Source organism: Neofelis nebulosa, chromosome 12 (genome assembly GCF_028018385.1).
Source record: "Neofelis nebulosa isolate mNeoNeb1 chromosome 12, mNeoNeb1.pri, whole genome shotgun sequence".
In the NCBI taxonomy this organism is placed as follows: Eukaryota; Metazoa; Chordata; class Mammalia; order Carnivora; family Felidae; genus Neofelis; species Neofelis nebulosa.
Genome location: NC_080793.1, coordinates 78,744,323 through 79,321,038, shown reverse-complemented (window position 1 = coordinate 79,321,038; position 576,716 = coordinate 78,744,323). Strand labels below are relative to the sequence as shown.

The following is a 576,716-nucleotide window of genomic DNA, read 5'->3' as shown; positions in this document are numbered from 1 at the left end:
CCTAAAGTAATTTTATGAATGTTTTAACGTTATCAGATATTATAAGATGAATTGTGTCTGTAGAAAATTCGTATGTGGAGGACCTAACCCCCAGGACCCCAGAGTGTGACTATGTTTGAAGATAAGGTCCTTAAAGAAGTGATTAAGATAAAATGAGATTAGGGTGAGCCCTCATCCAATATGACCAGTGTTCTCATAAGAAGAGGAAATTTGGGCACAGATATGTACAGAAGGGAAACACACAGAGACTCAGGGAGAAGATGGCCACGTACAAGCAAAGAAACAGCCAAGATCCTTCCCTCACAGCCCTCAGAAGAAGCCAATCTTGCGAACACCTTGATCTTGGACTTCCAGCCTCCAAAACTGTAAGAAGGTAATTTTTTGTTGTTTACACCACCCAGTCCAGGTGTTTTGTTAAGGCAGCCTTGCAAACAGATACATCAAATTTTCTGAATTTAGATTTACATGCTCTAAGTCGTGTGTCTAAGGCACTTGTCAGATGCTTTAATGTTTGGACGTATTCGAGTTAAGTTAGGAGTCTGGATGAAATGAGTGGTTTGGGGCAGAAGGCAAGATTCTGCCCCCAGATGGACAAATGCTATATAGCACCTGCTAGGAGACCATGAGAGTGACGAGCTATCCAGGGGATAACAAAAATAAACCAGAAGGTTCACCATATGTTCCTATTACAGATCGAGGGAAAGTGTCTTCTGTGAGACCCAAAAGGATAAAATTTTAGTGAGAGAAGTGCCACTCATTCTCATTATTGGGCAATATTGAAAAGTATTTGTTCTCAATTTAAATGAAGGTGAGGTCTCAGAAAATGGCTAGCAATAAGGAAAAGTAGTCTATCCTGAATTCTAGTAAACTGAGTTTTGATTATTCTCTTTTTGCTGTATTATATTTGAAACCAGATATATCAAAAAGGTCACTTACAATGTTCAATGGAGTCAAACACTGGGTTATAATCATGAATTACCTCTTTCTCCATCTGTAACAGTATAGAAACACTGATCTAAGAAGTCTTTCTACCACTTTTACTGGCATTGTCATATGTTGTTCTGACTACGATTTACAAAAGGTGATACATGGGATAATGTTGGTAATCGTTTGGCCATTTCCAAATGCAACAAGGGTTTCTAGATTTAGCATATGAAAACACAGGATACACACTTAAATTTGCATTTCCAATAGGCCATGAGTATATCTTCAGCAAAAATATGTCCCATGAAATATTTGAGACATATTTATTCAAAAACAACCAAATCATTCCTTGTTTATCTGGTTTAAATTCACCTAGGCACCCTACATTTTATCTGGCAATCCACGTATATTTTCCATTTTTACTCAAAAAGCAATAGCTTTTCATCATTTCTTCATCAGAGATATCCCGATTATGTTAGCTAAAGTTTCCCGGCTTTACCCTAAAACCATTAAAAACAATCAAGAAACATTTGAATTCCCAGAGTTGTATCTCACATCACCTGAGCATTATTACATAGCATGGCACATGACAACCAATGAGGTTGTTGCTATCACTGGGAAATCCTGAACACTTTGATGAGCACTTAAATACTGTTGTCCTGAAGTCAATTCGTGTATTTTTCTAAAAATGTTCATTTTTCTTCACTTTATTCCAAAATTATTCAACAAGCCACACAAAAATATGAACATAAAGCATGTAAAACATTAGCTATCATATCATATTTTATAATCACAGGTTTTAGGATTCTGAAAGGCAGTTAAAGTTTATATTGTCAAACTCCCTACTGATGAGAAATGTTTGATAGCTCATACAGAAGGTCACCTGTCTTTGAATTAGCCTTTTCTTTTATTGCCCCCAAATACGGATCTCCTCCATTGCAAGAGAGTTTATTCCAATCAGAGTGGATGTATTTTACATTTCTGTCCTCACTCTGAGCTGTGTGCTGATTGGTAAATTTATATTTACTTTGCTTTATTTCATATTTTCTAAATTATCAATAGTAAGCATACATTGAAATCACAGTAAAAAAAAGATATTTTTAAATTAATTTCCTTTTTTTTAAACATTTATTCACTTTTGAGAGATGGAGAAAGACACAGCATGAGTGGGAGAGGGGCAGAGAGAGAGGGAGATACAAATCTGAAGCAGGCTCCAGGCTCTGAGTTGTCAGCACAGAGCCCGAGGCAGGTCTCAAACCCATGGACCCTGAGATCGTGACCTGAGCTGAAGTCGGATGCTTAACTGACTGAGCCACCCAGGCGCCCCCAATTTCTTAAATAAGTTTCTTCTGTGTGTCAAGTCATGATCTATCTTTATATACATAACATCCCATTATTGGTTTGGTTTATGTCCTCAGAAACAAATAGGCAAGTTAAGATTCTGTCTCTCAGGCGCCTAGGTGGCTCAGTCGGTTAAGTGTCCGATTTCAGCTCAGGTCATGATCTCACAGTTTGTGGGTTCAAGCCCCACATTGGGCTCGGTGCTGACAGCCCAGGGCCTGGAGCCTGCTTCAGCTTCTGTGTCTCCCTCTGTCTCTGTCCCTCCCCTGCTCACTCTCTGTCTCTCTCTCTCTCTCTCTCTCTCTCTCTCCTTCAAAACTAAATAAATATTTTAAAAAATTTAAAAAAAAAAGATTCTCTCTCTCATGGGATGATCCTTTTCAAATATTTAAAAACAGTGTTTGTAATTTTCTCTTCATCTTCTTCAAGAAAAACAGTCTGATTCTTTATTCGTTCTGTCAGGATTTTCATGTTTCAACCATTCTAGATATCCAGGATTTCTTAAAACATGCTGCCCAGAACATGGGTGTAGTGCTTCTACTGTGATCTGAAGAAAGGAAAATAGCAATGAACCCTTCCTTTATCAGTAACACAAATTATTATCACAGCTTATTTTTTATCTCCACACTGTTTTTGACAAGTGACAGGTTAATTGAGAAATCTTAACTCAGGAGGTGTACAAATATAAAATTATTCTTATTTCAGTCTTTGTCCTCAACTCTGTTATGTACACCTCTTTTGTATTCCTCAGCACCATGTCAGGCAATATGTGAAATCCATTATATTAAGAACTTTTAGTCTCATATCAAATTCAAAGCTCTGTCCAGCTCTTCCAGTATGCTGAGGCAGGGAGGAGGGCCAGAACTGGGGCTCTCTTGTTTTTTAACCTGGCCATTTCTCTGGCTGGCCAATCCCTCTGTGGGATTCTTGTCGACCCCGCATGTCAGCCCTAGTAGCATCTTGAACAGTTCCTTGATTCGGGAGATCCAGCTCTGGCTTATCCTCTTCCATAGCCTGTAACTCTCAATCTCCTGCCACCAGTAGAAGGCATTATGACCTCTTACTGCCAGAGTTTCAACTGGCAGAAAGCTTTCTTGGATAGAATCTAGCAAGACATTTCAAGCCCATCTTCTTCCGTAAGTATGTGTTCAGTCTGTGGGAATTCAATTATCCTCATTACACCAAACCTTGAAACAGGCTACCCCACTGCTACCCCATTTTTGACCCACCATCGTTCCTTTAACTTTTCTTCTGCTTAGATATTGCACAGGAAGAGATCAAGAGATCTACTACCTAGGAAGATATCCAGCCAGTAATCAGTGTGCTAATCTTTATAAATGAACCTTTCTGGACCATCTCACCCAAACATGTATGTCTCCTCGGTGGAAATCTTGGCTTTTCTTGTTCTTACCTATTCATGTGCCTATCTATGATTCTGAGACAATAAGGGGGAAAAAAACACACTAAAAACCTCTCAACACCCTATTGTGTAATTCAAGCACAACTTTAGATACCTTAGAATGGGTTTCTGGAATAGACTCTTTCATAACCTATAAATATGTCACATCAAAAATAATTTTCCCACAGGATGCAATGGTAAAAGTGCTCATTATATCATTTTCAGAGCACACTGCCTTCCGGCTGGCCATTTGCCTACGCACAGGCCACTTTATGGCATTCCCACGGCACATCACCCTTCACCTCCTCAACCAGGTAAGTTACCACGATACGTTCATTTTCAGATGTCCAAGTTAAATGTTAAGATTTTTAAAATTTATGTTTTTGTTCTTAACACTTATGCCTTGGAAAAAATAAAGAGTGGAAACTCTGAAATGTAAGCATCCTCAGAAATGCATTCCAAAAGGGAGTCCTTATCTCCAACTCTTTTTGATACTACAAGTAACTGATGACTGTTCTATCAAACACTGTAAGGTACTTTACATACACAATTTTAACTTCATCTTCAATAACAGGTCTATGAGGTAAATATTACTGTTACAGACATTTTACATAAAATGAAATGAGACTAAAAGAGATTAAGAAAGCTAGAAATTAGCAGAAGCAAATTTTTGCAAGTGCATTTGTCAGAAAGACCATTTTCTCTGCCTGACTCCAGAGTGTGGCCCTTTTTTTTTTTTAATGTTTATTTATTTTTGAGAGAGATACAGAGCATGAGTAGGGGAGGGGCAGAGAGAGAGAGAGAGAGAGAGAGAGAGAGAGAGAATCCGAAGCAGGCTCCAGGCTCCATGCTGTCAGCACAGAGACTGACATGGGGCTCAAACTCCAAACCATGAGATCATGACCTGAGCCGAAGCTGGACGCTCAACAGACTGAGCCACCCGGGCGCCCCAAAGAGTGTGGACTTTTAACTCATTTAAAACCCAGACCCTGCTGGAGCTCCTGCCCCAACCTATTACCTTTGGTCTACAGCTCAAGGGTCTGTAGACTATAGCCCAGAGAGTCACCTATTTTCCAGCAAGGGAAGTCCAATCCCATCAAAATTGATGGAGGACATTTGAATTTCCCAAGTTCTTCCAGTAACATGAGAATATATAATGGGTAAGATCTATAATGCCATTGGTACAGTTTTAAGGGTGCTATCTTTTAGGTATAACATATGCTAAATAAGTTTTTGCTATCTGGCTGGGAATCTACCCTAATTGCTAAGGTGAAAAGGTCAGGTTCAAAAAACTAACTCATACATGAATTCTTATAATACAGTCTATTCATAAGTGAGGAGTGTCTTTCACTTGCTCTTGTTCATCTGTGTAAATTCTACAAAGTCTGTTTATATGTCCATGCAGGTTTCTTTATATAGAGGGAAAAGTAGATTGTAGAGAATGTGAATTAAATGTTTGTGTGCAGGTATGATTAAGAGTGTGGGATCTGGAACCAGACTGGAATCAAGCTGTGGCTCAACCACTTACCTCTGTGACTGACCTTGAACAAGTTCCTATGACTGACTCTGACTTAGTTAGCAGTTCCTCCTGTTAAAACTGCTGAGGAGTAAATACGAGACATAGATAATAATTTTAATGGTGCCTGATAGGATGATTTTACATAACATCATTCTTGTAGCTGTTCCTATTGTTTTTGTGAGGCCTTACTTTCTAAGAGACTTAATAACCCAAAGAAAGAGGACCCAAGTATTTGTACCTATAAGCCCTTATAATGCTATCTGATTTTTAGAGTTTTAGTCATGTCACACAACCAAAAAGAAAAAGCAAACAACAACCAAAAAACCAAACAAACAAAAAAACCAAACCGTAAGCCACTTGTTTGCATATGCAGAGCAAGCCAACAGATTAGATTTAAAATACCTAAAAATAGACTTATTTCTTCAAAACTGACTTGCAAATAAATTAAAGAAATTAAGATCACCCCCCCAAATCTTAAAGATACAACTTGCTTTAGCCTTATTCTTTTCTACTCCTATCTTCTGAGAGACTGAAGAACATTACACTTGCATGCCCTCTCTCATTTCCTAACTCCTATTGAAATAAAATACCAAAGGGTATATCTGTTAAAACATATTATCATTTTAGTAAAAACATTAGAAACCTTGTAACAAAGTGAGAAGTCAAGATTATATTTGGAACACTTCTAAATTCTTGGATCTGCTAAATGATAAATGTAGTCTTCCCTCACTGTCTCTTCAAAGATACATCAAAGAATATTACAAAAAATGTTACAACACAGACACTATGATTACTTTTTCACATTAATAAAAACTAGATTAAGCTGAAATTTGGCATTAGATCTCAATAAGAATGCATTTTTTCTATTTCTTTGTAAAGAGATCATTTTCCAGCTATGTGATGCCACAACAGTACGTAATTGAACACAGACAAATTTATTTGTCTAGAGTGATACATTCATCGAGCAACTGCATGTTTTTGTTTTTGATTGCTTAAGTATTGTACCCTATATCTTGTCCTTCTCTCTGACTCTCCATTCCCTCATGGCAATTTAAATTAATATTAATGATGCCCGTAAGTAGCTTACTGGAATGGTTTGTTGTCGTATTTTATAAATAAATACTAGGTACTGTCATATGAAACCAGAATGCCCAGGTCTGGTTTCAATTCCAATGGATGGAAATCTGTTGTTTAAATAGAAAGAAGTGGTCATTGGTATACACCAGTCTGTGGCATATTTCAATAAATGGAAAGGTAACATCTTTAGATGGTTAGTTGGATTAGAAATGAGCAGTGTTAAGAAGTAATGTCCTTCTCAATTTTGTCCCTAAAAACAGCGTAATTCACTTGATTATATACCAATCAAACACCCCAAAATACCTTTTTTTAAGAAGCTTGTGTTTACATACAGACTTGTTTGTGTGTATTTGAAAGAATTCCAAAATTCTTCTACTTTTATATGACAGTTCCTACTATTTACTTGTATACTTTTTATGTCTTAAGATATGTAAAGCATCAACCCTAGTGTTTACCACTGAACACAATATTCCTACATATAAGTCTACATAGAAATATGCCAACAAATTGAACAACCTAGAAAAAATGGATAAATTCCTAGAAACATGCAATCTACCAAGACTGAATCATGATTAAACAAAAAATCTGAACAGACCAATTATTAGTAAAAAAGTTGAATCAGTAATGAAAAATCTCCCAACAAACAAAAGTCCAGGACCAAAACATTTCACTGGTGAATTCTATCAAACATTTAAAAAAGAATTAATATGGGACACCTGGGTGGCTCAGTCGGTTAAGCGTCCGACCTCAGCTCAGGTCATGATCTCACAGTTCGTGAGTTCGAGCCCCACGTCGGGCTCTGTGCTGACAGCTCAGAGCCTGGAGCCTGCTTCACATTCTGTGTCTCCCTCTCTCTCTGCTCCTTCCCTGCTCATGCTGTGTCTCTCTCTGTCTCAAAAATAAATAAACATTAAAAAAAATTTTAATAAAAAAAAATAAAAAAGAATTAATATCAATCCTTCTCAAACTCATCCAATTCATTTTAGGAAGCCAGCATTACCATGATACCAAAACCAGTAAAGGATGCCGCAAGAAAAGAAAATCATAGGCCAATACCCCTGATAAACACAGATAAAAAATTCCTCAACAAAATATTAGCAAGCCAAATTCAAAAATACATTAAAAGCATCATATACCATGACCAAGTGGGATTTATTTTAGGGGTGCAAGATGGTTCAACATCTGGAAATTAGTCAATGCTATCCACTACATTAACAAAATGAAAGATAAAAATCATATGATCATCTCAATAGATGCAACAAATGCATTTGACAAAATTCAACATCTATTTACGATAAAAACTCTCAATGAGCAGGTATTGAAAAAACATATCTCAATATAATTGAGCTATATATAAAAGGCTATATATGGCAAGCCCACCATCAACCTCATACTCAATGGTGAAAAGCTGAAAGCTTTTCCTCTAAGGTCAGGTATGAGACAAGGATGTCCACTCTCACCATTTTTATGCAACATAATATCGGAAGTCCTAGTCAGAGAAAGTAGGCAAGAAAAAGAATAAAAGGTATCCAAATAGAAAAGGAAGAAGTAAAATTGTCACTATTTACAGATGACATGATATCATGTAAAGAGAACCTAAAGACTCCATAAAAAAAAAAAAAACTGTTACATGTAATAAATGAATTCAGTAAATACAGTATATAGAATAAAAATGCAAAAATATGTTCTTGTTCTATACACTAATAACAAAATATCAGGAAGAGAAATTAAGAAAACAACCCCATTTATAACTGCATCAAAAAGAATAAAATACCTAATAATAATTTTAACCAAGAAGATGAAAGAACTGGATATTGACAACTAAAAGACATTAATGAAAGAAATTGAAGAAGGCACAAATAAATGAAAAGGCAGTCCATGTTAATGGAACGAGAAGAATTAATATTGTTAAAATATCCATACTACTCAAAACAGTATATACCTTCAATGCAGTCTTCATCATATTTTCAATGGCATTTTTCATAGAAATAGAATAAGCAATGTGGAAATTTGTATGGAGCCACAAAATACCCCAAAGAGCCAGGGCAATCTTGATCAAGAAGAACAAAGCTGGAAGCATCATGTTTCCTGATTTCAAATTATATCACAGATCTACAGTAATTAAAATATTATGTCATAATTTTTTCATTTTTAATGTTTATTTATTTTTGAGACAGAGGGAGACAGAGTGTGAGTGGGGGAGGGGCAGAGAAAGAGGGACACACAGAATCTGAAATAGGCTCCGGGCTCCGAGCTGTCAGCACAGAGCCCGATGCGGGGCTTGAACCCACGAACCGTGAGATCATGACCTGAGTCGAAGTCGGACGCTCAACTGACTGAGCCACCCAGGTGCCCCTCATTTTTTTTAATTTGAGGGAAAGAGAATGCAAGCAGGAAAGGGAGGGGGCAGAGGAAGAGAGAGAGAGAGAGAGAGAGAGAGAGAGAGAGAATCTTAAGCAGGTTCCATGCTCAGCATGAAGCCAGAAGTAGGGTTCCATCCCATGACCCTGAGATCATTACCTGAACTGAAATCAAGAGTCGGATGCTCAACCGACTAAGCCACCCAGGCACCCCAAAATTTCTTGCCAGATATAGTCTTCACTGATTTTAAGAAGACAAATTCTTATATTCTGTCATAGAAGGCCACTACTTCTGGGAAAATTAAACATACTGCATGGTTATTTATATAATCAGCTGTACTGTTCTTTCAATATCCAAATAAGCGGAGTTGAAAGGCCTCAAGAGAAGTTCTTCAATAGAGTAATTCATTCTTGAATAACAGTCCTTGCGTTGTTCTAAAATGTTTTGTCATATAAAACAAAATTTGTTCATGAAACAATCACAATTCTTGGTGACCATCTAATCTGTCTCATTCATATGACAGCATAAATGAAGTCTGACACACAAAATTGGAATCATCGTATTACAAAACGCAAAATGGTTAACACTTTTCGCCTCCTAAAAAAATAACGAACTAATATTTAAACACTGACAAATATTTTTGTTCTGTCTCTTCTTCTAAAACAAAATTCGCAGCGTGTAGAATAAAATTAACAATTCTGTGCCTTCGTTTTGTTACTCATAGATCTCAGCTAAATGATCATATTCTGAGGACAGAACCGTAAGTAAGTTAAAGCCTGTATTGGCAGAGCTTCACATGGATTTGTAATGCTGAAAAGCTAAATCTTATTTCTTCTTCCTTCCAGTGATTGGGGCTTTTTGTTATTGCTAAGCAGATGAACTGGAATTACTTCTTACCAAACAGGCTAACAGTGTGAGGCACCTGAAAAAACCTGAATAGTGGCCAGAAGTCTTTCTCACTTGATAACAACAAACTCCCTTCATTTTCCCTACAAATCAACCTCAGCGACCATGTCTGTGTGGTTCTGTCTGCAACATGCTGAGGAATGCGTTTGCCTCTGAGGAGACTCAGGAGAGACACGCAGAACTGGCTGGGAGATGATCACCTTTCATATAGCACCACTTACTTTGCTCTTCTCAAGAAACAAATATTGAATTTGGTATACTACGTATTGAATTTGAAAAGAAAACAATCTGTATTAAACAAAGCACTTAGGAAGTAGAAAAACATAACAACACTTGAAGAAGTACATCCAGTTTAGTAAAAATTCAGTGATAATGAAGTTTCTGGTGCATTAAAAAATACACACACACACACACACACACACACACACACACACACACACAAAGAATATGGAAATTCTATCCATTGGTGGGAGGTTAAGCCAGACAAGGGATGAGGTGTGTCGCTTGCTCTTGTGTATATCAAAATGTGCAAATGCGTTTCTGTCAATACAATAGACAAGCTTCAAGAGGCAAATAGAAGTTGTCACTTCCTACCTTAGATTCATGACAAAAGTATGACTTTGAAGACTTTTATCACCGGGGCTTAAATATGGCACTGTGGCAAGACAATGAAATAAAAAGACTGAATAGCAAGAAAAGTCTCTCTTGTCCCACAGTGTACCATCAACATTTTCTCACTCGCATGAAGACAGGAAGCAGGAAATTCCCAAAGCAGGAAACATGTCTCCATTAAGCCTCGTTTCATACCATTCCTATGGCTACTACCAGGATGGCTTGGGAAAGAGAATGGCAATCCCTGCCTATGGAAGACAGCAGAAGACAACCTGAGTTTTCCTTGAAGACAGCTTTAAGAGTGGGATCTGACTTTTGAATGATAATTCACCTAGGAAAAGTTACCTACACTGCAATATAACTAAATACAAATAATTACAAGGATGCTACAAATAATGATCAGAATTTCATTTAACCCTTTCAACATGCCAGGCACTATCAGAAAGGCACTACAGATAGGATTTCATTTAATTCTTAAGTTACCTCTATGTGCTAAGAACAGTGGATTACCATCATTCGTGCACTTAACATCATTCATGGCACTCAGATCTATGCCAGACATGTGGTCTTTATTTCTTCTTTTCCCTCTCTTTCACAGAATCTAACATAAAGTCATAGTTTGCATATATGTGTGTGTGTGTGTGTGTGTGTGTGTACATATATATATATATATATATATATATATATATGGATACACAGAAGCATGCACACAGTACTTCATAGACATTTTAAAAGATAATCTCACTGTACTCGATTTTTACTCTATTCACTCATCTTACCACCTTAGCACATCATTGCAAGAGCATGACAACAATAGCAATAGTTTGTCTAGAGATCAAGTGAAGTGTTAGATACTTATCCTAAGCAGTCTACACCCAACTCCCAGAAGTTCCTTAAGGTTTTCATTTCTGATATCCTCATCTTACAAAGGAAGAAACTGAGGCAGAAGGTTACTGAGTAGCCTGTCCAAGATGACAAAGCAGTAAATACTGAATATTCAACTCAGGCAGTACTATGCCCAGCATGACGCTCTTGACCGTCCCCTTACACGGCCTCATTTCCAAAGCTACCATACTATTATGATCAATAGTTTACAGATGAAGGCGACTGGGCTTAGAGAAGTAAAGGAAATTGCCTAGGTCATAGAGCGAACAGTGGCGGGGCTGACACTGCACCCCCACAAAGGACACACTCTTAGACATAATGCAAATTCACGTGCTCTCTTCCTCACCATGGGGCTAGAGTTTCAGTCAGTCACAGCCACTAAGTTGTATGTTGTCACCTCTGCATCAACGGGCAAGTTATTTGGCCTCCTGTTCCCTCAGTTGCTCACAAAGTAAACCCTGGGGTCCGGTCCTCTGTTTTTGAAGATAAACACCAGCGATGCACTGTCTTGGGATGAGGAAACAGGGAAGGAGAAGACAAACTTTGTATCTTATAAGCCATTTGCTGGAAAGCCATCTTTACTCCCCTTGCTCCCCCCAAAAAAGGATTCGAATGGAATCGAATTAAATAGCAACTAAGAAGTGCCTTGAGATATGTAAAGAAAGACACCTTATGCCATAGTCCAGTGCTGCCTTGCTCCTGACGGTGTCATTTATGAAGCTTTTTGCTGAATGATGCCAGTCATGAATTTGTTTTTTTGTTTTTTTGTTTTAATTTTTTAATGTTTATTTATTTCTGAGGCAGAGAGAGACAGAGCATGAGTGGGGGAGGGTCAGAGAGAGAGGGAGACACAGAATCAGAAGCAGGCTCCAGGCTCTGAGCTGGCAGCACAGAGCCCGACGCGGGGCTCGAACTCACGGACCGTGAGATCATGACCTGAGCCAAAGTCGGACGCTCAACCGACTGAGCCACCCAGGCGCCCCGATGCCAGTCATGAATTTGAAGCGGCCCACATGTATTCCTTTGCTGTGGCTTCCACTTGCTTGCCGTGGCAGGAAGTGAAATGTTTCACAGACTATGATCTGAAGGGCAAGAGCAGCCAAGTACAAGGTTACAAAAAGATTGAGCCAACCCTTTATGTCAAAGTCATTATGACACAACATGATTCTGTATTGACCCAAGGATTTCAGCATAGAATTGAACAATTTCACACCGATAGACCTGTTTTTTGTCCCCCACCATTAACAGCAGTGCGAAAATCTACATGCTATATTATAAAAGGACTCCCACTTCGTCATGAGAGAAAACAGTGTAGCCATAAACTCAGTCGTGAGAAATAAACCTGGGGAAGTAAACTTCAGTTGTGGCTAAGCGTCATGGTGATTTTAACACGCTTTCCTTAGCTGCTATTTAACCACAGGTAAAATCTTCGAAGAACGAGGTCTCTCAGTATGGGCAGCCCAAATGTTAAGTGGGATAGCTCTGCCCATATCCATAAATATAATGGCACTTTCAAGCTTAAGTATATACCTTCTAACGCTTCATATCATCATGCTATGGGATTGTAAAACTGATTTCACAGCAAGTGGTTTATTAAAACTCCGGCCGTCACACAGCATTCCTGTGCACTGGATTTTCAATTTTGTTGTCGCTTTTGATTCCCTTTTGCATATGTATTTGCCAGGAAAACCAATTACCAGATGGCACATGGTTATTTTTACATTTTGTATGGAGGACTTCCAGCTGATAATTATGACATTACAGGAAGACTCCTATGCTTTGCATTAAGAATCTTTGGCAGAGGCCATCATAAGCTCTTCCATTTGACTCTACAACTCCTGACTGATATATATTTATAAATTATTTGTAGATAACTCATATATCGGGGAAGAACTTCCCTCCTTTTAAATGAGGTACCACAAGCACAGCATTCATGAAACAATGAGCTGTTTTGCCATTCCTTCGGTTCGTCAGCACACTCATATATACTTAAAATTTTCTAGTTCAAGGTAACTCAGGACAAATTGTCACAGCCATCGCATACTGCAGAAGCCACAGAGTCCAGTGGTGTCTGTGTGACCGAGGCTTTCAGACCTGTCAGGTGGCATCTGTGTTACAGCATCCAGTCATTTTTTTTTATTAGCTCCCTTGCTTTAATGCCTCTGAGGGAGGTTTTAAGAGAGAGGCAGAGAGAAAAGGAGAGACTGAAAGCAAAGGTAATAGTACAAAATGACTATAATTACAATTATGTAGTAGTAATAAATCCGGAATTGCGGTATAACACGGCAGAGTAGAGCCGGGCCTTACAACACATTAGGATCAGAATTAATATGCTATACTTTTGTTAGTATATCAACTCCCAACCCCAAATACATCTCAGTTCCTAGAAAAACACTGTGTCGTGTTCCTCTGCTCTGCTCCCTACTTGGACACTTCTTTCCAATTACTTAATTATGTAGTGTATGAAGCCCTGTTTCCTTAAATGTCACCAACGCTTTACTTGGACTCACCTCACTAACAAGAAGGGCGTTTGTTTTTCCCCCTGCATCCATACAGTATTGTTGCTGCCGTTTTTACTTTTTTCAAATTATTTTTAACGTCAGGGAAGCACGGTTACTACAGTATCACACGCTAATATTGTTCAATTATACTATACGTTTTAGGCAAATATTGCTCTAATATTAATACACTTAAAAGTGGGCTGTGAGGAAATGTTTTTAAACAGCTTAATTAAAATTCAGAAAATTTTGCCAGCTTGTTTCCCAGTTTCAATGATAAAAATAAAATGCTGTGCGGTTGATATGAGAATTAGTCCCCAGAGAATAAAGAGAGGACTCAGTAGAAATCTGTGTGCTTCCAGACTGTACTTTCCTGCTCAATCCAGTGAACACGAAGCATGCATAATTTGGCACTGCTGTCTCTGTATTTGCATTTAGCACACATACATTAAGCTAATGAATCATGTTGTGTCCTACTCCCCCCAACAAATAAATTAGCTATTCTGTTGGCTGATGACAAAAGTGCTAATTTTTAAACAATAGCCACACTAAAAATTCCGGTTTGGTTCTATTTCCGTTTTAGGTAATTAAGTATTTATTGACAGTCGATGCTTTTCTAGACTGACCCTCCTCCTTCTCAACATGATTTCTGTGTGATTAATATGACAAAAAGAAAAGGCATGTGCTGAATCAATCTATGCACACTGACTGTTCATGCAATTAATATTCCTATTCTCCACAAAGAAAAGCAGAGTGGTGAAAGTATCATTATTGAAAGAAGCTCTTTATTAAGTTGATAGAGTTAAAAATTAGAAGCAGAAGGAAGTGATTAGAGAAAAGCATCACGATGGAACACTTCTTCATCATGCCTGATATTAAAGTGACTTCTAGAGGCACACAACGCTTTCTGTGACTTGTGTCAGAGAAATATAGACAGCCTCAGTGCTGACTCTCATTATGAGGACATGTCTTTAATCCTCTCGCTGTTCTTGACCCTGATTCTCAAGATTAGCATTCTGCAAAAATGAGTGATTGGGTTATTCTGGCAAGTTTTACAATCACTGACTTAGAGCACGGTTCTGATCAGTGCGGTACAAGGCTAAGGTAATGCTTGCTCTTCCTGACATTTTTCTTCTCTGGTTTTCTGTTAAGGAGACAATCCAGCGGCTGTGGGAGACTTTACAAGGGTCGGTGTTTGAAAGTTTTCTCTAAAACCACGTTAATGGAACAAAATAATGGGGAACCAACTGAGACTGAGGCCTAATTTAAAGTCATTTTGCCAAATTAAGGCATAGCCTTTCACCCACGGTACCACTCACCTTACCCACATTTGTCTTTTCAGTTGACTTCAGTGGATTCGTGAAACATTAAATATCAAAACACCTAAAAGTAAGCACTTTGAATAAAACCTGGGAGAAGTTCAAGATTAATACAGATATTGCCAACTTGGATGATACATATTTTTCCCCAAATGGCGGCGTTTGGAAGTTAGGAAGAAAACTCCAGTTGTTTTAAGAGAATGTGTCCTGCATTCTGGAGATGACAAACATGAGGCAGGTGGGGAGTTATCACTCAGTAAATGGTTACAAAATGGAAGAAGTAACCTAATTAGTTAGAATCCAGGTAAGGAAATTAACTCATTATATGACTCAACACAGACATTTTTTAAAAACTGAAAGAAAAATGACTATTATACTTTGATTTTGAAGCTGTTAATATTTCAGTTGAAATGTTTAAACTCAAGACATAACCAAATGGTGTTTTCCTGTCTTCTCTTCACCATCTCAAAGACATAATAGGTCTTTGAGTGCCTTATTGAATGCCTTATTCTTAATTCAAGATACATATAGAAGGTCATCAAAATTTATTTAAAAAAAAAAAGAAGAAACAAACAAACAAACAAACAAGGATGAGAGGGAGGGAAAAAGAAAGATCCTTACACAGATATTTAAAAGGGAAAATAATTAAATCCTACAAACCTTTAAAAAAAAAAAAACTGTACTGCAAACAAAAGGATGGAAAAGAAAGCCAGAAGTGTATGTAAAGTTCTGTCTTCCACGGGAATTTTACTTTCTCAAGTTTATGTCTAGTATTTTATTAACAAGAGGAAGTTATTTTCATCCTGTTTTCTTCCCTTTAATTCTTTATTTCTTGAAAACTTTTGATGAAAAAATTAGTTGTAAATTTGAAGCATGAGATAGATCTATTTTTTTGATCCAAGAAGAAGTCATAATGTCTCCTGGGTCTCCAAAGGACCTGACATCTTGACATCTCTGTTCGTCACACTATACACACAGATCTGAAGGATAAAGGGTCCAGAAGTTGCAAAAGCTTCTGACTGCCTCAGAGAAAATGAAAGGCATTGAGAAGTATAGATATTGATGTAGTATCTTCTGTATTTAAAAATGGCAGCAAGAAGACTACTATATATATAGATTTTTTTTTTCACATGTATGAGAATAAACAGACATAGAATGTGTCGTACTCTAGGATGTTTCTAGAAAGCCAGTCCTTCGGGTTAGTGTTCTTTGTCTTAGTCTGCAAGTTATCTTGATTCTTTGATCAAAATGAACCAGGCCATCCCGGATGGCTGTGAGCTTGGTTGGCCTGCTGCTGCTGTTTCCTTGCATCACACAGCTGTGCTGCATGTCACATGACAAGGTCACTACCCAGGAGGGGCTGCTGCCCTGCTCATCGGCACTCAAGCGGCACACATCAGCTGGCCTGACCCGGTGGAGAAGGGATGATGTTACAGTCAACTGCTGGAAGGCAGAAGAGCGTGGAATGGGGTGTGAGCGAGATGCTACAAGACACAATCTCACGGTTTTGTCTGATTGGTGGGCATCGAGAGAGCATCACGTCAACAGAGCTGAAACTCTCAACAGGGTAGGATGGCAGCAACCAACCCAGTCCTCTGAGATCAAGTAACTAGGAAATATTTCCCCCACTCCTGCGCACTGAAATCATTTCCATGTCTTTTTTTTTTTTTTTTTAATTTTGATGTTTATTTATTCTTGAGAGAGACACAGCACAAGCCGGGGAGGGGCAGAGAGAGAGGGCGACACAGACTCCAAAGCAGGCTCCCGGCTCTGAGCTGTCAGCACAGAGCCCGATGCGGAGCTCAAGTTCATGGACCGCAAAAACATGACCTGAGCAGAAGTCGGATGCCCAAGCAACTGAGCCACCTGGGCGCCCCTACTTCTGTGTCTTTTTATTTAACGTAGTTTAAAGTGTAATGGAGTATATAAAATGAGGATGAAGTGTGGTCTCAGAATTTCCTTAGCCTTATAACTTCAATAGAAAGGGATCCCTTATGGAGTAAGGCTGTATGAGCCCGTATGTGAGCTGAAGGCTCCTACCTTGAAAAGAGTTGAGCTTTTTGCTTTCTGGGAGTTTAAGTGGGCTATGCAGAGGGAGAGGAGAGGGGGAGAGAGGAAGGGATACCGTTCAGCTAACAACTGGTTTTAAGATTTTCCAGAAATACCTCATAAGCTTGAAAATAATAGTAAAGAAAGTTTGGCTTATTTACTTACTTATTTACTTTCCAACAGTATTTCACCACGTTGAGTATTTTTCATCAAATGCCACTGATTCATTTAAACCAAAGCTGAGAGTTGTTTTTTGGGGTTTTGTGAGGGAGTTGCTTTTTGTTTGTTTTAAATAATTAGGTCATAAGAGGCAAGACTAAGAGGAAGAGGGAGTATTTTCATTCACCTTATACCACAGCAGCACTATTTTTTTAAGTTATGAAAAATAATGTTGTTTTGATGAAGACAGTTTTCAGAAAATTCCATCTTCTTCTATATATTCATAAATATCGTGAAAGTACACAACTGAAGTTGAGACTTAAAAAAAAATTAGACTTGTGATCTGCCATGTTGACCCCAAATCTGCTTCTCATTTTCTGTTCAATATTTCAATGTTAAATATCAAACACTCACAACAAATATACACAGTTAACTGAAGCCTCAACTTTTAGAAAAATTTCCAATGTACACTTAAAACATGAGATAGAAAAAATGGATTAAATGTACTGGTTGGTACCAGTAACTAGGACATTTTTGTGAGATAAAATGTGAGAGTAAAATGAAGCTATAAATATGGAAAGAGATAAAGAATTCTATAAGAAAGAAAGAAAGAAAGAAAGAAAGAAAGAAAGAAAGAAAGAAAGAAGAAAGAAAGAAAGAAAGAAAGAAAGAAAGAAAGAAAAAGAAAGAGACCGTCTCAGAACAGAAGCGCCAATTAAAAAGTGAAAATTTCAGCCAAATCATCAGTTTGAGAGTATGTTTTTTTTTCTCCCTCAGAACATATTTTGACATATTGCCATATAACTATGGGCTTATTTTTTTCCAAGTGCATTGACCAAATTAACTGATTGCTTTTGCTTTACAAAATTTCAACCTAAGGATGAAGAAAGTTTTAAATTTGCAGGTGGATTGTTGCTACTGTCTGCTAAACAAATGTGTTGAACATCTTGCGATTTGTCCATCATGTGCAGCCTGGGTGTTCTTTTTATTTTTGTCTTTAATTGCTTCTTGAGCTAAATATAAAACCGAGCCAGCCTTACTATTGTTGTGCAGTGTTAACAAACCACCTTAATAAATTACTTTTGGGGTGGAAATCCTGGCAGGGAGCCATATATGTTATTGTTTTTGTTGTAATTGTTGTTCGGGGTTTTGTTTTCTTTTTAAGTACACTACCCCCAGCTCTGTTTCCAGTGTGTCCTTTACCAGCCATTGAAACGTGCTGTCACTCAAAAAGCAGGTTCTTCCTTCTGGGCTCCTCTGCCTAAGTATACCTGAATATTTCAGTTGAAAACAGGTGGATACAGAGCGGCTGCTTCCTGTTGCTAGCTGGCATTTTCAGACTTTTATTCTTTGAAATGGTCTAAGATTTGCAACAGAGAAAATAATGAAAATGGAAATAAAATAATATGTATACGAAATAGAAAATGCATGTGAAATTGACATAATAATATTGCCCAAGGGTATGAGTTGGCATTTCTCATAAAAAAAAAAATAAGATGGAATAATATGGATGATTGTTTTTGAGGTCTTCAACAATTAGTCAACTAACCAACACATATTTTTGAAGCTCTAGCAGGTGGAAAGTACCATCCTGGGTTTGAGGAGGAAGAGAACAGAGCAACCATCTTTGTCCACAATTTCAAGGAAAAATAAGGAAAGTGGGATCTGAGCAAGGTGAAGATGAATTTCCATGCTCTAACACCTTTTCTCTCCTAACCACATGGCCTTGCTAAGGTACCATATCCCCTTCAAACCTCTATATCCTTGTCCATAATTAGAAACATTTCTAACTCCCACTGATTTTGTGTGGATAAATAAGATAATGCATGCTAAAGTGTCCTGAAGAAAATGCAATCCTGTTCTAATGAAAAGTAGTATTCTTGTTGACATTTTCATTGCTGTGGGGGCTGTCCCGTGCGTTAGAGGATATTTAAGGAGCATCACTGGCCTATCCATATCCACTAGATGGCCAGTAGCAGCCCCATCCCATAGGTTGTAACAACCAGAATGTCAAATTGCCAAATGTCCTCTGAGGGGGTGGAGGAAAGATTGCGTTGCAGTCTGAGAACATTTATTATGTATATATATATGTGTGTGTATATACACACACATATACACATACATACATGCATACATATATACAAAGAATAAAAATTTCAGAACTAAGGCCATAAAACATCTAATGTGTGCAGATATCACTTAACCCACATGTTAAACAAAGACCCACCAAAGAAAAGTATCTGTTTGTTTGGAATGAACAAAAAGCCCTTTCAGACGCGTTTTGCACCGTGCCACACATGGGGCCGCTTAATTCCCTGAACAACCACAACTGCCTCAGTCCAGTGTGGAAGAAAACTGGCCGTGTCTTCCTGGAACTTTCTCCTACCCTAGTCATCTCGCTAGTTAAAAGAAATACTTACTTTCTAAGTGAGAACATAAGTTAAACACTAAACTTCTCATTTTTATCAGCTTTATTAAAATGTCTTTGAAATGAACATTCCAGTGAAAGGAGGACTCTGGGGAAATGGATCAAAATACCTATGGAGAGTTTATGTTAGGAGAACCATCTGGGGAAGGATAACATATAAGGTGAAGAGCTGAAACCAAGCTTGAAGTGGCATCCTACCATTCACTGACTGTGACCTTGGGCCACACACTTACTAAGTTTTCTCAATTGTAAAAATAAGAAAATAGTGCAACCTTCACAGCACATGGTGCAGCTATGCCAAACTCTCAAAAAAACCTCCTGGAATGTTATATAAACAAATAAGTGTTATCAGTTCCTTTCTTTCATTATAGTAAGCAGGTTTTTACAGTTTCCCATAGTTTATATAAAATAATTCTACCAAACTGACTTCATTTGACCTCCAAACAACAACTTAATGAGTTATGTATTAATATTCCCATTTTAGAGGTGCCTGGGTGGCTCAGTAGGTTAAACACCTGACTTCGGCTTAGGTCATGATCTCACAGTTCTTGAGTTTGAGCCCGGCATCAGGTTCTGTGCTGACAGCTCAGAGCCCAGAGCCTGCTTCGGATTCTGTGTCTCCCTCTCTCTCTGCCCCTCCCCTGCTCACACTCTGTCTCTCTCTGTCTCTCAAAAAATAAATGAAAGTTAAAAAAAAATTTAAAAATTCCCATTTTACACTGAAACCAGAAGAAGCTCACTAATTTGTCCAAAGACACACAGCTAGTACAAAGCAGACAAAAGATTCAAACTTCTGTCTTCAGGCTACAATGACCATTAATGCCTCATGTGTTTTCTCTAAATGTATGACCTCTGTAGCCATTTGTCTTCTCTGGGACTCATTTTTTTCTACATGAGGCTATAAAAGTTAGATGCCATCAAATATATTTTTCAACGCTAAAAAAATCTTTTCATTTTCTCTATTTGACATAATTTGAATGTGCACCAAAGTCAATGGTAGGATTATCATGAATAACAATCACTGATTTTTACTTACGGGCCAATTAGAAGCACAGTAACTTCCCATTTATCTGATTATTTTAATCTAAAAATTTCTTAACACAAAAAAGGGTACATTTTAGCAAAGCACTGTGTGTGTGTGTGTGTGTGTGTGTGTGTGTAGTGTGTGTGTGTGTGTGTGTGTGTGTTTTAAGTTCAACGGTGCTGGTGTATTCCTAAAAAAGAATTAAAGTATTAAATTATTAAACTATTTTTGGCTCCATTTCAAAATTAAAGTTTTGAAATGCACATCAGGTAATTCCCTCCAATAAAAAATGTAATGGTTACTCAAGAGTTAAAATCTTCTCTCACTTTTGCAATTGTGACAATTTGTCTATTTCTGCTTTAATATGTGACTGTCTCAAGAGACCGAAGGTGCCATTAGTGAACACAGAGCTATTGCTGAGGAAATGCTAAATAAAATTAATGTCTTTGGAGTTACTAACCCCAAACACAGCCGCACTCCCTGGGCATGTGACTATGGAAAGACTGTGCATATGAGCCTAAAACCCAGGAGACCACAGCATTGTACTATGAAGAAGATCTTGATTTAGTAACATCTGGTCTTTTTTTTGAGCTGAAAAAGGTACTGAGGATGAAGGGAAATGCAGTTATTATAGCCATGCTAAAATTAATTTGAGGACGATGACACAGCAGTCATGATTATTTCTTGAAGATCTTATCCCCTCTAGGCTTACCAATCCCGAACTGGGGCTGTAAATGAAAGCAGATTACTTTTTCCTTCAAGATCTATGCAGGGATGGGAAGAGATACAAAGAACAAGCTTTGCTGGGAATCTCTAGTTCTTCTTCCAAAGAGCTCAAGAAAAATGGTAAACTCCAGTTCACACAGAGAAGCTGGGGAGATTCTCCAAAACCTTAACCAACTGCAGCCCTCCCTTTCAGTGAAATTGAGGCAAAGTGAAACGAGGGGATCCCAGTGGTGCAGGGGATACCTTCACTACTACTTTCCCTCTAAGGAAGCTCCACAGACTCTGAAATTGAAAGTTCAAGACAGAAATCATACGGTCATGTCTGAGTCAATTTCCACTGTCTAACCTTGTATCTTGTCTCAGTTGGAGATTTTGATGCGTTACCTTATGCAGGTAAAATCCTCCCCATTACCTAAGCAACCCTGAGCAGCCAGCATCCTCAAGCATCATTATTTGTCAATAAGGAAAAATGAGGACTTTTTAAAAAGCTAAATCATGCTTTTCAGATGCAGGGTCTGGTGTCTCAGTGATAATTACATAGAGAATACCAGCCTGCTTCACAGCCAATCCCTCTGCTAACAAGACTCAGATACTTCATACCAGGTAAGGCCTATCATCTTTTAAAAAAAGCCTCCAAATCAAAATTCTTCATATGTTAGCTTCATTTATTTCTTCTTGGGTGTGTCAATTACATTGTTTAGCTCTCCATCCCTATTTTACCCCAACTAAATTCTGAGTGCCCTCCATAGCTCCTGTCTATTCTCAATTCCTGGGTTGGATTCTTCCCTTTCTCCCCTACTTGTTGGCTGGGGGCCTCCAGACCTGAAGAAATGTTCCAAAGTCTAATAATAAATAATAGCCAACATTCATCAAGTGTATGCTGCACGTCATGTATACTGCATGATGCTTTATATACTCTCAATACAATTAATATAATATAATATAATATAATATATATGATATGAGTTGATATAATCTGGGTATTATTCTTCCCATTTTACAAAAGAGTTGAGAAGCATTACGTATGCCATCATTATTATCAGCCCTATATCCCCATCTTTAATAGATGTATTCTTGCTAAAGTCCTAGAATATTGAACTGAAGACAAGAGCCAAAATCGTTCATAGAATCATGGTTTGAGCGATGCCAACCAACCATTCTGGGGCAGGCAATATGGCACCTCTGAAACCCAAGTCAGGGAGGAAAACTTTTTTTTTTTAATTTTTTTTTAACGTTTATTTATTTTTGAGACAGAGAGAGACAAAGCATGAACGGGGGAGGGGCAGAGAGAGAGGGAGACACGGAATCGGAGGAAAACTTTTAACAAATGCTTTATTAGTACATCTACTGATTTCATATCTTCTTTTAATGGAGCTTCTCTGCATATCACCATGACAATCCTCACCCCTTACAAAGCAGAACTTTTATTAAGAGAGGATGCAGAAGAATGGAGCTGCTGATGTTTATCCATAGATAAGAGAGGCGCTGCTGGCTGCCTTCATACACTTATTGTCAGACTCTGACATTTTATAATTCAACTAGCTCTGAAAGATCTCCAGATACATCTCATTTCCCCAACATCTGTCAGTAGGCACAACACTTGATCCAAACCTCTGTTCTCTCCAGTCTCTGCAGCCAAACATAAAATAAAACGTGAGCATCTAAGTTACAGAATTCCTACACAGAAGTAAAAGGGAGGAAAATCTCTCTAATTCCTAACTTCTTTCCTGCGTCCCAAATTTGTCCATACCTTTTGTTGTCAACTACTACCACTAGCTCAGATCTATATCAACTCTGCTCTAGACCACTGGGATATCTTCCCTACTGGGACTCTTGCTTCCTCTGCTTCCCGTACACAGCATCCAAAGTCATCTCTGGAAGACATAATTTAAATCATATCATTTCACTACTTAAAATCTTCTTTAAAATTCCCCAACACACTGCATGCAGCACAGCCTTCTTATCCTGATTTGCAAAGTGGTATTTGATCCATACAGCTGGCTTGCCCACACTGTGTTACCCGCACTGGTCTTCTCCTCCTGGAAAGATCACACCTGCATTTGGGCTTCTGCAACACCTGTTCTGCCTGTCTTGATGTTTTTCATCTCAATCCTCCTAGACCTGCTCCTTCCAGTCATCCAAATCTCAATTCGCTCATCCTGTTTACAGCAAACTTCCCTGACCACCCAGCTGACAAGAGACATTCGGTCACTCTCTATCACGTCACCTTATTTTCATCCACTATCCAGCCTACGACTGTACAAAATGTGTTTGGTCTCTCTTTACTTACTACATTTAATTCCTTTATGAGTGACTTTTTTTTTTCTGTCCAATTTGCTTACTGGTACAGGCATAAAATATAGTAAGAACTTAGGAAATACCTTGGAATAAATGAATAAAGAATGAATGAATGAATGAATGAATGAATGACTCCTAGTCAGAAGAAGGAGGTTAAAGACCCATTGGACTAAAAAAGAGAGGATATCCAGGTCCTGAGTAAGTAGATGAAGTACAATGAGGAAAGCTATTTTGAAAAACAAACAAAAGTTTCTAACGAGTTTAGGGATAACAAAATCTGGTTTAAGGATTTCTTTCTGATGCCCTGCCTGACTACCAAGTGAAGGTAACTGCTAGAAAACTCATACAATAGTTCTCTAAATATGGGATTGAAATTCTACTCCATCTCCCACACCCTGCCTTGGATAGATCTCAAGGGTATTATGCTGAGTGAAAAAAAAATAATAATAATCTCAAAACCTTATATACTATATAATATAATCCTGAGTGTGTACTGTCCTTGAATATCAGACCACCCAGCTGCCCTTACCAAACTCAATTTTTCATCTAATTTTCTGTTCTTATTATTATAACTTGACTTTAGGGATGGGAGTTCTGAATCACTATGCTCCACCAGTCCCAAACTGCTGTAATCTCAGCATGCTCTTCAATACAGAACCCACAGAATGTTAACACCTCAAGTAATACCATGTAAATATTTTAATTTATCTTCCTGCCTTTCTGACAGCTCTTCTGTATCCAGAATTAAGTGTTTCAAATGTCCTGAAGAATTCAAAGTCCTCTGGGACATGAACATCCCTAAGGATCAAATGTCTCATGAAAATATTAATAACCACATATTTCATGTTATTTTAATTAATTTTTATTGTAAAAAATATACATGATCTACAGCCACTCTGGAAAATGTTTTGACAATTTCTCATAAACTTAAACACACTTTTTTCATATGTTCCAAAAATTCCATTCCTGGACATTTACCCCAGAAAAATGAAATCTTATAACCACACAAAAACCTGCATGCAAATGTTTATAGAAGCTCAATTTATGATCTCCAAAAACTGAAAATGAGCCCAAGTGTGTTTCATTCATGAATAAACTTTAGTACGTCCAAACGATGGGATACCACTTAGCAATAAAGAGGAGAAAACTATTGATACATGTATCATCTTGGATAGATCGCGAGGGTAGGCTGAGTGAAAAAAAAATCTCAAAAGCTTATATACTATATGATATAATTTATATAACACGCTCAAACATTTAAAAATGATGAAGACAGAAACAAATCAAAGGTTACTGGGAGTTGTGGATGAACCAAGTGTGTGAATGTAAAGAGATTACATAAGGGAGGTTTTTAGGGGGACAGAAGTATTCTGTATCCTGACGGCTGTGGGGGTTACATGAATCTTAACATCTGTGTTACAATTCATAGAACTGTACCCAGTGGATACTAACAACAACAACAACAATAAAAACAAAACAAAGAACTGTATGCAGCAAAAACATACTGTATGATTTTTTAAAATAAAAAATAACTATATAATTAACTATATATGCCTATATATGTGTTTGTGTGTATGTTATAAAACATCCAAACAGGAGAAAACAATGTATATAAAGAAAAATACTAAAAGCCTCTTGCTCCATTCTTCTAAATTCTACTTTCAATTGGTAGCTGCTGTGGCGTTAAGTAGTTCCAGAAAAAATGTCTAGGTGTCTACATTTTCTAGTGTCTATTTCTGCTGATAGATAGACATATCGAGGTATACCCATATGTCTATATTTGTATGTATGTGTCTGCACACAAACACACAGATTTGGACAAGTGGAATCACACTATATTGTTATGTAATCTGCCTTTTTTTTTCTGTTAACACTACTTCATAGTCATCATACAATATTAACAAAATCATAAGTAACAGTCTTTACAACTACATTATATTCTAATGTACAGATAAAATGATTTATTTAGGGGTGCCTTGTTGGTATTTAGACTTTTTCTAAATATTTTAGTTTGTGTTTGTTTTCACCATTTATTTTAAGTAAGACTGCAGTGAATGTTCTTGACACATTTTTTTTTTTTTTGCATATTTGGATGAGTACTTTTGTAAAAACAATCCAAGAGAGGAGTTCATGAGTAAAAGAATATACCCATTTTAAGTTTTTATAGACATTGGTAAATTTCCATCTGTCAAATGAAAACAAATCCTAACATAGGTAAGAAGAGGCTCCAATCAAAAGTACTATTGAACATAGTGAAGGTGCAAGTATATCAAAGGTCTAGCAGAGAGGATTTTTCTTTTAGAGGAAAAAATAAACAAGGCTATGAAGAATTGCATGTTGGGGAGCGGGCTAAACAGGTGATATAATGGGACAGCTGACCAGAAAATGCTTTTCCCTGAAGTCAGATGATTCTTTACAAAGATCCTTAGAAAGAGAGGTTGCTCTGCATGGTAAAATGTTCAAAGGCAGGCCAAAATTCAGGGTCCTAGAGAAGGAAAGAAGCCTGGCAAAAGTTTGGTCAAGTTAAGTTAGCAGATATTTTGTCCAGATTGGTCAGTGGGGACACACAGTACAGCTAATCACTTATGAGACCAAAAAACATGAATTGGGAAAGTCTGTGTCTCATATTGTCATGAGGAAATGAGGGAGTCAACTGTGACTCTTATCCATGTCATATGGGGAAGAGTGAATCTTTGCAATAAGCTGTTTCTGGGAACACAGAAGTGTAGAGGGAAGATTCCTTGATCACTATTATTTTCTAGAACCACAGGAGCTGAATTAAAGTTAAACACTGCCCCTTCTAAGAATGATTGTATTGATTGATTCTCCTCAATCATATGTCTACTCAATATGCCCTTGCCAGCTCTCGCTTTTAAAGGGTTTTTAATCTTGAACAATGTGAAAGGGGGGGGGGGGGCGGGGAATGTCATTTCACTCTTGCTTTAACACGCCAATCTCCATCCTCCTCCCTCTCTTGTGGCATGGTACAAAGAGTCTGCTATAGGTATCGTGACTCAGAAAGAATAACAGTAAAGTATGCAATCTTATGTGAAAAGAGATGAATCCCTGAGGCTTTCGGAAATCTCTCCCCACCCAACCAAATGGTGTAAAAACCATAAGCAGGCACACAGTTCTGAGGTCCTCTGACCTTGTGGATTTCTTCCACCAAAGAGGCTGGAAAGCAGAACCCTAAGTCCACCTCCCCACAGAATAAGGGGGGCCCCTGGGGACTTGTCTAGGCATGTCCTTTTTTAATTTCTTGTTTGCTGGACCAGCACAATAGAAATAACTTAAGCATGGAGTTATCCGTAGCATTCTTCAAAAATGAACCAGACAGAGGCCTCTCCTAGCTCATACATGTGTCAGTCATTTATATTATTGTTTCTGAGTTAACTGTTTGCAACCTTCTCTTGTTTCTCTTTGCTTTTCAGATGAATTTTTTTAAATTTTTTCTAATAAAATAAATAAGCCTTTTCTTATTCCATTAATGCAAATATATCTTTCCCAGTCTATCTTGTCTTTTAAATATTGTATAATACTTTTATAAACTTGTGGTAAACAATTTTTCCATTTTTTCCTTTATGCCATCTCTGTTTGAGTTCATATTTATAAAAGTCTCACTGCTCCAATATTATAAAACCATTCAAATATTTTCCTCTAAATATCTTATTAATATAATAATATAACTTTTGTATCTGCTTTGGTATTCAATGTCATCTTGACTCCACTCTGGTAATTTCTAAAGTAAACCTCAATGTTATTTCATGGATAGTTTTTACTTTTCCATTGGCAGGAGTTGATGTTTATCATAGCTTTCTTCTTATTTCCTTTTTTGAGGAAATAATTTCTAAAACTATGGAGTTAAAAGAAGTTTCTGTCTCACTTTTTTTTTAATCAGTGTAAACACCCACCTTAACAACTGTTCAGTCTCCCACAAAAATCATCTTTGTGTTAACCCTTTATAGGCAAACCCACCTCTTCCTCCCCTCGTCCCTAACCCCTGGAAACTACCAATCTCTTCTTCACCTCTATAGTTTTGTTTTATATCAAAATGTTATGCAAATGCAATAATACAGTACATAGCCTTCATTTTTATTGCTGAGTTGTATTCCCTAGTATGCATATACTCTTAAATTCTCTTCCATCATTCATCTTCCATTCATCATTCCATCTTCCATAAAGGAGATTTGGGTTTCCAATTTTTGGCCATTCTAAATAAAGGTACTATAAACATCTGTGTACAGGTTTTGGTCTGAAGTTTTCATTTCTCTGCAATAAATTTTCAAGAGTACAACTGCTAGGTTATATGACACTTGCATGTTTAGTTTTACAGGAAACTGCCAAAATATTTCCCGGTGTGGATGCACCATTTTACATCCCCCTCCCCAATAAATGTATGAATAATTCAGTTTTTCACCATCTTCACAAGTATTTGATGTTATTTTTTTTTTTTTTACTTTAGCGATTGTAATAGAACTCTCATTATGTATGATTATCACTATACCTAAACTCTCACCTTGGCTTTAATTTTAACTATTCTAAAGACTATGTTAAGCATCCTTTCATGTACTTATTTATCATCTGTATATGTTCCCCCCAAAAAAACACCTGTTCAAGTCTGTTGCCCATTTCCTAGCTGGAATTTTTTTTTACAAATTTTGAATTTTTAGAGTTCATTATATTCTAGATGCAAGTGAGATATGTGGCTTGAAATTTTTTTCAGCCAATTTTTAGTTTGTCTTTTTTATCCTTCTTACAAAAGTGGAGATTTCTAATTTTGATGAGGTATAATTTAGTAGTTTTTCCTTCTCTATATCATATTTTTGGTGTCAGGTTTAAGAACTGTTTACCTAGTCCTAGATTCCAAAGATTTTTCTCTTATATTTCCTTCTAAAAATTTTGTAGTATAACATTTTACACTTAAATCTGTGATTCATTTGATTTAATTTTTGAATAAGGTGTGAGGTTTGTTCTTCCTTTTTATTTTCTTTTCTTTTATTTCCTTTTCTTTTCTTTTCTTTTTTTCTGCCTATGGATATCCAACTGCCCCATTTGTTAAAAGGCTGTTCTTCCCCCAATGAATTGCTTTTGTACTTTACAGGAAAATCAATGGGTCTATTTATAGGTCCTCTATTTTGTCCCATTGATCAAAGTCTCTATTCTCTACCAATACCACAGTCTTGCTTCTATATATAGTAAGCCTTCATATCTAATAGGGAGATTCTTTCCACTTTATTCTTTTTTAAAATAAAATAGTTTAAGCTATTCTAGGATCTTTGCTTTTTCATATAATTTTTAGAATAAGTTTGTTTATGTCTACAAAAATATTTTCTGGGATTTTGACAGGAATTGTATTAAAATTATAAATTAATTTGGGGAGCACTAGTATCTTTATTAATGTTAAGTTTTGAAGTTGGTAAGTACATTATGTCTATTTTGGTCTTTTAATTTCTTTCATGAGCACCTTGTAATTTTTAGCATAGACATTCTGTACATGGTTTTCAGATTTAGTTAAAATATTTACATTTCTTTGGAACAAATGCATTTTTAACTTTGTTTTCTACATGTTCATTGTATGTAGAAATGCAATTGATATTTTTTGTACCGGCTTTAAGGGTTTTTTCTCCAGCTTTATTGTATTATTGGTATGCAAAAATCTACACATATCTTAATGTGCACAACTTGGTGTGGTTGGACATATATATAAACATTCATGTTATCACCAATCAAGGTATTAAACATTTCCAAAGATTTGTGTGTCCCTTTGTTTTGTGGTAAGAATACCTAGCATGATATCTACCTTACTAAGAAAATTTTAACTTATTGTTAACAATGGACAGTATTTTGCACAGATTTCAGTAACTTACACATCTTATCTAACTAACTTTATACCCAATGAACAACTTCCTAAATCTCTTCCCTCATCCCCTGACTCACCATTCTGTTGTCTAATTCTATGTACTCGACAGTATTAGAGGTCTCATATGAAAGGAATTACCTAATATTTGTTCTGTGATCAATCTTGCTGGACTCACATAATAGTTCAAGAAATTCTTTTGTGCTGCCCTTCAAATTTTCCACATAGATAATCATGGCATCTGAAAATAGGCATGATTTTATTTCTTCCTTTCCAATCTGCCATTTGCTTCTTTTTCTTGTCTTATTGTGCTGGCTAGAATTTTCAGTACCTTGTCAAATAAATGTAGTAAGTATAGACACCTTTGTCTTCTTCTACATGTTAAGAGGAAAACATTCAGGGTTTTAACATTAAATATGATATTAGCTTCAGTCCCTAATCGTTTTTTAAAATAAATATGATAAAGTTCTTTATTTCTACTTTACACAGTTTTTAGCACAAATAGATGTTGACTTCTGTCAAATGCTTTTTTTGTATCAATTGCTATACTCAATGATTTTCTTCTTCTGTAGCCGACTGAAATGATGGAATGCATGAATTAACTTCTAAACACTACTTTAACCTTACATGCATGAAATAAATCTCTTTTTGTCTTTATGTGAAAGTCTTTTTATACTTGGCTAGATTCAATTTCTTAACATTTTGTTGATTTTTAAAATTAAGCCCATGAGAGACATTTATTTGCTAAGGTTTTTGTCTGGTTTTGGTATCAAAGTAATACTGGCCTCATACAATGAGTCTGATTCACAATTTTAAAGTTATCCTGCTATAGAATTTTGCTGAATTTGAGAAGGCTATATCACGTTTGTTAAGTAAAAATGTATAGTTTGGCTATACCCCAAGACATGTAACATTTTGTTTTACCAATGCCAAAGCAGAAGTTTAATTCTAATGTGCACTGGTAAAATTTTTCTATAATTTCTTCAAGTAAGTTTATTTTTATCACACTCTGTCAATAATCATGCTATGATATTTATGTGTAGTTGACCTTTTGCTCTATTTAACACCAGAAAGTTATATTTCAGTAATGAGTTAAGTGCTTTCCTAGAAACCTAGTACATGAATACAAGACAAATTATTAAACAACTATTGTATTTTTGTTAAGCACATTTTGCACCATTTTCTATGATGTCAATTTCATTAAAATATTTTAGGCTCCTTACCTCCCCCAAATAATCAGTAGCAGTGGGGAATTAAGCAAAATGAATGGGTACATGTGTGTTTGATGTGACACATGTAAGTATATTAGGTAGATAGTGTAGAAAGATCACTGAGCATGGAAACCCAACATCTGAGTTCACATTCTGGATCTGCTGCTCATTAGCTATGACTTTGGACCAATCACCCAATTAGTCATATTGATATAGTAGAGATATTTAATCTTACATAAGAGAGACTAAAGTAAGATCATTTTGGTAATAAATGCTAGGTAAATTTTTACTATAACAGTTTACATTTCACTTACCCTTATTTTGCTTTAAGTATAAGCTTTGGTACAGAGATATATAGTACTGATACATAAACCAAATGATTCTGAAAGATGCTCAATTTGTAGTGGAATTTTCAAGTATTCCAAGTGGGGAAACTCAAAATTTTCTGGTTGAACAAACTTTGAAAAAAGAACAATATTTCCCATGGAAGAGGAGGAGGAGGAGGAGGAGGAGGAGGAGGAGGAGGAGGAGGGAGAAGAAGAAGAAGAAGAAGAAGAAGAAGAAGAAGAAGAAGAAGAAGAAGAAGAAGAAGAAGAAATACTTCTGGAAAAAAGGTGGATAAAATGGGAAGATGTTCTGAGTGCAAAAAAAAAAATGTTAATACATTTTAAAATTCTATAGCTCCCATTTTGTAATTCATAATATACACTAGTTACCAAAATCTCAAGGAAATCTTGAAATAAAGAAGCCAAAGAGCTTCATTTAACCCAACTTTTAACACTTGTTTACACGTGAAGCTCCCTTTATTTTTATTTTTTTAAATAATTTTTTATGTTTATTTATTTTTGAGATAGAAACAGAGCATGAATGGGGGAGGGGCAGAGAGAGAGAGACATAGAATCTGAAACAGGCTCCAGACTCTGAGCTGTCATCACAGAGCCTGATGCGGGGCTCGAACCCACCAACCGTGAGATCATGACCTGAGATGAAGTGGGACGCTTAACCAACTGAGCCACCCAGGCACCCCGTGAACCTCCCTTTAAAAACAACAATAACAACAACAAAATCAAACTTGTATTCTCCATAAAACTGTGAGTCATTCAGTAAGACATCCTTTACTCAGAGGAAAGCAAAGCAAAGTCATTAATGCAAGACAAGGGTACCTGTGAAAAAGATATTTTCTTTGTCATATTTAAAAATAAACTAGAGGGGCGCCTGGGTGGCTCAGTCGGTTAAGCATCCGACTTCAGCTCAGGTCATGATCTCGCGGTCCGCGAGATGGAACCCCACATCGGGCTCTGGGCTGATGGCTCAGAGCCTGGAGCCTGCTTCCGGTTCCGTGTCTCCCTCTCTCTCTGCCCCTCCCCCGTTCATGCTCTGTCTCTCTCTGTCTCAAAATAAATAAACGTTAAAAAAAAAAATTTAAAAAAAATAAATAAAAATAGAGAAATGAAGTCTGAAAATCTTAATTTTTTACAAAAAATATAAGATCCATATGGTTTATTTAACTCATATGTTTTGAAATATTTTAATTTACTGCATTTAGCACTTTATTGAGTATACATTGTGTTAGGATGTCCTTGGAACTACAGTAGAGGGGACGGACATCTTGCCAGCGCAACCCAACGAAAAGCCCCTAGTAGTGTGCCAGAACGAATTGGAGGTCAACCAATCACTGAGCGACAGCACGACCTGACGCGAAAAAGGCCCACCCAGACTTAAACCTGGAACCAACCACTGCAGCTTAAAAACCCCACCCCACCACACCTGGGGGCAACTTCCCTGACTCCTCTCTCCCTCTCTCTCTCTCCCTGAGTGAGGAACCTCGCCCGAGACCTTAGTTCCCAAATAAAGCCTTTGACTGCTAAAATTTTTTAGCCTCTGACTCCTATCTTTACCCTGCCTTAGCCTGACCCTAACACATTGTATATAACAATATATGATAAATACCTAATATATTTAAATACATTTTTATGTCTTTAAACTTATGATAGCATAATTCAATATATAATATTAAATATAAGTATAGGTTCTTAAATATGCTAATTACATATATTTGGTAGTATAATAAATATATATTAATTAAATGTATTAAATACATTAAATATGTATTAAGTACATAAAGTAAATATATATACTTAACATATATTTAATATTTTATTATTTTGTATCTATTATATTTAATATTTTAATATATAACATATAAAATTATATGGATTGATATTTTAAAAGACATTTTGAATATTTTAAAATATGGAAAAGTGAAATATAATTTTATATTTCATGTGTTAAATTATGCAATGTGTATTTAAACATATATATTTAATAATGTATTGTTTAATAATTTAGTATATTAAAATGAGAAACATAATTTTATATATCACCTATAAATATAAATTATACATAAATATATAAGTAGATCTATCTATTTAAATTTATAAAACATTAATATATGATATAAAATATATTAACTTATTTTTCTAACGCATGTAGCTTGGAAAAAAATTGTTTTAAAGGCCAAAATGTAAGATGTATGTGCATCTGATGTAAACTAGAGACACAAAGCACAAAAGGGGAAGTCATTAATGAATTTCTTGGGTCAATCAACTCTTTCCCTCTTACCCAAAGAATTACATACATGGATACTCAATTGCCTGTATCTCTTACAACACAAACTCTCAGGTTATTTCAACTTTCTTTAGAACGAGAGTTTCAAAATTATACAAGTGTTTGACTTAACAGTATTTTAGTCAAGCATACTTTTCCATTTACTTTATGGCTCACTAAAAATTAAAAAATCATGATAATATCAGTATAACTCATTCTTATGAAGAAAAATGTACAGAAAGGGAGGGCTAACGCCAAAGAAACATCTTTTCCCCCTTGCATTTGAAAGAAATAGCTAAATAGTTGTAAGTGTCAGAAGGGGAAATCTTACCTCAAGTGTTAGTGTTTTGACACCAGCCCTCCCCGGGATATGGAGGAATGACAACTGTACATTCAAAGCCTGTTTGATCAAATTGAAGTGGTAATTCTATGTCAAATGGAGAAAACAAAGCAGCTTCAAATTAAACAAGCGATGGTGCATTGGCCATATTCACAGACTTTCTCGGTATTCCTCCAAAACCACTTGTTTTTTCCTGCTTAAAATATATCTCACAGGAGCAAACTGCTATTTTACAAAGACCACAACATCGAAGTTGGGGGTAACTTCTTACAGTAACTGGTGGTACCAGTGGTTGCTTTCTACTGAAGTGATCTATGTGACAGGGAATGTTCACAGCCTTGCTATGTTTCCATGGACTTAATCATACATTAAGAACACCTGCCAACATTTTTGCACTGAATTTAAAAGCGATAATAATGTATAATCGACACCACAGCTAATAATACAGAGCATTTACATCATATGTTCAACTATCCACTCAGCAAAACCAAAGAGGAGAGAAAAACATAAAGCAGAATGAAAATAGATATAAATAGTGCCATAGATTTCTGCCTGCCATTGGGCCCATACAGCCCTTGGACTGAAAAAGAATGAGTTTGTTGTCCCCATCTACTATCTATCATCCAGTTGCCATCAACCCCTACCCTACCACTCTGTCACCTCCAGCTCTAGAATAAGCCTCTCATCGGGCTAAAGGGGATTTCTGTGATCAGTTGTAGACACACACACACACACACACACACGCATGCACGCAAGTCCGAGTCAGGGACCTATTTTTTATAATGGGGAGAAAACTAACTCCTTTGGACTTCACAAAGAATTGTATGTTATATAGTTAGTGTACTTTATTGGCTATTTAGGAAATGTTCATGGATTTTTTTTTTATTCTTGAACTTAGTTTTATGTACTGATCATGTAATAGTAATGACTACTTACTATGGACTCATGTGATTTTCATCATATAAACTACTCTACTTCCAATTTAAACTTCATCTATCTACCTACCTAAACTGTCTAATCTATGTATATCAGAATACCAGTAAATCAGAGTAATCTTATGATAAAAAACAGAAACAGACCCATAAATACAGAGAACAAACTAATGGTTGCCAGAGGGGAGGGGATTTTTAGGGGTGGGTGACATGGGTGAAGGGGAATGGGCGTTACAGGCTCCCATAAATGGAATGAGTAAGTCATGATGATAAAAGGCACAGCACAGGGAATACAGTCAACGGTACTGTAATAGCACTGTATGGTGACAGACGGTAGCTACACTTGGGATGAACAGAGGATAATGTATAGACTCGTTGACTTGCTATGTTGTACACCTGAAACTAATGTAAAATTGTGGCAATATATTTTGATTAAAAAAGTGCTCTTATTATAAAAATAACCTCCAAGCCTCCATAATTTGTTTTAAATTTATGTCTAAAAAGTCTGATGGTAATTTTATTAATAGCAGTAGTTGATTTTTGTTGGTATATTGATGAAAACTCTCTACAGTTCACAACCACTTCTCTAGAGAATTTTTTTTTTATATAGTGAATGAAACTTTAAAAAGAAGGGAAGGAGGATAAAATATGAAAGAAAACGTGAGAGAATACCTTTCTCTAAATATATAAAGTTGTTATTTTTTTTACTGTTTATTTTTGAGAGAGAGAGACAGACAGAGCATTAACAGGGAAGGGGCAAAGAGAGAGAGGGAAACAGAGAATCTGAAGCAGGCTCCAGGCTCCAAGCTGTCTGTCAGCACAGAGCCTGACACGGGGCTCGAACTCAGGAACCATGACATCATGACTTAAGCTGAAGTTGGACTTAACTGACTGAGCCACCCAGGTGCCCCGATAAAATTGTTATTTTAACTCACTATTTCAAGTGTTCAAAATACCATTAATGATAAAATAAGCTTTACGTTCAGAGTTAAAGATATTATATTATAGGCTGCTTCCAGAATTACTTTTCACCACTTCAAAATACAGATGAAACAGTCTTGGTAAATGTTCGTTACCTCCCTTCCACTCTCGGATTGGATAGAGCATGATGTTGAGATCGCAGACACACATACAGGCTTGTGACCATATCGACCATCAGAGGGGAATGCGCCTCTACACTTTGGGTTCTGTTTCCCTGTGACTAAACAAAATATAGGTGTAACTGTGTTTGGCCTCTGGGAAGGATGTCAATTATTGGGGCCAGAAGGAAGATTGCAGTAAGGAGTTTTTTGTATGTGTAAATAGAAGATGAAACTCATCCACCCACCTCACAGTCTTATTGTAATGACCAAATGAGGTACTAGATGTAAAGATTTTGAAAAATTTGTAGCACTATCAAAAAGGAGCTGTTGCTGTATTACAATATCAAAAATATGTCTGAAAGTGATGCCACACAACTGTACCAACCTGTTAATTCTAGTTCCTTTCTGAAGTACTCTATATGCTATACCAAGTCTTAAATACAAATAATGTTAACAATCGGTGTAAGAATAAATGTTTCCTCAATTTTTTTTATTGCAATTAAAGTAGCCAACCTTCAAGATGGATCCCACTAATCCTTGCCTCCTGGTGTTCATATTCTGTGTAATCTCTTCCTGTTGAGTGTGGGCTAGACTTATTGATTGACTTAAAACAAAGAGATTAAGGCAGAAGTGACCCACAAGTTAGGTCATAAAAGGCAGTGTGGTGTGCCTCTTAATTGTTCCTTGATCACGTACTCTGAGGGAAGCTAGCTGCCAAGTCAGGTGCAGCTTTATTGAGGGATCCACATGGCAAGGAGCTGAGACCCTTTGCCCACAACGACTTGAGTGAATTTGGAATAAGATTCTCTAGCCTCAGGAAAAGGCTCAGGTGATTGCAACCCTAAGCAGCATCTTGAGTGCAACTTCATGAGTGACTCCAAAGCAAAACCACCGAGCTAAGACACCTATGGATTTCTAATCCTCACAAGCTTCATTAAATAGTAAATTCTAGCGACTTTAAGCTGTTAATTGTCAGGTTAATCTGTTACATGATGATAGGTAATTAATGCAGATTCTGGTACCCAACATGTCTGAGAAAAAAAAAAAAATACATGGGGAATGACTTTGAAACCAAACAGTGGTCAGAGGTGGAAAGATTTTGGAGAGGGTTAGTGAAAGTTTAAAGTGCCTTGCATACAACTGTTTATAGAATTTTGAACATTGAACTGAGAGTAGGTGATCTCACAAAGGAGACTGTCAACCAGACGGTGTTGAAGTTGCCATCTGGTTTCTTCTTGCGGCTAATAGTGAAATGTGAGAGGCAATACATAAGCTAAAGGAAGAACTATGAAACAAAAAGCAAGCACTGGCTGGTTTTGAAAATTCTCAGTCTCTCCAGATGGCAAACAATGCTGAAATTAAGAAATGGCTTCTGAGTAAAGGTCAAACTCAGGAAACTCTCAGGAAATTACAGTCTAAAGATGACACTGAGATTGTAACTATAAAATCCTTTAAGACTTCAGAAAGACCAAAGAAGGTACCTTAGACTCCACTGATTTAGATTAAAGGGCCTCTAAATATTTTAAGGGTGTAACTGACAAATCAGTTTAATCAAGCCTCCTGGAAGTATAAAGGCACCGTCCTTTAGAAGAAGTCAGAGGCTGAAACAGGCTTATCTCTAAGACTTTTGGAGATGTGTTTTCCATCTAAAGTGCTGGACCCAAATAAAATTCACAGAAGACCCATAACTTTTTATTTGGAGGGCATGGTTCTTATGGTAACTGTGTGCTCAACTTTTTATTTTATTTTTTATTTAGATTCAAGTAAGTTAACATGTTGTGTAATAATGGTTTCAGGAGTAGAATTTTGTGATCACTTACATAGAACACCTAGTGCTCATCACAAGTGTCCTTCTTAATGCCCATCACCCAATTAGCCCATACCCCCCAATCACCTCCCCTCCAGCAACCCTCAGTGTGATCTCTATATTTAAGAGTCTGTTATGGTTTGTCTCCTTGTCTGTTTTTATCTTATTTTTTTTCCCCTTCCCTTCCCCTATGTCCATCTGCTTTGTTTCTTAAATTCCACATATGATTGAAATCATATGATGTTTGTCCTTCTCCGACTGATTTATTCCGCTTAGCATAATACACTCTAGTTCCATCCACATCGTTACAAATGGCAAGATTTCATTATTTTTGATTGCCAAGTAATATTCCACTGTGTGTATGTGTACATATATATATATATGTATATATATGTGTGTATATATATATATATATGTACACATACACACAGTGGAATATATTATATATATATATATACACATACACACACTCAAACACATACACATACACACACACCTATACATACACATCACATCTTCTTTATCCATTCATCAGTCAATAGACATTTGTACTCTTTCCATAATTTAGTTAATGTTGATAGTGCTGCTACAAACATTGGAGTACATGAGCCTCTTGGAATCAGTATTTTTGTATCCTTTAGATAAATATCTAGTAGTGTCATTGCTGGGTTGAAGGGTAGCTCCATTTTTAACTTTTTGAGGAACCTCAATACTGTTTTCCAGAGTGGCTGTACCAGTTTGCATTCCCAACAGTGCAAAAGGGTTCCCCTTTTTATTGCATTCTCACCAACATCAGTTGTTGCCTGAGTTGTTAATTTTAGCCATTCTGACAGGGGTGAGGTGTTTTTTGCTTGTATTTCCCTGATGATGAGTGATGTTGAGCATCTTTTCATGTGTCTGTTAACCATCTGGATGTCTTCCTTGGAAAAGTGTCTATTCATGTCTTCTGTCCATTTCTTCACTGGATTATTTGTTTTTTTGGGTGTTGAGTTTGCTAAGTTCTTTATAGATTTTGGATACTAACGCTTATATGATATGTCATTTGCAAATATCTTTTCCCAATCTGTCAGCTGCCTTTTAGTTGATTAATACCTTTGCTGTGCAAAGACCCATAAACTTTTTAAAAGAATTATGATCAATGGAATCTGTGTCCGTGTGGACTGAAAGGAACAGAGGCGGTACAAATGGATATGAGGCTATTGGACTTTCAAAATTCTACCGGCAAAAAGCAAGCACAGAAACTGTTCAGCTAAAGAGATATGCTACTTTTCACAGAAAAGGGATGACTCAGGTGTGTCGGGAATGAGCCAATACCCCAGAACTTAAAACAATGGAGAACAACTTCAGAAAAGAACACAAGAGAGTTTTCTCTCCATGGTCCAAAGACTCTTGTATGGAGTCTTTTTCCCTCCTTCTCCTTTGTGACTAAGAGTTCCTATGGCAGTTATCCTATACCTGCCTAACTATGCTGATTATGTATAAGGTAAGAAACTTTCTTCTTTAGTTCACAGAAGGAGCCTTATCTGCACTTGGATTGATTAAAATCCTGGACTTTGCTTTGATGCTGCAATGAGATACCGTGGGGGTGTGACTACATTTTGTCTATGGGAGGGAAGTGAATCTCTGGGGCCACAGGAAATACTGGAGTAGACACCCTTTAAGGTAGCCCCCAATTATCCCTGCCTCCTCCAGTCAGGTAGACTAACTTAATGACTTACTTGTAATGAATATAAAGTAACAGGGTGTGACTCAGAGACTAGGTCATTAAAGACATCACTCACTCTCAAGTCTTTCACTCAGGGAACCCAGATGCCATGCTGTCATCAGCCCTATGGAGAAGTCCACATGCCAAGGAACCGAGGTCACCTGCCAATAACTACAAGTGAGCTTGGAAGCAGATCCTCCAGTATTGGACAAAGCTGCAGACGACAGACGACTGTAGTCCAAGTTAACAGGTTAAAAGGAACTCATTAGGCACCCTGAGCCAAAACCACATGTCTTAGTTATTCCTGAATTTTTGACCCTTAGAAAAACTCTGTATGATAATAAACAATAGTTGCTTTAAGGGACTAATTTGGGGGAAATTTTGTTGTGTATTAAGAGATAACTAATATAATAATAATATAAAATTGAATGGAGCAAATCTGAGTAAAGAGATTTAGCAGATTTAAATTTCAAGTCCAGGCAAATGTCCCACTTAATTTGAGAACTACTATACATGGTTAGCCAGTGAGAGCTAGAATTTGGACGCAGTACTGAACACTCCCAGTCACAGGCATTAGCTCTTAATACAGCAAATGTTTCCATACAATGAATTTTCTTTTTTTTTTTTAATGTTTATTTACTTTTGAAAGAGAGACAGAGACAGAACATGAGCAGGGAAGGGGCAGAGAGAGAGGGAGACACAGAAGGCTCCGAGCTGTCAGCACAGGGCCCAATGCAGGGCTCACACCCATGAACCGCAGGATCATGACCTGAGCCAGTTGGACGCTTAAGGACTGGGCCACCCATTAGCCCCCCAGCCAATAAATTTTCTATCAACTTGAGTTAAATGAATCATCTATTCCTTCTTGGTCTCTGTTTTTGCCATTAACTGTATTCCAATAAATACATTTTTAATTTAATAGCTGGCAAATGTGTACAAGTAGCACTTTTAAAAGTATCTTCTAGGAAATGGTTAAACAAACATGATAAAGATTAGCAGGAAATTAAGGAGAGTGAGGATCTACCTATAATACTATAGTCCAGCAGCCCAAAGGAGTAACTGATACAATGAAAGGGCACACTTTAGCACAAAAGAAAACATACCATGTAGATAATGTATTATATAATAACTCCAAGTGAGAAACTCAAGTTCTGATTCCCAGTTTAGCTAAATCTCAAGGATCCATAAAATTGTGCCAGAATCTCATAAAAGTCCATGTACTTTCTGCTTTCTATAAGGCCAGCAATACAGGGGAAGCATTCTTTTTCACAGAATTACATTGCTGCTTCTCATCCTGGTCATATTCCAGGAATGGGAAGGTGAAAGAAAAAAATGTTAGGCAGAGTTTTTCCATCTTACTACCTGGCTTTGGGTTCCTGTTCTTAACAGAGTGGCAGAACAGTTTCACTCGTTCTCTTTAAACAATGTGGCATGAAAGGGAGCAACAGGTCCAAATATTCTTAACAGCAAAGACAATTATAAAGACAAATTCAGGACAAAAAAAAATATCTTATTATTAGTGTGTAAATTTCAACATAAAACGTTTTAGCTACAGTTTTAAAAAACAGATGCAACAGGGCAAGGTGAATTTGAACAGAAGTCTTAACACTGGGTTTTCCCTATTTAAGTGATTTCATGTAACATGTTCTTTAGGCATACCTTCATCAAGTAAGAACATACAACTACACTTCCTCCCTGTCTTTTTTTTTAAAGTCTTTGATTATTGTTATAATCTCTCTAACAACTGGTATCAGGAAAAAAATGGTTAAAAGTAATTTTTCTGCTATGTGTATTTCTTTAATTTATGCTACAACTTAGCTGTATTCCAGTCAAGCTCTTCAATGAAGACAAATCCTTGCATTCTACATCATCATACAAAACCACAGATTTGCACAGAAGTTTTAACTACCCACAGGGATTTTCCTTATAATTTTTTTTTTTTTTGGTTTTAGCGAACCCAGCATACATGTATCATTAAATCCATGCAGATATTGTATCATAAAGCCAAATGGAGGGAAGGCAGCTTGCTAGCTGAAGGCTATAGGCAAACTTGGGTTTGGTGACTCAAGCAACTAGCATCGTTGATTGTAGTGTGAATAAATCACAAAGCCATGCAATGTCATCTTAACAGTCTTCCTATTTTTAAATAATGCTACTCTTTAAAGACAATAAGAGGGGCACCTGGGTGGCTCTGTCAGTTGAGCATCCGACTTCGGCTCAGGTCATGTCTCGAGGTTCATTGAGTTCAAGCCCCGCGTCAGGCTCTGTTTTGACAGCTCAGAGCTTGGAGCCTCTCTCTTTCTCAAGAAATGAATAAACATTAAAAAAGTAAATTAAAGACAATAAGATGTGTCCTATGGTTAAGTGCCTTCTGCGTATAGATCTGATCTTTCAGAGATTTTATATTTTAGTATATCTAATAATTTATTTTAATATAAAATAGCTTATATCTAGTATTTTATTATATACATTACATTTTATATTTATATGTGTATTATATAAACCTACTGTTTATATACTATGTTTATAAACTACTATGTATTTTATTATACATATAAAATAAAAAATAGATAATAAAATATACTCTCTCTCTCTCTCTATATATATATATATAATCATAATACTTTGATGAAAATAAGTATGCAGATAGTTCATAGTGAAAAGATCAAATTCAGGCAACCGATCAGGAATTTTGAAATAATCCTGACACCTTGTCTCTTTCTTTATGTGGTGTTACTCCAACCCTGGTGGAACTTTACTGCCCAAGTCAGTCCCAGTACAATTAATCACACCGCAAATGTCTAACTCCTTGGAATGACCATCTCATTATAAAGTTTTGGGCCCCATTATTTTTGACTTTATACTCCCTTCTCTCAAGGCCTCCTCCACAAGCCAAAAACTGGCCACGGTCACCGGGAGAGGAAAAAAGGAAGCAGCTTGTAAGTGCTGCCTCTTTCCTCTGCACATCTGGCTTTTATTCCATTGCCTTTTGTACTTTCCACACACAGATAAATTACTCATATGTAGTCATTCTTAAGAAACTGAGAAAAATTAAAACTTTTATACTGGCACCCAAATCTTTAAAGGGTTTTGCTGAAGGTATTTATTTCAGTGTCTTTTTTTTTTTTTTAATGTTTCTTTATTTTTGAGAGAGAGACAGAGTGCAAGCAGGGGAGGGGCAGAAACAGAGGGAGACACAGTATCTGAAGCAGGCTCCAGGCTCTGAGCCTGATGTAGGGCTCAAACTCAAAAAACCATGAGATCATGACCTGAGCTGAAATAGGGCGCATAACCAATTGAACCACCCAGGCACCCCTATTTCAGTGTTCTGAAGAATTCCAGAAGTCTATGAAAACATGAATAACCTCAGAATTTAATTTTGTGTTGATGTCTCCTGCCCAGCTTGGAAAGGATTAAAGAAGAGAGACCAAAATCTGTAGATATGAATAAAACTCACCCAATGGGGCATCAGAACTAAAACCACCTCAGATCCAATATGATGCCAATTCTTATCATAACACTTGCTACCTGAGTGATAGAAATAAAGAGACAAGCATTCTTTTTTTTTTTTGTTTTCAACGTTTTTTATTTATTTTTGGGACAGAGAGAGACAGAGCATGAACGGGGGAGGGGCAGAGAGAGAGAGGGAGACACAGAATCGGAAACAGGCTCCAGGCTCCGAGCCATCAGCCCAGAGCCTGACGCGGGGCTCGAACTCACAGACCGCGAGATCGTGACCTGGCTGAAGTCGGACGCTTAACTGACTGCGCCACCCAGGCGCCCCGAGACAAGCATTCTTTAAAGGCTGGCAAAAGCCAAATGCCATTAAAGACACGTTTTTAAAATTTCTCACCTTGGGAGAAAGCAAAAATGTCTTCAGGACATCAATCCCCTCATATCTAAGGTTAAGGCTGATCTAAAATGGTGGCTCAAAAACTTTCATATGCATTAGAATCAAGTACGATGTTTGCAGAAAATTCAGATTCTCAGGGCCAATCCACAGAAATTTGGGTTAAATGCTTCTGGTATAGAACCTGAGAATCCTGATTTTTGTAAATTCTTGAGAATAGAAATGACATTTTGATAAACGCTGAGCTGAACCTTCTTTGAGCTTCCTTTCAAGATGAACAACCTTTCTTTGAGGAGCAAAAAAACAGATTTCAGATAGTTCTTAGCTCTATGTTAAATCACCACACTATCTTAGGTCAGGTGTGTCCTGTTTCCCCCAGGTTGCACTTGAAGGTACAGCTGATTTTGAGTTTCGGAGAGGATCCTTCCCACAAAAGAGAGCACACCATGAAAATAACACTAAGCTACTGTGTTCTTTATTGTCAAATCATGTAATCTGTCACCACATTGCTTTTCTTTTGGATAGGTCATTGCTCAGGTGTGGACCTGATTATTTTTGAAATGTTAAAACAAAGGAAGTATGTATTATCACTGTCTCTTTGGCAGCATAGATTTTCTTTCAATTCTTTATGCTGCGAGGGCAAGGAGAGGTTTAGCTCTAGTGACCACTAAGAGATCTTGGAATCTCTTTTGAGCAGGAATAGGGGAAGAGACAAGAGCCAACTGAATCATTACAGCTGTCAAAAGCATTTTCTTTATGACATTTTGTGTATCTCTTCATTAGGACATCACATAAATTTTTACTGTTTAAATGGCAATCAGATGCATATAGAAGCATGTTCATTAAGACTGAATAAGGAAACTCTTATCAAGTGGGATCTCTGTAACAATGTTATAGATATGTTAAAATCACATGAAACATATGTAGCTTCCCCAGTGTAACTGGACCGATGCTATCCAGTAACCCAAGAACAGAGGATAGAAGAATAGAGAATGAGCCTAAAGTTCCCAAACAGTAATTAGAGAAAAGAAAGTAACATTTCCTAAGATACGAAAAATTTGGTACTTCAAAGACAGGTTAACTGTACATTCATAAAGTCCAAGTTAAAATATTTCCATTGTGACTAAAACCAGTTTTATGTCAAAAGATATGTTCCAGTCTCTGCCATTTACTGGAGGAATGGCTCTGGGAAAGTCTTTAACCCTCTGAACCTTAGTTTTCTCATGGGGACTACCAGAAGGCACCTGGGTAGCTCAGTCAGTTGAGCATCCAACTCTTGATTTCAGCTCAGGTCACGATCCCAGGATTGTGGGATTAAGCCCTGCATTGGGCTCAGAGCTGACAGTACAGAGTCTCCTTGGAATTCTCTCTCTCCCTCTCTCTGCCTCTACCCTGCTCGCTCTCCCTCTCTCCCAAAATAAATAAACATTTTTTAAAAAGAATATTTAAAAATTAAAACAAAATGAAATAAAATAAAATGGGACTAATGAAACATCTTATGCAAGGCTATCAAGAGGATTAAAGAGATGTGAGTGCACATTGCCAACAATAAGGCACTATATGAACACAATATTATGCCAATTCTTATCATAACACTTGCTACTTGAGTGATATAAATAAAAAGACAAGAATTCTTTAAGGGCTGGCAAAAGCCAAATGCCATTAAAGACACATTTTTAAAATTTAAAAAACCTTATTTTCCCACTGAAATCATTAATGATGATGACGACAGTGACGGCAATGACTTCCATGGTCTGAAATTCAGCAAGTGTTTTGTAAAACAATCCAAAGCCATAGTGAAGACCCAATGTTGAGTCTACACTAGGAGTCCTTCAAACAGAAACAAACTGAATCAAAATAAATCTCACCCCTGGAAGAGAGTTTAAGCCTGTTAGGTCAAAAAGATCCTATTCATTCAAAAAGAACTTTGAAGCTAAGGCTTAAAAATGGTCAGGGTGTAGCAAAAATGTCCTTTCCTCTCATTTCTTCACCATTTCCATATTCCCAAACATAGCTAATGATTTCCTTTGCTCTGGAGCCAACAAAGAATTTGAAATTATATAGGTTTTTCCAATACAAAACCTACATTGCTGATTTTCACAGACAGGAAGCAAGGGCAGAGTTGTATTAAAATTATTTGGAGAGTTTTTTTTCAAACTATCAAGTGCCCTGCACATCATTCCCCACATACCTGTTCCCATAACAGGATTCTAATATTATGATACGCAGAGAAACGCAATACAACTCCAGAAAAACGTAACACGTTATTATCGAGGAAGAGAAGGGTTAAGCTGCATTATTTGAAAATGTTCTCATGCATACCCTCCAGCACTACAGATTAGAAAACCCTCAGGTTAGATCGCTATGTGCTCAACGATCTTTTTAGAATGAACCTTTTTGAAAACAAAAACAGTGTTCTTCACACAAAATATGGTATTGTCAGAGTAGTATTATTTTCTTTAAAAATGAACAACTGTATTACTTCAGGTCTATAAACAGTCATCCAAATAGTGTGTAAACTGAGAAGTGTTTTAAAAATAAGATAGATACAGACAGATAGAAATATGTAATATATATATTTTCTGAAGTATAAATATATTACAACTCAACAGTTGTGCCTATAATGAATATACTTCTTCCGGTGTCTATAATCCATCTTTCACTGACATTGGCATCGGGATTTGACAAAGGAAGGTAAGGGTTGGTATTGAACAAAATTGAGAAGAGGGAAGGAGAAAAAGAAAAATAGACATTCAGCAGAGAAACAGCACTTTAAAACAAAACATATCTAAGTGCAACAAAAATGAAATTGTGCCTTGAGTAATCGGTATCATGCAGGTGTTGGTAAAGTAAGATCTGAGCAGATTAGTTATTTGCACAGATTCTATGGACAATTTGTAGTGGACTCGTAGGAAGCTTGTCGGTAAGCATGGAGAGGAGGATTGTTTGTGATTAACTTAAAGCAAGGATAAAGCCAGGCCTTTATTAAGTACATACTACAATCTGCACAACATTTGCAATCAACTAGGAAAGGCCCTGGATGGGGAGGTAAACTCATAAAGTGCTAGATAGCTGGCCAAAAAAAAAAAAAAAAAAAAGAAAGAAAGAAAGAAAGAAAAAGAAAAAGAAAAACAAGTACTTTCCATGAATGGCTCAGTTTTGTGAAGGAAGAGTGGAAATGAATTAGAATTCTCTAAATATTGAGATTCAATTGCCATAATATGCTTAGGGGCATTATTGTGGAATTGAGTGCCTGGAGGCAGATGACGGATTTGACCCAATGCCCTTATCCAGGAATCCTCCAACTCCAATCTAATGAACACATACTCGTAATTATTTCTCAAATAGTTTTTATCTAATTTTAAAGTGGATAATTTATACCACTTGTATAAAAATGCATTAAGTTTCATTAAAATATTCAGCATTAGTAGAACTTTGAGCAGAATACATTTCTTATGGTTTCACAAAGTCATACATATTTATAATATTAAAACTCTTCAGTTGCTTTAATAATAGAATCTCTATCCCATAGATCTGAATACTAATTTTAATATGCTCCTATAGAAGAAAGCTATGTGCATACACACAAAAAATGCATTTGCATTTTATACTTTCTTGTTTTTGTGTTTATTTCTTTTTTATTACGCTTTCTCTTAATTAAACTTTGCTTTTCAGCAAAAAGCTTGTTTTTCCCCTTTTCTTCACTCTTTTATCTTTTTTTTTTTTCTAAGTTAAAAATACAAGCGCTTGGAAGGTATTTACCACATTCTGTTAAGGAAGTTAAGGAAGGATCTCATCTTATCCTTCCGGCGTGTTCTGCATTATTTGGCTGGTTTTGTTTCAGTTCAAGGCTTTGCCTAATGGGTCATTCATTTTTGAGAATATAAGCCTTCGGGGCAAAGAATCACATATGCTGATGCATTGCTAGTCTCTTGTGGCAAATCTAAAAAGGGAAGTGTCAGAACATCAAACTGGGAGAGGTGGTTTTTGGTGCATGCTGCCTCCCACAACTCCGTCATCTCAGAGAGCTTCACGAAGCGATGAATTAAATACTCATAATCGATGACTCTAATCAAATGGAGCTGTGATCTATCTACCATCTACCCATCCATCTTCAGAATCCATATCTAAAGTGGCTGATGCACGGAACTGTCAAAAGAGGGCAAGTATACACTCATCATAGCTCCTGTCAGCCTGGAAATAAGAGCTATTGAGAGAGGAAGTCTGTGCCAAGACACAGGAGCTACAGCTTTTTCTTTTCTCAAAGTGCAGTGAAATCTTTAAGTCTTCTGATTCACATCTGTACAGTTCCAATGAGAATGTAGTGCGAGATTTAAAGTATGCTTCTAAAACAACCTATAAACTAATACCAAGATCCTGTTATTCCTGGATTCCTCCAAGGAATCCAGACACTGAGAAACATTAAACTAATCTTCCATGGGCTTGTGAAGTCACAGACAGGAGTCTGAAAGAGTAACACTTCAACCTGGGAAGCTTGAGTTCATGAGCTCCGTATAGTTATTCTTAAGCTGATTTAACATTAAGCAATTGTTAAGTCAGGCAGTGACCTGGGTTTTAAAAACTAAGGCAGGCTTGGAGATTTCACTCTAAGTTTAAATTTGGACTTCCTCGCATGTTAAATTTGTAGCGTGGGCTATCATGTTGATACCAATAAAGTGAGGTCTGGTCAAGCAGACAATGGCCTGGGAATCCATTGTAACGAGGTGCACATCAACATTTGACTGAATGACTTACACCCTCTGAGCCTGTCTTCTGTTATATAAAATGTGGATAATATCTGCCAACATATGTTAACGTGGATTTTTTTTTAGACTTGGTTAATGCTAAGGCCCCAGCATCATAGAGGTCAACCACTCCTAGCTTTCAAAGTGAGCTCCTGAAACATCTAGATGGAACCTGCACAGCAGTGATGAAACCCAGTTCTGCAGTATGTCTGCCCTAGTGAAATTTTTACCAATGACTCAAGGGTATAAAAGGATTAAAGTTGGCCACCCCAGGGGGAGTTGGAGATTAAAGGAAGGATTTTCTTGGAGAAAGTTGTTAATATGAGAGGATTCCCTCCACTCCCATGGAGAGTAGCATGGAACACTTTAGTTTTACCTCAAGGTTAGTGAGAAGAGTTTCAAGGAGACTACACAGTGGGCATAATATATGTGCCTTACAGTTTCGGGGAATACTATGGACTGGCATCTGGTTCTACCTAACAAAACAAAAGTACAAAAGGTTGTAGCTGGAGTTGTTCAGGAAGCTAAGGCTTGCCTTTTAGAACCCAACCAAGAAGGCCACTTAAAGGGGTGAAAAGACCAGTGAAGATATCAGGATATATATACTGAATACCTAGATACGAGGAAGGAATGATAAGTACCAACTAAAGCAGAAGTAAGTATTTCCCCACTTTCAATGAATTACAAGTGGTAACTTCCTAAGTTAGAAGGACTCAGAAGTGCCCACGAAAGTGACTGATGAAAAAGAACATAAACTTTAAGCATCTACTATGACCCAAAGAAGCCGACACCAGATGGACACCTGGACAGGCATGTTAAGCCCTTTCTGATTTCCTCAACCCCTTCATTTTTTAATGATGGAGATGGCCTGAGTCAGGCAATTGAGTAAACTTTAGACTGGAAATTAGAGAAGATATGGGCCATTTTCACTTCTCCTCATGCTGGGAAGTTATTTTAATGTGAAAAGTTTGAAGTTTGTGATTATGACACTGAATTTGATGTACATGAGACCATAGTATGACCAAAAGTAATCAGACTTCAAAAAAAATCCATAAATGACAAGGAAATTTGTGGGGCCAGCTCTAGGCTTCTCATCCAGAGGCTGGAAAAGAACCAGCCGTTCAGAATGTGTTTGAAGGGCCACTGTGGGAAAAGAATAAATTTGTTCTATTATCCCCCATATGTCCTGCCTGATCAGTATACCAATTTCATTGCATTTCTTCTTCTGAGCTGTTATAAGGACAAAGTGAAATAATACATGTAAAAGCACAGTAGCCCTATGAAGTGCAGGGTAACAAAACAGTTGAGTCAGGACAGCTGCTTATCACAGCTAAGATCCCATTATTGTGGGCTGCTTCAGTAACAAACATTTTTGCATGAATCTTTTGATACATATATAGAATCCAAAGAACACAACAGCTAATGTAAAGAACATACATACATACATACATACATACATACATACATACATAAAAGATGGTCTAGGCTTTTTCATCCCAAACCTGTGGAAGGGCTTTGGGAATTAGTGAATGGTGCTTGCAACTGGGTTCAAGAAAAGGAAGGTCTGGGGTGCCCGGGTGGCTCAGTCGGTTGAGCGTCTGATTTCGGCTCAGGTCATGATCTCACAGCTCGTGAGTTCAAGCCCCGTGTCAGGCTCTGTGCTGAGAGCTCAGAGCCCTGGAGCCTGCTTCAGATTCTGTGCCTCCCTCTCTCTCTGCCCCAACCCACTTGCATTCTGTCTCTGTCTCTCTCAAAAATAAACATTAAAAAAAATAAACATTAAAAAAAATAAAAACATTTAAAAAAAAGGAAGGTCTGTATTTTCAGTGGTGTAACAAGGGAGGGTGGGAGTAGTCTAGTCTGGTGGGGATACACGTTATCACTCTTGTTATTTAGAACTGCTGGCATGGAGTAAAGAAGCTGACTGACTTCTTAAGGAAGATTATTGTTCCTATATTTTCAACAGACAGTGCACTTTCTTATTGCCTGCACTTGGGATGGAGCACTCTCATTTCTTCTCCCTCCTCTACCTTGGTATGCCGTTGCAGCAGACCATTGATTTCCTCTACTGTTCTAGTCCAAGAGATGAAATATTTTTAGTGACGTCAACTGGGTGTGGAGACAATATCTGCCAAACTTTTGTTAACCCACCATTTGCTAGAACTGATTCTAGCACCTATGCTCGTTGAGCAAGTCTCCCCCTGCTCTTCATTGGTCCATGTATATCTCTACACTGTCAACATAAATCTGCATTGGTGAAGATGGTCTTTCCAAACTGAGAAAAGCTGTTCTCAACCAAGAGCACACAGTTAGCTACAAACAAGGGCTTGGGTTACTTTTATGGGGGTGAGAAACCTTCCATGGAAAACATTTGAGCCCAACAACGTGGCAGATATCGGGACAGTGGCAAAGAAGAGTCCAGAGAGTAAAAACTTTTTTTTTTTTTAATAAACTTTTCACAACTAGATGCATCATTATCGCACTATCTGGCAGCATACAAAATGGCCATATGCATTCAAGTCCAGGAGAGGTCATCCATAGAAGTGGACTGAGAAAGGGGAAATTGGGTGGCGGAAAGAACATGGACTGTGGTAAGCATGAATATCTAAGTGTGAATTTTGGTACTGCTACTTAGTATCCCCATAAAATCATGTTAACTAACTCACTTCTCTGATCAGTTTCCTTACCATTACAATGGTGAGGCCAATGCCTGTCTTGCAGCTTAGCACCCAATGATAGGACACGGGTTGATAGCAAAACAACCAACACAACGCCTGGCATTCTCCTAATTAAATACATATAACAAGCTTCAGGATCATATTTGGCACAAAGCAGGCACTCAGAAATGCTCTCTCTCCCACTTTTTCTGTAAAGTGTATAATATATTGGATGGGATATAAAAGCATGACATCTGCAGGCAATGCTTCATGAAGGAAAAAGCTTACATGTGTAAACAGTTTTTCATGGCCAAGTAGAAAATGCATGTACTTTGAAATTATCATTTAGTATTTCAATCACCTTGAGTAAATTAATCTATGTTGGTATTGGTTTTTTTTTTTCCTTCATCTTCAAAACAAAAGGTAAAAATAGAGTTTTTTCACAAAATTAAATGATCTATATAAAAGTATTTAACACAGTGGTTGGCAGAAAGTTCTCAGCGCAAGCTTTCCTTTCCCTCCCTTTCTTAGCTGGATAAGGAGGCTGGAAACAGGATAATCATTGAAGCACAACATTATGTATAAATATATGTAAATAAATATCAATACGATTATCACTTGATCCATTGATCTACCTTAATTCTTCTTGGTATATTATTAACCAAATTTAAAAACTTGAGAATGAAAAAAGGATCAAGCATATCAAGCAGATATGTCCACAGGGAAAATAACAGTCCAAGAGAGATAAAGTCCTGAGTAAGACACACAGTATCAAAGCTACTTTTCATTAGTTCTTCACAAAAATAAAAGACATCACACTGACTATATCAGAATTGTAAATCACTGATGTAGTAAAATCCTTCCGCAATACATATGCTGACACTGACTTAAAATGGCCCTCTTCTATTAACGCTGAGTCATCATCAAACTATTCAGAGTTCAGGATGGAGGTGGAGCGGTGGTCTGTGGATAATCTCACAATTGGACATTTCTGGGTGGTGAGCAGGCTGATCCAGTTCACACTTTCTAAGAACAGAGAATTGCTATTATCATGGAAATTTGCCCTATAGAGATGAAGGGGAAAAAAGATGTTATCTTTAGCTGGAGTTGGTCACTGAGGAGGCTAAATTCAAACAGAAAGCCCATAGATCTGCTTCAAATGTGCTTTAGAACTGAATTAGAATCATTGTGATTTCTTCCAAGTTAACCACACTTCAGTCCAATTTGGCTAACTCCACTGGTCACTTATAAAATAATCTTCCTTAGAAAAGAAAAATAGTGAAAGGCTTTCAAAAAGCATACACAAGGAAATCTTTATGACTGTATATAATACATTAATCTAGTTCTATTAAGAACAGTCCTTAGAGTGACTTCTCAAAGATATGTACTGAATCGCTGACAAGATTTTTTGTTTGTTTCTCATGACTATTCTCCAATTGAGACATCTTTTTTCTAGAAGAAAGATGTTGAAAACATGCAAAAACTAAGGTTTACCTCTTTTCTCTGGTTCATCAAATTAGCTTAGATGTGACCTTCCTAGAATGGAGAAATAGGAACTTTCTAATATTTATAATACATACATATTTCTTCAGATTTTAGCAGTCTCAGAGTTTAGACTGGGGAAAATATTTGGTGCTTTATTCACGTTCAAACTAGAATTTTAAAAAAAGCTTTTAAGTCTTTGTACTACGTGTAACAGGAAAAAAAAAACTATTGGAGAAATAATTACACATCCTCAATCTGTTTCTAACAAATAGATCCTGCTATCCAGAGAAGAATCTTTAGTTAAGAACAATCAATATACTGTACATTGTGGAAAATAATTAGTTGATTGTGAATATAAAGTGCATTGTGGGGAAAAAAATTAACTGGTTGATGTTGAATTTAAAACTAAATAAGTTGAGGCAGTTAACTTGCCTTGAATAAGAAATGGTGAGATCTGGAAGGACTTAGAATGAATAGTGGCAGGAGTAAGGTTGAACGGACAAGTCGGGGGTGAGGTTGCAAAGAAACAAAAGTTTGGTGGCTTTTGAGTAAGAGGAGAGACCATTAAAATGACGTTGTTTGAAAATTTTTCCATTGTTGAGAAGGTAAAATATTATGAGTTAAATAATATAACCCCTATTGTCTTTCTCTTCTATGAAATCTTTAGTAAAATACTTTTTTTTTTTTTTTTTCTCTAGTGCCTAACAGAGTATATTTTCTTTGAATAGAAGTGCTGAGCCTTACTCCAACATTGGGGCAGAATTCTTTTTTTTTTTTTTTTTTTTTTTTTTTTTTTAACGTTTATTTATTTTTGAGACAGAGAGAGACAGAGCATGAACAGGGAGGGGCAGAGAGAGAGGGAGACACAGAATCTGAAACAGGCTCCAGGCTCTGAGCTGTCAGCACAGAGCCCGATGCGGGGCTCGAACTCACGGACTGCGAGATTGTGACCTGAGCCGAAGTCGGCCGCTTAACCGACTGAGCCACCCAGGCGCCCCGGGGCAGAATTCTTATGGAAGGACCACACTTATTTGAATATTACATGGACAATCACTGGAAAAGAATACTCAATTCTGACTAAAATCAGGAACTATGTTCAAGTGGGAAAGTTAAGAAGTATTTCAGTGATTTCAGTTAAAATTCTAATATTTCATTTGGAATTCCAATATAATAATTGGATAATTACTTAATACATCTATTCAATTATCAATTTATCCATGTATATTGACCCTCTGTTATGTACTGAGCGTTAGGATACGTAGTTGAAGTAGAGATTGCTTTTAAAGCTGAAGACACATCTTGAGACATGCATAGTTAATAAATTTCAAAATACTTTTAAAATCAATCTCCCTATGATAGGTAGTCTCAACGTTTGCCAATAGAAATCACCAAATTTTTTTTCTCTCCCTCACAATCAAATTCCAAGACCTCTGAACTCTTTCCTAATATCGACAATGTAGGCCTTTCATTGTACCCCTCTCATTGTGAAATGCTTCACTGCTAAGAGCAAAGGGAAGCTTTCAAGAGGTAGTGGTATTTGACATGGGTAATGAAGCTAAGTAAGAATTGCCAGGCAGAGAAAAAGGGAGCGATGTTCATGCCAGAGGGCACATCAGGTACAAAAATTATGATTACTGATGAACATGGACTGTTTGAGTGTGTGGCTGCAGTCTATAGATAGGGGATGGGGAGAAGGAGGTGAGGCTAAGCCTATGGACTAGGGTTAGATGCTTAATACCCTTGTGTGACAAACCAAAGAAATATTACTTCATCTTGTGGACCAGAAGGAGCCAGTAAAAGTCTCTAAACAGGGAAAGAACATGATCAGATTGTTTACTGCAAAGGTTACTGGCAAAGAATGGATAAAAGAGGGTGCATCCAGTGACTGAGACTTAATAGAGAAGTTTCTGAAACAGTCCAGATGGTCTATTTATTATAGATGCTACAGTAGGAAATAAATTAAAGGCATACTGAAGATGAAGAATTAATAATAACTGAATGATTGGAATTGGAGGATGGGGCAGAAGTTGCAGAGAATGGCTAGAGCTTTCTAGGTTGGGTAGCGGGGCGAGGAAAGATGTCCGTAGAGGAAGAGAGTTTACACACGGTGGATGGTAAGACAAGGGTCCCATAACAAAATACAGTCTGTACCCACTGTTTCTGAGGTAGTTCTAATATAAATGCTCTACTCTTCAAATTCCAAGAAAAACTTATCTTTAAAATATACGATTTCTAAAATCAAACACTGGTTGCAGCTAGAAGAAAAAAAAGAGTAGTTTTCCTAACTGGCAAAATTCATTTTCTAAGAAAAACAGAATCACTAAAAACTTTAAGTGATAGAGTGAAAAAAACAAAAACAAAAACAAATTAAGGGTAATAACTAACAAAAAAACAAGACTAAATTTGCTTCAATTAAAAAAATGGATTTATAAAATCAAATCTTAATAATATATAATAATGTTCTTATACCATGCCTCAAATATTTATATACTGCTTACTCTAAAATGTTGATAATTCTCTATATTTTAAAATAAAAGGTAGAAAAAATAGTTTTTATTCTCAATATACAGTGTGTATACTACATTGAACACCAAGGGTATGTTAGATAATATTGTTGAGCTGTAAAAAAAAAAAAAAAAAATACTCCTGGTGTTTTCCACAAAAGTTTTGTATCATCCAAGTAGGTTTTGCTTCTAAAGTCAAGAAAAAGATCTCATTTCCCATAACATAAAACTAAAGTAGAATATTGATTCCATTTTTAAATGAGTCACTGAAAATCAAGTAAGTATAACAATTATTATTCTGGTTCCAGGTCAATTAGCATTCTGGTCCTACTAAAAAACAGTCCGTTCTTAATCATGAGACCTAAGAGCGGTTTGGAGACAATTACTGAGCACCAATTGTTTGGAAAATGGCTGTGAGAATTCACAACCAGCTATATGGCAGCAAGGGTAGGAGGTTAGGGGGTGGGGGGTACGCTGAAGCCACCATTTGTTTGTTTTTTTTTTTTGGGGGGGGTGCAGTGCATGGGCACTTTGCATGGCAACTGACCACATGGTGAATAACAAATAATTTAACTCCTTTCCTTCCAAAAAGATTTAGTCCTTTCCAAATTTTGGCCTGTTAGCCTTATAAAGCTATCAAAAGCATTGCTCTTATTATCAGACTCTTGGCCAGGAATCAGTTTGGAATCTGCAAATGCCCTCAAGGGAAACTGAGTGACTCCAGAGATAGGCTTATGTCTCTCCAATTTTTGTCTTTCATATATTTCTTCACTCCTTTGTTTGCTCTCAAATGCCTTCGAGCCGATTTTTTTTAACCTATTTTGTCCAACCTTTCTAGGGGAATTTGTCCTAGGTACCAGGAACAGAATTTGAGTGTTTGTTTTAAAGATATTTTTCTGCCTTTACTATATTGGCTTTCCTTCCCCCATAACTATTCTTTCTGAAACTTCCTAAAGACTTGGATTAAATAAGTCACATGTCCTTTCTAGAAGCATTTTACGTTTTCAACATGCTTTTCATCTGTCCATTATCTTTAGTTTTGTATCTTATGTTTTGCCATCATCGAAGATAAAAGGACTAAGGATTCCCACTTTGAGAACTTGATCTACATGGTGTTTATGCTAAGAGGATATTAAAAATCTCCCAATTTTAAGAACACCTCAGTTTATTCAAAAACCCACAGCTGGAGGAACATGTCTAGAGGGATGTTCTGAGTTGAACATCAGGAACCCACGGTCTGCAAGTTCTCTGTTCTCCTGATTGGTTAGCCTGTTGAGCACAGCTGGCTTGTCAGATCCCACATGTCCTCATACTAGCTGGACCTTCCTAGCTGGATACACAGGAACAGACTGCCAGCCATCAGCTGATACACATAATCTGATCACTTCTTCATTTACATATGCCTCTATCCAGTTATAACATGAATACACTTTTGAGTAGTGATTAATCATATTTTAATATTGTATAGAAAATTCCACACTGCACTTATACACCATAAAATTTTAAAATTGCAAAACGGCACAGTTGGTTTGGCTAATGTAAGGCTTTTCCTAATAAAAACTTCCATTGGTAATCTTCCAAGACGTATTAACTACCAGTGACTATTCAGTAAAGCACTCTACCACTATCCAGAGTGAATACGCACCAGTCCCACTACCACTGAAATCTTGGAAAAAATCCATCTATACTCTGTTCTATAAATGTCTACTGAGAACCTACTAGAATGATATATACTCAAAAAGACTAATATGAAAGTTAAGGTTGATGAGTCTACGACCAAAAAGCCAAATATCCCATATGGAATAAAACCTAGCAAGCCAGAGTGTCGGGAGGCAAAGTGGCTACAGCACAGAAAGTAAAAGTATAGAATTGGCAAGGCTGGAGAATATATTACTAATAAGACACATTTCCCAGCAAACTTTGTAGTCTGGGTAGACTATAAATAATGTGTGATCACAGAAATTCTCAGAGAGTGAACCTTTTGCTTCTAAGTAGAAGTGTGTGTTTGGGGAAAGGGGGGGGGGGTGCTAAATTTCAAGTCAAATGATTCCATTCTGCCACCAAGGATTAGTATGACCTTGGAAGGATACCCAGACTCTAGGAGTTTCAACCTCCTCAGCTATATATTGAGGATTTAAAGGATCGCCAAGATATTTCCCAGCACGAATATTTTATGATGTCATTCTCTTGAGTCCTTCTGCGATGAGAAAGAGTAGTCAAGGTAAAAAGTCAGATGACTTCAAAAAGGGGTTGAAAGCAGAAACAGCCTAAGCAAAAAGGCAGTAATCTATATGATGGGACCGGAGAGGAGTGGCAAGACTCCGCCTACGATGTGGGACCCTCCCTGGTGTCATGCCTCCCTCTCACCTGCAATAAATCCTACAGCACTGCTGTGCAAGAACTGTGCAAGATTCTCGATGTTGATAGAAGAGGCAGTATTTTCAAGAGCACTTACTGCAGGTGTTATTTTAGTCCTCCCTTTTGGTCACTGAAACTTACAAGGTATCAACTTTTATTTTTTTGTTACTCCTTGACTATTGTTGTTGGCTTTTGTAGATGCATCTCTAAGGGATATTCCCCAGATTATCTGTGCTTTACACTTATGACATTACTTTTGAAGGGACATCTGAGCGATTCACGAGTTAATAATACATTGTTTTTGACTCCTACCTATAGCATTTACTTACTCATTATAACCCACTCTTCTATGTAAGAGAGTAATTAAATAAACAAGGCATAAATATAATAAGTTGATGGGAAAAAGTAGACTTTTTCAGAAATAAGTTAATCATTTGTGATAACTTTAATAAGGTTAGGTGGGTACGTTAAATTGATTTTACCTTATTGAAAAATTTCCATTTTGAATAGTAAAGTAATATCTGTGGTTAAAAAAAAAAAAAACACATATGTGCCCTCCATAGAACATCTCCCTTTGTTGAACCTCTTCAGGCTTCCCCTGGCCATTAGTACAGGTTTATGCATACAAGGGAGACAAAGCAAGGCCCTGCAATACTCACTGATGGGCTAATAAGCATCTAGTGCATGGAGGGAAGAGGCCCTGAGGGCAAGAAAAATATATCTCAAGAAAGTAGTCTTCTTGGCCACATTTTCTAAAGCAGCAAGTAACGGAGTAACGAGCCAGGCTAAATAATGTATACTTTTAACAATTTAAAAATGTATTCATGTGGAATCTTAACAGAAGTATATGAGTTACTTCACAGTAAGTAATCAGCTAAATTGTTTAAAAAAATAAAATGTCAATGAGAAACTAATCTAGAATGCATGACTGCCATCGCTAAAAGGCAACAAGGGTAGGAACACAGCGGTAGAGATGCCAAAATGAGGGGTGACAATGTGCCCTTCGTTTTGGTACGAGGAGGTTGCGACTACTTACTAGTTGTAGCTTAATATTTCTGTGCCTCGGTTTATGCTTTTACAAAATGAGGTTAATAATAGCACCTGAATGTTTAAAGAAATTATGAGTCTTAATTAATGCACAGGAAGCTCTTAAAACAGCACCACGCACACTGTGTCAATTTCAAGTGTTAGCTAATTTAACTGCTGCTGCTACTGCTGCTGCTGATGTTGTTATTGTAGACATCATAATTATCTTGGTAAAGAACTGAAGAAGATGTGCTATAATTGAGAAATTCAGTATTTGATATTTTGGCTATAGCCTTTATAGAAAAGATGACAACACTGAAACAAGTTAACTGGGATGAGTTTAACAGAGGGGATTTTAACGAAGTCAAGGACGGTATTAAAGAAGAAACCAGCAAGAGATGGCACGTTAACCCAGGGCTAGCAACATTAGGGAGACTTTACCACTTGCTGAAAAAGGACAGGAAGGAGACATCATATATACTGGAACCCAGAACAAGTAGCTATGAAGGAGAAGGAAGGGATTGCATGTCAGGAGCTATGGCCTTCAATAAAGAGATGGGGCCAGGCCATACCAACCTGACAGGGAGGAATTCAGAGGAGTAAATACCATAATCATGAATTTTTTTTCCATCCTCCAGATTCATATCGGTGCTTCCCTTGGCCACATCCCACTTGACGTCAAAGGGCAAGGGGTTTCTTTAATGCTGTCTATAAAAAATGATCTTCCTAAGCACAAAGAAAGGTAATGAAGGACGAACTTCCCAGTCAGCACAACTGACTGGACAAAAGGAAATCAAAGATGAACACAGAGGTCATTTTGAAGGTCTTATTCTGCCTCTGACTAGGGATTAAGTCTAGGAAAAAAGCGGTCTGCCATATACAGAAAAAATGCTGGGGGGATAATAGATTCTGAGTCCTGCCTTCCCCCCAAAATAAAAACAAATAATATTTTCTAATAAATAGCATCAATTAAAATTGTACTCTTCAAAAAAATTCAGTTAGTCCACGTTTAGAGTTCACACTCTGGGTAAAGCCTTGCATTTACAACCCAGGCTCCCTCTTTTTAGCACAGTGCTTCACTCCTGTTTACAGTTTAATACTTCTGGAAGGACAGTCGACTTCACCGGGTTTTAATATTTTCAATCGCCACCATGAAAGAAAAGTCCAAAGTGATGATGAGGATTAAGACAGAAGAGGGATGGGGTGCCTGGGTGGCTCAGTCAGTTAAGGCGACCGACTCTTGATTTCAACTCAGGTCATGATTTCACTGTTCATGAGTCTGAGTCCCACATCGGGCTCTGCACTAGAATCAGAGAGTCTGCTTGGTATTCTTTTTCTCTCCCTATCTCTGCTCCTCCCACACTCTCCCTTACTCAAAATAAATAAATGAATGTTTTTAAAGACTTTAAAAGAGAGAGAGAGAGGAGGGATAAAGACCTATCTGGACCGTAGGGAGGGGCACCAAAAGGTGGCTGTAAAAAGTCACCTCACCTACTTCACAGTTTGAGTATGACCACTTTATTTCCACCCTGAAAGAAAAAAAAAATCCCTTTGGTATAAATTTACTACAAGTTAGGCAACTCATGAGGTAAAACAGACATTAGCTGTGTCAGTAATTTCTCCATGTCTCACCAGGTCAAACAGAGCTAGAATAGAGTGCCAGGGAAGTGCTCTAAAGAGAGAACAGACTTTAGTCCCATTTGGATTGGTGCCTTCTTTCCTCTATCCTAAATATATTTAAATATGTTAAATGTATAGAATCTATCATATTATTCTCTAAGACAAACATGTTTCCATGTATCTGTATTTTTTCTGATTTAAAAATTATTTCTTTCACTTAGATTACTACTCTTGCTTTTCTTATTTTTTTTCCATCCATCTTACTTTTTTTTTTATTTCACTCTTTACTTCATTGATGTCCATTCCTTAATTAGAAATGACAACACACAATGCTCTAAAGCTCCCCATGAACCTTTTCGTTGGATATATCTCATGAGTATTTACATGTGGGGCATTCATTATTGCTATTACTAAAGTCTGTTGAGCTCTGAATTTTTATTTCCAATTTCACCCAGAGTTGGGTTAGTGAAATACAGGCAGTTTTAACTCCTAAGTGGTTGGATTTCTTCTTATTTTCTTTTTTTTTTTTTTAATTTTTTTTTTCAACGTTTTTTATTTATTTTGGGACAGAGAGAGACAGAGCATGAACGGGGGAGGGGCAGAGAGAGAGGGAGACACAGAATCGGAAACAGGCTCCAGGCTCCGAGCCGTCAGCCCAGAGCCTGACGCGGGGCTCGAACTCACGGACCGCGAGATCGTGACCTGGCTGAAGTCGGACGCTTAACCGACTGCGCCACCCAGGCGCCCCTTCTTATTTTCTTTTTTAATGTAGTTTTGTGTGTGTGTGTGTGTGTTTTTTTAACTGTTAGTCTTATTCCATTTTGGCCATAGAATGAGGTCTATATCTGCTTTCCAGTTTACAAATATTTGATCCCAGGATCTCTTTATACTCTGAAATATCATAGAAGACTTTAAAGATATTTTATTTATATTGGTTATATCTATCAATTATTACTGAATTAGAAAGTAAAACAGAAAAATAAGAATAATAATCTTACTGTATGTTGGATGTTAATATAACACATTTCGGGGGGACTGTATTTTGTTTGGCATGATAAAAAAAGAGGAAGTATAGCATTTGTTTGTAGTTCTGCAAATTTTTTTAATGTCAAATCCAATAGAATACAGGTGGAATCTCCTATCTGCTTCTCCTTTTAACCTATTGTGAGTTTTGACTATTCGACTCAAGTATATGAAGAAAATATAACTTTGTGCAGTTACTTTGCTGGAAAGGGAGGAGAGTTTTAATAGACTTCTCAGATGATTGTGGATATTTTTATTTTCTAATATATCAAAAGTTGACAAGTTATCTTAGAGACAAATTTCTTAAAGGTAACTTACAATGTGTGCAATGTGGGATCTGAAACTAGATCAACTAATTTTTCACACTCTAATCCGTTAAAATCCATGGGTCTATCTTGCACTTCCAATGCATGATTTGTAACATCACTTAAAAAAATACTGGCTCAGTGAGTTATTTATTTTTTATTTATAAAATTTTTAAAAATCACATTCATTAATACCATCACCAATTTCATCAGAAAAGTCTGGGAAGTTGTCAAGTGTACAGTGGGGAGTACAAGTTTTCTGAAATTCTGATGTTTACTTACAAACTTGAAATTTACTTTGGCAAAAAAAAAAAAATCAGATTTGTTTTATTCATTTTCAATAAAATGCCTGCCAAATACTCAAATCCTGAAATTTAGCATTTACTGTTAATTTTTCAAACATAAATTGTATTCTACCACAAAAAAAAAAAAAAAAAAAAAAAAAGAATTAAGGATAGTTCAGCTTGCAACTCAAACTACCACACAGTCCTTTCCTGAGACAACCGTCATTCTTCGGTATACAATATAAGCTCCTTATAAATATGCTCAATTTCATCACACAGAATATTACAAAAGCATGTTCTTAAGGGTTGAGTTAATCAAATTAATAATTTTTACTGTTTCATCTAATACACTCTTAAATAAAATTAGTTATTTGTTTTTCTTTGAGTACATGGTGGCAAAGAACACAATGACTAGTATAGTTTGGTGCCACTGCCTTGACCTATTTAATTTGCCACCACTTTTATACACTGTTGCTGTACCATCAGTGTAAATGTCCACAAAGTGAAAAAGATAAACAACACCTCACTATTACTGTGAACATCTTGGATGCTCGGAGAGTGGTTAGGAATGCCCATGGATCCAGAGACTACACTGTTTAATAATGTTTAAATAATTAAGTATATTCTCAAAGTGTAGGGTAGAGAGTTCACATATCTATCAACAAATTCAACTGTACTCGTCTAAAAAATCCTAATTATTTCTTTATTTTGTAATATTTGATGTGTCATGGATCTAGTAGTATTTATAATTTCCACTACTGTTATTTCTGACATATTTCCTTTTATTTAGATCAACCTCACTGGTATTATGTCCTCTGCTTTTATCTCTGAAAGCAAATTCCTTCAACTCTCTATTACCATAAAAATCAGTGTTCATTCTCCAAACAACTGTACTATAGATTTTCCATTTACCAAAAGAATCTGACCCTTCTCATCACACTTAATTAGTATTTATTGAAATTCTGCTTTATATGATACTCTATCCACCTCACCCTAAGCCTCATCATTAATGGAGCTCATATATATATGATATAACATATGTATAACATATATATGATATAACTTATAAATGTGTATAAATATATATATATACACATACATATAACTTATAAATGTGCATATATATATATTAACTCAATCATTTACTTGTGACTTTTCTATGTCACACTTAAAAACCTACTTCTTTAATTATAAAAAATTAAAAATTATACATTATTTAATAACACATACTTAATTTTACACATATCTACTAGGTTCTCTCGGTGTAAAAAGAGGAAATAAATACAGTTTTCCTTTCTTCTAACATATCACCTGGTTTGTACAGGTATAATCTGAGATATTTAGGAACATTATTTTGTTGTTACCATATTTAATATTTAATATTCTATTTAAATATTGTATTCAAAGGATTATTTGTGGCATACCATTATCTATATACAATTCCATGAAATGTATTCAATTCTCACTATATTTGCTTCTATGCCATGGCTTTCTTATTTGGTAGTTCTCTATACTGTTTTATTAATCATCTGCCTAAATAAGTCCTTGTGCATTTTCTTAATGGAAAGGAACACAGGCTCTATATTTATATAGCTGTCTGCCTGATTTTTTTTATGTTCTTGTATGTTAATGTCAACCTTAATGAGAAAAGGATATCTTTGCTAAAAGGATATTAGTCTACTTTTCCTGACACTGAATGTTTAAGAGAATTTTGCGACTGTAACTGATATTCATTCTTTTGCAGATAACTGATGTTCTGTATGAACTTACAGGAAATCTTTTTCTTTTTTTAACATTTCAAATACAACTAGGGAATGTTATTTTTCTCCTTATATTAGTCTTGCCTACACATAATAATCTTTCAGAGTCCTTTGGACTTACAACTTAAGATCTTTTTTCAGTCTTTACTTGTATCATTTCGCTGATCATTGCTTCTGTTCTATTTACTCTAACCACCTCTTTAGAAATTCTGATGATCTGGGTATTGAATTTCCATTATCTACCCTCTATAACTAGTAATTTTCTCACTCATTTTTATTATTTCTATAACCCTCAACTCTGCACTTCCAGAACGCATATCAAGCTTTTTCTTCCCACATCACTCACCGGAATTTCTCTAGTACACATTCTTGTCTTTGCTACTTATAATGATGTGTCAAATTTCTGCAAGGCACTACCTCTGTCCTTATAGTTTCATTTTATACAGCTCATCCCCTTTTTCCTGTGATCTGTCATCCTACCATGGCACCACTGTACGCATTTTCATACCAGTTATTTTTTTTCTTAATTCCTCTAAGAAACACAGTAGTTGCTGCAAAATGTGTTAACTCTTCCTAAAAGTTTAAAAATTACTTAATGGCATATTTGTGCTTGAACCAACTATCTAGAGCCACCATCATAGGTTGGTACATGCCTATAAAAATAGATGTGTAAAAAAATCAATAACTGCCCTCATCTGATTACATATTAAATATATAGATAAAACAAAGCATATAAAACTTGTAACATGTAGGACTAAAGCTAATAAGAAACATATATCTATATGAATGCATTTATGTATGTCAGAAAGCAATATACAGAAAGAAAATTAAAAATTTAGACGTACTATGATTCTGGATGGGAAAGTAGAAGAGTTAAGATATGTCAGTTCTCTAACTGTTAACCTATAAATTGATTAAATCATAATAAAAATTCCAATAGGCTTTTACATATGAAAATAGTCATGGAATGTTATAATGCACTAATAGTAAGGAGAAACTTTGCCCAACAGATATTTAAAGTAATTTTAAACCTGCACAAAATTAAGTCATGATGGTACTGACAGATCAACAGATTAACCATCAGAAGCTAAAAGAAGAGCTATAAAAATGGAATTTCAAATCAGTCAGTCAAGATTCAGCTTCAGCATCAATTGGAATTCCAGGATAAACTTTGGGAAATAGGAATTTAAAACCAATAAATAAATAGGAATTTAAATAGGAATTTAAAACCAATAAATAAATAGGAATTTAAAACCAATAAATATATATATAGTATAATATATATATATATATATATTTCACAGTATAATATATATGTATGTAGTATAAATATATACAAAAAGTGTAAAGCAAAATTGACTGAATTGAATTTTTAATGTAAGATATGGGCAAAAATAAGTATATCAGAACAAAATAAATATGAATATATGTATAAACTCCAGTAAGAGTGAGCTATACCAAAGTGCAATTGACTAAGAAGGACTTAATATTCCCCTCCTCTGGACTAAACTTTAGACAGGCTTCTTCCTGATGACAGGTTCCTGACTTCCTTTTCTTACAGCATTTACTTCAAACAACTTGCGATTATAATTTTTTCTCTGCTCCTGTGAGATATAAATATTTTACAGCGCAGGATTTCTCACTGACCTGGGAGCCACTCTTTTGAAAGACAATCAAGAAAGATAGGATCCCCATCTTCCAGTCTCTGGAGAGGAGAATGAGCCTCACCTTGATAAGTGCCAATTCGCAAACACAGATGCAAAATCGTAACGATCACCTGCTCACTGATGTCCCAATATTTTCCTATTAACTCGCTCCAGCATTTAAAAATCCTCCTGACTTCTGTGTGTAGCAGAGTTGAGTTCAATCTCTCCTGTTGCAATAGTTTCTCTGGCCTGACGTAACAACCTTAAATAAACTATTGCTTGCCTATTTAACTGAGCCAGAACAATTTTTCTTTTATACAACACACACATATGTGAAGTATAAAGACATTTTCAAAGACTGATATACATGCGTACATAAAAATAAATTTGAATTTTCCTAACAATTAAAAGTAATGATGGAGTTACTATTTTCACTGAAAGAGAAACATTGTCATGTATCACTACAGAGTAATAGGGAAAAATGGTTACAAAATAAAAGACCATGTAGAGCATAAATCTATTTTTGCTTGATTTAGTTTTTTTAGGTTTTTTTTTTTTAATAAAAGTAGTTATACACACACTTACACACATACACAAATATACACAAAGATATACATCAATATGTTGACAGTATTTTCCCCCTTAGATAGTGGGATGATAGGTTAATGTTTATTTTCTTCCTTGTATTTTCTTAATTTTCTTATTTTTTTTTCCTACAACATGTGTTAATTTCACTAGGAAAAGAATAGATACGTCCATTATAGAAAAATATAAGGAGAGTTTGTCTGGAATGTTATGTTTTATTGTCTTTATACAGGAGAACTTTTCACCAAATCCATGTTAACTCTTGGTTTTTGTTGCTCGTTTGTTTGTTTACCCAGTCTCAAACAATGAAAAATATCTTGGCATTTTGCATGTTCTCAAGGCAAATGTTTTATGCTCCATATGTGTCACATCTCTACACTGAATTCCTACTCCAAGCCCATTTCTGTCTCCCTTGACCCTGACAAATATTTTAGACTCTTCCTCTGACATGAATTAACTGAAATAATTTTGATGACCAATTTAGTTATCCAGAAATTTGAGCATCTGTAAATTTCAGTGAAGTCCCGAAAAGGAAATGTTCACTCTGTGGTTTGGCCTTGCGTTTGGGGAAGCTTTTGACCCAAGCGCAGCTTCCTAAATATGCTTTTGTACTTGGACCTACTCCAGATTTTAGGTCTTCAACTCTCTTCTCTGATGCCGTAATCTGAAACAGCTTCACGTAAGAGTCTAAGAGACTGGCAAAAACCATGGCCTCTCTCTATTTACTATGAGTTTCTATTTACTATGGCTTATGTTTGCTCCTGCCCAATCACTCTCAGACATTTAGATGCAAAAACCGTAGAGAATTTGTAAAAGATGGACATTCTTAAACTTCAGACCAGAGCTTCTCTGTCAGAATAACTGGTAGAACCAGAGGATATTCATGACCAAGAGCTTTTGTTGTAGGTGATTCTGGGACCAAGTGTTGAAAAAAAGCACCCTGAGAAATCACAAAATGCCCTACCCCCAAATCTACACTTACCCACGTATCTTTGTCCCACGGAATTAAGATATTTACAAATGTCTGCCAAATTCTCCTCATGAATGTCCCACAACACCGTATCATTAGCTCATGAAAGAGAAATTGTGAGTGGGCCCTTACTATCATCTTTGAATCCCATTTTGTCCATCCTCTAGAGCTGAGAAATGATTAGAAGGAAGACCTCCTTGCAAAATTTCTAGCAACAAAATAGACTTTTCTGTTTTCTATTCTGTTCATCCTTGTTAGCCAATGCATGCGTCAAAGAGTCATTAATAAGCTGAACATGAATTTAAATCTAATTCTAGCCCCCCAAAAAAGATTTGAAATTTTAAAAAGTTGATATTGGTTGATCCTGAGTGAAGTGTATCTTTTTCCAGTGGAAGATGCTGTTTATAATAATATCAAACTCTGTATGAATCAAAGTACCTGGTATTCTTGTATTTATGAAAATTAAAAATCTAAAATAATTCCTGTTTCATCTCTTACTTTTACAAATATCCCCTACTGCCAAACCTCATGTTAGCCAAATACTTACTACCCTTCACACATGGCACACCTACTTCCATCTTTTACCTATTATACACCTTATACAGAAGTTCTATTTAAGCACTAAAAGAAAAAAAACTATCAAGATTTTCAAGACATAGGGCTCAATATCATCTTAACACCACATCCTGGGTGCTGGCAGATTCTGATGTTTCATTGTCTTGTCCAGGTAATGACATAAATGGGATTTCTAGAGCTCATCTGCTATGTCACTACAGTAAATAGGCCCTCTACTTATTATCACAGAGACAGCCACTGTATAAAAATGATGGGGATATTACTATAGATGACCGAGCAGGAAAGAGAAAATGAGACAGAGACTGACGCAAGAGACATTGTGAAACAAAAAGACAGACAGATTCAGAATCTACGGACTCTAATAATAAGGCAAAAAAAGGAAAAAAAAAAAAAAAAAAAACAAGCCCCAGGAATACTAACATGCAGTAAATGCAGGGGCCACAGTTACCCAAGTCTAAAAATGGTTTAATCACACAAAGGTTCAACATACCATAAAAGCTTTAAACTTCGGTACAGTGTTGACTGAGAGGACTATAGCTGAAGTGTCTCCTTCAAATAGAACTGTTCAAAATAAAATAGGGAACCCTCTTGCACTGCTGGTGGGAATGCCAACTGGTACAGCCACTCTGGAAAACAGTGTGAAGGTTCCTCAAAAAATTAAAAATAGATCTACCCTATGAGCCAGCAATAGCACTGCTAGCAATTGACCCAAGGGATACAGGAGTATTGATGCAGAGGGGCACTGGTACCCCAATGTTTATAGCAGCACTCTCAACAATAGCCAAATGATGGAAAGAGCCTAAATGTCCATCAACTGAGGAATGGATAAAGAAATTGTGGTTTATATACACAATGAAATATTACTTGGCAATGAGAAAGAATGAAATATGGCCCTTTGTGGCAACGTGGATGGAACTGGAGAGTGTGATGCTAAGTGAAATAAGTCATACGGAGAAAGACAGATACCATATATGTTTTCACTCTTATGTGGATCCTGAGAAACTTAACAGAAGACCATGGGGGAGGGGAAGGAAAAAAAAAGTTAGAGATGGAGGGAACCAAACCATCAGAGACTCTTAAAAACGGAGAATAAACTGAGGGTTGTTGGGGGGGGGGGGGGAGGGGGGGGGGAAGGGGGGAGGGAGGGGAAAGTGGGTGATGGGCATTGAGGAAGACACCTGTTGGGATGAGCACTGGGTGTTGTATGGAAACCCATTTGACATAAATTTCATATTTAATTAATTAATTAATTAAGAATGGTTCTGACCCATAATTATGAGAGACTTTGCAAGGACTCTCTTCTTTTCTGGTGCTTAATTTTAGGGAGGTATTTTGATAGTTTGTTTTTGCATAACACATTGGCCCAAAACATAAAGGCTTAAAACAGTAACTCCTTTTGCCTATTTGCTCACACTTGCAACTTGGGGTAGGCTTGGTGGGGAGAACTTGTCTTTGTCCCAGGAGGCTTTGCTCTGTTGGCTTTAAATTCTGGGGTCTGGCTGGTACTTCCCTAGTTGGACCATAGGTCCCAAACTTCAGTTCTTGGTATTGGCTGGATTCCTCAGTACTCCTCCCTGAGCTTTGTGCAGACTTCTTCACAGCACGGAGGTCTGATGTCAGTCTGACTTCTTATGTAGCAGCTAGCTACTCTCAGCGTGCAAAAAATAAGTATTACCAGATCTTCTTAAGGTATAAAACTAGCAAATAGTTGCTTTCACCACGTTTTATTGGTGTGGTATGGAAGCACAGCTCAAGTCCAGCTCAGAATCGAAAGGAAGGGACCATATAGGCATGAATTCCCAGAGGCATAGTTCATTTGGGGAGTGCCCAAGTAACAGTCAACTACAGAGAGAAAAACCTTCCTTTGTACCCAAGAATATATGGCTGAATATTTAATTGTGTAAATAAACGTGTCTAAATTTTAAGTATTTCTTTACAAAGTCCTGTTTTGTAGTACTCAAAGTCAGGGAGGTAAATTTCTGATTGGATACTATCACACGTTTTCTGCAGAAAGAACATATCTAAAGGTTTGAGATTGCATTGTACAAGTCAACAACAGTGGTTAAAAAATTAGAGCAGTGGAAATTTAAGCAAGGTTCATTTTAAATTTCATTCACAAGCCTCTCAGAGAAGTATAAAAAGGAATAAGTTGATGAAGATAACTCTCTATCCTATAGTGACCTAGTATGGAATAAAATTGAATCTCTATAGATAATCCTTTAAAAAAATATAATGCATATCCTTCCTGCTCTTTTTCTCCTTTTACATGTGTATCTTTGAGTAACATGATTATTAGATTTAGTTCCCAGGAATATATTCCCAGATAGCATTAAGAAAGAATATAGATATTTTTAAACTAAGAAGAAAATAGCCTGAATACACAGAATCTATCAGGATCTTATGGGAAAGAATAAAGCAAGTTTTAGGTATCTAAAAATAATTATTAAACTAAATATGAAGGCTAATAACACAGGGACCAGACTTACATCCTGCTATACTTAAGATAAAACAGTTTGAAGGAAATTTGTAAAGAAATAAAAAGCGTACTTAACAGAAGCAAAAGTATTAAACATAGTAAAACCTTACCCAAAATGGTTGGGAGTTTTCTATTTCACTAAATATTGTAAGTTACTATAACTTGGTGGATAATTCCAAAATTTAAAGAGTCTTTGAATAATAATTATAAGCATTCATTCAAGTTCAAGAACACTGTAAATATATACATTTTTTAAATCTGCAACACAATTTCACTTATATCACCTACATAATTTTTCAACTATTCAGTTGAGTAAATAATTTCCATTTTAGTTTCACCGATCAAATGATATAATTGACCAAAGTATTATTTCTCCAATTTAGTGTATTTTCTATTATGAAAGCTCATGAGGTTATTGCTTGGTACAGTAGATTTAAATGGTACATAATATGTATTGAATCAGTAGCATATTACATGAAGTTGTTGGGAAAGCCTCTAAGTGTAAAAGCACAGTTTACATGACTTGATAACAACCTTCCAGAATGTCAGCCAAATCATACCCAAAGTCTAACGTGGCAATAACTTTATATTTTTGCCTGGTACCTGCAAGCATATGAATCTTACAGCTCCTGACCTACAGTGAAAATTGTAACTGGAAATTCCCTTAGTGTAGTTAAGGTGTGCAAGAGCTCATTAAACTCTACAATTAGTTATTGAGATAAGCAGTTTTTGACAGAGGGATCAATAGATACAGGTTCTAAATACAGAACAGTCCCTAAAGCCAAAGGCATGGGTAAGATGGCCCCAGTAGTAGGCAGGCTTTGTGGAAGGAGGTTGGGGGCAAACAGGGGACACCATTAGGGCATAAAGCCTGGAATAAGAGAGAGCTTCTCATGCTGGACAGGTACTGCACAGGCAGAATAAAGGCATTAGCTAACATCAATGGTTTTGCTGAGACTGCTCACATTCAAGAGAGTTAGTCTGAGCCAAAGATAAGATGGATACTAATCTCTCAAGTTTTCCGAGATATAATCCCATGTTAGGGATGTTCTACAGAAAATTATACACTTACCTCACATTACTTTCTATATTTTTATTATATTTTTTAACATAAGAGCTGTTAATAAATAAATAGGCATTTAAATAGGCATTCCAGTGATACGGGAGAATTCATTATATAAAGAATTTATCTAAATTATTTTTCTCTTCCCCAGTCAAGGATATCATATATTTGACTACACAAGGCTTCTTACACAAAGACTCTGTGACATTTTCTTTCATATCTCAAGACCAACAACATATTTGCCTCTAAGGCAAGGTGAAATGCTTCCTTCTTGTTTTTCTCTTTCCTATGGTTGCTGGGAAGCTTACAGCTAATTTATTTTTAGGAAATTGCAGTAGGTTTTAAGAAACATGGATTAATGGGGCACCTGGGTGGCTCAGTTGGTCGAGTGTCTGACTTCAGCTCGGGTCATGGTCTCGCAGCTCATGAGTTTGAGCCCTATGTCGGGCTCTGTGCTAAAAGCTCAGAGCCTGGAGCCTGTTTCAGATTCTGTGTCTCACTCTCTCTCTCCCTCTCCCCTGCTCATGTTCTGCCTCTCTCGGTCTCATAAATAAATAAATGTTTAAAAAAATTTTTTTCAAGAAATGTGAATTAATGATATCCTTTTTATCCTTCATTGACTGATTTGTCAACTAAAAAAACCCCAAAATCTTGTATTAGTGTATTATAAACTTTTGTGTTACACTGTATGTTAATTATCTTCTTGAAGTGTGAATAAATCATTTTCAAATACTTATTTGTACATTTTCCTATGGACAGCACTGATCTCAAAGTAACCTGCTTGACTGAATCTCGATAGTCACTTAACACAGTTGTCAAATTATTTTTTTTTCAGAGTATTTGAGATTTGGCATTTAAAAAAAACAGAAAATATGTTATTTCCCATTTAGAATTTATTCTCTGTGTTTTATTGGGCTGGTCACTTCACTTCTCATTTTTCCACTTATAATATATAGTCAAAGGTGTTTCTTTCTCAGTATTATTGAGCATATCCAATGAGCTAATAACATATGTCAAACCTTTTAGAAGCAATTAAGTGGTAGCCTAAATTGTTATTATCCTTCATACAGTAAAGCACAGGAGAACTAACTTTGGGGCAATTTATATTCAGGATTAATTGAAATTTAATATTAATTAGAACATGTGGGATTTAAGTGTTTTCTTTTTTGAAATTGGCATATATACAACAGTTTGAGTGAATTCCGTCAGTTACTTAATGTCTGTCAATCAAAAACACGACAACCTTTGTATAGGTTGTACTATGTGGTCAGCATCAAAGAACAATACATAAATACTGATCAGTTTCACTCATTTACTTTCCTCTTCCCTTGTCTCACCAAACTAGACTTTGGGTGATATTTTTGATATATACTTCTCTTTATTTATACAGTTACTATTGTATTTTTTCAAATATTCATCATCTTTGTCTGAATCAAAGTTATGTGTCTTCCATCACCACCCCTCACAGGCAGAGAATCCGTCTACACAATTGCCAGAAACCTCACTTCATAATGATCCAAGCATAAATTGACACATTATAAACTCTATTTGTTAGCAATCATATAGAAAAAAGAACATTTTCAAAATAAAATTAGATCCCTCCTCCTCGTTCCTCTCTGTAGTAACAGAAATCCAGAGTACTGAGATCTGATCTACTGATCTAACTAAAATATATTCAAGTGGAAGCATATAGAGATTTTAATATATGTTTTGCTACATTATTTTCAACTAAAAGTAATCTTTTAAAAATGCATTTTAGTATCCCAGATGGGAAAGTAGAAATGGAAAATAGGGAAGATATTTCACTTGGTTTTGGAAGGAAAGCACATCAATTAACAGATTTTAAATTATTGGCCTGCTTTCACAAATTAATGTATTTTGAGGCAGTGTGTATATGTAGAAAGGAAGTTTCATAGTATCTGTTACTATTCCTTTAAGAACTGTAACTTCTGTAAGAAAGTAATGAGTTGAAAGAATTAGAAAGACATCAGGAGCCTTCTAACAATTAGAAGAATCTGTTAATTAGCACAGAATATGAATCTTAAGCTGCCTTGCTCATCAAATCACTTATTTTAATGAAGCAATGTGGATCGGCAACCTTACTAACACAAAAAATAATTGTAAGGAAAATATTTAAATACGCGAAGCTTTCAATGGAAATATGGTCCAGGACTACAGGATGTAGACACCCTTAAAACTGGATTTATCATGACGTGTACCTTCCTCTGAGGGATTCTGTGAGGACTAATTAACTGGAATTTGCTTTATGAGCATTAAAGAAGAGTATGGAGCATGTCTGTCAAGCCAAAAATGCTGCAAATGGTCCATCAAGCTCACCATTTTAAGAGGTCAGACAGCGAAGGAGTGGTGTAGGGTCAGTTTAAATAGGGACCATGGGAGTTCACTATATTCATGATTACTGTGAAGAAGTAAGAAAATTCTATCAGCAGCCATTCAGAGTTCATTGACTGATATTTCATTGGCTTTTAAAATATCAAGTAGAAAGAAAATTAAAGAAGTGTTAGTGAATGCAACGAGGGTTAGCAGAACATAAGATCGAGAACTGAATGTCCACCTGTATGCTTTCTTACAAATGTATCATTGATTGCATGGCTTACCTAGGTCTATCATCTTTCGAGAATTAACTTTATGTGCCTCGTCGGTGTAATTTTTCTTAGTATCTCTATAACTTAAGCAGTTTCCCCTTCCATAGGATGCCCTCCTCTGTGCTCCTACGGCGTAGTCTTACTTTTTTACGTGAAGACTTTCTGTCTAATGTGCGCTGCAAAATGCTGGCTGCCTGCTCTACTTACACACAGAATGGCTCTCTGTGAAGTCTTACTACCTTCCCACCTGAGAAGGACACTCTGATATAAATCTAAAGTAAGAGAGACAAGTGAGAGGAAGAGGAAGAGGAAGAGCAGATTTCCTTATTCCGTAAGTTTATTAAGACACAGCAAACACAGCGCCTACAGCCCAGAGTACATTTAAAGTCCAGAAAAGGTTCTAGTTTCTTTTAAATCAGGGGAAAAATGAAATTTTAGCTTAAAAATTACTATATATTAAGTATAAATATATTGTTTATATATAATTGCCATTAATAATTTAATATATAATAATATATTACATCTTATGCATATATAATTGTTATTATTTAAATATTTATCTTTATACTGATACCATCATACTCTTTCATTCATCGATTAATTTTTAGTGGAGAAGAGACGTGTGCAGGCAAAGTGGTGAAAGCCCTCAAAGGTCATACGCAGCCCTGGAAGAGACACAGAAAAAGAGAGGGAAAAAGAATCACTTCCCTCAGCGAAGGGAATCACTTTCCAGTTAAGGTATGAAATGAAATGCACTGTGGTGCATGTAACAATAGGAAATGTCCCCCATACCCAGGAGTTCAGGGGGTGTTTCTGCTATTCACTTTTCTATCATAACTTAAATTGGTTATTCTATACTAATAGGTGTTCAGACAATAAAACTACATGTAAAGAACTAAATTCACATGTTATTGATGAATAATAACATTTATTCCACATTGACTATGAGTCAAGCTTCTGATTCATGGTCTCATTTATGTGTCCCATAACCCTATGAGATAAAGATTATTGCTAACAACCTTTCAACTAAGGGAAGAGCAGTTTAAAGACGGTAAATAGATAAAGAGATCTATAGATTCCCAGCCATTTTAGGCCTCAATTGGCATTCAAGTTTAGAGGGACAGAATTATAAATCCCTCTTATTATTCACTTATTTGTGGGGATTCTCAAGTGCACATTATTTCACAAATTTAACTTCCTTTAACCTATAAATATTTTCTGCCTAAAGAGTTATGGAAAGTAGCAGTTTAATCCTAAAGAAGAGTTAATAACATTTAATTTAAAATTGCTAATGTTATACCCTTAATCAATGAAAAGGCCACTTTTGGAGGAAGTATAAATTGACATAATGCCTTTGAAAAATAGTTGGTAATATCTGGTAAAGCTGAACATATGCACACACCACAGCCTGACAATCCCATACCTAATTAATGTGTGTACATGTGCACCAAAATATTCATGAATATGAAAAACTGGAAACATCTCATATATCCATCAAAGAATAGGTATAAATAAAATCTATTAAAAAATGGAATATTCTACAGCAATTAGAATGAACTAACTACACATCAACACATACAACTACGAATGAGTTTTATAAATATGTTGTTGAATGAAAGAAATCCTATACAAAAGAACATCTACTACTCTATAATTTCATTTGTATAAATTTCAGAAGCAAATTAAACTACAGTTCTAGAAGCTGAAACAGTGTTTCCTCTGGCATGATTAGAAGATTTAAATGGATCGCCAGAATGGCTTCTAGGTTTCAGTAATAACCTCATTTTTTGACCTGGGGGGTGATTTTATTTACTATATTCACTTTGTAATAATTTATTGAGCTTATGATATATGCACTTTCATCATATATATCACATTTCAGTAAACAAATATTTTTTAAGTCAAGGTAAAAATTCATGCAACTAAATTTCTACATTATATTTAATACACTGTGTTGATATTCCATGCAAGTAAAATATAATAGATTGGAATTTTTCTTACACGACTTGCTAACTTGCAGAGGAAATTATTAAAGAAGAAGCAAGTGTGAATTATTCTGACATGCTTTTGCAGGAATAACTCACATGGTTATAGCACAGAGGCAAACTTCTGACATGATAAATGGTGACAGAGAGAATTAATTTAATTGAGATAAGGATAAAAATCAATGCAGTAGATTAACACATTCCCTAAATTTAAAAATCTATGTATTTTCCCCTTTAAAGATTTAGTTATCTGTTCTGAAGTAGGGTTATGATTTAATTATAAAACATTCCAAGGTAGAGACTTACTAAATTGATGATTCATAACCTGTTTTTTTTCTAACATCGTGTGTTAAAGTTACAATATATGAGAAAATATTATAAAGATAATTTTAGAAGTTAAAAGGAAAGGGCAGCTTAAAAATTAAGTCATATTTGGCAAATATTTATAGGTTGGAAAGTCTCAATAGTGTAATGTCTTCTGTATTCTCCCTGGCACATTTTGGTCTAAAATAGATTAGATAGATAAATGGTAAAATCCATGCTGGGCTCTGCTTTAGTCTGCATGCTGCTGAACAATCATCAAAGTTATCCGGTAATTGAAGGGCTAGATCTATTATTATCTCCTAATGATTAGGTCAAATCAGTCAGGTTGGAATCCTCATTAGTATGACAAGGGTCTCTGGAGCCACTGCCCCTTAACAACTTATAACACAGCAACGTTATAATATTTAATCAACTTCTCAGCTATACATTTGTGGTAAGCCTCCTCCCTCTCCACATGAACAACCTGCTATGCTCAGCACAGCCCCTTTAAAAAGCCTCCTGCCAGCCAGCCATGTCCAGGTTTTCAACAGAGGACAGACTTCTCTTCTGACCGCATCCCCTCATCACCTGACCTAGAAGATTCACGGAGAACTACTGAGGAAAGGATACAAACATGATTAGCTACAATTTAGGCCATACAGTATTACCTTCAGGCTCCCAGATGACCTGTCACTTCTGAGAAATCCTTGCACACGAGAAGACTTGCCAAATGCCAGTAATGTTTGTGAAAAAGTAGAGTAGGCAAGCCAAACTTTCAGTTCATGGCTTGGTCCTCATTCTCCTGTGGATTCTATTTCCATATCCCAAAGAAACCCATTATCTCATCATTAGTTATCATATCAAACACCTCCTTTTAGTTTTAACTTCAATAGATTTCTTTTTATTTATCTAATTTTTTTTGGAGTTGGGGGGGTTACCCTCCCCTTTCCACTTTCCTTCTACCTATTTTATAAAGATATTTATAACCTTTGGGGAAAAAGGAAACTGTTTACACGTATAATTGTAGCTAAAAATCAGATTACTAATTCAGTGTAAACTGTTTGATCCAGAACATTGTTAGATATTTAATTATTTGTCAAAAAAAGCAAAAATACTTCTTCAGTTCCAGGTCCGTTACGCAAGTAAGGCCTGCTAGTGAAAACAGGAAAACAATAAAAGCTTTGAGGGCAGTAGAATTTTGACTGATAGGTGCTCAAAGAAAGAAAATGTGCAAGAACCAAAATAAATTCCACAGTGGCTGATGTCTTTTTTGGATATTTTTAATGGAAAATCAGTGGTAATTTGCACAGAAAAGGAGAGGTTGTGCTTCATTTTCTTTAAGATTTAAAGCCAAATTCTTCATCCTGGAATTTTACCATGGAACCCATGGTTTTAAGAAAACACACCCCCCCCTTTTTTTTTTAAGTTTATTTATTTTTTTTTTTTTAAATTTTTTTTTCAACGTTTTTTATTTATTTTTGGGACAGAGAGAGACAGAGCATGAACGGGGGAGGGGCAGAGAGAGAGGGAGACACAGAATCGGAAACAGGCTCCAGGCTCCGAGCCATCAGCCCAGAGCCTGACGCGGGGCTCGAACTCACGGACCGCGAGATCGTGACCTGGCTGAAGTCGGACGCTTAACCGACTGTGCCACCCAGGCGCCCCTTTTTAAGTTTATTTATTTTTGAAGGAGAGAGTGTGAGTGAGGGAAGGCAGAGAGAGAGAGATGGAGACAGAATCCAAAGCAGGCTCCAGGCTCTGAGTTGTCAGCACAGAGCCTGACACGGGACTTGAGCTCACAAACTGCGAAATAATGCCTTAAGCCGAAGTTGGATGTTTAACCAACTGAGCCGCCCAGATGCCCCAGAAAACACACCCTTCTTTACATGGAGACAAAAACTGAATACACAAAAAATGGATCAGAGAGCTAAATGTAATAGGTAAAACTCTACAACTTTTATAAGAATACATAGAAATAAATCTTTGCATCTTGGGTTTGCTAAAGCCTTGGTAAGTATGACACCAAAAGCACAAGCAACAAAAGTACAAAGCAGATAAATGAGACTTCATTAAAATTTAAAAATGTTTGTATTTGAAAGTGACACTATCAAGAAAGTGAAAAGAAAATCCACTAGAATCTAGAAAATATGTGCAAATTATATATCTGATAAGAGATGTTTCTAGAATATATGAAAACAACTCAACAATGAAAAGAAACATGTCAATTTTTAAAATGAGTAGAAGACCTAAACAGAAATTACTCCAAAGATATACAAACAGGTGCATGAAAAGATGTTCAACGTGATTAGCCATTACGGAAATATGACAAGATATTACTTCATACCCACTAGGCTGCCTATAACCAAAAAGATAGTAACAAGTCGTGCTGAGGATATGGAAAACTGGAATCTTCATACATTGCAGGTGGGAATGTTACGTTGCAGCTGCTTCAAGATATTGTTCGACAGTTTCTTAAAATGTTAAGCATAGAGTTACCATACAACCCAGTAATTCATCTCCTGGGAAAATACCCAAAAGAAATGGAAACACTTGCCTAGACAAAACTTAAAAGACGCCCATCACACAAGAGCACATATTGAATGATTCCATTTATATAAAATGTCTAGAATAGGTACATCTATAGAAACAGAAAGTAAATTAATGATTGAGTAGGATTTGGGGGAGGAGAGCAAATGAGAATATGGAGTAACTGCTAATAGGTACAAAGTTTCTTTTGGGGGGTGATAAAAATATTCTGAAATTCACTGCAGTGTTAGTTGTATAAATCTGTGATTATACTAAAATTCATTAAATTACACACTTTAAATGAAAAAATATATAGTTGTGAATTCATATTTTGTGGGTTCGAGCCCCACATCAGGCTCTGTGCTGACAGCTCAGAGCCCGGAGCCTGCTTCGGATTCTGTGTCTCGCTCTCTCTCTGCCCCTCCCCCCACTGAGGCTTTGCCTCTGTCTCTCAAAAAAAATAAGTGAATAAATAAACGTTGAAAAAAACATACTCTTTCCCCTAAAACAATGTTATCTATATGCTAAAATATGGAAGAAAATCCAGTTGGGAAGGAATATACAGCAGCAAATGAGTGTGATAGGATACAAAGGACTATAACAGACATGCCTTCAAATTGCTGAAGGATCACAGCTGAGGAAATATTCCCCTTATTTTCTATGTCAATGACACAGTTCTTACTGACTGCCACGTGTCTATGATACGTGTGCCCGAGAGTGTATGTATGTGTGCAATAGAGTGACCAGGCTACATACACTTGGATATATTTGGCTCACGGAGTACTGCAGCACCTCAATCGCCCAGATATCTATTTTTATTTATGGTTCAGCATAGGGCATAGGCAGTGCTATTCTGGAGCTAGCTCCTGTCAGTCCAAGAGAGCTGAATACAGGCATCACTTCCCACCTCCATGTACACATCAGTACCCTGAAGTTGTCCAAGCTGGGAGTATTTACACCATGGAAATCCACAAATACAACAGATCAAAACTCCCCACTGCCCTCCTCCACCACCCTGTAGCCTGCTGGTTGTTAAACATTTGCCAGCACACCACTGGGTTTAAAAGTTCTTTTGGAAAGTGACCCATATAGTATCACACTTGGGATTCAGATATATTCATAAATGCCTGGAAAATCGAGGGAGTCATTCAGAAGCCAAATTGCCTGAGGACACTATTGAGTCTCTGAGAAAAAAAAATATGTCATAAGGGAGTACAGAATATGGCACTGTAAGCCCTTCTAGCAAAAGAAGCTGGGAATCAGGAAGAATCAAGTGTTCTGGGTAAAACTCAAAGGCACATCAGCACCTTGGAAGGAGACAGCTTTGGAGAAAACTAAAAAGTGCTAGACACAAACTTCCGGAATGACTCAATGCTCAAGTAATCCTGCTATGGGTTCTTTGTAAGACACAAAGGGGAGACGCTTCAGAAAGAAGCCCACCACTCCGAGAGCAGCAGGGGCCTCAATGAATCGCAGGGATCAGCAGCAGGCTTAAGGGGCAGCCCCTCAGCTTGAATGGAAGAGGGGCTGAGCTGAGCATAAGGGCAGCTGCAGTGGCAGGTGGGGACTGTTCAGAATGAAGTGACAGGTAGCAGGACAGTGGAGAAGCATGGTGGCACCTGCAGAAGCAGGAACCACAGCAGCAGTGTGGCACTGAAAGAACAACAGAGAAGAGGAACCTTAACTTAACGTGTTAATTCACGAGTACGCCTCCCTGGAGGCTCTAATATCCTTGAAGATTAGGGAATTTTCAAAAAGAATGTAAGCAACCAAGGTGTATGAGTGTATCTTCTGGGGAGGTAGCTGTTATCACAGTAAACTGATCATACATCATCTGTCACAAAACTCATGCCATATGTCAGAATTATTTACTTTCCAATCTCTATCCCATAATATATTGTCAGCTCCGTAAGGCAGAATTTATTCTATTCATCTCAGCTCCCACGGCAATCATAGGGCACATTGTGAGCATTCCATGTTTGTTAATAACAGTAAGAGCTAATAATTACTCTGTATAACATTTAAAATGTGCCGGGCACTAGTCAAAGAATTGCACATTAACTCATTTGCAGTTTATGAGAAGGTATTAATATTTTCCCATGTTAAATAAACTAAGGCATCGAAAACTAAATAACTTGCTTAAGGTCATAAATTCTCCAGATAGATGAATCAAAAGATAGATGATAGATAAATAGATGATAGATAGATAGATAGATAGATAGATAGATAGATAATGGATGGATGGATGGATGGATGGATGGATACATTCAGAAAATCTGGTTTATTATCTAAGTTCTGCCACTTTTTCAAAATGTGCCTTAAGTTTTTCAAACAGGTATAGAAGTCCATTAGAAGGCAGTAAAACCAATTTAGTGGATTACAACTAGAGTTTCTTTTGTTTTGTTTTGTTTTGTTTTGTTTTGTTTTGTTTTGTTTTGTAGCAAATGTGAGTTTGCTCTGTGAAACCTCAATTTCAGTTATGTGTAAGTATGGGGGTGTGTTTGTATATGCAGGGGCATAATGTAAAATGCAGCTCCCACTGTGGTTTGCTATCAAAATTTGAGAAACCCTAATCCAGGCTATATTATTTTAATAGCCTCTGTTCCTTAGTTTATTCAAAACTATCGTGAGCATGCAGTGCTCGATAAGGTAGGTATTTTAGAAGACACTTCCAGTGTATAGGCTTGAAACTTTCCTAATATAATTAAAACACTGGGAAAAAATAATTTAAACTAATGAACTAAAATATTACATATGTAACACTATGATCTGATTGTCTTCTCGGAAGAGATGTTACACACATTATAAGGCACATGTAATGTTTTAGTTTTTTTGTTAACTTTTAAAAATTCTCTCTGCAAGACAGCTCTGTCCAAAACACTGTGGCCCTGGATGAAGAGAAAAAACTACCCGCGAGACTCCCTCAGATGCATTATTGAAGTTACGATTCGATCATGACAGCACTAGCACTTCTACATGGAGAATGAGATGATAACAATAATGAGTAATAATAAATGATTGAACAGCTCTCCTCTCTGGAGCAGTCTCCTAGTTATGGGGAAAAGCCTCTTCTCCACCTCCACTCAAGAAAAGAGAAAATGCAGAACTGCTGAGACCTTTTGGGGAAAAAAAAGTAATTGCCCAAGCAGAAAGTTGAAACCAATGCCGGTAGCATCCGACTGTTTTTAATACCATTTTGAATAAGAAATTGTGCAATTACCATTGTCCTCTGCTTTCCCAAAACTTCTTACCCATGGCTCATTGTAGAAGAATGAGAAATAGGCATAGCTCAAAGAAGGGAATCGGTTCTTCTTTTTTTGCACGTTTCTTAAAAATCATACATTTTTAAGTATTTTACAAATGATAAACTTTATGAAAATATCATTTATTTTATTACCTAACTAGAATATTATTTCCACAAGTCAAAGGTGAGGATTAGTAGCTTTTTTTTTTTAATTTCCTGCAGCAGCTAGCAATTCTTAAAAAAAAAAAAATTTTTTTAATAGATTCCTACAGTAACAAATGCCTTCTAGTGAAATGCATTGAGTCTTGAAAAGTAGGAATCCACATATTAATGGCATGTCTTGGCTAGGCAATTTTGTATATCTTATCCCATTTTCATTTCATCAAATTAAGTCTCTAAAATGAGTATTGTCACCCTGGTTGTAGGGAAAGAGGAAGAAGTTATTCGGCTAGCAACAACTGTTTGGCTAAGCTGAGAATCATCCTGAGGTCTCTGTGTTCACAGTGCTCACACTCACTCCTTTACGAGTAGTTGAGGCATCATACCAATGTGGAAAGAGAATCACCACATCCCATCACTCCACAGAGCATAACCTACGGATATTTTGCTCTGTTTTCAGAGGTGATGTTATCAGAATGAGAGGGACTGATCCATAAATAGGAGACATTTAGGCACTAGAGTGACATTTTCTTTCATTATTTCATTTCATGTCATTTGCCACATGTTGGTCTCTAATCCCGTGCACGTTCCTGTCCCTATGTAATATTCAGTGTGAAATTCTATGTCAGTATATTTAAACTTCCAAAAGTCAGTAGGTTCAGAGTTGTGATTCCCATAGCAACCATAATTCCACCCCTTTGTTTTTATATAGCATTTGTATAACTGGGGAAGTTGTTAAGTTTTATATCTTAATATAAATATGCAGTCATGTTGAGTGTCTTTTTATAGTTGCTGTGGGAACCACAATTTAGAATTTTCTTTGCATTTAAATTCCCAATCAGATTACGGCAATCACTGGCGTTCCTCTAATTTTATTGAAGAAGTGGTAATGGGGAAAAGGAATAGTAATTTTATTATAAATTCCCATAGTTTTTATTTTAGAATATTATTTAACTGCCAAAGGGAAATTAAAATTTTTAAAAAAAGGGGAGGAAAGACACATGGCATATTTTGAAATAAAATGGCAAAAGGAAAGAATAGTATGGTAAAGAAACGTAAAGTAACTTTAAATATGTGTAATTCCCAAATATTTTGAAACATTGTGTTTCTTATTGGTCACAGAGTAGTAAGTGTTATAAATATAAAGACCTATTAACTTCTTAGATCTCTTATTAGCAGGCACTGGTGTGCACTTTACAAGTAAGGAGTGACATGAGTGTGTGTATTGTGTTGTACTGATTGTATTGTGTGTGTGTGTGTGTGTGTGTGTGTGTGTGTGTGTGTGTGATGCACTTCTCTTTCCACTCAAAGGAAGAGTTTACTGAAATTAAAATACCTGCATATGATTCAGTATCCTTTTAAGTCTTGTGGGGCCATAATGTGAATGTGTGTTTAAACCCCAGGTAGTTTTTATTTAATAAGAGCTTACAAAAGTCTTGTATGAAAGTGTCTGATCAAAGAAAGGAGTTTGAAGTCAGGATGGATATTCAGGCAAAATCAGTAATCAAACTTAACTCATAACATTTCCCTCCCCTAGAGCAGCCCCAGCTGGTTTTGGCAACATTTCTAAAACTCACAAACCACAATTTAAGAACCATTAGTGTAGACATATCTCCTAAATAGAAAATAAGCCAAATATCACAACATGGTGGTATATTTCCTTAGTGCATTCTAGACAGCATCTCTGAAGCCCTAGAGATGGTAATGTTGATGACGATGGTTCCAGTTTTATTTTTCAAAAAGAAAAGGGGGTAGGACATTTTGATAGGGATATTGTTGCCTCACAGTTGACAAAACAATTTTGTGAATTATAAAATCATATCCTTTCACTATGAAATTGTTTTTTGTAAATTTTTCCTCCCAAATTAAAGTGAGAAAAATGTTGTAGCTTTGGTGAAGTTAAAGAGATACAAAACATGCAGAGCCCTCTGGTTTCCCAGCCAGGAAGATAATAAACCCCTCACTTCATAAGATGAATCCAGGTCAATGGTGTTCTTAAGGTTCATAGGTCTGCAAACTGGATTTTTTTTTTTTTTGGCAACTCAGAGCTGAACAGACTTAAAGTAGCTGATTTATTCAGCCAAATTCATAGGAGATTAGGATGTAAATCCAAAAGCCAATTTATTAATGTTTTGTAAACATAATGATTGCCAAGTCGTCTGTGTTACTTGTGAAAAAGTTTTTCCATTATTCCATTCTCTTCATTTAAGTAAATCTTCTTGAGGATGCTAATTTTGTTTTATTTTTAAAAGTTTTTTTAACATTTATTTATTTTTGAGAGACAGAGACAGACAGAGCGTGAGCAGAGGAGGGGCAGAGAGAGAAGGAGACACAGAATCAGAAGCAGGCTCCAGGCTCTGAGCTGTCAGCACAGAGCCTGACTCAGGGCTCAAACCCATGAAACATGAGATCATGACCCGGACTTCAGCTCAACTGACTGAGCCACCCAGGCACCCTGAGGAGGCTAATTTTAATTGGGTTGCCCACAAAGCCTGGAATCAGATATAAAAGGTTAACTGAAAAATCTGAATGTCAACTGTCTTCTCCATTGAAATTATTTATGCCAAGATGGCTTAAAATTCAAGATGGTGGCAGTAACTGCATTAAGAGACCACAGCAGATGTTGCTGGACTCAAATGCCAGAACTAGTCAGCATGGGTCTCGTCCCTTCCCCCAACATCCTTCACAGATCCATACATATTGCCCTTAAAGACACATTAATGAACACTTAACACAACAGGGTCTACAGAAAGAGAACTAAAGTGAGGTCTTTATATGTCATTATTCCCCAAATCCTATTTTGTAAAATTCATATCCCTATGACTCAAATAAGCACAAAATTCACAAATGACCATTTGACCCCATGAACACAAAAGTATTCAATGCACAAGAAAAAGTTTAAGTCTGTTTTGCAAGAATTGACCCTGACACGTATGCAGTCACTATTCGTAAGAATTGTACGTTACCTTTTTTAGATATGCACAAATAAAAATATGTTTTTACACAAATGTGAAGGGCGCATGCTTTCTTTAACAGTCTTTCTTCCTTCCTTTTACATGGCTCCCCCAAATTAACAATATCCTTTATTGTCTGTGTTATATGATCACCTGTCCTGTGTTCCCTGGCTCCATATCATAACAACAAGAATTCTCATTTTTACCCCCATGGACAATCCTAAAATTGGAACTATTAACTTGGATAGTCGCTACTCTCTGAGAAGCTGTAATGAAATGACTTATGCTAGATTGATTTGAGACATGTCCTAATCTCTTTTCTGACAATCTATGATCAAAATTACAGCCCCATCATAATCTCTGGGTGCTGTGGGGCCTTGAAGCAAGATTATCTAGTGGATTCAGAGAAACCCAACTGCCCTTCTGGCCCTCTTCATAATAGTTAATGGCTTGCACGAGCATGGCGTCAGCATTTCAAGGGAAAATAGTAAACACCATATTTAATTTTCCTATATTACAATACCCAGGGATGCAGAGGTAAGAGAACCTTCATCAAACTGATCCTAAGTTTTTGACATGGTTACTATTGCTATTTCCAAAAGACAGAAATATCATTGCTGTCAAACAGAGCAGGCTGCCATAGGGAGTGGTGGTCACTTCGAAGACTCTGCCATGGAAGGATAATTTTATATAATTTATGAGAACTGTTGCTCTGAGGCAGGAGAAGTTATTGTCACCAAAACACAGGCTGTCACAGATGGGGGTATTAGCCCGTGGAGTGTGACTTATCTGAGAAGGAGTTTAGTTCAAAATGCAAACTCCTCTATTTTCATATTGTTTCATATTCTATCTTGGGGCACACTTTAAATTGATTGACAGACACTGAAAAAAATAGTTTAATTCCAAGGAAGTTTAATAATAAAATCAAGGTAAAGTCTCCATCAGTAAAACATCTACTAAAATAATAAGATGGGTTTTGTCAAATAAAAACTCTATAGCTGTTTCCCACTTAACCTATATTTCTCTGTCATCTTTGTACTTGTATTTTTTATTCCTTTTTCACATTTAAATCCCAGATGAGGAATAAAATTGAAGCAAAAATTTGCATATTTAAATGAATACTGTCAAATTTATTGGGACTGGGATCAACTGTAGATTATCAGAAAACTCTGGAGGGTGATAGGAGACATTTCAAAATCAAAAAGTTTACTGCCTTTGCCATCTGCAACATTCTCCAGTCCAATTTCCTAATTTCCTTCACTTTGTTTTCTCTATGGAACTTTTTCCTTCTTCCACTGAGATCACTGGTGTCTGCTCAGTTGGGAATGTGTTGTCTCAATTTTCAACAATTTCACTATTACCCATTCTCACCCAGTGATACAAAAAAGGGAAAAAAAAGTCATCAAAAGTAGAAGAAACCATCCAGATTCATTAACTCCACCTTGGACATCTCCTAGGGACGGTTTTCTAATGCTCACTGGTTTCTGATTCACAATATTTGAAATTTTTGACTCAGGGACTCAGCTTCAACTCTGGCAGAAAAGATCATCCAGGCAAATTGCCTGACATTTTATATTATCTGTGATTATGCTCCCCTCTGCTACTTTAGGTAACTGGCAGTTGATCATGCGGTGGTATCTCTACATCCATGGCCTAGCCTTCTGCTTCTAGTCCTTTTACATGTAATATAGCAACAAGAAGTCCCTAATATTATCCACCCCATTAGTCTTCAGTATAACTAAAAACCTGATTAAATAAACACTAAATTGACAACTTCATTCATTCAAAATATATTTAAAGAGTTCACCCTACCAAAACTGTATTTGAACTATACAAAATATTAAAAGGAAAGGGGGAACAGATGTCTGAGTGGTTCGGTCAGTTAAGCGTCTGACTCTTGATTTCAGCTCAGGTCATGATCTCATGGCTCATGGGATCTGTGCTGACAGTATGGAGCCTGCTTGGGATCCTCTCTCTCTTTCTCTCTCTCTCTCTGCTCCTCCCTCTCTCTCTCAAAATAAATAAATAACCTTTAAAAAATGAAATAAAGTAAAATAAAAGGGGGAAGGACGACCTTTGTTTCTGAGGTATCATAGTCTATAGTACCTGAAAAGAGTATGATTAACAAATCTGTATGCCTGACATACACAGGGAACAAGGAAATAGGAAAAATCTTCCACCTTTTAGTAGTCTCCAAGAGGAAGAAATGATCATTGAAGTGGTAAAATTTAGAATATTCATTGGACCTGCTTTTCTGCCTCTTCCTGTTGATATGAAAATGGTGCTTTCATTGGACATATATATAGCAATGTAGCACATCTCCCAAAATGTGGCAGCTTAAAACAATGAAGTTTTAACATCTCATGCAGTTTCTGAGAGCCAGGACTCTATTGTAGCTTAGGGGAATGGTTATAGTTCAGAGTCTCTCATGAGAGTGTGGTCAAGAGGTAGGACAAGATTCCAGCTATCTGAGGGCTCGACTGGGCTGGGGTGGGGGGATCCACTTCCAAGCTCCCTCATGCGGCTACTGTCAGGAAGCCTTAGCTTCTCATCACACAGGTGTCTCCAGAGGCCTACTCAACAACTGGTTTTCCCAAATTAAGTGATCTAAGATAGAGGGTGACCAAAATGTCTTCTACAATTTAATCTTGAAGGGGCTTACCATCCCTTCTGCTAGGTTTATTGTACAAATGAACTTGGTACAATGCAGGAGAAAACTAGACAAAGTTATAAATCCCAGAAAGAAGGGATCATGAGGGGCCATCTTGAAGACTGACTACCCCAGGTCTGTGTTCTCTCTATCGCGTGTGCACCGCCCCCCACCCCTGCCTCTAATATATGCTTGGTCTTGCTTCAAGTTCCTGTACCCTAAAGTTCAACCATAAGGGTTTGGTTACGGGTTTAGGGGAAGGAGATTGAGACTTGAGGTCAATCCACATGCTTTAAAACTATTTCAACAATACTAGGTTATTCTCATTCTCATTTTTGTATATAGCAACTTGATGGGAGGTTAATTATAGGACAGAACTGGGCATGTCTAGACCTTTTAGTTAAAACTCATCATAAACCATCAAAACTCTTGCCCTACACTATAAATTAATAGATATAATATATACATACATATTACATGCATATACATATATTTTTTTTTTTTTATTTTAACCAATGTTCACTGAGTAAGTTTTCATTGAACACCTACTATGTTTCAGCACTCTTCTGGACGCCTATGATACATCAGTAAATAAGCATCATACAAAAATCCCTGCCCTCATAGTGTTTACATCCTAGTGGGTAAGAAAGATACCACAAATAAATAAATAAATCAAATATTATGTTAGAGGATGATAAGTCTCATGAAAGAATACAGCAGTGGAAAGGGGATTGTAAATTCTAGGGTGGGGATTGTGATTTTTAAACAAAGCAGTAAGGATAGACCAGGTTTAACAGGTCACATTTGAGCAAACACTTGAAGAAAGTGATAAAGCCATGCACACAACTGGAGGAAGGGTTTTCCAGGAGAGGGATAAGCTATGCCAAAGGGCCTGGGTGGGAACGTCTTATGTTCTTCACTGGAGGAGAGTGGGAAGCAATAAAGAGTAGAAGGAGATGAGGTGTGAGAGGTTACAAAGGAAAGAATTTTAAGAGGCCACTGAAAATGTTGGCTTTTAGTCTGGGTGAAAAGTGGAGATACTGGATAGTTTGTTTTGACCAGAGAAGAGTAGATGAAAATTAATCCAACAAGGAAGTAAAGATATTCACTATACATAAGTAAGCATAGGGATATGCTTTCATCTTGTTTATGTCCAGTGCTATTTCCATGTCACGACTACTCCCTCAATTCAACCCTCCTCCACATTTTACCCTTTAAAATTCGGCTCGGGCCTTATCAACTGGCTCTCAGGGGAAAGGAATCCCTGAAAGGTAGCATGTGCAATTTCTGTGATATATATACTTCCCGCATGGCTGATTTCAAGGATGGTTGTGTTTAACAATCCGCTCCTGGAATTTTAATAGATCGACCTGAGAGCCTATATGAAACAGCTCCAGCATGCCATGTTTGTGCCCCACAGGGCAAACACCAAACACAGTGACTTTTACAGTCGTTGTTACACAAATGTTTAACGTATTCATAACAATTATCACTTCTGAGTACCTATTATATGTCAAACATATAACTCACTCTTTATCAAGTATTCCCTGAAAAGCCTTGCAATTATATAGGCAGGAAGCCATTTTTCCCTCATATATATTCCTCCATTTACCTGGAGGTAAAATAACTTTTCCAAGTTCACTAGCTAATTAATAAGCGACAGTCATGATGTGAACCATGAACTGCTTATGCCCTTCAGGTTGTGCTGAATAAATGACTCTAACCTGAAATTCAAAATATCAGGTGTCTACAACGTACCCATTGTGTACATTTTTCATCACTGTGGAATTGTTGAAGAAAGATAGCATTATTATCAACTCAACTGAAATCCACTAAATATCATACGTTCAATTTGCACCATGCGATGCATACAAATCGAGATTCCGCTCTCTGCAACAATTTTACCTTCTCTCCTAAAGAAAGACATCTAAATCAAATCAACAGCACCACACTCTCCACCATCCCAACCCTTCACGCTGCGTTCTTTAAAATGGCGCTTGGGGGGGCGCCTGGGTGGCGCAGTCGGTTAAGCGTCGGACTTCAGCCAGGTCACGATCTCGCGGTCCGTGAGTTCCAGCCCCGCGTCAGGCTCTGGGCTGATGGCTCGGAGCCTGGAGCCTGTTTCGGATTCTGTGTCTCCCTCTCTCTCTCTGCCCCTCCCCCGTTCATGCTCTGTCTCTCTCTGTCCCAAAAATAAATAAAAAAAAAAAGTTGAAAAAAAAAATTTTTTTTTTTTTAAATAAAAAAATAAATAATAAATAAAATGGCGCTTGGGGCGCCTGGGTGGCTCAGTCGGTTAGGCGGCCGACTTCGGCTCAGGTCATGATCTCGCACTCCGTGAGTTCGAGCCCCACGTTGGGCTCTGTGCCGACAGCTCAGAGCCTGGGGCCTGTTTCCGATTCTGTGTCTCCCTCTCTCTGACCCTCCCCCGTTCATGCTCTGTCTCTCTCTGTCTCAAAAATAAATAAATGTTAAAAAAAAAAAAAATTAAAATGGCGCTTAAGCACCAACTGTCCCGGGAAACTTTTTTCTGCACAATCTTTCTCTTCCTGGCTCCCCGCAGAATGAAATACATGCCCAAAAGTTGTGTTTTCAAGTATCTTGTGAATATATACAGCACACTAAAACACATGGTTATGTGACAAGCATGTGTTTTATTTCTCTTTTCTCCATTAGGACGAGAACTCTTTTTTAAGACACGGGATTGTGTCTTATTCACCTTTACATCTCCACCACATGGTATGAGATGTAATTTTTATTTTATCTTTTTGTTTGACTAAACGAATGATTAAACAGATAAATGCAAGATTCCGGGCAAATATCATCATTTTATATCTGGTATTTCTATTTATATAAGTAGTTCCATAATGTCACAAAGTTATGATGGTATTTCAGCTATCATCTATTTCAAAACCCAGAATGAAGCGCTGGTTAGATGCTTGAGCTCTAGAGTCATACTGCCTGCGTTCCACTTTGTTCTCCCACTTTACCAGCTGGGAATTTACTTTCTCTTTCAAGGCTCTTTCCTTAACTCTAAAATAGAAATGATTTTTATAAGAGTTAAATACATTAATACATATAAAACACATAGAAGAAGCTTGGCAAATAGTAAGCTCCTGAACAGGTGTGCCAGGGGGGCTCAGTCAGTTGAGCATCTGACTCTTGATTTTGGCTCAGGTCATGATCTCACGGGTCGGTTCCTGGGACAGAGCACAGTGTGGGGCTCCCCGCTGGGTGTGGAGCCTGCTTGGGATTCAATTTCTCTCTCTACCCCCCTCTCTCTCCCTCTGCCTCTACCTCTCTCCCTCTCTCTCTCTCTCTTTCTCTCAAAAAAAAGAAAAGAAAAGAAAAGAAAAGAAAAGAGAAAAAAGAAAAAAGGTAAGTTCCCAAATAAAACTGAATTATCCTTTCACTGGTAAACCTATTGGTAAACATAAAATACATTTATTTGAGGGGCTCCTGGGTGGCTCAGTCAGTTAAGCATCCAACTTCTCACAGCCTGTGAGTTCAAGCCCTGCATCAGGCTCTGTGCCAACAGCTCAGAGCCTGGAGCCTGCTTCAGATTCCGTGTCTTCCTCTCTCTCTGCCCCTCCCCTGCTGGCACTCTCTCTCTCTCTCGCTCTCTCTCAAAAATAAAATTAAAAAAAATACATTTAGTTGATTAAAGAAAGCATGGTTTTTGTTCAATGCCAGGGCAGTGATTAATTTTTTCTTAATAAGACATTATCATTTACCATAATAAAAACAATAACAATTTCCACTACTAATTTTCCCACAAAGGTACATATATTAACACCAAAACCAAACTTCACATTCTTTTAACTATTTTCTCCAAGAAAGCTAACAAGAATAATTTGATGCGGATCTCACATTGAGTTTGTTCTCTTACCTGTCTACTCTTCACCAACATGGGAGATGTATGAGAACTGGCAATACCTTTTCAGCCCTGGGTTATACCACAGTGAAATCCAAAACTGGCATAAACAGTCTGGGAGGAACAACAGGGGCTGTTTTAACACAGAAGAATAAGCTGGTGATGACCCACCACATCTGACCTCTCACTGAAATTATTAGGCTAATAGCTATTGTTAACAAAAATTATGTTTCCTAAATTCTCTTATGTCTATCCTCTCCTTTATTCCATCCAGGTAAACTTGAGCTTAAAAATATAATTATAAAGACCCTTTTAATAAATCCTATTTCTGGAGTGTCTGGGTGGCTCAGTCAGTTAAGCTTGTGACTCTTAATTTCAGCTCAAGTCATGAGCGAGCCCCGAGGTTCAGGAGATCAAGCCCCTCCCCCCTCCCCTCCCCCCACACCGGGGCTCTTCAATGACAGTGCAAAGCCTGCTTGGGATTCTCTCTCTCCTTTTTTCTCTGCCCCTCCCCCAATCCTACTCACTCACTCTCTCTCTCTCTCAAAATAAATAAATAAACTTTATAATAAATAAATAAACCTTATTCCCTATTCCCATAATGGATTTCCTTATTTCTACAGATTAAACTCATTTTGTCCAATCTGGTTTTGTTTCCACATGGTGCTAACTAGAATATAGCTTTAGTATAGGATGCTCTTTTCTTCATTCTTTTACTTTCCTTAATGAGATTTCACATTTTCTTATGAATCTGAATTCCAAAGTATGGTTAGCATGATATATGTCCACAATTCTTAGGGCTGTATAATACACACAAAAATTTTTGTGAGCGAATTTTGCCAAATAGTCACCAAAACTGGCTGTGTCATGAAGACGGATGATTGGTGAAAATCCCTCAAAAATAATTCAGAAAATCATCACAAATTCTATATTATTTTTCCTTTTGTGATGATATATCTCTACATGAACTACCCAGATAATTAACCTGACTCTGTACACACATGAAACTTTGGATAGTGTAAGATACTTTTTACATCCAAAAATATAGCTCAAATATAGTATTGAGGCTTACTTATTTCTCCAACTATGGAGTCTCAAGACCAGCTTTGATGGTGATTTATTACAAAATAATGTCAGAAATCAGAAATACAAAATGAGTGATTAAAAAGCTCTGGGCTTTTACTTGAATATGGCCTTCTTTTTCCCTACTTTACCACTTCGAACTCTATGCAATACACTCTCCTGGTTCTTCTTATGCTCCTTTTATAAAAACATTCAAATAAAACATCAGATTGCTTCTTGCCTGACCTATAGGCCCCAGGCACATTAATCTCATTCCCCATTCATCTACTACTCCTTTTACCATATGTGGTGTCAACTTCTGTGTTAATGGCCAACTGAAAGGGTGTGATGAGAAGTAGAAAAAGGGAAAATTTGCTTCCATTCACCTCTAGAAAAGGAGAACTATTTGGGGGGTGGGGGGGGGGGAGGGGGAGGGCTCTGCTATTCTCCAGCTTCATGGGAATTCTATAGGTAGGTCCACTTAAAATAAACACTATTTAATAGAATTTACCTTTATTGAGACCTGTTTTCAAATGGGAAAATTTATCTAAAAGGTCACTTTTAGCACATGGCCCTAAAGAACACCCTGCCCTTTCTACTATCCCCAACACCGTGGCTCTGCATGGGATGTGTGCAGTCACATTAATAGAGGACATCAAGTCTGATGGAGACGTGCTGGGGTTCCGCAGAGTGTGAATTATTAACTCAGGTATATGGGAGTGTATTAAACAATCCTGCAAGGCAGAAGGCATTGTTTAATGCTCTGTTTGTGTCTGATTCCTTTTTGTTTTCACACACCGATGGAAACCAGGTAGGAATGCTAACAAGAAATTTCAAACAGATAAGAGAGAATTTTAAGCTGTTGTCATCAGTCTCAGCTTCTGTCAGTGCATGAAGTAAACAACTTCAGATGAATTAGGCAACAATGAGAGAGACGAAGGATATGGCAGAGAGATGTCAGCATCAACACTATTCCTGCACAATCATTACCAAAGCTCAATTAACTAAGCTTTAAATTCAAGAGAGACAGAGGTCCAGTCCTTCTCTTTTGTTTCTGTAGCTCTTGAGATCCTATTAGAGAAACTGGACTAAACAATGCTAGCCAATTTTGTATCACATCGCTTTTCCACTGAAATACAGACTTCTTTAGAAAGTATCTCATTCTGATAGTAAAAACAGAGAGTAAACGAAAACGGCAACACAGGAAGAACACTCTTGCTGGGGAAATTAGGGCCAGTCTGGGTGTTTTAATCAAAAAGTTGTTGAAAACAAAAAATCATGAAAGTGATACATGCTTACCCAAATACCTTGATCATTTCATCTTACATCATATAAGACGTACCTGCACTTGCCAAGCTTCTGACGTAGAACCAAGGCTTTTCCCTTTTGATAGTAGGGGCCCTCCCGTAGTACATCTTCCATGGTTTTCAGGCTCCAGGATTAGCTGCGTTTTGTTTGTTTATTTTTTAGTGGGATGAGGATTCAAAGGCTGTGCACAGCCCTTATAATGAGTACAGCAACTATCCTAATTAGCTACTACTCATGCCCTGCTAGTCATTAAATATTCTGAACATCATCTTTGCTTGTAAAGCAAAGTGAGTAAACAATTCCTCTAGATTTTTAAGATTTTTTTCTCAAATATTTTATCATTTTTTCATCCACACTGAACAGCATTTTCAGCAACTTGCCTTTATCAAGTCTTTCTGAAATAGTCACCTGCTTTCATAAAAACAACTCTTTTTCTCTGCACCTCCAACTGATACATTTATAAAATAGTTAATTAAATAATAAAGTAGTTAATATTAAATAATACAAATATAGTCACATGTACAACCACCAGAGGAAGTTTGGGAAGAAACCACTGGCTCTTGGAAAGCATGTAAATAAACACAGAAGTATGTGAATCTCCTAGAAAGCGTCTACAAGATGCAAGCACTCAGTGAGTCACACACGGTAATCAACATGTTAGAACACACTGGAACAGAAGAATGAGAAAACGTCAAATAATCCAGAAGATCAGTTACCTGGGAGTTAATTAAGAGACCATATACTATACTGTTATATTACTAATTACAAACATAAAACTATACGCATATTGTCATATCCCAGAACATAACAAAAGTATATGTAATATAAATGAGCTGTAACAGAAAATTTGAAAAATGTGCTCAACTTGCCCAAAAGTATTTCCTTAACTCAAAATTACTTGACTCAAAAATTTGACTCAGAGTATGTGTTTCATTCATGTAAGGAAACTAAATTACAATTTGATTACCACTTAAGATCCACTTAGAAAAGCAAAGACCATGTATTTCATGTTCATTGGAACATAGCTAAGGTGGTTCCCTGTGTTAAGTGGGCTACATACATTTGCACCAGAAATGATTTTGGCTGTGGACACAGAGATCCAAAATAAAATGGCTATTTGAGTAATCCTCAGTGACATTTTTCAACATGTGTAAGAAAACACTGGTAAATCAGAATGCACCTGTGGTAGGAAGAATTCTAAGATGCACTCCCCCGCAGGATCTCAGACCTAGAGGTTAAGTACATTTTCTCCGGAGTATTCATTCACATACTGATCTAGGTCCTTCTCTGAAGTCATTTTGTAGCTATAACTAATGTCTAAAATCAGTTGGCCTTACAATTAGAGAGATTGTCCTATTTGGGTGGGCGTAACCTAAGCATACAAACCCTTTAAAAGTGGAACATTTTCTTTTGCTGGCAAAAGAAGAAATCAAAAACAGGAAAAAAGTACAGCAAATTTTATTTTGTAAAAATCTGCAGTGCAGTGGTGGATTGCAGTTGCTTTTCTGGGGATACAGTGAATACTGAGTGTTGTTTTATGGGTGGGCTAAGAAAAAACCAAAGGATGTTTATGCATGGTTCATCACGTGTGGCATATAGTTGTGCACAGACATCAAATTACCCTCTGAAATCCAACTTTAGCAATTGAGTCTTAATACCTATTATCCATTTTTCTACATTCTACTGAAATCACAGAAAATAAAACTGAACATAATAGCTGGTCATCTATTCAGACAGGTGCAAGAGAAAGGTGACTCTCAAAGTGTGGTCCCCAGACTAGCAACATCAGCATCGCCTGGGAACTTGGAAATGCAAACTCTAAAGCTCTATCCCAGACCCACTAAATCAGAATCTCTGAGAGTAAGCCCAATTATATGTGTTTTAACAAGCCTTCCAGGTGATTCTGAACCATGATCAAGTTTGACAACTGCTGCTAAAAAGACCCTATTATTACTTTAATCTCAATGCCTGCTGCTGGTCTCCACTAGGGACATTATAAGCCTCTGTGAGAATCTTTGTCCGTCCATTTTATGTTATACACATTCCTTTCCTTACAATCTTCTACTTCTCTGTGGGTCTCTCTCCTCTAGAATTTAGATGCGATATTATTATAGAATAAACCTATTTAGAATACTGTTTAAAGTGGTATTTTTGCAAAAGTCCATTATGTAATAATACAATTTAACAATTTGAAAAGCCAGAATATGTGATCAGGCTTGTGAATGCCCAAATGTCCCATTCTGTTTGGATATGTATATGCAAGCAAGTAGCTTTCAAGAGAACAATGGTAACACTCCCCTTAAGTAAATCCATACATAAATAGCATGGGATTTCTAAGGCCATTTCACTTGTGCATTGGCATAGATTTGTTGCTATACTTCTGCAAAAATGGAGACTATTGTAATAAAATATATTCTACCAGAACTTAAAGTATCTCATATCACCCTAAGTGTCTTATGGACCCATTAATTATAAGGGGGGGGGGGGAAAGGATAGAAGATAAAATGTGTAGGGGACATAAATGTTTAACCACCACATAGAGTCTGAATAATTAATGGAATGATACCCTTTAGTGCAGAGCCCCATATCTTTAAACTATAAGAGAATATGAGTGCACTATTTCAATATTTAAGCCAAAGTAAGTGATGTAGTTTCTGCATGTGAACTATACGTCCGGGCAATGGATTGAACAAATGCTTCATAATAATAAAATGGCTTTTAAACGTGAATTGGTCTCCTAAGGTATAAGGATTTCCCTAACCAACACAATTTATTCAGAGTAAGATTAGCAAAGACAATTTTTGAAGCAATAATATTCATTACCTCCACATTTTATAATATTGCTAGTTTAGTGTATCTGAAGTGCTCCAGTGTGTTTAGACTGAACTTTCATCACGTCTAAACAGCTTAACTGATAGTTACTTGATAACTCTTTTATGAAGCAGTTTTTTTAATAATGCTTTCATATTTCTGGTTTATGATGCCATTAAAGTCATCATTTGTCACATTAGTAATAGAGAGATTCTTAAAATATCCCTAGCAGCAATTCAGGATGGCTTTTAATGTCAGCATAAATTCCTGTATTACTAAACTAGCTATTTGAAATATTAACAGTGTTGTTTGCAATTTCAAAATATATGTGACAACATAAGTACAGAACGTAGATCCCTGGTTTAGGGAAAACCAGAAAACCTAAAGGAATAAAGCTAAAGTAGGTTGGCTTGACCTTGTGATAGGATTTAAAAGCAAAGAAAAAAACGTTCCTTTCGTTGTGGAACAGATCGGTGAAGTCGCTGCTACAGAATTATTTATTCTCCACAAACTAAGCAATTTAAAGTGGGGAGTAGTGGAGGAGGGGGGAAATCTAACTTGCCCAGAATTCTATTCTATAGTGAATCTATCTCAATTCAAACGCTCATGGATGTGGTTTCCATTTTTTTCTTAAAAGTTAAAACACTGCATGGCATGCTTCCCCCCCGCCCCCCACTCCCATTGCCTCTTGATATGGTGAATTTCTCTAGGGGGCCATGGATGAGGCCCCAGGGCTCTAAAATTCAATTGGACATAATTGGTTCGGTGGCACAGGCTTGTGTGCTTACGTAACACCATCCCATCGCACTGTCAGCTGCTCCATTCTTGGACAAAAATGGAGTATTAATGTCCAAGAACCCCACTGTTGGGCTGCTTTGGAGATGGGCTTCACACACTCTACGGCTCTGCTCTATGTCTGCAACATCACAGGTGTGTGAAGACTACAGACCTGATCTTCTAAGAGAAGTTTCTCTTCACAGAGGTGTAGTTAGCTCTTATGTTTGGTAGGTACGTACATAATGAAAGCTACCTCAAGGGCCAAACCATGGGCTTAGGTCTATGAGGTAGGGTTGTGTTTGCAAAATGGAGACACTAACAGAAAAGGACCATTTGTTATGGATGGTGGGTTATGGTGGAACTGCACTCTCCTTTCTTGAACCATAGAACACCTTTTTCCTGCTCTTGATGCTCCTATTATTTAGTCACACAGAACATGTTAGTTATAAAGTAAAAAGGGGGGCGCCTGGGTGGCTCAGTCGGTTAAGCGTCCGACTTCAGCTCAGGTCACGATCTCGCGGTCCGTGAGTTCGAGCCCCGCGTCAGGCTCTGGGCTGATGGCTCAGAGCCTGGAGCCTGTTTCCGATTCTGTGTCTCCCTCTCTCTCTGTCCCTCCCCCGTTCATGCTCTGTCTCTCTCTGTCCCAAAAAATAAATAAACGTTGAAAAAAAAATTTTTTAAAATAAAGTAAAAAGAGCACTGAAATATAAACCATAAAATTCTTGTTTCTAAACCCTTTTAGTGTTAATGTGCACTTGGCCAATCTTATAATCTTGCTGACCTCATTCTCCTCATTTCCATAATTATTAACTATATTTGTTTTATCAACTGCAAAGTGTGAATACAGGGTTATTAATTAAGCTATAGTTGACACTTCAAAATGTTATTTATTAATATAGTTATTTTGCCTTGAAATTATCTATTTGTCAACTGTAACACTGGTCTACATATTACCATTATTAAAACTTTTTTTTTTTAACTCTACCTTTGGACATGAGAGGAAAACAGGAAGAGAATGTCACAGTCAAAATTTTCATGCCTGACTATACCAAGTTATTCCTCTTTCTAAAAGAACTACATTCAAATAAACTGTTGACTGTTGTCACTATGAATGGATGGTGAAATAATTTTGTTACTGAAGACGTCATTTATCCACTGGAAATGTATCTTAATTCTCTCTGGCATAAGCCTTTCTCTAGTTCCAAATGTTAACTGGGCCCATGAGGAGTAGGGCTTTCATGAAAAAGAGACCAAGTAACTTTCAACAAGTGAGAATAGGGAATGGCCACCACGATTTCCCATCTATCTGCATTTGTTAGGCTTCTCCAGAGAAAAAGAGCCAATAAAGTGTGTGTGTGTGTGTGTGTGTGTGTGTGTGTGTGTATGTGTGTGTGTGTGTTTGAATAGAAGTACTATATATATATAGGGAGGGAGAGAGAGAGAGAGAGAAAGAGAGAGAGAGAGAGAGAGAGAGAGAGAGAATGAATGAAACTTATTATAAAGAATTACCTCACAAGATTGATTAAAGAGGCTGACAAATCCCAAGACCTGCGATGGCAAACTGGAGAACCAGTACCTGAAGGTGCCAATTCTATTCTGAAAGCTATCTGGCTCAAGTCTCAAGAAAACCCTGTTTCAGTTGGAGTCTGATGGCCGAGAAAAACCAAGATCCCCTCTTAAGACAGTAAGGTAGGAGTTCCCTCTTATTTGTGGGAGGGTCAGCCTTTTTGTTCTGTTCAGGTCTTTAATGGATTGGGTGAAGCCCGCTAATCTGCTTTATTCTGCCTACTGATTCAAATGTTAATCTCACCCATATACCCTAAAGGACATTCCGAGAATAATAAGTGACCAAATATCTGGGCATCAGTGGCCCAAACAAGTTGCTCCATAAAATAAACCATCACATAATCAAAGCTCAGAGGATGGGAAATGTCTTATCACATCCTAAGACTCCTTGGTAGATGGGTACCTAATACCCAAAGTAGAGTGGGGTCATTTTGACTAATCTAATTGATTTAGGACCTAGTTAACTATATTACAAAGTAGTAAAATTGGGACCAAATGCATGGATAAACCTATACAGTCCAGAACAAAAGGTTCTGTTCCAACAGCAGATGGGTTGAAGGTTTTTGGGTTGCATCCATCTTCTGCCCTGAACCTTGTAGACCATGTTTCTTTAAATCTGAATCCTGCACCAGGCATCACAGTGGCTCAGTTGGTTAAGCACCAGACTTCAGCTCAGGTCATGATCTCGTGGTCTGTGGGTTTGAGTCCTGCACGGGGCTCTATACCAACAACTCAGAACCTGAGTCTGCCTCGTATTCTGTGTCTCCCTCCCTTTCTCTGCTCCTCCCCCACTTGCACCTGTCTCTCTCTCTCTATCAAAAATACGTGAACATTAAAAAAAAAAACAACTGAATCCTGCACCAACTCCCCTCCCCCCCAACCCCCGCCCCATAATCCTCTAAGTTTACTATAAGTGTTCTGAGGACTACTGGACAACACACCCACAATTCACATTTTACTCCATATACTTAGCAAAATATAGACTCTATTTTCTCTGGATTGCAGGACTTATTCCTAGTTAATTAGCAATTTTCTAACTCATGATTATCTGTCCACATAAGAGTATTAATTATTAATTAAGTCTTCCATGGAAGACTTGTTTTGTTATATAAGCTTAATGATTCTTATTAGATATTACAATAAAAACTTCATTAAATACCATTTGAAAAGCAACAACTTAACTAAAGTTGTTCTTATTGGCTGCTACAATGAAAACCTGAGATTTTAACAACTGTATTACTATTTAGTGAAATGCATAAAGAAAATTGTCATATTCGGTAAACACTTAAAATTACCTTTAACTTCTAACTAATAAAAAAATGAAATCAATAGAGATGTAAACCTAGGTAACAAATACAGATGTGTTTGTGTGTAGGTGTGTGTGTATTGTACTAGGAAAAATGATACGAACGTTTGCTATCTTCATGAAAAGAAATAATAACATTCCCATTGTGTATATTTAATCCAGAGCAATAAAACAGAATTAAAAAAAAAAAAAACAACACCTGTGGTGTGTATAGTTTTCTACTGCTTATATCCAAATGTTAACAACCTAGGTAACTTCATACAAATTGACTACCTTGCAGTTCTCTGAGCCAGAATTCTGACAAGGTTCTCATTGGGCTGAAATCAAGATTTCGGCAGGGCTGCATTCAGTTCTGGAGGCTCTGGAAAAGACCCCGTTTCCTTGTCTTTTCCAGTTTACAGGGCTGCCTGCTTTCCTAGGCTTGTGGCCGTTCCATCTACCTTCAGTGAAAACACTGTGGCACCTCCCTGTCCCTTTTCCATCCTCAAGTTCTCTCTCACCATTGTTGGGAAAGGTTCTCTACTTTTAAGGACTCCTGTCCTTGAAAAGATTGAGCCCATGCAGATACTCCAAGACGACACTTCAGCTGGAGGTCCTTAACCTTAATCACACCTGCAGAGTCCCTCTTGCCATGTAAGGCAACAAAGATTTTGCCATTCACAGGTTCCATGGATTAAGACGTGGGCACCTTTGAGGGCCATTATTCTGCCAACCATATGTGATAAAATTGCCTTAGAAATATACGTTAATAGACAAAGATCTCTTAGGTTTTATTTTTCTTTTCAGCAAGGTAATTTGCATAATATTAGCTCCTTCAATTAGAAAAACTAGAAAATGCTTTCATATGATAACTTGGAACCAAGAACATATTTAAAGAAAAAAATTTACAGAATTAACTATATATCCTAATTAATAGTCCTTCTCAATTACTAATAAAGCAGTCTGTATTATAACTGAAATCCATTTATCTTCATTTTTAAAATATCTTCTGCACAGTTGTGGCTTGATAATTAAAACATTATGTCCAGGAACCATCTCCTTCTAACTCAGAGTCATTATTGTCTGGTGAAGTCATTAACTTGGATTAATTGGGTAAGAGTGGTGTAATAATCTGTGGATGACTTCCAGCTCTTAGGAGAGCACTGAGAAACTCTGTTATCTTTAGGGTAGCATATAAATTTAAGCTCCATTAAGTCAGGTGCTGTGTCTCCTTTGGTTCACTTCTAGGGCAGTGCCTATCACACAGTAAATGGTGAGTAAATATTTTTGAGAGAACAATGAAAAATTGAATGAGTCTGTATATTGACCAAGAGGTATTAAAGTGTAAGAGGACCTAGAAAAAGGTAAGAATAAATGTAAGTTATAATTTGAATGTTTCACTTTAGATCAATTTTCAGAGACTAGTGATGATTTTTGCATCATTCCTTACCTAAAAGCCAGTTTGGAATATTTAATTTGCAATATATGTGAATCTGTTGCATATATAGAACTTCTAGATATGTTAGGTCATTGATCTTCCTTCACATACTTTGTTCACATACTTACTAAGTAAAAGATTAGGCTTTATGAGGGAGGCTTCAGAAATAATAAAGCAAATAAACATATTAAGATAAAAAAAAATGGGGCACCTGAGTGTCTCAGTCGGTTGAGCGTCGGACTTCGGCTCAGGTCATGATCTCACTGTCCGTGAGTTCAAGCCCCACGTCAGGCTCTGTGCTGACAGCTCGGAGCCTGGAGCCTGTTTCGGATTCTGTGTCTCCCTCTCTCTCTGCCCCTCCCCAGTCATACTCTGTCTCTCTTTCTCTGTCAAAAACAAATAAACATTAAAAATATTTCTTTTAAAAAGATAATTTTTTTTTCTGATGCTCTTGTGTTAGATGTTGCAAGAAATGCAGTTTGCCCTCGTTGGAGAGAGCAGTGGCACATGAGGGAAAGAAAGTTCTCCGAAGTTCACTGAAGCTAAATGCCTGCTGACTTTGAGAAGCATTAACTACCAAAGCAGACCAATCACACTCTCAGAAAGAGGTTTTCCAGTCCCTAACACCTGCCATTCTTTCCATTCAGGCACCACCTATCCCTTCCTCTGAAGCAAGTCTTATGAAGAACAAATTCTTAGAAGAGAGGAAATAAATGCTACCAAGGTCTTTAGGAGAACTTGTGGTAGAAATACCCTGCAAAGCACTTTGCTTGGTACCAACTCATTAGGTAGCAGCATTTGCAGTGGCGTGGCCCTTTTCTCCCTCCCAAAGGTGTTTTTGTTCATTTTTCTTAATGACATTCTGATTGAACAGCATGCCCCCTTAGGACGGGCTTGTCTACAGAAAGAATAGGAATAGTTATTTAATGCCATACCCCAACATGATTAAATTGTACCCTAACTTAATGTAAAGTTCTACCAACATAGCTGGTCAGGTTTTCACCTAAATATTTTTGTTTGTTTGTTTATGATCAAATATTTCTTCTAGTGGCTAGAATAATGCCTAGCTCATAGAAGTGGCTAAATATACACTTAAGTGACTAAAATGATATTTCTTTCCAAACAGAATTGTCCTTTTGCATTCCTAATGGGTTTAATATTTTTAAAAACATATTTTGATATTTTTGTCATATCAGTATCTTTTTTTTCCTCCCTCTAGAAACCCTCTGCTATCTATAGTAAGCCAGATATATCATTGTTCCAGTGACAGAGAGGATTAGAATAGAATAAAAAGTCTCAGCAATTCTGTGTCAAGATGCTAGTCTTACAAACACAATTTAAAAATGGGCAAAAGGAAAAAAATAAATACATACATTCATATATACATATGGGCAAAGGATTTGAACAGACATTTCTCCAAAGAAGATATACAAGTGGCCAATGAATACATGAAAGAATGTTCAACATCACTAATTATTAGGGAAATACAAGTCAAAACCACAATGGCATACCACTTCACACCCAACATAACTATTATCAAAAAAAAAGAAAAAGAAAAAGAAAAAAACAGGGGCACCTGGGTGGCTGAGTCGTGTAAGCATCCGACTTCAGTTCAGGTCATGATCTCGCGGTTAATGGGTTCGAGTCCTGAGCCGGGCTCTGTGCTGACAGCTCAGAGCCTGGAGCCTGCTTCAGATTCTGTGTCTCCCTGCCCCTCTGACCCTCCCCTGCTCGCACTCTGTCTCTGTCTCTGTCTCTGTCTCTCTCTCTCAAAAATAAATAAAACGTTTAAAAAAAATTTTTAAAGCATTGGGAAAGGTATGGAGAAATTGAAACTACACTGTGAAAAGAAGTATGGTGGCTCCTCAAAAAATTAAAAACATAATAACCATTTGATCCAGCAATTCCACCTCTAAGGATATACCTAGAGAATTGAAACCAGGGACTCAAACAGATTTGTACACCAACAGCCAATGTGCATAGCAGTATTATCAACAATAGCCAAAAGGTGGACACCATCCAATGTCCATAAACAGATGAATGGATTAAAAATTGTTCTACATACACAATGGAATATTATACAACCTTAATAAAGGGGTGGTGTGCTTTGAAGATGGAGGGGAGGGACCAAAAGCCAAAAAATACAAGCCACCATGAGAAGCTGAAAAAGTCAAGGCAACGAATTCTCCCCTCAAAATCTCCAGGCTTGCCAACACCTTGATTTCAGAATTCTGACTTCCAGAAATGTAAGAGAATAATTCATTCTGTTTTAAGCCAGTCAGTTTGTGGTAATTTGTTACAACAGCAATAGAGAACTAATACGACAATCAGAGAAAGACTGAATAACTGTTCCAAGGAAAGGAGACTATAGAGTCAGGATAAGAACAGTCTGTGATAAAAATTCAGTTCATTTACTATAAAGAATATTATTGAGGCAATTATAAAACTTGAATGGTAATCTAAGGATTATGGTTAATGTGAATTTCTTTACTTTTTATGATTGTTTCCTGTGGTTGTGTAGGAGAATGGTCTTGTTTGTGGGAAATACACAGTGAAGATTTTGTGGGTGATGGGGCATCAGGTTAACAACTTACTTGGAAATGGTTCAGAAAAAAATTAGACCTTTAAAATGAGGAAATAGGTTAGTGTGCCACAGATGCTCACATCTGCCTTACATAAGTTCTTTGAAAACCAGACCCTGAAATACACGTGTGTGTGCCAAAGGCTTATTGGGAGTACTTTCTGAATCACCTGTAAAGAAGTGAGGGCAGCAGAACTGGGCACAGGGAGAATCTCAACACCGATACCGCAGCAATAGTGATATTCAGGGTTACATCGAGCTCTGGACCTGGGATGGTTCTTAAGAGTTGCCTTGAATTGAGCCCCCTAGACTCAATTCAAGTCCCCTTGTAATAAATTTCTTTCTCTCTGCCTCTATGTCTTTAAATTTCCACATCAAGCAGTCACTGGATGCCAGCTGCCCCAAAGTGCTGGTGCAAGCTTGGGTAACACAGCTCCCTTCCACCAAAGGCAAACTGTACAAACCATCAGCAGCCAAGACTCTCAGCAGCAGGAATGATTGGCACAGACCTCAAAGGGGAAACCGGTCAGTGCAACATCGTGTTGTCTACACCCTCTTAGGGAAATGTATGTCCTTTTAGGAGGAGGAACAGAAAATAAGGAAAAAGGTCATAGCATAATATGGCTGGAGTCCATTGGTGATCCAGGACCCTCCCCAAGGTCAGCCCAAAAATTGAGACTAAGAGAATAATACAACTCAACTCAGATAGACTGAATGAGAGCCTAAGAAACCCAGCCTGAAGCCACGCTGCCCTTCTGGATATAGTTGAGGATATGTGAGGGCAGCCTCACAGAGTTTTATGCTGTGACATAAATGGAGTAGTTGAGGGTTGGGGGAGCTCCCAGAATGAACAGTTTGGGGGATAATGTGAACAAGTGATAAACTAGAAGAGGCCTGGGGCTTGCAGAGCCCCCAGAATCAACAGTTGTGGGGCTAACGTGAACAAATGATGGACCAGAAGAGGCCTGGAATCATAATAAAAGGCTAGACTTGGGAGAGACCTCACGACCAGAGAGCATGTTCAAGACTAATGACTTCAGTGATGGGTACCAATTGGTGCCCAAAAGGATGATTCAAGCTAGTCATACTCAGCAAGGATAAGCACTGGAAGGCCAAGGACAAGATCAGAGCATCCACACCACACAGCAGACTAGCTGAGACCCAGAGACAGTCCCCAGATCAAAATGTGACTGATATCTCATAACTCCATGTGGATTATTTATGTCCTGCAGCATTGGGTAATTTACTCATTCTCTCAGCAAATAATTACTGAATGTCAGTTTTAGGTTCTGGGAATACATCAATGAGCAAAACTTATTTTTTAAAAAATTGTTCTCATGGAGCTTACGTTCTATTAAGGAGAAATAATCAGTTAAGTAACTGAACTCTGTATATGTTTCAAAAACTAAGGATTTACTGATGAATTGGATGTGGAATATGTAAAAGAGATTAAGAATGACTAATACAAAAGAATAATGCTTGGTACTAAAAAAATAAATGAACTCTTAATATAACAACATGGATGAATCTCAAACAACTGTGTGTAATGAAAGCCAGATAAAAAGGAACATACTCTATAATTCCATTTATATAAAATTCTAGAAAATGCAAATAGTCTATAGTGACAGAAAGCAAATCTGTGGTTATTCGGAGGTGGGGGAGAGGTAAAGAGGGAAGAATTACAAGGACATTTTTAAAGGTGATAACATATCCATTATCTTGCTTATAGTGATGTTTTTGCAGGTATGGTAATTAATTTTATGTGTCAACTTGACTGGGCCACACAGGGTGTCCACATATTTGATGAAACATTATTCTGTTTCTGGATGATGTTAGCACTGGAATTGGAAGACTAAGTATTGCAGATTGACCTCCCCAAAGTGGACAGACCTCATCCAATCCACTGAAGATCTGAACAGAACAAGAAGGCTGAATAGGAGAGAATTGGAACTGACTGCCTGTCTTTGGCTGCATCAATGTTCTGCCTTCAATACTGGGCTCAGACGAACTGTATTATTGGCTCTCCTGGGTCTCCAGCTTGCTGACTGCAGATTTGGGGACTTCTTAGTCTCCATAAGCAGATGAACCAATTCCTCATAATAAAACTCTCTACCTTCCCTAGTCCTGTCTACTTTGTCTCTCCCTCTCCCTCTCTTTCCCTCTCTCTCTCTTTCTGATTTGTCTGTTTTTCTGTCTCTTGGGATCCTGTGTAGAGTTGTTCGCATTAAACACCAGTCAAGTCCATTCACTGTTCTATCTACAAATTTAGTTTCATTTTCTACTTAACAATTTAAATAAACTGAAATACTTCATATATACACATAAATATACATACATATATATAACACAAATATATGTGTATGTTTTATATATATTATATACATACATATATTTATATATTATTTATTTATTTATATATACACACATATATCCTATTGGTTCTGTTTCTCTGGAGAACCCAAAATAATGTAACAGGAATGGGGGTGCCTGGGGGGCTCAGCCTGTTAAGCATCCACCTTCAGTTCAGGTCATGATTTCATGGTTCATGAATTCAAGCCCTGCATCAGGCTCTGAGCTGACAGTGCAGAGCCTACTTAGGGTTTTCTCTCTCCCTCGCTCTCTGCCCCTCCCCCACTTGTGCTTTCTCTTTTCCAAAATAAATAAATAAAATTTTAAAAATATACAACAGGTATATGCATATGTCAAAATTTATATAGATAGATAGATAGATAGATAGATAGATAGATTTTAAATGTGCACAGTTTTAAGGAACTAAAAGCATAGATTTCTTTTTTATTTGCCAGGATGGAAAGACTACTCATCAGAATGACTCATGAAGAAGGGTTCAGTTTGGAACTAAAAGAAAAAAACTCTATTCTCTTTATATTCTACACACTCTACTCAAAGTGGTTCACTTCTGACATCAGATATGTGTGGGTTTTCCACACCAACCAATTCTCCAACTTCATATGCTACAATTCAGTCATGACACTAAATACCCAGAGTTAGCATAGACCCCACAAGTTGGGGGCTCACTCCCACAAGACTGCCACTCATTTCAGAGGCCAATCACAAGAAGTAGGTATCCAGGTTACCTACACTTCTGTCTGATTTGGCTATAAATCAAGGGTCCCCACAATTCCCTCCTCAAGTGGGATCATTTGCCATAATAACTCACAAAACTCAGGGAAACATTTAGTTATGTTTACAAGTTTATCATGTAATAAAGGGTATGATAAAGGATACAGATAAATAGCCATATAAAGAGATACCTAGGGGAGGTCCAGAAAGGTCCCAAGCCCAGGAGTTTCTGTCCCTGTGGAATCTGGGTGTGCGACCCTCCTGGAATGTGAATGTGTTCACTAACCTAGAAATTGTTCTCCAAAGCCCATACTTTAGGGATTTTATGAAGGCTTCATCATGTAGGCAAGAATTATTATTAACTCAACTTCTTCCTCTCTCAGGTCCGAGGATAGGGGATAGAGATATAAGTTCTAAGTTTCTAATCATGGCTTGGACTTTCCGGTTACCAGCCCCATGCAGGAGTCCACCAAGAATCACCTCATTAGAGCAAAAAAATATTCCTATCACCCAAGAACTTCCAAGAGATTTAGGAACTCTGTGTCAGAAACCAGGGTGAAAAACCAAGTATTACAACAAAATATGCTCCTAGCACTAACTGCTTAAGAAATTACAAAGGTTTTAAGAGTTCTGGCTTGGAGCTAGGGATAAAAAACAAAATATATATTTCTTATTACATCACAATATCACAGATACATGCTATGTTAGAGATATCTACCAAACAACCAAGTGAATTGTTTTGTTGGGGACTGTATATTCAAGTCTAGAGTTTAGGACTGAGACAGAACATGAGATATAAATTTGGAAATCATGGCACTGAATAACATTCCTAAGAAAGTAAGTGTTCTTAAAGAACAGAAGTCTGAGAACTGGGAATTCTTTCATTTAGAGCTTGAGAAAAGGAGTAGAAGAACAGTCATTCAAAAGTACTGTCAATAAGGGAAAGAAAAACCAGGATAATATGCTCTATGCCATTGAAAGATATTGCCTCAAATATAAAAGAGTAATCTAAATGGATGATGGCAAAAAGTTGCCTATTAAACTTAACAAAGCAGACGCCCTCATTATGAGTAATTTTTTTAGGGTGAGGTAGGGCAAATATTGGACTGTTGTGGATTAAAGAGAATGAGGAGGGAGACACTGAAGATGGAAAGTACTGATGACTCTTTCTTTAGAGATGTAATACAAAATAGAATAAATAAATGAGGAGCTAGCCAGAGACTGAGATAAAGTCAAAAAATCATTTTCTTTTTAATATGGGAGCAACATATTTGGTGCTGATGGAAATGATCCAGTAAAGAGAAAAGCATGATAATGAAGGAGAGAAGGAGAGAATTTCAAGTGATATAGTTTAAGTAGGTGAAGGGAGACGGTGTCTAGTGGACAAAGAGAGGAATTAATCATAGACAGGAACAAAATGATCCACACACAGTAACAGGAAGCAGGGTGAAGTAGATGGGCAGAGAAGTGCATGGCCAATGGCCAATGTGGTGGTGAGAGTTTGTGGAAGTTCTCTTCCGTTTGCCCCATTTTCTTCCAGAAAAAATAAGAAAGCAGTGTCTTTAGCAGAGAGTGACACATGAGGGGAGATGCTAAAGATTTATGCAGAGAAGAGAGTATGACATGGTCATGAACAGATATGAACAAATCAGAACAATGCATCACGAGTTCAGGGCAGTAAGATGGGCCTAGGTGAGATCAGCGCCCAAGAACAGAAGCCCTGACAACACGGCTGTGTGTTTTCCCATAGCAAAACGTGGCTGTGCTGATGTAGACATAGAGCAGTCAGAGGATTATATTTTACAAGGTTTGGTGTTTTGCCAGAGAAGTACCACACAGCATGCAAGGACAAAACACCTGAAAATGTATCCAAAGGAGGGACTGAAATGAGAGATCATGAAATTAAAATGCGTAAGAAAGTAATTGAAGACCAGGCAGTGAATGAAGGATGATAGGGATGAAAACGAAGTAAGACAATAGATTATATATCCCAAAAAAGTGGAAGACCTACAGACAGACCTACAGAGTGAGCCAAAAAGATAGGGTATGGTGGTCAGAGGTAGCACATTTGAAGCTGAGATTCTGGAGAACTGGAGTTATCAATAGAATAAGCTCTAGTGTCTGCCATGGGAGTGGTTAGTGAATCAGATGGGGTCGAGCACAAGACCCATTAGTGCAGAACAGATAAATAAATTGAAGGAGGAAGATGTAGAGAGGATACATATAGGCAGAAGCAGTACTGGAGACAGTGACCATGAAACGAATCAACATTTTCAGCAATGATGAGAAATGCCATGGGAATCAATAGATGACTCTAACAAGGTGTGGTAGAGAGTAGTACAGTCTAATAGTGTGAGGTTGTAAATTGTGTCTTTTTAGAGGAAAGAGAGGAAGAATGGTCCAGAAGTGAGGATCAGGATCTGGGTTCCTTTGCTTACAGTGAACCAATAAAATGAAAGGAGATGAAGAGAAAAAACACTCCACTGGAGATCATTTGCAGAGAACGATGTCCTCTAGAATCAATTTCACCTAGAGGAAAGGAAAAGATAAATGAACAAAGCAACCATCAGATGAGAGACTGAGTACACAATGGATTTCGATGATAAGGATTCGAGTTTCAGAGGCACATCAGAAATGTTTTAGGATCTGATGAGGGGTGAGAAATGCTATCATAATGAGCCATATGTGGATGACAGGTATAAAAACTGCTGGTGACTGGTACAAACAAGGATATTAACTTAGTTTCAGGAGCCAGCAGCAAGGCAAGGAGTTTCAGTGGAAAGAAGAGCTATGAGGAACTCACTAAGGCCAAATGGAGTTCTGGGGCCCCTTCTGTAACCAGGGAAGGGGGCTTTGCAAGGAGGAGGGAGATACAGACATCAAAGAATGGGGAACTAAAAGAGAAAGAAAAGAAAAAAAAGAAAGAAAAGAATCCTCATAGGGAGTTCAAACTTTGAGTTGACTGAATACTTACCTGGAAGTGACCTACAAAGCAGGAAAAATAAAAATTACCCTCATAATTTTTAAATTTCTGCTTTATTTGGTCAACGATAGAAATCAGGGCACAGAAAAAGTTTATTTCAGCTATAATATAATATAGAATGCTTCTTCTCTTAATGAACACATGAAAAGTAATGGATGTATTTTGATCACATTACATGTGAGGGCTCATGTAAGATTCTTAAAATTCTGTTTGCAGCAAAATATCTGCATATCACATGGTTGCAAACCTTGGCAAGAATAGAAACAGGGTACCAGTTAGAAGCCTATGACATTAATCTAGCAAGAAATTATTGTGGATATGATCACAAGTTTCACATCAGAAACAGTTGCATCAGATTCTAGATATATTTTGATGGTAGGGACAATAGAATGTACTGACAGATGATTATATGAAGGAGGGCTTATGACAGACAGGAATCTGGATACTCCAAGACTGTTGTCCTGAAGAATTAGGTAGCAAATCTATCTTAAAGAAAGGTGTGGGCTGAAGATAAAAATTTGCGTGTCCCTGGTATACAGAAAGAAATAGAAAGACAGATACAGGGACAGATATAGATGTAGTCTTAAGGAAACTGAAATAATGCAAAGAATGAGTATATACAGGAAAGAAAGAAGACCAAGTTTTCGGCCTAAGGCATAGTCTGGGATCTGATAATCCCAACACTTCTCAGTGGTGAAAAACCTAACTAGTGATCATGCTATTTCCTGGCCCTAAAATGAAGTATAGAGGGGAGATAGAAAGGGAGGGGGAAAGAGAGAGAGAGAGAGAGAGAGAGAGAGAGAGAATCTGAGTGGTATGTTCAAACACCATACAGACTTTAAACATAAGTTTCTAGAGAGGGATACCTTGTTGGCTCAGTCGGCTAAGCATCCAAGTTCAGCTCACGTCATGATCTCGTGGTTCATGAGTTCAAGCCCCGCATCAGGCTCTGTGCTGACAGGTCAGAGCCTGGAGCCTGCTTCAGATTCTCTGTCTTCCTTTCTGTCTGCCCCTACCCTGCTTGTGTGAGCTTGCTCTCTCTCTCTCAAAAATAAACATTAAAAAAATAATAACGTTCTATAGAGAATTTAATTGGCATGAGAATATTTTCCTATTATAATGTGAAGATGTAATATAAAGTGAAGAAAGCAGGATAAAGAACTGTATGTGCATTGTGATCCCATGTATTTTTATGTGTAGATGAACATGAATTGGAGTGTGTATATGTAAATATTATGACTTAGACACATCCAAACCACATGTGTTGAAAACGGATTCTTAATTATGCTATCAGAAATCACTTCTTTCGTGAACTCTCTTTAGCAGTAGCAGAAAAATTAAATTGTGTTGTATCCTGACATTTTAGACTCTTTTAATTTAAAATTTTGTCTACTCCAAGTAAATATTCATTACAACTCAAGTATTATTATTTTCTCAGCCATTATTTAGTCATCCTTCTTGAACATTCCTCCCACTGCCAAAGGTAACTTTCCCCAATTCTCCTGGGAATTTTTTTCTGACACAATAACATATAATTTTAATAATCAAAAGAAATTTTAAATGGGTCAGAATACTTGTCCCATCTTCCAAAGTTCTAATCGCAATCAAACAAGGTGATGTGTTAACATTTTAGAAAACTATAATGTGTGCTATAAATATATTCTATTTTCAGCTCATTGGGATGCACTAAACAATTGTTTCAATTTCTGGTTACATTTTAAAGACTGTGATAATGAATCCTATACATGTCTGAGTCCATGTGTGAAACCTGCTTACTAAAGAAAAGTGCATCTCTCTATATACAATCAATCAGAAAAATGTGGAACTTCTCTCTAGAAAGGTTGTATTAGAAATTATCTAGAGAAAGGAGTCAGGGCAGCATGTATAGTTTGAAAATGATCTCAAGATAATACTGATATATGCCTTATCTCCCCTACCACGCAGATTATGAATCACTTCTCTCTGTTATCTATACACTGTATTAGTGTAGCAAAGTAAGTCACCTGAAAGAAACATGAGTGAGCTGTACTATCTCAGACCCTGTAGAAGTGTCTTTACTAGTCTATGATTTCATTCTATATTAGTGTTTGCTCTAGTAAAGAGCCATACAGAGGTATTTCTGCATCTGCTGTAAAACGACTAAATACATTGCCATTAACTTTATTTAATGTTTTTTAGCATAAAAGTACAAGTGGTAGAGTTTAATGCCAAAGATGTTTACTTCTGTAGAGTCAGTCTTCTATTTATCAGACATTAATAGATAGACAACCTGTCATCTTCCCCTCTTTGGCTTCCAGGAAACAGATTAAATTTCAGGTTTAATTATGGAAATGGCTCACAATTCCTTTTCTTCTCTTTCTGTATATGTTTCCTCATATCTTTTACATCATTTTTAATTTTTTAGCTTCATTTAGCTAAATAGTATTATATGCATTTTTAAGGGAATTTTAAAGTAGAAAAAGTGAGAAAAGATTGAGGTCCAGAGAAATCTCAAATGAATGAAGTAAGGGGGAAAAAATAGAGGTTCTGTTAGGGCAACAGTAGTTTAGGGGTCACTTAAAGAATGAGGCAGGAAAAAAAAAAAGAATGAGGCAGGGATGGGGACTGGACCTCTATCAATGAAGAGCAATGAGGAATATAGGAGAGAAGGTGAGCAAGGGGACAGTGGTGGGAGTTACAGAGCATTTTGATTCAACAACCTAAGCGACTCCATAACTCCTGATAAACTGTGATTGAAAGCAAGGAATGCAAGAGGACAGTAAGTTTAAAAACGATGCCTGAAATTTTCTCAGGGAGAAAAGTGATTTTAGCCAAGTGTGGCTGTCCTGTGAAATTCGTCATGTCCCACACGATGTTCGCTGGAGGGTAAGAAAGCCTACCTAATACAGTAGGGGGCCTGTCCCAGACACCCCACCTGGCCCGCATCCTTAGAAGGCAGACCACTCAAATGCAAGTTAGTTGTTAGTTGCATATACCATGCCATCAGATATTTTGAAACTATCTTTACAAAAGTCCATTTAGACAACTTAGCAATGTATGGAAAGGAAGCAGATGAGTTATTAGAGATCAGTCTGTTCCTTCTTGAATCCTGAATTAATTGTAAATTTATATCATCACCAGACATACTACACAAGGTGTTGACACTATAGTTTCTTTTGCATTGACCTAATAGCTCTCTGAGTCTGGAAGATCCCTCTGTCTGCAATACCTGTGGCCTTAACATGGCAATGGGGCCCTCAGTCAAGCGACCGCAACTTAGTTCCAATTGTGGAGTCACCATCAGAAGAGGAGGGACGTGCAGTTTGCACATCTCCTAAATTCCTGGTGATGACCTTTAAAATACAATAAAGGCTTCAGGCAATGCTCCAGTAATGAATATATTGACAATAAACTCTCACCATGTTACCATGCTTATTGTGGAGAGAGCTTCTAGTTCTAAAGTCTCAGTGTCCTTTCTCACCCCTCCAGAGCACCGAGAGTCCTCAGAGCACTACACTACTCATTTTAATGATTTTTCTTTCGCATGATAGATGAAGCTTCGTACATTAATTTGCTGCTAAAATTATTTACATGGCATGTTCTACCTTAAGAAAAAGAAAGGTTCTTTTCTCTCCCAGACCACTGGAAAAGACGGCACCAAGGCAGTTATGCACAGGATATATTTAGAAATTTCCTGTCTCAAACAAAAACAAAAACAAAAAAAAAGGCAAAGAAGAAAAGAAATTATCTGTCTCTAATTTTTTTTAAAAAATGACAGGTTTTAGAGGTGGCGAGGGGCACTGTCTTTTTTAGTATGTTGTTTGGATAGATTCTAGTGTGAGTAAATAAAACCAAGAGAGGTAGTAGCAGTGCTAGAACACAAAATATTTGTTTGAAAATCACAAAACTAACACACTAAATAGATCCCATAACCTTATGTACATGCATATCTTGTCTTGTTTTAAAGTTTGGTAGAACTATTGTTGCAATTACGGAATTCAGAAATAACTCAATGAAACTGCATAGGAAACCCTTATTCAACACTTTGCTTTGCTCTCCCCTTTCTTTGAGTAAATCTGACGTTATAAGCATAACTGGTTCTCTGTGGACCTCTTAAATAATTTAAAGATGCTGAGCCTTATATTCTACAGCCCAAAGATGCTGACATTATTTTAAATTAGGTTTTTACACTTAAAACGTATTGAAGTGCATTTGGGGGAGATGAAGTTTTGCTACCTGTGCTTTTTTTCTTTTTTTCCTGCGAGAACAGTGTGTAGCAGAAAGAGACAGAATAAAATAATATCTCCATGGTTTATGCTTAATTCTTTAGCTCCAGTCAGATGACATGGGCTAGGGTAACACACATATGACAGCCTGGTAATTTCAAAACAATGGTTTGGTTTTAATTCTTTACCTCCAGTCAAATGACATGAGCAACACACCCATGGCAACCTGAAAATTTGAGAATAAATTCTGAATGCAAAAAAAGAGTTGTTTATATCAACTGAAAGAAGCAAAACCTAAATATTTTCTAAGAAAATCGGGGCGCCTGGGTGGCGCAGTCGGTTAAGCGTCCGACTTCAGCCAGGTCACGATCTCGCGGTCCGTGAGTTCGAGCCCCGCGTCAGGCTCTGGGCTGATGGCTCGGAGCCTGGAGCCTGTTTCCGATTCTGTGTCTCCCTCTCTCTCTGCCCCTCCCCCGTTCATGCTCTGTCTCTCTCTGTCCCAAAAATAAATAAAAAATGTTGAAAAAAAAAAATTCAAAAAAAAAAAGAAAAGCAATAGAGCACTCATAACATTCAATGGATCTGAATTTTGCCATAATTCAAAAGATGTCTGTCACACACAAAGCCGTATATAAGGGACCAGGGAAATGCTTGAAATGTGGTCCATTACTCTCCCCTGTGGCACTAATTTCAATGGAGTTCAGCTATGTCTGAATAATCCCAAACCTAAGAAGTGCACTCTTCTTTGTCAGCACCTTTCTCTGTCTTTATATGGAGGCAGAAACTCAGCCCCATCCTGTTCCCGCATACAACTGCCACATGTGGTTTTCAAGTCCCTGCGCTGAATGTATCTGGGCCAGAGGCAAAGCTCAAAGATGAACGAGGACTTCATACACTGCTTGGCCTCAATCAGAATTTTCCTTATGTGATCAGGCATATTCCCGGTTGCCGTGCAATGCAAGTTGGCAAGGAAGAAGAGGAGTTAAAAAAAAAAAAAAAATCAAGAAATGGGCACCTCGCCAAGTTTTCACAGAGTGAAAAATTGGAGCCCCTGAGAGAAACAAATGTTTGGAACTGCTAACCCTTCTGCCCTATCGCATTCCAACTCAGTCAGATGGTCACACCCGTCTCTGCCAGAACATGCCATGCCGTGTTATTGAGCATGGGGACAGGTTTCTAGCCTCACAGGATATGGTATAATGTGCTGGGGAGTCATATGAATTCACATGAAAGATTCTTTTTTTGCTTGTACCTGATGCTTAAGTTTCTCATGTCTCCCTTTTTCCTTTTCCTTGCCCTGCCCCTCTTCTAGATTCATTTCCCACTGGAACCTTAGATCCTGTACTCAAATGATTCTAGTTATTACCTTTTACTTGCATGAGTCAGGTTCATGGTCACTAATCATAGATTTAATATCCAATGAGCAAAACTGACTGAGTGCAGAAAAGATAGGCATCCCGCTCAACAACAACAACAACAACAACAACAACAACAACAACAACAAAAGAATTAAGCCAGAAGATCTCAAATCTGCTCAGATGGACTGTTTTGACCTTAGTGGGTATAGCAACAAAAAACCCTGGCTAGCAATCATCTTGGGAAAAAAAACTCCAAGTCAGCCAAAAATAAGGAAGAAACATTGGACTTAGATTTTCCATTCGGTGGAGATATGACTTTGGGAAAACCACTTAATATCTCAGACTTGTCTTTCCTCATCTGCCAATGTGTACAATAATGACTGACAGTTCACATCACAAGATTATTAGAAGAGGCAAGTAAGATGGCATGTAAGCAAGCTTGTTTTAGAAATGCAGACCACTGTGTCGGTCAGGAACTATCATCTGGTTTTTCCCATGAGTACTACAAAGATGTAAAGTTGTCATTCCTTCCAGGGGCGGTTCTCCACAAAGCAGTAGTTAGTTCTTGACTTAAAGCCTTCCACTATAGCTTTGTTTTGTTCTATTTTGGATCTGTTTGTTTTTTTTTTTTTAATTTTTTTTTTTCAACTTTTTTTTTTTTTTTTTTTTTTATTTTTGGGACAGAGAGACAGAGCATGAACGGGGGAGGGGCAGAGAGAGAGAGAGACACAGAATCGGAAACAGGCTCCAGGCTCCGAGCCATCAGCCCAGAGCCTGACGCGGGGCTCGAACTCACGGACCGCGAGATCGTGACCTGGCTGAAGTCGGACGCTTAACCGACTGCGCCACCCAGGCGCCCCCTATTTTGGATCTGTTTGAACAGCTTTATCGACACATAATTCATATACTATACAATCCACCCACTTAAGATACATAATTCCTTTTTCACATGTGCACAGGGTTGTACAACCATCACAATCTAATTTTAGAACATTTTTGTCCACACACACACATAAAAATACCCATCTGCAACCACTCCCTATCCCCTCCTGACAAACCCTCACTCCTCAGCCCTAGGAAGCCTTTAATCAATTTTCAGTCTCTATGGATTTGCCTATTCTGGACATTTAATATAGATGGAATTACATGATATGTGGTATTTGGGGATTGGCTTCTTTCATTTAACATAATGCTTTCAAGGTTTCAAGTTGTAGCATGTATCAGTACTTTATTCCTTTTTATGGCTGAATAATGTTCCATGGTATGGATATACCACTTTTCTTTGTCCATTCATCAGTTGTTGGACATTTGGGCTGTTATAATTTCTTGAATACCATGAATAATGTTACTATGAGTATTTATATACAAGTTTTTGGGTGGACATACTTCTATTTTCTTGAGTATGCCCCTAGAAGCAAAACTGTTGGGTCATGTGATAACTCTACTAAGCTGTTGAGGAACTTCCAGACTGGTTTTCAATTGACTGCATTATTTAACATCCCCACCAGTAGTGAATGAGGGTTCCAGTTTCTCCACACCTTCTACAATATTTGTTACTGTCTTTTTTATTATAGCCATCCTTGTGTGTGTAAAATAGTATAGCATCATAATTTTGATATGCATTTCCTAATAACATTGAGCATGTTTGCATGGGCTTATCAGCAATCTGTAAATCTTCTTGAGAGAAACACCTATTCAGATCTTTTGGCTATTTGCTAATCAAGTTGTCTTTCTTTTTTTTTTTTTTTTTTTTTTTAATTTAGCTGTAAGATTTCTTTTTTTTTTTTTTTCAATAAATTCCCTTACCAAATATATTACTGGCAAATATGTTTCATTATGTGGGTTGCTCTTTTAATTTCTTTATAGTGTCATTTGCAGCACAAAAGTTGCGGTAAATTATTTTTGCAATCCAAGTTATTTTGATGTAGTCTAGATTTTTTTTTCTTTTGTTACTCGTGCTTATTAATTGTGTTGAATCTAGAAAACTACTACCTAACACAAGGTCAAGATTTATTCTTGGGTTTTTTTCTGAGTTTAATAACCCTAATATTTAGGTTCATGATACATTTTGAGTTCATTTTTGGTGTGATTTGAGACAGGCATCCAACTTCATTATTTTGCATGGAGGTAATCTAGGTCTCCCTCTTCTATTTGTCAAAAAGATCATCTTTCCTCATGAAATTATCCTGGTACCTTGTCAAAAATCAATTAAGTATATATTTATGGATTTATTTGTGGAACCTCCAATCTATTGATTTTTCTGCCAGTTTTAAAATCAGAAAGTGTGAGTTCTCCAACTTCATTCTTCTTTTTCAAAACTCTTTCATCTATTCTGGGTCTCTTAAATGTCCATATGAATTTTAGAACCAATTTGTAAATTATATTATTAAAATTGGCACTGAATCTGCACATCAATTTGGAGATATTTCCAAATTAACAATATCAAATCTTTTAATTCATGAACACTGAATGTCTACCCATTTATTTAAATGTTCTCTAATTTCTTTTTTTTTTTATTTCCATGTTCTATAGCTTTGAATGTACAAGTCTTGCATGTTTTCATTAAATCCATACCGAAATACTGTATTACTTCAGTGCTGTTGTAAATGGAATTGTTGGCTCAATTTCATTCTTGGAATGTTCACTGGTAGTGTGTAGAAATGCAACTGATTTTTGTATACTCACCTTGCATAGTAAAAAACCCATCTGAATTCATTTATTAGTTCTTAATAGTTTTTTAGTGGATTCCTTAGGATTTTCTATATACAAACTCATGTCATCTGCAAATAGAGATAGATTCACTTTTACCTTTCCAATCTTAGATGCCTTTTACTTCTGTTCCTTCCCTAATTACCCTGGCTAGAGCCTGTACGATTGGTGTTTAATATAAGTAAAAGGTTACAGCTTTCTATTTTAAGAGAAAATAGCCGTAGAAAAAAGGACAGTAATGACAAGCACAGAGCAGTAAGCATATTTACTTATTTCCATATTTGTTTTTGTTATGATTGTTTTAGTGGGTTTGGGGTTTTAGTTGTTCATTGTGGATCTGTATTACATTTAAATATGTAGTCCACCTGGAATTTGTGCCCTTGTTTGTTGTTTCTCTTTGTTTGCTTATACCTGACTTTATCTCCACAGGGATATTAGAGGACCTATTAAGCTAACTGTGGAAGAGAAGAAAGCAATGCCACAGCCCCTGTCAGACTTTCAGTTTGTTCAGGTTGTCAAAACCTGTCCTTCCAGGACCACTCTTGTATCACACCCAGCTTAATTAAATGGTCAGTTAAAATCTGATGCCCACCTTTTTCAACACAGAAACTGTATCAAGAAAGCTAGATCTCATTAATTTCACAACTTTACAGAAATAGTGATAAGTAGAAAACAATAGGTAATCAAGTCTACTGAGCTGAGTGATCACAATATGTACAAATAGCCATATATGCATCATGAATTTTGAATGAATAAGAGAATCTAAATGTGTTTATTTTTTTTTGTTTCCTAATCATGTAGCATGTTGCTAGTTTTCCACTCTGCTTTCACCAGCTCATCTATGCAGACAATTCAATTTTTATAACTGCATGTTTCCTTCAAACAAGTCTTCCAATGTATCTTAATTTATAGACTCCATTTAATTGCTGTTAACTAATCAAACACCACTGAAATAGGAGTCTGTGTTTATTTTATTTTTCTTTAATATATGTACATTTAGAAAATAAATATATTTTCTAATCATTGTAATACATGAAACAAAACTAATATGCATGGAATAGTATTATTTTCACCCTGCTCTCTCCTTCCAATCACTGACCTCCTCCTCCCGTCACAGGGACAAGTAACCTCTGAGAGCATCCTAGTTTGTAATCAAACTTACCAAAATATCTACACATATATAAATTTTTTAGTTTATAGATTTGGGATTTTATAAACACTGGACTCATCCAATACACATTATTCAAACTGTTCTCATTTAACAATATAACATGAACATTATTCCACTTCAAAACAACTAGCTTTAACTGACTGTTTTTCTTGCTTTTTTAAAAAAAACTAATTATTTATTTAATAGCATGCCATTCCCCAATGATGAAAATATAAGTTGTTTTCAGTTTTTAGCCACTGAAAAAATCATCTTTGTACATACATCTTTTTGGGTTTCCTTTTTTTTCTAAGTTGTTTTGTCATGTATTCTGTCCATCATTATTTTGTTCCCCCCTCCAATAATCAATTTGCAGTGGTTTTTTGCATAATATTTATATTGTCTCTAACATATGCGTCCCATTTTTTTCCAGTTCTCTAGTCAGCTTTTGACATTATAAAATGATAATTTAATCCAGACAATTTTTTGCAACTGTTTACATATTTATTTATTATTATTTTTTTTAAGTTTCATTTACTTTGAGAGAGACAGAGACAGCACCAGTTGGGGAGGGGCAGAGAGAGATGGAAGAGAGGGAATCCCATGTAGGCTCCACACTATCAGCACAGATCCCAATGCGGGGCTCGAACTCATGAACCCATGATATGATGATCTGAGCCGAGACCAAGAGTTTGAAGCTTAACCAAATGCGCCACCCAGGCGTCCCGCCACTGTTTACATAAATGTATCTTTTCCTTTATGCATTCTATGTTTTCCACCTATGATAAAAAGATATATAACAGATGATAGGGAGATAGACTGATGTAGACAGATGGATGAATATACATTATGTTGATGAGGCAAATACAGTTTTTGGAAGGACACACTGGTATTTGGAAATAATGGTTGCCTGGGAGAAGAAGTGAAAGAAAGCTGCTTTTCCCTATGTGTCTCCATTCACTATTTGAATTCCTAGCATATTTAATTAGAATTGTATAATGGCAAAGGGCGTAATCTCAGAAGTGAGTAGGCCGTATTCAAATCTCTGCTCTGACACTAACTGTGGGAAATAGATCCATTTGCCTCTCTAAATTCAGACACTCCCCCAGAATTTTTCCTGAAAATCCATTACTCTCTTCATCACTTTCAGTGCTTGTAAGCATTTTTAACATTTTCTATTCATTGTAGTTGTTTTTCAGCTGTATATTTTGCCCAAATAATCAAACTCATTATTACTTGAAAAGTCTTGCTTCTGACTTGAATAGCAATGATTCTAAGTAGTGCTTTCAGAGTGAGCTCAGTACACACACACACACATATTCATTAAATGTCTACTTATTCATGTTCTATGAAAGGTTTTTATGATGAATAAATATTAAACTTAATTCAGTATCTTTTCAATATCCATGAAAATAGTCATAGAATTCTACTTTGACTTATTGTTCTGGGTAATTATAGTAACATATTTCATAATATTTATTTAACTTTAAATCACTTGGCCTGGACTTCACATGGCAACCTGCTAATATTTTTATTTAGAAGTTTGCACTAACATTCATAAGTGGGAAAGTCTGCATTAACATTCGTAAGTGGGATTGGTCTGCAGCTTTTATTGCCTAGTTTCAGTTTCAAGGTTATGTTGATTTCATAAAAAGATTTTGAAAAAAAAAAAGCAAAGATTTTGAATCTTTAATCATTCTCTATGCTCTGGAACAAGCTGAACACATTAGACATTTCTATTTGTTAATGGCTGGGTAGAATTCACCTATTAAACTCTGTGGTTTAAAGCTTTATCAAAGGAGGTAGCCCTTTGAAAACTATTAATTTTTTTCTACAGTAAATGGCTTACTTCAATTTTTATAAACTATCATCAATTTCTTATATTATCAATTTCTTTCAGATAATATACATAAATATACATATGCATATAATTAACCAAAGTGTTATCTTACTCCATGCTAATCATTTCTTAAAACTTTTTGCTATCTATCCTTCTTTTTCATATTTGGTCACTTAAAGCCAAATCTATTTATTTTTAATTTCTATAAGAGAATTGGTTCTTGGATTCACATAATAGTTCTCTCTTTCTCTTTCCTTTTTTTCCTTCTGTATTTTAGAGCACTGACTTCTTCCTAAAGGCTTTTAACATTCTGAGTCGAATATAATTTATTTTTTAGGTCTTAGCAATATTAGCTATATAAAGGCTATGGGTATGATGAACTGTCTGTCATTCTTCCATAGGTTCTGATACAGGGTACTGTATCATTTATTTTTTGAAATATTTTATAACTATTTTAATTTCTTCTGTGGCATAGGAGTTGTTTAGAAAGATTTTTTTAACCTATTCTTTAATTTCTGGGGCAGTGCTTTACTTTTCCTATAAAAAGTTATATAGAATCATTAATTGGCCTTATGAAATTAGGTAGGTTTCCATTTCTCTCTCTCCCTCTCTCTCTTTTTAACCTGATTAATCAAACTCAGAAAAAAGTAAAAGTCTCAAGACATGTGTTTTTATTTCTCGTATATCATATCTTGTTGTGTTTTGTTTGCAATTACATGGGATTTTTTTTCAATATCATTATTTTAGAATTGGGTTTATTTCCCTCATGTTATTTGACAGAACAGAAAGGTGTTAGTCCATATCATCTCATTGTATCATTTCTTTTTTAATGCAAATGAGACGGCACCGCGATTGACTGAAAGGTTCCATCAGATAGAACGAGAGGGTGTAAAATACCGTTAATGGCAAAGAATAACAAAATTCACAGAGAAAGTTATGTGAAGCAGGGGCAACCGCAGCAGAACCCCCAGTCTCGAAGGTCCTCATGTCCCCAGTTAGGGGCATAAAGTTGCTCTGAAGATCAAGGGCCAGGAGTGAGAATTTCTCTGTGTTTTTGTTTTGTTTGTTTTGTTTTGTTTTAAGAGAGGAGTTTCCCTTTGCCATAGTTTAGAAAATCTGTCTCCTTTCCTGCCTGCTCACCAGATACACAAAACTGGTACAACACAGCCTTTAGCACATCCCTCAGTATTTAGGAGGAGGTAAGTAGAGCAAAGATCAGTCTCCCAGGTGTATCATTCCTCAGCCGAACCAAACGGAAGGCCTGCCTGAAGTCTATTTCGGCCGTCCCCTTTAATGATTGTAACCTTGAATTCTGCTTTGTCTGAATTCTTGCCTTCCTTCCTTGCTTCTTTTTCACTTTTACATTTGCCTGTTACATCTCTATCAATATTTTCACATGTTCAACTTTTATCTGTCACTTTGCTTTATGGGTCTTGCTTAAAAACAACAAAATATTGAATTTTCTTTTTTTTTACACCATTCTGATTATTTGATATAAAAATATAGGCAAGTTTCCTGATGTAACTAACATACAAGGCATTATTCACTCCATCTTATTTACTTTTTAACAGTTACTTACTATTTAACGCATTTTATCATTAGTTTCCCTTACTTTCATTAATTTTTCAGCTGAATCCGCTTTCTGTTCACTTCTTCTATCTCTTTCCTTCCTGTTAATTTTACAGTACTTCTGTGCACTTCAGTTTTACTAACAGCGATAATGAAGCCTATGTTAGTCCATTATTTCATCAAAATTAAATAAAAACTGTGGTCTTTCTCTAATATCTGATGCTTAATTTTCCCACCTCCCGCAATTTCACTGAGCCCTTTGGAATAGAGACTTCTTGTGAATAGAGCAAATCCAAGATAGCAGAAAAGGATCTCCTCCTTTTCCAAAAATATGCAAATGCTACAAACAAAATCACCCACCACTTTAAAAAAAAAAAAAAAAAAAAAAAAAACTAGAAAAAGTTGACATCAAGGGAACTACCAGAAATGAAGAGAGACCAAGGAATCAGGTTATTTTGTTTGGCAAAGCTGGGGGTGGCTTACAGGGGTGTCGAAATTGAGGTTTCAAAGCCTGCCTGGGGAGCCTGGCCAGGACACAGGTTCACCACAGGGGATGAGCTGACAGGACAAAGGGCAGCGCTGTTTCTGTTTCTGAAACTGGGAATTGAGAACTCTCTCTACCTGCTTGAAGAAGGAAGCTGAATGCTTCTTTCTTCTTAAGGCCGCGAGCAAAAATAGATCCATCCGTTAAAAATCAGAAACCCAAGAAGGTTCCTTTACTGCAGAGCTTCTCAAACTGGATACAAATCACCTAGGAATCTTACTAATAAAATCCAGGCCCTACTTTGGTAAGGCTCAAGATTCTGCATTTCTAACAGGGTGCCCACACTTGAAGCAGCAAGTGTCAGTCTGAATAAACACTACCCCTGGGAAATGTGGAGATGCAAGTTACTATAAAAGCTGACCTACTGTGAAACCTGCACTAACAACTGTAAAAACACACTATAGGGCACAAAGGACATCCATTGCAATCTCCTCTTCCAAGTTGAGTTCAGAGTCAAAAATTTTAAATTTACAACAGAAACCGGTCAGTAGACCTAACAAATGAAAAATGGGTATTTCAAGCCAGGCCAACCAGCAAATCAAAAACTGCTTATTTGTCAATAGGGATACTTTTATCTATAAGTAACAGAGAAAAACAAAGACTAGCAGCTTAAACAATCAGTACATTGATTATTTCATATAACAAAAGTATAAAATTAGGCAGCTCAGGTTAACTTAGCAGAATGGCGGCCATAGGATTCTGGCCATAGGATTCTCTGTGCTGTTATCCTCAGCAAGTGGGCTTTTCACCCTCCAAGTTTTCCTTGAATACCCCCCAAATAATTACCACCATTCCAAGCAACACATCCTTACTTGACTCTGTCCAAAACAGAAAAAGTAGGGAAGGGGCAGTTTTTCTCCTAGGTCCCTCTCTTTCCATCAGGGCAAGAGCTCTTTCCCCAAAGTCCCTGAAACTACTAGGGAAGTCTTACCCTGAGTCTTGTGAGAATGTGTCAATACCTCCCTCTCTACAACAATTACTGGCAAAGTATGACTTTGCTTGGCCCAGACTAGTCAATGGTTCATCTCCTGCCGTTAGAGAGGGGTTGGCCTTCTGGAAATACATTTCTCATTCTCTGATCAATCTCTCAACATAATTGGCATTCTGTTCACTAAAAAGGGAATGGCTATTGGTTAGGAAACCAACATTGTCCAATCTTTTTTTTTTTTTTTAAGTTTATTAATTTGAGAGAGAGAGAGAGAGAGAGAGAGAGAACATTCAAGAGCATGAGCGGAGGAGGGGCAGAGAGAGAGAGGGAAAGAGAGAGTCCCAAGCAGGCTCCACCCTGTCAGCAGAGAGCCCGACATGGGGCTGGATCTCACGAACCATGAGATCATGACTGGGCCTGAAACAAAGAGTTGGACCCTTAACCAAGCCTGAGCTATCCAGGCACCCTTGTCTGTCTCATCTGCTGCTCATTTTAAAATTTTCAATTTCTGAATTTCTCTGATGTCTATTTTGGCTATCTGGGGTGAACATGGGGTTATTTCAGGGTGCCAATGAACATAAAACCTAGGATTTGGATGACAGCCACATTCCTATCTGATGTCCCAATATGTCTTATATCACTGTTTAAGATTTGTATATAATCAACTTACAGCATAGAAATGAAAAAAGCATTTTATATTTGGGGAGTGACACAGGAAAAAAAAAGAAAGAAATATACTTTAGAACATTTTTAGGACAAATGCCAAAGTGTACATATGATATTACTTAAATTTTAGATAATCCTTTTTACATATATACATGTTATATGACTTTTTATCCTTTCGATGAGATAAATTTTTAAAAAAGGAATTTAGTAACAGTATTTCAAGTTTTGACAGCAACCTGATAACTGTTCAAATCATAATGCTTGAGAGTTAATCAAACAAGAAATAAAATTCCAGTGACAAATCATAAGACTACTAAAGACAATCCTTTTATTGGAAGTAATAATTCAAAGAAGGTTGCCTGTCTTCTACTCCCAACATACAATCTACAGGAAAGTGTAATATTAAGAAACTTAAGGCAGTTGATCTGGCAGGTCACAGACAGGTGTCAGTGAGATTTGTTTTCTTTGTTTTTCAGAGAAAACTAGTTTTCAGAACTGGAACGTACAATCAGGGAAAACTAAAATGCTTTAGGCTAACTACAATCTCTACCCTCTTAAGATTTTTTTAGCTGTTTTTTTGTTTTGTTTTGTTTTTCCGTTTTTTGCTTTTTGTTTTGTTTTGTTTTCCATTTTGTTCCGGGCTAAGTCACATGTTTCCTCTCAAAGGTCATGATGCCTCGGAGATAGAACAAGATTAAAATACCTCCAAACTCTATTTGCGACTTGGATAGAAATGCCAGGTACTCCCCATTCTTCTCAAATTCGACCTCCTCCACAATTCAAATGATCAACAGCAAGCATTTGTTCCATTTCTCACAAATACTGTGTGAATTAAAGATAGAAATCCAAATTCCAGGCCTGCCCTCAGCATTCTGTCTTTTTTGAGTCCCATCACAAATTTAGAGTTGGCTAATTTCTTTTTTTTTTCTTTTTTTTTTTTTTTTTTGCTTTGTTGGGGTATGTAATAATAAGGACACAGACCTTCAGATGGGGAAAAAACAGGTGGCTGATGTTTCTAAAGCTAGCATATGTGTAGGCTGGAGATGGGACTTCAAGCAGAGGATGCCACTTGGAATGTGAGGTAGGATTTGGGGAAAGCTACAGGGGTACCTATATATATGGCAATTAGTCAAGAGCATTTTGTCAAGGTCATGTAGCAGTAATTCCATCTTGTCAAGGACCTGTGTGTTTAGTTCTGTAAAAATATTAGATGAGGAATAATGCTCTTGGTCTTTCTGAAAGATCCAAACTTGGATGTTTTCATTTATTAGCGCAATCAAACAAGTAATTCATTGTAAACTCATTCTGAATGTGTTCCATAGGAGCGCATACATCATTTAAAACTGAAAAGCTCCCTGATTATGGAGAAACATTGGAGAAATGAAAGAATGCTTTAGATTTATATAGTACTTAATAGTTTGGGAAAGACTTTTTAAAAAGCTGAAAAGAGAGCACACCCATCACAAAACCTTGTGAAAAGAAGAAAGCGGGACTCAGAATGGCTGACTTTCCCAAAGTTGGCCACCTAAGAAATTTTCTAGACAAGGGCGCCTGGGTTGCTCAGTCGGTTGAGCATCTGACCTCAGCTCAGGTCATGATCTCACAGTTTGTGAGTTCAAGCCCCGCATCAGGCTCTGTGCTGACAGTTTGGAGCCTGGAGCCTGCTTCGGATTCTATGTCTCCCCCTCTCTCTGCCCCTCCCATGCTCATGCTCTGTCTCTCTCTGTCTCTCAATAATAAATAAACATTAAAAAAAAATTTTTTTTAAAGAAATTTTCCAGACAGGAGCTAGACCTTCAGTCTACTCTTCAGGTTAAAGATCTTCTGACCCCAGCTCCAAAGCACTTTCTAGTTTACATAACACTGTGAGGTTGATATTTAAAAATAACACATTTTGGAAAAGCGCACTCATTAAAAAGAACAGGGCTGGAAAAAGGGCACCAAGGGTTTTCTGAGTTGGATTTCCTTTCTCCAGAATGAAGTGGGCAAATAGAGTAGGAAGAGTATTCCTGTCTTCCTCTCTGTCCCTCTATCTCCTTTCTCTCCTCTTTGCACTATTTATTTTACCTTTTTCAAGAAAAACGTTTACACTAAACTGAATTTCCTCATGCAGATATCAGTATTCTGTAAGATAATTACTTCTATTCACATTAAAGTGGCACATATTATCATTTGTTTCTTCTCAAATTTCTACACTTCACCTCATCTCATCAGGGTGAGCTTAAAACTCAACATTGATGGCCTCATGTCTTTGGAAACATTTCATATTTTAGAAAAGGAAGACTATAATTAAAATTTGCTGCTGTTTTTTTTTTTAAAGGAAAACTGTAATCAAAGATTTCTGTCATTTTAAATACCCAAACCAATGAATTAACTTCCAAAATTGCAAACAAGATGGCAATCAGAAATCTTAAAACCGCGTTGATGTTGACACTCTATTTCAAAGATAAACTGGTTACTAAACTATAAAACACTTAGGTAAGTTATAATCCCACTTAGTTGTTTTTTTGTTTTTATTTTACCCTTTTTCAACAATTGGGGTTCATTAATTGTGTCATACACCAATATAGGCTGTATGCTCAAACAGAAGAGAATTTCAATGAAGAATGTACTATAATCATGCAAATTTCCCACTTCTCATATTCATACGCCTTACACTCAACAAACCCCATTTCCTAGTGTCAGGGACACACCTCAAGAATATCTGGTAGGAGAAGAAGATAGCAGAGTCTGCAAACCCTTCAAACTGAAATGTTAAAGAAAATTAGGAAACATGGCAAAATTGTACAAGCAAATACGGTGCTGTCTCTCTGAGACTAGAGGGCACACCTCACTGGGGTCAGTAAAAACAATGATGTCACCTGACCACAGAGCCCAGAAACAAACTGATAAAAAGTGAATCCAGGATCCCCCTGACAGCTCCCTTGACTTAATTAGGGGCAGCATGTTCTGACTGTACAGAGAACAGCAGAGTGATGACATGCTCCTTCAGGTGCAACCGGACAGGTTCCTGTGCTGTGTTGAGAACTCTGGGGTCTTAGGGAAGCCTAGGGGATCAGGGACCGACTACAGAGCTACCAAGGAGCAGAGGTGGCTACATGTCAGTGTGCAACAGAGGGTGTTGACGCTGCTGTGGGAAATGACACACATCCCTGGAACTGTTTTACCTTTCTAAAATAAAATACAGCTTTTGATGTTTTATATATATATATATATATATGTGTGTGTGTGTATATATATATATATATATGTGTGTGTGTGCATATATACACGTATATATATAAAACGCATATATATGTATATATATGTGGGCGTGTATATATATGTGTGCGCGTGTGTGTGTGTATATATACGTTTGTGTGTGTGTGTGTGTGTGTGTGTGTGTGTGTGTATGGTTCTCTCCCTCCCTCTCGTATTTCAGTTAGCTTTCCAAACAGGCACAGACATAGGTGGAACAAGAGCCAGCCTCCTGGAAGTTTCTGTGGTTGGGAACTTTTACTACCTCTGCTGCTGCTGGCACACCCCTGCAGAGAACACCCCACAACCAAGGCCATTTGAGACAATATTTGAGACAATAAAGCTCAAGGTATTCTCCTTTAATTAAAAAAGGAGGAACAAGAGGAAAGTCTCAATGCTATGATTTCAAGAAAGCCAAGGGACCCACTGCTTCCATATTTCTTCCACTACCACTCCCATGTGGAGGTACGCAACATCATATCTGAAATTCTCATAAGTAACAAACTATAGCAAACCCTAGGACTTGAAGGTGGATGAAGAGAGAAGAAAGGTGAAAGTATTCCAAAGATATCACAGGGCTGGGGGAGGAGGGGCAAGGAGGGATGAGTCTGGAAGGGCAGGATGTTAGCACCTGACCCTGGGGAGACAGGGGCCTGGTCTAGGGAGAAGTCTGTTTTGTGCAGAATTTTCACTTATATTAGAGTCATCTGCACCTCATTAGGAGAGCAAGGAGAGGGTGGTGACCATTACTGGAATGAAAATATACAGACAGTAAGCCCTCCAAACTCCAAACGGGGAAAATCTGAATGAACAATATCTTGATCAAACCAATAATAACTGAGAAAAAGGAAAATGAATCAAACAACCGAAAACATCAAAAATAGGAAGAGATGAAACCCAAAACACTAAAAAAATCGACTGGACTCATGTATTCAAAATACAGTTAGGTTAAAAAGCAAAAACCAACTTAAACACTCAAATCAATATAAATAAAGGGATGAGAAGAAAGATACTAGACGAAAGTAAATTTTAAAAAAGTATTCTGGGGGCGCCTGGGTGGCGCAGTCGGTTAAGCGTCCGACTTCAGCCAGGTCACGATCTCGCGGTCTGTGAGTTCGAGTCCCGCATCAGGCTCTGGGCTGATGGCTCGGAGCCTGGAGCCTGTTTCCGATTCTGTGTCTCCCTCTCTCTCTGCCCCTCCCCCATTCATGCTCTGTCTCTCTCTGTCCCAAAAATAAATAAAAAACGTTGAAAAAAAAAATTTAAAATAAAAAAGTATTCTGTTTATCTTACAATTTTTAAATGAGTTTTTTATTCTTTGATATGATACAACCACATTTGTTTTCATAGTAACATTGAACACTAATAATTAATTAAAATGGAGACTCTAAGAAGGGAGTTCTCAAAAGTGTGATTCCAACACCTTGGAACTCTTTAGAAATGCAAATTCTAGGAAGCCACCCCAGACCTCTAAAATCATAGATTCTGGAAAAAAGGACCAGGAATCTGTTTTTAACAAGCCCTCCTGGTGATTCTGTCTTTTTTAGGATTTGAATGAGCCTATGGATGTAATACTGGTTTTAGTAGCCTGAAGGCAGCCCTCTACCAAAGAGACACTGATATTGGATGTAGTGAGGGAAAACATAACAGGGCTGATAGGCAGGAAATGGTAAAGAAATTTGAGGGAATATGGATGAGCCACTACTATATGCTCTAGCTCCCCAAACAAACCTGATTTTTTTTAATAGCTTTAGAGAGAGAGAACAAAACACTGTAGTCTTCATATTCTCAAGAAAGTTGTCTAAGACTTTCAGTTCAAGCAGTCTTGGATTTGAATCCCATTTCTGTTATTTACAAATTGGGATGCCACTGGGGCACCCGGGTGGCTCAGTCAGTTAAGCGTCTGACTTCAGCTCAGGTCATAATCATCACAGTTCCTGAGTTCAAGCCCTGCGTTGGGCTCTGTGCTGACAGCTCAGAGCCTGAAGCCTGCTTCAGATTCTGTGCCTCCCTCTCTCCCTGCCGCTCCCTGACTTGTACTCTGTCTCTCTCTGTCTCTCAAAAATAAAAACATTACAAAAAACATTTATAAATTGAGATGACATTGGGCAAATGACTTAATTTCACCAAGCCTCAGTTCTTTCATCTATAAAACACAGAAATTTTTTGTGAGAATTAAATGAGCTAAAGTAATAAAGTATCACATTGCCACACTTAAGAAACTTAAATCATGGTAGTTATGGTAATAATAAACATACGATGATGGCTAGCCCAAACTCAGTGTCTAGAAGTTCCTTGATATATTGACTTTGTAGTCCTCATCGGAGTCTTATGAGGTACATACTATTAGCATCCCCCTTTTACAGATGAGTGAACGAAGGCATAGAAATACTGGCTGAAGGGTACCAGCTGGCGAGTGACAAATAGGAGATCTCTCACAAGCAGGCTGCCCATCCATCATCAGGGATGATGATGCTAAAGACGACTACATGGCCCCTCCTAGGATGACCAGTCAAGACATTCTAACTTAATTTATCTTTCCACTTGGTTTTCTACCTCAGAAGTTTATTTATAAAGAGTGGACTGCCTACCTAGCAGGGTAATAAACCAGTAACGCCAAGCCAAGTCTCTTCCGTTAATACACAGGATGTCTGAAGATTTTGTCCCATCAATTGTCCTCTTATTTACGGTCCACTCAGCCAGTGTTTTGGTGCAAAAATCTGTCCTTAGCACTACACAGCACATTCAACTGTGCATACTCTTTTACCACTTCTCCTGTCTAGCTGAGAGGCATAATCTCTCCCCTCAGCCTCTCTCAGGCTAGATCATCAATTTCCTCTCATCATCGCCCTTCCATTACACTCTTCTGGCAAACACCCAGACTGGATAATTTTTTTTTTACTCTGCCTAAACTGGTGCTGCAGAGGGTTGGTGAATAATTATACAACTATTATGTGACAGAGCGCAAAAAACACTTACCAAATCAGAAGCACATAGTCAGCGCACACAAGAAAATGACACCTCTTATTACTTGCCAATTTTCTTTCATTCCTACCAGTAGCTATCTCAGGCATACTCTGTTCTCCTCTCAGCAAATGACTTTCAATCACGTAAGGATTCCCTCAGCTTCCTGTCACCAAGAAGGCTTACTTGCACCCACACTTAACAATTGTGATTCCCCTATAATTGGGTAACTTATCTTGAAGAAATGACCCAAAATATGGGAAACACAATGATCACAAGATTTTCACTGAAACATATTTTATAATTCAAGAGGTTAAAAGTAAATTAGGTGAGCACAGGTAAAAGATTGATGAAATCAATTAATAGTGTATCTGCCTGATTGAAAACAACACAAGTTTTAAAATAAATTAATTATGAGGCAATACGGCAACACATAAAAAAATCCTTCTTAAGCTGACTTTAATAAGAAGGAACAAAATTGTTATAAGTACATCATGATTCCAACAATGGAAAATGTACCATGTGAATAAAAAACAAAAGGAATAAAACCCACAAACGTTATACTCGATTTAATATCTGAGTGTTGGGATTATGATTGATATCTTCCTCTCTCTTTGCCAAACTCCCTGTAATGTTGTGACATTGTTTTCACAATTAAAAAAAAGAGAGAGACTTTTTTTTTCCATAGACCAGACAATTCTTACATAAGTTATGACATATCAGTAAACCTGCCAAGTTTTTGCAGCCTTTCTCACATTTAACGAATGTATTGAGGGACTGTGCATCTTTAGCCTGAAGATGGCTGGGGGGTAAATAATTTTTTCATTTCCAGCTGACATCTCCTAAGTTTCTTCTGTTTGCAGAACCTTCTATTAAGCTTGAGACTAGTCAACGAGTGAATTAGTGTTGACTTTGATTGGCATAAATGCCGTATTTATCTTCTCAGATATATAATCAGGAGACAGCTGTCTGGCCACACTGATTACTAGGCATATCTAAGGTTAATGTAATATCCAAGTTTGAAATCTTGCGTATTAGAGATAAAATCTGAAGCCCTCTGAAATAGCAGGTCTCATTTATTCTACCCTCAGCTTTCAGAAATAGGCTGCAATTCATTAGCATACACATCAGAGCAAATTTAAACTAAAATATATATTATATTTATCAATGTAATTAAAGAAGTCTTTCTAAAAGTTACACTGTCACGTGGTATTAGCAATAGTCTGATCAATGAAAGGGTGAAGAGGAATCCAAAAGATTGACTACATCAACTACGGTACTCATCAAAAGCAAATACACACAAAAAAGTGTTGTATACAACATAGCTTCCACATCTGCTAATCAAAACAGCCTTTTTTTTTTGTTTACAAGTTTTGTTTCATGTTCTTTCCAAGGGTGGATGGATTATAGGACAAAGTGACTCTCAGTGACTCACATTCCTGAATGTCATCGTTCTTTTTTAACATCCACCCATGCAAAGGGGGTGCAAAAACTATTCAGGATTATCTAGGGCCTGTCATCTTGATGAGGTTTTACAATTCAACTGTAGATTGGTGTTGTTGGAGTCAAAGGGACAGTGTGAGGGGTAAACAAGAGTGAATCAGATTTTTCTCTGGGCCTTTTCAAATAACATCCATCCACTGGATGTTCCTATTTACCCCAATTTCCCCAGTTCGCAGTGCCCTCCGCCACTCCAACGCCAGCCCTACTCCATCAACATCACTGTGATGATGGTATGATTTCATATTGGTCCAGTGTGCTGGCAACAGATAAACAGTTGGGAACTCCTAATTTAAAAGACCAGAAGAATATTAACTCCTTATAGAGCACACAGCTTAGAGCTTTGAAGATACCAACAAGATGGAACTATGTATGAAGCATACAAGGCTATAAAAGGAGATTCTAAAACAGTCTGAGGAAGACTCCAATTAGAATAAGCTGTTATTGATGTTAGAACAGAGGTGTCTGTTCCTTTAGAAGCCTGTCCTGTATCTATTGTATGTTTGCTTCAGTCTGAGAAGTGTAGACTGGGAAAACAGACAAAGAAGTGTGTTCACAGGACAGTAGAGACTCACAGGACAGATGAGAAGGGTGGAGTTTCAGATTAAGAGCTAAACTTCCAGGAAAGATGTATAAATTTCCCAGAAACCAGTCTTATGATCATCTGATAGAACTGCCATCATCAACTATATGCTAAAATTTATACAGCCACCAAGAACATGACTCCACTGCCATCACCTTGGTCCCACACCGGTACCACTTCTACACCAGATACTTGACATTGGTCACAAATGCTTCAGGCATCTGACAAAGCTTCCTCTTGAAAGGAGACTCACACTACTTAACCTCCCAACCCAACTAATCAGTAAATGCATCTGATTTGTAAAGCCATAGTGACGTACTTGTATCCTACCTGCAAGAAATTTTCTGGCTTCTACATCAGGGTGCTCTGACTCACAAGTAGAGAAATACTCTAGTAATCAAAAAGGTGCTTAATAGTTGGTAGATGGAAGTGGTGGGGGGCCCCTGGGTGGCTCAGTTGGTTGAGCATCCAGCTCTTGATTTCAGCTCAGGTCATGATCTCACGGTTTGTGGGATCAAGACCCATGTTGGGCTCCATGCTGAACGTGGAGTCTGCTTAAGATTCTCTCTTTCCCTTTGCCCAATAATATATCATTATTATTGTGGGGTTGTATAGTATAATAGCTGTTATTCAGCCCATGTGGGGGATTGAGGAGTATGCTATGATTTTTCGTAGCTGTGTTTGGTTAAGTCCTCCTCACCCTCAGACTAGGACTGATATGATAGCTATTGTTAGTAGTAAGTTGGGGTTAACGGCAGGTGAGATTTGGTAGAGGATTGACAGCGGTGCAATTTTTTGCCATTTAATAGGATTAGGCCTGAGGATATAGAGATTCCTTGTGTGACTTCAGGCACTCAGTGCTGTTTGGGGAAAGATCTGTTTTGCTTAAAAGAGCCAAGGGACAGCAGAATAAGTGATAAGCTCTATAAACTCACCTACTTCTGAAGGGACTGGTTGCCTTGAGAGTAACTACTGTTTCTTGAATTCTTTCTGTGTACCACACAGTGCAAAGTAACCCCTACCCAGAACCTACACAAACCATCAGTTATTTACAGATGAATAGATGAGGCACAGAGAAGTTGGATGACTTGCCCAAGGCCACACAGCTAGGATGAAATGGGATCGTGACCCAGGAGGAAGCCTGGTAGATGTTAGGTATTTCATCTGAACTACCTCCACCTTCAACCCCAGGCCTCTCTCTCTCTCTTTTTTTTTTTTTTTAATGTTTATTTATTTTTGAGAGAAAAAGACAGAGTGTGAGAAGCAGAGGGGCAGAGAGAAGGAGACACAGAATCGAAGCAGGCTCCAGGCTCTGAGCCTTCAGCACAGAGCCTGATGCGGGGCTCAAACTCGTGAACCACGAGATCATGACCTGACCTGAAGTCAGATGCCCAACTGACTGAGCCACCCAGGTGCCCCTCCCTGGAGTCCTCTTAAGGGTTAGCAATACTTCACTCATGGGGACTGCTGGCCACAAGCTCTGTGCTGACACCAGCCACAAGGTAAGACACTGGTGTCTAAATAGAGGGAAGAGCAGCAAAAAGAAACACAAATTCAGAGGAACAGCATCCAAAGAGATGATTCCAGAAAAACTGTGAGACAAATAATATGCCAGAGGAGTGCTCTTCAAATTTTTGTTTTTGCTCATATATTCCCTAAAATAAGTTTGAATATCTATGTACCACTCCTACATTTTCTAAGTTGATGTTCAAATTTGTTCATTATAAGCTGAAATAACTGAAAAGCATACAACTTCCAGTACATTGTAAATATTGATATTTCAAAATAAAGCTCTCATCAATTTTCAATGCATCCAATGGAAACTATAAACATTGCGATCTATTTTAAACTTACACAAACATGCTACTCTTCACCATTTGGAATTTTACCTTTTCCTTTTGAAAAGGCACCATACTTATCCATGCCAAAAGTATGTTGTATGTATTAACTGGAATTTAAAGTTTATTTTATGCCCCATGACCCTAAATCTCTAATATTAACTTCTTTTGAACTGCCATTTTTTAGTAATAAAAACTGATTAAAAACTACGCAAACATATAAATAAGTTTGAAATGTCGAAATTATTAAATATGGCTAAGATTTTATTGGAAATGCATGAATCCTTAATGAGATAAATGGAGATTTTTAAAAAACTGTCTATACATCTGTAGAACAGACTGCTTCATATTCTGTGGTTTCAAATAGAACTTATCACCCTTTACTTTCAGTTTTGCTCCTCTGGCTCTCACATTTCCTCTGTCTTTTTTTTTTTTTCTTTTTTTTTAAGTTTACTTATTTTTGAGAGACAGTACAAGCAGGGGAGGGGCAGACAGAGAAGGAGAGAGAGAATCCCAAGTAGGCTCTGAGCTGTCAGCCCAGAGCCTGATGGGGGGCTCAATCAAGTGAGATCATGAACTGAGCCAGAATCAAGAGTCAGACACTTAACCAACAGAGCCACCCAGGCAAGCCCACCCTGCCCATGTCTTTTAATGAACCTTTGGACTGTCCAACTCACAATTATCACAGTCATGAAAAGTATGTTCTTCTCCCACCATTGTCCACCAACATCCAATTAATTTTCAAGCTCCATCTGTTCTGGGTCTATGTTGAATTTCTTCTTTTGTGTTACCTTATCTCTGCCACTACCCTGGATTTCACTGGCAGTTACCGACTGGTCTTCTTCCTTCCTTTTTCCTTCCCCTAATCTAATACACATATTGCTACCAAGCCAATCCTGCTTGTCCAAAGTAAACTCAAGCCTTGTGACTGCTGTGCTTTAAAACCTTCTATCATGTCACCATTTCATAAAGAATTCCCTCCAAGTAGTTTGTCTCAGAACTGCTTGCTCAAGGCCAACCACAATGTGGTGTTAATCTTCCTCTCCGTTCTTAGTTTCTGCTGTTCATATCTGAGCAAGTACATACCAATGCTTCTCAAACCCAGAGCACATATACCCAGGGCTATGACATACTCACTATATCAAGGTGTATGTGTAGCCCTAGGATCGTGGCATCTTCCTGAAAACAATTTAAGATACTATTTATATCAAAAACAAAGGTACTTGTATTATAGAATAAAATGCAAACTTTGTATGAATTATTAGGAAAAAAGGTCAGGCTTCAAAGAAATGTCAATCCTGTAGCTGGCCATCTCTGGCTACACTACCATATAAACTACATGTTATTTTTAAAACGTAATTATCTAATTATCACAGCAAGATATGAGTTTATAGATACTTTGACCCACTTGTGAGAAATAGATTTATAGACACCCATTTCCTCTGATGTCAGGAAACTTAATGTTACCAATTCAAAGTAAATTTAGCTCCTTCTGCTTTTAATTCCATTCCCTCTAGATAAATATGCTGTCAATTCAATATGTCATGTTCCTCTTGGTTATTTGTATACTCCCAGGGAAGTTTTAAGGATCACTCTTAAGGGGCGCCTGGGTGGCTCAGTTGGTTAAGCACCTGACTCTTGATTATCGGCTCAGGTCACGAACCTGTGATCATGAGATTGAGCCCTACATCGAGCTCCACACTGCATGTGAAGCCTGCTTGGGATTCTCTCTCCCTCTCTCTCTCTTTCTCTCTCTCTCTTTCTCTCTCTCTCTTTCTCTCTACCCCTCCCATCTGCCCCTCTTCCCTACTCATACACTCTCTCTCTCGCTCTCAAAATACAAACATTAAAAAAAATCACTCTTGGGGCGCCTGGGTGGCTCAGTCGGTTAAGCGTCCGACTTCGGCTCAGGTCACGATCTCGCGGTCTGTGAGTTCGAGCCCCGCGTCAGGCTCTGGGCTGATGGCTCAGAGTCTGGAGCCTCTTTCCGATTCTGTGTCTCCCTCTCTCTCTGCCCCTCCCCCGTTCATGCTCTGTCTCTCTCTGTCTCAAAAATAAATAAATGTTAAAAAAAATTTTAAAAAAAATCACTCTTCATAAACTGTTACCAGCTATAATACTATTTTTTAATCATCTCTTACTTCATTGTACCACTCACTCCCCCTGAATATGCCCTCTACCTTCCTGCCTCTGTTGAAGGAACCCATGCTGTTCCTCTCCCCTAAAATACATGTATTATATAAATACATTATAAAGTTTCATCTATCCTTCAAGGGTCAGATTTAAAACTCTTCCATGGAAGCCTGAAGAACCACACAGCCTCCCCTCTCACCCTCTTTAAGAAGTAACCCTCTGACTGCGCCTTCTCAGGTGACACATGTGACATCATCCCTACTAAGGGATTCTCTAAGCATTAATGTACTTGAGAACAGGATCTGCTTCTACACAAGTGCCCCCCGGTCCTCCAATAGGGCATAGAATAGGTGCTCAGTAAATAGTTGAAGGACTGAATGAATGAATGAGGCCCCACTTTATTTCCAGTTGTTATCATCATGTTACTTTGGCTTTGCCTTATAATCTCGTAGTCCTTTTGTTGAGAACACACAAAGTATGTGCTTTCCTCTACTCAGAGGAGCAGACCCACTTGGAGTTACTGAAAACTGTCCCCTCGTACAATTTGACACTTTGTTCTGAGCCAGAAGACGCTCCCAAATCTTCTCATTGGTCAATGATACAGCTAGAGGACTCACTTCAATTGCTAATATGCCACCTTCAAAGGAAAACATAGAACTTTCAATGGCATTTTTAAAAGGTGACTCTACCTGATGTAAATAAAATACTGAAATATTTACTAAAACTTGAGTCTTATATGTGCATAAAAGAGCACATTAGTGTAAGGTGTCTTTGCATCACAGCTGCTAGGTCATTTCAGAAAATATGGGTCTGACAGATGGAGAGAAACTAGAATTAAACCTTCAGGTATTTCTTGTTCTTTCTCAAGTCATGTTTATTTTAATTAAATTAGGGAAAAGAGAGTCTCATTTCTTAAAAGGAGAAGTCTTAAAGGACTTTCATCTCCCTACCATTTCTTCCCCTATAGAATTCTGAATGGGGGCAGGGTGACATGGGGGGAGGAGAAAGCCTGTGGCACTTTATGATTGGAATGAATAACTTTCAAGGGAATGATACATTTCTACTTCCAGAAATGTTTAACAGACTATGCTGTATGAGCTGTTAAGGTAAAGAGTCTTCTATCTGAAGGTAAAATGTAGAGAGAAACATAAAACCAAATTAGGTATCAAACTAATTAGAATCAATTAGTTCTTGCCAATAAATCCTGCATTTGTGTCTGATGCAGTATAAACCACATGTTATTTTTAAAAGGTAATTATCTAATTATCATAGCAAGATATGAATTTATAGACACTTTGACCCACTTGTGAAAAATAGATTTATAGACACCCATTTCCTCTGATGTCAGGAAACTTAATCTTACCAATTCAAAGTAAATTTAGTTCCTTCCGCTTTTAATTCCATTCCATCTAGATAAATACTCTGTCAATTCAGTATTCCCCCCCCCCCCCCCCCCGCTCCATTATTCTCTCCTTCCTGCCATGGGGGAGGGGAGGAGAGGGTGACCTACATTTCTAACAGTCCTGGTATTTTCTTCAACAATCAGTGTCATGACAGTCACTTCAGTAAAAATTGCCCCATTTTACAGATTAGAAAACTGAAGGACAGGGATTGAGCAGCATGCCCAGATCTCACAGCTAGTAAGGATTTACACACAGGTGTCAGGAGAAAGACCTCTGGTTCCCCATGACTGAGCATCCCTGTATCGTATTATGGCCAAGACCAACCATCTTTGACCACTGGGACCCAGGCCGGCTATACTTGCACTGAGAACTCAAAAGTTCTCTCTGCTGGCTGGTCCTAAATTCTGCACAAGTCACCTGCATCCTCCTTCATGTACCTGACCACAATGAAAACACTTGTCAATAAATGGCTGCTAAGATTTGTGGGTGAAGATATCTTGAGATATTCAAATACATGTGGTTCCCCCACACACAGTATTGCCACTACTATTGTTATTATTAATTAAAGGAAGTAATCTGCTCTTGAGGACATTACAGGATTTCTGAACCTCAAGCAATGGTGAAGACAGAAATTGTCTACCTATAAGTCTGTCTGAATTTTCCTTCACAAATGCGTATACTATTAAGGACTTTGAAGTGCTGGGAAAAGAGGCAGGGAACCCAGCAGAAGTACACTGAACATTCAGGTCTCAAGAGAAAGAGAACCTGTGCACTGCTCAGAATGAGGTAACAAAATTCTAGAGAGGTGCTGCATGATACAAATAAAGGAGACCGCAGATGCCAGGTCACAAGCACGGCACAGAACGAGGAAAAACATGCCACCCTTGGAAAGGCCATGTGGAAAGAAGTAAGGACCATCTCAGCAGCCTTCAATGTGGACAGATTGTACTAGTCAGTTCAGGCTGCTATAACAAAATACATAGACTGAGAGCTTAAGCAACAGATAATTATTTCTCACATTTCTAGAGTCTGTGAAGGCCAGGATTCAAGTGCCAGCAGAATCAGTTCCTGGTGGGAGATTCTCTTCCTGGCTTGCAGATGCCGACGTGTCCTCACATGGCAGAGAAAGAGGGACAGCTCTGGTCTCTCTTCCTCTTCTTGTAAGAACACAATTCTCATCATGGGGGCTGCAGCCCCATGACTTAATCTAAACCTCTAATCTAAATGACCTCTCAAAGTACCTCCCCATACCATCACAGTGGGGGTGGGGGGGGTGGGGGGGACTTCAACGTATGAATTTGGAGGGGACACGAACATTCAGTCCAGGACCCAGATATCATATGATGAAAGACAAGAGGCCTCCTTTCTAATACTTTCTCTTTGCAAAAGGTCCAAGATTTGTGTCCCAACTCAGGGAAGAAAGCACAACTCTAATGAAAGAAGAAAAGAAATCAAGCTGCCCATCACCACAGCAGGAAAGGTCCTCAGAATTTGGCTTTTAGTTCACTCACTGAAAAATAAAGACATGGAACATTGTGTGGACAGCTGAATGTACAGATTGAAAGTCATTTCTATTAATTATTATCATTTTTTTAATTTAAAGGTGAGCATGTTTTATGCCAAGGAAAAGAGAAAAAAGACTTAGGAAGATGGGTCTCTTCCAAAGATAAAAGCTCATTTTCTCCAATATTTACTAATCACAGTGAACTAGGAAAAGATATTTAAAGAGGTGTATTATCTTTTTTGCATCATGCAACACATCACTTATTAGCTAGAGTCCTGGTTAACCAAGTTCTGTGTCAGTGATCCAAAAACCATAATGGGAGATTTGCTACACTGAGAGGAAGTTCTGACTCGATAATCAATAAACATACCAGGAATACTTTGAAATTGGTTTTGGTATGGCAAAAAATTGTCTCTTGGTAAACGTATCTTTATATTGTGAATTTCCTCCAATATGAACAATAAATAAATTAATTCAACTGGTACAGGCACCATTTGGCCTGAACACACAGATGCTAGAATTCTACTATGCCAGGCAGAGATGGCTGGCTCACTCCTATAAGATGAGCTCTGAGTTGTTCTTTAGACAGGTGTTTCCTGAAAACTGACACTGAGGGTGTCAAAATAAAACCACAATAACAGGTTTAATCAGGCACACTGAAAACATACATAGAAAAACCAACTTAAGCTTACAAATGATAGAAATTGCAAAACAAGATGCAAAATAACAAATTCAGGGGAAATATTTTAAATACTATTCTTTACACATAACAGAAATGACAAAACATTTCCTGGCTCCTAACATGATGATGCTTTCAACATCTGGGATCCAGAGAAGTATCCTCTGGAAAACAGAATAGGTGTATAACACTGTTTATATGTGAATTCATATACCCAAATAGGCCATGTAGCCCAAAAGACCAGGATGATGCTGATGGATTTTGGTCATGGTTCAAGTTCAGTGGAAATTATCTCAGATGCTTTGAATCTAAATACAGAGGTGGAGGAGGGATGGGGATCTTTCTCAAGGTAGTTAGAACGGAATACAGGAACGTCTTAGGGTTTGTTACAATCACAGAGGTTGACTTAGTGCATATGGCTAAAGGACAACCCAGGCGAAGTATAAGAGGGTAGGCTGGCTACCACACCTCCCAGGTCAGGCTACACTACAGGCCCTAGACTGCAGATGTGAGACATAAAAGCAGCCAGGAGTAGCCCTTTCATTTGTACACACGGAGGCTGCTGCCAGTAAGGTTTCCTGGGAAACTGACTCAGAAGGGATGAGTGTGCAGGAGGCTGTTGGGAGCTACTGTGTGATCAACATCTGTGAAAGAGAAAGAAGAGACACAGGGCTGAGCAGAGAGAGAAACTGAGCTGTGACATGGTCAAGAAAGCCTTGGACAAATTCTCGAAAAGTTCTCAAGACAGAATTGATTTTGGTGCTGTCCCAAGTTGGGATGAGAGGTCAGGCCTTTGTAAGTGCCCTCTTCTCACACCTCACCAATGTCCAGCCCTAGAAAGGGCCATGACCTTGGATGTGTCAGCTAAGACAGGGGGTTCTTTAAAGGGGTTCACAGCTGAGTGCTGCTGCCCTGCCTGTCAACCACAGAGGCAGAATTCTATCCATGGTCACGAATGACTCTTTTGGCCCATTTTTTTAAGCTAATTTTACATATTTTCAAAGACTCATCTTTGAGTGACTTTTTTATAGTCCAGTATCAGCAGGGGCCCATTTACATAATTTAACCAATCACATAACAGCCCTACTTGGCCAATCTTGGTCTTTGAGGTGCCCATTTAACATCACCAGCACAAAGACTGCATCATTCCCAATCAAAAGCAATTCCACTCTATTCACTGGAAGTTATCTAACACATGTTCCATTGGTCATCTTATTAAAACATTATCTGTGTCACTGCCTACAGAAGACTCACTGTGACCAAATTCCAACAACCCCCTCCCAAACAATAACCAAGATTATGGGAGAATTAATTCAATACCTTAGACAAAGGAATCAAGGATCAAAAGATCAAATATTGTCTCCAAATAGAATTTACTACATTCAGAAGGAATGGCATTCTCCACTTCCCACTCTATGCCCCAAGTCAATATGTTGCTTTCGCATAGAATTTGCATCCCCACTTAGAGACAAGAAAAAAATGTAGACAACGATAATCGTAAGAAAATAAATGTTAGGTGTGCCTCGGTGGCTCAGTCGGTTAGGCGTCCGACTTCGGCTCAGGTCATGATCTCACGCTTCGTGAGTTCGAGCCCCGTGTCGGGCTCTGTGCTGACAGCTCAGAGACTGGAGCCTGCTTCGGATTCTGGGTCTCCCTCTCTCTCTGCCCTTCCCCTGCTCGCACTCTGTCTCTGTATCTCTCAAAAGTAAATAAACATGAAAAAAAATGTAAAAAAAAAAAAAAAAGAATATAAATGTTAGAGGTTATATCTTTGTATCCCAGATATTTTACCATGAAAGGTTTTTTATTATTTTCCACCATGGACAATGAAATTCTACATCATCATCTACAGTCAATCAGCCAGGATGATATAATTATGGCAAACAAGAAAAAAATATATTCCATTAACCTTACAGCTCTCTCATGGTAGTAAATATATGACTTCTGTTAGGCTTTTGACATATTAAGAAAACAACAACAACAACAACAACTCAGGTCTTGCCCTACTACTTTCAAGAACCTGAGAATGAAAAACACTGTATCAGACACATTTAAGAAGAAATCTCTTTTATGGCAAGATCAGATCAGCCTTACATCTTTCTTTTTAGTTTATGTGAGTATCCTTCATGAGTCCCTCATAAGTAAATTAACCTAGTCAGCTGTTATAAAAAAATAATAATAATAAATCTTTGAACATCTATTAATCTAAGAATTTTCTCAGCCAGTCCAGTTCTAACATGACTATTGGAGAAAACCCATTAAAATAATGGTAAATTTTCCAATAAAATAATTCAAGTTTTCGTTCACTCCTTGGTCCCCGGAATCTAAACATCTGCTAAGTTCTGTGTGTACGTGAGGGTTTCGGATGGAGGGAGTTTTGTGCACCAACCTATGGATGAAGAGAACAACAGGAACGGGCAGAGATAACATGTTTTGCTCAAATTGCTTCAATTACAGTTAGACCCTATGTCCAGAGGCTCAGCAGCTTTGTTCCGCGTTATAAAAATGTCCTTTTGACATCGGCATTTTGTTTCTTAGCCAAAGCACTCCACGGAGACTTGATGCATCTCATCAACACCATCCCATCACCTATGCTAACTGTGCCATTAAGAAAGGTTTGCAGTGCCTGGAAACTGGAAGGGGCTGTGCACAGGCTATCCCAGCAGCTTAGCTATTGCGCTGGCACAGCTCCAGCTTCTCTGCTAAATACATAATTAAATCTCACGGTCGACATGGTGTGATTCATTCCCATAAAGTGTGAAAACAAACAACTGTGCATGCGCTGTCCCCAATTTCAAATTCAAAACAAAAATATCCTGGAATCTTCTATTTCCCTTAAGTTTCAAGTGTAATTAGACCGTTTTTTAAAGACAAGTAGTCTTCCAGTTTCCATGTGTTAAATCCAATCTGTCGGTTACAAATGGGGGGGGGAGAGACAAACGACTGCAAAATGTAACATCTTGGTTTCCTCTCTTTATAATCAAGTGCTCAAATTGACTTTTTTTCCCCTAGAATTACCAAAATGCCATTGCTCTCTCATGCAGAGCCTTTGTTTATTTACCAGTTTACAGCCAAGAGCAAATGTTCACAAGTAAGTAATCAGCCCCTCCAAGTGCTGTTGACTAATGCAAACTTACAAACGGCAGCAATGTGACAAAGGGCAGCCAGGATGCTGGCTTTGGCTCCATTCCATAGCCCTAAGTCACAAGGAATTTAAAGGAGATGTCCAGCACCTCTCCATAGACGTCACTACCAAGTTCTTCTGGAGGGCAACAATTCTTTTCATTCTTCCAAATAAACTTCACAAGTAATAAACCAGATTTGCCCAGCTGCTACTTAGGAGAAATTCAGTGCATGAGGGCTTAGAGTAAAAATTTTAATCCACAAATACATTTTTACAGTACATTTGTATTAACAGAGCTCAAAATAAATCAGTAAATATTTCTGGAAGAGAGGGAAGTCATAATGGTATTTTTCTTCTCAATAAATATCAATTTTGTGGCGTAAGTCTAAAATTAATAGCCCGAGTAACCTGAATAATGATTTTAGTTAATACATATACATAAATTTATTCAGGCTAAGCATATTTTATGCAAATGTGTGTCATCTATAAGCATAGCACATATATACACCTCTTCAATGACCAATAATTTCCTATCACATTAAGTTTTCCATATTTCACACCTGATTCTATTCTACCATATCTCCATACGTCTTTATACTATATTTTACATATATACTTTTACATATATACTTCCTTACACCATAATAATCTACTTCTTTTACACTTGAGCCATATAGAATTTATTTTCTCAAACATGTTCTGTACATCCTTAGTTCTATAATTCTAATTCTATTCTCTCAGCTAAGAATGCTATTCCACAAATTGTCAAAACACCTCCCATATTTCATAGCCCAACTCAAATGCCACCAACAGCTAAATACTGTCGCCTCATGGGGCTCCTGGGTGGCTCAGTCAGTTAAGTGTCTGACTTTGGCTCAGGACATGATCTTGCAGTTTGTGAGTGTGAGCCCCACATCGGGCTCTCTGCTGACAGTTCAGAGCCCAGAGCCTGCTTTGGACTCTGTGTCTCCCTTTCTCTCTGCCCCTCCCCCACTCACGCTCTGTTTCTGTCTCTCAAGAATAAATAAACATTAAAAAAAATAATAAGTAAGTAAATATTTGTCACCTTATAACCCCTCATAGCATTTTGTGTGTGCTTCTCTAATTGCATTGGCATAATTTTGTGATATCTTGGTAATGTGTACTGGCATGTTTTTTTTTTTCTCTCCACCTATAAAATTGTAAAGACTGATGACAAGAACTATGTGTCACCCATTCTTAAATCTTTTTCAAAGCCAACAGCAGAATTTTAAATTTAATCCCCACTCAAAAAAAAAAAAAACTGATTGAACAAAGGAATGAGCTAATATCTGTAAGCATATTCATTGTAGAAAAAAAGCAAGTGAAGAAAAGCAACACTAAAAACATTTTAAAACAGCCATAATCCATGTGTATGTTATTATATGCTTCCTATCATTTTTTATATTGTATGTACATGTAACAGATTTGTATCTTGTATTTGTGAAAATAAAATTTGTCTATTTTATGACCTACTACATTTAACACTACCATATATCCTGACTGAATATACCATTATGAGTTTTTTCTACATATTATATGCATTTTATATAATATTAACTATATGCACGCATCATTCAGATAATCCTCTACCCTTAAATATTGTTACTGTTTTTCATTTTTCTGTCTTCATCTTTCCTGCAAACATCAAACATTTTGAGGTTAAAAAACAAACCTCAACTGAGTAAATTCTAAATATCCTATAGACTTTATTCAGCAATTTATGAATCTGATAGCATCCAATTTGGCAGAAAGAAAGCTGCTCCGAGGAGCTGTGCAAAATGAAAAACTTTTATAGGCAGAAGGGAGAGAGAACAAGGAAGTTACATTAGATCAAAAAAAAAAAAAAAAGGTTGGTTAATGAAAGGTCACTTTCCTTTAGGGGATGACAGGAGTCTATCAAGCATATTATCTAACCTGGGCTGATCAGGTAAGTTTCTGATTGGTTTAATTTCCATTTCCAAGAGAGCCAAAACTGCAATGAAGTTAGGTCCTGATTTGGAGGCTTGAGGTTTAGCATAAGCAACTCCATTTTGAGCCTGTTGTTTTATTTTTAACAATAATGTAAAAAAAAAAAAAAAAAAAAATTACCTCCACTGCTAATTCCATTGCTTAAAATTGCAACCCCACCATGGTCTCTCTCACATGGACATTGCAGTAATCTACCGACGGGTCTGCCTGTTTTCTTTCTCGTTCTCCTTCTTCGGAATATTCTCAGCTGAGCACACAGAATGATCTGTCACCTGTCAGATCATGTCCCCTATCTTCTCAAATCCTCCAAAGTCTTTGTTTGACTCAAAGTAAAAATCAAAGTCCTAATAAGAGGCCAGACGACGCTTTGCAACAGCACCCTTACGCTTCCTCCTCACTATTTTTCTGGCCCAATTTATTATCTTTCCCCTCTCCCACCCTTCTCTGCCATCCCTCAAATATCCCAGTTCTTCCAACTTAGAACCTTTGCACCTGTTGTTCCCCCAGCTGGTCTACCCATCCCCAGACTTACCTACATAAAAACTGTCTCCTTTGAACTGCATCACATCTTGTTTGTATTAATGCCAAGGAGGTGCATTCGCCCTCTCCCCTCTTCTACATCTTTACTGAAACACCAATTCTCAGGGAGGCCTGAAAAATCAATCTCTGTCGCAAATCCCACTCTATCTTTTCCATACACTCTTCACCAACTCACACATTTAATTTAATGTCCTTCTCCCCTCTATTTTATAAGAGAGTCTACAGCTCCTAGAACTGTGTATCTGACACACACTTGTTACTTACTAAATACTGGTTTAGTAAGTAGATACTATGACGAACAGACGTTAGCTAAATCTTTGCCTGCATTCAAGTTCCCTTCTTCCCCATTGTTCTTCCCTCAACTATGCATAATCAGAATACATGGAGGCTTGTCTTTCCATCTCTGAAAACATCTTCATTCTTTGGCACAGTGAATGCTCACAGAGAGTGGACCACTCACAAGTGCACCTCCACACTTCTGCCCCCACTCGTCGCATTGTATGTTTAAGAATCAGTTGTCTCTTTTGCGCCAAAACTGTTTATGTCCGTTTCCCTTGTTATAATTATACGACTTGATTAAAGCTTCATATGGCTATGGACTATGGATCTGAAAATAGAGTGGGTCACGATGAAAATGTGATTGAAGTATTTAGTAAGACTCAGTAAAGGCAAACTGCTCCAAAAAAAAAGATGCCAGGTTTGACAACAAAATATTTTTAAATGAACTATAAAAATATAGAAAGAGCTGCACCCATAGCTTTCAAAAATGTTTTTAAATGCTTAACAACCCCCGACCCTACAAAAAAAAAAAAACAAAAACAAAAATAAAAACAGAAACCTCTGGAAATTATAGATGATTCAATATGGGGATAATTTATGAAAGAGAAATAAATTATAGAAGACTTCAATCACCAAAAACATGACCTTACCCCCGGTCAAAATGTACATTTGTACCTTTAAGTTAAAATAAAGTGGGCATAGTTATAGACGTATATAGATATAGATACACTTTTTAAAAATAATCGACTTTATGGTTTGACTTATCCCATCAGTAGTTATAGTAATAATAGATTTATATAATCTTTCTGCCTCTTACTTTTATTATCAACAAAATGGAGAAAATACTAATTGTGTTGCCTACAGTGAAGGTCTATCGTGAGAATAAAATAAAGTTACATATCACAAAGTGCCCTGGAAAGCTATTAAAGATGTAAGCTGCTGTTATAATTAAATGGATTTAAGGAAAAGCTGAAAGTAATAAAAGACACCTTTCCTTCCTCATTCCCCTTAGACATATTCTTTTCTGGAATTATCGAGGCATTTTCACATAATACTGTTCTAAACTTGAAAATTCAAATGCATCAGGCATTCCAAGCATAACTGGAACAAATTCAAATGAACATCAGATTTCCATTTAAATCCAATTTCACTCACTTTCTCCTTCCTCTGTTTCAAGTCTCAGAACGCTCTTTCCTCTTATAACCAAGCCCCTGTCTCAAGAGTCAAGGAACTCACTTGGGTCAACTTCCTACCTGGGGCAGCAGCCATTTTCCAGGGGCTTCTTCTGAGCCTGCACACCAAGGAGATTCCCACAGCAGAGCCCTGGCAGTTTGCTGAGACGGGAGTCCTGGAGTGCTCCATGAATGTAAATGATCTGAGACAATAGGACTGCAGATAAGGAAGGGGCCCAGGTTTCTACCAGTCCGATCATTCCCACCCTTCCCTCCATCGCCTGAACTGAACAGGTGGCAATCGGACCCCACCTGGCTGGGAGGCAGCTCGTCCATCCTTCTGTGCGTGTGGGAGCCACTTCAACAGTGTGTCAGCAACGCACAAGGTGCTTTTAGGTTCTGGTCTGAGAAAGCGGAAAGGGTTCCACAATTTTGCCAAGGACTCCCAACAGGACAGGCAACAGGCTTTGTAGGCTGGACGAGGGCTTTGGATCCAGATCTTTACTACTCAGCACGCTGTGATTTTGTGCAAATTACTTCAGTTTTCTTCGTCTCCGTTTCCTCGCTTCTAAAACATATACAAAAATGCCTACCTTACAGTGAGGGGCTTATTTTTTGTTTGTTGTTTGTTTTTATTGTTAAAAATAATATAGATATGCTTGTCTACATTTGCCAGGATGAGATCTTTATCATTATCATTATCATTATCATGTTATTATTAATTATGATGATGGCGTTTTAAGACTCTGTAACTTAAAGGTAAAACAGAACTTTGTGACAATTCAGACTTCACATAGAGAAGTTTCTCTTCTTTCAAATAAGGAGAAAAGATGTTTGTGTAATGTGAAGAAAGCTTCGTACATTCTCTTTTTACACTATGTCACATGCAGGGGTTTGCTTCTGTATAAATACAGCACCCTTCCTGCCCGTTCAGGTAGGCAGAATGCAGCTGTTACAGAAATATTTTAAATAATAGATCAACAGCAAATATGAGTAGCAGACTTACAGTTTTCACGTTCTTAACCTTAACTCTGTTCTCTGCATTCCACAAGCCCCAGATGTTCAATTAAGACTCGGGGGCGGGGGAGAGGGGTTCACTTTCTAGTTCTTTATTTGAACTAAAGACATCTAAATAAATAAAGGTTTGAATAAAACAATCCCTAAAAAATATTTCATAATATGTCAGGACATCCCGTATAGTTTGTATACTGTAAATAACATACTTCCCAATAATTACAACAGAACATCTTCTAAATAATGTACTTTTTTTAAATTACCTAAATAGATACCAATGAAAGTAATTTAAAAAATAGAAACAAATCATTGTAACAATGTATGGTAAGTATATATAATACAATTATTATATGTACAATATTGATAGATATGTTTTCTAAGCAGCTTTCAAAGATAATCTGCCAAAAAAACAGTTATTCACCTTCTATTTTTAAGTACCTGATCAAATACAAAAACTTATTACCTTTCCCCAGAGACAAAAACTGTTTCCAAAAATGTTTTCCAAGAAGAAGAAATATCTTTTTTTGCAGTAGAAATTTAATTAAAAAAAGACTCAAGCAAATCACACACCAAGTGAGAAATAAAAAAAGGTTGATTCAAAGGACTTTTGTGTTTGCATCTGATATTTAATAGATTTTTGTATTACCGCAAAGCTGAAAATAATCATTTCTCAGCATCTTTATCAGAAACTCCAGAAGGCCAAGCCCCATGCAGAACTGGTAATTGAGTGTTAAATTGGGGGGTGGTCGTCGCTTCAGGGGAACTCATCTATTGTCAAATCCTCAAATCTTTCCCTCCTAGGTTCCTAAGTTCCCTCTGTGACACATTTCTTTTTTGTATCTAGTGTGTTGAGAATTTTAAGAGCAGCCTTGCTTCTCAACTTGCTATCAACCGCATTATAGCCTTGGACAGGCACAAGAGGACATTCAATAAATATTCTATAAATACACGTGATATATAAAAGGAAACTAAAGAGTTTGGGGAGTTAGAACTTTAAACATACTTTCAAAGCATTTTTGTGTTTCGAACGGGAAAGAACTCAGACCTGGGTAATGCTAACTGTAAAGCTAATGAGAAGAGCCTTCATCCTCAAGAAGAAATTTATAGCTACCTTCTAGGTTTAACAATTAAAATGCCTTCCAGTCATTTTGCATAATACTTTACAGAAATTCTGAAGCTTTCTTTTAGGGAGTTAACAGTTAAGTTGCTTCAGAGCAAAGATACAATCAGCCTCCAATCTTACAATGGATAATGCTAAACAGTGACTGTTTGAACTGCTGTTTTCTGGGAAATACTACTGAGAAAAATAGAGTGGTTAACATCAGTGCTTGCAGCCTCGACCTTAAAGATCATCGCATCATCACCGAATAGTACAATACTTCATACAATGTGTTTAGACAAAATTATTGTTTTTCTAAACAATTTAATTGTTTAATGTCTAAAGAAGAATGTCTGCAATTTTCCCCATTCATTTCAAACTGTTTTATCTTAAAAAAAAACAAATTATTTTTTAAGCGCATAAAGCCTTTTATTTTGAGGACACGATGTGTGCTGAATTTCTTCAATAGATGTGATCTGAATGATGCTTCGAATATTATCTATTCTTTTAAAGTCCAATTCAAATTCTATTTCCTTCAAAAAGCTTTTTTTCTGAAAGAAATCATTTCTATCCCTATATATTGTATATCTCTTTCACTCATTTGCATGCTATTATTTCTTGATCATTTGCTAAGTGATTTCATATGGACTGCTGCCTATAAAAACCAAGTATACACTAACATTAATGAAATTGTAACAGAAGTATATACTTTAGCTTATGCACACATTTTTAGTAATATACAGAGAAAGCATTTTGCAGCATATCGAGCAGCAAACATTAGGTCCTTACATTTATCTCAAAATAGAGATGTATCACTGTTTTTGAGTCCAAGAAAAAGCCCCCAATCTTGCAGTGAAAGCATTCATTTCCTTAGTAATTCTCTCTGAGTATTCAAAGACCCCACAAGACTTCATGAAGAATGACGTCATTTTCTTAAGTGCTGCCCTATCCCCATTATCTCCTACAGAGCCAGGTCATAGGTGCAAAATGATATTTATTCAAAGTGAAACTACTGTATTATCTCATTTAAACTTCAAAAATATTAAAAGGATAAATTATTTTCATTGTCATTTATTTTGCAGACAAAGCAAGAGAAATAAACAAGTAACTTGTTTTGAGAAAATGCAGGTAGGAGTTTAGAAGATTCTAAAGGTCTTCCTGGCTCTAAACCTTGCTTTAAACTACTCCACTATGTTTCCCATTATAATAATTATCACATCCTTCTTTTATTCTTTGTATTAGGTAACATAAGAGCAGGAGTCTTGTCTTTATACCGCTATCGTATGAGACCTTACATGTGCAAGCATCAGTAAATATTGCTAAATTAATGTTTGAATTAATGACTCAATGGACTCTAATGCGTTCAGTAACAAATTTACTAATATCATAAAGCAAATAATCTGAAAAATAACTAATATTTGGTAAGTTCTATGTGCCAGGCTTTTTATCTTTACTTACTTTTATTTTGAGATTATTATAGATGCACATGCAGTCGTATAAAATAATAGAAAGTTCCTATTACCCGTTATCCAGTTGCCCACAATGGTAACATCCTGAAAAATTATAGTATGATGTCACAACTAGGATATCGACATTGATATAGCCAAGGTACAGTGTCTTTCCATCACAAGAGTTGCCCTTTTATAGCCATACACATCCCATCAACATCACCAACACCCCATCCTATGTTTAAGTGGAATCCATCCAATTTGTTCATGCATTGATAGTTTCTTCCTTTTTGTTACTGAGAAGTATCCCATGGTACAGGTTTACCACAGTTCATTGAACGATGTGAGTTTGTATTGAACATGTCTTTTTATTATGATGTTTTGACATCTGGGGCCTTATGGATCCTGGGGAAACTTCTCCCCACCCTCTAAGGCTAATCAATTCCTACAGATAGTGAACATCTACCTATCTGCCCATACTCCCACGTGGACACTTCCTCTATCAGGCCCTTACACTCCAAACCAATATTCCCCCTGCTCTGATCACCCCAGGGCCAGGTACCAGGCAACTCAGGACAGCCCCTAGGTCCCAGAACCTGCTGAATTTATTCAAATCAACCAATCTTAAACCTGTTTGCACTGACTTTCTTGTTGCTTCCTGCAAGAACCACAACAAAGCCTTGCTCATTTTCCTCCCATGCACTTTGCTTCATGACAAACCCAGGGGAGCCTGAGTCAGAGATCCTGCTTCTCATGACCTTTGAACTGTCCCACCTCGCTGGCTACCCTCAACAGCACAGCACACACATACAAAGTACTCACCCATTCAGCAGGCCTCGGTCAGCTTGGGCCCTCCAGGCCTTTGGATCCATGGCCCGGCCAAACCACCTGGATTATCTTCCTGTCGGAGGGCTCCCACCCGCAGAAATACGATGCCATCCTGCTGTGCACAAGCGGCGACAGGCAGTCCCCATTTGGTCATGCTGCTGATCTGGCCTTCCACAGGAATGCAGGCTCCCACTGTCTCTCAAGCCAAGACAACAGGTCCCAACAAGCAAAGCCTCCGAGTTCCGGCAAGAAGCGGCTTCACGCGCATTAGAAGCCTCTGCGCAGTGCGGGTTTAGAAAGCAGCAGACGCCTGACTTCACCCAACAGCAGGCAACCGTGACCAGGGCACTTCCGACCCGGGTCCTGGCCAAGTACGGGTCCCCGCTGGTCCATAAGCCCCCTGGTTCCAGAACACTAAGCGGAACCGCATGCGCAATGCACTCTCGGGCTCGAGGCTCGAGGCTGCGCCACCGCCTGGATCAACCGTGCCTCCCACGCGTCTCTCCTGGAGGATTCCCGACAGCAGCTCCGCCCTACCTAGCGGAGGAGGCTAGATGTTCAAGCTCTCCCCAGATCTACCTTCGGGGTGAACAGGCTGCATTGGTGAGGGTATGGCTTGGAATTAGTTAGATCCTTGGGTCCACAACAGCCTCACCAGTTTTGTCTCTCACAACCTTTGAACTGTTGGAGATCCGGGCTCGGAACCCTGGGAACACGCGTGCGCAGTACGTGCCTGTTCAGCCGCCCTGGGGGCCGTGGACGGTCTAACCACCTGAATATCCTCCTGGGTGCAGGGGGCCTCCCTCCCAATATGACCTGATGATGCACCTGCAAAGGCACTATGGCAAGGCAGTGTATGCCTCCTCTTCTTGGGAAGTGTGAGTAACAAACTCTCTTTTCAGTGGCAGCCACCTCCTGATCTGTTGGCCTCGCCCATACCAGAATAATAACAAGATTGTTTTACTTTGGGGCTATTATGGATAACGTTTCTATGAGCATTTGTGTCTAGGTTTTAGTGAACCTAAGCTGCCATTTCTCTAGGATAAATGCCTAGGAGTGCAGTTTCTGAGTTACATGCTGGTTGCGTGTCTAGAGTTTCATCTAAATCCGTATATAACCCTAACAGCAACTCTGTGATGTTGGTGTTATTTTTTTCCATTTCACAAATGAGGGAATTGAGGCACAGAGAAGGTCAGCAACTTACTTAAAGGTCTTGGTAGCTTACTTAATTAAGATCCTTCATAAACTGGTATCAACTATAACAAATATTTTTTAATCATCTTTTACTTCATTTGTACCACTCACTGCCCCTGAATATGCCTTCTACCTTCCTGCAGAGTACAGACTCAAACTCAGGCAAGATACGTATATATTCCAATGCTACCAAAAAGAATAAACATTTTACTATGTGATGTAATACGCTAATACCATACAGATACTTCATCCCTTCCTGGCGTCTCTTTTAACATAATTAAAAAAAAAAAAAATGATTGGAGCACCTAGGTGGCTCAGTTGTTAAACATCTGACTTCAGCTCAGGTCATGATCTCATGGTTCAGGAGATCAAGTCCCACATCCACTGGGTGAGCTCAAGCCCTGCCTTGGGTGAGCTTGAGCCCAGCTTCTGGTGAACAGGAGCCCAGCTTCAGGTGAGCCCTTCTTTCCTCTCTCTCCTTCTTTCTCTTCTCTGCCCCTTATGGGATTTTCTCTCTCTCTCTCTATCTCTATCTCTTTCTCTTCCCCTCCCTCACTAGTGCCCTCTTGTTCTCTTAAAAAAAAAAAAAAAAAAAAAAAAAGGTTAAAAAAAAGTTCTTAAGGATCTCATGCAACCAATCTGTGTCTTGGGAGATAGCACATGATAAATTAAAGAGTCCATTTGGATGAAGTTTATGTAGAATTTACATCCCTTCTTCATATTGCAAAGTTTTGGGTTTTTTTTCAGATCCCTCTGCCATGTCCATAATAATCCTATAATGAATGCCAGGGCACTATCCTGAAAGATGAGAGCAGTGGAGACATTTGTCCTCATGGAGTGCCCTTAACAGTCTCTTGGTATCATGTCTCATGCAACAGTAAAAATGTCCCCAGCTGTATTCAAGCAAGAAGTTGGCAGCAGGGCTCTGACTTAAATCCGTACTTGTTCTTCCCAAGTTTAACGTCCAGAACAAATAGCTGAAAGATGAAGGATTTCCACTCTAACCAAAACTGCACAGATGTTACAAAAGGGTATATAGAATATCACCAGGTGGCCTTTTCCTTAGGTAATTAAGCAGGATTTTAGAAAACTGTAATAACATTGTCTGTGGGGGCAAAAGCAGGGAAAAACAGGTCAAGTCAAGTAACTCAAGCATCCTCTACCGTCTCAAAAAATAAAACATAAAGCTTCAACTGAACTGACCTCTATGCATCTCTAAACAATCCCATTCTTTCCTAGAGATAATCACTGCCCTTAATTTTAGTTTATCATACTGATGTATACTTTTATTCCTATTATATTCCTATGTTTTTATTTGTATGTATATTTAAGGAAGTATATGTATAGTTGTTAAACAAAAAATGTCATTGTATAGGTATTAGTTTTTATATACCTGGCTTCTTTCTGTCCATATACTTCTCAAACTTAACTTTACCTACTCGAAATTATACTTTTCAGTTTTATCCATGTTAGTACATTGTTACTATACTTTTTTCCCTTTTCACTGCTGAGTAATGCTACATTGTATTATTATACTTAAAAGTATTCATCTATTTTTCTGTTTTTAGACACTTAGATTGCTTTTTTGATACAAACAATGTTTCAATAAATATTCATGTATAACATTGGGCTAATGCACAGGAGTATCTCAAGGAGATATATATATATATATATATATATATATATATATATATATATATACACCTAATAATTGTTATTGCTGTATCATAAGTATATACTTATTAAACTTCACCAGAGGTATCCTTTGGGATCCTAGCAAAAATCAGATGACACATTCAAAGTGGACACTTTCCGGGGAATGTAAAAAAAAAAAAAAAAAAAAACTATTTAATATGCATTTTTAGAGTTTAGGGACATAGGAAATAGTGCAATACTCTGGGATTAGCAAGAGCAGATACTACTCTTAAGGCTTAAATAGCAAAGGGAGGAAGCAGTGAGAAGGATCAAGAAAATGTAACTCCATGGAGAGTTCTATGACAGGATCTTTGGTATAAGAGATAGAATGCAACAAAAACACGTGAGAAGAGCAACAAAATAAATACCATGAACTCACTTCCCTTCCACTGAACCCATCAGGAAGCCAAAGAACCTGGGAGACTGTTAATATAAGGTCCACCTCCTAGGGCAAAATGCTGAGCAAAGAAAGACATTGGATCTGGAGGGATAACCAGGAAGTATCCAGCATAATAAATGCAGCAAAATTGCTTTACAAAGGAATTGTATTGTTTTACACTCCCACCAATAGTGTATGAAATTCCACGTTCTCATCAATGCTTTACTTTTAGGCATTTTACTTTTTGCTAATCTGATGGGTATGGAATGATATATGATTTAAATATTCATTATCCTTACATCTTTTGTAGGTAAGCATCTTTTCTTGTTTGTTAACTATTAATATTTCCTCCTCTCAAATTTCTTCCCTCAGATGTGTTCTCATTGTTTTTCTTATATTAACTTTTTCTTTTTCTTTTCTTTCTTTCTTTCTTTCTTTCTTTCTTTCTTTCTTTCTTTCTTTCTTTCTTTCTTTCTTTTAACATACCTCCAATGACTTCTTCCAGGTTTTACTCCACTTTGGTTTGAATGAACAGAATTCCCTTTCTTTCTCTCTCGAATGCACTTGGTTCAACTTCCGGCATCTGGAGTGGTAACTGCATAACTGCCACATAGTATCCATTTTTCCTGGTCCTTGTGACAGGATCTGCATAGGAATACTATGTGTTACTAAAGCAACAGCATTGACATTAACATTGCTTTCTATCCTTGTCCCAATTCAATTATGCAAAAATGAAAACTTCTGTGTGCCTTTTTTTCATATGTATATTCTCTGCGGGAAAGTGCACTCTTTTCCATGTAAGAAATAGGAATTTAGTTGAAGGAAGAGGAAGAAGAGAAGGGGAAGGAGGAGGAGAGAATAGAAGAGAAGGAGAAGGTAGAGAAAAGGGAGAAATTTGAGAACTTGGATCACCTCATTGATATGCAAGGACATATTCTTTTTTACTGGCCTTGATTCTATTGGTACTCACTAAATAGTGACTGGTTGCTTCTCTTGAGAGATTTACATTTAAATGTTCAAACAGATAAGCTCTAAAATCCAGAGAGGTGGAAAAGAGTAGTTAATACCTTTAGTGAGGAGTTCTCAAATAGTATAAGAAATTACTTTGCCTGCATTAAACATGTTCTTGTTTATTCTACAAAGGAGCAGTGAATCACAAGATGTTGAACAATAACTATGAAATAATTGAAGATAAAGTTTGAAAACAAAAAGTGCCTTACATTTGGGGCACCTGGGTGGCTCAGTCAGTTAAGCATCTGACTTCAGCTCAGGTCTTAATCTCAAGATTCACGAGTTCAAAAAGATTCATGGTTCAAAAAGTTTGCATGTAACTTAGTGACTTGTTATTTTCAAATGCACAATTTTCTTTTTAATTCGGTGGGGAAAAAATGTGATCATTTTCTTGCAAAGAAATCTTTATCAGAAAAATGCAAGAAGTGTTTCAGATGATTTTAAAAGAGCTATTTGCCTGTTTCTTGAAAGCATCACCACATTATGTGTTTTAAATATCAATGCTACAATTAAAGCCAGAGAATGAAATATTTGATCAGGAAATCCAGGAAAATAGCTATGATAAAGACAAAAGCTATGAGAATAATACAATTGATGCGGCTGAAGCATCTAGTGTAGCTAAAGCATCGTTAGAGGGAAATACCTGTAATTAAAAATAAAACAGGAGTCCATTAAGTAACAAACAAATAATATTGAAAATCAATGTGGTCAACAATTGATTCCTTAATAGGGCTAATAAAATTGATATAAACCTTCATAATATTCATCAAGGAAAAGAGAAAAAAAAGCACAGATTTCCTATACCAGGATTGAATGAAGGGTTGTAACTATAGATTTTATAGGCCTTTAAAAGGTTATATCATGAATACTTTATGCTAATAAATTTAGCAATTTTTATGAAATAGAATTTTTTTGAAAAATCAATTTACCAAAACTGATACAGTAAGCCTAGATTATCAGAATATGTCTATGCACCAAAAAAAAGTGAAAAGAAAAAGCCTTTTGTAAAACAGTGCATACTTTATGATTTCACCTATATGAAGAGTTACAATAGGTGAAATTAAGCTATGATAAGAATGTGAAAAACCAGAAGAACAGGCCAAAAAGGGAGTTGTTTATACTAAGCCCCATATCACCAAACTGAGACTGACTTGACTTAAAAAACAAATTTATTTTCTCACAATTCTGGAGGGTAGAGTCGGAGTTCAAGGTGTCAAAGGAATGGAAACTTAAACCATCAATCAGGAATTGCCTGGTCAGCTATAGATGGATAATCTGTCTGAGATACTCCTACCATCTTCTAAAGGAAAGTGACCTCACAGTAACTAACCTGCTTTTTTGCCTAGTATTACTTCCTTGTTCCACTTCTTTCTGCCGGCAAGTCTTTCATTTTGTACAGCTCCCCAGAGCTCCTTTTTTTTTTTTTAAATGTTTATTTCGAGAGGGAGAGAGCACAAGTGGGACAGGGGAAGAGGGAAGAGAGAGAGAGAATCTCAAGCAGCTCCGTGCTATCAGCAGGGAGCCTGATGTGGGGCTTAATCTCATGAACCAAGCAATCATGACCTGAGCTGAAATCAGGAGTCAGACGCTTAACCAACTGAGCCACCCACACACGGCCCTCAGAGCTCCTTTCTATGTGCTAGATTGGATGCTGCCCAATTCTTGAATCATGGAATAAAGCCAAGGAGATCTTTAACATTTACTCAAATCTACTTGAATTCTGTTTCTTTAACAGTCTCATGGCAGTGATGGGACTTGAAGAAGACATCTGACAGCTTCAGGGACAAGGAGAAACACAGACATCATTACCTGCAGACCCCTTGAGTTTTCTTCCAGTTTCTGAGGGCTGTGGGTAAGTTCTCGCATCTGAGCTCTGCTCTCTTTACATTGAGCTTCTGATCAAATTGGCTTTCGAGTCCAGGGTTAACGGGTCAACCTAGACTAACAAAAGACTTTAACAGATCACTAGCCCTTAATCCTAAATTAGTCCAGATTCCAGTCCAAGACCTAGCAGGTCAGCTCGAGCTGGCAAACAGTTCCACCCGGAACCCTGGGAATTTGGCTTGACGACCATCAGATCAGGGACACAAAAAATATGGCTGGAGAGAAATGTGTGTTGTTATACCATTTAGAGCTAGGATCCTACCAACTGTTGCATTTTCAAGAAAATTATCTTTTTTCCTTTGGGCTATCTTTGGGAGTGGCTCTGGATCTCAGGAGAATAGTATCCTTAGTCTCCTGTCATTGGAGAAGCTTCTTGAGTCCTAGGAGTTGTTCAATACTGCCATAAATATTTGCTGTTTGTTCTGGATGAACCTGACAAGATACTTGAAAGGATTTTCTTTAGTATCTCTATGACCAGAAGTTGGGCAAATTGGAAGCTGATATTTAGAGCCTCATAGGAACTATTTTTTGGGCCTTTACTCCTAAGCAACATGGAAGTATATACCCAAAGGGAGAAAAAAAATATTCCTAAGACAAACAGCTCTAAATCTATAATATAGGAATCTTTTGATTTCCATTTTTGTTGAAGATCTTCTGCCAGATATAAAGAAGCAAACTGAGGGTAATGTAGTTGGATGAATGGATCAGCCTATGGTGCCATTTAAGTTGCAACCCAATCCTTGAGGACTTAAGAACAACGGTCCACATCTTATAAATTGAGTCTTTACGAGACCAAAAATACAGCTCCAGAAGCAGTTCAAAGTCCACCTATCCCTTTTACCAATCCCCAAACGTCCCCTATTTGTCTCAAAAGTCTTGTGAGTATTTTAAAACTCTGGTCTTGGAAAATGGAATTCCCTCTTGGAAGAACTTGCATTCTTTCACTAAGACCTTGAGATGTAAATATTCTAACCACTTCTGTCCAGGAACTCTCATCTAGGCCATCGTCTTTGAAGTGCAAACTTCAAGGAGGTAATTCTTATCAGAGGGCAAAAAAAAAAAAAAAAAAAAAAAAAGCAGGGGGGCATGTTTTGGAAAATAAATAAATGAAAAATGTTAAATGTCTTGTCACAAATATTAACAAAAAGATGGGGCGCCTGGGTGACTCAGTCGGTTAAGCCTCCAACTTCAGCTCAGGTCATGATCTCGTGGTCCGTGAGTTCGCGCCCCACGTTGGGCTCTGTGCTGACAGCTCAGAGCCTGGAGCCTGTTTCGAATTCTGTGTCTCCCTCTCTCTCTGACCCTCCCCCATTCATGCTCTGTCTCTCTCTGTCTCAAAGATAAATAAACGTTAAAAAAAATTTAAAAAAAAACAAATATTAACAAAAAGCTTTAGCCATCTGAACAGATAACTTTAACTTATTCCAACTGCCAGAAACACAATTTGGATTTAAGTATCATTTATAAACTATTGAGTTTTGTATTATTATACCTGACACATGGCTAAAACTTTAAAAACAAAAGTTATAAATCTCTGTTTGTGTCTATCTGTATAGACACATCTGTTATGTATGTACATTATAGATATGTGATATTTTTCTACCTCTGGATGGTATCGTCAAAATCAAATTATAAAGGAGCTCTGTTTAGTTGGCTAAAGGAAAAATAAGCACTTAGCAAATTAAGTATTTTCAGACTCTCAGAGTAATGAAATTGACCCAGATGGTTTTCAGGTTCATGTGATCTGGGGTAATCTTTGGTAAATAAATGCTAGTTTCAGTTTATTGACTTAATTAAAATAGGTATGTCTTCACAGTTGTCAGCATTAGATATATTGTAAAACTACGACTTTTAATTTACTTGGGTTTAATAAGTTTGTATTATCCCTGTTACAAAATTTGTCAGCAAGAAGAATAACTTAGTATATCCCTTAGTATATGCCTACCTTTTTTGTGAAATTTTCATGCACAATCTGAATATTTAAAAATAAGCAATTTAGATAGATACAAGTGAGATAACAGTTTTTAGGTGAACTTTTCAGCAATGGTTATGTTTTATGGTGTATCTACTTAAATAGCTTCCAAAATTGTTGGCAACCCAGAATCTTAAAGTTACGCTGCGATAAGTTAAATAATGGATATTCATTGAATGTCTAGATCGTTTCCAAATAATATAAAACACTGACTGAAACATTAATTACTGAACATAGATTTACCTACTGTGGCTTCCATTTACAGAGGAAGTAAAGATATTTGGGTCTATTAAAACATATCTTGTGTCACATTGAAAACTTTACTATGAAGAAGAATATACTTCTAGAAATTATGAAATAAGTTTGTCAGTCCACAGAATGATAGTGTAAAAGACAGTCCACAATTGCTTACTTCTTACTTTTCTCTTGGAATTAAGGATTCGAAGGGTTAAGAATTCTAATTGATACATATAATTAAAACTGCTTAGAAATAATAAGGGTGAAAGGAAACAGCTGTGTAATGGAGAATAAAATTACTGGTTGTTCCAGAATTAAAAAAAAAAAAGGGACCCAATCCGAATGGATATAAAAAAGTTGTAAAGGTTTATGGAAAAGCAACCTGGGGAAGGGAATTTTATGTGTAGTCAAACTGGCTAAAATTCGAATGGATTTAAATTTGTTTTTTGTTGTTGCCATTGTTTTAATGAGTTTTAATATCAAAAGGACACTGATGCAAAATTAGAATTTGGCTTTGTGTCTACTAAAAGGACAAAATTTTCTTAGACTTTTGGTCTGCTTTAGATAAGACATTATAAAAGCTTCTTTACCTTGTGGGTAATTCACCGAGATAGCAAAGATTTTGTGTTTTAGCAAAATAATTTACTGTGTTTCACATTGTCTTTATCAGGTCTTTGATTACTTAAGAAAACCCAGTCTTCTCAATATTGAGAGAGTTAAGTTTTGCTCACAATGATGTAATTTTTTGTATTTGACTTTAATATCTTCTGTTGTCACTTTGATCAAATAGATAATTAAGTTTTTTTTTCATAATGATCTATGATCCTATTTATTCAAACGTTCAGACCTTAGGATGTTTTGACGACTTCCCCAAATCAAATTCTATATAGAGTTTTTTTTTTACCTCAAAGTAACTTTGAGATTTCCCAAAGGGTCGTGCAAAAAGATCCTCAAAACACTTAATATAAATGTCCCAGAAATTATATACAATTCCCATAAACCTGAAATGTCCTGGCATAATGTTACAAGTCATAATTTTAGTTATGACCTTAAAATGTTGTATGTCACAGGGGAGCCTGGGTGGCTCAGTTGGTTAAGCATCCAACTCTTGGTTTCAGCTCAGGTCACAATCTTACTGTTAGTGAGTTCAAGCACTCCATCAGGTTCTTTGCTGTCATCGAGGAGCCAGCTTCAGATCCTCTGTCCCCTTCTCCCACTGCCCCTCCCCACTCACGCATGCTCTCTCTCTCTCTCTCTCTGTCTCAAAAATAAATAAAAACATTTATAAAAAAAATGTCGGGGCACCTGAGTGGCTCAGTCAATTAAGGGTCTGACTTCGGCTCAGGTCATGATCTCGCAGTTCATGAGTTCGAGCCCCGCGTCTGGCTCTGTGCTGACAGCTCCGACCCTGGAGCCTGCTTCGGGTTCTGTGTCTCCCCTTCTCTCTGCCCCTCCGCCACTTGCAGTCTCTCTGTCACTCCCTCTCAAAAATAAATAAACATTTTTTTAAAATGTTGTATGTCACAGAAATAACCAAATTTCCTTGTCAATTTCATTATAGTAAATTCCCAGGATATTTAACCATGGGCATAAGTCTTTTGTCATTTATAAATAGTTATCGTTTTTCTCTAATGGCTTTGCAACAGTGAGATTTGTGGAAAGGACCTTACCAAGTGATACTTGACCACTGACCCCCCTGCCAAACTACAAGGTGCCAAACCTTGGGTGTATATTTTACAACTAAAGAAGACTCCACCTGCATCTAGTTCTGTGAAAGAATCTGGAGACCTCAAATCATATTGACTAGTAAGGGAACTATCCAACATCAGGGTAGACTGGTTCCTGCCAAGACATTGGATCAAGAACATTTCTTTTGATTCCTTCTTTCATGTTTGTTTGTATGTATGTATGTATGTATGTATGTATGTATGTATTTTGAGAGATGGGGAGGGTGGAAGAGAGACTGAGGAAGAGAGAGAATCCCAAGCAGCTGATGGTGCAGAGCTCGACACGGGGCTTGAACCCATGTGTGAGATTATGACCTGAGCCAAAATCGAGAGTCAGATGCTCAACTGACTGAGCTACACAGGTGCTCCTCTTCTTCCCTCTTTGATTATCCTTTCCCCAATTTGTATACCATGAATGTCTTTATGATCTTTTGTTTCCCTTTTTTCCTTGCTCTGGCCTGGAAACGTAATGAAAATGTATCTCAAGACAGTGCAAACAGGAGTGATCCAGGCTCTAAATGATTGTTGGATTTGCTATGGTTCTGGTGACTGTAGTTCTGACTGTCACAAACTTCCCCCTGATTTTGAACATTTCAGTCTCTGTAGCACACACTCAGCTCCCTCTCTATTGTGTCAGGTTCCCTAGTTCTCTGGGTCCATTGCCCTGTCTCTGGTTACCCAGAGAAACTTGCAGGCAGGCTCTATGCAAAGAAAGGGACACAACGTAAGGTTAACCAGAATCAAACCACCTGTGTGGTCTACAGACCATTCCATTTCACTGGCCTCCATGGCTATCAACTTTCTAGTCCCAAGCCACAGTCTCAAACAGGAACTACCAGGAGACATTTAGGATTCAAACTTTGTTTTCCCTGGCAGATCCCCACACCCCTGTCAAATGAGGCTGTGACCAGTAACCTCTCTGTAACTTTTTTTTTTTTTAATTTTCTTAATGTTTATTTATTTTTGAGAGAGAGAGACTGTTAGCAGAGTCTGACGTGGGGCTCAAACCCAGGAACTGTAAGATCATGACCTAAGTCAAAGTCGGACTTTAGCAGAGTCTGACGTGGGGCTGTTAGCAGAGTCTGACGTGGGGCTCAAACCCAGGAACTGTAAGATCATGACCTAAGTCAAAGTCGGACTTTGACTGACTGAGCCACCTAGGCACCCCTCTATCTGCAACTCTTGAAAGTATTGTAGAATCTTCTGCTGAAGGAAAAATACCTAGACTCTGGCCAAAATTGTTCTTGATTATAGCATAGCCATTGGTTGTCTTTTAGCAGAACAAGGAGGTGCTTGTGCTATGGCCAACACCATTTGCTGCACTCATATGGACACCTCTGGGGACACTGAGACTCAGATACATAAGATCATTGAACAAGCCAGTTGGCTTAAGAAAGTAACTCTTTCAATGTGGTCTTTCTCTGACTTACTGATTCTGATTGGTTTGGGTCTTGGGCATCATGTCTCTGAAGGGCACTCTAGATATTGGGAATTATCCTGTTCATTATAATAATCATAGTAATCTCCTTGATGTTCTTTATTCTCTTAAAAGCTTTAAGTGCGTGCTTGAAGCTGCTAATCACCAAGCAATTGGTGTCCCTAAGACTAGAACATCAAAAAAATCGATCCAAATGGGAACCCAATGTTATGACCTGTGAATGCCATAAAGAAATTAAGTTGAAAATACATCATGACCTGTGAATATCACACAGAGAATCAGGAAAACAAACAACTGTGTGAGAACTCCAGAGCAGTCACTGGGGGTAGCACTAATGCCTTAAATTTTTATCTCCTCTCTCAGTTAAGCTGAGAATCTGATCAAAAGGGAGGAAATTGTTAAAAACAAGACAACAGCTCCAAAATGAAACTGTTTATGCTAAGCTCATGTCACCAAACTGATATGGAATCTTTAAAAAGTCCATCGGGAATTGCCTGATCAGTGCTACTGAGGTTATGTGCCCGATAGACTTCTACTATCTCCTAAAGGAAAGTGACCTTGTGTAGCCAACCTGTTGTGGGTTTTTTTGTTTGTTTTTTGTTTTTTTGTCTAATACAACTTCCTTCTTCCTGCTCCTTTCTGCCGGCAAAAGTCTTTCATTATATATGGCTCCTCTGAGCTTTCTTCTATCTGCTAGATGAATGCTGTCTGATTCATGAATCATTGAGTAAGCCAATAAGATCTTTAGAATTCACTCAGTTGAATTTTTTTTCTTTTAACAGAATTAAAACAGTGATTGTTTCTAGGGGCTGGAGATTAACTGGGAAAGATCATGAAGGAGCTTTATGGGATGATGGAAATATTTTGTTTTTTGTTTCCTGATAATGGCTATGTGTTAAATGAATAAGTGCATTTATCAACATACTGTATGTTACGTATTTAAATTGAACTTCTGTTTTAAAAATGTATTTATTTGAAATGGTGATCAGTTGCCATTCAAAAAAAAAAAAAGAATGAGTTAAAACTAGTTATAATGGTGTACCTTAGTCTATAAACTTATATTTATTGGAAGAAAATCAGGCTTCTTAGGTTAGTGTTCTGTTTTTGTTATTTTTGTTTTGTTTTATTGTGCATGTGTGTGTGTGTGTATGTGTGTGTTGGGTTTTTGTGGGGTTTTTTTTTTGTTTTGTTTTAGTATTTGGACACCCAGTTTAATTCAAAGTCTTTTGAATTGACCTTAGTATACTTAATCATAATACATGAAAAATAATTTTCAGAATCAAGCTCAACAATATCACAAGAAATGATCCCAAACCTTGAAACTAAAATGCAAATACTCCAGCCATAGAGATCTCTACAGTTCCTACATTTGATTTAAATTGGGTTTTGAAATTCTTGATCACCCAGGTGAAACAAGAAACGTGATAAATTACATAACCTTCAGTATCTAGTTTTTAAAAAGTCCAGTTCCACGTGGGAAGCAAAGTTTTTTCTAGCATGTAATCTTGTTAGATGAAGGAAAAATAACAAAATAACCAAAGATACAGGACTCCTGTAACTTCCAAGAAACTTAGCAGTTAGCTAATCTAGACTTGCTCTAAAATTATAAGACAGGTAAGCACACTAATTTCCCAGTAGGGAAAGATACCATGCAAATACAGTCTGATTAGGAAAAGAGAGAGAGAGAGAGAGAGAGAGAGAGAGAGAGAGAGAAATGAAAGGAGTTCCAGGAATGCACAGGGAAATGCTCAGCAACTCCACCTTTTCTAGATCCTGTTTTGTCCAATAATTCAGCAAATTCATGTGTCTTCTATACCAACAGAGAACACTTAGGGGGAAAGTATGTTTAATATCTTCTTGGTTTAAATACTATATTTAGAGAAACGATCTTTTTTCTGAGTTTAGAAATTCAAACAGTGCAGATGGGAAGAGACAGGTATTGGGTCAGGGATCTGGGCCTTGCAGTTTGTAAGGGAAATCACCAAATGACTCACATATCTACCTCTAGAAAATACCCAGTGAACTCTGTGAGCAGTTTGCAAATTTTGCATTATCTTAGGTGCCTCTGGAGAACTTGTTAACATGTAGATTTCCCACCATAACAAAGATTCAGATTCAGTAAAAGCCCAAAAATTTGAGGCCCACAAATCTTCAAGCTTAGTGAGCATACCAGGTGACTCTGATATAATGGTTCTAAGACCACACTTAGAACAAGAATAACTTGGGTTAGAGGATCACAAATCCCAGTGCTACAGAGGCAGGTCCCTCATGCCAAAGAGAGAAGCAGGTCTGACAAGACAACTGAGAGATGGGAATATGGCTGTCTCTCAGAGATGAACACGTGCCTCATGTGCAGACCCTGGGCACTTAGAGCTGAATGAAGGCAATGTAGGTCCAGTGTTGGAGGAGCTTCTGATTTCTGAAGAGACACTTACATCTGGACCTTTTACATAAAATATCCTGGCTTGGTTTGTTGTTGTTGCTGTTTTTGTGGTGGTTTTTGTTTTCTTTTGTTTTTTTTTTTAAATGTTTTATTTATTTTTGAGACAGAGAGAGAGCATGAGCGGGGGGGGGGGGGGGGAGAGGGGCGGGGGGAGCGGGGGGGGGGGGCAGAGAGAGAGGGAGACACAGAATCAGAAGCAGGCTCCAGTCTCCGAGCTGTCAGCACAGAACCCGACGCGGGGCTCAAACTCACAGACCGCGAAATCATGACCTGAGCCGAAGTCGGATGCTTAACCGACTGAGCCACCCAGGTGCCCCGGTAGTGGTGGTTTTGAGTTCCATACCCAAAGCAGGGCTTGAACTCAGAATCCCAAGATCAAGAGTAGCATGATCTACCAACTGAACTATCCAGGCACCCATTTTCTGTTTTGTTTTTGATGTAGGCAATTAATAAAGGCAAAACCCAGCATTGGGATGTGGCCAAAACACAACTTCTAGCCTATCGGAGCCTACCTACCTGCCATCAGTTTGCAATTTCTGCTCTTGATTATGGTGGTTTTCCCTACAGTCAGTCTTTCAGATATTAATCAATCTAAGTAAGTATCCAGAAATTGCTAACGCTTAGTCGAAAAGATTTTCCTATCTGATGAGGGAGAATTAGCCCTGTGATATAGTTAAGGAAGAAGATCCATAGTCATCTTATGCTTGAGAATTTAGCGGTATGTCTGGCATTTTCTGTACAAACTATAATCCTCACTGTTTTCCGAGCGGAAGGATGACCAGCCTCTGCACAGGGATGGGCAACACGGATGCCAAAAGTCAGAGCCAATTTTTCAAAAGGGAAAGAAAGGAAAGAAAATCTGCTCAAATATGTAAACAAGGACTTGGTGGGGACCCAAGGCTTCTATTGTACAGGGTTTGAAAGAGAGGATTTGACTGGGACAAATTTCAGGGCAGTGAAGGTATTTGTATTCAGCCCTTGACATTTTTTGCAGGAAGGTCAGTGTGAATCCATGGAATGCCTGACTTTACATAGGCTGTTTCCTATGAGTCTATTTGCATAATCAGTGGCAAAAATATAATCTTGCTACCCTCTTGAATTCTAACAATAATATTTTGATACAAACTTTTAAAACGCATTAATAGCTTATACTTAAGTCTGCATATGATAGAATAATATGACAAAAATTATATTGCTCTAATCTTATAAAATAAAACACGATCATCACATGGTTTTGTTGTCCTAATCTGTAATATGTTCTTACGGAAAACATCTTCATTGGTACACGTACTTCACTTTATAAAGCTTACGGAAGATAGGGCAAGAAAGATTGAGAGAGGATTTGCAACACACTGGTTTAATTAGGTTTTTCTTTAATTAATTTCTTTGTTTATATCCCATGAATCTAAAATTAAATGGTGCCTTTATTACTTGACTTGGAGTCCTCTAATGTCCATTACAAGTATAGCAAAATACCATTATAATATTAGTATTAAAAAATATTTTGGGGGGTACCTCGGTGGCTCAGTCAGCTAAGCATCTGACTTCAGCTCAAGTCATGATCTCTTGGTTCAAAAGTTCAAGCCCCGCCTCAGGCTCTATGCTGACAGCTCAGAGCTTGGAGCCTGCTTCAGATTCTGTGTCTCCCTCTCTCTCTTTCCCTCCCCGACTCACACTCTGTCTCTCTCAAAAATAAATAAACATTAAAAAAAATTTTTAATTAGAAAAATATTTTGGTATTCTAGGCTTTTGATGATGCAGGGTCCCCTTCATTATGTATCAATAGTAAAAAGAGAAAATAAGCAGGTCATAAACTCATTCTCAGGATAAAATTAAAAGGCAGTTTTATAATTTATACATCAAAAATTTTTGAAGTCTTCTTTTTTTAAATGTTTATTTATTTTTGAGAGAGAAAGAGTGAGCAAGGGAGGGGCAGAGAGAGGGGGACAGAGGGTCCAAAGCTGGCTCTGCACTGATAGCAGAGAGCCCAGTGTGGGACTCAAATTCACGAACTGCGAGTTCATGACCTGAGCCGAAGTTGGACGCCTAACTGACTGAGCCACCTAGGCGCCCCAATACATGGTGGGAAAGATTGTAAAAGCTCACCAGATATTCCATGTGCTCCCCTATGTTTCCCAGACTCACTACGGTTAAGTTGGGCCCACAGACCAGTTTTGACCAGTACACATGCCACTTTTGGGCTAAGGTAGTTAAGAGTCAGCATGTCTCCATCATCATCTTCTCCTACCATGGAGGTCTTGGATACCACCTACTCTTGAGAGTAAGGCTGAAAGAGAGGGGGAGGGCTTTTATTGTGTTAAGACACTGAAATTTCGGGGTATATCCATTACCATAGCATAAACTATTAAGTCATGTATAATGTGTAATAATCTCATGTAATATATATAAACCGAGGAAGATAAGAGAAAGAAAAAAATATAAGATCAAGAGCAAAAAAAAAAAAAAAAAATGAAGAGATGAGTGTAAAAGCCACGGTCTGTGGAGGAACTGGGGACAACATCAAAGAAGCCAAATCTATCAGGAGCTAACTAGCGGGGAAGAGATACTTAAGATGATAAATAGAAGGGTTGAAGAAATTTTCTGAAACTGCCTGCAGTGATGGCATTTTGCACTAGTACCTGCTTTAGGATTATAAAAATGAGTTGGGTTCCTTTCAGGGCACGAGATTAAAAAGAATTCAGTCATGGGCTGAAGAGGGATTAGGAGATTATTCCATTATGGAAGTCAAGAAGCATGCCCAAATGTGTAGGAAGTGGATCAACAGGAGAACACAGTCACTGAGATGTAGTTCATCAACAAGGCAGTATGGTGGAATAAAGACAGGCGGGGACTCTGGTGCCACATCGTCTAGGATTGAATCTCAGTTCCACTATTAATTCTATGTGACCTTGAACGAGTTGTTTAAACTCTCTGAGTCTCATGTTCCTCACCTGTGAAGTGAGATTTCTTTTTTTTTTTAATTGTTTTTGAATGTTTATTTATTTTTTGAGAGAGAGAGACAGAGTGTGAGCAGGGGAGTTGCAGAGACGGAGGGAGACACAGAATCTGAAGCAGGCTCCAGGCTCTGAGCCCTCAGCACAGAGCCCGACGCGGGGCTGGAACCCACGAGCCATGAGATCATGACCTGAGCCCAAGTCAAACACTTAACCTACTGAGCCACCCAGGTGCCCCGAGATTTCTAATGCAACAGCATTAAAAGGCCATTTTGAGGACTATTAAATAATTAACTGCATAGAGCACTAGAACAGTGCCTCACATACACCAAGTGCTGTGTGAACACTCCTATTCATTTCACTATCAAGCTTGATAACAAAAATCATTTTTAATAAGTCAGCAGAATAAAAATACTAAACATCAAGTTTCATGATACCCTATATAAGTAGAGAATTAAAATTTAAGACAATTCACTGTATTGAAGGCCATGATTTAGTTTTTCAAGTTGAGTGAAATACTTTTATAGGCACTAAGATCCCAGAACATTTCATGTTCTTTATTTGGTTCTCAGTGGACTGCCTACTTACAAAAGTCTTTTTTTTTTTTAATGTTTATTTATTTATTTTTGGGAGAAAGAGAGCCAGCAGGGGAGGGGCAGAGAGAGGGAGAGAATCCCAAGCAGGTTCAGTGCTGTCAGCGCAGAGACCAGTGTGGGACTTGAACTCCCAAACCATGAGATCATGACCTGAGCCAAAAGAAGGAGTTGGACACTTATGAGTCACCCAGGTGCCCCTGCAAGTCTTTATATTTTAAGTGGAGAAGAGAAATGTCTAATTCATTCAGATATCATGGCTTAAATATCCTAAGATCAAAAGTTAAATCATTGTACTATTAGTAACAATTGCTTGGAATGAAATATTACTCAGATTTGGAAGCTATTATTCAACCTTAGCTCAGTAATGCTGGATGTTTTCATTCCAGATATGGAAAATATGACAGTGATAGATGATTATTCCATCTGATTTCTCTCCCAAATTTGTAAAATAATTTGACAACAATGAGTCCAACAAGAATAAAGCATACATCAAATAAGGAAGTCTACAATATGTATTCCATTTTTCATGCACATCAAATTATCCTTGACATAAGAAATTTGAATTGGTTATATTTTCCCTTCTGCCATGATGATTATTCTATCGTGGCATTGTTTGTCTTAAAAATAATAACTGTTAGACAATTCAAGAAGCTAAAGGAGGAGGGGGGCACACAAGCGTTCCCTCAATTATTACAGATTTTATCACCCTTTCCATTAATTAATAATGAGGATATTTAGACTCCCAGTTAACAACCACTAGAAACAGCAGTATCTTATTTAGAAGATGCATCATTCAAATTACAAATTGATGTAATGAATTCTAATGAATCCTTTCCTTCTACACTGAAGCTTAATCCCTATTCAAAGTGGATTAGTTAGTATTTAAATTTATCATAGGATCAAGAGTGATTAGTGGCCCATCATAAAAAAAAAAAGAATCCCATGAAATTCATGGTTCTTTATCACATGCAAGACGGAGGGCGAGCTGTTTGAAAGGTTCCAAGGATGGTGCATTGTACTGAAAATCTTGCCAGTGATGCCTGTTCCTGAGGTGTTCTGCAGTAAAATGCAGCCCAGCAAGAATGAGGTCCACTGGTACAAAAAATTATTCTCTAAGGAATGAAGCAGCTGCATGCTAATGGTCTGCTAAGTTCTTATTATCTGCATTCTCATTGACTGCTCAGCTTTGGAATGTGTGACTCTAAGTCTCCTTTGCCTGAAAGATTTTCTAAGGAGCTTTTGAAAACATTAAAGCTCCTGAAAGACTTAGCTAAGTTTGAAGTTTGACTGAAATGAATATACCAGAGATATGGTTTAGTAATTGAAATTGCCATTTTCCTGTGGTTGTGTTTATGTCCTCTCAGGACATAAAGGTGTAGGAGTGAATTAGATTTGAAGGTATTGCAAACTCAGAGATACCGGAAAAATCAGAGTAATAATGACAACCAAATGCCATACTTGCTTAGAACTACATTCTTCTTATAGAACTGTAACTGATAAACATAATGAGGTATATCAGAGTTGCCTTTCAATGTGTCATAATAAAAAAGTCAAAGGTCTTTTCTAAATCATCCTAGCTTTCCATTAATAAGCAGAATAGCAGTGTCTTCCCCTGAACTCACATAAACCCATTTCCACGGTTTACAATGCATTTAGTAGTTTTTTAAAACCACACCAAATTTTTCTAGAAAGACACGAAATGTTAACAGTAGTTAATTTTAGGAAGTATGATTGGTAACATGACATGGCAGAAGTTAGCTTTTTCAAGTATCTCCCCCATGGTGTTTGCTTCAGGTACATGTCCATTTGCCCTTTGAACTGGAGAAGCTCTACTGTTCAGATTGAGAAAATACCCATCTTCTTCATAACTGAATCCCCTGATTTGAGCAGAGACAAATAGGTCGTATAGTTTCCTTTAATGTATTTATGAATCTTTTTTTAATTTTCACTTCTAATTTTACGTATGTCTTTAGGATGAAAATCTAAACCCATGCCTTCTTTTTCTCCCCAGTGTCTTTACTATTATGGTCCTAGTTATTCTGGGAAAAAATGGGGGACCTGGAATTTTTATTTTGTGTACGTAACTTGTTTAATTAACATTATACATATAATGTCAAACCCACTCAGTATATACATTTTTTCAGCTGCTTGTTTGAGTGTCTCATGGATATATCCTTCTTCAAGGCATTAATGACTTGAGACCAAGGTTAACATCCCCTTATCCACACTATCCATGATTTTGTAAGCAACACTTAACATCTTTTCTTAGCCTTTATTCTGCAAAAGCTAGATCACTCATGTATAACATAGGATTTCTTAACAGTGGAACTGTTGACAGAGAGCTCTCCTGTGCCTTGTGAGATATTGAGCACCAACACTGACCTCTACCCACTGTCTGTATCACTTCCCAAGTTGTGATGATCAAAAATGTCTTCAGACATTGCCAGATACCACACGAGGGCAAAATTGCCCCCAGTTGAGGATCAATATTGTAGCAGTCTTATGTAATTACAGAATGTTTTTATGTATTTTCTCAGGTACAATCGAAACATTATCCATTCAAAACAAACAGTACAAAGATTGGTATTACATTTTAAAGATGGGAATACTAAGGTTCAAGAGTTTTGAATTAAATAATATTTTATTACCCTTGAGAAACTGTAAGGACACGCTGTGATCACAACTCAATGAGGTTATCATCCGCAGCAATTTCTTACTTGCCACATCCCCAAAGGCAAGGGAATTAAAAGCAAAAATGAACTATTGGGACCTCATGAAGATAAAAAGCTTCTGCACAGCAAAGGAAACAATCAACAAAACTAAAAGGCAACCAACGGAATGGGAAAAGATGTTTGCAAATGACATATCGGACAAAGGGCTAGTATCCAAAATCTATAAAGAGCTCACCAAACTCCACACCCAAAAAACAAATAATCCAGTGAAGAAATGGGCAGAAAACATGAATAGACACTTTTCTAAAGAAGACATCCAGATGGCCAACAGGCACATGAAAAGATGCTCAACATCGCTCCTCATCGGGGAAATACAAATCAAAACCACACTCAGATATCACCTCACGCCAGTCAGAGTGGCCAAAATGAATAAATCAGGACACTATAGATGCTGGAGAGGATGTGGAGAAACGGGAACCCTCTTGCACTGTTGGTAGGAATGCAAATTGGTGCAGCCACTCTGGAAAACAGTGTGGAGGTTCCTCAAAAAATTAAAAATAGACCTACCCTATGACCCAGCAATAGCACTGCTAAGAATTTACCCAAGGGATACAGGAGTAGTGATGCATAGGGGCACTTGTACCCCAATGTTTATAGCAGCACTCTCAAAAATAGCCAAATTGTGTAAAAAGCCTAAATGTCCATCAACTGATGAATGGATAAAGAAATTGTGGTTTATATACACAATGGAGTACTACGTGGCAATGAGAAAGAATGAAATATGGCCCTTTGTAGCAACGTGGATGGAACTGGAGAGTGTGATGCTCAGTGAAATAAGCCATACAGAGAAAGACAGATACCCTATGTTTTCACTCTTATGTGGATCCTGAGAAACTTAACAGAAACCCATGGGGGAGGGGAAGGAAAAAAATGAGGTTAGAGTGGGAGAGAGCCAAAGCATAAGAGACTCTTAAAAACTGAGAACAAACTGAGGGTTGATGGGGGGGTGGGAGGGAGGGATGGGTAGGTGATGGGCATTGAAGAGGGCATCTTTTGGGACGAGCACTGGGTGTTGTATGGAAACCAGTTTGACAACAAATTTCATATATTAAAAAAAACAATGAGGTTATGATAGAGCTGGGAATATTCTAAGGAATATTAGAATATTAAGATTAATAATTAATATTTAGAAACTTAAGTCAAAAATGGATGGTTTCCACTTTCAAAAATAGATAGAACTGGAGAAAAAAAAGCAACAAGGAAAAAGAAGACTTGAACAACACTGTAAACCAACTGAAGTTAACAGACATTTCTAGAACACTCTACCCAATACAGCAGAGTATGCATTTTTCTCAGGAGCATATGGAACATTCTCTAAGATATGTGAGGCCATAAAACAAACCTTAATGAATTTTAAAAGATAAAAAAAAAAATACAAAGTATATTACCTGACCACAAAGGAATGAAATGAAAAGCCAATACCTGGAAAACTAACAAATACACGGAAATTAAACAACACACATAATTAACCAAGGGGTCAAGGAATAAATCAAAAAGGAAGTCAGAAAATACTGTGAAGTGAATGAAAATGAAAAATACAACATATGCAAAGTTATGAGATGCAGCTAATGCAGTGCTTAGAATGAATCTATAGCTATAAATGTCTATAGTAAGAAAGAAGAAAGATCACAAGTCGGTAACATGAACTAATATGGGAAAAAGAAGAGTAAACTAAACCAAAAGCAAGAGAAGGAATGATATAATAAAGATTAAAATGAAAATTCATCAAATAGAAGAGAGGAAATATTTGAGAAAAACAATAAGGCCAAAAACTAGTTCTTTGAAAAGATCAACGAAATGTATAAACTTTTAGTTAGATTGTTGGGGGGCGGGAGGAGAGGGGAGAAGGAGGTTAGTAGAGGAATAGAGCACAGACTCATATCATTAGAATCAGAAATAGAAGAGGTGGAAAAGAAAGAAAAGAGGTGACATTAGTATGACCTTATAGAAATTAAATGGATCATTAATGAATACTATGAACAATTGTGTGCCAACGAATTAAATAACTTAGATGAAATGGAAAAACTCTTTTTTTTCCAGACAAATAAAAACCCAAAATACTAAAATTCACTTGAGAAGAAATCTGAATGAACCTGTAACAAAAGAGAGGACACTGAATTAGTAATCAAAAATAAAAAATTAAATTAAATTAAATTAAAAAGCCACCAAGAAAAGCTCCGTCCCAAATGGCTTCTGTGGTAAGTTCCAAAAAAGACCCTAAAGAATTAATATGAATTCTTCACAGACTCTTCCAAAAAATAGAAAAGGAGGGAACACTTCCCAAAGTTCACCCTGCCATGAGAACAAAAACATTCCTTTGCTACGAGAACATAAAACCCATAGCCATCATGTTTTCTTTTTATTTTTTAATGTTTATTTGTACACTTTTGGGAGAGAGAGAGATCGCGAACAGGGGAGGGACAGAGAGAAAGGGAGAGAGAAAATCCCAAGCGGACTCTGTGCCATGAGCACAGAGCCCAGTGCAGGGCTCGAACCTACGAATCGTGAGATCATAACCTGAACCAACATCAAGAGTCAGACGCTTAACCGACCGAGCCACCCAGGCACCCCACCATCATGTTTCTAAAAGTAGGGATGCTGGAAAAATATTTAACATAAGTTGAATCTACGAGCAAAAATGAGTTGCAGGTATCTCTCCCAACTGATTTACCTCTACTGAGATATACCAGCAATATAGTTCAAAGGAGTCCTTAAGTGGCTCCTTCAAGATTAAAGCCTAATTTACTCAAGACAGTTATTCTGACCCTTAAATGTTACTGTCCTGTTCCAAGATGAATACCCCAGTTTCCTCAGCCATTGTTCCCATGGTGTAATTTCCAGGTCCATCACGTCCCCCCTCTCTATATGCTTTCATTTATCATTCTCACACAAATTTGGGCAGATAAGCCTGGAGTATAATAGGGCATTTATCATCATTGGTTTGGTCACTGTGCATCTAAATAATGAGGAAGATTATGATCCAATTACAAAGTGTGTTGCAAATACCTCTCTATTATGGAGGTTCTACCACCTAAACCAAGTTAGTTATAAATCCAGTGTAATCAACTAATATGTGTATGTTTCCTCCTAAATAAAATTTTGGAAAGCTTAGAGAGACACATAGAATATGTTTAAGGGAGTAAATTTGATTCATCAAGGAGAGTGAAGGGTCTGTTGTCTCATAAGCAAACAGACTGACTTGTATATTATCTGTCAACTAAATGCAACATGGAGCCAGATCACTTCAGGGTGCTAGACTTTGGTCTGTTGCTATATCCTAGTTATTAGGAGCCACTGCAGAAATTTAAATGGAGATGATGACCTGAACTACATTAGGGACTCTCTATTGCATTCCAAAATATAAGCAAACATGGTATTGTAAATTGCATCAACTCATAATACAGTTAAAACTATTCGCTGCGTAACTCTGTCTGCCAAAAAGAAAGTCCTTGCAAACGGCAAAGTACTGTGTCAAATTTTCATTAAGCTTCTAGTTCCCCTAATTAACACATTCTCTTCTCATTTGTCCACATTCCTCTGTGGAGCTGGAGATGGGCCATTCATGGGAGGGAGAGTGATAGTAGGTGGCCAGGAGACAGACTGAATGTCAGCACGCGGGGAAGTGAGAGGAAAACTGAGATCACAAAGGGAAGATATATATATATATTTTTTTAACAAAGAAGTCATTATTGAGGACCAGGTCTGAGGGACAGTGACTGTACATTAACTATGGAAAGAATGAAGACGTCCAAATCAGGCAGCTCCAAAAGAAGTCGAAATACAGAGTGGAAACCAGGCCTGTAAAGGCAGAGAAGCATTAGAGACCTGCCTTTGTGTGTCTCTTGTTCTGAAATAATGGGGTGGATTTTGTAGCTGAAAACGGCTGAAAAAAAGCATTATCTTTCTATATGCAACTTAATCTGTACCCAATCTTCACTATACCTCAGTAACTCAATAAAATGAAAAAAAAAATGGATTATACGTGCAGGTGTCCTTAATCCAAGATAGAATTTAAGGAGTTCAGATATTTAGGGGTGCCTGGGTGACTCAGTTGGTTAAGCATCCAACTTCGACTCAGGTCACGATCTCACAGTTCGTGGGTTCGAGCCCCACATCAGGCTCTGTTCTGACAGCTGGGAGCCTGGAGCCTGCTTCAGATTCTGTGTCTCCTTCTCTCTCTCTGCCCTTCCTCCAGTTGTGCTGTCTCTCTCTCCTTCAAAAATAAATAAATATTTAAAAAAAAAAAGGAGTCCAGACATTTAGATGGGGGAAAAATTGTATCCTTATTTTCATTAAACACTAATTTCTTTCGATCATGCCTCTGTAAAGCAAAATCACAGTGGTGCTGCGAATTCACGGCCTTCATCAGGCTGCCACAGTAGTCTATGGCACACCAAAGTTGAAGCACACCGAATCTAGTAAATTTCAGTTTAGTGAAAAAAATTTAATTTTTTTAAATGAATGTATAGCCCGGGAACTTGATCTAACTGGCTTCCAGCTACTCTACTCACTTGAATCCAACCTTAAACCTTAATCCTTACGAGTCTCTTTACTTAAGATCTCAGTCACAGTCCCTTTAGTAACAATACACGTCATTTGTCGAACTTCCCAAAACGAAAGCTCTTCACTGTTAGAACCACATGTTTGATTCTGTGGGAAATGGGAAGCCTAGGCCACCTCAGCTAAGAGCTGCATCTATTCTAGAGATCCATGGGGCAACTCACGAGGATCCCCAAGCTATTTTCAATACTCAGAAAGATCGAGTGTGTCTGTTCTATTCCCCCGCTGAGAAGTTTATAAAAATTAAAATGACAGGATCCTTTGCTTTTGGCTGAAATTGCATCAGTTCAGTGTGTCGATCTCCTGCATCAGATAATCTGCGTAGCAGTTATATTATGTCTGTGATTTAAAAGAAAACGGTAAAATGTATTAGTTGACGCTCAACACATGGAACTTTTTGTGAGAGTCATGGAAGGTTTTGGTGATGAAAACGGTTGGGGAGCAGCAGCCCATATTGGTTTTCAGGAGTTTCAAGTAAACTAATACGATTTCGCCATCAAATTCCAACATCTTAACTAAAAATGTAGTCACAAAGAAATTTGCTGTAGCGATGATACTTAAAAATAAATAAATAAGAATGAAAAATTGGAGAGAGCACTTAGTGGGGTAGAGGCAGGCTAGAACAGGGTTCTGGAGAACTCTTAGGATCCTGTAGTGCCAGAGCAGTAAGAAAGGAGAGAAGACCCAGAAATATTCTGAGAGCAAAACTAACTTTGATCATATTAGCAGAGGGCCAGTCGTGCAAGGGAGAGTTACAGTAATCATCTCTCTTCTGATTTGAGCAAGCAGGTTTCCTTTAGAGATGCATCATATTACTTTGCATAAATTACTTCAGCCTGGTTATGTACACACTGGCCACAGCTGGCTTTGCTTCTGCTAGAAGATGTTATGGATTATCCTGTCTTGTGACCAGGTATTAATAGAGCTCTCCTCAGCAACTCACAAGTGATTAATGAGATGAAAATAATAAAATCCCCCACCTGCTGCAGCAGCCCTGAAAACTAAATTAATGAGAGAGTAAGAGAGCTAAAGAACAAGAAAGCAAGAGAGAGGGAGGGAGGGAGGAAGAAAGACAGAGAGAGAGAGAGAGAGAGAGAGGATTCCTAAAACAGCTTACCTTTACTAGACCCGGCAAATCGGCTGCCTATTTGACTTGGCTTCTAATGATCATCTTTGTGAATGAGTTAGTGCCTTCTGAATGAGTGCACCAGGAGCAGCCAATTTAGGAGAAATTACATATTCCTAAAATGATTGCCACGTACACCACAAAAGTTTTACCTGACTATAGGGCTGTAATCCTAGAGGGATGAAAACCATATTGTCATTTCTCCATTTTTAAGCAAAATAAATTGACTATACAAATTAAAAAGAGAGGGGCTCCTGGGTGGCTCACTCAGTTATGTGTCTGACTTCAGCTCAGGTCATGATCTCGCCGTCCGTGAGTTCAAGCCCCATGTCAGGCTCTGTGCTGACAGCTCAGAGCCTGGAGCCTGCTTCAGATTCTGCATCTCTCTCTCTCTCTCTCTCTCTCTCTCTCTCTCTCTCTCTCTCTCTCTGCCCCTCCCCTGCTCACACTCTGTCTCTGTCACTCTCAAAAACGAATAAATGTTTAAAATTTTTTTTAATTAAAAAGAGAAACCCCAACTATGAAAATGCGCTGAAGGGAGGTTTTCTTGATGTAGAACATAGACAAACTATCCCAGACAGTGGGCATTCACGCTTCCATCAGTTACATTTCCAGAGAATGAATCCAATGAACACTACTAGACTCCAGTTACTAGTTCTGTGTTTGTTGGGGAGGGCAGTGAAAACAGGAGGAATTCTTTTGTTACATGGGTAAGAAGCCGTTGCATGAGAACCACGGTGCATGGGTTCTTGTGTAACAGGGAAAGGATGGGGGTAGGGGCTTGCTCTCCCTGCTTTGCTTCTAACTCAGGGGTCTCTTCCTCTCCAATACACCAGTCCTATCCCAAGAAGGAATTGAAAACTCAGTTGGCCCAATTATGATGTTCTAGGGCCTGTTCAGTACTGAGCAAGATCACTGCTGTAAAACCAGTCTGCTTTTCCTCCCTCATGTGCTGGGGGTAGAATGCAATCATCACTGTGAGCACGGCGCAAGCTGGGGGTACAATGAAAGTAAGGATAAAGGATAAACCTAAGCCACATACTTTAAGCCAGTTCTAAGACAGAGATCTGCTTTGGAATAAGAAATGCAAGAAATATTCTAGATTGTTGCTATTATTGTTTTAAGTCAATCTGATGTATTCCATGCTTTAGTGACTTGCTTACTAGATTGTAACCTCTCAAACAAGGCATATCTGTCACTTTTGCTCACTGCAGTAGCACCTGGGAAAGTGTCTGGCATAAAGTGTACGCTCAATGAAAAGTTTTGACAGAATGACCCTTTGATTCCCACTCACATTAAACCTTATATGTACAACTACCTTATAAGTCTCACAGCAGAGGCAGCATTGACAAAGGAGGGTTTAGATATATCTCGATTGCCTTGCTATAATGACACTTTGAGACAACCAAAACCTCATGGTGTGTCACTTATACTGGTTTTTTACTAAAGTTGGGTAAGGTGGAAAATCCCAGCTATGTTGTGATGTTCAAAGGTGGGAGGAAATCTTTAACATACACTAAAGGTAAAAAATTTTATATTTGGCCCAATCGTATTTTGATCCAGTGAACAAAGCCTTAATAAAACCTAAGATGGTATATCACAATCCAAGTGAAGATAGATGGAGTACACATACCTCCATGGAAGCCCAGCACCTTTCAACAAAACTTCTCCAAAGACCTTTCCTCTAGTTGATTTCTTCAAGTATTATAATATAGTCAGCTTACGTTCATGATTTTTAAGGGACGTGTGAGATTTATAGAGACTAGAATATGTTTCCATTATGCAAGAGAAAAATGGATGGATCTCCTGCTATATTTCATTCCTCAAGGGAATTCTGTCCTTTACCAAAAATACATAGGAGAAAAAAATTCTTTTCTTTTATAAAAATATCACTTGTTTAAATTGTAAATCAAATTCCTTCAATTATAATCTAAAAATAAAATATTCAGCTTAGCATCAATCAGCAATTCTTTGTTTGGCTTTGTGTGTGTGTGTGTGTGTGTGTGTGTGTGTGTGTGTGTGTATGTGTGTGTGTGTGTGTGTGTGTTTTGAAATGCATAGCCATTGGAGCCAGAAAAGGATCCTTCTACTGATGTTTCTACTTGTTTTCTTTTTAAATAAGACAATTATAAACTAATTTTACAATAAAAATGCTTTTATTTTGTTAATTTCGCAAACAACGAGGAGTTAATTTTGCCAAATAAAGGCTAAAAATGTAGTGCATCTTCCCCTGGACTTCTAGTAGAATAGGAAAAACTTACTTTTTTTTTTTTCTGGTATTATATCATAGTGCTTCTGAGATCCGACACACTTCCCTAAGTATTGTATATTTTAATTGTTAGATCAATCCAAAGTATTCCTTGGACCACATCCTTTGGTCTCCAGGTATTTGCAGTTACTCAATCTTACTCTAGCTTGATGTGGCCAAAATGTATTGAAGGATTCATAAGATTCAGCATACAAAACTCACTGCCAGCTATATTGTATAGAAGATATTACAGATATATTTATCTCTATTTGAATGTCTACTTTGTGTAAAAGTCCCTCGGAGACATCTATCTGAGTTCCCAGTACCAAAGAAACTTCAACTTCTTCTGAACAACTGACATTCTTTGCTACTTAGGACTTTTGTCTTTTAATACCAGTAACACCATTCCTATGAATGCTAAGAAACTTAGAGCCAAATTTTGACTATATTAGTACAGATAACTTGTGGTCTGCATTTATGTACTGACTCAAATTGTGTATTCCACACAGGACTGTGGAAAAGAAGGGACTCAAAATTATTTGTAATTGAAATGAAAAATGTGATGTTTTAAATAGTTAAGATAGTCTCGAAACATTCCTAGTTGGCTATAATTTAATAATTATCAAAGTTTCATCCACAAGGGCAAAATGCAATGATCTTCAATTCCAGGGGTCAATGATGAACCTCAATTAAGGAAACAGAAATAAATGAGAAAAAAAAATTAGTAAGAGATAAGCGATACTCTGATCATTTGAAAACCAGGTCCCATTTCCTCTGAATGGGTACCTTTTAGAGTTTTCAGGCTCACATTTTGCAGAGACTCTCAAGAGAAAATATAAAAGCTGTGATTTAAATAATAAATGCAATAAATAATGGAGAGCTCAGTGGACCTCATGGTCCTTGTACCTCCAGGGGCATTTCTCTGCCTATTCTCCACTCATTCTTTCTTTGTGCAACACCACTGAGTTCTCCAAAATTTGGTCCTTTTTTTCCTTTTAATAATTAAAACTGCCATTCATTCTGTCTTCTAGGGAGAAATGGGGGTGATGGTAAGAGTGGTTCCCATCACTCTTAAAAGAGATGCAAAATGTGAGTAAATCTCTCAAATTCTTCACCCTTTCCTCATGGTCCTCAAAAGACCCAGACACGTGTACTCAAATTAAAGCCATGGAGATATCTTCTTGCATAATTTTTGTTCCTCATCTTTTATTTCCTATTTCTATATTCTTAATGATCCTGGGAAAGCTGCACCATTAAAAAAATAAAAATAAAAAATGGGCAAAATTCTAAAAGCTAAATAAACTTTAAATTTGTAGTTGACTCTACGAGCTCTTATCTAGAAGCAGCCAAAGCATGTCAGGGAAAACTCACTGTCTATGGCTGCATGTCAGTGGTCTTTCTGCTCTTATTTCCATGGAAACTGAAGAAGCTTTGATAGAATAAAGCAAGGAGAAGTTTTCATATAGTTCTTTATCTCCTCATGTTAACAGAAGCACAGTATCCAACCTCTGCCCAGCCCCTAGAATTGCAGGCCAAGGAGAATAATATATTTCTGTTGCCCCTCAAGCATCCTTACCTCTATTCAATTTCCACTTCATGAGAAAAGAGACAGACAATTCAAAGTAGAGTTTGTCTTGGTTTCTCCCCAATACTTTCAATAATACCAAACATTTCAGCCCTCTGTTATAAAACAGAGTGATGCAAAACCCAGAATTCTGTGAATGTAAATGAGCTACATGCAAAAGCTAACACATTTTAAGAAAAACTAGTAATCCTATTAGACACTTGCCAACAGTTTCATGATACTATATCCTCGGGAGCAATTAACTTCAAAGTCTGTTCATCATTGGGCTAAAAAACAACTTCTTCTGTGGGGACAAGATTGATATTGGTCACAGATGATGAATGTCCAAATCTTGGTGGAAAAATCTTATTTTCTTCTATTTAATCTTCGAAACCAAACAATTTTCTATCCAGCCTTCTTGTTAGAGCTTGACAGATGGAAATTCAAACAATCACACAACTTTACTAAGATCTACCTACAATTCCATTTAGATATCTTCATGCTTTCATTCTTCTAGCAAATGTTGTTAAATATCTATTATGTGCCAGGTACTGGACTTACTGTCATTAAATGGAATTGACAAAGTTCTTGCCCTGTGCTGCTTACAACATAGAAAGTGATGCAATCAACCAATAAAGCCAAAATCACATAATCACAAATTAAAATGGGTGTGAAGATGAAAAGAAAATGAATACTGTAAGAGGGTACTGGTAGGAGCTAAGTAAAACAATGAGGAAACATCATTGACCAGATAAGAAGGACAAGTAAATAGAAGCATTTAAAGTATCAGAGGAAGAGAGCTCCAGAAAGAAAAGACAGAAGGACAAAGGATCCTAAAACAGAGAAGAGACTGATGTATTTGAGGAACCAAAAGGCGTCCCAGGGTGCTGAGAGGCAGTAAATGAGAAGAGTAAAGTCAGAGAGATATATCAAGGTTGTATCATGTACTGCTTTGTAGAGCAGGGTAAGAGGGTGGCTTTGAATCTATTTGGGAGGTGATGGAAACTTGGCTAAGTTGAGTAACAATGAAAATGGAGAGAAATGGGTTTGTGTGGAATTCACAGCTCGTACTGGTGAAATGAATGAAGAAGATAAAAAAGGAATAAATAAGGATGACTCTCAAATGTCTGTTTTTGCAAGTTGGTAGGGTCATTTTCTGAGAGGGGGAAGGCTGTGAAAGAAATAGATTTAGAAGAGAAAGCCTTGAACTGAGTTTTAGAGATTTATTAGTTTGAGATGCCTGAGGGACATTTAAATGGAGTTGTGAAGAACTTGGTTATGTATTAGAGCTCAGAGGCTTGCTCTTGGCTGGACATGGGGATTTTGGAGACATCACGAGCCTTGGGAACGAATAAAACCATTTAGGAAAAGAGTATAGAGAAAGAAAACATCCTCGATCATCAGCATACAGAAGTGCTTTTTCAGAGAGAAGCTATATTGGGAAGCAAACAACAAAAAAAGAATAAATTTCAAGATGAAGGAAGTAGCCAACGGTGCCAGGTAAGATAAACATGAAAGCGTCTGTCTTCTGAATTTCCTTAAATGGAGTTCACTGGGTACTTGGCATAAGAGTCTCAAGAGGGTGTTGGTAACAGAAACCAAGGTTGCATCCACAGAAGAGTAACCCGAAAATGAGGAAACAGAGGCAGTACAGTTAGGCAACTTGTACAGTGTACCAGAGAAAGTAGCTAAAAGGTAATGAAAGACTCCATAATGGAGGGTTGTTTTGCTTGATTTTGTGATTTAAAATTTTATATCAGGTTTATCTGGTGATGGGGATAATGCAGAGGCAGAGATCGAAATAGTGGTGTGAATTGTTTAAAGCAGAGATCTTGAGAAACAGAGATTTAAGCCATTAGCCTTAAAGAGGATGAAGGATGCTTTCTTCTTTGTGGCAGAGGGATGGAAGGGGAATTAGGTAAAGATGTAGATTCATCTAAGACTTTGAGGTGGGGGGTGGGGGAAGACAACAGAACTTACAGCTGATGGTTTCTTTTCTTCCCAAGATGATTGGATGAATGTGAGGAAGGGAGCAGAGATTTTGAAATAATCATTGAACGTAGTAGAGGAAGAGCTTTGGAGAGAAGTCCTGGGCAATACTGAATGCTCACTTAAGGCTGCTGATTTTAATTTATTCTAATACAAGTCGGCTACTTTACATGATTTTTCTCTAGTAAGACTTACCTGCAAAGGGAGCAGGCATAGACAGAATTAGTGTGGGAGCTCACGTAGGGTTGAGTTGTGTCAAAGAGAATAGGCAAGACCTGGGAAGTAGAGAAAATTTGTAAGGAAACGATTACCATGATGAACCTTAGAATGCGGATGTAAACTACATAAAAAGGCCAATGTAAGTCAGCAGAGGCTTTTACACAGAGGGCCCATGTAGCAGATAATTTTATAAACTCTTAAGAATTTTACCAATGCTGAAAGTTAGGGTCTCTGTTTGTAAAAGTGATAGTTTATCTGTCAGGTAGAGGTTCATTGCTTCTCGTTCTTGTGTAAAAGCTTCGGTATGAATGGAAAGGCGGTTCTGGATGTCAAGAGCCCAAAGAAGTGGACGGTGCACAGTGTCCATGGTTCATCTCCATCCCTGCCTTTCTGTAATCTCCGGCATGCATACCTCTGACTGAAAGCCTGCATGCCTCATCTCTAAAACCCCTTTGCCAGTTGAGTTTCTGATGGGTCTGTCCACGGAAAGCAAATAGTAGCAGATGTGAAATTAGGGAGAAGGGAGATGCCATTTTCTTTCCTTCTTCTGGCCAACTCTCCAGCAGAGGCTGTACCCTCCATGGGCAACCGAGAGTAACTCTAGGTGACTGTGGGCTCTAGCAGTGATGATGGCAGTTTCAACATTGTCAGTGGGAGTCCAGCCTCCCAGATGAGTCCAACTCAGTGATGCTCAGTGGGGTTCCATTTCCAGCAGAGGCAGCAGCAGCCCCTCCGGCAACTCAAGATGGAGGGCAGGGTCGCTCCAGCCTAGGATCATTTAGCAGCTTTAGATCCTGAATTCTTGAATTTAAACAAACAAACAGGGGCACCTGGGTGGCTCAGTCGGTTAAGCGTCTGACTTCAGCTCAGGTCCTGATCTCACGGTTCGTGGGTTCAAGCCCCGCGTAAGGCTCTGTGCTGACAGCTCGGAACCTGGACCCTGCTTTGGATTCTGTGTCTCTCTCTTTCTCTGCCCCTCCCACACTCACGCTCTGTCTCTCTCTCTGTCTCTCTCTCTCAAAAATAAACATTAATTTAAAAAATAATAATAATAAAGTAAACAAACAACGTCCCTAATTTTTTTTTCAGTTTCCTTCTACTTCTATTTGCTTTCTAAGACTTTCCAAAACCTTTTAATCAAGTCCCCAAATTAAGTTTTCTCCACTTGAAATATCTTGAGACATTTCAGATTTCCTAGTCAGATACTACCTGATAAAGAATAGGGAAGTATGGAGACCGAGAAGTCGAATGGAATCAATCAGTACTGTGGTCAAAAGCCAGATGTCAAATCAAATCCAGAAAAATTACACATGTATCCCAGAATTCAGGACAGGCTCAGCTCTCCCAAATATGCCAGATCCATAAAATGATGAATTCATCAAATGTGGCACAGTCAGACAGGGAGTATCACAATCAGACAGAAGTGTGCCCCCTAGTTACCATATAGTTACCAATAATCCAACAATTCCCTGAGGTTCTTTAGGGCAGTCGTTCTTGAAAATGTTTTCAAACTGTAAAATTTCATGAATAAATAAATCTGAGAAATGCTAGATATTATACGTGTAATTTCTGTTTATTTTCAATTAATTATATACGTATTATACACACATGCGTGCATATATATAAATCCCTCTCTCTCTTTTATCTCTGTCTCTGTTCCTTTTCTCATAACACCTAGTAACATCCCATTTAACACCCCATGAAACAAGTGTTCTGCTGAATGCACTTTGGGAAACTCTGCTGTGAGGGAAGCTGCCCATCTGGTCCGTCTATTCTGGACTCTTAAATCTCAACTACAGTTGGCACTGCAGCACACTTTGACCAGATATCTATATATAAAAATGTTCCAGAAACTTTGAAGGCAACAGAGAGATTAGTGGGAATGATTAAACCAACACTGTGAAATGAATAATTTCCAGTTTAATAGTTAATTTCATTCTAAGTATATATGGGTGGATTTACATGCACGCACACACATCTATACACAAACAGCAAACTCTGTGTAGTAAACAGTGAGTTCTGATGTTATCAACCTCTTCCAAAACACAATTAGTGAAACTGTTCTCTAATGAACGACTGAATGAGTAAATGACCTAGAAACTGAGACTGTTCGTTCTCCACCTAACTAGATAAGATGTTTATTGCACTTCCATTCATCTTTTTCACTTGGTAAACATCTCTTTGTGTCCTTGCTATGCGGTAGGTCTAGCTAGATGTTGGGGAAATAAAGATACAGAGGACATAGCTCCTGCTTTCAAGGAGTTCAGGTTCAGACAGTGGGAAAGACAAACATTCAAAACGAGGTATGTATGAAAGTGGTGTACCTAGGTAAGTGCATTTTGTACACCAAGGAACAATGGTAACAGTAACACCGGATGCCTAACACAGCCCTGTATGTGTGAGTATGCAAATGTGAAAGGGAAGGAGAGCTGTGGACAATGTGTGTATGGGCAGGGATGTGAGAGCAAAGGAATGCTCTCCTTCGGTGCTGTTTGTGGTGGCAAAGCGAAAGCAGGTAGGAGCAAGCAAACCATCTCTGGGAGCTGCTATCTTAGCACACAAGGTTGGAGTAGAAATCAGGAAGTTACGGTGAGAAGAGATCCCGAGTGTTACACAGAGGTGACTCTGAGTTTTGAGAAGGGGCACATTTCTTATGCAATCTCTACCTTAATCACAACTTAATTCAAACAAATAAGTGCTTTCTGAAAGAGTCTCAGAACTCAGCATTAGGCACTTTCGTACCTGCATCCACTCTGCTTAAGACACACCTGACTGACCCTGACTTACCTCCTGTGCCTCCTGCTCAACATGGTTGTCATCTTCCGGGTTCCCAGGGTAAGAACAGAACACTGAAAAGATAAGGAACCTGTGAGAAGAAAGGAAGAGGTTTGTAAATTATTTTCTGAAAGTCATAGCCACCTTTTGTGTTTCTCGTACAAGGCATTCTTCCTTCTCTACCCCCTAGATCCTCAGTGGGCTAGTTCAGATATTTCTGATGTCATCCGACATTCCCCTCTTACCTCTTGCTCATGGAGCAGAAAGCATTTGCCATTCTACTTAAGGGGAAAAAGAGAAAATTTAGAAGTTTATAAAAACTCCTTTTATAGGCAAGTTAGTATGAATATTAATATTCACATTGAATCTTGCAACAAGGAGACACAAAATTTCTCATCATTGAATAGTGATCCTTGAATTCCCCCAAATCCTAGACAGGTTCCTAGAATCATGTCGTTAGGAACTGACTTGTGCCCAGATGGACAGAGGCAGGTGGCCAAAATCTTTCCTTGTATCTCTGTTACAATATAGTGTCTCAGATATTAGTTACGATATATCTCTGTTACAATATAGTGTCTCAGAGATGACAGAGATCATCTCAGACATAAAGAGGAAGAAACAGGCAGATTTCATAAGAGTAACGCCACAAAATGCTTAACAACTGTGTTGACCTTCATTAAGGCAGTTGGCGGAAGGCCTATGAAATTTAGAGTCTTGACAACTGAAGAATTTTTCCAAAAAGGAGCGATTTTCTATAATATGGTCCTTATAAAGATGGCGGTGATTGACCATGAGTAACCATGCAAACAGGTTGTGATTTAGAGACTGTCTAATTCAGCTTTTTTTTTTTTTTTGACGTATGAACCACTAAGCCTCTGAGAGATGAGTCCCCTCCTCAAGATCATTAGCAGAATACAAACTAGAACTCATGTTTCAGCCCCTTTCTGGGTTATAATGGGCTGTCTCGTATGTTCTTTGGAGGTGTCATACTGTTGATGTGACATATCACTCTGAGTAGAGAGCAACAATCAAACCCCCTAATCCCATTTCTTTTCTACACAGATATTACCATTTCAATGCGTGGCTTCTCATTTTGCTGTGAGTTTTTTCTTCCCCACCCACCCCCTCCTTAAATCAGGCAAAGAGACAAGTAACTGACTTCAGTTTTCAAAAATGTAACCCGCAAGTGCATAATTCTTCCTGTCAGATTTCCTTTTCTGTAAGTTGGTGAGTTTATTGTGGTAGCACTCAAAAGGCTGAGCCTGAAAAGTTCTATAACATATGGCATACATTTAACATGGCTTGTGAATTAAAAATAACAGCCTGCCATCTGCCTCTGCAAGTTGATTTTATCAAAGTCTAAATGAGAAGCTCAAAGATGTGAATGTTGTCAAGTGAAATAAGAAATACTCAGGTTCAATACAGAGTGACCGATCTATGCACCCCCCACCCCCAGCCACCACTGGACTAAAGTTATCCATTTCCTCCTCCCTCCACCAAAAAAACCCAAAAACCAAAAACCAAAACAAAACAAAAAAACCCAAAAAACAAAACAAAACAAAAAACCCTTGTCACAATTTAGCTTCCAGAGTTACCTTCCTATAGGAATATGTTGTGTGGTTTTCTTTTCTGAGGGTTAGTACCCTCCTAAACAATTGATTACAGCTTATAAAACCTTCCCTATAATATTTTATTCTCTACTAAACTTGAGAGTCTATTAAGTAATTGATGTTGGAAGGAGGAATGTGATGATTTTTCACTATCCTGTAGGAATTTCTGGAAACGATATAAAATACTGAACTCTAAGTCAGAAGCCCAGACATCAGTTGTTGGATCAGCATTTATTGAGCAACTACACTGGGAATATCCCTAGGGAGGCAGTGCTCAGGTGCAGGGTTTAAGGAGATTGCTGCTTTCAGAAAGTTTGTGTCATAGTTGAGATAAGATTTATACCCAAGAAGCAATTTGAAATGAAGCCCATCTCTGTATATCCAAGTGCTCACCTGAGTATCCTGACAGTAAGTACAGTAAGTGTTCTGAGAAGAGAGAGTTCTCTTCCTAAGTCTCTGTTATTCTTTATTTAAGGACTAGAGGCTTAACTTGTAGATGTTTACATTTTATTATTGCAAATACTGATTTTGTGTGAAGGACAATAAAAAATGCAATTATATGAAGTGCTAAATTTGTAAGCATTGTGTAAAAGCTAAAGAGACAACCAAAGAAAACATCAAGGGAGCTAGTAAGTAATCTAAGTAAAGTGTCCAAGCCTCAGGACTCATTTGATTGAAATTTCAGAAGGAAATATTTATAAGGACCTGTGATAATTTTTTTTTTTTTACTAAGCTTAAAAAATAAAATAAAAGTACAATACAGAGATTTCATGAATCAGGTATCCTGGATGCCAACTTCGGGAAGTAACTTTTGCAACAGACAAGTGGATATTTTCTAAGCATGAAGATCAGGGTCAAGCCATGCAGGTAGCAAATGGCACAGATATTAGGAGGAGCCATTCACATAGACAATGATATGAGTGCTGTAGTTCTCTAGGGCTGTTGCAACAAATCACCACAAACCTGAAAATAAGTGTCACTGTTCTGGAAGCCAGAAGTCCAAAATCCAGCTGTTGGCAGAGACGAGTCCCCTGCTGAGGATCTTTCACCTTCTCTGAAGGCCCTAGTTGGGGTGGGGGTGGGGACCCTTACCTTACCTCTTGCAGCTTCTGGTGACTCCTGCCATTCTGGTTCCTCACTCCAAGTGTCCTGGCTTGTGGCAACATCCATCAATGCCTGCCTCCATCTTCCCTTGGCATTCTTCCCTCTGTGTCAAATTTCTTTCTTTCATACGGATACCAATTACTGGATTTAGGGCCCTCCCTAAATCTTAAATGACCTCATTTCTAGATCCTTAACTTAAATGTGTCTGCAAAGATCACATTTCCAAAGAAAGTCACATTCATAGGTACTTGGATTAGAACATAGATATATCATTGAGTGGGGCAGGGCAGGGGGTTGCAGGGGACACAATACAAGTCACTATAAGGAAATAAGTTTCTCTTGTGTCCAAATTACAATTTATTAGCTTACAAATCTAGCTTACAATTCCAAGTTACTACATTAACAATTTAGTAAGGATTCTAAAAATCTGTACCAGACAAGGAGAATCTTATTCACCAAAAAGTTTTCTTGAAAACTTTCAATAAGTGTACCTGCTTGACTACATTACTCCCTCTCGCTATTCCATTTCTAGGAGCAGATATCTAAATAAACTGGCAATCAATGACATCAAGTTGAGAAGCATGTAGAAGTTAAGAATAATAATGCTCACTAAGTGTCCCCCTCTCCAACTTAGAAAAACATTCAGTGATTCATATCTTATTCCTTCAAAGCAATACATTTTTGTCTAATCAGGAAAAGCCTTTTGGAAGAAGGTATGCTCAAAATTCCATTAAGAGCAATGCAAGAGAAGAGCCCAAATGATGAACTGTGTACATTTTAAAATGAAAACTCACACCACAGGAATGCCCACATATCAAATAAATCAATGCAAGCAATCAGTCATCTTAATGAAAGCCTATGGTTAGCAGGTGTAAATGCCACTGTGATCTCTTACAATTACAAGAAAAAACCCTGATTCTGGACATGAACAATTCACTGTGGTTACATACAAATCAACCTCAATAGCATGAACTAAATGGAAACATAATTGAAGTTAGTTAAACATCTACTGTCTTCATTTATCTTTCAAAAGAGGAGGAGAGCTAGAGGGATTTTCCCACCAGTAATTAGATGCTTTTACCCTAAAAACCCATCAATAGCTATTTCAAACAAAACACTGCCTTCCATTCAAATCACATTTGAGTGAGAAAGGAAAACAGAAAAGACGGGTAACAAAATGGTACTTTAGATAGAAAGATGTCCAAGTTTAAGCCCAAACTCTAAGTCACCCACATCTAATAAAAATAAAAATCCATTCAGTGGTCAAGAGGAAATGGTCAATTGTGTGAATAATATGGCAACTGTCACTTGTGGTGGGTCATACTTGAAACATTTTATCTATGTAGACTTGGGTTGTGGCTAGCCTACACTGGACTAACTAGTGTGGTGATCTCCATTATGTAGGCATTCACCCCTTTACTTGAAATTAGTGTGAAACATCATCACCAAATTCAGTTGGACTGAAGTGTTATCAGTAATAAATCCCTTTAGTTAACCTGAACCTGTGGTTTTGCATAATTGACTATGATGAGTGTTGGCAATATCATCTATTAGAATTTCACATGGTGAATCATATTTGAGGTTTTAGGTCATCAATAGTGCTTAAGTATGCATCTACAAAGAAACATCAGGAGATATCACTGTAACCCCCTCTATATATATTGAGTATATCAAGGAGAAAACCGACAAGAATGGACAGCATGTTAAGTGCACATTACAAGTTAGACAGTCAGCTTGGCCAAATAGTGAGGGAATTCATCAGGCTAATATTTGACTTTATGGTGACAAAACAGTTTGTTCACACAATGAATTTTATTTTTATCCAGTTATTTCAGATGTATTATCTCACTCACCTAATGAGAACTGCTACACTGAAAATGAATTTCTTCCTTTGGGTTTTAGATTTCTCCTTCTTCATCCATTCATATTTTTTTTTATGTCATTTGAGGAACTTTAGGTTGGGAACTTTAGGAATCTATGCTGCATATATTTAAGTGTAACATTGGCACCACAGAAATACATTCTGTAAATCTATCCTCTACATTTTCTTTTTTTTTTTCAATTGAGATCTTTCTCTTTCTCTCTCTCACTCATTCATTCCCACTATATATATATATATCCTCTACATTTTCAAAACTATTCTGCTGCCTCCTCAATCTCAGTCCATAGACTTTCAGTGTATTCAAAGAGTAATGAACCTCTGTCAACAATTAATCTTTTCTTAATGGCTTCTGCAATTACTGACACAAAGAACCAAAATAAGTACCAAGTACTACAAAACATAAGACAGATCAAAACCCCACAGAGCAATTCAAATCAAAGACCCAGAGCTTTTAAAATTCTCTTAAAATAGGAGTACAGGTGGGGGAGAATAAACGGCCCTACCACTAAAGGAGGACCATAAAAATGAGGGGATGGTAGAGAAGAAGATACCAGAAAGGAAAGAATTAAGAGTTTGAAAAGCTGTTCTTGTTGAGAACTCTAAACTGACAAGTACAGAAATTATAATTGGCTGTTTTGAGCCTTCCTTTCCTCCTGGGAATACTCCATTTGGCCTTTGGGAATCCTCTGGTGCTCCCTAAAAGATGGTCCTTGAGAAGTAAAGTATCCCAGATATAAAAGTGATTGTTTTCCCCTACTGAGCCTTCTCACTCCAAAATTGGAAACAATTCAATTTTTTTATTCAGTTATAATCTCAGCCAGATCAAGTGTGCTCATGACAGGAAAATATGCAATAACAAAGGGCATAAGAATTTTGCAGGGAGATAGAAGACCATGCCAGTTGCAAACAAAATGAATCTTGTTGTAAGTTCAGTGCAAGCAATAATAATCATTTAAGATTCCAACCACAGTCTTAAGTCCTCACACCTGAACCAGCAAGGAAAAACAGTTTTAAAATAGCCTTAAAAGAGGAAATGTTTTAATTCTTGGAAAAAAGAGGAAATGTTCTAATTCTTGGAGAAATTTCAGAATTTTCCATTAACCAAAATTATTCAGTCTCTCAAAGAAGCAATGATGGCCTAAAACAATACTGAAAGTATAAAAAGTGTTGAGAAATTATTTCTGTAATACAGCATTTTAATAAATACATTTGGCTTTGTAGGCCATACAAACTCTGTTGCAACTATGCTATTGTAACAATATATAAAGGAATGAATGTGTCTGCGTTCCAATAAAGCTTTGTTTATAAAAACAGCCTATAGGCCAGATTTGGCCCTTGGCTATCATTTGCCAAATCCTGAACTAGAATGTATGACCATACTCTGACATGTTTCTCTAATAATTCAGTGGGTTGGTTATGTGTTTCCTATAAAACTGTGAGCTCTATCAGATAAAAGACTATACTTTGCCTTTTATTATCGGTATTGTAAGTAATTATTATAATTATTACAGCATCTAAAGCATAGTTCTACCCTCTGTTTATAGTAAGCACTTCATAAATATTTTATTTAACTTCAGTTTTCCCACCACTAAAATACTAAAATAACAACTTTTTTTAACTTCTAGTGACTTTCTTGATTGAGTCTTGCAGCAAAGATTAATATAATATTAATTTTGAAGTAGGGGGCAGGGTTCATCTCCAGATAAGATAGAGTAGCTTTTAACAGGCCAATACTTCCATTGAAAATATTTTTAAAATCTGGATTTAAAAAAAAGTATGCTGGGGGGCTCAGTCAGCTAAGCATCTAACTCTTGATCAGCTCGGGTCATGATCGTGAGTTTGAGCCCCAAGTCTAACTCTGTGCTGACAGCATGGAGCCTGCTTGGGATTCTCTGTCTCTCTCTTTCTTCCCCTGCCTCCTTTCTCTCTCAAAAATAAACAAGCATTAAAAAAAATACAGCTATCCCAAAAGTTAGGACTTAAAGGGCATGCATTTCAGAGAGAAGGAAATGGTAGAGTAGGAAAGCGGTGGGTTGATATTTTCTGTGAGCTACTTTTCTGCTCAAGACATTTTTACATTTTTTTGTGCAGGTGAGAGGGTGAGAATCTGGGAAGCAGGACGCACCTAAGAGGCAGAAAAGCCAGAAGAGCTTTTGATATTTTCATAGGGCTGAGGAGATAAAACTTAAACTTCAGGACTTTCACAGCACCTAGGACGTATGGAGCAAAAATTCAAAAGGGAAGGGAGATGCAGTGAATTGGGCCCAGCGCTCAACAGTGTATCGCTAGAGTGTTGACCTCTTTAACTGCACCAGGAAAGAAGCTAAGAAACCAACTAGAAAGGCTCTGAAAAGCAGAGATAATTTTCAGCAGTCTCACAGTGATGGGAAAACAAAGAAAAAATTAAATTTAGGAATAGAGATCCTATTAGGGGCACGTGGGTGGCTCAGTTGGTTGAGCGTCTGACTTCTGCCAGATCTGATCTCATGGTTCACGGGTTTGAGCCCTGCATTGGGCTCTGTGCTGACAGCTCAGAGACTGGAGTCTGCTTCGGATTCTGTGTCTCCCTCTCTCTTTCTCTGCCCCTATCTTGCTCTCTCTCTCTCTCTCTCTCTCTCTCTTTTTCTCAAAAATAAACAAACATTTAAAAAAATGAAAAAAAAAAAAAAAAAAAGAAAAGAATAGAGATCCTAGGGGCACCTGGGTGACTAAGTAGGTTAAGTGCCTGACTCTTGATTTCAGCTCAGATCATGATCTCACGGCTCATGGGATCGAGCCCTGAATCAGGCTCTGCGCTGATAGGGCAGAGCCTGCTTGGGATTCTCTCTCTCCCTCTCTCTCTGCTCCTCCCCTGTTCATTCTCTATCCTTCTCTCTCTCAAAATAAATAAATAAACATTAAAAAAAAAAGAATAGACATCCTATTAAATATGCCAGTCCCAAAGTTAGGAATTCAAAATGATTACATTTTAACAGTGGAGACAAACCAGAAGTAAATCAAAGCTTGTAAGACTATAATTGAGATTCCACTCAGTCCCAGAGTGAAATAAAGTGATCTGACTTCATACAAGCTCTATGAGTTAATAGAGTGAATGGCCTTCAGGGGAAAATATTATCATCCATAACTACTTTAATTTGTGTACAAAATATCCAGTATTTATTAAAAATTATGAGATATATCAAGACAAAGGGCCAAGAGAAAAAACAGACAATAGAAACAGGCACATAGCAAAATTCAAATTTTAGAGTTATGAAACATGGACCTTAAATGTGATTAATATGTACAAGGACATAAACAAGATATAAAATTCATAAGCAATGATAAACTATACAGTGGAATCAAATATAAACACAACTGAATTTAAGAAATAAATCAATGGGGTTACTAATAAAAGGGACACATCACACATGAGTGTAATCTAGAAAGCAGAATAGCAAAAAATAACCAAGCTAAAGTATAGAGAGCAAAGGATGAAGAATATATGTAAAAAGAATGTCAGTGACATATAGGATATGGTGAAAAGATCTAAGATAGTTGTAACTAGAAACACAAAATATGAGAAGACAGAATAAGAGGCTGAAGCAAATTTGAAGAAATAATGAAGAGCAGTAGCCCAGAACTTACGAATAAAGACACATATTTAAAAAATAAAAACACTGAAGAGGATAAATGGCAAAAAAAAAATCACAACTAGGCACAACATAAACTCTTGAAAATTAAATACAAGGAGAAAATGTTGCCAGAGTAAAAAAGGCATATTACCTTCAAATAAAGAAATTATAAAACTAACAGCTGAGCTCCCAGGAGAAACACAGCATAAGTGAGTGGTATCTTTTAAGTCTTGAAAAAATAACTGTAGGCATATAGCTCTAGTCTCTGTTAAAAAAAAAAAAACATTTAAATGTGAGGTGAATAAAAAAAACTTGTGGGATATAAAGAAAGCAGTTAGTAAGATGTTTGATATAATCCTGCATCTAGCAATAATCACATTTTAATAATTATGCTTATAAATTAATCATTACTATTAGAAGATTTGGATTTCAAGATGGAGGTAGACAACCAAACATGATTATATGCTGTTTAATATAGACAAATCTTAATATAGGAAGACAGAAAGATTGAAGGTTAAAGAATGGCAAAAGGCTATGCTGTGCAAACACTACACAAAGAAATCAATGTAATTATACTAAAAAAAAGTACCATTAATTAAAGTAGACTTTGATGAAAGAAGTATTGTTAAAGAAATAGAGAAGTATTTCATAATGATAAAAAGCCAATGCTAAGGAATATGTTAAAATGCTATCTTTACATGCACTAAAAATATAGCTGTAAACATAAACCAAAAAAAAATGACACAACTAAAAGAAATGAATACACAATCATAGTAAAAATGCTAACATACCTTTCTTGATAACTGAGAAACCAAGTAGACATAAAATCAGTCAAGATACAGAAGATATGAACAATATAAATTCAGCTCATTGGCATGTTTGAATATATATGGAATACTTCACACAATTGCAGATTTCTTTTTGTGAACCAGATCTGACCATATGTTGGCCCATAAAGCATTGCTAACCAAATTTTAAAAGATTAAAATAATATGTAATATGTTATCTGACCACAGTGGAATTAAGCTAGACATAAATAAAAAGGTAGGTAGAAAATATCTACATATTTAAAAATAAGGCAACACATTTTTAACTAATCTGTAGTACAAAACAGAAACCACAACAAAAATTAGAAGATATTTTTAAGTGAATGATAATGAAAATACAACGTACCAGAATCTGTGGGATGCAACAAAAGCAAGGCGTATAAAAGAGTTTATAGTCTTAAATGCATATATTAAGTAAGAAGAAAAGCTAAAAATAAATGATTTAAATGGTAGTCTCCAAAATTAGAAAAAATCACAGTAGATTATACCAAATAAAATAGAAAGAATGAAGTAATAAAAATGAGTAAAAATAATGAAATAGAAAACAAATGTACAGTAAAGAATAATCAATGAAGCCAAAATTTAACTCAGAAAAGATTACCAAAGTTAATAGATTGCTAGCAATACTGATAAGGGGGAAAAACAGAGAAGGAAGGAAGGAAACAGGGAAGGAAAGAAGGAGGGGAAAAAGGGAAGAAAGGGAAGGAGGAAGAAAAAAGTTGCGAATATCAGAAATGAAAAGGCCTACAGTTGGTGTCAGTAGTAAATTTTTCTAAATGTACAAGATAGAAACCATGTAAATCTTACATAATTTTTCTAACAGAAAAATAGTGATCACTTCCCAGTTCATTCTTTAAAGCCAATATAATAAAACCTAATTAGGATATAATTTGCAAAGGGTAATTATAGGCAAGTTTTCTTCACAAATACAAACTTAAAAAATATTAAACAATGTATCAGCAAATTGAATCTAGTGATATATTAAAAAAGTATGATTAAGCTATATTTATTCCATATAGTAAGGTTGATTTAATCTTCAAAAAAGAACCAACATTTCACCAAATAAATCAATATATAAGATGAAGTGTTGGACATCTCAATAAATGTAAAAACTGGATGTGATAAAATTCAACAACCACTTATAATTTTAAGTTTAGCAAATTAAAAACAGAAAGGAACTTCTTTAATCTGATTTTAATTTTTAAACCTACTGTAAACATTATTTATAATTATGAAATATGAAAAGATTTCTCAAGATTGGGAATGAGGCAATGATAACCTCAGTAACTACTTTTATTTCAAACTTTACTGCAATAGATGCTCCCTGGACACATTAATTCATGCCATTCAACTCTACCATATCCCACACTCTACTTCCTGGATTCAGAAATACATCTGAATGGAGATCTGTAAACTATTTTATACAAAGGCTACACAATAGCAATAGTAGAACAGAAACATTGAAGGAGCTTGTATGGAAGTTAATCGTCACTACACAGGTCTGACCTGCAGAACTCTGGACCTGTTTTATATGAAAAAAATTACATGTCTGTCTGCTTCAAGTCATTATTATTAAGGGTTTACTACTGTTTGTGGCAAATATAGAAGTTAACTGACATGTCAGCCGTTTGTGAAAATATGGTTCAAGATTTATTATTTACCCACAGAGTAAAAAAACACTAATTCAGAAAGATATATGCACCCCTATGTTTATTACAGCATTACTTACAATACCCAAATTATGGAAACAGCCCAAGTGTCTATCAATAGATGAATGAATAAAGAAGAGTGGTGTATATATATGTGTACACACACACACACACACACACACACACACACACACTAGAATATTATTCAGCCATAAAAAGAATGCAGTAATGCCATTTGCAACACAATGGATGGATCCAGTGGGTATAATACTAAGTAAAAGAAATCAAAGAAGTGCCATATGATTTCACTTATATGTGGAATTTAAGAAGCAAAACAAACAAAAGAAAGGGGAGAAAAAAAACAGACTCAGACTTGGAGAACAAACTGGTGCTCGCCAGAGGGGAGGTAGGTGGAGAGATACGTGAAATAGATAAAATGGATTAAGAGTACACTTACGGTCATGAACACTGAGCAATGTATAGAATTGTTGAGTCACGGTATTATACACCTGAAACTAATATAACACTCTATATTAATTATACTAGAATTATTTTTTCAGATTTCTATGAGCAAGCTTTAAAAAATACTTTCTTAAAAAAAATTTTTTTTTAACATTTATTTGGGAGACAGAGACAGAGCATGAGCGGGGGAGGGGCAGAGAGAGAGAGAAGGAGACACAGAATCTGAAGCAGGCTGCAGGCTCTGAGCAAGCTGTCAGCACAGAGCCTGGTGCAGGGCTCGAACCCACAAACCGTGAGATCATGACCTGAGCTAAAGTCAGATGCTCAACCGACTGAGCCACCCAGGCGCCCCTAAAACATACTTTTTAACCAAGGTTGGTGGGCAGCACCACTGTCTTTTATGGTGCTACATAAACTACATAAACTACCTAAACTACATACACTACACTGTCTTTTATGGTGCTAATAATTTCAGTTATTGCATTTAAATTATTTGCATGTAAGTGATTCTATCTGTCTTTAAAAGTTTTCCCTCATGGAAGCAGTCCTCTTTTTCAGACGTTCCAGATGGGACTCCTTCCAGGCAATTCAAATACTACAAGTGATTACCTCTGCCAGAGGGTATGTAGAATAAATAAAGGTTAAAAGATCACAAAAATGCGACCATATGTCCAAACATACTGCATACGCTTTGGCAGAGAGAATATAAATGTTAAGGCAGATCATAGTCTGCTTGCCAGGAAATTATATTAAAAAATGAATAAAATAGCTCTTCTCATTTGATAAGGGCAGCTTGACAAAAGTTCCCCTGAACCTTAAAGAGTAAATTTGGCCACCGCACCAAAGTACCTCCCTATTTCTATCCTTCCTCCTTTAACAGCATGACCAGAAAGAAAAAACTCCTAAAACCTTGAAAACAAGAAACTAACATGTGTTTACAAGCATAGAATTCTAAAATCCCTGCAAAATAAAATAAATAAAATTCCTTTCTTTTGACACTGATGGACCAGTTTTCTAAAATAATCCTTGGTGACTGTGGAGCATGATCCAAGGGATTCTATCAGACCTAAAAATATTCTTCCATAGCTCTTTTTGACTCATCATCAGCCAAGGTTATTGCTTCCCATAGGCCTGAGGACACCCTGTGTGGTGTGTCCCAATCTGGCAGATCAGTTGGGCCAGTAGAGCTTAACCAATCAGTTCCTGATAGAAGATGAATGTATAGCCTTTTTAAACCAAGGCATTAGCAGTGGCGCTGTGAGAAAATTTAGATTTCCCAAGAATTTTAGTAAGAGAAAGAGAAGTGAGGAAATTCCTAGGTCAAGAATTCAGTTTGGGGAGGGAGGGTAAAAAGTCACTTTGGAGTTCTACCTTTCATTGAGTGAAGAGCCAAAGAAGAAATTACTTTTGAAAATGAGTGGATGTGCAGTGTAACGGATGTTTTGATAGGGTAATAGCGTTCCTAAAGAAGGAATGCACTCTCAGTGATAACGTACAGATGGTCAAACAAGAGGAAACTGGCATAATATAAAGAGAATTATAAAGGTAGTTTGAAGTTGCAACTGTTTGCTATGACTCTAATCCCAAGGATGGCAGATAAAGATGTTCATGAATAACTGTTGCCCTAATTCATACTTTCTTGGGAGATGTAAGACTATAATTTGAGAGGAGATCAGCCTCTTTACTGATGACCTTGTCTTCTAAGAAAGTCAAATATGCTAAGCAGAACATCTAGCAAATTAAAACTGACCTTGTGTAAGTATATGTGTGTACATACACACACACACGCCATAAAGTGTGTGTGTGTGTGTGTGTGTGTGTGTGTGTGTAGCCAGCTTTTCAGCCCTCCTAATCAGAGAAACTATATCTTCAGAAAACCTTTTGTTGATCTTTCCAGAAAAGTGAGATGAAATATGCCAGAAATAGCTTGTAAATTGACTCTTTTAAAATTGATGCTAGGATTTTGACTATTATTTACAGAGCTATTTTCTTGTATAACATTAAGGTCAAATACCTCCTGATTCCTCAGAAGGCTTATGTTGGGTACTTAATGTAAAGAGTCCCATACCAACCCCTGGCTCATCTGCTTTTGCCTTATGGCATACAACTGGCATAATTTATTCAAAGTCCAGTTATATACTCTGAAGATAATTAACTTTTTAAATTATATTTATTGTGAAAATAGCACATGTAGAGATTTAAAATATAAATTAAAATCTCTTTCCCAGTCCCTAGTCCATTCTCTAGAGATCCAATAGTCTATTAATCACTATTAAAAAATTCTATTTCTGGATCTTCTGTCAGTTTCTAATATAATTTACATAATATATTTGTGCCCTCATATCATGACTTGGCCACTTTGGATATTATCTCTTGATAGTCCTTTAAAAGATAAAATGTCTAGTATATTTAGACTGTTCTTCTACGTCCCAATTTTTGTTTATAATTGATGTTTAAATTTAAACTTAACAAATTCAAGTATTACTTGACTTAGTAAGATTGGACAGTCTCTATTGACTTCCCACTTGGAAAAATTAGGTTTTTAACACCCTTAAACTTCCTTCCACCAATCTTGCTTTTTTCCAAATATGCCACTTGTAATATTATTTTTAAATTGTCAAGATTCATATGTTTGTATTCTGCTCTAACAATAATTGTCTTCCATGCTTTGTAAATGGTAAAATTAAAACTTAAACACTAGCATCATTTATAGCATTATGATTATAGAAGCATTTCGTATATGTACAGACTCAACCATATAAATAATAAACCTGCAATAATTATATAAAAAAGCTAAAATTTTGAAATAATATGGTAGTTCATGGAATCCAAGATATAGATCAAAGTAACAGGAGACAAAATCAAGACACATACCCAAATATTTTTAGTACATTTCATGTTACACATATGGTTTTGAAACCAGTAAACCTTAAAAAAAAAAAAAGTAAATTACACCCTGACATCATACTGCATACTAAAACAAAATTCAGGTAGTTTAAAAATATAAATGTGAAAAATAAAAATGTAAAATTATTCTAACATGTAAAAACATGGATAAATTTCAACTTTATTATGTTGACTAAGAGAATGAAATTGTATGGGGCGCCTGGGTGTCTCAGTCAGTTAAGCGTCCAACTTCGGCCCAGGTCACGATCTTGCAGTCTGTGAGTTTGAGACCCATGTCAGGCTCTGTGCTGACAGCTCAGAGCCTGAAGCCTGCTTCTTCGGATTCTGTGTCTCCCTCTCTCTCTGCCCCTCCCCCGCTCGTGCTCTGCATCTCTTGCTCCCAAAAATAAATAAAACATTAAAAGAAAAATAGAAAATGAAGTTGCATAATAATGTTTACAGTGTTCCATTTATGTAAAATTTAAAATTCAAAAAAGTTCATTTTTATAAATGTAAAAATGTATAGTATAACTTTATAGAAAAGAAAACTACACACCAGTTTCAGTAAGGTGATTATATATAGACAGGGGAAAGATTGGAATCAAGAAGCACAAAAAGAAATTCAGTTGCCTTTAAAGAAAGGACATCTGAAGCAAATTTGGCAGAATGTTAGAGATTTGACAAAACTGGATAGTGGCGGCACAGTTTGTGTTATCTCTGTACTATTCTTAATGTTTGTAGTGGCTCAAACAATAAGCACTCTGAAAATACGATCATCAAAAAAGCTAGTATTAAGGCTTTTAATGCATGTCATTAGTATTCTAACTAACTTACCTATATTTTGTCACTGTCTACCATTTAAGGTAGAAACGATAGTTTTCCACAGATTTTAAAATGAGGAAACTACGAGTTAGAGATTAATTTGCCCAAGTGTAAACAGTCTTTGGTGGCTATCTGATGCCAAAATCTGCATTATAAAACATTCAGTCAAATAGCCTCTCTATGAAATATGCAAGAAAAGCTTTTCTAGACAGGACACAAAACTAAAAACCCGTTCAGAGAAAGATTGATATATTTTGACTGGGTAAAAATTTAAATCTCTTTGTGCCAAAATTACCACAAACAAATGACTAAAGGAAAAGTTGTTTTCTGGGGTTATTTTTAAGTCAACTTCTTTTTTTTTTTTTTTTTTTTTTGAGGTTTATATGTTTCAAATGCTGTAAATTTTTTAAAGTTTTTTTTTTTCTTTTAGAGAGAGAGAGAGCATGAGTGGAGGAGAGGGGCAGAGAGAGACAGAGAATCCTAAGGAGACTCCACACCCAGTGCCAAGCCCTATCCCTTGACCCCAAGATTACTACCTGAACCAAAATTGAGTCAGACATTTAACCAGCTGAGCCACCCAGGCACCTCCTGATGGATTTTGTCAGCTGTAAACCTTATAACCACCACCACATTCAAGATCTATTTCCATTATTCCAGAGAGTTTCATTGTTTCATTGTTTCATTCAAATGAAAGTTTCATTCTCAGTTAATCATTTCCCCATCTTGACATCAGCCCCCCACCCTAGGCCTAAGCAACTATTTATCTGCTGTCTTTTACTATAAATTGGATTAATCTTTTCTAGATGTACATGTAAACGGAACCATATAATGCTTTTGTGTTTGGCTTTTTGCCTTAACATTTTTGAGATTGATCCATGTTTATATCATGTGTGTATCAGTAGTTCATTTATTATTGTTGTTTTTATTGCAGATAGCATTTCACTATTATATCATGATTTGTTCATTCGCTTGATAATGAACAATTGGGTTGTTTGAAGTTTTCAGCTATTACAAAGACATCTATTAGGAAGATTGCTATACAAGTCTTTGTGTGAACATTTCTTTTCTTTTTCTTTTTTTTTTTGTTTTTGTTTTTGTTTTTGTTTTAGGTAAATATCTGGGGAATAGAATGGTAGAATGATATGTTAGGAGTATGTTTAGCTTTATAAGAAATGCCCAAACTGTTTAACAAATTGAGCGTATTTTCGAATACGTTGCACATATTTTTTTTTTGCTTTTTTTTTAATTTTTTTTTATTTTTTAATATATGAAATTTACTGTCAAATTGGTTTCCATACAACACCCAGTGCTCATCCCAAAAGGTGCCCTCCTCAATACCCATCACCCACCCTGCCCTCCCTCCCACCCTACGTTGCACATATTTTCATTGGCCATTCAAACATCTCTTTTGTGAAAGGCTTATTCAAAATTTTACCCATTTTTTTTAACTGGGTTATTTGTCATCTTATTTTTCTAAGTTGCCAGTTCTTTCTTCCAGATAGAATTCTTCTGTCATTATACACAGTGAATATTTTCTCCCATTTGGGGGATGTTCTTTTCATTTTCTTAATTATTCTAATGCCAAAACCATTACTGCAGTTTCATAGTAGGTCTTGAAATCCAAGTTTGTTCTTTTGAAAATTGGTTGGGCTCCTCTAAATTCTTTAACATAAATTTTATAATCAGGTTTTTATTTTATATATTTTTCAAAAGCTTGCCAAGATTTTGAGCTTTCTGATCCATTACAAATATGTATCACTCCATTTATTTAGACTTTCTTTTATTTCTCTCAGCAATGGTGTATACTTTTCAGTGTAGAGGTATGACACATACTTTGCTAAATTATTCCTAAGACTTTCTTCTTTTCGTTGTAAATGATTTTTTTTTATATTTCAATTTCCAATTATCTGTTGATAGTATGCAGCTAATTTTTATTGATTGACCTGTGTCTGCAAGTTTACACAATTCACTTATCACTTTCAGTAGGTTTTTATAGATTTCTTAGGATGACATTCAGTACAAGATTATAGAGAAGAGTGAGCATCTTTGCCCCATCCCCAGTATTAGGGAGAAATTGTTCAGTATCTCACCTTTAAATGCAATGTTAGCTATAAATTTTATAGCTGCCCCTTACAATAGTGAGGAGGTTTTCTAATTCGACTTACCTGAGAGTTTTTATCATTAATGGATGTTAAGTTTTGTCAAGTACCTTTCCTTTATCTTTTGTAGTAAGCATATAGGTTTTGTCTCTTTTTTTGTTAATGTGGTTAATTACATTGACTTACTTCATGAATGTTAAAACAATCTTACATTCCTGGGTTAAACTTTTCTGGTCCTAACATAGTTAGCAGCCTTTGATCTAGTTGGAGCTTATTATGGTTCTTAAGTTTGGATGTCTGTTTTCTTCCTCAGATTTTGGAAGTTTGTAACCATCATTGCCTCAAATAAGCTTTCTGCCTGTTTCTCTATCTTCTTTTACTGAGACTCCCATAATAAGTATGTTGATCCACTTTATTGTCACCTTATTTCACTTTCCTCATTTTTTTCCTTTGTTTCTCTGACTTATTAATTTTCAATGACCTATCATTTATTTCAGGATTTTTTTTCTAACTAATCACAGCCTTTTGTTGAACCTGTGAGTTTTTAATTCAGTCATTGTATTCCTCAGCTTCAGAATCTGTTTGTTTCTTTTTTACAGTTTCTATATTTTTTGTTGATATTCTGAATTTGTTCATTTATTTTGTGTGTGTGTGTGTATTTAAGTTGTTTATCTTTTAGCTCACTGAGCATTTTAAGATGGCTATCTTCAGTTCTTCATCAGGTAATTCATATATCTTTCTTTAGGGTAAGTTTCTGGGGACTAATTTTGCTCCTTTGATTGAGCTATTTTTTCATTTCTCTATATGCCTCTTTTTTGTGTGTTTGCTTGCATTTTGGTTTGGTTTGTGGGGGGATTTTTTTTATTGTTTTGTTTTGTTTTGTTTTGTTTTTTGTTTGTTTTGCTGAAATTTAGACATTTGAAGAAACAGCCACTTGGCTTTGTACAATACTGGCTTTGTACAAGGAACATTGTCATTGTCAGCCTGGATAGAGATTTGGGAGACTCTCAGACCTTTCTGGGGGATTCACCTTTGCTTGTCTTGGGTATGTTATTTCCCAATTAGAGAGGTTTGCCAGTTTCTTGTCTTTTTTTTCCTTTTTTTTTTTTTTTTAGGTTTATTCTCTTGCTCCCTCTGGTGTCGGTCCATGGTAGTACAGGTTCTTTGGTGCCCCTACAAGCTGCTGAGTCCTTCTTTGTTCTCAGTGGCGCCCCCAAGCATCTGAAATACGCTGGTAGGGTATCAGCACTCTAAGTTAAGCAAGACAGAAACTAGTCAGTCCCTCAAAAGTTGGAATATTGGGTATATATTCTACTTTTCTCTTTCCTTCCCAAGTCTGTGTTTTCTCCTGATTGCCCCGAGCTGCTCTGGCTTGGGGAAGAGGCTGTAGGGGGTAAAATACAACTTTTTCTTTTTTACCTGTTTCAGTGGAATTGTTCTTGTTTTTGTGCTTGCCTGGAGTGCTGTGATATCTTAACTTATTTCTTGAGTTTTCATAAAAGCTTTTTGCACCATATATTGCTGTTAACTCAGTGTCTCAGTGGGGGAACAAGATCTGGGTCTTCTTACTGTACCATCTTGCTGACCACTCCTATTGTCATCTTTTTGGATATTTTCCCTGGTTATAGAATCGTAGGCTGACAAGTTTGTCTTTTAGCATTTTAAAGGTGTCATATTTACTTCTGGATTCAAGTTTCTGATAAGGAATATTCAGTTCCTCTTAGGTTTGTTCCTCTGTACACAACGTGTCTCTTTTTTTTTTCTGCGTAATGTTTTCTTCTTCATTGGCTCTCAGCAATTTTATTTTTAAATTTGTCCACTTACCATTTCTATCAGATTTAGAAATTATTTTAGCCATTACTTCTTCAAAATTTTCCCTGCCTTATTCTGTCTCGTCTCTCTGTCTAAGGTTCCAATTGCAGGTGATTCTTCTAGACACGGCCCAACAGGTCACTGAGTTCTGTTTTTAGTCTTTTTCGGTATGTGCTTCAGTTTGGATGGTTTCTTTTGCTCTGACTCCAAATTCATTGATGTTTGGTCTTCTACAATATCTAATATGTTGTTATCCTCATTCAGAAAAATTGTCATTTCAAGTTGATTTTTTCTTTATAATTTCTAAGGTTTCATTAGGTTCTTATGTATCCCACTTGTTCTTCAATTTGTTCATATTTTCCTTTAAATATTTGAGCATACAAGCATATTTTAATAGTTGTTTTAAGGTCTGCATAGTAATTTTAATTTGTCTGTTATTTCTGGGTCTCTTTATATTTTCTGATTGTTTAATTAAATGCTGTTTGGCATGTCTAGCGGTTTTTCCTTGGGTGGTAGAATTTGCAGTCATGCTGTGTATTAAACTGTGTTGTCTTTCTATAAATGCAGTTGAAATTTGTTTTAGAAAACAGATAAACTACTTACAAATCAGGGTTTTTTTCAGGTTTGTTTTTCAACTTAATTAGCGTGATCTGAAGTAACCTTCCTTTTAGGGATAATTGAGCTCTACTAAAGTATGACTTCATTGAGGTCACTAATTCTCTGAGCATAAAATGAGGAGTCTCTACTCTAAAACATTGAAAATTAATCAACATGCCACTCTGTGTTAGCTCTGGGAATTGTTCAGCTTATAGTTTCCCAGTCATCCTTTGTCCAGCTTCATGAAGTTTCATCCTACTCATGCACAAATTTGTATTCAGGAAAGACTTAAAAAGAGCTCCCTATCCAGATTACTGAATTTTTTTTTACTCAGTAGCTTCTTCTTTTCCAAAACTTCAACTTCCAATCTCTCAGCCATCCTCAATTCCAGTCTCTACCTCTTTAATTTAGCAAGACTGCAATGCTCAGCTTGGAACTTCCTTTTCTAGAACAGGGTCCAGAACCAGACTGAAAATCAGGGTGATCGTTAGGCTCACCTCACTTATTTTCCTTACTGTAGGAATCACAGCTACCCAATAGTTGATAATAGTTGTTTCATATACTTTTTCCAGTTATCTAGTTGTTCATGGAGGAGAGAGTAAGTCAAGACCCTCTTATTCCACATCATGGACACAAGCTGATGACTTTTTTTTTTTAACCAATGAACAAAAAAAAAATGTGACCATACATCCCCCACCCAATAAGCTAAGTATATGAACAAGTAATAGATTTATTTCTCCTTAAGAAAAGCAAATATCCAATAGATTTATTATGCTCTTATTAGTAATGAAGTACATTTTATAATACATAGGATAATCTTTCCACTTATCAGGTTAATAAAGATTTTTAATGTAATACCTAATGTATTAAGTATTATAAACACTACTCCTTCATGATAAAACTCTCAGTAAGCTAGGAATAGAAGAGAATTTTCTCAACTTGATAAAGACTATATACTAAAAAACCTATAGCCAACACCATACTTAGTGAGTACTGCTATAAAGCAGGAAAAGAAAATAAATGGCATACAGTTTGAGAAAACAGTAGTAAGTCTGCCTTTGTTCTTACATGATCTGTGTAGAAAATCCAAAAGAACTGACCAAAAAACTTCTACCAATAAATGATTATAGCAAGGTCAGAGGATACAAATTAATGTACAAGATCAATCTGTTTCCTATAGAAACTAATAGAGTTTGATGGAATTTTATACAAATGGAGTTTGATGTTAAAAAAAAAATACCATTTATACTAGCATCTAAACAAATGAAATATCTAAGTATAAATCTAACAAAATAGATAGAGGATCTATATGAGGAGAACTGCAAAACTCCAATGAAACCAATGAAAGAAGAACTGGATAAATTGCAAGGTATTCTGTGTTCATGAACAGGAAGACTCAGTATTGTCAAGATATCAGTTCTTCCCAGCTTGATTCAAAACAATTGAAATCAAAATCCCAGCAAGTGGTTTTATAAATATAAACAAACTGATTCTGAAGTTTATATGGAGAGGCAAGAGACCCAGAGTAGCCAATACAGTGTTGAAGAAGAACAGCATTAGAGGAATGATGCCACCATCTTTAAGACTTCTGATTGAGTGGGGCACTTGGGTAGCTCAGTCGGTTAAGCGTCTGACTTTGGCTCAGGTCATGATCTCATGATTCCTAGTTTTGAGCCCCACATCAGGCTCTGCTGACAGTTCAGAGCCTGTAGCCTGCTTCAGATTCTGCATCTCTTTCTATCTCTGCCCCTCCCTCACTCACACTCTGTCTCTCAAAAATGAATAAATGTTTTAAAAAATTTAAAAAAATAGACATTATCAAGCTACAGTAATTAAGACAGTGTAGTATTGGTGAAAGAATAGACAAACGGATCAATGGAATGGAATAGAGAGCCAAAAAATAATCCCATAAAAATAAAGGCGACTGAATTTTAACAAAGGAGCAAAGGCAATACAATGAAGCAAAAATAGTGTATTTGACAAATGGTGCTGGAACAGCTGGACATCCACGTGTAAAAAAATGAATCTAAACACATACCTTACACTCTACAAAAACGAACACAAAATGGATCACAGACTTTCAATGTAAAGCACAAGACTAAATAATTCCTAGAATATAACATAAGAATAAACCCTAGATGACTTTGGGCATAATGATATCTTTTTTATTTTATTTTTTATTGTTGACATACAATGTTACACTCGTTTCAGGTGTACAAGGTAATGATTTCACAAACCTATACATTATGCTCTCCTTTCCATTAGCGTAGCTACCATCTGATGGTGATGCCTATGTAGATACAACACCAAATACAGGATCTATGAAAGAAATAATTGGTAAGTTAGACTTCATTAAAATTTAAAACCTCTGCTCTGTGAAAGGCAATGTTAAGAGAAAACAAGCCACAGACTGGGAGGAAATATTTGCAAAAGACACATCTGATAAAAGACTGTTATCCAAAATATGTGAAGAATACTTTAAAGCTCAACTATAAGAAAAACAATCCAATTAAAAAGTAGGCTAGAGGGGAAGGGCCAAGATGGCGGAGGAGCATGGAAGTTCTCGGCTTCTCTCATCCCTGAAATGCAGCTAGATCAGCACCAAACCATTTTGCACACCTAGGAAATTGATCTGAGGATTAACACAACAATCTGCATAACTTGGTAGGTTTCCAGTGCAGAGAAGTGAACTGGGGGAGAGAGAAGCTGTAAAGGGTAAGGAGCTGTTTTTGTGGAAAGAGTACAGAGAAAGGCGGGGGGGGGGGGGGCGGGGGGAGGGCGTGCAGGAAAAGCACTCCCCCTGAAAGTAGCTGGAGAGAAAGAGAAAGAGAAGAAACACAAGGGACTGAACAAGAAATCTGTTACTCAAAACCAGTGACGGGGAGAAAGGAGAGAGTTTCAATACCATTAGAACGCTATAAAGAGAGGAGTGAGGAGTTGGAAATTCGGGAGCTCAATACCAGGTGGTGCTCTGGTGGGGGGGAAAGGCCAATCCCCAGTAGGGGGCAGTGAGGTCCAAGGGGTCTGTGAACCACACAAGGAGAAGTGTTTCCCCTGCCCAGAGGGCATTTGGTAGAGGCCATACAGCCTCCCTACAAGCAGAGGTCTCAGTGGACCCCAAAGAACAGCCACATTTGCTGGTATTGGAACACAGACTCCAGAGTGCAGTGAAACCTGGCACCTGCTGTGTGTTGTGGTTTGCCATAATCTCTGAACCTCTGCCACCGTGCGATCACACAAACTTTTTCTGGGGCAAGCCAGCACGAGTCCACAGTTTCTGAACCTCTGCCACAGTGCAATCGCACAAACATTCTCAGGGGCAAGCCAGCACCTGGCTATTACTCAACGAGACCCTCCCCCAAAGGATCCAAGCTGCAGGAGTCTCTGAAGTGAGGGGTTTGGAAACACAGCCCCATCTGGGATAAAATTCAGGAGGAAGGTGCCACCTGGCAGGCTGACACCTTAGACCTGGACAGTGTAAAAGCGAGGAGTGGACTAAAGCCTAAGACAACAGAGGGGTGCTTGATTGTGGGTTGGGGAGACTGCAGAGTTCCTGTGCCAGAGACTAGGAAGCTAGGTGAGGCCATTTTCACATCTACCACACATGCACATAAACGTGCACATGTGCCACACCAATCCACCCCAATAAGCTAAGCAGTGCAACCTAGTGGAAACAGAGCCATTACACCAAGCCCCTCCCAACTGCGCCCTCCTAACACATGCCTAGAGGACCACCACAAGTCTCACTACCTGCTTAGTGTATGGACTATGAAGTGCTTCATTGTCGAGTTCTAGGGAAAACTGGATGTAACTTCATTCAGATTTCATACCGTTTGCTAGTCCATCTGTACGTTTTGTTTTGTTGCTTTTGTTTAAGGTTTTTTTTCTTTCTCTTTTCTTTTTCTTTGATACAGAAAGAGAAATTTTTATTTTTATTTCCATTTTTTAATTTAAATTATTTTTGTTATGTTTTTTAATTTTTTTGTAACTTTTTATTCTATTTCACTTTCTTCATTTCATTTTATTCTATTTTATTGTGTACATTTTTTTTAATTTTTAAAACTTTTTCTTACTTTTTTTTCTTCTTTCCCTTTTTTCTCTATTCTGTCAAGCTTCTTTCAACAACCAGATCAAAACACACCTAGGATCTAGGTTTCTTTATTTCAAATTTTGTGTGTTTTTTAAATTTTTTAATTCTTATTTTGTATTTTATTAATGCTTTTTCTTCCTCCAAAATGACAAAATGAAGGAATTCACCCCAAAAGAAAGAACAGGAAGACATGAAATCCAGCAGCTAATCAATACACATATAAGTAAGATGTCTGAACTAGAATTTAGAGCCACAATAATTGAATTAAAGAAAAATTAATTAAGTTTAATTTAATTTTAAAAATTACATCACATTAGTAAGACAAAGCATAAGAACCACATGATCCTCTCAATAGATACAGAGAAAGCATTTCACAAAATACAGCATCCTTTCTTGATAAAAACCCTCAAGAAAGTAGGGATAGAAGGCTCACACCTGAAGATCATAAAAGCCATGTATGAAAGACCCACCGCTAATATCATCCTCAATGGGGAAAAACTGAGAGCTTTCCCCCTAAGGTCAGGAACATGACAAGGATGTCCACTCTCACCACTGTTATTCAGCATACTGTTGGAAGTCCTAGCTTCTGGAATCAGACAACATAAAGAAATAAAGCCATCCAAATCAGCAAGGAGGAAGTCCAACTTTCACTCTTTGCAGACGACATGATACTCTAGGTGGAAAACCCAAAAGATTCCACTAAAAAACTACTAGAACTAATCTATGAATTCAGCAAAGTCTCAGGATATAAAATCAGTGCACTGAAATCACTTGCATTTCTATACACCAATAATAAACCAGCAGAAAGAGAAATCAAGGAATCGATCCCATTTACAATTATACCCAAAACCATAAAATACCTAAGAATAAACCTAACCAAGAAGGTGAAAAATCTATTCACTATAAACTATAGAAAGCTTATGAAAGAAATTGGAGAAGACACCAAAAAAAAAAAAAAAAGAAAGAAAGAAAATGGGAAAACATTCCATGCTCATGGATTAGAAGATGTCGATTACTTAAAATGTCGATACTACCCAAATCAATCTACATATTCAGTGCAATCCCTATCAAAATAGCACCAGCACTCTTCACAGAACTAAAACAAAGAATCCTAAAATTTGTATGGAACCAGAAAAGACCCCGAATAGACAGAGCAATACTGAAAAAGAAAACCAAAGCAGGAGGCATCACAATCCCAGACTTCAAACTATACTACAAAGCTGGAATCATCGAGGTAGTATAGTACTGGCACAAAAACAGACACTCAGATCAATGGAACAGAATAGAGAACCCAGAAATGGACCCACAAATGTATGGCCAGCTAATCTTTGACAAAGTAGGAAAGAAGATCCAATGGGATAAAGACAGTGTCTTCAGCAAATGTTGTTGGGAAAACTGGACAGCAACATACAGAAGAATGAGAATGGACCACTTTCTTACACCATACACAAAAATAAACTCAAAATGGATGAAAGGCCTCAATGGAAGACAGGAAGCCATCAAATCCTAGAGGAGAAAGCAGTCAAAAACCTCTTTGACCTCAGTCACAGCAACTTCTTATTCCACATGTCTCCAGAGGCAAGAGAAACAAAAGCAAAAATGAACTATTGGGACCTCATCAACATAAAAAGCTTCTGCACAGTGAAGGAAACAATCAGTAAAACTAAAAGGCAACTGAAAGAATGTGAGAAGATATTTACAAATGACATAACAGATAAAGGGTTAGTATCCAAAATCTATAATGAACTTATCAACACCCAAAAAACAAATAATCCAATGAATAAATGGGCAAAAGACATGAATAGACACTGTGTTAAGAAGACATCCAGATGGCTAACAGACACATGAAAAAATGCTCAACATCACTCATCATCAGAGAAATACAAATCAAAACCCCCATGAGATACCACCTCACACCTGTCAGAATGGCGAAAATTAACAACTCAAGCAATGATAGATGTTGGCGAGAATGAGGAGAAAGAGGAACCCTTTTGCACTGTTGGTGGGAATGCAAACTGGTTCAGCCACTCTGGAAAACAATATGGAGTTTCCTCAAAAAACAAAAAATAGAACTACCCTATGACCCACAAATTGCACTGCTAGGTATTTATCCAAAAGATATAGGAATACATTTTTGAAGGAGCTCATGCATCCCAATGTATATAGCAGCCAAAGTATGGAAAGAACCCAAATGTCCATCAACTGATGAACGGATAAAGAAGATGTGGTACATATATACAATGTAATAGTACTCGGCAGACAAGAAGAATGAAATCTTGCCATTTGCAACAACGTGGATGGAACTAGAGTATATTACGCTAAGTGAAATTAGTCAGACAGAGAAAGACAAATACCATATAACTTCACTCATATGTGGAATTTAAGATACAAAACACATCAACATAAGGGAAGAGGGGGAAAAATAATAGAAAAACAGGAAGGGGGACAAAACATAAGAGACTCAAATACAGAGAACAAACTGAGGGTTGCTGGAGTTGTTTGGTGTGGGGGGATCAGCTAAATGGGCAAGGGGCACTGAGGAGGGCACTTGCTGGGGTGAGCACTAGGTGTTATATGTAGGTGATTAATTACTGGATCCTATTCCTGAAATGACTATTGCACTGTATGCTAACAAACTTGGATGTTAATTTTTAAAAAATAAATTAGAAACAAAAAAAAGTAGGCTAAAGAATTTTTTTCAGTTTACTTATTTACTTTTGAGAGAAACAGAGAGAGAGAGCAAGCAGAGGAAGGGCCGAGAGAGGGAGATTGAGAATCCTAAGCAGGCCCTGCACTGTCAGCACAGATAGGCCAAAAACTTTAACGAACACTTCGCCAAAAAAGACATATAGATGACCAATAAGCATTTGAAAAGGTGCCCCACATCATGTGTCCTCAAAGAAATGCAAATTAAAATAACAATGAGATATCACTACAAGTCTATTAAAATGTCCAAGATCTGGAATACTGACAACAGCAAATGCTGATGAGGATGTGAAGCAACAGGAACTCTTAGTTTGCTGTTGGGATTGCAAAATGGTACAGCCACTTTGGAAGACAGTTTGGCAGTTTCTTACAAAACTAAACATATTCCTACCATATGATCCAGCAATTTACCTTGGCATTTACCCAAAAGATTTGAAAACTTATGTCCACACAAAAACCTGCACCCAGCTGTTTATAGCAGCTTTATTTACAACTGCCAAAACTTAGAAGCAACCAAGATGTTCTTCAGTAGGGGAATAGATAAATAAACTGTGGTACATCCAGACAATGGAATATTATTCAGTGTTAAAAAGAAATGAACTATCAAGCCACAAAAAGACATGGAGAAACCTTAAATACATATTACTAAGTGAAAGAAGCCAATTTGAAAAGGCAACATAGTGTATGACACTAACTATATAACACTTGGAAAAGACAAAAACATGGAGGTAATAAAAAAAATCAGTGGTTGGAGATGGGAGGGGAATAAATAAGCAGAATAAAGAGGATATTTAAGGCTGTGAAAATGGATATATATCATTACACATATGTCCAAACCCATAGAATGTACAAAACCAACAGTGGACCCTAATGTAAGCTATGGGTGATTATTATGTGTCAGTTTAACTTCATCAATTAAAAAAAAAGGTTTAAAAGTATTTTTAGTTTGCAGTCAGGAAAACTTTATTGTTCTCTTTGAAAGTCATTTTTTCACTAGACACAATTTTCTCAAGTTCTATTCCCTGTTATTTGCAAAGATTAAAATTTTGACTCCACTGAAAATATAATGTTGTTACATATTTATGCATTGAACTTTTGTAGCAGTCTATTTATTTTAAGGATTTCTGTCATTAATGGTAGGTAGTTCGTAAGAATGCAGGATTTACACGCATACTAGAGTGGCCATACTAGTCTTGATTTTGTCCTTACCCATGAAAATCATGAGTCCAAACATAGCTAACAACTGGAGGGGACAGGAATCATGGCTCCTCTTGGGTGTTTTATGCCTGACAGAAACCAAATTGCAAGTATTATTTCCTTCTTTCTCCTCTACTCTTCCAATAAACATGTTGAAATCTATGCCACTGGAACATAATTTACCGTGGTCACTCCATCTTGCTTACTCTTTAGAACTGTTCTATCAAGGAAAATCACCACCCTGGGACTACGACTGGGACTGGGATTGTAAAGCAATCTAAACCATAATACGATTGTCTCAATTTGGGACTTAGAGACAAAATAGGTCTCCTTCTTCTTATCTGAGTCTGCCATTTGTTCCCTACATCATTCGTGAACATTTCTATCTCCCCTACCAGGCTCTAATTTTCTTTAAGTTTAGGGACAATTTATAATGGGTTTCCACACTCTGAAGGCATATAACTTCCTAAAAGAGGGAAGGGAAACTAGAAGTCCATGAACAAATTTCTTTTGCCAATGATGTTTTACCAAAGTTTTTATAAGACTTCCAGAGAAGTCAGTTCTCCTATAAGTCTTAAATAGTATCACTTGATTGGATGACAGATAGTAAATATTTTGAACCAGGGATACTTGCTAAAGTGATGAATCAGTCAAAGCAACATATTCCAAATTCCAGATCAATTATAACCAAACTGAAGTTTTGCTCAGAACCAACCTCTACAGATTTGAAGTGATTATAAAAGATCACTGTATGGGGGCGCCTGGGTGGCACAGTCGGTTAAGCGTCCGACTTCAGCCAGGTCACGATCTCGCGGTCCGTGAGTTTGAGCCCCGCGTCAGGCTCTGGGCTGATGGCTCGGAGCCTGGAGCCTGTTTCCGATTCTGTGTCTCCCTCTCTCTCTGCCCCTCCCCCGTTCATGCTCTGTCTCTCTCTGTCCCAAAAATAAATAAAAAACGTTGAAAAAAAAAAAAAAGATCACTGTATGATAATTATTAGGTTTTTCTGATTTATTTAACTTCTCCCATCCCACATAGGTGTTGGAGTAGTATTTAAAATCTGAATAAGGTGAAATACATCAAAAATTATTTCCATTATACCAAAGCAGTATTCAGCCACTTACTGAACCCATCTTTATAGGTTACTAAGAACTGGGAATCACCAACAGCACTTTATTTTTATAGAAAAGAGCCTTAAGTAAAGTAGATCAACCCAAGTTTTTTTTCTAAATATTTCAAATTAAATCAGAGTGTATTTATTAGGCTAAGTTTGTTGGGCTACTTATATTGCCCTAATATCTTATTAAATCTGTTGTTTTCCCATTGCAATTGAAAAGTACTCCCCAGGACAAGGAACAATCACTCGTTTTGGAGAACAGAGCTGATGTTTTCTGTAAGCACATGATTTACCAGAGAAGGCTTTATAGCTTCACAGGTCCCACAATATATGGAACCAAGGTATTTTCATCAAGAAGGAAAGTGATGAGATAAGGAAGGTCTATAAAATAGAAAAACCAATTTTATATAAATTCTTAGAAAGCAATTTTCTGAGTTTCTGATTCTAAGATTCTGTTGTGTCTTTGTAAAGATAGTTATGATCCCATAACCAAAGAGCTTAAACGGGAAAAATTTCCAAAAGATGAGACAAATTATAAGATCAGACTGAAAACAACATACAACTATAGAAGACCAGAATTAAGGGTAAGTGGAAGAGTAGAATAAGCAGATAAACAGAGACCTGAGACAAAGTCCTAACACAATAGCTCTGTTGAAAGCAGACCACAACGATGTGATCTTAATGAATAAGGGAATTAATTACTTACTCACTCCAGTTTTGATTATGTCTGTCAGGAAGAATTACTTCAAACTGAAACGTGTAGAGCACACTTACATTTTTTAATCATTGTTCCTGCTGAAAATAACTTATGTTGCATAAGGCATAGAAACTTACGTTTACAAATGTATCGCTAACCTGACTAAGGTAAAAACTAAGAGCAAACAAGAACTAGAGAGATAAGCAAATCCCATAGAAGCCCACTTGCTGGCTGAAATGTGAGCATCTGCTGAACTCCGATGAACTTTTTCACAGTCCTCAAGGCATGAAAATAAAGTAGATAAAGGCAAGCTGCCAAGGTGGGAGGTCAAATAGGACACACACACACACACACACACACACACACACACACAATTAAATCTGCATTTCCCAAAATGGAAAGCCCTCAAACAAAATTGTAAACAAGAACTGACCTCTGGTACTCCATCCAATGGGAACCAAAAGGAAAATTGCCTATCTTGGCATCAGATGAAGCAGGAAAACACCATGAGAGAGAGCCTGCAGACAAAACAGAGTCACAGAGAAGCAAAAATGAGAAGCAAAAAGGAATTAACATAGCACTCTTTTTTTTCCTGGTGTGGAGGGAAAGACGTGGAATTAAGACCAAGCACCCAAAGGACTTTACAGTTAATTAGAAATGTTCTAATTATAAACTGTGTATATATACATGGTTATTTTTATATCATTTTCTCCATAAGTGATAAATATTCTTAGCAATTTTCTAAAAATCTTAAAAATGGAAACACTAATAATGTATTTATGAGTATGTGAAGGCCAGAAAAAGTCAGGAATTTCAGAAACTTTTTAAAAAAGTCAAAGATTTACAAAACTTTTCATCAATTCCTGGCAAAATGCTAGAGTCAGTTACTGAACAAATTTGTGAGCTCATAGAAAAGAAAGAAGAGCTCTCCAAGCCACAGGAAGAATTTAAGACTAAATCATTTCACAGTAAGCTCTTTTTTCAATAGAGTTATCAGATCTTAAACAATGTCTTACTTCCAGTATAGTATCTGTAAATCGGCCTTCATAAAATGTAAGCAAGGAATAAAACCATAACATGATGAGTACACATCATAAGCATAAACATGAACATGAAAATGTCTTGATTAATGCATTATCAATGGATCCCAATATCATGGCATAGGGCTGTATTTTTGTTTGTTTGTTTGTTTTTGCTTGCTTGTTTATCTGTCCCACTTTTGTTGGATATTTCTAACAATAATCTGAACAAGGACATAGAAAATGCTCTCCCAGTTGCACAAGTCAAAAAGGATAGATGGTTTATTGATTGAAAGGATTCAAAAATATCTTGAGAAGCTTGCACCCTGATTAAATGTCAAAAGATAAAACATAAGGGAAAACATAATTGTATAGGACCTGATTTAAGTGTGGTCCATGTAAATGATATAAAACAAACCACCAAATAATATGGTTGTTAATAAAGTGAAAGCATATGATCCCCAGGTCTGGGCTCATCAGATAATATCTAAAGTATTATATTTAATTAATAAGAGGCTAACTTTAGTGGGGGAAAGGTGAAATGATAATTGTTCTGGGGAAGAGGAGACCATTTGTGTGATATTGGACAAGTTGTCCAACTTCTCTGGGTCCCATTTCTACTTTTAAAATATTTGAATGTTCCTTTCAGTCTGGAAATCCTTTAGTTCTATCAACCCCATTCTGTTGTGTCCTTCACATGACACGCTTTAAAATAAACCTAGAGCCCCTTGGCTGTGTCCACAGGAAGGATGCCAGGACAGAGAAGGATCTAGAAACATAAAGTCATGTAAGGCATCATCACAGAGGAATTCCCTCTTGATAGTCCTGAAAAATTGCTTCAAGTGTGGGGAAATGAAATACTTAAGTTTTCTCTTCTCTTGTTTTGTTTTGTTTTTCCCATTTATCTCAGGGGATGATCTATAGAAGAGAGGTTCAATTTTTTTCTTTTACTGAAGAAATTACCTGGAGGCAGATTTTGGCTTTTCCCTACCACTGTTGAAAAACTTATATACAATAACGAGAAGTATACAACCAAGAATGATGATTTTCTCCCAAGAGTATTGCGAAAGGATTCGTAGATAGAACTGGCCTTGATGACCTCTAGGTTCTTTTAAGTTCTTTGATTGCACTCTAGAATTAGGTAACATAAAGTAACCTAAAATGCCAGGCCAGGAACTGCTGTTCCCAAGTTAGCCATGAGTATCAACAGAAAGATATTTTTCTTTGCTGTTTCACCTTAAATGACAACAGAAAGAAAGCAAAGTGAACTGCTGTGGATCCCCGCAAAATAGAACAGCCATAAAATCCCCAGGTATATGACATAAAGTCATATTCTATCATGTCAATGGCCCAAGACAGATTTCAAGGGAAAGACCTTTCGGGGTGCCTGGGTGGCTCAGTCCGTTAAGCATCCAACTTACGCTCAAGTCATGATCTTGTGGTTTGTGAGTTCGAGGCCCGCGTCGGGCTCTGTGCTGACAGCTCGGAGCCTGGAGCCTGCTTCCGATTCTGCGTCACCCTCTCTCTCTGCCCCTCCCCCACTCATGCTCTGTCTCTCTCCCTCTCTCTCTCTCTCCCAAAAATAAGTAAACGCTAAAAAAAATAAATAAATAAAAATAAATAAATAAAGGGAAAGACCTTTACCTGTAAAGCATGGTGGTTCCCTGCCCCCATATCCCTTCTCTGCCCGCAGACATTTTGGTCAGGAAGCGGGTATCTACCATCGTATAATCAAAACAAACGGCTGGTACAGTCTCAGTAAAGGTGGACTTACTGAAGAGAAAAAAGAGATGGTTCCCTCAAACTGACAAATGGAAGTCGAAATGAAGACGCACCAGAGCATTACTCTTGCAGAGCAGGTGCCAAACAAATCAGATCACCCTCATCTCACCTGACTGATCTGTTGCTCCTCCCTGTTCTATGTGTTCCCTCTACCTTGTCTTAGCAAATTGCATTTAAAACAAAAAGGTAAAATATCATTTTGGCATTCAGTCTGCATGATATTGTTGAAGCTGGCTTCTTGAGGAAAACTCGTGTTGTTCCAACAGCCCGCAGTCATTTTGATGTGAGTAGCTCATGATTAAGAGGTCAGTTCTTACCAAGAGGAGCAGATGTTGTTGGTGTTATCTGGGTAGACTGTTCACTGTCAGCAAACGAAGTTCCCATTAGGAGAAAAACTCTAAGTGTATCTCTCCTAGAGGATTACACTCATTTAATTTTCTTCTCCTGGCTTTTTTCCATGAGATTTGGGGTTGTTACAAAGATGTGCCATGGAAATTTTCTCTTCCCAGCAGATGCCATCATTAAGTTGGATAAGAATTTCAAGATTTAGGGAGAGATTGGATCATGGCACACAGTCGAGTCCTGTTACTTGACTCTGTAAGCAATCAGCCTTCTTTATTATTTAACCATCACGAGGAGCTTTTTCCTTTCGTGTAAACGAAGATGAACCTCAGAATAAAACATTGCACCTCTAGTAAGACTGAAAATGTCACCCTTGTATCCTTTGCAAAACGTAACCGAAATAAACCCTAACAGAGCCCCTTCAGCCTAAACAGCAGGAACCAGAAAATTAAAATACTGTGGTTTTGTAACACATGGGCCTTAATGAAAGTGTGTGCCGCATGCTTGATTACTTACTAGTTCTGTCCCCTGATTATGCTCTCTGACCTCTTCTGGAAATAAATGCCTCCCTCTGCTCCTTCAGTTTTCCATATGACATGAATGCCAAGATAGCTCGAAAAATTAAAAACAATTAACGTGCTGTGAGGGAAAATAGAAAAGTCTCATTAAGCATCACATATTTAGAAGATCTCTCCTTCTTCCATGTCTCTCTGTGTCTTTCCTAAGGGTAAAAGAAAGATAAAATTGTTACACCTAGAAGTTTATCATGTATCTCTGAAGATTTCTTAAAAACATTTTCTCTTACCTTGTCTGGAACCAAGAGATAGCATTTAGGAAAAAGTGACAACAGACAACTAGGCTAGGGTCCGACTGAAGGAAGAAGAATATTCTTAAAGTTGTTATTTGAAGACATGACAGGGGAGAAAGGATCAATTATTCAGGAAGTGCTTTTGTGACAGTTTTCCCCCATGCCCCTCTTTCCTCACCAACAAGCGATCATGAAAACGAAATCATGTTTTTTCAGAAAACTAGAGGATTCTATTCTCTGTCAAGCTTAGGGCAAAATTCAAATTTGAAAATTATCTGAGCCAGCATCTGATCTATATAAGGAAACTGTGTCTCTGAAATTAAAGTCACTAAAATAAGGGATTGTTTCTGAGTCAGGTAACATTGATAATATTTCTTGAGTCACACGACTGGTAGAACCACTCCTCTGGAGCAAATTAAAAAAAAAAAATTTGGAAAAAAATATTTTAAATTAAAATTATATTATTTAGCACATGGACATGTCCTTACTGATTAAAACACATTTATTGGCAGTTAAGCACGGCATTCACCCATAGACATTAAACTGAACTTTGCCTGCCACCAAGTTTCTCCTCTAAAACAGAAAATATTCTGATAAAGATGAAGGCTACCCATTCAGAGCTATTTTTTGAAAGTAAAAATTAAGCAGTGATGTTCCTTTAATTTTGGTAAATAATATCTTTATTATTATTTTCTACTTTATTATTTACTTACTATTATTATCACTGTTTTGCAGCTCCAAAAGCATGTGGTTCTGTACTGACAATTTCCACCATGTTTGAGGCCAAGTTAATAAATTGTTCCCAAAAGTCCTTACAAAAGATCATAACCAAATAAGATAAACTTATTCTTAAGCATTTATATTACCCAGCTTTTATCACACACTCTGCTGAAATCATTAATAATATTTTCACTCTCTTTGCATAGAGTGTAAATTAGGATGTTAATTTCTTATTTGAAAAAATTTTCTATTAAGAGCTCAAGTCTGATGGTGAAGAGGTTCCAATCTGATACTAATTAGCTGTATGACTTTAAGCAAATTATTTAATGGCCTTGTGCCTTGATTTCCTCATCTATAAAGTGAGCCATAGTAATACCCACCTGCTTATCTGTGAAAATCAAACGCATTATCAAGGTGAAACTGCTTTCTAGAATTAATAATAACTTTTTGGTTCATAACTTTTATTTTGAATTTAACCTTTTGAATGATTAAGTCTTTGATTGTGAAATGGTGACAACAGCAATGAGGTGATGATGATCATGAGTGCAGCAGGGTCTGTAGGCTCTGTGCTCAGATACTCAGCAAGAGCTACCAGATCTCTGAATGATGCCATTTCTCTAGTGAGGTAACAGAGCAACCTTGCCCCTACCAGGATTTGAGTCACATTTGGCTCACAAATGTGGGGGTTTATGTATTGCTTCCTGGTTGTTAAGGGCTAGAATCCTTCTTAACTGTTAGATTTCGGTTAATGACTGACATAGGGCTATAGTTTCTCACCCCTCCACGTCCCCTCACCCCCCAAAATCCTATGAATCCCTGTTTCCTGCTGCAGCCCAAGCAAAACTTAAGAATGGCCATCTAGAAATTTACCATGGATACAGGCAAATACATTATAGGAATCCATTTGCATTTCTCTGTTGGACAATCACGCGGGATTCACTGGGATGTGTGTTAACCTTCTCTTCCCGACCTCCTCCACAAAGGGTGCCGTGGTAAGAGATGACGTAAAGACAGGATGTTGTTCCATAGGACACTTAAATGTGCTTTGTTAAAAGACTTGAGTCATCTATTTATATTTGCTAAAATTACGAGCAAAAGTGTAAGCCACTTACAAGTTAGTAATGTTTGCAGGGGTAAAAGTTCCAGCAGGCAGGGACTGTCAGAAAAGTGGAACACCTCATGAGCAAAGAGAATTTTAGATCACAAATGCCAGTTCAAGGGCAAAGAGAAAATTCATCAGGCCTTGACCCTGGAAAGATGTATATTTTCCATTTTCTTCGCCCTTAATTTTATACCCATATAATGTGGCAATAACCATTCATTCAAATCCTTAATATCATCATAAAATGTAAAACAGACTAGCTGGATGGGTCAAATGGTGTTAGAATAAAGATGTGGGCTTCTTCCCAGAAGTTACTGATGAGTTCATGGCTGAATTTGGCTAAATAAGTAACCTCTTCTCCTTTCTGCACTTCAGAAGTCAAAAGTGATTTGATTAAGTGTCTTTCCTCCAACAATTCCCAGATTGAGAACATCAGCGAGTGTGTTGAGAGTGCTGTCCAGCAGTCGCCAGAATCAGTGAATCTTCAGCCTGATGTCATTTCCCCCTTTTCTCTGTAAATTCCCATCGTTGCGGAAGTTAAAAGTGCTCTTCTAAGACTTCCGCTCCACTCAAAGCTTTGAGGCCGTGTTTTTTTGGTACATTTTGGATCAGCAGGTGCAGGAAGCTTTGCAGCTCTCCCTGGAGCCCTTCTGCTTCTTTGGGTAATTCTGAAAGATTTCTAAGATCTTTAGGCCAATGAGCAATTCATAATTGCCACCACAATAACTGACCCATTATGGATTTCAGTAATACCTCTGAAGCCAGACAAGTTTTTCAGTTTGTTACTTTGCTCCCACATACTGAAAAATATCTTTATCATAGATTTTCTCCAAAGTACACTGGGCACGGCTTAAATTTATACTAACTTTCTAAATACATAGAACCAAAACAACTCGTCTTCTCCTTAAAATGAGTTCTTCACTTCAATTTATTGTTTTCAAATTCGATATTGAATGTTTTCACTTACCGGCTTCCTTCTCCCCACCCCCAGCCAAGAATTGCCAGCCCCTCTAGGGGAGAAATCAGCTTCCCTCTCATACTTATCACTTCCTACCACATGATTCCTGGATTAAAAACCCATCAACAATTGATCAGAAAAGTAAAACCTACCTGGCAGAGGCCTCTAAATTGCTTTTCTTCATAAATACAGTGAATTTCCAGGGTTAGTCACACTGCAGAGATTAATATAAATATGTATGTAGTGGCTTTCCTTAAAATGGAGGGTCTTGCTATATTTGTTCTGAGTTTCTTACAGATAATTAACTGTATCATTGTCTCATTAAGTAAATGTACTGCATCAACTAATAGTATTCACTCCAGGAGTTAAAATGCTTCATGGATATGAACTTAACCATATAAGAAGAGCATGCAATACTGGTTAAATTAAAATTTTCACCAAGGAGAGAAACTTTTTTAAAAGAAATGTGTAAAAAGGAAAAGACTAGAGTATGCCATTATAGCCTTTGTGTTTAAAAAACAGTTCATAAAATTGCTACATGTAATAAATACCTTGTACGAGTTATTAAAATAGCTCAGGCTTGTGGACAGAGATACAGATGGATGATAAAGTTTTAAAAAATTATTCTTCACATAAACAAAAGGTGAAGTCCATTAATTTTTGCTCATGACAAATTTTGTGTTTCTATCTAATTGGCTATAAATTACACGCTTGAACTACTATTTAACTTACAATATTACTTACTCTCAATTCAGCGAATTTTGACCGAATGGGATCATTACAAAATACACGGATTATAATAGTAAACAATTTATTTTCCTTATATTCAGGAGAACGTAATGATGTCCGAGTAGCACATATGTGTGCTTTCCCTAGTACAGGCACTAAGAAAGGCACAGGTATCACTGATCCTCAGATCTGGACTGGCCCTGTGGAATTTGTTGTTATTTTATCAATTAAGACATGCGAAATGCACTTTTCATCATAGGAGGCCTTTCACCTTTTTGGTCTTAGTCATAAATCTATCAGGGGCAATATTTCATAATATGTTAGTGTTTTCTGTCCTCTTCCATTCTGAAACCCACACGCTAAAGACACTGTTGCCAACAAAAGGTTCTTCCCTTGCCCTTGTTCCCGCATGAAGTGTAGTCTTTAGACAATGCTATATAAATATACCTGTCATCCTCGCTTACCTGATAAATGCTCAGGCATCCTTTTTCCTACCCTTATCCTTTCCAACTGTCTAAACCCTGTATATCACATACATCTTTCCTTTTTTGAACAGCATAGGGTAATTTTTTTAATGTCTGGTACGATTTCATTGGTCCTTTCATTGGAGCATTACATTCAATTATATTTTGTCGAATTCTTAACTTACTCAAGTCTAATAGCTGGTCATTTGACCCTTATCTAGGCAATGCAGACACTTTTGACTCCATTAATACTTTTTAGAAATGAAATGCCATTATTTTTACGTACTTTACGTATATACATAATATATAATATTAATTCTATGGTAATTATATATAATATTGATTGTGTATCAAGTATATATTATATAAGTATATATTATATAAGTATATATTTATATACTATATAGTCCTATTGTATATTATAATACATAAGCTATAATAATAAATGTAATAGTAATGTTAGTATTATTACATTATGTTATTCATTTATTTATTTATTTATTTATTTATTTATTTTTAACATTTTTTTATTTATTTTTGGGACAGAGAGAGACAGAGCATGAACGGGGGAGGGGCAGAGAGAGAGGGAGACACAGAATCGGAAACAGGCTCCAGGCTCCGAGCCATCGGCCCAGAGCCTGACGCGGGGCTCGAACTCACGGACCGCAAGATCGTGACCTGAGCTGAAGTCGGCCGCTTAACCGACTGCGCCACCCAGGCGCCCCTATGTTATTCATTTAGATTAGCCAATCTGTATTCATATAGATTAGCCCATGAGAGGGGCGCCTGGGTGGCTCAGTCGGTTGAGTGTCCAACTTCAGCTCAGGTCAAGATTTCATGGTTCATGGGTTTGAGCCCCATGTCGGGCTCTGTGCTGATGGCTCAGAGCCTGGAGCCTGCTTCAGATTCTCTGTCCCCCTCTTTCTCTGCCCCTCCCCTGCTTACACGTTCTGTGTCCCTCTCAAAAATAAACATTTAAAAAAAATTTTTTTTTAGATTAGCCCGTGAGTATACAATTTTCTTTCCTCTTCATTTCTACCAACACCTTTTCATTTCCTTCTGGAATAATTTTACTTCTTCCTAAAATACACTCTAGTATTTCCTTCACTGTAAGACTATAGATGACAAAAACTTTAATATACTGCAACAAATAAAATATTTGAGATGTCTCTATTTCAGCTTCATTGTTGAAGAATACTTGTACTGACTATATAACTATATATTGGAAATAATTTTCTTTTAATATTGTAGGCTTCATTCAGTTTTCTTTTGGCTTCCATTCTTTCTGTGAACAAGTCAGCTGCCATATAAGAATCACTTCTTTGAAGGCAATCTTTCTCTCTTTTCTGGTTGCTCTTAAGATTTTTTTCCTTCATCTTTGACTTTGAGCAATTTTATTGTAAGCCTAATTGACAATTTTCTCCCCACCTTGGGGTTTAATAGTTTCTTGAATATCTACTGTAAGTTTGGGAAAATTCTTGGCCACTATTGTTCTCCCAAAAATGCATCTGACCCGTTCTCTTTATGTCCTTTTCTTGGGCTCTAAATAATATATGTAGTACCTTCCTTCTGTATCAGCTTATATTTTGTATTTTCCATCCTTGTCATCTCATTGCTTCAGTCTAGATATTTTCTTGTGACCTATATCTCAGATTACTAATTTTTTCTTCTTTTCAGTTGTATCTGATTTGCTAATAACTGTACTCATTGAGTTCATAATTTTGGTCATTAATTTTTTTTTCCGTTCAAGAATTTCCTTTTGTTTTCTGTTAAATTTCTGAATCTCTATCTCCTTTAACTCAGGAAGAGTGGTTATTTTTAAAATCCGTGTCTAAAATAGTTACACCTGGGTAATACACACCTTTACCACAAAAGATCGCTTCTGTCTCCCCAGAAAATCCCTTCATGACCCTTCCCAGGAAATACATCATTCCAGCTCCCCAAATGCGACCACTTTTCTGATTATTTTTTTCGTTTTATTTTTAAATTTTTTTTAACGTTTATTTATTTTTGAGACAGAGAGAGACAGAGCATGAATGGGGGAAGGTCAGAGAGCGAGGGAGGCACAGAATCTGAAACAGGCTCCAGGCTCTGAGCTGTCAGCACAGAGCCCGACGCGGGGCTTGAATGCACGGGCCGCAAGATCATGACCTGAGCCGAAGTCGGACGCTTAACCAACTGAGCCACCCAGGCGCCCCTATTTTTTTCATTTTATACTGTTGTTCTGGAACTTCATCAAAATGAAATCATATAGTGTGCACCCTTTTGTATATGGCCTTTTGTTGCTCGGCATAATGTCTGTAACATTTATTTGGTGGTTCACGGGAGCCAGCTCAAACCAGGGGATGAGAATCAGTTGTGGGCATGTCTTCTGAACTCTGCTTTCGGTGACTGCAAGTTGAAAAGAGAATATCGAAGTGGGAATAGTTAAAACATGGAGACTGGCAAACATGACAAATGAAGACTTCTCCTACCCCAAAGAATCAATTGTCAGCACATCACTGAATTCAATCATAGGCTTAGGTGAATCAGTAGTGCAGTCCTTTGTATCGCTGAATGGTATTTCTTTGTATAGATATGCCACAAATTGCTTATCAGTATTTTGTATAGATATGTTGCAGTTGGGGGCTTTGGGGAATAAAGTTGCTGTGAATGTTCCATAAATCAGTCAATCAGTCTGTGTCTAATAGCTCTGAAGGCCATTTCTTTCATCTGTTATCTGTTATGGGTTTTGAGCATGCTATTTTTCTCTTCCTGAATGCCTGATTATTTTTTAATTTTGGACTGCATATTTTATGTATACATTTTTTTATAAAAATAGTTTGAGAACTGGGATGATGTTATTTCTCCAGAGAGGAGTTCTCTCTGCATCTGCCAGGTCCTTCAGGGGCATTAACACTGTGGGATCATCTTCATACAAGTTTAGAAGCAGCATACTGTTTTACCTTTACTCCTGGGGTGCAGCCCTTTGAGGTTTCTACCCTAAGAGAAGGAGTTTTCCTGACCTTTGGCCCCAAAAGCCTGAGGATTGTCAAAAATAGTGCACAGTCCCTCATCCCCTCAGCTGTGCCTTCTGGAACTGACAAGTACCCCAAGTGGAAAGCAAACTCAAATGCCATGACTTCTTCCCTGGATCTTTGTCCTCCCCTGGATCCTACTTGATAAGGCTTCATAGTTTTTTGTTTGTTTGTTTTTGTTTTATTCTTATTTTTTAATTTTTTTTTTAGTGTTTATTTTTGAGAGAGACTGAGACAGTGTGAGTGGGGGAGGGACAGAGAGAGAGGGAGACACAGAATCCGAAGGAGGCTCCAGGCTCTGAGCTGTCAGCACACAGCCAAATGTGGGGTTCGAACCCACAAACCGTGAGATCGTGACCTGAGCTTAAGTCGGACGCCTAACCAACTGAGCCACCCAGGTGCCCCTGTTTGTTTTTGTTTCAATACTTTGATTTATTTAAGTTTTTTTTTTTAAGATTTTGAGTAGAGTTTTAAGTTATCCTTACGAGAAAGTTTAGCTCAGAACAAATATTGTTCAAGTGTCCATACTACCCAAACAAGCTATAGATTTAATGCAATCTCTATCAAAATACCAACAGCAGTTTTCACAGAACTAGAACAAATAATACTAAAATTTGCATGGGACCACAAAAGACCCCGAATAGCCAATAGTTTTTCTCTTGAAAAAGAAAAACAAAGCTGAAGGTATCAGAATCCCACATTTCAAGTTGTACTACAAAGCTGTAAAAATCAAAACAGTGTCGTACTGGCACAGAAATAGACATACATCAGTGGAACAGAATAGAAAGCCCAGAAACAAGCCCATGATTATATAGTCAATTACTTTTCTACAAAAGAGGCAAATATATGCAATAAGAAAAGACAGTCTGTTCAACAAATAGGGTTGGAAAAACTGGATAGCAAAAAGAATGAAACTGGACCACTTTCTTATATCATACACAAAAATAAACTCAAAAAAGGTTAAAGACCTAAATGTGAGACCTGAAGCAATAAAAATCCTAGAAGAGGGGCACCCGGGTGGCTCAGTCAGCTGAGCGTCCGGCTTTGGCTCAGGTCATGATCTCACCGTTCGTGAGTTCGAGCCCCGCATCGGGCTCTGTGCTGACAACTCGGAGCCTGGAGCCTGCTTCGGATTCTGTGTCTCCCCCCATCTCTCTCCATCCCCTGCTTGTGCTCTGTCTCTCTCTATCTCTCAAGAATAAATAAACTTAAAAAAAATTTTTTTAAAGAATCCTAGAAGAGAGCACAAGCAGTAGTTTCTCTGACATCGACCAGAGTGACATTTTTCTAGATATGTCTGTTGAGGCAAGGGAAATAAAAACAAAAATAAACTTTTGGGACTGCATCAAAATAAAAAGCTCCTGCACAGCAAAGGATACAATCAACAAAACTAAGAGAGAAGTTACAAAATGAGAGAAGATATTTGCAAATGACATATCCGATAAAGGTTTAGTATTCAAATTATATAAAGAACTTATAGATCTCAACACCAAAAAATACAAATAACCCAATTAAAAACGAGCAGAGGACATAAACAGATATTTCTCCAAAGAAGACGTCAGATGGCCACCAGATGCATGAAAAAATGCTCAACATCACTTATCATCAGGGAAATGCAAATCAAGACTACGATGAGATAATCACCTCACACCTGTCAGAACAGCTAATATCAAAAACACAAGAGGGGTGCCTGGGCGGTTCAGTTGGTTAAACGTCCAAGTCATGATCTTATGGTTCGTGATTTGAAATCCATGCTTGGGATTCTCTCTTCCTCTCTTTCTGCTCCTCTTGTGTGCTCTCTCTCTCTCTCTCTCTCAAAATAAATAAACTTAAACACACACACACACACACATGCGCGCGCACACATAAGAAACAAGTGTTGGCGAGGATGTGGAGGAGAAGGAACCCTCTTACACTGTTGGTAGAAATGCAAACTGGTGCAACCACTCTGAAAAACAGTATGGAGTTTCCTCAAATAGTTAAAAATAGAACTACACTGTGATCCAGTAATCACACTACTGAGTATTTACCCAAAATATACGAAAGGACTAATTCAAAGGGATATATGCACCCCTATGTTTATTGCAGAATTATTTACAAAGTCAAGATATGGAAGCAGCAAACAGACTCTTTAATTACAGAGAACAATTTGTAGGTTACCTGAGGGGAAGGGAGTGGAGGGATGGGTGAAATAGGTGATGGGGATTAAGGAGTGCACTTATCATGACAAGCACTGAATAATGTATAAAATTGTTGAATCACTGTATTGTACACCTGAAACCAATATAGCGCTGTATGTTAAGTATACTGAAATTAAATGATATATTTTTAAAGAGAAAGTTTAGTTCAAATTACCTAGTTCACCATCATTATATAGAAGTCCCAATTCTGACCATTTTCTAAGATACAGTTTAAATTTAACCTTCTCTAAAAAACACTTTCTGCCACCCTGTCTGCTAGGCAGAATTAAATCTCATTTCAACCACGTGCTCATGCCCACCATTGTAAACTACAGTTTTAGAATTTCTATCTGGCATTATGGGTATATACATATGTTCCTTTAAGAGGAAGAATGATGTATTTTTGATATATTTGCCAGGAGACCAAAAAACAACTTCTGGACAATGGACTTAGTTTCTTTCTCCTCTTCCTCCTTCTCCTCCCCTTCCTCCTCTTCCTCCCCCTCCTATTATTATTATGTTGTTGTTGTTGTTGTTGCTGCTGCTGCTGCTGCTGCTGCAGCACTTTGTGCTGACTTTGCATTATTTTAACATTCTCTCAACACGCATGCCCTAAGGATGAAATAAAATAATTTTAAATGGAAAATTATTGGGAAAAATTGTTATTCTCATTTTCATAAGAGTTTTCCAAATCACTTTTATCATATAAGAAGCGTCGTGTGGTATTCTAAACTGGATCGATATAATGATTCCATTGTAATGTTGCTCCGTAACTATCACTCCTGTGCTTGATTATTGGATGGACAGCTTTCATCAACAAAGTGAGAACGCATTCAGTAAATCCTGTGGAATATAAAGGTAAATCTTTTATTTTTTTTTTTAAGTGTATTTATTTTCAGAAAGAGAGAGAGAGAGCGTGCACAAGCAGGGGGAGGGGCAGACAGAGAGGGAGAGAGAGAATCCCAAGCAGGCTCCGTGCCATCAGCACAGAGCCCACTGCAGGGCTCGAACTCACAAACCATGAGGTCATGACCTGAGCTGAAACCAAAAGTCAGATGTTTAACGGTTTAAACCATCCTGGTGCCCCTACAGATTAATCTTTAAAGATAAGGGAAACAGACCGCTTTGTTTCAGAGATATGAGATTGTCTTATGGGACAAAAGTAATTACCTACATATTCTATTCCATCAGATATATATTTTTTTCTCCCTATTATAAATCTGAGATGTTGTGCCTTTTATAATTGAATCCTTTCCAATTCATTGTATCCTGGGTTCTATTCTTACTCTATTCTTACTCAGCCTAAGTTCATGATGTGCTCTCACAAATGTTCCTTGTTGTGCACGTTACTAGTTACCATCCGCTTTGAACAAAAACAAATCTCTCATGTATAGAGACAAATGAAAGTCTTTATTTGGGTGGTGTAGGATAGATACTCAGTGACACTTAAGATGCTATGGGGCAAAATGTGCTCCAGACCAGGGTGTTCTAACAGTAAACACCACTGTCCCTTGAATTGCATGACCCATGGTGTGGCCAACAGAGTGATCAATGAACTCAGACAGGTCTGTGTCACTGATACCCTGAATTGATGAATGGCTTGAAAAAATTAAGGTCTCCGTAAGCCCTGCCGGTTTGGCTTTCCATGTTCCTCCCTTACTTACATTATTTGACTTTAAAAGGCTACCCGTCCAGGAGTACATTGTAGCATTTTTTGTGCCCCCGTATTTCTGCTCAGTTGCATGTGACTGCTGCTAGGTAGGAAAGAAAACAGATGTGTGTGAATGTGTGTGACTGTGTGGTATGTTTGGCGTATGAGCTTTGTGTGTGCACGCGCGCACTCTTCCCGTGCCATCTGCGAAGTATGTGGGGGGGGGGGGGGCGGGGGGGGGTCTGAATGTTAGAATGAGGCATGAAGCTAGAGTTATAGCCTTGGAAGACACAGCTAAGAATTTAAAAATACAAGACAAAGTAAATAATTAAAAGTCAGTACACTTTAAAAATCCGTAAAACAAGAGTTCCATTTTAACATTATATCTGATTAGTCATGCCTAACATGGTGTCATCCAGCTTATCACTAACATACATAGGAAAGTAGAGAAAAAGGTGAAAAATAACAATGCTACCAACAACCAAATGCTGAAATGTAAGAGGGATGTTCATTTGCTATGGAACAGATGGAGCTAGATTGTGAAAAATCTTCTGAAAGCTTCACCTCACGACATTGCTAGGCTTTCTCTCATGAAGTGGACACCACTTGAGGAAAACAGAAACTTCGGACCTCCTTCGCTGTATGATCTTGAGCTCAAAGATCATGGGGTCTATGCCAAACTGAAATTCTGGGGAGTTCTGTTTCTTGTTTCCAAATTAACCTAGCCTACTTCTTGGACTCAGTAGATTCAAGCCTCCCTGTTATCCTTGATTCACCATTTAAAATTGTATGACTTGGGGCGTGCCTGGGTGACTCAGTCAGTTAAGCATCTGACTCTTGATTTCAGCTCAGGTCATGGTCTCGTGGTTCATGGGATGGAGCCCCACCTCGGGGTTTTTAGTGCAGAGCCTGCTTGGGATTCTCTCTTTCTTTCTCTCTCTCTCTCTCTCTCTCTCTCTCTCTGTCCCTCTCCTGCTCATGCTGTCTCTCAAAATAAATAAATAAACATTAAAAAAAAACTGCATGACTTGGACAAATCACTTAACTTTTCTAAGTCACTTAACATTTTGAAGGTAACATCTACTTCATTGGTATTGAGAGATTTAAGTAGGTAAACTACTCAATAAATGTTAGCTCATTTTGCTTTTAAGAAGAAAAAGACAAAGATTCTGTTGTATAAAGACAGGATAGTTTTATTATTTCATTTTAGTAATGGACTGAATCACCAATTCTATCTGCTGGTTATTGCCAAAGAGAAGCACAGAAAAATTATTCTAATACTAAAGTAGTTATTTTTGGAAGCCATTCTATTTCTTTTAATTGGTATATAAATAACAACCCATACAATGAATTACCTCATTTAGTTATTTTGGTGCTTACTCACTAACAGTTTATCTTAGAAGATACACCAGGAAATCGCACTACTGGAAGGTTAGCATTTTACAGGGATTTTATGGATATTTTACTTTTGTCCAGGCAAGCATCTGATTTCACCTGCCCTAAAATTCTTCAGGTATAACGATTCCTGCAATACAGTATGGAGTATATCTTGGGGGACTTTATTGCCCATTTGTGCAGGCACGGAAGCCAATTCAAAACTATTTTTGAGCACAATTCTGGCCCCCTGGCAAGATTACTTCCAAGCAGAGATAGCAAGCATATATTCACATTAGGTTTCTTAGCTTTCCCCCAAAGACAGGCAGCCACGCCCCTAACTAACACCTGGGGCTATATACAACTGGAAAAATTGAATAGCCATGCTCAGACGTTTGTCAGGGAGCATCATCTCAAGCTCAGTGCTATGTACATTAGCCTTGAAAATCTGGATAAAAGGAATAAAATTCAAGAACAGGTTTTCAGAACACTCAGTCTAAACACTGTCTCCCATATTGTAAAATATGCAAGTCAGATTAGGTGCATACATAGCGAGGCTGCACCCATTTGTACCCTCTCTGTCCTCACTGTGGTGAATTATTCCCATTGTGTCATATGGTAATATAATGCAGTCAGCATATATGGAGGGCACTTAAGGCATAGCCATGCAAAATATGTCATCTACATAGTATAACATATTTCTCAGGGTATTATTCACTATATCACAGTATTCTCTTTGTGAGAACTTATAAAAACACTGCTAGCTGCCTCTCCATCCATCTTTCTCTACCCCCTTCTCTATGCCAGGCTCCCACGTTCAAAAAAGGTAGATGCTTATAACTCCAGCCTCTCTTGCATGTTCCGGTGGCCACGATGACCCAGTTCTGGCCAATGTGACATAAACAGAGGTCGGGGTAGGGTAGGATGGGAGGTTTAGGAAATTTCCCCTGTCCCCATAAAAACTGAGAAACATGAGAGGAAAATTCTTCCTAGCCCTACATTTCCGTCCCCGCTTCCTACTTTGTGTGCTTGGAACACTGACATCGTGGCATTAAGACAAGCTAAAAGATCAAAGACCACGTAATGAGGATGGGGCAGCAAAGGATGACAAGAACCTGTTTTCCTAATGATATTGAAGGACCACTAAACTAAATAAAAAATAAGATGCTTACCTCCAGATTTCTTTAAAAAAATTTTTAGTTAAAAAAATTTTTTTAGGGGCGCCTGGGTGGCTCAGTCGGTTAAGCGTCCGACTTCGGCTCAGGTCACGATCTCACGGTCCGTGAGTTCGAGCCCCGCGTCGGGCTCTGCGCTGACGGTTCAGAGCCTGGAGCCTGCTTCCGATTCTGTGTCTCCCTCTCTCTCTGCCCCTCCCCCGTTCATGCTCTGTCTCTCTCTGTCTTAAAAATAAATAAACGTTAAAAAAAATTTTTTTTTAAATTTTTTTTTAAGTTTATTTATTTTTTAGAGAGAGACAGAGACAGAGTGTACGCAAGGGAGGGACAGAGAAAGGGAGACACAGAATCTGAAGTAGGCTCCGGGCTCTGAGCTGTCACCACAGAGCCCGATTCGGGACTCGAACCCATGAACTGCGAGATCGTGACCTGAGCCAAAGTTGACACTTAACCGACTGTACCACCCAGGTGCCCTGCTTACCTCCAGATTTCCTATTAAGTGAGGTCATCAAACATCTTCATTATGAAGTCACAATTGCTGGGATTTTTTTTGTTGTTACTTACCTCCAGTAGTATTAGCAACTAATCTAGGACTCAGGAGAAAATTCTACTGATCTTCATATCAAGAATGTGGCATTCTCCTAAGGATACAAGGGTTTTTTTCCCCCTCTATTTCCTAGATAACATAAACATAGGAATGAACAATGTTTTCTTTTTCAGGTTGTCTTCTATGAAAGTTAAAGCCAAACTGTAGTTCTTTTCTGCAAAGGTCTACATTATGTATTTTATTTTGTTTCAGTTAATTTGTTGGTATCATTCTTGACTTTATTTTGTTCCCCTTTGGCAAAAACTTCTCACTCCTCCCTAAGATCCATGTTTCATTGTGCTTGTTAAAGGAAATTCCTTGTCTCAAGTTTCATCTTAGAACAGGTCTGATCAGCTAGATGTAAATGGATATGTCTTATTGCAGTTACCCTAGAACATAAAGCCTGAAGCAAAGAAGAAAGTGATGATGCTTTTGGGGGGAGTTGTAAATTCAGGGGATCAAGGATGAGGATAGAGAGACGTGAAGTATGCAAGATGCAAAATGACGTTTCAGTGACACACAGCTAGTCACTGAAGGTTGCATCTGTTCAAGTGTAGAACTTCTCTAGATGGGCCAAGTAGAGGGCCCCAGTTTCCCAGGGCAAAAGAATGGTCAATCCTATGTGCCCGGCCACCTGCCCTGAGTCATCAGGCCACTGGTGGCCAACACGAAGCAAACACCTGAGGGTTCCAGAGGGGTCCAACATTGAAAGAATCTGGGAAGGTAGAGGTGTGTATCCAACCCAGAAAATGATGTGTGCAATCTCTTAGTCACTTCCTTAAGAGGAAGCTCCTTGCCCTCCACATTCTCCCTATAATTTGATCTCCCTACAGACTAAAACGCAAACACAATGGTTCTGGACAATACGAAAAGAGAGAATGAATCTAAGGCAGCGGATGCCCTCATGGAGCAGAGCAGCTACTTGCCTTTGAACACGTGTCCATCTCTGTACTAGGAGGGTTAAACAAATTTCCATCTGATCTGAGCAATAGTGTAAATGGGTCTTTTCGTTCCAATTGCATTTGTTTCTTCCTCTCTCCCTTCCTCCCTCCCTTCCTTTCTTTCACTGTATTTTAACCTATACTGTCTTGGGGCATCAGCACATCTCTATGAGAGTGCTTAAATCCTTTTTGGAAGAATGTACCTTGCACCATCTGTTTGCATCTCCAGATCCTTGCCCATAACTCTTCACCCAGCCTTCTTTCCAATTAATGGATGACATCAGTGGGCTTCCTTGCTCTCTAGCTTCCACTTACAATTAGGCGATGGAAACATTGGCAAGAAATGAGAGGTGAGGAGAGAATGATATTGGGGTATCTGTCCCCATGGGCCCCTCACCTCCAGCTGGCTGTGTTCCTCCACTGCAGGTCACTGGCCTCTCCAGGCAGCTCTGCAAAAATTCTCTTCTAGCTTCTAGTAACCACTCTCTCACCTCATTCCTTCAAGTCTAGAGGTGGTACCAGCTCTGCAGTTACTAACCCAGGGTTACTTCACATTCTTTATCGTTCTTCTGGCAAGCCCATGCTTCTGTAATTATGTCCTGTGTAAATAAACTTTCTTGCAATTGTCTTAATTTATGCTTGACATCTGTTTTCTTCGGGGATTCTGATTGAAACAAAAAGGACCATGTGTACGCACATAAAATGCCTAGATATGTCTGTCCTTATTCCTTCTCTGACCACCTTTGCTTCTCTTTCCTGACCTTTGATGAGTATCAGGCTTTGTTGTTACTAAAAAGAACACTAGCCTAGAAAGAGGATGGGTTTCTGCTGTTTTTCTGACTCTTCTCTGACTTCATATAATTTTTGTTTTCATTTAGTTAAAGATGGTCCACATTAAATATCCCCATAACATCTGCAAAGTTAATATTAACTGGTTTCCATTACATTTCTTCACAAAGGTTTTGTTTTGTTTTTCAAACAATGAAGGCCTATATAACAGATTTAGTTTGTATTCTGTCTGAGCTTCTATATAATCTTGAAGTTCAGTTAACCTTCCCAAGCCTTAGTTTATTCACTTGTAAAATAAGGTAACACACAAAAATACCTGCAAGGTTTTTTCAGCTCAAAATGTCTCTAAATTTATCATTACAATTAGGTTCTGAGTGAAAAATTGAATGTATGTTACAGACCATTGTTTTCTTACATGCTTTATAGAAACAAGATAGAGAGCAGTGTGCAAGTGTGCAAAATAAAATCTCTCTAATCGTGAATTCAGTATTCCAACAAACCATGTCCTTTAAAATACAATTTTATACCCTGAGGTAAGAACCTCAGTGTGTTTATCACAAAACCCCTGAATATCGTCACACAGGAACGGCATTCATTCAAAGACTATTCCAACCTTTCATTTTAACCAAACTATAATTTTATGAATCATACGTGTATTGTCTATTGCAGAATCCAGTGATTCCACAGAAATCACATAAACTATCTTAGTGATGCTGTGAATTTTAAAGAAAGCAAAATAGACTCAGAAATGATTTCCCCATTTTATTAGTCACTTCATCAGCTGGACATAATGGGGAATAAATGACAGTTGTCAACTTTCGACTTTGGTATGGCACATACTGGGACACAACTTGAGATTTACATGATTACAAATAATGCAGATTGCTTATTTTGAAACTATCAAACGATATACTACACATTGCTTTTCTCTTTAAACCCAACTGGACAGTGTTAAGACCCATGTTCTGGATTGTGGGCTGTTGGCTCATCATTGAAACTCTACCATCTAGCACAGCATCTGACCCACAGTGGCATTTAGGAAATATTTGTCAAATTAACAAATGACAGGATAAAAGAATGTTCCCCCCCAAACCCATTTAGACCATATGCAGCATATATTGCACTTTCTGCGGAAAAAAAAAAAACTGGAAATTTAAGTTCTAAGCTTTATATAAATGAACATAAAATTAGTGATCTAATTTTCTAACGTAAACACTTAATTGTCCCACAAAATGTATATCCAGATGCAAGCAAGTAATTGCATATGCAAAACAATAATTTGCAAGTACAATGACTTGCTTGCATGTGTGAGGACATATTTTACAGGTGCAATTTAGGTGCAAATTTCTGAAATTTTGAAACCAGACATTCAACCCATCTAACACATTTTTTACTGTGATGTGAAGAATAAAATAGAAAAGCTGCTTTGGTTCTGAAAGTGTACCAGCACCTCAAGTGCTATATCAAGCATCCTATGCCTTGGGGTATTTGGGCAAGGGGAATTAAAAATAATAACATTTGGGAATATAGTTCTTAACCCAGAAGTTACTTTGGGTTTAAATATTAAGTAAGTTTTCTCACCAGCTTATACATGCTTACACAGGGCTGCTTGTAGGCCAGATCAAGAAGGAAGGGGAAATTTGTCTCAGGAACCCATCTTTTGTTTCTCAGTTTTCTTCCTCTTTCCCCTTCCCCTACCCCAGGATCAAGGCCATTCCTTCATCTCCAAAGTTTTCAGTAGTTACCTGGCCTCAAAAACTGTAGCGTCTCGTATTTCAGACCTTTCTGACCCTCCATACCAATCAAAATAAATTTGTTTACACATGTTAAAACTCGGTTTGCCAGTTTGGCGTGAATAATAATTATGTGGCGAGTTTATTAACAATTCATATTTCATGGCTCAGCTACCAGAGACCCTGGTTCTGGAGGGCTGTGAGTGGGCCCAAGAATATGTCTTTTTAATAAACAGTCCAGGTAATCCTGATGTGGAATGTATCTTAGAAACACTGACTTCAAAGCTCTGGTCTTTATTTTCCAAAGGTAAGCTTAACTTAAAATTATGAATTAAACTAGATAGTACTAGATAATAGATTTTAGCATAGGGATTGAAAAGGCCTAATACTTTAACTCTGTAGCTCAGCTTCGTGGAAGGAACTCGAATTATGCAAATAGTTGGACCTTGCTTTGAAAATGTGCTCCCCTGCATGTGAAATATATAGTCACAGGCAAGTTCCTGAGGCTCTCTCAGACTCAGTTTCCTCACAAATGGGCTTAATGAAGTCATGCCTGTCAGGTTCCTGAGGATTGAAGGGCAGCATAGGAGGGAGCCCGCATACTTGGGATGCACGTGTAAGCAAACTCATTCCATGAGCGGTACAAGAGCAGTGAAATATGTCCTGAGAGACTTGAACTCACACTTAGAGATTTTGCAGGAAGGAATGAGAGAGGTCAGTGGGTGACCCGTGTAGACCAAACTCAAGACCAGACCCGCATGAAGATATTTCAGCAGACATCAGCACTGACAAATGAAGATACCTGGAATTTGTTCCATCTCCTGGTACCTAAAATCTGGGGCGGGAGAGCCCCCATTTGATTTACATTAAGTGAATGTAACTTAGTAAACTAGAGATGCAAATTAGATATTCAATTCAATTACCGGAAGCTTAAGAAAATCTCCTTTCCTACAAACCTAAGGTTGGGGTCTGAGCTGTCCGCCTTTATGTGCAGTGTACTAGGCATGATGCTTTAGCCAAAGCATGTGTTCAAGAGGTATTGGCTGGTTTCTCTAGTCACCAATGAGAAGCAGTTCAGAAAACAAAAGCAAAAGAGGAGTCGGGGTTAGGCTCATGTTTGGGTGCCCTGACATGGTAGCAGCAGGAAAATTATGTCATGAAGGAAAGGTGAAATTAGCATGATTCTGTGCTGGCTACTAAGACATTTTTTTTTTCTGAAACATTGGCCTTGTCCTCTGAAAATGAATAAGGAAGGCGGATAGGGCCATCAAAGAAGGTAGTTATTGATCAAGGAAGATTTCAGTGGCAAATGAGATCCTGGAGGGGGTGACTTTGTCAAAACTCAGGAAAGACTAATAGGAGATTGACCTTGTGCAATAGTTTGAGGACAATTAAATTTATCTAAAATCATCTGCCGCTGTCAGTGGAGCAAAGTAACGGAGCAAAGCTGCCATTTCTTTGCCTCTCCTAAATAGGTCAAAAGCATATAAGAAGATAATTTTGAACGAGCCGTCTCTGCCCTGTAGGTTGCCATCTATTGATTCTCCGCCATAGGCCTGGCACTGAACCAGAAACTTTGTATGTTGTTTTTTCTTTCCACAAGCCAGCTGTTATTGTGCCCATTTATCCAAGGAATTCAAGGCGGAGACAATTTAGGGGACTTGCCCAGTGTCACAGAGTAAACTGGGATCCATCCAGGTCTGTCTGACTCCAGAGCCTACTATGTTCTCTCACTTCCAGTGCACAAAGCAGTGCACCCTGTTACATCTGTTATATATCTGCTTAAAAAGAATAAAAGATCAAGGGGCGCCTGGGTGGCTCAGTTGGTTGAGCGACCAACTCGGCTCAGGTCATGATCTCACGGTTTGTGAGTTCGAGCCCTGCGTCAGATTCTGAGCTGACAGCTCAGAGCCTGGAGCCTGCTTCAGATTCTGTGTCTTCCTCTCTCTCTGCCCCTCCCCCACTCATGCTCTGTCTGTCTCTGTCTCAGAACATTAAAAAAAAATTTGTTTTTTTAAAGAATAAAATATCAATAAACTAAAAAATGAGGAAAAGTTCAGGAACATAACTCAATGCAAATGACAGGGTTTTTGTTCTTGATTGTTCTAAAGTTAACTGAAAAGTAGTCTGTGAAGAATACTCCCAATTTTACTCTCTTTCAGTTTCTTTCTCTTCTAGCCCTAAAACCCTAGAGAGGCTTATGTTTGCATTTTTTTCAAAAATATTTACTTTCTCACACTAGCAACACAATGCCAAATATTGGTCTCCAGCTGCGGGAAATAGAAGCTTAAAATGAAAACGGCATCTACCATACCTGTGTCCTCAGTGGTGTGGCACTTTCCTGTTGAAAATGTACTGTATTTCACTGAAAACACATCTTTCCTTTTAGGACATGATTTAAATAGGCTTTTTTCTACTAGCTTTACTGGGAGCGATACTGTAATCAAATGTTATATAACAATAGTCAAATATTACACACCATGTCTTTCATCCCCTTACGTTATCCAAGTGTTTGACTGTCCCAAGATGAAGCTACCTTTTACTAGTGAATAATTGATGCTTGGAGAGTGTTATCCACCTTGCCCGAGGCCACACAAAGCTAACAGTAGAACTACAAAGTTAATCGTGGAATCAAGTATTCCTCCTTCCCTTGAGTTTATCCTTAGATACCTCTACTCCTAAAACTTCTATCTTAAAACAATTCTTTATCTAGGGCGCAGTTCCTCACAAGTCTATAATTTGGTTGTAAAGTTCTTGAGGGCCGGAGTAATTCTATTGATTCTTGGTACCTAGCAATGTATATTAATGGAGACTTATTATAATCGTGTAATCAATTACATGCCTTTCCCCTTTTATTTGAGAAAGCATTTAGAGAAGCTTTCAAGGGAACATAAACTTCTACAACATAACATAAATTAACAGTGAAAGTGAAAAGATAACATAAGACATAGATGAAAATGTATAAGCAAGATGAGAGATGAAGCCAGGGATATGACAGGGATTTTACCATCCTGCAAAATATTATACTGGCTACAGTTGGATCCCATATTCATTTCTAAGCTTACTAACAGAGGATTAGAAAAGGGAAATCTGATCAGCTACACAGTTCAGTCTCCTCAAGAAACCAATAACTGCAGAAGAGAAAGAATATTCTTGATCCTACAAGCAGATCTTCTTGAATGCTACCAGTGCTTTGTTAAATATGTGCTAAGTAACTTACGGTGATTGCTTTGGGTTTGGATTGGTTTGCTTTGGTTTGGTTGTTTTCTACACATTTCTCTGTCTTTAGGAACTTACAAGCCAACTTGCTAATAAATTTATAGTCTAGTATTACCCTAAGCTACATGTTTTTTCCTATTCATGAATTTGAGTTTAACAATACCATACTGTGTCCTGTTATGCCTTGTGAAATATTAAAGATTGGCAGGATCCCATGATTAGTCATTCCCAGGACGTGATACACAAGGAAACTCTGATCTCTGTGTTATGTACCCATTTCTCTCCCAACCCATATAACTCTCCAACCTTCACCTTTTTCCTGCAAATTCTGGGTTTCTGGAATTATCCCTGACACAAGGAGGTGGTAGCTAGGAGAAAAGGCTGTAGTGCCGCCTGGTGCTCAGAGATGACAGCTCATAGGTACCTACTATCCCCACCTCCTCCCCCGCCACCACCACTTCTAATAAGATTGCCTATAAATAGTACCCCTCTTAGGCCTTCCACACCTAGCCTTCAATATGCATTTTTCAGTGCCTCCTCCCATTCATCTATTCCCCTTCCCAAACTGCCTTTGGTGTTCATTTTATGTTTTCACTTGTAAACACGTTGAATGGTAGGAGGAGAATCACGTGATGTGAGTAACCCCACGATTCTGGCTGGTACCAACTCCAATGTTAAAATAAGAATGTACCAAAGTAAAAATATTTATTGCGTTTTTGGGCATTGAACATTGAAAGTATTCCAAATATCGAGGACCAGGGAGGAAATAAGCACAGATGCCGCCATTTGGTGGGTTGTTGTTGTTGTACGTTTTAGAGACAAAATACAGTAAATGTTTTACAGACATAGTTGCATTGCCATGCGTCCCCTGACATATTGTGCTTGTCACTTTATTATTTAGCATTTATGTGGTATTTTAACTGTCCTATATTAGTTTTCAGAAGCGTATCAAGTAGACTAGTTTTATCCCTTTGCAGAAGCTGATGACAAATGACCAGAAATGTTAAATTTCTCATCACATGCAAAGTTCGTAGTTAAAGCAAAAAGGAAGTTCCATCCTTTGCCTTTGCCTTCCATTAGCTGATCTTATCCATGCACTCAATGGCCATTGAAGTCCTAATAGGCATGAGGAAAGGAAGCAGAGATGAAATATACAGGTCTGCCTTCATGGAACTTTCCACTCTGGTACGCACTTGGGATTGACAGAAGGTAAAACACAGATTTACATCACAGTGCAATTGAATGCTATACCTAAATTAATGAAGTACGATCAAGTTAGACACTGTACGGTATAAGAATTTACCCTGCTTGTATTAAACTATGGAAGCGTAGCAGGAGAGAAGAAAGAAGAAAGGAAAGGAGGAAGGGAGGATGGAAGGAAGGTGGCAGTGACAATTTAAACAGTGCAAGTAATTCCCCACACCGCTCCTTTCAATGAGCACGTAAACCACAGGGTGTGCGTGTGACAGAAAACGGTGGTCAACGGTCATCCTGGTCATCTTTGGCTAGACATGGCGCGCTTAATGAAAGCACCAACTGATCCAGTGTCTGAGGAAAAACCACTGTATCAGACTCACAGAGCAACAGCATATCATAATTTAAGGGATAGTATGTAGCCTTAATTTAAGGGATGGATGTTGGAGGGGGATTGTAATTCTTTGTGATTTTTACTTTGCATTCCAATTTCAGACTCTTAACACCCAAGGAAATGTAAGGGGGATGTGTAAGTTGCTCCGGGCGAAGGAAGAAGCAGTGGCTGCTTGTTTATGGGTCAAGGAAGGTCTGACAAAGGAGGTGGCCTTTGAGTCTTGAGGAGTGACTGGTATTTGTGTAGGCGAATGAGGATAGAGCATTTTCAACAGAGGAAACAGCAATGTACAAGGACAGAAATGTCTGAAATAATGCCATTTTCTAAAAGTTCTAGATAATTGGATATGGTCAAAGGTTAACATGCATGGAAGAGAATGATGTTGAACCTTTGGATTTTACACATTGTGACATTAGAGGTAACTGTTAAACAGGGAGGGAGGTGGCATAGTAATTGTGTCCTGAAAGGGGCTGTCTGGTGGCTGTGTAAAGATTACACTTGAAGTGACCAAAGCAGAAGCAGAGATAAGTTTGGAAGCTATTGCCAACGTTCATGTGGAAAACAATGAGAGATTGAACTAAGGCATTGGCAGAAAGAGGGAGTGGAGTACACAGTTTTTAAAGAATTTTGGAGTCAGAAATGACAAGAATTTGGTGACAGATAGGATGCAGAGATGGCATAGTTCCTAACTCAAAGATATCTAGAAAGTTGATGTATTCATACCATGAAGAAGTAAAAGTAGCCACATGTGTATAAATTTAACGTATGAGGGGAAATGATCTATATGAAGGAAGATATCTTCCTAACAAAGGACTACAAAAAAATGTGCTTCTCTTTTTTTCCCCCTTGGCTACTAGGAGACTCAGAATTAAATTTAAAATCAATCTTAGCATGGTGGCTAATTGTATATGTAAGCATAGCTAAGCCATAGTACCCAGATATTTGGTCAGATGTTACTCTGTAGGTTTCTGTGAAGGTCTTTTTAGATGAAATCAACATTTAAATCAGTAAGCTTTGAGTGAAACAAATCATCCTCTTTAATATGCATAAGCTACATCTAATCAGTTGAAGGCCTTAATAGAAAAAAAAAAACATGTATATATATGTGTATATATTATTTACTTTAATATACATATATTTTTCAGATGTGTACATATATACGTACATATATACACACATACATATACACCTGAAAAATATATTTTGTGCCCTGTTGATTTTTTTCTTCTTTTGTATAATCCTAGTCTTTTAAATTTGTTTGTTTTATTGCTCGGTATACTTGTTATATATCATGTTTGGGGGTTGTCTTTTTCAAAATTAGAATATGTGGTATGAAATTTCAATGTATTAAAATCAGACTGTGCTAGGTACTTTAGTTGTTTTATGCCGATTCTTAAAACCCTGCATGATAAATGGTATATTCTTTCAATAAATATGAGGAAACTGAGGCTTGGAAAATTTAAAGGATAAAGGACATTTCAAACTTCCAAAGCTTGCAGATAATGGAGTTATGATGGAAACCCAGATCGAAGTGACTTCGAGTGACCCCTCACCACATAATGCAGCTTCTACAAAGAAGAAAAGCTTAAATAATCCAATATAACACAAACTCTGGAGGCTTCTTCTAGACCCACGTTAAAAGAGAAATCTCTTATGACTAAATTTAACATTCTGTTTGGATGTGACAATTTCTAAAGGAAGCAGAATGTCTTTGCCAGCATTTTTTCTTACAAATAGCAGAAATCCATCACAAACCAGGTTAGGGCAAAAGTCTCATGCCTGCCTGATCTTCAGGATAGAAATCTAGCCAGGCCTCAGAAATTTCTGGAAGCAGGAACTCAAACACTATCAAGCCTCTCTCTCCTTTTCTGTCTCTCTCTTCATCTCTCCGTTTCTCTCTCCTCTGTCTCTCTCTCTCCCCTTCTCTCTCCCTCTCTCATTTCTGTTCCTCTCTAAAAATGTATTTCTTTCCCCTTCAGGCAAGGTTTTTGGATTTCCTAGGCCACATGACTAAAAGGCTAATGGTGACAGCTCCTGGGTTTGCATTCTATGAGTTTCAAGGAATAGGTAGAAAGAAACAGACTAGTAAAATTAATGGGGCCACAGGCTTTGAGTAAGGAATGGATACCATGTGTCGTGTGATGAGCAGAATTACCAAAATTGAACCTGAGAGATCCCTCTGACTGACCTAGACAATGAACCAGCTAGGAGAAAAGTAGGAGGGTGGCAGGATGATGGGAAAGAATCATCTCACAATTCTCACAATAGAAGGGGCTGTTCCTTATTACCCAAGCTCATTATTCCACAAAAGCAGTAACTCACTTGTTGGGTAGGGAATAACTCCCATGATCTGTTAAGTTCCCAAATGATAGTTAGGATTTCTAGGTTACTCTAGTAAAAAGCTGGCAACTAAATCCAGACCACCTAGCACCAAAGTAGATTTATTCTTCCTCGCTGATGGTCGCTCTCATAATTTCTCTATAAAAGAGACACCTACGAGAACACGTGGTCTCTCCACTGAACCATAGATAAATCCACACTGCTTGTCCAGAAGAGCAGCTGGGAATTCAGAAATTCCCAGTTGTATGCAAGTACAGCATACTTACAGAGAGCTGAGAAGAAAGCTTACTTCATCTGGGCGCAGGAAGGTCTAATAGAGTCAAGCCAAGAAGAAAGCTACCATGATCTGGGGACACTTAATAGTAATTTGGATCAACACCCATAATGAAAGTGAATCAGAAAGAAAAAAAAGGAAAGAAGAGGAAAGAAGATGAGATAGTCTTCCCTCTTTGGTCCAGAGAGAGAGAGAGAGAGAGAGAGAGAGGGAGAGAAAGAAAGGATCTCTTCAACATCTACCATGTTGGTAACTGTTACTCTACTAGACCTGAAAATATGCATTCTTTTTCCACATTCTCCTCTCACCATGATTTCTGCTTCTGAAGCTTTCCTTTTGGACACTTCTCCCACCAGTCCTGAATACTTGCCCAGTCTTCAGTCTTTCTAAGACCTACTCTGAGCCATCCACTTTTAGCAGATTTCAAGCAGCAGAAATCCATTTGCTTCAAAATGTTTGTAAAACACATGCATATATACTATCTCTGTGTAAGTGAAAACAAAAAAAAATACAATTTAGAACAAAAACAGCTGAATATTCCTGCTTTCTAAGCCGATCACTTTAATTCATAGGAGAGAGAAAGATAAACCTGTGGATGTCTATGTTTCACTTACATAGATGATGTAGAAAAAGGTCATACTCAAGAACATGGTCCTGAGAAAGAAAAGAGTCATTTCAAAGACTCTACCAGTCTCCCAGTGTGATGTGTGACTAAAAGGCCTGAGCTTGAGAGTAGAACCTTTGTTTAGAAGAATTTAATGAGGTTTTGGATAGGCAAAGGTAGAATGAGAGGGAGTTAAGAGAGGAGCATGGAGTTGGCCTTCATGAGGAAGCATGAAAGATTGAATATGAAGGTTTGGGCAAAGGTCACCTGGATGGCTCAATTGGTAAAGCATCTGACACTTGATCTCAGGATTGAGCAGAAGGGTAGAGGGCTATGGAGGAGAGAAGAGAAGGGGCCAGGAAGATATTTGACATCTGGAATGCAAAGGAACAGGAAAATTGCCTATGACAAATTTCTTTTGGGGGACTGGGGAACTTGGGGTAAGCATTAGGAGGTCTAATATTCAAAATTATGCTATAGAGTGTTCTGAAACATAACCTCCCTCTATTTCTTCCAAGTCTCCATGAAAAATGTCTGATACAACTGCCTTTCTGTATAATTCAGTGGGAAAAGAAAAGGTCCATATCTCCGACAACTGACTGGAACTAAGTAGCAGATATACCTCCCTCCTCTCACCTTTAGTTGGCCCCTGTCCTGAGGGTTCCCCACTGTCTGGTTCACATCTGGATTGATGAAGAGCTGAGAGGAGCAAGAGCCACAGGATACAAGACATGAGTGAAAGGAAGAAGCTCTCAGGGAAAAGGAGGTACTGATAAAATAAGCTGTGAGGATTTGTGGAAATCTTGGAGAAGGCTCTGGACCAGACTCCCGAGGGGAAAGAAGACAGGAAAAAGAAAAGAAGAAGAAGAAGAATAGAAAAATAAAGAATTTAACTCTTATTTTAAAAGATTTAAAGGATTATAAATAGTACTGGACCTCATAAGGATGAAAAAAATCAGGAAATCACCAACAGCCAACTCCTGAGTTATACTGATCCTAATTGGTGGCCCTTGAATCCTGAGGCTTCATTTCCTGAAGCACTGTGCAGATCTACAGAATCTACTTGAAATTTCCTCCCTCCTGTTCTATCTTTACATGGTTTTCTTTGAGAGAACTGCCTGGGGAAATGTTGGCAGCCTGTGTTTCTTTCCATACTAACAGATTTTGTTGGGAGAGTTGGTCCTTGGTCCTATATGGTTTATGCATATGTATAACTTAGTGCATACAATGACTTTACATCATAAGTTAATTGTAAATACTACTCATTCCTTAAGTGTGGTGACTTGATACCCCAGCTTAGTATTCTCACATCTTTCCAAACACTCAGTTCTGTGACAGGTCTACAGATGACAAGGCTACTAGGTATAAGAAATGGAGCTCAGAGACCAAAGTACATGGATCAAGCTATGTTCAAACCAAATAGATCTTGTTTAGTCCACGCAGTGTCAAAAAAAAAAAAAAAAATTAAGCCAACATGTATCAGAAAACTAACATAAAAATCCCAATTTCCTGCTTCCTTAGAAAAATCAGAAATCTGGCAAACTTCAGGTGGAATACACGCTGCTGATTTGCCCTCTGTGACCCACTTTGCTTATTTAGGTTATCTGCCTTAGAAAGCTATTTGAGTTTTCTCTACTGATTTGACCTCTGCTTGAACAATTCCCATTATGGAAAATGGTCTATCTCACAAGCCAACCCAACCTATTATTAGACTGTTGAAATTGTTAGAAAGTTTTTCCTCGTATTGAATAAAGCTCTATTTCCATGAAACTTAAATTGAATTTACCAAATGTCCATCTTCAATCTCAGTTTTACCTCCCAAATCTAAATAGCATCACTTTGATTACTAACAGATAGTCGTAAGTTTCCCCCAAGACTTCTCAATCCAGGCTAAAAATCCTAATTATCTTAACCTTTCACCCATGTCAGTAATTCTCAACCTTTTCTTCTGTCTGGTCATTTTCTTCTAGATAGTATCTAGACATTAATGACCAAAAGAAAATTGTCACAATCTTCTTTGCCATGATGAAATTAATATCCACAGCAGAGTGTAGCCAAAGTCATAACTTTCCCTCTTTTCATATTAATCCTTTTTCTTATTTTGATACATTTGAGTATTATTTGATGCCCTGCCAGAGTAATACAGATATGCCTTAGAAATTACGAATCTCAGAAACAGGATCCATAATATATTCATTCTGTCCATTCTGCATCCATAATGGATTCACTATGATATGCCCACTGCCCTCTGAGTGTAATATATAAGTAATTGAGCAAGTAAGCACTTCTTGTATACTGTTATTTCAAATGAGGTGAGTTGACAGAGCTAATAATTGACATGAGGTAAGTTCAAATAGGAAGGGGTGTGCGTGTGTGTGCGTCTGTGTGTGTGTGTGTGTGTGTGTGTGTGTTTTGCACAATTTTTGTATACATGTAGGAAAATAAAATTCAAGAGGGCTTCATCTGGCCTAGATCAATTAGGAAAATGACAGCTTGAAAGTAGGAGTGACCTGCCTACGGTCACAGAGATAATTGTTGATAGAGCAGACCTAGGATCCAGGTTTCTTGACTCCATTTGCCTCTCTCCAACATACAAATATCTGCTCCTAATATATTTCCAGTAGTTTCTCAAGATCAGTGTATAATTAATGTATTTTAAAGTACATTACACAGTTTGTGGGTTCAAGCCCCGCATCAGGCTCTGTGCTGACTGCTTGCTCAGAGCCTGGAGCCTGCTTCAGATTCTGTCTCCTTCTCTCTCTGCCCCTCCCCCGCTCACGCTTTGTCTCACTCTGTTTCTCAAAAATAAATAAAATGTAAAAAAAAAAAATTTTAAAGTACATTACAGGTCTAGAGAAGGTAATTAAGTTGAAACTACTAAGAATCGTGCTATGTACGTGTACAGATGCTATTCAAAATCTTACAAATTATCTTCATTCATCCAGGGTTCAAAAGTTCAGGAGAGCAGGTACCCCGTTGCTTTTGGAGGGTGGCGGAATGTGTGAAATTTTTAATTTCTGGTAATAATTTTTGTTCACTGATGCCCCGAAATGTATATATTAAGCTTACTTCAAATATTGCTCACGTGTAAAAAGGTCGAGATTTTGCCCAAGGGTTAGTGAGTTTTAAACTTCCATAGGACCTTCCTGTTATTTTACTAAACTCCAACATAGAATTTTCATGCTGATTTCTACCTAACTGAAAGAGAATATATTTTCTAACTGGAAGTATGAATTGAACATAAATCTTTATTTAAAACATCTGTGCTAAAGCAAGCATAGTGGAGATTTATGGATACCTCGATAGAGAAGACTTTGAGTGATCAATTAAAACAGACTGTGAGGTATGTAATTACAAGGCAAGACCAAAAATAAGTAAACTAAATTCCTTAAAAGGAAAGAAAAGCTGATCTCCCTTCTATGCAGCAATACCTGAAGCCAAAATATGATCAATAACTACTACACTAGGTCCCTGCGTATGCCTCAAGGGCTACAACATTGACTCTAGAGGTTTTCCATCAACAAGTTGCAAGGCATGGTGGATAGAAGTCAGTGTAATGGCCTCTGTGAATTACAGTGAAGGTACCAATGTAGCACTTGATGGATACTCTACATTTCACTGGGATTGACTCTGACTAACAAAATCCCAATGACTGAGGAATATTCCTTTACCCTTGAAAATAAGTCATATTCCTTTGATTACTTGACTGTCTCATCAAAACTATCCATTCTGTGACTCTCAAAGTGAAGCCTGATTTAAAATAAGAACCATCCCTGATTCAAGGTTAATTTTACTATGATATTTACATTTATGATGATTCATTTTTAAAATTTGGTTTTGACTGAATTAATAATATATCAAGATATTTTCTAAAAAGCAACCATAACTATTACACAGTTAACAGAGTGAAAAGCAATCCTCAGAATGGGAGAAAATATTTGCAAATCATATATCTGGTGAGGGGGTTAATACACAGAATATATAAAGAACACTTATAAACAAACAATATTCAAAAATATAAAATTTTTGATTGGGAAAAGACTTCAAAAGACATTTCCCCAAAGAACTTTTACAAATGGCCAAAAAGCACATTAAAAGATATTTAACATCAGTAATCATTAGGGGAATGCAAACCAAAACCACAGTGAAATACTGCCTTATACCTATTTGAATGACTACTACCAGGAAAAAAAAGAAAGAGAGAGAGAGAGAGAGAGAAAAGAGAAAAAAAACAAACAAACAAAAAAAAAAAACAGAAAATAGCTAGTGTTAGTGAGGACACTAATGGGAATTGCTTAATGTGTAAAGAGTTTCAGTTTTGTAAGATGAAAAGAGTTCTGGAAATTAGTAACACTATTGAACTTACACTCAAAAATGGCTAAGAAGGTAAATTTTACACTATGTGTATTTTACCATATTTTTTTAAAAAGCAACCATTAACCTCACTAAAATAAAAAGAATGTTTATTATTCTTATTGCCTGTAATGGTAATAATGGCCAGCATTTATTGAGGCCTTATTCCTCAGACACTGTTACATACATTCTCCTGTAAAATTATCCCCCCCAAATGCCAACAATAAAAGGCATCATTACTGTTTTCTTTTTAGATGAAGAAACTGAAAATTAGAAATTAAATAGTCTAGTCACGTCCGATGCTCAGAATTGTTGTAGTACAGAAAAGCACCCCATCTGACCAAATCTGATGCTCATTCATGGTTAACTAGGAATATACAGGAACTTTCTCATTTTCATAAAGACTATCTATAAAAAAAGCTGTAGCTAACATCGTACTTAATAGTGAGAAACTCAACGCCTCCTTAGTAAGATCAGGTACAAGACAAGGATTAGTCCTTGCTAATGCAATAGGACAAGGAAATAAAAGATACACAGATTTGAAAGGAAGTAATAAAACTGGTTAGCAGATGACATGATCATCTATATGAAAATCTGGAAAACCCTCCTGGAACTAATAAATGATTATAGCAAAGTTGTTGGACACCAAAGTTAATGTGCAAAAGTCAATTGCTTTTTCTGTATGACAAAATGAACAAGTGGAATTTAAGGTTAAAAACATAATACCATTTACATTAGCACCAAAAACAATGAATTACTTAGGTGTGAATCTAACAAAATGTGTGCAGTATGTATGTGAGAAAAACTACAAGGGGCACCTGGGTGGCTCAGTCGGTTAAACATCCGACTTCGGCTCGGGTCGTGATCTTGCAGCTCCTGGGTTCGAGCCCTGCATTGGGCTCTCTGCTGACAGCTCTTATCTTAAAGCCTGCTTCGCATTCTGTGTCTCCCTCTCTCTGCCTCCCCCACTGGTGCTCTGTTTCTCAAAATTAAATAAACGTTAAAAAAATTATATGAGAGAAACTACAGAACTGTGATCAACAAAATCAAAGAAGAGCTAAATAAATGGAGAGAGTCCTTGTTCATGGATAGGAACACTTGATATAAATATGTCCGTTCTTCCCAACTGCATGTATAGATTCAATGTAGTTATGATCAAAATCCCAGGAATTTACTTCATGCATATCAACATACCAAAGAGATCTAGTTTTTTCCCGTGTTATCTTCTAGGAGTTTTGTAGTTGTAGTTGTGGGCGTTACATTTAGGTCTATGATTTATTTTGAGCAAATTTTTGTGAGGGAGGTAAAGTCTGTCTATATTCAGTTTTTTTCTTTTTACATATGGATGTCCAGTTAGTCCAGCATCATTTGTGGAAGAGACAATCTCTGCTCCGTTGTACTGCCTTTCTTATTTTGTTAAATAGAACAAAATTTATTTTGTTTCTGTGGGTCTATTTCTTGACTCTCTATTCTGTTCCATGGATCTATTTGCCTGTTCTTTCACCAATACCACACTGTTTGATTACTATAGCTTGACAATAATCTTGAAGGTGGAGCATCAGTCCTCCCCCTTTGTTCTCCTTCAATAGTATTTTGGCTATTTGGGAGGTTTTGCCTCTCCATATAAACTTTAAATTTTTAAAATATTTATTTATTTTTGAGAGAGAGAGGGAGACAGAGCACAAGTGGGGGAGGAGCAGAGAGAGAGGGAGACACAGAATCTGAAGCAGGTTCCAGGCTCTAAGCTGTCAGCACAGAGCCCGATGCGGGGCTCGAACTCACAAACCATGAGATCATGACCTGAACTGAAGTCGGACGCTGAGCTGACTAAGCCACCCGGGCACCCCGTCCATATAAACTTCAGAATTAGTTTTTTTGATATCCATAAAACAAGTACTGGGATTTTTATTCTCTTTGGCCAAAAGAGTCACAACTCTACCTAAATTCAAGGAGAGGGAACCTAGACCACATCTCTCGATGGCAGAAGTGTCAAAGTAGTTATAGTCATGTTTTAAATCGATCACAGATTCAGAGGCCCTATTCCAGGTCAATATGTGATATTTATTTCTGGAGATACATAAATTGTTATTACGGAGGAAAGCAGGAAAGAATGGGTAATTGATGCAGATTTTTACTCTAATATAGCGATCTAAGAAAATGAAAGCATATATAACTCAAAGGCATTTTCATTTGAAACACAGTGCTAACTTAGGAATATTTGTAAAACAGTTCATATTACACACAAAATGTTTACACATTTTTGTTCTTAATGAGAAACGCACCTAAAATAGAGGAACAGTCACAGCAGAGACCAGTGGCGAGATTGTTGTCATCTGAGCAACAAAAGGACAAAGAGATGATGGATGGCAGTATGTATATTAGCAAATACCAAGCACTGTTAATAGCCACTTGCCTGCTTTGAAGGGCAGCACTGGATTTACACCAAAGTCTTTACAAGGAGGAGAGTAAGTGGATGAGCAAGCAGAACCCCTCAGGAGTGTAGACCAGGCTTGGAGGGTTATAAATAGAGATGCCCTAAACCCCTCCACAGACAGAAGTAAACCCATCAATAAAGCTAACTATGAAGAGAAGAAACGGCCTGAAAATCCCAGGGAAAAAGGAGAAAGAAGCTTTGAATAAATGAAAAAACTCTAGGTTATTGTTCCATGTGAGGAAGACTATGTTATCAGTCATTTAAAAAGAGAAATATACAAGGTATTGTTTTCATGGCCCACTGAGGATATTTTCTTTAGGACATTAAAAAATGATTGTGAAGCCAAAATAAATAATACAATTGAGGGCTGTTGGGCTTCTGTAACTACAAAAGAAATAATGAAACAGGATTTAGAAAAGTTGTAGGTAGTAACTGAACACTTTTGAAAATAATGATAATTTATAAAGCAGGGTTAGTTTTGTCAGTGAGGATGACTAGAAAAATAATCATGGCTTAGTAAAGTATTGTCACCTTCCAGATTATTTTGTAGTTATTTTCTTACTGTATGGGCTGTAACAAGTGTTCTAACCTGAACTTGTTCTATAAAGAAACTAATTTGTTTTTACGATCTACTCCATAATTTAACATAAGAATTTAGGAAAGAGAGAAATGTAAGTAGATATACAAAAAGAGTTGCTTTATCCAGATTTTTATTGACTAGAAATTTGTACTGAGTCACTTCAGTATTCCAATTTAAAAAATACACTACACTTATTTATAATAATGACCAAAGCTCTAAAAGGTACCAAAGTGACTTCTGAGTCATCAAAAGAAAAATGAAAAAAGTTGGCTGGTGAAGAATTATGCAGGACATCAAATACAAACCTAAGACACTTAAGCTTCATTTGGTGGACACAAGGGAGGCATTGAAAGTATTTGAACAAAACAGTGACATACCAAAACAACCCTGTAGAAAAATTAATCTGGTGTTCCAAGGTAGTTTATATTTTAATAAGGAATGACTAGAGACAAGTTAGAAGGTCATTGAAATAATCCAGAGTAAAGGGAAAAATTAAGTACCTTAACTAGGTTTTGTGATTGTGCAAGAGGGAGATAAGAGATACATAAGGTATGGAGGGATGTAGGGTCACCAATGATCTCAGTTTGCCTGAGACTGAGGAGTCTACAAGAATGACAGTTTCAGTGCTTAAATCAGAACAGTCCTGGGCAAGCCAGGATGGTTGGTCAATGTAGTTGGATGTCAGAGGTAAAGGAAGAAGAATAATCTTTTGTTTATAGGGAGACAGACTGGAGGAACCACTTGAAAATTTTAAGCTAGAATCTTAGGTTAACCAAAATACCCTCATATATAGCCATTAAAGATAATCACAATACACAATGAATATGGAACAAGAGAAATGGTCACTGAAAATGAATAGATTAACCTTATGGAAGGCTTTGTTATATTTCATCTGCAAAGTAGGGTACAGCAAGACAGAAGCCAAGAACCTGAGTGAGATAAATTACAAAAGGATAGAAAGTAAATGTTAAAAATAGTCTAAAAGGTAGTCAATGGATCAATATGTGAGGCAATGTTGGCTAAAGGTATCAAGATGGTGAATGCAAGAGCTAAGTATGAGTTAGGATGAATCAGGAAAGAGCAGAGGTGATAACGGGATAGGAAATGGGGTTTAGGAAGAAATCCATGTAGGGGCAGTCAATGTCCAAATCTTCACCAATTTCACTCAACTTAAAGCTTTTCCCTCACCCAGTTCCATGCTCCAACTGTGACCCATAATCCATTCATTTCCAATGGAAACTGCTTGAAAGAGTAGATATATTTATCTTATAATTTACTCTTGTACCCTTTACTTGTTCCTGATACTAGCTAGCATCAATGGGCTCTGCCCCCCATTCCCCTACCCCAAAAGAAGCTATTGTGGCAAGATTATACTTTAAAATATCATCCCTAATGTTACTTGTTTTACAAGTTTCTCCTTCCTGTTGGCCATTTCACTTCTTGGTTAGGGCAGCATTCTCCTTTCACTGCTTCAATAAGGGATGACAAAATAGAATGACAGAAAAGGGTGGGTGAGATGTAGTACAACTCCACATTTTTTGAGTTTCAAATGTCTAGGTATCTGGGGAAAAGGGAAGATGATAGATTTTGGAGAAGACATGATGATGATGATGATGATGATGATGATGATGATGATGAACAGACAGACAAAAAGATCTGGATATTCTGAATTTCTGGGATGTGAAGTTGAGAGAGGGAAGACTGCAAGGAACTGAGGAGGGAAAGAGGTAAGTGGACAGAGTGACCTGAAGAGATTATACTGACGAAGGCAGTGTTGCATCCAGACACTTCCCAGCCTCCACCAAAGCATCCACTCTTTCAGAGCATGACCTAGCACCACCTTTATTCTACCCAGAAATATGGGGGAAATCCTTGACTCCTCTCCCCCTCTCCACACTTAGTTCTGTTGATTTTGTTTTCTAAATATGTCCTGAATCACCCTCCCACCTTCCCCACTGCCACTACCTTAGTCCATTCTGTATATGCCAGCCTGGGTCTTGCCCACAGCAACCTACCAACTGGCTTTTCTGAATTGCATCAGACTCCAAACCAATGTGTTAGTCTGTCTAATAGGCTTTACTGTGGATTGGCACATCAACCTTAGGTAAGAATGGTTTACTTAAATGTTTTAATTTACTTTACTCACGTATAAATTGGTTTTAATAATCATACCTGACATCATATTCTTTGGAAGATTCGCTGAGTTAAAACCTGTAAAGTATGCTCACATCTACCTTGTCACCAGTAATACATAGTGAGTATGAGGTACCATCACTATTGTTATTATATTATTAATACAATTATAACATTTAAATATTTTCTTAATACTCACCTGTCAAAGGCCAAAGTTTGAAATTGACTTAGGAAGAGGGTTTGGCTGAATGTAATTAAAAGTGAGCTAACGTAAACCAAAGGGCACTCCCCCAAGTGGTTCAAGGCCAAAAGTACCACTGGCTTCACAGGCTTCCAGAATGAGTGTCTGGAAAGCATTATGATCCAGAGAAGCTGCATTCTTTTGTTTTCTTTTTTTCTTTTCTTTTTTCCCAGACCCACATTGGCTTTTGTCCTTGTTTCTCTATCATTCCGTCTCTGAAGACTTTATCTGCTGATTTTGCATCTTTATGAAAGCAGATGGCTGTCCTAAGCTTCCTTACACATGTTCTTAATCCAAACTTCCAACAGAAACAGTTTTCAAAATTTCTTTGAGCCTACAAATGATTGGTCATCATGGGGCAACTTAGAGTGTAGGAAGGTCTATAAGAAGGGCAGACGACCTGGTTTGTCTGTTGATTCTGACTCCAGACTGTGCTTCCAACCATGTCTCCTACCACTTCCCTGAACGAGGAATACTCCAGTCACGTCAGATGACTCATTTCCCACAATTGCCATCATCTGTCATGTTTCTGCACACTTCCACATTGTTCCTTCAATCTGAATGCCGCTTACCTAACCTTCCCAGCCAACTTCTGCTTGTCCTTCCAAGTCAACCCAAACACCACCACAGTGACGATTACTTCACTTCCTGGGTACTGCAAATGATTTTGTGTATTCTCCAATTACAGAGCCTAACATATTGTATAAAATTGTATATTATATGTTCTCTCTGAGTTTCTTCAGGGCAGGGATTCTTATTTTTATTCCATCTTTATATCTTCAGCATCTAGACAATTTGTTGATTGAACACTTAAATGAAAATTAATTGTAATCTTTTCTTATAAAATTATATTCATCGAGTCTTTTCAGGAGAATCAATCTGAGCTTATGAAAAATCTAAATTAATAAATATTTTCAAAGTAACGATTTTAAAAATACACTTTTCAGCATACACAGTAATGAAACTAAAGCTAATAATTTATTAAAGAGTGAGTATTCTGATAGATCTGTTTTAATTAATAGAGTCATTAGAGATTAGTGCATTTTTTCATGTAAATAGACATCGCCAAAATGGTTTTAGCATTATGTGGAAACAGTTTATTTCATGTAAAATAATCATCTCCTGACTTCGATTCACCGTATATTTTATTGCATGAATAATACATCTTTTTCAGAGATGATGTAAGAGTAACTAGCTTGTGCCCAAATAAGTCTGAATATCGAACGTACATAAGTCCATGTTAATAACTATATTCTGCCGGTCTCAATTTGAGACGAAGCTAAATACTCATGCTATTTTTTGAAACTAACTGCTGCTTTTAAAATCATTTCTGTTGAAAAGAAGTCTCTTCTTAGTTCAATGGCACTTCAGTCCTGAGAACTGCTTGTCCCTTTTTCTCCTTATTTTTCTTCTCTTCCTCATCTTATATTGCTTCTGAGCTGTAACTAAAGTCTAGAAACACCCTCTGTTTGATTCTTCTATTCTGATGACCAAAACAGTTTTTTTTTAATTCTTTCCTCTATGTCCTATAGTCTGAAATCTGGTGATACTTTGAGTATTCCACAAATATCTGTTTGTCTTCTGACCTATCGTGACTTTACTTTCCCACTTCACTAGTTGACACTTAACCTTGTCACTTGCTTTATAATGAACATTAGCAGATGAGCTTGAATGGTTTACCTGGCTCCTTGTGCCTGGTGATGCCACACAAGAAGAGCTCACCCCAGGTAAATGCTGCTCCTTTTAGTTGGACCCTGCGTGAAAGACACATTGAGCCAACTTGGATTTAATGCGCAGCCTGGAGCTGAACTCAGATGACCTTGCCACCTAAATCAGGTCTGCACAGATGAACCTATCCTAAGTCAGATCTACCAGTTAACCCGCAGACTTTAGAGCACGACAATAAATTGCATTCTCAGTTACCGCATTTTGAGATGATTTGTTACACGGCGTGATTGTGGCAAGAGCTGACTGATAAAAAATATATATACATATTACTCCTAACACTACCACAATAGCTTATTCTAAAACCTAAGAAAAAAATATCAAATTTATGGAATTCAAGCATGTCTCACATGACAAGACTTCCATGTGTAATTAAAAGCTCAGAGTTAATAGCAGTCATGATTGAGCACCTGATATGTGCAGACATAATTTATATGCATTATTTCTAAGCCATCAACTTATAGGTTAGAAAATTGAATTGGGAAGTTTAGCTAATGTTCCCAAGATCATGACACTATTAAGTGGCAGGACTGAAACTCGAACCTAGGTTCATACCTTCCCCTCTCTCATTGCACATTATCATTTATGCTGTCACCTAGCGACAGTCATCGTAATACTTAATGCAGCCCCCAGAATTAATGTGATATTCTAGGTACAGTTTCTGCTTATGATCAATATCTGATGGGTAGCAAATGGTTTAGACTTCCCTCATCTAAGAAGATGAAAATATTTAAAATATTTTCATTCTGTACAGAGCATAATTTGACTTTTTTTTTTTAATTTAGGATTTCAACTTCTTGTGGAGGTTGTCAGAGCAGATTTGGAAGACAGCTTTTTATTTGTAGTATTACAAAGGTACAGAGTGTTTGAAATAAAGTAAACTTATCATTCTGGGCCTTTCTCATAACATGTCCAGTGATGGACAATTGTGTTGGTGCACAAAACAACTCAGATTTGAAAAAGACCAAATGACCGTTATTTTACCATTATAAAGAAAAAAATATGTTTGAAAATATGACATAAAATGCTCCGAACAACAACTTTGTGAAATTATAGTTGAAAGACACCAATTTGGAGTAATGTACTCTTTGATTTTTAGTCCTTCTCACCAGCCAAACAAAAACTTCTGTTTTGGATGTTTGGTTTTGCTTTGTTTTGTTTTGTTCTGTTTTCATTCAGGAATGTTTTATAAATATCATGCCTTTCCTAATACAGAGACTATCTGGAAAAACAAAGACAGTAACTTTTCTAACTCAAACGACAGGCTGCTGACTGTCCGGATAGGCCACAGAGCAGTTATGTACCAAAATAACAAATATATAATCACTCTAAGCAACAATCTGGAGGAAGACTCCTCAAGAATAGTACAAAGTTGTGGTCTTTCTTCATCCTGTCTTGATGTGCCAAAGGTAACACATCTTAAAAATGCCGACGTAACTAATATTCCACCAGATTTGTTAACATGTGGCATGTCAGAACCTTTGAGACTTAAGGTGTCAAAAGTGGACATTTGAAATAAGGATAAAAATTGAAATTAGGAGTGGAGTCACGAATTGGACTTGATGTTGAAAGTAATGCAAATTTGCCAGGGACTAGGCAGATTCCAGGGTATATGAATGAAAAATGAGTGCTGTTATGCGTCAGATGATTGTTAGCCCCTGTAACAAATAAACCCCAAGTTTATTTCTTGGTGACAGTTCCGTGAATGAGCCTAAGGGTGACTGAGGCCCTAGCAACTTTTGTCTTCATGTCTCCATATCCCTCAGGGCCTCAGAGCCTGAATCCAGAGTCCTGAGAAAGAGAGAGACATGGAGCAAACACACTTTACCACTTTGACCCTAACGTGACCTAATCATTTCCACTCACCTTCTGTTGTGGGAAATAGTCACATGGCCCCTTCTAGTTGCCCAGGAAGATGGGAAATGAAGCTCTCAGCTGGGGAGCCATACGCACTGACAAATTTATATTCTAAAACTCAACAGAAATTTGGTGGACTGTTGGCTATATTTCTTCAGTAATACGTACTGAATTTCATTGTATGTGTAGTGCTATAAAAAGCAAAATGAAGTTGTGAATATTTTTTTCTTCGTTCAGGCAGCTTCCCTCACACTTATAAGTAAACTAAATGGGAAAATAAAAGAGGTTGATGGTGTATGCTTCTTATGAGTTTTCATAGAGCTGATTTTCAATTACTCAAAGGACCATTTTGGTTTGGAGCTGTTCAAAACTTTTTTGTTTGGTTTGGTTTTTTTTCCTTTTAACCATATTTTTGAAAACATTTTTTTTTCCTGCATGCACACAAACACAAAAAAATAGTGCAGTTAGAAAAACCACATGAAATTCAAACCAATCACTTTTGCTGCTTGCCCTCAGTCCTTATAAAGCATCTGGTTGGGAAAAATAGATATTCATTTGTTGAAGAATTTCATGTTCATTCTCCCCTTACTACTACAAATATTCAAGTTTAATATAGTAATAAATTACATTTTTACAGGCATAGTAGTGAAGGGAAAGCATGTTTGAGATACAAGCTAGGGTTAATGGTAATAATAACGATTATTTTCTCAGTATCCATTGTAGTGTATTTATATTAACCTGTTATCTCTCCTTATAATCCTCCTACAGCTTATGAAGTAGATTTTATTACTTGACTTTTGGACCACGCATAAGGTAGAAGAAATACTAAAACCCTCTTCATATTTTGATTAAGGATGTAGGCGTTTTAATTGACAGAAAGAACCTCATTTTAAATTGTCTCCAGGCATTTATATCAAGATTTTTGTCGTTTTCTTGATGTTTTATTTGTTTGTTAACTTGCTGTTTTATAAATGCTTTACTAGGCCCTTACAGAAAGGATTGCATAAATGTTATAATCATGAAAGATTGTAGAGTATAAGACGGGAGATTGTAAAGGATGTGTGCAAACAAGGAGTGGGCACAAACTTCTGAAAGCAAGTGTCAAATGTTCAAAAATTATTTTACTGCCTGTTCAACATGATTTGAAATGTAAGATAGACTTTTACTCTAGAATTAGAAGAGGCATTTTTATTTTTTAACATTTTTTATTTTATTTTTTGAGAGACTGAGAGAGATAGACTGTGAGCAGGAGAGGGGCAGAGAGAGGGGGAGACACAGAATCCAAAGCAGGCTCGGGCTCTGAGCTGTCAGCACAGAGCCTGACACAAGGCTTGAACCCACAAACGCGAGATCATGACCTGAGCCAATGTCCGAGGCTTAACCAACTGAGCCACCCAGGCGCCCCTTAGAAAAGGCATTTTTAAATGCTCCTATAAAGGTTAATATATTCTCTTAAAAGTATTACATCCTATAACAGCAAACCTTTTCCTGAAAGCAGGTTTTGATACAATGGAAAGGGCCATGTGGAAGAAAATAGACCTTAGAGTTAAGCTTTGAGCCCCAGGGAGCATGCTTAGCCTACTTCGTCATTTTGCCCATAACCAACCATAGCTGTACACATGACAAAACTAGAAAGGCTAGATCGCAGATATTACTACCCCAGATATATAGGAATATAAAAATAGTGTTTCAAGACATATACATAATTTGGGTGGGAAGTAAATGGTAGAGATCAACAACTTCGGAAGTTCATTTTGGGTGAGGCAAAAAAAAAAAAAAAAAAAAAAAAAGCATTGATTTTAACTGGCCAGTCCAGGAAATAGTTTCCGGACTAACTGAGTTTAATGTGTCAGAGAGGAAATTTCAAAGGTTAGGATGAAAAGAACTTCAGAATTTTCTTTCTACTTAGGAAGATGGTCTAAATAAAATTAAATTTTATTCATCTAACTAGCAAACATTTATCATACGCCAGTCGATCATAGGGACCTCCTTAAGCACAAAGGCAGAGATAACAAAGTTTTCCCTTGCATGACCATGGCAGGCATTGCTAATCAGACACAACAGTTTTTCCTAGTGATGTCAGACGTAGCCTCAAGATTGCTTCTCCAGAAGGTCACTAACAATCTGTTTGCAGTTGACATAAGAGATGGAATGTATCTACTACCCCAGCACCAGGCAAACATAATCACATAGACATGGCATTATCCCTCAAAGAACACCCATTTAGTATTAATAGGGGGAAAGAAGATTAGGAGGGCCTTGGGGGATAATTGACTCAATGGCTCTAGCTCAAAAATGCACAATCAAGTATACTTTAAGAACAATGAAACAAAAAGGTAACTAAACTATGAGAAGGATAAGTTTCATAGGAATATTTCCAGCTGTGCATCCATCGTTGGATTATCAACCTATTAGATAGGGTCAGAGTTTTCTTTAAATTTAATGAAAGCAAGTAAAAATGGTAACTAAATTAAATTTTTGAGTAGTGGCTATAGGTTATTAAGGAGCAAGCATCCTTGGATAACTGGACTTTTGTTCCAAGCTGAAATGTAAAGGTCTTGTTGGTTAAGAATTTAGGGTTAGTTACTTTGGATTAAAGAAGAAAAAAAAGGGGCGCCTGAGTGGCTCAGTAGGTTCAGCATCTGACCGCAGCTCAGGTCATAATCTCGTGGTTTGTGGGTTCGAGCCCCACATGGGGCTTTGCTCTTACAGCACATGTAGTCTGCTTGGAATTCTCTTTCTCCTCTTTCTCTGCCCCTTTCTTGGCTCGTGCTCGCGTGTGCACTTTCTCTCAAAATAAATAAATAAATTTGAAAAAAAAGTTTTTAAAATTGTAAATGATTTTAGAATGAGCAATGATTAAATTGGTTTTGTTCGATAGCCTTAAAACCTTGGGTTTTATCACTCTTGGTTTCAAATAAAATTTTGTTAGAGCCTGGTTTCTACCAGCGTGTTAACCAGGGTCCTCCAGAGAAACAACCAATAGGATATATGTAGTTATATAAGAAATTTATTATAGGAATTGGGTCACGTGGTTATGGAAGCCAAGAATAGCAGTGATCTGCCATCTACAAGCCAGCCGGAGGACCAGATAAGCTAGTAGTGTAATTCAGTCTAAGTCCACCACAGCCTGAGAATCAGGGGGCTGACAATAGAAGTCCTGATCTGAGTCAGAAAGCCCAGGAACCAAGAGCACCAAGATCTGAGGGCAGATAAGATAGATGTTTCAGTTCAAGCAAAAAGAGAGGATTTACCAGTCTCGCCCTTTTTTTGTTCTATTCAGACTGTCAAGGGATGAGATGATGCCCACCTGCATCAGTAACAATGATCTTTACTCAGTCTGCTGATTCAAATGCTAATCTTTTCTGGAGACGACCTCATGGACATACCCAAAATAATGTTTTACCCACTATTTGGGCATCTTTTAGCCCAGTAAACTTGACACTTAAAATTAGCCATCACAGCCAATGACTGAAAAATGTTTGTTACTGGCACAAATGATAAACATCAGAGCACCATGACTTGCTTCTTGAGAGATCGATCGTGTCAGTGGAAAAATTCTACAATTTGATTGCAGCCAAAAGGGCAGAAGCAAACCTAGCCCAGAGCTGAAATCCCAAACTTCGCTGTATGTAATTCTAAGCAAGCAGAGACAAGGAAGGAGATGATACTTTTCGTTTGTTCCCAGCTCAGGGCGTTGCTTTCAGTTCTGCCCTTCCCCAGTGGAAATTCCAGGACATAATACAAACAGGATGGTATGAAAAAAAAAAAGAAAAAAAAAAGTAACTTGATTTTCTGGGACTTTCAGGTCAGCTAGCAGATCCAAATATAAAGAATGAAAATCCAGTTCATAAAAGGCATGATTTTTTTCCAATTCGCTTTCTCATTCTAGTTCCAGAAACGTCAGTGAACTTGTAGATTCCAGTTTTTTGCCGTCAGCTATTAGCCAGCTGATATTTACTCTAGTGGAAGACCAATCAGCCAAATATTTCATTCAAGTCGATTTCACTGTGGGCATGGCAATCAATTTTTTTTTTAAGAATTAAAGCAAACTGCACAGTGCAATGGGAAAAAATGTCCTTGGGTGAATTTGGCAGGAAATAATCTAGTTGAAAAGTAAAGCAGATGATTCATTTAGTCAGTTATGAACTAAGGTGTATTATGCATCTATACTGTTCTAGAAGATGAAAATACAACAGTGAACAAGACTGGTTTTCTTTGATGAAGTCACAACATAGAAGAAGGAAAGAAATAGTAAATAAGTAGGCTAATAACTAAACAAGAAAGCTTCTAAAGATGAATGCTATGAAAACAACTTTTCTTTTTTTTTTAATTTTTATGTTTATTTATTTTTGAGAGAAAGCGTGAGAGAGAGAGAGAGAGAGAGAGAGCAGGGAAGGGGCAGAGAGAGAGCAGGGAAGGGGCAGAGAGAGGGAGACAGAATCTCCAGCAGGCTCCATGCCATCAGCACAAAGCCTGATGTGGGATTTGAACCCACAAACAGTGAGATCATGACCAAGAGTCATGAAGCCGAGAGTCAGACGCTCAACCAGCTGAGCCACCCAGGCGCCCAAGACAACTTCTTTGTAATGTGCAGTAGGGTAGAGTAGTGAGGGAACAGGAAGACAATTTGGGAAAAAACTCTGAGAGACCACCTTTGAACTGAGGCCTGAAGGTTGAAAAGCCACCAGATAGGGCAAAGATCTGGAGAAAGAACACTCCAGACAGAAGGAACACATGTGCAAGGACCCCAACTGGGAATACACTTAGCATGTTTAGGGAACACGCGCGGAAATAACAGCAACTGGAGTACACAGGTCAAGATGTACTCAGGGAGCCCTGAGACAAGCGCAATGTGATAAGGCAGGAGGAGACTGCAAGGTCATTGTGATAAGTTTGTTTCTGGTACAAAGAGAAGCCACCGAAAGATTTTTCAAAATAAGATAAATCAAAGGATCTAATCTCTACTTGTACCAAATCTCTCTGACTGCCATGGAGCGTGAATCATAAAGGATACTAGTGGAATCAAAGAAACTCTGAGCATGAGACTTCCAATTGAAGTCATCGGATCTTTCTTCGGGTCTTTGTTTAACATAGACAAAGCCTAAATGGCCCTCGTGTTGGCCAAATTTCACGTAAGAATTTATATGAACATATTTGTTTAACTTTTTTCATTGACAAAGTATTCTTATTTACCAGTCAAAAGTATTTTACAAGCTTATGGTTTCCTGATGATCAAAGGAAGCATGCTAGCATAAAAGGCATTTCTCTGCTCTTTTCCTACTGTTTGCAGAGTAGCATTTCCTCTGTGAAGTTTTGAAAGAGCTTAAATAAGAAATTTTGTAAAATTGAAGAAAAAAACCTGCCTTTGCTTTCTACACGGACCTCAGCATTCCTTAATTGGTATTCTTTGCCTTAGTCAGAAGCTTTTAATTCAGAGTGAAATAACCCATAAATATCTTACTTGTAATGAACTTGTAAGGACCAACTCACTAAACAAACAAACAAACAAACAAAAACATACAGGAAAGGGTGCTAAATTACTCTGACGGTGTGATGGAAATAGGCACTAATTTACACGAAAGCTTTCTTAAGGTAACCTCTAACTATTGTTTCCCTGTTCTTCATCTTATTTGCTAAATCTTCTTGAAACTTCGTATTAGAACATCAATGAAATTTAGTTTATGTACGCCAATGGAGAATAGCATTGAAGCAGTTAATTTTTTGGAAACGCACCCAATTCTTTATCTTCTCGTCTTTCTAGTCCCAGAGGTTAGCATGGTGGCAAATCCCTTGGATCTTGACCTCATGTGCTTTCCGAAAAAGCAGAAGTATGAAAGTACCAGTGATTGTGGAGGTAGACAAAGACTTTCCAAGGGACTAAGTTTCAGGTATTATATTGACTCTGTTTTCACAAAAGCTGTTCTCTCTTTCACAATCGCCTGCCTGCCTTTCCAAACAGAAGATGATGCAATCCTCAACCATGCCTAATCTTATTTCCATACCTTGTGCTTGAGAGAAAATATCCCAGGGACCATTCAAAACATGGCCTTTAGATTGAGAAATGATATCCTGGGTGGCTCTCATTTACTTTTCAACACCAACATCAGTGAAGGAATTGTGTGAGGTTGCCGTTACAAAACTTCTTCCATTCTTATTTGTAAAATTTACACCAACAATATTTTTCAGCATCTTAACATAAAAAGGTAAAAGAGAAATAAAATTGATCCTGAATTTTATCTCATTCTAGCAATAAATACTATTTATTCATAGATGCATGTTTGTTTTTTAATTAATTTCCGAGACAAGAGTGAGTTGAGCATCCCACTCTTGATTTCAGCTCAGGTCATGATCCCAGAGTCATGGGACTGAGCCCCACTTCAGGTTCCACTCTGGGCATGAAGCCTACTTAAGATTCTGACTCCCTCTGCCCCTCTTTCCTGCTCACACTCTCTTCAAGGAAAGGAAAGGAAAGGAAAGGAAAGGAAAGGAAAGGAAAGGAAAGGAAAGGAAAGGAAAGGAAAAAAGAAAAATAAACTTCCATACATTTCATTAAAGGATATACTTCCAATAATCTCTACTATTTATATTTAATTATTAATATATGAATAGTATATGCAGGTATGTATATATAGTGATGAATTGTATACTAATAATTGCACTGATAACTCAATCCAGAAGGGCAATTTTTTATTTTTTATTGTAGTAAAATAAATATAATATTAATTTTTCATTTTAATAATTTTTAAGCATACAATTAAATGACATTAATTATATTTGCAATGTTGTACAATCATCCTTATCTATTTCCAAACGTTTTCCTCACTCTAAACAGAGATTCTATAGCCATTAAGCAATAACTTCACATTCACTCTCCACCAGCCCCTGATAACCTCTAATCCACTTTCTGTCTTTATAAATTTACCTATCCTAAATATTGTGTATTTAGAATGTTTGTTCTTAGGGTAAACTATTTCACTTAACATAGAGTGTTTCAAAGTTTATCTGCAATGTAGCATGTATCAGAACTTAATTCTTTCTTATGGCTGAATAGTACCCTATTTGTGTGTGTGTGTGTGTGTGTGTGTGTGTGTGTGTGTGTGTGTTTGTCTGTGTGTGTAGATAGATTAGATAGATAGATAGATGATATTTTAATCTTTGACAGCTTATTATAATGTATCTTTGAGTGGGTCTCTTGGAGTCTATTCTGTTTATAGTTCATTGAGCTTCTTAAATGTGTAGATGTATGTATTTCATCCTATCTGGGAGAGCTATCAGTCACTCCTTCTTTAAACATTCTTTCTCTTTATCTTTTTCCTCTGTACTCTCATTATGCATACTTTGGACAGCTTGATGGTATTCCTCAGATCCCTTAGGCTCTGTTTAGTTGTCTTTATTCTTTCTGCTTCTTTGATTTGATAATTTCAATTGTCCTATCTTCAAGTTCACTGTTTCTTTTTTCAGCCTGCTAAAATATGCTGTTGCAATCCATTAGTGCATTTTTCATTCAGTTGTTATTTTCAACTCCAGAATTTGTCTGGTTCCTTTTTATAACTTTTATCTCTGTACTGATATCTCATGTTGCTCACACATCATTTCCCTGATTTCTTTTAGTTCTTTGTCCCTGGTTTCCATCAGGATTTTGAGCATATTTAAGATAGTTGTTTTCAGGGCCCCCGGGGGGCTCAGTTGGTTAAGCAGCCGACTTCAGCTCAGGTCATTGATCTCGCAGTTCATGGGTTCGAGCCCCACATCAAGTTCTGTGCTGACAGCTCAGAGTCTGGAGCCTGCTTTGGATTCTGTGTCTCCCTCTCTCTCTGTCCCTCTCCAACTCACGCTCTGTTTCTCTCTGTCTCTCTCTCAAAAATGAATAAATATTTAAAAAATTTTAAAGATAGTTGTTTTAAAATGCTTTCTTATTAAGTTCAATTTCTGGACTTCTTCAAGGGATGGTTTCTGTCAATTTATTTAATTTCTTCGGGTGGACCACTCTTGTTTCTTTGTATGCCCTGTATTTTTGTTGTTGTTGTTGTTGTTGTTGTTGTTGTTGTTGAAAACAGACATCTGAATGTTATAATATAACTCCAAAAATCAAATCTTTTTCTTTCCTCAGGCTGATGGAAGAAATGATATCTAGAACATTGGCAATCTTCATGGTAGAGGGAAAAGAGCTTTTGAGGGTCTCAAACTGGCAATTGTAATGGCCCCAAAATGACGTATTCAGTTTCACTGACACCTGTTTAGCCAAAAGTAGGTACATGGCCCTATCCAACTACAAACGGGCCCAGAAGCACAATACTTCTCAGCACCCGTGAGGTCAGAGAAACAGAAAGATTTGATTGCTAGCACAAATGACCATAGCCACCATATTCTCATTAACTGTAATAGCACTTGAGTACTGTAGGTATTTAGTAAATACAAAATACAAAATACCAACTGTAACAGCACTTCAGTACTGTAGGTACTTAATAAATTAATATGTTCTGATAATGGACAACTCTGCCAGTAACTCAACTACTACATATTTTTGTCACTCAGATGTGAGACAAGTTTACCACAAAGTAGATGACTTTGACTTGCATAATTTTATAACTGGAAGAGATTAAAAGATTTTTATCCAATCCCCACAGTTTTATAGAAACTAAGAACCAGAAAACTTACATGATTTTTCCAAATTTCTGTTAGTTTTTTAACAGTGCATATCTGACTGAAATGAGCATTCCCATCATAATATTAACCCCCAAACTGGAGTACACTCTTTGGGCTCACAACGTTTTTAAATTTTGATAGCTCTGTAGAAGTTTTTGAAACTCAGTATCACTGGGGCGCCTGGGTGGCTCAGTCGGTTGGGCGTCCGACTTCGGCTCAGGTCATGATCTCGCGGTCCATGAGTTCGGGCCCTGCGTTGGGCTCTGTGCTGACAGCTCGGAGCCTGGAGCCTGTTTCAGATTCTGTGTCTCCCTCTCTCTCTGACCTTCCCCATTCATGATCTGTCTCTCTCTGTCTCAAAAATGAATAAATGTTAAAAAAAATTAAAAAAAAAAAAAAAGAAACTCAGTATCACTTTACCCACAACATAAACCATTTTAGAATCATAAGCTTATTATACATACCACTCACCATTAGACAAATTCCTTGCTCATCAGGCTAAACCAAACATCACGGAAAATTCTGACACTATTAAAATGACATGTAAGGTCCCTACCACAACATCATGTTATAGGGGAAACCAGACTGTTGGGTGTTTAGTCTTAACTTTTTATGTCACAGTGAGTCATATTATGTTTAACCGCCAAAATTACTACGTATAATTTGCTGAACATTCTTTTTCCAGTCCACTGAAAATTTATCAGATTTTCTTTATTAACACTTATGAAGGCAGTAAAGAAGCCTAAATTTATTATCAGCGAGTTAGTAAGCAGCTGGGCTTCAGCACGAATCTTGGTATATGTGTAAGATCGAATGTGAACTCTTGACTTCTTAGTGTCTTAGAAGAAGCTGCAGGTTCCTTCATGGCCTGGTCTTTGCTACTTCCCCCAGCTGTCCGCCACCTCTGCCCTGCCCACTGCTGAAATGTGTTGCAGTATCTCTCCAACACACAATACTTTTCTTGACTTCACATGTTTGTTGATAATGTGGTTTGTTGTGGTTTGTTTTATTTTGTTTTTTTGTGGTTTTGTTTTTTTTTTTTTTTTTTTTTTTTTTTTTTTTGCCTGTACAATGTCTATTTTCTTTTCTTTAAGTCCTGGCTCATGTATCATCTCTCAGAAAGGTTACCCTGATCTCTGTCTACAGAGATTGGGCACCTACCTTTTGGGCTCTTTTGCAGGTTCCTTCATAATTCTGACAGGCCAGACGTAATAGTACTTAGGATAATGCCTGATCCATGAAAGGTTTTCTAGAAATGAGAATTCATGAATTGATTTATTAATTAATTAATGACTCTCACATGTTATACTGAATTAATTGCATGATTTTTTTTTCCCTCTCCCCTTGGATTATATGTTCCTTAAAGGCAGGGATTGTGTAGTATTTATCATTGAATCAGTATTTGTCACAAAGAAGATGCTCTGTAAATATCTGCTGAACTGAATCTAAATTGCACAGATATTCTAAGAAGAAAGGGCTTTTAATTTATGAAATCCTCACAGTATTGTTTAAGAAGAAATAGAGTTGAATCAAGGCAAATCTAAAAACCATTTGTGAAGCAAAACATTTGGTTCACCAAGGGAATTTAGCAGTCCAAATGTGTTTTTGGCTGAAATGTTTACTCTACTCACAGGCATTTCTAAAATGTGCTTTTGCTTTTGAGGCTGAAAAATTTTGTTTTAAAGGCATTAGGACATCAAGTGTTAAAACATATCTAGCCTTTACTTAAACTACGAAAATGATTGTCAGTAGAAATGTTTGCAGGCAAGATTTCAACTTCACATGGTTTCAAAACGTTTCCTTGGGTGAAATGTACTTAGGGATACTTTAAATGGAAGGAACTTTGTTTGCCGGCTCAGCTACTAACATCATTTCATTAGAATGGAGGCCAGTGCATTGTTGGAAAGTGAAAACAATATTGATTCCACATGATAACAGAACAAAAATAAGTAAATAGCTCAATATAAATATGAAAATAACAAAAAAAGGAAGAAACATCATTCTCCATTCTTTAAATTTAATTATCAATCATGAAGCACTGTAAAAGGCAGTATTAAAACTATATTTTCAAATGCCACTTGATAAAATATCTTGTGAAATGATATTTACAATATGATATAATTTATAGTTTCTGCGAATAACTATACACATATCCAAAAGAGTTAAAGTATAGACTTCAAAAGTATAGAAAAGAGCATAGTTACACACATCAATATACCAACCCTGGTTCCCTCAGGGAGGGAGGAGAGAAAATTCAGTATTATCCATAATACTTCTATTTTTAGGCAAAAAAAATACATATTTACATTATTTATACAATTATAAATTACTGTTTAAATACCTTCCAATGGCAGAGATTTCATGGGAGTTAAAATTTGAAATGAGTAATTAAACGAGGTAATTTTTAACACTCATTCCATCCTAAGATTAAATAATTTCATCTTCATTATGCTTCTGAAGGGAATTTAAAGACAATACATATAGTTAATATATTTAAAGTATTTGTAGCTTTCATGGAGTCATGGGTAGTGTCCATCTCATTTACACTGTGTCCCTGACTGTCTGCACAATGCCCACCACTAGTCAATGCTCAATGCATAATTGAATGAATAAATCACCGAATTATACTGAAAAAATAAATAAATAAAATAAACTAAATAAAGGATTTCTTTTTATTTTTACACTTTTTAAAAATGCCAAAATTCTTTCTCTAAAACAAACAAAAAACAAACCATAATTCTGACAATGCATTTTGTTCTAAAATTATTTTATCATAATTTGATTTAGATTTCTTTTTTTTTAAATTTTTTTTTTCAACGTTTTTTATTTATTTTTGGGACAGAGAGAGACAGAGCATGAACGGGGGAGGGGCAGAGAGAGAGGGAGACACAGAATCGGAAACAGGCTCCAGGCTCCGAGCCATCAGCCCAGAGCCTGACGCGGGGCTCGAACTCACGGACCGCGAGATCGTGACCTGGCTGAAGTCGGACGCTTAACCGACTGCGCCACCCAGGCGCCCCTAGATTTCTTTATACAATATGAAAAAGTGGCTCGCTTAGTATTTTTTTCTTGCATGTGTGGTTTTCCCAATTTTAAATGAATATCTGAAATAGACAACATAAGATAACAAACCTACAATAATATTTTCAAAACACTTATCTAAAACTTCTATATGCCAGAAATATAGTGGCAAATTAATGACTATCCATAAAGAAATATTTGAATAAATTATGACAAATCCCCACCACGTAATACTATGCTGCCATTACAAAGAATTAATCAAACTGATTTCAAGTAATTTAAAAGACTTCCATAGTGTATGATTAAATGAGAAAAGTAATGTTTAGAGGAATATGTTGAATAATCTATTGCTACATAGCAAATTACCCCAAAACTTAGTAGTTCACAGCACAGTTATTGTCTTAGATTTTTCTCTTCCTCCAGAGATCCGGGCATGTCTTAACAGGGTCCTGTGCCCAGGGTCTCTCACAAGACTGCAGTTAAGGTTTTGGTCAGGATCACAGTTATCTGAAACTTCAACAGGGGCAGGATCTGCTTGTAAGCCCACTCGGTAGTTATTGGCAAAATTCAGTTCTTTGCAAGCTGTTGGACTGAGCACCTCAATTGCCTACTGTTACCTTAAGTCACCCTCAATTCCTTGCCATTTGAACCTCTTCAAAAGGCAGCTTAAAACATGGCACCTGGCTTCTCCTACATGAGCAAGCAAAGGAGAGTGCCAGTGAGATGGAAGTCAGTTTTTTATGACCTAATCTTGGAATTTATATGCCATCATGTTTGCTGTATTCCTCAGAAGCAAAGAGCCTGCCCCAGCCCACATTCAAGGGCAAGGGATTAACCAAGAGTATGATTACCAGGAAGAGGGATCATTAGGAGACATTTGTGAAGGCTTCTTACCCTAAATTTAATATACCATTTTTTATTGAGCAAATGCAACCAAAATTCACCTTTCATCATACACGATTATGGAAGTTTTAGATACATATTATGAGCAGGGAGAAAATTGGAGAATATTTTCCCACAGGTTAACACAGGAAATTTAAGTAACAATCTACTGGGGGGAGAGGCAAGAAATAGAACAAAAAGACAATTATTGTTTACTAAGACAATAATAACAAATGAAGTATGACATCTATGTATATAAAATAAGGTGCATGCTTGTATATGTGTGTATGTGTATGCATATCCATTCTGTACTGTTAGATATTAAATTTTAAAACAAAGACTACCAAACCACCCCCCGCAAAAGTGACCTTGTCAACCAATGGAACACTCCATAGTGAATAAAATTTACTGAGTGGTTCTCTGAAGGAGAAAGTCAGGACTTTCTAAGCGTCACAAAGGTAGAATTAATGGTGGTTGTACCAATCAGGATTAAAAACTAAACTCCAGGCAATACTAAATGACTTCATGGAACCGTTATGCATTTGGGTAAACATTCCCGTTTCTCCTTGGTCAGAAAAGAGTCTCTAGTTAGCTCCAAGGGTCTGGCGTCCTGGAATCATGGTTGTGTATCAGCTTCAGCTGGCTAGATCCAGTTATGTTGAAATACAACATTCAGTTTTGTTCTCTCAGCGTTCTTTAAAGGGAAACTTACTTCCTTTTTTTTCAATCAGGAAAAAGAAGAGAGTTAAAGAGAAATGGTAGTTACAGAGAAATGTATGCAATTTCGGTAAAAGCAAAACACAACAAACCACCTGTTATTTATTGAGTGTATGTTTGGGTATATTGGTATGAGCATAGTGCTGTGAAAGGATGGCAAGGCGGCCAGGTAAAATTACTCGTTTTTCATTTTTACTGTATTTCCCTATATGGTGTTTTGCCTCCTGCTAAGGTGACAAACTGTCCCAGTTTGCCTAGGAACAGGAGGTTTCTCAGGACGTAGAATGTTCAATGCTAAAGCCTGGAAAGTCCCAGGCACTCAATTTCTTGGTAACGACAAGTGTGTATTACTTTTGATCTTTGGAAACATCAAGTAAAGATGTAAATACCTGCTTTGACTGGATTTAATAATTTTGGAACGTCCTGAGAAAAGAGTTTTAGCTCCTTTAACAACGATTAACTTGACAGTGATGTCTCGTGGAAGTTCTTTTGTGACTGGAACAGAGAGCAAGGCCATCGACTGCATGTGATGACAGTGGAGGCAGGCAGCCAGTCTGAGAAGAGGAAAGAAATGAAGTAGCCATCCATGAGCGGGGAAAGCGGGTTGATAAGGGAAGCAGCTACTGGTTTACCAAGCTGTATGAGGCCCACTTGTGGTCTGATGTTATGGATTTAACGTGAGACCCGGGTGCACACGTGTATTGTGTTTCCCGGCTGTGTCCAGCCACACAGGCAGAGCACAGAGCATCTGGGCAGCCAGAGTTGGGTTGACCTAAGTTGGGTTTTTGCTAGGAGAGTGATGAAGAAAAGGAGAAGAAAGGTGGTCAAGAACACATGCAAGGGAGAGAGCATAATGATAGCCCAAGGGGTATAGCCTAATCCACAAGGAAATGAGGACATGAATGGGGATGAGACCCAGGGAAAAGGTTGTGGCATCAAAGAGGGTGGAGTGGCAGGATTTGGGATGGTGGGAAGCAGGAGGAGTGAGCTGGAATGATGAGCAGCAGTGATCAGAATGAGAGGCAGAATTATGGTGTCTTGAAACAGAACACTTGGTTGGGCTTCTTTTTCCAGAGAATCCAGTTGGGGCTCCAGGTCATAGCCATCCTGATGACATGTGAAAATAATAACAGAACACGTCTCCACCCTGCTGTGTCACCAGTGCTAACCATCTAAGGGTGACACGATGTAGTGATGAGGTTGTTGGTGATGACAAGGACTCAGAGCACGTGGAGGAGAAGTTGAGGGACCCATTCCTCACATGGGTAGAAAAATTATTGAGAACGATGACAAGTGGCAAGGCAAGAAACGTGGCCAAATAAAAGACTGACTAAAGCTATTTGAAATACAAATACAGTAGAAATCACAAACAACACTGTGGAACCACCGGAAAAGTAAAACAAAATTAAAAGCAATTAGTGTTCACCAAGGACAAAGAGATATTTGAGAGGTTATTTGTGCCCTTCATCTGAATAGCTATCCACAAAACCCCAAATATGGATCAGTATGTAAACAAGAGTTATGATGAAAGCAGACTGCCTCTAGATGACAGCAGCCAAATTATAGGTAAGTGGCATGAATACCATTAAGTTCAGCAAGGTCACCAAATGTGTCCCTAGTTTCTACCTTTTTAACTTTCTTTTTTTTTAAAGACAGAAAGAATGAAGAAGAGGGGAAGAGGGAGAGAGAGAGAGAGAGAGAGAGAGAGAGAGAGAGAGAATCTCAAGCAGGCTCCGTGCTCAGCACAGAGCCCAACTAGGGGCTGGATCCCACGACCCTGGGACCATGACCTGAGCCAAAATCAAGAGTCAGATGCTCAACTCACCGAGCCACCCAGGCATCCCACATTTTTAACTTTTTTTAGTTTATTTATTTATTTTTAGAGAAAGAGAGTGGGGGGAGGACCAGAGAGAGAATCCCAAGCAGGCCTGAGTGCTGCCTGATGCAGAGCTTGAACCCACAAACATAAGATCATGACCTAAGCCGAAACCAAGAGTCGGACGCTTAACTGACTGAGCCACTCAGGCGCCCCTCCACCTTTTTAACTTTTTTAAATACACGAGATCTCCTGGTTACAGAATAATGAGGAATATACCAAATACATAACAAATGCTGATACGCTGATTTCTTTTTTTTTTTAATGTTTTTATTTATTTTTGAAAGAGAGAGACAGAGCATGAGTCGGGGAGGAGCAGAGAGAGGGAGACACAGAATCTGAAGCAGGCTCCAGGCTCTGAGCCATCAGCACAGAGCCTGATGCGGGGCTTGAACTCACAAACTGAGATCATGACCTGAGCCAAAGCTGGACGCTCAACCAACTGAGCCACCCAAGCACCCCAGATTTCTTAGTGAAGTATAATTTTGTGGGGAAAACACATTTGGGTTCCTCTTGCTTGCTGAAAGAACATATTTCTATTAATCCATGCTTAAAGAAAATGCACTCAGTAAGTCTAAAGAGGAGAATCATCTAATTGCTACTACCCACCCAAAGTGCCACATTAAATTAATTAAGCCTCTAGCAGCCCTGTTGCCCATTTTCACTGTGTGTGTGTGTGTGTGTGTGTGTGTGTGTGTGTGTGTGTATGTGTTGTGTGAGAGAGAGATGGAACAGCACAGAAATATTGACCAAATTCATGAATTTTTCTTTTCAAAAATTCTAAAAAGTGGTGCCTTGAAACAGAACATTTGGCTGGGCTTCTTTTCCAGAGGATCCAGTCGAGACTCTAAGTTGTAGCCATTCTGATAACGTGTTCAAATAATAATAGAGCTGCTTCTTGCCCTGTCCAATCACCAGTGCTAATTTTAGAGACCCAGATTTCCTACTGTGAACATTTAAAGACCCCATAACATTTGGAGGCCTTCTGTAACATCTTATTTTTTTCTTGAAAGAAACGGTACAAAGAGGAAAGATATATTAACCAAAATAATAATGATGATAATAAATAATAATAATGATGATAATAACGTCCTCTGAAGAATACAAATTGTTATTTAACCAGAGGGTGTGCATCTCCGAGGAAGCTCCTTAAAATGTTTACATTCATTTTCTTACATAAAAAGACTCATCTAACAATGTATTACAGACAAAACCACAACACTGTTGATGATCTCAGCTGGAGTGAAAGCATAGAATGCAGACCAATTTATTGCCAACTGGTTAAAGGCAGTTATAGGCCCAGATCCAGGAAAAAATAAAATAAGAGGTTTAGGGCATAGAAGGTAGGAAACCGCATTTTCTGATCAGCAAATACGAAGCTTTGTGCTTGACACTTTATAGAAATTTTCTTATTTAATCCTCAAACTAACTTTATGGTAAATAAACCGGATGTGCTGTTAAGGAAAGTGAGGCTCAATGAATCTAGCCGATTGTTCAAGGTGACACAGCTCATAAAAGATAGACCTTCGTTTATGTGGCTTCAAAGCCAGCAAAAGACACACAAAGAAATTCACTGGAGTATTTTTACATCTTTATTTCAAAAACCAAAAAAGTACACATAGGGGTAACTTTAAGGCTCTCTCCCTTGCCCCGTGCTTATTTATGTAAATAATAATTCACAAAGTCTAAATACACCAGCCATGTAGTTTAAGGTTGTTAGGCTGGGTAGGTGCTTTCCGTGGCTCTTTCTGACTCCAAACTGTAAGCTGGCATTTCAACTCCCTGAAAAACTGAGAAACGCAGGATGAAATGCATTAATTGTTTAAATTAAAGGATTAACTTCGGTGTTTACCATTGGTAGCTGGTGGACCAAACCTAACCCTCAGATCTGTTTTCTATGGTCAGAATTGGGTTTGAATTTGACAAGTGATACAGTCTCTGGTTTGCTACAGGCTTTGCTTTCGTCCTCGCTATGATCTTAAGCCCAGTCAGATTCCCATATTTTAAATTTTTTTTTTCAACATTTTTAATTTATTTTTGGGACAGAGAGAGACAGAGCATGAACGGGGGAGGGGCAGAGAGAGAGGGAGACACAGAATCGGAAACAGGCTCCAGGCTCCGAGCCATCAGCCCAGAGCCTGACGCGGGGCTCGAACTCACGGACCGCGAGATCGTGACCTGGCTGAAGTCGGACGCTTAACCGACTGCGCCACCCAGGCGCCCCCAGATTCCCATATTTATGTTACCTGCCTGATCCTTGGAGGCATTTGTGTTTGTAATCCCCAGACACCATGCTACAGACAGTTTCTTCCAGCTCTCATACTCCATGATTATTTAATTTAGAATTACTGAAATATGTACCCAGAGCCATCAAAACATTAAAGATAAAATTCTAGCGCACAATTTGATAGGAAGAAAAATAACTTTTTGAAAGGCAAAGATTTTCTCATCTTCAGAAGACATCAGTATCTGTGGAAAAGGAACATGGGAATGTGGCATCTGCTTAGCATCTGACTGGAGTAAAATCTTCATATTGTAATCACACGTAAAGCAATCAATGTCTGTGAGACATCGGTGATGTGCATGCCACTAGGCTAGACATTGAGAAATATATAAAAAGGCATTGCACGGGCCTATCATCATCGAAGACGATGCTTCTCATCTAGTTTATAAATTAACAGTACATGGGTCTTTAAATGTACTGTGTGCCTGGGTTCCTGAAAAGTGGCCATAGATTTTAAAATGCTAAATCAAAAGTATGTTTCCCTATGAAAGAAATAAGATCAAGGAGATTTGGGGAAGTCAAAATATTGCCAGTTGTATCCCTTTTGGCCATACTGAATTAACTGAACAGCAACATAAATGGTTTATGAGGAAAAGAGTTGTTTTTAAGTTTATGAAATAAAGCCATTCATTGTGCCCCCAGAGGCTCAGATAAAAGAGCATGTAGCCATTAGCCGTCTCACCCTCCATTTTCTTTATAAGAATACTTACCCAGCAAGGCCAATTATCCTCTGGGTTCCAAACTCTTCTAATTTTGGTGATCTTAGGCAAAACTTACCTAAGCTGTCACAAAGGTGAAGCTTGTGACCACGGCCTGTAATCTTTTGTGAATGAGCCTACTAACTCCTATCCAGTGAGTTGATGTAAGCTTCTAGAACAATGACCAGCACGTAGTAAGTGTTCGATAAACATTAGATGTTTGTAATTTTTATTATCACCGTCATTATTTTGGTTCTGATTTTTAAGAATCTGATCCTTCACGGGGGGCTTCCAATGTTGCTCCCTGATATTTTCCAGTATAATTTCACTTTACAGTTAAAGTAAATACTTGGGGAAATCTCCAAGCACACAGGAAAAAAAAAAAAAACTCAGAATATTGAGCAGTTATACATGCCGTGGTCAGATACTGACCAAGAAGATGTTTTACATTACTTGTAGCATAGCATTCTACCTGTTTAGCTCATCTCTGGACAACTGGATACACAGGTGCCATTCAGCCTTACTTGATATGGGGCTCAGTGTAAAGTCTATCACTGTTAAATTAGCAACTAGCTCACAAAAAAGACACTAGAAAGTGTTTTCTTTATGTATTCCTTAAAGGTGAATATTTCAATCTTAAATAAATTGGAACCCAGGTATAAAGATAGAAAGTGATTACGAATATGGAATGGGGTAGGAAGGAAGTTTTGAAATGGAACCTCCCTGTGGGCTCCATTTGCTATTTGCTGATGGCTGATATAGCCCCATTGCTTCCCCATGTTATCACTGCTGTGGTTTTTCAGGTGTATCGTCTGCCTTCCCCCATGTTCAGTTAGCAACTTGGCGGTAATTTTGCTCACTATTAGGCCCCTCGGCCCTGCTGAGATCCTAGCACATCATGGCCTAGTGGTGCATCATTGTTGAGTAAATAAGTGAGTGAAATTACAAGCAGTGCGTTCACTCTTTAACTGTAAAACCGACGGATCTTGTGAAAATCTGTTAAGACCAAAATCGAGTTTCCATTTCAATAAGAAAATCCTTGGATATTTTTGAGATCTCTTTTTTTTTCTTTTTTTTCAAATCATCACTCATATACTCTGAAAAATTCCCTACACTCTAATTTTTTGGAGGACACTTGCTCTAAGATTTTTAGCTAAACCTATTAGTTTGTGTTATCATAGGCAATAAAACCTATTATAGATCAGAGTCAGAAGAGAGGGTCTGATACATGCAAGGCCCTGCAATAGCTGCTTGGTATGTTATTCTTATTCATCCCCACAACAATCCCCTAAGAGAAGCAGTGTGATCCCATTGTGCATATACGTAAACCAAGGCTCAACATGGGAAAATTAGCCTGAGGGTAAACCACTGGTATGTGGAATGGCTGGACTTTAGAACGAATCTCTCTGGTTCCAAGTCCTTCCTTTTTTCAGATAACTTGCTAAATAAGCAAATAAAATTGAAGGGAAATAAAATAAAATTAGCACAGGTTTATAAATACAAAAAAAAAAAAGAAAAGAAAAGGAAATTCTAACAAACATATAATCTAATGATTTAAAACTAAGGCCTGGCCTTGGAGCACAAAATCTATTGGCTGTTATTTGAATTAGTACTGCTAAACAACCTAATGGCAGATGTGAACGTATTTTTCCACCATCTAAAAAGTCCCAGTTCTATAATAGAGATTGCTGTGATTTATTGGTTTTTTCCTATAAGAACTTGAAAAGTATTTTCCTCACATTTGTATTTCGAAAATAATCTCTTTGTGAGGCTAGGAAAGAATATGACTTTGTACCATGTTTTCAGTTGTAAGAAATCAAACACAATATTCACTGTCAGTATTTACTTCAAAATAAGGGGAAAAGCTGTTTCCTAGGACATGCTTTCCCTAGAACCATTTTCATTTCCAAATCAGGCAGTAAAAAGAGTTTTTAAAAGGCTGGGAGGAGGGGCTTGAGGAATTACTAGGCATTAGTGTAAACCATATGCCCAGCAGGTGACTGGATAAAGATGTTACATCTGTAGAAAGGTAAGGGTCGCAACTGCAATAATTTTGGGGAGACGTCCATCATCTTCCACATGCCAGAATTCTCTACTGAAATTTTGTTCAGAGAATTGTCTGTGTTCATCTCTCCCACCCCCGGGAATTCCTACAGTTATATTTCTACAGAAGGCAATATTGTGCTTATCCATGGAGAGGAGGAAGTTAATCTGCTGAGCTGTTGTCCTGTTCCTTAGAAACACCAAATCACTGACAGTATTGATTTTTGGCTCTTTATAAAACTTTAACTCTTCAGAATTTAATATGGAGAAACTAATGTTGAGGCGGGGCGGGGGGAAGAGACCTTTCTTTTTGGACAACCTCAGTGCTTTAAGGGTAAACAAGTATTTTGTAAATTGGTCCACTGCATGACAAGCCAACAGATTTGAAGCCAGCTGTCACCTCTTATTAGTCACACCCATAAATCCAGCCTGATACTGGGGTTGTTCCCAGTGTTCCTGCATCACAGACACGGTATTGAAGGGAGGTCATTGAGGGAGAGTGTCATGTACCCCTTTATAAAGCATTTTATTTGGAAGTCTGAAGGATTGTCTGTGTTCTGTGGATTGATCTCCTCACAAATTTTCATAAGAGGAAATTGATGACATGTATCATTTTTCTTTCCTTCTCTCAAAGGATATGCCTTTCAACAATATATTTAGGCACAAATCCTGACTAACTTACTTTAAATCTAAAATTTATCAGTCTCCATCAGGACGATATTCCTGTTTTGCCCCGCCTCCCAAACAAGAAATCTGCCTTCTTGTTAATAGATCTTTCAGGCTCACAACTTACTAAATAAAGTATAATAACCATAGCTGAGCCTTTATGTTTTACCATCAATATGAATTTTAAAAGAGTGTCATCAAGAAAATCATCTTCAAAGATATTTCCTTGCATGCCTAAGTAGCACTGCTGAGATAACACTGCAGTGACAGAAGCGGCCCTGCCTTCCTGGGCTTTTTGGTGTTCTGATTCTTTCCTCACTAGCAGAGGCAGTGAATTTAACACTCAGATTCGCTCTGACAGGCTGACAACTGATATCACAAGACCACAGCTAAGAGTGGTTTATTACTTTTAGTGGGATTTATTTAATTCAGTCTCACAGCCTGAGGGCGGGGTAAAGATTTAACTTGAAATTAAATTCCAGCAGGAGACCTTTTAATATAAGAAAAATGGGCAGAAGGATAAATGACATGCTCAATTGCAATGAATTTTTTTGAAAGCCTATATTTAACATGGAGAAAAAAAATCCCACAAAATCATTTCAGTTGTTTGACAGATATGGAGAGAAAAAGTGCAGATGAACCAGTAATGATGATATAACTTAAAAGAGAATAATCTAAAGGAAAGTTTTTGACACGCTAGAATTTCTTCAGTCTATCCAAAAATATATATATATATATTCCTAGTTTATGAATGCTTTCTGTCAATGTCTGGATAAGTTGATAAGAAATCCCAGGAGTTCTTCTGTTGTTTAAACTATACAATAATTCTGGATGAAATAGTAGAGTTTAAGCAAAGCCATGGATAGAAATGACCCTGGTGTTTACCCTGAACATAGGGAATGCTTGTACCCCAAAATTTAGTACATGAAAATGGTACTCGTTTGTATTATGAGTCTCAATGAATTGGAGTTATATCATAACAGTAACCCTGATGGGGTCTTGCAAGCTGGGATACTTTTAGGAATATTGGATAGTTATTGATCATGATTCTCTGATAACACTTACATGGAGAAAAGGAGATTCCTCCTGGTCAATAGATATTAGAATATCAGTGACATATTTTCTTTCTGTGGTATTATTTTGGTGCCTTGGACTTTCTCTTATAAAGAAAAATGACTGCTTCATAAAAGGCTATTAAACTTGAATGCTTTCTATTAAAGTTATGTCTAATTTTGAGGCTTTGGAGAAATCAATGCCAAAGAAAGAGTAGAATATAATGAGCAAGTGACCATTTGCCTTACTCTGTTTAAAAACATTACAGTTCAGGGGCGCCTGGGTGGCTCAGTCAGTTAAGCGTCCGACGTCTACTCAGGTCATGATCTCACAGTTCGTGAGTTCGAGCCCCTCGTTGGGCTCTGTGCTGGCCGCTCAGAACCTGGAGCCTGCTTCGGATCCTCAGTCTCCCTTTCTCTGCCCTTCCTCTGCTCTCTCTCACTGTTTCTCAAAAATAAATAAACATTTAGGAGAAAAAACCACACATTACAGTTCAGTCTAAGCTTCAGAAGTCGTTCCAGATCACACCAGACCTGGAGTCTCTCAGCGAAGTAGTAGGAAGCCTGGTCTTAGACAAAAAACACAGAGGTCACGACCATTTTGTTCACTAACCACATTCTGTATTTGTGCCCTCTCTTCTCTTCTCTTCTGGAAGTCAGAGTTTTCATGGTTGTGTAAGTAAACTTTCTTTGAAACCACACACCCACATGCAAAGGAGCTTTTCTGCTTCTCTCTTTTTCATAAAAGCCTGTGCTATGTTTATGTGATCTAAGTGGTTAAAATATCGTCCAATGATTAATATGTGATAACAGCTGAACACAAGGAGTCTCATATTATCTTGGTTGATGGTATTCTTAATTGTCTCATAGCATCCTTGGGCCAAAAGAAATATCTTACAGTCCCATTTATCAAACACTTAGGTCCAAGCACCTTAATATACATTTATGTTCTAAAACCCAGCACCTATTGGTTGCTACACAAACTTCTCAAACTGTGGAGTCAAATTGGTCTGCACCACTCATTGAAAGGAAGGTAGCAATCAATGTTAAAAATGTTAATTACCTTCAGCTAGTAGTTCACAGGAAGTCCAACAGATGTTACTGTGTTTTTCCTGAATTTTAAAATATCCTACAGTGCCTCTTTGAATTTGCAGTGGAGCCCCAGATGACTTAAGTGCTCAGTTTGAGCATTATGGGCTTGATGTTTTATCTCTGTTAACAACTCTGTAGAGCATCTGAGTGGCTCGGCACAGCAGGTTAAACTTCCGACTTCAGCTCAGGTCACGATCTCATGATTCATGGGTTTGAGCCCCTTATCAGGCTCTGTGCTGACAACTCAGAGCCTGGAACCTGCTTTGGATTCTGTCTCTTTCTCTCTCTCTCAAAAGTAAATACACAATAAAAAAATTAATTTAAAAAAAAAAACCTCTGCATTTCAACAGAGATGCTCATCATTTACAAACGTACTATTGGTGTCTGCCTCATGCAATATGGTAGACTCAAGTAGGAGAGCTATCTGGAGACAGCGATTCTTTTGGTTCCTCTGATGTCACCACTCACCAGCATCCTGATCCATGAAATGATGATAAGACCCTAGTCAGATTCTACCACATTATTATTGGCTTATATAAAAGTCTAAGATCCCAGGAACAATTCTACTCACCCCAACTGACTTTTAAATTACTGACATTTTTTTTCATAATCCCAGTGTAATTTATCAATGATTCTTTTCTTGAGAAAGAGTCTCCGCAGTGGGGTGCCTGGGCGGCTCAGTCGGTTGAGCGCCCAACTTCGGCTCAGGTGATGATCTCGTGGCTCATGAGTTCGAGCCCCGCATCAGGCTCTGTGCTGACAGCTCAGAGCCTGGAGCCTGCTTCAGATTCTGTGTCTCCCTCTTTCTGCCCCTCCCCTGCTCATGCTGTCTCTCTCTGTCTCTCAAAAATAAATAAGCATTAAAAAAAATAATAATTTAGAAAGAGTCTCAGCAGTGACAAACTTCCAACCCCGTGTAGGAATGAGCCCCCTGAAGTAGGTAAACCACAAACAACAGCCATGTGTATCTGCAGGGTAAATAGTCTGTCTCTGGCTTCTAGAATTCCACTTTCTCCTTTTGTCTACCCATCCAGTCCAGACATACAGGGTAGAGTGCAATGAGCATCATTTCTTGCTAGGATATGTGTGTCTCTGTGACTGTCCTTCAAATTTGCCCCCAATACGATTCCTCTACCAGTTCCTTGCCTAGAATCTTACTTGTTTGAATTCAAATGCCTTAGACTCTAAGTAACTTGATACAAAATTGCCTTAATCCAATGACTCTTAATCCTTGCATGAACTTTTGTCCTGTCTTCTTCCTAAGAGAGTTTTATCCTCACACTGGTATCTGAAATGCCTATTGCGGCTCTAGGCTTCGTGGCCATGATCAATAATGCCCATAAGAAGACAAAGAAGAGATCACTTCCCAAAGCTCTCCCAGAAGAATGAGAAAGAACTTTCTCAAAAGCCCCTAGCAAACTTCTTACATCACACTCTTTTTTTCTTTTCTTTCTTTTTTTTTTTTTTGATACAATGACTTTTCCACCCAAAACACACCTCTACATACACTCTATAAGAAGTGATATTTCAGACAGAAGGTGTTTTCCTGCTTACTAAGTGATTATTTTTTACTTGTATTAAATTGTTTTCATTCTACAGTGAAGTTTTTGTTTGTTTTGTTTGTGGTTCAGGATGAAGCTCTTCATAAATTTTCGTATTAGAATTAATACATTTTTTTTTCACTTAACAGCTTTTTACTTAGCAGCAGATTTTTCAGAAAAGAGTGGAAGTCATTAAACAAGGGAGAGGTGTATACGCAAAGCAATTTACTTCTTAGGTGATTTGATAATTGAGATATCACCATATTTTTTCTACAGTGAAGTTAAACTGAAAGCCCATCTGCTGATGAATAGCATAACCAGATTTTAGGTTAATTAGCTCCCAAGTGCCCTGTATGTATTTATACCATCAGAAGATCAAAAGGTACACATTTGAGTGTGTCTGGAACCAGAGCTCCCTTCTACTGAAATCAAGTGTATGCATTTTCCTGAGCCCCTTCTCTGCCAAGGAGAATCAATAGTCAAAGGGTTAAGGTGTGCTTTTACAAACACATTCTGTGGAAATTTTTATACACTGCGAGTTATTACTAAAGAATGTTTTTTTTTTGGTTTTTTTAATGTTTACTTATTTTTTTTACTTTTTTTTTAACATTTACTTATTTTTGAGAGACAGAGGCAGAGCATGAGTGGGGGAGGGGCAGAGAGAGAGGGAGACACAGAATCCGAAGCAGGCTCCAGGCTCTGAGCTGTCAGCACAGAGCCCAACGCGGGCTTGAACTCACGAACCATGAGATCATGACCCTAGCTGAAGTTGGATGCTTAACCGACTGGGCCACCCAGGCGCCCCTAATGTTTACTTATTTTTGAAAGAGAGAATGAGCGCGAGTGGGGAGGGAGAGATCACAATGAGGACAGAGGATCCAAAGCAGGCTCTGTGCTCACAGCAGAGAGCCAGATGAGGGACGTGAACTCAAGAAACGCGAGATCATGATCTGGTTGGAAGTCAGATGCTTAACCAACTTAGCCAGCCAGGAGCCCAGCTAAAGAATGTTTTAAATATGTTTTCTTATCTTCAGTTTCTAGTGTTGATATAAATATGTTTATTTCCTTTAAAAATCATTATATTGAAACACCCTAGAACGTAAGCTCCCTGAAGGAAAGCAATGCATCTTATGCAGGGAAAGCAAATCTCAGACCAAAGGAGTATAATATGCAAAGGAAAAAAAGGCACTTTTTAATTTATAATTCAACTCAATTTCTACTGTGTTTCAAAGTCCCTTCCAAAAACAACTGGCAAGAAATTTTAATTTCATTCTTGTTCCCAGGATTGTATCAGGGTTCTTTCTGGGGGATTTATTCAGTGACTAGGCATTGGAAGGAAGAGACAGATTGTGTCCCTGAGTCATCTGACTATACATTTTCACTAACATAATCACCATCCCAATCCAAGAGCTCGTAACACACTGAGGGGCACAGGAACCTTTCTGCAGAGAACGTGACGTCCCCAAGTCCCCTGGCTCCTTACCCAAAAGAATGTCTTCCATCTGCTGCCGACTGATGCTTGAAAATGCCTCTGTGGAAGGTTCTCCCACAATGGCTTGAAAGAGTACACTCTGCTATAATGCAAATCTACTTAACAGAAGAAAATCTTTAAGGACACAACCATTTTCTTATGATATGCGTTAGCGTCTGAGGCTTTTTTAAAAAGTATGTTCAGACAAGGGAAGAATACAATGTCAAGTTCCTAACGAAAAATGGAAGCTGCCCCAAGTGCTGGGTCCCTCTCATACCACACTTCTCATCCTCCTATTTTTTCATGCCTAACTTATGATTTTTATTTAAAGCCTAATAAGCTGGTAGATGGCGATTATTTCCATTTCCTATTGTCTTTTTTTTTTTTTTTTTTTGAGAGAGAGAGAGAGAGCACGCATGCGTGCTGGGGATGGGGCAAAGAGAGAGAGAGAGAATCTTAAGCAGACTTCATGCTCAGCGCAGAGCCCTATTCAGGGTTCGACCCCATGACCCTGGGATCAAGACCTGAGCCTAAATCAAGAGTCAGATGCTCAACTGACTGAGCCACCCAGGCACCCCACTTCCTATTGTCTTAATGGATGTTTTCTGATGGAAAGTTCTTAACTTAGAAGCTCCTAAATTTAATTCATGTAGCTACTTGAATATATCAATCCTTAAGAAAACCCAGGCATTCAAATAATAAACAATGACCTCCATTAATACTAATTTCAGTATGGGGTTGTTTCCAGATTTTTCCAATGTTTAGGAAAAGAAAACATTTGCCCCCTTACAAAAGGGCCTTGGGGCCCTTAATTGACTGAGCCACCCAGGTGCCCCACTAATGGGATATTTTTGACTGAAAATGGAGAGCAAGTGTCTAGAGTCCTAGCTGCAATTGGAACATAGTGGAAATCCATTTTGAGTAAGTCATGAGAAAAAAATAGAACAATGTACACAAATAATTTATAAGTTTTAATACAATATTTGCATTGTCTTGCCTTTTTCAACTCATACCAGTTCCCCACATTTTTAATATACCCTGAAGACACTAATTGGGTCACGTGATTCCCCCACCATAGGTTAGTCACCCTCAAACCAGCACTGGGCAGGAGTACATCAGCCAGAGGGTGGGCAACCTCTGAATGAGCAGCAAGGGAGATCTCTACTTCCTGGAAGAACTTTAGGTACTGCTGTTGGTTTCCATTTGTTTTCTCCTCTTGCCTCACTTTTGTAGTCCAAACAGTCTTTATGCCTTTTAAGCTGCTTGCCCATGAGCTGCAAACTAAAGTGAAGTCAATAGTTATTTATTTATAAATTCCCACTTGAATCTTGTCTCAAGTTTCTTTATTTTTCTCAAGATCAGAGAAAAATGGGTGAAGATTGTGGAGTCATGTCAGAAAGTAACCTTGAAGGTAGCCATTCTCTGATTTAGGCTTTATTGTGGTGTTGGGCTAAACCAACTCTTGGCTGACTTAAAACCATAGGCATCATTCCCTAGTAAGGGAAGGGTTGTTGAGAACCAGATTCAGATTCTTCTGCGAGGCACCCTGCATTCTAGCATTCCAGTTACATGAGAATGCGCTTACTTCATTGGGCTAGACCTATAGCTTGGGAGGGTCATTGCAATTGCTGGTCAATTAGAATTCAGATATTGCAGGAACATAAAGGCAATAGTAAAGATCAGCAAAAATTATTTTCAACAAGATGTGTAGGTCAAAGCAGGACTTTCTCTATATCATCGTTGATGAAAGGAGGGGGCACTATAGCTTGAGAATCTGTTGAAGAGAGAAAGACGTGTTCAGGTGGAATGCTGGAATGGAGAGCTATAAAACAGCAGTGTATGGGCACCAACATCAAGAATCAGTAGGCAAAGAAGAAAATGATGGATAAGCGTGACTGAGGGACTGTGGCGTCACAATATGAAAAGATGTGTCTATCCCACTTGTTCTTTCTAAGCATGCCCTGTGCCATTGGCGGTCTTCATCGGAATTTCTCTTATTAGCTGGATCCCTGATCCAGGGCTAGTCTGCCCCAGGGAACCATCTGACCAAACCAAACATAGTGAATTAACTTCTTTCCCAGTGTTCTTCACAGCGTATGACAACCTAAGCACTTACCACTTCAAACCGCGCATACCACTGTAGTAAAATCAGACTGCATAAATCCAGACTCACACAGAGACGCGGTATTTGAAGACTGGAGGAGAGTTTAGGGAAGATCTTACCCCTCAATCTAAGTGCTATGCAGAGCTTTGCTAGTAATCATATTCTTCCAGCCACCTAGGAAAAACTTTGTAGTTTTCACTCTTTTTTTTCTAGGTTGCCTTCCACATCGGTTAAGTCTCAAGTCTCTTTGAATTTGACATGCCAGTATCTCTTAACTTTTGCCCTGAATCTACTCTGGCTTAATTAACTAAAGCATTTCTAGATACATGCCAGATGCATAAAAGAACGACGTCTATGGAATTAGGTAATTGGTCAAATCCCAACTGTCCCATTTGTTAGGTGTGTGATGTTATGGGCAGGTTTGTTCATCAAAGTTCAATTTCTTCATTTATCAAATGGTACTAACATTTTCTTACAGTGATGTTAGATAGTATATAAAAACTATTTGGGATACATTCAGTGCTAAATATATGTTAAGTATCTTCTTGAGTTTATCCTAAAATACTGCATTAATTTCATTATTTTCTTGTTTAAATAAGGCCATTATCCCCAAATACCTTGAAATAACTTCCTACCTTGCATCCTAGGTCTCCCACAAAATGTCCCCCACTTACTCTTCCAGTTAGGGTAAACTCCCTTTATTAAAGTCCCAGACCAGCCAGCCTTTAGCTAGAGCCAAGATAAGGTTCTTACTATCTTCTGTGTTCAACAGTCTTAATGTGTGAAAGCTCAATTTTTTTTTTTATTCCCAGGAGAAAACTTTTATTTCTCCCCTTCCCCACTGCTTCTTGACTAAAACTCCTCTAAACATTTTAGACTCAAGAAGAGTCTTTCTTTAGGGGCGCCTGGGTCTCTTCATTGGTTAAGCGTTGGACTTCATCTCAGGTCACGATCTCATGGTTCACAAATTCGAGCCCTGCATCGGGCTCTGTGCTGACAGCTCAGAACCTGGGGCCTGCTTTGGATTCTGTGTCTCCCTCTCTCTGTGTCCCTCCCCAACTCGTATTCTGTCTCTCTCTCTCTCAAAAATAGAAATAAAACATTAAAATTTTAAAAAGAATAGTATTTCTTTAGTAATTAAGTTTCTAGTATCATAATCATATAATTATATTCACTTTATTTATTTATTTGAAGATTTCTCCCCACTTACCTCCAGTTCAAACCTCACTAAAAATAAAATATAAAAATTAAATACAGAAGGGGGAAACCCAATTATACTGTCTGAACTTTAGGAAAGTCTGAATAGCTAGTCCCGAGTCACTCCTCAGCATCAGAGAGCACTAGAGCATTCTGGGAAGAGATGTAAGATATACTTCACATTCTGTCAATTCTGATACAATTGTGTCAGTTCCAGGAGAGAAAACCCACACTGATACCTAATGGAGCCCACCAGAGATTTCCAGTTCAAGAGGGAGCCCACTGTTTCCCAAGTGCAGCCTTTTTTGTCCACTGGAAGTTGAATATGAGGATCTCCAGGGCTATTAGATGATGTGAAAATGTGGCCGGAGCACTCACAGTACTACAGAAACCCAAGTTAAGAATTATGGGACATGTAGACTCATAAATTAGGAAGTGGAAGATACCTGATACATCATAGTTTAAAATTCTAGGTCACTCTACAATAGAAGAAACAAGTCAACCACATCCAAATTTAAATTTTAATATTTCTGTAATGTTTCAGCAACACTAGTTCAAAAGTTTTCAACTCTTGCCCAAATACTAATGGTACCTCCACATTCACAGACTCCAAATATCTTCCATAAAGGAGATCTATGAACTTTTTACTCTAAAAGAACTTGAAAGGAACAATAAAAGGCAATCTTATGAAAGATCAAAGCAGTGCTCCAGACATTGCCCACAAAGACTCTTCCTCAAAGTCAGTAAAAAAAATTACCATTCCTCTACCTGGACCTTCCATGATACCAAACACTCAATGGTAAGACGTAATTTGCCTCGTCCCTAGCAAATGGGTCAATTCTGGATAATTAACTGTTATATTTTATGCTTGATGTCCTTGTGTTATACAGCTAGTTTCTAATATCAACCCAGAGAAGCCATGAGGAATACAACTTAAAAAAAAAGGCAATTATTGTTTACTCTATTCATTGACATAAGTTTAATCTAAATCAAAAAGGAAAAATTATTATGTAGCATGTCACATTTTCATTTCTTTCTCCCCTCAGAAGGAGTGCATTAGCTTAGACATCATGTATTTCAAAGAGTAAATACTCAGACTACTATGTTTGGTTTATCATCTCTGATTTAGAAAACAATATTTGGATTATAAATATCTGTTTATTCATCTGAATCTCTGAAACTTTCTAACTTTATTCACTTACATCCTAAACTGTAATGTTTGGGGGACTGTTCCTGTTATCTACTGTTATATAATAAACCACTCCAAAATTTATTAACTTAAAATAACAACCATGGTTATTGTCTCATAATGTCATATGTCAAGAATTTGAACAGGGTTCCTCTGGGCCATTTTCTTGTTCTCTGTGCCATCAATTGAAGTCTTGCTGCTATCAGCTGGTGGATGAGTTGATCTGGATAATTCAAACTGGCCTCTCATTTGTCTGGTGTCTTGGAGAGGATGGCTGGAAGGCTTAGCTCAGCTAATACCATTCCCTGGAATGCCTACAAATGGCTACTCGGCATGGTGGTCTGAGTAGCAGGACTTCTTTGAGGGTATCTCAAGGCTCTCAAGTAATTGTTAAAACGGGCATGAGAAAAATCACATGGCTTCTTGTGACCGGACCTCAGAAGTCTCAGAGAGCAAGTGCCATCTCATTATATTGTTCAAGCAGGTCTCTATGGCTAGCCCAGTTTCAAGGGGAAGGAAATGAGACTCCATCTTGAAAAGGGTAGAAATCCAAAGAGTTTATGAACATTTTTGGTCTGTCATAGGGACTTTTCTTGATTTACTGAACCCCTTTACATTTATTGAACACGTATTTATTAAATCCACCTTAATGTGTTCCAGACAGTGCTCAGCAATGGAGATAGGGAAGTTGAACAACTAAAATGAAAAGCCCTGCTCTTCCATTGCTCCCATTTACATCCTTTATACTCCAGCACCAAGCACAATGCATGGAGTATTGCAGACACCCAGTAGATCTCTGAGGAGCTTAACAGGTGGGTTTGGAGAGGTTGGAGGGATGCACACTCACTCCTTTCAGAAGTGTTGAGAGTGAAGTGGCTGAGCGGAAAGAAGGAGCACTACTTTACCATTTTGGCTGTTTTCAGGAAACATATCTTCTAGTGTCTTTAATGAGCGTGCCTGACATTACAACTTGACCAGGTCCAAGCTGAGAGTTTGCCAGTGCAAATCTCTCATCCATTTTGGTGTAATGGATACCCTAGAAACATTTTTGCGGTTTTTTTTTTAGTTTATTTATTTTGAGAGAGAGAGTGTGGGTGAGCACAGGGGCAGGGCAGAGAGAGTTGGAGAGAGAGAATCCCAAGCAGGCTGTCAGTGCAGAGCCTGACATGGGGCTTGAGCCAAGATCAAGAGTCAAGACACTTTAACCAACTGAGCCACCAGGTGCTTTAGACTGAAGAAACAATATTTAGCTTAAAGATCTACTTTCTTATTTTTTCCAAGGCTTCAGTGCCTTTGTTTTATTGATTAAGCCTGGAATGTTTGTAGAACTTTCCATCTTCAGTACAAAAACTCACCAGAATGTTAAATCATAATGATAGCACTGTTATATACCTCTGAGAATAAGTTGTGCTCATATAGCCTATTTAGAGTATTCTTGGACCTTTATTTGTTTTCTTTTTGGGAGGCTTGTCTTAGAATGACTTGAGGGAATTACTAAATCATGGAGAATAACTTATCAGTTTAGTTTCCTTCCATATTTTCTGATGGCGTTATATATTTCAGTGTTGATGCATTCCCAAAAATGAAATCAATTGCTCTGACAACATGGACTCAAGACACATTTCATAAACATGATGGAATGTTTAATATAATATAAAGATAGTAAACTTAAGTTTTTCATAAAAGTCACATCATCTTTATAAAAGATTATTTTAAGCAAAACTCTTTCAAAGGAATTTGAAGGAGCAAACTTTATTATTATTATTATTATTATTACAGTAAGGTTTCTTCATATAGGCATTTTTTTCTGTATAGTGAGCTGTCACCACAAAAGGGAGTATCAGTGGAGGGGAATCCAGCTCCCCCATCTACACAATTTAAGATAACCTTACAAATAATAAGGCATGTTGACAAGGTCCTGTATATACACTATTTCGTCTTAAGTTGCTAGTAGATGTTGTCTGGTATGATAGACCTTAACATGTCTTTTTGACTTTGTTTTTCTTCACAAAACCATATGACTCTGACAAAATGAATCCTCCTAAGAACAGGTTTTGAAAATTTAAATAATATGCCAAGAAAGGTACATCACCTAAGAGAAAAATAGTATTTTATTTCTAAAAATTCTCCTTAGAGAATACAGAGAGAAAAATCTGGTGCTGAAAGTGAGCTCTGCAAAAATCCATGTTCAAAGAGCTTTGATTTATAAAGGGGTAAGAACAAGATTGCTTCAGAGCCATTCAGACCTGTAGTAAATGAAAGTGTGTGTGTGTGTGTGTGTGTGTGTGTGTGTGTGTGTGTGTGTGTGTGTATTTCTATTTAACAATTCTATTTCACTTCTTTTTATCACCTTTATGGAAATATTTTTACAGACAGTTAATAGAGAACTTCAAAGAAGAAAAAGTGGTCAGTTTCAGAAGTTATGATTAACTAGAACTAAGTGTAATGAAACAAAATAATATAATATTATACTGTCATCTATAACCTGTATTTCTTTGTGGCTAAAATAGAATGGAAGTAATACGAAGTTCTGTTCATTTAATTTGTTTCGTTTTATAGGTATGCAGACCTAGAAGTCTCATGTAAATATTATAAAAGTTATTAGTTTAATTCTCCCTGGACATTTGACATGAATATTATAGATGATAAGAGACAAAATGAATGAATTTGGACATTTGTTTGCGAAGAATTAAAATAAATGTTCATCTTTACATAGATACGAATATTAAGATCTTGTCATGCATAGACACTTTCTGAAAGAATCAATAAAGGATGTTCATCAGCAGAAAGAAAACTGAACAGAAAGGAGTTAAATAAAACACAATGTATAACCACAAAACCCATTAAAAATGTGTTGGTAAATGTAATCAAACATTTGCTGTAGGGAACAAACATGTTTATACCTAAAAAATGTGGAAAAGGTCTAAAGAATATGAAGTGGGGTGTTGTTTAGTGGGTAGTTGAAACATGAGACATTTCTTATATTAGTTAGAAGGATGCAAATACTGAATAATTTTGGACTTTGTTAGAAAACTTAGTAGCTGTGGGCACCTGGGTGGCCCAGTCACTTAAGCGTCCAACTCTTTCTTGATTTTGGCTCAGGTTATGATCTCACAGTTTGTGAGATCGAGCCCTGCATCAGGCTCTGTGCTGACAACATGGAGTCTGCTTAGGATCCTTCCTCTCTTCTCTCTTTCTCTCTCTCTCTCTCTCTGTCTCTCCCCACCTCAAAATAAATAAACTTAAAAAAACCCAAAAATTTAATAACTAATAGTATATGTTAAAAATTAGAGTGAACATTAAAATATAAATTAAATATCTTATTTCCAAAGTAGGAAAAGATTGAAAAGAAAAAAATTATCAAGCCAATTTAACTGTGAAAAAAGAAAAGAATTATCATAAACATAATATATGTTATTATATATTATATTATAATAGTAATATTTTATATTATTGTATTATTAATTGATATAGTTATATTTTATAATAATATTATTCTTTAAAATACTAAATTGTAGAAATAAATTCAAATATGCATCAGTATTCTCAATGTACTTAAATAGAATAAACTCACTAACTTAAAAAAAATGGGATAAAGACTGTGAGATTCATTTTTTTAATCTGGTTAAATTTTTTATAAGAATTTTTCATAAAATAACAATACTAAAGTTAATAAAAGATAAGATAAGTTATAGAAGATAAATATCAACCAAAAGGAGATTTATGTAATGGTAAGAACTTCAGACAAAATAGAATTTAAGAAAAAAAGCAGTAAGGATAAAATATGACAGTACCTAATTTAAAGAGACTAGTCTACCAGAAAGATGTAACTATTGTGAGTTTGTGTAAACCTAACGAATTGGTTTGAAATGTAATTTCATAATGTTAAGGAAAAATAGATAAATTTGCAGTAATATGCCTCTTCCAAAAATTGATAGACGAAGCAAAAAAACAAATAAGGTATAGTTCACAACAACCCAATTAATATATTTCATCTAATGGATGTGTATGGCACATTGTAGCCTACAAATCAAAAATATATTTGTTGTTTTCAAACACATACAAACAATTGAAAAACAGGAAGATAAAGCAAGTCTTATGTCCACAGAATCACTATCATATAGATCACATCCTCTTAATTTCAGGATCAAAACAATGGAAATAGTGGGGTTGCCACATAAAATACATGACCCTCAGCACAACCTGACTTTAGCAAGAACTAACTTTTAGTATCAGCAAATTCCATACAATATTTAAGATATGCTTATTTAAATAATGTTTTGCTGTATGTGTGAAATTCAGATTTCACTGAGCATCCTGTATTTTTATTTTCTAAATCTGGCAATCCTGATTTCTGTATTTAAAAATACAGAAAATCAAAGCAAAGTGAAAAGGAGATTAATTTTGTCAATAAGAAGATTACTCCAAATTAGTACATAGGGCCAAATGAAGATTACAAGGAAAAGCATTAAATATCTGGAGGAAAAGGACATAGGAAAAAAAAAAGAAGGGAAGATTCACCCTATGAGACATGTGCACCATTGTAAGGCTATGTTTTTGTTTGTTTGGGTTTGTTTGTTTTAAACATGGTGGTGTTGTTTTAGAAACAGACACATAGGGAAGTGGAACAGAGTTGACAGAGTTGTACTGTTTTGTGGAAGTTTGACATTTGACAAACGTGGTGTCACAAGTCAGAAGGCAACAGATGAGTTAGTCAGTAAAACTTATTATAACATTGTACTCTCCAAATGGAAAATAAAGTTAGATTATTTCCCAAGGCTACCTGAATTTTCTTTTTAGAAGTATCGAAAACAAAAAAAAATTAAAATTTTGGAAGAATGTATAGAATGTCTATTTGAACTCAGGTTGGAAAATAATTGTCTTGTACAAAGCACAAAAAGTATTTTAAAAAGAAATATTGATAACATCGTCTACATCTACATGAAAAAAGTCTAGAAAAACAGATCAGTCACAGAGAAAATGATCAGCAAGGGAATGATCTAGAGAGATAAAGAACTACAAATAAGCAAGAGAAAAAACAAAAAAGTCAATGAAAAACTGGGCATATCAAAAAACAATTTATAGGAAGGGAACTTCAATTGTCAGTAACTATAAAAATATTTTTCGTGGCATCTGGATCGCTCAATCAGTTAAGTGTCCGACTTCGGCTCAGGTCATGATCTGACAGTTTGTGAGTTCAAGGCCTGCCTTGAGCTCTGTGCTCACAGCTTGGGGCCTGGAGCCTGCTTCAGATTCTGTGTCTCCCTGTCTCTCTTACCGTCCCCTGCTCGTGCTGTGTCTCTCTCTCTCAAAAAATAAACACTGAAAAGGTCTTTTTCAATCTTGCTAATAATTAAGCAAATGCAAGATAACAACTATCAGATAGGGGAAAAAAATTAATAAAATTTTACAAGTAACACATCTTGTCTTATTTCAGATCAATCCTAACTCTACCACTTAGTAGTTGTCTGATTATAGCAAATCACTTAACCTTTCTATTTTTGTTTTCTCGTCAAATGGGAACATTGCCTGTGTCAGAGAATTGTTATGATAATTAAATAAACGAGTTAATACTTTCAAGGCTCTTAGAACGGAGCCTGCCTACTACTAGCATTATATAACTTTTTATTAAAATAACTTTTTTAATGCTTATTATTTATTTTTGAGAGAGACAGAGTGCAAGCGGGGGAGGAGCAGAGAGAGGGAGACACAGGATCCCAAGCAGGCTCCAGGCTCTGAGCTGTCAGCACAGAGCCTGACGCTGGGCTTGAACTCACAAACCAGGAGGTCATGACCTGAGTTGAAGTTGGACGCTTAACCAACTGAGCCACCCAGGTGCCCCAACTTCTTATTAAATTAGAGAAATATTGGCAAGGATATGGAAAAACAGGAATTCTTCTTGTTTTGTTGGTTTTTTGTTTTGTTTTGTTTTGTTTTTTCAAGTTCTTATTTTAATTCCAGTTAGTTTACATACAGTGTTATATTCATTTCAGTAATTTAATACTTCCGGATGTCACCCTGTGCTCATAATGACAAGCATTCTCCTTAATCCCCATCACCTATTTAATCCATCCTCCTCCCTCTGCTCCCTTCTGGTAACCTGCAGATTCTTCTCTATAATTGAGTCTCTTTGTTCGATTTGTTTCTTAAATTCCACATAGGAGTGAAATCATATGGCATTTGTTTTTCTCGCTTATTTTTGACTTATTTCTCTTAGAATTAATACTCTCCAGCTCCATGCATATCATTGCAAATGCAAGATTTCATTATTTTTTTATGGCTGAATAATGTTCTGAGCGTGTGTGTGTGTGTGTGTGTGTGTGTGTGTGTGTCTCACATCTTCTTTAACCATTCATCAGTAGATGGACACTTGAGCTGCTTCTGTATCTTGACTATCGTAAATAATGCTGCTATAAACATCAGGGCACATGTAGTCCTTTGAATTAGAGTTCTTGTATTCTTTGGGTAAATACCCATTAGTGTGATGTAGGATCTTAAGGTAGTTCTAATTTTAACTCTTTGAGGAAACTCCGTACTGTTTTCCAGAGTGGCTACACCAGTTTGCATTCCAACCAACAGTACATGAGTGTTCCTTTCTCTCCACATCCTTGCCAACCCCTGTTGTTTCTGTTGTTGATTTTAGCCCTGCTGACAGGTGTGAGGTAGTATCTCATTGTAGTTTTGATTTGCGTTTCCCTGATGATAAGTGATGATGAGCATCTCTTCATGTGTCTGTTGGCCATCTAGATGTCTGCTTTAGAGAAATGGCTCTTTGTGTCTTCTGCCCATTTTTAACAGGATTATTTGTTTTTTAGGTGTTTAGTTATATAAGTTCTTTATATATTTTGGATACTAGCCCTTTATCAGATACATCATTTGAAAACATCTTCTCCCATTCGGTAGGTTGGCTTTTAGTTTTGTTGGTTGGGAAAGCAGGAATTCTTGATTCCTGTGTAAGCAGAGGGTATATTGGAGCCCCTATGTTGGAAAACAACTTGGCAATGTTTAGTAAAGGTTGAAATGTATATAATTCAAACTTTAAACAAGCAGAATGCAATCGTAAAATAACTATGTTTTTCTTCTTGTGACAAGTTCCATTACTCAGCCACACATTCCTGGTGAATCTCAAGTCCTCTACTTACTTTAAGACACAATTGCATTTCAGTATTCAATACTTGAATACTGCATACTTTCTACAAATTGTAGTTAAAAGTTGTTTCTCTCTGTTCCCCAGCGCCAGCCTATGGGAGGGGAGGAGTCAGCAATGGAAAAGGAAGAACATGATCCTTAGCTTTTTTTTTTTTCTTTGTTATACCTCCACCCCCAACATTCTAATGGCAGTGTTTGATTTCTGGGAAATAGTTTTGTGGTGTTGAGGCTGGGAGGAAGAAGGTGTGTCAGTTTGGGTCCTATGGGAAACAGACCCGTGTAGAAGATTTATTAGGGATAACACCTGTGAAAGATAAAGAGAGAAAGAAGGGGTAGGCAGAGAGAGAGTTCAGACTTTGATCAGAATTATAAAAGGAGATGGGGCAGAAAAGAAGATCGCAAAGGAAGAGACTCAGACTGTGGTGTAAATCTGAAAACATCTTGGCACGCCCAGTGGAATGTTCTGGCAAAAACACTGGCCATTGATGAGTTCCTCATTGGGCAGAAATGGCCAGGCCAAAGCAACTCTCTGGCTCAAATGCCGTGGGAAATCCTGAAGATGGAGCCGCTCAAGGCTGCCCTCTCACTGCACTTCTCACGGCAAGTCCTCTCTGCAAAAGAGATTTGAGCACAGTTCCACTGGGGCCCCGCAGAAGGGTCGGATTGGTCTTACTTGGCTAGTACTATCATGAGTTTCCATCAGTGCTGTCTAGTCGGGACAGGCAAGGAAAGCCAATTCTGCCTTTCACGGGTGCTTTTGTGAGCTCATCCAAGCCTCTCATGACAGTATTGCTCATCAGCAAATCTGTCGTCTTGGGACTTCTGCCTACAGTGAGATAGTAAAAGTTCCATTTTAGCATCCTGTTACATCTGTTTCTTACACCTGGCGACTCAACTTCTAGAGAAAATGTATGCGCAAGAGTGTTCATTCATGCATTGCTTGTAATATCGAAAAAATGGAAATAATCGAAGTATCTATGAATATAAGAGTGAATAAATAAATTTATACGATAGAACAGTATGTAGCAGTGGTTCTCAAACTTTAGCATCAGAACCACCGGGAGGGCTTATCAGAACATAAATGGCTGGGACCTGCCCCCTAGAGTGCCTGATTCAATGGGAATGGAATGGGGCCTGAGAATCTGCATTTCTAACAAGTTCCCAGTGACACCCTCTGGTTCAGCGTCCACATTTTGAGAGCCACTGTTACATGGCAGTAGAAATGACAAAATTAAATCTGTCTATAACATTCTGAATAAATATTCAAACAACGTAGCAAAATTGCAGAATCATGCACATGATCTCATACCAGTTATATAAAGTTTAAAAACAAAATAGTACAAAACAGTCCTATATGCACACAAATTGCAGTAAAATATAAAACACAATCAGAAAGGACACGTGCCAACTTCATGGGACTGGTTATCTGAAGGAGAAAGGGGTATTGGATTGGAGACAAGTTGAAAAATATCTGAAGCTGATACGGGAAAGGTGAACATTTGCTAATACTGGGTTGTTATAGTCCTTCTCTGTGGTTTTCTCCACATTTGAAATGTATCATTAAAAATAACTGAAAATACCTTTCTGAAAGAGAACAGATTTTATCATAATTTATTATTTATTAATGTTCAAAAGGAATTTAAGGGAGCTGATACATAACAGAAATTTACATTTGATCTGTAAACAGTAAAGACTATTATATTTTGTAAAATAAATCATTATAGATGATATGGAATCTTGTCCAAATTGAAGGTAAAATGAATAAAATCGCCCTAATTGACAGTTTCTTTCTTCTAAAATATATTTACCACCATATTTAAGTAATTGAAAGTAATGATGGTATGACCATTATCGTTAATAGTTATGGCCAGTTATGACTAGTTATTCTTTGGGGGCAGCTCCATGGAGATAGTGGAGGAAGGCAGCAAGTATCACAGGTAGATTGAAGATTTCATTATTCATAGAGAGATAAGCTTAAAGAGTCTTTTAAAATATGGAATTGTTTGTGGGTGCCTTACATCTTTCATCTTAATGGCCCAATTGACTGAATGAAAACTCTAGACAGCAAATAAGTCAAACTTGAAATCCCGTGTTCTGTTCAGCTGCATGCTGTCCATACTAGGTGTGTAGAGAGCAGATAGGGTTTCTTGTTTTAAAACTTCATTGGATCCTTTCCTTAATGTTGTAAATGGAAAAAAAAGTGTTTTAAGGGGATCAAACCTCTGAAGCAATGAGTGAATCTGCCAGTTTTACTAATGATACTGAAGATTTTAATATTTCTTTAAAAGGAGTTGGACATGCAAACTCAGACCACGTACGCTGTATCTTAGGAAACTAATCTAAATCAATACAGTAATTCTTGGCTGACACTCGTGACACTACATGCATATTCCATTATTCGTAGTCATTTTAAAAGATAAGTAAGAACTTATTAATTTTCTCAGTTACAACTGTATCTATTGCATTGTGCCAATCTAGTTTGAGAATACGATTTAGTGAACTTGTTCTAAGCTGGTAGAATCAGTGGTTTACCACAATGTGCTTAGTCATTTCTATCAAACATTTTTTGTTTACTGGCATCCTCGAGTCCTGGTTGATCAGAGATTTTGCAGTGTTAGGGATCTACTCTTCCCACAGAAAAGAGAAAAAAAAATCTCATTAGACATGGCATTTTAATTAAAAGCTATTAAGCACCAATTCCTTCTAACTGAAGGAATAATTTTCAGAAAAAAAAATCTTTATTAAAGGATGGGTTCTTAGCTTGAAATGGAGCCAAGTTCAGCTACTCGTGATAAAAATCACGATTAACCTCATTAAAGACCGCTTACCTCCATGTTGTATTCTAAATCAATGCTACAAGTTGATTTTATTTTGTTTTAAACATCTGTGATACTGCTGGCAACATTCAGCAACCGAATTTTTTCAGTGTTTTTTCCTATTAATCATCATACCCTCTTTTTTTTTTTTCCATCCAGAAACTAGTGGGATATTTCTATTGCTTTTCTTGTCATCCCAGCGTTCAAACTCAGCAGAAAGCAAGGCATGTCCACCATGGAGTATTTAACTCAAACTGGGAATGAAGTGTGGGGCGGGGGAGAGGAGTTTGGCTTGAAAGTAAAAACGTGGAAATCCTTCAGTTGTTTGCATGTTCAACATCTCCATTAATTAAAATCATCCTGTTTCTGATGAATTCATTTCTTTGTTGCAAGTGGCAGAGATATTACCAGACAGAAACTGGTGTAAATCCCATGCAAATGATTTTTATTGAACATGTCCTGCGCACATTTTAGGGACTGTATTCTACCTAAATAATGCAGGAGCATGTGATGGCTGCCAAACCCCACACAATGTTGAAACCCCAGTCAGTGTTTTATCTTTAAAGAGAGAATTCTTCGTCCTTCTGGCAGCTGATGAGTTCAGATAGAAAACATGCCAGCAGTGTGGACGGATGCATTATCACACGCACACCCCTGCCTCATCATATGCCATAACATTGGCACGCAGAGCCCAGAGCTCTTTAAGAACAAGAAGAGGCTCATAAATAATGGTTGAATCACACAAGGGATAATTAAATGAGACAACTGAATGCCAATAGACTCCCCAGCAGAAAATACTCTTCAGTGAAGATCATTCCTGCCTCGTCTTTCTTTCTATCTTTCTATCTTTCTTTCTTTCTAATCTTTCTCAGTTTTAGTTCTGACTAACAGTTCATTACCATAGATACTTCTCAAATGGGAGGGTTTTAAAAAATTGTCAAACTCTGCAAAACATTTTGAGACACTTTCCTATTTGAGAACGTTTCTTCAATGTATATAAACATATAGATATATTCTTAGTTTTAAATATTTTAGCTTTAATCTCACCATTATAATGGCATATACCCGTTTGACAAACCAACCACAGAAAACACTCCTGAAAAGCAAAAGGAGAAAATTCCATACTGTGCAAAATCTCACCTCGCCGAGTTGTGCATCCCACAATGTGAGTGGAATTCATTCATTCTTTTCATTTAGGATAAATACACATCAATGTTATAGCTGCCTACTCATTCTTAAAAAATGAGATTCACAATGAATTTCAATGTTTCTCCACCAACCTCCTCCGAATTCTTTTTCAGAAATGCTTAATGTTTCTGGCTTGACAGCTTTGTGCTCAAGGTTGACAGGATATTTTTAGTATCCCAAGTATTTTAAAGGCTCGAAAAAATCTAGTTCTGGTTTGCTTGTTTATGAAATACATTTAGCAGACAATTACAGTTGGTTTAATATGCATTCATTGCTGTCTGAGGGGAGGGGGGGAAATGCCTTCAGCTTTTTTAGAAAAGTGAAGAGAAGTATGTATTGTCTCACACTGAGGCCACTTTGAATGGGGCGCGTTCACTCATCACTGAGGATATGGTGCATTCTGGCAACAGTAAAAGACAGAAGCTCTAGAAGGAGGCAAAAGTAGCCTAGCTTTACTTCGTGGTCAATACAGGGACCTTGGGGTTTCCATCCTGACCTATTTTAATTGCGTAGTCACAAGGCAACCCCGCACAATGGTGCAAAGTTCCTCACTTCCAGGCAGGGCTCTGAAAAGTTAGGTGAAAATCTACTTTCTGATGCCAGTCGATACTTACTTAGTACCTGTAATGTGCCAGGCCCTGTGGTTGGTTCTGGAGCTAAAATAGTAAATAAAATGAAGTTGGTCCCTTCCCTCTTGGTGATTACTCTCCAGCAAAGAGAACAGACGTAAGGAAATATTTAAAAGATCAATGAGATCCCTGACATGACACAGCGTCACTGAGGCTTCACTCTAGCCTGAAATACAGAACATAAATCTACCTACGAGGAAACATCAGACAAAAACCAAAAGGGCATCAGTTCTGTTCAAAAGAGAAGACAGGACTCTATTCTTTAAAAATGTATTGATTTATTAATAGACAAAAGACGAGTTGTGGAAGTTTTCTGAATTAAAGAAGACTAAAGAAGTGAGGAGACGAACCTGAGCTACATCCTGTCCCCGTGGGTGGATTAACAAAAATGGCACATAGACAGCAATTAGATAAAAGGAATGCATCAATGATAAGATTGCTGAAGCTCACAATTCTGTCTATTGTGCTTATGAAAGAGAATATCCCCATTCTTAGGAAATATATTCTAAAGTATTTAGGGATAAAAAGCTATGACGTATGTAACTTACACTCAGATGGTTCAGAAAAATAATATTATGTGTGAGTGTGAGGGACATGCAAATGACAAAGATAATGGAACAAAATATTGACAGTAGGTGAATCTGGGTAAAGAATGTTCTACTTACTCTTCTCGCAACTTCTCTAAGTTTAAAATTATATACTTTTACTGCAAAAGTGTCTTTTAAAGATGTTTGCTGCAAAGGAGTTGTACAGGATGCTATGGGGCCTGTGCAGGGGAATATAGCCTCGTCTCTAAGGGGGCTTGCATCAGAAAGTAGCATTTAGGATGATTCCTGAAAAGCACTAAGATGATTCCTGAGAGAAAAAAAGGAGCTCAGGTGAAATACAGAGTGTGAGGTGTTAGGAAATCCTTCAGGACGCAAACACTTACGAAGGCCTTGAGGTAGTTAAGTGGTCAAAACCTGTGAAATCCGACATAGCCAGAGCACAGAGGAGGCAGGGGGGTGGCTGAGAGGATAACGGAAGAGGTGAGGTGGTAGGGACCTGGTTATATAGGGTTTCATAAACCAAGTCATAAGAACTGGTAAGTCCAGAAATGGCACGATAAATAGTGTAATGTAGGGGTGCCTGGGTGGCTCAGTCCAATAAGTGTTGGACTCTTGATTTCAGCTCAAGTCATGATCTCACGGTTCATGAGTTCGAGCTCCACATCAGGCTCCCCACTATCAGGACTGGGCCTGCTTGGGATTCTGTCTCTCCCTCTCTCTGTCCCTCCCATGCTCACGAGCATGTGCGTATTCTCTCTCTCTCTCTCTCTCTCTCTCTCTCTCTCTCTCTCTCTCTCAAAATAAAGAAATAAAACTTAAAAAAATAACGTAATGTATTTCAAGGCTAAGGAGAGAAACCAAACAATCCTTCTAGCATAATAAAGAATAGGAAAGGTAATGATCTTCATAGGGTAAAGATTTGTTTTAGTGGTCCGCTATGAGACCCCAAATGGTGAGAGCCCATGCACACTCCCTTTCTTTCTCAAGATCCAAAGGACTTAACTCTATTCCCACCCATCTTTCAGTGAAATCTACAGTAAGAAGAGTCCCCACGCCCAGGGATGGTTGGAAGGGTCATGGGAAGAGGGGATGCTAACCAGTGGTTGTTGAAAGCAACTGACAAAGGAGAAAGAGAGGGGGACAGGAAGAAGCGATCGGAAAGATGTTCTCAGCAAACCTCCACAGGATGTCCTCAGAGAAAAAAGAGGTTTAAGGTCACAAGCCTAGGCATCTGTCTTAGAGAAAAGTCACAGAGAATAATGAAACCCTCTCTTAAATTTCTGTGACTCTATTTAAATTTGATGGTATCACTTGAATTTCAAGTGAGGGGCTGGCTGAAGCCTTCTGTAGTGTTCCTGTTTGTTTCACCACCTAGAAGACCTCTTTAGGTATCACCTCTTCATCCTTGATAACAGGCTACATGTATTTTGCAAAGATATCTTGATCGTAGTGAGGAAAATGATTGTGGTGTGGACTAGGGATAAAGAGGAAGAATGGCTTTAGAAGGTTGCTGAATTATCCAGATAACAATTATCCACGAATACCAAAGTTACACCCATGGAGGTGATGTCATTCCACTGTGAGTATTTGGTAAGCCTTACACATTGAAAAACTTTGGTGAAAAAATTGTTTTCACATTTTGAATTTGCACAAAATCAGGTATGCTTGTTGATTAACAATCTAGCCTTTTGGAATTTAAGCTGCTAAGTTTACCTAGGTACAATGTTATACAGGTAAACTAGATCCCAAGAGCATTCTGCTAACTAAGATTCCACTTCTATCTAAAGCAAATTGGACAGCCTGAACTATCCAAGCAACTTTCCTATCAATCACAGAGCCTCCTAGAACCTATGTTGTACACATGTTCCTTGTCCTTAAGCATACAGAAGGGACCTCAAGATGGAGAAGCTGACACAAAACATCTAAAAGCTGAGATGACCCTGACATCTTTTAAATTTGCTTTGTATTCCTCCAGGTACTGGCTCTCAATGAAGCTCATGAAACTCAAAATGTATGCTAGATTTGCAGTCCCTTTCTTTGATTTTTAGTAGACTTAATAAGGTGTCATGTTTACTTATTTGTCAGCAATAAAAATAAATTCTTTTTAAAATGGTAAGTTTTGGTTTATAAAACCAAAGAAACTATACCTCTTTGTGAAGTCAAAATAATGCTTAAGTCATAACTAAATGCAAGTTCTCTGTATTCTCAGAAGCTGAATCTAGGAATTTTATTAGTGTTTGTACAGTTATTCTCATTAAAAGTATGCAATATTAGCATAATTGGGAGAAAATTCATTTCATATGTGATTCCCTAAGACTCATTCGCTTATTTTTAATTAGCATGGGGAGCTTAAACAAACACATAAATTATCAGTGAATCTTTACATTACGTCTGAAATTCATCCAGTTGCTTTTCTTAAAAAAACACCACAGATGCATTAAATAAGAAAAAGGCAGGTCAGAACCTAGAGGTCAAGGATTTCCTCTAAAATAATTGAAACAGCCTACAAATTGTTCGTTTCATCCTCCCATGTTGCCATTGAGATAGAGATAAGTGTGATAACTTTGATTGTAACGATAGAAGCCACAATGTGATAGAGAAATGGGGAGCAGGATAACAGAACCATCACTGAAGAAAGGGCAAAGCCCAATTCTACACATTTTCTTCTGCAATTTCTATCCACTGAACTTTGATAACACTCATCAGTCTTATAACTGACTTCTGCCTTGTCTCCAAGGAAGACAACACCCATTACATGAGGGTTAATCAACTCCCCACACCCCACCCCCAGTGGTCACCAGACTAGTTCGTCCTTTCCCTTGGGAACTCAAGCTATGCCATCTGACTCCTCCTGAGAGCCTGCCTCCACCTTGTGTGACCTAGATAATCTGAAGCTGGTCAGCAACTCTAGGTTAGGCAGGAAGGGGCTAGACTGCTGAGGCTATACTACCTGTAGCCGTGGGAATCTGCATTTTGAGAAAAAACAAAATAGCTTAAGTTGGTTTTAGCAATTAAGACAATTTACTGCTTCACTTAACCCAATGTTTTTTGCAGGGAGTTTGGCTTCTGTTAATGTAGATTTGAGAACTGCTTGTCTGTATCTTCTGCTCTGCATTCTGTGACTATGAGTCCACTCTCAGATTCCATAGAGTATTTCCATAGCTCAGGGATCTTGCCATTATTTCACATAAAGATGGCTGTATTAATGTGCTGGGGCTGCCATAACATAGTACCAAAGACTGGGTGAGTTAAACAACGGAAATGTATTTCCTCACAGTTCTGGACACTGGAAGTCTGAGATCAAAGGGTCAGCTGGGGGTTGGTTTCTCCTGAGGCCTCTCTCCTTTGCTTATAGATGGCCATCTTTTCCTTTTGTCTTCACATGGCCTTTTCTCTGTGTGTCTGTGTCTTAATGGTCTCCTTTATAGGATACCAGCCCCATTGGATCAGGGCCTACATATATGACCTCATTTCACCTTAATCACCTCTTTAAAGGTGTTATCTCCAAATACAGCCACATTCTGAGTTATCACTACTAGGGGTTAAGACTTAAATGTATAAATTGGAGGGAAGAAGGGAGGGACGCAATTCAACTCATAACAACAGTACTTGCTGGGTAGTCAGCTGGTGAACTTACCAGGCACATAGTATGAAGTTCCTGAGAGACAGTCATGGTTTTCTGTGATACTCCCTGTGAAAGAGAAAGCTTTACTTTTGCAAAAGCCTCAGTACAAATACAGTCACTGATCTCTCTGATGGCTTGGGATGACAGGCCTTCTCGAAGCACTCATCGCGGTCAGAGGTGAGATCAGGCTGGCACCCAGGCACACCCTCAGAGCTGAGGAGGCGCTCCACATCTCATGGAGGAGAATAGGAAAGTGGAAATCTGAATTCAAATTTGAATTTGAGAAGGGAAATTGGGGATATGGTTAGGAAGGAGCAAAGATATTAGAAAACTCTAAACAAAACACATGCACCACATTAATTCAATATAAAAAAGTGGCAAAATCCCTCAGGCAATAGAAACAGAAAACCACTGTATTGCATCCACCAAGATAATCATTGAGTCAGTCAAGAAAACCAATGGGTGTCGAAATGTTAGGAACAAGATATTCACCATGTCAAAGTATCACTTAAAGAGTACATTTTAATTACAGTGGAAAAGTCTGGTAGATCCCACCTTAACCAAAATAATCAAATACAGCAATCTGAGCCACAGAAATCACAATGTCATTTATATAGTATTTCTGTCAAAAAATATTTAACTTGGATTTAATCATGAGGAAAGAATCCAAAACAAGGGCATTTTTCAACACAATTATAGGTGGATGTTTTCAAAAATGCCAATATCACGAAAGACGCAAGAAGGCTGGGAAACCACACCAGATTAAGGAGACTAAAGAGACATAACAAATGAAATATTAACACACGATTCTTGGTTGGATCTTGAATCAAATAAAACAACAAAAAGTTATAAAAGATACCATTGGGACAATTGGAGGAATTTGCATACGAATTCTGTGGAAGATAATAGAATTGTCAATGCTAAATTTACACAGTGTAATAACTGTATTTTGTTTATGGAGGAGACTGTCCTTGTTCCTAGACAGTACGTGCTGAAATATATTGGTGTGTATTTAAATGCTAAAAATCTCATGTGTCCTAGTATTGGCTTACTCTTAGGAAGTGAGATAGATGCTATTCCATCAAAAATAATAAAGGCTTTGATGTTTATTTTCTTGAAAGTTTCAGTCTTTTAAGATGTCAAATAACTATTGATATTCCTTTGGTTCCTTGAATTTTTCTCCTTCTTTAAAATGAAAACTGTATAAAGTATGAAAGGTCTGTCACTGTTAAAAAGTGCACTGCTTTCACACCATAGAGAAAATGAATATTGGAAGAATCTGTTTGTAGCCTCCTCAACAAAAATCATATTTCTTTATGCAAAAGGCAGTCTGGCAGTGAAGAAAAATGAGGCATACCATAAAAATGTATTTTTTAAATGCTGAGTACCTAGCTTTTTCCCCCCTGGCTGCATCCTTTTTTAATATTTTGATTCTTTCCCTTTCCTTAAAAATTAAAAATTCTGTTTTTTTTTAAATCACTTGCTTCTTTAAGCAATAATTACTGAGCATCTTCCTTGTGATTTATAAGATATGTTTTCTATTTCCATGAGAAAATAAGCAAGAGGAAAAGGACTAAAATAGATGGAGAGGTTTAGACCATGTTGAAAGAACTAGCTGTCAGATTCACTGCAAAATTTAAGAAATCTCACTTACTCCTTGAAGATAAATATAATGACCATCTCCTAGAGATAGTCTGGGCATGTACTTATGAAATGTAGAGCACAGCATTTTAACCAAGCAGTTTCTTGCTTTGCTTTGTAAATCTATAAATATAGTACAATTGATAGGTATTAAGATACTGACATGTTTCTTAAAGATCTAGACGTGTTTTGTTTTTGAGAAATTTAATAAACATAAGGACTCAAATCTATAGCTTAACTTCATAAAACACAATGTCCACTCATGCTAGCTTTTAATTTTATATTACATTGCAAATACAAAGCCTAATTCACTATTAATACTTACCTTCTAATAGGAAATAACAAGGTGTTGGTTACAAGTCCATATTTATATTATGACCCCATATCCAGAGAAATGCATAATTGCATTAAAGAGCTCAAGATGTTTTCAAGGATTTCCAGGGTTTTTCTTTTTTTTTTCTTTGCCACAATCCAGCTAATTTCCATCCACTGTTTCTTTAATTAATTTATATTTGACTTTTTTCTTCTTCATGTAATGAAGAATTGACAGAAATTTATCCAGATAATCACCATTACATCTCATCACTATTAAAAAAAATTTATAAGGGAAGGTTGTATATTTATTAATTCACTCAATTCCCTTTTTTAAATTTTTTTTCAATTTCTTTTTTTTACTGAAGCATGGTTGGCATGCAATGTTACATTCATTGCAGGTATACAACATAGTGATTCAGTAAGTCTATATATTATTTTATGCTCACCACAAGTGTGGCTACAATCAGTCACCATACAACATTATTACAATACTATTGACTATATTCCCTCTGCTGTACCTTTCATCCCCATGACTTGTTCATTCCAGAACTGGAAGCCTGTACCGCCACAACCTTTACTTTGCTCATCCTCCCTTTTCCTCTGACAACCATCAGTTTATTCTCTATATTTATGAGTCTGTTTCTGCTTTATGTTTGTTCATTTGTTTTCTTTTTTAGATTCCACATATAAGTGAAATCATGTGGTTATTTGTCTTCCCCTGTCTGACTTATTTCACTTAGCACAATACCTTCTAGGTCCATCCATGTTGTCATAAATGGCAAGATCTCATTCTTTTACGGCTGAGTAATATATATGTGTATATATATATATATATATATATATATATATCACATCCTTTTTATTCATTCATCTATTGATGGACACCAGTTGCTTCCATATTTTAGCTATTGTAAATAATGCTTCAATAGACATAGGAATGCACGTATCTTTTCAAAATAGTGTTTTTGTTTTCCTTGGGTAAATACCCAGTAGTGGAATTACTGGGTCATATGGTATTTCTGTTTTTTTTTTTTATTTTTTAAGGAACCTCCATACTGTTTTCCACGGTGGCTGCACCAATTACAATCCCACCAACAGTGCACAAATTTGCTCAATTCTTTCATGTTGGTTTGTTTTGAGTTTTGTTTTTTAAGTTTTAATGTAAATTCCAGTAGGTCAACATACAGTGTGATAGGAACAATGTCAACCTCCTCACTGACCTTTGTTACTCTTTTAGGACAACAGCACTTAATACTCACACTTTCAAGGTTAGGCTCTGGTAGCCAGTCCACAGGAAATACTGTCATTTCCTCACCGTGGTGTGATAAGGCTCAGTTGGCCATCACTCACTTCTTGATGCCAGCTGCTGGTTGGTAAACCTTTATGGCTTAAATCAAAAGCAACCTTTTATTATCTCTCCCAATTCTGCAATGTGAGCTGAGCTAAGTTGGATGGTTCTTCTGTCCTACATGGTGTCCGCTGGGGATGTAGTCGTTATGCTCAACTGGGCCATGCTGACGATGGCCCATTCGCACAACTGACAAAGAAGTGCTGGTGATAGGTTGGAAGATCACATGCAGCTTCTGACTGAAGTGCACGTGTTCTTCTCACTTAGCCTCTCTATGCAGCTTGGACTCAAGCGGAAATGAGCAAGTTTCTTAAATCTAGCCTTGGATGTTATACATGTCATACTACTGCATTCTGTTAGTCAAATCAAGTCATAGGGTTAGCCCAGAGTAAAGGGAATTATAGGAACAAAAAGCATAGTATTTATGTATTATAAATATATATAATATATGTATATTAATACTAAATATATATGTACTGTTGTGTATTATACTCTATGTATATATACACACACCCATATAATACACAACAATAGCATATAAAGTCAGGAAGGAGATAAATATATAGAGATATAGATATATATTAGTAAATTCTATGCTTTTTGTTTCTGTAATTCCTCTATGAATATATATATACGCATCTCACATATATGTGATAAATATACATGCACAACAATATATTTACATATTATACACAACAACAGCATATATAAAATCAGGAGGGAGGTAAATGTAGTTAAAATGCCTTAATGATCCTTTCATTGTGCCCTAGCTTAAGAAGAAAGGCTTAAAATCAATGACTTAAGCATCCATCTCAAGAAGTTTTTAAAAATCAGTAAATATATCCAAAGTAAGTAGAAGGAAAGGAAAAATAAAGAGCAGATAGTAAAGAAAAATAAAGAAAACATAAGATAAAGATAATCAACAAAATTAAAGTTGGCTCATTGAAAAGAATATAAATTTCTGAAGAGACATACTGAGAAAAAAGAGAGGAGGCACAAATAACCAAGATGAAAAATGAATAAAGTTCAAAGCTATAGCTCTTAAAGGCATTACAAAGATGATAGGATGATATTGTAATATCCCTGTCAATATATTTGAAAATTTAAATAGTAAAGTCAAATTTCTAGAAAAACACAACATACTAAAACTGATCCTCCCAAAACAGAAACTCTGAATAATCCTATGTCTGTTAAAGTTCTATTTATTTTATTTAATCCCCATCCCAAGTTGATGAACTGGTTCCTATTCTCACCATTTTTTAGGTGAAGACACTGAAGTTTGAGGAATATAAGCCACTTATCCAAAGTTACACAGTGAGTTACAAAGCTGAGCCTTGTCCCCAAGCTTCTCTGACTGCAGATCTCCTGTATTCTTACTACATTTCAATACTATTCTAGAAAATCAGACTTTACACTCTAGGCAACATATTGAAGTGTGGGTTGAACAGTGGGCATCCACTGGCATTGAAACAGGAAACCTAAAATTAGGTTATCTTCATGGCTTAGAAAATTAGATCAATGATTTGAGTTTTCATTTTCTTATGTATAGAAAGTTTGATGATATATACATCCTAAAGCTGAAGGATTGAATGAGAAAATGGATAAATGTCTAGCACACAATTTTCCATAATATGTGATTTCTTCTCAAAACCTAACTTAAAAAAATACTAACAAAAACATTAGCATACTGATTAACATATATACTGCACATGATTCAGTGTGTTAATACTGAACATAGGTGTGGAGTGTATGTGTGTGTGTGTGTGTGTGTGTGTGTGTGTGTGTGTGATAATTCAGAGAAAGCAAGTTTAGTTTATTCCAGGAATGCAAAAATCTAAGGTTGGCTTGATATTAGAAAACTAATCAGTGTATTTCACTACATTAACAGAAAAAAGGGAAAAAACATATTTTCACCATATTAACAGAATAAACAGAAAAGTATGCTCAAAGATTTTATAAATATTAATAAAACTTCATGGTAAAATTTTTTAAAAACTTAGAAAACTAGGAAAGGAAAGAGATTTGCTTAATCTGGTAGAGTCTTAAAAAAAAAAAAGTGCAGCAAACACTTAATGGTGAAATGGTAAAAGCTTTCTCTCCAAGACTGGGCATAATACAGAGATGACCACCATCACCGCTTGTATTTAACATAGTTCTGAGCATCCTGCCAGTGACATAAGGCAAATACGTACATACATACATACAAGGTAAAGAGATGGGAAATGAAGATTTGTGATATTTGCAAATGGTTTGAGGGCTTATGTAGAATATTATAAGAAATACAATATTTCTTATAATATAGAATATATTATAGATATAATATAGAACAGATATAGACATAGATATAGATATGGATATAGAATATTACAGAAAAAAAAATATTAGAATTACTGCAAGAGTTTCTCAAGGCTCCAGGATGCAAGGTTGATACTAAAAATCAGTTGCGTTCCTATATTTCAACCAAAACATTTGAAAATTAAATGTTATGATTATAGTATTTACAAAAGCATCAAAAACATTCAGAATAAATCTAGCAAACATGTTAACATCTCTAGCAAAACTATAAAACCTTGTTTAAAAAGATTAAAAAAGAACAGAACAAATGGAAAAAATATGTTCATGGATTGCACAACAACATTGTAAAGGTGTCAGTTCTCACCAAATTGATCTATAAGTTCAAATCAGTCACAATCAAAATCCCAGCAGGGATGGTATGTGTGTGTGTGTGTGTTTGTGTGTGTGTGTGTAGAAATTCACAAGTGAATCCTAAAATTTGTATGTAAATGCAAAAGGCCAAGAATAGAGAAGTCAAAATGAAAAAGAAAAAGGAGGTAAGCGTTGCTTCACCAGACATTAAGACTTACTTTTTAAAGCTACATTAAGACTGTGGGATTCGTGCAAGGATAGCTACATCAATAAAGGAATAGAAAATGGAATTCAGAAACTGACCACACCTACCGGGACACTTGAATTATGACAAGATGGCACTGGAGAACAATAGAGAAGGACAACTGTCTTCACAATTCTGGGTCAATAAGATCTACATATGGGGGAAATAACTTCACACCATACATAAAATAAATTTCAGACAAATTACAGAGTTAAAAGTAAAAGGTAAGCAATAAAGCATATAAAGTATATTAAGATAGCTTAATGATCTTGGGGTAAGCAATGATTCTTCTAAAGTGACACAAAAATTACTATATCTAAAATAATGTTGAAAATTGGACCATGTTAAGATTTTGAACTGATTACCATAAGTCACAAAATAGTAACTAGGCAAGCCACAGAATGGGAGAAGTTATTTCCAGCACATATAATCAAGAAAATGCTGGTATCTACAATATATAAAGAAGTACAAATCCTTCAGTAAAAGACAATGAGAAAGAAAAAAATAAGCAAAAGACTTGAAGAGGCACTTCATAAAAGAAGATATAAACATGTCCTATAAACATTTGCAAGAGTGCTTAACTTTTGTAGTCATTATGGAAATACAAATTAAAGTCACAAAAAGATGATAGTACACACCCACCAGAATATTCGCTACAAATAAGAAGCCTGACAATGCCAACTGTTGTTGAGAAAGAGAAGCTCTAGGAACTGTCATAAAAGGCTGGTAGAGAGTAAATTGGCAAAACCACTTGGAAAATTGTTTGGCATTGTATGCTAAGGTTAGACGTAACCATATCTAATGATCCAGCCATTCCATGCCTAAATATATGTCCATATAAATGTATGTATATTTCAGCAGCATATATGTACAAGAGTTTCATAGCTGCATAATTTGTGATAGTCCCAAATGGGAAGCAAACCTAATGCCCATCAGCAATAGAAATTCCATATAAATTGCAGAATATTCACTCACTGTACAAGTAAATCTTGGTTACATTTCTTTACACCTTTAGTGAAATGTCCCTCTTTGATGCTCAGTCCTGTGTCATTACTTTGCACCTATCTGATGCCTCTTCTAATCTACAGACCTTAAACAGAGGTGGTCTCAGAACAGGACAAGGAACCCTGTGAACACTGACTATGGGGCAGCTGTGAAGTAGAACCTATAGTCCAAGGCCACTCAAAGGGCATTTTCCTGGGAACTACAGACTTATGAGTAAAAGAATGATTGATCCCGTTGACAGCCAAAAGGGTACAGGGCAGGGGTCCCAGAGAGAAGGTTGAGTGTGGCACATATCATGTCCATATGACATGTTTTCTATCCCAGAGTATTAGAAGAAGCACAGAAAAACTTTTGGAAATATACAGACAGCTGAGAAAGGAGACACACACACACAAAAGGTTCATACATAGGGTTGTTTCAACAGCTATCTTTCAATGTGACTCAGACTGCAAATGACAACTCTAAATGTTTTTTAATCCGCATCTGGGGAAGTAAGATCTGGCACAAATAACTCAAATACTGCTCAACTTGAAAAAAATTAAAGGGGCGCTTGGGTGGCTCAGTTGGTTGAGCATCCAACTTTGGCTCAGGTCACGATCTCCAGGTTCTTGAGTTCAAGCCCCGCCTCAGGCTCTGTGCTGACAGCTCAGAGACTGGAACCTGCTTCAGACTCTGTGTCTCCCTCTCTCTCTGCCCCTCCCCCACTCATGCTCTGTCTCTGTGTCTGTCTCTCTCTGTCTCTCAAAAATGAATAAACATTTTTTAAAAATTAGTCAAAAATAAAAATAATTAATAATTGAGGGTTTACTAGTTAAGGCTAATATGCCTTGGAGTCAGTTACATATGTTCCAATTTCACCATTTTGTCAGTGGAGCATTTTTCAAGCTGTGATGTAGTTAGGTTAACTAATCTTTTTTAGGTCAAGTTTTGACAAAACTCTAAAACTGTTATAATAATACCTACCAAAAAGGACTATTATAAAAATTAAAAGGGATAATACATGTAAAGTATGTATCATAGTGTTTGATAAAAATAATAATTACTGAATAATGGCAGTTATTATCCAAAAGAGAAACATATTCATACACACCTACAAACACACCTAGCCCAAATTCTCAGGAAAGACGGTAGCACTTAGTCATAAGAGAAATATAAGGAGAGGTTTAGATTTGTCATCTAACCACGGCTACAAGCTGGTCATCAAAAAAATATTTTTGGGATGCCTGGCAGCTCTTGATTTTGGCTCAGGTCATGATCAAGCCCCACATTGGGCTCCATGCTGAGCATGGAGTCTACTTAACATTCTCTCTCTCTCTCTCTCTCTGTCTCTCTCTCTCTCTCTCTCTTTCTCTTTCTCTCTCTCTCAGCACCTGGCTGGCTCAAATGGTTAAGTTTCTAATATCAGCTCAGGTCGTGATCTCACGGTTCATGAGTCTGAGCCCCACATGGGGCTCTGTGCTGACAGCTCAGAGCCTGGAGCCTGCTTCAGATTCTGTGTCTCCCTTTCTCTCTCTGCCCCTCCCTTGCTCTCTCTCTCTCTCTCTCTCTCAGCACCTGGCTGGCTCAAATGGTTAAGTTTCTAACATCAACTCAGGTCATGATCTCACGGTTCATGAGTTCAAGCCCCACACGGGGCTCTGTGCTGACAGCTCAGAGTCTGGAGCCTGCTTCAGATTCTGTGTCTCCCTTTCTCTGCCCCTTCCCTGCTCTCTCTCTCTCTCTCTCTCTCTCTCAAAAATAAATAAACATTAAAAAAAAGAAACAAAAAAACTATTTCCCTCTTCCTCTGCCCCTCTGCCACTCACTCACATGCACTCTCTCTCTCTCTCTAAATTAAAAAAAAAAATTTAATTAAAAAAAAAGAAATTGTTGCATTGAAAAGAATGGGTAGCCTGTCATTATGCCATATGCTAGATGGCAGTGCATGCTGTATGAATTCACAGTGCTTTCCAAATGGGTCATGCCGATCCACAATGCCACCAGCAATGCATAAGTTATACATATTTCACAAAAAACACACTTACATAAATTATTAACCTTTTTTTGTTTTGTCTTGGCTAATTGTTGGTCTTTTAGGAGATATTTGATTAATTGTCATAATTTTTAGGAGATACTAACAATAGCCATTATAGAGCTGTTGGTCTGAACCAATTGGTTCCATCATTGTCATAAATTGATGAGGCTCATTAAACAGAGGGCGTGCGATAGCATAAGAAAGATATTTTTGTTTTCTAAAAAAGTATATACTTAATCCAGAAGCTCATGCGGTTCTGAAGTTCTTTCACAAAGCACATGCAATTATCCACAAAATGTGCTTCCCAAGAGATTTTGAAAACTCAAAATTGGGGGTTATTGTCACACTTCCCAGTGTCTTCAGGCTTTCACTGGTTTTTAAATTAATGGAAAAAGTGTGACAAAACAAACAGAATTTTTCCTTATGAGAACCTGTTTGAAAACCTATTGTGCTTTTTGACAGTAAACACCAGGTAGGAAATTCAAGGGCTTTTTTGAAGTCGGCACACACAATTTCTTATTTACTCTTAAAGAGTAATTTGTTAAGAAGTTTCTTTACTTGTACTAATGAAATATGTCTAATCATCTCAAAAACAGAATAATCACTACGAGTGACAATTATCTGACAAAAAGGATTAAGCCTTGAGAGAGAAAAAAGCTGAGTTTAAATAGCTGGTCGTAGACTATTTTGTGAAATAACAGCAAATATATATTGAAATAGACATGTGTGTGCGTCCGTGCACACGTGTGTGAGCACACGCATGTGCGTGTACTACCGCTGTCTGCCATCATTGCTAACCACAATATCCGTGATTATGGTTTTGGTATCATAGACATGTATAATCATACTGTGGAAGTATTTGTCATTCCTTCCCTTGCGTAGAAGGGCTATAACAGGGACCCCCTATGTAGCTGATAACTTCAGGTATCTTAAAAAAACCCATCACAACACTGAATTGCTCTCTTCTTTTCTGTTTAAAAAGAGAGGAGAAGGAAGAAAGAGTCCATGAAGTATATCCTCATGCCTTCTACAATTCACTGAAACAGCTCAGTACAGTTGTCACCTGAATAATGTATGACCCGGTCTACCACTCTTGAAATAAGTCCATTTCATGTATGGTTATTTCTGTTTTGTGGTAACTTACCTATCATTCTTGAGAAAGTAACACTGAGGATAAATTTGGTTTTTAAGGTAACTCACATCCCTTGGACGTTAAGTATGGTGTTGAGGATGTAATTTACTACAGCAAACATAATCCTCCTGAGAGTTAAGCTTCTCCTTCTTGGTAACTTACTTCTTTTCCATCTCTTGAAATTGGTTATACTCTAAATAAATGATCTTTTTGTCTTGGCTAACTACCAAATGTGTGGTTCACCTCTGACAATCTATACTAAACCATACTTCACGTTAATGTGAACCAATCTTACATATGACCTCACTTCATTTTTCCTTTCTTTACTTCCCTTAAAATTTTTTTTTTGATTGAAAAGAATTTAAGCTCTCTTAAATCCTTCTTGACAATGCAGGATCTGAATAAATGTGGTAGAACTACTGAAACATTAATGTATTTCATTTGTGCATTCATACTGATTGAGCATTTGCCCTTCCCAAAAGAACTTTGAAAAATGCCCAAATGAATTAAATATAACTTATGCCACAGTTCTGCAAAAGGCATATTTACAGCAATGTATAACAAAAATTAGTGTATAATAAGAATATAAGAACAGTAATATCTTGTTATGAAAGTAAACAAGATAATGTACTTAGCATAGAATATAGCATAAATGCTTAGTATATTTTAACTGAATTTAATAGAGATTATATTAGAAATAGAATTTTATGGATCATAATAATAATATGGATATTTTGACATGGAAAGAAAAAATACCCAGCACTACAATAAATACAGGGGAAAAAAAAGAAGCAGGGCAGGAAGGAAATCAGTGTACACACCCAGGGAAGGATGTGTAGCAGCAGAGTTTGACTAAATCTTTTTGGTACCCAAAGAAGTTCAATTGGAAATAGGCTTGGAATGGTATGTCTCAATGAAGAGGTTTAAATGACCGATAATATGTTTGGGTTTTACTCAAAAACAGTGGGAAACACTTTGAGGTTTAAAAAAAGGAGATCAAGGTGGAGATCTAGATCGAGATCGAGGTCGAGATCTAGATCGAGATTGAGATCTCCATCTCGATCTAGATATATACATATGTATGTAGTAATCAAATTAATGGGAGGATAAAATTGAGGTAAGGGGGCCTGACTGGCTCAGTCGTTAAGTGTCCAACTTCAGCTGAGGTTATGATTTCACAGTTCATGGGTAGAGCCCTGCATAGGGCTCTCTGCTGATAGCTCAGACTCTGGAGCCTCCTTTGGATTCTGTGTCTCCCTCTCTCTCTTCCCCTCCCCTGCGCTCTCTCTCTCTCTCTCTCTCTCTCAAAAATACAAAAAATTAATAAACATTTAAAAAAATGAGCCAAGTAAAAATGGTGACAAGTGAGATGGCTAATACAATGGTCTAGGTAAGATGTAGTGATACCTAAACTAGGGTAGTTGTGGAAGGAATAGAAGGGAAGGAACAGCTGCAAGTAGTCATAGACCATAGATATTTCAGAACTTGGAAACCTTTCGGTTTGGGTATACAAAAAAAAGGAAGAAGTCCAAGTCTGTGGCTTTGAATGTAGTTGATAATCAGTATTAAATGTCATCAAAAGATAAAGAAAAAGGATGGATGGTGTGCCTGGGTGACTCAAATGGTTAAGTGTCAGACTTCAGCTCAGATCATGATCTCAGGATTTGTGAGTTTGAGCCCCACATTGGGCTGTGTTTTGACATCTCGGAGCCTGGATCCTGGTTTGGATTCTGTGTCTCCCTCTCCTCTGCCCCTCCCCTGCTCTCTTGCTCTCTCTCTCTCTCTCTCTCTCTCTCTCTCTCTCCTTCTCTCAAGAACAAATAAACAAGAAAGAAAGAAAGAAAGAAAGAAAGAAAGAAAGAAAGAAAGAAAGAAAGAAAAAGAAAGAAAGAGGAAAAAGATGAGTTAAGTAATTCAGATTGGATAGTGTTTGAGACACTGTAGGATAGAGAACCGAACTGAGGTGTCAATGAAATTGGAAATGGAAGCACACAGAGAAGGGATAAAAGTGAAGGTAAAGAATAAGATTTCACTTATGTGTGGAATCTTAAAAACAAAACAAATGAACAAACAAAAAACAGAGTATTAAATACAGAAAACAAAGTGGTGGTTGCTAGAGTAGAGGTGGGTGGAAGGAGGGTGAAATAGATAAAGATGATTAAGAGATACAAACTTGTAATTATAAAATAAATAAGGTACAGAAATGAAAACTACAGCACAGGGAATATAGTCAATAGTATTATAATAATGTTGCATGGTGACAGATGGTGATTACATTTATCATGGTGAGCACCGAGTTATGTATAGAACTGTTGAATCAATATGTCGTACACCTGGAGCTAACATAACATTGTATGTTAATTGTACTTCAATAAAAAGAAAGGAAGGAAGGGGAAAGGAAGGAAGGAAGGAAGGAAGGAAGGAAGGAAGGAAGGAAGGAAGGAGTCATTTGCATTGTTACACCATTAGATTAGAAGGAATAGAGAAAGTATATCATGGAGAAAATAATGAGAGAAAAGAAGAGAGGTAAGGATCTACCCTTGAAGAGCATTTATATTTATGACTGACAGACAGTAAAGCACCAAAAAGTAGTAGTTAATGGAAGTAGGAGGAAAACCAAAAGAATTTGGTGCCATCCAAAAAATGAGAAAGCTCCATTCAAATGATTTAGTTTTCCTTCCTCTTTGGCTATTTTTATTTTAATTAGAACTTGATGGAATTGGGGTAAACTTTTTTCAGATCGAATGTCTTTGGAATTTTTCCTAAATATAATAATTATTATGTTCTTTTTAAAAAAATGCTTATTTATTTTGAGAGAGCACAAGTAGGAAGGGGCAGAGAGAAAAGGAGAATCTCAAGCAGGCTCCACTCTCATCACAGAGCCAAAGCGGGGCTTGATCTCACAACTGATGGCGAGATCATGACCTCGGCCTCAATCAAAAGTCAGACGCATAACCAACTGAACCACCCAGGCACCGAAATAATGATTATGTTCTGAAATAGTTTGTTTTTCAGCATTGAAAATTCAACAGAAAATGTTTGACTCCATAAGGTATATTGAGTTTCAGTAGTCATAAATAGTACTGCAATGATGAACTAAAAATTTTCAAGAGAAACTAAATTAAATCATGACATACGTAGTGTAAGTTTTGAAAAACAACACAACACTCGCAGATAATATATTACTCTCCCTTCACTAATCCGTTCTCTATATCATTTATGACAAATAAGTACACTTTTTACTTTTTCTCTATTTTTACTTCTGTCTGTACATTTTGACTTCAGATTTTCTTCACTATTAAAAGTCTATTGTTACCATTTGGCATTAGGCAACTCACTCTTTATTAACATCTTTCCTCTAACAGCTTATTTTTTTTTAACTTCCAACATGCAGTCAAAAGAAAATTAGGGGCACCGGGTGGCTCAGTTGGCTAAGCATCCGATTGTTGGTTTCGGCTCAGGTCATGATCTCATGGTTTGTGAGTTCGAGCCCCACATCAAAGAGCGTGCTTCAGATCCTCTGCCTTCCTCTCTCTCTGCCCCTCCCCTGCTCACATGCTCGCTCTCTCTCTCTCTCTCTCTCTCTCAAAAATAAATAAGCATTAAAAAAAAAGAAAATTAAAAGGAGCATTGGTAGTAAATTATTGGTTATTACAGTGACCTAAAACCTTCAGAAGACACCAGCCAATGGAAAGCAATGAATTCATATAAATATTAAATCTCTGGTTCCACTATTTATCCACCTCTCCCTGCCTAGTCCCCTACAGTTATTTTTGTCACTCTTTGTGGTACACCTGGCCCACAGAGTCCTCTCAAGTTTCCCCCCAACTCTCCTCCATCACCTGTAACTCCACTTTAAGATCCCACTTTTCTGTTGCCACTCTGTGGATGCCCTCCATTAAGTCAGAGCCTCCCAGCACATGAACCTCAAGTTGCCAAAACAGGCATATTCCTTTCCAGCATCAATGCACCAAATCAAAATGACATTCCACAGAAATGAGGAGAATGCCCATAGGGCTCATATATGGCCCATGATCTGGGCTTGAAAAGAAACAATTTTTTTTTGTCTCTCTTTTGCTCCTTCCAGAATGCCCTCGTTAGAGCCTCTCTTCCTTCTAATGCAAATTAAGCCATCCAAAAGTATCTTTATGATAAGCCCCAGCTGAGCTGCTTACTAGATTTATTAGACTGAATTCTAATTTAGACTGAGCTTGCCCTCCTGATGTAGATGGAGATACAAATATATTTAGATTCAGATGATATATGTACATATTATAAACATAGATATAGATGATATAGATATAGATACCTATTCAATGAAGATAGAAATAAGTGAAACAAAATGCCCATACTTACTTTGCAATCTATTTCCTATATCCTAACAGAGGTCCTATTAGGAGTGAATAGAATGAAATTATAAATTTCACTTCAATATTGTATCAGTAATCTTTTTCCACTTAAAAAAAAATCCCAAAACTTAATGGCCTAAAGCAACCATTTATTTAGCTCACAATTCGGCAAGTTGGCAAGTTGGGCTGAGCTCAGTTTGGTGGTTCAGCTGGTCTCAGCTGAAATGGCTCATCTCTACTCTAGCAGGCCAGTCCAGACTGGCTCCCACAGTGATCACAGGGATCTAAGGAAGAAAGCTGAAGCCTGCCAGACCTCGAATGACCTAAGCTCAATACCAGCACATCGTCACTTTGCCACGTGTTTTAGCCGAAGCAAGTGAAAAGGCCAGTCTAGATGCGAAGGGTGGGGAAAGAGACCCCACATTCTGATGGGAGGAACTGCAAAGTCACATTGTAAAGGTTTGGGGTGTGGGATTAGTGAGGACTCTGGCCATGTTTTTAAAACAGTTATAAAACATTCTTTAAGATGATAAATGAAAACTGTATTAAGTCAAACAATAGAACAGACAAGCCCACATGACAGTCCTCTCCCCAGGATGTCTGTGCTACCTAATGAGAGGTGAGGATTTCTAGAAGACATTGAAGGATTGAATGCAGTAACTGGCAAAAGGAAGGGATTAAAAACTATTTGCTGAATGAATAAATGATTCGGAAGAATGAACTTTCATGGTAACTAAGCAATGGTCAATAAATAGCATAGTCTAAAAAAAAATTGTTATATCTTCCAGATGCCTAGCATTGATTTGAACAAAGAGAAATAAATTATATGAGGTTACAAGAGTTCAGGAATATATAAAATTTTTCAAAAGGCAAATAATACACTAAAACAGGTGATGCATCTTGCATTTGCTAGAGAGGAATGGACTTACAGTAGCCTCAGATCCTCTTGAATATATTCCTATCAAAAGATAAATCAGAGGTAATTCTTGGAAGATGGTGGTCTGAATGCAATCCCTTTGCTTCCTTTCTCAGCGAGCTTATAGATAAAATAACTCAATCAGTGATAGATGTGTAGGGAAGTGGGAAGGAGGTGGGAGAACCGTGGCCTTCTTCTAAAGCCTAAAGGAGACCCTACAAACATCTGAGGATCTGGTTTCAACCGCACCCAGAAAAGACTTGTAGGAGGTTCTTGCATTCCAGAAGACATGAAGAACCAGACTAAGAGGAAGTCAGCCTCCATAGTAAAGCATGGGGCAGAGAACTTTAATGCTGAAACTTTTTAAAAGTTACAACAGATTGGTAAAAGAGCCCACTCAGTTCATTAAAAAAAGTATCCTCGGGGCGCCTGGGTGGCGCAGTCGGTTAAGCCGTCCGACTTCAGCCAGGTCACGATCTCGCGGTCCGTGAGTTCGAGCCCCGCGTCGGGCTCTGGGCTGATGGCTCAGAGCCTGGAGCCTGTTTCCGATTCTGTGTCTCCCTCTCTCTCTGACCCTCCCCCGTTCATGCTCTGTCTCTCTCTGTCTCAAAAAATAAATGAAAAACGTTGAAAAAAAAATTAAAAAAAAAAAGTATCCTCAGTCCTAGAAAAAGACTATTAAAATATGTAGTACTACCTTTGTCTCCCCTGCTGGCCAATACAGCACTGCCCAAGAGGTTCTCACCCCCAACTTGCATAATTGACAAAGAAAAACAAAACACAAATTATTTAATGGGTTTTAGTTATTTAAAGGAGGAAGACCAAGCTAGCAACCAGAACAGAAGATCCTATTCAGGAAGATTGAGTGGAATCTAAAGAAACTATCTTAATAGGAAAGGGAAGGGAAGAGAAGGGAAGGGAAGGGAAGGGAAGGGAAGGGAAGGGAAGGGAAGGGAAGGGAAGGGAAGGGAAGAGGAGGGGAAGGAGAGGGGAGGAGAGGAGAGTCAATAAAACAAACAAAATTTTGGAAATAAAATAGACATGATTTCCATTTTTAAACCCTCTGTAGAGGAATCAAATAATAAAACAAACCACCAATTAAATGATACCAAACACCAGATGAAGGAGCTGTTGTACATGTAAACACACATATGCCTACACATGCATTCCATTACATATTTGATTATGTATTTGATTATTTATATATATGTGTATATATACATATATATACATATATACATACATATATATATATACAGTGAAAATCATGAATGAAAATAAAAATTAATGGAAGATAAATCTAGATATAATACATATAATAGAAGTTCCAGAAAGAGGAGGGAAAAAAGCAAGAATCACAGAGCTATTGGAAGAAACTAAGCTAAATACTTAAGATTCATGTATCAAAAATCATATTAAACCTAGCCCTCTTGATGAAAACTTTAACTCCAAGGATAAAGGAAAATATTACATGCTTCTTTTAGAGAGAGAGAAAGAGTTCGTTATGTAGAAAGTAAAGGAAAGCAGGCAGTCTTCAATTTCTCATTTACTGTGGAAAAATAAGACAATGGAGTGACATTTTAAACATTTTATAATTCACATAAACAAGAAAAAAAGAGACACTTTTAGACACCCAGGGACTCAGAAAGCACAAGATCTAGAAGTCCCTCCTGAGAAAGATACTTAAGAACCTAGTAAAAAAAAAAATTTTTTTTTTAAATCAGACCAAATATCAATATGCGTCCAAATTGGAATAATTGACATCACATACATTCTACTCTCTTGGGTAATTTTCCTGTCACCCAGGAGTTCCCAGTGGGGGACATGAACTAAGCTTAAGCCAATTGTGTATCACATTTGTCTTGTTATAATGATTGGTTCAGAGATGGGAACTTGTCCAAGTCAAAATTATTGAGACACGGTGAGACTCCCCACATTGTCCCTCTGGGCTTGACTCTTAACAGTAACAACACGTGGAGTACCGCAGCCAATTTATAATCAGAAAGGCAAGATATGAAGAAAATGATAACATTTACTGAGGCACAGAAAAGAAGACTTACATTTTTGGAGCAATATACCATATTCCCATCTTCCCAGGAAAACTCAGTATCATAAAGATATCAATTCTCACTAAAGTAATTTACAAATGTAATGCAATCTTAAACCAAATTTGTCTGGAACTTAAGATCTTTGATTGAACTCAACAAGACGTTTCTTATGGAACTTGATAATTTCCATAAGAAAACTCATCTGTACAAAAAACACGTTCAAGACTGTCATTTAAAAAAAAAAAAGAACAATAATGAGAGGTATATGCTCTTCCAGATAGGAAATATGTCTTAAAATTATAGTAATTAAAACAGAGGGAATTGACAGTTCAATTAAACAGAATAGAGTCAAGAAACAGGGATGCCTGGGTGGCTCAGTTGTTAAGCATCTAACTCTTGATTTCAGCTCAGGTCATGATCTCATCATTCATGAGAACAAGCCCCACATTCTCTCTCTCCCTCTCTCTCTCTTTCCCTCCCCCACTCATGCTCTCTCTCTCTCTCTTTCAAATAAACATTAAAAAAAGAAAATTTAAATTTAAAAATTAAAAAAAAAAGACCCATTTATGTAACAGAAACTATAGTAAATATTGTGTATCAGTCCACTAGAGAAAGGACTGGATTTGTTTTGTTGCTATTTCTGTTTCAGGTTTTGGGTTTTTTGGGAGGATGGAGCAGGGCTAATATATATGAAGAAGGGCTTATACTATTCCGAGAAGTATTTTAAGTATTTTTTCATCTGAAGAATTCATTTCATCCATCCTATAATCCTATGAGGTAGGTAAAAGTGTTATCCACTTGTGTGATGCTAAAAGTGAGGCCCAAAGAGTCAAGTAATACAGAAGTACAAGCAAATAGCAGAGCTGGAAAATGGACTCAAGCATTCTGACTCTATTACACCAAGTAGGTAAAGATAAGTTAGGTTCCTACCTACAGCATACCAAAAAATAGAGTTCCTGTTTTGCAATCAACCTACAGCCAAACTATAAAATATTTAAATAAAACAGGGGAGAATATTCTTATAATCGTTTGGGAGAGAGTAAGGAAAAACTTTATTAAAAAACACAAAACCCAGAAGCTGAAAGGAAAATATTTTTAAGTCATTACATAAAAATAAAATCTCTTAGAAGAAAAAAGACACCATAAAACGTCAGAAGAGAAGCTCCAGACAGAAATGTTCGTAACTTAACACGTTTACAACAAAGGACTAATATCCATGCCGTATAAAACGGCCTCTGTAGATCAGCAAGAAAATGATAAAAATAATACACAGAACAATTCCTAAGGGCCCATCAACATGTGGAAAGGTCTTCAACATCAGCATTGATCAGAAAATTAAAACAACAGTGGGTACAAAGTGCTAAATGGGAAAATGGGCTCTCAGTTGATGAGGATAAGGGAAAATGAATGTTCAGTACACCATTGTACAATCAAAATTGGAAAGGGACATTTTGGAGTTTGACCATACCCACCAAAATGTCAAAATGTTAAATCTTATACCTAGCAATTCTTTTGACATGGGAATAAAGAGCAATTTGTAGAATATTTTACATGTATATATACATATATAATATGTGTGTATACATAATATGTGTGCATATACCTGTGTATGTATATATGTATATGTGCATATACACACAGAGGGACACATGTATATATATGTATATGCAAAAGAAAAACTAAAAACGTGGGTATGAACATAAGGTGAGGTGTTTTCTAATAAATGCACTCGTATTCTAGCAGCAGCCCCCGCTAGTGAAAAGAGAGGATTGTGGAGGAGGGGAGAAGGGATTGTCATTTTTACACCATACACTTTGTATTATTTGAATTTTTCATAATGCATATGTGTTTATGTATCACTTTGTGTTATTTCATGTTTTAAAGAATCAATCTTGGTTATTTAAGAAAATGTCAAAACTAGGTTCTCCTATTTGCAAATATAACTGTATTTCACAGTTTTGCCACTTGCTCTCTCAGTTTGTTTTCTCTGAAAGTATTTACACAATCCAGACAGAGAGGGAATGTAATGTTTTGGCCATATTTGCAGTGGTCCACTCGGGCAGAATACTGTGGAGTAAGGTCACATCGAGCCCAAGTTGTGAATAGTCAGAGGTTTTTTTCACATCTTTTCTCTGCAACCCTTTGTATTATTCTGGTATCTCTAGTGCTGTCCCTCCAGTTTCCAAGGCGTAGCTGTGGGTGCCAAGCCAGCTCCTAGCAACACCAAGTCCGGGTAGATAGTGCCAGGCCAGTTCTTGCTGCCAAGGGCCACTTCCCTCTCTCCCAGGGAAGACCATTAGCTGGCGTGCTGCACCTTTTACCCTCTGCCTCCCCCTTGTTCTTGACGTAATGCTGGTGGCGGAGAAAATATCTGGAGGTCTTCAGGGAAAAAGCAAGAGGACAAGGCCTTATTCTGTAAGTGTCTGAGGAACCAATAGGAGACAGCTGTGTCCCTGATGGAATCATGAAGGCATCGTACCAGCCTACTTACATATGGCTTCTTATAGTGTAAAACAGAAACAGCAGCAAAACTCTCCTTTTAATTCATCTAAATTAAACTGGTCTTTCTGTGATTCCCAGACTCCATCCTTACTTATATAAAGCTCCAAGTGGAAATTCAGGGAGATGTCCTTCAAGAAAGGGAAAGGATAAATAAACTGTGGTACATCTAGACAATGAAATATTACTCACTGCCTAAAAAAAAGGTACCAAGCCATGAAAAGAAATGGAGGAAACTTAAATGCATATCACTAAAGGAAAGAAGCCAATCAGAAAAAGGCTACGTACTGTTAGGATTTCAATTCTATGACATGCTGGAAAAGACAAAACTATGGAGACAGTAAAAGGATCAGTGGTTTCCAGGGTTAGGGGTGGGAAGAGGGAGGGAAAGATGGATAGGTGGCTTGCAGGGGACTTTTAGAGTAGTGAAATCACAACTCTGTATGCCACATGTATATACGTGTCAGTATACACGTGTCAGAACCCCCAGAGTATACATCACAAAGAGTGAACCCCAATGTAAAGTACGGATCTTATTTAATAATAATGTATTAATATTGCTTCGTTAATTGTAAAACAAAACAAAACTACCACCCTAATGCAAGATGCTATTAAAAGGAAAAACTCTTCTGGCAGTGGAGTGTAGGGGCATATGGACACCCTTCTTTCTGCTCAATTTTCCTGTAAGCCTCAAACTGCTATAAAAAAATAAAGCATTAAAAATGAAATTTGGACGCATCTGGGTGGCGCATTCAGTTGACTATCCTACTCTTGATTTCAGCTCTGGTCGTGATCCCAGGGTCATGGGATTGAGCCTGAGTCGGGCTCCACTCTTAACGTGGAGTCTGCTTGAGATTCTCTCTCTCTCTCTCTCTCTCTCTCTCTCTCTCTCTCTTTCTCTCTCTCTGCTCCTCTCCCCTCCTCGAACTCTCTCTCTGTCAAATAAAAAATAAAATAAAATAATAATAAAATTTTGACATGATTCACAAAATGTGATTCACAAAAAATTTATCTTATTGATAAATTCTAGCTTTGTTTTTTATTGCGTTTGCTAAACTTTTTGGTTATAGAGTATTACAAATTTTCCACGTAAATTTTAAAGCAAAATTTCCAGGCTTATGTCTATCTTAGAATATTTTATAGAAGCATTCCTATTTAAGTAAATATTGGATTTTTAACCATTTCTATTGTCTTTGTAACACAATGTACTCAAGGTTTGAGCTCTGTTGAAATGTACTGGTGACTGAAATGTCAGATTTTACTTAATCTGTATTCAATGAATTTTTAAATGAATGAAAAACCTACCTGTAAACATAGTAGTAGCTTCACAATGTCTGCTTTTTATTTTTTTCAATTTTTTTAATGTTTATTTTTGGGAGAGAGAGAGTGTGGGGGAGGGGCAGAGAGAGAGGGAGACACAGAATCTGAAGCAGGCTCCAGGCTACAAGCTGTCAGCACAGATCCCAACGTGGGGCTCGAAGCCATGAACCGTGAGATCATGACCTGAGCCGAAGTCAGACACAACCGACAGAGCCACCCAGGTGCCCCCACAACGTCTGCTTTTTTAAAAATAATTCCTTTTTTCCTTGAGTTTCATCTCAGTCATTTATAACTATATCATCCAGATTTTCCTACCACATCCCTGTCCTTGGAGGCACTGTGCTTGCTTACCCATCACTGTCCACAGGATCAAAACCTGCTTGCCTTTTCCTTAGACTTTCTGATGCTTCCATAGAGCTGATGTAAGGACCTACTATTGCCCAGAAGAGGTGGTCTCACAAGATGAAGAGGTTGATGAGGTTGATGAAGATGATGAGGTTGGTCTCACACGTGCGGCCAACTTGCTAAAGACCTAGTATCTCAACATTTAAATGGAATAAACCTAGAATAAGCCAGAAAAAACACACACACACACAATAATTGACTCAACAGACAGGTATATAAGACATACTCTTGTTGATTGAAGGCAACTATGAAAAATTAATAGCTGAGAGCTCCTCATTGATACTTCAAAAAAAAAATCACAAGTATTAAGGCAGGTGAATGTGGTTGGTTTTGTATACTTAATTTTGAGCTCAGGGGGCTTGAAGGTCAAATATTGATTTGACTTCCTAACTATGGGAAGATGCCGGACCTTTTTATTATCACCACTTCTGGGTCTTCAGGTTCTCCGGTTCCTTTCAGCCAGTAGGTGGTTGTTGAACCATTCCTGACTCCAGCACTGCGACCTCTGCTGGACACTAATATTCTCCCTTCTCCAAATCTGTTAGGACAGGAAAGGAATGCGGTTTGCCCCATGGAGTGGGGCAGAAACCACAGGCTTGTCTGTTGCTTTGAATGCCTCCACTTACCTATTTCATTTAAATTCCACCAGTGTCTCCAGAAGCAAGAATAGCAAATACGGGGTCTAAGCAACACTCTACAATCATTTATCAGCTTAACTTGAGTTTAAATACATGACATACACCAGCCTTCTCTGGGGACATGCTTACACATGTACTTCAAATATGACATGACTAATTATTTTCATACTTTTCTGCTTTGATTACATAACTCTTTGAGACTTTTGACCAGCAAAAATTCATTTTTTTCAAAGCCCTGTTCCCCTTTTTCCTGTACTGTAAGTGTAACAATCCTATACAGTGGGGAAAAAAATGATTCACTTGGATGTATTATACCTTTTGTCAACTTCCTGGCATTTGGAAGGAACTTTTTCCTCCCTCTTTAAAGATAATAGCTGTCTCATAGCAGTAATTTCATTAAACTTAAGTAATTTCCAAATTAACAATATTAACTTTACCAACTTTTTTTTATCATAAAACATCTTAGTTAATGGCTATGGGTGTACTTTGCAGGAAAGAGAAACAAAGTCCCTTCTGAAACGTTTATCTGGAGAGTGTAAATTTTGCCCTGTATTACTGGTTTCATATTTGGATGTTGTAGATTAGCCTGAGCCAAAATGTGCATCACTCTTTTTTCCCCCATAGAGCATAGTGGTTAAAGATAGGGACTGATAGTTTAGGGGTACCATGGTGAGAACACCCTTGGGACTGAATTGCCAAAAATACAAACAAATAAACAAACCCTCAGGCACTACTCAGGAAACAAGACAACCAATTCCAGTCCTAAGTAATCAACTGCCCTTACCAGAAGCCAGTAAGTGGGTCCAAACAAAGAAAGCTTCCACTGTCTACACCTCTTTTTTCCTTACCCCTTCTTCCTTTTCTGCTCTCCATCATATGTCCCAGCCCAGTGTTTCTCTTCATTCATCACAGAATGACTAATCTGAAACATGTGCCACTAAATATATAATACACTTGAGTTATCACTGTATTCAAGACATCATGTGCCTTCCGCATTCCTCTCAAGGCTTTTGAAACCCCTGAATTCACATCCTTCTCTCATATTTTATTCCCTTCTCCCACCTTTATTCCCATGTTTCTCTCTCTCTGTCTTCTGTGTCCTGGCTGTTAGGTTGAGGAGAATTTACATTCAAATAAAACATAAAATTTCTTTCTCCAGATTTTCATACCAGCTGACTGGGATTGTAAGTGCCCCACTGGAGAGGCCTGATATACTTACTTAGAGTTTTTAAAAAGCATGCTGATTTCATACCTTTCCTCCCAGTGTCCTCCAGAGAGGAGGACGGACTATTCGGAATTGGTTTGGATTGATAAAGTACTTTGCCCTTATTTAAAGAGCTCATCTTGCATCAACCTCTCTTTTCATTCACTAAACATATTCTGCAGCCCTCCTCATCTGAGAGAATTGGGCCTCCCTTGTCTGCTTTGATCCAGAAAATCATGCTTTCATTAACACAAACATCTCCCGATCTCTGCCAGTGCATTTTAGATTTTCAAATTATGTATGTGCATCATTTATCAAAACGCCGTCAGTCTCCAGGTCTGCCAGGCATTCAAACTGGGCAATCCCATGGCATGTATGTATGTGAATTCATTCTAAGGGAAGTTGCATGGTGATTATAATCTCGGTCCCTAAAGTAGCTGCAGTTAGCTGTATATTCTTTATTTTAAGGAAAGAAATGTGGTGTTAAGTACCAAGGATGAAATCTCAGAACATCTTAAGCAAAATGCAGATTCCCATCTATTTTCTGTTTTCCCAATAGAAAAGATGAAAGCATTCTGTATTGAGAAATGGTCTGACTTCGGTGAATGAGTTGAAAAGAGAGTAGTGTTTTTAGTGATATTATAGACATGCAGCAGTCTGCCAGTAACAGTTTTGATATTTGAGAACTGGAAACATACAGGAAGTTCTTTAATCTTAATGGAGAATCCCTGGGTCATTTGGTCCACATACCTGCCTGTCAACGTTTTTTGGGTTTTGTTTTGTTTTTTTTTTTTTAATTCAAATCTTCAAAATTGCCTTCACTTCTGTTTTATTTATCCATTTCAACCTTCACTGAAACACAGAAAGATACAGACCACCATAAAAATTAGCATTTAGACCACCATTTAGACATTAGCCTATGTAACTATAGACTGTGTCTATAACTTCAATAAAAAATTCTGGTAAATACATAAAAACTAACAGATGACCATCATATTGAAATTGTCCCTATGGATTAAAATACTAATGTATTCATATGTTCAAGGAAATAAGTGAACTAGGTGAAGGGGATTAAGAGCACACTTATCACGAGCACTGAGTAATGTATAGAACTCTTGAGTCACTGTATCATACACCTGAAACCAGCGTAACACTGTGTGTTAACTATACTGGAATAAAAATCTAAAACAATAGATGACAAGATGGAGGATTTTACCAGATAATAGGAACCTATAAAAAATAATCAAATAGAAATTCTAGGACTGAAAAATGGAATAACTGAAACAAAGACCGAATAGACTTAACAACAAACTGAAAGATACAGCTAAGGAAAGCATCGGTGAGCTGGAAGTTAGGTGAATATAAAATAACCTGATGGAAGCCTGGAGAACAAAAGGATAGAAACGACACAGTGAGGGGGAAAGTGATATATGGGGCAAAATGAAAGCATACATATACATACATGCATACACGCCATACATAATGCATACATATAATGCCATCTCCCTCCAGAAGAAGACAGAGGAAATGGGGCCGGGGCAATATTGAAGAGAAAATGTCAAGAACTTTCCAATTGATAAAAGATACCAAGCCGTAAGTTCAAAAAGTGTTTTAAACTCCAGACAGGGCAACTGAAAAGAAAACCACATCTACGCACATCACAGTAAAACAACTAACGACCAAAGAGAAAGAGAAAATCCCAAAATTAAGACCAAAAAGGAAGATACATCATTTTCAAAGGAACAACCATAATGCTGAGAAGTGACTCTTCAACAGAAAAGATGTAAGACAGAAGACAATGGAATGATATGAGCAGAGTGTGGAAAAAAGAAAGAAATCCAGCAACCAGTAAAAAACCCATCTTTCAAAAGTGAAGCAGCATAAACATTTCCAGATAACCAAAACCCAAGCGTGTTCAGCAGCAGCAGCAGCCGACATGAAAGGGAATGCTAAAAGTAGTTCTTCAAGCAGAAGGAAAATGATCCACAAGAGAAACACAAAAATGTAGAAAAAAAATTACATGACTCAATTTGGGGCCAATCCGAAGGAATACTGATGATGCAAAATAATAATCACAATATTAATAATATTTTACGGGGTTTAAAAGATATGTAGAACTAAGATACATGACAACAATAACACTAACGGCACTAATGGGATAGGGAAGGTTAGCAGAGTTCAACGTGTTAAAGTCTTAGCATTGACCGCAGTGTGGGAAAAGTACTCATTTATATTTGTTCTAATAATCCAAGGACACATGTTTAATCTCTAGGAGGATTACCAAAAGAATAGTAAAGATGTGGAACCAGCAAACCAATGGGAGAAAAATAAATGGAATACTCCAAAATTGATCAATTCAGACTAAGAAAGGAGAAAAAAAAAAAAGTAGGGTCACAAAGCATTTGGGGAAAAGGAAATGGAAAACAACTGATAAAATTATAAACTAGTTTATATTTGTGCTTTTGTTGATTGTTTACAAGTAACTGGGAACTGTGATAGACAGGCAACGTCTAAATGACCTGAATTGAAAACTTTGCTGTCGCTAACTCATTAAACAGATTTTCCACAAGCAAGTCATAAAATTATAAATAGTTGATGATTTTTGCATGATCATGATGTGCTAAGCACTATGTTAGCATATCTCCTTTTATCCTTTTGAGTTCATTAGTCCTGTTTAAATATTTTTAAGCGCATTTTAAGCATGTTAACTACCAGCTCACATTGAAAATAGCAGATCTGGAATGGAAAACAATTTATGTTTTTTTTTTTTGAGGGGGGGGTTGTTGTTTTGTTTCATTTTACTCCAGAACTGATATACTTAATCATCACGATATATATCGTCTTAAAAAGAAAAACTTAATATCACATGTATTTTTAAGTATGCCCATAATGAGACATGAAGACATCTTAGCAAATGTATAGACCAAGTTTTCAAAAAGAAAACAAAAAGCATTAATTACATCACTTAAGTTTTATTTTTTTAATGTTTATTTGTCTTGAGAAAGAGAGAGAGAGGGCGCATGAGCTGTCTCTATATTCCCGCCTCATCAATTCAAGCTATGTCCATTGCCTACCTACATGAAGATCAGGTTCTCAGAATTTGTCTTTCTACCTCCATTTTTGTCCCTTAACCTATATATTTTCCAATTGGCAGCTAGAGAGAACTTTAACCAACAGAAAACTTTAAAAAACACAGAGCCCAACGTGGGGTTGGACTCACCAACCATGAGATCATGATCTGAGCCCAAATCAAGAGTCCGACACTAAACTGACTGAGCCACCCAGGTGCCCCTACATTGCTTAAATTTTGACAATCAGTCCAAATTATTGATTATTGAACAAACTTCTATTAAGCATGGGCTAGGTGTCAGCCATCATACTAGGTCTTGATGATACAATTCAAAATAACAGAGATGTGGTCCTTGCCTCGTAGGGCAAATAATAATATTAATTATAAATTAATTCATTCCCTTCATTAGATAATAACAAGACAAAAGTAAATAATCATAAATTATGATCTGATCACAAAAAGATGCTCTGAAAAAGCATTATGAATGAGTGCTCTCTTAGATGGTATGATGAGGGACAATTTTCTCTGAAAACATAACCTTTAAGCCAGCAGACGCTTACAATTAGGGCAACTATATTACGTATTGCTCAGACTGGAATACTTTTGAGAATGAAACGGGGCACTTCTAATAATTATTCAGGGCGTCAGTGCAAACCAGAATGTTTTCACCCTCTTTGTAAGCCCTGATAAGGTTATTTTTAAGTGCAATAGAAAGAGACTCTAATGTTTTTTGCAAGGGGTTATCTACTATATGACTTACATTTTTTAATGTTCTGTCTAGCTGCCAGTTGGAAAAATATATAGATTAAGGGGCAAAAATGGAGGTAGAGAGACAAATTCTGAGAACCTGGTACCCATCTAGGTAGGTGAGGGACAGTAGCTTGAATTGATGGGGCAGGAATATAGAGAAAAATAGCCAATTCAAGATAAATTTTACAATGTATCAGCAGCTAAGATGAAGCCATACGAAACCGTCCATTTGCATCTAGTTCATATCTTAATAAACAAACAAGAAAGTATCTTAAAGTTTGTCAGATGATCTTGGAAAGGGACTTTTCAGTAGCATTAACAAATACAAACACAAAGGAGCAATGTTCATCTAAAGCAAAGACAATCAGGAAAAAAAATCTAAATTAAGCAGCTCCCCTTTCTTCTCTACCAACCCCCGTTTTGAGATTTTTTTATCCAATTCTTATAATGTGTAAGTGTGTATGCATTTTTATAAAAATTACTACTTGTTTCTACAGCAGTATTTTTCCAGTCTGCTGTGTGTATTTTCACTTTCTTTGGGGGGCCTTTTGCCATTCAAAATATTCACCTTTTTACTTTGTACATAAGTACAAAGCTACATACAGCTAACTTTTTATTTTCATAGGGACTGGGTTTACTACTTTGGAAAAGTTTGCCCCTATCCACATTATATAAATATACACAAAAATATAATTTTATTATTTTGGGCTTTTACTTATATATTTCATTAAATTCTCTAATCATCTGAAATGTACTCTTGTATGTGATATGATATAGAAATCTGGCATTGCCCATGGTATTAAAATGCATATTTTCTAACCTGAACCTAAAATCCATTTTGATTTTTATATAAAGTTCTCACAGTCTTAAATCATTTATGTATGCTCTGATACTTACCTACTTTTGTGATAATATATATATATATTTTAATTTTTTTTAATGTTTATTCACTTTTGAGAGACAGAGAGAGACAGAGTGAAAGTGGGGGAAGGGCAGAGAGAGAGGGAGACACAGAATCTGAAACAGGCTCCAGGCTCTGAGCTGTCAGCACAGAGCCCCAAGTGGGGCTTAAACTCATGAACTGCGAGATCATGACCTGAGCCGGACGCTTAACCGCCTGAGCCACCCCGGTGCCCCAACAATATATTTTATTTTTATTGGAATGATTTTCAAGTAAGTTTTGGTAAGGGAAGTCCCCTGTACTAATCTCCTTTTTTTCTACTTTGGTTGTCTTGAAAAAATCTTTTTTTATCACACACACACACACACACACACACACGCACACGCACACACACACATTTACCTCTTGTAAATAAACAGTACAAAATATATGGCACAAAAAATGTTATAGTCTTCACTCTCCCTCTAATTCTTCAGGTTACTCTCTATTAAAATGTTAGTGTAGGGGCTCCTGGGTGGCTCAGTTGGTTAAGCATCCGACTTAGACTCAGGTCATGATCTCACGGTTTGTCAGTTCGAGCTCAACATCGGGTTCTGTGCTGACAGCTCAGAGCCTGGAGCCTGCTTCGGATTCTGTGTCTCCCTCTGTCTCTGCCCCTCCCTTGCTCATTCTCTAGCTCTCAAAAATAAACAAATGTTAAAAAAAATTTTTTTAATGTTAGTGTATTTTCTGGTTTTTTGGCTAAGCATTATTATACATTTAAATTCATTCTGAACCAGCCTTATTTTTTGAAGTAATTTCATTAGCTATTCACAGGCATTTATTCTTCTAAAGAAACATTAAAATATTTTAATCTAATTTTATAAAATAAAGCATAACTCATCTTTTGCTATGTAGTGTCTGGAACATACTGGCAGCCAGTAGTTAGTTTGTGCCTTTGATGTTTTTTCAATCAGCCTGTTTTGGTAGAGCTTGTATGTTTGCAACAAAAGGAGATCCACTCAATCTAGCTTATGTAAATGGAGATTTGTTATATTTAAGTCTTCAAGGGTCATGATAAAAAATTGGGAGTTTACCAAAATATAACAGGACAAGCACTAAACTGAGACAAAAGTTTCACTAATGATCCAACTGTCAAGTTGAACTAAATCATTTAACAAGCGGTTTCTAGAACACCAGGTGCTGGATACCAAAATGAAAATGACAGAGTTACTGTCCTTAAGATGCTCACTGCACTTGTTGTGATGAGCACTGGGTGATGTATGGAACTGTTGAATCACTGTATTGTATACCTGAAACTGATATTACACTGTATATTAACTAACTGGAATTTAATAAAAACTTTAGTTTTTTAAATTTTTTTTAAATTTTTTTTTAACATTTATTTATTTTTGAGACAGAGACAGAGCATGAACGGGGGAGGGTCAGAGAGAGAGGGAGACACAGAATCTGAAACAGGCTCCAGGCTCCGAGCGGTCAGCACAGAGCCCGACGCGGGGCTTGAACTCACGGACTGCGAGATCATGACCTGGGCCGAAGTCAGCCACTCAACCGACTGAGCCACCCAGGCGCCCCTAAATTTTTTAATGTTTATTTTTGAGAGAGAGAGAGAGGGAGAGACAGAGTGAGAGCGGTAGAGGGGCAGAGAGAGAGACACACAGAATCAAATGCAGGCTCTAAGCTCTAAGCTGTCAGTACAGAGCCCAACGCAGGGCTCAAACTCATGAACCCAAGATCATGACCTGAGCCAAAGTTGGAGGCTTAACCAAATGAGCCACCTTGGTACCCCTTAAATAAAAACTTAAAAAAAAAGATACTCACTGTATAATGGGGAAACTGGGATGCAGAAATAATGTGACTTGCATGGGATTGCACAGGTAAATTAATTGCTGGCACCTAGACTTTAATATTTTCCCTCTACCCATGCTTTCAAATCCCATTAACTCTACAATGTTGCTTGTTCTTTATCTATCCATTCTGTTTCTTGACTTTGGTCTCAGAAGAAAAGGTGCTGTTACCAAAGCTAACCTATGACCACTGATCTCATTTGTTCAGACTCTCTTTTTATATTTAAAATTACCATTTTGTTCAGTCCCAGATTTATATAGAAGGAAAGAAGTGTGTGTGTGTGTGTGTGTGTGTGTGTGTGTGTGTGTGTGTAGAGAGAGAGAGAGAGAGAGAGAGAACTTGATCTACCCTCTTTTCAGCTAATGGTCCACCCTTCTCCCATCCCCCAAACAACTAGAAAGGATAATCCAAACTCTTCCCTGCATTCATCCATGACTTAATAGCTCTTTAGTCCTCTGTCCTGAAGATTTCCTGGGAATCACTAATAACTTCCTAATCAGCAAACCCAATGGCCCTTGAGTTCTCTGCATATTTGACATTGTTGATCATTCCTTCTTTCTTGAAACTCTTCCCTACTTTGGCTTCTCTGATACAATACCAACATAGCCCACCGTCACCCATCCATCCTCTTATTCATTGGCTTATCCTCCACCTACTACCCCTTAAAAAGAGACATTTGGTTTCTTCTCATGTTATTTTGCTTCTGCTTAATGGTTTTGAGGATCTTAAAAATCTTTATTTTCACCTCTTAACAATTTCCAACACTTCAGTTCTACCTACCCAACCATCTGTTAGATATTGTCATCAATATACACAAAAACTGAAAATTAATCTCAACATTTTCCTCTATTCAGTCAAGAACCTACTCTTCCTTCCTTCCTTATTTCTATTGATGGCATATTCATTCTACCAGCTTCCTAATTATGAAGCTGTGGTTTGACTTCTTTCTCATCTTAACCAACGCACTGCCCACAAGCACCACCATATCATCATGAACTAGACTTTATAGCTTTTGCCTTTCAAAACATGTCCAACCTTTCCCCTCATCCTTTTTTTTTCATTTTTACTGGTGCCATTTTAATTTTTGTTATGTCTTTGTTTATTTTTAAGAGAGGGGGACAGAGGGCAAGTGGAGGAGGGGCAGAGCAAGAGGGAGACACAGACTCCAAAGCAGGCTCCAGGGTCTGAGCTATAAGCACAGAGCCCCACATGGGCTGTAAGATCATGACCTGAACCAAAGTCGGACACTTAACCAACTGAGCCACCCAGGAGCCCCTTACTGCTACCATTTTAATTCAGCCCCATACTATGTATGACCTGAAATATTTATTACAAAAGTATTTCCTAGACTCCGTGATGGACCTGAATCAGGCATAATAATTTTTTCACAGTATTCTTTGATCTCTAAAGTCACTGTTCTTTATTTAATGGCATTTAGCAAATAACTAGCTTCAGTCATGGAGTGTGTAGATAGCTGTACTGTTCAGTGGACAAGAGTCCAAATGTTCACAAATGCATTTGGAGCATGTACTATTTGCCAGGAAAAATGCTAGATTCTGGGAATTTAGCACTGAAAACAATAAAATGGAACTTACATTTTAGAGACTATATCTGGGTTTGAATAGTGGATCCAACATTTTTAGATTTGTGATCTTAGACAAGTTACTTGACCTTTCTAAGCCTTTCTTTAAAAAAAAAAAAAAAGGCAGGGGTTAGGGGAGTGAGATATAATACACACCATGTAGGTTCTTTAAGGAAATAAAAATTAGAGAGGCTGATAGACTCTGTGGTTCATCCAATAAATGTTAGCTCTTTTTTTTTCCCTAATCTAATTTGCCATTTTCCTAAAGCTTACCATACCTCCTATCCCACCTATTGGGGTTCATTTTGTTTTGGCCCATGCACTCTTTCCAATGTATTACATAAAGCACAAGATACACATTTTAAACATATTTTCTCTTATTGCATTCTGAAAAGTTATTGAATTTGCATTCATACTTAAAAACAAAGCTGAACTTGGAGTGCCTGGGCGGTTCAGTCGGTGAAGCATCTGACTCTTGACTTCAGCTCAGATCATGAGTTCAAGCCCCTCATCAGGCTCTGTGCCAACAGTGAGCAGCCTGCTTGGGATTCTCTCTCTCCTTCTCTCTGCCTCCCACCCCTGCTCACACACGTGCTCACACTCTCTCTCTCTCAAAAGTAAATAAACATTTTTTTAAATGAAGCAGAACTTTAAAAATTATGAAAACCCTCCATCTGAGAATAAAACAGAATGGAAACAAATATGAAAATAACTAGATTTTGCTTTCTTTTATAATTACGTAACCAAACCCAAACATCAGTGTTTCTTTTTTTTTTCTTCCACAAATTAGGAGAGTTTAAAATGAAAAAAGAAAACTCTCATTTCTCTCTCTCTCTTTCCTCCCCTTCTCCTCCCCACTAGAAACTAAGAAAGAAGAGCTCTTATTTAGGTGTTTGCTATATTTCTGGTTCACATCCAGGGGACAAAAGAGTAGAAAGCATTCATTCAGCCAATAATTATCAAGCACCTATAAAGTACCCAGAACTCTTCCAAAGTCTTGGGAAATCCTGGCTCCTGTTCTCATGTTAGGAAGCACAGGTCTGCTGCAGCTGCTGGGACAGTAGTAAGTGTCTCCACGTGAATACATTTAGAGTTGTGGAAGATATTAGAGCTAATCTAGACAGTTCTCAGCCCACTACAGAAATCTGTAAACCAGAGCATCTTTACCAAAGTTTTTCATTCAATCTTTGTTGGTTGCCTCCAGCAACAGTAAGCTCAGTACTTCACCTTTTCTATTTTTAATAGAAACATATAACATATAAAGTTATCTTTTTTTCCTCGTTTTCCCAGTATTTAAGGTAGCTTTGTATATCTGTCGTGACTTTCACAGCCACATAGCCCCCTAAACACCCAGTCTTTTAGTCATTCTAAATGTAATGCCATTATCAATATTGCCAATGTTCCTCCAAGATGCAGAGATATTTTAAGTAGAATCTATAGACTGGCCAGCTCAGAATGTGGTGAAGCATTACTTCCTATTTTGGCTGAAGCATTTGAGGATCGAAATAATCCTACATGCCGTGTTCACCCTGACTGGTTGGCTCATGACAAACCTTTGCCTCTGTCAGGATATTTCTTGTCGTTATTACTCTGTGGCCTTAGAGCTGAACCTGAGGGATGGTTGGTATGTTCAGAACACAGTTAGCAGGAACATAAGTAAAATTGTATCTGTTCTTGAGATTAAGCACGGCGCTACGTGACCTACTGATTTTCATTTAAAATTATCACAATTTAGATAGCAGCTTCGAACATCTTTCAGGCCCAGAGCCAAAAGCAGAGCTTCAAGACTGTAGGAAACCAAACAGTTCTACAATCATTCAAGTAATGACCGACGTTGCACTTCATCTGAGCAAGGACATTATATTAATGTATTATTATGCCAATCAAAATATGGATAGTTGCTGGCAGATAGGTTACAAAAACATCAGATTACATGTAACTATTTTATGACTTCTTGGAAAATGCTGATTTAAGTCCTGAATATTTATTTTACACAACTAGGTTCCATTCAGTTGACATAATTTGCAATTTATTAGAAATGCTCAAGAACTCAGTTTTTGAATTTTTAGGAAGATCCAAAATATCCCAGATCACCACAGTATGGCCAGTGATCAACATTTATTCCACTTTAAAAGAGAAATACTTTTGTAGCACCATATATAATATAATATAATATAATATGTATAAATACATACACATGTATACATATATACATATATAATATGTATATATATACAGTTTTGAAAATGATATAACTTAAGTATTTCTAATTGACAATTTCTTTCAGAAGTATTCAGAAGGGATTAAAAACTATGTGATAGAGTTGTAAGCAAAATTATGCGTTGTTGTACCGACAAGACAAAAGTCACATAAAAATGTGTAGGAGGGGGACAGGCACTTGTCATATATGTGTTGACTTTTTTTTAAGAATTACAGATATTGCAGCAGCAAAAGAAATTTAAGAATTCAATAAATGTTCAGAAATTTGAGACGAAGAAAGAGTTAAAATTCTTGAATTCTGAAATTTCTCTTTAATCAGAAATAGAAATCTAAAATAATGACAACAATAATAACTATAGTGTTTACAAAGACTTGGGAACTTTCACCAATCCTGTGTCTCTGCTAGAAGCACATAAAATTAAAATGATATAGTCACAATTTGTTTCTTGACTATTTTACATTCAGTAATTTTTAATGAAGCAACTAAATTAGGCATAACTTAGTGCAGCTTTAATGTAGTTACGATGAATATATTTTACTTGATTAAAAATGATAAAAACCAGGGAGCCTTAAATATTATCTTAAAAGATTAACTACTGTGTCAATTACAAATCTAGGGGAAAGGTATTTATAAGGGAATAACTATTCTGAACAGTCACTTCCTTTTGTTCATTTCATTTAATTAAAGACTCAATCAACTTTCAGTCTTAATACTAAAATTTTTCTAGATTACACATTGGCTTGCAAATTGAAGGGCATATAGCAGGGCTAAGTCAATTCAGCGCTAGGGGAAGATTCAGCAAGTAATCTATTTTTTATATAAATGGGGGGGCGAGTACAAACTACTTCGCAGTATAGGGTGGAGTAATTAACTACATAATTGCCAATTGTGCACCGCACTTTGTGTTACATGACGAAATCTGAATAAATACCAGTAAAGATCAAATTATTTGGGCACATGAATGATGGTGAGGCCCGCTCTGCCAACAGGTAGACTAATGAATTGGAGCCTCAATGCCTAAGACCAAGTGGAAGAAGCCAATTTTTTCACCTCTGCCTTTGAGGGGGCCAGTTAACCTACTGCAGCGGGAGGGAGTAGATGTGATCACCATATGTTTACTTTGTCCACTCGGGAAACTTGCAAAGGAACAGTTTTGAAATACGCACTGGATTTTTATCAAAATACAAATAAATGGCAGTTTTCACCTAAGGAATACAAAATACTTACGTTTAATTGCCAGTCTCCAATAAATAGATAAGTGTCTTCTGGTAGCAAGTGGACTTAAAAGTCTTCCCTCCTAAACAGCCCTGCACCTCAATCAAATAAACAGCACCAGACAATCATACCTCTGGCCTCAGCCATTTCCCTTGCATCACTGAGGTGGCCACACTGTCCACTGAGGCTGTTATCCTTGAATAGGGTAGCCCAATGCCAGGAGATCCTCCAAGTGCTAATAAAAATGTCCTTGACAAAAAGAAGATATTAAAATGTTTTTTAAACAATTTTTTTTTAACAGACGAAATCTTAGTGTTTCGTGGGTTTTGCTTTTAGGATTCGGGACGGGAAGCATCTGAAAGACGATTTCAAAGGAAGCAGATGACACTTGCACGGGACTGCATTTTGGTCTATGCTCAAAGTGATGAAGTTGATTTGCATCATTCTGCCACTAACGCTGAAGCGTCCTGCTCCTGGAAACCCCCGCCAGAGATGCGGAGTTTACGGAGAGAGGACTCCGCGGAGCGCTGCCATAAATTCAAAACTAACTATCGGGGCAGGCAATCGCTTCGAGAGAGGGACGGAACGTGGGACCCGGGGAGCCCCGCGCCCCTCGCCTGGAAAGGACTGGTCAAGCGCCTTCTTCCTCCTCCCCGAGTCGGAAGTGAATGTCACCTGCAGGTCTGCCCCACTCTCTGGGCGCTTCCCCCTCCTCTGCCCAGTTCGGACAGTCTCTAGTGACCGGTTTCAGCTCCGGCCGTCTTCGGGCTCCAAGCTGCAACCCCCCGCCCCGCTCCGGGAATCGCGTCCCCTCCCCCGTGGTCCCCGCCCCCTCCAAGCTCTGCCGGGCGCTGATTGGCGGCGGCGCTGACAGGAGGCGGGGCCTGGAAGTCCCGGCCAAGCCCGCCCTCGCGTATAAGCGCCTTCTCGGCTCTCTCTCTCTCCATCTCTCTCCTCTTTCTCTCTCGCTCCCTTCCTCCCTGTAACTGAACAGTGAAAATTCACTGGATCCGCTAACAGGCACAGATGTCATGTGAAAACGCACATGCTCTGCCATCCACACCGCCTTTCTTCCTTTTCTGTTTCCTTTTCTTCCCCCCCTTGCTCCTTCTCCTTCTTTGTAACTAACAAAACCACCACCAACTCCTCCTCCTTGCCGCTGCTGCCCTTCCTCCTCCTCCTCAGTCCAAGTGATCACAAAAGAAATCTTCTGAGCCGGAGGCGGTGGCATTTTTAAAAAGCAAGCACATTAGAGAGAAAGGAAAAAAAAAAAAAAGAAAAAAAAAAAAAAAAAGCAAAACAAAACCCAGGCACCAGCCAGACAGCCCATTTTTTTTTCCACCCTTCCTGAAAACAAACAACCAAACAACCATCAAAACAGTCATCACCACCATCATCAAAACTGTTAACATAGCAGCGGCGGCGGCGGCAAACGTCACCCTCTGGCCACGGCGTCCGCCTAAAGGGATGGTTTTCTCGGCGGAGCAGCTCTTTGCCGACCACCTTCTTCACTCGTGCTGAGCAGGATTTTTGGGCTCTCCGGGGTTCGGGCTGGGAGCAGCTTCATGACTACGCGGAGCGGGAGAGCGGCCACACCATGCGAGGTAAGCGAGCCCGCGGACCCCGAGGCTCCCCGGGTCCGGCCAACTCCAGCCAGACGGGGAGATGGGGGAGGGGAGCGCACACTGCCCGGGGGGGGGGGGGGGGCGGAGAGGTTCGCGGAGCGCAGTGCTCGAGTTCGCTTTCGCAGGTGGGCTACGAGCGGCCTGGGCGTAGAAAGTTGTGGGAAGGTGTTGATGCCTCTCGGGAGTTCTGGAGGGACGCAGGAGGGCGCTTTTTGGAGAGGGGAGCGACGCTAGTTGCGGTCTCCCCGTCCGCGAGTTGCACCGAGCCGTGTTTGCTTGTCACTCCCGGGTACGGAAGCGGACCCTGGGTGGAAGGAGAGCGGGAGCGGGCTGCCTCCCGGCAGAAGCGGCTAGAAGCGCCGGGCGCGCAGCGGTGGCCTGCCGGGGTGGGGCGCGCCGGGCGCACGGGCAGGCGGCGGGCCGGGAGCGCGCGGGCACGCAGACTCGGGCTTGCTAGGCCCACCGGCGTCCCGGCCCGCGAACGCGTCCCTTCGTGGGAGTGGTGGGCAGAGGGGCGGTGTCCCGGGACTGGACGCGGATTCCGGGATCGTCCCCTGTGCGGGTTCTCTTGCGCCGGCGCTACGCCCAGGCCAGGTCCTCGCGCGGAGCCCGTGCGGTCCAGGGACGAGCGCCACCCCGAAAAAAGTTGTGCGGAGAAAGTTCCAGAGGATAGGAGAGCCCGCGCTCCCCGCGTCAGAGAAGGTTCTTTTGTCGAAGGGCCGCTGCGGGAGGCGGTGCCGGGTGAGCCCTCGAGCCAAGACCCCCAGCGGCGACGGCGGTGGCAGGTCTCTGAGGGTGAGCTGGCAGCTGTGGGGCAGCGCGCGGGGGACAGGGGAGAGACGCTTCCTCTGGCCACCCTTTGGGCTGCCCCAGCAGATGGCCTGGCCGGCTCTAGGGAGTCACTCTGTCCGTCTCTCCCCGCGCAGTGCTGGGACCCTCAGGTTTCTTGCGCGCACTCCCTCACTTTCTGCTCGGCCACAACTTCACTCTTTTCTTGGAGAGCGGGCCCGGTGCCAGAGTGCCATGGGGATACGTGCAAGCCTCTGGGCACCTGCCTCACCTCCCTCCCCCCCCCCACCCCCGTTTTTCTTCCTGGCCACTCTTCGGTTTTGTGGGGCACTCCTCTACCCTCCGCGTGCCTTCCGGGTCCTGGTAACAGAAAGTTGGAAACGGCCAGCCCCCTGGCCTCCCTACATCCCTGACCCGGCGACAGGTGGACCGACAGGAAGAACTGCAAACACTCGTCACCTTCCACCGGGCAGTGCACATCTCCCACTCACTCCCCCAGCACCTCTCTAGGAGGGCCCCTAGGGAGCAGGCGGCATGCTCCCCATGCTGGGCATAGTGAGTCCCCATAGCTTGACACTAGGGGCAGGGACTGGGTTAGCTGGCTGGGCACTGGGGACGTGGCAGGAAAAGGGAAGGAGGAGAAGGAACAGAGAGGTTGTCCAAGGAAGTGGGTGTGAGGGAAGTAGCTGAAGATCAGGGACAGGGACGGTCTGGTGGGATGGTTGATTGACCCGTGCACTGGGAGTGGGGGCATCTGCGCTGGCGAGCTGGTTCCAGTTGAGGGGCCCAGTTGGGGATTTGGTCACATGCTCCACTGTCTAAATTCTTTCAGAAAACTATACTGGGCAATTGGCGAGTATAGAACCTTTAAGTGAAAGATGCCCCGGGTCTTTGTTTTCCTTTTTCTGTCCCATCTCACCACCATCCGCTCTCCTTTCAATTTCCTCTCCTCTGGTCTGGGGCTGCCAGGTCGCCCGGAATTCCCTTGTTTCGACCCTTCCAACATTCCTCCCGTGGCGGTGTTCTTATGTTCTGAAGGTCCGAAACCACGAGTCACCTACGCTGCGACCCGGCACTAGCACCTGCGGCGTAAAAGCCGCTCACTCGCCCCTTAAATTGAAGAAAACCCGAGGAGTATGAGGCAGGAGTGGGTTGTAGCTTGATCGCGCTGCTCCTGAAGGAGCTGTCTGCCCAGGCAGTCCGGGTTCGCCACCGCGCTCGCTTCAGGGACTCCAGCAGCTTGAAGGGTTGAAAGCCAGGCGCCTCGCCTAGGGCTCACCTTTAGAAACCAGTCGAAGCCCACACCCACTTTCCAGAAGGCGTCACGCCAGCCAGGCTGCCCAGAAGAGCTTACAAGTTCTAACTCACAAGGGCGACCCGGGGATTCGCACTGGAGAAAAATTTGCAAGCTTACAAGGTGGCAGATCCCTTTCCTCTACCTCCCAGCCTCTCCTTTGTTGACCCTTCACTGTCTCTCCTCAGCCATCCCTGTGCATTTCCTACAGACTGCCCCTCCCGCGAAGGCAGGAGTTGTTCTTTAAGGATAGGTTGAGAAGAGATCCAGGCTACTCAGAGGTCTTGTGGAAGTCGGGGTTGAACTTGAGTGTGAACTTGAGAAGTGAGAGCCGAATAGAATCAGCTTTCTCTTGTGCCTGGGATACTAATCAGCCTACCACAAGGGGAGGGGACGGTTTTTGAACTTGGCTTTACTGTGTACCCACTCCGTTTCGGGGCCCCTGTACTGTGCACGCCCCTCCCCCAACTCTCTCTCTCTCTCTCTCTCTCTCTCTCTCTCTCTCTCCCCATCTCCAAGGGGTCCCTGTCAGTGCCTTGGCCTCGGCTTCAGTGTTTGCAGTTGGTAACTATCCTGAGTCAGGACGCTTTGTGCGACATAAACTTGGTCCAGGATTAAGTGGTCTCCCTCGGGACCAATCCGCAAACCCACCCACCCTCCACCTCCTTCCGACCTCGGGCAGATCTGTGGTAGTTAAAAGAGACTTTATCTCAACGGAAGCTCTAGGGGTAAGAAAGGGGTTAAAAGGCTCTGATCCTGGAGGTCATTATCGTGCCCACTGCTGAACTGATTTGTCCCTAGCTCGGTGGCTTACTCTGGGCTGGCCTGGGGCGAAGGAGGTTGTATTTGTTGGCACACAAAGCACGTCACCCTTTGTCTGCTAGAGGGTACCACTTAAGTTCTAGAGATGCTACTTTGCAGATTGCATTCGAAAAGAATAGCTTCTAATAGCTTCTAAAGGCGAAAGGGAAGACTTTTAATTGGACCCTGTCCATAGGTGAGAAACGGGTGAGCACAGGTGTGGGTTTCAAGACTCCTTCCTGAGAAACCTGTCAGCTGTTTAGTACACAGGCACACAGAAATGGTCAGATTTTTCAGCCCTGCCTCCGCAGAAAGCCCTACCTCCCAAAACAGGGGCACAGATGTCCTCGCAATCAATAGGTGATTGTGGCCTCTATGGATTAGAAATCTGGTTTTATGCTTGCTGTAAACAAGGATGGGGCTTGGCTTTTTGAAAGCCCAGTTTTCATCTATTATTTTCAGGTAGTTAATTTTTATTAACTGCTAACTTGAGAAAAACAGTAGCTTGCTCTGAGAGGCATGGTAGCCCTTTGGAAGTCTGGAGCTCTGAACGTCCTGCTGGCCAGGCCTTTCGATTTCCTAAACGAGTTCTCTATCTTAATTTCTTCCACAAATGCCGATTAAATATTTCTAACCGAGATTCCACCTTTCCCAATTAAAAAAAAAAAAAAAACATTGCTGGAAGGACATGTCTGTGACTAGTCTATTAATGTTCATTAAATAATCATCAGTAAGCTGTCCTTATTCCTAGACAAGTGAACATTTAAACAGTTTAAAGAAAAATTCTGAAGCTGTATTTCAAGTATTGTTGGGAAAAAAAATATGTAGCCAGAAACATAAAATATGTTCCTAGGTGGTTACCACTTGGGACTCTCTCCTCCCCCCATCTCCAACAATTTACAGCAAGTTTTATGACACAGAAGTGTCGGACATCCTCAGCTTTTGGGATATGTCTTAGAAACAGCAAGGGTTGTCTTTACTTGTCTAGATGTTCAGATAATCAGGAACTGGGAAACCAGGATGGAAATATAAAGGGGGAACTTTTGAACAGCAGGCCTCATAAACATGAGGGATACAAGATTAAAACGCCTTTGTTAGAATCCATTTAAAACTTAGAAGTCCTGGATTTTCCATCAAGAATGGTATAGCTTTTGCTATACTGTTTAGAAAACCCTTACAAGATGATTTCTTGTATCATTATTAAAGTAGTTTATGTGAAGCTTTACTTTAACATAAACAGCATGTTTATTTTAGACTCTTAAATATGAATGCTAGCCTTTACTTATTTTGGTGACAATTTGTTAAATACTAAACTATTAATAGCCTTAAAAACAATTATTCTGGTGTGAACGTGATGAGGATACACTGTATTTCAAATTTAAATGTTACAGAATCATGAAACCTAATTTTACAGCAACAAGGATTTTATAGCACCAAGGATTTTACAGCACCAAGAAAATGTTAAGTTTTAGGGCTGGTCTTCATGAAAATGCCACTCGAACTATGTAATAATACCTACTTTTTCCCTAAAAGTAGCATATATAGAATTGGCACTAGGATTTTAACATGACTCAAGTTTTTGTAGATAAAAAGAGAAAGACAAGCAAAACTTTTTTTTTCAGCCATTATATCACATTTTATAAACTTGTGTCCACCTTTCAGAAACCTAATGTGGCCATTGTAGTTTTTATACTTTTTACTACAATAGTTCTAAAAAATAAAAGTGTGAATCACAACACTTACAGATTTTTTCATTGCAATGAATGTATATACCTCTGATTTAAAGTGCATATTATAGCATTCAATTAATACAGAGTTTAAAAGTATTCTAGTAAATTATCAAGTTAAAAACACTCCACATAGGTAGATATGCTGGTGTTCGGCAAATTTGTAAATCAAGTAAGGTTTTAAATTGTGAACAATAACATCATTGTTACTGTACATTCTTGAAATCTAAGCCTTACAGATAATTATATGAGGAAGCAGGAGAAGTAATTTCCAGGTTAAAACCATCAAATTCTGGCCAGATTAAAACAAACCAAAGGTTATGAGCACTTTATGTTATTAGTGCAAAAGTTATTAGTGATTGAGGTGGCTTAGTATATATGTATATTTTTCTTATTCTGTCGTTAAGAAAAGAATTTCTTTTCTTTGTGTTTGTTGTATAAAGGCAACAAAACATAAAGGCTTTAAATTATAGTGCTGTTCATTTGATGTAAAGGACATTAATGAAACATTTTATTGTGATGTTAAAATATACAGAAAAGTAAACATTAGGAGTGGACGTTGTGCTTACTAATTAATATGTATTCCCGGTGTGGTTTTACCATTCCATCCATTCTTACCTAAAGGATAGAAATTAAGTAGACAAATGAAATACGTCTTTTGCAATGTAATGAATAATGACCTTTGATAAAATGAGCGCTCTACACATAAAGTATTATTCCTGTAATTTTGTAATCATCTTCCAATTACAGCTTCTTGCAAATATTTATCTTACTTTGAATAGAATCTCTGACTTAACAGAATCCCTAGCAGATAATAGCAGTCTTTGGAGGCGTCTGTTGATACACACTGATACACAATATGTATATGTATGTGCCTATAACCGCCCACTCAGACAAGAAGAATGAATATTTGAGAGAGAAAATCATTCTTATCTTTGCTTTCACAATCCAGACTTCCAAATTCAAACATATTTAGAGAAACAGAAGCAACTTTCCAGAGCATTCAAAAGAAAGAAATGAATACATGTGGTACTTGAGTCGCATAAAAAGAAACTGTTAATGGCATCTATTTATAAATAATCTACACAAAACTCCATTATACTACCTAATGATAATTAGAGAGAAAAGGAATCAAAGAACTCAGGACTGCCAAATAAATAAAATATTCCCTCTCAAATTAAGCTACAAATTCATAGATAACAAGGCTGATGCCATGAATTGAAGGATGTCTCCTTTGTAGCACAAGACAAAGGGAGCATAGAGGAATAAATATTGATTGAACTAATCATCTGATGAATAGAAATGAGATTTACCAGTGCACCAATATAATAGGCTATGTTAACTAGTTCTTTCATAGTGCATATGCTGCCCTTTCAACCCCTGACCCCATCCATTCAATTCTTAATGAGGGAAACCACAGGTGTTATAACGGCATTTATAGTGAATCAAGCTAACTATAATAACCATGTGGTTAACTAATGGCATTGAGGGGGGGTTGGTTCTTATGAAAAAACAGTGTGATCTTAGTGTCACAAAATTATTATGCATTGCAAGCCACTTGGAATTTCGGTCTGCTCTGTTCCCCTTTAAGATATATCATTGTTGCACTATATGCTAAGTAATTTGGATGTAAATTTAAAAACGTAAAAAATAAAATAAAAAGATATATCATGTGCCCATCAATATTTCAAGCCCCAGATTTGTTTTCTCCTCAATAAGTGCAATTTTAGTTGTGCGTATCTGAGGAGTTCAAAACGTTATTCAATATATATGCTTTTACCTACGTTGTTTAATACCTTGCATAGTAAGCATTTAAAACATTTAAAAATAACACTTAGAAGGTATACTGTTTTATTCTTAATATAACACGTATTTTTCTTGGTTAGTGCTTATTTTATGAATATTTGGAATGGAATATAACTTTGTAATAATTATTGTACTTTTATGATAAATTTCACCTTAGAATTAAATTAGGATGTTCTTGGCTCAGGCAAGGTCTTACGAAAGACACAATGAACATAGCACCTTTTTCCAAAACACGAAGCTAAAAACTGGTTGGAAAACATGCTCTTATAAAAGAGCAAAAGTAATTTGTTCTGACTTAGGCATGCTCACCTCTGCCTCATGAATATTTTATTAACTGGCTGGGTAGGCTGACTTTGTAACTCACTTTGCCAAGGTATTTTGCTTCAAGTATCTCTTGATGTCATTTTTGTGTGTGATTATTCATCATATCATGTGGTCCTGGGTTCTGTTTCTCTAATTCAGAGGAATTACAGAAAGCAAAGAATGGGAAAATTAATCTGATTGTGTACTGAATTATTTTTCTGTTACCAGCTCTCACTTTGTACTCACGTGAGCCCAGTATCCTGGTACCGTGGGGCATATGAAAGATTTGGGTTGCTTAAGGAAAACTGTTGCATAGATTTTTATCTCATAGGAAAGCTTTTTTTAACAATGAATATTACAAGTTAATCTAAATTACATTCTTAAACTTTTTCATATGACTATTCGGTAAAGCATCCTTCTTCAAAGACTGTTACATTCTTTACATTAGAATTATGTTGTGAACATGTGACAACAGCAGATATATAATATTTTAAATTAAATCTGAAGTACAAAAGGTATTCTATGAATTTGGACAGAAAATCATCCTTAAAAAGGAAACTGCAAAAGCTTGTTTTTAAAAGGCCTTGGCATTTACGGTCATTTCTTGGCATGGAATAAATGAGTATTACCGGCCACACACAAAAAAATATAAAATATTTTATTTTAATCTTCTGACTGTTTTTTTAATACCACTTCCAAATACATCTTTCTTTCCTCATTTGGAACCAGCTAATTTTGATTCTCCTCTGTTCTGAAAACTTTGTCCAACTCATTGAGCCACTCATTTCTCAGAGTCCAAAGTAAGATGGACTCTCAAATACAAGAATAAGATCATCTTCCCAAATGTTTCCATTTCCAGTTTCCATTTTCAAAAGTATAGGCCTAAGATTTCATCTTTCGCAGACATACCTATACACGAGTAGGAATGTGTGCGACTCACATTTATTTACTCAGGATTTATTGAGCATCTACTCAAAGCAAGGCACAGAACTGAGCCTTAAGAATGCCCACGTTGGTAAAGAATACGCAACTCGTGAGTTAAAGCCACGGTCAAAGCAAGAGCAGAAGAGAATGCTGTGGAGACACAATCAGAACCGCTCTTGCAGGGCAAGTGATATTTGCGATGCGCCTGTAAGGATGGATAGAAGTCCAGGTTTAGTTCGTTAATTGGCTCATCATGAATGAAATGTATTAAGATTTTCTTTGTTGTATTCCCCAGTTGTCTTTTCAGTTGGTACTATGTGAAATTTAGTTTCTCAGAACTATTCCAAAAAGGGCATTCCTGATGTATAACAAGTAGTAGTATTGTTCTCATACAAAACTTTTACTAGTAAAATGATTTTCAAGTGACAATTAAAAGAAACCTCTAAGGTAATTTTAAATTACAAAAAGAGAATGTACTGAAGGAGAGAAATAATTTTGTAAGACTAGAGCGCGTAAGAAACAAACAGCACCAGGGAGGGAAAAAAGGAGGGACACCTTACGGTGTCCTTATATACTTGTTTTTATCAGAGAAATTCTTAATTTTGCAAAATAAGGAAATGGCTGATACACATTGAGAGTCATTTTCTTTAACATTTAAGGTAATGCCTGAAAGTAATGATATCTGCTCTAGAAGGTATCTTAGATTACTGGACATCGGAGAGAATAAAATCTACTGAAGTGATAGGGTATGTCAGCAGTGTCTAAGGGCCATAGGGATATTCTTCAAATTCTTCCATTCTAAGAAATTGGATATAAGATTGAGCTCTGGAAATTAAACTATAAAGTCAACACATAATGGTCTTGGCGACTTTTGAGTTATTCTTTCTTTTAAGCGTATTTAAGGAAGGAAGATTCCTGGCCTCCTAGATCCTGATAAAAATGTGAGTGTACAAAGGAACTATTGGCCGTGCCCTTCCCAACACTATCTGTAGGTAAATCACTGATCAGACTGAAAAAAGTATCCACTGCAGTTCATAATTAGGTTCTTCATTTTGAAGTGATAATTTGGCATTCTGGTCTCATACAATCGCTCTTGTGAGCTTTGTTACCTTGAATTCTCATACAGAGATCTCATCCACTCTGAATCACTGGTGAGATCAAGTTTCTGAGCCTACAAAGCTCACAACCAGACCCGGGGCTGGAGAGAATTCACCAAAGTCAGTTTCACCATTTGAGACTTCCAGGCAGCCAAATTGCCTCTCTCGGTCATAACCGTCTGCATTAGCATGAACTGCATCTTCAAACTTCTACATGGCTAGCAAGGCAGAGTCATAAGTTTTCAGTCTTGAAAAACAGATGTTTATTAAAATGCTGATTATTAATTGGACTTTATTAGACTGAGGAAGGGTGCTCTTCTCTTGTAACACACCCTGATGATGTAACAGCTATTGTACTTGATCTGTTTATTTCTTGGCCCTCGAAGAATTCCAGAGGCGGCTTAATGACCCCATTTCTTCTTGGAGCTTTTCTTAAAAGGGGAGAGGTTGGAAGAGAGGGGACACGGAGACCCCTGTAGCTTCTAGAAGCTTTGATTGAAGAGTTATTTAAGAAGGCAACTGTTTTTCTAGACACCTCCTCCGTCGTCTCTTGCTGCACTGGTGCTGGTGTGTTACACAACAGTGAACACATAGGTCCACGATATTCCTGTGCCAGTGTGCTTTTCTAGGTGGCAAATGTAGACTGAATCTTTGTGGAGAACAGTGGTTTTACTTGGAAGTGATGTATGTAATATGAGTCTAGATTTTCACTCTGGCTCTCATGGAAATATGCCTAGTAGTTAGTAAACATTAACCCCCATTTTGATCCTTCTATTAAAAAGACTATTTGAAGACAGTCCCGTTAAATGGGATCAGAATGTGTTGTTGCCCGTAATTAATTCTGAGAATAGGAAATTCAGACAGTGGTACTATTTTTATTTGCCTAAATAGTGTAATGAAAATCATTGTAACTAGTTCTTTTTCGAGCTACATTTAAAATATGTTTCATCTCACTTGCCCAAGGCGTGGGTCACAAAAGTACTTCAGATGTGTTTCATAACACCGCATTAGCATGAATTAGACCCCTATCCTAAATTCCCAAGTAAAAATTGCAGTGTATCGCTTGAGCTGGAATGAACGTGCAAGTCACATTTTACCATCCAGCAGATGTTAGCTTCTAGATCCCAGAATCAAACAATTAACACACAAGTTGAAACGACTTCGACATCTTGAGTTTCTAATGAATAGTTGGCCACCAGTATTATTGTCAGGTCAAATAATAAAATTATTACACAGAAAATTTCCTATTAACTTGTACATAAGTTGTTCCTGGCACATAGCAAAGGAATTAAACACTTTTTCATAAAAAAAAAAAAAAAAGAAGAAACCTTGTTCCAAATTTCCACAGTTATTGAATATGAGCAAATGCCACACAGTCTGCTTAAATAGAGGAACATTTGTTCAGGAAAAACACATCGTATCATTAAGGTGCAGTGCTTCTTGGCAATAATATGTTTTTTTTTTTTTTTTTTACAAACAGATAAATTCATTTTGAAATTTTTAGGATCTTAATCTACTCATCAGTTTGCTCAAAACTTAAGTTTAAAACAGTCTAATATTCTTCTTTTTTTTTTTAATGCTGACTATCTTTCAGAAGGTTTAATTCTAAGCACTTCCACCCTTGTACATATATTTTCATTCTTGTGATTAAAATAAAAAAGTGAAGTACCAAAGGAACAAAGGAAAGGATTGTCTTTCCAAAGACAGCTCAGAAATACCAATAATAAGAATGCCAGGAAGGTAGCATTAGCACCCTTCCAGTTATGTTTTTGTTTTATTTTGTTTTGTTTACTAATATTTCTAACGGGCAGCTCTGGCTGCCATCCATGTCAGAGTTAGTTAGAATTTATTTTATTTGTTGTGGAAAGTGTTCTTTTTTAATGAGATAAATTGATACTGAATTCCTCTCCACCGCAATTTCGTTAATGATTTTTGAAAGGTTATCTAACGCAGTTGGCGATGAGTGTTGATTTAGAGTCAAACAAAGACTTTTTTTTTTTTTTTAATCATACTACAGTGACCAAAAGAAGTAAAAGAAAACACATGACAGATAGGGAGCTAACCTCCCAGCAGTGGATGGTGCTTCAATATGATTCCATAAATCTTGATTACTGAGTACTTACAGTATGTAATAGGTGCCCTCTAAGTCTCAAGAAAAGTAGTTTTCCTATAAAATTCCTTCAGAATTCCTTAGATACTTTTTGTTTCATTTGAATTTCTCAGATCTCCAGTGTTGACTACATCCTTTTCTCGTAAAGGAGAAAAATAGATGATGTGTCCGTAATTATTTGTTAAAAAGGGTTGAGATCAGAATTTGACTTCAATCGAGGGCTGTATGACTTTTTTTTGCCACCGCTGCACCCACAGCGGACATCAGTTACATAGCAGCCTAATAAATTACGGCGTTCAGACTTGCTAAGTGCAGATGCACCTTCCAACACCGTGTGACCAGCATTGGCCCTGGAGATAAAACTTTTTACCAAAGCTCTCATGAGTGTTTCGGCCATATAAAGAATACCTAATCGTGAAGTAAAATTGTTTTCTACTCAATCACAAGATCCCCTTGGGCAAACAATATCTCTCCACCGTTTTTACTCCTAAAATAATGGGAATGACATTTACTGATCCCAAGAAGCATTAAAATAAGTATTATGGACATACCTACAGATTCTCGATAGAAACTACCCAGTAAAAATAATGACAAATTCCAAATATAGACAGAGTAAAATTTTCTCAAAGATTCTAAAATTGGTTTTATAAACTAAGTGCCATCTTTTACAGAGATGTCAAATTCTGAGTCAAACTGTATTTACAGATTTTTCCTCCACTAAGATCCCAACGTTATCTGCATCTACTTTAAGGAAGGAAACAACTTTACGGGAAGGTAGCCATAAAGACTGTTGATGTTTAAATATGAAGTTCCTCTTCATTCAGTAACCGACATGCACTTGCCTCATAATTTATAATGTTAACCTGCTCATTTGTCCCTCAGCTTGTCAATTTTCTCTTACGAGTTTTACGTTTGTCTAGAGGAGAGATATCTATCTTTGGCCATAAGCACTTCAAGCAAAGCAAGGGGTTGAATAGCCAAGTATACCACCGATGACCCACCTGAGTTTAATCAATTTTGTGATTGACTGGGATTGAAAGTCCCATCAGCACATCATTTGCATCAAAAGCGTCATCCTGTCCAATAATTTGTTTTGTACAAGCATAAAATATTTTCTTAAGGAAAAATCTCAACAACCTAAGGGGGACCCATGTCTAATTGTGCCCTGCCACATAAAGAAAAAAAAATTAAATTTGACATGAATTCTAAATAAATACAGAGTTCTGCTCTGCCTTAACAATACTGCAGTGTAATGTGTTTTGCATTTTGGCTGAAACCATAGTGTTCCTTACAGCAAGCTGCCACTTATATGGTTAATTTTTGTGCTTTCAAGTGAAGTACATTCATATTTCTTTAAAAGCACAATCATTAGTGCACTATTATTGATTTTTCAGGCCCCTTCGGTAAGCTGTACCATACACAGAGCTCGAAACACTGTCCCTACCCTGTTGTTCGTTCTCCAGGTCTCGAATTGATCCTATTTTATAATGGTCCCGACTCCCACACTAGACTAAATTTGACTACAGCTACTATTAGAAAGAAAATGGACTGCACCAGAATCTGCATTTGCGTTGTCTTCATCTTATATTTAGTACCTGGTGTGTTTAATAATATCATAGTGGGGGAAATTGTAGGCTTATCTCAGGTGATTCTGTGTTTTACCTCATGTAAAATACCTGCTTTGCTTACTCTGTCTTTCGGAAATGGGGATATGGTTTTTTTTCGTGCTCATTAATTCTGTCAGTCTTTGTACCGTGGCTGCTCTTAAGGAAAATTCTGAAAACATTTTAAAAAGGGACTGTGTAGACCTGAGAGGAGCTGACACACGCAGCGTCACATCTTTACAAATGTAACAGCAGGGAGAAGGAAAATAATCTCCTACCTGTGTGGGGTGCTCTGTAGTTTCCAGCCAGCTTCTGTGGATGCCACCTAGACGATCCCCGCAGCAATCGTGGGAGACACGCAGGACAGGCGAGATAGGAGCGTGCCTGGGGCAGCTGGGCCAAAGCAAACCCCCAAATATAAACAAAGTGCTTTTTAGCGGTTTAAGAGTATGGTTTCAGTGCCTTAAAAAAATAGTCCTTGGCCAAAAAACATAAACAACTGTTTTCCAAAAGGAGGAAATGTGATTGGCTGATAAACATTTGGTGAGGAAGAGCTCAGCCTCACTTACTAAAGAATTAGAACAATATGAATGGCATCTTCACCTGTCAAACTATAGCAAGGTGTGATGAAATGGACACGCTCATATTCTATAGCAGGTGTTTATATTGGTACAGTCATTGTGCCTAAAGGCTTAATAATGATCATACTTGGGGTGCCTGGGGGGCTCAGTCGGTTAAGTGTCCAACTTCATTCAGCTCAGGTCGTGATCTCACAGTTCGTGGGTTGGAGACCTACGTCAGGGTCTGTGCTGAAAGCTCAGAGCCTGGAATCTGCTTCAGATTCTGTGTCTCCATCTCTCTCTCTGCCCCTCCCCCACTCGCACTCTCTCTCTCTCTCTCTCTCTCTCTCTCTCTCTCTCTTTCTCTCTCTCTCTTTCAAAAATAAACATTAGGGGCGCCTGGGTGGCACAGTCGGTTAAGCGTCCGACTTCAGCCAGGTCACGATCTCGCGGTCCGTGAGTTCGAGCCCCGCGTCAGGCTCTGGGCTGATGGCTCGGAGCCTGGAGCCTGTTTCCGATTCTGTGTCTCCCTCTCTCTCTGCCCCTGCCCCGTTCATGCTTTGTCTCTCTCTGTCCCAAAAATAAATAAAAAACGTTGAAAAAAAAATAAATTTAAAAAAAAAATAAACATTAAAAAAAATAATGATCATACTCTTTGGCCTAGTAATTCACCTTCTGGGAATCTTTCCAAAGGAAATAAAGTATCAACAAGGCCTATATACCTAAAGACTTGTGCCTGAAGACTTACTGTACTGTCATCATGATATTTTCAATAATATAGGGAAACTTTTTTTATGGCACACTTTCATTCAGTATATAGTCGCTGTTACACTAATATGTATTTACCGCGTGTTCAGTATACTTCCCTAGTATTAGGTGATGATTATACATACCTGACAATGTGTTTTAGGTTCTAGGGATAAAATGATGCGCAAGAACAATATCATTCCTCACCTCACTAAACCTAAAGTGTCATAATAAAAAAAGCTGGAATGAAATATGGTATATATTATGTGATCTAAGTTATATAAAATGCATACAAAACATATGGTATCTGTCTTTCTCTGTGTGACTTATTTCACTTAGCCTAACACTCTCCAGTCCCATCCATGTTGCTACAAAAGGCCATATTTCATTCTTGCTCATTGCCACGTAGTATTCCATTGTGTATATAAACCACAATTTCTTTATCCATTCCTCAGTTGATGGACATTTAGGCTCTTTCCATAATTTGGTTATTGTTGAAAGTGCTGCTATAAACATTGGGGTACAAGTGCCCCTATGCATCAGTGCTCCTGTATTCCTTGGGTAAATTTCTAGCAGTGCTACAGAGAAAGACAGATACCATATGTTTTCACTCTTATGTGGATCCTGAGAAACTTAACAGAAGAACGTGGGGGAGGGGAAGGGAGAAAAAAAAAGTTAGAGAGGGAGGGAGCCAAACCGTAAGAGACTCTTAAAAACTGAGAACAAACTGAGGATCGATGGGGGGAGGGGGGGAGGGAGGAGAAAGAGGGTGATGGGCATTGAGGAGGGCACCTGTTGGGAGGAGGACTGGGTGTTCTATGGAAACCAATTTGACAATAAATTTCATATTAAAAAAATTAAAAATAAATAAAATGCATACAAAAGAAATTGACAAAAACATACAAAAAATGTTAAAAGTCACTTCTAGATATTAAGATACCAGATAATTATCTTCTTTGTCATTGTCTTTTTTTGTGCATTCTGAATTTCCCATATATTCTTTGTAGATTAGTCCTTAGTATCAAAGTGAATGCTCAATTTCTTTGGCATAGTAAGGCTGTACTTTATTTATGACTCATTGTATTTTAGCTCATCCATTTGCCTGAGTTCAGCTAGGATGATGATAGGGGTAAGGTGAAAGTTTAATGACACATTAAGACAATTAACTTATTTGATATTTGCACAACTATTCACTTGTTCATAACCAAATATTTATCAGGCACTATCCTAAGTGTTGAAGATACAGGGGTGATAGGATTCATTCTCATTCTCTGAAGATCTTAGACTCTAGTCTTGAAAGCCATAAGCTATAATTCATAAAAAGTACTGCAAATAGCAATAATGTAAATAATAATAATATGCAGTTAAGAAAAAGCTTTCTCCATCACTGAGAAATGAAGGGTTCTCCCTAAGATCTTATTAAGAATGGATTAATACTGCCTTTTTTGTCTCTAAAGGCTCATATTCATTTGAGAAATATATTATTTCAAATATTGGAGCAAAGATCAGGATACTCATATAGAAAAATTAATCAACTTGCGTTTTTTTACCTCCACTAAACTAGCCCGTATGTATTTCCTGGCAATGCTGTGGAGTTTTACAATCCCTGGAGGCATTAAAGAACCCAATCGCAGACATACTGAAGTCTCAAAATGTAAGCAGCTAGAGTATCAATTGATTCCTATTGGTAAGGCTGTGGGAAATTTATAAATATTCCTATGCTCTGAGGTAGATAAGAAATCCCAGTTTGCCCTTGAGTCTGCTGAAAACGCATTGGTACCCTGCAGGGCAGAATTCAAGTGTGATGTTCACTGCTAAGGTAGTCTTCCTTCATGGGTACTCATACTCCTAGGGCCACGGTTCAAAACAGGTGGCGGTTTTGCCTCCCAAGAGATATTCGGCAATGTCTAGGAGCAGTTTTGGTTGCCACGGTTGGGGGGATGCTACTGGCATCCGATTGGTAAAGGTCGGGAACACCTTATTCTGGTCCCAGAAAGAATTATTCTGTCACAAATACCCACAGCGCTGAGATGGAGAAGCATGCAGGCTTTCTAGGCAGCATCACTTTACAGGTCCTCGGTTTTTACGGGTGTTCTCTGAAAAAGCTGGCTCCTTTTCCCCACCTCCCCTCACACAACAACCCCACTTCCACTCCACAAAAGGCCAAACTCCCATTCATTGCAAATCTTATTATGGGCTATACACAGTTCCCAAGATGGAAAAGTTGCCATTGCCCTAAAACAGAGACAACTTGAAATACTGATTTGATGCTGAGAAAGTGAATGATTCTAATGAAGGAGCAAAACATCCTTTTGCAAGTCAGGTAGTTTCCATTTCTTTGATTTCAACAAAATTGGAGGAAGATCTAACCAAATTATCAGTTACTTTAGATCATTAAAGATAGTTTTTGATGATAGAACGCTATGTGATTTGAGGTGTATGCTTCAGAAGGAGTTTAAAGAGTGAGTTAACCTGCCATGGCAAAATTAGTTTCGCTTCTGTCTATATGTTTATGTGAATACATCTTTCAGCGCTTAACATTGCTAAACACAAAAATAGGAAGGAAAGTGAGGCTAAGCTGTAGCATATTCTAGGAGTAAATAATAGACAAGTATAGGTACCAGAATTAAGCGAAAGAAAAAAAGAGCCCCATCTGGCTCATTAAGAGACTAATTTCCTTTAAATTTGTTTTTATGTCTAATAAGCATAAAATTTGTTACATATTTGTGCAATTTGTATCAGTTGTGTGGTAGTGATAACAATAGCAATAAATCAATCCAGAAGAAATGTTACCGTAACTCAGAACCCATGTCCAGGGTGGGAGGGGAATGCTAAATTTGAATATATAAACATACTTTTCTTGGTGAGAAGTAAACCCGGTGATTTAAAAAGTCTTTTAAACATGAAAATGTTGGCATCCAAATAAAATTCTGGAAGGAGCAGGGGGAGTGAAATGGAAGTATGAATTTAAAGAGGAAAGTGTATGTTATAAAATTCCTGTTACAGAAGACCTTATTTATGCATTTTCTTTTCAAATGTATGACATGGATATCAAAAGATTTTGAGATTTAGATTTCATTAGCATATTTAAGGAGAAATTCGTAACTTTTATTTAAAAATATGAACTCTAAAAGGTCTCAGAATTTGCACCCTTTGCAATTTCTTTGCAAGTTTTTTCAGGTCCATATTAACCTGATATCCTAATAGCTTAGGAACTACATTAGATTGAGTACCTAGGCAATAACTGTTTCAAACTCTAAGAACCAAGAATGATATCCTGTTCTCTTTTGACTTTTCATAGATAACCAGGCACAGTCATTTCTGAGATACTTTGGACAATAACCAACTGTTCATTTCACTCAGGTTTCTAAATTCTTATTTTTTAAATATTTGTTTACTTTGCGGAGAGTGCAAACAGGGGAGGGACAGAGAGAGGGGGACAGAGAAAGGGGGACGGAGGATCTGAGGCAGGCTCTGCGCTGACAGACTGACACCAGCAAGCCCAACGTGGGGCTCGAACTCACGATCCACGAGATCATGACCTTGAGCCAAAATCAGACACTCACCCGACTGAGCCCCCACTGAGCTCATGTTTCTAAAGTGCCAGTTCTCTGTAGAAGTTCTGGATGACCACCAACCTCAGAACCAGCAATGCTGAGATAGAAATAATATCCTTCTCAAAAAAGAGGCATTTCGGTACATTCCAGACCAGGGGCCAGCAAAATTTTTCTATAAAGCCCCAGTAGTTAATATTTTGGACTTTATGGCCCATGTGTTCTGTGTGCAACCGCTCAACTCTGACACTGTAGCAGAAAAGCAACCATGGTCCATATGTAAATGAATGATCATGGCTGTGTTCCAATAAAACTGTATTCATAAAAGCAAGTGTTAGGCTAGATTTGGGTGGGCAATAGTTTGCTGGCCCCAGCGCTAGACTTTCCAGTGCCTGAAGAAAGGATCCACATCTTTTATCGAACTTTGTATTCCCATCACAAAACCAGGCACCCAATAAATGGTGAGTAAATGGACATATTTAAGCATTAAAAGAGAGATAATGTATTAAAAGCATGCTGTACAATGCACTATGGAAGAGAATAGGAAAAGAATTGTAAACCTCATTGAGTTTAGATGTTAGACAAGGAGACCTATTTCTAAGAAACGCCAGGCAGCTTGGCCCCAACGAATAAAACGAGTCTGCAATCCATTATTTATACACATTCCCATATTGAGTGATTAATTAATATTCAAGCATAACTTCTTACATGTTTATCCTCTCTATATTTTGAAGCCCTGGAGGTCAGACAACTTGGAACTTCCAACTCCGAATTCTATACCTTACCCATGCATAATAGGTATTTGAAACTTCAAATTAATGAAGCATGAGAAAAAGTAACTCAAAAATGGCCACTGAGCTAGCTGATGAACAAATATTTGGTGTATCTGGTATGTTCTAAGCATTACATAATCGTCAGAAAATATCCAATGAACAAAATTTATTTGTTAAAAAAAAATAAGTAACTTTTAGCTCGTATAATTGGCATGTTCAGGTCTAATTCCTAACAAATACTAACTCTGTTAATCCTCACCACAACCTTATGATAAAACAGTGCTTATTATCAGGTCCATTTGAGAGGTAAAAGAACAGAGATACAGAAAGGTTAAGTAACTTGTCCAATGTCACACATCTAGTAAATGGCAATACTGGGATTCAGGCCCGGGCAGGCTACTGCTTTCTGTGTCCTTGACCAATGCAAAATGCTGTCACTTTTCTTGAGAAGTGAACCCCTGGGGTCTCAAAGGGACATATGTGAATTGTTAACTAAGAGCACAACACGTTGCCAAAGGATTCCTGTAACAGGTAAAGGCTAGGTGAGTTCGGAAGTGAGAAGGTCAATGTTACAGTGATTAGGATGAATTTTGTGGGCAGCCACTTGAACTAATAAACTTTCCAATTGTGTAGAATTTTATTAGCAAGGAATTGCAGAGGAACTTTTCCGGGGGAGAGGGGAGGACAGAATGGGCAAAAGTTTGGGGACAGAAGTATAAGGCAGAAATTATATGTGTATACCACCTCAAATGAATCAAAATGTAGGAGAGGAAACTAACATTTATGCAACCTTTACCATGTGTCAGCTATTCTGTTAGGTTCTTGACCTCTTAGGGAGCTCGTTACAATCTCAGGCATTAAAAGTGAGACACTCAGGTTCTAGTCCAGCCTGCAGTGTGTACTGTGTGGCCTAGGGCAAATTACTTAACCTCTCTGGGCCTCCCTTTCTTTTGTAAAATGAAGATAAACAACACTTGCACCATGGGGTCATTGCCAGGGTTAAATTACATGAGATAGCATTATAAAGTACTTAGCATAGTGCGTTGGCATTTAGTCCTCATTGAATTTTTGTCACAAAAAAATGTGAAGTGCTGTTATCTCTATATAGCAAATGAGAAAGCTGAGGCTCAGAGAGCCTCAGACCAACACCTATACATACATATGCATAATTTTCCCAAAGAGTTCTCTGAGAAGTAGAAATTTGGTTAGACCAAGGAAGGAAGTGAGAGATGCTGAACTTCCAAATGAAGAGTTTTGTTGTCGCAAGATGAATTGAGGCTGGGGACCTAGTGTTTGAACTTTTGAAAAACTGAAATATATGACTGCTTCTGCATTGAAAATTCACCTCCTAACAATTTAGGGGTCACTAGATAAAAAGAGGAGATCTGGAGGCTTGGTGGGGCCTACCCCGGTGTCACCAGGCTTAGCTGACATCTCAGGTGCCCCCCTCCCCAAACTTCTCTTAGTAAGTGTCCTCACTGTCACCTACCAGGTCCTACCATACCTAGTGAATTTGATTTCAAAACACTGACTGAGCATAGTATTGCATCCAATTACAGAGAAGAAATTCAAGATTGTTATGATAGTTTGGTGCTTTTTTCCTTATATTTATGTACATTCGTTTAGCGCGATCAGCTGAAAAAGCTTATAGACACAACATTTACCAGATATAAATTGCAATGTTTTCCCACATACCGTCTCGCTAAATATTATTATACCCATCTTGTTTTGTTTTGTTTTTTCCCCCCGTAGCTACGGAGCATTGATCTGTTCTTTTGGAGGGCTGAAGGAACTTACCACTTTTTATGTAGGAGCTACTCACTATTTTGTTTTTACCATACCTTACCACACAAACCTAGAAAGATCCCACAAAGGATCGAAAACAGTCGACTTTTTCCTCTTTTTTCCCACTAAAAAATATGCTTTCTATTAGGAAAAACTCAAAAATTTCATATGAATCTACTTTCAAATACACACCTGCAAGATGCATGTGCAATTAAAAAAAAAAAAAACCAAAAAACTCAAACGAGTTTTTTAAAAAACAAATGAACGCTTGTGTTCATCATTTCATTTTTAAGATTCCCATCAGGAGGGTGATAATTTCAGCGGAGTTTTCTGCTGTAACGGAAGGTACTGACATTGGGAGATCTAAATGGTGAGACTTATATAACATGCACTATACTCAGCCTAGCATCTTACGGTCTAATTAGATACAAACCGACTCAGTTGGCAGAAAAGAACAATGTTGTGGTGCAGATGTTAGCACCTTGTTAGCAGTCCAAAACCTGCTTTCTCAGGCAGAACCTATTTCTGAATGCAAAGTTTTTATATAGACAGAAGCCGTAATGTTTGAAAGGCATTTGATGAACTCTATTCGAATCCAGAAAAAAAAAGTGTATATTTTCTTACCAGACATTACTAATTAAAACAAAGCAAAACAAAACAAAAACAAAAACCAGTATTCTTACAAGCAGTGGACATTTTTGAAAACAATTATTTCACTACTTAGGGCTGAATTTCCAGAAAAGGTAAAAGTACTTATTTTTAAAATGCCACTACAATTAATTGATCATGTGAAATAATATGTTCTGTACATATAAATGTGTTATAAGGCCCATGTTCCCCTGGCATGAGTCTATACTTCTGCATCATCATAGCTAATTCTAACTGATCACTTACTATATTCTAGGCACTGTTGTGAGCACTTTATATTAATTACTTCAGTTAATCATCAGAATAGGTCCTTGAAATTAGTAGAAAAAAAAATTTTTTTTATCCAAGTTACACAGATGAGGAAAATGGAGCACAGATAGGTTAAGTAACTTGTCCAAGGTTACCCAGAGAGCACCGGGAGGAGTTGGAATTTGAATCTAGGGTTTTAGGAGCTGTGTTTTCCCCTCTCCCCATTCCTCACTTATGGCCACCGGATGCCGCGAGCTGATGTCCTACTGTTTGTCTCCTCTGTCCCAATGGCTTTTGCTGAGGTGCCTGACCTTCAGATGCCTCCTGGGCGCTGGCCAGGGCAAAGCTAGGTGAGTGGCCTGGGGAGAAAAGTTCTAGTTCACCTTTCTGTTTATGTCACACACAATATATTAAAATGACCCTTTTTGGCGCCATCAACTGAGCATCTGGGATGAGAAGATGATCATTCGAAGTCACTTGAACGCCGGTCTTCCTATTATAAACATTCATCTTTAAAAATTGCCGCCAGTGACCATACACTGCACCTGTCTCACACACAGCCCGTCTTAATTCGAGAATGCGTGGCTCGCACCCAAATGCAAGCGGTATCCAACAAGGTGATGATCTGCCGTCTTACAAAATCCAGACTGTCTTCTGGGGATTTAGTGGGAAGATTTCTAAAATGTAAACCAAGAAGAATTTTGTTACCCGTAACTGTGTGTCCCAGACAAGTCAGCTCTTGGGTTGGCCTCCTTGTCTCTAAATAAGATTGTCCCCGGGGTGCCTCCAGCTTTCAAAGTCCATGGATTCATGCCTTTAAGGATAATAATACTATGTTACCCGTATTGGTTCTCTGTTGTTCTGGTTATTGAGGGATCAGAGATTTTTATAGATTAGGTGGTCTGTTCGGAACTAAACAGGTATAAGGTACGCGCACTGGGATTCTGCATCAGGACCAGGAGATTCCAAAATCCTGACCTGAAATGTCCTTGGTGATTCTAAAATTGAATAGGTCTGTCCTGCACAATGTGCCTGGTCTCCAACTTTATTAGAATTAGAGTGTATTTCTACATAGCCCCACATCTTACATCTTACAATGCACCAGTAACACAATAATTCATTAGAACTATAGTAAGGGTCACAGATCTCAAAATAAGAGTCTGATTGCTCCTGAATTCTATTATAAGGTACATACCACTGAGAAATTTAGTCTCAATATCATTTATACCGTGGTAAATGAGTTTACCAAATCCTTTCCCAAGAACGTGCTTTCATAGGGGATACAAAGAGACCTCAAGGGCCTGTAAACTTGAAAGCTCCTTCCATCCTCTCTAGACAGAGTTGAGATGGGGCGAGCACAGAAAGGTTGTGCTGATTTAAGATAAATATCCTGCCTATTGCACTGTTTTGCTGAGGGCCAGTTGGAGTGCATGTGCGCGTGCGCACTCGCGGGAAGTATTTAGAGAAGTCAGGGTGGGTAGCTTGTGTGGGAGATAAGGGAATTCAATGAAGGGAGATACTTTAGCCTTTCCTTCAAGTACATCTCCCTCCTGAGTACATTTACTTCCATCACAATGGACTAGAAGAGATCCTTGCTTAGTGGTGCAGAACCCTTGAGACCTAATTTAGCTTTTATAGGAAATTCAAAAAGAGAGAGACGGCACAAGAGCAAGAGAACAGAACAAAGATATGAGTTTGTACAGGGAATATTGATACTTCTGGACTGCCTCTGTAACTCTTTTAAAAGAAATTTTCTAAGTAAATGCTGACTTAGACTTTTTTGTTAGCGGAAGGCCTGAGCTCCTCCCGCCGGAACAATGCACTGCCGGGGTCATCTTTACAATTCCCGACAGTCTGTCGTCTTGGAATCTCAGGTTCATTGCTTTTTGTGCTGTGAAGGTCAGCAAACATTTTGGAAAAATAAATTTCCCCTTTTAATTTCTTAAATGTGTCCTCACACGGATGCCCAGAAATAGGAAAGTTACATAAATGCAAATTAAAAACATGCCTGACAAGCTGTGCCTGTCGGTCCCGTTGATCATTTTTTATTCACATTTCACAGCAATTTCCAGGAGCATCACCACATCTTTTGTTAACTACGTATCAATTAAAATACCTCTGAGAGGCAGGTACAATAGTGTGCTATTTGTTAACCTTCTTCAACGGTGAAAGGCCCACTTTTTTACTAACTGCTACAGGTAGGTAACACATAAAGAATTAAAAAGAGAGAGAGGAAAGAAAGAAAGAAAAAGAAAAGCCTGCCCTTAAGGATTTCATAGAAGATGAAGAAAGACGTTTTTTCCAATGCTGTAAGAAAAAAAAGTCAGCAGCTTAACCAAGCAATCAGGGGGACGATAAGACTAGAGCCTAGACATTCTTATTCCTTCTCATCTATTGCAGCCACAAAGTCTAATAGATTGTCATTCACAAGCAATTTTTGCCACACAAATAAAAAGTTGTTAGTGCAAACAGCCCAAATTACTTCTGTGGATGGCTATAGGAGGATAGTAGTGGAAGGCAGACTGATGTAAAAAAGAAAAGGGAAAATTTCGAGCTTCGAAATTAAGAGTCGTTCTGCCTGCCCTGCTTACTTTCTGAGTCCCTCCCCTCTGAGTCTCTGTTTCCTCCCCTAATGAGAGGCTGAGACCTCCTTCGTTGGAGAGGTACGAGAATTAAATGAGGCAATAAACACCAAATATAGCAGGAACTTCGCTCGCAGTAAGATTATTATCTGATAGATAGCAATCAAGTATAATGTGTGCGCTTTAAAAAGTTAGCCTCATGTACCTGCAGTGCATTTCATATGTTGCTCATATTTCTGGGGCTGGCTTGCTCCACCGCGTACTGGGAACCTGCCTGTGGTGTGTTGATGTTGCATTTCGTCTGAGAACAGCTAAAGCCTTACCACCAACCTTAGAGTCTTTCACCTCCTTTAGTTTTTTTTGCTCTCTGTAGCGCCACACCACTTGGGCCTGTTGGGTATGAATACAAAATAAATGGTCAACTTCTGTGGTTTATCAGATGGATTAATCAGGTCAAAATGCACTGAGGCAACGATCTTCATGTGACTGACCTGTATGCAGTTTATTGGTTAGCCGGATGCTAGCTGGCATTCTCTAGCAGCTAGAAAAATACATCTGCAAAACAACTTCCCAGCTTCTAAATCCTGCCGTGAACTAAAACTTGATTGTACCACCGCATTCATCACCAAGCTTAAGCCGAAACTCTTGTTTTTATTCTGGGAAGATGATTTATTCAAAATAATGTTTCACTTAGGGGTCTAATCATAAGCCCAAGATGATTCAGATGGTGAAGTCCAGCTGTAACAACAACAGTATCCTCCAGAAAAATAACCACATGTATATTGAATCCCTTGAAAGTTTTCCATCACAGATCTAGGGATGATAAATCATGCAAACTCATTCTATAATTAACTAAAGTGTTCCTTTTCTTTTCACCATAATCCAAAAGGATTAGCCCAGGGCCTTTCATTGGATAAAACGGGGGGCCATCATTTACTCTGCAGTGCAAAACTAAACTCAGATTTTAAAATCTGATCAAAATAAATTCTAAACTCTTGCACAAGTGAGCCTTTTCAGAAACTTTACAAGAAATCTTCACAGCGAATAAAAGTCTCAACAGTGGATGATGTCTCTATACTAAATAGCAGAGCTCTCAATAATCTATTGTAGAACACTTCCATAGGAATCTCCTGAAACTTCATGGTGATGTCATTCAGTTATTGAGTAACACGGGTAAGCCAAAAGAATCAGGTTTCTACAGTTTATCCCTAATCTTGGATTGTCACAAGACTGATTTTTCACCATTTTATCCCCATTGAAAAATATCGTACCCGACACAGATGTTGAATGAATGCATCCAGGAAATGGATGCACACCTCATTTTTCTGTCTGTGATGGTACGGAAGTACATTTACCCACTTTTGGATGGTTTACTATGATAACACAAGGACTGGTAAAGGAACATTGCTGGAATATTCCAATCTTTCATAAATATGCTGTTCTGTATTACCTCCTCTGTCTCCTGCTGCTGCTGCCAACAGGCCTTGGTTCTGCTCCTGTCTGGCTTTTGTTTTCTGTTGTCACACCACAGATACATTCAGTAAAAATTTATTCAGCAGTCACTTAAGACCCCTTTTGCAACCAAGCGGAGATGGATGGATAGATGGATGGATGGATGGAGGGATGGATGGAGGGATAGACAGATGGACTAATAGCTTTCTTTTCAAAGAACATTTGTAGTTGCTGAATATAGCTGCACACCTTCAATTTCAATTTTACATTTTCAGCTCTCTGAGAAATTGATCATCTTTGGAGAACTGCACTGTGCTGAACTTATTGATTTCCACCGAGCATGTTGAAAATGGCCATTACTTGATACATCATTAATATAATAATTGAGATCAAGCATTTTTAGATCCAAAGTGCCTGACATCAAAATTTCACAAGCATTAGAAAAATAGATGATAGATATCACCTTTTCTTCAGGAAATAGTGACCAAAATTATTCTCTCCAGGTTATGGATTCTTGTGGGGGGGGGGGGGGGTTGGCATTATTTTCTAAGTTATCTGTATTTAGGTCAAGTAAAGGCCAAGAAATTGAGTTCACATTATTAACCTGAGCACCGATCACAAATTGGTTGTTTTCCTCAGTAAGGAGAGAGCCTAATTCTTTGATTTTGCTAAGATAGATCATTTAATGCAGTGTATTGTGTGTGACTTGTTTCCCTGGAGGATGGTGTTGATATTCAGTTCTTTATACTGGTTACCAAAAAGAGAAACAGCATAAATCAGAATCTGTACAGGTTATTCTTCACAGGGAACAACCTATAAGCTGAAGTCATTGTTTGGTTTTCTACTGTACCCGGATAATAAACTAAAGAATGGAAGGAAATGTTTTGATGAATAGGGGCGTCACTGCAAATCACTATTAACCTAAAAAAAAAAAAGAAGGAAGGAAAATGTAAAATGCCTGTGAATACCTTTTTTCTGGCTTCCAGCTCTGTCTCTAATCCTTATTAACGTAGCTCATCACACTGATTTATAGCTCAGGGATGGTGCTGTTTGAGTTTAGGTACTTAACAAGCAGGAAGCATTTGGTAGTATTTCTTGATGTTTGACTCAGGTTGTTAGCTTTGATTTTCCCAAATTTTCTTCTCTATAGTAGGATTAATTTATATATAAATTAATTTATATATAAACTATATAGTCTATAAAGCCTATTTAAGCTATAGTCTAATGTTTTGAACTTATATTCTCCTACATGAGAATATATCCTTTTATCCCCCTGTCATTTTTTAAAATTTATATGTAAATTTATTATAAACTTATATGATATATAATAAAATATAGTCTATAAATCCTATCTAAGCTATAGTCTTATGTTTTCAATTTATATTCTCCTACATGAGAATATATCTTTTTGCCTGTAATTTTTTTTTTTTTGATCATCTCTCCCCCTTGGGATTGATTCCTTTTCCCTCTTCTTTTGTTGTTTTTACATCTTTTCTTCTTTTTTCTGTATTCCATTCACTTTATCTCAGTTCTTGTAACTTTTCCCTTTATTTCGTGTGAAAGAGTTTGCTTGACCCAGATCTTCCTCTGCATTTCCTTAATCTGCCCATTTTCATCCTTTTCTTTAAACACCTCTACCTTTGGCAGAAGTTTATTAGAATTGCCATGGGATTAAAGAAGAGATCTCTAGATCTCCACCTTGTACTTTTGAACACTGGATTGGATACAAAACACAAATCCATATTTACTGGCCACGGATCTGATTTAAAAGTATATTTGTCCCTGCATCTTTGTTGTTTTACATCTATGAACATTTCACAGCTAGAACACTCCAGCCAAGCACTTTCAAAATAAAATCTTTGACCTTATTGTTAGTGCCCATTAATCAAATGTTGAAAGAAAAAAAAAAGCCACTTGTTACGTTTTCTAGCTTTCCGGCTGAACTCTTTTTCTAGGAAACTATTAAAGTGTTAAGTGTTTGCACTTCTTAAATTTAATTCTTTTAATAACAATAAACAATCTTTTGTTTCCTGTTAAATCTTCTTTCTACCATCAGTAATAAGTGTGGCCAGACAATTTTGATGAATTGATTATGTAGCTGAATGTTTATACTCCATCTTTAATTCCTGAATTATGAAAAACTCTTGAGAAGAATTCATGGTACTACACACCAGAATTTTAAATTTGAACCATGGAAATTATTGCCAAGGCTTCATTCACTGGGTTAGCCACAGTTTTTTAAGCAAATATTATGTGCCAAGGCCTGTGCTCCATTCTGAGAGAAGAAAGAGAAATAAGTAAAGATCATATCCTATATAGAGAGCCAGAGATAAGACCAACTAGTAGTTATAACACATAATGGTTTGCCAGGGTGGAATTTTACCTATAGGGCTATAAGGTCATAGGAGGGGGGACTTAATCTGCCTTGCACGTGAAAAGGCCCGAAGAAAGGTGAGATGCCTTCAGCGAAAGGAACGGTGAAGATCGACCCAAGCAAGAGCAATGCCCAAAAAGAAATTTAATTTTACTAGATGTGATGGAGAATGAAATTGGGGGGAAACTTGCTATAAATAATTGATACCACAACTATATCATTATCATCTCTTAGATACAGAGTCTTAGGAGATCTTGAAAGAAATCCAAAGGTCTTGACTTCTGCTGAGAAGCTAATTAACTTTATTTTCTGCTGACCTTTTCGTTTCCTTCCCATAAGATGAGCTGGTGATTTAAATACATGCATGAAAAGGTTTAACTAATTTATAGAAGATGATGTTTAAATATTTATTCTATTGTTCACTCAAGCTACTCCTGTGGTCTCTTCTCTATTTGCATAATGTAAATACTTTTTTTTTTCAACCACTATTGATTCTTCCCTTGTCTGGTAATCAAAGCCTAGATCAACCATCATAGCTCAAATACGAAAAGCCAAATTCAAGAAATTATATTATTTGTCTTCATTTTATATTCAAACAATGAAAAGGGAAAAAATAGAATTATATAACTGCAAAGATAACATCTGGAAACCTACTGATCTTTCCTATTTTTTTATTTTTATTTCTTGGAAAATATATCTTAGATCCTAATTATACATAATAAGACTTTTAGAAAGGGAAATTACTACTTTTCACCTTGGATTTGCTTTAGCACAAAGCTCAGGGCATTACATAGTATTTAAAAATTACTCACTAAGTTATATTTAATTTAATTTAAAGCTGAGTCCGCGCAGTGATCTGCCTCCCCAGTGCTGGTAAATAAACATAAATGATTAACCCAAACTATATCATCTTTAGATCAAGAATGATGGTGTTAACTCCAATTTTCAGAAAACAAGCAATACCTCATTTTGTCAACTGAATGGAGAAAGAAAAGAGTACTGTGTGCCATAATTCCTACTGTGACTGATTAAATCCTTTGTAAGTAAAATATAGAAGTTATAAAGAATTGGAGCTTATATTGATTTTTCATCACTGGCTAAAGGCTTGCATGCCATGTAAAAAGGATTTCTAACATCAAGGCAGGGAGAAGTCATTTCTGAGATCCTTTTTTAGAACTCAGCTGGAGCCCAAACCATTGTAGAGACTAGTTAATCGTCAGGTAGTAGAGCGATGGAACTTTATTTTTATTCTTTCTTAGAGAAAGCTAGAGATTTATCTTTGTAACTGGTCAAATAATCTTCCATTTCCAATCTTGCATTTCACAAATTATTAAACCAGCCAGATGTTGATTCCTAAGTCCCTCTTAAAAAAGAAGATACCACACCACATGTTAGAACGTTACCTCTATCAATACAGCAAGCGAACAGGTATGTGGGAAACCTGCTTTTTAGTTCAGATGTACTTAGAGGAAGAGGAGTAGATTAAAGAAGACCTGTTTTCAATTTTTAGAATCAATGTAGAACTCTACTGTTTTTGTTTTCCATGCCCATTCTAGCAGCAACCTGATGAGTGTTTACTTTTGCTTACTGAAATCTGCAACTAAATTAGAATCTCTTACCAGAAGTATCTCAGGTGACTCCAGCACAGAAGCTGAGACTGAGAGACATTGAGAAAATAGAAAAGAAGAAGGAGAAGGAGAAGGAGAAGGAGAAGAAGAAGAAGAAGCAGCAGCTAATCAGCTTCTCAGCAAAAGTCAAGACCTTTGGATTTCTAGTTAGAAAATACAAGATGTGATGCAGTAATTTTAAGAGAAAGTAACGTCTGCTCCTATCTAATTTACAGCTTTTTCACACGTACTTATTTTCACAGTCAGAAAACCAAAATGGACTCTCAGACTTGCCTAATTTGGAACCACTCAAGATGCGGTCAGCTCCTGGCTTGCTGAGAACTACTGGGGAATTTATTTAAAATGCACACATTAGTGGATCAGAATCTCTCACTAAGAGGCCCAGTAAGTTAACAAACATCCCCTTTAGCAAAGACTTCCAAATGATTCTCCATTGCAGCTTGAAATTCATTACTCTAGTTTACCAACACACTTTTCCGTGAGAAAAAGCCTGAAGATTTACTGAGACTCAGCTGGATAGTCCGTCACGGTCCTCCAGTTTCTTCTTCCTTGTGCACTCACTGTCCTTTCTCACTTCTGTAGACCAAGGCTGCCACAGTTCTGCGGGTACATTTTCTTCAAACACTTGTTTCTCACAATTCCAGACTACTGGGGATGCTTGTGTGAGACATCCAATAGAAGCTTCCTGTCAACTTCCAAAAATTAAAGATTGTGCCAGAAATTTAGGAAAGGTATATTTTCTTAGATGCACAGTACTGTGTCTGTCACCCATAACTTCTGGTCTTGCTGCCATGATTTCTGGCTTTTTTAATTATGTGATTATAATTAATTTCAAAATATACTTCTATAACAATATAAGAAGAAATACCTAAGGCAGAGATGGGTGCTCATGGCTGATCAGAAGAAAAAGCAGGTGATTATCCTCTTCAGCAATGAATGCTTTAAAACCCTAAAAACAGGGTTTTTAGCCTGGGTGGCTCAGTCAGTTAAGCGTCTGACTTCAGCTCAGGTCATGATCTCAGGATTCATGAGCTCAAGCCCCACGTTGGGCTCTGTGCTGACAGCTTAGAGCCTGGAGCCTGCTTCGAAATCTGTGTCTCCGTCTCTCTTGGCCCTTCCCCGGCTCACACTCTGTCTCTTAAAAATAAATGAATGTTAAAAAAAAAAATTTTAAACCCTAAAAACAGGGGTGCCTGGGTGGGTCAGCTGGTTGAGCATCGGACTCCTGATTTCGGCTCAGGTCATGATCTCACAGTTCGTGGGATCGAGCCCTGCACTGGGCTCCGTGCTGACAGCGTGGAGCCTGCTTGGAATTCTCTCTCTGCCCCTCCCCTTCTCACACTCACATGCTCTCTCTCTCTTGCAGAATAAATAAACTTAAAAAAAATAAATAAAACACGGAAAACAAACAAGACAACGAACAACAATAATAAATATCAACCTACCAATTCCCACCCCCAAATAAAAAAACAAAGACAATAAAGATTAAATGTTAGAGAGGGAAACATTCTATGACACTGGTAGAGCCAAGCCTTATGAGTTGAAGCTACTAGAAAGCAGGTTTCCGTCCATAATGAGGAATAATTGCCTAAGAAAGCTGTGTTGGGCTCAATCTTTGACATGTTCAAGCACAGCTTGGTATGGTTGACTTTCAGGGCTGTTTATAAACATAAACCTCACTGAGTGGAATATTGGGCTTAAAGATCTAAATTCTATTCCATAATATTCTATGTTGATATATTTACAGCTATTCACAAAACACAGTTTGGGAAAAACATCCTAATTAATTAAAGCTAGCCATAACACCCATGAGAATTTGGACCTAGAAACTATTAGCCTGAGCAGTCGACCATTATCTGTTATTAGTAATACAACTTTCAGCGTGAAAGGACTTTGATTATTATTCAAATGTTAAATCGGAAATTTATTCTCAAGCAGTTTTAGATAGAATGCAAGGGGACGCTTTAATTACAGTAGTCTACTACAGAAAACAGGATGCTAAATTATGAATAGTTATAGGACTCATTCATTCTGTAAGGATTTACTAAGCACCTATCATGTGCCAGTCACTGTTCCAAGATCTGGGAATACAGCAGCAAACAGAAAAGACCAGAAATCCCTCCCCTAATGAAACCTACACTCCAGGAGGGAGAGACAGACAACAATAATAATGATTTTGATAAAGTAAAGTCTACGGTGTTGTGATGGTAATCATATCTACAAAGAAAAATACAGCAGGAGGGATAGAGGTGATAACATGATAAGAAGTTTCAGGGAATTACTATTTTCATCTGTCTACACAATAAAAGGATAGCCATGCTTATTATTGCCAAGAATGATTTTAGAATTCATAAACTCAGTGTCATTTGGTTCAGCCCCTGGTTTTACAGAACAGAGAACCGAGCCCACAGCAGTTCATGTTTTGTCTAAGATTCCCAGGGCCTGAGTTCGAGCTCTACTCACACAAATGCACAACGTACCATGTGCATTTCTTACGAGTTTAGAGAATTTCCTTCAAATCCATTTGTCACTGCAAATGAGGCCAGACTTTGACTAAGAATATTTTCATTCTTCCAAAATATTTCTCTGTGTGTATATCTCTCCAGCAGCATGTTTATAGGTTAGCCAGTCGACTTCATGCACTTGAAGATAGATGGCTGTTAACACCATGTTGTGAGTGATGACGTAATTGCACACGATTTCCAAATGGAGTTTCAGAGCAAATCTTCCAAGACTGAGATCTATGTAGACTATCAACAGATGACCATAAATATAGTTTGCCATAATTTATTTTTAAACTATCTGCTTTTAAAAGACACTCCAAATCTGTCACTTCCTTTTCCCTAAACTTCGGTGACACAAAACAAGAGATCATTTTTCAGTGGGGGCAAGGAGCAGAGAAACCTTGAAGGAAGAGGTGGGCAGGAAATGACCCTACTTCAGTAAAACTGTAATCTACGTAAAAGGAGTGGCGGATTCTTGTAGTCCAAGTGTTGAAAACACTTTTAAAGTGCAGTTATTACTAGAAGTAACTGTGAAAATACTATTCTAGTACAGCTGCTCCCTTCGTATTTGCTTTACTGAAAAAAGAAAACTGTTTATTATGGTTAGTAATGCAAGCCTCAGGCATCAATGTCTCAAGTGTCTCCTAATCTCTCCTCGCACAGACGTGTGTCTGGCAGTGGGAAAGGCAGCAGCCCTAGATGTTTCAATCCAGGATTTAGTGTTCCAGGCCAATGTCTTCTTACCCTTTCCACCTGTAACGTGCAATCAAATGAAAGAAAGATAGAGACCGATAAAGCAGCCTGTGCACTATTAGCTGTGACTACAATTGGGTTTTCAATTCAATTCAGTTCAATTCAATTCAATTCAGGGCCAAACTGAAAATTATTTCTTATGAATGTAATGTGTCCTTTTTTGTAGCATTACTGATGTGATTTTCCTCTTTGCTGGCCATGTTGCAATTAGCATTTATTGAAGAGGTAGGAGGCGCCAGTTCTGTGGGCTTGGTTTTAGGTTTTATTGCACTGGTAAGAAGAGGAACTGACATTTCTTGTGTGCCTACTGTGTTCCAGGCACTGTGCTAAGGGATTGGCATGCGTGACTTTATTCCATCTTCACAACAAACCCATGAAGTGGATACTGTGATTACTGTCATGTTTTAAACGAGGATATGAAGTTACGAGAGATTAAATTACATCCCCAGAGTCATCTACCTAGTGAATGTTGGAGCTAGGATTTCAGACCAGCAGGATTCAAACTCATGAAGCTTCTTTCATCAAAATGTTGACTGAATTCTCTTTGTTTTACCATTTTTTCAAAGGGGAGTCCCATATGTTCTATCCATGAAGATGGTTAAGGAATGAAGAGAGTATTTTTGCAAGTAGCAAAAGTTTAATAATTTTAAAAATAATTCCTCATGCCATCAGAGAATTTGGAAGCACAAACTTTTAGACAATAATGTGGGTTTTTTTTTTTCATAAAAGGAAGAGGTATTGAAACCCCAGGCCTTCTGAAGATTGATTTGTTACTGGAAAAAGGAAGGAAGGGAAGAAGGGTAGTTTGTAGTGGCAAGAAGATCGAACAGAAGAACAAAGGTGATACATAAGGACCCAATAAGCTGAGAATGGTTAATGGAATGCTAGGAAAAATATAACATTAAGATCAGATTTAATGACTTAGTTGTTAATCATTAAAAAAAAACCTCTCCACAGCCTCTGCTCCCTGTAGAATTTTCTTTGATATTTATGTCTTTGAAAGTTGAGGCTTTCTTTGCCTCCATGTCTTATCATCAGAATGGGCATAGTAATAGTACCTGGCTGAGTGCCCTGTTCTGACAATCAAAATAATAAATTCATTTAAAAGAGCTAATACAAAGTATTTTAAAAGTGTTTTTAATAGTGCCTAATAACACAGTAAACAATAAATGTTGGAGACTAAGTTTTATTATTACATGTCTGTGTGTAAAAGACCATGATACCTAGGAGAAGAAAAACTAGTGTCTATCCTAAATATGAGGATTTGTCATTAAATGGGTATATTAACTAATTTAGAACACTCCAGAGCAGTATCACATGGCAGTATATCAGACTGATGTCATGCCTTGGCAAAAGGTGCAGTGCAAATATTCTCTCACCCCAAACATGGAAGCATTCATGTTTTCCTCCAAAGACTGATCTTCCTTTTCTCTTTCTACAGATCTCAGATAAATCCCAAGCCCAGCCCAAGTATTATGAAAGAGCATTTACACATATCCAAAATACTTTCCAAAGAGAAGTAAAATTTTACTCCCTATTAGATTTCAGTGGTTAAGGAAGGAAACATGGCTGTATGCACTCCTTTCGAGAGTCAACTGCAAATTCTCTTTTCTTTGGGCTTAGCAAAATCAAAACTATCATACTTGACATACCCTGAATTTGAAACCAAATAAAGTCCCAACAGCTAAAGTGATGCCCATATCTTTAAAGAGGACACCGGCCAAGTTGTGGATGCTGCTGTGAAATCTTTGCAAAGCTTTCTGCAAGTGAAATTGGCCAGATGGCCGCCTGGAGAGGAAATTTGGTCTTTCTCGTCAGCTGGATCTGGGGACGTTGGACGAAATAGAGGAGAAATTGTCAAGTCTTGCCATTTTTGCTGGTAATCAAAAGGCACTCGTCTACCGATCAGGCAGAAACATGGATGGCTTATGGCCTGAAATTACTCATTTTCCTTTATTTCATTTTTTAGGTGCAAATTAAAGACAGCAGCTCTTCTATCTTTCATTCCTAATGTGGGCTAATTGTTTATTTCCCAATGAGCACTTGAGATATTTTTTAAATGACATCTTCTTTCTTAATCATTTCCATTTTTTTTTTAACGTTTATTCATTGTTGAGAGACAGAGACAGAGCGTGAGCGGGGGAGGGGCAGAGAGAGAGGGAGACACAGAATCTGAAGTAGGCTCCAGGCTCTGAGCCGTCAGCACAGAGCCCGATGTGGGGCTTGAACTCATGGTCCAAGAGATCGTGACCTGAGCTGAAGTCAGACGCCCAACTGACTGAGCCACCCAGGCACCCCAATCATTTCCATGTATTAAGTGTGATTTTTATCCCAGGAATCTATTGATTTATAACCCTTCATTTCTCTTTTGTTGTTTCATGAGGCACTAGACTATCAAGTCCTTCGTCTCAACGTTTCTTCTGCAACATACCCCCCCCCCCCCAGCAAAGACACTATCTCATAAAGAGACTCTGGGTACATGGGAACACTTTGTTGGGGAGGCAGTTTGCTTTGAGAGTTGTCAGTCAGCATGAGTGGGCTCACATCTGGTTGAAGATGTAAACTGACAACCTAAGCACTGGGATTTCACTGATTATTGTATCAAAGTGACAATGACTGATCAAGGTAAAATGTAGTTTCAAGCTTTCTGCTTTTTAAGACGCAGCCATAACCCCAAAGCTGTCCAGTTCCAACGTGTGCAGCACTCTGCCAAATCAAAAGTGTCTCCGAAGCTCCCGTCATCTACATATTATGTCCAGGCATAGAGTGAAGATCTCGAAGTAATGAGGAAGCTGAATTTCCCTCCCTGATTAAATGACATTCCCTTTTCACAAATATCAGACTCATGGTTTTATGCCACTTTATCCTCCTATAAAATGCAATTCTATTACGAGATCAGTTTGTAAGGTTCAGACATATTAGGTTCAGACATCTGAGCTTCAGATATGTATAACCACTGTGTAATTGCCTTCTTTAAATAGGATGACAATCAAATTTTAATATTATTTGGCTTCTTTAATATACAAAAAAATAAGCTCTACATTTTTACGATATCTTCTTTTGAAGGAAAAATAAATATAATGGGGAGCTTGGCTCAGTCGGTTAAGCATCTGACTGTTGATCTCGGCTCAGGTCATGATCTCACGGTTTGTGGGTTCAAGCCCCACGCTGGGCTCCGCACTGTTAGCAGGATTTTGTCTCTCCCTCTCTCTGCTCCTCCCCTGCGCTCTCACTCAAATAAATAAACGTTTAAAAAAGAAGAAGAAAAATAAATATAAGTCAACTCAGAATGGCTTTTCTCTCTCCATGCTTCCCCAGTAAAATTTGAGTCTAACCATGCTAAATCTTGGATGATAATCTGTTATAAAGACTAAGTCTTCTTGCAGATGGGGTGCCGTTTACATGGAGGGGGTGATGAATTCCTAGCCTTGAAATTCACAGTGTCAAAATTATTGCTATTTAATGTCACATCTGGAAATTTTTCATCGGAATTAATGCTATGTGATGTTTGAAGCCCATGAAAAACTTTCAGTGTTTCTTTTCATCTAAGCTGACACACTGTCACTGTGCATAAAAATAAAAGAACATATAATGCTGTGGAATTGTTTGCAATCAGAAATTTTCTTTCAAGCTTACCTATCCTTGATCAGCTATCCATGACCTCTGCAGTCAATATTGAGTTTCTAAGAATCAAAACCTGAATATTTCTATAACTCTTTCCTCTGCTGTGCTACACATCATGGAAATGACCAACTGTGATTGCAGTCTTATTTCCACAGCAGTCACACTGCCTAGAAATGTATGTCTGTGAAGACCATTCAAAATGTAAACAGATCCTCTGCCCTACCCAGCTTCTTCCCTTTTTCTCAGTAACTGGGTCTGATATTTACCCTCAACTACCGCTCCCAGATTAGAATTTATTTTCTCTCTCCAGTTTCATTCACTCCTTCTGGTCTTTATCTCTCAAAAAAATCTGATCTGTTCTTACTATTAAGAATAAGTAAAAGGAAGTAAATACTTACCAGGTAAATAGTAAGTAAAAGGAAGAATGCAATGCCGTAGCACACTGCACTTTTGCAATACTGTTGGAGAATTGCTTTCTTTACTTGGGTCAGTTCTCCAAATGTACATAATAATACTCTTTGAGATGACAATCCTTGTCTTCAGCGTATACAGTCTTCTTCATATATTCAGAAGACTCAATAATCGCGGATAATGTGATAACATGCTCCGTAAATTGCAAATGGCAGCTGGTATGATGAATCCCAATGGCGTTTTTTGTTTTGTTTTGTCTGGCTGCTTTTTGGTTGGTTAGTTTAAGGGTTGGGCTCGTTTTGAAATAAGTTGCCCTCATTTTAAAAGCAGGAAACTTCGCCAAAATCCAAATTTCCAGTTTCTCTTTGTAAAACATCAGGAGCTTTGGGTCTCCATTCTTACAGGGCAACAACTGCCACCAAGAAGCAGCTTCCCTCTTTAGCTGGGCACACGCTGTCTGTCCCCTGAGCCTAGTGGACTTGTTTCACTCATTACACTACCTGCCTAGCCCTTTGAATTTGCTACCTCTGCTCTGCACAAACATCGTTCAAAGACTTTCTAATCCATCTTATGGAATTATCTCACAAATGCAATTTCCCCTTGAAGCAAAATGATAGATACTGTCTTCTGATAGGATCCAGTCAGTGTCAAAATGTTGTTCCTGTGGCTTTTCTCATATTTATGCAAAATTTTGCAAGACTTTTCTTTATACTTCTACAGGAGCCCTTATTCGGCTCCTGGGAATATGATGAGATCTGCATTTGTGAAGCATTCTGTAAAGTGTCCTGAAAAATTACTAACAGTGGCAGAACCAGCAATATTCTTACCCAAAATAATGCTATTGACAGTAAGACGGAAGCAGGATCTCTTCCACATCTTTTTTTTTTTTTTCAGGTTCATTTATTTTGAGAAAGAAAGTGAGAGACAGAGAGAGAAACAAAACACAAGTGGGGGAGGGGCAGAGAGAGAGAGGGAGAGAAAGAGAATCTCAAGCAGGCTCCACGGAGCCTGATGCAGGGCTCGAACCACAAGATCATGACCTGAGCCCAAGTCAGACGCTTAACCCATTGAGCCACCCAGGCACCCCCACATCTTTGTTTTTAATCACAATGCAGTTCTCCAAGGGTTAACAAGCTTTGCCGCTTATTATTTTTTTTTAATCTACCCCCTAACTTTAAAAATTCATTTAATGTGGATGGGCCTGTCAAGCTTATTTAAATTGATTGCATGACTGAATGTCAGTCCAAGGAGATAATGGCGCCAGTTCTTACACAAGTTTGGCTTTGTTATTATATCCATGAGCTACAGTAGTTATGATTCCTTAATTAGAAGGGACCTAGAGAAATGTTTTTAATTCTTTTTTAATGTATGCACTGCTGCTGAAATTGCAGACATTGAAGAATATTGATTTTGTTCTCTTACTAAGAATTATGAGTTGGTGACGTTCTTGAAAAAAAAATTTGCAGGATGGATTTGGTAGAGGGCCCTTTAAAGGTGGACATTTTACCATTGACTCATTAATTTAGCCATGTCGTGATGGGGAAAACAATCCATCCAAATAGCGGATGGCCACTGTGGCATCTGGATAACTGACCTGTTGACAAAAGTATTCATTTCTCCAGAGTATTCTCCAACAGACTTGAGTCCAAATGTGACTTTTTTGATGAAGTTTCTCCTGCTAGGTCATACGTATCTCTTCCCCATGTTCCCTGTTTTCCTGCTATGATTAAAATGGCCAGGTTCATTAAGGGATGAAGGATAAACAGAATGCCTTTCAGCATGCCCTTTGGGAGCAAAGAGCATTCTGAGGAAGAAGTTCCTCTCAGATAGGGAATGCTGAATGGAGGTTGATTGTCAAAGGGCACCAGTTAAATATGATTGATAATGTCTTGATATTATTTCTTTGATCTTATTTCTTTTTTTCTCTCTTTAATCCACATGAATAATAATGAACACAGCTGAGTGAATGAGCACAAAAGCAGATAAGCTACTGTGCACATTTTATACCCTCCAATCTAATGAGCACATTGTCTTCAGCATCATTAATGAGTTTTGCAAAATCCGTAATATTTTTATAGAACACTACTGCAGCTTGTTTAAGGGTCATTTGGCCATATTTTGCCCCTGGCACCAGAGTGATGGCTTAATTTTTAATTACAAATGCTAATTCTAATTAGCACGCCTAGAAAAGTCAGACGGAGTTCTGTGTGACCCTGTCTGCCCCCCTGCACCCCAGATGCCAACTTGAACCCCAAAGCCAAACATATGAACTCTCTGCATTGCCTGAGAAAGGCTGCTGAAGCAGCTGTTATATCCCCCATGGTAGATGTGGAGTCAGGGAGTATCTTGATACAATTATCACAATAATATTTTCACTCTGCAGCTACTGCACCCTAAAGTGGCTATGTCAGGACATCATTTCTTCTTTTCCTATTTTCTCCACCACAAGCCCAGACTAACAATTGGATTTGGCAGCTGCCGAGCTACCCTAATATAGCAGCAGACGAATCCAGGCAAAGAACAGATCTATCACTGTATCTGACTGATCTTTCTGCTTATGCACAGTGACAAATTCTCACCTCTCCATATAGATCAGCGGGCACTGTAACCAGTCAGTCACGCATAAGTTGTGACAGCGCATCACAAGATTGGCATTTTGGAGCCCCGGAGAACAAGGTGAAACATGCAGTTATTTTACATGAAAACTGCAGTCTTTCCCAAAGCAACATAGAAGTGTGTGTGTGTGTGTGTGTGTGTGCGCGCGCGCGCGACTTTTACAAAAAGAGACATACTGTTCAGTTCACTTTAGTAAAATACGTAGAGAAAGGAGATAAAAAATAAATCATTGTGCCACAGGACAGGGATTGACACTGTTCGTTGGATAAAGGCTACCCAGTTTTCTTTTCCCAATTGCTTCTAAGTTACTCAGAGTGGCTAAATCAAGGGAGCCTCTGCCTAATGGGAATATGCGTCCATGTCTCTGGGATTCCAGAACTATGCTTAGGATGACAGATGAAAAAAATCTTGGGATAAATTTTCCCATGTTTCTCCTCCTACTTCCAGTGAAATACACTCTCAGAAGGCTTCTCTTTGCCCTCATGAAACCAAAAACTCCCACTTTTATCTCTCAACTTAAGAATGTTGAGGGGCGCCTGGGTGGCTCAGTCGGTTGAGCATCTGACTTCAGCTCGGGTCATGATCTCGCAGTTTATGGGATCGAGTCCCGCACTGGCTTTGTGCTGACAGCTCAGAGCCTGGAGCCTGCTTCAGATTCTGTGTCTCCCTCTCTCTTTGCCCCTCCCCTGCTCACATTCTGTCTCTCTCTGTCTCAAAAATGAATAAACATTAAAAAAAAAAAGAATGTTGAGGGTACCTGGATGGCCCAGTGGGTTAAGCGTTTGACTTCAGCTCAGGTCATGATCTCATGGGTTCATGATTTCGAGTCCCACATCGGTCTCTGTGCTGACAGCTCAGAGCCTAGAGCCTGCTTTGGATTCTGTGTCTCCCTCTCTCTCTCTACCCCTCCCCTGCTCTATCTCTCTCTCTCTCTCTCAAAAATAAATAAACATTAAAAAAATTATTAAAAAGAATGTTGAGAAATGATTTCAGTATTTGTACAGATTTTAGACTCCCTTTGTTGTTTCATGGTAAACATATGCACACACACACACACACACAACGCCTGGCTGCTTCAGAAGTGTTTCAAGGTATATCATGAAAATCATACCCAAAAGCTATCCATATTTGGAGGAAGGCAGTAACTTGCTAATAAAAGAAACCTATTAATAATGTGTGTTGGAATGTATAGTTTAGAGGTGTACAAAGTAAGCGTATTTAATATTTTTCAAATATAAGGAACTAAATCTAAAAACCAATGACTCAATAATAAAGTATTGTAGAGTTTTAGGATTGTTGTTGTTGATTATCTGTAAGTTACAGATGTAAGAAATAATAAATTGTGTCTGAAGACAATCTCAGGTCATTGGCTCAAAAGATAACCCCCAAATGGAAACAACATAATCATATATAAAAATAAATCTACTGCAAAGTCTCATCACATATAAAAAATTGCCCTGCTTGTATAAAGTATTAAATTTTTCCATTAAATTTGCTTCTAAGAAAAGACAAGACTTTATTCAGTCGATGATTTAGATATTTAAATGCAGGCTTAGTTAAAATTTAGGTTTAAATAGTTAATATAACATCTATTTTTAGGTTTGGTTTGAAAAAAGGGAGGAATCAGCTGTTATACTTTCTGCGCTTAAAAGGAGCTAAGGCACTGCATTAAAATTGAGTAGGAATTCAGTGTTTAATGATGATGATGATGATGATGACGATAAGGAGGAGGAGAAATGTAAGAGGTGGTAGAAAAGGAAGAGGAGATTAAAGAAATTATATTAACTCTGACATAATCTTGTAGGATGATGTAAAGAAAGGACACTGTGTTAGCAAACTAGTTTTTTGAGTTTATGTAAGTCTTTGGAAATATACATTAACTGAAACTCTTCACCTCTTTTGGGAACAATTAAAGCACCATTAAGTAATTAAAGATTATAAACAATTCACAATCCCCCTTTCTCTTACTTTCTTTAGCAAACCCACTGGCTATATTATTTCAAATCAGCTGCCCACTCTGACTGTCTTGCAGTAATAAGACCAAGTCAGTAACTTCCAGGTTCCAAAAATGGATTGTGTAGCTGGAGTCATTTATTAAATTGTTCCCATTGCAGAAAAAGGGTGGGGCGGTGCGGGGGGGGGGACCTGACATCCTGAAGATGTAAAAACTACAAAGAGGAAATGTCAGCTGACTAGCCCAAGGTCACCTGGTGAGACAGTGATAAAGACAGAAGTTTAATATTTGCCATTCAAAACCCTTTTAACTTGCATAGAAAAGGAAGCATTTTTAAGCTTTCCTCAAATGTGTGAACATGCTCATGACCCACATAAGGAAGAATTCTCTCTCTTCTATTGATATTGAACTTTTCTTCTTTGCACGTGCAGTTCACTTATTTGAACTGATTCCCACAATATTTGAGGATATATATTAGGCAGATATAAAACCCATTTTACAAATAAGGAAACTGAGCCCCAGGAGCTTAAATGACTCACTTCAGGTTATAGAACCAGCTAGGAACAGAATTGGAAGTGGAACGGAAACCTTTATTCTCCTAATCTAATATTTTTAAGAACATCACAATGCTTCCTTCATCATTACCTCCTCCACATGCTCTCTGGCACAAAAATCTGGCTTCTGCTTAGGGGATTTGAAGAATAAAGACTGTACATTTTCTTACTTATGTAGTAAACAGAGGTGAGTGGGACATGAATATTTTAAGCATCTGAAAGCAAAGGCACTGTTGTACGCACGGCTTTCTAGTTCTTAAAGGGTTTATTTTTTTCCTCTTACTTTTGTCTACTCAAAAGCAAGTCCCCTCCTGAAACTTGAAAAGCCTAATTTGTTTCCTCCACATGAAACCCTCAACCCTGGTTAAATGTAAGAAATCTTCAAGCAGGTGTTTGTTTTCCTAAAAATAAGAATGACATTTTAACTTTCTTCATTCTACTACAAAAGTAAGCATTTTATTCATTAGTTTAAAATGAAACATTTTCAAAGAGCTTCATTGCTGACTAGATTCATGCCATTTGAAGTTTTAAATGTCATTTGATGAGTTTCAGCAGTACATAGAAATAATAAAAAGATTTTTCGTTAACTGATAAAACACACAGTATTCTTATTCTCAAGAACACTTGGGTAATTTTAAAAGTGGAATGAAATGTTATCACTGGAGAAATTTATCTGCATTTGCCCACTATTCACAATAAAAAAAACCTAAAGATAAATAAAAGAAAACAAAACTAGGATTTGAAAAGCAGGGAAAACATTTCCAAGAGGCCACCTCTTTAGCACAATTTACTGTGAAAGTACTTTCTCTTGTAGTGTTTTGCTTCAGCAATAGCAATATAATTACTGTGTACTTCAATTATTACTTCAATTATGTATTAGTAATTATATAAAAAATGTTTTTTCAATGTTTATTTTTGAGAGGCAGAGAGAGACACGGGGCGAGATGGGGGGGGGGGGGGGGCGGGCAGAGAGAGAGACACACACACACACACACACACACAGAATCCGAAACAGGGTCCAGGCTCTGAGCTGTCAGCACAGAGACCCATGCGGGGCTTGAACCCACGAACCAAGAGATCATGTCCTGAGCCAAAGTCTGAGACTTAACCGAGTGAGCCACCCAGGCGCCCCTTGTATTAGTAATTATTAATTTCAGTTCATATACAAAGAAAATGAGAACTGTGGGAGGCATTTGTATACATATGTATTTATTATGCATGATCTACTTCATAAAATAATTTTGAGTTGCTTGCAATAAAAGACAAAGATGCAAACAATAAATAAATAAACAGGGTTAAAAAGAAAAGCTAAATAGTAAAAGGGAAGTAGTCCAGTTGTGATGAAGAGCATGGACCTTGGAGTCAGATAAAATTGGGTTTGAATCCAAGCTGGGCTGTGTGACCTTGGACAATTTCCCCAACCTCCCTAATCTTCAGCTCCGTAATCTAAAAAACGGAGATAATAATGACCCCCTCCATGAAGAAAACAGTGGCTGTTTTCGTCTTTATTCCTGAAATGTCTTTACTGATGGACTCTTGCAATTAGACACAAAAACAAAATTCTGAGTGTCTTCCTTTGCCACTACTCATGAGAACATCGATAGAAAAACAAATGCTGAAAAAGTTCATTTTTTTATGAGGTTAGAGAGATCAAATTAAATTGTAAAACAAATTCTGTAGAAGGGCATTCATGAATGTGTTTCATATGTTGAGCAATGCCTGTGAAAATAAGCAATCAGTGAAGAACCACAGCGGAAATCCATAGCAAACATCAGAGAGAAGCACGTACCTTTATTCTTAAAGCTCGAGGTATGTTTTGCATTAGATTTCATCGAGAAGTTGCTGGTTGCTCTTTGTAACACCCCTTGAAATGCAATGTCTTAGAGAAACTAATTCCAGAAGACCATGAAAATGAATGCATGGCATTCCAAGATTGGTCACTGTTCGGATGAGAACAAATGAAAGAAGCAGAAAATTATGTACAAAACCACTCACTTCGAATGAATATACTTATGTAGAGAGATTAAGCTGGCACGTTCTATTAGTAACTTCAATAAATATTTATTGAAAGGGGACCATTATTTCTTAGTGTCTGGGCTATAGTATCAATAGACTAGATAAGGTTCTGGCCCTCAGAAAGCATTTTATTCATTATTTCAGTAAGAGAGACGAATCATGAACAAAGAAACATGACAACAAAAATCATACAAATGACCGTTATTGGTAAATATCATGAGCTAATATAAAGCAGGTAAAGTAATAAAGGGGGATAGGAAACCAGAGGCCACCTTTTATTATGATTGTCATGTGTGGGTAAAAGTAAACATGATTTTCAAGCACAATTCCAGAAAAACCTGAAGTTTGATAATTACATAGACCAGATCAACCTACCCACCCAGCCCCTCAGCACCAAAAGCAACTAAAAATTATATAAAACATAAAATATATATAAACAGGGTATATATGGGGATCTCTTGTTCCAACCCCACTCGCCCCATCTACTCCACTGTAGTTCATCATTTTTATTAGTTTCTTATGTATCCTTCTATTCCCAGCTATGTGACCTGGGAGATATTACGTAACCTGTGTTTCAGTTTCTTCACCTGCAAAAGCAGAGATAATATCATCTACCTAAAGGGTCTTAAATGAGGATGAATTGGGTTGACAGTCATAAAAAAATACATAGAAGAGTTCCTGAAGTGTTAGGTACATACTTAAGTAAATCAATACGTTAAGCAAATATACTAGTAACTTCCTCCTTTATTGTCCAAAGGAAGAATGTAACGTATTCTGTTTTATACTTTATGCTTTTTCTATTTAATATATTTTTTAAAACGTGTCATTATTAGTACATGGAACTTTCTCCTTTTTCCTAGATGCAAAGTATTCCATTGGTCAGATGTCCTATATTTGGGTTAACCATCTCTCCATTGCTGATCATTTGGAATGTTTTCTTTCACAAACAGTGCTTCAGTGAACAACTTCACAAGTACACCATTTTATAGGCATGCAGGTAAATCTGTAGGACAGATTTCCAGAAGCGATATTGCTGGGTCAAGAAGTAAGTGCAATTGTTATTTTACTAAATATTCCCAACCATCTCTCTGTAGTGATTGTACCATGTTGTACCCCCACCAGCAATCAATGAGAACGAGAAATAAGAGTACATTGCCAGAGTCAAAAAAGTAGACTTCTGAGAGGCATAAGAAAAGGGGGGGGGGGGGGAACAAAACTGAGAAGAAGTGGAGGCTATACTATTATATTTAAAAGATAGTTTAAGAACTAAAAGTGGTGTCCACAGTAAAGGACAATCCCCTCTGTAAACAACCATCTTATCCTCTAAATCACCTTCCATTTTCTTTCCTTTCCTTTCCTTTTCTTTTCTTTTCTTTTCTTTTCTTTTCTTTTCTTTTCTTTTCTTTATTTGAGAGAGAGAGAGAGAGAGAGCATGAGCAGGAAGCAGAGAGAGAGAGGGAGAGAGAGAATCCAAAACAGGCTCCGTGCTCTCAGCACAAAGCTGGATTCAAGGTTTGAACCCACGAACCATGAGATCACGACCTGAGCTGAAACCAAGAGTCTGATGGTTAACCGACTGAGCCACCCCAGTGCCCCTCACCTTCCATTTTCTTAAACGGAATCTATTCAACTTGTGGTTTATTGTTTTCCTAAGCTACATTTTTGTGTTTTGGCAATGATGCTGTTCAAAAAAAACAAAAAAAAACAAAAAAAGAGTGTTTATCATTTTGACATGTGTTTAAAGTGTAAATGATTTTCAGAGTTTAAATATAAAGTTCTGCATAGAAAAAAAAATGCTTTGCCTTCAATAAACTTATAAACATACCTAATCCAGAATGAGAGAGAGAAGAAGAGGTGCATTTAAGCCGTTTTTCAGCCCAAGGAATCTGCCAGCCCCTAAGACCTTCCATTTTGATGACCACGGGGGGTGGGGGAGAGAGTTGAAGAGACAGAATAATGATCTTAGGACCTTCCCCAAATGGAGATTCTAGTGAGAGACCCCCCACATAAAACTGGGAAAGGCCATTAATCCCTTGGCATTAGAGGAAAAAAGTCTTTCTTTTGGAAATTCATAACCACAAAATAGTTCTTTTGTGGATTTGCATCCCACGTTTATAGGACCTATGTGTGTGGGGGGAGAACACTATCCAATTTAAAAATTTACTATTTTATTTTATTTTATTTTATTTTATTTTATTAAGAGAGGGAGAGAGAATGTGAAGGGGGGGGGGGCAGAGGGAGAGAGAGAGAGAGATAGAATCCCAAGCAGGCTCCATGCTCAGTGCCGAGGTGGGGCTGGATCATGCAACCCTGAGATCATGACCTGAGCCGAAATCAAGAGTCGGAAGCTTAACCAGCTGAGCCACCCAGGCACCCCTCAAAAATGTATTTTAAATAATTGCCGGTACCCTCAGATCCCTAACAGAAGCAAATGCAATCTGCTCTAGAAAATTGAAACTTCAACCCAAATCTCAAAGAATTCAGAAAAAAGTTCTAAGAAACATAAGTTAGCAATCAAAAATGACCCAAATGCTAAAGGAAACAAGGCATTCCGACAGAAACACTAGACAGCAAAGCTAGATTCAGAAAGACTTCAGGTATTGGGATTATAAAATTCAAAACAGGGATATGTTAACTATGTTTCAGAAAACAAAAAGTGATACATAATATGTGACTAATAAGAGACGACAAGACTGAGCATATTGGGGGAAAAAAGCAAAACCTTATATAAAGAAAAACAGATTAATTTAGAAGCCCAAGGAAGTTGGAGTGAAAAAGAAAGACCTTAGCTTTGATGGAAGAGTTTGAACTGTCGAAATGATGCATATGTGTTCCAATAAAAACAAACTGAGTCAGTAGATACTGTCTCCCTAATCGCTGGTATCGAAAGCTAATATAATCCTTTATCAGTGATCTTTAAAAGAGAGTTGGGAAATGTTTTCCTTTGTGGTAATGCGAAGGAAATTAATATCACTTCATCTGAGCACGAAAAGAAATTACTGGGAGACACAGTCTCAGCTAAATGCATATAATAGGAAGCCTAGCTTCGTCTCTCTGTGTAAACGAGGATGTGATGTGGGCTTGCAATTAAATAGAACACCTTGAAGCTAGACTCAAGTGCTAGAGGATTTTGTTTCCAATCCCTTGACCTAGGGCTTAAATTGGATGGAATCTTTCAGAATAGTGTGCCAGTGACTCGCTTTGGTGGGGAAGAGCCGGTGAAATGTACTGTCAGCAGGCACAATGCCTTTTCGCTTTCTTATTCTGTCTTCATTACTCGCCCTCAGCCCCCACCTCCTCCACACACTCCCTTTGCCTCGGTGCCCCTGTTTGCTCCATTCTCTATCATTATCCTTCTGATTTGAGGACACAGCTATTGATGTTGATTGCTATCTGGTCACGTGAGGGAGGCTGAAAAGGCCCACACCGGTACAGCAAGCCCTCTTTTCTTCACTCGCACACACGTAAAGACCGTTCCTTAGTTTCCAGCAACCGCAGGATGTCTGTGCACAATTGCACAGTTCTGTACTGGAAATTGTTAAAAGCAAAGATGGGGGAAGGGAAGGGATGTGCTCCGCTGATTGCTTCGTAATTTTCTAATTTGCACACAGTGGGTCAAAATAAATAAATACACACGTTCACTGAGGGGAGTGCTCCCGGTTTAGAGGACTAGTTCTGTGCTATCGGCTGCCTTCAGAGCCTGAACCTCTTCTCCCTCCTCCCTCCATGTTTACCCTGCCCTGCCTCACCAGACTCATGTGCAATACTGTAGCTCCTGGAGGCTTTGATTCTGGGGCCCCATCACCACAAGCTTTCCTCTGGATTTTTTACCGTGCGCATCCTGCAGAAACGCTACAGACAGTCCTCTCCCCTCGATGTGCACCCCGATCCTCTGGGAGGAAGACTTCCCCACCCCTAGCCAGCTCCATCAGCTGAGTCAACTCCAGCCTGCAGAAGGATGACAAAGGTCACAGCCAGATCCTCATCATCTACAGGGATAAACAGATCTCTGAAAGCAGATCTTTAGAATTGGCATTCAGGGACACCTGGGTGACTCAGTCAGTTAAGCGTCCGACTTTGGCTCAGGTCATGATCTCACAGTTTGTGAGTTCGAGCCCCACGTCAGGCTCTGTGCTGACAGCTCAGAGCCCGGAGCCTGCTTCAGATTCTGTGACTCCCTCTCTCTCTGCCCCTCCCCTGCTCATGCTTTCTCTCTCTCTCTCTCTCTTTCTCTCTCTCTCTCTCTCTCTCTCTCTCTCAAAAATAAAAAAAAAATGATCATTAAAAAATGGAAAGAATTTGCATTCAGCATGGCCACTAACTGGTTGTGTACCATGGGGAAGGTGGGGACATTGAACTCTTCAGAAGCTTGTTTACCTCATCTTAAAATTGGGATTCGTTACACAGGATATTGTGGCACTTTAACGTGGAAAGGTTTTGGAACTGATTTTGGAAATCCTAATGTACTTATGCCAGAAATGTGAATTCTTCTTCTTCTCTTCTATTTCCATTGCCACAAGGATTTCTTGCAGCATTCATTTCAGGGATCCTTCCTTTTGCTTTTCAAAGGGATAGCTAGCTCGTGTTAGGTTGGCTGGAGCCCATGGTTTAATTAAAGCTAATCCCTACCAATTTTTTGCTTCAAATGGGGCCTTTTGGATGCCCTGTTATAACCCAAAACGTTGTTTAAATAATGGTGATTTCCGTCCCACTGGTCGATCTACTAGAGGTAATATTGTAGTGACTCTTTTTATCTATCAAATCTCTCCATTATCTTATGCAAAAAAAAAAAAAAAGAAACAAGAAAGAAAACTAGCCCAGTGGACTCTTTGACATGACCCAAGTCTATGTTTATAGTAACTATATCTTACATTATCATGGCTACGTCATTCTCTGTTCCAGCAGGTGGATGAATCCGATTCTCCAATTAGGAGAAGTTTCTTAACATAGGTAATGTCTGAGAAAGGCCTTTGAGAATCACAGAAAGAGGTACTCCCCTCAAGAAGAGGAACAAACCAGGGTAAAGGCAGAGAGGTGAGGTTGGAGAGAAGTTGTAGAGAAATCATCTGGTTAAGTTAGGACAGTTCCTCTGAAAGGAAAAAAATTCCGGGGTCAATTAAGTTTGGAAACAGTTCATGAATCCTTGTTGGAGATTTATAATGAGCATGAGAATAATAATCTGTAATATGGAAATTAGTTTAGTGACTCTTATTTTACCTGAAAATAATTTTTTTTCCCCAGGGGGCATGATGTGTCTGTTATCATTAGTGAGAACCAATTATAAATAAATCATCTCGTGGTCCATGAGGGCTGTGAGTTCGAGCCCCGCGTCGGGCTCTGTGCTGGCAGCTCAGAGCCTGGAGCCTGTTTCAGATTCTGTGTCTCAGTCTCTCTGACCCTCCCCTGTTCATGCTCTGTCTCTCTATGTCTCAAAAATAAATAATTGTAAAAAAAAAAAAAATTAAAAATAAATAAATAAATAAATAAATCAGTGGTAGAGCTTTTAAATCAGAGTCAAAGTCGACATTTTGTTTCAGGCATATTCATCTAATAATATGCAAACACATACAAATAAAAAGATAAAAATTATCAATGGAAAGATATTTACAGGCTGTTTATTAATCCAGGAGAGTGGTAGTAGTGAGAATTTTCTGTTATGCAAAAAAAAAAGGACAGACACAAAGACTTGGCAGAAATGGAAAATGTGGGCTTTTGCTTCTGTTTGATTATTGGGGATAATCTAGAGAAAATAATCTAAAAAGGACTTGGAGGTTTCAAACTGGGGTTACAGGAAACAATAATGGGTTTGATTTTAGCTATCCACGGCAGACTCAAGGTGACGGTGGGACAGTGGTAGAAATGTGAATTTACACCTAGAAAGGAGAGATATGCCAGAGTTTGAGGAATCATCTCAGAAAGGTCACTGTTGAAATTGCTAAAGCAGCTTCTATTTCAAGACTTTAGTGAGATAAGAGATGAGGGCTGAGGGAAGAACCTTGGGGGATTGTCTGCACTCGGGAAGCAGGAGAAAGAGGTGCTAACAAAGATACACCAAGAAAGCAAAGAACCGGGGCGCCCGGGTGGCTCAGTCGGTTGAGCGTCCGACTTCGGCTCAGGTCATGATCTCACGGTTCGTGGGTTCGAGCCCCGCATCGGGCTCCGTGCTGACAGCTCAGAGCCTGGAGCCTGGTTCGGATTCTGTGTCTCCCTCTCTCTCTCTGCCCCTCCCCCACTCTCTCTCTCTCTCTCTCTCTCTGTCTCAAAAATAAACAAACATTAAAAAGAAAGAAAGTGAAGAACCACTGTAGGTCACCATCACAGAAGCAAGTGGGGGAAAAAGATGGGGTCGAGAAGGAAGACCTAATCAATGGCTTCGTAAACTGATGAGAGTTTCAGGAGGCAGAGAGCTAAGAAAAAGCCACTGACTCTGATGATTAGAAGGTTAACCACTGACAAGCTTCGATGGAAAAATTTGGGGAGGCAGCAAACAGACTGACAGGAGCTGAGGTAGTTCTCGGTGGTTCTCAGCCCAGCACAGTGCATCTGCATCACCTGTGGATTCGGCTTCGGCACTGGTGTTACTCTGTTCTTTTTGTGTAATGCGTATAATCAGAACCCACACCTGGGGGTTCAGATTCAGCTATCTTAAATCACTTGCGAATGAATTAGTGGTGATAAAAATAGAGCAAAGAGCTGTGTTCTAAGAATTTTGGCAATGAGAAGGAAGAAAGAAGAGTGTCAAGATCAAAATCTGTTGGGTTGTGTTGGTTGTATTTTGTTTTTAAGAGGAGAGATCAGAGGTTATAGGTTGGTAGGATGGAAAACCATAGGAAAAATGTATGTGAGGTGATCCCTGATGAAGCACAGCCCAGAGGCAGGGAGGAAGGAATGGGATCTGAGCATGAGTGCAGATCATGGCTTCAAATAAGTTTTGATCTTCCTTGGAGGGAAGAAAGATAGAGGAAGAAGAGGCGAGGTTCGTTAAGGTGTAGAGGTAGGGAGATGTGGGAAGGCAGTTTTGATGATTGTAGACTGTCCATTTCGTGAAGTGTTAAATAGTGTTTATTTGTATCACCTAAATTGTTTTCTTGAATCATTTTTTTTAACACAAATTTCTGTCAGTTAACAAAGGACAAAAGAGCAGCTGAGAGTGAAGGGGACTGGATTAAGATAAGGGAAGCAAGACTGGGGAAGGTTTGTTATAGCTGATCTGGGAATTTCTAATAGTAGATTCAAGAGGCACGATTCTAAATAGGGTGGTTAGAGAGACCTCACTGAAATGGTGACATTTGTGCCTAGATCTCAAGTTGGTGAGGGAGTAAAAGGTGTGGATATCTGCTCAAGAGCAGCATCCCAAGCAGAGAGAACAGCACGTGCAAAGGCCCTGAGGTGGGAGAATACCTGATGTGTTAAGTGAACAGCAAAGTGCCAGAAGATAAAGTCAGAGAATTCAAAGGGGAAAGAGTGCTCATGATTACCGTAATCCATGATTACATAGGACCTTGTGCATGATTGCAAGGAATGTAAGTTTATCTTGTGTAAAAATGGGAATCCCCTCAAGGATGGAGTGGGGAGTTGACATGGTTAATCCAGGCTATAAAGTAGTGTCTTGGACCAAAACCGTAGCCCTGAAAGTGTTTTGGGTTATTTTTTTTTTTTGATACTGAGTTATTAAAATTTAGTATTTAATGTATTAAAAGTATATTTAAATACTTTCTAAAGAAAGAACCAAGAGTTGCTGATGGATTGAATATAGTGTATGAGAAATCAGGCAGGGATGAGTCCCTGTTTTTCTTAGCATGAGCATCTCGGGCAATAGCATTACCAATAATGGGATGACCATGGTGGACAGGGCCAGGGAAAGAAGGGAGATCGGCTCCTGTGTGTGAGGTAGCTGTTGCTATTGTCACTTTGCTTATGGTCACCTTCTCTACTCAGCAGACCTTACCTTTTGCATTGAAATGGTATTATCTTTGTGGAGATAAGAGGTTAGTTTTGTTGTTTGTATTTAGAAAGTTGGACAGAGCTTCACAACTCCAGTTTCTCCGAAACAGCAGTGCCTATTGGCTGAGAAGTATCAACAATATATGATTCCAAGATAACACAGGGCCAAATCACCTACTAGAAATGAGCCTTCTGGTTAGAAAAGATTTCCTTCATCCCCTGGAATTCAGTATTTTTTTTCCAGATGAATTCTTTATAGTGTTTCTTATTTTGCATTTTTTTTTTTTTTTTTTTTTTTTTAGAATAAGTGGATTTACAACATAATCTCAGCTGCCGCCCACAGTTACACAAGCAGTGCACTGCACAAGCTCAGGAACCACCATTTACATGGTGGCCTCCACTTCCTGCACAAGACAGCTACCCAGAAAGCAGTATCTGTTTCAAAAGTAGTAGCTAGTCATTGCAGAAATACATAAAAAGCAAACAAACAAACAAACAAACAAAAAACATTAACAAAGGTTAGTGAGCCCTTTGACATCTAGTGGTGAATTTGCTTCCAGCCTTTTCTATGCATATGTATAAATATATGCTTTTGTTTTGCAAATTTGAGATAATGCTACAAACAAATTTAGCAGCCTACTCACTGTGCAGCTTTCATTTAGAATATTCTACTTAAAACATCCTATGTGTTTAATAATTGTACCATTATTGGATATTTATGTTCTTTCAAATAAAATCTATTAAGAATGATGCGATTCCCATCCATTATTCAAATTTCAAACTCTTTGTCTTTAACCACATCAAAGTGGGAATACTGGACCAAATGCTGAGTATTTAGAGACTTTCAACCTACTGTCAAATAATTTTCTGTGCAAGTTGGACATGTTCACATTCTCATTGACATTCTCTGAGATGCTTGCGTCATTCTACCCCTTTAAGGGCCAAGTGCTATTTCTAATTCCCTTTCTTGGGACCACACTAAGTGCTCTCATCAATTTATTATAGAAATTCAAATTCCAAAAAAACAACAGCTATCAATATTTTCTCAATTATTTTGAACTGTTTTATATATTCCCACCATTAATTCAGTTGATGTTTTAAGGGTGGAATTTGTTTTAATCTCGGGTGTTTTTTCAATTAAAGTAGAAAAGAACCAATCTATGCTTTTAAAATACGATGAAAGAAAAGTCACTTCCAAATACCATGCAGATGACAGTAAGGAAGAGAACTCACTGTTTTGAGAACTGTACCCTTTTCCAGTCCTAACTGACTTAATAAGCGCTGATTAACTGAACCACTGATAAGTGGTTCTTAACTTTGACTGCAAATTAGACCTGAACTCCATCTCCAGAAATTTTCATTTAGCAGAGCAAGGAGGGGGCTTGGGTAACTATAAGTTTGGAAAAACGCCACAAGTGGTCTTTTAGCCTAGCCAGGTTGAGAACTGCTTTTCTGTTAGTTTCCAGCAAAAGAAAAGTAGCTTTTATTTCTAGTTCTCCTCAACTTCCTCTTAATTGGACAATGCTAACTTGGGTCCCTTCTACCTTTCAATTACTACTTGACAGTCCATTTGGCAGAAAAGGATGTCACTTCGAACAGTTTTCTCTTCCCCTTTTATATAACTACTCTGGAAGAAAGCAGTTCTTGGGTCAGTCTTATATGCTGGTCATAAACAGCAAAATCTAAAGGAGCAACACACAAAAAAAATATATGAACATTTAGAGCTGCACTGTTCAATATGGCAGCCATTAGCCACATGGGGCTGTTGAGCAGTTAAATATGGCTAATTGAAACTGACAAGTTCTACAAGCATAAAATGCACAATGGACTTTGAGGACTCCAAAAAAAAAAAAAATTAAAATATCCTACTGATGATGTTCATATTGCTTACATTGTTAAAATGATGATATTTTGGATATACTGGGCTAACTAAAAAGGGTTATTAAAATTTCACCTGTTTCTTTTTATGCTTTTTAAAATGCGGCTTCTAGAAAATTTTAAATTACATATGAAGCTTGCATTATACTCTATTGGACAGCACTGATCTAGAGATAAAGCATGCCCACTGAAGCAAATTAAATTTATTCTCACATTATTGGAAATTTAGGCATCTAAAATTACACAATATAATTGGAGACTTAGATAATTTCGTTTTGTTTAATCTTAAGCATATTCATAATATATTCATAATATATATAAAAATCTCTCAGAGTAATTGCAGCTCAAGAAGTTTGTCCTGGAAAAAAAAAATGATAGTGGTTACCATTGTTTGATTTTCAAAACTTTATTGTGGATTGTGTTTTACAACATGAATATTTTAATTGATTTGACAGAACTGCTGAAGATTTTTCGAGCATAGAACTAGTTGTTAATTCAAATACATTAAAATAAGACTTTCTCTCTCTCTCTCTCTCTCTCTCTCTCTCTCTCTCTCTCTCTTGTCAGGCAGAGTGGCCAAGGGGCAGCCCAGTTGTAGCCCAGGAGGACAGATTACTGTTAAGGGCATAATAAAGTACTGTTTCCAAAATGGAATCTCTGGGAATCCAGAGAAAATAACCAGCCTGGATGCGGCAAACCAGACACGGTTGTTACAACACAAACTCTGGACGAAGCCAGATAGGGTTAGCAGCAAATTCTGCAAACAGCTACAGCATGGCAGTGTGGACAGGCAGGCTATCTGGCCGGACGCTTCAGGGCACACAGCAGCAATCACTGTCAGAGGGATGTCTCCAAACTCTGATTACTGTCTCAATCCACAGGATAATCCGGGGTGCAACTCTGGAAGGAAGCAGTTGTCTCTTTGAGGTATAAATCTCACCACCAACTTCAGGGCTATGCTTTCGATTTTCTTCACAGATACCTTTCTCTAGTCAAATGAAACCATGCCTTTCTCATATAAGAACATTAACTCTTCGGTATCATCTAATGTTAGACCACAGAATCGCAGTATGTAGAACGTTAGAACTGGAAGGGGCTTTCCTGAGATCATCCAGGGATGTTGATTAATGTTATGAAAGAAGAAAGTTCTGGGGGGGGGGGGAAGGTTTAACTATTAAAAGGAATTCTGTTCTTTCTGAGTCTTCTTGAATGCTATTAATGGACATCATGATTCTTCAAGTTGGTGATACGGTATGTGGCATTTTCCAAACCTTTATGCTATACCCAGTGGACCCACTGCTCAGAGCATCACAGTTTGGAAAACTTGAGCTAGTTCTTCCCACTTGTTTCCCAAATGAAGTCCTAGGGATGCATATAGTAATCTGTCCATAGTAACAAAGGGAGTGAATGGATGAGTCTAGAACTCATTTTGTTAACTCTTCACCGGAAGAAAGGAAATTATGTTTCAGAACTATGCTCAGGTAAAATTCAGTATGTTGGTAAATAATGTTGCTGTACATCCAGAGCTGGCTTTTTAAACTTTTTGCCTGGGACCCACTGTTGAAAGATTTTTCCTTATGACCCAGTGCACATACACACGTGCTGACACACACACACATTGTGCACATAAATTTACATATCATAAAATAGCGCCTGCCCTTGCTCCATGTGCTACGCTCTTTATCTTCAAGTTTTTCAATGTTGGTTGTACAATTTGTTTATAAGAACATGGGAAATTTGAATAATGACTAAATATGTGATGACATTGAGGCATTTGTTTTTAGATGTGATAATAATTTGGTAGTTATCAAAATAAAAAGTGCTTATATGTTCTTGTTTTTAGGTAAAATGATAAGATGCATGGAATTTGTTTCACAATAATTCAGGAGGAGAGAGGGTAGGTGAGGTTGAGATGAGATTGGCCATAAGATGATAATCATTGAGACTGGGTGACATACACCTGTTAGTTGATTGTGTTCTTTTGCCCGCTTTTCTGTGTGTTTGACATTCTCCATAATTATTTTTACTTTAAGGAAATCAAAGATTTAGCGATCCACTACAGAGTTGTTTTTTTTTTTTTAATTTTTTTTTCAACGTTTTTAATTTATTTTTGGGACAGAGAGAGACAGAGCATGAATGGGGGAGGGGCAGAGAGAGAGGGAGACACAGAATCAGAAACAGGCTCCAGGCTCCGAGCCATCAGCCCAGAGCCTGACGCGGGGCTCGAACTCACGGACCGCGAGATCGTGACCTGGCTGAAGTCGGACGCTTAACCGACTGCGCCACCCAGGCGCCCCTGATCCACTACAGAGTTTTTATAACCCACTGATAAACAGTGGTCCACAGTTTGAGGGAACACTATTTTAGAAAAAGAAATCTTGTCACAGGTGTTATTGTTTCAACTGATTAACTTGCTTAAGATACTGATTTTATTTAAAAAATAAAGTATAATTTTAACACAAAGCTATACAATTAAAGAAAATAGGGGGCACCTGGGTGGCTCAGTTGGTTAAGCATCTGACTTCAGCTCACCTCATGATCTCACAGTTTGTGAGTTCGAGCCCCACACTGGGCTCTCTGCTCTCAGCGCAGAGCCTGCTTCGGATCCTTTGTCACCCTCGCTCTCTGCCCCTCCTCCCCTCAAAAATAAACATTAAAAAAAAAAGAGAATTTTGCTACATCACAAATGAATTAAAATTTTCAAATAAAAGTTGGAATCAGTAGGTGATTTGGCTATCCATAAAGTCATTATTGTTTCTGTTAATACCCATTGATAAATTCTGTTAATAACATTCATTAATATAATTGTATTATCAATAATGATGGAGAAAATTTATCCATTTTTTTGTGTTGATCAGACCGTAAGAAAAATGCTGTATTTAATTCTGGCACCGAATTTTTAGAGGATTTAGACTAAAGAAGCAACCAGTATAGTAGGAGAGCTAAAGTATTGCCAAGCAAGAAGCCATCGAAAGAATAAAGGTGTGTTCAGATTAGAGGAAAGAAGATTTGGGTAGGCAGTGCTAAATAGCTTCTAAAATTTGAAGGGTTGTCATGTGGAAGACAGATTATATTTGTTCTGTAGGCCTTAAGGAAAAGTAGGACCAACGGGTAGAGGAAACATTGGGAGAAATTTGGGGTCACAGGATATGGCAGAACTTCTTACCAGAGCATTCAATATATGAAATGGGCTGATTCCGAAGAGGTGAGAATTCCATCAGTAGAAATGATTAAACATAAATGGGATAGTCATTTGGTAAGGATTGATTGATTGATTGATTGATTGATTTTGGAAGGGGTAATTCTCTTAAGAGCCTCATCTTACCACCCATTACGTAATGGGTAAGAGCACATATGCTGAAAACAGACAACCTGGATTTGAATCTTGACCAGGTACTTACTGGCTTTCTGACTTTTATCAAGTCCATTAACTTCTCTGGTCTTCAATCTCCTCATTTGGAAAACGTTAAGTATGATGACGGTACCACAGCTTAAGTTTGATATGCAAAGTAAGTGTTTATATACTTTGGAAGAGTGCCTAACATACAGTATGCACACACAATATAAGTGTTTAACTAGTTTAATATAGGCTTATGTTTCTACGCAGAGCAAAATGATTTCTCCCATATCATGTTTGTAGCATCATTCACTCACTCATTCATTCATTCATTCATTCAACAAATGAATGTATTGACCATATATAATTCACCATGTACTCTACTAGGCTCTAAGAACAGGGTGATCAGTATAGAGAGGATTCCTGCCATCACGGAACTTACATTTTCACAGGAAGTATGCACAGACACAGATGATGAAGATGTAAATATCCAACAAGAACAATAGCCAGTAACAAATGCTATGCAGTTAACACAAGACTAAGTGACAGAAAGTGGTTGGACAGTCATGGAGGATCTCTTTAGAGATCTGAATTGAAGGGAGGATTCAGCCTAGAGAACGTTTCAGACGCAACGTCCTGTTGGTGTAAAGGCCCTGAGAAGGAAACCAACTTGCCTTGTTCAGGGAAGGTCACTATCAAGTTTGGGAAACTAGGAGAAGGCTATCTGGAAAAAGTGGGGTTGGGGAATGGTAAGAGCCTTAGTACAGAATTTGGATTTTATTCTGAAAGCAATGAGAAACCATTGGGAGATCTTACCCAGAGAGGTAGGGAGTGGAAACAGAAGCAGGAAGACCAATTTGGGGTTGTCCTGGTAAGAGGAAATTGTTGAAATAATTACCTAACCTTAAATCTAGAACTACCAGATGGGACTTCTATAGTCCATCTCTTTTTTAATTTATATTTTGGTTCTAAAACAGATAAACATTTCATGTACTTACATATTTGGAAATCCAGAACCATAAACAAATACTGTTAACTCAAGGCAAGAATGTTCTCATTTTGTAGATAAGATCTTTGAGACCCAGAGTGGTAAAATGACTTAATTACGGTTGTATTTTGTTAACAACAGAACTAGAATCAGAATTAACGTCATGTGATTCACCAGTGACTGCAGAGACCAGCATTTATTTACCAAGAACTAGAGTCACCTTAACAATGAGGTGTATTTATATTACAAACAGGATTTTTATTTTTTCCAGCTTTATTGAGATATGATTGACACAGAATATTGTGCAAGTTTAAGGACTACAATGTGTTGATTTGCTACACTTAGATATCACAAAATTAGCTAACACCTGCATCACATCACCTAATTACTATTCCTTTTTTATAGTGAGAACATTTAAGATCTACTCTCTTAGTGACTTTCAAGTATGTAATGACTATGCTGAAATGTATATAACAAACATGATTTTAAATGCAGGAAATGAAGATACAAAGAGAGAGCACAGTCTATTAACATGAAGCTGTCAACAAATGAATTTCCATCTATATCTTTGCAGGTCAATTTGTCTACACAAATTGATTGCCAATTTAAAAAAAAAAAGCATTTTACACTTTCAGGGAGACATTTGTCATCACTTTCTGTTTTAACTGTCAAGTGAATGACTTCGAAGAAAACTGGAATCTTGCGATTTTCTACTCAAACCATAGAAGGCTGAGTTATGGCCACTCTCTAGTTCTCCTGACCCAGGCATAAACACGTATCACACTAGACTTCACATGAAATGCCGTGCAGTACTTTAGAACCTGCAGATCCATTGGAAACCATCTAGGTCACTAGTTCCCAGCGAGTGTTCCCTGACTCACAACATCAACATCACCTGGGAAATTGTTAGAGATGCACATTCCACCCCAGCCCTGCTGAATCAAACACCCTGATGATGAGGCCCAGCAATTTGTGTTTTAACAAGATCTGTCAGTCGTCATTCTTGACCTATTCTAGAGTATGAGAACTGCTGACCTAGATCAAACTTCGGGTTTTTCATTTTTTTTAACATTTATTTATTTTTGAGAGACAGAGCATGAGAAAGGGAGGGGCAGAGAGAGAGGGACACACAGAATCGGAAGCAGGCTCCAGGCTCTGAGCTGTCCGCACAGAGCCCGACGTGGGGCTCGAACCCATGAACCGTGAGATCATGAGCTGACCTGAGGCTGGACGCTCTACTGACTGAGCCACCCAGGAGCCCCTAGATCAACCTTTATTGCACAAGAGAGGCAGCTGAGAAGCAGAGGAATAATGTGATTTGCTTGAGATGACCCTGGTTAGCATCACAACCAGGACTAGAACCTGGGCCTCCTGACGCCTGGTGTGGTCTGTTTGCATCTTGAACTGGACTTCCTTCCTTTCTCTGCAGTTGCAACCCGAGAAGCCCAGTTTGGGCCCAATCGTCATTGCTTTTTGTCTGCGCTCTCCTATCCTACATCAGGGAAAGGTATGCTTCACCCAAGCCCTGGGCTCTTTCGTTTCTTTTTGGACAGTTGCAGGAGTTTGTTGTTTGGAAGCTGCATAAATAATGAGCAGGCACAGCCAGTCCTGTTTAGCCACAGCTAAAACTTAGAAGAGAGTGTAGAACTACCCAAAGTCCAGCCTCTTCCAGATGCAATTTGAATAACTTAAAAAAAAAAAAAAAGAATAGAGGTCCACTATCTATTTACACAAGCATTTATCTGATCATAGCTTGAATACAAGCTTTCTGTTTGTTTGTTTGTTGAGGAATGAATTAATACAAAGGTCCCAGTAGAAGTGGAAAGATAGTTGAAATACTAGCCTGAAAATTCAGATGACCAGTGACTATTTGGTAGCACCAGGCCATAGCAGTGTACCCCCTCCTTTCTTTGCCGGTCAGATGGTATTACGAATTCAGTCCCTGCTAAAAAGAGATCTTGTTATCCTAGAACTTCACCTGGCATCTCCTTTCTATGGTTGTTAATATAGCCAAATACGATACAGTTACCCCAATGGTTGGGTGTTATTTCTGGCAGGTGTGATTGCAAGTGAGTCTATGTGCATAAGAGGTAAGCAGAGGAGGAGTCAGAGAGGGGGGAAAAAATGGGCAAAGAAGCAAATCAACATTGAGAATCAGCTATCCGAGGAAATTGGTCACTAAAACGAGGCACATGCTAATTGCACAGCCTGCCCCCCCCCCCCCCCCCCCCCCCCCCGCTTATCTTCCCTCATGCCTCCTTCCCACTCCAGTTTATTCTCCTGAGCACTGAGGCCACAGCCCCACTGCCTCTTATGTAAGACTGAAATCAGAGCTGGCGTGTGGTTTGTTTTAGCCTGTCACAGACGCAGGGCACTGTGTTGCCCTGACAAGGCTGTTCAGCATAGCATATGACTGTAAATCTTCTTTTTCACGCACCACAGTGGGGACCTTTGTCCTAGCTGATTTAGCAGCTTTTCTTAGCCTGAGAAGCAGCCAGTAATCAGGAAACATTTAAAGTGGGAGCTTGCTCATTGCGATGGAGAAGAATCCAGAAGAAACCAACAGCCTTTTAAAAATTACTTTTCATCAAAGAAAAATAGGACCTTAGTAAATATACATGTATGGTATGTTTCCATTTTAAATCTATTACTGCTTAAAACGATCCACACAAAACTTTGCAAAGATTTGAACTCACAACTGCTAAAGTATGCTTAAAACGGTGCATTTGTCAAGTCACAAAGCATGGGGGTTTATTTAAGTTTTGAGTTTTCAGAAGTATGCATTTTGAAAGAATGTAGGTCTTGGATGGCGGCTCTGTGTATGTTATTCAGGTCCTGGAGTGTCCATTGCTTTTAAATGCACTGTAATTCCAATTAGAGCTTGGGCTCAGGGGCTGGCAGCAGCTGCAAATAAGAAGTAATAATGTTTCATTCCACTGCTTATGTATTCTGCAAATGCGTTCTTGACATGGTAGTTTGCATATGATGTCAGCGTGGGAAAATAGGAAGGTATTAGCATCTGTAAGCCCAGCAGAAATTTCTCAGAGAAGTCCCCTCTCAAGCGCTTACAGCCGATTCCACAGTTTAGCCAGTGTTTGCATTTTAAAAAATGTATTTGGTGATTTCTTTTTATTAGTTGAGTCCTAAACTATCAATGGCTCTTTTATTTGCATGTATCTGCAAGTTTTTAATTCACTTTCATGGAGATCAAGTTTCCCATTACAAATCGGTGGCCTTTTTTTCTGCTTTGTAATTTTTATACGGACAAAATAATTATTCTCAGAAATTTCAACATATTATGTATGGCCGTCCATGAGAAGGCTTTTGTTGAAATGATATCTGTAAGTTCCTGAAACTATTTGTGGGAAGACAGAAGCATAATATGAATTCAACTCATTTATATCTTAAACTTATTATTGATATATGCTATTGTAGAAACACAAGCACCTCTGCTGTAGGTCTTAGGACCCTCTCTGGGATAGTGAAAGAGTGTCATATGATACTAAAAGAGGAAAATGAGCTTTTCAAAAGGAACCCTTGCTTTTAAAATGTGGCATAAATGATCTTATCTCTACAGCAAGGAGTTTGATCCTGATTCACAAAGAGCCGGAGTTATGCAGCCAAAGAAAAGTGGAGGGCTGTCCATTTATCTGAGGATTTGGGGACCATCCACAGTGACCAGGCAGGTTGTTCAGGAAACAAAGCCCACCCTTCCCTGCATTATCTGATGGCATAGATGGTCTTATATTTCCCAGATAATTGCACCACACACTGTTTTGCTTTGCTGGGTCATAGCAATTGGCTGATCGGCCATGAGATAAATGGGGGGGGGGGGGGCCAGAAAGAAAGAAAATGAAAAAGAAAAAAAAAATTCATCAGGAAGTCATTCCTTTAAAAGTATTTACCTATATGCTGTAGTGGGTGCTTTGTGTTCTGGGGAGCAGGCAGCCAGGATAGGGGGAGGAAGGGAATGAGTAACAATCTGATAATGGAGCTGAATGGGGCCATAGAATTATTTTTACACCAGCTTGCTACTGTTGCAATAGCTGAAACCCAGCAATTCTGTGAGTTTCCTCACAAATGATTTGTTAATGCCAATCCCCCCTACCCCCCGCCGCGATAGAGTCTGGGTGTCTGATTTATATCTTGATGATTTTTTCTCACTATAACTGTACTACCATGTAGTAGATACTATTCCTTGTCTACCCGGTATTTATTGACCCCTTTTCTTGTATTCACTAGAACCCCACAGCACTCAACCCTCTGCCCTTTTTTTTCTTTTTCTTTTTCTCTATTTTCTCTTTCTTTCTTTCTTTCTTTCTTTCTTTCTTTCTTTCTTTCTTTCTTTTTTTATGTAACCCCAGGGACAAACTTTTCCCAGTTAGTACATAAGACTCAGGCAATGTGGATCCTATTCCTATCTGCGGTCTAAATCAATTAAGAGAACCACCCTCCCTTGCCTGGGATTAGTCTTGGAAAGATGTATAAGCCAATCATCACAGGCCATTCTCTAATGTCATTATTTGCCCGAATAAACTGATAGGAAGGACTTTCATGCCATACTTGGGGGGGGAGAGGGTCTGTTGCTCTTCCGGAGACATGAATAAGGAAGCAAGTGGCCGCAGGTGCAGCCGGCAGCCATCTTGAAACCATGGGAAAAGCCAACTGGAAGAGCAAACCTTACAGACAGAGGAGGGCAGTGCCAGGAGGACAGCCAGAATGCTAATGGTGTTGTTCTTTGAACTTGTACTGCCTCCAGGTGCTTTAAGTAACCTACTAAATTTTTTAATCACGTCAGCCAACATAAGTCACAGTTTCTGTGATTTGCCGCCGGAACATCTCATGCAACACACAGTAAGGTATTCAGATATGTGAATACACCCAAATGTGTGATTTGGGCTAAGGGAAGGTTTGCGCGTCGACAGAAGATCCCACTGTCATTGTTAAGACAGCCTTCCAGAACTTTGTCTTTAACTGTGGTAATGGCAAAGAACTCTTTGACATCCCTCACGACTCAAGCAACCTCATTTACAAATTGTAGCAATCAGAAGCATAGACACAGGAATTCTGTCTTGCCCCTTCATTTCCATTTTGGTTTTGATATTTTAACAAGGAGAAAACACCATATTTGATTTCCTTCCCATTGCTCATATGACAGCCATTAACATTTATTGGTTCGTGTTGTATTTTCCTATTAACTTTTAAGCTTCTAGAACTTCAGATGTGATAACCAATTATTACATAAAATTCTTAAAATATTAAAACAAGAAGAAAATGGAAATGACCTATTCGAGTCCCGTTCTCAATAGCAAATCATTGCCAGCAGATGGTCACATAGGTTTGTGCTCTCTTGTCAAGGAGTATGTATTTTCCTTAATATTTGTAAAAATGCTATTTTTATATATTTTATTTTTCATATCATGTGGACATCTTGATCATGTTCTATTCCATTTGAATTATAACACCCCACAAAGCTACCTTTCTTTTGTGACCTCAGGTAACTCCATCCAGTTTGTGTGACTACAGATTGAAAGGATATTCAATTGAGCCTAAGGAGGGGGGGAGAGGTCACCGTCAGAGCTGGGGAGTGCTATTACGCAGCATTGAAAATCTATCTACTGCCCTGGGATTGGCTCCTCTTGGAGATATGCCCAATCACTTCTGTCAGTTTCTCCTCTTTCTCTACCTTCTTACCTTAGCTGTCGTTTCCACCCTCAGGTTATATTTAAACAGATCCATGTGGTGACATCAGAACTCTAACAACCAGAAGATTCACTTTTTAAGATACACTGCATTCATTCATTCACTCAGCACACCCTAGCATGGAAACAAGTGGATCAGAGTACCGACCTTCAGGGCTCCTCGTCTTCTGGGGGAGACAGACTAAAACTATCATGGCAATACAATGGGAGAAAGGTAGAACACAATTATGAGAAGAAATAGGAGGAGAAACGACTAGAATCCGCAAACCCCACTTCTCTTCACAAGCCATTCAAATTTATGTTGTAATGTAGTTTTATATAGGGCTTGAGACAAGTTACCTGCCTGTTATCCTGGGACCTTAGCTCTAGAAAGGATGTGAGCACTTGTCTGCTAAATGTCCTCCTTGGAGAGGGTTGATTAAAAGCAGACATATGTCAGTGGTCATTGTTAGGTTGCTAATGTCATTGTTAGGTTTCTTATGAAAAGAACATTCTAGGGAGAGACCCATTTAACAAAGACTTCAATCTCTTGAACTGGAGTGTGGTTAGCAATTTTAAAATGCCGTATTTACCCATTTTTCCAAACTTGGGGTATAGGATTTCATAACCACCATGGGCTAGTGGGGTAGAATATATGGAATTTACTATTATAATGAAAAATCCAAGGCATAGGATCTCAGTAAACCCTATTTCCTTGCATATTTGCATCTTTTGAGCAAGTTGTTTTATTTACCTTCTTTACCAGAATGCCAAGTAGTGGCTTCTAAAATATAATGAGTCTTTAGACACATTGCCTCCCTAGATCCAAGGTGCAGTCATTAATGGAAGGCAGAAATTTCAGAGCTGCTTTGGCCAGAATGTGAAAATGAGGCTGCTGTCCTGTGGAGTTCCTGGGGGCCATCCCTCCTGCCTCTGGCCCCTGAAACCCATTTCCCAATATCCTCGGCTACCACCTTTCCTTGACTATTCTTCTCTCTGTGAGTTATTTTTGTTTTGTTTTGTTTTTAATATAGCCAGAGTTTCACCTTTGACTTCGCACATTATTGATAGAGCTAGAAAGTTGATGAAATTTAAAAGCAAATTTAGATCTTTCAGACTGGAGTTTTATACACAAAGACAGGACCTTTGGGCTTACTTTTCATTCGAGCTAGATGTGATTATAATAGTAATATTCTGGTTTTCTACAACATCTTACCACCAAGGAGATGAATATACCTTGATAGCAATATTGAAATATTTATAGCATTTCCATAAAGTAGATATAATACTATTATCCTATCTCATTTATAAAGGAAAGCAAGGTCTTCTTCTTTTAAAGACATTGTTCAAGGTCATACAGAAAGTGGTTGAGTTGGTGTTCTCACGGTCTTCGGAGCAGGGACACTAAGGAAAAATTTAACAATTCCATGTAAATGTCATACACCCACTAGACAACCCATTGTAAGTTAGACTACAAACCATTTACAAAATCTCATTTGAATGTATTAATACTGAATAATCATATGGAGTGAATCCTTCTTGAAATTCATATTTCTCAAAAACTATGGCCAAGGTGTTGAAAAGTATTAAGACAATTGGAGCATTTGTTTCCTCTACAATTTACCCATTTCTATTCATGGTTCTTCAGTGACATGTAAAAACCTCATGGTTCTCCTACAACGTGTCATTTAAGAGGACGAATCTATCTCTGGAAGCGTCCTTTGGCTATTTCCCTTACTGGCTAGTCTAAAAAGTTCAGATTGCAGGTCACAACGTAAAGTGCAGGATATTTTTAATCTATCATACGCTTGTGAGTGCATAATGAAAGCACTCAGAATCCAAGGTAGGGCATAAGGCACATTGTAGCACAATGTCTTAAATTCTCCAGCAACACAAGATTGTTATCTTACACAAAGCAAGCCAAAGAGCACTGTATCTCCATATATTACCAATTGCTGTGCTCTGATCACCTCAAACTCTAAAGCAGATTATTGAAGTGAATATACAGGGAGAACATTATGATTAGAGTTACTTATTCATAGATTCAAGAAAATACATATAATGAAATCTTGCCATTTGCAGCAACATGGATGGACCTAGAGGACATTACACTAAGTGCAATAAGTTAGACAGAGAAAGACAAATCCAAAACAAACAAACAAAATAGAAATAGATTTACAGATACAGGTTGGTTACCAGAAGAGGGCACAGTTGAGGAGCAGGCCAAATACGTAGGATTACTTACTATTCTTCTACCTAATGGAAGAGGATTCAGAGGTACAAACTTCCATTCAGAAGATAAATAAGTCATGGGATGTAATGCACAGCATAAAGGATATACTCACTAATATTGCAATAACATCATACAGTGACAGATGGTAACTAGACTTACCACGGGAATCATTTAGTGTATAAAAATATTAAATCACCATGATCTACACTTGAAACCAATAGAATGCTGTATGTTAATTATACATACATGTATGTATATCCGTAAAAACATGTATATTCTCATAACCTTTAGCTTTGGTAAAAACATTTGAGATTTTACCAAAGAGAGGCTGAAGGTTGTTGGGTAAATCTTAGCAGATTCAAAAGGCCTTGGTCATCCTTTTGAAATCTATCTATTAATATGTGGATTTAACTTAAATATAATCAGGATCGATATAGTAGGTATAAACGATTACTACTTACCTATAATTTCAAAAGCATTTGCCCCAGTAAAAGTGAAAGTAAGACAAATAAATAGTTCTTTTTTCTACAACCAGGTGGCTACAGTTTCCTTTACATGATCCTCTTAGAACTATTGAAATGTATGACATTTCCATGATGCTATCTGAAAATACATCTGTCATGAAGATTAGGCCTGAAATGTAGCATCAGGCAGTGGTCTTGGCTTTCAGTCTATGGAGTAGATATGAAGCTGTTACTCCTCCCAGCCCTTAACAAATTAAAGATCATGTTGCCTCCAGTAGGTGCAATTTTTCTTTCATTTTTGTGTGAAAGAATAAGCCATGCTTTTTCTACATAATCCCAGTGGATGGAACCAGAAGAAGAAATATTTGCACCAAATTGCAGCAGTAGAAATCTTCTCCCTTGAGTCCTTTCCAGAGATGAGAGGAATTTGAGCTGATCAAGTAACCCCTCCCAGCAATGTATGTTTCTCTAGTTCTTGTCCTAAGTGTCAATCAAAAATAGACTTGAATATCAGGGGAAATAGTGAATAAAGTACCACATTCTCCTGAAAGACACTCAAAGTAAATATCTTGCCTTTGCATAAATACTCTGAGCCTTTAGAATCATTCTTCAACGTCTCTCTGTAAGCACCAACTAAATGAATATGAGTTTAAAATTTCAAACCTTTTATGTCTCATATAAAATAACATTTTAGGATTTAATGTGCCATGTTTATGCATAAAACTTAAAACATTCAAGATAGAATTGCAATAGTTTTATTAAAAAGAATGAATCCCTGTCAGTCTTTTATTTTCTATTTTTAAATAATTTTAGAGACCTACAGAACAGTGCAAATCTATACAGAGAGCTCACATAGACCCTGCAGTCAACTTCCCCTAATGTTAACAATTTCTCCAGTGTTTCCTCTATTGTTCTTCTCTTCCAATATCTAATCCAGAAGTCCGTGTTTTATTTCATTGATGTGCCTCTCTAACCTGTGAGAATCTCTTAGTCTTTCTTGTGTTTTTGTGGACTCAACACTTATGATGACTACTTGGTCAGGTATTATGTAGAATCTCACTCAGCTCAGTTTGGGCTTATCTGATGTTTTCTCATGAATAGACTGAATTTCCATTTTCAGCTAACATATCATATAAGTGATACTGTGTCCTTTTCAATACCTTGTATCAGGGACCAGTATGTTGCATCACTGATGGCGTTTATCTGGATCATTTGCCCAAGATGGTATCTTCCAAATCACTAGGAATCCTGACTCTGCTGCCCTTGAACCAGTGAATCTTCTACATCCAAATATGCTGCATATTTGAATCTGTTATCCTGCTGATCCAATTATGTTAGGTGTGACTCCGTATCTTACCTACAAGGGTGTGCTGAAATATTTCTCTTGACAAATCAGAGTTAGGTCAAAAGAAGCAGGAATTCAAGTTGAAGTCTTTATCATGTACTTTGACCTCCTCTGCAATGTTCTGTGTGTGTGTGTGTGTGTGTGTGTGTGTGTGATGGGAATAAATTTTTGTATATATAATACATGACATTAAGTGATACATTTTATGTCAAGAATATCAAGAAACATAAATTTGCATTTATTTGTGAAGCCCAACTGGGAGCAAAGCTAGGGCTCTGAATGCCTTGGGAGGCACCTCAGTTACTCTCCAGCTGCTTTACCCCTTCTTAGACCTGGTGAGCTAGGTGGCCATCTTTTCTCCTCCCCAGACCTTCACCATGGTAGCTCATGTGGCTGTGAAACAATGAAAGGGTTGAACGGTGGGGTTATCATTTTTTAGTAGACAGCAGTTAACATGGAGATTAGAATCCTTATCAGTGAGGGTCTTGGTATGAGATAGCACTCTCAGTAGAATTCTTAAAAACCTTTTTTTAAATTTTTAAAAGATTTTATTTTGAAATATTTCTGATTTACAGAAAACTTAAAAAGATAGTACAAAATACTCCTATGTGCACTTGACCCAGATTCCCAAATTGTTAACACTTTATCAGTATTTCTTTCTCATTCTCTCTTCCTTTCTCCTTCTCTTTCTCTCTCCATATATATATAATTTATATATATTATATTATATATAATTTGTATAATTTTATATATAATATAGAAAGAGACATTTATAAAGGCTATAGAGAGAGATTATATATATCACCATGTATATATTATATACATAAACATTATTCGTTTTTTTCTTTTTTTTAATGTTTATTTATTTTTGAGAGAGAGAAAGAGAGAGAGAGAGATAGCAGGGGAGGAGCAGAGAGAAAGGGAGACACAGAATGTGAAGCAGGCTCCAGACTCTGAGCTGTCAGCACAGAGCCCGACACAGGGCTAGAACTCTTGAACCTCAAGATCATGACCTGAGCTGAAGTCCGATGTTTAACGCACTGAACTACCCAGGGGCCCCACATTATTAGTTTTTTCTGTTCCACTTGAAAGTCAGGTGAAGACATGATGTTTCCTTACTTCCCTAAGTATTTTAATGTGCATTTCCTAACAACAAAGACAGTATCTCATATATTCACACTATAGTCATCAAAACCAAGAAATTAACAATGATACATTACCAATACCTAATGCACAGACCTTATTTATATTTCACTTGTTTTCCCAATAATGTTCTTTATAGCAAAACTTTTAAATCTTGTCTGGAGTCCAGTCGGGTCACACATTGCATTTAGTTGTCGTGTCTTTCTAGTATCCTTTAATCTGTAATATGTCTTGAGCATGTTTTTGTTTTTCTGTTTTTTTGTTTTTTCATGGCGATGACATTTTGAAGTGTAAAGGCCCATTATTTCATAGAAAGTCCCTCACTGGGTTTGTCTGATGTTTCCTCATGATTAGATTGAAGTTGTGCCTTTTTGACAGTGATGTGTCTTGAAGAGACTCATAATGAAGGGACAGGGTTCACACATATGGGTGGGGTTAGGGAAACCCACAAGGGATGCAGAGGCACTTAAAACCGGCAAAAGAGGAAGTCGTGCCCTTGGGGTAGTCTGTTAAGAGCTAGAGCTAGAACCTTGTGGGAGATAGGGCCTAGAGGACGCATTTGAGAAAAACGATAGTCTTGAGGGAGGTAATCACTGCCAGCGTTGTGCCAGAAAACAGGGGGAGTGAAAGTAGGTACCTCTCAATGGCTGAATACAGTAAGAGGCCCCAAGGCAGAGAAGACCAGTGTTGATGTTCATACGCAAAGGAAAAGAGAATAGATCCGTAGTCGAAAAGAGAATTGCCACTGCAGAATTTAAGCTTCCCGCTTGACATTCCTCCTCTTCTAAACAACACTTACCATCAAGCTCCAATATGTAATGTTCTATACCGTAAAATATCAAGGATTCTAAACTATGTATCAGAAAACCTAAGTTCATTTGCTAGCATCACCTCCTTCCGACCATGTTACCTTAGACCAGACGCTAACCCCTCTAAGTCTCTGTAAGGTCAGCATCCTAAACGTATGTCCTTCTCCTTCATGGTGGAGTTGCATAGATGGTTTTTGAGCTATGTAATAGGTGTGGGGCTATGAAAGCCACAATTTGTTAACTTAGAACAAGAATAAATGAAGCATAATCTGTGTTTATGCCTCACGTTCGAGGTGAGGACAGCTATGCCTCTTTATTAGAATTGTTTTCCAAGAAAACCATTTTCTCATGTAGTGTGCCTTTCTTGCATCTACTATATCACTACTTCCCTGTGAGTTACATAAATCATAAATAGCTTTAACTTGCAAACCCACCATTTTCTCCCATTTTGGGATAGCTCTGAAAAGAACTGAACTATTTTGACTGTTCCATCTCTTGTTTTCTCTGGGGTTTTTTCCCCTTTTGAATTTCTGTAGTCATACTTTGTGTAAGTGACCATGATTCTTTCAATAGTCTGTAAATATCCAGTTGGTGAAAGGTAAATAGAGTGAATATAAACATGGTTTTCATGTTTTTTTTTTTAAATAGCATCCTCCACGATTCAAAAGTACTTAGAAATGAAAAGAAGATTTTAAAAAATAGAATGAGACAAAGCACTGATAGGTGGAGATTTAAAGGATCTGAATCTCAGTCCTAGTGCCTTTTTTTTTAAGGATGTAAAGATGCCAGGAGCTTAGGCTTAGACCGGTGACATAGAGGGAAATGTAGCTTTTTGACTGGCAGAAAATATCCAAATATCTTTCTACTTACATCTTCTCAGTGTGGATTGAGTAAATATTGATTCACTGGCATCTTCAAGCAGTGGTGACTCTTACAAAGAATTTATTTTTAATGCAATAGGCACTTGTCAGATACATGAAAAGAAAAGTAGGCATCTCTTTAAAATTTCCTATTTCATTGTTAAATTTCTTTCAGTGGTGGTTCCAATTTGTATTACTTGAAACTGGTACACAGGACCTAATGACATGAATACCAGATAACAGGATAATTCTTAGCACTCACCCTTTGCAAACACACACCACAATATATGCACTCAGAAGAGAGCTTCCCAGGCAAAATCCACTTATTCACAAAGTTGCACAAATAAATTTTCTGTTTGAGAATTGCTAGAGAGAACCATGGGGTTGCTGTTGACGGTTCCTTCTTTGGCTTAACACTTAACGACCTTGGCTAGAGGAGTGAATTGTTGAGACAGCCACATTAAAATCAGAACTTTGATTAAAATCACACCAATGAGGGGTGCCTGAGTGGCTCAGTTGGTTAAGTGTCCAACTTCTGCTAAGGTCATGATCTCACAGTTGGTAAGTTGGAGCCCTGCGTCAGGCTCTGCACTGACAGCTCAGAGCCTGGAGCCTGCTTTGGATTCTGTGTTTCCCTCTCTCTCTAGCTCCTCCACTGCTCTCAAAAATAAATAAATAAACTTTTAAAAACTCACACATGTGATGAATTTGGTTATCGTTTATTATTCAGTTTTTGTTGGCATTAGCATCAGACTTTATCATAAGCACTCTATCTTACAGATCAATGTGATTGTCTTTATTTTTAAAGACACTCCATTTTGTGGGCCCTTACATGACTTATAAGCAGTTCAATTTAAAGACTGTGAAGTCAAGTTAAGATAAAGATTATTTATCTTTACATTTCTTTCAAAACGTACGATATAAAGACCTGTCTTAATATCTTATGTTTTTTCTTAAAAAGCATCTTTTTCATACATTTTTGTTTAAGCTTTTCTGTTTGTGTGTTGGCAAACTGTGTCTCTTTCGTGTTCTATGTGATTGACCCGTGGCCATTCTGTCAGTGAGATCTCCTAGTTTTATTCCTCATACTTAGGCATAAATCATATCCCCTTCAAGACTTCCTCTTACATGCATATCAGAATTGTCTAATTCAGATGAAACTGCCCTGATTAGTGGCAAGGGCTCTTCGAATAAGATGTTCTGATGATCTCCGGTCCTAAAATGCCCTGTTAAAAAGGTTCTGTAGAAATACATCATGCGTCATAATCTCGCTTTCAAGCACTGACAAAGTATTAGTGAAAAATACCGTAATCACCTATGTATTTGTTATCTATTGAGGGAGGTCAGATAGTCCCCTACCCAGGAGTAAATCTGTTCCCTTTCTCTTCTGTCCTTTACCAACGTTTATCACCTCAACTGTTGAAAGGAAAGCAAAGAAATGATAAAAATTCAAGACCAGAAATGCATTCGTCAAAACTCTCTCCATTAATGCTTTTACAGCTCTCCAACTTTTCCCAGCTTTATGAAATCTAAACATTTAAGTTAGAACCTCAAAAATAATCCTGCTTCATGCAGATGTTGGAAGGTTATGGTATACTGCGTACACATTTCTTGTCATTTTTGAAGGACATGTTATTTCTGCTATTTTCCATTATTTTATCAGTAATGTTCATTTTATTATCTCGCCTATACTATTATCAACAGTTTTATATTTCTACAGGGGTTCCTTATGCCACCTAAATCTTCATCTTTTATAAGTCTCTAAGGCTTCTGATAATCCCTCTCTAAGTTAGCTGTGGGAAGTGAGGTAAGATGTAAGGCTAATAGCCCCAATTACAAGACCAGTGCTCTAACCCCTGAGCTACGGAGCCACTAATAGCCCCAATTAAATCAGAGAAGTCATTAGTATTTCAGCAATGGAACCATATCGATGTCATCACTAGATATGAATTATCTGCCTTTGGGGGAACCTAAAATAGCCCAGAAACTTCTGCTTAAAGGAATTTGGTCTGTGGGTTTGGCTTTCCAAAAGCTGTTGCTTACCTGCCTCATTTGGGGCAGGGATGCCCTCTATTTGACAGGACTTTCTAGTCCTGGGAGAGCTGGGTGAGTTCCAAAGGAGATGAAGCAAGATTCATCTTAGACACAGTTCAATTGGGCCTTCACATTTTCTTCTTAGTAATTAAGCTCACGTAACCAAACTAGGAAAAAGGCGAAGAAACAGGAGGTAATGGCAAGGAATGAAGAATAGACTTCCCCAATGTTACGGCACTCAGGAACAGGAACCGTGTGGGTTCTATGACAATGAGAGGTATGTCAATGTGGGGGAGGTATGACAATGAGGGTCTACAAAGAAACCATAATTTTGATGGGTACCATCTTTTTCAAAGCAATGGCACATATCAAATTTAATTCAGCACCATCATCTCCTCTCTTTCTGAAACTTTGTTGCCAGTCTTAAGGAAAATGATTCCTCTTATGAAATGTAAAGACCCAGCAGTCTGATTTTCAGTACTCTGAAACAGCCTATCTCTTTTCTTGGGTGAGCGGGTGCTTTTATTCAAATATATTGCAAATATCTATACTTCCTTTCGACTGGAGGGCCATGAAAGAAAACACATTTTTACCAATTACAGAGCAAACATCAGGAGCGGTCAGATGATTTGTCATAGAGCTTTTAAATCTAATGTCATTTTATTTTTACAACCCAGAGTTTTAACAACTCAGAGCCTTTCTATATGTTCACTAATCATAAACCTGTAATTTAAACACGTAAATTCTGTTTAATCATCGAGCGTATCATTTCCATTCATATTTTCCATTCCTTCCTGCTCTCAGTACTCCCAATAGACCCAAATATTTCAAACTTTTATAACATCCTTCACATGTTAGAAATGCAGTTTTGCTGAACAAAAAAAATAAATAAAATTCAGCACTGGACAGCACTCCCCAAAGCTGCTTGGTTCAGGTGGAAAGTATTCTGTTTCCATATTGGCCTGCAGCAAATATTTATGTAAATTTTCTGAAAATGGAAATCCAGCAAAATTCTTGCGGTTTTTTTTAGGGCATTACATTGGGGATAAAGAAAGGTCACCTAATGATTAGAATTAGCCAAAAAAATATGACTATGAGAGTAGTAAACATTTTTTCTCCATCCCCAAAAATCTAGAAACTTGTCTTAAAATTTGAATTAGCATTTTCATCTAGATTGGATGAACAGTTCAAATCTAAATCTAAGATTATATCTCTAAATATAAATATCTATTGAAATATTTATAGTTTCCTCGGGATATTTACAGTGTCACAATTCTACAGCTATGAAAATCCCTCATCATAATTATACCAAATATTAAAAATCATAAACTTCACAAAAGTTCCAATTATAAGAAATACTCTTCTAGGCACATGTAAGAGATATCCCCCTGCTAAAGAAATTATAGTGAATGTACCAATAGTAATGTTTTTGTTAAAGAGTTTGTTCCTCAAATGAATATAAACTCTTGAGATGTTATCATATGAATAAAGCATATATCAACCTATTTCAATCGCAACACAAAAATTGGAAAAATTTTAATGGACTACAAAAAAACAAATTTGTGGAAAATCAATTTTCCTTGATTTTATTAATGAATGCAATACCTATTTGCCATTACTTTAAGCTTTAGCTTACAAAGTTCAGATTTATTTTTCTTAGTTTTTATAACAATGTGAGATCCATTTTTTAAATTTTGTTGTTGTTAAAAGGACTGCATTCAAAGGAATTAGGAATATACATATATACTTATAGGAATGTATGTTATTAAATATGTAAATATTAAATTATATAGTGTGGCCATAGTCAAGGTTTATTAGAAATGTCAATGCTAATTTTTGCTGAAGTTCATTATGATGACAGCATAAAAAGTGAGGCCAATTCTAGAGTGCTTGTTACATACAAAAAAAGGTAATAACTATTTACATTGTACTTTATGGTGTCTGGGGGTAAGATTATTTAATAAATTTGATGTATTGCATTGAAATGTCATGTAAAGACCAGTCACAGATACTTTGCTTCAAAGATAAAATGTGTGTTGCTTTTTGAGGCCCAACTTATTCTTTGAAATGATCTTTAAATTTTGATATTCTTGTTTATAAATAAGTCAAAAACACCTCAGGGAACTTATAAAGAGAAAACCATGCACTGCATTTTTCACAAACGTGACTCTTTGACAACTATAATACAAATGCAAATTTCTCTTTCTTTGGCTGTATACAGATAAAGTCAAACATCAGGCATAACCACAAAAAATTCAGTTATATGTTTTCCCTGCCAAATATTTGGAAGCATTTAAAATTTTTATTCCATTTTTTCATATCTTATTAAAGTGTTTGGTTGAGATCATGTGTTTTATTCTCCCTCCCTCTCTTATATACCTTAGAAAGGAACATCTTATACATTCCAATAATTGAAAACTTCAGTGGATATTCTTTATGGCTAATGAAACTATCTTATAACACTAAAGTTCCTTCTTCCTCTGAAACTTTTTTGGGAATGACATAGAGAGTAATCAACAACAAAAAAATATGAATCCCTAGAACTTAGAGTTATTTTTAGTAAAAGGGATTTTTACATAAGTTTGTCAAATAGTTTTTTCCATACTTTCTCGCTTTTTAATGTATCATTACATGTCATTATTTGTTAAATTAATAGAATCTCACATACAGGCGTATATGTGTTGAATGTGTAAATGAATATGTATTTGTCATCTTTAATGTATTTGAATTTGGCTGATGTACCCATAAAAAATCCTCCAGCATATTTGCATAATTAAGCATAATATTATGATAAACCATTTTTTTTTTTAACGTTTATTTATTTTTGAGACAGAGAGAGAGCATGAACGGGGGAGGGTCAGAGAGAGGGAGACACAGAATCTGAAACAGGCTCCAGGCTCTGAGCTGTCAGCACAGAGCCCGACGCGGGGCTCGAACCCACGGACCGTGAGATCATGACCTGAGCCGAAGTCGGACGCTTAACCGACTGAGCCACCCAGGCGCCCCTATGATAAACCATTTTAAAGAAAAAAATGGATTTTACCATCACATTATGTTTACTTTTTTTAACCTTGTATATTCAGAATGCATCTGTGAAAACAATTGGAAGTAGAAAAGATTGGCTTTGCTTCATGAAGAGAAGTGAAATATTATTTTAATTAATCTTGTGTTATGCCAAAAAGCATAATTATGTAATAAATATTAAACATGATTGATATAATTTTGGGGGGCAAGATTATCCTATTTCCAACTTTCACATAAGAAAAGAATACCAGAAGGTAGTATTGATTTGGACTACAGTGTAATACAGCTGTGTGTGTGTGCGTGTGTGTGTGTGTGTGTGTGTGTGTCACGCGTTATAAATGTGTCTATTTCTGCAACACAGCCGAGTCAGTGTTCAATACATAATCTTTGATGAATTCTTCTCACTCCTGAATTATATCATCATAACATATGTGAAAGTTAATAAGCAAATGGATATTTTGAAAAGATATTTTTAAATTCCATTATTAATATTTTAAAAAATAAATTTAGAAATGTATAAATTCTGAGAATTGCACTATAGTTATAAATTAATAGTAAATAATAAAAATGTAGTAATAGATTGATATTAAGTGTTTGTAGTTTGATGAATAGAAAGAAATTCATGAACAAAATACAAAATGATTTAACCTATGGGGAAATGCATGCATTAAAGTTCTTCCCCAGAGCTCTAAGTCGGTACTGTAGTTATTGGTGACATCGTGTGGTTGATGTTGGTATCTACAGTGGTCAGAGAGTTTCCTAAAAACAGTTTAATTACTCTTATCAAATTTGAACTTTGCAATATAGTGTTGTCATGTTACACATTAGGTAATTAGATCTTATTTATCTTAATAACTGAAGGTTTGTATCTTTTTACCAACTTCGTATTTTCCCCACCCATCAGCCCCTGGCAACCACTTCTCTACTCTGTTTCTGTGATTTAACTTAGTGTTCTCAAACACACACACACACACACACACAAAGAGCAAATATGTGAGGTGACAGATGTGTGAACTCAATGAGTGGAATCCCTTCACAATGTCTATGTGTATCACAATGTGTTATGTATATCAAATCATCGCCTGTTCACTATAAACATCTTAAAATTTTATTCATCAGGGGCGCCTGGATGGCTCAGTCGGTTTAGCGTCTGACTTCAGCTCAGGAGGCTGCTTTGGATTCTGTATCTCCCTCTCTCTCTGCTCCTCCCCCACTCATGCTGTGTGTCTCTCTCTGTCTCTCAGAAATAAATACCTAAAAAAATAAAATTTTATTCATCAACTATATACCTCAGTAAATCTGGAACAAAATTACTGTTCAGAAAAAATAGAATTTAAATATATATTGTCTAAATTACATTTGAAACAAAGTACTTCACCTATACCATGACTAATAATGTGTCCCTTAAATTATACACTTCTTTAGAGTGGTGTGCAGCCGCTTGTGAAAATTGGTGAGTTATATTGGGGCACCTAGATGGCTCAGTGGGTTAAACATCGAACTTCAACTCTGGTTATGATCTCACCGTTCATGGGTTGGAGTCCCGCATCGGGCTCTGTGCTGACAGCTCAGAGCCTGGAGCCTGCTTTGGATTCTGTGTCTCTGCCCCTCCCCTGCTCGTGCTCTGTCTCTGTCTCTGTCTCAAGAATAAGTAAACATTGCCAAAAAAAAAAGAATTGATGAGTTATAGAACTACGTGCAGAGTACACAGGGCAGTATTTTTTACTAGAGCATTTGCTCCTGTACATTAAAAAAAAAAAAAGCTACTATTTTTAATATTAGAGTTGGACAGTCATTGTTTTCCTCACAAGAGGGTAGAATTCTCTATTCACCATCTCACCTCTTTACTTAAAAAACATTACCAGTATTAAAAGCACTTTAAAAACTAAATCTTATCCTGTTTTGTTTTTTTTTTTCACTTAAACTATCTATGATGTTTTAATCAAATGTTACCATTTCTGGGGAGCACCTAACATCACCAAAAGTTTAGAAGTGTTGTATCATAATTCCCTTTTCAATTCATAATAGAAAAAGAAGTAAGTCTCTTTTAAACTTTGAACTTACAAGTTCCATAAAGGAGAGTGCTGGTATCTAATGTAACTCTCATCTCTACTATGCCCTGCTCCTGTCGTTAGATGAAATCGGAGGTTGTAGATGTTAATGTAGCCATCTGCTCTCCTGGAGTAGAGGCAAGGCTGAAATGCAGGGTCGCATAAATGTCTCTGAGCCATCTCCTGCAGCAGAGCTAAGAAGGGACATTCCTTCAGTGAACACTGAGGTCTTTCCTGTGTCTGCACCTCCCCCTCTCACCTGTGGCTCCTACCTGGTCCCACCTTACATTATGTTGCACAATACAGAGCCCTCTGGGAACCTTCTGTCCCTACCTGGGGAAGGACTTCTAAATTCTACCGTATCTCCACCCGAGATATCAATTTGCGACTTTTGCCAGAGCTGAGTGAAAGCAGGTTCCCCAGAGGAAATCTTATTGTGCCATGGGAGACGAAATAAAAGCCTCTCTCTCTCTCTCTCTCTCTCTCTCTCTCTCTCTCTCTTTCTCTCCCTGTCTTTTAAAATTCAAGCCACTAAATTCAACAGGAAGGGGGAGTACAGATCACATTTATTTATATATCGATTGTCGCTGGTTTTAAAGAAAAATGGAAGTCATGGGTACTGGCGTTAGAGAAAATACCATGGTCGGTTGTGTCTCAAGACCGAAGTCACAGGAAATGCAGTCTTTAGTTGACTATGAAAGCATCTCAAAGAAAGTGCAGGGATGAAAAGTCTTCTTTCCTGAGCTTGGATGACTGAGGAAACCTGGGATGCTCTTGGCATAGTCACGCAGGCTATTTTTGGAGAAAGCCAAGATCTCTAGTTGCCGCTCATCAAGAGAGATGCCCCACAGTGATATCTGGTTATTGAACTGGTGGCATTGGCAATTGATGAGGCAATGCTATCACCCTTTAAGTTCAGGTCACAGGAGGAAGACAGGGTGATCTTGAGGGCAACGAGATACAAAACCAGCAGAACCACACTGCCATTGCCCAGAGCTAAATTGAACCCGGTAAGGAAACCCCTTGGAATATTTTTCCTTCTCACTCGAGGCCAGTCTTGGGACTAACTAGCTAAAATCAGCTGAAATCTCCTTTTTTCCTCAGCAGGATTCACTTCATTCCTTCATATATTTCCTCATCCAGGTGTAACAGGACAGTCAAACAGGTCCCAATGCCACTAAAATATCTTCCCCATTGTGTTGTCATGTATGTGGCCCAAAGGATGAGAATTTCTAGAATGTGAGGAAATTGCTTATCGAATGACTATTTAAAAATTAGCGAACTATAGCTGAATTTGAACAGATGATTTCCACCATTCAGAACCTTTTGACTGTAGAGTACTAAGATCTCACCTTTTTTTTTTTTTTTTGGCATTCAATTATTTTGGTAATTCAGTCAGGAGGCCCACTTTCCCAACCTATAAAATATATAACTTGAGGTTATAGGTTTCACATGTATTTTGATCACTGAAACCATTGGCAAGTTTTCAAATGCGCTTTTTCCACATCTTAACTCTATCAGGCTTAGTTTTTGAACAAAATACAGGGTGCCATTTTGGCCATTTGATCAACTGGTGCATCCTGTAAAAAATTCAAGTGTGATCTATAACTGTTTTGAAGGGGCGACACAGATACTGACAACGGGCCAATCAGCCACTTGTGACATTTGTACAAGTGGATGTTTCCCATTCGGTTTTGGGTCCACTCTAAATGATGACTTCAGCGCTTGAATTTATTCCGTGGAAGACCAGGAAAGCACTGTGTTCTCTAAGCTTGATGGGACAACCTTCAACCAAAGCCTGGGCTTTTGTTGTGAAAAAACCGGGCCTAATGATTGCCGCAAACAGGGTTGGGATTTTATTGGTGTCCTCTATGTGACTGTGACAGTGTTGACATTAAATCAAATTCAATTAGCATGGGCTTGCTAATGACTTACACTGCTTCAGAAAGTGGCAAGGACAAAGCACTTGGCAAAAATTCTCCCGGTTACAGTCTGGTTTCCAACTTCTCTTGGTTGCTTTTCAATGCGATAACGAACTGCCAGCTTGTCTCCATAGATGAATGTTAAAGAACTTCACTAATGAAACTCTTGACAATATCTGTGTGCCATGAGAGGGAGAGGGGAGGGCGGGCAGGGGTACCTCTGTCCTCAGGTGCTCTTGAAGCAGTTTCGAAAACCACTGTGGAGCACATCGAAGGACACAGTAACTGTGTCCCCAGAGGGTAACTTGGCTGGACAGGGTATCAAAGCTGCAAGGGGAAATAAGGTCTGTGGTCAGGATTGGGTTTCCGTAAAGCTAGAGGCACCCTCTCCGAGTGTGTGGGAGGCCGGGCCATTATCTGAGCAGCATTTTAAAGGAACAGAGGAGCCATTATGATACCCGCACCACCCCAGCAAGACGCAGATGATGTCCATGCTAGATAGCCGCAGCTTTGACTGACTGCCTCCCCATTGTTGCTTCCCTGATCGGCTGGCACTGTCCTTGTCATACCCACCCCTCCCCCAAAAGGGGGCAAGGACAGCTTGCATTCACACACATGCCTCCCACTGTATTGTCAGCAAACAGTCCCGGCACGGAGTCACTGTCAAGAGGTCCTCTGTAAACACAATGTTGAGTAAATAAAGTACTATCTGAATTTAGAGAACGAGTTTATGAGAGGAAAAGCCCCCATCCTGCCATGTTGTTAAGTCACCTTAATATGTCAAGCTGGTTTCCTCAAATGTTTATCTTCAAATTATCTTCTGGCACCTCATGGCCATTTTCCCTTCATATCTTGTTCTCTGTTCATTAAAATACACTGTTAATAACAATTGCATAAGGAAGTAGCCTTAAAGAGCTCTGAAATTAAGCACGGTATCTGCTGAGAACACAATTCGTTTAGCCTTTGGGCGTATATCACCGCCCATGTTACAGTGTAACCAGATTATTGTAAAGGAACAAAGTCACACAAAGTGAGAATTGCGTAAAAACTTCAGCCTTCCTGGATCCTCTGTAACTGATAGGTAAATTTATCATGTAAATCTGGAACTTGGAAAGACCATGAAAAAGCCCCAAACTAGCGATACAGTTGAGAACCCAAGCCCACAGTGAGACGATTTTGACATTAGCAAGAAGGCGAGAGATCTTTTCATTCTAGTGACCTCTGAGATGATAAATGAAGAGAAAAAGAGAGGGTGCTGTGCTCCAAAAAGGAAGTATTCCGTTAGGGAGAACCAGTGCCGAATGCTGCTCGGTTCAAATCTTGTCTGGGACTGAAGCCTGGCACGGGTTGGGGGCAAATGAGTATTTGTTCAAGAAGAATACAGAAGCAAAGAATCATAAGAAATTCAAATTACTCTAAGTACGTCCTGATTCTTTTCAAAAGTCAATTGCGCCACGTGTGAAATGAGCGTGGACGTCCCAAATACCTGGACTGGTACAGAAAGGGCAGAAAGTATGCCTCACTCTTACTGACAGCAACTGCAAAATTACCTTTTCTATGCCTCTGTGATAAAAGAATCACCTTGTTTAGTCTTTAAAATTACCCCCAAAAATAGGTATTATTCCTCTTACTTTACAAATGAGGAAGCTGAGACTCAGCCTCAATGGCACCTCTAGAATTTCTCAATGGCAACATCCACTTGGAAGAGCCAGTTCAGGGAGGAAGGGAGAGAGCTGCGTTTGTGTGGCTGTGACTCTTTTCTCACTTAAACTGAATGTCTGTTCACATGGCTTAGCACTGCTACTCCCTTAACCAGAAAAGGTGAGAAACTTTTTCAGGTCTACCCAATAGTGGCAGAGCCAGGATGATTTGAATCTATGTGCCTGACATCAAAGCCTGTGCTCTTATAGATTGCTTGCAAAATGTTCCATCGGCGGTGACTTTATGCGCTGTTACAGGCTTCCAAAGTCATTGTACGTGCCTGGACATTGACCCAGGAATATAAGCTAACTATTCCAAAAGGCCCATTTTTTTTTTAATTTTTGTTTATATTTATTTATTTTTTGAGACAGAGAGTGAACACGAGTGGGAGAGGGGAAGGTGGGGGGGGACAGAGGATCTGAAGCATGCTCTGTGCTGACAGCAGAGAGCCTGATGTGGGGCTCGAACTCACGAACCGCAAGATCATTACCCAAAGTCGGATGCTTAACCGGCTGAGCCACCCAGGTGCCCCCCCCAAAGGCTCAATTTTTAAAGGTCTGACTGGCACCCACTTTCCTGTCTACAAGTTAGGGATTTGCCTCCTGAAATTTTGCACACAGTGAAAGTCAGAAGGGGAAGGGATAAAGAGCAGTCTCCTTAATGGATGATACAGGGAATATTATATTGCACAGAGTAGGAGGACAAATCGGACACAGAAATTTGTGAAAATCAAATTAGATGAGACATGTGGAAGCACTTTGTAAATGAAAAGTCGTTGTGAAATGTAAGCTTGTGTCATTAATGATATTATCACACAGGATTTCTCTGCCTCCCTTCTTAATGAAATAATGGTCTTCCTCAAGGTCCCTAGAAGCCAGACCAAAGGAGTGTTTCCAGAGAAACAAAATGTAGAGGTAATTGTGGATGTTCAATAAATATTAAACAGCCTTGCTATTTGTGGGAAGCTTCAAGTACATGATTAAGTTGCAGGTGATGGTAAAGGAAACCAGCATGATCTTTAATTATAAAATACTTGTTAGGTTTGATTCCAGCGAAATGCAATTACCCTTGAGACTTCCGGTTATATCTCACAAGAGGTTATGTTCTCGAGATGAAAGCTTTTGCGGATGAATGTTACACTCTATTGTTTGGGACCATCTACCCTGATCCTGGTTCCTGTCTGTAGCAGCTAATCACCGTTAACTTGGCGAGCCTTGCAGGAATTCCCAGTTGTATGCCAGCCATTCTGTGGCCCGCCTTGAAGTATGGAAACATCACAGAAGTGGGGATAAGGGCAACAGTGGCAGACCAGAGCATTAGCTAGGCTCAGGGAGAAAGGAACTTAAAGGGAATTCAAGATTTCATAGTGGACAAAAGAGAGCTCAGTAGGAGGGAGAAAATGGAATTGTCCTTGTACATGTGGCCATGATTATAATGCAAACATAAATCTTTTTTAAAAAGACTAGCATGAAAACCTCTGGATTTCATTTTGGAAAACTATCCCATCAGCTTGTATTGCCTCATTTTTAAACTGAAAATTTTAATCAGTTTCTATTTTTTGAAACTGCCCATGGAAGCAACTGAGAGACTAAGAAAATGCTATTTTGAAAGGCTTTTTTTTTTTTTTTAGTTTCATACCAGTAGGGTTCCAAAAGCCTTTGATTAAGAACATTCTGATATAATAATAACAGCTAACAGTTAACTAGGACTTACAACATGCCATTACTGGCAAGTTCTTTATATATGTTAACTCGATACTCATAATGAACCCATAGGGAAACTGAGGCACACTAATGCTAATTAACTCATCTCCAGTCGCACAGCCTAGAAATGGGAGGAATCAGGTTGTGTGTCCAAGTGGACTGGTCGCAGAATCCATGCTCTCAGCCACCACGCCTTCCTGCCTCCCAGGCGAGTGCCACAGAGGTTCCGGGTGTGTGCGTATCTGCATGATCTGTGGATCTTATGCATGGAAACAATTGGATTTTGCTGTTTTCTTTCTCTTTATGTTCTTCGGTTTCTTTCTGAAATTGATTCTATCAATCGGGTTTAGTTTCTTCACTATGTCCAAATGGTTCTATAGAGGAGTCCCACCTCCCTTTTGTGGATGGACTTTGTGTTTTTCCCTTTGCTTTCTAAGTTATCACTTCCCTAAATTAGAGTCAGGAGCTTAAATGCAAGGTGGCCATAGGTCTACTTTTAGGAATCTACCTGGTTTCATTCGCCTCATCCTACATTTGCTCTAGAGAGCAATCGCAGGCATCACTGGACATGAGTCTTCACGTGGAACAGGCTAGTTAATGGGCAAAGTAGTTTGTATATTTCCATTTGCGAGCGACTGAGTGCTACAGACCATGAGGTGAGTGGTAGATCACCTCCAAAATCAAGAGCAAACATGGGGCAACCGGGTGGCTTAGTCGGTTAAGGTCAGCTCTTGGTGTCGGCTCAGGTCATGATCTCACAGTTCGCGGGATGGAGCCCCACACTGGGCTCTGTGCCAACAGCATGGAGCTTGCTTGAAATTCTCTCTCCCTCTCCCCCTCCCACGTTCTCTCTCTCTCTCTCTCTCTCTCTCTCTCGATAAATAAATAAAAATTGAAAAAACTCAAGAGCAAACACTTCCTCAGAGACAGTTAAGAGTGATACCCCCCAAAGTGAAATTGAACTGAACAGGCTCAGAAACAAGACGAACCTGAGTTTAAGTCACTGCTCTCCTACTTTCCTGTTATTTGGCTTCTCTGATCCTCAGTTTCCAACCCTGTGAAATGAGGGCAGTAACACTGAACAAAAATTGGAACTAAGCATTCTGTCTTCTGGGCATTTCTCATTTCTTTTGCTGCTCTTTTTCTGTATTGAAAGTCTTGGGCCAGTAGGGGTCAGCCAAGAGCAATCTTATTTCTACATTTTAAGCCTCGTTTCCAATGACCATCGAGATCAGAAGATAAAAATAGGTGTTCTAGGAAAATCAGGGAAAATATAGATTATATCAGGCCTTCGAATGCTCATGTGAGAAAGAATAGTAACAGTTTACAGAGAGCACGATTAAGATGCAAACTGAACATATTCTTTGGGGATGGTCCTTTTTATATTTAATTTGGTTTAGTGAATGTGTCCAGGTCCAGGGCATGGAAGGACTCTGGGAAGTCGGTTATGACAGCCAGGGGACACAGTTGTCTTTCAAATGGATTCTTAAAAATTGTACCATAAAAACGCAGTGAAAAAGATTTTATTTTGAATATTAGAAGTTTATTTGAAGTGGTAGATTCTTTTTTTTTTAATGTTTATTTTTGAGAGAGAGAGAAAGAATGCAATGTGACCAGGAGAAGGGCAGAGAGAGAGAGAGAGAGAGAGAGAGAGAGAAAATCACACTCAGCACGGAGCCTGATACAAGGCTCAATCCCACAACCCTGGGATCATGACATGAGCCAAAACTAAGAGCCCAACACTCAACCATCTATGTCACCCAGGCACTCCTGACCTTGATTTTATATAGATAGATAGACGGTAGATACATAGATAGATAGATAGATAGATAATAGATAGATGAGCAGATGAGTACCTCTTCCCAGCAAGCCAGTTTATATACTGTATTCATTTCATATATAAATACATATATTATATAAATGAATCTTTTATCTGATCATTAAGTTCTTATTGTGATTTTCTAATGCTTATTCCATTATTCCCTCATCTGAAATAATAATTTACACTTAGTACATAATATTTTAGTTCTTTAAGGCGTTTCCAGTTTTGACTTTGAGCAAGTCAAGCATGTGGACCTGGAACTTAAAACTAGTAGACACTAAGTGTTAGGTAATAGCAAAACTACTCTTTATTTATATATTAACAATAAGTTACATATGGCAGAGTGTACTTTCACTTTTTTTCTTTTTCAGTTTCTTTCTTTGCTTTGTTTGTTTGGAGTTCTGGGGGCCTCTTTTAAGCATCATTAGAGGGCTGAATTCCCAAAGGCTTTCCTCCTTGAGTCACATCAGGGCTAACTGGACTCTGAGGGGTGGGCCATTCTTTTTCTTACCAAAAGCTACCGTGTTGTTATGCACAAGAGTTGCGTAGACACACAAGATTAAAATGTTGATGGTAAATAAATGGGGGGTGGAAAAGAAGTCTTATTTGCCTAAGCATGTAAATTGCAATCCTGAACTTGAGAAGCACTTTCCCCATCATGTCACATCACCACGATGGGAGTATCTTATAAAGCATCAACTGTAAGAATTTGAAAGTACTCAATTTTGATTTCAATTTGTGTCAGTCAGCCTTGGCTCCCTTCTGCCAGGGGACAGTTTGTGTTCCCTTTGGATAGACATATTTGTCCAGAGAACATTGGAAGCCATTTCAGAATAGCTTTAAAAGGCCTTTATTTAAGAGGAGGTAAAATTTAGAAGTGACACACATGTAGCAAGCCTCAACAAGAAATGAGGCAATCATCAGACAGTTTAACATAAACTTCCCTGTGACAGTCTCCAAAATATGCATGAAATACACTTGAATGTTCTATGTTCTATGTTAATTTGCTAAGCCAATGTTACATCTTGCCAAGATTTGCATGAATATTCAAAAAAGTGAAAGTATTCTGGTGGTTTTGCCCCCTTTCTTCCCCAATTTTATTGAGATATAAGTGACACATAACACTGGGCAAGTTTAGGGTGTAAAATGTGATTACTTCATACACATGTATATTGGAAAATGATTAGCACAATAAGTTAGTTAACACATACTTTATCTCAGGTAATTGCCATCATATTGTTTTTGTTGTAAATCGCCATTTTGTTGTTTTTGTGATAAAGAGGACATTTAAGGTCTTTCTTAGCAATTCTCAAATGTACAACATGGCATTGTGAACTGTAGTCCCCATGGTGTCCATTAGATCCCCCAAACTTACTCATCTTATAACTGGAAGTTTGTACGGTTTGACCAACATCTCCCAATTTCCCATTCTCCCTGCCCCCCGGCAACCACTATTCTATTCTCTGCTTCTATGAGTGCCGTTTTTTAGATTCAGCATAGAAGTGAGACCACACAGTATTTATCTTTGTCTGACTTATTTCACTGACTTGCCCCTTAACTGGGGTTCAGAATCATCTTTCTGAGAATTACTGCCTGCAAGACAGTGTGAGACACTGAAGTCTTTTTGGTGTACTAATTAATGGCGGCTATGGAATGATTTGAGAGAAAATGTCACTTCTCTTACCTATTACTGCAGCTCCTCAAAAAGAATTCTATAATGATTTAGGGAATATACTGTTTTTCCAAGGAAGGAAATTAAAGCCACTAAACTTTATTTGTGAGGGATGGTAGGTCAAATAACTAGCTGTAGCTTTCTCCGGAGACCCAAGGAAGCTGCTGCAATCCCCAAGGAGTTCACAGAAATCAGCCCAGTTGAGTGGCAAGAACACTCTACATACCAATGATATCACCTTACGTTGGGGAGATCACTGAAATAAACCATGCCTCAGTCACTCTAACTATATAATGGGAATTTCTATAACAGAAAAAGTAGTCGTGAGGAAAACTTCTCTAGTAAATCCAAAATTAAGCAATGGGAAGTTAGAATCAAATACCCTTTGAGAATCAAATACTCCATTGAATCTCCAGATGAGAATGGAGTTTTGTCCCATCAGGCTGTGGAGAAGAGCCAGAAGTTCAGATGGGAAAACAGCCTGACTCCTTCACTCTACCTTGGAGGCTCAAGTCCCTGCCACTGGTAGCAGAAAACCCAAGAAACCCTACATATCTCCGTTGGGTCTCAAAGTGGAAGTAAGGATATGTTTCCCAGTTTCTTTCTTCCCTCATAAAATTTCACCGGCGTTTTGAGAACTTAGCCCATACCTTCTAAAAGATCCAGAGCCCTAGAAAACAGGCTTATGCAACATCAGGCACCAAAAATGTTACCATTCTATAGAAAACTGATCATGGTCAAAGGTGGGGGATCCAGAAGGTCTCCTTTTTCTTAAACTGTAAACAGACGTTTTCTATGTGCTCCATTCCTTCATCAGCTGATGAATAAAAATCAGACTAGCAAATGAAGAGATCATTTACTAAGGAGACCAGATTTGTTCGTTTGTTTGTTTTTATCTCTTATCCCAGGAACTTAAGACCAAAGGAAGGCTTCTATTAGCAAGCAAGATTTGCCAGCAGTGAATTGATTGACTTTGCAATTTCACCAAAATGATAGGAAATACCTCTATCTACTTGAGAGGGAAAATGTGTAGCCCTCAAACCAGAAGGCAAAGGCACAAGAGGCATTAATGATAAAATGTGAGCCTACATCCATCTCTTCAAATATCCCACTCTTCCTACAGATGCACCTGCATCAATCCAGTCAAAGGCCCCAATCTGTGTAACCTGCAATGAAATTGTCTCTTCATGAAGTGATCCTCCCAAGAGCCAACATTTGGTTTTGAATCCGTGACCGCCAGTATGCATTAAAGCATGGGGCGTTCCTCTGGTGGATCACTTGATTATATTTTTTATGCCGCTATTTCTCTAGAGCTTTAGAAACTCAGATGCCTGCTATAGTTGTTATTTTACATTTAAAAATAGCATTATTATTTTAGTTCTTACTTAAAGTCTGTACTCATGAAGTAAAATAAAGAATTCTCACCCATATCAATCAGTTCAAAGAAAAATCAGATTCCTTGGGTTTATGGTGACAACATAAACATTCTATCATCTATCCAGTGTCTATGTATATCTCTTCTTGAAATTCCCAGCGTGGATGAAATATTGCATTCTGTCAGAAGAAATAACACCCAAAATAGCATTATATTTTAAATGAAATGGAAAAGTTCATGACTGGTTTGCTAAGTTTGTTGGGCCATGATATTAATAAGACCAAGGTCTAAGGTGGAAATTATGAGCTTTTTAGCTCTTCTGTGGTAATTTACTTCCTCCTTGTCTCTGATATCAATTTCCAATTGGCTTTTACTATGTGTACAAAAAGGAGCTTAGCTGAGAGGCTAAGTAGACGAGTGGAAGTTGTCACCAATATTGGAAAAATGGCCTAAGAATGGCGGGTGAGGAATGCCAGTGTCACTTAAAAATGTGACCAAACTATTAAGTTAAAAAGAACCTAACAAAGGTTAGAAATTGGAAGTCTGTTGGCAAAATACCTGCAACAGTATTATTTTGTTTGACTCCTACAGGATTTAAAAATACCCAAATCATTTACCGATGTTAAAAAATGGGAAGGGGCACCAGGGTGGCTGTCGGTTAAGCGTCCGACTCTTGACATTGACTCAGGTCGTGATCTCAGAGTTGTGGAATTGAGCCTGGTTTGGGGTTCCACGCTGAGCTGGCAGGCTGCTTGAGATTTTCTCTCTCTTCCTCTGTCTCTCCTCCACTTGTGTGAGTGTGCTCGCGCTGTCTCTCTCTCTCTCTCTCAAATAAATACACATTTTTAAAAAATTGGAAGATGTCACACAAAATTTGGGGCACCCCTTATGTCTAGAGCCGTGCTTAGCAACAGGCAGCAGGATCTGAGCAAAGCTGCTCCTTTGGACAGAGCACATGCTTCCCAGTTCGCCACAGTCTCCACCATCCCCTGTTGTCTTATGCTCAACTCCTGTTAGCCACATATGCTGCCTACCCAAACCTGAGAAGGTACTTGAGATTGCAACCTCCTAAAGTTCTTATATGCACAAGTTACACAGTTGTAGGATCTCAGCAGTTGATCCTTGGGGGGGAAAAAATAGATCCAGTCTTCGGTAGATGTCAAAATTTACTTCCAAAGGTTAGGAAAGTGAAAGTTGCTATGTCTTCAAGAGAAGACTCGGGCAGTTCTACCACTTGCTCCCATCTTTGCATGGGATTGCGTGTCCTCAGGGCTCTGTTGATATACAAGGCAGCTGTGTGGCACATGGACTACACCCTGGTGTGGGAAAATGGAAGGGCAGGGAATGCATACCCAGGTTCCCATACCCATCCTCTTTCCCCCAAAGTCTGCAAGGCTTACCACTTCTAGAACTGACACAAACCTACTTTCTAATTCTAGGGCTCATGTGTTTCTCTTTAGAAACTTACTATTGCAGGGGCGCCTGGGTGGCGCAGTCGGTTAAGCGTCCGACTTCAGCCAGGTCACGATCTCGCGGTCCGTGAGTTCGAGCCCCGCGTCAGGCTCTGGGCTGATGGCTCGGAGCCTGGAGCCTGTTTCCGATTCTGTGTCTCCCTCTCTCTCTGCCCCTCCCCCGTTCATGCTCTGTCTCTCTCTGTCCCAAAAATAAATTAAAAACGTTGAAAAAAAAATTTAAAAAAAAAAAAAAAAAGAAACTTACTATTGCCTACTTACATGGTTTATAAAGCAATCTTTGGACCAAAGAACTGGCATTGACACACGCAGGCAATTCCCAAAGATTCACATGCCCTAAGCATCTTCCCTGAACATCCAGACAGTCCCTATGGATCCACTGATCCATTTCCTGTACGGAGTCCTGGTAATTCTGCAAAACCAATGCCCCTTTTTCTCCCTTTGCAAGATTGTTCCTATTTCTGAGTATTTATTATCTGTTTTATTTGGTTTGCTAATTCTACACGTAATTATTTGCCAAAAATAATCGTCGTGTCTAGTCAAATAGGCTTGTCTAGCCAAAAGTTGTCCCCAGGCCGATGATCTGCTAGTTACAGAAGACAAACCCTTCAGACTATAACCCAGCTTCATCCTTCCTGGATGTGAGGGCATTGGCTTACAGTCAAGATGTAGCATCTAAGGAGTAAATACAACTTAGCTCTAAACTCTCAAATGTTTCAGACTCTGATGGCTGATTCCAAATATGCTCCGTGTTAGTTCTGATGGGTAGTCTACAAGTTAAAGATGCCTTTTCCCTCCACAAGGCAGAATTCAGCATTTGCCCAGCCAGAAAATAAATTCGCTAGGAAACATGCTCAGAATTTCCTTGGCTTTTCTCAAGTTTATGCAAATGCTATCTTTGTGTAGAGCTGGTACAAACTGAAACTTTTCCACGAGGGCTTCCATGATGGTAACAAGACATTTCAGAGGATTAAAGCCTGTGCTGTCCCTCTCTATGCTAGTCCTGATGATAAACATTCTCTCCAGATTGAGACTCTGACTGCACAGACTGACAATTAAAGACCACTGATATCCACTGATATCATTAAATGGGCTATTCCTGGTAGGCTCTGTGTTGCAGATCATACAGAATTTTATTCCCATCCCTATGCAATCTTACCCATGAGTTTTGTCCTTTTTTAATTTTTTTAATACAGCTCTGTCATTTCAACAGCACTGTAGACAGTATAATGGAGTGGCAGACGTTCTCTGGAGCCAGTCAGTCTGGAGTTGTACTGGCTAGACGACCTTAGGCAAAACATTTATCTTCTCTATGCCTCAGTTGCCTGGTACAAAATGAGTATTACGATCCTATAACCACCTATGGGGTTGTTGTGAGGATTCAGTGAGATACTATATGAAACAAGACTTCCTATAATGATCGGCATGTAGCAAGCACTGATTTCAATGTTGATTTCTTCTTCTTTCTCCGGGAAGTGTAGTGCGCTAGGTTTTTGGAGCAGTCTGGGACTTTCACAAGGCCGTTTGTTGCATTGGAAAGGTTATCTGTTGATTCAAGAGTCTATGGTTCTTCACATCAGGTCAGTGTCGCAGAGGACAGAAACCATTAAGGACACATTTAGCTAGACATTAGTTTATTCTATATAAACTCATTGTTTACCGGTAATGGAGACCCATGCTTTGCCAATAGTTACGCATCTTTCTTCAGCAACTATTGTGGCAGACCCTTAGACTAAGGGAGCTGTAAGCAAAAGGAAAGCAAAAAGGGAATGAATCTGGAGCCTGCCTTCAAAGGGAGGTCACCAGTTAAATGCTGGAAGGCTTCTGACACTTGGACTGTCAGTGGATGTAAAGTTGTGTTGTCACATACAAAACAACCGCACTAATGTAATGCTATGGGATAATACGCCCGGGGCTCTGGTGGACAAGGCCTCCATTCTCCCTTTTAATCTCAGCGTTAATGCAGTGGTCCAGCCAGAGACCCTCAGGGTAATGGCGGAGTCACCCAACCTGTAGGCACACAAAGTCCTGCCTGAGGCTAAAAAATGTTATCTTGTACAGATAGATGTGACCCTTTTTCAAATGTAGACGCTTCACTGAGAGCATTGGAAGCATTTTATAACTGTGACTCTTCCCCATCAACAGATTCTTACAAGTTAGGATATATCTCACATCTGCCTATCCTAAGTAAGTCTTTTTATTCCAAATTTTGTAAACCACTCTCCCTAGCCTAATTTCAAAATATATCAGGGACCCAAAGAGTAATGTATGAAAATACAAAAGTTAACGGAGTTCTCCAAAAGTTAAATAACCATATTCTATATGGAGCTTTTGTAAAGAATATAAGCAAGGGTCTGCTATCAGATTTTTCAACCAGATCATGAATTACTTAAGGTTTGTCAAACTGAAGATCTGTTGCTTTTCAGCGATCGTGGTAAGTCTTCCTGACTCTCTGAATTTTAAACGTTACAGGGAATGCAGGTGACAGCCATAGTCTACCTTTTGTTTGTCCTAACCATTAGGTTATGAAGAAGAATAACTTCATTGGTACATCAGCCCATCTTATCCGCGGTTTCGGTTTCCCCACTTTCAGGGACCCGTGGTCAACCGCCATCTGGAGGCAGACCGTCCTCCTTCTGATGTATTGCCAGAAGGTCAACAGTGGTCTAACGTTACGTCACAATGCTTACACCGTTCACTTCACTTGGTGTCATCATGTAGGCATTTTATCATCCCACGCCACCACAAGAAGGGTGAATATAGGACAATAAGATATTTTGAGAGAGGCCTCATTTACGTAACTTTCATTACATCGTATTATGACAATCTTATTTTATTGTTAGTTGTTCATCTCTTACTGTGCCTAATTTATAAATTAAACTTTATTATAGGTATGTATGCATTTGAAAAAGACATAGTATATGTAAGGCTCAGACTATCTGCAGTTTTCACTGGGGGTCTTGGGACATATCCCCGGTGGATAAGGCGGGACTACTGTGTACTATCAATCAGTCCCTTCTTTTTCCCCCATAAGAAGCTATTGACATTTAGCTTTCAACTAATACTTTTAGGCGTACGCATATTATCACTTCGTTCTCACCCAATGTAAGTTTATGAGCATTTAGATATACTTTTAAAAATCTACACAGCCAATTTTAAGACATTATTTTTAGACTTTATTTAGAGCGGTCTCAGTTTCACTGAAAAAGTGAGAGGAAGGTACGGAGACTTCGCATATACTCCCCGCCCCCACACATACATAGTTTTACCCATTCTCAGCCTCGCTCACCAGAATGGTACATTATTTAACAAAGATGAACCTATACCAACACATCATAATCACCCACAGTCCACAGTTTACCTTATGGTTCACTCCTGGTGTTCTACGTTCTATAGGTTTGGATAAATGTATAAGGGCGTGTACCCATTATCATAATAGTAATGCAAAGTGTTTTCACTGCCCTAAAAATCCTCCGTGCTCCACCTGTTCATCCCTCCTCACCACTCCCACCCACACCACTGTTTTTCATAGAGGGTATTTAGCACTGGACATGTCCATAATTTACCACAGTGCTTATGATCGATAGATGCCAATGGCATATGAAATTCTAGAACTAACAGATAGCTTATATTATGAAGAAATATATTTCACTTATTTTTATTGGTACTTATTGATTCAAGAAAAATAAAATTGTGTATGTATGAGTGTGTGTGTGTGTGTGTGTGTGAGTGTGTGTGTTATGTGTGTTTTCAGAGAATTTTATTTTTGGAATTCTTATTTTTGCTTCTGTGTTATGCCACTCCACATGGACAAAGTTGGATCTTCTCTCTGAGCCTGGCAAATGTCTTTATTTGTGCTTTGCCATGTACTTGAATTTCGAGCAGAGAAGAGATAGCGAGAGAAATTCTAGTAATGTGTGCTGGCATCACTCAGGAGACTGGTCAGACTGAACAGTTTTTAGCTTCAGTGTAATCATAAAATTAACAGCATTGCCCTTTCCTGTCTGTGTCAATGAGAATGCATTGTTTCTTTATCTAATGCTCCATATTAAAAGTCATGTCTGGTATCCAGTGGGCTCCTAACCAAGGTGTGCATTTTCTTAGCACCAATATTACCTGGTATTTCCTTGCAGAACAGACTGTTTAACTTTGAGCTTCACTTTCTCCATAAATAAAACTAACAACTTCATGTAAATGGACAGTGGTGTGATAAATTATGGGAAAACCTATGGATGACTAAAAAATAATTAAAAGAATGCCGACCATGTGGACCCACAGTGCTCTGTATTTATGTTTTGATGGTTTGGGGATTTGGGGCTTGCATCGGTTAGAGCGTCCTTTCAGTGAGAATCAATCTGTTCACCTAAAGAAAGGCATTTAGGCTAAGGACTCTGAAAGTCTACACCACAGGGTGTCCAGAATATGTATAACAGTATAAAACCTGATTCTGCGCCTCAGTAAACATACGGATATATTGCTCTGTGAGGAAAATATTGACCTTGGCAAACTCAAGTCAATAAATTTGGATGTTTGCCTTTAAAAAAATCAATACCTGCTTTTTTATCTCCACATAAAATAATGCTTTCAAGAGCCAAAGCTAGCGATGGAAATGAGTTTACCTCTCATCCTAATAAATGCATTATATACGACCTAATGTTATTATAGCTCATCATTTATTACGGCTGAGTATTCTTTGATTTAGAACAAGGGTATTATATTCTTAATTCATCATTCAGTTAACTTTTCTTCTGAAGAAAAGATTTAAAAAAAGCATTTCTCATTCTTTTGGAGGCATTAGTACATGAAATAGTTCATTACATAAGAACACTCGGAGCTTTTAAGCTATCAATGGAATCTTGTTTAGTCAGCTAAACAACATGTATTACCTTGCTGCATGGGTACAAAGTGATTCAGAGCGAGATATCTTTTAATCCTCTGAGGAAAACAGTTGTATATTTCTCTGGCCTGCTGTCCCTGTTAACGTTTCTTATTTCTTCTTGTTTTTCCTTTGGGTTTGGCTCTGACCATTAGATGGGATTTTTTTTTAAAAACAAGAGACCCGGAAAGAGATAAAGGCTTTTCCATGCGTGTTTGGCAAAAGAGTGATTCTAACCATAATTTCCCTCTAAAATGAAACACTGTGTTAACAATCAGAGAGCAGGATGGCCTGGACATGCTATTATAGGACATTTTTAAAACATTCCTTTCAAAAACTTATCCATGTTTGAGGTCATAACATTTTTTTGGAATCATTTTTCCCTCAGTTAGATTCAATCTAAGAATGTAGTAATTTTGCACATAGAATGGGCAGGGAGGGGAATTAAGGAAGGGGGGGAGGGGTTCCTCAGTGATTGAATGAAAAAATTTGTGACCCTAAAAGAACTGTAATGGGGTTTCTGGGTCTCACTACTATTTCTTCCATTTCTGGAACCTGGCTATACAGGTTCCTGACCCCATTCCATGACTTAGAGTTTTCTCTTCAAACAGGGTCCCTGGCACCTCGGTGTCTCAGTCAGTCGAGAGTCCATCTTTGACTCGGGTCATGATCTCACAGTTTGTGAGTTTAAGCCCCACATTGGGCTCGCTGCTGTCCGCACAAAGCCCACCTAGGATCCTCTGTCCCTCTCTCTGTCTGCCCCTCCCCCACTTGCACTCTCTCGCTCAAACATTTATTTTTTTTTTTTAATTTTTTTTTTTTAACGTTTATTTATTTTTGAGACAGAGAGAGACAGAGCATGAACGGGGGAGGGTCAGAGAGAGGGAGACACAGAATCCGAAACAGGCTCCAGGCTCCGAGCTGTCAGCACAGAGCCCGACGCGGGGCATGAACTCACAGACCGTGAGATCGTGACCCGAGCCGAAGTCGGCCGCTCAACCGACTGAGCCACCCAGGCGCCCCATCGCTCAAACATTTAAAAAAAAAAAAAAAAAAAAAAAAAAAAAAAGAGTCCCCATGGGTCAGTGACAAGAGCCCAGGACTGGACTGGATTCAAAACCTGACCGTGTCGGGGCGCCTGGGTGGCGCAGTCGGTTAAGCGTCCGACTTCAGCCAGGTCACGATCTCGCGGTCCGTGAGTTCGAGCCCCGCGTCAGGCTCTGGGCCGATGGCTCGGAGCCTGGAGCCTGTTTCCGATTCTGTGTCTCCCTCTCTCTGCCCCTCCCCCGTTCATGCTCTGTCTCTCTCTGTCCCAAAAATAAATTTAAAATGTTGGGAAAAAAAAAAAAAAAAAAAAAAAAAACACCTGACCGTGTCACCGACGTGCTGTGGGACTCTGGGCAAGTCACTTTGGAAGCCTCAGTTTTCTCATCCTTTAAATGGTGTCAAGACGTAGCTCACAGGACATGTGTGAGAATTAAAAGTCATTTATTGTCTGGAATACATCTAGCGAAGGACCGTAACTCAATAAATATCCATTATCCTTTCCGCACTTTCCTTCCTTATCCCCACATCCACGACACTAAATTTAAAAGGAAAAGAAAAAACCATGGGATGAGAGCATCGTAGGGGCTCCTCGCACACCTTCCTGCTGCTCCCATTCTGTCCTCTCTCAAGGACCCATTAAGCTGGCCCTGTCGGCACTCCATCCCAAACTGCAAGCCTCCGGTCTTCCTCAGAGAAGCATTTTCAAACCCAGACGCTAGGTTGGGTCTCTAGTTACGCACGTCTTCTTCTTTTTTAAGTTTATTTGTTTATTTATCCATTTATTTGGAGAGAGAGAAAAAGGGAGAGCGTGCATGGGAGAGAGGCAGAGAGAGAGGGAGAGAGTGCATCCCAAGCAGGCTGTCCCAGTCGCTGTCTGTCGGCCCAGAACCTGACTCGGGGCTTGACCTCATGAACCGTGAGATCATCACCTGAGCCAAAACCAAGTCGGATGCTTAACTGACTGAGCTACCCAGGTGCCCCACACCTTATTCTTTTTGTTGCAGTTTGCGCACTTGCTGTTAATTCATTCTATGGCATTAAATGTGAACCAGGATCAACTTCAATCATGATGACTGGCTCTCTGTGGCAGCTAAGAACATGGACTTCGGTGTCAGGCCGCCTAGATTCCACTTCTGCCTCCTCCACTTGCTACCTGTATGACCTTGGGCAAGTCGCTTAATATCTGTGCCTCGCTTTCCTTACCTGTAACACAAAGATGACAACAGTACCTGTTTCAAGGAGATAATGGAGAGAGCATTTAAAATCCTGCCTGGCACATAGCAAGGTCCAAGTCGTAGTAGCAATGATAATGCTACAAGTAGTAGCACTCGCTACTGATTCCAGGCCTAAGCACGCTAAGCACACTGAGTAGCAGCGCCCCTTGCTGGAGAGAAAGGCACATCCCTTTTGGTTACCACTATCCTCAGTGCCTAGGTTTGCGTCTGGCTCATAGTAGGCATTCAGATGTGCTCGTTGACAGACTGATTGCTTTTGCATCAATTGTGAGTCCTTGTAAAATGTAACATAAATTATTTATCAGTCCTATAGTAACAGTATTTGCTAATAGACTGGGTTACACCCTAAGAGTTGTAGTGCTGTGGTCTATACTCTGATCTCAGCCAGACCTTAGTTCAAGTTATGATTCTACACTTCCCTATTGTGTCACTTTGGGAAATTTACTTACCCTCCACAATCTTCTATTTCCTCGCCAGTAAATGGGGATTTTCATTAGGATTAAATAAGATAATACTTATGAGATGTTATGCATGGTGCCTGGGGGGCTCGATCGGTTGAGCATCCAACTCTCGATTTCGTCCCAGGTCACGATCCCAGGGTCAGGGGATTGAGCCCCAAGTCAGGCTCTGCCCTGAGCACGGAGCCTGCTTGATTTTCTCTCCCTCTCCCTCTCTCTCTCTCTCTGCTTCACCCCTCTCCTCTGCTTGTGCTCTCTCCCTCTCTCTAAAATAAAATAAAATAAAATAAAATAAAATGAAATAAAATGGTATGCATACTGACCTACACACTGTAAGGCTCTTTCCATGATTGGCTGTCAATCTAAGTAAGACCTCTGACCCGTCCAGCTTTGTATCCTGTCCTTCACAAGGAATGCCAAAGGGTACTTTGTTGCATGTTAGGAGTTATTTGTGTTTTCACTTTGGAAAGCTTCCTAATCTGAGCAATTTGGTGATTTTAAAGGAAATTTCAGAGGCCACTGCATGGCAGTGGAAAGGGGAATGGTGAAGACATCTTCCACCAGATACTAGAAAGCCCTAAAATTTCTAACCAAACTGAGATCTTATAAGATGAACTTTAATGTAGACTGAGCTTCTAAAATTCAGCTAACCTTCTATTGCCCTTAAAAAAAGTCACCCCAATGTTGAATTGGGACCATGATAGTCTGTTCATGTAAATGAATGGCCTTCCATGACGGGAGTCGATGTCTATTCAGCAGGTAAAACATCCCGTCTTCTCATTAATTCTCTTTTTAAGATGAAATCCCTTAGCTTTAAAAATGTTTTAGGAGAACACAAAAGTTAAACACACCCTAGTTACAAAAAGAAAAAAAAAAAAACTTAAGATTTATAGCAAACAAACATAGACGAAACAAAGCCATAAACATTCTAATTGAAGGTGGAAAGCTGATACTGAGTGGACATAGATCATAAAGTCCTGGTGACTGGTCTGATTATTCATTTAACTGCTCTAGAGTGATATGGTTGAGATAATAAATAGGTGCTTTCAGGGAATTTGAAATTGTTTTTCACATAAAGCATGTTTTTCTCAAGGCTGGATTTACCTAAATTCACTGACAGCTGGAAGCCAAATGTATTCCCATTAAATTGTTTATATCACAGGGATTCCAGTAGATAAACTACATTTCATTTATTAATGTACAACAAATAGAAGGGACCCTAACTCCTACGTTTAACCAGATATGTTTCTCATCATTTCTAATGCCTAGAATGTTATTGAGAAGTTTGTGTGTGTGTGTGTGTGTGTGTGTGTGTGTGTGTGTGTGTGTTTGTGATGTGAGATGACGGTTGATTTTTTGTATGTGCTGGCAATGTATCATTATTTAGGGTTTGTTTCTGTTTGGTTTAGCAAAATGGGGAGTGGACTCCTATGTACAGTGGCTCAGATATTGATAGGAAACTGACCATCGCCACCCATATTCATTTTGCCAGGAGCCCTCAATCTCCTGCTTCCTGCTTTTTTTTCCTGGAAAATAACAGGTGGGAATGCAGAACATCAGGAATAACAAGACAGGAGTTGGCTTTTTGGTAGAGAAAATGCAATACTCGGAGTAGAAGGATTTATTAGAAATGCAGACTTTCAAGTCCATCCTGGGACCTACTGAACCAAGATCTGCATTTTTAGAGTATTTCTGTGTTCCTTAAGGCTGAGGAAACATTGCCCTGGGAGGTCCCTTAGACTGCTGACCAGCTCCAACCCCCAGGTTTTTTGGAATATCCCCATGACATTGCTGTATAGTTTGTAGAAGTAAGGAGAGTAAGATACAGCCAAGGGTGTCAAGAAAATGATATTCTTGTATCACTCACTGCTGGGCAAATTTTCTAGGAATAGGTGATTTAGGGGCCAGTGGAAGTGTAGATGTGAAGGACCTCAAGGGGGAAAGCAGATACTGCCTGTGTGTAATCTGAGAAGCCAGACTCAGGCTGGGTAGTGATGATCAGTAACGTGTCTCAAAACCTACAATGGATGCCAGGAGACACTGTGAGCCTACCAAGGATGTTCCAAAAGCCACGATTCAGGAGTGAAGGGAGTTAGGGAACTGGAGAATCTCGTTGGTGACAGGCCTGTGAAGACCTTGCTGAACCTTAGGAAGGTCTTGCTTGTGTACTACTGCTTGTAGAGCAGGTGGCCTACACTGTTTCTTGAGCCGGTGACAGTCACAGCAGCTTTCTACCTGCGGTGGTTTTTAAGGGTCCGCCCAGATCCTGATAGTGTCCAAGTGTCGCCCTTCATCCATCGATAGCTCAACCCGCAGATACACATCAGAAATGTAGTTTCATTCAATTTGACATATTTATTGACTGTTTGTGTCAGGCACCGTACTCATGACTCAACTTTTTTTTAATTAAAAAAAAATTCGAATAACCAAAATAGGCAACAAAGCTAATTACTGAAGCTCATGTAGCTGATTCTTCCATGTAGAATCAGGACGGGCCTAATTCTGAGTCTATTTTTATTCATCTGTTTTATTCTACTTTATACACAATTCCAGCAAGCTCGGTTATCTGGTTTCCAAGGCCTCCCTAGAAGGAGCGAATTGGAACGGATGGAAAGAAAGGGACAGGACAGTTAATGCTGTTGCCCCAGGAAAACGGACTGATTCAGTCAGAAGGGCAATAGATTGTCCATAAATAAAGAGACAGAGATCTGCAAACAGAAGACAGAAGAGCTCAGACAGCACAGCCATCTGAAACCATTTTGGTGTCGATACCAACATTTCTATACCTCACAAGATCCAGGCCACAATGTGTTACATCAGTGAAATGGATCCTTAAAAGGGAGCCGAACCTTCCCAAAACGTTAAATCACGTTCAGAATACTAGTTTAAAGAAAGATAAAACTTATGCAACCTATTTTAGAAAGCTCTCCACGAGAAGAGGCTCCAGGAGAAAAATCTCGATGCTTGAAAGAGCAACCACAGCACTTGAGGGGAATTTGCAAAGGCTCAAAGCTATATCGCTCGGGATATATGAGGCTTTAGTATGTTTTTAAAGGGATAAAGGTTACTTGGCATAACATCAACACACTGAAATTAGGAACATCCTCTCTATTGGACCCTAATTTATTCTGTATACTATAGTATACCTTTGGAATGAATGAAGCTTTTGTGCCAGATGTACATTTATGAACATCGCATAGCATTTGCCCGTGATATATCTGAGGACTCAGAGATGTCAACATGCCCTTCCCATATTTCAACGCCCGGTTCCAGGTTCTTAAGGAACATTTCAATTAAACTTCAAACAAAAGAACCCTGACTCTTACTTGCCTGCTTCTTAGGGGATATGCAGAAATAGGGCTGAGTATAAAGTATCACGGAAATTGTGTGTACAATTTGTACATAACATGTATGTTGATATAGTATATTTAATTCAAATATATATTTTATATTACATTATCACACACACATATATGTGTGAGAGAGAGAAATGGGAAGATGCCAGGAAAAAGTTCATAACAAATACACTCTAAACTCTTTAACAGTGGTTTTTCTCTGGAAAATAGGATTACTTGCATCTACTTTCTTCTTTAGATCTCTGCATTCTATGAAGTTTTTGCAAAGAACGCACACACACACACACACACAAACATATATATATATATATATATATATATGTATATAATACTAGAATACTAGTATAATACTATGTATTTTATATATACTATATATAAATATATATATTTATATATACTATATATACTATATAAATATATATACTTATATGTAAAATAGTATACTATTTTACATATAAGTATATATAGTATACTACTTTATATATACTATATAAAATACTATATATATATAAAATACTATATATTTATATATATAAATACTATATATTTATATATATATATAAAATACTATATATTTATATATATATATATAATACTAGTGTTTCCATTTGGAAGGAAAGGAAGAAAGAAACAGAGTGAAAGAAGGAGAAAGGAAGAAAGTAAAGCAAGAAAAAAGGAATGAAGAAAAGCAGGAAGGGAGAAAGGGAAAGGATTGGAAGAGTGAGCAGGTGGGCTCTCTGATCCAAATGCCACTGAGCCTGTCAGCTTCCCTTCATCCTTCTCCATTCTGGGATTTCCTGCCCTTTTTATTGTATGCGGCTTCCCTATCACCGCCACGGATCATTCTACAAATCCAGTCCCCGAGAATATTCCTTTTTGGTGGATGCTAAAAACCAGCCTGAAGTCGCAAAGCCAGATTTGGGTACAGCCAAAGATCGGGATCCTCCTTCAGTTGGGTCTCTCTCAGCCACTTAAGGCTGTCTGTGACTCTTTTCTTTTTGACCCATGTGCAGCCCGGTTATCTTCCTATTCAGGAACACATCTATGAACCAAAAAAAAAAATCCTTGGCTCAAAATGATGTTCACCCTGTCATGGGTTGGTACCAATTAGGACAGGCTGGAGAAAGAGAAGACTTTGGGTACAGGTAGCCTCTTGCTGGTACAATCATTGCTCCACCGGCTAAGCAGGGCATAACTCAGCTAAAGAGTTACTTTATTTTTTCTCTCCTAAACATGCCTGTTCTTCGTGTGCTGTTTAAGACTAAACAGTATAAAACGGGATTGACATTATGTAATTACATGCCTTTTACACTGTGCTAACTTAATTTGCTTTTCATTCTCAGGTATTTAAGAGATCATTATTTTCCCATCAGACTTCCCTGTCTGCCAATTATGGTGTGTCAGATGGATGAGGTAGACCATTGTTCGGGAAGGTTTCAGGTAGACGTATCGAGAACAACAGCTTTGTGTCACTTTCCTTTGGTCAACAACAGAATTATTTTGCCAGTTTATTAGTTTATGTGGTACCTTCTGTGCATTATATGTTGTTGTTGTTTTTGGTTCTACTTACAAATAAAAATGGCACAGCCGTCATAAAAGTTCTAGTATTTACAACTAGGTACAAGCTGAGTCTCCGGTCTCTGGGAAGAGTAGGCAGATGGGAGATTCAGGAACTGGAGTTGTTTAGAGGGCACCTTACCCTCATGGCTGCACCCGCGTTACAAAGCATGCTGTGACGGGGCCCAGTGGTGCCGCCAGCTACGCTGTCCCTCTGTTTTGCCAGGTACAGTTCATCAGAAACCACATCCTAGTTCCATACAACCTACATCAGTCACATGATCAAATATGGCTCACATCCAGAGAAACATGGGAGTTAAGTTGGTTGAAGGAAGATGTGATGATCTGAACAAAAAATCCAAGCCACTTGTCTTCCTATCCACTGTCATTTTTAGTAATAAGAGTCATAGCACTGAGGTTTTTCTATCTAGTACCTGGAGACACAGCCATTTTCTTTTTCTCTCTGTCACTGTGGAAAATCCTTATACTTTGGAAGCTCAAGGAAACCATAGTAATTGCTCCAGAACTGTGGAAGGGGAAAGGGTCCAGGAGAAAGGTAGGGACATTTGTCAGCTCCAGAAAGCATTTTCTAGAAAAGAGAATGAACAAATAAAAAAAAAAAAAAAGGTCACCATAAGCACAGCCAGATTGCCTGTACCATTAAAAAATTAATAGACTGTCCACTGTGATAACTCAAGAGCCAAAGAACGAGAACAGCTTGTGCAATCATTAATTACAAAATATCATTATTGTGTCATAGCCTCCTTGTCAGAACTTGTAGTTCTACTTCTGACCTGGAAAAATAAGTCCCTAAGTCTTGAGCAAGCAGTGGGCTACAGGTTGTTTTGATTCCAGTAATCCTGGGTTTAGAACACACACCGGTTCAGTGAATCCACTTCATCTCTGTTCTAAAAGAGTAACCCTGGAGAAGGCAGGGCTGTTGCCTATCAGATTCCACCTCTGAGTTAACCCTTAACTCACTGCAGGTTTGGACCAATGACCCTGCATAGTCACTAAACCCCACGCCTGTAAGAGAGGCTCATTCGATAACCGCTAGCCAAACTCAGCTACCTAAATTTAGATTTAAGGTCATCAAAATTAAATAGAATTTAAAACCTAGTTCCTTACTGCACTAACCCTGTTTCACGTGGCCAGTGGCCATGCGGCTGGTGCGTGTGATATCGGGCAGCGCAGAAAGTTCTATTGGACAGCACTGCAAATTGGAGGCTCTTGTTCTCTTGGCATCCCTCACCCCAAGAAAAGCCTTTAGACCTATCGTGGTAGTTTTCAAACTGGAGCATGAATCAGAATCACCTGGTGGGCAGGCTAAACTATAGATTGCTGGGTCCCACCCCCAGAATTTCTGTCACAGGAGGTCTAGGAGAGGTCCCTCAGATTTGCATTTCTGACAAGTTCTCAGGTGATGCAGATGCTGCTGTTCACTAGACCACACTTTGAGAACCACGCTCTCTATGAAGTAGGAGTGATACCAGCAAAAGTACGGGGCTACGAATATCAGGCCTCGATTCTGTAACTGAAAGGAAGTATTATCTAAAGCTGCACTGTTCAAGACAGCGGCCGCTGGCCACACGTAGCTAGTGAGCACTAGAAACGTGCCCCTAAAAGTTAAAACTATTTAACTTTTATTTAATATAATTATAATTATATATAATCATAATTTAAATATTAAAGCAGTGTAAAATATTTTTCCACTTATTTCAGCTATATTCTTTTGGCAGAACTATATTTAACTTAAACCGTTGAAAAGTTTAACATCCACGTTGAGATGGGTGTGTAAAATGCATATCAAATTTTGAAGATCTTGTATGGAAAAAGAAGGTAAAATATCTCATTAATAATGTGTGTATTGATTACATGCTGAAATGGTAATATTCGGTACTTATTAGGTTAAATAAAACGTATTGGAATTAGTTTTAACTGTTTCTTGTTACTTTTTAATGTGGCTGCTAGAAAAGTTCTAAATTATGTATATTGTTTGCGTTACATTTCTATTGGACTGTGCTGATCTAGAATTTAACTTCACTCTCTTGGACTGTCAATTTACCAGCAATTATTTGGGGCCCTAGGTTGGAGGAGAGGAGTGGTATAATGATCACCAAAAGGCCCTGTAACACTCTAAAAGTCTGTAATTCCTACAAGATGAACTGCCAGGAGATAATCTCTTTCCACTGCTTTTCTTCCAAACATTGTGCAAACCTGCCAAAGATTTCCCTTTCAAAGCCTTGACAGCTCACTGTCTATCTGCACTTCAGAGAAAGATGATTGAATCTCCTTAAGCCACAGAGATCTACATGACAGGCCCACATTACCAGTAACACATGCTTTTCTAACTGGGCTGCAATTCCTAAACATGTATCTTCGTAGCTAACTTAGAATGGGTTTGTTTCTACTGTGTATAGCAAAACACTGGGCTCCCAACTCCAAAAAGTCTTTCCATCAGACACAAAAATCCCAGGAATTGAAAGGCTAGCTATTATTCAATGACCACCAAGGTCAAAATTATGGAATTTGCTTCTACCACACACACACGAAATGTTTTTTAATGAAATCAATATGCCATGTTCATAGCAGCATTATTCACAATAATCAAAAGGCGGAAGTAACCCAAACAGCCACCTATAGATAAATGGATAAACAAAGTGTGTTATATGCATATAATAGAATATTATTCAGGCTTTAACAGGAAGGAAATTCTGACCATACACAGATCTTGAAGACATCATGTTAAGTGAACTATGTTGGTCATAAAAGAACAAAGGGTGTTTGATTCCACTGAGATAAGGAACCTAGAAGTAATCAGATTTATAGACAGAAAGAGTGGTGGTTTCCAGAGACTAGATGGAGGGAGGCATGGGGAGTTAGTGTACAGAGTTTCAGTCTGGGAAAACGAAAGAGTTCTGGAGATGAATGCAGACGATGGATCCATAACAGGGTGAATGTACTTAAAACATGTCTGTTATGTAATTTCTTCCACAATTAAAGGAAAAAGCTAAAACAACCTACTAAACTTATGAATGTTGTCACCTCTTTTCCTCCCCTGCCCCCAAAGATTGCAAAATCCTAGAGAATTGTTAATAATAATGGCAAAACTGACAATAATATTCATTCTGTAATTTCAGAGAACTTTAGCGTTTATAGAACTTTTATTCTTTCACTTGAAATAATAAATCATCGCCAGTGTGTTGTAAGTACTATAGCTACATTGAGAATTAAGGTTCAATGACATGTCCAGGGTCATAAGGGTGAGTTGTGGCAGGGCCGGGACTCTGTCTTCTAGCTACACCATATCTGACTTTCTTCTGGGGTCCTAATGGCTGCCCCGTGATCATCTCTGAGCCAGACCATGCCAAGCAAACGTCAAACATCCCAGAAATCCAAGCTATTCCAGAAACTACTGGTATGGAACTTCCCCAGACCAATTGAAGACAAGGACCAGCCGTAGACAAATTGTAAAGGGGTTGAATTTTTTCTTTCACAGATTTCTAATTTCCCCTCTTATCCTGCCATCTCCTGGCTGGCCTCATGTCATCTCCCAAGATAGCCAAACTTTGCCACTGCTTCATAAAGACTACTTTTCTTTTTTTTTTTTTTTTTTTTTTTTAATTTTTTTTTCCCAACGTTTTTTTGTTTGTTTGTTTTTTTGTTTGTTTGTTTTTATTTTTGGGACAGAGAGAGACATAGCATGAACGGGGGAGGGGCAGAGAGAGAGGGAGACACAGAATCGGAAACAGGCTCCAGGCTCTGAGCCATCAGCCCAGAGCCTGACGCGGGGCTCGAACTCACGGACCGCGAGATCGTGACCTGGCTGAAGTCGGACGCTTAACCGACTGCGCCACCCAGGCGCCCCTAAAGACTACTTTTCAATGATGACACTTGGGGAAGCTCTAGGCATATCCCTTGCCCCTTCTCCATTAAAGCTTATCCATCCCATGTATCCTTCACTTAGAGCTTTGCTGAGCTCCTGAGCCCCAATTAGTTCACATTCAGAAGAGCAGGGGCCCTTAGAGGTGGTTTCATCCTTAAAAGTAATTTCTTACAGGGACGCCTGGGTGGCTCAGTTGGTTCAGCATCTGACTCTTGATTTTGGCTCAGGTAGTGATCTCACAGTTCATGGGCTCGAGCCCAGGATCAGGCTCTGCACTGGCAGCATCAAGCCTGCTTGGGATTCTCTCTCTGTCCCTCTCTCTCTGTCCTTCCCCCACTTGCTCGTGCTCCCTCTCAAAATAAATAGATTTTTAAAAAAGGAATTCCTTAGATAGAGGAATATCTTCAACAAAGGAGTAACTGATCAAATGGGAAATTTCAGACACAGAGCAGGCCAGAAATGAGATATTTTCAGATTTGGGTGGTGTCCTTAATCAGATTATGGAAACTATCTGTAGGTGAAGGTTGTATTCATAATTAAGCTAAACCTCTCTATTCACCACTGAGATGCTTTGGCCATCTTCCCTAGGATGCAGAAACCTTCACAAAGTCCCTCATGAGGGCACTTCGTGTCCCTGAGATCACTAATGGGCCACCCAGACTGTCACTCATAGTCACCATTTCATCTGAACAACAGATGGTCCCAAACCTGTCATTTGGTGCAACATGAACTGAACCAACTCAAAGGTCTCCTGTTGGCTTTGGTATACTTTTCTGACTGAGATAGACTCAGATATTAAGGTAGTAAGAGATTCCAAAGATGAATTCCAGGACTAGAAACAGCAATAAATTAAAATCTTTGTTGAAGTACAGTCCTATTTTATCAATCCTAATGTTTATCTTCTGCATTGTCCATCCAACAAAGAACTAAAATAGTGCAGATCTTACCAAAACCAAAAGAAACCTAAAGACTGTTTCTACCTAGGGTTGACTTGACCAAATTTCTTTTTAAAATTATAATTTTCTTAGACTAATAGCTTTTGGTAATTTGCATTCCTCAGATACAAACTATACAAGAACCACAATTTTATGTTAAATGGTAGATAGAAGTGAATCTGGGGTAAATATGTTATTATAACCTTGAGATATCAAGAGGCCATTTTTCACCTATTCCATTAGCAGTTTTGAAATAATTAATAATAATAATAATGTCAGAAAGAGTATATTTAGACAGGCATGCTCATAATATGCTCAGTGTTCAAAGAAACTTTAAAATAATTATGCCCTTTTTCTTAGCTGTTCCTTTTATGGGAATCTAAGAAAATAAAACAGAAATGTGCATTTTACTGTAGGGAAAAAAGTCTTAGAAACAACTTAGATACCACTTATGACAAAATTGAATGAATTAAGGCAAACCATTTAAAGAAGTACTACATAGCTCCTAAAATTAATGTTTATTTGAAACTATTTTCACAATTGTTTGGTTTTTATTTTAAGTTTTAATTGAATTTAATTCTGCATAGGGAATATTCAAATAATATACACACAGTATTTTAATAGTTCAAAAGATAGTCCATAAATGCCCCCCCTCACCTCTAACCATCAGAGACAAACAGTCTCTTATTTATCATGTCAGAGTTATTTTATGCACATACAAGTTCTAACACATGTGAATAAAATATTTATTTTCCCTTGAGGACACTCATATTAAATTTGTGAAAAGAAATTATTACTCTAAGTATCTCAGTTCTTACTATAAAGCTTCCTATGAGATTTCCAAAATGTTCATTGCAGAAAGACTTAATACTGTGTGACATTGCTAGAAATCCTATTTGCCCACCTGTCTATAGGGACCTGTAATCAAGAGCAAAATAAGGAGTTGGAGTCATGCAGGCAGGGGGCACTTTCACTCCAAACTCTCAGCAACCTGTTATGGTTCGGTGGGTGAATGGGAGTGGATGAGTTTTCCTTTCTGTAAGCCTAGACTATAGCTACTAGAAGACTATACTTCTAGTATAAATGTGCAGAATAAGCAACATAACCCCCCCCCTCCCAATCTTGGCACAAGCTATAGTGATAAGGAAGAACCACATTCTCCCCTTAGAAGCAAGACAGGACCTTGAACTTAGCTCATGGCATAAGCTAGCCACCCAGCACCAACTCTTCCTGCTCTACATCACGCTGACCAGGGGTCCAGCTACATCAGTTCAGTGCATCTAACTCCTGGCTGGCCTTTCGTCAAAGCCACCACCCTCACTGTACTTGCAGGAAACTGGAAACCTTAGAGAGCAACCCTACCCACTGTTCCTCCGGGCAGAATAAAATGTCTTCCACTGTGGCTTTTTTGCTGAAACTTTGCGCTTTTTCCTCAGATTAAAATCTTAAGATGTGAGGCACCTGGGTGGCTCAGTTAGTGAAGTGTCCAACTCTTGATTTCGGCTCAGGTCATGATCTCATAGTTCATGGGTTTGAGCCCCGCATCTGGCTCCGTGCTGATAGTGCAGAGCCTGCTTGGGATTCTCTCTCTCTCTGCCCTTCCCCTTCTCTCTCTCTCTCTCTCTCTCTCTCTCTCTCTCTCAAAATAAATGAAACATTAAAAGAATTAATAAAATAAAATCTTAAGATGTGGGGCATCTGGGTGGCTCAGTTGGTTGAGCAATCAACTCTTGATCTTGGTTTAGGTCATGATCCCAGGGTCATGGAATCAAGCCCTGTGTTGGGCTCCACACTGAGCATGGAGCCTCCTTAGGATTCTCAGTCTCTCTCTCTCTCTCTCTCTCTCTCTGCCCCTCCCCAACAAGCACACCAGCACACAGGCACGTGTACACACTATCTAAAACAAAAGTAAAATCAAATCAAATCTTAAGATGTAAATGAAATTTGTTATATAAACTGTTGGTTAAATTCCTGAACCCGGCACCAATAAGCACTCAAGAATTTTCAAATGGATGAATTTTGTATTGTTTCAAAGAATATTTTTTAAAGATGTGTGAATGATGTCTTTTGGCACTGTGTATTATGTTATATAAAAACAGTGCAGGCGGAAGTTCTGGGGGCAAGGAAAGAAGTTGTGCTTGAGGAAGACGTGTTGCAGCATTTGGCTCTAACGATGACAGGATGTACAATGTGACCACAAGTGTGGGTCCGCCCTTCGCAGCTGACCTTGTTAACGGGCTCTTGTGTCCCTGAACTGTTTTGTCTCTAGCCATCTTTGCACAGGGGTTAAAAATGGCTGACCCCAGAATGACATAGCTCCATTTTTGTCTGAAGAACTCCAGTGTCTGGGCAACAATTCCTCTCCCCATATCTGTTATTTAATACCTTTCCTTCTGCTTTGCCAAGAAATTATTCACTATGTAAATTGGTTTCATTTATAAATGGTGAACATTTTCAAATTCTAAAATGCACATAGAAATGTACATAAAAATGTGCCATATAAAGTATTGTTATTTATGATAACTATTATTGCAGTTATAATTAGTGTAAGAATGATAGTGTTTATAATGTTCTCCCAAAATAACAAGCAACGTGGTAGCTGCATAACTAGAGAGTGTAAATGAGCACTGGCCTAGGCAATTAGTATGCATTTGATAAGAATTTATTGCTGAATTAATCATTAGGTGTAATTTTTCCTGTCATGGAATTAAAGGGAGTAAGAACTAGCTTGGGAGGTGAGGTCCCATCTGGGGGAGGAATGCGTGGTCAGTGGGACAGCTCTTCTTGATATACGATATGCCAAGTCATAGGGGTTTCGAGTAGTCAACCCCCAAACATATACGTCCCCCATGGGATAGGCATTTTTCATGCTTAGTAATGACCACCATATGCTGACCTCTTTCTGTGTGCCACGTATGGACCAGTTACCCTGCACCAGGATATCATTTTATTCTTCCAATAACCCTTTGAGGTAGGAGTTATCACACCAATTTGTTAGATGGGAACACCAAGAGACAGCGAGGTTGATCATCTTGACTAAGTATGCATCTCTTGAGTGGACTAGAACATGAGCACAGGTCCGGAGCCCATGCTGCAAACTAGTGTCTCTCAAAGTGTGATCCTCGAGTCACTGGGAGGGCCATGAATTCCTCAAGGCCAATCTCTAATTAAATATTACACACCCTTTTTATTTCCAGTTCTTAAAATAGGCAAATGACAGTTCCTCCGGTTCATTTTTACATTAGACTAGTAACTTACTTGGTGGATTACAAGTTTTTATCATGTTGATTAACTGAAATTAACATGTAATTGAGTAGCTTGTAGATGGCTCCAATTTATTATTCTGTGAGAAACTCAGCTTAACATATGACATTGTAAAGTTGCTACTTTACATATGTAAACCCACAGACAATTGGAAATCCTCTAGAAAGTGGGAGAGGGTGGCATAGGAGAACCGAGGTGTTGGCCTGGTCTAAGTGTGCTCCAACTTTACCATTTTGCTAACATGGAAAGGGAGAGGGGAGAGTCAGTCCATTTGGGCTGCTATAACAAAGTATCATGACTTACTGGCTTAGAAACAACAGAAATCTGTTTCTCCCAGTGCTGGAAGCTGAAAATCTGGGACCAAGGTCAGATTCTGGTGAGGGCCCTCTTCTGGGTTGTAGACTTCTCATATCCTCACATGCTGGCTTGCTCTCTGCCCTCTTCTTATAAGGACACTAATCCTATTCACGAAGTTTCCACCCTCACAACCTCATTACCTCCTAAAGGCTGCACCTCCTAATACTATCATATTTGAGGTTAAGGTTTCAATGTATGAATTTGGGGGAGACACAAATGTTCAGTCCATTGCAAAGAGTTTATTCCATTACATGTGGACAGAACAGAGTATGCTGGCATTATTTTCCTATACATGGAATGTGAGCTTAAGCTTAAAATGTTATTTTGTTGTTCACATATCCATATAATTTATATAGGATAAGATCCTTCAAAAAAAAAAATCCCCATTGTTATTTTCAGAATAAATGATCTAGAATCTCAAATAAGGCAGGACAATGCATCCGGTACTGATTAGCTCTGCCTTAAGTCTCACATTGATTTGTTTTTTGAGTAAATGTTTGAATTCTTTCCTGTTTTAAGGTATCCTAACGATTTTATCTTTTCATACCCTAAGCTACATAAACTCTTCAGTGAGGCCATTTAGCCTTTTTTCAGAAAATCAGAATAAGCACTTTTCTGAAACATACCTAAGGCAGTTCCTTCTCCAACACATCACCCATCAACTGCCTTTAGCAAACAAAAGATAATTTTCAGATTCCAAGCATTCACTATTCTTGGACCCATTAGCTGTAAGGGCAGGGGCAAATTGGGTTATTCACTCTATGAGGGTTTCTGTCACAGAGTCAAAGATATGTATTGTCCTTTATTTATTGAAATGTTCCTGCAGCATTCATGCCCTACTCATCTGAAAGATTCTTTAGCCGATGGGATACAGTTTTTAATTTTCAGCCATAAAACAATAATTCAGTGTTTATTCCTGCAGATCAGCCAGTTATTTTTTGTTACTAAATGTAATGGTGTTAACTAGCAATTATTTCTACTTGGTGATTTTATCTCAGCCGCCACCCCCCAAAAAAATTGCCTAAATAGGGTAAGAAAAGAAGTCTTTAAGTCTTTGATATGACATTTATCACTAAAAATTCCCCAGGCTTTGTTGACCTCCAAAACAGCAATATTTTGATAATGCTTTTCAAGCAGTTTGAAAAGAACTTTAATTTACCACTTAATAGTGCTTAAGACAGCGACTTGAACACCTAATAAGTATTAAGGACAACAAACAAAATATAAAAAAAATGTCAGGGCAGTGTTACTACATTGGCTAAATTGTATCCCCCCCACACACACACACACACATTATTTTACCCTTTGTTGTGGCAAAATAGAGTAAGCCTCCCAATTGTATGCAGTAACCCTTTAGTCCTAGGAAGCAAAGGGAGAGATGAACTTAAGCATGCATTGTTCTTTGTTCCCCTTTCTTTCTTCAGGGGGACTAGAGTTTAAATCTTTCTTTGAGTTCTGAAGTAACATCCCCCATGAAGTGTAGTAAAGGTACTTAATGATACTAAGTAAAAATAGTAGTGACAAAAATGCCACCCCCGCTTCATATCATGATTAAAATGTAGAAAGAGAAGATAAGTCACAATTCGTGTCTCATCCAGACACACAGATTTATAGTAGGGAATCATATTTCATGAGGGCTAGGAGGATCCCAGGTCAGCTTTAGAACGAAAAACTTACAGCACTATGGGTTAGTAAAACTTTCTATGGGCCAGCAGTGTCTGCAAGAGAAACATTTTGTGGAATTTTAACCTCAGCAGTGGTGACGTGTTCCATTTTTCACAGTGTGGGCACGCTATCCGCCATGGCAAGCACTAATCTGCACCCAGCAAGGAGATAACCCAGTGTCAGTCTGCTCCTTAAAAATAAAGAGGGAAAGGCTTGCATAATATGCAACTTGTGCTTCTTTGCTGGAATCATCTAGGCCTGCTGAAACCCCCAGAGCTGGTAACAGGCCTTCAGGACTCACTCAGATAGAAGGAACAAGCAATGCTTAATACTTAACAGTAAAAAAAAAAAATCTGTCTTCATTGTGGTGCTTCTACATATCACTCACCTTTGAGAACAAGTCTGTATACCTTGCGTATATGATTTAGAGCACGGGCAACACAGAAATGGATTCACCATTATTAAATGTGGACTACAAGCCACTGTCCTCAGATTTTAGCAGTCATTAAAATCAGTCAGCGGGCTTCTTAAAACACAGAGCGGTATAATGTTCACTCCTGGAGTTTCTGGACCACACCTCAGTAGATCCTGGGTGGTCCAAAGAATGTGCACGCTAACAAGTACAGAGGAATGGGAGGCAATACTGGGGCTACTCCTGTGTGGATCGCATTTTGAGACCACCACTATAAGGTTCTATTTCCTAGCCCCACTGCAACCCGGTCTCTTTCCCAGCCACTTGAGGGTACTCACGGTACTTCCCAGAGTTGTGACGATACATAAGATAATGCAGCTGAAGCTCTTTAACACAGTGCCTACAACACGCTAAGTTCTCAGTCTTTGCTAGCTGAGACCCTTTAGTTCTATAGGCCCTGGAGGGGGATTCTGCACATGAAAACAGTGAATGGCTTCATATATTTGCCTTTAAAACAAACAAACAAAAATATTTTAAGTAATCTCTGCACCCAATGTGGTGCTCGAACTCACGACACTGAGATCAAGAGTTGCATACTCCACCAACTGAGCCAGCCAGGCGCCCCATATACTTACTTGCCTTTGATCAGTCCTCTGGATTTCCTGCTTTGAACTTTAGATCAGAGTGAACTCCTGCTTTCACTTTTGAGTTACAGAGGAAAGATTTTGTTCTTCAAGGATGCTAAATCTACATTTAGTTTACCGACATGTGATTTGTTTGTGTTTTACATACTCCATTTGTTTCTTATTCTGTTCAGTAAAAATATTCACAATGTTGGTTGGCCATGACATGTGTAAGAGGTCCCAGGAGGAGTGAAGGAAAACAACCGTACACAGTTCTATCTTGCAAGGTACTTTAGGGACAGATTCCTTTCTCCTAATGCAAACGTGGACTGCACACAGAGATAATGCCACCATTCTTGGACTCTGCATTTTTAAGTGAATTTGCTGTATCTGGTTGAAAAGTTGTCTCTTGGCTACTATGTTCCTTAGAAGATACAAGATGAGAAACTCAACTCCTTTGCTGATTTTGGAGCAAAACTGAGTTGGCTTAGCCCTAATGAACGTACCTGAATTCTGGATTCAGGATTGCCTGGTTCTCATGTAAATGTAAATTAGGGTATGTTGTTGGTGCCTTTATACAGAAAGAAAAAAAAGTAGAGTCTAAGCCATAGCAATAAGTGACAGAGCCTAGATACGTAGGGTGAAAAATCACTGATGTTTATAATGTTATTTTTCCTGATTACCGCAATGAAAGAAGACCAGGCTCTTAAGAAGTAAGAATGGTTTTGCTAGAAAATTCTGAGCTGGTATGGATGAAGCCCACGCAAGAATATCCAATAATGCAGGTCTGAGGTACAGCAGTTTGTAGCCCCGTGTCCTGGGTTAAAGCCCTCAAAGCTCATCTGGTATGGAACCTGGTCTGGATCACCCAGCTGAAGAACCAAGCAGCACTCAGAGATCTTGGAAGGCAGGAGGTTTATTTTACACAGGCGGGCTCAGAGATCACTCTCCAGAGGTCTGAGCACTGAGCATAAGCAGAGGGAACAATTTATAGTCTGTTACTTCCACATCCCGCATTAGCAGTAAGCACGGCAAGAAGGGTGGAAAGAAGAACGCAGAAGGGGCGCCTTTGGTTGGGGACTGGAATTTCCCTATCAGTCCTGTCAGCCATCTTATAACAGATTTTTCTCTATCACATCCACTGATGCAAGTCCAGCAACATGCAAAATTACTACTGTCTCTCATGGCACCAGGTAATGTTAGTCTCCATCATATACAGGCTTGCGGAGGAGCTTATCTGAAGTCAACTTCCAAGTTAAGATACCTTGGAAGACCTTCTAATGGTGTCAATCTTTTTGCATCTTTTTAAGAATGGTGTCTGCTCCACTCGGGAGAATGACTTTCAGACTGGAAGGAGGCACAAGAGTCGTTAAGGCAGAGTTGAAGTTTACCAGTGAATAGAGGGTTGTGAGGGCGAAGTTTGCTACTTTAAGTAAGGACAAGTCTCCAGATGAATGCTATATTGGAGATTGCAGATTGTTTCTTCTTTCGTGGTAATCTTTGAGATTCCTGGCAAACTAAAATCTTCCCGAAGATTAGAAATAACTAAAATGCCCCACATTCAGAAACAGGCAGAGAAAGATGAATTACATATAGGCAAGTATTTATACCATATGTGTATACAGATATGGATATGTGTTATGTCTATACATATATATGCATATATACACATATGCACTAAAGACCCTCAATAGCAAAACCTTAGAACAAATTATCAACTAGAGCCATAGGACCAGGGAGGTAAAGTTGTATCCCCAGCACTCATCTTGAGACACCAGAAATTAAGTTATGGCAAACTAACCCCAAACACTTTTTTTCTTTTAATGTATATTTTTGAGAGAGAGAGTGAGAGAGACAGAGCGTGAGTCGGGGAGGGGCAGAGAGAGAGGGAGACACAGAATCTAAAGCAGGCTCCAGGCTCTGAGCTGTCAGCACAGAGCCCTGTGAGGGGCTCGAACTTGTGAACAGTGAGATCGTGACCTGAGCCGAAGTCTGACACTCAGCAGACTGAGCCACCCAGGCACCCCCTGCCAAGCACTTCTTGATAGAGCTTTTATAACTTTATAATACGATAAGACCAACAGAACAACAGAGGCATCGTATTTTCATTTCAGCAAGGCTTGTGGGCATACTACATGTGGGCTTTAGGAAATCATCATTGATCAGCAGAATGCAATAGTGAAACCGGATGTCTTGCAAAGTGCTGAACCTCCCATCATTGACCGTAACCAAACAGATGCTACATGAGGACCAGGGAAATCTCTTGGCCCTCTTGCAAAGTACAGTTACATACTTGGAATGCATAAGGGAAGCTATTTGACTCAGTTATCAAAATGTCGGATGCATTCAACAATCATGGATTTGCTAAGTGAACAAATACCACAGTTAAGAAGTTAGGTTTCCGCCATTTCTAATGTTCAGGTCTCAACTCCTAAATGGCTTGGATTTAAGCCATTTATCAAAAATATCAATATCAAAAATATTAAAAGCAAAACAATGGAAATAATAAAAAGATCAGTGGTTGCTTGGGGAAGCGACAGGGGAAGGTGAATAGGCAGAACACACAAGATTTTTGGACAGTGAAATTATATGCTATTAGGACAGTATGCTATTATAGATACAAGTCATTGTACATTTGTCCAAACCTATAGAATGTACAACACCAAGAGTGAACCCTAATGTAAATTATGGACTTTGGGTGATTATGATGTGTCATTGTAAGCTCATCCTTGTTAAAAAAAAAAAAAAAAATGTACCTTTCTGGTGAGGGATGTTGATAATGGGGGAGGTTATGCGCATTGGTGAGCAGTAGGTGTGTGGAAAATCTTTCTTTCAAATTTATTGTAAGCCTAATACTGATCTAAAAAATAAAATCTTTTATAAAATATTCAGCATTTTTTATGCAAATAAAAAATTACTTGGGGCGCCTCGGTAGCTCAGTCGGTTAAGCGTCCGACTTTGGCTCAGGTCATGATCTCATGGTTTGTGAATTCGAGCCCCACATCTGTGCTGACAGCTCAGAGCCTGGAGCCTGCTTTCTCAAGGCAGTGTCTCCCTCTTTCTCTACCCCTGCCCCACTCATGCTCTGTCTTTCTCTCTCTCTCTCTCTCAAAAGTAAATAAACATTAAAAAAAATTTTTTTAATGAGTAGTTCCAAAAGGATAGAAGCCACCCCGCTCGGATTCTGATATGCTTTCACTCTTCTCTCTGTCTTCTACACCAGCTGCAGACCCCAGGACGTATATGAGTATTTAGTCATTCTGATTCATTACGCAGGGAATAAATTGATGAATGGATACACAACTTGCATGTAAAGACTTTAGGAAAAGAGTTCTCCCGGTATTTTGGAATCAAAATAAGACTATCGAGATATATATATATATATATATATATATATATATGCTATATATACATATATAACACATACATATGCTATATATACATATATAACATAACATCTACACACACATATGCATAAATGATAGCTGACATTTACTAAATATGTACTATCTTAGTCTATTCAAGCTATGATAGCAAAATACTATAGACTGGGTGGCTCATAAACAGCGAATTTCTCCCAGCTCTAGAGGCTGGAAGTCTGAGATCAGGATGCTGGCGTGGTTGGGTCTGGTGAGAGCTCTCATTCAGGCTGCAGACTGCTGACTTCTCATTGTCTCCTCACAATGTGAAAAGAGAGCAAGAGAGCTCTCCAGAGACCTTTTAGAAAGGCACTAATCCCATTCATGCGGGCTCTACCTCATGACCTCATGAGTGGGGACCTTCCCAAAGTCCCCACTTCTTAATACCATCACATTGGGAGTCAGGATCTCAGCATCAGAGTTTGAGGGGACATAAACATTCAGTCTGTAACGTCTACCATGCTCTAGATGCTGTTCTCAGGGCTTTAGATGCATTTTCTCTTTTATCTTTCGAACGCACAACACAACTCTATGAGGGGAGTATTATTACCTCCATTTCAGAAGAAGGGAAACTGAGGCACAAAGGAGTTGTAGCTTGCTCTAATCATACAGCTGTTACATAGTAAAGCCTGGATTTGTATCCAGACACGGAAACTCTGGAACCAGAGTTGTCACTATTTCATCCCCCCAGGGGATGCTTGGCAATACTTGGATGTCGCTTTGGTTGTCACAACCGAGGAATGATACTGGCATCTAGAGGACAGACAGATAGAGGCCAGAGATAAATACAATTCACAGAAAAGCTGCCCAGAAAAAAAGAATTGCCCAGCCTAAAAATGTCAGTAACGGCAAGGTGGGGAACCCTGGTCTAGAACCTACATTTTAGCATTTCCCTGTACTTCTCTACCATAGAATTAGGGTGAAATCATGGAAATAATGAATATGACATCTGACTTTCCTCATGATTCATTCTTACCTGCATTTAATCTCACACCTCTTTTAATATTGATTTTAATATATAACAACAGTATATTACATTGTATATCAGAATCATCTTGTCATCCTCTGTGAAATTAAAATAAAAATGCCTGGCCTCACTTTCAGAAATTCTTACTGAATTAATCTGCAGTGAGTCTCTTGGGAATCAGATATATTTTCTTAAGGTCTCCAAGTGATTTTAACGTGCAGCTAAGTTTTGAGACATTTGTAAAAGCAGAGAGCGGAGGTTTTTAAAGTACAAACTACTTTCTACTCTCCACTGAGGTAATATCAGAGTCACGGCCCAGAGGAACTGAGTGCTTATTTTGTGCTTAGGACTGTGCTGAGTACTTCACAGGAATTAGCTCACTTTAAACTCTTCAACACTTCCATCAGGTAGGTGTTCTAATGGCCATCTTACAAATGATAGAACTGAGGTGTCAGGAGATTAAAGAACTTGTCCAAACCACACGACCAGAATGTGACAGAGCTGTGAATTAACTCCAGCTCTTCCTGATTGAAAAACCCATGCTGTAAACCAGTGGCTCTGTGCTTCAGAACCACCTGGAGGGTTGTGAAAGTACCTGGACACCCCTGTCGCGCCCCCCCCCCCAAGAGTTTCTGATTCCGTAGGTCTGGAGTGGGTCCAAGAATTCGCATTTCTAACAAATTCCCAGGTGCTGCTACTGACCCTGCTGGTCTGGGGACCTGTACTTTGAGAACCCCGACGCCAAAGAGGAAGTGTTTCCTATGAAATCAAGCTATTTCATTCTCTTTTTGTAATGTTTATTTGTTTACTTCTGGGAGAGAGAGAAAGTGCGTGCATGCGCGTGGGGGAGGGGCAGAGAGAGAGGGAGGCAAAGAATCCCAATCCAACAGCACAGAACCGGACACGGGGCTCAATACTACAAACCATGAGATCATGACCTGAGCCAAAACCAAGAGTCAGACGCTCAACCGACTGAGCCACCCAGGCGCCCCAAGCCATTTCTCTGTTATGACATTTCTTTTGTTTAAGAAACTTCTTCTCGCATGTTCCTCCCTGAATTTGGGGAATTGTTGTTTGTTTGTTTTTTAAGAGCTTTTCTGTCCCTCTAGCTTAATGACTTGTGATACCGAGACAGTCGAAGTACCACGCTGGTGTGAGAAGTATATAAGAGCCTCTGCCTACAGCAGAGTGGGGTCGAGGGAGAGTCATCCAAGAGGAGAGGTCAACTAATGATAATACTTCTAACCAGAGAAAAAGCAATCCACCAACAGGACAGAGGAAAGACCTAAGCCAGTGGGACAACAGTTCAAAGAGGCAATTAGATGATTCACAAAGGGGAGGAAGGAGAGTCATAGATTAAGGGAAAAGAGGAAATCAAGAGAGGTTATTTTTTCCAACCTTGTTCCTACACTAAGAACCAATTACAAATTAAGATTAAATAAAGAACACAAAGAGGCAAAATTTTTTTTTTCTTAACCTTCTCTTATTTCCACTAAGGAGCAGCAAGCCAGTAAGCCCCAAAGATCCAATAGCCAGAAAAGTGAAACTTGAGGTAAAGGAAATGGTGGGAGCAGAGAAGCAGTGAGACTTGTGTATGATCCCCCAGTGATGCAGTCAATCAGTAGTCATATACTCACCCACTGATGGGCTCCATACATTTATTGAATCCCTACGCTAGACACTGGGAAACACAGAGAGTGCTTATCCCTAAGGAGCTTATAGTCAAGGTTAAACGTAAGCATCTGAGAAGGATTAATGAAGAATACCAGGACCAATGAGTGGTAGATACATAGGGTCCCAGGGTAATCATGGTGGTTGGAGTGGTCAGTGATCTTGTAGGTAGGTGTTGTGATCTTATTTTAGAGATATGCAAACGGAAGCACAGAAAACGTTAAGTAACCTACCCAAGAATTTAAAACCAGATGTCCTAATTCAAAGTCCAAGGTTTTCCCAAAACTTATCTAATCATTGCCAATACATGAGTGCTTACTACAATAGCTCCCCAAGGCTCCTCAGAAGATTCTGGCTCAGTGGCTGGTGGGCGTCAGGAATCGGTACATGTGACATGCGTCTGTGGTGATTCTGAGAATCATTCCAGGGGTCTTTAGACCTGGCTGCCCATTAGAATCACTTTGGAATTGTTCAAAAACTCCAGATGGCCACACGAAACAAATCAATGGAAGAAGGTAAGAGAGAAATCCCTGGACATCAATATTTTTAAATTCTCCAGATTATTCCAATGGGCATCCGAAGCTGAGAACCACTGGGCTCAGCTCCACTATGCTGACAATAATACCGAGTGGGTTTGCACAGCCTCCTCTGACCACCTCACCATTCCTTGCCTTACTTCCCTTTGAAAAGCAGTTTCGGGGCACCTGAGTGGCTCAGTTGGCTAAGCGTCTGACTCTTGATTTTGGGTCAGGTTATGATCTTATGGTTTGTGAGACAGCGCCCCACATCGGGGTCTACACGGACAGTGTAGAACCTGCTTGGGATTCTCTCTCTCCCCCTCTCTCCCTCTGCCCCTCCCTGGCTCTCTCTCTCAAATAAATAAACTTTAAAAAAAAAAAAAAAAAGGAAAGCAGTTTCTAGTGCAGGCCAGGAAAAAACAGAGATGTTTAAGAGAAGAGAGGAATAGTAGGGAAGATCAAGAAACCATTTGTGACAAATGATTAGTGAAAAGAAAATAAGAACTGTCCCAGATGGTAGGAAAGAAAAAGGTGAAGAGAAAGGTTTGAGATTCATCACTCAATCAATCTGGTAACTCTAAGCAAAGGTTAAATAACACTGCTGCTCAGGAGCATTTTGCTCTCACATAAAGATCATGCTCTTTTCTATGGAAGTTAACGCAATTTTTACATAGTAATGTATTTATCCTTCCTGGTGACAAGGGTTGAGGGTCAAGAAATTTCTGTCTAGGTGACTTTGTCATTCTTATTTTACAAGTGGGAGCACTGGGGCATGCTGGGAGAATGAAGTCACTTTAGACCTCAGGGTTGAGGTTGGTGACCCACCTAGTGTTAAGTCCTCAGACCGGGTTCCCAGGCTCTGTTGCCACAGACATGCGGTAAGGCATGCGTGTTTTCTTTCTAATATGCTCTTCTAAAATCTCGTGCTGTATTCATTGCTCCATAGACAACTATGATCCAGCATTTAGAAGAACAGGACCACGGTAATACCTTCACACCATCCTTCATCCCTGGACCTCAACAGAGGGTCTAGAATCATTGGAGCAAAGTAATTCTGAAGGAAAATTGCATTATACTTTTATAGTCACAGAGACGACCCTTGTTTACATGGCACATGCCTATTGGATCTGTTTCCAAAGGGATGAGAACAAAGAAGAATTTAAGCGCAGAATAAATATATATAAATAATATATTTCCATACAATTCCGGGGGGCAGCTGGATAATGTTTTTAAACTGCTGACTGTGATTTAGCAAATGCTGCATTCTTTTGTGAATAAGTGCTATCAAAAGAAAAAGCCAATATCCTCCCTCCTGCCTTCCTTGCCTGGGCAGCCCTTCACCCTTACTTAATGAAATGGAACAGTTGATGCCTTTAACTCCCTCTTTCATTTAATCTCATTAATGCAGTCTGTTGGGATTCTAGTTGTGGAGTAACACTGGGGCAGCCGTCAGACCTCCAGGGAAAAGTGCAATATTTCTCAGTTAGACTTTTAATTGCTAACGTCAAAATGTGTGAGAACGAGCTCAAAACTAAAGCTGACGCCACTGGTGAGTTTTCCGTTTTCTTCTCTCTTCTGACGCTTAGCTGTATGAACTATCCTTCAGGTAAAACAGTAAGCGTTTGTAAGCTCTCAGCAAAATAATTTGAGGTCTAGGTGTGGGAACAATAAAATATTTTCTGACTTGCAAATGTATATAATAAATAAGCCACTCAGGCTTTATTTTACACTGGAGAACATATTTATAAGTATCATCATACCCTGTAGTGAATTACCAAATGCATGAGTTTTGAGAATGAATTCAGATAGTCACCAGCCACCTTACACGAGCTTGAGGTTAACTCTATGAACATCCTTGTCACAATTTTGTAGCTCTGATTTTAGTCATTGGCATTATCATTATTATGATCATTTCACTTTTCTGACTTGTTAAATATTCAGTTCATAAATATATTATACCACACAGTTCCTCCTATGTAAAAGATCTAGTTTCAAAAAAGAAAGAAACAAAGAAAGAAACAAAGAAACAAAGAAAGAAAGAAAGAAAGAAAGAAAAAAGAAAAGAAAAGAAAAGAAAAGAAAAGAAAAGAAAAGAAAAGAAAAGAAAAGAAAAGAAAAAATCTATTTGGTTGAATGATTATTAACAATCAGGTGAATCCTATTTGAGTTTTTCTGCTAAATTTTTTACAAATTAGTACCTAGTTCCCTAAACACACATTATCTCATAACATAGAAAGGTTTTGAGCCTTTGTTCTAAAAATATTTCAGGGCAATATGACGTATGATTTTTTGCCATTTTTTGGCTAGTACTAAATAGCAATGAACAACAGTTGAAAATATTAAAATGTAAATTAACATAATTGTTAGGTTCAAATAATACAAAACTAACGATTATTCAAAAAAAGTTACTAATCAAACTAAAACTCCCCCAAATGTTTATAAACTCGGAATTACATCTTTGCACAATGCTTCGAGCCTCCCGTTGCTTGTAATTTTAGACAAGATTGGATATTATTTCCATGCAATTATTCGCTGATTTCACAATGTATGTATTTGACGACTGTATCAGTGAAATAAGCCATTAACAGCAGATTGCAGTTGTGACATCAATGGAGTCTTTAAACAACTATTTATCCTCACTACTGACAGATTTACTCAGGTTATTGTTGCTATTGTTGTTTAGAAATTAATAACACTGGACGTATTAACGTCTATGCACTTAATCCTCTTTGGGTCTGAATTACAATTAGCAGAGGCTGACAGGTAAACATAAATGTTCCTTTCTCTCCTGATTTGGTGGGGTGGAAGGAAAAACAGGAATTTTCCCTCTGTTATAAAATTACAGAAAACAGGTTTTGATTTTAAGAGCATGTGCACACACACACAACTCATTTTTTTTAAACGAATTATATGAGCCAATGTGTGTTTACGTATTGCAAAGAGAAACAAATATTTTACTTTCCTTTTAAATTTTAGTGCAATCAAAAGGAATATCCTAAATTGAAAACTCAGCTCTTGTAAAGTCACTGTCGTAGAATACTTAGTACTGTGCTTAGCAGTTTCTGATTTTCACTAGTCTTTTTCCTCCGTTATTTCCCCCCAAAATAAGTATCTCCGAAGTAACTCAAACCTCTAAAGAAATGACAAAAAAAAAAAAAAAACACTTTACTTTTTCCTACCAATTCAGTCCACGGGTAGCCTCAAAGGGCCTTTGGTAGAAACTAATGTATAGGAAACACAGCCACAAACATCTCCATGCAAATGTTACCATACACTGTCAAACAATGATTATGCATTTTCGGCTTGTAGCAAAAAAAAAGAAACTTGGTAAAGTGTGTTTTGAAAATGACGGTATTTGTTCTTACTACTTGGTTACCGTTGGTCCTACAATTCTTTCCCCAGCTTACATAAACACTGAGTAAAGCTGGGACGGATTACGTGCAGCATGCTGGATCTGATGAGCTCAAAAATAAGATAGCTTGGGTCCTATAATGTTTAGGATTATGCTGGTAATCTCTTTAGGGAAAGTGTGCAATATCAGCAGAACAGACACTTTGGTCTTCGAGGGAGCTGTGCACTCATAATTCTCCATTTGTTGAGTGGCTAAGCCTTTGCCTACATTGATACGGGACCTTTGTGATATTTCACACAGGGTGAAATTACAAGACAGAGCATTGAGGGTGACATCCTGAGTTATCATTTGACCCCTGAAATAATTTCTGGTGCTGCTTGAAGGTGAGAACACCTTCCTTTAAAATCTACGTGCCTCATTTTTCGAAAAAGGCCATTTATGTAAGGATGAACTAAACCTATACATGCCTTTGCTAGAACATGAAATGATATAATAATGTAATTCTCAATGCAGAAACCTGCCATATGTTTTGCTCCTGTAGCATTATCTGCTTTAAAAATAAAATCAGGGGCGCCTGGGTAGCTCAGTCGGTTAAGCATCTGACTCTTGGTTTGGGCTCAGGTCGTGATCTCACAGTTCGTGGGTTCGAGCCCTGCATTGGACCCTGCACTGACAGTGTGGAACCTGCTCAGGATTCTCTCTCTCTCCCTTTCTCTCCCTCTCTCTCTCTCTCTCCCACTCTCTGCCCCTCCCCCACTTGCGTGTGCACTTTCTCTCTCTCTTTCTCAAAATAAATAAATAAACTTTAAAAATAAAATGGAAGCTCTTGCAGATGATCCAAAACATGAGTGCCTAAAATCTGAGGTGTTTTTTTTTATGTATACAAATACTTTTATTTTGTTTTTGGATGTATATATAGCAGTATACATTTGAGTAAGAGGCTGCTCAAGTCTAGTAGGAGAAAGGTTACAAAAGATACATACAAAATAGTCATATCAAAAGCATGAGGATCCTTACATCCTTCTTAAAGAACAAGCACATTCTATACAAATGGAAGGGTCGTGACAAAGAATTTTAAAGTTCAAGAGCCTGTCATGGTAATGAGGTGCCAATAATGGACAAGAGGAGTCTTGCAGGCTTCTCTCTGACCAGTACTCACTGAAGCCTCATTCGTTTTTCCGGGGGGCCTTTCGTGCTCGCTGTCTGTTGGACGTTCTTCGCGGTCTCCTTTTCCTCAGATTTAATAGTCTCTGGTATAGGTTCTGCCTCTTTCTTTGTCTGACCCACTGGGACAGGCTTTTCTCCAGACTTTTGCTACCCAAATTTGGGTGGAAATTTCTGCCTGAGGTCCAGGAGCAAAGCATCCACACGTTGTGTCTGAAAAATAGAGCTTGGTTCTTCTTTCCTTTTGGCTTTAGGTTTGACTTTATCTTGCTCTTCACGATCTTTGAAGTGCCACCAATAACCTGGGAAGGATAGTATCGACAGTGTGACATAGATAAATGTCACATGATTATGTGTCACATGATAAATGTCAATGACAAAAAAGAATGGGCTCTTGAGCGTGCAGAAGGATGTATTCCACTCCAACCATTTGATTTAATGTAAGCCTCTGCATTTTGACCACTTCATTGTTACATGTCCTGTCATAGAAAGGATTACTTCTTTCTGAAATGTAATCCGGGACATATCCACCATTCAAAATGGGGATCCAGGAACAGTCAACCCAAGAGATTCCCAGCAGCTTATCTTGGATATCCACGGCTGCCATAATTCCAAAAGCGCTCGCCTAAAATCTGAGTTCTTATAGTACTGTCACCGATGCCATTATGCGTCGTCCAGAGTGTCCTCTCATAAGTGAAAACTCCCTAATGTCCTTTTGGAGTGTCTCTTCATACAAATTTTTCCCTAAACCACCCCTCTGATGGCAAAGAAAGTCTTTGAAGTAACTGTTCCTTTTCCATTTCATTCTGTCTCTCTCTCTCCTCTGTCTCTCTGACACGTAAAACAGATGTAAATATCTCATCTACGTTCTAAAGCTTGCTTATATAATCATTTTCTGCATCAGTGGCTGAGAGAATATGAAAAAAACAGATATGCTTATAAATATGAAAGGGTGGCAAATAATACCACTGTTTAGTTTTTGGTCATCCAAGCAAATTATAGGACTATTAGGAGCCAGTTAAATAACACTATTACCTTAGGGGGGAAAAGGTTAGTATGGTGCTAACGTTCTGATAATATGTAGACATTGTCTTCATATGGGACAGTAATCCACCCAAATATCTTATGAGAGGATGGCATGCCATTTTTATTTTACAAGGTCTCCCTTTTCCAGAGCAAAGGCATCGATACTGGATTCTGATCACTGCATTTTACAATATAACTTAGTTCTTTTCCCCGTGCTCCTGCCTTGTCTCTTTTTTTTAAACATATTTCAAGAGATTTAGTCTTTCTTTTCCACCAAGCAGAGAGAGACAAGATTTTTCTTGGTTTTGAACTCTCTGAACAGGTGCTGAGAACTTCAGGAATGGTCTCTACTGCTTCTACCAATGAAGAAGATGAGAAGTAGTATTGTGTGCTTTCCATCCCGAACTTGAGTCACTTGGGATTTTCTTGGGGTGTGTGTGGTGTGTGTGTGTGTGTGTGTGTGTTTAGTGTTCCTGTTCCAACCTTTGAATTTTCAGATATATAATTTAATGTCTTTATTTTCATATTTATCACCTATGTCCCAGCTGACTGGCCTTTCCAAGTATTCTTGAAAATAAAGTAGTATACATGGGGCACCTGGGTGGCTCAGTCGGTTGGGTGTCCGACTTCAGCTCAGGTCATGATCTCGCGGTTCGTGGGTTCGAGCCCCACGTTAGGCTCTGTGCTGACAGCTCAGAGCCTGGACCCTGTTTCACATTCTGTGTCTCCCTCTCTCTGCCCCTCCCCTGCTCATGCTCTGTCTCTCTGTTTCAAAAATAAATAAAACATTAAGAAAGTAGTATATAAACCACCTCTTAGAGCACAGTGAACAGTAATACTCCATTGAGCCATATAAAATTGCCAATGCTGAGTGTTTCCTTGCATAAAAAAGTGACAGTTTCCTGTAGTTCAGCCTGTTGTCTGTGGTACGTATGGAAAGCATAGTCGTATGATAATTCTGAGAGCATTCTGCCACTGTTTACTGTCATTTAACCCCAGTAACGAGCCCCCCCCCCAAATAAGTTCACATCCCTCATCTGGAATTTTATTCTCATCATTGAATTTTCCTCTTTCAATCTTTAGTCACCAATTTTAGGGGTGCCGTTTTCCTCCATAATTACCACTTGAAGTCCTGCTCGCCGTCTAAGAGGTGGCTCAAAAACCACCTCATCCACAAACCTTCCAGGCTCCCCCCAGTTAAAATCAACATCTCTTCCCCGTGTGCATCTAGCAGTCTCTGCGTCTGCCCTGTATTCAAATTATTTAGACCTGTGTGGGGCTGTCCAATCACTGTATTCATTTTAAAGATGGAAGTTTGAACGTGCATGTGTTTGTGGCCTGAAACAAATAAATATTTGCTGCAACAATTGTTTTAAAGTATCTCTTACTTGTGTTGGTTGGGCTATCTCACATGATCCTCACTACCTCGAAAAAAGAAGTGCTTTTGTGGAATTATTTTAAATAACTAATAGAATGTTGAATGTATTTCTAGATTTACAGAATAATTGAGTACAGTTCCATATATCTACTCACCCCCCCACACACACACACATACAATTGTCCTCTATTATTAATACCTTGCATGAGTGTGATATATTTGTTACAAATGAGGAGCCAATCCTGATACATTATTAACTACAGTCGGTACTTTAAGGTTCACTCTCTGTGTTGTGTCTTTCTATGGGTCTCAGCAAATAGATAGACATGTGTCCATCTTCATATCATACAGAACAATTTCACACCCCCAACAATTCTCTCTGCCTCACCTACTTATGGTCCTCTCCATCCCCCAAATGACTTTTGTTTCACTGTCTCTATTTTGTCTTCTCCAAAATGTCATAGACTTGGAATTATATAGTGCATAACCTGTCCAGACTGCCTTCTTCACTTACCAGTATGCGTATGTGGTTCTGCCATGATTTTTCATGGTTTGATAGGTCACCTTTTTTTTTTTGTTTTAAATCACTGAATAATAGTCCTTGTCTGCATGCCCCCAGTTGGTTTATCCACTCACATGTGAAAGGACATCTTGTTTGGGGGGCGCCTGGGTGGCTCAGGCATTTAAGGGTCCAACTCTTGATTTCGGCTTGGGCCATGATCTGATGGTTCGTGGGATCGAGCCCCACGTCAGGCTCTATGCTGACAGCGCTGGTGCCTGCTGGGGATTCTGTCTCTCTCCCCCTCTCTCTGCCCCTCCCCTACTTGCACTCTCTCTCTCTCTCTCTCCCTCTCTAAATAAATAAATAAACATTTTTAAAATGTTTAAAAAGGATGTCTTGTTTGTGGGGCAAGTATGAATAAAGTTGCCACCAACATTAATGCGCAGGTTTTTGTGTGGACAGTTTTCAATTCAGTTGCTGGGTCTTAGGGTAAGACGATGTAGTTTTATAAGAAACTGCCAAACTGCCTTCCAAAGTGGCTGTCCCATTTTGCCTTCCCACCAGCAACAAATAAGCTCTCCTTTTGCTCTGCATCCTTGCCAGCATTTGGTGGTGTCAGTTTTTTAGATTTCGTCATTCTGATAAGCTTGTGGTTGCATCACATTGTTGTTTTATTTTCTAATTCCCTAAAGACATAGGATGCTGAGCATCTCATCATACGCTTATTTGCCATCCATATACCTTCTTTGCTGAGGTGTACGGTTCTGGTCTTCGGCCCATTTTTTTTGAATTTGGAGAACTCTTTGAATATTTTGAATAAAAGCTTTCCATCAGATACATGTGCTACAATATTTTCTGTCTGTCTGTGATTTGTCTGTTCATACTCTTCATGCAATTTGATTTTTAACATAGAAAAGCTGTCTTTTTTTCATCTTCCAGAAACTGGGGTTTTTGCTCTTTTTGAGTTTTTATCAAGGGAATGAAGCCTGCCCGAGCCACTCTGAGTCACCTGTGCGATCCTGTGTGTAGAGTTCGCCGTTCTTGTTCTCCTTCAGTGAAGGTGGTGTTTCACAAACATGAGCTTCCTGTTGAAGATTTCAGCTGTAAGGGAGACTAGAGAAAGGGGCTCAGAAACACACGAAGGAACTACAGAGAGACAGGGTTTTCCATGAAGCAAAATAATGGCGGTTTTCTTCTTTCTGTGACTGAAACCATTAACTAGCAAGAATACATGTCTTCTTTTTTCAATACGAAGTTCTCCTCACATGGAGTTGTGGTTTGGGGACAGACAACCCTGAGACTTAAATTGTAGATTATCTTCCCTTTCTTTCTCCCAGAACTTCTCAGACTTCGCTGTGCATACAAATCACAGAGATAATGTTATAATGCAGATTCTGATTATACTGGCCTAAGGTATAAGCAAATGCCTGAATTTCTAGCAAGCGCCCAGGTGATGCTGTGCTGCTGGTCAGGGACCACGCTTTGAGTACTGTGGCTCAGGACAGCGTGATGATAGATGGGAGGAATATGATGAGTGGCCATCATGACCCCTGAGCTCCGTGTTACCTAATCTGCGTCCACGAGATGGGGCAGCTTTCCAAATGTATCATTTCCAGAATTATCACGGAGAGCTGAAATTAGTTCATTTCTGTTTCAAATATTATTTCACCTCCTTACCGCCACCAAAAGAAGTAAAAAAAAAAAAAAAAATTGTGCAATTAAAATTTTTAAGTAGAGAAACTACCTTTGAAAGTCTTCTCAGGGGAGATTTTTTTCTGCCAGAGTGTCTAGAGAGTCAGCTAATGGGCCAGACCCCAAGAGCAAGTCCACAGAAGAGGGAGGACGTACTACCACACAGTGTTACAGTATGAAGATGATGTAGACGCCATTCACAATCGTGAAATCTGTAAAGGAACTGGGTACACTGGGTGTTAATGACAGTAATGCAAGATGTTTCTGGCTTTTCTTTCTTCTGCCTTGTCAGTTAATGACCAGAGCTTTTTGTAACTAACCCTTCAAGTGTCCTCCTGCCTTTTGAACAAAAGAGAAATACCTAACAGACAATAGCAGGAACTGCTTTTCCGGAATCCTGTATAGTTTCTAATTTTCCTTAATGCCGGAGAAATTAAAAATGCCATTAGTTCTCAGAATAGCTACAACCATAATTACCTGGACATCACAGAACAGTTCTTCTCAAACTTCAATGCTGTCTGTCCTAGGAAGCTTGTTAAAACAAATTGTGATTCAAATCGGTCTTAGGTAAATCTTGATTCTTTGCATTTCTAACATGCCCCCAGATCATGCCAATGCCATACCGTGAGTGGTCACAGAAGACATTACTGCTTTCACCCTGAATGGTGTCAGGTTCTACACACACATTATCTTGTTATAATTAAAACTTTGATAGGACAAGATGTATTTAATGGGAATTAATTCATAATTTACGAGTTTAAAACCACTACGACTTTCAAGGGGGATATTTCCCTTATTATCAGTAATTGCTATTAATGATAATACTAATTGCTGCTACTGTCCTATGTTGGTCTCAGTCTCTGTTATTTCAGTCTTCTGAAGAGTTAGCATAGGAGAACAACTCTTCGGGGCTGAAGGCTCCTATGTAAGATAAGTCAACTCCCTTCATAATAATCCTGTAAATCATGCCTTTGAAAAAAATCATTTTTTGCCATTCTCATCTGAGAGTAATTTTTTTTTCTTACCCTCGTTTCCAATGACATGTAGTACAGGGATATAATAATAGAAAAGTAAATGTTATCTATAGGTCGCTCAGAAGCTCTCTATCAACTGACGGGAAGTGAAGACTCACACAGACCACCACCCAGAATATTACAGAGGAGAGAGAGGAGAGGTTAAGATGAAAGGGAGATCCCAAATGCTGATAGAGGAATTGGAGGATTCTAGTAAGAATTCGAGTGCGCTGAATCGCAAGCACTCTATGTGGCATTTAAGCAGGAAGCCGGGACTGAGATGCCGCGCGCCCGGAAGAGACGTACGTGAACACATACCTGATCCAATGTCAGGAATCTCTTAGATTCACCACCTAGCATGATATCGAAGCTCAAAGCCGCTTACTTCTTTTCCTAAGGGTCTCCTTTTCCCACACTTCCATTCCGCCTCAATCTTGGGGCTCTTTTCTGATCAGTCAAAACTTAGAGTGGAGCCAGATCTTAGACACACTTGCTTCATCCTATAGGTTTGCTCTTAGGTGACAGCAGAAGATCGTATGCCTCATAAAGGCAGAGAGTTATCCATCTGCTCGTGAAGGGAGGGAGAAACTGCAATCAGGGGTTTTAACGTGGACTTCCCACAAATGGTAGACAGTACAACTTGGGCTGCTGATACCAGGTGCAGAGGGAATTTTCACCAAAAGAGTCATCCTTATTGGAAGTTTTGTATGTGCAAATTGTGTTTCTTTCAGACACTGAGAGTTTTTCCTGCACTGCCCACTTTTAGCAGAACTGTAAAATTCTGGGAAACAGGGACTGAGGAGCAAACCCAGTATCCAGGAATGGAAGTTATTGTGCACAGAATAGATGCTTCTTATTTCCCTTAAGGAAAAAAAAAAAAAGCAGAAAACAAGATGCTACAAGTATAGCCCAAACCAAAGGTCGGGACACAGAGAGAGAATTATTGGTCATTTCCTCGTATTTTCTTTTTAATGTTTATTTATTTTTGAGAGAGAGAGAGAGACAGAGCGTGAGTGGGAGAGGGGCAGCGGGAGACGGACACATGGAATCCGAAGCAGGCTTCAGGCTCTGAGCTGTCAGCACAGAGCCCAGTGTGGGGCTCAAACTCACAAACCGCGAGATCATGCCTTGTGCTGAAGTCGGACACTTAACTGACTGAGCCACCCAGTAGCCCCATCCTTTGTGTTTTCATATTACCACCTTGTCCCTGGGTCTTATTTCCTTGGCAGGTGATTTTCCTGCTGCAGAGAATTCCTAGTTCATGACTTGATTCGTTGAATCCTCAATGGGAGACTTACCATATCAGAATCACTTGGGGACCTATTCCAAAATATATACCCACCCTGATCTCAAGATTCTGATTACTACTCCTCAGCCCAAATATGGGAGATCAGTATTGTTTAAAGCCTTTTTTTATATATAAAAAGGAGTATGTCAAATCTCTTGGCTGTACTGAAAGAAAGAAAATCAGGATTACTGCTTTAAGGAGCTATACAACTTCTCTTTTGGTCTCTATAGAAAAAAAAAAATTTTAAATATTATCTGGACCTGGAACCTTTCCTCAATGGACTTAAAATGCCCAGACTATAGAAGGGGCCAGGTTGAGTTATAGGAGATGAAATGGGGAAATGAGAGCCACAAGAACACATGCAATAAAAATGTTCAACCAGAGGGGCGCCTGGGTGGCTCAGTCGGTTAAGCGGCTGACTTCAGCTCAGGTCATGATCTCGCGGTCTGTGAGGGCTGTGAGTTCGAGCCCCGCGTCGGGCTCTGTGCTGACAGCTCAGAGCCTGGAGCCTGTTTCAAATTCTGTGTCTCCCTCTCTCTGACCCTCCCCTGTTCATGCTCTGTCTCTCTGTGTCTCAAAAATAAATAAATGTTAAAAAAAAAAAAATTTAAAAAAAAAAAAAATGTTCAACCAGAAAGTGCCTGAACAGTCCACTGTGACTACCATTCCTGATGGATTCTTTTAAGAATTAAGGTATCTTGGGAACACCTGCGTCCCTTAGTTGGTCCTGTGACCAACTCTTGATTTTGTCTCAGGTCATGATCTCACAGTTCGTGGGTTCGAGCCCTGCATTGGGCTCTGGGTGGACAACACCAGATCCTGCTTGGAATTCTGTCTGTCCCTGTCTCTCTCTGCCCCTCCCCTGTTCATTCTCTCTCTCTCTCTCCCTCTCTCTCTCTCTCAAAATAAATAAATAAACTTAAAAAAAAAGAATTAAGGTATTTTGGTGCATCAAAGTGATGCATTTTCTGGTGAATGCATTAGCCTGGATTAGTTCATCTCACTTAACACCTGCATTCACCAGCAGGGGGTTCTGAGGGAGCAGAACAAAAAGATATGCACGTTTTGATAATTAGGAAGAAGTGAACACACAGTGGCTTTGTGCAATGTTGTAAGGGGTGCTAAGCCAGGAAGGGCCTTCAGGAGGTGCTGGGGGGAGAGGAGAGACCCGCCATCTTCAAAGAAGACACAAACTGTGACTAGTTTATAGTTCTTGAATAGGACCTTCCTGATAAATCATAGGGTATTAAATTAATTGTACTTCATTAAGTGTTCTAATATAAGGTACAACATCAAATTAGTTTCAATATTTCATGATATTCTTTAAGAATATCATTTCCCCCAAAAACTTACATATGCTTTTGTATACAAAGAGATTTCATTGGTAAATGCAATGTTAAGTATAGTCTCCACAGAGGATTACCGATAGAAATGATACAAGGGAGCGGAAGATATAAGCAATGTAGAAAGTGAGAAAGGAGCGCACCTCGAGCCATCTCTCAGGGCATGGGGGCTCCCCTACGTTTGTCGCTCAGAGAACGCTACCATTGAATTGATCCATGAGTCATGCAAAAGGAGGAAAGTTGAACTTCCCCCACAGTTTCCTTAGAGCACCTTCATTGTCACAGCTGGTGGGGTCCAAGCCACCAAATCCTCCCTAGATGTTCAGCCTGAAGCCATGACAAAGAGCATGCCACCGTGTCTGCATTCACTACAAGATCACTGCCCGGGAGACAGTGGCTGGAGTAATGGCTAGACATTTGGAAGGGGCAAACATCGGAGCAATTACGTCATGCATTGTCCTCATCTTTGTCTGGAATACTCCGCCTTGAAGTATTATAAAATACATAGTATGAACTATGATGTTGTAGCTCAGAAGCAGTGTATTTTAAATGAGTGCAAAGGAAAAGGATTAGTGCTTTCCATTATTTACATTTATCTTCACCTAGAGCGCCCGGGTGGCTCAGTCATTAAGCATCTGTCTTTGGCTCAGGCCACGATCTCACGGTTTGTGAGTTCGAGCCCCATATCAGGTGAGCTCAAACTCTGCTTCAGGTAAGGATGATCCCCACCTCGGGTAAAACATGAGCCCTGTTTGGGGTGAGCCCCATTTCTCTCTCTCTCTCTCTCTCTGCCCCTCGTGGGATTCTCTCTCTCTCTCTCTCTGCCCTTTGCTCACTTGTGCTCTCTCTCTCTCTCTCAAAAAAAAAAAAAAAAAAAAAAGAAAAGTATCTTCACCTGTAACAAACCTCATATAACCCATTCTGTCCTAATAGGTAAAGTGGCCATGGGTTTTCTGAACTGATAATCCCTCCCCACACATATCAACACACGTATGTCCTTTTAAGTGACTTCTTTCTCTTTAAAAATACTGTTAAAATGTTTATGGTTCTTCAGGATTACATGTTGAGCTAAGATAATAAATATGTATAAATATGCAGATACTCTACCGAATCATTCCTGATCCCATTTGTATTTTCCAAGTTGTATAAGATAACCTTTGTGGCTTTCAAAAACATCTTCTCACACCCTAGGGGGCAAATTACCTCTATTTTCATTTCCTTTAGAGTTAGATCATTTTATAATTAAGAACTTATTGAAGCAGATTCTCCCCACGTGTAAGTTACTCCCTGGGGAGTAATTTATGCAAAGAGCACCTCTGACTTAATATCATATAAGCTTAACAACTATACAATGGATACCTGGTATTTTTAGTCAATTTTGTAATCATTGTAAAGAATCCACTGTGTGAAAGGTTATCGCTAAAAAAAAAAAAAAAAAAAGTACAAATTATGTATAGTGTCATTCATTTGTATTTTTTAAATAAGATTTTTAGTAAAGGAATAATAATGTGGCTTGTCATAATTCTCGTCCAATAGCATTAGAAATACCAGTTAGCAATGATTCTGACGCTGCTAAAAACTGACATTTTGTAGCTCTTCACTATTTGCAAGGCAGTTCTACATAAAATATCTCATTAAACCTCACAAATCTATGAAGTTTGTCAGCTAACTTTATAAACCAGGAAACAAAATAAGACTTTTATCTTACCTATGGACCCAATCATTATCAGGTTCGGGACAGGAATCCAGGAAAACAGAATAGAAATTACATCAGATCTCACATGTTTTCCCCATATCACAATCTTGAAAATCTTGAAAACAAATACTAGTTCATATAATCTGAAAGCTGAAAAAACAGAAGCAATAGAAATACTTAGTCTAATAAGTATTTTAGTTGACTTTGTCTCATCTCTTGATATTTTTATCATTGTCTCTTTAGCTGGCACTATTAGAATAATACAGAAATTTAAAATTGTATTCATGTTGTGTCTCTGTGGTAAGCAGGGAAAGGGTCACAGAACAAAATATCAGGAAAATTGGCTAATTTCTGGTTGCCATCTCCCAAATCAACTCAAAGGCATCATTAACCACTTGGATTCTGAGTTTTCTCATACGAAAAATAGGCCATAATGCTGAATTTTTTGCTTATAAAGATGATTTGAACATACCGTGAAATATTAAATTTCAAAAAAAAATTTAAGATGCTCTCCTCAAGCTAAGTATTATCTTTTTTAAAATGTAAAATAAGAAGACAATGAGGGTTATGTCTTGCATTTATCTGTTTTGTATATTCAAGGGTGAGAAACTGTAGAAAAGCATCCACATGGCAGATTGATGTACAAAGCATTTTGAGGCATATTTTGCATAATTATTTTAAATTGGGAACGGGAATAGCAGATCTTCCTGGTGTGTATAATTTTAACAACACTTAGAATACTACCAGAGACATAGGAATTACTACATTCTAAATAAAGTTTATCTCGTGGATTCATCCATAACCTCAATGCTGATGCCTTAAAATCATCTTTCCAGAGGGTTCTGTACACAGGTGCTTGCACATGCACACATGCAAACTGGAAATCCTGTCCCCCACCCCCACCATGTTCCATAAAGTGGTTGCCTTACCAACAATTCCATTTGTGTCAAACCAACTGTTGAACCTCATGAACTGTTGAACCTTCATAAGGGTGAAGCTAGAAGTCATCTTTGGAGTCTTCATCAGTTTCTACCTCTGTGTCCTTTCTTTCATTTATCTTCATAGAACTGTCCTTCTATTTGCTTCTCCCTCTCCCCTTATCCTGCCACTGACGTCTTCCACACTTCCATCTCCCGACACCGGGTTCAGAATAGCCTTTTAGTCTCCTGCCTGTTTCCAGTTAGCAAAGGTACCCAAACCACCACTTTGATCCTGTCGTCACCCCGTTCCTTCCCTTGAACCCTTGTGGCCAGTGGTATCAGGTAGAAATTCCTCTGCCTAACTCCCAGGAGCTCCATAATCTCTTATCCCTCCCTCTACCCCACCATATGGCCCACGTCTCCAGTGGAGCCGAAGTGTTTGTCTCAACGATCACGAGCCACAGTCATTCCAGAAGTCCTTCATTCCATTCTGCTTGCAGAAGCAGCCTTGTCCTTTCACTTCAGCCCAACAGTCTTCGGAATCAACCCTAATGTCTTCGTCTCCACGAAATTATTTTCTTCGTATTGAAGTCATAGGAGCCACATGTTCTATCATTTTCTCCTGGTTTTTCCATGCATTAATTTTGTTTTATGAATGAAATAATCTGTGTCACTAATATATCTTGTGTCAACAACTTCTATTATTTTAGCGGACGTATGGAGTGTGCTCAATAAATATTGTCACCACTGACATACTCGAAGTAAACATCCAGCCACGTTATTTATAAAATCACGCCCTTCCATTTCAGCTTTGCTTTGTTTACTTATTTAAAATACTGTTGAAATAAGGCAGCATGATAACACTCAGTGACTTGATGTTTGAAGTGCAAAATAAGAAAACCGAAGCCACTGGTTCAAGGGATTTTTTTAGTCTAATTAATAACCAGGTCAGGTTTATTTTTTGAATGTGTTTTTTTTTTTTTAATTTTTAAGTTTACTTGTCTATTTTGAGAGAGAGAGAGAGCAAGAGCATGTGCAAGTAGGGTGGGGGCAGAAAGAGAGAGAGAAGGAGAGAGACAGGATCCCAAGCAGGCTCCAGGCTCTGAGCTGTCAGTGCAGAGTCCGATGCGGGGCTCAAACTCACAAGCCGTGAGATCATGACCTGAGCTTAAATCAAAAGTCGGACACTTAACTGACTGAGCCACCCAGGCGCCCCAATAACCAGGTCAGGTTTAAAAAGGAGAAAGCAGGGGCACCTGGGTGGCTCAGTCGGCTGAACGTGCGACTCTTGGTTTCGGCTCAGGTCATGATCTCATGGTTTGTGAGTTCGAGCCCCACATCAGGCTCTGCACAGACAGCGCAGAGCCTGCTTGGGATTCTCTTTCTCCCTCTCTCTATCTCTTCTACTCCCCCTCAGCCTCTCACTCTCTCTCTTTCTCTCTCTCTCAACAATAAATAAAACAAACATTTATTTTATTTTATTTTTTTTTAAAGTTTATTTATTTTTGAGACAGAGAGAGACAGAGCATGAACGGGGGAGGGTCAGAGAGAGGGAGACACAGAATCTGAAACAGGCTCCGGGCTCTGAGCTGTCAGCACAGAGCCCGACGCGGGGCTCGAACCCACGGACTGCGAGATCATGACCTGAGCCGAAGTCGGCCGCTCAACCCACTGAGCCACCCAGGCGCCCCAAAACAAACATTTAAAATAAATAAATAAATAAATAAATAAATAAATAAATAAAAAGGAGAAAGCAGTGAAGTAAGAGTTTAGAAGACTTCCGGTCCCTGGTTATATTTTGTAGTTTTCGAAAAACAAAGCAAACCTTGGTAGATGGATAGATACCTTTTCACTGAGAAGAAGATTCAGGAAGGCAGGCCAATAGTGGTGGGTGAGCCCATGCCAGGGTCTTCCAACACTCAGGTCGTGCCAGGGGGAGGTGGGGAGGGAGCCAGGCAAGCAAAAGGAAGAAGCTCAAAATGTCTGTTTTCCCCTTGCAGCACAAATTGAAGTGATACCATGCAAAATTTGTGGCGATAAGTCCTCCGGGATCCACTACGGAGTCATCACGTGCGAAGGCTGCAAGGTAGGGGGACTTTGACAGGACACTGCCAACAGCGTCTGTGTTTGCCCCAGGCATCCGTGTATGTCACCGTGCGCGTGGCGACATCTTTTTAAAGAGGGCCTGCTAAAGGATTCTTGTGCTTGCTGCCGACACTCGGGAATTTCTGCTTGGTGTGTGGGTGGGTGGGCTTCCCGTTCTTGGCCTTTCAGCTTTTTGTGATCGTCTAACTGGTCAACCGCGACTGGAAAATGGATTGTTATTTAAGAGCTTGAATTATTCACATTTACAGAGATATAAATCCTGCCTCCTGCTCTCTTTTAACTGTACTGCCTTCAGTAAACTCAAGGGCATTTATTACTGTATGAAACAACCAAAGGTTAAAGATGGCAAGCCAACGGCCTATGTTTCCTTATCTGCTTACAAATGAAGTTCAAGGTAACAGTTGCAATATGCATATGTTCATCCTTTATTCTCACATTCCAGAAAAGAAGAGGTAGAGTTGTGGAATGTTAGAAGGATACCAGATAATCTCTGAAGTAATTAAAAATGATCTGCCCCAACCTCCTCATTTTCAATGAGATAATGAAGTATAAACAAGATTATGTCATTTGGCCAACATCACTGATCTAGTTAGTGAAAAAGTATGGCCAAAAACACAGGATTTTTCGTTCTTGGTCCAGCGTTCCCCTCCAAGGACATTGAACCAATCCTTCCAAAAACAAACTAATTCCTATGAGCAAGATGCTCTTAAAATACAAAGTTGAAAATAGCAGTTAACAGAGACTTAATCCGAAATAAGGGAAACTTGAAACTTCACAGTAAGTGTTTAAAATTCTTCCTTAGAAGGAAAAACAAGAGAGACTAAGTGTCAAGGGGGAAATAAGAAACAATTCCACACCTAATTTCAAAGGGCAACATGTCACGGAACAAAACGCAGTGTAATCTGGGAGTGAAAAGTGATATGTTGGCGAAGTTATTGATGAAAACAATCATATTTTTGACCAAAGATGCAAGCAGGGCCGGCGCCTGAGTGGCTCAGTCGGTTAAGCGTCTGACTTCAGCTCAGGTCATGATTACAGTTTGTGAGTTCGAGCCTCGCGTCGGACTCTGTGCTGACAGCTCAGAGCCTGGAGCCTGCTTCCGATTCTGTGTCTCCCTCTCTCTCTCTGCCCCTGCCCCACTTGTGTTCTCTCTGTAGCTCTAATAAATAATTAAAACTTTTAAAAATTTTTTAAAAAGATGCAAGCAGAAAGAATTTAATATCAGTAGACTGTGGGCACTGGCTGACTCAGTCCATAGAGCGTGCGTTGTGAGTTCAAGTCCCACATTGGATGTAGAGATTACTTAAAACATTTTTTTAATTAAAAAAAACAAATAAGTAGCCAGAAAGAGATGTAAGACGATCACGGATTCTAAGGACTAATCTTAATCCTCACAGAGTCAAACATACATGAGACAAAACATACCATAACTCTCCAGTAGTCATGCTATGAGAACACTTGACAAGGTCTTCATAATGGTCTCAAAAAGTATGAATTCTGAAATTGAAACTGAAGCAAAGAAAAGGAAAAGAATGAAACTAAAGTGGGAAGAGGACACAGAGAAGGGAGAATAGCGTGAATGTAACTCGCCCATCGACATCCTGACCTCAAAGGTGATTAGTGATAATCCATATTTGAACATCCTGAGATATTCCTTGTATTCCTCTGTTTGCTCTGCGGACCTATGATTAAGAACTGCATGTTATCCACCTTGATGCAAAGTTTTCAACTCATCAGAAGACACAATAAAGCAAAATTACTAATCAGCAATTTTTTACCCTCCTTAGAGTAAGCTATTACTACCTCGGGGAGGTAGGCAAATAGTTTTCTTCATAAATGCTAATAATTTCGGAATCCAAACCCTCCAGAGAAAGCATTTCCACTACTGTGTTGGTTTAGTAGGTATTTTTAAGGCCTCTGGTCTAGTTTATTAAGTACCCACCAAGTATATATATTTTTAGATCAGTGTCACAGTGGAGATCTGTGTCACTGTGAAAGCTCTATTTGGAAAATGCCCGATTTCAAAATATGAAGGTATGTTCCTGTTAAAAAGCAAAACATTTTACACAGAAGGTTTAACTAACCTTACAAATATATTCCATAGACCAACAGCTAAAACAAGTGTGTAGGGTATGGCCATCTTTTCTATTTAAAGCAGGAAACACAATCAAAGAAATTATGCTGCTATTTTGAAGCATACTCTGAAGTTTTAGTCAAAATGACATTTTACGCGGCACTACTTTTTTTTTTTTTTATTTCATGGAAAAACCCACATTTGTAAATATGCTGTGTTTTTCTCCAACTGGAAAACTCAAGAAATTCCGTTTAGAATAAGATGTCAGTGTCAGCGCATTCGGTATCAACCTCTGAATTTTCATAATACCGTTCTGAGTCAACATGAACAACCCATTTTAAATAACATCAGTTCAGCTTGCGCACTTAATTCAAATTCCTATTCATTCAATAACATTTGAAACAGAATCTCTTTTTCGTGCCAAAAACCTCATTTGCAATAATGAGCAACAGATAAGCAAGAAATGCCTCGTAATTAATGTCAAATTGGCCTTAAATTAGGCCTGTAGCTGTGACTTTAGAAGTCTTCTCTGTCAGCTCTTTTGCTAAGTGGCACTGGAGTATCCGAAGATAAAAAACCACCAATTCTTTCTTAAAATGTAAATTCCCAAGTCATCTTTTACCAAGACTGATGGGCCAAAGTTTCTCTTTCTGACACCTTTGCTGGCACAGATCTTCCTTGACTTACATGAGGTTATGTCCCTATAAACTCACTGTGAGCTGAACATATCTTAAGTCAAAAATGCATTTGATACACTCAACCCAGTGAACATCATAGCTTCGCCTAGCCCACCTTAAATGTGCTCAGAACACTTGCTTTAGCCTACAATTGGGCAAAATCGCCTAACACAAAGCCCCTCGTATAATAAAGCATGGAATGTCTTATGTAATTTATTGAATACTGTACTGAACATGAAAACCAGAATGGCTGTGAGCGCTATAGGTCGTTGACCCCCACAATCGCTGGGCTGACTGGAAGCTGTGGCCGCAACCCTGCCCAGCGTCACAAAAGAGCATCGTGTTGTCTCTCACTAGCCTGGGAAAAGATCCAGATTCAAAATTCGAAGTATGATTTCTACTGAATGTGTATTGCTTTCAGACCATCTGTAATGTCGAAAAATCGTAAATTGAACCATTGAAGTCAGGGACCGTTTGTATATGGAGTACGTCCTTTCAATCCCTGGCAGCTTGGATGGGATCTCTGTTTGAAAGGGCTCTGTGAATTCATTCACACCGGACAGTTGGATATCTCATCCTGCCACCACTGGTCCGTGGGGACCAAACTAGTCCTTGTTTTGAATGGCTTGGGGCTTACAACACAAAACCAGTTGGCATTTTTTTCTCTCTTGTCCCATTTCCGAGTTACCCATTTCCGAAGTTCTTCATAAGAGTGGCAAGCTCACAGGGCACCTGGGTGGCTCAGCCGGTTAAGCGTCTACTTTTGGTTTTGGCTCAGGTCATGATCTCGCAGTTTCTGGAGTTCAAGCCCTGAATCAGGCTCCGTGCTGGCAGTGCAGAGCCTGCTTGGGATTCTCTCTCTTCCTCTCTCTGCCCCTCACCCACTCACACCATCTCTGTCTTTCTCAAAATAAACAAACTTAAAAAAAAGAAAAGAGTGACAAGCTCTCTTTATAGTGACAGGCCATGTCATAGGAGAGCCCAAAACTAAAGGAAAATCGATGATCTTGATCCTCTTTAAACTTTTTGGGGTGTTTTGCATTAATGTTGGTTCTTAATATATTGTGTTAAAATATTACTTATCCTGATTGACAGGTTTTTTGGCAATCCTTAAATTTTGTGGCCAAGATGGGTGCCTGACTAGCCACACCCTAGTCCCAGCCCTGCTCTGTCCTCCTGCTGATAATCGAGGAAACCCAGATTTTCCTCTTTAGGGTTTTCTTTTCTTTTTTTTAACGTTTTCTTTAATTTTTTTAATGTTTATTTATTTTTCAGAAAGAGAGAGAGAGAGACAGAGCATGAGAGGGGGAGGGCAGAGAGGGAGGGAGACACAGAATCTGAAGCAGGATCCAGGCTCCGAACTGTCAACACAGAGCGTGACCTGGGGCTCGAACCCACAAACCGTGAGATCATGCCTTGAGCTAAAGTTGGATGCTTAACTGATTGAGCCACCCAGGAGCCCCCTGCCCCACCTTTAGGGTTTTCTGTAAGATAGCTAAGGCGCATAGTATCCAAAGAATTTTTTAATTAAAAAAATTTTTTTAATTTATTTTGAGAGAGAGAGAGAAAGCAGGAGTGGGGGAGGAGCAGAGAGTGAGGAGAGAGAGAGAGAATCCCAAGCAGGCCCTTCACCGTCAGTGCAGAGCCTGATGTGGGGCTCGAACTCACAAATCACGAGATCATGACCTGAGCCGAAGTCAGACACTCAACCAACTGAGCCACCTAGGCACCCCAAAGAAATTTTTTTAATAATTAACTCAGTTATGGATTTATTTAGAATGGTAACGTATGGTTCATGGCAGTTAACTGTGTACCAGAAAGAAACCTAACTTGCACGAAAACCTCCTACATCTCTATAGTCTATTTATTGCTTATTCTTATTGAACAGTTTATATACTATATTTGCTTTATTTAAAAATATGGTTAATTATAAGGCACATCACTGGTTTAAAAAAAACAACCTTGCAGATGCCTTCTGGGCATATTTAAAGTTTTTCAAATGGGTAAAATGCTTCTTAGAAACCGGGAAGATATTGGCACATGCTGAACCCACCCTCCTCAGTACGGATCTTGTGACCAGTGTCCCCCACAGCACTTGACATAAGCCTGTGTTATTTTCCCCCTCAAGTTTTGTCATATTTGGCTTAGCAGTGACACTGTCCTCTGCCATTCCTTTGATGCCCGGAACTCTGTCCTGTTTTTCTTTGCAAAGAACACAGCGCACAAATGTCTTTAGTAAACACTGATTAAATGAATGAATGAAAGATGCCTTCCTATCTCTGTAGATGGTACATATTTTCCCCCAAGCAAATCATCTGTAAGGTATCCAAGGAGAAGAATCAAAAAAAAAGTTGTTGTTTTTTTTTATTAAACTCCATTACATTCACGGTAGAAAATATAGCAAACGTGTATGTTAATGGTCTCAAACGTGTATGTTAATTATCTCCGTTTTCCTTCTTATAAATAATATCTCCCTCCCATTCTCTTTTCTTCTAGGGATTCTTCAGGAGGAGCCAGCAAAACAATGCCTCTTACTCCTGCCCAAGGCAGAGAAACTGTTTAATCGACAGAACCAACAGAAACCGTTGCCAACACTGCCGACTGCAGAAGTGTCTTGCCCTCGGGATGTCGAGAGATGGTAAGACATGCCTTCCAGGTTCTTAAAGGTTTTCACGTGGGGCGCTTGGGTGGCTCCGTTGGTTAAGCATCTGACCTCAGCTCCGGTTTTGGTCTTGTGGTTCATGAATTCAAGCTGCGCTGACAGCTCAGAGCCTGGAGCCTGCTTCAGATTCTGTGTCTCCCTCTCTCTTTGCCCCTCCCTTTCTGACATATTCTCCCCCCCACCGCACCCCCTCTCTCTCAAAAATAAATAAACATTGGTAAAAAAAAATTAAAGGCTTTCACATGGATGCTTTGCTGGAGTCTATTTAAGCCATTGGAAGGATTTTAGACAAAGGGAATTGGGGATAAAAAGAAAAGAAAACGATGTGCTGGTAGAACTTCTAAAAACTTCGCATTGCCCCATAAAATAGGAATACAGGAAAGACTTCGCTGGAGCTCATGGAGCAAGCTGTACTAATAAGGTTAGGTGAAAGCCACATTGGCCTAGGTTCAAAAGTTTGCATGTGCATGAGTGGTTCCTAGGATGTGAGATTTTTCAGAGCTAAAACCAAGGAACATGCCAGGCAAACCAGGACCATTTTGTCACTGGGTGAGTCTGACTAGTACATGAGTTGCTTGGTGTGTGGAGATATTAAGCAGCAGAACCTACTTCCATAGGAAGCCCAGAAGCCCTACTATTATTGGCCATGGGCTTTCTAAAGCATCATGAAAATTTCAAAAGCTATAACATAAGTCCAAGCCTTAAAAGGGCTGTGTAACTGGTGTCCTTCTCAGAATATGACCCAAATGGGTGAGCTGGGCCCCCCACTGATTTTCTTAGACTAATTAAAGAGACAAACACACACAAAGAATTTTATCTAGTGTTGCTTCCATTTTTAAGCACTCATCTAAACTAATTATCTCCCACCTTACCCCCACCCTCCCACCCCCAACACTGGCTACAGCACTCCTGTATCAGATTGTGAGCCACCCTGAGTCCTGAGGGCACTTCTGTCTTGTTCTCACTGTATCCTCAGGATCTGGTTAAAGGCAGGCACCTAAATGTTTGTTCAATGAACCATGGAATTCTCTTTTACCTAGAGCCTGAGACAGACAGTTCCCCTGGTACTTATTCTCTTTATGTGAATCATTGTAGATTCTCTACTCCTGGTCACATTCTTCTAATGAAGTTCAAGGTAGTGTGGAAGGAAGGAAGGAAGGAAGGAAGGAAGGAAGGAAGGAAGGAGAGATGGAGGGAGAAGACAGGGAGACTTCCAGATCTTAAAGAAATAGGGATAATTGGCATACACCATCTCTCGGTATATAGGGAGTTTTATGAGTTATTAAATCAAATGTGAGCCTTTTACTCATTTGGATAGAATCTGTTCTGCGTAAGTCTTGATATCTAAACCTAAAAACTGCTTACTTCTTAGCTTGCATTCTCCAAATACTTATATCATAAAAGTTTACCTTTTTTCTACTTCCCATCCCACCTAAACTTGTATTGCATAAAAGTATACCTATGAGGCAAATTGGATCCAGAAAATAAAAAGAATTTGACCTTGAGCCCTTCAGTGTAGAGGTAGCTTCTCAAACTACAGAGATATGTTTCCAAGCTTTTCTATTAACTACTTGACTTTGTGTTTATTTGCTTTTCTAGACTTGCTAGCCATGTAAATATACTCCTAGGATGTGTACTTTCACATAACTAAAGTGAAGAAAGTGGAAGGTGGGGATTTAGTGGTTTTAAGCACTTATTTAGTGCAATTCTACGGGAACTTTAGTTGATGATTTTGTACTTTGTTTCTGCTATATGGAGGCAGCATATTAATTGACAGTATATGAAAAACTCCACTAATTGTGCAAAGAGATTGAGCCATTGGTTATTTTTCTTTGTTACTTCTTCCTACAATAAAAGGAAGTGTCTCTTTTGGAAGGGCAGATCTTTGGTCTGTGCTGGTGAACAGAATCATAGACAAGAGATGGGCTTATGGTCCAATGTCTACAAAATCTAGGAGATTGTTTGAATACCATGGCAAAAAAAAAAAAAAAAAGTGTGTTGGGAGGGAGGGTCATTTAATGGACAGAGCCACGATCTTTTCTCAAGGGGGAAGAAATGTAGTGTAGCATATAAACTTGCGAGTAAAAGCAATACAGTGTCTGAAGATACTGGAGATTCAGGATAATGATCTGTCTTGGTTTTAGATCCAGAGACCATTCTGAGGATGCCAGGGACATCCTCCAAAATACCTCCTAACTGTGTCTTATGTGAAACTAATGACCAGGAGAAATGCTCCAGGGTAGGAGCGGTGGTTGGAAATGAGGATAAGAGGTTCCAGCAGAAGGAAAAAAAAAAAAAGGATTCTTCCTAAGGGAGAACAATTCTTCCTGTTACGCAAGAGGAAGTTTCGTCTGAACCTTGATTACCGAGAGTATTTCCTTTATACCAAATAAATTCTACTAATACCGGGGTAGCTGAACAGGTTTTATCTCCTGTTGATATGTAATGTCTGGCCTGTGGTATTGATGGCTTAAGAATCCCTGAACTTATTGGTGATCACCTATTTGTAGCGAGGAGCCAGCAATGAGAGCTGATACTTCCCCTGCCATTAATTTATTATATTTACCTTCTACTGGTTGAGCAGGTATTTTTTTTTTTTTTTTTTTTTTCAACATTTTTTATTTATTTTTGGGACAGAGAGAGACAGAGCATGAACGGGGGAGGGGCAGAGAGAGAGGGAGACACAGAATCGGAAACAGGCTCCAGGCTCCGAGCCATCAGCCCAGAGCCTGACGCGGGGCTCGAACTCACGGACCGCGAGATCGTGACCTGGCTGAAGTCGGACGCTTAACCGACTGCGCCACCCAGGCGCCCCGAGCAGGTATTTTTAAAATCACTGGACTTTCATTCTGTCCTGAATTTCCACTTTGATCGTGGTTTATTAGCCATGGCACACAGATGAGTAGACAAAAAAACTCAGCAGCAACAGATTTGTTCAAATTTAGTTTGGGCAGAGAATCAAAAATCAAATCCACTTGGAATATATACGCGTGTGTTTATGTGTATGAAAAGGTGAAACCGGGATGCCTGAGTAGCTCAGTTGGTTAAGCGTCCGATTCTTGATTTCAGCTCAGGTCATGATCTCAGGGTCATGAGTTCAAGCCCCGCATTGGGCTCCTCACTGGGCGTGAAGACTACTTAAAAAAATTTTTAAAGGTGAAGACATGCATGTATTTATGTGTGAGAGCTGATAGCATGTATATGCCCATCACATATTCTCCACCATCATATTTACTTTTCTTTTTAACTGGAAGCTTCGTAAATGTTAGTTGCAGGAATCTTTAGGATAAACTGTTTCCAATCGTACTACTACAAACAAATAAAAACCAGAAAAATGTTTGGTGTCTGTAGGAAGATACTGAGCCCCAAAGAGAAAACATGATACTCACATTGCAATAATTGAATAGGCATCCTCCTAATGACATGTAAGTAGCTACCTTACGAGGACAGATTTCACAAATTAGGTTTCTATTTATCCAGAACAGCACTGTCCAATATCCAGAATGGTAGCCACATGTCACTATTTAAATTTAAATTAATTAGAATTAAATACAACTTAAAATTCACTTCTTCAGTCACACTAGCTGTATTTCAAGCGCTCAATAGCCCCATGTGCCTGTGGCTACCATTTTGGAAAGCATAGATGACATTTGATCATCACAGGAAGTTCTGTTGGAAAAGGAGAGGGATGTGAGAGAATATTTTGAAATTAGGAATAAGGTCGGGTAGATTGAATCTGATCTTTTCTACAAAGCTTGGAGCACTATAAAAAAAAAAGGCACATCCTTGAAACTGAAAAAAGTTAAATTAAGACCAGTTTACTTGGTAAGCAGCAAGATGTGACCATGGTGAACTTTACAGCCAGAAGATTGTGAGATAAAATAATTTCCAAAATGACTACAGAAAGTCACAGATGATAGTTCTACAATTGGGCTCTCTTGAAACCAACAGCATATATCTAGTTGTCGTGTGTTGGTAAGCAGAAATCTTCAAAGAAGCAATGACTTCGTTTTACAGTTACTCCAAAAACTTCCATTCCACTTAGAATGCCACAATCCAAATAAAAATGAAAAGATCCCCGATACTTTGCATAAAATTGTTCTTTGCTAGTATGAGATCAGAGTGAGTGATAAGAGCATATCATGAGTAAATACCACCATCACTGAATATTTATAAGGCACTTGCAATGTATACGGAATCGTGCAAGTTTCTTTGAGAGCTAGCAGTTTAACAAGAGGCTGCCTCTATACTCAAGTGAAAATCATTAACAGAATGATTCAAGTCTGAGAGGGGCAGACACTTAAAACATGTGCCATTCTGATTAATGGGTAGTGGTAGGAAGAATGCTAATCCTTGAAAATAGAACAGTAATACAGCCTTTGTTAAAAATACCCCTATGAATACAACAAATGTTTTCACAGATAGTGACAAAGGGATTCTATACATGTCAGGAAAGTTGGGTAGATTTATTTGTTCCATGTACCGTAACTGTTTTCCCCAAATATGTCATTACTTTTATGATAGGAAAGGGGCACAAAACCACTAGGACATCACTGTTTCTGACATGAATGGAAAAATCTATTCTAAAATAATATTAGAGTAATTGCCAGCAAAGTTCTTTATTTAGAATGAAGTCTGTTAGTTCCAAAATGTAGTGGAGCTTTAGGTCGTCTCTGAAAATATTTCAGTTTGCTCAGTGACCTGATAAGTCAATACCTTGGAAAAGGCATCACTATTCACCATTGGGTTTTCAGATGTTTACCAGGACAGAGGTCTTGACAGCCTACTGATTTGACATTGTTTGCCTGGATTATGAGATCTATGGTCAACAGCAGATTTCTGGACCTAAAAGTATTAAATGTAGAGTCTTAACTGGGTTCGCTCATTCATCAGCTGCCAGCTAGAGGTCAGTCTGTGCCTCTGCTGAGGGTAGATGGCCTTCTCTGCAAAGACCTTATCGTCTAGCAAGCTAGTGCAGGCACATCCTTTTTGTGGTGAGAGATTCAGTCACCTAAGAACTTTGGTAGCTTCTGTTTGTATCACATATGTCAGTATCTCACTGGCCCAAAGCAGGTCACATTGATGAGGTTTTTGGGGGGTGACAGTGGGGCTCATGGGGTCCAGAGCCGACAACCAAGAAAGAATTCTTGAAGATGTCTGTTGGTGCAAAAAAAGTGATTTTATTGAAGCATGGGGACAGGACCCGTGGGCAGGAAGAGCTGCCAAGGAACCAGGAGAGACTGGTTATATACTGTGGGGTTGGGGGAGGTAAAGTCCAGGGGAAGTTTCCAGAGAGATTTTCGTATGCTAAAGACTCACAGGGTACTGGAGGCTGAGCTGTTGTCAAGCTAAAGTTGTTTTCCCTCTAGCAAAGCATTGACATGAAGACAGTAAGGAGTTAGTTCCTGGAGAAACATTTTACTCTGCCTGCCTCAAGTATTTATCAATGCGCTGCAGGCCATAAGGAAATGGAGTTCTATATGCCATTTCCTTCAGCCTTTATTTCCCACAATCACTCTGGAGGGGTGAGGGAGACTTTTAGGTCCTTCAGGACTATGATCTCTATCATTTTTCCCCCCTTTCCTTTGTTCTTGGGCAGCCAGGAGTGCCTGAGGAACATCACACATATCCCACCTGGGGGGGGGTGGGGGGGGGGGAGGGTGTCGCCTGTCAGCTTGCCTTAAGCTCCCTCATCAACGTGCCCCTGAGGCAAGTGGTGAGGCAGGGCGCCTGCCTGGAATGAAAAGGCATTGCATATTTACACCAGGAAGGGCATAGAAATAGGTAAGAGGAATCAGGGTCATTAATGAAATCAATCTACCACAAGTATATTTCACCTAACTATAGAGTGCATGGAAATCTAAAGCAAGGTTTAAATGGAAAGGGTTTTAAAAGGAGGCACTGTATTTATGTGTCCATGATAGAAGAGCCTCCTCTTCTCAGTCTTTGCTCTCTAATAGATTTTAAACAAACAAATGCAAAAGCTCTTCTACTAAAGTAACTCAGAAAGTAATCTACCTCCACCAAAATCTTAATCTACCAATAGATAGAAATTTTGTATCATCCTCAGGAGTTCTGTAACAAATTGCTGTTCTGAACCTACCTGAATACAAAAGACAGGTTAGCAAATAAAGAAGAATGTCGCATTCATATCTTGCTGGGGGTGGGGTGGGGGGGTGAGGGGGGGGTGGGGAGTTCTTCCTGAATCAAAAGTTATCATGATTTATTTTTTTCTGATATAAAAAGTTTTTTCCCCAGAGAATTTATATTTATTTATTTATAAATTTATTTATTTAAAAATTATTATATTACATAATATATATAATATTTGTAAAGTTATAATATAAAGGTACAAAGGAATGCTTTCCCTAAAATTTACTTTAGGATTTGCCCCATGGACAAACTGGAAATATCACCGCAATTAATAAGCAAATCCATGTGTCTCTGAGAAACAGAACCTAATAAAGATAGTATCTCTACCGACAAAGTTAAACACAATGATCTAAATGATTCGAGACGCTATTAAAATGACAGTAGAGGTAGAAAGGGGAGTTTGGTCTGAATTAAACAGATGAATTGTCTTCATTCAGAAAACTTACTGGATAAATCACCCCTTTGTTTTTCTATTTAGGCAGCGTCAGAATGCCTGCCTGAACATTTTTTTATTTTTTTTTTATTTTATTTATTTTTTTTTTTTACTGAGGATTAAGGAAAAACAGGAAGTTTGGGCTGCTACAAATCCAGTCCTCATATCCACAATCCAGCAGGCAGGAAAGAAGAAAACAGTGAGCCCCAACACTGAGAAGTATATGCAGCATTTCTATTTACCTCCTCTTATCCAGAACTTAATCTCATAGCTGCACCTGGCGGTGAGGGAGGCTGGGAAACGTGGTCTCCATTCTGAACAGCCGATGCTCAGATAACATTTGATAACTCTGTAACCAACAGAAGGAGAAGACGAGCACTGATGGAACATGGCCAGCGGGGAGGGGGGTGGCTCTTCCCCAGTAGGAATCTCTTCTGTGGGCCCTCTGTGCTGGAGAGTCCTTAAGCACTTCACCATGTAGTTATTTTCAGAAATCATTCTCACGAACCCGACTAACTGATTCCAGGAACTGGACCTGTTCCTACCCTCCACTTCCTTCTTTCTACATTCCCTGGGCTTCCAAATACCAACAGGTGATGAGAACACTGTCACGAAAGAAAAGAAAATAGAAACTCCGAGAGGAGCCTCCAAGTTTGCCGTAGTCCCCACCGTTAACATGAACTGCAGGACATAGTGTTTGATGATGCAGACAAGGTGGCCTCTCACTTAAAATATTCACAGCCTAAACTGGGAGTTGACAGTTTGTGAGGGAAAATGTCAATATCCGTAACAAATCAGGAGGTCAAACTCTACCAGTTAAGAAACAATGAATTCAGATCAAAGCATCCTCAGATTACTCTGTGACCTCTCAACAGACTTTTCCTCCTTTTTCCTCACGATGGTTAAGGATTTTGCCAGAAGAGAAGGGCAATATAAAACTTGGGGCTGGTAGAAAAAGAAAGGAGGGGTAGCTGTGGGCTTCTTTGCTGAGCATTGGACTTAACAAGATTGCTGTTTTCCAAATATTCTTTGAATTGGATCCCAAAAGCCAGCTGAAGACAAATACTTACTTAAAATTGCGTTTATCACCCTGCCCCACAGCGTTGGTCTTACCCAACATGCTGTGTAGAAAATAGTGAGGGGGTGCCTGGGTGGCTCAGTCGGTTAAGCGTCCAACTTCGGCTCAGGTCACGATCTCTCAGTTCGTGAGTTCGAGCCCCACGTCGGGCTCTGTGCCGACAGCTCAGAGCCTGGAGCCTGCTTCGGATTCTGTGTCTCCCTCTCTCTCTGTTCCTCCCCCGCTTGTGTTTCCCTCCCTCTCTTTCTCTCACTCAAAAATAAATAACTAAACATTTATAATAAAAAGGTGAGGCATGTCCAGAGATTTAAAAAAATGAAAATCGTGAAATAATAGGGCCCTATCCAACAATCTAGTAACCCTAATGCTTAGTAGGGGAAGCTAATATTGAATGTTGGTTGACATTTTAACAGCAGGTACCATTTGTAGTTTTTGGTTTGTGGATTTTTTCCCCCACACACGTGAGAAAGAACCAGGAAATATGCCTTCTAACTTCATGGCCATCAGAAATAAACTTAAGTCCTGGCATTCCTTCCTAGCTCACGGGTAGCTCTCGCTCTGCTCATACACCAGCACAACGCCCCTGAACATAGCCTTTCACCAAATGTGGGGTGCGAACGCATGGAGCCTTCCGCTATGGTGCTGGGATTTTGTGCGCTGGATGCTGAGGGGACAACCGTCCGTGACCCCCCTCGGATGGGTCGGGAATGATAACCCCAAGTGCCCTCTTCTGCTTGTCTCTCCAACGCAGCTGTGAAGTTCGGGAGGATGTCCAAGAAGCAGAGGGACAGCCTGTACGCCGAGGTGCAGAAGCACCAGCAGCGGCTGCAGGAGCAGCGGCAGCAGCAGAGCGGGGAGGCGGAAGCCCTCGCCAGGGTCTACAGCGGCAGCATCAGCAACGGCCTGGGCAACCTGAGCAACGAGGCCGGCGGCGCCTACGCCAACGGACACGTCATCGACCTGCCCAAGTCCGAGGGCTATTACAGCGTGGATTCCGGCCAGCCGTCCCCTGATCAGTCAGGACTTGACATGACTGGAATCAAACAGATAAAGCAAGAACCCATCTATGACCTCACCTCCGTACCCAACTTGTTTACCTATAGCTCTTTCAACAACGGGCAGCTAGCACCCGGGATAACGATGACTGAAATCGGTAAGTGGCGGTCTCCTCCCCCACCTCGCTGTTGGCAGTCGCGCTTTGAAGCTGCCATGGTCTTGTTTAGGCCGGGCATTTTCTCAGGTCTAGAGTCAATGACTTGCATTCGTGGCTTCTAAGGGGGAAAAAAAAATGATAATAATAAGACTGTCTGATTTAAAAAGTGTGTTGTGATAAATGGCATTGTTCTCCAGCCCCATAAAAGTTTATGTCAAGCAAAGGAGGAGAGAAGGAATTGAAAACGGAAAGACGCTATCCGTAAAGAACAGAACCTATCTGTTGAATTTGGGCTCAATTTGGCATAAACACGGGAATTTCAGCAAGAATTCTGAGTGACACTGTTTGAAATAAAATAGGGAAGGGACGTAGAACCGGTGTGTGATAAGCGAATGAGCAGGGCTCTCGTTCTTGCTCTAAGATAACTTGGGACAAACCGTAAGCAAATGGGACCTCAGTTGGCTTCTTTTCAGAGGCAGAGGGGTAGACCAGAAAGATGGCTAAGCCTCGTGTAAATCTGAATTCATGAATTCTACATGGGAATAGAGTCTGAATCACTGGCAGTGAAAAGAGGGTAGTCTGGAATGTCACGGAACATACGAGCGACAAATGAGTTACGGCCAACAGGGCTAGTCACAGGCACGATGGCATGATTGCTTCAGCAACCTGACCCTCCTTTGGCTGCAGTGAGCTTTGATCCCTTAAGGCGTGGTCCTCAAGAGTGCCCTGTCCCTAGGTATGCCCTCTCCCGACCTGTTACAACTTTGTTTTACCCTGTTAAGCTCAGGAGTCTATTAAATGTTTAACCAGTTGAGCTCATCAACTCACTGCCATAAAAATATTGATGGTTTAACACATGAGCCTCCTGGGTACCGAGGCTGCATGTCTCTATCAGGCTTCATTGTGGTATTTGGGGGCTGGGGGTTGGGGAGCAAGCTCGGTCTCAGGAACCTTGGAGCAATCTCCCCCTCTCATCCTGACCTCATCCTGGCCGAGCAGAGTCCTTAAGACCCAGGCCACCTGAGTTCAAATGCTGACTCTGGCTTCTTGCAGCTGGGATGAGTTGCTGGATCCCGGCTTCCTCCTCTTTAAAAAGAGAAAAGTGTTAGTTCCTAGATCACACGGTTGTAAGTAAGAATTAAATGAGTTCATACTCGCAAAGCAGACGGATGTTGGACACTCGGCAAGTGTTCAACTGCTCTTAGCTGTTATTATTTGGATGCCAGTCACCTTCTCTGTCTAAACTGTGAGTAGGAGCCCGGAGCCTACGAGTGTTTTAAATAAAGTTGACGTGAACACATAATGAAGCACATGCCGTATGTATCCTTGGCTGCTTCTGCCATCTGGGTGAGGAAGAAGAAGTGATGTTACGCAGTTATACAACCTGAAACGTTATTTCTCTCGGTCAGCAATTTAGCACGTGACCGTGACTGAAGAGGTGATTGACAAAGCCCCTGTAAAGACATTCACAACTGAGAGGCACAGAAAACGGAACATCCGCTATCACAACAAAAATTCATTATTCATTATTATTGCTCCCTTTAACCTTGTTTTTTAATGATGTCACAGGCACTTCACATACATTTAATTTTTACAAACACCTTATAAGTAAAAGCAGGATTCCCATTTTACAGATGTGGACACAGAGGCTTAGAGATGTCTCATGACCTTCCCAGGGTCCTTCGGGTCCACCAGGACAGTCTGATTCCAGAGTCCTTTTGCTTATCTATTACCCTGTTACCCGCTCTGGGTTTAATATCCACGAACTGCACTGTCAACCAATAGGGACAGTCTTTTAAGGTGGGCTCACTCAATTTCCAAGAGACATGTTAAAAAGAAAAAGAAATAGGTTCCATTTTTTCCTTAATATCTAAGTGTCTGAGTCTGCTACTGATTTTGAACATCTGTATAAAACATAATGAGGCAAAAACTCGTCATCGTTGGGCAGCCTTCTGCCCCGTACGAAGACTTAGAAAGTCTTCCAAGAATTCAGAAAGCAGTTTCTCTGTGATTCAGAATCAGTTGGAAGTATTAGGGAAAGAGAACTACAGCCAAAGCCATCAAGTCTGGGTACCCTTCTCCAAGTAACACTTCCTCTCTGGCCCTCAGTCTATTTATTTATGAACTGATGCATTTGGACTACATGGTTTCAAAACGCCTCCAGATTTTCTACAAACTTCGATGCTCAGAAAAAAGCTAGCATATATTTTTCCTAAGTAGTTCTCGATGCCACTAGTCTTTAGAGTTCTCTGGATATGCCGTAAAGTTTGGAGGTTTCTTCCATCAGACTTTGAGGCATGGAATTAGATTGTCGTGGCTGGTCTCAAATTTAGCAGGCTCCTAAGCCAAAGTGTTCACTTGGTTCTCGTTTCGTTAACACAACAACGCCATCTAGTGGACACAAACTCCTGCCATGGGTATCAAAAGTAGGTACCTTTGACAAGCGGCAGTAATGGGATATACTGTTCTTTCCTGCACCATCCAGAAAACTGCCACTCATTTCACGAAAACATCCCCAACAGGATCGCTGGGCAGAAAGGCATCAGTAGTGTGGGGTGGTGGTATGATTCTAGAGCTGAATTTTGCCTGAGTTCAAAACCGGGTGTGCCCTTTCCCGTGAGCAAGTTACCTAATGGCCTCTTTGAGTCTCAGTTGTAAACCTGGAACAATAGTAGTCCCACCAGTGTGTGTTGATGAAGTGAGTTAATATTCCTAAGTTCTTAGGACAGTAGCAATCAAGCATTCGCCTTATTATAATAGAAATGGTATTGCAATTTTATTCATCTCACGATAATTAATAACATTACCAGCTGTTACAGACAATATAATTACCTTTTATTGAGGACCTACATTGTGCTGAGCAACGTCCTATATTTAGTTTTCATAACAATTGTCTTATGCCTATTATGGAAGTATGTTTATGTCCATTTTACAGATGGAAAAAAAGGCTCAGAAGTTACAAAACTTTAAAAAAAAAAAAAGCATAATAGACATACGAGCTCAGGTCTGAGTAACATCAAATGCGATTCTTTGGACCATCATATTATATGTCCTCCCACCAGACAAAGGGAGCCTCTCGCAAGTTAGTTGGCATTCCCATAGCAAAACATGCTTGGTGTTTGTTGCCTGCCTGTTGCTCTTCTAGGTGCTGCAAAGGAGCTCTCAGAGTGGGAAAGCTGACCTTCTGACCTGACTTGATTTTTTTTATGTTGATTTTCATTTTGACAGAGACACAGAGAGACCCTCAAGTGGGGGAGGGGCAGAGAGAGAGAGGGAGACACGGAATCTAAAGCAGGCTCCAGGCTCTGAGCTGTCAGCACAGAGCCTAATGAGAGGCTCGAACCCGTGACCTGTAAGATCATGACCCGAGCTGAAGTCAGACGCTTAACCGACTGAGCCACTCCGATTCCCCTGACCTGACTTGATTAATGAGAATCTATACTAATCTAGCCGGTGACAAGCTATCACAGAACAAACCCTATGCAGACAAAAGAGACAATCTGATTTTAGCCACATTTTTTTTTAATTTTTTTTTTAACGTTTATTTATTTTTGAGACAGACAGAGACAGAGCATGAATGGGGGAGGGTCAGAGAGAGAGGGAGACACAGAATCTGAAACAGGCTCCAGGCTCCGAGCGGTCAGCACAGAGCCCGACGCGGGGCTTGAACTCACGGTCTGTGAGATCATGACCTGAGCCGAAGTCGGACGCTCAACCGACTGAGCCACCCAGGCGACCCTAGCCACATTTTTGACTGGGTGAATTGAAGGCTGTAAGGGCGCTACAGGATTTCTGAACATCGTGCCTGGCTGTTAGAAGCCCTGGTCTGCTTCCTCTGGTTTCTGAAGGAACAGTGAACTGTGTACAAGCAGGACACTATTCTGATACTGAATTATCATAAAAACAGCTGTAAAACCGGACTAGTTCATGTAGAATATGGCCTTACAGCTTGGAATTGTTTAATAAAAATACATGTTTATGAACCATCAAACAGGGGTGCCTGGGTGGCTCAGTTGGTTAAGCATCGGACTCTTGATTTTGGCTCAGGTCGAGATCTCACATTTGGTGAGATTGAGCCCCACGTCGGGATCTAGACTGATGGTGTAGAGCCTGCTTGGGATTCTCTCTCTCCTTCTCTCTCTTTCCCTCCCCCACTCTCTCTCTCTCAAAATAAATAAATAAATATTTTATAAAAAGCATCAAACAAGTGTATAAGCAAAAGCACGCAGATCCCAAAAAGTAAGCTTAAGGAATATCATCAGAGTCAGGAATATCCCCCAGAAAATCCAAACTTGTCTTTCTAAAAATGTGCCAAAGAAACTACAGACTTCTTAGGTTAAGGACCTAAGACTCAATGTAAGGAGAGAAGTGTAGAAAATGCATGTTAGCCATTTTGAACCTCATAGCAATGCCTTCAAGTGGGTAGTGACGAAACCATTCCATTGTGCAGATGAAGAAATTAGGGGATTTTCCTCGAACAGAGTGAGTTAAGTGGTAAAGCTTAAATTCCAACGTAGGTTACTACCTCAGACTGCCAGGCGTTCTTTCAAAAACATATTTTTGAAATGTGCCAGGCACTCACAACCAGCAGACCGTGGCTCCTGCCCTCACCAGCTACGACGTGGACATGAAGAAAAATCATTGCAATTCAGTGTGTCCTTTACTGTAAGTCCTGGGCATGACGTTACCACAAACCCTCCTGGAGGTGAGGAAGAGGGGGGTATGGCTTGCCCCGAGCCATATCTCTTATCAGAGATGGCTTCTTCCCATGGTCTTGGTAAGACAAAACAAAATGTGGATAAACAAACAAAAATATGAAACATGTCAATTATATCCTTGGGTTTCTCAAAATCCCATCGGAGGAAAAGCGATGAAATAAGGCAGGGACAAAAGTAAGCTGCAAATGAATATTTAGGCAGGAGTATTAACTGGGTTTAGTTGGAATTTCACTGCAAGCTGGCATGAGGATGTGTTCTATCTTTCGGGGTAAAATTTTGCAGTGGTTGGTGGTAGGGAGGGGATGCTGGGGAAGGGGTACCCAGCAAGCAAGCAAAGAAGAAAGGGGAGACTCTTGTATGCCCTCCCCGCCGTTGCTCTCAGATGGGCTGGGGGATTCCACAGGACTAATACTCTTAACGAAAGCCCATTTAAGTTCAAAGATGATTGATAAGGGGAGCCTGGGTGGCTCAGTCGGTTAAGCGTCCGACTTCAGCTCAGGTCACGATCTTGCGGTCTGCGAGTTGGAGCCCCGCGTCGGGCTCTGGGCTGATGGCTCGGAGCCTGGAGCCTGCTTCCGATTCTGTGTCTCCCTCTCTCTCTGCCCCTCCCCCGTTCATGCTGTGTCTCTCTCTGTCTCAAAAATAAATAAACGTTAAAAAAAATTAAAAAAAAAAAAAGATGATTGATAATGTATCTGTGAGGTGCTAGACAACAAGATAGTCCAAATAACCAAACAAATGCTTTCATTTCTTTTTAATTTTTTTAAGTTTGTTGATTTGTTTGTTTGTTTGTTTTAATTTACATCCAAATTAGTTAGCATGTAGTGCAACAATGATTTCAGGAGTAGATTCCTTAATGCCCCTTACCCATTTAGCCCATCCCCCTTCCCACAGCCCCTCCACTAACCCTCCGTTTGTTCTCCATATCTCTTTTGTTCTCCATATCTCTTATGTTCTCCATATCTCTTATGTTTTGTCCCCCTCCCTGTTTTTGTATTATTTTTGCTTCCCTTCCCTTATGGTCATCTGTTTTGTATCTTAAAGTCCTCATATGAGGGAAGTCATATGATAGTTGTCTTTCTCTGACTAAATGCGCTCAGCATAATACCCTCCAGTTCCATCCACGTAGTTGCAAATGGCAAGATTTCATTCTTTTTGATTATCGAGTAATACTCCATTGTATATATATATATATATATATATATATATATATACCACACCTTCTAATCCATTCATCCATCGATGGACATGTGGGCTCTTTCCCTACTTTGGCTATTGTTGATAGTGCTGCTATGAACATTGGGGTGCATGTGCCCCTTCAAAACAGCATACCCGTATCCCTTGGATAAATACCTAGTATTGCAATTGCTGGGTCATAGGGTAGTTCTATGTCTGATTTTTTGAGGAACCTCCATACTGTTTTCCAGAGTGGCTGCTGCACCAGTGTGCATTCCCACCAGCAGTGCAAAAGTGTTCCTCTTTCTCCTCATCCTCACCAACATCTGCTGTTGCCTGAGTTGTTCATGTTAGCCATTCTGACAGGTGTGAGGTGGTATCTCATTGTGGCTTTGTGTTGTATTTCCCTGATGATGAGTGGTGTCCAGTATTTTTTCATGTGTCGGTTGGCCATCTGGATGTCTTCTTTGGAGAAGTGTCTATTCGTGTCTTTTGCCCGTTTCTTCACTGGATTATTTGTTTTTTGGGTGTTGAGTTTGATAAGTTCTTTATAGATTTTGGATACGAACCCTTTATCTGACATGTCGTTTGCAAATACCTTCTCCCATTCCATTGGTTGCCTTTTAGTTTTGCTGATTGTTTCCTTCGCTGTGCAGAAGCTTTTTATTTTGATGAGGTCCCAATAGTTCATTTTTGCTTTTGTTTCCCTTGCCTCCGGAGACGTGTTGAGTAAGAAGTTGCTGCGGCCAAGATCAAAGAGGTTTTTGCCTGCTTTCTCCTCGAGGATTTTGATGGCTTCCTGTCTTACATTGAGGTCTTTCATCCATTTTGAGTTTATTTTTGTGTCTGGTGTAAGAAAGTGGTCCAGGTTCATTCTTCTGCATGTCACTGTCCAGTTTTCCCAGCACCACTTGCTGAAGAGACTCTCTTTACCCCATTGAATATTCTTTCCTGCTTTGTCAAAGATTAGGTGGCCATACGTTTGTGGGTAAGTTTATTTATTTATTTTGAGAGAGAAAGAGAGCAAGTGAGTAAGGGAGGGACAGAGAGAGAGGGAAAGGGAGAGAGAGGGACAGGGAGAGAGAGAATTCCAAGCAGGCTCTGTGCTGACAGGCCCATGTGGGGCTCGAACTCACCAACCTTGAGATCATGACCTGAGCTGAAACTAAGAGTCGGATGTTTAACAGACCAAGCCACCCAGGTGCCCTGCAAATATGCTTTTAAAAACAGTAGGGGAAATCCATCAAGCTAGCTGTGAGGCTAAGGGGATAAACTGCCTTTTACACACATTACCTGAGTTGGCTGTCGTATTTAGTAATGTTCTCTCCAGATAAAGGCAAAGAAATATGAACTCCTTGGTCTCGCCTATATAATCTTAAATGCAGATTTAGTTTCATCTTTCTTGTGTGTTCTGTTTATGGAGCCTGAAATTTTAAGCATCAAAACTAGACGTAAACCTCTTTTTTGAAAAAAGTTACCTGTTCCAGATGCCAAGTATTAACAGAGGAGAGAACAAAAAGAGAGGAGAATGGAAGTGATCCAGTCCCTTCCACTACCACTTTATTCTATGAAGTCCACACAGAGACAGAGTGGATATCGCTAGTGTGTTTTATTTGGGGGATTCTATCAAGATTGCTGTTTTAATTGTTACTTATTAACACGAAGCAGGTGCTGTGGTCTTAAGGCAGCGCCTTTAATGACACACGCTTCTACAGATCGGTCTTCTAGAACTGCTTAAATCTATCTATGCATATTCACATGTATATTTAATAAATATACATTTCTCTATGCATATTTAACTACTCGTTCAGATATGGTACAGGGAATAGAATTTAACTCTAGCTACATATTTCCCTCGTCCCTCTCATGGCACTGGTAGCAAAGACAGGTAGGCACGCGGTTCCAGACCAACTGTCTGCTTAGTCATTGAAATGGATAAAAATAGACTAAATGAGAAAAATTATTCGAGCAATAGGGGAAAAGGAAAATGCAGTGTTGTTTGTTTTTCCTGTCTTGCTTTTGGAGAAGACACCTTGTGAGCTTCCACTGTTCTCTAATACCTCTTGCTCCCTTCCCCAACCACAGGCCCTTTGCACGTAGTTTAGGGACCACATTGAAATTGAGAGTCCTTACTCTACATGCTCGCCATGTGACTTTGTTCAAACTTGGTTCAGCTTTCTGAGGCTCCGTCTCTTCATCTGAAAAATCAGGTGGATTGCATATAATGACTTTGAAAAACCAGGACTCTCCCCCCTTGTGGTGGGAGCTTTGATCCTATGTATAGACATTCCCTTTGTTACAGCCACTTCCCAAAGAGAAGGGTAGGGTGGTGGAGAGGGGGGCTTGCTGGCAACTAGACTATCCTGAGAGAAGCTCAAACCCTAGCCTGAGACCATGGCCAGCCCTGCCTCCTTCACAGGGAGGAAGACCTTAGGGGATGGGATGACCCTGTCCGTGACGCAGTTAATAACCACAGTCAAACCAGAACTATGTACCAGCGTCTTCTCTCCATTCCTGCTCCTGAAAAAACAAAACAAAACAAAAACAAGAAACCAGATTAAAATGAGCATCAAGGATAACCAGAGGCAGCTGAAAAAGAAGGTGGCAACCAATCTCCAAATGCCCCAAGTTTATGTACATTCAACGTAAAGGATGAAACGCTGTACTGACATAGCTTCAAGGTAAATCCACCTGTCCTCACCTCCCAGACCTACCCAGATCACCTTGGTCAGGTCTTACTCGATTCCTCTGAAATTTTAACACCCCTTTGTTCTTTGCCACCTGCAGGAGAGGCTGCTATTTCTGGAATCCTGCTTTCTATCTTAAAAGAAATTTCCTAAATATGGGGACTGGGCTAATCAACTCCATTTGTCACATTTCTGGGATCTCTACCGTGGTCACACTATTGTATTGACCAGTCCGTAGCCATGCATTATTCTAGAGTGTCCTAGGATCAGGGAACTATAGTTTTTTTCTAGAGTCATTCAAATCCATATCCTTCTAGATTTTCTTCAATAACCTCACAAAGATGATCTAAAATCACCCACTGATATGTTGCACCCACTTTAGTATCATGCTGAGTGCAGGAATTCTCCACAACTGGAGTAAATGGCATAATGGATACAAAAGTACTTTGTGACCAGCAAGGCTCTATAAACAAATATAAATATGGCTGACATTATAAGCAATACAAAGACATACATGCAATTCAAGTATTTGTACATGAATGCATATTAGTCCCTACATGCTTGTACCCCCACTAATACAGCTTTCCTAATGTGCTAGCATTCACTATGTGAGGTAATTATTCCAACTCACCTTTTCGAATTTCAGTTGAAAATGTGCAAAATTGAGGCGCCCGAGTGGCTCACTCAGTCAAGCGTCCGACTTCAGCTCAGGTCACGATCTCACAGTTGGTGGGTTTGAGCCCCACGTCAGGCTCTGTGCTGACAGCTCAGAGCCTGGAGCCTGCTTCAGATTCTGTGTCTCCCTCTCTCTCCGCCCCTCCCCTGCTCACACTCTGTGTCTCTCTGTCTCTCAAAAATAAACGTTAAATTTTTTTTTTACAAAAATGCACAAAATTGATCTTCCTCAGTGGACTTTTCCTAGAGATACGAGTTTGGGATTAATTTTTGATTCAGAATTCGGAACATCGTAAGAAAACTCTAAAATCCACCAGCCAATTAATCAATCAATAAATAAATATTGAGAAGCTGCCAGAAAACCAATTCCACTTTATATACTCAATTTCAAAAGCCATAGTAGATATGAAATATTCCACAGTAAGGAAGAGGAAAGGAGAGAGAGATTCTGCCTATGGCTTGTGGAGGGAGAGAAATGTCTAAGCTTATAAGCTTATAAATAGCCCCCACGTCAGAAGAGCGTTTCAGGTCATTGAGAGCTTTGACACTGGCTCTTGGTGAGAGCCCTGAGTTGCTTTTCCACTGACTGGAGTGGATATGTACCACTTTCACCATAGTCTCAAGCACCTATTGGGGAAGAACTGGTTAAGGTTAACCACGTGCTCCACATGGGCCATGGAACACAGACATGGCATTTGATGGCCAGGTGACTGGAGGTGAATACACTTGGGTTTTGTTGGCAGAAGATACAACCAACTTCAGAGGCTCTCCTGCTCAACAGGTACAGGATTTACCTCTGTGATGTTCACACATGTGGGGAGATCTGTTGGAAGTGTTCCAAGCTGGAAAGACTTTTTGTTTGTTTGTTTTACTTTATTATTGCTTTGCTTTTATTTTAGGATATAAACTTTTTCCTGTGACAAAATGCCTTCAATGCTGAGGAGAAAAAATTTTGCTCTTTAAATTTGAGTCACATTTGTAAGACTCATTGTGGAACTGCTCTGTGGTTTTCAGACAGGTTTGTCGTAGGACGATTTGGTGCTAGATGACTTAGAAAAAACTTATTTTAAAACACTAGTCAATTAAAGACCTTATTTAAGTAATCAAGTTACTTTTAAAATTTTAGATTAAATGTTTGAAAATGTAAAAGTTACCTCCAAAGATTTCCTCTGAATTAGTTTTTCCTTAAGGTCAGAAGTACATTGACTAAAGGGGAGGAGGAGGAAATTGACGGTCAATCCAGGGCACCTGGGTGACTCAGTCAGTTAAGCGTCCAACTCTTTTTTTTTTTTTTTCTAATATTTACTTATTTATTTTGAGAGAGAGAGAGAGAGAGAGATAGAGTGCGAGGAGGGGAGGGGCAGAGAGAGAGGGAGACACAGAATCCAAAGCAGGCTCCAGGCTCTGAGCTGTCAGCACAGAGCCCAAACGCGGGGTTCAAACTCACAAACCTGAGTTTGATCATGACCTGAGCCGAAGTTGGATGCTTAACCGACTGAGCCACCCACACGCCCCAAGCATCCAACTCTTAGATTTTTTATTTTTTATTTTTTAACATGTATTCATTTTTTTGATAGAGAGAGACAGATTGTGAGTGGGGGCCGAAGCAAGCTCCAGGCTCTGAACTGACAGCACAGAGCCCAACGCGGGGCTCGAACTCACGGACCGTGAGATCATGACCTGAGCTGAAGTCAGACGCTTAACCGACTGAGCCACCCAGGTGCCCCCCCGCCAAGCATCCAATTCTTGATTTGATTTTGGCTCAGGTCATGATCTCACAGTTAGCGAGTTGGAGGCTTGCGTTGGGCTCCGTGCTGACAGTGTGGAGCCTGCTTGGGATTCTCTCTCTCTCAAAAATAAATAAATAAACTTTAAAATTAATTACCTAACGGTCAATCCGTATGCCAACAAAATCCAAATAGAAAAAGTCAATCCTAATGATGGCCCTGAGCAGTTTTCATAATTAGGTTTTCATCATTTGTGACCCACTAATTGTCCTTTGGGTAGGGTATGGAGGTGCAGTTTTTTTCAAGAGAGCAGGGAAGGATTTTAATGGGCTCTGACTTACCTTGTTCTTGTTTGTTCCATCTGAGACTCTTCACATGTTTTTCAGACTGTGAGCTGTACCCTCACTGTCTGTAAGTCTGAAAGACTTCCCCTTATGAATCAAAACAAAGAGAAATTCCTACATAGCCCCTCAGACTCAAGTCGCCATGCTTCACACAGCCCTTAGAAGATGTCTCTGCTGCTAAATCCTTCTGTAGATAGAAAATCAAACCCAAAGACACTAAGACTCTAAGATATTAAGTGACGTCCCAAAGGGCACAAAGGAGAAGTCTAAAGGGGTCCATATTGGCTTCTGCTGTTTTACAAGATAGCTCCCTTAGAACTCATCAACTCTAGGACATTGAAGTAAGTTGATGTTTTCTGATTGTTCTTTGAAGGAGAGCTTTCACTGTGAAAGTTAACTTTGAAATGTAATGTTTTCATAATAGACTCCTTCTCAATTTTATTAGCTAGTTTGAAGAAAAGAAACTATAATTTCGCCCCAAGTTAGACATATACCGTCGCAATAAAACAAAACACTTGGCGATTCCAAACAGCTTTCCATTATTAAATTATTAAGAAAGCCGCCCCTTGATGGTTCATTTCTTTTGCTGCTCGTGACGCTTTTTTCATTTGGCTTTAACACAAATGCTGGATAGATTCTTTCAGTTTTTCTTTATGCTTTACATTGTGCTTCCTTTCCTTCTATTAAAATGCTCTTACCTGAGCCTCCCGAAATTTGAGAAAATATTAGCCATTTTATTAACCATCCATTCATTCAGTCTTTGCTCAGATATTATTGTTACTTATCTGATTTTTTCATTGTTTTTCTCTGTGTTCCTATTTTGTTGAACTGTGTGGATCACCTTTTCATCATTTTTTATAGTTAAGGACATCGTCTCTTATTTTGTTAATGTATTTTTTTCTGAAGAACTCTACGCACATTTTGGTTTCAGTCCACATGAAGTACAAATCTGTTATGCCAGTTTTTGATAACATAATTGGCAATGGAATTTGTATGAAAAGGAGACCAGAAGCTGTCTTAATTCACTGGTGAGGGAGTAATGGTGGTTAGACGGTGAAAGTGAGCCAACAAAGGGACTATGGGTTATTTATGCCCCAGCTCCTTCTTAAAAGAATTTGAGAAACTTAAATGCTAAAAATATACTACTTTCCTGTCGAGGCTATGCGTCACTGATAGGTGGCTGTTTTAATTAAGCTTAAAGGTTGTTGATGTTTTTATGCTGACAGCACAATTCTATTTATGCTAGAAAAACAATAATCACTAAGTAGAGATGAGAAAAACCAGAAAGGTCTTAAAATTGACATTGTTCTCTCTGACACTGTCTCCTAGTGCATCCTAACCAGTACACTTGTTCTATTTAATGACAGAAAATGTACAAAACTAGCGGTCTATGGTCAAAAAGCAAAATGCACACTGGGTTAAATGTTTCACTTTTCAACCAGTTGTTCTAATATATTATAGTCACTGCCTCGGAGCGTGGATTCTGAGGAATCGTGATATCCCAAAAACCTAACACAGGCACTTAAAACTCGCCTTGAGCAAGTCCGTAGAGATATCCTGGCATTCATTCAAAGTAAATCCCCTAAGAATTCCACTTTCACACTAGTAGTACAAACGAAACAGAGAATTGAGTGGTTCTCTAGATCCTTAAGGCAAGTGATAAATTAAAAATTCATTAATCATTTTGATGGAGGCTGAGATACAGTATTTTAGGGAGGATACTTCCAAGTTTAAAAGAAATCTCTTGTGGAGGAAAATGAATAGAGGGTATAGTTCACCAAGAAGAAGCCGTACTTTCTCATGAAAAAAAAAAAAAAAAAAGGAGGGGGAGGAGAAAGAATTAGGAAGTTCAGATGCAACCCCCTCTAGTCCTATATATAGCGTGGAGTCTCAGCTTTCTCGCCTTGGTACAGTTGGGCCACGGTGCTCTTGAAAAACTGAAAGCAGCAGTTTTTAAAGATATACTCAACTTTCCCCGTTCCCAGGATGTGGGATTCTAATGAAACCACCTGTGTAATCCGTGTCAGAGATGCTGCAGCCTTTGGAGAGCACCGTTTGCTGAAATGTCTAGTGAGGGCTAAAATAAGCCCCTTTGGTGGAAAAAAACCTGCTGAGTGGTTGAAATCAGAGTTGCAGAAGGTCACTTGCTATTTTAAAAGCTGCATGCTGGTCCTCATTTTATAGCATCAGAGTTATAAACAAGAAATTGTCACCTTGCGTGTCAGTTTATGTATTTCTCACTGAAATAGACACACGTAGCCTTTTTTTCTGCAGAGAATTAATTAATTTGGACGACTTGTTTCCCAACTGCTTTGCTGTGCGGAGCAGTACATATGAAAAACTATTTTTTGTGTATTTCTTTAAGGGTTACTTCCAAATATTATTTTTGGCATTGTGTTATGATTGAGCTTTTTAAAAATTTTTAATGTTTATTTTATTTTTGAGAGAGAGCGAGCGCACATGCAAGTGGGAGAGGGGCAGACAGAGAGAGGGAGACACAGAATCTGAAGCAGGCTCTGAGCGATCCGCACAGAGCCCGACATAGAGCTCAAACTTGTGAACTGTGAGATCATGACCCGAGCCGAAGTCAGACGCTAAACCGACTGAGGCACCCAGGCACCCCTTTCTTTTTTTTTTTTTTTAATGTTTTAATTTTGTTTATCTGAAGCAGGCTCCAGACTCTGAGCTGTCATCACAGAGCCCGACTTGGGGCTCAAACTCACGGACTCGAGATCATGACCTGAGCCGAAGTCAGACGCTTAATGGACTGAGCCACCCAAGAGCTCCAATGTTGTGATTGATCTTTAAAACTCCCTTTAGGGGCGCCTGGGTGGCGCAGTCGGTTAAGCGTCCGACTTCAGCCAGGTCACGATCTCGCGGTCCGTGAGTTCGAGCCCCGCGTCGGGCTCTGGGCTGATGGCTCGGAGCCTGGAGCCTGTTTCCGATTCTGTGTCTCCCTCTCTCTCTGCCCCTCCCCCGTTCATGCTCTGTCTCTCTCTGTCCCAAAAATAAAAAAATAAAAAATAAAAAAAAAAAAATAAAACTCCCTTTACCTTTGTGAACTTTATCATATGCATCTCAACCTCTCTAAATGTTTTAAGGAAAGACTTCCTTCCTACTTTTTTGATGTATTCAACAGATCATGATGAAGATTGATGTGGATGGGGGAGAGGTGTGCACAGAGACGAGGGAGCCAACTCACTTCTGGAATTATTTAGATACAGTCCATTTGGAAATGGAAGAAAGAGGTTAGCTCCAGCCCCAGGGTTCTGTAATGTTTGCACACACCACTGAGAATTACCGTCAATTTTATTCCAGCTTTCTCTGCAAAATTTTAATTTTTCTCTTCTTATCGCCCACATCGTAAGTGGATTTAAGATTACCCCTAAGAGTTCCAGAGAAGTGTGACAATTTTAAAAATATATTTTTTAGAATTTTTTCATCAACGATGGTAATTTGCTTATATCAGTTACTTTCTTTTTTATTTTATTTTTTTATATCAGTTACTTTCTCTTTATTGGGGGACGATTGGCATACAAAAATCTGTTCCTATTATTAAACATACAACTCAGTGAGTTTGGAGATACGTGTACCAAAATCTGTGCCATAAACATTTCCCTATAACAGTTATTTTAAAGATTTCTAGGATGACTCCTACACTTGACTCAGATGTTGTTATTCCTATCTCATAAAGAAAATTACTTAATATGTGAAGTTACCAACTCTATTAGTCGCTTATAAGTCTTGTGTGCCAACAAGCCTTCCTTCAAGAAAAGTAGCAGGGTCAAAGTCTAAAAACAAACAGCCATTTTATTGGGGGGGGGGCGGTGTCAGGGGTAGAGAGAAAGTGAGAGCAAGCCATTTTTTCATACAATTTATAAACAGAAAATAAGGATCACAGACTTGATATTAACCTGTAATTACACACCCAGTTTTCCCTTGCCAGCATCTATGTTTGCATTTCACCTCACCAGGATCGAAAAGAAGTGACTGAGCATATAAAATTGTTTTTTTTCTCATTCCTTGACATCATTTTATAAACTAGCAAAGCAGCTTGCGTACTCTTAGTGAGCGAGACAAACCACTATCTCGCTGAACATGTACAGAACACATATACAATCTTAACTCCTGAGAAAATGTAGCTGCGTGTTCCTATCCACTTTAGAAATATCTAGCCTCATCCTTGATATCAGGAAGAGCAGAGGGTAGAGTTCATGGACATTGCTTCTCAGGGCGGGAAACTTTCCCCTTTGCCAGTCACCTGGGCCATACTGCTGTCGAACCCCTCATCCCAGCACCGTGCGGGCGGGCTCTGTCTTTAACATGTGCCATCCAGGGCCCAAGCTGGTTAAAGAATCCGACGAGAACTGGGCCCTAACAAGCAACTGCAATCCAAGTCCGGGAAACGGATGAAGGGTGTGCGATTGCCCAGAAAGATTCTCTGTCCTCTACTCTTTTACCTCAGTCTCTTTGTCTGGGCTTCTCATGTGGTCGGTCCCTGGAGAGGACTGCGTTTACTATTACCTTTTCTGTTTTTCCAGGCAAGGACTCTTGAAAGTTCCTTTGGCTTCTAGCAGGAACTTTGTATACTGTGTTCTTTGTCTCTCCCTTTGTCCCCTTCCTCTTAAATCCTTCTCCCCTTTTCACAACCGCAGACTCTCAGTCCAGGCAGACCATCTCCTCTAATGGCCATGCATCTTTCTCATCGACAGAACGTGCCCTCGGGCCCTGCTCCCGTGGGACCAAGTCTAGCTTTACCCTGTGTTTTATTGACCTGAGCCTTGAGAGGGCCGTCAGGTTTTGCATGTGGCTTGCCTCTGCATGGCAGACCCATGGAACAAAGTGGGGAAGGGCTGTCCTGCAGCTGCCACTACTGTGTCTTTACTGTCGCTGATAGTTATATATCTTATGTCAAACAGAGATTTGCCTTCTATTTCTCGCCACAAGGGCATGGGAAATAATAGCGCACGTTCGATGTTTGACCTCAAAGCCATCGTGTGTGCTTAGGCTTTAAGATGTCACGGTTCGAGGGGCACCTGGGTGGCTCAGTCGATAAGCATCCGACTTCAACTCAGGTCATGATCTCACGGTTCGTGATTTCGAGCCCCGCATCGGACTCTGTGCTGACAGCCCAGAGCCTAGAGCCTGCTTCGGATTCTGTGTCTCCCTCTCTCTCTCTGCTCCTCCCCCACTCACACTCTGTCTCTCTCTCAAAAATAAATAAACATTAAAAAAATTAAAAAAAAAAAAGATCTCACGGTGACGGTACAGAGCAAGTTACGTAATACAGTACAGAGCCTGCTTGGGATTCTCTTTCTCCCTCTCTCTCTCTCTGTCCCACCCCTGCTTGCACGCACACTCTCTCTCTCTCAAAATAAATTTAAAAATAAAAAAAGATTTTTGAACAAAGGATCAGTATAAGCTTTCTAAAATCCTTGTGAAATAAAGCAGAAAATGGAAGAGTGGGTGGGCGGGAGGGTGGGTGGATGGATAGATGGACATTTTCAATATTACCTTTATTAACTCAACATTGCTTGAGCACCTTCTGTATTTAATGTTCTCTCCACCCCCTCTCAGCCACATCTTCTGGTCCTGTACATAATATTTCAGAACTGTCTTGAATCCAGAACCTCCTCGTATCTTGCTTGAATGATCACCAACCCTGATTGATCTCACGTACTCCCTAATGCCACCTCATCTTTCTGCCATGGCCAAGGTCACCTTTGTAAGACAAAAAACTGACCGTGTCGTTCTCCTGCTTCACAGCTTCTGCTAGCTCCCCGTTGCCTAAAGTTAAAATCCAGATTCCTCGGCGTGCCTTACTCAGCTGTCGGATCTCTAGTGACAATTTCCTTGCCTGGTCTCATTTCTCCCCATCTCTCCACGCACTCTGTGCCGCAAGCACGATAGTGTTCTTGCCGGAAAAGACAACCGGATTTCAAAACACCACTTGCTAGCTCTATAAAAATGGATCTAAAGTCACTCCCTCATTCCCTCAGTAAGAGGGAAATTGGTTGTAAAAGGTGAGGACTGTAAGGACATGAAATGTAATGTGAGAAATTATCTAGCTCCTAACTAGCTTTCTATCTGTACCTTTGTAATGTCGCTCCCTCTACCTGAGGTATACCTATCTCTTCTCCATGTGACAAACCTCTCCTCAGACCCAGATCAACAGGCATCTTCTCTGTGGTTATATTCCAGCCTCCTCCAGACTGAGTTAGATACATTCTTATTTGAGCTCCCACAATAACTCAAGGGCATTTATTATATCATGATATGATATGATACGATATGATGATACAATATGATATGATATGATATGATGATATGATATGATACATGATATTGTAAGATCCTTTTAAAAAAAAGAGACAACATCCTTTTTTTAAAAAAATCTATACTTTATAACCTGGTTCATAATAGCCTTTCAAAAAATATTTGTTGAACGAGTAAATGAAGACACTTGTGCTGGGCTCTACAGTCCAGCTCTTGAAGAGTTCACACAACCTCGAAGGGTAAGAAACAAACAGACCCAAACAAATAACCACAGTGCAAGTCTGAGCGGAATAAGAGCTCTGGAGGTAGAATCAAGTGTAACAGCCGCCGACCCCTCTACCAAAGGGCCAGGGGAGGAGGGAAACCTTCACCAGTAATGGACATCTGAGCTGAGTCCTAAAGCCTGTGTGTGGATTTAACTTCCAATTTTGCCTTAACCTGTCCATGTATTTATTATGCCCACTCCTTCCTCCTTATGCCCTACCCCCCCAAGCTTTCGTGGCAGAAGGCTAGAGAATTTTTAAACCTTGGCCAGTAGTTCCCAGGAGATGCCATAAAGGAACAGATAAAGAGTTTTTCATAATGCAATTTTGACTGGCAGCTGTAGTTTTGCTTATAAACCCTGAAGCCTGTAAATTACTGACAAATCAGCACATCTTTGAAGATGAAAACAGACTATACCAAGAAGATAAAGGTTTGAAAACTAGAAAGCCATAGAAATCTTATGTTTTCATTATATACTGACTGAGAAATAGATATGGTTTTTTTTAGCTTCTAAGTAATTAGACTGCCCAAGTGAAATTGAAAAATGATGAACCATGACATCTATTTTAATATGATGTATAAAGTAATTCCTGCCCTTTTTTTTTTAACAACATAGGAGGATGTTCAATAAAATTTGCATATAGGATTTTTTAAAGAAAGGATTTTAGAATATGATAAGCAATGAAAGTCTAGAAATGCTAAATGAGGAACCCAATAGAGCATGACTATAATCCTAAATTAGCATTTTGTAGCATCTCCTACATCTAGCACTTGACGGTTCTGATTGAGAAACTCTAGTAAACATTGAAATGGCTTCCTTCAGTAGCACTGACTCCAAAATTAAATACCTCTGTTTTGTGCCAATTGGAGTCATCGCATTGCTTTCCTGATGACAAATTCTACGGAATGTCCTAATAATGATAATTATGGGTACCATTTATTCAGTGTTTGTAATATGCCAGGCAGTGCGCTTTACAAGATTTTTTTTTTTGGAAAGTTCACTAGAGGTGCAAGCTTCCATTGTTTTATTCTCTACATCACCAAAGCTCAATATATTTCATACCACATATACCAGAAGCTTAGCGAGGTAAAAGGAAGGTACTTACAAGCACTGCTTTGAGAGTTATCCTGGAGAAGTGAAATATGGCTATTTAGAAAGAACAGAAATTGCATTTGAAATGGCATGACCTAAAACACTAGAAAAAATCTATTTCTCTATTAGCCAAGAACAGTTATCAGGCAGACAATGTGGTCATCTTCCTTTCTGCTCAGGCCCCCCCCAGACAGAATCCTTGTGTCCTTTGGTTTCCCAAGATGTCGCCTTCTTCAAAGAGCTGGGGGGATTTTGAGGGAACCTCCTCACAGCTGTATCTAACTTCAGGGAACTTGCTGCAGATTTTTGAGAAATCTGCTGTGTCTGGTTCTGTTGCTCAATTTCCATACCTCCAAATCCAGAATGTTCAGTGTTGAAAGTTTAATACCAAATACAACTCATTTGAGGTAAACAGCCCCCAAAGACTCGACTGTGTTTGTTCCTGCTTTTTCGTGAATGTAATCATTTTCTCTTTTTAACCTTTTTAAAGAAAAGTTCTAGTGATTCTAAAGATATTTTAAAGACTTTGGACCATACATGTGAAGACTGTTAGTGGAATTTTAGGCCACAGAGTAGGAAACGTGGTCGTTTGTATTTATTTTTAAAATAATTATTTGAACACTCTACGACTCATGAGCCCTCAGATTTGTGACCAAAAGGGGGAAGTAAAGGCAGTAAATTTTGATTAAAAGACTGAAAATTGGGAGAAAAAAAAAAGGACAACAGTTTGGAGATTGTTAGATAGAGAGTAAGTAGTGTTAAAGACAGTCGAGTACAACTGACGTGTCTCCCAAGGTATTCCGGTGGTAAACGTGAAGCGCTTGTTCCTTCACAGAGCGAGAATGTATTCACGAGCCCTCAAACTGACATTCTTTCCCACAGATCGAATTGCACAGAACATCATTAAGTCCCACCTGGAGACGTGTCAGTACACCACGGAGGAGCTGCACCAGCTGGCGTGGCAGACCCACACCTACGAGGAAATTAAAGCCTATCAGAGCAAGGTACTCTGGGAAACTATGGCAATGTTTCTCCCTGTGATGTCTCTATTTCCGGCTTTCTCACTCAGCGTTATCGACATTTGGGGCTGGATAAGCTTTTGTGTAGGGACTTGTCCTGCACGCTGTAGGATGGTCAGCATCATCCCTCGTCTCTACCCACTAGATGCCAGTAGCAACCCCCTCACACACACAGTTGTCACAATCAGGTGTCTCCAAATGTTCCCTGGAAGGCAAAACCGCCCCAATTAAAAAAAAAAAAAAAAAAACCACTGCCCTATTTAAGTGACCAGGGAGACTGTGCCCACATCAGATGACTTTAGAACCTTTTCACGGTGGCTTCCTGGGGCCAGGCAAGGAAGAGAAACGATTGAGAAGCTATAGCAGTAATAATAGTTGTAAATCTATACTACAAAGGTATGCAATAAAGCACCTTTAATGTTTCTCTTGCCCTACATGTTTAAAAAGGCCAAAGGCAAAAAAAAAAGACAACTCACCTCATTATTATTACCATTATTCTTTTGATTGCTACTTTGTCCATTAGAGAAGTTTTTAAGAGAAGGAATTTGCTGCTGTTATATATTCACGTTACTTTCCTGTGGGGTTGATAGCCACTATTACAAGATCTATTAGTAAATGACTGGTATTATCATTTTATTTTAAATAAAATATATAAATGTGTCTATATCTGAACATATGATTACAAAATACTGATTTTTCTCCACGGGAACAATCATATCTTACCCCTTTTATGTAAATAAGGAAACAAAAGCATAGGTATTGTTATGCTCAATAAAAAGCAGAATTAATACACTTGGATTTATGTTTCCAGTTCCAAAGAAAATAACCCCAGGATCAAAATACATTTCTGAGATTCTATATTACTTAAGAGAGTGATTTGATTTGAGGTCTTTTCCCGTGAAATTCTTTTTATACCAAAAAAGCAACCTCCGTAAGTTCTGGGAAAAGAACACAACATAAAAATCTTACAGATTTAGTGTCTGCCAGGCACACATAACAGTGACCGTACAGAAGCCTGGGAACGAAATCACTAGTCTTCAGTGTAAAAGTTTGTTTTCACAAAATGGACTAAGAGCCTGAGTTTGTTTAGGTGAGCAGAAGGAGGAGAAAGAGAGTAAAGAAACTGTACATATCTATCTTTACATGTTATTGCAGTGTTTCCATTATTTCGGTCTCAGTACATTGACATTTGTGCCGTAGCAAGGCTCAAACAGGGCAAAACAGTCTGTTCGAAAATACTGTCTTCCTCTTTGGAAGGAATGGGGTGGAGTCCCACCTTGGGCCCCAAGTGACGGGTGAGCTCCAGGAGGGAAACCCTGAATGTTTCATTGACTCTCCACGTTGCTTTTGTTCCATGTACGTTGTGTGTCTCGTCTCTTGAAGTCCAGGGAAGCACTATGGCAGCAATGCGCCATCCAGATCACTCACGCCATCCAGTATGTGGTAGAGTTTGCAAAGCGGATAACGGGCTTCATGGAGCTCTGTCAAAATGATCAGATTCTACTTCTGAAGTCAGGTAAGCGAGGAGAAGATTCATGGGTGGGGCACCTGTTGTAGCCCGGGATGTGGTCAACCCTTTGCTCAGTGTTGGCTGTAGAAAAATCTTCCTTCCAGTATGTAGTTCATTTTTACCACCCACACTGTCAGCCAACTCCCAAAGGAAACTCTCAGTAATAAAAATGCCCTGATACTCATTCAGTTCCCCTTTGAAGTCAAACACAATTTTGCTTATTGAAAGTGGAGCTATTAATTGCGGAGGTTGAGATACCCAGCTTGACAGGCAGTGCAAGTAATTAGCGTGTCAAGGTGGCTGAATTGCTGAGCTGGCTCTAAAATGCACTACTTGCCTTCTGTTGGGGTGGGGGGGGCGGAATCCAGGCTAGCAGAGCTCTGCCTCTGTGGTCATCTCCAATCATTTTAATGAGGCTAGCCTGCAGCCAGTATAGACCCGGAGAAACTCCCTGAGCTCTAATCCTTCCCTCCCCTTCTTCCAACACATGCTCTGTGACACACGCACACTTAGGAAGGAGCTCAAGAAATTCCACACGTGACTGACCTCGCGGATGGTATTACCCAGACAGGAAACAAATTTTCTTTCCCTGACCCCCACCTTTGAAAGTAGAAAATAAGAGCCACCATGGTGTTTGTTAACCCTCATGGACCTGGGCCAGAGTACTAAGCATAACGTGTATACGTGTGTCTGTGATAACGCACCTGCGTACGTTAATGTTTGCCCATGACAGCTCATTTAGTCTCGTGACACCAGTATTATTTCCATCTTACAGAAGGAGGGGGAGATTCAGAGACGTGAAGAGCTGTGTTCAATATCACAAAGCCAACGTATAGCAAAGCTGGCATTTGAACTTGGGCCAAATAGAATAGGTATAAGTCGCTGCTGCTTCCTCACCACGTGATTAAAGTTGATGCAGACCTTGACCCAAACATGAACTTGATCTATCAGTTATCTATTGCTGGCTAAAAACAACCCCAAAACTTAGTTAAGATGACGGTAATCATTTCTTTTGCTCCCAAAGCTACACTGTGAGCAGGGCTCAGCAAGGAATGCTCCATGTGTGTTCACTGAGGGACTTGACGGAAGGCAGGAGGATCCGCTTTTAAATTGTCTCCCTCACACGGCTGCCACTGTGTGCTGATTGACGATCCCGAGTTCGGCCAAGGCTCTGGGCCACAGGCCCCAGTTCCTCTCCATGTCAGTCTCTCCATGGGCCCCTTGGACTTTCTCATAGCATGGTTGTGAGGTTTCAAAAGCTAGCACGCCAAGAGAACAAGGCCTCAGTGCATCGCATTTTTCTGGCTTACCTTTAAAAGTCATGCAGTGCTATTTCCACCCCACTCTATTGGTCAAGGCAGCCATGACGGCCCACCTGGGCTCAAGGGTAGATGAATTGGATCTACCCCCTTTTTTTTTTAAGTTTATTTATTTTGAGAGAGAGAGAGAGCGCGCAAGCAGGGGAGAGGCAGTGAGAGAAGGAGGGAGAGAGAATCCCAAGCAGGCTCTGCACCATCAGCACCGAGCCCGATGCAGGGCTCAAACTCACAAGCCGTGAGATCATGACCTGGGCCGAAACCAAGAGTCGGACGCTTAACCGACTGAGCCACCCAGGCGCCCTGAGCATGGATCCTTCTTGATGGGGGAGTGGTAAGGCTCTTAAAAAGCATGTGGGATGGAACATATTTTTGCAGCTCTCCTTGGGAAAAAAAAAAAATCTGCCACATTTGATACGTGACCTTGAGCTAACCTCTGTAGATGGCAGCTTCCTCATTTGCAAAATGAAGAGATGGACCAGGAATAATGAATTGCAAACTTACAATTGCATCAGCAGGCATCAGAGGAGAATATTGACTGCTCTGAGTCGGAGGCATCATCTGAGGCCCATGGGTCTGAATCTCCTAGAAGAGAACCCAGAACCCACTTCACTGTCTTTCCAGCCAAGTCTCAGATATAACCAGTCCATAGATTGACATTGGAGAACCACTGCACCATATAATCGTTTAACATGCCTGCTGCTGTAAAAACGTTGACTCTAGTAGAAAAGGCAGAGTACGTAACCTCCTTAAGCCTCCTGTAACTCGCCTATAAGAAAGGGCTAATAAAAGTCACCCAGGAGGCACCTGGGTGGCTCAGTCGGTTAGACATCTGACTTCAGCTCAGAGCATGATTTCACGGTTCATGAGTTCGAGCCCCACGTCGGGCTCGCTGCTGTCAGTGTGGAGCTTGCTTCAGATCCTCTCTCTCTCTCTCTCTCTCTCTCTCAAGACAAATAAATAAACATTTAAAAATTCACCTGAAATGGTATTGTAAGGAACAAATAAAATAATGTAAGGGGCCAAGGAAAGTGACTTCCACCCTATAAATACTCAATAAACGGTACCTATTATTGTTTTTGTCAGAAAAACACTGTTTTAATTAATATTGACAAGTCCCCTTCTATGTGTAAGCCCCTGTGCTAGGTGACATATAAGGGAAAGCAAGGAGAAATCAGCAGATCAAAAAAAAGAAGACAGAGACATAAATATTAAGTGGCAGCATAAGAAAGGCACCACGGGTCCCTTGGGCACACCATGGATGTAACCAAAGCACCCGTACCCGTATCATGCTCTCCTGCAAATTTGTGGTTTCTGAGTCTGGCCGTCACCTTCCAACACACTTTGGGGCAAAAGCCCATTTGTCCATAATGTGGAGGAACTGCACAGCGCTGGTTCCTCAGAGCATCAATAAATGTTCAGAGGGAAAAACAAAGGTGGCAAACTAATTCATTCACTAAATATTTATTTATTTACGTGCCAGGAACTTTTCGAGGTCCTGGAGCTATACTAGTGAATGAAAAAAGCACCACTACCTGTGGCTGCGGACAAAGGTCCCGCCCTCACCGGGCTAACAGTGAACTCAGAGAACTCAGAGAAATGCTGGGTCCATTGAGGTTGAACAAGTTCCTTCATGTTGGACTTTCCCAAGCTTTTGATCTGTGAATGTGGATTATAACTCTCTGAAGTGAGATAATATTCAGTATTTTGCCAAAACTCCTTTGACCAAGAAAACTTCATTTCCAAGACATCAGATGTAAATGGTGCCCTCAAGAAACACCCTCAAGGGGTTCCTGTGTAAAGTCATCCTGTGCTGAAATATACATGGAGGATGTTCAAAACTGAAACAGAGAGCAGGTTTTCCCAACAGCAAAACTTCTACAAAAGTTAACAAACTGGACTTGCCTGCTGCAAAGCTCCTTGTGAATTCATGAGTGGAAAATACCTTTAATACTAGTCCAGAAAACAAAAAACAAAAGCTATGTGTGCTTCCCCAACACGTGTTGTTGCTGCCCTGCATTTTAGCCACCTTTAAGGTATATTTTATCTTTAATTCCTCACGTAAGCATGTAGAGAGATTTCTTTCTAATATAGTTATCTTTTACTTGGGAAGAAATCTTGATGCATTTCTGAATGTGTGTGTCTGTGCATCTGCATGGGTGTGTTTTAAAGTTTTTTAAGTCTGTTGACCTAAATACAGTAAGAACTGCTTTACTATTGCACATGTATACCTATTTTCTTTCTTTTTTTTTTTTTTTATACATAGGTTGCCTGGAAGTGGTTTTAGTGAGAATGTGCCGTGCCTTCAACCCATTAAACAACACTGTTCTGTTTGAAGGAAAATATGGAGGAATGCAGATGTTCAAGGCCTTAGGTAAGTTTACCTTTGGTGGTGACATAATTTTCTTAGCTGCCTTCAGTTTCTCCACTCAGATCAAAGTGGGTAAATGAGATGCCTTGATTCTTTAATGTGAACTGGTATCTCATTTGATAAGGTCTGGACCAGGTGAGCCTCCAATATTTTATCTAACCTGTGAGATGCACAATCGTGCATCCTAATATGAAAGGCAGGAGAGAACCACAGACCCCATTGAGATCGACCACACCTCATTCGGAAATCAATGAAGAGCTGAGATGTGTTCTAGATCATTCTTTGAAGGATCAATTTTTATTTTCCTTGTAGCTTACTGCCCCACAGAGTATATTAGGTAGACCTCTGGTGGTCCATGGGTGATCTCTTAAGTTTCTTATGTAAATCCATAATCATTAGTTAAGATATTTAATTAAAAGAAGAGCTTCTTCACTGGCTTCTCGCTAAGAGCGCTGACATTCTTCCTGTTAAGTCATGCAGCTCTGGAAGCACAGATAGAGTGGGTGCCAACCTGCCCCAAATGATCCCCAGACCTTTCCTGTGGGTGGGCACGGGCAGAGTCAGTCTTCGGGAGTGTTGTGCTCCATTCACATCCAGTCATCAGTACACGGTGCAGATAAGAAGAACGTTAGCAAAGATGGGCCGATGCCAGGAAAGGTTTTCACGATGACGGTGCCACTTGTTCCATACCCGGCCCACGGGCATCACGGAAGGCCAGTGCCCTTTCACCTTTTGTGCTGTTAGCTGATATGGTAGCTAACAGCAAGTCCATCCGACAGGCAGCGTTTCCCTTCTGCAGTTGATACACATCCATGTCATCTACAAGGCTAGACTTTCAAGAAAGGAGGAAAAGTCTTGGCAGGCAACTTGGCTGTATTTCCAGCTTCATAAAATAAACATGTACCAAGGATCAGTGTAGGGATGAAGCATTATTATGCCAAAATTCACAATTGCTAAGCGACTGACCTGAAGCATCCATCAGAAAGTAGAAAGCAATGAATGCCTGCCCGCTCCGTAAGATTTCCAGGGAAGTTACCAAATTGAAAGGTACCTCATCTTCCATCTATAAGACGTTTTTAACATCTCAGTTTGAGGCCTCTCGGAGTTCTAAATTGCCAGGTTCAAGTGCCACTAAGACTGACAGCCCTTGGCCCCTCATACATCATGTTTTAGGTTTTCTGTGAATGCTGTCTCTATACCAAAGGATCCCCAAATCACGTATTAAATTTTTTCTAGTTGGAGCTCATCTCAACATTACAAGATTAGATTTAGTTTATATCTTCCCAGGGGAATATGGCAATGAGCATACACCATTTCTGTCAGCCCCTCATTGGTGACATCAACACTCCGTACTTGATCAAGACGTTTCCCAATTTCCTCATTCTATAATTATTAGGAACTTGGAAATATTGTTGCCTCGTGTGCAAGTCCTTGAGTAACTTTTCGACTATGGGACTTTCTTACTATTGCCCCATTCCATTCAAGTGTTCTCACTTAATCCGCCTTCTCTTACAGGTTCTGATGACCTAGTGAATGAAGCATTTGACTTTGCAAAGAATTTGTGTTCCTTGCAGCTGACTGAGGAGGAGATTGCTTTGTTCTCATCTGCTGTTCTGATATCTCCAGGTGAGGAGGTCTGAGGCTCTGTCTTAAAAAAAAAAAAAAAAAAAAAAAAAAAAAGTCCTATCTTTAACACGGATTATCCCCACTAAACCTAGGTAGTCAGCAGAAATTTAAAAGAACTGTGTTTACTTTGACAAGCTTGTGATATTTATGGACCACTCAAAGGAAAGTAGCCTTAAATTAATTAAAATGACCGATTTTGCCCCACAAGCAAGAGTAGGATGTGTGCTAAGGGTCACTCCAGATTCAGACAAGCGAAAGCATTTCTTAACAGATAAATGAGGACACACGGCGGCCTGAGTTACAGCTAAGTCCTATTTTGATTTTGAGAATAAAAGACATCGCAAAAAAAAAAAAAATGTCTGGGAAGAAAAGTGAGACTTAGTAGAAATGTATTTAAATGAGAGATCCAGCATGAGGACAAAAGTAAATAAAACGTACACCTTCTCCTCTTTAAATACCTCTTGTGTTGGCTTCCCCACCTAAATTAGTGATATTCGGGGCTTTAAAAGGAGGTACGGACAACAGAGGGGAAAATGACTCCCTCTAAAGACTGGAAAAGGAAGAGTCTCTGATGTGCCAGTGGACATTCCAGAACGGGGATCTGTCATCATTTATCTGTGACACCCTAAATGCTCGACCTCCCAGACCCGCAGTTTCCTCGCCTGTAAATAGGGTTTGACTTCATTATAATGAAGATCATTTCTACCTAGCTCTAAAATGCAATAAAATACCAAAATTTTCAGAGAAGGTAAGGGGTGACAGTTATAGGCCACACAGAATCGTAGCAATTGAAATGCTGCTTAAAATTATAGGCCAGCTCGAAAATGTATAGATTGCTAATTAATACGTGGCTCCTTCAGCCAGAAGGAGAACTCAGTCTCTCAGCTGTCTGCTCGGTTAGAATTCGGCGAGGAGACGGCAGTGCCATTTACAGTTCTCTGTTGGAACTCATTCCTAATAATTTTTATGGCCAAGAGCCTCATTCTTTCTATAAAATCCACCTTAGAGACGAGATTCCTTCTGATACCTTAGCATAGTTTTCAGTGGGGCTGGAAGAAATTGATCTCACCGGTGATGGTACATTGACGTGTCATTCTAGTGATATCTACCAATAACCCCAGCCTCTACCCTTCCTATCAGTGAGGCTTTATCTATTTATTTTTAAGTCTTATGAAGGTTTTTTTTTTTTTAATGTGCTTCTGTTTTTTATTTAACCACATTATCAAAAATGGAAATTATCACTTGGCATGTTATCACTAACAGTTTCTTTTGTGGCTCTGTCTACAATCAAGCTGTTCCTCTAGGCCTCTTTTGGTTTTACTTTTTTTCTTTTTTTTTTTTTTGAACCTGACCAAGTTTCCCAGGCCTAGAAGCACAAAGATAAATGGGAGAAGTGACAAGAAAGATTTATATCTGATAGCAACCACATGCCAAATAATTTTCCTTGCTACCACTTTCTTATTGCATTTGACTGCTTTTATGGAATATAGTTCAGCGTTAGATTCATTCTAAGCCTGTGGTTCTAAGATGAGGGAGGAGGCTTCATTCGGGTTCCTGCTTGCTCAAAGAACGTGTTGCCAAAGTTCACTGTCCTTGTTAGGTACGTTTGTAATAAGCCAGTAAATTCCTAGCAGCAAATACTTAAGACATGGTATATCAAACCTAAATAATCCATGAAGATAATTACCCGAGATGTAAGGCAAGCCTGTTGTTTATAGGTCAGAACTCAGTTGAATTATAAGCCTTTTTCCAAACAGAACATACTATAGCCATCAAATTCTGCTGGGTTTGGAAACAGGACATTTCTTACTCTACCTAGTGGAAAATCTTCCAGTCCTTGTAGCAGACCCACACTCAGAGGCTTCTGAAACTCTCAAATACCTCGTCTGCCACCCTGGCCCAGTGTCACATTCAAAAAGAGAGGAAAGACAGATAGACGTCCTGCTCTATCTCATGCCAGACCCCACCCTTCCCCCAGTTCTTACCCTAATAGCCACGCTCTGTTCAGCTCCAGATAGTTTAGGGAAGGGAGAGGGAAGGAAAGTTAATTTATTCTGATTGACAATTGTCACTGAAGGCTTTTGTGCTCACTTACGTAAGGGTTTGCTTAACTGTTGGCTAGACTTGTCCTTACCCTGTCTAGGATTACAGAATTGAGTTTCTTGCCTGACCTGAACTGTGTTCAGATGGATCACTTCCAAGTTCTTTTCCATGAGTATTTGTTCATCATTTGGAGACTCTAGATGTCTCTTCATTGAAGCGCCAACCTGAGGCATCGATGTTGGGCTGAATTTTGTCACCATGGCATATAAAGCTCCTTGGAAGAAAGGAAGGGAGGAGGGAGGGGGTGGGAGGGAATGAAGAGAGGGATGTTGGAAGGAAAAAAAGTAAAGAAGGTAGGATGGGAGGAAGGAAAGGAGGGATTATCTTATCCACCATTTTAAAATTCCTTGTAGAAAAACAGCTTAGTTAAATTTGGGGGATTAAATTTTTGAAATTGATACATGCAGATTCTATGAATTATAGCATAGTTTAAAAAGGGAAGGGGAATCCTGAATACAAAAAACAGTCCTGTGCAGATTTTCTTACTTCTATAATTCATTTTCTTCATAAGTCACTGACTTCTACTTTGAAAGAATCTAAGGATATGTCCCCCCAAAAGAGTGAGAGATGTAAATGGCCACAGGCAATAAAAAAAAAAAAAAATACTGGTGTTTATTGGAACCATTGGGTTCTAACTACTTCCACCCTCATTTCCTGTGTCAGTGTATCTGGCATTACTGTCATCAGGGTATTTCTTATAAAATATGTGCGGTTATGTAAACAGAAACTAAGCACTTATATATGTAGGTAAAAGGTTACATCCCCTCCCTTCTTACCTAATTCTTTTCCTTTGTCAGACCGAGCCTGGCTGATAGAACCAAGGAAGGTCCAGAAGCTTCAGGAAAAAATTTATTTTGCACTTCAACATGTGATTCAGAAGAATCACCTGGATGACGAGACCTTGGCAAAGGTACGTCCTCAGATCATAGAGCTGTGGCCACTCAAAGCACAGTGGTCAAAAAGGGCTAGCTATAAAGCAAAGGCATTTATCAGCAGCACAATTTCTGGAAGTTACCAAAGGTGCATAAATGTTGAGGTGGCCATTTTAAAAGGGAGACTAGTAAATTATAATAGATTGAGAGGAGAATGACTTTCTTAGGAAAGGATGATATTGATGGATCTGAACCCCAGGCATAGGAAGACAAGCAAAGAAACCTAGAGCGTTTTATCTGAAGAACAAAAGCATGAAGCAGGGAATCAAGCCTTCAAAATTGACATGTGATGAAGGAGGAGACTTTGTGTCACTTCAGAAGTCAGATGTGGGCCAAAGTTAAGAGCAAGTAGATTTTTATTCAAAATAAGAGAACTATAAAATGATAAGAGGGGCGCCTGGGTGGCTCCGTCGGTTAAGCGGCCAACTTTGGCTCAGATCATGATCTTGCGGTTCGTGAGTTCGAGCCCCACGTCGGGCTCTGTGCTGACAGCTCAGAGCCTGGAGCCTGCTTCGGATTCTGCATCTCCCTGTCTCTCTGTCCCTCCCCCTCTCACGCTCTGTCTCTCTCTCAAAAATAAATAAACATTAAAAAAAATTTTTTTTTTTAATGATTAAAATTGCTGACCAGAGGGGTACACCATGGTGAGGTTGTGAGCTCCCTGGCATTGGTCATAGTCGAATAGATACCGCTTGGTTTCCTCTCAGGTGTCTTGTAAGTCAGAGTCCTTCCCAGAGTAGAACACTAGACTGATTACTTGTACAGTTTCCTTCAGTTCTAATCTTTTCACACAAGATATGCCCTGGGGTCCCTTCAAAATGGTGAAGAATCCCAGGGGCAAAATGCCATCAATTTCTCGGTTCAGCTTAATTCACAATAGTGATCTTTAAGAAGAGATGTTTACCGGAGTAGAATCCTCATAAGAGGAAGTATATTCTCATGATTGATACTCAGCATTATTTAAAAAATTTTTTTTCAACGTTTTTTATTTATTTTTGGGACAGAGAGAGACAGAGCATGAACGGGGGAGGAGCAGAGAGAGAGGGAGACACAGAATCGGAAACAGGCTCCAGGCTCCGAGCCATCAGCCCAGAGCCTGACGCGGGGCTCGAACTCACAGACCGCGAGATCGTGACCTGGCTGAAGTCGGACGCTCAACCGACTGCGCCACCCAGGCGCCCCTCAGCATTATTTTAGATCATAAAGTATCTTTGATTTCTTAAGAACTGGACTTTTTTAGCCAGTAAGCAACTAGAAAATGGGGCATATTCTGGGTTAAAGATGATAGGAATCCTAGTCTATATTTATAAACATTAAAACCCTCCCACTTTGCTCTTAAAGTTCTTTATTTTTAAAAAAGGGGGAAGACTCTCTCTGAGATATTATCAGATATGACTTCACACATACAGAGGCTCCTATAAAAAAAAAAAAACCTCTATGAATCAAATATGCTGTTTCATTATGGTGACATTTTTATTAAAATGAACACCTCATTTTACAGTGAAGAGTGATAGTTATCTTTGGTAGAACTTTCTACTTTTTATGTGAGCAAGGACAAATCACCTGGTCTCTGCACCTCAGTTTTCTTTGGGTCTAAGGCAAACCTTCCACATGCTTGCAGATCTCCTGGGCAGAAAAGATGGTTATAGAAATATATGCATCTGTTTCTATAATCGCTCTGCAGAATATACCATAAATACATCTGGCCACTTAATGGAAGGGGATGTTTCCTGCATTTTGGATGTCCCAAAGACCTCCCCATATTTGCCATCTTAAAATTAGGGCCTTGGGGCGCCTGGGTGGCTCAGTCGGTTGAGCGTCCGACTTCGGCTCAGGTCACGATCTCACGATCTCGCGGTCCGTGAGTTCGAGCCCCACGTCGGGCTCTGGGCTGACGGCTCGGAACCTGGAGCCTGCTTCCGATTCTGTGTCTCCCTCTCTCTCTGCTCCTCCCCCGTTCATGCTCTGTCTCTCTCTCTATCTCAAAAATAAATAAAAACGTTAAAAAAAATTAAAAAAAAAAAATTAAGGCCTTGATGTGAGGATAATGAGGATTATCATTTTTTGCTTTTGTACAGATGTTTTGAGGTTTAAGATATTACAGTGCATAAATTCTCACGCTTACACCATCTTCTACCTCCTGGTGTTCTAAGGTGGCAGTCGGAGGCATTTGCTATAGAAAGGAGACAGAAATTGAAGCATGAAAGATATTTAATGGCAACAAAATATAAAAATAAAACACAGTGGGTCACCTCCCCTCTCCACTCGCCATCTTTCAGGGGAGAAGTACACAGTTCAGTCCTATTCTTATAAAGTGTTGTAAAACTGGGGAGCAGAGAAAGAGGTTAGGAGAGGATTATTTCTTGTATAAAGTTCACTGGAGCCAGACGACAAAGCATTGCTTCCACAGGTCATGTGTAGGTATAGGGGTTTGTGTGGCCCCTCCTTGTAAGTCAACATTTTAATAGGATGCTCTGTGGAGGGACCATGAAACTAAGGAGGGACCACCAGCTAAGGTGGAGGGACCATGAAACAGAATGAGCGCTGGATTCTAGTTTATCCCAGTCCTGAACTTTGTGGCTTTGGCTGAGTCATTCTATTTGTCTAAGTCTCAGGTTCCTCAGCTGTCAAGGGCTGGGGGTGGCAGGAGGGATGGGTAAGTGTCTCAGGTTCCTGACTGCTTTAACCCTGTGAGGACCCTGTGCTATCGATGTATAGGCACGCCCTCTCATCGTGCCCGCTAAAAGAAATCATTTTATTTGTCTGTCCTACCGCAAATTCTCATCTTTGCAGAAATTCTCCTTCTGCCTTCATAGCCATGGAACTCTTCAGCCTCTACAGTGCCTCTATAACAGTGCCAACCGTTCTTAATATTTGTTATTTATAGACCCCCTGGGGAGCCTGGCAAACATCATGAAACCCATCTCTAGAAAAATGTGCGCATACCCGACTGTGGTATTCAAGTCTGCGGTAGTTGGGGTACATCTGCCTTCTGGGTGATGTGCAAAGACTTTTTATAGTGCCGACCAGTTTGCCCCTGAAGGAATGTAACGGACATCAGGTGAGAGAGGCAGGGCTCGGATACAGTCACTGGGCTTCATCCTGAAAGAACACTTCAGCCGTGCTCACTTCCTGAAATGAAAGTTCAAGTAGCCGTGCCTTATCCTTTTGACCAAACTTGGACCTAGGGACGGTATGAGAATTCAGGAATTCTGTATCCACTCACTAGACGATTTCAATCCCAATATAGTAATCATTTTGTTGATTTAGTTATTTATATTTGAAAAACAAACCCTTTTGGAGAATTTATTTTCCTTTCCTTATCAGCGTCGTGATGGTATGTAGCATATTTATAATAAACCATCAGAACCATTTCCTAGCTGAGTGACCCTGCAAAAGTGGCTTAACTTCTCTGTGCCTCAGCTTCCTCATTTGTAAAATGTGACTAAGGATAGTGTCAAGGTCATGTGGTTATTGTGAGGACTGAGTGGTATTACGTGCAAGCAAGCTGCACGTCCATAATAGGTACGGTATGTAAGTGCTATTGTTGTAGCTGTGGACGGAAGAAATTCTGTTTCGGCAGGGAAATTTTTATTGGAAGTGGTGTTTTTGAGTTAATCACGAATGGATGAAAACGCAAAAAATGGAAGCTGGGGGCGCCTGGGTGGCTCAGTTGGTTAAGCACCCAGCTCTCGATTTCGGCTCAGGTCATGATCTCACAGTTTGTGGGATGGAGCCCCACGTGGGGCTCTGGGCCGACAGCACAGAGCCTACTTGGGATGCTCTCATTCTCCCTCTCTCTGCCCCTCCCCTGCTCATGCTTCCTCTCTCTGTGTGTCTCTCAAAATAAATAAATAAGCATTTTTTAAAAATGCAAGTTGGAGGGCTGAGGAGATGGGGTTTGGCATTCTAAGTGATGGGGAAATGATAAGAGGTAAGAAAGTACAAGGTATATTTGAACTATGAGTAATGGTTAGATCTGTCTGCATCCTGGATTTGAAAAGCCAGGAAACAAGAGGACACTGGTCACTTTCGCTAAGCTCATAAAAATAAAAAATGAAAAAAAAAAAAAAACCCACAACATATATATTTTTAAGCTCCCATCTGTTCTCTGAGTTTCACTTTCCCTGTCTAGGAAATGAGTAGGTTGGATTGGCTGGTCATTAAGGTCCCTTCTGTAGAATGTTCTTTGACTCCAAGAGAGAAAAACAAAGCTGGCTCCTGACATCTTCATTCATCCTCTAATACTCAGTGCAACGGACTCATTTTAAGGACTTTTTAGTAATTCTGCCATTACAGCCAATAAGGAAATAGACTGCTCTCACCAGGTCTTAAAGCTTCAAAGCCTTGAAGCTACAGTGATCTAGCTTAGGATGATATTCTGGCCCCAAAGCTGCAAAGAGCACAGTGTTTTCGAAGCCCCCGGCCGGAGCTCAGCATTCCTGTCAGGCCTTCAGCTGGGGCTCCATCACCTTGTGCTTTGGGTGCTGTGGTGGCTCAGTCTGAGGTGTTTACTTCCTGGGAGAGGAGCGTGCTGGGGGAGTTCCTGTTCCTGTGGTTCTCTTTCTCCGCTCAGCTGAGACCAGCATGACCACTGCCAGGGTACAGTGACTATTTCAGCTGCAGACTGGTGACAGTTCCATTCTCTGGCCTCTGGGCTTCCTTTATGACAAGTCACTAAATCTGCCATTTTTGTTGCTCAGACCAGAGGACAGAGGGTGAAGGAAACAAAGGAGCCGAGTGAGTTCGGGCCAGGTTGTGGCAGCACACTCATGGCCAAAGGCAGAGCTTTGATCCGGACGACTTGCTCACATCCCAGCCCTACCCTAAGTGCAGCCTCTGGGTCAGGCCCTAGCTGGAGGCTTGTTTGGTACAGTCTTCAGCCCCTACTGTTGAGTCTCCTGGATAATCAGAGTCGTGAGATATTAGGCAGTATGTTTACTTTTCCTAGCACTCCTGTAAAGACACGCAGCCCTCCTGAAGGTATGTTCTTGCCCCAGGCTGTACTGAGAAGTTTACAAGTAGCAAACTCCGTAACAACACATATCCAATGGAAAGGCGTGGAGAGCTCGCAGGGCAAGTCGGACCCCCAAGCTCACTCATCTCGCCATATGCAGGGACTGGAGGGAGTGCCATTTTATTTTACCACAACTTCAGCGACGACCATGCCTTCAATGCACTTCTCCAGTGTTCAATTGCTCGTGCCTTGTCATGCCCTATAGATGGGCCACGCCACCCTTCTGGGTGTTTTTAAACATACAGCTCCGTGCTAACGGAACTTCTAATTCTTCTAGAATATGGAGGAGTCTAGTTATTATGCTAAAGCTCAGAATGTCTCTCACTCCTCTCTTTCCTCCTATTTCTGGATGGGAAAAGTTCTTACCTGCCCCTGTGGCTTTCTCTCTTCCACTCTTTTTAAGCCTTTGCTGCCAGGGAAGGTGTTCCACCACAACCCTTCAATCCATAAGGTAGTCGTCTAAGTTTGCACCATGTTAATGAAAACACAGGAGAGAGCTCAGGTAAACTGTGGAAAGAGATTGTCCTGAACAAGAACAATGTTTGCACCATGTGGTGACAAATCTGTTTCTTTGAGGTTCATTTTCTCAGATCTGGAAGGCTCTAGCCTTCCCAGAGAGAACTGTGAGGGGTTGAGCTGGGAGAGGTACAAGCCAACAGATACACTAACGTCTTAAATCCTGAGGCCCTTTCTAGCATAACAGCAGCAAAACTGTACTGTCAACATAGAGAGGGAAGCCTCTCTTTCTGCTGTAACAGAACCAAGATAGTAAATAAAACCTGACAAGATGGAAGGCTTAGACAGCCCTATTTCACATGTTAACAAATTGAAATTTTACCTGAAAGGAGTCATTCCTGGTCACTCTCACATTAATGGTGTACTTCTGATTTAGATTTAGAAAAAAAAACAAAACAAAACAAAAAAACATGTTGATTCACAGATTGAGTCTATGGAGCAAATCCTGACTCAGAGATGGATGAGAACCACACAGCATCGTTTACATTGACCTTCGTTGTTTTCTCAATGAGGTCAAAACAGACTATGTCCTGACTAATAATGGAATGTGGCTATCTAAAGTCTGCTTTCTTCTTGGAAGACACTAGGTGTTATACTAGAATTCTTAATAGGTGGCTTTAGGGATTTGGGGTCACTTTAATTTTAAAGAGCAGTCTGTCCAGCAAGTACTTGGGAGCCCCTACCCAAATGATGAGCCTCCTCATTCCTCTTTCTGTTTGGCTAGGGCTTTGTTTCACACTTGAAAATTCCTGTGCTTTCTGGGGCGCCTGGGTGGCTCACTCGATTAAGCATCCAACTCTTGATTTCAGCTCAGGTCATGATCTCATGGTTCGTGGGATTGAGCCCCATGTGGGGCTCTGCACTGACAGCGCGGAGCCTGCTTGGGATTCTCTCTCCCCCTCTGTCTCTGCCCCTCCCCTGCTTGTGCACTTGCTCCGTGCATGCTCTTTCTTTCTCTCTCTCTCAGAAATAAATAGACGTTAAAAAAATTCCCATGGGGGCGCCTGGGTGGCTCAGTCGGTTGAGCGTCCGACTTCGGCTCAGGTCATGATCTCACGGTCCGTGAGTTCGAGCCCCGCATCAGGCTCTGTGCTGATGGCTCAGAGCCTGGAGCCTGCTTCCGATTCTGTGTCTCCCTCTCTCTCTGCCACTCCCCCGTTCATGCTCTGTCTCTCTCTGTCTCAAAAATAAATAAAAACATTAAGAAAAAAATTTAAAAAAAAATTCCCATGCTTTTTAAAGTATAACACATGCTGAAAAGCTCTTAAATGATAAGTAGATAGCGCAGTGAACGATCACAAAGGTAACATACCCACATAACCACTTCCCCGGGTGAAACCGGGCACCCCAGAAGGCCTACTTTGGCTTCTCTGGCTTCCTCACAATGGTATTTATGCTTTAAAATAACCCAAGCATAGGCAAAACTATAGAAAGCAATTCAGCACGTCGCTCAAGATTTTAAATTCTGAATCCATACTCAAGAAATACAGCTTTCTTCTGGGGTAGTTTTCCACCTCAGCGTATGTTTATTAGGAGCATGTGCTCTGTGCCAGATGCAAGGGAGAAAGTGGTGATGACACATGGTGGTGTTCCTGAGCAGTTCCCCTGCAGAATTCCTGTGAAGGATCAGATTATTTTGGTCCATTTTAGCCGTCCGGAGTTTGCTGGCGTGCGCCACATGTCTAACACCCAGACATCCCAGAGCTTCTCCATTAGACTAACGGTCCGTAAATGAAAAGAGAGGTCTTGATGCAACTTCCCACACGTCAAGTTGGAAGTTGGTGCATTCATTAGAAGTCTGTGATAACAAGTAATAGGAACCAACTCACACTAGCTTAAGCAAAAAGAAAAAAATAAAATAACGGAGAGATATCTCGTGGAACCTAAGGATGAAAATTCGGCCACCATTCAGGTTGGCCCTGGAACCAGGAATCAGAAAGCCTTCCTTCTTCTCCCCCGCCCTGAATACCAGCTGAGTCTGCTTCCCTGGTCTGCGTGGTGAAATACAGCTAGCTCTCAGCTTCTTCACTTACTGGAAGTTTCTGCTACATTTCGAAAGTAAGCTGCTGGCTCTCGGTCCAATTCCAGATTCCGACCGCAGATGAATCAATGCCCACTGCCACTTTAGGTGGCCGGCTCCACATGGATGCCAAGGATGGGGTGAGGAGGGGCAGGGAAGGCTTATGACCTGATAAATATTTCAAATCCGATATTCCAATTCTAATCCATGTGTCTAGGTCTAGCTAAACATAAAGAAATAAGGAAATAGCAAAATAAAAAATATAGAAAAGCGAGTGAGCAAGTGAAATGGATATAGTTAGCCTCACTTGATGTGCCCTGTGTTTATCAGTGATTTTGAAGTTTCGTCCGCTTTGGTCAAACCATCGTTGGCTTCCTGCTTCACGCTGGAGGGCATCGCAATGGCCGGGAAGCCCGAATGAACAAAATCACTAGTTTTACCCCTCTGCATGTTCCATTTTCCATATCGAATGTACTAGTTATAAAATTGTGGATTTTCTCATAAAACCACTCCCTAGAAAGAAGCATAGGATTATTAGCCCTTCTCCAACAGCCGCTTTTTCTTCTGGTCAACCCCTGTAGGTATAAGCTAAAGCTTCCTTATCTGATAGGAAATGCTTGGTCATAAGAGAAAGAGGAGGGTGAAAATGCCTTTTTCTAGACCCTCTGTCTACTCCTGCTATGGGGATTATTTAAACATGAAGACATTTCATGATGATTTGAAATCGACTACCCCCTCCATCTCCAAATGCTTCTGGATCACCTCCGCAGCTGTTTAAAAAGTTGTTGAGCCATTAACTGCTGCTGAGGCTGCTCTAAACTCCCTTTGAAATGGGGGTCCCCCAGCTGCGGTACATAATATTAATGAGCAAGTAAGTGACTGCCTGCTGCTTCCTCCACCAGGCCCTTCTGGGCTCTGACAAGTGCTGCTGCTGTGTCCACATGGCCTCCTGGCCCTTCCCGCCTCCGGAGTGATGGATGCCCCTGTCTGTCAGAACTTCTATTTCCACAGCTGACTGGAGGCTTCTAAAACAGCCTCTTCTTGGGGCGCCTGGGTGGCGCAGTCGGTTAAGCGTCCGACTTCAGCCAGGTCACGATCTCGCGGTCCGTGAGTTCGAGCCCCGCGTCAGGCTCTGGGCCGATGGCTCGGAGCCTGGAGCCTGTTTCCGATTCTGTGTCTCCCTCTCTCTCTGCCCCTCCCCCGTTCATGCTCTGTCTCTCTCTGTCCCAAAAATAAATAAAAAACGTTGAAAAAAAAATTTAAAAAAAAATAAAAAAATAAAACAGCCTCTTCTAAGAGCACGCAAGTTAGGGTGCTCTTTGCTCAAGCAGCCCCATTGCCCTTAAGAAAAAGTTACTCTCATCATCTCGGCCCATTATACAGATGAGCGGCAGGGATAAGATCCAAATCCCATGAAAGAGGGAAGAACGAGGACCCGAACCAGACGTTTCTTAAACCCCAGTTTGGAGCAGGAAGGAAGCAAGAGTCCATATTCATCTTCCAAAGCCGAACTCATGGCTAAATATTACCAGTGCAAATGAGCAAGTACAGAAGGGTCATCCTCTTATGCATCTGATTTCTCATATCTCCCCTTCACTAAAGGAAAAAAAAAAAGTTTTAAGAATTACATAGGATGCTACAGAGGGTTACTGGAGGGATTGTGGGAGGGGGGATGGGCTAAATGGGTAAGGGGCATTAAGGAATCTACTCCTGAAGTCATTGTTGCACTGTGTGCTAACTTGGATGTAAATTTAAAAAAATTAATTAAATTTTTAAAAAAGAATTATATAGGCTTCTACTTTATACATCACAGTTTATTAAATCAGCAAGTTACTTTAATTGCTCCAAAAAAATGATCATCAATATGATGTTGCTTTTTCATTTCACCAAAAGTAAATGGCTGATTTCCCCATACATTAACACGTGACTCCATTTTCGGTGCTCAGTTAAGGGTTACGTTGGGTTCTTGCCCCCTGATCGAGCATAGCCTTGACTGTTCCTCTCTTTGAAGGAAACATTATGTGGAAACGGAAGCATAACACCTAACACGTATATGGCCACCATGTGCCAGGCACCGCTATAGACAGTTTGTATTGACCCAGGTAACCCTGACAACAATCCTCTGAGGTAGGGATCGTCTGACGGATAAGGAAGCTGAGAAGTTAACTGACTTGCCCAAGATCACACAGCTGTAAATAGCAGGTCCGCGATTCAAACCCAACAGTTGGGCTTTCTAACCCATAGCTTTTGTTTTTGTTTTTGTTTTTGTTTTTGTTTTATCACTAGGCTAATCTTCTCTATGTTGTATTTGTGTGTCATAGGGAACTCAGGGAATCCCATTACCGGTCCCCCCAGCAAACTAATAGAGCTAAGCAAATGGAACCTCCCTTCTCTGGGAATGATGATTCTGTCTGTGCCTCCTGAAAAGGAGCTGACTTTCCATTTGGCTCCCAGGACTGTTTCAAATTTGATACAGAATTTACTTTTCAATTTTGAAAATTGGTTGTAAATTTATACGATTTGAACCTCTGTAATAGTTTTTTTTTTAAGTTTATTTATTTTGAGAGAGACAGACAGTGCAAGTGGGGGAGGGGCAAAGAGGGAGGGAGAGAGAGAATCCCAAGCAGGTCCCGTGCTGCCAGCAGAGCCCCACACGGGGCTCAAACTCACGAAACTGTGAGATCATGACCTGAGCCAAAACCAAGAGTCAGATGCTTAACCGACTGAGTCCCCCAGAAGCCCCTATAATAGTGTCTTTTAATGTCCATTCCATGGATCCAGTCCATCAGTATCCCAGGAGATGTTTGTTTCAAACGTGGAGTCTCAGCTCCACCCAGACTTACTGAAATCGAGTCCCTAGGGGTAGATCCCGGGAATCTGCATTTTTAGGAAGCACCCCAGTGATTCTTATGCAGAGTAAAGGTTGGCAGTCATTACAGAATCACATCTGGAAGTTTCAGGAGCTCTGCATAGCATCAGTTCAACCGCAGATGATTATAGAAAGCTTTCAAAACCTCCCCGCATTCAATAGCTATTTCAGGGAGACCGTCATGTATAAGAAGTGTTCCAAATTGTAGTCTCCGTCTGTGTGAACCAGTTGGTTGAGAGAGCTTGGATGATTTCCCAAGGGACTTTAGCTATGTGGACACTGGGATAACCTTTACCTGTGAAAATACGGAAAAGACACCATTTTCCACCCTGGAACCAAAGTGACTCTTTGATCGTGTGATTCTTATCTTTCTTGCTTGCCCGAAACCCTTCCGAAGCGTCTTAGCATAGACTTGCGTATTCCGGTCCCGTCCATCTCTCCAGCTTTTCCCTCAGACCTGCTCACCCACACTGCTCAATTCTTCCAGCGCGCTAAGCACGACGCCATCTTTATGCCTGGCCCTGCGGCATATCACGGACCCCAACGTCTGTTTGGCTCTTGCTTTTACTTCAGAGCTCAGCTTAAATGGCACTTTCTCGGGGAGGCCTTCCCTGGCCTGACAGAAGAAGGCAGAACGTCCTATTACCTACCACTTCTAGATCATTCCTGCATGGCACCCACCGCAGGTTTTCAGTCTGCTTTCGACTGTGTGGTAACGTTACTCACATCTGTCTTCACAAGGTGGCTGTAAGCAGAGAACCGTACTGTCTTGAGCATTTTGGCAGCTAGCAGAGTGCCTGCTACGAGTTTAAGTAACTCATAATGTTGGAAAGAAAGTCTGGATTCTCAGTCTAAAACTTAACATCCATTCCTTAAACAAAGATTTCACATTTCTTCTTGATACCCCTATCGTTAAATAGCCCTGGAAATGGAAAGTCTGCACCCCAGATTTCTTTATGTGTTCTAGACCCCTTTAAGAATATGTCAACAGCTCTAATCCTTATGGTATATTGAATGGCTCATAGTGTGGTTACATAGTCATGAGTTGTTAAAAGGAAAGTTAATGAATGTGGAAATTTCTGATTTTGAAGAGCCACAAAGTAACTAATTATCTATTTGCTCTTTTACTCCAAAGGCTCAAAATTGCTTCTTATTACTGAATAGGGGAGGGGACACAATGAGCCTAACTGATGACTAGATGGGGTTTATTTCATTTTATTTTTATCGCCACTTTCAAGTGTTCCTATGGTTAGCTATATAAACTATCAGGCTTATCTTTTCTGAGAGTGTTCTTTATATGAGAACACATCTGATTCCAACAGTAATTTGATCACAATGATACTTGGTTTTAAGCTAATTTTGACATGAAATGATGAATTCTACATGTTCCTAAATTATAAATATGTGAAAAGCTAGAGCTGTTCATCTTCTAAGAACGTTATAGCATTTTGCAAACTGTGGACATTTTAAAATGTCTTCTGGGTATTTGAACTCAAAAAAAAATAAAATAAAATCACGTCATGCATGATACATATACAATAAAACCTACCAATGGTAAGTGGATATTCCCCCACGAGTTTTGTTTTTTTTTTTTAATTTTTTTTTCTACGTTTTTTATTTATTTTTGGGACAGAGAGAGACAGAGCATGAACAGGGGAGGGACAGAGAGAGAGGGAGACACAGAATCGGAAACAGGCTCCAGGCTCCGAGCCATCAGCCCAGAGCCTGATGCGGGGCTCGAACTCACGGACCGCGAGATCGTGACCTGGCTGAAGTCGGACGCTTAACCGACTGCGCCACCCAGGCGCCCCCCCACGAGTTTTTTAAATGCCTCAAGGAAGCAAGTGCCAGTGACCTCTGAAATTCTCTCTTGATTAAATATAGGTTTCATTCTATGCATTACAGTGGGAAAGAACTAGAAAGATTCAGGCAGGCTAGTCCTGACAGTTATGGATCGCGCCTCGTACAGTTTAGGTCCTACCTTTCCTAACAACGTCGCCTTCCAAAACCGAGAATCTCGTGTTCATATCATAAAAATCTGTGGAAAATAATAGATAATATTAGCTCCCAATTGCGTTTCACACCTATAGTGTTCTTACCACTTTTATATGAATTACCTCAGTGCACACAACAATATGAGTAGGCCCATTTTACAAATAAGAAAGCTGAGACCGAGTATTTCACAGCCAAACAGCCATTTAGCTATTTTGGAACCAGGATTCTGACTCAGTCAGCCTGGCTGCAAAGCACCCACTCGTATTGATTAAACTCGACTACCTCCCATACACATTTTATTTAAGAGCAGTGACTCAGGAAGCTTGGCCCCGCTGGCTTGCCTTCTCAATTTTCCCGAGGGGGGTAGGAGGTGCGTTTTGTTTTGTTTTGTTGGGAAGGAGAAGCTGAAAGTGAGCCTCCTTTCTTTGTGAACGTCTTTTCCCAAAACCATTTTCCTTCATCCGAGGCCAGGAAGGACCCTGATTCAGAAGCCAGAGCACTAATGAGCTTCCCCTTTTGTTTCTCCCCACCTCCCTACTCCCCGTCCCCCCCCCCCCCCACAACACCCGACCCTGGTCTCCCGACTCCGCAGTTAATAGCCAAGATACCAACCATCACAGCGGTCTGCAACTTGCACGGGGAGAAGCTGCAGGTATTTAAACAATCACATCCAGACATAGTGAATACACTCTTTCCTCCATTGTACAAGGAGCTCTTTAATCCTGACTGTGCCACCGTCTGCAAATGAAGGCAACGAGAGAACTGTCTCCTAGTCGTGGAATGCGTCACCATTAAGACAAAAGCAATGTGTTCATGAAGACTTAAGAAAAATGTCACTACTGCAACATTAGGAATGTCCTGCACTTAATAGAATTATTTTTCACCGCTACAGTTTGAAGAATGTAAATACGCACCTGAGTGGGGCTCTTTTATTTGTTTGTTTTTGAAATGACCATAAATATACAAATATAGGACACTGGGTGTTATCTTTTTTTTTTTTAATTTTATTTTATTCGGGTATGTTTTGGGAGACAACTGTTTATAGAATTTTATTGTAGATACGTACAAGAACAGAGCGGTACTTTACATGATTACTTTTCCTGTTAATTGTTCAAATATAATTTAAGAAAATTCCACTTAATAGGCTTACCTATTTCTATGTTTTTAGATAGCTGATGCATGTGTAAATTTGTAGCTGTCTTGGAAAGCACTGTGCATGTATGTAATAAGCATATAATATCTGAGAATATTATATATGACTATTACTTATACATGCACATGCACTGTGACCTAAAATCCCATACATACTAACAAAGGAGGTTCAGTCAGGCTCTCTTATATTATTTACCTTCTGTGTTATGTGTTACCTTTATGTTAGACAATCAGGATTTTGTTTTCCCAGCCAGAATCTTCAACTGTCGTCAATGGCAGGGTGGTACCAATTCAGAGATAACGTCTACAAAGGAATAAACATAATGCGCGGCCTCTGTATAAGAACTCTGTTTCTATCAATGACATCAAAGCCTTGTCAGGATGGTAAATATCGGCGGGTGGGGGGGGCGGGGAATATCTGGAGCCATTTTCCTGTTTTAAGAATTCGGCCACAGATAACGTTGTGGAGTCCAGGACTTTTTTGACCAAACAATCACTATTTCCTATTTTTCACCAAGACACATAAAATACCTTTTTTTTTTTCCTTTGGATTTCAAGTGGGTAAAGAAACTGATTTTGGTGCTCACTGTGTTGTCACCAGAGAAATGCAGTCTGTAGGTTTGACCACCAGCAATTTTTTTCTAATAAAATTAGAGTCACAGAGGAAACCAGAGCCCAGGGCCCCGATGCCATTTCATGTAGACATTTTTTCTCTAACCTGTTGTGTCTGGGTTTGATATTTTTTGTTTTTTGAGGGTTTTTTTTTTGTTTTGGGGGGATTTTTTTGGCAACGAAGAGGTAGAAAGAGCTCGGTTCTTTATATTCATTCTCTTTGCTACATTTGTTAGAAAAAGCAGCAATAAAAGGGGAGGCAGGATTTGATATGTCCTTCTAGCGGGGGGGGGGGGGTCCTCTAATTTCTCTCAACTCCAAAGTGCTGTACTATAAACACAGAGCAAGAACTTGACAGATAACGAAAACACATCAGAGTTATTCCGTAGAACTAATACACCCCAAAGCCCAAACTGTTTCCTATGCAGTTTGCAATTAGATCATCCGTCTGGCCTGGGATTCTTTCTTTTAGCAACTTGTCAAAAACACAGAATACAAGAGGGGATATGAGGCTTGGAGTATTAAGACTTCCTAGTATAAGTCTCACCTCTCCACCTGCTCCCCAAGCAAACTGAATACCAGAGAAGCATAAATCCCAAGCAGCTTGTTCTGCCTGTGCTCCAGAGGCCCTATGCCTTTGGTCTTAGCTGATCCAAAATTAAGAGTTTTTAAAAAGGAAGCTGGAGCAGAGCCTCATGTAACTCAGTGACATTCACGCTCTCCTGTGAGTAAAGCCCAGCAGCCAGCTCCCGAGGACCCGCCCTTTTCTCCTCGTCAAACACACACACGCACACCTGCTCGGTAAAGCTTCCATCGGTGGAAACCTTGATTTCCTTTTAATCTCTGACGCTCTCCTGGAGTTACGTGGTCTTGAGAGCTGTCTCCGCAAGGCCACAAAACCCCTCCTTGACCAGACAGTAGTGCTAGTCTTTTCTCTAGAAAACAGAGCCTTTTCCCACCTCATGATTGATGAATGCTAAACCAATGGGGAAAAACAAAAAGGCTTTAAAATAATGACTCTCTTTCTCAACTACTGTTATATTCAATTAATTTAACTACATTGAACCAAATTACCTTCGGTGTCTAAGAAGACAGCTGCAGACTGCTTATTATGTGGCTGTAGAGACTCAGTTCTTTTTGGTGTAAATGTCACTCCTGCTAGCTCTTTGTATAAAGAATTAATTCCAAGAGTCATATTTCCTTCTAATGGAAAGATTACTTTACTGATTGCTAGGAAAACAGGGTAATGGAAGGCGCTCAATTAAACCAAGCCGTTTCCAAATGCAATGTATGTTTTATGATTGGCTTGTGATAGGCAATGCTCAACGTGTCTGCTTGGTGTTTCCCTTTGAGCTTTGAACTTATGTCAAACTTTGTTTTCATTGTTCTGTTGGCCTAGTGTTTTCCATCGTCCGCCTGTAATTCCCGCTCAGTTGCAAAGGGAATCGTTTGTTTCCTCCAATTTACCTTAGAGGGTTTAAATTGGTTCTGTTGATGAAGTGGCTGAGAATTTTTTCCTCCCTGCCCCATGGGTGATGTAGGAAAAGGATTGCTCCCCACAGTTGCCTCAGGAGGTACTCGATTTGAATGTGTTTGTCGTTTCTACTAGTGCAAGCATTTCACTGGGACCGCATGAACCTTTTGAAGCTAGGGGACAGGAAACAGCTAGCGACTGAACCAGAACAAAACAGTGGAAACGAGTACACACTCAGCCCACTTCGGTTGAGAAAAGAGATTTCCATCTTTCGCCACAGTTGCCAAATCTGTCCGTTAAAAGACCACCAATCACATTTTCAGTGGTAACGACAAACGCCTTGAAAAGCTGCCTTTTTGAACATCTCCTGTGACTACATCTCGAGGTGTTTTGAAATTTTGCTAAGATCGCCTTTCTTTACCACATGCAATCTCTGTCCCTTCCCTACGAAGACTCACAAATGTTCACCACACCTTCATGGTAAAACGGGCACTGGAAGAAAGAACCCATGATCTGTACGTTTCACTTCTTGCTTCGTAAATGACAATCACTGCTTGGCACAGATATTGCACTGTAACCACTCAGGGATGTTTCATTAAAAAAAAAGAAAAAGAAAAAAAAAAGGAGGGGGAAAAAAACAGGAAAATGACAACAAAACGTAAATGGCACAAATTAAATACGCCAGGGAGAGAACCTCTCTGACAAGGCTTTCAGAACAGTAGGCAGTAACTTTGTGTTGTTAACTGTTTGGACTTGTTGAAAAGTTGCACATGAATAAGGACAACTTAGCCTCATTTTCTGAAATCTGCTAAGAGCCAAATAATCCAGCTACCCTATTAATAGGAATATGTCTCTCCCAAGCAGCCCCAAGCTTCCTGTACAAGTCCTGAGCAAGGAAAATAAGAAATCTGAGTGGCATTATCTGAATCTGACAAGGGAGGTAAAGCTGTGTGAATTCAAATTCCACTGTGATTCTGGAGGGAATGTAGGAGAAGAAGGGATTCCAAATTTGGTTTAATATGCCACACAGACTCCTACTGCCCGTGACTTGGGTCATCTTTGTGTCCCTTATTCTGTGGCTCTTTTTTCCCCAGAGACTGAAAGCTGAGAGTAGAGGTGTACCTTACAAGCATACCCTTTCGGGATTTCCCTTGTTGAAATACTGGTCTTCAGGACTCTGGAATAAAGGACCACAGTGTAGGTATAAACAGAGAATGTGGTGGTCTCTTGGGTAATTCAACTTCTTGGACACAATCTGTGACACCCTAAATCACAGTCAACTCTGGACATGAATAAGAGATTCCAGGGAGACAGCCGTACATTTCCTATCGTAGCTGCCTTGTTCGACACATAACTTCACAGCAGTCAAGCTAAATTGTAGAAAACCATGCACATGGCTAGTCAACTCACGCTCACTCTCTACAGTCCCAAGTGTACCAGGCTTGAATGCAAAAGCGATTCTTCCGTCCCAAGGACAACCTAAAACTTAACCAGCTTTTTTCAAAAACATCAGTCAGATGCAAATGATATCAGTTCTGTTCCGTGTTCTTTGTTTCCATTTATTATAGAAGCAAGGAAAAATTCCACTGCTATTGGAAATTAGAAGAAATAACTTTTCCCTGACTCTCTTTTCTCCATACACTTTCGCTTCCAATGAAGTTACTACAATTGGCAGTGAATTCAGGCAAGGATGCCTGTGCCCTGACAGAGCCACCGTTCAATAGAACAGCAATAACTTGAAAGTATGCATCTGTAGTGAAACTTTGCACAAAGCCCCCTGTATAAAGAAGACAAAAAAGCCCACCATCTGCTTTAGACGAAGTAGTATTTAATTTTCTGTTTCCAGCTGTTAATAAAAGCAGCAACCTGGTATGGGAAACCACACGGGCCTTTAGACAAGAGTTGACCACCTATTTTTGGAGGGGCAGGCAGAGGCCAGGTCTCAGGACCAGAGGCACGTGTTCCCTTAAAGCAAGGGTTAAAAATCCAAGAGCCTAAAAGGGCCAGGGAGCCGATGCAAATGAGCGCAAGCAGTCCAATGGCCAGCTGGCAAGGAAATGCCCCATCTGAAAAGGGACATCCGATAGTCAGCTAAAGCACAAGTGTGGCTAAAGCTTCTGAATCTTATAACATCTGTCTAGTTGTAAGTGATGTCAGTTGATTCAGAGCTTAATGCAGACCAGACAAATACATCTCTGTGCAGAAAAAGTTCACAGTTTGCAACCTCTGGTTTAGCACAAAATTGAATCCAAGGGCCTGTTTCCTGGCAGCAAGTCTGGCCAGACAGGACTCAGAATGAATAAGGGGGGGGGGGGGGGAGGGGGGGGCAGAACTCTTCCCCACTGATACTCAATTTGGTTTCCATATTTGACTATCACTACCGGAGGACATAGTAAGAGTCCCGTTGAAAACACAGCAGTCTAAAAATGAAGACAATTCATTTAACGATGGCATATAAAGGACATTTCTATTCGCCTTGCCCAAACTCTTAGCTTCACAGAGCCAGGTGGTTAGATTTCTTGCCACTTTTTTCTGAACGTCAAATGCACGACTTTTACATTTTTGAGTCTCGGTGTGTCTCTTTAAATGTGTGGCTTCACTATCTGTGACAAGTTTTCATTTTTCCCTTAGTCGTATCTGCAGAATTTATCCTATAGTCGTGATAACGTAGTCCCCTCCGTGTTCTGAAGTGCGGGACCTCAGATTCCTATGCAACAGATGGAGGTCATCTGTCTGTGCACTTTTTGCCTAAGCTGCTGAGATCCCTTCGAAGTGAATTGGCCATAGTAATCTTTGCCTCCTGCATGACTGTAAGCATGACCTCCAGTGGGTCAGAAGAAGCAGCTCAGCGATTGTTCTCATGGCCAAAACTAAAGCACAAGGTTACCAGAATTGAAAAAGCCCCCAGTTGAGGGAGGCACGGGGTGTCTACTCCCCAGCTGGGCAGCGCGATCCCTGTATGAAACCATACTCTTCTGGCGGTAGCTGACGGAGGACATCTGCGTGCCTCTGTCGTGACACACGTTAGGTATGTCTGAAAAGCTACAGACCCCACACCCAAGCACAGTCCTGTCTCCTCCACCCGAGGAACCACACACACAAGAATGAAAACCATACCCACAGAAAACTGAGTATGTATTGTAGAAATGTAGAGGAAAAATAAAAATATTTTTTCAAATGTAATTACTTTTAATATATGCTTGTGGAAGGTCTAATACAATGTATGCTGTCTCTGTAATTTTTGCTGTAAATAACTGGAGACAGTGAATACACTGATTTTTCTATGTCTCTGTTTAAGCTTAAGACTTTGTAACAATTTTTTTAGAGGGGGAAAACCAACAAAGAGCAAATATGTACTTGCTTCCTTTCTGCGTGTTATGTACTTCTCAGAAACTGGTTGTAAACAGGTTAAGCATCTTGACGGGACATTGGTGTCATGTGTACACTTCTTTTTGTAATACAGCTGAGAAAGGGACAGGGCTGTCGATTAGATGTGCTCCAAAGAATTTGTACTGAAGATTGGCCTCTAAGACCTGCAAACGCTATCTGAACTAGACGATGTGAAAAAGGAAAGTTAAAAAGAAAACAAAAACAAAAGCAAAACGAAACAAAACAAAAAAACACATTGCCTGAATAAGTCATCTTTCCTTGTAGCAAATGGCTTTGTCCACATCCTTTCTGCATGGACTAGCTTAAGGAACACAAACTCTGCTTTCTGATGAACAAAATATTTTTATACACGTTTATTTCGTATTAGTAGCCTGAGGTCAGATCACTCATTCGCTGAAGCCATAACTGACCTTCACCAAATAAATGCTGTAAAGAACCTGGGGGAGGGTTGGGGGAGAGCCCAAGAGGGAGGAAGATCGAAGGTGATATGAGCTCTAACAACACAGGCAGGAGCAAGTCCGATGAACCTGATGCTTTTCCTGCATCCCAAATAGGACTTAAAAGGCTAGTATTTTATGATGATCGATTTATAATAAAAAAAAAAAGATATTTAGATTTAAATGAGACTTTCCAGTATTTTTTAAATCCCTGACAATGCTTCCCTGCTTTTAGGATTGAGAGAAATGATTTTCATATGCTTCCAACATTCAGAAATTTAATTTTCATGTTAGCTCCAACCGGCACGTCTAAAGTGAAGAACGACTCCAAGTCCCCCAGCGGTTGGGGAACCGGGGACTGTCGGGGGCTCGGCTGTACCTACCGACCAGGATCGCACCTTGAGGGGCGGCCGTGAGGTGCACCTGACATCTCTTGTTAGCATGCACACCGTTGCTGGCAATGCACAGAGTTACATTGCCAAACATACATAAAAATAAAAGCATTCACTCTAAAAAGCATATTAATTGTACTTTTTTAAAAGAATAATGCCTCCCATAGTCACCATTGATTTTTCTGGAGCTTAATTACACTATTACCGTATATTACTATTATTATTGGCCTATAGAGGCAAAAGGCAAACCACAAATAAACCCAGTGACATATAGTTTTAAAATCTACAATTTTCTGATCTCTCTCTCCTTGTTTAATATATAAGCCCTAATTTCTGTGTACGTGAGTAAAACTGCAGCCTGAGTCATTTAGGAAGTAAGCATTGAGTTGTTGTTTTGGGTTTTTTTTTTTTTATTATAAATATACTAGAATAAAACAGCACTCCCTAACAATTAAAAAAAAAAGAGTTTTATATTACTTTAGAATGTAATAGGTTTTTGTCCTTATTTTATGTCCTGTAAATTATTAGTTGAATACTGTTAGCATTCCCTGATAATGCACACATGATTTCTGAATGTTTTCTGTAAATGACAATCAATGTTTATGAAGTTCCCTCCTTTAATGCTGAACAAAATTAAAAGAAGAAAAAGATGAAAATCTTGCCTAGTCGTTTTCTTTCCCCTGACAGGGAACAAGGAGGGAATGAAAAAGACAAATTTGGCTTTCAAAACATTATCCCATGGGCCCTCACCTACAGAGTTGCCCCCTTTTCCAAGAAATCATGGGTAATTTTTTTCTGGCAATTCTTCTGCCCTCATGGACCTGGCCTGAGTTAGAAGTGCTCATTGAGAAAAGACCCACACTTCACTGTAAGTTACAATTAAAATAAAAGCAGCAGCGGGGCACCTGGGTGGCCCAGTCGGTTGAGCGTCCAACTCTTGATTTTGGTTCGGGTCATGATCCCAAGGTCATGGAACTGAGCCCATGCTGAGCATGGAGACTGCTTAAGGTTCTCTCTCTCTCTCTCTCTCTCTCTCTCTCTCTCTCTCTCTCTCTCCGCCCCCCCACCTCTGTCCCTGCCCCCTGCTCATTCTCTCTCCCTGCCCCCCACCGCTCAAAAATAAAAATAAATAAATAAATAATGAAATTTAAAGAAATAAGAACAGCAGCTCTCAAAGATGGTGGCTCTCCTTTTCTAGAATTTTCATGAAAGAAAGCCCCAACTAGCAAAGCCATAGCAACGCCTCTGCAAACACTTTGTTGGAACCTCTTGCCGCAGGTTTACAATAAATGTGACAATCCCTATGTCTGACGAAAGCTTTCAGATAATAACTAATGATGAAGTCTCTCGGTCTGATTTTTTCTAACAAAGCAAGACCACGCTGCTCCATCACCAAATTCAATGCTCCGACATATGAACACCCTGAGTTTTATGCGGAGATGTGGTAGAAAGTAATTGAGGATAATCACAGACTCTCAGAGATGCTGAAAAAGGCAATTCTGAGAGAGGCTGGTGATTGTTCAGGTGCTTGGAGTTTGTTGCATGTTGGCGTCGCTAGAGCTGAAATGCTCCAAGAATAATAGCTTAAAGCAAGATTTAACAGATTTTAAAACTGAAAGCACTGACCCACCCAACAAGATGAGCCTTAGAGAGCCTTCGGTAACGTTCCTCCCAACTTCAGTCTTTGGAAACAGTGGAAATCCTTGCAGAATGTTTCAAGCAACGTCTCTTTTCCAGACCTCCAGATTCCATGGGGCCCTGATCGGAGGACACAAAAACAGAACCTCCCCGATCCTTCTGTTAGAGCACCGTGTCTGTCCCATGGTTTCTAATCAGGTCTTCAAATGACCGGTCGGGGACAGTACATATATTATCTCCACCTATCCCAGGCTCATGCCAATTGGCACCAACAATTGATCAAAAAGCTCTTTACTGTAAAATCAGCTTTTTTCCTTTTTTCCAAAAACCTAGATCGAGGGAGCAGTGAAACACAAAATGAAACTTCACCCTTTTCGACTCCGGTTGGACCACGCAGGATGACAGTTACTAACCTTTGATAGCATTATCAAAAATTATGAAGTAGGCCACTTTTTGTGCGCACAGCTTTGTTCCATCCGTAGATTCTCTTCTCTATTTAAGAGTAAGAACTGGCGACATGTCCCCAGCGTCACACCACACTAGTGTGCATGAGACATTTGGGAGAGCAAAGCAGTGGCCAGGGTTTGTCACATGGCAGCAGATGCCTGACCCAATCAGAGAAGCAGAAGTGAAGCGGACCCCTAAATGCCAACTTGGTGGGAGGCAGGGGGTGTCTCACATGACCAAGCCACCGGGCTACACAAGTTTTCTCTCACTGTTTTCAGAACTTGACCTTGGTAAGCATAACTGGTTGAATAACTATTACTATCAAATAAGATACTGTAAAAATTTTTTACAGCTATGTCTCACAGATCTTTAAATCTCCCGAGTTCATGAAGCAGGGCATGGCATTGTGTAAGCACTGAATACATGTGTCCACTACATGTATTGAAGTCCATTTTCCTTTTGTAATTTTCGCTTCCCAGCTACTTGCTGTCATGTCACTGGTTTTACCCTTGAGCAAATCGCCTTCTTGCAGAGGCACCCCATTTAGACATGTTTTTTACCATGAGCAGGGAAAGTGTAAATGGCAGTCCCCCGGCAAAGGGCACCAGAAGAATGTTCTTTCCCCTCTTTTCTCGAAAGATTTAACCAAAAGCAATAAGAGAAGGAGCCTGAGTGGCTATTAGAGGTTAGACATACGACTCAGCTGTGCAAGAAACAAAAACAAAAACAAAAACACAAAAACAGAAAAACCAGGGAGCCCAATTTGTAAAACAAATTGGACATAATAGCCCGGGCTTGGTATACCCCTCTCAAATCCCCCAGTCTGGTCTGATCAAATCACAAAGTCTCAGTCAAAAAGAAGAGAATCTGGGGCACCTGGGTGGCTCAGTCAGTTAAGCGTCTGACTTCAGTTTGGGTCATGGTCTCGCGGTTCGTGGGTTCAAGCCCCATGTCAGGCTCCGTGCTGACAGCTCGGAGCCTGGAATCTGCTTCGGATTCTGTGTCTCCCTTTATCTCTCTGCCCCTCCCCTGCTTTTGCTCTCTCTCTCTCTCTCTCTCTCTCTCTCTCTCAAAAATAAATAAACATTATAAAACATTATTTAAAAAAAGAGAGAGAATCTGGAGAACAGATCACTTATTTAGCTATTTCACTGTACAAGTAAGAAATTTTAGCAGAGTTACTGCTTTTTAAGAGATGGAAATTATTACAGTTGTAATCATGCATTCCCGTTGCAGCAAAGTGGTAAGCCAAATCTCATCTTACACGTCTTCTTAGTCACTGGCCACTTTGCGTGTGGCCAGGAGATGTGGAAAGCAAGAGAGAGCATTCAAGATTACCCAGTAGGTTTGGATGGACCTGGTCTACCCACATTCCACCAATCAGATTTAGGCCCCTGGCTTAACAACAATAAAGGTTGTGGGGAATGTTGTCTACTTGTATGGCCACAGGGTAAAGGAAACCAGGGTTTAGAAACACTTAGCAGTCCCAACACCAATGTGAAAGTCATCCAAGAAAGTCTCTCATTTCATTTCCTACCAGGTACTGCAACAAACATTTATTCAACAGATATTTATTTCCGCTACTATATGCCGGGCACTGTTCACCAGAAATAACAAATCATGAAATATGACAGATATAGATTAGACTCTGCTCTTAGGGTCCAAGAGAGGTGGATATACAAGAGGACGCAGACATAATACAAATAACTATAAATGATCAATTTTATTACGACCAATCTACTAACTACAAAAACAACTACAGGATACTCCTACAGATGGTCATTTATCCTCTATTTAACTCTACTCTTGAAGTCATTATCACTCGTCATTCATTCATCATTGCCATTCTGGTTTTTTTATTTTATTTTATTTTTTTAAAAAACACTGTTAATTATTAATAAATTTCTTAATAGTGAGACAAAAGCAGGGGCACCTGGGTGGCTCAGTTAGTCAAGCGTCCGACTTCACCTCCGGTCACGGTCTCATGGTCGGTGAGTTCGAGCCCCATGTCAGGCTCCGAGCTGACAGCTCAGAGCCTGGAGCCTGCTTCAGATTCTGTGTGTGTGTGTGTGTGCGTGTGTGTGTGTGTGTGTCTGCCCCTTCCCCACTCACCCTTTCTCTCTCTCAAAAATGAATAAACGTTAAAAAATAATAATAATAATTTTAAAAAATAGACAAAATCTTCTTTGTCCTATCTTTTACTCCCAGTAAAAAAGCTGGTTTGCCTTATTGAGACTAAGCCGAGCACTGTGTGACCAAACCTCTTTACCATATCAACGCCTTAAATAAAATACATCTCTCACTTCCGACCCCAGTCTTCCTTTGCACACACTAAAAATTCACAGTTATCCCAAACACCTCTCACAACATAACCTGCTCATAACGACAAGTATTGTTCATTTGAAGAACCTCTTCAGAACAACCAGTAACACTTATCAGTGACATGAGGGGCAACTGGGGATTCTGTCCATATCAATGGTATCAGTCATATGTGCATTTAGAACACGGCCTTTATAGACACCTGTGTTTTAAAACCTAGGTTTTATTATTATTCAGGTACAGTGAGGCCAACTGATCAGGAGATAGTGACCATTGAAGAGTTTGTTGCCAACAGTCCCCAAGAGAAGGGGGCACCCATGCCATGCCATGCCATGTGGGGAAGCACCAGGTTGGTCAGAAGGCAGAAGGAATGGGGGAGAAACCAGGAAAGAGCTTTTCTTGTGGTTTCCGTGGCAAGGAACTGATGAGGCAAGATGAGAAGGTTTAGGATTGACTAATTTAGAACATTGGATCTGGATAATCTCAGCAGGCTCTGGGGTATAGGAACCGTCTCTAGTCCTCCTCCATACCTGGCCCCTGGATAATTAGGGTGGGGGGGACAGTAAGCAGATTGTGAGAACCCAGTAAAAGAAGTGGTTGGGGCAGGGGCTCCGACTGGCCACTAGACATTTGGAAGGGATCACTTCCGGGCATCATTTACTATCCTAGGAATTGGTTAGCCCTGGGAGGGGGGAGTCTTTAGTCTTTGCAGGGGCAGCAAGGCCCCAAATGTCAAAGCATCACAATAAAAAGACATACTTAATACACATTGATTTGTGCTATTGACCCACAGGAGAGAATACCTGATCCCAAACATTTTATGTGAAGAATTGAACAATTTCTGGCTATTGTGGAAAGACTGTTCTTGAGAAATTCATCTGTGTTTTTCCATTTTCCCTCCTCGGGTTCAAACTCACACCTTAGGCTCTCAATTCCTTACTTCAAGGATTTTTACAAAGTAGAAAGCTGAGTCCCAGGCTCCTGCGTCCCTGTCCCAGCAAGGATGATTCTGTCTCACACAGAGCACCAAAGAAGAGAATGTTCATCTTCGAGGTTTGGATCATGAAGATATACGCAGTGATTATGTTGACTAGAACACAGGCACTTAGTCCCAATTTCTAGGCCTGGCAGAGACCTCCCCTGTGAGGGGACACCAGTTATTAATTCATTCAGCTCTTATTTATTAAGCACCTACCATGGCCAGCCAGTGTGTCAATCGTTACAATAATGGTTCACTAGGGCTGCTGTAATAAAGAGCCACAGACTGGGTGGTTTAATGACAGAGATGTATTGTCTCACAGTTCTGGAGGCTATAAATCCAAGATCAACATGGCGGCAGGGTTGGTTTCCTCTGAGGGCTGTGAGAAAGAATCTGTTCCATGCCTCTCACTTAACCTCTCAGGTTTTCTGGAAATCTTTGGCATATAGAAGCATCATCCCAATCTCCGCTTTCACCTTCACCTGGCATGCACCCTGTGCATGTATCTGTGTCCAAATTTCCCCTTTTTATATGTCATATGGGATTGGGACCCACCCTAATGAGCTCAATTTAACTCAATAACCACTATAAAGCCCCTATATCTAAGGATCACATTCTGAGGTACTGGGGGTTAAGAAGCCAAAATATTTTGTGGTTTGTTTTTTAAGAGACACGATTCAGCTGATAAAAACTAGGGAAGAAGTAATGAACAAACAGACAAGTTACTTCCTCTCATACAGTGTTCATTCCAATGATATTTTGTAGTTTCCCACCCACTCAATGAGATGACACTCAAAATTGATCTCAAGAAAATAAAGGTTTTTCTTGAACTCCTGTGTGAATCAATAATCCACACATCACACAAGTTGTTCATAATGCAAAGGAAAGAGGGTGAAGCAGCATGAGAAAATAACGGGGTAGAGGGAAGAAATAAAGTTGTTCAAAGAATGCTATAGGAGGCATTTAAGAGGTAAGTGAATTAAGTGTGAATTCCGAGATTCAAATATGGCTGGCCAATCCCAAACCCTCCGTCATCCTTCCATGTACTTTTCCCAGATATGAAATGTCCCACTTCTCTATCCAAACATGAACCGAGAATTTATACTTCCTCACAGCCAGCTAAAAATATTTAACCAGCAGGATGGAGAAGGGAATTAACAATCCCTTCCATCTGCCAAGTGGCAGGAAAGTTTTACCTGAGCTGTGATCCATATTGATACTATTTAGTATCATCTAGAATGTGTTAACAACTTCCTCCTTGGTACTTTCCATCCTCACCACACTTTACAAACCTGAAGCCCTGCAGCTCTCTGACATCTTGGGGGGTTGGGGAATGCCATTTTAAGGCATTAAGGTGGGATGGAGCTGACTGAGGGTTGGGGGGTAGATAAGTGGGGGAAGCAAAGTCAGGAAAGACTCTCCCCAAATAAATAGTAACTCTCATGACCTTCAGTCTGCAGAAACTCTCCCTCCACAAGCCCCACACCCACATCATTAGGGTATTCTTGCGCAGTACACAGTGAAATTCCCTATGCACATACTAGACAAGATAAAAACACGATACATGCATGGAAACTGTTGCTTTTGTTTTGTCCTTAAAGCAACTGAGCCCTAAGATGTTTTGAGTCTTAGAGGAACCAGTCATAAAAATATTAATTATTAAAATAATATTCCCCTGTAAAAAATCCCCTGGTGTATAACTTAATTCTACATCATCCAACTACAATAAAATTTCATCCTTATTGATTTTTTTAAATTAAAATTGATTATTCCAGGTTAGTGAGGAGATGGGGGTTTTAAGTTTTCTCTCTCCAAATTCTCCTTTCGAAAATACTGTTCCCCCCCACCCTGAAATTAAGAATTACATTCCTACAAGTAATGTTATATGAACTCGTGGAGACTCAACCCTCAGATAGTTAAATGGCATCGCTCTATGGGAAATACTTCTCTATTTCTTAGATTTTAAATCTCTTATCCAGACAGATTCAAGGTAGCAGTCAGATTACTCTTTCTAATTCACATTTTGGAGAGGAGTCCCGGGTGCTATCTAGACTGTTCTGTCCAATATTCAGCTTTTACCTCACTCACACATTCCCCTTCACCCTGGCAAGAACAAACGTTTGCCCAATTGCCCTCAATGGACTGTGCAGTAAAATACTCTTTAAAGATAAACTCTTCAACGAAAGAGCCCAGACATTTGCTCAAAACAACTAGTAAATTGTTTTTCCACACTAGTTTTTCACATAGATTGTATTAGCTATCTTTATGCTTTTCCCTAGAGGTCAGGGATAACAACTGCCAAAAGGCAAGGCATTTTGATCAACTGTAAAAACAAAACAAAACAAACTAAAATAACGTATAAAAGTTAAGCAGAAAAAAAGCTGAGCTCAGGCCTCACATCCCAAAGTCATGTCTATTTCCCTCATCCATTCAAAAAAACATTGAGTGCTTACTATGCACTAAGCATTATACCAGATCCAGAGGATAAAAAGGCGGTTAGCATGGCCCCTGTCCTTGAGATTTTCATGGCATAGCAAAGTGGGGTGGATAGACCAGCTAACAAAAGCAGTGACACATTTCAAACAAAGTGTTTAAACAGAGGGTTTGGATAACCGGAAAGGAGTAATTATATCTATTTGGGAATCACTGTAGGAGAAAATGGGGCGATCCAGAGAAAGAGTGCCATTTGAACTGAGCCCTGAGCTGTGTGACATGATGTTTGTCAGAAGAAGGAATATTTCCGGTTGGGGGAAAAGAACGTGCAAAAACAGAGTAAGAAGTCTATAACATGGAGCACTGGTAGCTGCGATCTGAATATGACCCTCAGACACATTTTGTTTGGGCTTTACTTAAATAGTAAATTTCATATGAAATCAGAATCTCCAGATTCTTTTATACAAAACAGAAGATCTAGCAACAATGTTGCCATATTCTCATCTGGAAAAACTGTCCCTTTAGACAAGACGGGTTTTCTCTAGTTTTGCTCTCTACTCATTTCCTAACCTGCCTGGCTCTTAGACAATTGAATTGATGGTGAGCAATGGTGGAAGATTAGTAGAAAAAAAGTCAAAAGTAGGCTGGTTACAAAAAGATCTGGAATGCCTAGTAGAAAGCTTATTTTTATTTTTGTGGTTTGATTCAAGTTGTGATTTAAATTCTAGTTAGTTTACATATTGGGTAATCTTGGTTTCAGGAGAATTTAGTGATTCATCATTTACATATAACACCCAGTGCTCATCATAACAAGTGCCCTCCTTAACACTCAGTACCCATCTAGCCCATCCCCCAGCCACCTCCCTCCATCAATACTCAGTTTGTTCTCTATAGTTAAGAGCCTCTTGTGGTTTGCTTCTCTTTCTCTCTCTCTTTTTTCATTCCTCTGTGTTCATCTGTTTTGTTCTTAAGTTCCTCGTATGAGTGAAATCATATGTATTTGTCTTTTTCTGACTGACTTTATTTCACCTACAATAATACATTCTAGCTCCGTCCAGGTCATTGCAAATGGCAAGATTTTATTCTTTTTTGATGGCTAATATTCCATTTTATATATATACCACATCTTCTTTATCCATTCATCAATCGATGCACATTTGGGATCCTTCATAGTTTGGCTATTGTTGATAGTGCTGCTGTAAACATCAGGGTGCATGTATCCCTTCAAATTGGTATTTTTGTATCATTTGGGTAAATACCTAGTGGTGCTCTTTCTGGGTTGTGAGGTAGTTCTATTTTTAACTTTCTGAGGAAACTCCATACTGTTTTCCAGAGTGGCTGCACCAGTTTGCATTCCCACCAGCAGTGCAAAAGGGTTCCTCTTTCTCCTCATCCTCACCAACATCTGTTGTTCCCTGTGTTGTTAACTTTAGCCATTCTGACAAGTGTGAAGTGCTATCTTACCACGGTTTTGATTTGCATTTCCCTGTGATGAGTGATGTCGAACAACTTTTCATGTGTCTGTTAGCCATCCAGATGTCTTCTTTAGAAAAGTGTCTATTTATGTCTTCTGCCCGTTTCTTAACTGGATTATTTGTTTTTTGCGTGTTGAGTTTGGTAAGTTCTTTATAGATTTTGGACAGTAACCCTTTATCAGATATGTCATTTGCAACTATCTTCTTGCATTCCATAGGCCACTCTTACTTTTGTTGATTGTTTCCTTTGCTTTACAGAAGCTTTTTTGGGACCTTGATGAGGTCCCAATAGTTCATTTGTTTTTATTTTCCCTGCCTTTGGAGACATGTCTAGTAAGAAGTTGCTGGGGCCAAGGTCAAAGAGGTTGCTGATTCTATTCTCCTCCTCTAGGATTTTGATGGTTTCCTATCTCACATTTAGGTCTTTCATCCATTTTGAATTTATTTTTGTGTATGGTATAAGAAAGTGGTCCAGTTTCATTCTTCTGCATATTGCTGTCCAGTTTTCCCATTGCCATTTGTTGAAGAGACTGTCTTTTTTCCATTGGATATTCTTTCCGCTTTGTCAAAGATTAGTTGGCCATATGGTTGTGGGTCTGTTTCTGGGTTTTCTATTCTGTTCCATTGATCTATGTGTCTGTTTTAGTGCCAGTACCATACTGTCTTGATTGCTGCAACTAATATAGCTTGAAGTCCAGAAATGTGATGCCTCCAGCTTTGCTTTGCTTTTTCTATTTCTATTTCTTTTTGCTATTCAGGGACTTTTGTGATTCCATACAAATTTTAGGATTGTTTGCTCTAGCTTTGTGAAAAATGCTGGTGATATTTTGATAAGGATTGTATTAAATGTGTAGATTGCTTTGTGCAGTATAGACATTTTAATAATATTTGTTCCCCCAATCCATGAGCATGGAATATTTTTCCTTTTCTTTGTGTCATCTTCAATTTCTTTCATAAGTTTTCAGAGTACAGATCTTTTACCTCTTTGATTAGGTTTATTCTTAGGTATCTTACGGTTGTTGGTGCAATTGTAAATGGGATCCATTCCTTGATTTATCTTGCTGCTGCTTCATTATTGGTGTACAGAAATTCAACAGATTTCTGTACATTTCCTATGACTTTGCTGAATTCACATATCAGTTCTAGAGATTTCTTGGTGGAGACTTTTGGGTTTTCTACATAGAGTATCATGTCATCTGCAAAGAATGGAAGTTTGACTTCTTCCTTGCTGGTTTGGATGTATTTCTTTTTGTCGTCTGATTGCTGAGGCTGACTTCTAATACTATGTTGAACAACAATGGTGAGAGTGGCCATCCTGTCATCTTCCTGACCATAGAAGAAAAGCTGTCCGTTTTTCCCCATTGAGGATGATATTAGCTGTGGGTCTTTTGTATATAGTCTATGTGATATTGAGGTATGTTCCCTCTATGCCTACTTTGCTGAGGATTCTTAGCAAGAATGGATCCTGTATTTTGTCAAATGCTTTGTCTGCATGTATTGACATGATCTTATGGTTCTTATCTTTCCTTGATTAATGTAGTATATCACGTTGATTGATTTGTGAATATTGAACCATCTGTGTAGCCCAGGAATAAACGCCACTTGATCGTGGTGAATAATTCTCTTAATGTACTGTTGGATTCAATTTGCTAGTATCCCGTTGAGAATTTTCACATTCATCTTCATCAAGGACACTGGCTTGCAATTTTCCTTTATAGTGGGGTCTTTGTCTAGTTTTGGAATCAAGATAATGCTGGCCTCATAGAATGAGTTTGGAAGTTTTCCTTCCTTTTTTTTTTTGGAACAGTTTGAGAAGAATAGTTATTAACTCTTCTTTAAATGTTTGGTAAAATCCCCCTGGGAAGTCATCTGGCCCTGGACTTTTGTTTGTTGGAAGACTTTTGATTACTGATTCAATTTCTTTGCTGATTATGGGTCTGTTAAAATTTTCTATTTCTCCCTGTTTCAATTTTGGTAGTTTGTATGTTTCTAGAAATTTGTTCATTTCTTCCAGATTGTTCAATTTGGTGGTGTATGATTTTTCATAATATTATAGTTGTTTGTATTTCTGTTGTATTAGCTGTGATCTCTCCTCTTTCATTCATGATTTTATTTATTTGGGTCCTTACTCTTTTCCTTTTGGTAAGTCTGGCTAGGGGTTTATCAATTTTACTAATTCTTTCAAAGAACCAGCTCTTAGTTTGATGTGTTCTACTGTGATGTTTGTTTGTTTGTTTCTATATCCATTTATTTCTGCTGTAATCTTTATTATGTTCCTTCTGCTGGCTTTAGGCTTTATTTTCTGTTCCTCTTCTAGCTCCTTTAGGTGTAAGATTAGGTTGTATATTTGATATTTTTCTTGCTTCTTAATGTAAACCTGTAGTGCTATAAACTTCCCTCTTATGACTGATTTCACTGCACCCCAAAGGTTCTGGACAGTCATGTTTTCATTTTCATTTGCTTCCATGTATTTTTTTTTCTTTACTTTCCTGTCTAACCGATTCATTCTTTAGCAGGATGTTCTTTAACTTTCATGTTTTTGTGGTCTTTCTAAATTTTTTCTTGCCGCTGAGTTCCAGTTTCATAATGTTGTATTCTGAAAATATTCATGGTATGATCTCATTCTTTTTGAATTTGTTGAGGCCTGATTTGTGACCCAGTATGTGATCTATTCTGGAGAATGCTCCATGTGCACTTGAAAAGAATGTGTATTTTGCTGTTTTAGGATGAAATGTTCTGAATATATCTGTTAAGTCCACCGGATCCAGTGTGTCATTCAAAGCTGTTTCCTTGTTGATTTTCTGCTTAGACGATCTGTCCATTGCTATAAGTGGGGTGTTAAAGTCCCCTGCTCTTCTTGTATTATTATCGAGTCTCTTTGTTATTAATTGATTTATATATTTGGGTTCTCTCAAGTTGGGGGCATAAATATTTACAATTGTTAGATCTTCTTATTGGAAAGCCTGCTTTATTATGAGATAGTGCCCTTCATCTTTTGTGACAGTCTTTGGTTTAAAATCTAGTTTGTGTGACATGAGTATGGCTACTCTGGCTTTGACATCCATTGGCTGACAAATAGTTGTCCATCCCCACTTTCAATCTGCAGGTGTCTTTAGTTCTACAATGAGTTTCTTGTTTGTTTGTTTGTTTGTTTGTTTGTTTGTTTGTTTGTTTGTTTTTATCCAATCTGATACCCTATGTCTTTTGATTGGAGCATTTACTCCATTTACATTCAGAGTGATTATTGATAGATATTAATTTAGTGTCATTGTATTACCTATAAAGTCAGTGTTTCTGGAGATGTTCTCTATTCCTATCTAGCTTTATTGCTTTTGGTATTTCTTTCCCACTCAAAGAGCACCCCTTAATATTTCTTGCAGGGCTGGTTTAGTGGTCACAAACTCCTTTAGTTTTTCTTTGGGAAACTCTTTATCTCTCCTTCTATTCTGAATGACAACCTTGCTGGATAAAGTATTCTTGGCTGCATATTTTTCCCATTCAGCACATTGAATATATCATGCCATTCCCTTCTAGCTTGCCAAGTTTATGTGGTGAGATCTGCTGCAAGCCTGATTTGTCTTCCCTTGTAAGTTAGGGACTTCTTTTCCCTTGCTGCTTTCAGGATTTTTTCCTTATCTCTGTATTTTTGCAAATTTTACTACAATATGTTTTGGTGTTAGCCCGCTTTTATTGATTTTGATAGGAGTTATTTTGCCTCCTGGATTTGGATGACTGTTCCTTTTCCCACATTAGGGAAGTTTTCAGCTATAATTTGCTCAAATAAACCTTCTGCCCCCTTTTCCATCTTTTCCTCTTCTGGGACTCCTATGATACAAATGTTATTATGCTTTATGGAGTCACTGAGTTCCCTAAGTCTACCTTCATGATCCAATTTTTTTCCCCTCTTCTTTTCAGCTTCATTATTTTCCACAATTGTATCTTCTGTATCACTTATTCATTCTTTTGTTTCTTCCATTCTTATTGTCATTACATCCAGTCAATTTGTATCTTGGTTATAGCATTCTTTATTTCAGCCTAACTAGTTTTTAGATCTTTCATCACTATGGTAAGGGATTCTGTGGTGTCTGCTATGCTTTTCTGAAGCCTGGCTAGTATCCTTATAATTGTTCTTTTAAATTCTGATTTAGGCACATTGCTTATATTTGTTTTTATTAGATCCCTGGCCACGACCTCTTTTGTTCTTTCTTTGGAAGATTCCTTCATCTCGGCATTTTGTCTAGGTCTCTGTCTTCTGTGTGTTAGGATAATACCAGATTATGTTTCCTCCTCCAATAGTTTTTGTGAATATTTTTCTTATGCAATCCTTTGCATATTGCTTTCTTTCCTTCTCTCTCTCTCTCTCTCTCTCCCCTCACCGTGATCAGGACTACTTCCCCTCTACAGCACCTGTGATTCTTTTTTTTCCCTAAATCACATCTCTGTACCTCCTACCTTCCACAATGTGTCATCTTTTCTTCCTCTAGTTGTTCAGTTTGTTCTCTCAGTCCTCAGATAGATTTCTTGGGTGTTCAGAATAATTTGATATGTATATCTGTGGTCAAGGGATGAGGCAAACATGATTATTATTTCATGAATAATCTTAATATTTGATAATAATATATTATTTTTGTGTAAGGAGCAACACGAGTCACAGCAGCTTTGACACCTGAACACATCTGATGAGCACAAAGCAGAAGAAGACTCTCAGAGGCTCTCCAGTTCTCTAGTTAGGAAATAGTTCATGGAACTCAACCTAGGAGAAGCCAGGGGATATTTTCTCCAAGTTTCCACTTGTCTCGTGGGAATCTAGTGCTCTTCTAGGCCAACACCCTAGCCCTTGTAGGCAAGGTCTGTGTCAGCTTGCCTAATTGCCCTTTGTAATGAACACAATTCTACCTGCATTGGAATTCAATCACAAAGTCTCACCAGCTGGTGAAACAGCTTTGGTCTATTATTCACCTCTTGGCTCCTGGTCCTTGTGCCCAATGGATGCAAATCCCCAAGTTTTCCATTCCAAATGGTGCCTATAGTAAAGCTTGGGTCTCACAGTAAATCATCAGATCATAGTCCTGCCTTCAGCTGGAATGAAATGTGTCCTTGGATTTCCTAGTCTAGAGACTCTTGCTGAGACAACAAACTCCTGCCAGGTGGTTGGGGCTCAAGCAAGCATTTGCTCAGCTTTGTATTTGACCAAATGACCACAGGGATGCATGTGTTACACAGATGTGTTGTCAGAATCAACAGAAAAACAAAACAAAACGAAAAACCAAAAAACCTAATGTCTGCCTCTAAAAGGAAGCTTTATGTTGTAATTCATTTCTGAGTAAGTAATTTCCACAGAACCTACTAAGTCTCTGGGCACAGGATCCCATATGCCTTTTGGAAAGGTCACAGATAATTGAAAAAGGAAACATGTGGAAACAGGTATCAGACTGAATCAGCACATACTGACTGAGGGCCCACTCTGATAATAGTGACCAACCATGGCAGACTTCTTTACACCTCACAATGCTTTTCACATATATCCCTCATCTGAGCATCACAACAGCCCATTAGGGGAAAAACGGGTGCTAAGAAGATCATCAATATTTGTAATCAGCACTTGAAAAATCCAGCTGTGGAATGCAAAATCATCCTTAGAGTCTAAACAATATCTAGAAAATCCAAAAGACCACTTTTCAAAAATCTATTCAAAGTAAAAAGATAATTTCATTAGCTTCATGGATGATAAATATGCAGAAACCTAAATTTTAAATTATATCACTAAGAAATGAAATGGAAAAAAATCTCATTCACTACATTAATAATACTATAAAGTTCAATACTACAAATTAACAATAAAAGTACAGAGCCCATAAGAACAAACTTTCTCATAAAGCAGAAAAAGACTCAACACAATGAATTCCTAGAGGAAAAATGAGAAAAACAACAACAATACCAACAACAACAACAGAAAGCATAATACGTAGAAAATGTAATGAAATGACTCAAAAAGAAGTTTATGCATAGTAACAATTTAAAACAGATGTGTTAATTCTCCCTTTTAAAGGTAGAGGCACAAATCAGGTTTTTGTAAAAATTTAAATATGTCTTGTTTTAAGAGAGCCTCAAAACAAATTGACACACGAACATTGCAAATAAAGAAATTTAAAAAATAGATAATTGCTAACAAAAATACCATTTAAGTATATACAAAGATAGACAAAACAGAATTTAAGAACATTATAATATGGACTATTTCACATTTTTTTAAGTTTCAAATCCACCTAGAAGATTGAGCAGTCATCTTTTTTTTTTTTTCGAGAGACAGAGAGAGAGAGAGAGAGAGAATCCCAAGCAGGTTCCACACTCAGCACAGAGCCCAATGAAGGGCTTAGTCTCACAACATTGGGATCATGAACTGAGCTGAAATCAAGAGTACGACACTCAGCTGACTGAGCCACCCAGGCACCCAACAGTCATCTACTTTTTAATGTACTTATCAATGTAGTTTTAAAACATATAAATCAAAATCCATCAGAGTTCCCAGGAGAAATTGAAAAAGCTACAATAGATCACACAGATCACAGATCCTAGAAGATAAAATTAATTGTTTTTCAAGAAAATTTAGACAGTTAACAACTTTGATCTAAGAGATAAATATTTAGCTCTGTACCCAATAAACAAAGAATGCACATTATTTTCAAACACACGGAACATTTGTAAACATGGACTTGTATTGAGTCACAAAGAAACTCTCAATGAATTCCGAAAAGAAGAAATTACTCACCACAATGGAAAAAAATTAGAAGTTAAAGGACAAAATAAAAACACCACTACCACCAAAAAAAAAAAAAAAAAAAAAAAGCACCCAGAAATTTAAAAATAAACTTCTAAGTAATTTCTGGATAAAGAGGAAATCAAAACTTCTTAAATTAAAAATTGTTTAGAAATGAAAGTAATCTGAGGTGCCTCGGTGGCTCGGTCAGTTAAGCACCCAACTCCTGGTTTTCAGCTCAGGTCATGACCTCATGATTCATGGGTTCAAGCCCTGCTTTGGGCTCTGTGCTGTCAGCGCAAAGCCTGCTTGAGAGTCTCTCTCTCCCTCTCTGCCCATCTCCGACTCGCATTCTCTCTCTCTCTTTCAAGATAAATAAACTTAAAAAAGAAAACAAAAGAAATGAAAGTAATCTAAGCTCTAAATACCAATACTTAATGGGATGCAATATGTATATGTGTGAACCAATAAATATATATGTGAATATATATTCTTATGTTTTAAAAAAACAAAACTAAGCTTTCAGCTCAAGAATAAAATAAACACAAAGTAGACAGATATAATGTAGACAAAAGCAGAAATTAATCAAAATTAAGTAGATTTATCAAGAAGACAAAAAGTTAACTATGAAAAAAGCGATGTAACAGACAACTTCAAGAGAGACTTCTCTTGCCACCCCATCTACAAGAAAAAGCACCTCCACTGCCCTCTCTACCCCCCTTACTATGCTTTGTTACTCTTCACTGCATTTGTTGTATACATACTGGTGTGCAGTGAAGAATTAACCTCACCCAAAAGGAGGTCTGGGTTTTGCCCCTGGCTCCTCGAGATGAACTACAGCTCCCTGGAATGTCCTAATAGGAGTGTCTTAATCTAGATGTTTTGGTCACCGGATCCAACAAAATCTAACAATGTGAGTTATGATGGGGGCTTTGGGCCATGCCACATCAGTTCCAACTTCCAGAGAGATAGGAGACTAAAGGTAGGAGCCCAACCTCCAGGAGGGGCTAGAGACTAAAATATAGCAAGGCAGGCTACATATGCAGTTGAGCCCAGTAAAAAATAGATGAGCCTCCTGGCTCGGCAATTGTTACACATCATGATCAAGAGGAGGTAATGCCACCATGACTCCATGGAGAGAGGCCAACCAGAAGCTTTGTACTCCTCTAAGTATCTACCCTATGTATCTCTTTCTTTGGCTGCTTCTAATTTGTATCTTTTCCCTGTAATAACCCATATCCATGAGCATAAAAGCCTGTAGCAAGTTCTGTGAGACCTTCTAGTGAATCATCAAATCTGAAGGTGGTTTTGTGAATACTCCAAGCTTGCAATTGGTGTCAGAAGTGAGAGCAGTCTTGTGGGAACTGTTCCCTCAGAGCCTGGAGTTTAGCTAATTAATTATTACCCAATTACCCAGAGTTAGCTAATTCTTCCTCCCACCCTATACCTCAATGAGGTGGTCAGCTTCACAAGGTTTGGTTTGCTGTTATATACCTAAAGCATATAACTACATCTCATACACAGAAACAGCATAATAAATATTTATCGAATTGATTAATTAATCCAAGAAGATAAAACAATTCACCTTCAAGGGACAAAAATTGCACTGACTTTTGCAACAGTAAATGCTAAAAGACAATAAAACACTATTTACTAGCTTTCAGAGAAAAAGAATTATTCTCCAAGATTCCGACTCCACCAATTTCTTGTTCCTGTGTGAAGATGCAAAAATAAATAAATAAATAAATAAACAAAAATAAATCGTATTCAAATATGCAAGATTGCAGAATAATAGTAACTATATACTTTTTCTGGATAAAGTAGAAGACACGTCCCCAAAACACTTACCAAAACACTGAAGGATGAGCCAAACACAAAGAAAAGAGAAAATAATACTCGTTAATAGCGCTTGCTATATGCTAGGCACTCTCCTGGGTGCTTATAGTCATTCATTCCAATCTTTTTGTGCAAATCAATGAGGTAGCTACTACTATTATTCTCCATTTCCAGTGAGGAGCCTGAGACGTAGAGAGGTTCGCTTTTCTGCTCAAAATCATACAGTCAACAAGAAGGGGCACCAGGATTTGAACTGCAGCACTATGGATTCAAATTTGAAACTTGCTGACCTTACACTATACTGCCTTTAATAAAGCTTTAAAGAATCACAAGAGTTGACTGATGAATCTAAATCCTTACTTCAGTTATTACAAAATTGAACACTAAAAAAAGAGTTTTTGTCTCAAATGATACAATGCAGAACTCCAGACAAAAATAATGAAGATTAAAAAGTGGAGAATACATCTTTAAAGCAAAGACAGTAAACTCATTGCCTATAAAGAAGCATTGAAATTAAGTGTTATGATTTGGTATTGATAAATACAGGCTCAAGAATGTTCTTTTGAAAAATAATTTTTTTTGCATTTGTTTTTGAGAGAGAGAGACAGCACACAAGTGGGGGAGGGGCAGAGAGAGAGGGAGACACAGAATCCGAAGCAGGCTCCAGGCTCCGAGCAGTCAGCGCAGAGCCTGACACAGGGCTCGAACTCACAAACCGTGACATCATGACCTGAGCTGAAAGTCGGACACTCAACTGACTGAGCCACCCAGGTGCCCCAAGAATGTTCTTTAAAAAAAAAAAAAAAAAAAGCTTTAATGTAATCACTGATAACTAGCTATGGTTCAAATCAAGCTTCCATGGAAGGCATCTAAAACTGCTAAACAGCGGTAGGTCAGGAGATTCAGGGCAGCAGACGGACCCTTGGCCCAGGATTCCTGGAACATGGGGAACAGCCTGTCCTGCCTCTCCTCTGCCTTGACCTCCCAAAGAGAAAAGACTCAAAAAAATAAACCACTTCAAGTTCTGGTCCAAGATGGTGACATAGGAGGCTCCTGAGCTCCCCTCCTCGCGTGGACATACCAAATGCACAACTATATACAAGCAAACAATTTCTTTTGAAATAAATCCAAAGGAGCTGAGCAACACCTATGCATCAAAATAGTGGCTGACTACTCTCAACAATAGCCAAATTATGGAAAGAGCCTAAATGTCCATCAACTGATGAATGGATAAAGAAATTGTGGTTTATATACACAATGGAGTACTACGTGGAAATGAGAAAGAATGAAATATGGCCCTTTGTAGCAACGTGGATGGAACTGGAGAGTGTGATGCTAAGTGAAATAAGCCATACAGAGAAAGACAGATACCATATGGTTTCACTCTTATGTGGATCCTGAGAAACGTAACAGAAACCCATGGGGGAGGGGAAGGAAGAAAAAATAAAAAAGAGGTTAGAGTGGGAGAGAGCCAAAGCATAAGAGACTCTTAAAAACTGAGAACAAACTGAGGGTTGACGGGGGGTGGGAGGGAGGGCAGGGTGGGTGATGGGTATTGAGGAGGGCACCTTTTGGGATGAGCACTGGGTGTTGTACGGAAACCAATTTGACAATAAATTTCATATATTGAAAAAAAAAAAATAGTGGCTGACTGCTATTCTCCCCAGAGACTGGGGAGACAAGTGGATGCCTCCCCCACCTCTCCCTCTAGCCCAGTCACCAGTATTTACCTGGAAGGAGCTTAAACACAGGCCAAGGCCCCAATATTTGCAGCTTCTGACCAGAGGATTTTTTTTTTTTTGAGGTGAGGAGGGACAAATCAAGAGTTTAGGTATTAAATCGTGTTAGATGTCTGCTGGAGTCCAGGGCTAGCAGTCAGTGTCAAGCAAACATTTAAACATAGGGGACTGATATCCCAGGGTGTTTTTATGTTTAAATGTGTGTGTTGTGTGTGTTCATTTTACATACACTGGATCACATTTTCCGCACTGTTCTAACTATATTTACATTACTTACAGATGCAAAATGAATGAATGAAACAATCCATCAGTGTACATTTACAGAGATGTCTGAAGTTTTGATAATCAGAATCTCTAAGTGGTAAGATAGTGGATTACTTATACAATCTTTTTGGATTCTCTGCTGCACTGTTTGAGTTTTATTTATTTTTTTACAATGAGCATTGGATTGTTCTTGTCTATACAATAACGTTATTTTCAAAAAGACATTAGAAGAAATTTGTTTTTGGTTTTTTTTTTTAATGTTTAATGTTTATTTATTTTTGAGAGAGACAGAGAGAGACAAAGTGTGAACAGGGGAGGGGCAGAGAGAGAGAGAGAGAGAGAGACAGACAGACAGACAGAATCTAAAGCGGGCTCCAGGCTCCAAACTGTCAGTACAGAGCCAGACACGGGGCCCGAACTCACAAACTGCAAGATCGTGACCCGAGCCGAAGTCGGACACTCAACCTCAACCGACTGAGCCCTCCAGGTGCCTCTAGAGGAAATTTGTTTTACATGTAATAAATCCTGAAAGTAAATATGGTCTGACACAGAAAATTTACAAGATCTAAACCTTAGCACTTCTCTTCAGTTTCTCACAAAGAGCTAGAATGAGTATACACTGACGTGAGTTGTAAACATTGCCAATTACCCATTTTCAGATTGTGACTGGACCGGATGCCCTTTTTTGACAATGCTAAGTTAAGCCTGAGCCAGTGTATGGAGCGGGTAGGTACAGAGCGTTATGCACGTAAGTTTCTATGTGTGCGGGTCAACAACCTGCATCAGGACCTGGCGGGTGCCTTCCGCACCCGTGCTAGAAGACTCCTTGCTAAAGAACCCTGCCTTTTAATGAGTTTACCATTAAAAACAAAAATTGGGACACTGCCTAGTTCCACAGTGTTAAATGAAAATAACATTCGGAGCTGAGTTAATCGGATTGCGTGGGATCTGTTTTTCCCCTTGCTGCAAATCAGAAGAGTTTTCAGCTAACAAGAATGGGTGCCCTACTTGAACGGGCAGCGGGCACCGCTGCTAGGCAGGGCAGCCCTTAGCATGGCATTGCCATCATTACATCCCCGGGTTCGCGGCAGTGAAACTCCGGGAGTGGCAAAGTCAAATCAGTTCAATTGTCTGATTGTTCATACTCATAAAGTGGGGAAGCTGGCAGGGGTCCGGCATAAAACTTGGGAGTTCGGCAGTGGAGCTCCTTTAAGGTAATTCATTGCCCTCTGCAGTAGCTTAAATCAGAAGGGCCAGCATGGTCACAGAAAATGCAGCTCCCCACACTGCTTGAGAGCAATATCGCACATAGCCGGCTGCTCTGCCAGATGTCAAAGGTGCACTAAAAGCCCTTGTTTTTGATCTACCCCATTCCCGAGAAGTACAATGGATGGGCCTTTAAGTACGGCCATAAAAAAAGATTGTGATTAATGAGGCAGCACAACTTAATAAACCAAGCTGACTCCCGCTTCTTTCTCCTAGGCATTTTCAGTGTCCACAAAGCAGTTCTTTTACTTAGCAGCAGGGACATGTAAAATGTTAATCATCAATCTGTGGGCCATTAAAGAAGTTGCTTTCCCTTTCTCAACTTGAAACCAAGGGGGAAAGATAATAGGTTTGGTTAACAGAGCTGTTCACATAATGGAGATGTGCGGAGGAAAGCTTTGATAGAGTCAGCGTGGGAGCCCTGAGCGCTAATCCATCCTGCTCTTGGGACCACGAGTTCAAGTCCTTGGTGGGGCCGGAAGGCTCAGTGTGGAGGCTGGGGTGAGTGTCTTGATCTCGCTGGACACAGGGGAGGGAACTGTACCTGAGTGGGGCCAAAAATAAGATCAGAAGGCATGGGTGCTCTCTGTGTCAGAAGAGAGGAACAAAGATACTGCTCATTTATGTGGCTTCCTTCTTCCCAGAAGAGACGGCCAAAGTAGCCTTCCCAGGTAGGCGAGCAGCTGTGAGGGGGGGTCCACACAGTAGAATCCTCCTTTGCCCAGCGACCGACGGAGTTTTCTGCTAATTCTCCAAAATCTGATGAAATACTTCCTCTGCAGGAGTTGAAGGTACATCAGAGATATCCAACGTGAAGACTTTCTCATGATATAAGAATTACTTTCAACAGGGGCAGGAGTCAGAGATGCAAGGATCAGGCACACGGCCCACAGATGTTTAAAACAGTCAGTCAGTTAATACCGGTAGAAAAAGAGAAGATACTGGAAGGCAGCACCAGATGAGGGCATTTTTGAAATGGCCACAGCTGGGAAAGTTGATGCTAAAGTTAAGAACAGTTCACGAAACTTTTCTCCTTCCTTCCAGTAAACCCTTGGTCTTGTCTTGCTAAAGAAAACTTAGACTGCACTGTGGCCAGAGCATGTATCAGGAGATTCCTCCAACTCCTGGAGAATGTGGAGCCGATGACCCCAATGAGGAGGAGCAATGGTCCGTGGCCTTTTGAGAAACTCTACCCGGTCAGCTGAAATGTTCCTTCCCTGCTAGAGGATTTACCCCTCCGTTTTCATTACTTCCTCTAAAAATGAAACAGGGCAAGGACATTTTTCATTGTTTAAAATCATGGGCATCTACAGTTCTTTGTGTGTTTTGCTCAGGAAGCTTCTCCTGAATCCCAAGTTAAGACCCTGAGGTACAATGAAATTGGTCTCTTACTAAACCAGTAGGTGAGGAATACCAACCAGGCTCAAATACGCAACACTCACTTCTCAGACCAGGACACACAGACCATGAGAGAGGTGCCAACAACCTTGAAAAGTAGACTGTGGCCAAAGAAATCTTTGGCAGTTTATACTGGGGCCATGATGTTCATTGTTTTATGAGGTTTCTTGGAGCAAGAGAATGAATTTATGGGACAGCTATGCTGAGTCAATAAAAGTGGGCTTCCTTCCTTGCTCCCTCTCTCCCTACACATCTCACTTAAATTATTATATAGTTATGAAGGAATAGATCTTGGTCAAACAAGCCTGAACACTTTCTTCAAGACCTTTCACTTATCAAGGTGACCATATCATTTCCCACTCTCCACCTCCGCTCTCTCCTCCACAAAGCAACCACAGCAGTTGGTCCAAAACACTGATGCTCCTGTTCCCCGCCACGCCCTCTGCCGGGCATGCCCTTCTCCCTGCCTTTCCTTAGTTTTCTCATTCCCCAGTACTCGGCGCAAGCTTGAGCCCCTCCAGGAAGCCTCCTCTTGCTAGGCACATTAAGCACCCGTAGGAGATCCCCTGCATGTACTCGCTCTCTCTCTCGACCCTGGGCTATGACAATTGATTTGGGTCTCTGTGTCCCTCAGTATAAACCTCCTAGAATACCCTGTGACAGTAAAACCTGTCATTGTTGTTGCTTCAGACTTCCTATACACAACAGGTATCAACAAAATAGCAGTATTTTCTAAAAATGTGCTTGACATAGATCGAGAAAAACTTCTTTCAGACACATCAAAGAAATAATGGTGGTAATGGTGATATGAAGTGAAGTTGGAAGGGGTTGTTGGGATGAGCAATGAAAGGGCTTCCCAAAAAACCCTTAGAGCCATCTCTCCTGGTTGTAATCACTCACCAAACCACAACTTGCTTATGGGCAGGGTCTACATCATATTCAGTGTCCTACTTCTAAGGCCAAGAAGTTTATACTCAGTGTATAATTAATAAATGTTTGCTCAATTAATTAATTAAGCCAGTATTAACTATATGTGGAGAACAGTTCCTAACTTCCCTAGCCTGCATGGTAAAACTTAACTCCTTAGAATTACATGGAAGACGTTTTAACAAATTTCCCCCAAAATTCTCCTGTTTGAAAGGAGAATAAATAGACATTTGTTTCTTGCTTACTTAACAGTCTAGGGCCCAGGCTGACAGCGGTTCTTCCGTGTTCAACAGATGGATCTCAAGATTGCCCTTGGGTATCCACAGTCCAGTCGCTGGGAGGGGAGAAGAACACTGAGGAGAACACATGGGAGGCTTTATGAGTCATCCCTAGAAGTGAAACACATCTTTTTGTTCATACCAGTGGCTAGAACTCAGTCAATTACAGGGTCATGCTTACTTGCACCTCCTACCACCTCCTACCTTATTCCATGATGTGCCCTAGGAATAGCCACACAACTACTCATCAGTTCCCAAGCATCTCTTCTGGCTGCCATTCCCTTCTCCAGGTAAAATTCTTATCATTCTCTGTGAAGCCTTCCCTTCCTTCTCGAGGGAGTGTGTCCCTCCTTCACTTGACTTCAAAAGCATTTTGCAAATGGCTCAATTGTAGCTTGCGGTAGAGTGAGGATTTTAAACATGTGTCTTCCCACAGACCTGTGAGTAGCCACCTTGCTAATCTTGGCACAGTGAATAAATCTTAGTTAAATCAATGAATCAATGACTAACCAATAAAGTAATTGAGCAGCTGCTATGGGGCAGGGGAAGGAGAGGGTCACAAAAGATAACATCTAGTCCAGTCTATCTACGCTCCATCAGCCGTGGTTCTTAGGCAGCTTAAGAGATCATAAATTTTCATAATAGTACTGTAGAAACGGGTTCACTTTTAAAATCTGATAAAATGAAATATTTTATTAAAATGTTTCAATTCCCCATTCACTGCTCTTCAAGAAATGATCCAAGAGGACTCTTAAAAATTATTCCCAAGCTTATGCACCCAAGCTTTGAAGTCAAAGCACCCTTTAAGTTCCTCTACTTTGTGGAAAAGGTAGGTGATAATTAACTTGCTTCATAAAATGTAGTCAATTCCCATCTCTTAGGTATATCCCAAGTTTTCCACCTCCATCTTAGCTCTTGCCGTGATGAAAATTTACAGTGATCATGGCCATTCAGTGTAAGAAATGAATTAACATTCTCCACAGGACCCTCATTTGTATAGTATATTAATAGGCTCCTTATGTAAATTTCTACTCTTACCTCACTGCTTATATGCCTGCTAGCTGGTTGTAGGCAATTGAGAAATGAGGGCAAGACATGTTTGATTTCACATGATGTTGCTTAGAGGGATGGTAAGGGGGAAAATGGGTGGGGTTCAAGCAGCGAAAGGAAAGTTACAATGGACATATTTTGTAGCTGTTACCAAACTGGCAGTGCTCATTAAACCTACTTTCATTTAATTACATCTTCCTTCTTGTGTCAGATTTTGCCATTGTAAGTGAATAATGGGAAAATAAAAGAGAATATATCTGATGATATTTTGAAGATGCCTGGTGCAAGATATGGACAGCTAGTCAAAAGTGTGCCCTTTCCTAAATAAGGAGAATTTTTTATTAAAGATTTCTGAAGAAAGGGTCTCCTAGGTGGCTCAGCAGGTTAAGAATCTGACTCTTGATTTCAGCTCACGTCATGATCTCATGTTTGGTGAAATCAAGCCCCATGTCGGGCTCTGTGTTGACAGTGTGGAGCCTACTTGGGGTTCTCTCTCCTGCTCTCTCTCTGTCCCACCCCATTTGTACTCTCTCATGAAATAAACATTTTTTTTTTCATGTTAAGTCACCACATTTTGGTGTCTACCGTTGTTGCTTAGTATTCCCTAATATAGGACTCCTTCAATTTTGGCATTCTAGGATCAATCTCATGAACTATCATATTACTCTTCTGTTTGAAAAGAGAAGTAGATGGGGAAGGTTATGTATGTGTTGAGGCAAGGAGTATATGGGAAATCTCTGTATCTTTTGTTCAATTTTCCTGTGAACCCAAAATTGTTCTAAAAAAATAAAGTCAATTTTTTTAAAAAGAGAGAAGTAGCTTTAGTTCCACCAATCTTGAGTTGGAGGTTGTTTTGATGACAAAATAAAAATATCTTAAATAATAATTATTAATAATTGCTCAGCATGTCTATTTTGTGCCAGACACTGCCCTAAGTGCTCTAGGCATGTTATCTCTAATTCTCAGAATAATCCTATTTGACAGAGATTAGGTTGCAGAGATAATGTTCTCCACAACATTCAGGTACAAGAAATGGCACATTTCCTTATTTTTCTAAATCTAGATAGAAGTCCCCTCTCTCTAAAATGATAAGAGTCAATCTTAGCCATATTATAAAACATGTAATAACAAAGGTAGTTTACTGGGCACTTGGAAAGTAGGGAAGGGTTTCCAACCTTTAGGCCATCAGGCCCAGGGTCTCAGCCCATGTGATTCATTGACAGGCAGGAGGCTCCATTTGGTCCATGACTAGCATGGACATACATTTCTCCCTATGACTTCACAGGCCATAGTTCTCAGTCACTCCTCCTAATATCCATGAACTAGCCCTTTCACAAGCCCTATACCTCTTACCAAAAACACCACAATTTTTCCTATCTCTAGGAATGAATTCCTCTTTTCTTTCCCGGGGTAGATTTCCTCTGCTTCATCAACTCCGAGTTCCAGCCCTCATCAATGTTCCAGAAATCTTAGTAAGGGGTTGGCATATTGGGACCTTGCAACTTCTGCAGTAAGCCATTAATGCTCTGAGACAAGTGCATCCACCTATGTTCTTGGGATGGAAAATAGCAAGAAGAAACACAAGTCAGTTTATGAACAGATTATCCTGCCATATTCAGATGATCAACTGGCTTCGGAAAGGTTCAACAAGTTGCCCAAGCTCACAAACTATTCAGTGGTAAAGCTTCAGTTCAAACCTAAGTCCATCTGGCTCCAAAGCCTAGAGAATTTTCTATCATTCCCTGTAACTCATTCTGGTTAAACTCAAGGTATGCCATAGGGCTAAGAGGCTTTTTGTGGTAATAGGAAATAATCATAAATCATCCTCAATAAATGAAATATCTGACAGATTCACTGAACTCCAAGTGTTAGAGAATCTTTTCACTTGATATCTTCAATGGTTACCCAAGCCTGGTATTCAAATAACTACTTTCCACTTATACAAACACACATACATACATATACACATACAAATAAGTAAAGAGAATTGTTAAAAGCATTAATTTGCAATATCATTTTGCAACTAGAATTCTGCAATCACATCTCATGAATTATCATTATGGAAAAGCATAGACAATTAAATCTTATTGGTCTCATCTTAATGACAGCCATATAAATATTTCCAAGTTAAAAACTTAGTCTCAGAAACCTCTGCATATTTTCCAGGAAAATAGAGAAATATTTTAATACAACAAGAGACCGCTATTTGCCTTAACACAAATTTGGCCATTATTAAGATAAATGATGGTGACTTAGAAGGCTTGAGTTCTAGTCCCTCTTCTGAAAATAGTTATATTAACTTTGGGCAAAGCACAGTCTCTTTGGATCTCATTACTTCATCTATCTTTGTTGCTCTCCCATTTTCTAATTCTACATTTCTGGAAAAAATTGGTGCCTTGCTTGTAAAATTAATGATGTTTCTTGGTCCACATTTGCAGTCAGGGAAGGGAAGGGAAGAGGAGGGGAGGGGAGAGGAGGTGAGAAAATATTTCCACATTTTCCGTAAGAAATTATGGTCCATATTTCTTAAGGCTAATCTGAGGATCCAACCGAAATTCTGTTGCATCCTGTGGAATCAGTCTGGAGTTTTATAGACTTTGGTATTGCACTCCCCCTAGCAGGCCCATCCCTTTGGACGAGATGGGTTGAAACAGGATGTCTTAGACACCATTAAATACTTGATTTATCTAACTCTCTTTGTTCTAATTCCATGTACTTCAAGCAACCCTCTGCTTATAATCCATCTTCCAAGGCCTCCCGGGACACAGTGTGATGGTCAGGCTGATTAAGTTTTTGTAGTTTTCATAGATTCTACTTTTCACTGTAATCTGAGAAACTGGAATGTCATGAGATGCTATCCAATAGTTAGTTGCTGTGTTCACCAAAAAATATTTAATTGTCTAGGAAGGCAAAAAAAAAAAAAAAAAGAGAGAGCATAGTAGAGGCAGAAAATTTCACTGGCATACACAATGCCAGACTTAAAAGAACCCACTCATCATCTTGCACTCACACTGTGATGCTGTCAAAAGGGAGTGGCTTTACCATAGACTCACATAGTCTATAAATGGCCATTAACTGTGCAGGAAAGACTCCCCCCCTTGAAATGGACAGATGCCGAAGATACAAGGTAACAGTTCCCAGAGGACAGTTTGGATTTTCTCATCTGATGGCCTAAGTTAAGTCCTGACATTCAAATATGCATTTCAGCCTATTCAGGAATGCATGCCTTAGCAATTCTTTTGTTTTTCTGGTTGTTTTTTGTTTGTTTGTTTGTTTGTTTCAGGTGTAGAATTTAGTGATTCATCACATACATACAACACCCAGTGCTCATCACAAATCCCCTCCTTAATACCCATCACCTATTTAACTCATCCCTCCACCCATCTCCCCGCTCCAGTAACCTTCAGTTTGTTCTCTATAGTTAAGATTCTGTTTTATGGTTTGCCTTTTTTTTTTTTCTGCTATGTTCGCCTGGTTTGTTTTTTTTTTTAAATGTTTATTTATTTTTGAGAGAGCAAGAGCAACAGGAGGGGCAGGGAGAGAGGGGGACAAAGGATCTAAAGCAGGCTCTGTGCTGACAACAGAGAGCCTGATGCGGGGCTCAAGCTCACGAACCATGAGATCATGACCTGAGCTGAAGTCGGACACCTAACGGACTAAGCCACCCCAGTGCCCCATCTGTTTTGTTTCTTAAATTCTGCAAATGAGTGAAATCATATGATATTTGCCTTTCTCTGACTGACTTATTTCACTTAGTATAATATGCTCTAGCTCCACCCACATCATTGCAAATGGCAAGCTTTCATTCTTTTTGATGCCTGAGTAATACTCCATTGTGTACACATACTACATCTTCTTTATCCATTCGTTAGTCATTGCACATTTGGGCTCTTTCCACAATGTGGCTATTGTTGATAGTGCTTCTATAAACATCAGGGTGCATGTATCCCTTCAAATCGGTATTTTTGTATCCTTTGGGTAAATAACTGGTAGCACCTTGCTGGGTCATAAGGTATTTTTAACTTTTTAAGGACCCTCCATACTATTTTCCAGAGTGGCTGCACCAGTTTGCATTCCCACCAACAGCACAAGAGGGTTCCCCTTTTCCACCTCCTTGCCAACATCTGTCATTTCCTGTGTTGTTGACTTTAGCCATTCTGACAGGTGCGAGGTGGTATCTCATAATGATTTTGATCTGTATTTCCCTGATGATGAGTAATGTTGAGCATCTTTTCATGTGTCTGTTGGCCATCTGGATGTCTCCTTTGGAAAAATGTCTGTTCATGTCTTCTGCCCATTTCTTAACTGGATTATTTGTTTTTTGGGTGTTGAGTTTGGTAAGTTCTTTATAGATTTTGGATACTAATCCTTCATACTATATGTCATTTGCAAATATCTTCTCCCATTCTATAGGCTACCATTTACTTTTGTTGTTTCCTTTGCTTTGCAGAAGCTTTTTATCCTGAAGAGGCCCCAATAGTTCATTTTTGCTTTTGCTTCCATTGCCTCAGGAGATGTATCTAGTAAGAAGTTGCTAGGGCTGAGGTCAAGGAGGTTGCTGCCTGTGCTTTTGATGGTTTTTTGATGGTTTCCTATCTCACAGTTAGGTCTTTCACCCATTTTGAATTTATTTTTGCGTATAAGAAAGTGGTCCAGTTTCATTCTTTTGCATGTAGCTGTCCAGTTTTCTTAACACCATTTATTGAAGAGACTATCATTTTTCTCTTGGATATTGTTTCTTGCTTTGTCAAAGATTAGTTGGCCATATGGTGGTGGGTCCGTTTCTGAATTTTCTATTCTGTTCCATTGATCTATGTGTCTGTTTTTGTGCCAGTACCATACTGCCTTCATCACTATAGCTTTCTAGTGTAACTTGAAGTCCGAAGTTGTGATGCCTCCAGCTTCACTTCTCTTTTTCAAGATGGCTTTGACTCTTCAGGGTTTTTTATGGTCCCATAAAAATTTTAGGATTGTTTGTTCTAGTTCTGTGAAAAATGCTGGTGGTATTTTGACAGGGATGGTATGAAATGTATAGATTGCTTTGGGTAGTATAGTCATTTTTAACAATATTTGTTCTTCTAATCCATGAGCCCAGGATGATTTTCCTTTTCTTTTTTTAATCTTCAATTTCTTTCATAAGGGTTTTATAGTTTTCAGGCATGCTCTAGTAATTCCAAGTATGCTGGCTAGTATTGCCTAGTCTTCTTTGTTACTGATTTGATCTAGCTTTAACTCCTAGCTCTCCCTTGGGTAGCTGATTTAATTAAGTCACTTAACTTACAACCAGCATTTTCAAATCTTTATAATGGGCATAGCCATCACGTTGGGGTTCAGATAAGTGAAATTGCACATAGTATACATTTAGCACAATGCCTTAAACACAATGAGTGCTCAACACATGTTACCTATAGTAATAGTATTAAAAAGCTATCATTATAATTATTACTGCTCGGCAATAATTATCAGCATTTTGTAAACTCCTTATTTGTCCTGGAGAGCCTTGAAGACAGAAATGGCTCTTATCTAATAAGGCTAACCTCAGTGTCAGGGCATAAGATATGGCAAGGCTCTATAAATATTTCTTGAGTAGGATATACACTGAACAGTGGTACAAAACTAAGGAGTGTACCTCCCCCCACCCATCCCCTAAGATATCCCCAGAAGCCCTGCAGCAGTCATCATCCCGTCTCAGGAAGCCCTAGCCCATGTTTGTCTTCGTCTGTCGCATTCATGTGAATTTCCAGAACACACCGCCCTCTACTCCCTCAAGAAAACAATTTACAATCCTACCACCATCCATGAGGACTCTCTATGCTCTCCCCCAGCAGATGAATGCATCCAACAATCATCTCTCCTCCTCCTCCTCTTTGTTGTTACCAGTCTCTCTGCTCTTCAAGTCCTTATCTACAAAATTTCAAAAGTAAGTAAGGAGTTCCCAAATATGGTGACAAACTACAATAGTTTTCTAAGGCTGCCATAACAAAGTAGTGCAGACTGGGTGGCTTAAACAAAAGGAACTAATTCCCTCACAGTTCTGGAGGCTGGAAGTCCCAGAGGAAGGTGTTGGCATGTCTAGTTTCCTTTGAGGTACCTCTCCTCGGTTTGCAGGTGGCCACTTTCTCTCTGTGTCTTCACGTGATCTTTCCTGAGTGTGTCCATGCTCTAATCTCCTCTCCTTATAAGGACATCAGTAATACGGATCAGGGTTCACCTTAATGACCTCATTTAACCTGATTACCTCTTTAAAGACCTTATCTCCAAATACAGTCACATTCTGAGGTACTGGGAGTTAGGATTTCAACCCATGAATCTGGGGGGGAGGTGCGAAGGAAGGGAAGGCATATTTTAGCCTATAACACACACTAAGAGTTTCTTTTGGTTACCAAAGCATCCTGAGGCTCTGTAACCTCTTACTTGGTGACCGATAGGGAAACAGAGAAAAAAGACTCGTTAGTAGCTGAAATGCAACCACATGATATCAATGATGATTCCCCCAAATACATGCAAGGAAAGACAATTGTTATGTCCACATTTGGACAGTCATTAGTCACAGGGTTTCTACCATAATACTTCTAAGGCCTCTGGGATACTAATATAGCAAATGGAATTTCTAAAGTTTCACAATGAAAAAAAATCACTGGGAGAAGATGAGAATTCTAAAAGAGGTTACAGTTGACCTTTGAACAATGCAGAGGGATTGGGAGCGTCAACCCCCCCCCCCCCATAGCTGAAAATCTGTACATAACTTTTAGCCCCCCCAAAACTTAACTACCAATAACCTACCATTGACTAGAAGTCTTACCAATAACATAAACAGTGATTAGCATATATTTTGTATGTTATATGTGTGATGAACTCTGTTTTCACAGCAAAGTAAGCTAGAGAACAGAATATGTTATTAAGAAAATCAAGGGCAATATATCTACAGTACAGTGCTATAAACAATGCGCATATAAGTGGACGCGTGCGGTTCAAACTCGTGTTGTTCAACGGTTGCTAAAAGATGCTGGCAAGCTAGAGGCCAGAATTTTGTTAATAAACAGCCCCCTACAGGCAAAATTTAATCACCATTATTTAAAATTTTTGTAAAACATCAGGCTTTACAAGCATCAAGATTCTAAACCTGCTCTCCTTTTATTCCCCGAAACATCACCCACGATAGTGTCCAGTTTGGGCTTTACTTGTTCTGGGAGGCTTTCTTTGGGCAGAAGATGGCCAAAGAAATTAGCTGCATAAACCTAAAGTCATCGGAAAACAAAATAAACAGAAGACACTGTGAAATGGTGAACTTCCTGATTTTGAACTATTTAATTAAGCTTCAAAACAATAAGGGAGCAATGAGCTTTTTCCCCTTGGAAAGGGAGAAATAGCAAAGACCACTTTTGTGTTTATACTGAAACAGGTCCACTGAGCATCCTCTGTAAACATTAAATAATGATCACATAATATCAAAAATGAAAAACCCTTATTATTTATTGAACTGGATCCCATGCTCACAAGAAGCCTGTTAAATGAGATTCTCAGAGGGCTTGATAAATGCCCTCTCATTATTGTTCACCTTTTTTTTTAAAAAAAAAAGGTAAGTATCTCATCTCCATTTCAGAGTTAGGGGTTAAGAGAAAGGTTAAACAAATTATACAAAGTTATACCAAAGTCTGCCAACGATACAGACCAAGGGCTGTTACCCCTTGAGGACTGAAAAATCTCGCTTTGAAAAATTAAGCAACTTACTAATTATTTTTAGGAGGGCATTTCACAAAAATATATTTTATCTGCACATCATGGTCTAGAAAGAAAAGTCACAAAGTATTAACTGTGCTAAATTAAAAAAATAAATAAATAAATAAATAAATAAAACAAAAAAACAACAGTGTGGTTTCCAGAACGCTTTCTATTCTATGTACCCACCCATGTGACTGGAGATTTGAAATGCTATTTAAGCCTCATTTTCCTTCAGAAGCTAACCTCTGTGGAATAAAAGACTGTTAAGGGGGGAAAAAATCTTTTCTGTCATTTGACTTTAACTTATGATAAATTAGCTTCAACTAGTTTCTTAGAAAATTGCCCAAGAAATGACTACAGAAAATTAAATACCAAGACTTCAAAGAGGCGAACACACAGACTTCAAATTCCGACCTCAGAGAATAATCCTCCCTTTCTCATGCTTTGGAGAGATGTGAGTAAAGAAATCGTACTAGGGCATGGTAATGAACCATCTTTCAAATGACTTTTCTATCAATCTTCTTTTCAAAGGGTAATAAAGTGATGATTATTTCTAGGCAGTTTCTGGGAACTTATCATCTCATTTCAATTGTCACCAGTAAGAAGGACTGTACTCTGTATCACAACGGTGATAAGGGCAAGAACTGGTGGAAAATTCAATAGACAAGGTGTAGGTTGTTAAAAGCTATTTCCTGGAAAATTAAAACAGAGAGAGATCAAAAGAATTGTGTTGGGTCTTAAGGAATTGGTAATCATTCCCTTCTAGATTAAAAATGCAAATCTGATTTATTACCTAGTGAGTGAAATCCATGATCATTTGCAGGTTTTATTATTTCTTTCAATAAATAATGTCAAAAGCTCATAATGTGTCATGTTTAGTGCTAGATGCTGGTGACCATGGAGAAAGACAACAAACCATGACGGGGGCTTCTGTGTCATGACTTCTAGAACCTTAGTGATCCATCTCATCTCAAACAGTAACAAAGAACCACCAAGAAAATACAATTGTGTTTTAAACATTCGGTGAATGGTTGTTTAGGAAGTCTCAGTCACCTAGAACTTGTTTTGCAAAGCCACAGAAAATAGTAACAGGGTGAGGAACACCCAAAACTATATCTGATCTCATTCCCCCAGAGCACTCAGAGGCTTTAGGATGTCATGGGCAGAAGTCACTCCAGGAACACACAGCCTCGCTGAAAGGAAAACATGTACATAGGGTACCTGCAGGAAGGATTCCTGGGAACCTGGCTGCCTCTCCAATCCCCTGATTCAGATCCCATCTGTGACATGGGCTTTGTGCTCATGCGAGAATTGGGCAGTTCATTTTTCTTCAGTGGTTCCTAAAACCAGCCCTAGCCAGGTCTTCTTGCTTTCCCCAATTCTCTTATACAAGTCAGACTTATACCCACTGTCAGAAGAAACATGGGACACATCACTGCCTCCAATATTCCCCCCAGGAGTCTTTTTGTTTTTGTTTTTTAGTAATAACCAGAAATCCCAACTTGGTACCAAAGGAAAAAAAACAAAACAAAACAAAAAAACCAGAAAGAAACATGACACGTAAAGCTTTTTAAGGGTGAAGAAATGCTCTGTTCATTGCATCCTCGTCACTCACACAGTACAGAGAAGGCACTTAGTAAATATCTGTTGAATAAAACTGACCGAATGAATGAATGAATATCCACCCTTCTGTGATCATGAATCGCTCAAAAGTCATGACTGTCACATCGGTATTTGCATGCAAGCAGTCCTACAGTGATCTTTGCCCAGCATTTCATCTTTTTAAGATATTATTCTGGTGATTTTTCTGAAAAAAAAAAAAAAGGAAGAGAAGGGAAGGGAAGGGAAGGGAAGGGAAGGGAAGGGAAGGGAAGGGAAGGGAAGGGAAAGGAAGGGAAAGGAAGGGAAAGGAAGGGAAAGGGAGGGAAGGGAAGAAAACGAGAGAGGAGGGGAGGGGAGGGGAGGGAAGGGAAGCGCATAACAGAAATTTGAAATCAAAATGCATTTGTTTTCAAGTTCCATTCCAGATAACAAATATTTGACCAATCAATTAATGCCTGCCTCTTTCCACAGTTGAACACAGCACTGAGGTACTCGTAGATCCCTTACTGATTTTCAGAATAGGGTAAAGCAGGTAAGCTCTGAAAAAAGCGTGAACATTTTATCCCCATTGACAATCAAGAAACCACCCAATCTCCTGCCCACCGCCACTCTCAAGACCAGAGTAAAATGGGTAGAAATTAGTCCTTCGCAAGCCACACAAGAATCGTGTGTTGTGTCTACAACCCTTGGCAACCTGAATGTGTAGCTCTCCAGCCCTGAATGCCTGGGCA

At 38.6% G+C, this 576,716-nt stretch overlaps 1 protein-coding gene, 2 long non-coding RNA genes and 1 pseudogene across 5 annotated transcripts; 1 reads left to right on the top strand and 3 right to left on the bottom strand.

The window, feature by feature from the left end:
* The first annotated feature begins 151,945 nt into the window (after nucleotides 1–151,945).
* RORB (RAR related orphan receptor B) lies at nucleotides 151,946–542,511 on the top strand. 3 transcript variants are annotated; one of them, XM_058695687.1, is made up of 12 exons: nucleotides 151,946–152,101; nucleotides 157,507–157,623; nucleotides 340,203–341,470; nucleotides 477,809–477,894; nucleotides 483,162–483,303; nucleotides 491,743–492,144; nucleotides 511,987–512,108; nucleotides 513,507–513,639; nucleotides 517,216–517,323; nucleotides 518,836–518,946; nucleotides 521,847–521,959; nucleotides 534,991–542,511. In XM_058695687.1, the coding sequence occupies exons 3-12, from the start codon at nucleotides 341,464–341,466 to the stop codon at nucleotides 535,144–535,146; spliced, it is 1,380 nt and encodes a 459-aa protein (XP_058551670.1). In that variant the 5' UTR covers nucleotides 151,946–152,101; nucleotides 157,507–157,623; nucleotides 340,203–341,463; the 3' UTR covers nucleotides 535,147–542,511. The 3 variants fall into 3 exon arrangements, with proteins under 3 accessions (XP_058551670.1, XP_058551669.1, XP_058551668.1); XM_058695686.1 differs by having other exon boundaries at nucleotides 151,946–152,370; XM_058695685.1 differs by lacking the exons at nucleotides 151,946–152,101; nucleotides 157,507–157,623; nucleotides 340,203–341,470 and adding an exon at nucleotides 461,844–461,983.
* Nucleotides 328,955–340,652, bottom strand: LOC131492064 (uncharacterized). The gene is made up of 3 exons (XR_009251825.1): nucleotides 340,542–340,652; nucleotides 339,998–340,115; nucleotides 328,955–329,131 (listed from the first exon to the last, which is right to left on the bottom strand). It is a non-coding gene; the product is annotated as an uncharacterized LOC131492064 (long non-coding RNA).
* Nucleotides 464,669–466,575, bottom strand: LOC131492062 (mediator of RNA polymerase II transcription subunit 6-like; annotated as a pseudogene).
* Nucleotides 531,334–534,677, bottom strand: LOC131492065 (uncharacterized). Its single transcript, XR_009251826.1, has 3 exons — nucleotides 534,385–534,677; nucleotides 533,054–533,148; nucleotides 531,334–532,698 (listed from the first exon to the last, which is right to left on the bottom strand). It is a non-coding gene; the product is annotated as an uncharacterized LOC131492065 (long non-coding RNA).
* Nucleotides 542,512–576,716: the final 34,205 nt, after the last annotated feature.

Excerpts from the sequence above, each read along its gene's own strand:
- RORB (XM_058695685.1), top strand. The coding sequence starts at position 461,944 with ATGTGTGAGAACGAGCTCAAAACTAAAGCTGACGCCACTG. Across the intron at positions 512,109-513,506 it reads TTAAAGCCTATCAGAGCAAG|TCCAGGGAAGCACTATGGCA; the intron begins GTACTCTGGGAA and ends CGTCTCTTGAAG. Across the intron at positions 517,324-518,835 it reads GCAGATGTTCAAGGCCTTAG|GTTCTGATGACCTAGTGAAT; the intron begins GTAAGTTTACCT and ends CTTCTCTTACAG.